The sequence below is a fragment of the Ambystoma mexicanum genome, chromosome 8 (assembly GCF_040938575.1).
Source record: "Ambystoma mexicanum isolate Mex_15411 chromosome 8, UKY_AmexF1_1, whole genome shotgun sequence".
Classification (NCBI taxonomy): Eukaryota; Metazoa; Chordata; class Amphibia; order Caudata; family Ambystomatidae; genus Ambystoma; species Ambystoma mexicanum.
The window spans coordinates 1,075,021,324-1,075,598,039 of NC_090929.1; the positions used below are offsets into that span (position 1 = coordinate 1,075,021,324).

Below are 576,716 nucleotides of genomic sequence, written 5' to 3' on the forward strand. Positions count from 1 at the left end.
TTTACAGGGATATTGTAAGCACTAAAATTTGGAAAAAATGGCTGGTTATTAAACGATATATTGTTAATGCTGGTGGAAACAATATAGAAGGCCTGTTAATCATGTATAGAACAAGTATCATACCAGCCATATTGTACAGGCTCCAGGCTCTCACCTTAAGACATGTGAAGTGGCTTGATAAGCTTGAGGGAAGAGTACTTCGGTTGTTATGAATTTACCCAGCTCCATTCCTGTTGGTGTAGCGGATGGAATTTGGTACATGCTCTCTTATTACCTCATGGCTTGTACAACGCACTCTTCTTTACTTAAAATTGTTCTCTCATCTGAGTAATGCAAATAAACTCGAAAGAATACTTTGAATTCGAGATGCAAACATAAAAGATAACCTTGAACTGGAACAATCAGCAAAATCATTATTGACGTGTCTGGATATATCTCTGATTTGTGCATATGATTTACCCAATATAGAACATATCTTAAAACAGAAGTCAAGAGAATGGGACACAATTAACAACTTGGCTGTATTAGCCACTAGGGCTATACGACCCAAAGTTGCTCTTTGAATGCATCTTGTACTCCTTGCACCTATCTAAGCCCTGTCACCAGGCTCTGAAAAGATTTATTCTATATTTGCGTTTTAATCTGTTGTTAATTTGGGAATATCATGGAGCTTGGAAAAACATTCCTCACCAGCTACGATCTTGCCGACTTTGCCATCTAGGGATAGAAACTGACCTCCATATTTTAACTAAATGCCGTAGATTAAAATCTCTTTATGTCAAAGGATATTGAAAACTTGTGACCATCAAACGAATTGAATTAGACCGATTTTGGATGCACTTTATAGGGCTGAACCAACGGTCATTACTGTGGCTGCATATTTTATTTGGAAGGCTGTACAAACAATTTAAGATCAATAATTATTTTATCTATTAAGTTGATGCCGATATTTTAATTCGTTTTTGAATGGAACCATATGTAATATGCTTTAAAAATTGGTTTATCGTAACTCGTAGCTGAGTATTTTTATGCTTGTTTTTAAATTGTTTAAAATGTGTAAATATTGTTTAACATGGATTCCAAGATGGCCACCGTCCCCTGAGGGTGCACGCACCGGAGTTCCGTCCGAGTGACATACAAAAAAGGAGTTAAAACAGCAATGGGATTGCAACAAAGGGTGAAATCGCTGCTTTTCCTCGTTCCCCAGCAGCGGAGGAAGAGGTAGCCAGCCCAGCACAGACCCAGAGCAGTATAACGGTACTGCGCTCCAGGCGGCGGCAACGGCGTATCGGGTCGGTAGAGAGAAGAGCGGGACCCGATAAAGCAACCAGGAAGTGTCCAGCGGTGGACAAGCCGTAGCTCTCGTCCACAGTGCTGGGCGATCGAGCAGGGCCGAGTGCACGGCATCCTACCCAATGGCCCCCAAGGGGAAACGTTTCTCCGACTTTGTAGCGAGCCGGTGACCGCTGCGGAACACAAAATCCAGGAGGTGCGCAGACCAGGGCCAACACAAGCACTGCACAACCCACAGCGGAGCCGGCAAGGGGAGAAGCCAGACAAGCTTCCCCAAACAGTAAGCGGGAGAAAGAAGGGGCACGGCATAAAGAAGCAGGATACAGCGAGTCCTCCTGGAGGTGCTCCGAGGCTCCCAGGCGGCCTTGCCACCTGGAATCAAACACAGCACATATATGCGAGGCTGGGACTGGAAGGCAGATTTGGCCCCCGTTAACGCTCCTCCCTGCTTGCCCTCCATAAGTGAATAAACATTACCCCATCGGGTGAAGACTAAATTGGTGCACCAACCTGCACAGTGCACGGTAAAAGCTACTCTTGATACCAGCCAGACTCCCACAACACTGGGTGGCCTCCCTGCGGCAGGCGCGGAGAACGAACCAGAGGGTGCAAAATACTAAACAGTCCAGTATTAACACCAGGCCTGCAGGAGAGGAACCACAGATAACGCCCGGACCTGTTGGCTAACCCTACTGCAAGGGAAGTGGGAGGACTATTAGTAAGTAGTAATTAGCTCTGTCACCCCACAGCAAAGGAACTCTCATAAGAGCACACTGAAGAGGACCCCATCCTACATCAGGTGGTTCCCCGGAAAGACAACCCTGCGCCACCCAACGCTAACAGCAGCAAGGTGGCGCGAGCCCGCGGGAACTGCGTAACCATAGCAGTAAATTCAGGGTGCCCCCCCCCCAAGGACTGGACATTCAAACTTCTAAAAGGTGACTCAAAACCCAGCACACATAATTTGAGTAGTTATCAAGAACCAGAACCACACTGACCCCACTGGAGTGGGGTAACCACTGGCACTGTATCCCCACAATACTTGGACCATGGTAATCAAATCGTTAGAACCATCAACTCAACAAAGTCCCCAGTCCACGAGACTGCGCTGCCAGGGTCCCCCCTCCTTGGGACAGACACAGATGCCAAGAACCAAGTCCAAAGACGCCCCGTCCAGAGCTAAAAACACACAGTTGGAACACTGTTGGAGATAGTATCGGACAGGGGAACCCCAGGGCGAGACAACAACGGAGGAGCACGACACTCAGAAGACCGCGGAAGCACCCACAAAGATGGCACTGAATTAAGAGGAACTCAAGGAATCTCTACAGGGAATGGAGAGCCGTATGATGGAGTCCCTCCAGGACCAACTGGGGAAAATAAGGGAAGAACTTCGCTCCTCCGTGCAGGAAGTAGAAAAGGACATTACAGACCTAGGAGAGAGAGTAGACATGGCAGAAGCGGGGCTTTCGGAAATCGCTGAAGACTCAAAACAGACCAGCGTACTCCTGGAACAAATTGCTAGGGCGAAGCACAACCTGTAACTTCAAGCAGAGGATCTGGAAAACAGCTTCTGAAGATCCAACATAAGAGTCAAGGGCTTGGCCGAGTCAATTGGTGACAAAGATCTGAAAGAGACGATGCAAACATGCTTCAGCAGCCTGCTATGTGGAACCCAACCAGAGGACATACTTATAGACTAGGAGCAATCCTGGATACCCAGGAGGGGTTGACCTTTCCTTCAGAAGAAAGAATTCGGAATATACTACTGCAAATTCCGCATTATCAGTCTGGTCAACAAATAACGGTACGGAAAGCAATGCGTTTACTGGGCATGATGGCGTCATGCATTTACCTGTTCCCCACGCGCGCCTGTGCATGCGTCCCATGCAGGAATGGTTGGCGAAACAGTGGTCTCAGGCAAGTGGTCAGTGGGACGATCTAGTGGTCGTTTCGCCAACACTGGTACAAAGCCTTCACTGGTGGACAAGACAGAATCTCGCACAGGGGAAACCCTTTTACGATCCCGAAGTACAGGCAGTAGTCACTACAGATGCATGTCTGACGGAGTGGGGAGCTCACCATCTCCACCACACAGCTCAGGGTCTCTGGTCTCACTCAGTGGCCAAGAACCACATCAACCTGCTAGAGCTTCTGGCAGTATTCAGAGCGCTTCAGGCGTTCGAGCCCCACCTACTAAACCTGTCAGTGCAAATCCAGACGGACAGCACTACAGCCATGTTCTACCTGAACAAGCAGGGAGGGACTCGCTCGCCAAATCTGTCCAAGCTTGCCCAGAAAATCTGGATATGGGCACTCAGACGGAACATCTTCCTGTCATCACAACATGTTCCAGGGGAGCTCAATTCCTTAGCGGATGCTCTGAGCAGAGACTCCCTTCCAGAGGAACACGAATGGGTTCTTCACAGAGAGGTCGTAGAAGATATTTTCTCTCAGTGGGGTTTCCCCACTATAGACCTATTCACCACAAGCGAAAACAGACAATGCCCAGGATTTGCATCCAGGTTCCCCCAACCAGACTCCCAGGGGAACGCCCTGTGGATGAACTGGTCAGGGATGTTTGCGTACGCTTTTCCACCAACTCCTCTCATCAGGAAAGTGGTGAACAAGATGAACAGGGAATCGATGACGCTCGTCCTAGTTGCTCCCATGTGGGCAAGACAACCGTGGTTCCCACACCTATTTCCCACACCTATTGTGCCCAATAGCCTCTCTGTGAATTTAGAAGTGTGCCCAATAGCCTCTCTGAAAGTTGCATCAAGAAGTGTGTTAATATCCTCTCTGTGAAAGTTGCATTTAGAAGTTGTGCCCAATAGCCTCTCTGAGAAAAGTTGCATTTAGAAATGTGCCCAATAGCCTCTCTGAGAAAAGTTGCATTTAGAAGTGTGTGCCCAATAGCCTCTCTGTGAATTTAGAAGTGTGCCCAATAGCCTCTCTGTGAATTTAGAAGTATGCCCAATAGCCTCTCTGAAAGTTGCATCAAGAAGTGTGTTAATATCCTCTCTGTGAAAGGTGCATTTAGAAGTGTGCCCAGTAGCCCCTCTGTGAATTCAGAAGAGTGCCCAATAACCCCTCTGTGGATTTAGAAGTGTGCCCAATAGCCTCTCAGAAAGCTGCATCTAGATGTCTGGCAATATCCTCTCTGTGAAATTGCATTTGGAAGTGTGACCAATAGCCTCTCTGAGAAAAAGTTGCATTTAGAAGTTGGGCCCAATAGCCTCTCTGAGAACAATTGCATTTAGAAGTTGTGCCCAATAGTCCCTCCGAGGAAAGTTGCATTTAGAAGTGTGCCCAACTGCATTTAGAAGTGTACAAAATTGCATTTAGAATTTGTGACCAATGGCCAGTCTGAGAAAAGTTGCATTTAGAAGTGTGCCCAATTGCATTTAGAAGTGTACCCAATTGCATTTAGAAGTTGTGACCAATAGCCTCTCTGAGAAAAGTTGCATCTAGAAGTGTGCCCAATTGCATTTAGAAGTGTACTCTCTTTGAAAGTTGCATTTAAAAGTATGCCCAATAGCCTCTCTGAAAGTTGGAATACATGGAACACATGAGTGTATGCGTGGGGCACACTGGAGAATGAGGGACAAACCAGAGCACGCAAGGTGGACTAGAGTGCGTGAGTGTGTCGAGCTGACAGGAATGTGTAGGGCAACCTTGAACGCATGAAAGGAATAAAAATACATAGAACGGACCTGACCCCATAGATTTGCGTGACGTACATATTATGCTTTGGAATGCAGGGAACATTTGTAAGAGCATATATCATACCACACCCCACGCTTACTCTCTTCTTTACACCACCACTCAACTAGAACACAGAGATACTATGACACCATTCGGTATAACTGTTCTCATATCAACATCTCCCGCTCACTCCCCATCACTCTAAGTAAACACAGCTGGTTTCACACCCCCCAGCCAGGCGTTCACCTCAGGCCTAACGCAGCCACACTCGGTCTGGATAAATCCTGCCAGAGCGAACACATACTCCTGATCTCTCAACCACCACAGCTACCGCTAAGAAGCAGCTACCACACGAATTCCGCACCAGCTGCACACATACCTGGTGCGCACACGCACCTTTGGACTCTCTCTACTCTCTACTGACCTGAACTTCGGTTCCCAAGGGCGTTCAACCTACCAGCGCCTTCAGACCATACCAATGTTATATAAGGCGCTATATAAATGCAAAATAACATAACATAACATAACAGAGTGCACAGAGTTGGCACTCAAAAAAGAGATCCGGGTGCCAGACCTAGGGATACCCTCCTGGCAATGACCTCCTACACGGTGAAGGAGGAAATCCTCTGTGTAGCAAGAAACCTACAGCTGGTCACCATCAATTGGGCTCAGGTACATCTGTTCCGGGACCTGGCCCTATCTACCCTACACAAAAGGAGACTAATGGTGCCGGTCACAAGAGCACTAGGAACCAAGGGGATTACCTACAGATAGTCATACCCCTTCGGCTTGCAGTTCACCTGGGAGGGCAAACAACAACGCATCACCACTTGCGAGGAGGGAATGACCCTCCTACACCTGGAAGAGGAGGAATCGCGCCAGGACTCAAATCCTACTCGCAGTCTCAGAAGAGGAAGCTCCAGACAGTGGGAAATGGTCATCTACCCCCACCAAGAAGCGTGGTGCAGAGGGCAGGGGGAGAAGCCTCCAACCAAAATGATCACCGTCACCTAGAGGAACCAGGACATAAATAATTATGAAGCGCCAAAGAAAGAACAAATAGGTGAACCATGTTAGAAGAAGGTACCAACCTCGGACGGAGGGAAGGGACAAACCATTTTGGAATCAATGCAGGACAGACACAGGTCCTGGCGGAGTACAAGTTGGAGGAGAGGTGATACCCATCACACCAAAAGGGGCACAGAGTAAGTTTTGCGGAACTTTGATCTGAAGGGTACTAGGATGAGTGGGGGGCAATTGGGTGGGGGGGAAAGGAATGTTACAAAGTTAATCAGGTTTGGGGAATGGCATGGACCAGTAAAGGCAAGGATGAGAAGGAGAAACGATTGGAGAAAGCACACCGGAAGGTGAAGCATCACAAACACGAACTAGATGGCTGATCTGAACTTCGTTTCACTCTATGTACAAGGCCTAAATTCACCATTCAAATGCCAATCTATTCTGACTAGACATATGGATCTGCAGGCTTCAAACGCCTTCCTGCAGGAAACACACTCCTCCCTGAGGATGAAGGAAGGCTGAGCCATAGAGCGTTCCCCCGACAATACCTTGCCTCGGGTGGTAGAAAGACCAAAGGGGTAGCCATACTAATCGGGGCCAAACTGGTATTTAAAAAACGGGCAATAAACAAGGACTGGGAGGGGAGATATCTAATACTTAAGGGGATACTACAGGATCAACTATATATGCTAATCACAATTTACGCCCCGAATGAGCGACGGGACCTATTCCTGAGGGATATACTAAAAACTCTGGGGGGATGATGTGAAGTTCAGATAGTGATTGGAGCCGACTTTAACTGTGTCATGGATCCCACCTTGGATAAAACTCTTCCGCCCACAGCCGCAAATGCGAGAAACAGGCAGGCATTGGACAAACTTTTCAGAGATCTGGGGGTGATTGAGACATGTAGGTTTTTTCAGGGGCAACAGAAAGAGTTCACCCATTACTCAGCTGTTCACAAAGGGTACTCGTGAATTGACATGGTGCTGTTCTCGGCGACCCTGATCCCTCGCATTAGTAAGGTGGAAATAGGGGTCCAATACGTGTCAGATCATGCCCCAGTCCTGGTACAAATGGAGATGGGCCAAAGCGTCCTTAAGGGCCATAAACCCTGCAGACTTAACGAAATGATCTTGAAAGACCTGGCTCTTAGGGTGCACATGGAGGAGACGATTCATAATTATTTACAAGAAAATGATAACGTGGAAACAAACTGGGGGGTAATCTGGGATGCCGGGAAAGCAGTGGTCCGGTGGGAATTCATGTCACAAACAACAGCAAATATGAGGGAAAGAGGACTCATTAAAAAGAAACTGGAAACAGCATTAAATGAAGCAGAAACACAACACAAAACTAGGCAATCCCAAAAAACACTCAGACTGGTCCCGAAAGCATGAACCCAGTTAGAATCACACGTAGCAGACCGCACGGCACAAGCACTACTCAACACTAAACAGACATACTATGTCCAGGGTGGCAAAGTGAACAAATTCTTAGCGGCCAAACTCGGCAAACGAAAATCCAGTAACTACATTGTTCAACTTAAAGACGAAAAAGGGGAGCTATGCGTACAGAGGAGGGGAAACTCAAGATAATGGAATGATTCTATCAGGGACTGTTGGAATGTGAACATCTACACCATCAGGCACAAAGAGATTATATGTCAAGGATCTCCCTTCCCCAAATTATAAAGGAAGATAACAACGCCTTGCAAGCCCCCATATCGGCACAGGAAATTAATGATGCCATAACAGCATTGCCCCCTAACAAATCCCCGGGGGCCGGATGGACTGGGAAGCGGATACTATAAAACGTTCCGTATCCAACTGCTGGGCCCTTTAACAAATCTATTCAACCATATAAGAGATATCGGCACGGTCACACCCGACATGGGAAACTCCACCACAATCCTAATACTCAAACCGGGTAAAGACCCAACAGACTACACTAGTTACCGGCCGATTTCCCTGCTTAATACCGACGCCAAGCTTTATGCTAAAGTTCTCGCAACAAGGCTTGCAGGGGTTCTGCCCAAAATAATTCACACTGACCAAGCTGGATTCATAAAGGGGAGAGACACTCAAGATAACATCAGGTGAGCTGTGGATATATTAGATCTGGCAATCAGAACGGGACAAAGGTTCTCCATAGCCGCCTTAGATGAAAGGAGAGCATTTGACAGTCTAGACTGGACGTATCTGGAACTGGTACAACAGAAATGTGGTTGCGACCCCAACTTCATCAGAATGGTCCTGGCGAACTTTTGCCTCCCGAGCATGCCCTTTATGGTAAACAGGAAACCCACGGCAAAAATTAAAATACACTGAGGGACAAGACAGGGCTGCCCACTCTCGCCCTTAGTTTTCGCAATGGAAATAGAACCCATAGCCGAAATAATAAGGCAGGATCCAGAAATACGAGGGGTCAAATGTGGAGGGACTATACATAAAATAGCACTGTACGCGGACGATATAATGCTGTTCCATGGGGACTCTAAGAACACTCTACCAAAAGCACTCGATAGTCTACAGGACTTTGCTAGGATATCAGTGTTTACCATAAACTTCACTAAATCTAAGGCTCTGAATATTACAGAAAGGGACGAGGAGATTGAAGCTCTGGGGTCAAGATACCCACTAACCTGGGAAAGAGAATCAATAGAATACTTAGGGATCCAATTAACAAAGGATTATAAAAATCTATACTCGCAAACATAACACCCCTGCTTAAACAACTGAGAGAGGACCTACATAGATGGGACACCCAGGAACTATCCTGGTTCGCACGCATTGCAGCCCTCAAAATGACCCTGTTGCACCGCTGTTATACACAGTAAGCTCACTTCCAAAAGAGGTTCCCCCCAAGATATGCAAAGCACTACAGGGTGACTTGACTTCATTCATATGGCACAAGGGGAAATCCATAATACAAAAAAGAATCCTAACAAGGCCACTATGCCTGGGATGCCTGGGGGTCCCTGATGTGGAGAAGTATGTCCTGGCCGCACAAATAGCACCAATGTTAAACTGGAAGAGGGAGGACATGTCAAAGGGATGGGTGGGAATCGAGCAAGGGGTGACCACAATCCCGTTGAGAATATTACACGGGCTGCGGGTGGGTGCCAGGGAAACATAGGGTCACTTGTTGGATGCAACCAAGACCTCACTGAAAGGATGGGATGGAGCCTTGAAAAGGTGGAACATTATCCCGAGGTTGGGCCCATTTACCCTTATGGTGCATAACCAAAACTTTACACCGGGAAAACAGGCTAGTTTCTGGAAAAATTGGGGACAGGAACAAATATTATACTTGAAGGACTTCTTTCAAGGGGGAAACCAATTAATGGTCAAAGAATGTAAACAGAAATTTGGCGTAGGGGAAAGAGCCAGATACAAGTACATTCAGATCATACACTGGATAACACATAAGGAAGTCAAGAAAGCAGCCACCAGGGCACCGGTGGGCCTGGAACTAGCTCTACACAAAGGGGATGATGCAAGGGCTGTTTCTAAAATGTACAAGCTAGTGGACAGAGCACAAGAGAGTGACATCTTCCCATATATGGACAACTGGGCAAGAGATATAGGAGCCCTATCACAGAGGAGGCATGGCCCCAAATATAGAGAAGAGCACAGAAATCCTCCAAATGCACAGCCATTAGAGAGACTGCACACAAGATTTGCTTTAGGTGGTATTTCACCCCCCCATAGGTTGCACAAAATGAACCCCAACTACCCGCCTACGCGCTGGAGAACCTGCGGAGGCAAGGGAGACTTATACCACATGTGGTGGTCCTGTCCTAAGGCGGCTCTGTATTGGAAGAAAGTCCTGGGGCATATAAAAGAAATCACAGGGAAACAACTGCCAGCGTTGCCTAAAGTTATACTCTTGGGAACAGTGGTCTAGGATATTTAAGCGGCAACTGGCAACAATTCACCACTTATCACCCACCTGTTAATGGCAGCAAAGATGACCCTTTCCCAAGGCTGGAAAAACCCAGAGTGCCCAATAACAGCATGCTGGTGGGTAAAAGTTTGGAACGTAATGGCCATGGAGAAGGTGGGGGCCCTGAGGGACGGCAAGTAATTGAAGTTCCGAACAGTTTGGGACCCCTTCCTTGACTTTGTCAGAGACAGAGAAGCACACTTTTTTAGGCCAAACTTGTTGAGAGCTATCCAAAACTGAGCGCCGATAAACAAAGAACAGGAACCTTGATCCAGTGTATAAATTAACTTAACAAAATACAACAATTTCATCGGAGGGCAGAAGGACTGGTCCATGACGTAAGGGAACCGGGAGGGGGGAGAAGGATAGGGGATGGGTTGTTGAACGGTTGTAGTTAAAGTTAGTCCAAAGCTCAAAAATTAGCAATCAATAACTGTAAAGCTGAATGTTGGTATGTGGCCACAGCTAATGGTATGTGTCAAAGTTATGTATGCTTCTGGCCACCACAGTGTCTGAACATGACTGCATCTGAATAAATAAAATGTTTTTTAAAAAAATATGGTTTAACATGATGGTTGAATTTATTGTTTTGGAAACATGGCTTTTTATGCACTGCTTAAGGTTTGTGTATTAACCAAACTCAGAATAAAGATCAATTTTAAACAAAACATACCAACAAGGACTCATTGATGCAAGTTTTGTGTCAACTGCTCAGGGATTATAGAAATACCCTTCATAGCATGATTGGAACGTGTCGGAACTGATGTTCAATCGAGAGGTTGGACAAGGAATACCTCACATCCTGGAAGAATGCATGAAAGATGGATGTCTGGCAGGTGTGCAAGAAAGAAATGCCTAGAACAAGGACAAGATGAAAACTTATGGCATCAGAAGAAGAAGAGCCAAACCGGCCTTACGCAAATAAGGCGACTGCGTGCGGGTGAAGCAGCCTCAGCTGAACAAGGACACATCTGCGTTCAACCGGGTTCCTTTGGTTAATAGGAACATTTAGGGGTCCATGGTTTCCGCTTAACGAGAAGGCTACAAGATCACAGGGAATCCCTCCTTCTGTCTTCAAGAGAGTCTCGCTAGCAAATGACACGATAGCAGATGAGTCCAGTTTGAGCGAGACGGATGCAAGAAGTCGGGAAGAAATTGATGGTGCCATTGATACTGTAATTAGTTGTGACAATGTCGTCTATCATCCTTCGGAAATGAGAAGGCGATCCACTCAAATAGTGAGACGTCCACAGCGATTGTTTGAAGAAATTGGTTAACTGTGAAGTTTTTGTTGGGGTATCGGTGGAGATATAGTATCCTTTTTCTGTGTCCATGTACAGCGAATAAAAGGAAGGCGCCGGGGAGGAACATAAGGTGAGAAAAAGGGGTTTCCCGAGCAAGGGTGTTGCTAGGTCTGGAAAAGATCAGAGGCTAAGCTAATGTCGGGACTGGCGGGATTCGGGGCTAGCTAGAGCCTTTTGGTTGTTGTCTCTGAGCTTCTATCGGGGGCTACAACCAAAAGACCTGGGGGAATAGCCCTGTCAGCCCTCCCCGTGCAACGCCTCAGTTACCGAGAGAGGATATAGAGAAATTGCACCATTTTCCCGGCTTTGGTGTCCTTCATATAATTCGAATTAACTTATACTTTTATGCAAACACAATGCTCATGTCCTGACATCGACTCAACACAACTGCAAGCAAAACACAGCATCCATAGCATGAAAGTACAGTTCGCTGAGAAAATAAATTCAGAAAAATATATGAAATCTTCATTGCAGATTTCCAGTTTAGTCTTATTGTTTGGATCATGTTACCTTTAGTTTCAATCTTATGGCTGAAAACCATAGAGACATACATGGGCAGAGAGAGGGGGCTCTCGTAGACTATAGAATCATAGAGAGACACGACCAGATGCCGGCCTTACCGGTCAAAGATCAAACCCTCTCACGCGAAAGACTCCGAGGCCTGCCTCATACAGGACTTTGAAAATGGACGTGCTCCCCGGCTGCCGAGGATGTCACGCCATCAACAGATATTAAGAAGCCAGGCGGGAGCCAAACGACAAAAGGGAAATATCCGACTACAACATAATACTCCGAAAGGAAAGATTTGCCTTTGTCGACCACGGTGAAAAAACACCTCAAGCCAATTACAGTATTCAAGTCAAGCACCAATTTACTCTAACGGGAGCCGGAGAGGGCATCAGATATGAGCAGCTATTGAGGACGAGCCATCGGGCGTCTGAGTTTTCATGTTAAATACCTGCAGTGAAAGTAATCCGAGACCCCCAATTAATGCCGATGAAAAGCTGGCCGAACACACAAGTGAAACCCACGTTTAATGAGCACCCAGACACAATCTGCATCAGTCAGCGAGGGGAGGGCTGTGAACGGGCCCGAGAGGCCGCGGCAGGACAGGGGGGTTTTAGCTAATTAGACCCGATGCTTGATAGCTGACGAGACGTTTTAGGCCATGTCAAGGCCTCAAATGGGAGCGATGACAAAGTGAGACAGAAGCATGGGTCCTTGTCCTGTTGATTCATGCCCGACATACACGTGCAATTATCCCGGCCCATACTTTCGCCCTCAGAGGGAGGGGATGGTGGGGTGGAGCGTGGTCTCTGAACTCCCAGCACTGGGAACCCTAGATATGATAGGCCCCATTACTCGAACACTGCAGAGCATCGCCTGAGACCGTGTCTGCTCACTGGGCCTAACATCACATTTCATGGCATAACAAGGCATAAAAGCTAGAGAAAGAGTGTTTTTCATAGCTAGAAGAGCAACTGTGATGTGTCCAAAGTGAAAAAGGTTGTCCCTAGTTTGTATTGCGTGGTCTGTTAGGCAGGGTATGGCAAAAGTCCCCAGTGGCGCAACACCATTGAGCTCACCGGGGTTCAGCCTCCCCCTCCCCCGCTCCCTCACCTGGCTGATCTACTGGACAGAACAGGACACAGAAGTCACAGCTGTTAACAAAGGCCCGCAATTACTAACGTAAAGCATTTGACTGTTAGCACCTACGTTCATATACATACTATTTTAGGCAATTGAAATCGTGATGTGGGGTTAGTACTTGCTTTACAAGGGAGTGATTGGAAGGATAGAGAGGCGACAGGTGCTTTCAAACTTAAAGGAGAGAGTTTTTAATTTATTGTGTTTTTGTAATGCGCCTATACACAATGTGTTTCAAGGCGCAACAAGTCAAGGAAGGATGAACAGGGATGACAAAACAAAAACGGTCCTTCTAGGCCTTGTGACATTCAGCTTGTGCAAGTGCAGTAATAGACGTGCAGGGGGGTGGGTGGGGTGGATTACGGGAGGGTTAAGCAAGTGCCCGGATGGACAGAACCCAGGGAGAAGAGAGTGCAGGGGCAGAAAGGTCCACGTGCTAAGTGCGAAGAATGGGCTGGAAAGGCTAAGGGGGTGCAGGCCCAACCAGGCTAGAGAATGGGGAGAGAGCCCAGAAGGGCAAGTGCATGTTGAGGGCTGGGGGTTCAGAGGAGACCAAGTGCAGGGGTATAATGGTAGGGGGAGGCTGGTGCCCTGTAAGAATCTGAAGGAACCAGGCAGCCAGTCAAGAGGCAGAGGGGGAAAATTAGTAGGGGAGAGGGAAGGAGGAAGAGAAAAGGAGGGTCTTGAGAAGCTTCCGTAACTTAAGGAGATCTGGCACAAGTCTGAGAGTGTGTGTCATGGAGGCCATTCCAGAGAGAGGCACCTGTGGAGGAGAGAGATCTACCCCACACTCTCTGCTTGGAGAAGCATCTGACCTGCAGAGAGTTGGAGCTAGAAGACTGAAGGGCTCTAGCAGGGAGTTATTTAGGGAGAGAGAGTTGGATGAGGCAGGGACCCAGAAAGGCTTGTGGATGATGCAGGGGTTTTTGAACTTTATCCTTGCAGCAACTTGGAGCCAGTGGAGAGATTTTAGGGGTGGAGAGATGTGGTCCCTGGGCTCGAGGCCAAGGATAAGTCTTGCAGTCCTATTCTGGATTATCTGAAGGGGACAAAGGGAGGAGTAGGTAGGATCAGGAAGAGGCTGTCACAGAAGTCCAGCCTGGAGAGGGCCAGAGTGCTGGCAGTATTGAGTTTCTGGGGAAGGTGAGGAAAGAGAATGCGCATGAGGAGGTGAAGCTGAAAGTTGGACTTCTTGGTAAGGTCTCTGATGTGAGGACAGGAGAGAGAGGAGTCTAATATGACACCAATGTTTTTGCCTCACAGGAGGGTGCGAGTAGGCGGCCCATGGAGGGAGGCCAGAGTGTAGGGGGAAAGGATGGAACTGTAGTCTCAATGAGACGGATGTCAGTCTTACTTGCATTAAGGCAGAGATTGTTAGCAGTGCACCATGCCTAAATAGCAGACAGACAGTCAAGTATGAGAGAGGAAGAGGCAGGGGCAGAGGAGGGAAGCTTGACGGAGAGTTGCGTGTCGTCCGCATAACACTCAAAGCTAGGAGAGAAGGCAAAGATCAAATGGGCTAGAGGGGCAAGGTACAAGTTGAAAAGCTAAGGTGAGAGAATAGAGCCCTGAAGGACACCAAAGCCAGAGAGTGAAATGGAGCAGAGAAAAGGGCCCAGTTGTACCTGTGAATGGAGGTCAGCCAGTACAGAGGCAGGTCTGTGATGCTAAGGGTCGCATGATTGACTGTATCAAAGGCAGAGGAGAGGTCAAGAAGGATGAGAACAGAAGAAGAGTTAGAATCAAGATTAGAGAGCAAGTCTTCACGGATGTTCAGGAGTGCAGTTTCCGTGACACTGGAAGCTCTGAAGCCAGACTGATGGTCGTGGAGAAAGCTGTTAGTGATTTCAATCCGGCACACACCCAAGTCAAAGCCCAGCATGTAGTGCACAACTGAAACCCTTATTTATTTGTGTCTATAAGTTCAATATTCTGAACGATGTACCACTGATATATCACACCCTTCTCCTGCAACCCCCAGGTCACATTGAACCAGGAATCAGGCTGGTTTGCAAAGGTAAATATTTATTTTATGTATTTAAAATTCAATCACAGTATCTCTTAATAGGTACACAACAATCACCAATGGGATGACAGAACACTGAAGAATATCTTTAATACACTAGGAATAAGTAAGGAGCAAAACAAATGCAGCACAGAAAATAATACTTTTGTGTTGGTTCAGATCAGATAGCACTATGGTTAGAGGTTCCCCCTGCAATACCCTAAACCCCCCAATAGGCAATTAAATAGATGTGAGGAGAGAGCAGGTATTAAGGAATAGCACAATCAAACAGAATATCAGTCCCCCCTTTCCCCCTCCAAACACAAGAGAAAAATGGAGTTGACTTTTCTGCTGTCAAATTGGCTTTAAATTGTCTTTAGAATTGACTGGGCAAAAACACCAATTATGGTCAAAAATACTGAAATTGTTATAAATTCCTATGGAAGCCTCTTTGAACAGTTGCAAACAATCACCAGCAATGATTTAGTCCAAAGAAAACATTTGAAATCTTGAAATCCAAGTTGAAAGCAGTTTAAAGCTATTTTACACGTGTAAAACTTGCAGATTTTTAAAATCGTGGCAACATTTTCCTTGCGCGATTTTCGCTATAACGGGAGAATCGCACTGTATCAGTGTAACCCGCCTACTGAGGAAACTCGACTTCTTCAGATGAGAAAAGAGTCAGCGCAAAGATGGTTCCAACAATACTGGTTCTGAATGAAAGATAGGATGGGTTTGAGATAGGGATAAGACAATACAAATATGCTATGGGCCACAGTTCTTCCTATTAATATTCACAGGATAGGTTTTTAAATTGGACCGTCCATTGTGGTCATTGGATTGGGTCTGGTCTAGGAAAGACAGCACATCAGGCACGGTACTGGATCAGCAGGGCCGGTCGCCAGGTTTGCACAGGATCTGCTCTCCTAGTCTGTGGGTATTTGAATCAGCTGGATGGCGAGTTCCTCATGCAAGACTAGGGGTGGCAAGCCAGAGAATTTCAGGATACTGGTTCAAAAGGCCTTCTCACACCACACAGCGCTTTACTGGGTAGAGAGAATAAATATGAGGATTTGGGCCTTGCTGGAAATCCATAGTTCTCCTGCGCTGGCAAGAGTTTTGGCATCTGGATATGGAAGAATATTAAAGCTGGATGTATAATGCTGGATCAGAGTGTTTCACCGGAATCAGGAAAGTGAGTGGATCTGTGAGTCCCTATGTTTTGTTAGCTGTCTCCATTTATGCGATAAAATGACATCACAAAGGGGGTGCATGGGCCGGTTTAGCTAAGCTTGCCCCTGTGAGCTGGGATAGGACCAAACTTCATCTCCGCCTTGCAATTTGATTGATTGGATCCAGGCCGGATGATGTCAGATTTTATGGTTTGCTTTACAATCTTTAGAAACCTCCCTTTAGCCACTGGTCTTCATATCTGATTTTATATTAAATGTACATTTCTACATTGGTCACCTTTATACAAATCACACACAAAGATGCCATATTTTATGTAGCAGCTATTCCTCAAAACCCCGCAGCGGTGGGATCTTGTCTCAACTTTCTACAGAATTTTGTCCTTTTCGCTATGAACACAATTTCCAAATGTTATGCAACTTTCCACAAAGGTGCGTGTTTAACATAGGAATGTGCGTGTAACTTTTCACAATTCTAACATTAATACATTTTGCATAAAACCACATATATTGCCCTTCCGGTCCAGAACATGTCACATAGTTCTACTGCCTCTTCACATGTGCAGCCAAAAATTAGATTCACAACTCTGTCCTTGGTATATTTTTCACCCTTTTGGATGATAAGTTATGAGTCTTTTAGGAATTGTTCTTTATTCATGTTTAACAACAGATGGTCCGCCCCTTTTTGTCTCCCTGCAGTCCCGGGGCATCCCCCTCCTTGTTTGTTCCTTCCAGGAGGCATTTATGACCACCTTCACACCTCCAGTTTCCTGGGCTGAAGCTCAGTCATTGTTCCTTCTCTTTCTATAGACAAGAGTCTGGGCTGACCAGCGATTGGAACCTCCCTATGAGTTTCTGCTGAGAGGAAGCCCCTCCTTCTGGGAGAAAAACCTGCTTTTCCAGTTCTTGCAGCTTCAGCCAGGCTAATTAACTTCTTAAATCCAGCCAAAACCACATTCGTTGCATCAAACATAAATACATTACTTTCTTAGCCTTAAAACCTGTGGGGTCAAAAACACAACTAAAATCTGTATTCCTTTTTGGCAACGATCCTTTTTATGTTTGCTAATCCAGCAGACTTTTTAGTTTTAGGTCACTTAAAGTTTCATCAGTACTCATCTGACAGCTGTCATTCAGGTGGCCCCGGATAGTGCACCCAGATTTTGGCATGGGCTGTCAGTTTTCAGACAATCCAGTTTGTCTGAAGAATGTTTTGCTCTTCACATTAGGACTTTGTATGTTTCACAATACTTCATTAGATACATGAATTTTAGCAACAGGTAAGATTTTGAATATTGAGAAGTGTTGTGTTATAGGCATTTTGGAGTTTTTAGCAACAAAGCAAATGTCATGTGTGGGCACATTTTGGGGTTTCACTTGCAAAGCGCTATTTCCCTCTCTGAACTCTGTTGGTCATGGAGCCCACTGGCACATTTCTGCAGGGTGTGCTCTATTCCACTGCACATGCACCATGGGTGGCAGGTTGTGCATCCCTCTTATTGTGTGCTGAAGCACATGGTTTTTGTCGGTTTTTGTAAGTTTTTGACGTGCACAAGGGATTTGCCGCCATTGTTGCTGTTTCTTTCACCATAACTGGCAGGGTGATGCCGCATAGCATAGCGCAGTGGGTCAATACATCCCACAAAACCAACACATTCAGTGTGGTGGATAAGCAGGGAGATGGCCAGCTTCTCCAGGAGTTTTCCCAGGAAGGGGGTAATTGAGATAACTGCTTGTAACAATGAAGCCGCACAAGAATAGTCTCATTAGAATGCATAAATATGTTCGATGTATCCCCACACAAATAGGTTTGTCCCTCCCGCGCTGTCTCTGAAGTTAGCACCTCTCCCAACATTTGAAGGGTTAGCCCCCAAAAATGTAGATTTCGGGGTACCGCTGACTGTCGCTACTTCAACAGCATGCTACGTCCCACACTAACTGACAACACATTTTGGCACACAAATCCAGAACCAAAACAAAGGTTACCAAACGGCATATACAACACCTAAAGACTAGTCTACACTACATTTCTCTAAACACTTTAACCCACTACAGATACACAAACACAACTCCCACACTCTGTAAACAACTTTCTGACAGACACTACAGACCACCACACACAATTTACATTAGCAACCTGCAGTGCACATTAACCAATGCTCCAGACAACTCACAAAATATCTTACACTTACACACCACAGAACAGCCTGCCTTTTCATAACTGCACACATCAACATGACAACACAGCAATCTTGCTCTGGTCCAGCTGCTTCTACTTTAGTCCCCTATCGCACCTCTTGCAGACTCTGAAACTCAAATAAAGGCTGCAAATGGCAGCTGTGCTACAAAAGATACAGTAAAACTTATTCTCATGGGGCGCATTAGTCTGGATGGCCTAAGTAAGTGTGAGGACTGGCGGCAACAGAGGAGGAAAGTATTCTGGTTCTGCTGCAGTCAGTTCATTGCACTAAAATCTTTGGAGCACTGACTGGCTGGTGAGACAGTATATATCGGCCTAATAAATCAATTAATTTATTAATTTATTGGTTATTTTTAAAGCACACTAGAGCAAAATTGTGTTTCAAGGTGCACCAAGACAAGGGGAAAAAGGGACGATGAAGAGGGTATAAAACAAAAACGTTCTTAAAAGGTCTTGAAACATTTGGAACATGCAAGTGCTATAGCATGAGGGTAGGGGAGAGGGGGATATGGGTAAGTGCCGGAAGGGGGTAGAAGGGAAGCAAACAAACAAAATGTTCTGACTAGGTTGTGAGACGATTTGGAATGTGCAAGTGCTGAACATGAAAGAAGTGGGAGAGGGGGAGGAAGGGAAGTGCAGGAGGGGACGAGGCAAGAGGTGCATTAAATACAAAATAAGTTAACAAGTTCAAAAAGTCCAGGAAAAGGGTCGGTAATCTGCATTAAGGAAAGACCAGACATGCAAATGAGACTAAGCAGGTAAGAGTGACTGCAGTCTGGAAAAGCCTTGCCTCATGGAATGAGGGGCTACATCAGGCTTACAGGCAAGAAAATGAGACTAAGCATGTAAGAGTGACTGCAGCCTGGAAAAGCCTTGTCTCATGGAATCAGGCTACATCAGGCATACAGGCAAGAAACAGGATTGGAGTGGGTGGTAAGTGCAGCAGTGGAATGGCTCACCTCGGGTGCAGAGGGCTAGATCAGGTAAGCAGGTACAGGTAGGTACATTGCAACTTTGAAAGCCAGACAATCAGATGCGACAAGCCAGTACGCGTGAGTCAAGTTCTGGAAAAAGTCTTGCCTCATGGTCCGAGGGGCTACATCAGGTGTGAAGGTGACAGTGAGCCAAGGTGGGTAAGGGTATCAAGGTGTTAAAACAACAGCAGCAGCATGGGGCTGAGTGCAGAGACAAGATCAAGTTATGGGCAAAGGAAGAATGCATTACGGCACAAAGCTGAGAAAAAGTTCAAGTCAGTAAGTTGCAGCAGGGTAATGAAGATTCTGCCCGTGGTAGACGAGAGGAGTGCGGCCACAGGGTGCGCAGACAGCAGAAGTCTGTTGCAGGATAGCCGATATGGATTAGATGAAGTAGATTGAAGGAGCTAACAATCTCCACACATAAAAGCGAATGGTGGGAGGGAGTGCAAAAGTCAGCACAGATCGGATGACTCGCCCAGCTCGGTGTAACGGGAGGCAGGTGAGGTAGAGGTGAATGCAGCAGTAGAAGGTTGCAATAAGGGGGCTGTTGGTGTGTGCAATGAAAACCAAGGGAAAGAGGAGGCACCATGAACGGTCAGGTAGAGAAAAACTAACTCTGAGAATATGACTTTCATGAATCTCAGTGAGTAGAGACCCACATAAAATTGAGGCCTCATTGAGGGCACCTTACCTCATAAATCAAAGGTGCAGACGGCAATGAAAGGAAGGCACAGGCAGGAGTATCGTAAAAACCCTTAAATGGGGCCCTTAGAGGGGGCTGGCTTCATCTATCAGCTCCCGACAAGGGAAGTAGAAAAACACAGCCCCAGGCAATCTGCACTCTGCAGAGGAAGACTTCAGGCAGGATCAAGCATATAGTTTTCAAAGGCCACGACGGCGGCCATCATGGAGCGGGAAACAGCACTCCAGTGACAATGAAAGCCCAGCAAGGGTTTACCTCGGGTGAGGCGTCGTCCTCCTCATTGCCACAATGTTTCTTGGTGCAAGATGGTGAATAAACTGGATATAGGTCTCAAGGTGGGCAAGTGCAACAAAAACACAAATCTAGGTGACTCTGAGGCCACTAACAGAGAGGAGTATGATTGGACCCCATTTGTCCCTACAATGCCACATTGAATGAATTATTTTAAATAGTGTGAATCTAATCACTTCTAACCATTGTCCACAAGGCCTTCTGGGGTGTGGGGCCTCAATACCTTCAACTCTTGCTTCCTAAATATCTTTCTTCTGGAGCTCTTCGCTCATCCACCTCCAACTCTCTCAGGGTCAGTCGCTTCTCCAAGCAACACGTTGGTGGTAGATCTCTCTCTTCGGCAGGGGCCTCCCTCTGGAACAGCCTCCCTGCCTCTTTGAAAATGGAGGAGAACCATCTCTGGTTCCAGTAGCACCTTAAAACCTTCCTCTTTGCTTCTGCTTTCTCTCTTCCTCTCCCCTGCTGAACTTCTGACTGATACTGCACTGGTCACCTGGCTACCCTCTGTTCATGGGCCCAGGTCCCCTCCCCGCCAGTTGCACTCCTGCACTGCTCCCTGCCCCCTGCCACCAGCTGGCCGCACTTCTTATTTATTGCTCTTATTTATTGTTTTATTTATTATTGTGTATCCAATGTACTGCACTTCCCCTCCCCTTTCCCGCACACTTTTCCTCTCCCCACCCTCCCCTGCACTTGCTCTATCTCAATGTCACCTGGCCTAGTAAGATCGTTGTCTCTGTCTTCCCTCTGTTCCCTTCCCTTGCCTCGTTGCGCCTTGAAGCACTTGTGTATAGGCGCGTTATAAATGCCATATCATATAAACACTCCAGGTTTCATGATTAAGTTACAAGATCAAATTATGTGCCCAGTTTTACATTTTCGTTAAGCAGTGAAGGCAGGATTTTAACACTCTAAGGGCCTCATTATGAGTAGTCCGGTAAAAACGGGTTCATTACCGGCATGCCGGTAAGAGCGGGTCCGTGCTCATATGAACCCGCTAATAGCGGGTGAATACGAGCGCGCAAGCATGCGTTAACCCCCATGCCGGTAATGGTAATACCGGCATGCCGCCAAAGGCCCTTCAACCCCCCCGATAGCGGCATCACTGGACCTGCCGATACCGGCACCGCCTCAGAGCAACCCCTAAATACCAGCCCAGTAATACCACCATGCTAATACCGGGTTCGCAAAACCGGACCCGGAAATTACGTCATCGCGCAGGAACGGGAAATGGGCCGTAGGCCATCTTTAAAAACACAATCCATTGCCATCCTCCCTAACCACTAGTCTTTTCGTGTCGTGCTGTGTTGGAAAATCCTGAGGATGTCCAAGGCCACCCGGAAGACGACCACCCGGCAGCGGAAGAAGCGTTTTTCAGACGCTGAGCTCAATACGCTTGCTGACACTCTGGCTGCACATGCAGCCATAATGAAAAGCAATGATATGAAGCGAGAAGCCCAGATGAGGAGGTTGCCCGGAAGGTGTCGGCCATGGGGACCACCCCACGCACCGTGCGTGACTGCCGCAAGAGGTGGGACGACCTCCGCTTGAGGGTGCGAAACATCCTATCGAGCAACAGGAGGGCGCCATGGAGACAGGTGGGGGTCCACATTCACCTGCTAAGCTGATGCCCTGGGAGGAGACTTCTAGCACTTTTATTGATCCTGAGTCAATAGAGGGATTCGGAGAGATGGAGATGGGTGCAGCATCATCCACAGAAAGAGGTGAGTGACCCTGCACATCCCTGTAGGGGAAAACATGACTTAGCACTAGTGACGTGGATGTGAGACTAGGCAAGGCAATGTATGTCCCTACACCCACATCAACATATACAAGTCAAGATTGCGGCCCAAACCCTGCCACACAGAAATGCATGCTGAGTGGCAATCCCATAACCTACACACGGGCAACATACCAATACCGTGCCCATGTAACCCAACACACAAACCCCATATCAACGGCATGCCACCTGCCATGCAGTGAATGCTAACATGCCCCCTCTGAATACCCTGCGTGACACACCTGTAAGACATGAATGCATGATCAAATTAATAATGAACAGCACCATCGTATGCCTCTGCCATATCACACCATCACTGATGCCCTGCATCTCTTCTACCCCCCAGGCACCGATGAGGAAGAAGCAACCCAGGAGACCACCATGAGGGCATCCACCTCACACCCTAAGAAGAGGGCTACCACCACCATCTCCGCTGGAGGCAAGCAGGCCACAGCCACTGCCAGTGTGCCTGTGCAAGCTGGGACACAGCCAGCAACACCTGCTGCCAGTGTGCCCGACACGCTACTGACCCAGCAGGCCACACCCACACCTGTCGAAGGGGAGTCCCTGGAAGCACCCGCCTCCACTGGGGAAGAACTTGATGCCAGTGTGGAGCCTGAGGGAGACACCGAGGTGACATGCCCAGCCACCCCGAGCCCACCCCCTCGCCCCAACACCTGCAGTCACCCACCTGCAGTGAAGCTGATCCCTGCCTCCGTGACTGTGACCTACCCACCTCTGATGAGTACAGTCCCGAAAATGCTGTCCACGTGACTGCACAACCCACCACTCCAGCCCCCTCCAAAACCCTGGAGACACGATTGTCGACGGTGGAGGCCCGATAGGAGGACATGTTAGACCTACTCCGCCAGTACATAGCAGACAGGGAGGAAACCAGGCGGGGTATTGCCACAGCAATTGCGGGGACCACAGCGGCCATCACAGCCAACACATCCGCTGTTAATGCATCGGCTCGGCTAATGAGGGACTGCCTGGGGGCGTGACAAAGGTGCTGACTTCAATGCTGCTCCATATGCAGCGGCCATGGCTTGCAGGAGGTGTGGAACCTGCCAGCGACTCACCTACTACCTCCACACCAGCTTCATCTGTCCCCACCAGCCCAGTGCACCAGACACGTAGGAGTGCAAGGCACACTGAAATGCCGGACAGGAAGAAGTCCCGGAAGTAGTGTGGGCGGACAATGGGAGTGGGACACAAGGTTGGGGGTGAAGGGGTGTATCTTGTGGAGTCTATTGGGGGTACTGGTGTTGGTTGGGGGTTTGGAGTTTGTTGGGGGGTTTGGGAGTTTGTTGGGGGGTCTGGGAGTTTGTTGGGGGGGCTAGGGAGGGGGGAGTGGGCACATTTTTGCTGTTGTAAATAATACACACGTTGTGATAAGAAAAATCCATGGCTGGACATTGTTATTTTCATGTGCATCCATTTAATGTGTTACGGTGATCAGTGCCCAACTCCCAACATTCCCTGTGTGCATGTCTACATTGGCCCAGTGTCTGACTGACACATGTCTTTCATAGTCCCTGTGGGCCAGGAGTATTCGTGAATCTGTGCTTGGCGTACTGCATGGCCATCCCATGCATCATGTACTAGCAGGGGGGCTACTTCACCTCCGTCTCCATCCTCATCACCCGGGGCATGCATGTCAATGTCAGGTGGCAGTGGTACATTTCTCCAGACGCACATGTTGTGCAGCATGACACAGGCCATGGTGATCTTTGCCACCTTCTCAGGCCTACATAGGAGTGCCCCACCAGACCTGCTTAGGAAGCGGAAACACGCCTTCAACAGGCCAAAGGTCTGCTCTATCACAACACGGGTGTGCACACAAATGTACTCCTCTTCATGGCTGTTCTGGAGGTTCCGCAAAGGGGTAAGTTGCCTCAAGGGATATCCTCCGTCACCTGCAAGCAAATACAAATAGGTGTGTGTCACTCTGAGCTGGCACCTTCAGGAAGCACAGTCATGGTGGCAGCAATTTGGTGTGGAAATGCACATGTCCCTGTACGTATGCAAAATTGTCACCTAGATGCATTCTAAACTGTTATGAGGTGTGGTAGTCTGGATGGCGTTCAATAGATGATGCAGGGTGCAATCATGCATACTGAGGCGGATGTACTGTGGTAGTACGACAATGTTTAGCCTCCCATTCAAGCAGTTAGTTCTATGCATGGTCACACTAGCCACATTGGCCCAGTTGCCATCCCGTACAGTCATGCATTGCTTGCCATCACCATGGTGGCCTGGTTGTGCCTCTTACTTGTTGTCATCGATATGCATTATTTGTTTAATTTGTGCCAGTGATGTGTCATGTTCCGTTTGTGAGGTTCAGGTCTGGAGTGTTTAGCTCTGCATGCATTCTCCAATCACCGACAATTGCCACCCAGGTGGGGTATGCATCCCCCCACCCCTTTCCCAACCAGGTGGAGTATGCATCCCTACACATCAGTACCCCAGAGCACTGCCATGGCCCAGTTGTGCAACTCACCAAGCAGCCAGGCACGTGGTCCAGAATGTAGCTCCATGTGACGGGGTAGGGTGGAGTTGCGCAGTACCATGGCATCATGTTTGATCCAGGATATCGGGCGCAGCAATGTGTGATGATCTTGCTGGAGTCACATGCCATCTGCACATTGATGGAGTGGTATTGCTTGCGATTGCGGTACACCGCCTCTATGGCATGGGGGACTACCAATTCAACATGGGTGCAGTCCAGGGCACCAACACAATTGGGCATGCCTGCCAGTGCATGGAAGCCTACTTTGGTGTCAGCTATTTCCTGGCCAGTCCATGGTAGGGATATGTGGGTGCTTGCGTGCTTCAGGAGGGCATCCAGCACTTGGCTCAACATGCGTTAAAAAAGTGGTTGCGAAATGCCATGCAGCTGCCCCACTGTGTGTTGATAGGTGCTTGTGGCCAGGAAGTTGAGCACGGACACCACCAGTAGTAGCGTGTTTCTATGAGGCTGCCTATGTCGTTGTGCATCATGTCCACTATGGTGGTGATGGTGTCCCGGTCCAACCGGTACAGGGTGTGGATCTGCTCAGGGGTTAGGTTGAATGGGCTCGGTCTGGTGCGAGGGATTGGTGGCTGCCTACGAGGCACTGCTGGCTGCGCTGGTGCTATTTGCTGGGCCTGTCTCACCCTCCTTCTCCTCCTGCGTCTCCTCTGTGCTGCCTGTTGTTGCTGCTGTAGTTGTTGTTGGTGTTGTTGCTGTAGTTGTAGCAGTATTGGCATGTCCTCCAGCGCCATGATTGCAACAGCTAGTAGTGGCATTTTGGTGTTGGAAGGGGTGTGGTGTGTTGGTGTGCTCATTTTATACTGGTCCAGCCTCCATTGCCTCCACCCGTGGGGATTGTGTGCACCTGTGGCAGTTGGCTTGTTTCCCGATTGCTGTTTGCGGGTGGTCCGCAATGTCTGTATGGCCAGAATCGTGCAGCCCGTAATTACCGGATTTGTAATGCCGGTATTTGCATGTCCACGTGGGTTGGGATGTGCCCCTATTACCGGCATGCTGGTATTTGCTCCTCGAAGGGGCGCGTGTGCACGCCCATGCCGCTATTAGCAGCGCCGTTATTTAGGGTGCTGCTAATACCGGGTTGCCGGGTCAGAATACACCAGAGCGGTAAACGACGCCAGTATTATACCGGCATTGTTTTTGCCTTACCGCCAACCTTGTAATGAGGCCCTAAAAGTAAGGCTCTTGACCGCATACCTTCCGATATCTACTTTTTCTTTTAAAGGTTTACAATAAAACACTCTTATTTTTATGTTTATTTTGGTGTTTTATAAAGTGACAGTTTGCAGTGGACCTGTTCAAATCGAAGGAAAGGGTACAGCATATACATCTGGTCACACTGCTGACAAACATTCAAGATGTCATAGAAAGGGCTCATCAAATAAAGATTACAAGAATGTACAGTAAATGTACACATTTTATAACCATGGGAGAAACACCACTGGGATAACTGGGCTCCAGAGGCGCCAGCCCTCCCCCCGACCCCCACCCTTCGCCCCCCCAATTTCTGTGCCATGCCTGAAGGGGCTGCTGGCCTTGAGCTGGGCGAAAAGCAAGCCATGAGCAGAGCCTGGGTCTATCCAATTACTTTTCATTTATTATCAGCAGAACCTTTCATAGATTTTAATTGTTAGGCTATTGGCACTGCAAAGGGGCATGTCCAACGGAAAGGACCCCATACAGCTGTGTCTGCTTCCAAGACAATAAAGTGTGTAAAACAATAAAGCTCCCTTTTAAAGATTAGGTTATACCCATGATATCCACTACCTTGATGTGCAAAAAAAGGGTTTGCCTTTAAGTGGATAGCAAATGTTATTAGCATCATGCATCATAGCAATCTGGAAGTTTGCAACACATTTCGCTATACCAGGTGACCTTTTTACACAATTTCTTGAGGTGACCTTTATTATGACATAGCATAAAAAGCATGTGTAAAATGCATAGGTATGTTTCTGTACTCAGCTAATGCCATGTATCAGTGTTAGGTTGCCCTCTGCTGTCCAAATGGCAAATTGCACCTCTGTGTGCCCTTTCAATTCAACAACAGCTATAATTTGAACAAACGGAATGAGCACAGTTCCACGGGTCATCTTCACTTCCCACTATTGCAAACATTCAGAATAATTTCAAGTTACTTCTGTCCACTCCCACTTCTCTTCACACAGGGCATGGTGGTTCCAGTGTCAATGACCAGTTAATTACCGCTCAATGTTTCAGTCTCTAAAGAGTGAAACGCTGTAGAACGAATGCCTCCTCATGAGCTAAAATTTAAAGTAGCTGCTATAATTATGACACTACGCAATCTTATGCCATCACTGGGACAATAACGCATCTACAAAGACACATCATAGAGGCCCATGCAATCGATGGAACCTAGATACTGTTCTTATACCGCGCCCATCCCTCATTCCATCTGATACAAATATGCCTTTCAAATTCAAAAGAAGACAGTTACCTATACGTTTAGCCTTTTCAATGACCATTAATAAGTCACAGGGACCTATGCCTCCTTCCTGGAAGCGATCAGTGATGACCATTAATAAGTCATAGGGACCTACGACCCCTTCCTGGAAGCGATTGGTGGTAATTCTGATATTTAAGAAGGGGGGACAGAAGTGACCCTATGAATTACCGACCGATATTGACCTTTAAGATATGCTAGAATCGCGTATGTTACGCCAGGAACGGCTAGTGTATACATAAACATTTCAGACATGCTTTTTGTACCTTGCTATATTTTAATTCATTTGTATGGAGGACAGGGGCACGGAACGGAATTGCCTTTTCTAAATCCTCATACTCTGTCATACAAAGGTACACGCATTTACACCCAGCATGACATTTTCATGCTAGCGCACATGCTTTGGATTCTTATGAAATCTGACTGCTTTTAAAAAGGAATCCATTGCAAATACTGCCTACTATGCATACATGGCAAGTGGCATTTACTCAGTTTGCACTACAAAGCGGAAAAAAAAAGGCATACAAGTGATTGCAGCTGCATTTACACCTTTGTTTTGCACTTCATAGTGCAAATGAATAAAATTATACGCAAGTGCAAATGAAACTGGTCTCCTCCATACAATTTAAACTTTTAAAAAGGCCCCCCTGTGTTTCTCAAAGCATTGAAAGCACAGGGCTACACAATGGGAGATTTTTCCATCTATCATTGCTTTTCATTTGTAGGACTTATAGTTTTCCATTCAGGATGTGAAAAATAAAGGCACAATGATATTCTTTTGGCTTAAAATGTATCTATGCATATTTACAGTGTCCGGTCAAAGGTTCGAATCCAAACGGATCGAATGCCATAGGGTCGAGTCAATAGGACCTAAAAGAAAAGGGTTGAATTTTTTTTTAAATATATTTTTTTTGGGTTTCCGTATATGAAAAAAAAGTGGTTTCTATCACAAAAACAGGGGTTTGCGGGGGATCCCCCTGCCCCCCCAACAAAATTTTTTTTTTAAAAATTGACCCTTTTGTTTTCAGTCCTTTTGATTCGACCCTTTTGTCATTCGATCCTTTTCATTCGAACCTTTGACCTATAACGCATATTTACATATTGCCAGGTTGCTCTACTGTGGTATTTTGGTATTTTTCAAATAAGCATTACAAGACAGTATTACTGTATCCTTAAAAGTCAAAACTTAAATATCTGTACCAAGTAGAAGTCATAAGGTGCGTGGTCAGGTGGCTAATTTGCAGAGGGTGTTAAAATCCCAGGTTCACTGCTTAAACAAACTGTAATCTCACTGTGATTTAACTGCAGAAAGTGAAGTCCTTATGAGTAATTAAGTTCCCACCATCAAAAAAAGACTGCTTTACAGTCCGATAGATTTAACGGTTTTAGGGAGAAAAAAAAAATCTGTGTGCTCCTCCATTAGTAACCCTCTGAGGCCGCCACCTAGATTTGCGATATTGTTGCAGTCACCAACCCCCGGCTCCCATATCACCTAATTTGACAGGCAGAAGTATAGCCTCACCAGCCAGTCACTGCACTAGAGATTATAGCATAGCAGACTAGCATTAAGTTCCTGCCCTCTTGCTGCCAGTCTGCAAAGTTGCCTGGGCAGTTGCGAGTACTTTAGTGAATGAGAGTAGCTCTTTACTATGCCCAGTTATGCTATGTTACTGAGTCTTGCATAACACACCACATCCCTTTTTCCACAGTTTCCTGAAGCTTCAGATCCGTATGCAATAGGCTAAGGGACTAACACAGGGCAGGGCAAGGATGTTCTGTTCCCGCTCCCTTGCCTCATCGTGCTTTGAAACACTTGTGTATAGGCACGTTATACATGCCATATCATATCAAGGTTAATGTGTGCAGATCTGAAAAGATAAAGCTATCTGTAGTGTGACTGTTTTAGCAATTTTGTGACATGTCTGGACTCGCAGTGGTTCATTTGTGCTCCAGGTTGCTAAAGTACATCGTTTGTGTGGTTGCTGTGTTGTCTGTGAGAGTGGTGTTTGAGCAGCGTGGATCGTGTTGGTTAGTGTGGTGTTTGGCACTTTAGTGGAGACATTTGTCTTTGGCTGGTGTATGTTCCATTGTGTACCCTATTTGTTTTGCTGTTGGAGTTGTCTATCGAGTTGTGTTGTTAGGCTAGGGGATACTATGTCAGGTGACACTATGCCATAACCCAAATTCAGGGATAACAGTATCTAGTCAGTTTCCCAGAATCTCCCTTATTACTTCCCATTAACACTTCAACGATACTGCAAATGCGGTGCCACTAAACCTTGCATTGGATTATGGTAAGAATGCAGCCGGATATGCATGCTACCAAATGACACATCCAACCATGCACCACATCAGAACCACAGCAGAACCATGCTGGCAGTGACAATCAAAATGTGCATTTTGTATTTAAAACCTATCATGTTTTGGGCAATGTCATTGGCCCAGCGGGCATTAAATTGCATCATTGGTTGCTTCTTTGGCACTTGCTGCCAAAAACATTTGTTTGTGAAAACAGGAATAGGACACCATGCAAGTAAATTAGCCCCATCCACACAAAATCTCTGAAGGTAGCCCCTCCCCTACCATTTGAAAGTTCACCCCGCTTCCCCCTGAAGTTATGGTTTAGTTGCGCCCCTGGATATAACATACCGTTTTTAGGAGGCAATGGGAAAAGGAGAATCCATGTACATATAATCCAAAATACAGTTTTTGGGTGGTGAGTGAATCAATTGAAGGCAGATGAGATTTTCGTTTATGTCTGAAGTGGTGGTAAGAGGTTTTTTTCCATGATCTCAGGGAGATTGTTCCAATATAACCCACTAACCAAAACCTCAAATTTCTGCACACTTAATTCACACAATAACCCACACAACCGCTTCTCTCACAGCAAACCACACAGACTTCACCACACTGCACCAACAGACAATCAACACATATATTGCAACAACAGCACACAAGGACTTGATTGGGTCCTATATTCACACCCAAGCTCAGGGCACGGTGAAAACCATACTGAAGCTGCCAACAGCACACCACCTTCTCACTTTCCTACGCCATCTTCACCCACTAACCCATCCCCCCACCTCTTTGTTTACAGATCCGCCTGAGCACCTGGTGACCAACTCCATTGGTGACAGTGCGCTATATAAATACCTTTAACATTAACAATGTGTAGGAGCTGGGGGGCGTGGCCAGTGAGCACGCAATGGAGACGTGATTCCTAGGTTCTCCTGTGGCCGCCCGAAATATCCTGCTAATATCCTTTGATTTGGGAAGTTGATTCCGTCAAAAAAGATATTCTCGTGCAGCGGAACTCAGTGGCTGCACAAGACAGAGAAGTGGAACGAATCCGCTGCGTGAGGAGCAAGATACCGGTGCCGGAAAACAGCGGAGTGGGACCTCCAACGGCAAACAAAATGGCCGCCACGCATGAAATGTGCTAAAACACAGCGAAGGCCGGAAGGCGCCAGCCCGTGATCCCAACCTGTTGGATCAGCCTTAGTTCTAAAAGCCCCCGGCTGGTGATATCGACCGGGGCCACCCACGGACGAGAAGCCTGGACGGGGACGGTGAGCGGGCCCGATATACCTGCTACGCCGACCCAAGCGTAGGATACACCCCGAGGGCCGGCGACCAGAGGGGAGAGGCCCCTGGAGGGACGCCCGCAGTCCAGAGGGGACCCCTGCGCGACAGCCCGTGACTGGTGGGCCGCTGCGAGGGACGACCAGCATACCAACGCGGCGGGGGGAACTTCCAGGGAGAAACAACATAACAGGACACCCACCAGCGACAGAACCGCCTAGACCAACAACACAGGCAGTGCAGGTGACCTGGGGTGAGATGACCTAAGGTGCACGGCCAGGAGGCGATCGAGGCGAAAAGATCCAAGCCCCCAACACTGAGCAGGCAACCCCTCTCCCCACAGACAATTGTTTAAAATGACTGGAACCCCGTGACGAACCCTGCTCAACAACCACAACCTTTTCCGAGCCCTGGGGAGGCCGAAGCCATGAACATAGCGACTCGGAAGTAACATAGCTGGGGCAACTCAATCACAAGTGGAGGCCCAGACAACGCCGCAAGGGACAAGTCCACCCTTGGTCCTCACATTCACATTCCTGCGAGGTTCCACATCATGGGCAAGGAAAGAAACAAGAAATCCACGACGCAAAGCACCATGGATCAATATGCCACGAGCACACAGCCAGCGCCAAACACGGAGGACCCAGGGACGACCCCCCCTTCCAATGGAAGAACCCCTGTCCCTAAAGGACGTGATGACCGCAATCGCCAGTTCGCGCTCCTCAATGGAGCAAAAAATGGACACTATTTCCACCGAGATTTCAATCCTTCGCCACGACCTCCAGAAACTCTCATCCCGAACGGGAGAAGCAGAGCAGCGAATATCTAGCGTGGAGGATGACCTAGGCTGTGTGCACCAGCAACTCACACAAACACTGAACCGCCTGAAAACCTTGGAAGCCCGAGTGGAGGAGGTAGAGGGCAGGTCCCGACGCAATAACATTCGCATTTTAGACCTGCCGGAGCGCACAGAGGGTCCAGCATGGAACTCTTCCTGGAGGAATGGCTGGCAGATCTCTTCGCGCTGAAAACCTTCTCGAACGTCTTCTCGGTGGAACGTGCACATCGCGTGCCCATGGGTCGCCCAACCACAGGGGCGCCCGCCAAGGACAATTATCGTGAAAATTCTTAATTACAGAGACACAAACCTACAGATGGCCAGGACACAAGGGACGGTGGTATATAATGGATCCAGGATCGCCTTCTTCCCGGACTACACCTGCAAAGTGCAGAAGGCCAGACAGTCCTTTGAACACTTGAAAAGGAAGCTTCACTCTATGAATGTGAAATATGGGCTGCTGTTCCCGGCACAGCTGAAGACCCAACATGAAGGCAAGACAGTCCACTTCACTGATCCACAGGAGGCATGGAGATGGGCGGAGACCCACATTGGAGGAGACTGGACCGGGGCCGATCAAAATCGCTGGGGAAGACCGAGACCGAGACCAAGGGAGGAAAGACCCGCCCGACATCCTATACTGGAGAATCAGAATGAACCTAATGGGGGCCCCAATCCCTAGCACGATTTACAGAGACATTGGCTAAACGAAACAACAGATGGAAATATCAAAAGAGCACACTGACCGACTGCCTGCTAGCCAAGCACCCGTGACAAACACCTTGCTTGGACTGTTACCAGAAAGGGGTCACCGCTGCCTACGCATGAAGAACCAAACGCAATATATGTAATCATAATCAACACACCATGCCATCGGCGAACGCCACCCCTCCCGCCCCCCCCCCCGACTCCAGACACTTGACCCAGGAAGCAGGAAGGAGTAGTAAGTCGGTGGGACAGTAATAACAGTTTATATAAAGTTGATCTGGCGACATAGTTTTTAGCGCCAGTAGAGTTCGGGCGACAGATACTTCATGTTGGGGAGGAGTATGGGGAGGGGGGATGGGGAGTTGTTATATGTTAGAAATTCTCTGGGAAGTTACACCACTCTAATTTCATCACAAGACCGCAAAGCATATCATGCCCAACACCCACAATTCCACCGGGCACGACCACTGTACTCTCACAGTCATATATATCACACACGCATCTTGCACAACAAACTGGATTCCTAGACATACATGGCCACACAACAATATAATGGCTTCACAGGGGGAGACGCACATGTCCCAATGGTAGTTACTGAACAGCATAGATCCCTAAGGATCCTCACATGGAACGTAAATGGCATGGGCTCAAGAATCAAGCGTCGGCTTATAATGCAATTCCTAAACAGGCGTTCCCCTGACATTGCTATTCTTACGGAGACACACCTAGTGGGTTCGACTTGCCGATTCTTCCGTAGGACTAACTATCGATTAGCTTACCACGCAAGGGTACACGATGGGTTCCCGGGGTGTCTTGATCCTCCTACACAAACGGCTCCCCTTTGCACTGACGGCAGTGGAACTAAACCCCAGCGGCCGTTTTGTGCTACTCAGAGGCACACTGTGGGGGGAGGTGGTGGCTATTCTGGCGATATACTCCCAACCAGGGCTGGGGGATGCTCTCTTGAGGGATGTCACAGCATTGATGGCGCCACAACAGCCTGATCTATGGATCCTTGGGGGGGGGGGACTTTAATGATGTTATGTGTAATACCCGGGACCGAAGCCACATACGGAACCGAAACCCGAACAAACCCACACAGCTAGCGACCTTTGCATCAGCTCTAGGCCTAAGTGACCTATGGAGAGACCTCCACCCTACAGATCAGGGCTTTTCCTTTCACTCGGGAGCCCACGCGTCTCTGTCCAGGCTGGATTACTTTTTCCTTCCGACTCCCGAAGCGTATAGGGTAAAAGCGACAGAACTACTTCCCCGCGGCATATCTGACCATTCTCCCCTGGAGATACTGCTCCAGACAGATAGACCACTGCCCCCAAGGACTTGGCGGCTAAATAACTATTATTTAGGCCTTCCAGAATTCGTGGAACACATCACTGAAAAATCCAACAAATTCTTTGAAATTAACGCGGGTTCGGTATAGGATCCGGTGACATTATGGGAAGCCCATAAGGCGGTACCTAGAGGGGAAATAACGGCCTGGACGTGTAATAAAAGGAGGGAACGAAAGACGTACATCGGGTGTTGCCAACCGATAGCCCTATGTTGCACTCCTAATGGGATAGAATCCCCTATTGGTTATGATATGTAGTAAGTGAGAAACTCTTCAAAAACAGGGCAGTCTAGTACTCATGTATCTTCATAGCCGTGTTAGGCTATGTATTAGAATAAGAAGGATGTCCACCTGATAAGGTCAGTTCAAGAACCACCAAGAACGTTCACACTACAGGTGCACAACATATTTTTATATGTGTATATATCACGTGGTAATTAAACACATTACAAAAAGGAATAATAAGAGATAGGTCAGTTCAAATCCAAGTCTCAAACATACACATGAATGAGGTATCAAACTCAAAGTTAACAAATCACAAATAACATCAAAGGACTCTCCATTTGATGTAAGTGTACAATTCACATAATAGTTCAGATTCAAAATTAACACACAGTGTATGAAAATCCAGCATTGTGGATGATTTGTAACATAACATCCAATAATTCACATTCAGGAATAATGATAATGTTTTTGTCCTAAACACTCCTAGATGTAATTAAGTGCCAACGCGTTTCGGATTCAGTTGAATCCATCTTCAGGGCAGGAAATGTGAAGTTCCTTCGTACATAAATGGCTATTCCTAGGGAGATGTAAGGAGACTAATTAGCTCATAGGGAATTATAGATAATAAAGGTTGCATGTAACACCCAAGAATAGGCACCAACCTTAGTGTAGAAAATAGGGATTATGTACTACAATCTGTATGGGAAGCAAGAAATATAATGTCAGCTTATGAGCCAAGAGGTTTGTATTCTACTAGAATTCGTAAATTTAAACAGAAGTGTCACTCACCACGTCCAGAGGTGAATATAGGTCAACCCGGGTGTGAGTGAATTGTTAGGCGGTTGCTCGCACAGTGCGTGTGCTGTAAATAATCAGAAAATAAAAATGTAAGTATATAAAGGTTTACTGATAAGTTGATTTCAGTGGCGAGGGAGAATCCCTCTCATAACTATGTGCAGTCCAAAATGGCAGAGTTAACAAAGTTAGCAAGATCTGCTTTGAAGTCAACATCTATAGGATCGAGTGTCATACACGAATCCGAAAGCTGGTAAATACTTTAGTATGTGTAGCATTAAGGTGGAGCATACGGCTCCTAGGACTAGGTGGTTGGTTCCATTTTCACCTGCATTCACGAAGCAGACGCAGTGTAAGACGTCCGACAAGCAGGCTCGCAACTGCGAGTTGTTGTAAGGTCGTCATGGCAGCGGCGCGCATGCGCGATGCTGCAAAATACGCCATATTGGAAGGGGCATACGGCGGGCGTTCGAGAGAAATAAAATGAAATAAAAGTGACCCTAACGTGCCTCAAGTGTACACTGAAGGTTCAAAATTAGTAATGCTTCCAGGTGCTAGCCAATGAGTCTTTGAATACTATCATCCACAGCACCAGAGGAAAATCGCTATGCGAGTGGGTCCTCATGGTAACTCATGTCAACAAACAAAGCGCTACAGTATGTCGCATCTTGCCTGGGTTGGTCATTTCACGGGAGCTCAGATAGTAGACTCGGGTAAGTGAAACCCAGTGTAGCCCTGCAAGGGCAGGTATCTGTATAGGACATCACCCTCGCCCCCAGAGGTACACAGATGCAACTGCCAATTATGGAAAGTAGATCCCAGCACAGGTCAATGGGCCCAGCTGGAAGTCTAAACATGGTGAAGGGCCAATACACGCAGAAATGGAAGGGAGATGTGGGGCCCATTGAATCAGAGGACTGGATCCAAATACTGATGCACCCACGCGAAATCGCAATAGACTCCAGAATTAGACTGGTACAACTTAAGATACTCCACAGGGTGTACTACCCCCGAGGGGTCCTATTTGGCTGGGGGAGGGCGGAGGACCCTAACTGTCTGAAATGTCGGAGGGAGGAGGGTACTTTCATCCACCTTCTCTAGGAATGCCCTAAAATCAAGTCCTTCTGGGCGCAATGTTGTCAACTGTTAACGAGAACCCTGGGGCGCACAATAATCCCACAACCTGCAATAATGTTACTGGGGGCCCCAGATGAGAGTACTTTGGATAAATGGAAGGGTATTTTTCTCTCCAATGCAATGGACCTGATAAAACGTGATATAGCTCAGAAATGGGGGGCCCCGGAAAGCCCATTGGTGGCCCAATGGTCAAACGAAATGGACATATGTGCAGAGAAAGAGCACAGAATCTATACAGCACGGGGATGCCCAGCAAAAGCCATCAAGATCTGGGGAAAGTGGGAAGACCAGGTGATATAGACCTCGCCGGTTAAATAGGAAAAGCGATGGACACAACCACTATAGGGGACATGGTGAGAAATACAGATCCCGAAAGTAAAGTGCAGAGCGGCAAGACAGGAATGGAGTGATGAACCAACCCGGGCGTTGAGGGGAGGGAGGGTGGGGGGGGATTTGTTGGTGTACTCTATGTATGTTTAAAAACCAATAAAATGTGTTATAAAAAAAAACAATGTGTAGGAGCTGTGACGAAATGCAGGTATTCGTCCCTGCTCCGTAAGGGGGAGCATTCCCCTGCGAGGCTAGGGAGATGAGCCCTCTCTGCAAGACCCTACATATGGGTTGAGGCAAGTGGGGCCTCATTGGGTGAGACTGCCCCTTCAGGGACAAGAACTCTCGTTCCTTTGAGGAACTCCCTAGAGCACCTAATGTAGCCGCATACATAGACTGATATAAAGAATAGTTTGGCATCTTTACATTTGGCTAAAGGCAATTCAAAAAGAAAGGAGGAGGATGTCATTTTAACAAGAGACCTATATTTAACGGGGACGAGTCAGAGCAGAGAGGAAGAAGTATAGAGCTGTGCGCTGGAGAAGCCCTCTGGCATCATCACACCTTGTGGAGGTGGCAAGCAGCAGAATGCCAGTACAAGATGCCCGAGCACCGGTGTGTGTAACTGAGAAGAGAGCATTATCAGAAGGAAGAGAGGACCCATGAACCCAGTGGTGGCGTGACCACATTTGCAGCATGGTGGGAAGGTCCCCCGAAACAACGGCCTAGAGAGTACGGTTCCTGGAAGCAGAAATCCCTTCTGATCACCAGTGCTCATGCACGGCAGAATCTGACGAGTAACGGAGAGACGACGAGCGGAAGAAGCGAGAAACCACACCTGAGTGAGAGCCAAGCTCTGCAACCTTCTCCTACATACAGAGAGGTACTGGAGGGAACCCAGGAAAGCAGGAGGTTGCCAGGGCATCATTCTACTCGAGAAGAAAATCGTCCCAGTACTAAGGATTAGACATTAAATATAGGACTGTGTGATCAGAATTGTAAAAGCACCAGAAAGCAAGTAAGAAATAAACCAGTTCGAGTTGGTGGATATTTCACAAAGAGAGAAACTTGTCCCAAACTTGAGCATGAAATATCATTAATGAGAACAGATGAGACAGACTAAGAAATAGAATCATTGATAGTCTAAAAGGAAATCAAGATAAATCCAAATAAGGAAAGTCTGAAGTAAAAGACTGGGAAGAGTCTACAAGTGAAAACAAGATGGTGAGGAACTATTTGAAGGAAAGTTATTCTAAATATAGGACCACAGAAACCCAAGAGAATTTTTGATGAACCACACGAGCCGATAAAAGCTATTACCCGAGAAGGTTACGTTGAGAAATATCTGTAACAAAGACTATTGCAAGAGAAGCAGAGACCAGGGGAAGAAAAGACATTGGGCCTCATTACGAGTCCGGTAGTAACCCTGCCGGTGCTACCGGCAGATTGCCGCCGGACTCGTAACATTTTACCAGTGCCTGACTTTCCTTACAAGTCTGGTGGCCCGAGAAGTCTGGCGCCGGTAAAATGTTAGTCCCCATTTCCATAGAGTCGCATAGTACTCTATGGGAGTGGGTACTTGGAAGCGCCGGCACCATTGCTAATGGTGCCAGCACTTCCATGAACAATCTGCCTACAGTGGCCGTGGCGCCTGGCAGGGTCAGACCTGTTGGAGCGCAGCAGTCATACTCATAGTTTGCCGTTCCAGAAAACAAGGGTGCCAGTGAGCTTACCGGCACCCTTGTTTCCAGACTGGCAAACTTGTAATGAGGCCCATTCTCTTGACCTATTTAATTTAGTTACATACTAGCAAAAAGTACCCGTTCTCCAAACAGGTTCTGTGGACAGACACGACAACACTCTCATCAATTGTTGAAAATCAATGATCCTGTGGGTTGCTGTTCCGATTCTCTTATCGCTTGATGTGCTTTGCACTCTGAAGTAAACTGCACTGAGAATGGGCACATGTGGCTGGCTAAAATACGCCGGAGGAGACGTTGGGGGGAGGCGAGAGTTGGTGTGCTGCTGCATTTTGGGACTTTCTGTGCACTCTCCCCACCTGTCGCCTTACCCAGGCATGGTTCAGTTTGTTGCTGTGCATTGCGGTGCAAATATCTTGGAAACCATGCATCTTAGGGCCTTGAAACGTGGTTTTCGAAGTCCCATAGGAACCATGAGTTTTGTTCTTCGTGTCAAACAAGTCCTACGACCACATTGCTGTTTTACCAATTTCAGGCAACCGTCTCATGTGTGAAGGTGGTGAAATCCGGGGAAAGGGGTGGGGTGTCGAAATACCATGTAGCAAATAATGTCCAGAGGGTCCTAATAGGTGACTATGCAACATTTGGTGCAGACTGGTGAAACAGTGTGGAATTGTACAAGGAACAATGCTTCGCTATGCCAAAAACCCACAAACACATTTCAACTTTTATAAACCTACATAGTGGTAGGGTCAGGTAAACTTAGTTTGAACGGAGGACATTTTTACTATGGACTTCCTGACAACTGACTAGCACCTTTAGATCCTTTAGATAGGTAGGGTATTCGCTCTATTAATACGGAAAGTTGGGCCTTATTTTTATAATTTCAATAAGGATAATCCCGAATGTCCTCAGCATGTCCGAAACATTCTTCTGACTCGCCACAGAGCCAAGAATCATGAAGGCGCTTGACTAAAGCTGTTCCTGCAGAATTTGAGGGGGCCCAGCAGGTTTTGAGATGCTGATCGTAGTCGTCTGCTGTGGATGTGGCTCTTGATGCTTGATGTTAGATAGTCTGGACTTTAATTGGCCGAGGCCCTGGTGGATGATGATGGATTTGAGGATAACTAGCTCATCCAAAAGGAAGCCAGTTCAAGGCCTTCAGTGAGGAGGCAATTTTGTCCCAATGTTTAAAGAGAAAACTAGCCTTGCAGCCTTGTGTCCAGGAAGAGTTACAGCTGTCAGATAAAGTATGTTGTTAGCCCCAAGTAGACAGTATTGCAATAATCCAACCCTGAGAGGATGAGGGCTTGGGCAACAGTCAATGTCTGAGGTGTAGTTATGTAGGGGGAAGATGTGATGCAGGAAGTTACTTTTTTGTGCTGTCAAATTGATTTGAGGGATGAAGGATACATTTCTGTCAAACAATGTCTGCGAGGTGTGGGGAGAGGGCACAAGATTGGCTTGAAAGGGAGGGATAAGAGCTGTGGGGCCTATCAAAGTGGATTATTTCTGTTTTACAAGGTTCACACCAAAGTTTTTGTCAATAGTCCAGTCTTGAATTATTTTTAGAAAAGTGAGGATCAGGTAGTTACCAGAGGGATGTGCGGAGTAGAATCTTGAAATTGTCTGCATAGATCTTGAAATGAGGTGTGAAGGAATTGATCAGCTTTGCCAGTGGGCTCACATAGATTCTAAGCAGTCATGGGGAGATTGTGCAGCCACGTGGAGTACCACAAGGTGGTTGGTAGGAGGCTAAAGAGAACCCATCCATTTTGACATGACAGCATTGATCTTGAAGGTTGTTTCTGACCCATTTGTGGGATGTGCCATCTATGCCAAAGAATATGTGGATGTCTTTTGATGAGGATGTCCTGATTGACAGTTTCAAAAGCTGCATTGAAGTCTAATGGGATAAGAATGACATGGGCGTTGTTGTCAAGAGCTTCCAAGATCTTTTTCTCCCATGAAGAGGAGACTGTTTTTCAGTGCTTGTAGAAGGGCAGAATCCAGACTGATTGTCCTGGAGAAGGTTATTGCTGTCAGAGTGGGCAATCAGCTGAGAGGACCCAATTTTCTACATGTTTGCATCTATTGAGGGAATGTAATGGTGCAGATGGACCTGAAATTGTAGGATCTGCTGTGAGGTTTTTGAGAAGAGGAGTGATGGCAGATACTTTTAGTAGGGAAGGGACCAAACCATTTCCTAAGGAGGCATGCAGATATTGGTGATAGGTTCCACCAGGCAATGCAAGAGATATTTTCATGAGGCAGGCATGCAAAGATCACACTTTTTGACTGAAACCTTGTGCTTAATGGTGATAGTGATGATGTTTGAATGTGTGACACAAGTGAAATTATGAAACTAGCAGGTAATATGGTTGTTTGGGGTGGGGGAGATGCAGAAGCATGTTGCTGTTTGACTTTGAGATGAATTTGGTTGACGTTTGCTTAAAAGGCAACTGCAAGGCCTGCAGCTAAATCTGCAGAAGGGGCAGGGCAAAGAAAGAGCTTTGGAGGAGCTGCTTAGCTGTGTGTAGATCTTGAAGACATTGGAAGCATTGCTGTCTGTGGGATTCTGAAAGTAGATTCCCTTTCTTGATATGATTGTGTTGTGAAAAGCCTGATTCAAAGTCGTGCAGGTTAGTGTGTTGAGGAACATGATTTATGCCAGCTGGGTTCAGTGTTCCCATAAGCCCTCGGTATCCGAGCAAAGACTTCATCAAACCATTTGTTTACGTGATTGATCATAGGTTTTACAAAGCACTGTTTTGCTGGAGCAAAGGAATACAGTGTTTGCTCAATATTCTGGTACAGATTACTGAGAAGTAGTGGTGGGTCACGGAGAGTGCCACCAATACATGACGGTATGGTGTATTTTTCTTTGAACTTGGTATTGGTCAGCAAATTGACCAGCTGCTTGAATCATGGCACAGGTGCCAAGTGAGGTGGAGGGTAGGTTGAGTGATTGTTCTAGTCATAGATCAGGAGAGGATGATGATCCATCCAAAGAAGGGGCAAAAGATAAGTGGTTTTTAGGGGGAAATAAAAGAAGAAAACCACATTGAGCCAGCGATAATCCTCCTGAGTTGTCCTTGTGACCCAAGAAGTAAAACCTAAGTTGAGTATAAGTGAAGATGAGGTTTCTGACCAGGGTATAAATGGTTGATCGAGCCAGATGTTAAGGTCTCCAAGTGTGAATATGTGGTTTTCCATGTTTTGGATGGTGGGGAGAAGATTAGACCATTCACTAAGGAAGAGAGAGTTTGCACCAAGAGGTTAATAGGCAATGACCTAATAGGCATATCATCTCGGAAAGCGGAGAGGGCAGGAGCCCTTCCCCAATCCTCCCGACGGACATCCTAGGTTCCATGACCCTCCTCATGTGCTGCAGGAGCAGCCTGGGCCGCACCATGCTTCCAGCGCACCAGCGACCTGGAAGGTGAGATCGCCCGTGAAAGTTACTGCATTTCGCTGGCATAACAGTAGCTGAGTTTTACTTATGTAGACCACTTGAGGCCCATTTATTATCATTTGCAAGGTCTGCCTGATCACAAGATGGCTGCCTGATTGATTTGCAGCACTCGAATGAGGCTGGTGCTACCCACTCCTTACTTTCCCTTCTGCCCCTACAGCAAGCTCTAATCCTGCCTACACACCCAACCCGCCCATCGCTCATCACAGTGCCCGTTGCACACAATTCTTGGGAAGCCCTTGCCACTACATAACCCTTACCTCCAGTATCAGACCAACTGCTATTGCCCTTGCACCTATCACAGCACCAGCTACCCGGTAGCCAATGACATTCCACCTCCATTTATCTCGACATTCTCGCCTACAGCGATACTCTACCCTTTGTGACACTTTTTGCTTGATGCCAATATCCTAAATGCATTGTTTCTGATACCAGGCTATTCACTGATACTCCCTATCTTACTGTATGCGCCTACTGTTATGTAGCCTACTACAACACCTGCCCACTGTGATCCGTTACCTTTAGCCATCTGTAATATTAACCATCCATGACCTTAGTCTACCATGTTACTAGCCCATTGTAATATAGCCACTGCTTGCCGTTGCGCCACCAGCCCACTGCATCATTAGCTACTGTGTTATCAGCCCACTGCTATATTAGCCAATGCTGGTCACTATGCTAAGTGTTACCAGTACACTGTGTCATTAGCCACTGTTAGACATTGTGTTACCAGCCCACTTCTTTTTAACTACTGTGCCATTAGCCCACTGTGTTATATGCCACTGCTAGCCACTGTGCTATGTGTTACCAGTCCACTGTGTTACTAGCCACTGTTAGCCACTAGACCATTGTGTTATATGACAATGCTAGCCACTGTGCTGTTACCAGTCCACCGTGTTACTAGCCAGTTTTAGCCATTGTGTTACCAGCCTACTGCATTTTAACTACTGTGCCACCAGCCCACTGTTATATATCACTGCTAGCCACTCTGCTATCAACCCACTGCTATATTAGCCAAGGCTAGCCACTGTGCTATGTGTTACCAGTCCACTGTGCTATTAGCCAAAGTTAGCCATTGTGTTACCAGCCCACTGTGACTTTAGCCACCGTGCTACTAGACCTACCTCCTAACATAGCAACCCCAAATTGAGAGCTATGTCAGCCACTATCCTGTTACCCACACTCTCAATACTGCTAATAGCAGCCAACTACCATCTGGAAAAATCCCCACACCCCCTTTCCACAATGGATTCTCCTTGCACCGCAGGCGCTTATAACCAATTAGAAAGGGCCTAGTCCGCCTACGTTGCACCAATCACTACCCTATCCCTCGCCCTACTCCTTTCCTTAACAAAATTTCCCCTTTCCCTATCATCCCACCTCCACCTTCCTTTGCTCTCCCATCAAAGACATGCCTAGACCACAATCACACACCAATGACCTCCCATTAACTGCATTGCCCCCAGACGAACCTACAAGACTTTACCATCTCGCTGCAAGAACAGGGCAGAGTGACGCTTATGATGTCTCAACCCATCACATACAGAAATCCTTGCCTACAGACTCTCAAGCCACCATTCCTCCTCTGCACTCTTGCCCCATCATGGGACTGATGAGAGCACAGACTATCCTCACGTTCACACCTACGGTCAATTAAATCACCTATCTCTACCACCACCAACCCCATCACACCGCTCCCTCATACATCTAATGACTCTAGCAAGGACTCTGCCAGCATGAACGCAACTACACTAAAAGGGGCACTCACAAACGCCAGATCCATCACTGTGCACGCCTTGGATATTGCAGACGTTATCACAACTAACAATCTAGACTTCCTAGCAGCTACAGAAACCTGGCTACACACAGTCTCAGGCCCACAGCTCTGCCTAGCCATCCCAGAGGAGTACACCATCTATAGAAAAGATAGAGATACATCAAGAGGAGTAGCCGAACTAGCTAAGGAGGCTCTAAATATAAGGATCTCCTCTGATCTCCCCTTCAGCGCCGGTGAAGTCATCACCTTAAAAATACCCCTTACACCCTCCTGCACCCTCACTCTTCATGTCACCTACAGGCCCCCCCCCCTGGGGGTCATCTCCACCTTCGAAGATGACATTACGACACTCTTGGCACACAACATGAAACCACACTCCAAAATAATCATCATGGGCGACTTCAATTTAGGTCTGAACGACCCTTCAGACATCCATGCGGACCTCCTAGCCAAATCTATGGAAGCGCAACAGCTCACTCAAAGGATCTATGCTCCTACCCACAAAAAAGGACATACAGTAAGTGTCCGCTAGCCAATTTAAAGTATCACCAACATCCAATCTAATATCCCACACCCTGGTCGGATCACAACACCATAATCTTCACCACCACCATTATTACTAAAAATCAGAACCATCCATCCTCAGCACTTCTGGCTCCTTCTAGAAGCTTTAAGAATATGAATAAAGACAACATGCTAACTCTCCAAACGACCTTTGTAGACTCGATGCATCTAGACAATGACCCATCAATTCTGATATGTCAATATAATAAAATCATGTCAGAAAGTATATAAAAAGTTACTCGCCTAAAAATGAAAAAATCTAAACGCTCAACACGCATCAACCCCTGGTTCACCCCACTCACCTCAGAAATGCCACCTCCTTCTGGTCATTCAGAAAACATCTAAAAACCCTACTCTTCAGGACAGATCTATCCCAGTAGCTTCATAGGCCTGGATCAATGCCTGCACTACTTGTGTACATAAATGTATATTGTGTAATGTGTAAATATTTAACTATGTAACGATGATGCTAAGCTCCACAAACCTGTAACCATCCTCTTAAGTTTGTACCAGCGGCTAGTTGCCTTTGGGATTTGAGCGCTTTATAAATTAATAAATAAAAATAAATAATTAAATGACAAGGGAAGTATTGGCATTGATCAGAGGTTTGCTGACATGTTTTTCAAAGGATCTGTTTGTGCAGTTTGGGTGCAGGTTATGTTGACATTTGTAAAGGAGCCAAGACCAATCCCATTGTGCTTTTTGCCCTGGAGATTGTGGGTTCATATGTGGGAGTGTTGAGGGAGCAAGATGGTTACGGATGCAGTATAGTTGTGACTGGACCAAGCTTTGAATATGGTAGTTATATCAATGCCAAATTCAAAGACAACATTTTGGCATCACCTAGTTTGTAAATTAGATAACCTATTTGGGGCATTGGATAACTATCAAATTGAGATACTTCATTAACCTTCTGGAAATCTATACAGAAGCTCCAGGAATTATCTGGTTTGGCTACTAGAACGATAGGAGAAGAACAGGGGCTTTGGAAGGTTTGATCACATCATCTTTTAACATGGCTTCTACCTCATCTTGAATTGTTTGTTTTCTACTTTCTGGGATTCTATAGGGGTTCTGATGTACCGCTCATCCTGGAGGAGTGCAGATGTAATGATACACTCCTTTCACTCTACCGGGTTCATGTCTAAATACATCAGCAAACTGCACCAATAAATCCGGTTTTTGATTTTGAGGCAATTTGGGGATATTAATAGATTCTCCTGATTTTCCTCGGATAACAAGCTAGTAAGCATGATAGAAGTGTCTGCACATGTAGGCTCTTTCCATTCTTTAAGCAGATTGATATGGTATATGTGTATTTTAATTTTCCTATCAGGCTGCAAGATTTTCTAATTATAAAGCCCCATCTGTTCTAGGACTTCATAAGGTGCATGTCACCTGGATAACATTTTATTATCAGATGAAGGAAGGAGCACTAATACTTTTTGGCAGATGGAGAAATACCTTATTACTGCTTTTTTATCATAATTCTCCCTCTGCTGTTCTTGTGCCTTTACCATATTTTAACTATTCTCCTAACAGCTGCCATTTATTCTTTCAATTTTTGCGCCGTCTGGGCTATGGAATGGTAGCTCTTACTGTTCTCTCGCCGGTTTCTTTTAGCATATCTAACACATCCCTATGTTTCCCTCCATATAATAATTCGAAAGGAGAAACTCCTGTAGATAAATGAGGAGTTTTCCTATTGGCAAACAGAGTTCAAGGTATCATAAAAATCCCAGTTTTTCCCATCTATTTCAACCAACCAGCTTCCTCAAAATATGTTTTAGAGTTTCGTTGAATCTTTCAACTACTCCATCTGCTTGAGGATAAATATATTTTTTGTAATTGTTTATTTGTAAAGCAATTATACACAGGTGAAGTGCTTCAAAGTGCTTCAAGGCAGGAAGGGAACAAGGGAATACAGTTGTCATTCTTAGGCCTTGAAGATTCCTAATGATCTTAACAAAAAACTAGCATACTGGGCTAGAGGTTTCAACAAGTGCAAGTGCATGACAGGAAGGAATGAGGGAACGGGGGGAGAGCATACAATCAATATACTACCGTACTATGCCTAATGACTAGTCAGATAGTGCAAATGCATTACAAAGAGTGGGGACAGAAGTGGGGGGGAGGGAAAAGGACATATAGAACAATAAACTACCGCCTGGCGACATTTCAGATTGATTGGTGATTGGTCGTAACTATTACGCCTATGTTCGAGTACTTCAGGTACAACCAAGCAAGCCAGGGGAGACAGAGGGAGGACAGGACAGGCAAACTTGCTAGGCCTAGTGCGTTCACAGTTCTGCAAGTGCGAAGACAGTATGTGCGAGGGAGTTGGAGAGGGGCGTGCACCCATTCCAGCAAGGGCCCCGAGTTAAGTGCAGTGTGGTTGCCCCTCTAGAGGAGTGTATTCCGAGTGCAGTAGTGCCAAGCAGAGTGCAGAGGCCCAGAGGCAAGTGCAGGACTAGAGTGGGGAGCCCGATGACCTGTGAGGCTCTGGAGGTACACGAGGCGATCAGTCAGAAAACTGAGCAGGTTGGGAAGAGAAAGAAGGGGGGGGAGGCAGGAGAAAGTGAAGGAGGTTAGAAGGGGAGCGGGAGAGAGAAAGAGGAAGAGAAGAGGAAAGTCTTGAAGAGTTTCCAGAACTTAAGTTGGTCCGGTTCAAGATGGAGACAGGCAGGGAGGCTGTTCCAGAGGGAGGCACCTGCCGAGGATAGGGATCTACCCCCAAATCTCTGCTTGGAAAAATGGCTCACCCCCAGAGTTGGAGTAGGCTGAGCGGAGGGCTCTAGAAGGACAGTATTTAGGAAGAGCGCGTTTTAGATAATTTGGACCCCAGCCCCAGAAAGCCTTGTGGATTATGCAGAGGGACTTGAACTTGTTCCTTGCAGCCACGGGGAGCCAGTGGAGAGATTACAGCGCCAGAGAGATGCGGTCCCTGGGCTTGAGGCCAAGGATAAGTCTTGCAGTTCTGTTCTGGATAAGTTGAAGAAGTTGGAGAGTAGCAGTAGGAAGATTGAGAAAGAGACTGTTGCAGTAGTCCAGTCTGAAGAGAACCAGGGATCTAGAGACAGTGAGCCTCTGAGGGAAGGTGAGAAAAGGTAGAAAGCCTTTGAGGAGGTGCAGTTGATAACAGGACTTTTGGAGGTATCCGAGATGTGAGAAGAGGAGAGAGTAGATTCGAAGATGACGCCCAGATTTTTTGCCTCACTGGTGGCCCAGGACCAAGAGAGGCCGGCCAGAGTGAAACTGGGAAAGCGGGAGCAGGGGTTCCAATGAGGATGATCTCTTAAGGCAGAGATTGTTAGCAGCACACCAGGGCTGAATTGCGGACAGGCAGTCTGGAATGAGTGAGAAGGAGGAGGCCGAGGGTAGCCTGAAAGAGAGCTGTGTGTCATCCGCATAACACTGAAAGTTGGAGCTGAAGGCAGAGATCTTGTGGGCCTAAGGGGCCATGTAGACATTCAATAACCATGGGGATAGATTAGAACCCCAGAGAACACCACAAGTACAGAGAGTGATAGCGGAGATAAAGGACCCAAATTTCACCTGGGAAGGACGGTCAGAGAGAAAGGAGGCTAGCCACGCCACGGCCTGATCTGTGATGCCCAGGGTATCACAGATACGGGAGACCAGGATATTGTGGTTTACTGTATCAAAAGCAGAGGAGAGGTCAAGGAGAATGGAGGACAGAGGGAGTGTTAGTCATGATTTGAGAGCAGGTCTTCACGGGTGTTCAGAAGAGCAGTTTCCGTGCCTCTGGATGCTCTAAGGCCAGACTGATGGTCATGGAGACAACCAACAGATTCAGTGTGGAGGGTAAACTGAGAGATAGCCAACCTCTCCAGGAGTTTGCCCAGGAAAAGAGTGCTATGGATCGGGCAATAGTTTGCTGGAATGGAAGGGTCAGCCGGGGTTTTTTTGAGCAGAGGGTGTAAAAGAGAATGCTTGAGAGAAGTGGGGAAAAGTCCAGTGGCGAAGGAGAGATTGCCGAGGTCTGCCAAAGCTGGAGCTAGATAGTCAATGTTGTCCTTGATGGTTTTGGAGGGGCAAGGGTCCACCTGTTTGGAAGAGGCTTTCATAGACAACCCATAGAGCAACACAGACAACATGCTCCCCTTGCTACTACCAATAACAAGCCATATTCTTACTAAATCAGACCCCACCACCATGGTTACTATCTACAACCAAACCGTTGTGGTTGCCATCAACAAAGTTGCCCTCTTGGGCAACCGTAAAGTGAAACCTATAGCACAATGTAACTCCTGGTTCATTGCGAGCCATAAAACCTTGCACTCTGCGAAGAGAACAGTTAAGTGCGCGTGGAAGAAAACACTGTCAGATGTAAACAAGGCACATCTCAATACCGTAGCCTTGGAATACAAGGAACACACTATCAAAGCAAAGGGTAACTTATATAACCAGAGAATTGAAAATGCTCAGTCGGGCACTAGGGAGCTCTTCTCCATACTTAGGGAGCTTGAATCAGCCGCTCCATTACCTGACCACTGTATCAAAGATCAGCCCTTGTGCACTAATGTCCAAAATGCCCTCTGACAAAACCCTTCTCCAAAACGAAATCAAAGCCAAAAAAGCTAAACTTAACCGATACACCCCACCTCCCAACTCTACCATTGTGTCTCCATCTACCGTCCACAAATTTTAATTCACCCTTGTACCTACCGCAGAAACTATAAAAATCATTAAAGGATGGAAGCCCTCAAGATGCCAAGGTAACATATGTCCTGCCACCCTCATTAAAGACTGCATCAACGAGCTTGCACTCTTCATCACAACCATGATCAATCATTCCTTCTCCCCTAGTAAAGTGCCAGAGAACCAGAAGGAAGCCTGGGTACTCGAATGCCATCAATAACTACCAGCTCCAGCGATTTCCATACTACCTAGCAAGTTCCATTCCTCCTGAAAATACTCAGAGTAGCATACTTTTTTCATCTGCTGTTCACTGAGAGTGAGGTCCTGCTTCCACCCACTTGGCCATCTGTTTTCTGCACATGTGGAGTGTGTACCTGGCTGCTGCCCCCCCTCCCTCATCCATTAGGTAGATGCACTTTCTGTGCATTACTGCACCTCCAGGGGAATTATTGAACTAAAATCGAAATTTGAAAAAAGAAAAAGTGAAATTTGCTTGAAATTGTTGGAAAAGCACTGTTTTATTGCGCATTTCCATCGCGCTGCCGTTTTGTGAGCTTTTTGATACCTGAAGCTGCCTTGCTATTTTGAAAGAACAGGTTTTTCCCCACTATTGCCTGCTTATTTGAATGATTTTTGGCACTTCCAAGATGGCCGCCATTGTTTCTTTGTTGTGAAGGCAGGCTGGCTGTGCTGTCTTTCCCTGTGCAGCACTCCCATTGGTTGCTGAGTGTCTTCTTCCAGCCAATCAGATTGGCAGACTTTAGCAAAGGCCCACTTCTAAGGCCCCTGTCTGCTCCCTGTCCACTTCCAGAACGCTACTTGAGGTCCTCCCTTCACCTTAACCACAATGATGCTGCCACCTCACTCCTCTAAGAAATCCCGACGGCCTTGACATTGTCACCTCCGGAAATATGGGTTAGTTCCCTCGTTCTGGACTCACTCCTACCACCTTTGACTATCACTGTTCTTTCTGCTTGTTTCTCCCATGTTGTCATTCTGATAAGCAGTGCTTCTTAAAACCCTTTGCTATCATCTGAATCCATGATAGGAAAGTCAAATCTTGCTGTTTTTGCCAACTTCTCAGTACTTCGCTTGTATACTGTTGCTTCTCAGTAACATGCCAGCCCAATGACATCACCACTCTTTTGTCCCACACCTACCTGCCTTAGCCCCCCAGCTTCTCCCTCCTTTCCTCGCATCCACCCCCATGGCGCTTTCTGTTTCTCCTATCTTTTTGAAATGCTTCTCCATTGACTATCCTCTCCTCATTAGGTCTGGCAGGAAGACATTCAAAAAGGATATATTGGCCTCTAACCCTGGTCTTCTTATCGCCAACACCTACTACAATGCTTCCTCCAGACCGACCCTCACTGACATCCTCTTTTTGGTTCCTTCGCTAGATCTATGGACTCTTCATATGATCTCTGTGCTCTGTCCTATCTCCTCCTCTCACATTAATGGTGGCACTCGCTGGGAAGTTTTCATGGCTTCCTTAGACTCCTCTAAAGTCATCATTAATGTCTACCTTAATGGCACTGTCATGGTCCAAGGCCCTCAGGCTAATCTCCTCCTATTTGATAGGCATTTCCCTCGCCTCATTAATTTCCTTTCATCTCCTGCTGTCCCCTCCCCTCCCCCCTTGGCTATCTTGCCCTCTCTCGCCTCCTCCTTTGCCCCTCGCAGGGCTCATTCTCCTCCACAGGGAATACCTCTGATCTGTACCCTTCCCCGGAAGGTCTTTAAGGCATGCAACCATCTTCCTCTTGCCACCCTCAACTCTTTCTCTGCTGTCAAACACTCCTCTGACATTTGCCACCTCCTTGAAGAACTAGACCTGGATGTCCTTGGTCTTACTGAGACATGGTTCACGGCCAGCTCTGTCATGAGCTTTGAAACTCTCCTCCCTGGTGGCTACAAGATCCTCTCTGCACCGAGATCCTCCCGGTCCAGTGGGAGGGTGGGAAGCCCTGATCTTCCCCGAGTGGATTCCTGCCCTATCATTCTGACTCAGACCTTCTCCTCTTTTGAATGCCTTGTCTGTAGGCTCTCTCTCTCTCCTACCCATTCTCTTACTGCGGCTACCATCTACCGGCCTCCGGTCAAATCATCTAATTTCTCTTTGTGTGGGCAGACTTCTCCTCCTCCCTCCTGGCCTCTACCACTCAACTCCTCCTCCTTTGTGACCTCAATATCCATTTAGACTTTCCTTGTTCCTCGTCTTTACTCTTCCATGACCTCTGCGGCTCCCTCTGCCTGTCCATCTTTCCCTCTGGCCCGACTTACTCTGCAGGGCACACACTCGATGTCTTGATCTCCTCTGACCTCCCCCTCTCCATCCCTCTGACCCCTCCTCTCTCCTGCAGCGATCATTCTCTTCCATCATCTCTTCCTCTCTTCCCCCCAAGCCAAGCCTACCCCAACATTGTCACCTACCTTCTCGGACATCCGGCCCATGAAGCGTGTGTCAGTTGAGGCTTTCGCTGCCATCTTCTCTCCCCCGTCCACCTCTGGCTGACTCACATTCTGACGCAGCCCTGACTCTGCTTTACTCTTCTATTTCTGATACTCTTGATGTTTTTGCCCCTGTCATGAGGATCCGTTTGAAGTCCAAAGCCAAGTGCTGTTCCTGGTATGACTCCAACCTAGCTACACTTAAACGTAAGTGTAGGGCGGCTGAGAGGAAATGGAGGGCTTCTTGTTCATCCTCTGACAAACTGGCCTGCCGCCTGTACCAAAGGCAATACCGACTCTGTCCTCACCAGGAAGAGAGTCCACATTCAAGCCTGTGTCTCTGCGGCCTCCAACAACTCGGCTGACCTCTTTAAAATCTGTAAGGAGCTGGCCAACCCTGCTACAGTCTCTAACCCTCCTGTTGCCTCCCAGGATCTTTGCAATGCCCTTGCCTCTCACTTAATCTCAAAAACCCAGGACATCCTGTCCACCCTCTCCTGCCCTCTCCTTCCTCTCCCCTCTCAGTCTATCCTTGCTTACCCTCCTTTAGCCACCCCTCCACCTTCTTTTTTGTCCTTTCCTCTTTTCTCCCCTGATGAGGTCGCTAGACAAGTCTGATCTATGAAAGCCTCATCAAAACAGGTCCATCCCCGTTCCTCTAAAACCATCAAGGACCACATAGATATCCTCGCTCCAGCTCTTGCCGATTTTTGCAACCTCTCCTTTGCCTCAGGATGCTTCCCCTCCCCTCTGAAGCACTCCCTTGTGCATCCTCTTATCAAGAAACCCACAGCTGATCCTCCTTGTCCGGCTAACTATCACCCAATTTCCATTAATCCCTTTCTGGGCAAACTCCTAGAAAAGCTGACCATCTCTCAGTTTAACCTTCATACTGATTTTGTTGGCTGTCTTCATGACCACCATCTGCTCTCCAACCTTGACTCTAGCATTCCCTCTGTCCTCATCCTACTCAATCTCTCTTCTGCCTTCGACAAGGTCAACCATACCATCCTGCTCAACCGTCTCCGTGATAACCTGGGTATCACCGATCAGGGTCCGGCTTGGCTGACCTCTTTCCTCTCTGATCGACCCTCCCAGGTCCAGCTTCGGTCATTCCTGTCATTTATCTCCAATTCTACCTCTGGTGTTCCCCAGGGGTCTAACTTCTCACCCTGGCTTTTCAACCAATACCTGGCAACTCTCACCCACTGCATTCCCATTTTCTGCTCAAATTCCCAGTGCTACGCTGGCACAACTCATTTTTAGGCTGCCCTCAGCCACCTGCTCCCCTTCTCTCATCTCTGATTGCCTAACTGCCATTCAAGATTTGTGTGCCTCCAACAATCTTTGTCTGAATGCCAGCAAGACGGAGATCCTCCACATCAGCACACCATTACCATCCTTTCCCCTCACTCTCTGACCGGCCTCCCTTGGCCCTCCTCCTACCCCCACCTGCGAGGCTAAGAACCTCGGGTCATCTTTAACTCCACACTTTCCTTCTCCGCCCACATCTCTGATGTTTCCAAAAAGTCAAACTTCCTACTGCACCTCCTCAGGGGTACTCTGCCTTCCCTCTCCTTCCCCCAGAAGCTCACTGTCTCCCAAGCTCTGGTTATCTCTAGGTTGGACTATTGTAACAGCCTCTTTCTAAATCTACGTGCCTCTACTTGCCGCAACTAATCCAGAACAGGACTGCAAGACTTGTCCTTGGCCTCAAGCCCTGGGATCGTATCTATACAGCTCTGAACTCTCTCCATTGGCTCCCAGTGGATGCAAGGATTACATTAAAAACCCTCTGCATTGTCCACAAGGCTTTCTGGGGCATGGGTCCAAAATACCTTCATCTATCCCTCTGAAAATACCTCCCTTCTCGAGCTCTTCGCTCCTCTACCTCCAACTCCCTCAAGGTCAGTCGTTTTTCAAAGAAACAAGCTGGGGGTAGATCTCCGTCTTCGGCTGAGGCCAACAGCTTCACTGCCATTCTGAAACTTGAAAACCATCTCTGGTACCGGAAGCACCTCAAGAACTTCCTCTTTGCTTCTGGCTTCCCCCGCCCTCCGTCCCCTGCTGATCTGTTCTCTCTCGGCACTGTGCCTCCCTCTGTTCTCTGGGCCCAGGTACATGCTCACCCTGCCACCCTCCCACACTGCCTCCGGGCCACCCCTTGCACTGGGGTCTGTATCTGTACCCATACAGTTCCCCCCCTTTTTCTTTGTGTACTTATCAGAACTACCCTGTCTGCTGCCTTAAACCCAGTACTTGGCACTTGCTGGCTGCACTACTACTGTTGCCTTCATTATTTATTTATTATTATTTAACTGTTTCTCCTTTGCTCTGCGCTTTCCACTTCTCCCCCCTTCCATGCACTTTCCCCCTCTCCCTCTCCCATGCACTTGCACGTTCTCAATGTCACTGGGCCTAGTAAGATTGCTGTTTTATTCTCCCCTGTTCCCCTCCCTTGCCTTGTCGCGCTCTGAAACACTTGTGTACGAGTGCGATAGAAATAAAATGTCAATTCAATACTTACAGATAAAATTTCTTGAATCCAACTATCTCCTAGGTCTCCGGCAGTCAGGCTTCCGCCCTGGTCACGGAACTGAAACAACACATAGACCTCAAAATCCAAATGCACCAAATAAAAGAAAGGGGACTTAGCGCTTCTCCTTCTACTCGACCTATGCAGCGTTTGACCTAGTTAATCATAATATACTATGTCAACACCTCACCCTAGCTGCCCACTTCTCGACCAGTGGATTGAATCATTCCTATCTAACTGCACAATGAGAGTTTTCTCCACTTCGGCAGCAGCTGTACCGGCCCGTCTCCTGCAGAATGCCCCAAGGCTCTTGTGTCTTGCCTACTCTGTATAACAAAACAATGCTATTAGAGCTGCCCTCAACATCCCCAAACACTGACACATCTCCTCAGCCAGACGTAACATCCATTGGCTTCTGGTCCGAGATCGGATCAAATACAAAACCTTCTCACTTACGCACAAATGCGTATCCAATAGTGCCCTGGCATACCATGTAAGTTAAGTCTCGAAAACCCAGTCCATCAGACCCACCCGGTCAATCTACGAGGGCCAAGTAGCCATGCCCAGGTTCAGACGACAAACAGCAGGTGGATCCAGCTTCCCGGTGATTGTGGCCAAACATTGGAATCCCATGCCCTTGTCCTTGAGGACAGACCCTTCACTATAGTCATTCCGCAAAGGCCTCAAAACTTGGCTATTCGCCCAAGATCTCAAATAACTTAAGGATGGTTGTAGCACAGGCAGCTAACAGCTGATACTTATGCAATCTTGTCTGTATTCTCTTCAATCTACAATTTATGCAACCAATTCATGTTATGTCTAACTTATCTCTGATGCAAGTGACCTGTAACCAACGCAAGAGAACGATGTAATCTATAATCCTTTACCTGTGTGACATAATTATGCAATTGTACAATTATGTAATGACTGTAACCTCTTCTGCTACAAGTAACCACTGTAACCGAACTTCTTAAGCAAAATGCGCCTAGATGCCTCGGGGTTATGTGCGCTATATAAATAACAAAATAAATAAATAAACCAGACTTGTCAAAAAACCTCCCCAGGTGTGACAGGGGAGAGGGGGAGAAAAGAGTGTGCACTGTGGGTGCGGCCTAGAGTGTCCCAAGAGATGATGGTGCAAGAGTGGGTGTGGTGGAGCGAGAGGACAGGATGCCCTGTGTTTTGGTGGTGACATGTGCAGCCAGGGCCTCGGTGAGTGCAATAGAGGATGAGGCTGCACTAGGGTTGGCCAGTTTGGCCGTGTTGTTGGATGCTGTGGAGATGCAGGCTTGAATATGGACTATTTTCTTGGATCTGATGCAGAGTATATATTGCCTTTGCAGAAGGCAGCAGGCCAGCTTGTCAGAGGGTGCACCTGAAGATCCCCACTTCCTTTCTGCTGCCCTGCACTTAAGGTCAGCCAAATCAGAGTCATACCAAGCAGAACCCTTATGACAAGGGCAAAGGATGTCAAGAGCATTGGAGATGGAAAGGTGAAAGTTAGAGATGGCTGTGTCAGGGTAAGTGTCAGCCGCGAGAGTAGGAGGAGGACAGTAGGTGGAGGCAAAGGCAGCAACAGCCACTTTTTTCATAGGTCAAATGACCATGAAGGTGGGAGGCAGCGCAGGGTGAGCCAGTGCTAAATGAGAAGAAAGCTTCAAGTGAGAGGAGAGGAGAGTGATCAATCCATGAGAGCGGGGTAGTGAGGGGTATAAAGAGATGGATGTCTGTAGAGTTGAGAGCATCTATCAGTGTACGTCGGACCAAAGGGTAGAATGGAAAGAGAGAGTAGCATAGGTTGCGGAAAGCTCCTGAAGAGTCAGGAGAGTCAGATGGATGTTACAATCCCCCACCAGGAGGCGATGTGGGGAGGAGGAAAGGAGAGAAGATGCAAGGTCAGCCCATTCCTAGAGAAAGAGGGTGGACTGGCCAGGCAGCCAATAGAAGGTGGCCAGAGTAAGAGAGGAGAAAGGCGAGAGAGAGAGCCTGCAGACCAGGCATTCGAAAGAGGAATAGGCCTGAGTGGGAATGGAAGAAACTGTGATCCACTCTGGAAATCGAAGGGCAACTCCCCCTCCTGGCCTGTTGAACCTGGGCTTAAAGAGGATCTTGTAGCCTTCCAGGAGACGTGCGTCAAAACACGTGACTGAGCTGTCCTGAAACCAGTTCTCAGTGAGAGCAAGAACATCAAGTTCCAGGCGTTTAAGGAGGTGGCAGATGTCAGAGGTGTGCTTGATTGCGGAGCAAGAGTGAAGCGTGGAGCAGATTGTCATTTTTGAAATACTTACGGGGGGATGCAGGGGACAGAGACCCCCACCGTAAGAAGCAACGGTACTTGAGAGATAGTGCAAAGAGAAGGCAGGAGGGCTGAAGGCAGTGCAGGCAAGGGATAAGGGACAATGATAGGTGGCGAGGGAGCCAGTGAAGGAGGGCACATAGAGGGCAAGGGCGCACCAGATGCATCAGCAGTGGGTGGCAAGTGCACCAGCGTGGTAAAGGCTGACAAGGTTGTCCGTGCAGAGTGTGGGCAAGGGAGCCAGGATAGTAGAAGACATCATAGGAGCCATAGTGGGAGGTGGTGTGACCAGGCAGAGGCAAGGTAGCCACAGTGTGCCTAGTAAGCAGGGAGGAAGTAGGTGCAATTGGCAAGGGAGCCCATGAGGCAGAAGGTAGAAAGTTGATAAGACGAGGGAGGAGCTTATCAGGCCCTTGTACCAAGACAGCATTTCGATAGACATTTATGATGACCCTGGAAGTTGAAGAGAAGGCAAGGAGGACCTGCCAGCGGGTGTCACCATTGATGTGTGAGGAAGAGTGGGGAGAGAGCAGAGCGACCATATGTAGAGTTCATAATGTAGTCCGGACTGGGCCTGCATACATATATAAAGGAGCGAAGCCGGAGTAACATGGAACACAACCTTCTTTATTTAAATTGTAACAGGACTGGTGTGCCCACGCCAATACTCCTCTCTCCAGCCCTTCGTCATCGAACACACCCCCAACACCGAGGGGCTTGTGCCTTAAAGGCACAGGGGATGGTAATACCACCCCCGGAAAAATGTTTGAACGTCCAGGTCAACATTCTTTGACCCAGCTTAGCGGCTTCCTCGTCACTCGCTGAGGTCTAGTTTCTCACTTGCCTGTTTCTCCTACTCCTGAATGATCAAGCAGGGTCCCCCTTTGCCCTGGGTCCCCTCTGGACGGGACCCACAGATCATCCCGCGGCTCCCGAGACACCGGATCTGGTTCCTGGCGGAAGAGGCTCACAGTCTTCTCTCTTGACAAAGTGTTTGAATAGGGAGCCGTTTCTCGTGATCTCCTCGTCATCGTTCTGGTCCGTCACAATTGTCCCTTTGACGGCGGTGACATTCATGGGTTTCAGGGCAAAGCGAGAGTTTGTTTTCTTGACCATAGGCTGTTGGACAAGAACCTTGTCCCCGATCTGGAAGTCCTTGGGCACCACCCGACGCCTCGCGTCTTGACTCTTACTTTGTTCTTTCATTCACCTCTGCATCTCTGTGTGCCACTACAGCGTCCACCTCTCCTGGAGTCGAAGAGTCCCTCACAATGTGCGTGTGCATATCGTATCGTACCATTAGTTCTGCTGGGGCATTGTTGGTGGCCTCATGCAGAGTATTGCAATAGTCCCGTAGGAGCCGGCACAGGGCCTGATGGGGATTGGTGGCCTCTATGCGGGCCCTTTGAAGAGTTTTCTTTATCAATGCCATGAAACGTTCTGCCATGCCGTTCGCTGTGGCCACCGTTGTGTTATCTTGAGGTGTTTGAACCCTAGGTGCTTTGCCAGTGCCCTGAATTCATGGCTGTTGAACGGGGGGCCATTGTCCGACTTGATCACCCTCGGGATGCCCCACTCACTAAGCACTTCATCCAGGGTGGCCACTACTTGAGGGAACGCTGTGGTACCAATTCTCTTAACAATGGGAAATCAGGAGTACTCATCGAGGAGGAGGAGGTACTCTCCGGATTCCATTGGTCCATAGAAGTCAACCACGACTCTCTCCCATGGCTGCTCAGGTATTTGTGTGGGTCGTAGGGGCACCAGGGGCTCAGCCGGTGCCGTGCATTGGCAGGCTAGGCAGTTCTTGATCCACTCATCAACCAGCGAGTCCAGGAAGGGGAACCAGACATGGGAGCGTAGTTGTCTTTTGGTATTCTATGCTCCTCGGTGTCCCTCATGAGCAGTTTGAATGACGTCCGCCCTGAGAGCGGCTGGAATAACGATGTAGCAGCCTCTCAAGATTATGTTATGGTCTTTTACAGCCAGCTCAGACTGCACCCTTACCAATCTCTCCATTTCCTCTTTGCACACCCCCGGGTGAGCCAAGGTTGCCAGTCGGTAGTCCTTCCATCTGTTTTTATTCATCAGGCTGATGGTCAAGGCGGTCGTTGGGTCAGCCGCCAATGCGGCCACGACCATGTCCAAGGATAGAGCGGGCAGGAGCGAACTGGTGGCCACATAGTTGATGTATGCCACGTCCCCGACTCGGGCAATTGGAGGGCCCGCAGGAAGGCAGGAGAGGTAGTCCGCCGGGTTCAGGTCGCACCCGGGCCTGTGCACTATGTCGTAGTCGCACAACTGCAGTCTGATGCCCCACCACTCGATCCTCAGGGCATCTTAGTGCGTGGGTTGCCAAACAGCGAAAACAGCGCCTGATGATCAGGGTGAACTTCTTGCTGATGAAAACATTGTGGAAATACTCACAAGCGCAGATGGCGGGCAGGCTCTCCTTCTCGGCCTGCAAGTAGGCAGACTCCGGCGTGGACAGGGCACTGCTGGCATACGCCACGATGTGTCTGGGGTTAATGTCAGCTCCACTCGTCTGTGCCAGGATGGCCCCCAGGCCGACGAGACTGGCATCCGCGGTAATGTCAGTGTGCCAGGAGGGGTCGAAATATGCTAGGCGATGGGCCTCTGTCAGGGCCTTCTTGATTCACTCAAGGGCCTGTTGGCATGCAGGAGACCATTCGAATACGGCCTCTTTCTGTAGTAGCTTCCTGAGTGGTTCGGTAATACAGGCTAGTGGGGAATGTATCTTGCACAGTACCCTGCCATCCCCAGGAAGGATCAAACATCGGCAACTTGCAGTGGTTCTTTCAGTTTTGTGATAGTGTCGACCTTTTCTGGGTCAGGAGTCATCCCATCGACAGAGAATATGTGTTTAAAGAACTTCAATTTGGATTTACTGAACCGACACTTGACGATATTGAGTGTGAGGCTTGCGGCCTGGACCGCTGTACAGGTGGCAAGGAGTGCAGCGTCATGTGCCTCTTTGGACACACCAAAGATCAGAATGTCAACACTGTAATTCAGTGCACCGGGTATTGGCCTGATGATCTGCCTCAAGGCCTCCTGAAAAATCTCAGCCGCTGAGGAGATTCCAAAATGTAAACGCCGATATCGGAACAGCCCTTCGTGGATGGCGAATGTTGTTATCACCCTTCCGTCGGGATGTAGCTCAAGTTGATGGTATCCCTGTATTAGGTCGAGCTTGGAGAACATTTGGGCCTTGTTTAGTTGCACAATCATGTCCTCAATGCATGGGCCCGGCTGTCTCTCCCTCTGGATAGCGGTGTTGGCCATCCTCATGTCGACACACAGGCGCAGCCTCCCGCCCTCTTTTGGCACAATGACGAGGGAGGATACCCACGGAGCGTGCCCTGTGGCAGAGAGTAGTTGGTCGAGCTCTCTGGAGACTGCCTCTTGAAGATGGAACCCAACTCGCCTGGGGTGTTGTGGGACAGTTCTCACGGATGGGTCGATGTGTAGCCTGATTGGCAGGCCCTTTAGTTTTCCTAGGCCTGTGCACAGTTGGGGAAACATTTCCATGATGTCAAGTTTGGTGATGATGCCTTGGGGGTCACCAGTAGTGACGGCTCTCACGGTGTCCACTCGCCCCTGAATGACTGCAGCCGAGGTTATCACGTCGTCAGCACCAACGTGGATGTCAATGAGCCCCAGGCATGAGGCTGCGTAGTAGCTGAGGAGGCAACGTCCTTTTGTGGGACAGCAAATGATGTGGATGGTTGTGTCAGTTTCACGACCATTGCTTGAAATGGCCAGTGGCGTATAGAGCCTTAGCTGCGCCCCACTGGAAAATTCTGGATTGTGACAACTCTAGTGCTGGTTTGTCAGGGATTCTTGCTCCCCCATTATGTTCACGGTGGCACCAGAGTCTACCAGGAAGTGAAAAAGGCAGTTACCCATCTTAACTAGGACCTGTGGAGCTTCTCTGGCCTCTTCACTGTCTTGGATGAGGTTGACGTATTCATCCTGTGCTGACTGGTATGAAGCACCTGGGTTAGGCATGGAAGTGTATTGGCTTTCCGCTTCCTGGTGCGCCTCCGGAGGTTCATCGTACTCGTCTGCCATGTGGGATGGCTGTTCATGGTACCTGTAGACTTGTGGATAGTCTGGATAGTGGTATTCGTCAACCAGCACGGACATACCGCAGTTGATTGGGCTGGTAGAACCTCTATTTGAAGTATTGGGGTTGCGGTGGCCGCTACGGCATCCTGGTGAACACCTGGGGTCTCGGGGTAGGAAATGGCCTCCCTTCTCTGCAGACGGATTGGAAATGGCCCTCTCTACCACAGTTGGCACATCTTTGCGACAGGGCAGGGCAGGAACCTGATTGGAGGAACGCCATGCCACATCGGTAGCATTGTCTCTGTTGTCTGGGTCCTGGTTGGTTGGGTTGTCTGTGTGGAGTGACACCCCTCTCTCCCTGACGTGGGACAGTCTGTTGAAATGCAGCGATGAGTTCAGTAGTGTCATGCTTTGGTGTTGGTGTGCCTGCCATTGAGGCAGCCTGGGCATCTACCCTCTCGAAGATTCTTGCAAGTTCACTGACTTCTGGGATTGTGAGGGGCTTTTTTAATAGTTGTTTCTGGAGCGTGGGTGATAGGCAGCCCTCAATGATGCATAGGCGTATTGCCTCGTCCAAGGAGAAAGTATCAAACTGGAAGAAGGCCCCTTTGACTCTCAGGCGGGTTATATACTCGTCTATAGTCTCCTGTGGCATTTGCAGGCACTGGTTGAACAAGTACCTCTCATAGTCTCTGTTGGGTTAGATGATGAGTAGCAGGTCAGGTGCAGTGATCAGGGAGGCAAAATCAGGTTGTTCTGCTGTTTGGATGGTTTTGACAATTGTTTTTACCCTCTCACTCCCACCAAATTGAGGAAAACATCTCGCAGGTAAGGCGAGTCGCCTTCACCTGACCCTCTGGCGAAGTGGTAAAAATCCTCCATCCATTCAGTCCATCGTGGACCTTAGTTGGCTTGTGGTTGGCATGCGCAGTTGTACAGATTTCACACTGCGAGCAGGGGGTGATGAAGCTGGTTCGCCCATGTTGGCGGTTGCATCCTTTGTTATTGGTTATGAAGCAAGTTCTGGCGCTCTGAACAGCTCCACGCTGTGGGTCCAGTGATGGGCAATGGATTATGGTTCCCCGATGGTGAGGCACATAGGAAACATCCAAGGTTCGGATATGGGTGTACTCTGTAGGCCCTGAGGGCTCGTGGAGCGTAGTGAGGGAGAACTGAGGAGGAGCCGAGCCTGGTCAGCCTGCTCCCAGCAGGCCTTGAGGATCCGGAGGTGCGTGGAGCAATTTATGGGCCTCAGTAGGCATGTGGAGTGTGGAAAAGGAGAGGGGGGGAGGAGCTCTGTTGAGCGAGGCTTCTCCCCGTTGAAGCAGCTTCTCGCTGGCAGCACACGTTTGCTCCGTGCAGGAGCGTAGAGAACCCAGCTTATTTGTGTCCGGCGGGTAATGGAGAGCTCCGCTTGACGTCACTTTGTGAGCACTCCTGCGCTGGTAAACTGGGCCTGGATGGAGCCGGACTGTGCTCCGGAAGACAGGATGCTGTCCGGGCCACGTGCCCGACGCTGGATGGATGCGACATGGCGGGATTGCCAGTCACCGGTGCAACGTGAAGATGGAGGAAGCGGCTTGGTGGGATCATCGGTCGCATAGGTAGAAGGACACGCGGTGGGATCACAGGATTCCAACTCGCTGGGAGAGATCCTCGTCGTCAGTTGTAGCCCGGACTGGGCCTGCATACATATGTAAAGGACGCGAAGCCGGAGTAACATGGAACACAACCTTCTTTATTTAAATTGTAACAGGAACTGGCTTGCCCACGCCAACACTCCTCCCTCCAGCCCTTTGTCATCGAACATGCCCCCAACACTGAGGGGCTTGGCCAAAGAGGATGTTGGTGAGTCTCTCTCTCTACGGCGGATGCACTGACGTAGGTGTCAGTGATAGGAAGGCCTGGGCAGGAGCCAAGTGTGTCCTTCTTAAGTTTCTTCCTGCCAGACTTAGTGAACGGTGAAGGATAGGAGATATAGAAGCAGTTTGAAAAGATAGTAGGGATAGAAAGTGCCATTAAGAGGGGCACAGAGTGTGGTACACTTAACCAGGCTGAGCGGCTGAGGCACAGGGGATGGAGTAGACAGCAGGGCGCAAGCGAACAAAGGAAGCACACAATATGAGTTGGACAAAGCAGTGGGAGCTAAAAAGTGGGGGTGGAGAGCAAGTTAGACACAGCCATAACGGCCCTAAAGAGGTCCCTAGAGAGCAAAACGGACACAGTGATGGTGAACGTGAGCCACCTCCGGCAGGATGTAAGGACCCTGGCAGACCGCGTGGGCACGGCGAAACGGGTGCAGCAAAACACTACTGATGTGGCAGCCACCCAGACCCAAATGTCAGACGTGCTCCGGAGGGTCAAGATCCTGGAACAGAGGGTGGAGGACGCAGAAGGAAGGGCTAGAAGTAATAACATCCGGATTGTTGGACTACCGGAGGGAGAGAAGGGTCAGGACCCTACGAACTACGTGGAGAATCTACTGGTCCAGGAGATTGGGGTGGGGGTACTATCCCAAGGCTTTGCAGTGGAGAGAACACATAGGGCCCAGACCAGAAGGCCCCAACCTGGAGCTCCCTCGATATCAAGGATTGTGAGGATCATGAACTTCAAGTATCGAGAGAAAATACAGACGTTCCCTAGGGAAGGGAAGGGGGGTCGATAACCAGGAACTCCTCCAGGATAACGATCTACCTGGACTACACAATCCTGGTACAGAGACAACGAGCACGCTATGGCCACACCAAGGAACGCATCAGAGCAGCGGGTATACGTTACATGCTGTTAAACCCGGCGAAACTCAAAGTGATACGAGAGGGCAGATCGTATTTCTTCAAGACAACAGAGGAGGCCCAAGCATGGATGGACCAACAGGGTATCCCGCAAGAGAAATCCAGGAATACCAATAACTATGCAAATCTACCCAGGGGGCAACTGGAGTGAGACTGCCATGGAAAAGATGGTCCCAACACCATGAGTACTACATACGCCAGATGGAATATAATTAAAGGAGCAACAAGTGATGCTATTGCCACAGAGGGCAACAGGACACGCAACCCCAAGACCTTTGTTAGTTAGGAGGCCAGTTTTAAGGCACCACACAGCCGCGGGCTGGCCCCACCTCAGTGGGCGAAGCAAGGGAGGCAGCAGAGCCCGAGCAGGGGGAGGGAGGCTGGGCGTTTGTTTAATAGTTATGGTTAGAGAGTGGTTAGTTAGGAGGAGTGAAGGCACGACGAAGCGCAAATGGCAGGCAAACAGACACATATCTCGATGATGGCTATCGAGGAAATATAACAAGGTGGTACACCTGCAAATGGCCCAAACGTGTAAGACGCGGCATGAATGGGGAGGGTCAGACCCACCACACGAGGGAGAATTCAGCAGACGATGGAGCAAGAATGACCACCAGCAGACAGGCAGGCCAATGGGAACAGATGGGCCATGGGACAAAATACAAGCAAATGGGCCATGATGGGGCGGTCATAGCAACTTGGAATGTCAGGGGACTAAACATCTACGTCAAGAGACTAAGGGTCTATGCCTGGCTAAACAAAGCAAAGGTACAAATTGCTATGCTGCAAGAAACGCATTTAATGGTGGAAAAGCAAATCAAGATAGCTAAGAAATGGGGAGGACAAATGTATATCTCAACATACATGAACTATGCCAGAGGAGTTCTGACATGGATAGCTCCGGGAGTCCCATTGTTGGAGAACAAAGAGGTGTGCCTGATTAACACCTACGCCCCCAACCACGATGAAACAGAGTTCTTTAGGACAATCACACCCCGGCTGGCCCCCTACAAAGGAGCGTCATTCATATGGGCAGGAGACTTCAACTGTATGCTGAATCCGCAGGTGGATAGATCCGACAGCAAGCAGATGAAACCGGCCCCGCCGACCAGGGCCTTGCAGAAGACTCTAGACCAGCTGGAATTGGAAGACGTCTGGAGGAAGGTACATGCCAACACCAGGGGATACACACATTATACCGCCCCACACGTACACAGAACCGCATAGACTACTTATTTACGGGCAGGGAGTCCCTCTGGGAATTCATGGGGATATATATTAAGGCAAGAATGCCATCTGACCACTCCTCGATTGTAGCAACATGGACATACACATGTAGAGGAGCCCCCATACCCACTTGGAGACTGAAGGCGGTGGCGCTGACAGATGAGGTTTTCCAAGAACATATCAGAGAGACGATAGAGGACTATTTTGACCATAATGTGGGGAGTGTGGATAGCACTGGCATGGTCTGGGAAGCCTTCAAGGTGGTGGTCAGAGGAGCAGTGATAGGGAAGGTGGGCGGGCTCAGGGGATCCATTCTGGCTGAACTGGGGGAAGTAGAAAAGGAGATAGAATGAGCAAAAGCACGTGCAGGGGAGAGGGGGGGGGACCGGAGGAGCTTACAGCGCTGTGATTGCAGTGTTGCACAATCTGGAAAAAACTGGGCAAATTAGACTATGGGAAGTATGCGCAGGGACTACACGCTGAAGGGGACAAGCCCGGTAGGCTTCTAGTCTGGCTCACTAAACAAGAGAACAGGCATGAACTGATAACCGCTATCAGGGATGAACAAGGCGAGGAAGTGAGGACCCAGGACAGGATTAATGGAGTTTTCTCGCGGTTCTATGCAGAACTGTATTCCAGGAAATAAGAAGCGGAGGGGGAAGATATACTTGACGCCCTAGGTTAGATTCCCCTCCCTAGGCTAACGGAGGAGCAGGTGTATTTTAGTTTTAAATTTCTTTATTGGCATTTCATCATAATTACAACTTTAGCATTCTTTGTTTATGTTTAGCATGTTATCGCTTTTTGGTCTGTAGAAGTTGCACAACATAACTAGTAGCTTACAAAAGAGGGAGAAAAAAGGAAAAGAGAAAGGAAAAAAAAAAACGCAAAGAGAACAGAAACAACATTAACTGTCTCCATTTGTTGACAATGTAGTCCGGTGTGAGCAGTTCCAGTGTGGGGGGGGGCGGGGGGTGCGTCTGGAAGGCGTGGCGGGGGGGCCAGCCGGGCTCAAGGGGTGTTCCATCTTAGGTGCCACCGCGGGTGGCAAGTCTCTGACGTTTGGGCGAAAGCGCTCATGGGGGCTTGTCATCTGAGGGGTGGAACATGCTCCATGTTAGGTCTTCCCAAGCTTTAGTTTTGGCACCCACCCAGCGCTCCAGTTCTCTATACCATGTGTTGTATTGTGGGCCAGCTGGTCATTTCCAGGCCATTGCAATTGTTCTTTTGGTTAGCACACACGCTATGTCCATACGTTTCATTGTGTGTTTGGATTTGGCTAGCCTGGCATAGGTTCCTAATAGGCATTCACTGGGGGACCATTTGTATCGAGACATACCTGCCCTTTTGCAGGCATGCTCTACCCCTGCCCAGAGGCTCTGTACCTTTGTGCATTCCCATAACATGTGGAAAAGGTCTGCTTCGTTGGTATTGCACCAGATGCAGTTAGGTTGTGTCTGTTTGTTGAACTTCGCTATTTTGTGTGGGGTTAGGTACGTGCGATGTAGTATGTTTAGCTGGATGAGGCGGAACCTGGAATTCTGGGACACTTCTTTGGAGTAAGCGAGAGCCCTGTCCGACTCTTTATCAGTCATTGCTGCCCCTAGATCTTCTTCCCACCTAGATCTCAGTTCAGCACTGCGAGGGTTTGGGATGTCGCTTAAGTGATCATATATTTGGGACACCGGTTTCCATCCCTCCCCAAGGTTATATAATGTCACAAAGGGGGTCTGCTTTGGGTTCCTCAGGCCAGGTTTCCCATTTAGTCCGTGCTATACTGCGGATTCTTTGGTACCATAAGAATTGGCAGCTAGGTATGCCATCCTCCTCTCGTAGCGAGGCAAACTCTCGGAAAGTGAGTCTCCTCTCCTTTCCCAGTCTAATGTTCTCCAAATCGGCACTGGTTTTGCATAGGTCTGAGATCATTGGAATTTCTGGGGAGTATGGATGTTTTCGCACGCAAGAGTGTCTGGGACCTCTGCCATATTTTCCTTCCCAGGGCGACCAATAAAGGCTTGTTGGGTGTCCTGACCCACGTTTGGACTATCATGCTGCAACATTTGGTGCTGTGGGCTTAGAAAATCCAAGATGGCCAAAAAGCCCACAAGTGCGCCAGAATCCAGGAGAACCACACAGTTTGTGCGCACACCAAAATGGTTACCTAACTTGCCACCCACCAGTGTAAAGAAAGATCTTTGTTAACAAAATCCACTGTTACTGATGTCAAAAAGTTGCTGAAATCGTGGCTCATTGGACCACTTTAAAGATTCAACCCTTTTGTGGGGTTCCACATAACCATCTTACTGTAAGGAGCCCCATCAAAACAATGTTAAGCAAGGATTTACTACCATGTAAGAACCATTCCTGTTTAGAATGAATTAATCCAAGAAAGATCCCAAAATTGCATGCAGTACCAACAAAATCCTCAAGGCGGCGCTAGCGGTCTAAACTCTGACAGGAGAACTGAGTGCAGTTGCTGACAAAGGGATTTGACTCAGCTGACTTCAAAGGCTGCCTTTTAATTAAAAATTAGGCACCCGCTGTTCCCAGAGGCCTGAAGCCTGGGAAACCCTCTCACCTCTAGAGATTCACACCAGGAGTTAGAATCTCACATGACCTCTTGATTGATAGAAGGCAGACTGGCTGGGAGCCTCCTGGAGACCACACAATAGGCTCTTGCAATTGAATAGGATATGTTGATTTTGACTGTTTCCTGTCAACAAAGGCCTGCCTGCCAGAAGACACATGTGACTGACCCACCCAAGTCTTGGAGGCGGACTCCAACACTCTGAGAACTGAATTGAAAGCAAAACATATATTTTACAGAAACACTGATAACTCTTTGTAATCAAATGACAGAAATGTATAATTTTGAGAGCCTTAATTTAAAAAATGTACCTTCAATTCAAGCCCAAACTCCAATTTGTGTGATGTTCTGGGGGCAAACTAGCAGTTAAGAGGGTATTACTTAAAATGTCTGCATGTGAAAAGTCTGATACTTCATCAATTAATGCCTGCATGCCTTGCACACATTTGGGTAAATTTGAGTAAGAATCTGATATTGGTAACCTGACCAAAAAGTGAAATATGTTGCCATTTCTCAATACAAGCTCTCAGGAAGAGCAGATTTGGACAGGGTATACCTCCTGTGATATGTGATGGGTGCATGTAATTTTAAACAAATGTGTACCTGTGCAAATATGTCTTTTGGGTCAAAATATAGATTGTGTGTAATTTGACAGGGGTGGGTTCTCTGTACCATAAACAGACCTCATCATGATGACACTTCATTTCATTCCCCCAATCAAGGGGAAGAGGATAAAGTGGCCAATGACAAGTGGAGAGGGGTAGGGCCTAGGAAGCTAGCCTCTCCACCCATTTTCAAAACACATAAAAGCAGACAGTCAGGACAGATAGGGACCTTCAAATCCATTTGCTGCGGGACGCTCTGCCGGGAAAATCCATACTTTACCTCCATCAATCTCTAGAGAAAGCTGTGCAGAAAGATCCAGACTTCAAATCTATCAATATCCAGAACCAGAGACCCAGACCAGCAGAGCAGAGCTGACCCAGATCACTGAAGTGCCGAGACCAGACCAGAGTCCAGTCTAAAACCTGACCAGATCCGTGGCGAGGCCCATTCTATTTCTAAATATATTGTGCGTACCTAGCAGAACGGTGCAGAACCAATCTCTTAGTTAAAATAATAAAATTCAATCTATTTTAATCTAACCAGAACTGCCTCCTAGAAGTTGTCACCTGTCATTTGCAAAGCTGTCACTTGTCTTTTTGAACTTTAAAATTTCAAATCTGAAAAACGACCTTTACCATATCGCTCATATCTCCGTGACCGTTTGTCCAAGAGACTTGCAGTAACTTTCCTCTGAAAGCTTAGAATCTTGGCTTTTCAACGAACCTAGAACCGCATTCCAATTCCCTATAGTTTTGCCGCAATCGCGAAAAACGCACTCGCGAATTTGCCGCGATTTGCAAATTTCTCCACGTGTGAAAACAGCAGTCTTTTTTGCTTTCCTTGCTAAAGATTCGTTTGCCTCTTAAGAACCATCCCTGAATCATTGCCAGAGTGAGCCTGGACCAATATTAACTAGATACCACTCACCCTGAACCTCTAGAGGGAATTAAAAGCATTTTAGCGTATTTTTCACTTCATTGCCAGCACATATAAAAGCAATTTGGGCCTGTGTTGTAAACTTCTGTAGTCTAAGCTGCTGGGGTGAACTGAATTACATTTGATTGCATTTCTGAGAACTGTGTGCTTTCCTTCCATTTCCTTGCATTGCGTCAAGGGGAGTTGGGGGGGGGGGGAGTGCATTGCCAGAGAAAAGTGATTACATTGTTTTGTTGAAATCATATTGAGTATTTTCTGTATTGCATTTCATTCAACATTGCATCCATATGAACTTATATAAAGCATTCTCTACCACCTTATTCTTCTGTTCCTATTCACAAGTGTGCTAGTGCCAGGCTATCCATTATTGATTACTGATCAGATTAAGTGTGATATCCAATTATTAATTTATTATAAAGTGTGATATATATATCTATTGTTTAAATTATCAAATAAACCTTTTAAACTTGCAAAACAGAACTACTTCTTGGCTCAGTGGGGTCAGGGGGATTCCAAGAGAGGGGTGTTATATAGGGGTAGTCATCCAGAACGCATGAACTGGACATAAAGATATATCAATAAGGGTTTCCATTCAGTATCCCAGACTAGGCATTGACTTAGCTGTAGTGTTGAATTGAATCCTCTTACAAATTGGGGGCTCGAGCGGGACGTTTGGGTTAGATCTACCATTTGTGCAGATTAATACAGTGTGCCAGCTGACCAGATACACATATCCAGTCGGATCACCACGCTGTGTTACGCTGTAAAGCACTCCTCAAAGGAACGCTCTAAGGAAAAGGTCTGTTTTGCAAAAATAAAATACAAACTTCTGTAAGTCAGGAAGGAACTCAAATTCCAGAATGACGACCTTGGTAGATATGAAAATAGCCAGAGAGCACTTCTTACATAAGCTATTTGTGAGAGGTGAGTGGACTCATCAGGACCAGACGGTCTGGTTGCAAGCAATCGCACCCCAGATCACGGAAACAGGGTCAGATATATGGAGAGACCAGGGTCCCTTACATGTGGCCCTGAGTGAACTATATATGTCCTCTAAGGCCAAGGATGAGCACAACAAGATTGCCAGGGTAGCGGCATATTTATATTTACATATGGGAGCCATGCAGGACAAATGTGCTGAAGGCCAAGATTTGGCGAGTAGGCAACTGCTGGCATTACAGAAGGCCCAATCTGATCTGGACTCTTCTGAGCAGAGGCTGCAGAGGAGCCAGGAGTCGGACAATGATAGTAGGCAGTATATCATTAAAATAAAGGAGGATATGATGTGCTGCAACAGGAAAAGGCAGACCAGGATACCAGGTTTCTGGCCTTGCAGAAGGAGTACCAAGAACGTTTGGACTCCCTACTGCAGAGCCAGAAAAAGCTAGAGCAACAGTTAGACTTCAATAGGGTATGTGCTGAGCAGGTAGTCACCCTGCAAAGCCACCTAGATAGGGAGAAGGCAGAGAGCAATAAACTGATTCTGAAAGACCTGGATACCCAGGCAGAGTTTGATCAGGAGCGCCAGAAATCTGGTGCCTTCCCAAGGCAAAGGGACGATCTGACGGTACAGATGCAGACTCTTAGTCAGGAAAGGGACACCTTAGGCCAGGAAGTCTGCTACTTAAAAAGAAAAATGGAAGAAAATCACCTGGCCCACCAGGGTCTGGGTGACCTCCAAAAAGAACACCAGAACTTGTTAGAGCACACCAGGAGGGTGGAGGATGCTCTAGCAAGAAAGGAGCAGGCCAATAGGGAGACAGCTCAGGAGGTAACCCTCCTACAGCAAAGACTGGCCCAGTGCTCCAGGACCAATCAGGAGGCACAGAGAGAGAATGAGGCTCTCTGCCAGCACAATGATAGACTCCAACAACATGTAGCGATGCAGGAGAGACTGATAGAGTCTAGTAAGGCCTTAACTGAGTAACTGAAGGCGCAGGCTCTTGCATTGCAACAGGGAGCAGGGGCGGATAGAGATGATGTTCGCTGGGAAAGAGAAACTCCTGAGCATAACCCCAGGAGCCCTAGTACCAGAGGCCTTTATTTCTCTCAGTCCCTGGACTCTGCCACCCCCATGTCCCCTGGCGCACATGAGCACAGGGCCACAGGGATGGCAGATTACTATCCAGCCAGAAGCATGGGGCTCATAGGCCAGTACCACTCAGGAATGGATGGGCGGGCATCCGGGTATGGGCACCCAAGCACAGTGCAATTTAGTGGGGAACCCCAGGAGAGTAGGCCCATTAAGGGCATCCTGAAAACCTCTGCCCAGTTAGGTCAGTGGGGGGGTACCCATCAAATCCTGGCAGCAAGGAGGGATCTGAAGACTCCTCTGAGCGGTACAGGACACAGGAGACCAGGTCCCCACATTCTGCCAGCCATTCCCAGGCTCGCAGAATCCGGGAAAACCTGGAAGATCAGACAGGAACCTCTGGGAGCAGTTCCTCTGAGTCAGAGGACGAATGGACAAGGGTTACCCGAACCAAAAAGGCCAATAAGGCAAAAAGGGCCTTGATTAAGGACCCATTGAAACAGATTAAGGCAATCAGGAGTGTCATCACGCCTTATCATAAGAACGCCAAGTACTCTGTTTGGGAACACTTGGAGCTCTATGAGCAAATGATGGAGACTTTTCATTTGAAGGACAGCCAAAGCTGTATCCAATATGTAAAGTGGACATTCTCCCCAGAGTACTCCAGTTTCTTTGCAGGGCTGGAGGACCAAAATCATTCCAGGTGGTCCACCTATAGGGCGGCCATATTAAAACATTTTTCTGTTCACAGAAATCCCCAAGAGGCTCGCAAGGCAGCCTACAATTTGCAGTGTGGGAAGGATCAGGCCCCACAAGAGTTTGTGCAAGAACTGAAACGTGCCTTTGCGCAGACCACCAGAAGGGTGCGCACAGACAGCAGAGAATTTGTTAATACGTTTTTCCATGCCTTGTCCAAATACATAATGACCCAGCTCGTGAGGGATTTTCACGAGAAAAGATCTTTAGACTGGGTCATTGAACAGGCGACCCGGATCCATGAGGTGCAGAAGCCAATAGAAAATAAAAATAATGCGCCCAAAAACCCCAAAGCCAACAACACCCCTGCTGCTGCCAAGGTGGCAGAGGTAAAGGTCACCCCCGTTTTAGATTTGGAGATGGGGGGGCCTAAAAACCTACCTGCACCTAATAATGCTAGGCCCAGAAGGTCCTCGGGCCAGTCACAGACAGGGAGCCAAGGAGGCAGCCCCACAAATGGGGTCCCTCGCTCTCCTGATTATGTAAGTCCCCGTTACAAGGGAAATCGACCCATCCTGGGTTATGTGTGGACTCCTCCAGCCCAAGGGGGGGGATCCAGCCAAGCACCTAACCCAGGGAACTTCCCTCCTAACTTCCCACCGGAGGGCAGAAACTCACCAAACCCTGGGCAGAACTTCTTCCCCAGGTATCCACCCAACTTCCAGCCCCAAAATCCTCCACCCTTCTTTCCCCAATTCCCTGAGCCCAGACAACCGAATCCGGGAGAGGGGAGGCCAAGGGTGGAGGGGTATCCAAATCTTCCCAACCAGGGGTACTACCAAAGAAGGGATAGCTACCCTTCCCGGGATCAGCCCAGGGGAGAAAACAGGGCCCCGTATCAGCCTGAGCGGGTTTCCCAGTTAGAGCGCCAGGTTGAAAACATGGCGCGGGATCTGGGTCACATACTGAGGGCTCAGCAGAACCCTCAGATCGGCATGCCGGCGCAGAACGCACCCAACTCTGGACCTGGTGCCCCAGAACAATGACGGGGGCAGCACCCCGATAACTCACCGGTTCCCAGGGAGGAGGCACAAAGGGAAGGGGGGTGTAAAGCCTTGGAGGAAGCTTCCTTCCTCACTTGTAAACGGCCCCTGGAAAACCAGGAACCGGAAACAAAATCTCTTGCCCCTGAAAGTCTGCCTCCTAAGGAGCAGAGGGGGGGTAGGAGAAACAAAAGACCCAAACAGACTCAGTTTGAGGAGGAGGTACAGATCTTCCAATTTGAGGGAGAGGGATCCTCAGAGGATCCTGGGAAAAGGATCTTCTCCTTCAGAGAGGGGGGAACTCCTCCCAAAGAAAAATGGGTCCCTAGGGATGCAAATCCAGACTGGGGAGATGTGGAGACTGAGCTACCGCCGCCCACCATCTCATCCCAGAACCAACAGCAAGAAAATCCCCTGGTTCAAACCCATCCTGATGACTGCCTCCCAAAAGAGGGGGGCGGCCCGGAACCGGAGCCAGGGGAACCCACAATGGCTCTGATCTCCAGTTGCCAACTTTTTCTTTCAGATTCCCAAGGCTCTCCACAGAATTCTGCCCAAATCTCTTCGCTAGCGATGTCCAAAACCAGAAAGTTAGCCCACCAGTTGTCCAAAAATGTGCATTATCTGTGCCCCCTTGAGGAGAAGGAGGGAAGATATTATGCCCCGGTACAAGTACAGGGGCAGGGTACGATTTCAGCGCTGGTGGACACGGGATCTCAAGCTACCCTTCTGTCCAGAAGGGCCTTTGATGAACTGAATGCAGGAAGGGGAGGGAATTACCTAATTCCTCTCACCCCTCTTCCTGGACAACTGCAGAACTTTGACGGGAAGGAAATTCCCGTTGAGGGGACTGCAGACTTGGACATTAAGATCGGGCAACACAAGGTGAAACACCCGGTCATAGTAGTGACTCCAGAGAGCACCCCTTGTTTACTGGGGAATGACCTCCTGAGGAGGTTGTCACCCTTAATAGATTGCGTAAACAAGGTCCTCTGGACCCAGACTAGCCGACCAATAAAATTAAAACAGTGTCAACCATGTTAGTTTAAACGGCACCTGCCACATGGTTGAACAAAAATCTGACCAAGTAGAATTTCACTTCCAGAACAACCAAATTCCAGACGTGACAGTAATAGCAGTAGGACAACAGACTGGTGATGGGGGGTCCTCTCTATTTCTGAAAATCAACCTTCCTTCCAGTTTAAGGTGGTATTCCACACTGGAAGGAAACACCCTGAAATTCTTTACCAATCCACAATCAGAAACTCCCACTCCTATAGTCCAGAAAGATGTGAAATCAGCTCAGAGCCTGGCTGATATTCAGCAAATTAGAGAGCAGTTGTTCATCCCTGTTCAGTTAAATGATGGGAAGGACTCTGTTCTCGCTCGAGTGTGTGTGAACAACGGTAAGAGCTTCATCAGCGAAGCCATGTTCCGCCAACTCCCAAAAGATCCAGCCATTCCCACATTCAAACTGATAGACAAATGGGAAATGGACCTGGAAGCACCCAATTCCAAACATCTCCTGCCAAGCAGGTGTATGCTCAAAATCTCCATTGGCAACAAGAGCATAGTCCACAATTGTTGGGTCGTGCAAGACGTCCCTGCCGCCTTTTACTTAGGCAGTGACATTCTCAATCGCTTTGCCATTAGTTTGGACCTAATAAACTTCAAAGCTTGGTCCCGATTAGCGGATAATCCCATGGGCTTTGATGATCCAGAAAAAGCATTTAGGTCAGCTCAATTGCTACCTTATGCAGTTGAAATTCAGATCAAAGAGGAAGTCACCATCCCAGAAAGGACCCGACAATTCTCCCTGGAAGTGAAAGCTAAAAGAGGACAATATTTGCAAAACCCTGATGCTTACATACATCTAAATGCTTCTCTCCAACAGCAAGGGTTAGGGGTAAACCCAACACCATTAGTCAACATAGAACATGACACCATTCCAATAGAGGTGGATAACAGCGACTTAAAGAGTATTACTCTAGCCGCAGGCACCATTGTTGGAATGGCGGTTGATGACCGACATTTTTCCATCGATTTAGGAAATGAACTGTTAGGACCAATCCCCAAGGACTGTTTTGACAGTGACAGTGATGACAATACAACACCAGACAGGATTTTTACCCGGCATGGGGGGGAACTTCCTGGTGTACACTTCTTGCCCTTATGGTAAGGAAGATGTGACTTGTGACTTCAGGAGGGATGAGGTGATTTTCCAAGTCCATGAGGGCTGCCTTTACCACCTGAAGCCCCCAGTCCAAATCAGCACTCTGACCAGGGACTTCTCCACCCAGCTGGAGGAGGCCGCTGAAATAGCCAAACCAGAAGTCTTTCCAGGCTTCAGGCAGATGGTGGAAGAGAGAGTCAACCTAGCTGATGCCTGTGTGACTCTGGAACAAAAGCAAAAGTTGAAACAAGTTTTCTTGGATTTCCAAGATCTCTTTGCGGTAGACTCATATGACTGTGGTCGCACTGACATCCACACAACAACAATCCCCACGGACCCTGGCATGACTCCAGTGTTTGTGAAGCAATATCGCTTGCCTCTCGCATCAATGGAGTCCCTTACTGAAATAATTAAGAACCTTGAGTCCAGGGGAATAATCCGTCCCATCCACAGCACCTTCAATAATCCGGTGCTGGGAATATTAAAGCCAAACGGCCAGTGGAGACTCTGCGCCGACCTCAGGGAGCTCAACAAACGGGTCCATACTTCCCGATGGCCTCTTCCCTACATTGACCAAGGGCTGGCCCAGATCCAGGGGTCACAGGTATTCACTGCAATAGACCTGACCAATTGATACTGGACTGTGCCTGTCAGTAGGGAGGACCAATACAAGCTGGCTTTTACCTTTGGGGGCCAGCAATACACATGGACCCGGACTCCCTTCAGACACCTCAACTCCGGCAATGAGTTCAATATTTTCCTACATAAGGCCATGCCCGACCTGGGTGCGAGGGGTAACCTGGCTTATGTAGATGATGTTCTCATCAAAAGTTCATCTGTGGAGGAACACATAGCGGAGATCCGTTATGTTCTGACGCAGTTGAGGGCCGCCGGAGCAAAACTTTCCTTTCAGAAAGCACAGTGGTGTAGAACCCGTGTTAATTTCTTGGGGCATGAGATTACTCCTCAGGGTCTCTGTCCCCAGGAAAAGAAAGTGGAAGCACTCCAAAAACTGAAAGACCCCACAACTCTGCGGGAACTAAGGAGCCTCCTTGGACTGACTAATTACAGCAGAAAGTTCATTGAGGGCTACGGAGAGATCACCAGACCCCTGATTCATCTCCTGAAGGGGGGGGTCAAGTGGGAATGGGGTCCAGAACAAGCCGAGGCAGTAAAACAACTCAAAAGAAGCCTCTCACAAGCGCCCTGCCTAGCTTATCCTGTCAGAAACAAGGAGTTCTTCCTGGAGACGGGGTTCTCTAATACATGCTTGACGGCAGTATTATACCAAAAGCATGACAAGGTCAATAAAGTAATCTCCTATGCGAGCAAAACTTTATCCTCTGTGGAGGAAAAAATCAACGATTGTGAGAAGGCAGTCCTGGCAACGGTGTGGGCATTGAAGAATTACCGCCCGTTTATCCATGGGGAACACATCATAGTGGAGACTCCACACCAGCCTCTGCAATATCTCCAAAGTGACAGAATCCGGGCCGGAAATGTGAGTAATTCCCAAATTACTTCCTGGATTCTGTCAATGCAAGGCTTTCCTGTGGAGGTCCGATATGGCCAAAACAAGAAGAGTCCCCTCGCGCAAGGTCTGGCTGACTTGCATGATTGTGCCAGAGAAAACTGTTTCGAGGACGAAAGTCTAAAAATAAAGGACAACACGGAGGCATACCTTAATTCCCCACACAAAGTCTTTGAAGAAGACAAGTGTGAGGGAATGTCCACTGTATATGTGGGTGGATGCTCTTACCACGTTGACAACGACGGGGTGAAAGAACTGGTGGCCGGCGTAGGGAATGCATGGGTGAAGGAGTTCCCAGAACCCTCCGCTGGATACAAAATTGGTCCCCGAAGTAGTCAGGTGGCAGAATTGATGGCTGTGCATCAAGCCATCCTCACTGCTGTCCAACATCAACTCCACGAACTGGTCATAATCACAGATTCGGATTATGTACGGAACGGGTTCGTGGAGCACCTGGTTAATTGGAAAACCAGAGGCATGTTATGTGCTAATAACAAACCCTTGAAACATGGGAAGTTGATCCAAAACATTGATGATCTGGTCACCTCGAATGAGATGACCATCTATTGGAAAAAGATCAAGGGTCATTCCAAAGTAGAGGGACCAGACAAAACTGGAAATGACTTAGCTGGCCAAAACCGGGGCCATCCAAGGGGATCTAATTGAGATTGAGTCCCTGTTGGGGGAAATCCAGGTCACTGCTATCACTAGGTCCCAGACAAATGCTCACAACGACCTTTCAATTGCACAATGGAGTAAGGAGACCTCTGATGCTGATTTGAGTACAGCTCAGAAGGGGGATCCAATTATTGGTAAGTTTTACCAACACCTTGAGGACCCTGAGAACTTTCCCCTGATGGATACCGATTACATTGGGAAGGAGGACCTAAGAGTGTTGATGAAATGTCCAAAAATGTTCCGAATCCAAGACGGTTTGCTGGTAAGGAAATCCAAAGCGGGCCACGATCAGTGGGTGGTTCCTACCTCATTCCGAAGCCTGATGTTAAGTCACGCCCATGATGCGGCCACCGCCGGTCATAGGGGGTTTCACACAACATTGGAAATCTTAAGAGAGGTTGCATACTGGCCACACATGGGGCAGGACCTTGACCAATACTTGAAGGGGTGTCTTGTGTGTGCACAATTTCAGCCATCATCCCTCACGCACCGTGCGCCTCTCCAAAAGAGGGGGATGACACTGCCATGGTCAGATTTACAAATCGACTTTGTAGGCCCTGTGATTCGCTCTGCTAGGGGGAATAAGTACATGTTGACTGTGACATGCTTGTTTACCAAGTGGGTGGAATGTCTCCCAGCCCCAAATTGCAAGGCAGAAACTGCAGCTGCCCTGATGATTAACCACATCTTTTCCCGTTTCGGTCTACCTCAAAGGATTGAGTCAGACAGGGGTAGCCACTTCACCAGTGAAGTAATGACAAACATGTGGGAGATACTGGGGGTCAAAAGGAAGTTACATATTGCTTACAGGCCAGCTTCTTCTGGGGCAGTAGAGAGATATAACCGAACCATTGTGAGCATATTAAAGAAGTTTGTGGCAGATTCTGGGCCAAGTTGGGATATCCGATTACCTCTGGTCCTAATGGCCATCAGATCTACCCCTTCATCTGCAACCAAAATGTCACCATTTGAGTTGATGACTGGGCGCAGGATGGTGCTTCCTCAGCATTTGCTCTACAGGACCCAAGAGCAGACACTGATAAATGCCTCCACAACTCATGAGTATGTGGAGAATTTAAGGAAACACCTTCAACATGCTTTTGCTTATGCTCAGCGGAATCTAGAAAGATCAGCTGATAGCATGAAGACCCACTATGACCTGAAGACTTCCAGGAAGGAATATCAGGTGGGGGACCGGGTCTATCTATACAATTTCCAAAGGAACCAGGCCAAACAGCGAATATTTTTGCCTACATGGAAGGGACCCTTTGAGATTATAGACAAAATCTCCCCTGTGGCCTACAAGATCCGCATCCCCAAAGGCGGTTTGGCAGAGGGGGAAGACAAGTGGGTCCACATTAACCAGTTGAAGTGTTGCCATCCCAGGCACACTCTGCAACAACTGGAGGAATCCTCTGGAATCCTAGAGGGTACTGTCTCAGATTAATTCAGTTCTAACTTAAAATATCCTACATATCGTCTATCAAATTCTGAGTTTCTCAATGTGGGTGTTTTGGTTTTTGAATGCAAAAAGAAATGTGCATGTTTATATGTTTTGACGATAAATTTATATGCCACCCCACTATACCAATGGTGGGGAGAAATGTCCATGAATAGGTATTGCCGCTCTTCCTTTGTCGTCCTAGGAGAAAGAAAACCTGTAGACTGGCCAAGGAGGATGATCCGGAGACCGGCAGCAGAGACGCGGGGGGTCCAGGGTACCGCCCAATATTCCCATCAGGACCGGCGAGGAGAACCGATCGATCAGTACTGGATGGAGGAAAAGATGCTGAACTGTGCCATTTGCAGAATTGGAAGAAGATTATGCGGACAGACCAGTGCGTGGGTCAAAACCCTTGTGCACCCGACTCCCCATCGACTCAAATTCAAAGGGCAGTCACGTAGGGGGACTTGTTGGGTGTCCTGACCCACGTTTGGACTATCATGCTGCAACATTTGGTGCTGTGGGCTTAGAAAATCCAAGATGGCCAAAAAGCCCACAAGTGCGCCAGAATCCAGGAGAACCACGCAGTTTGTGCGCACAACAAAATGGTTACCTAACTTGCCACCCACCAGTGTAAAGAAAGATCTTTGTTAACAAAATCCACTGTTACTGATGTCAAAAAGTTGCTGAAATCGTGGCTCATTGGACCACTTTAAAGATTCAACCCTTTTGTGGGGTTCCACATAACCATCTTACTGTAAGGAGCCCCATCAAAACAATGTTAAGTAAGGATTTACTACCATGTAAGAACCATTCCTGATTAGAATGCATTAATCCAAGAAAGATCCCAAAATTGCATGCAGTACCAACAAAATCCTCAAGGCGGCGCTAGCGGTCTAAACTCTGACAGGAGAACTGAGTGCAGTTGCTGACAAAGGGATTTGACTCAGCTGACTTCAAAGGCTGCCTTTTAATTAAAAATTAGCCACCTGCTGTTCCCAGAGGCCTGAAGCCTGGGAAACCCTCTCACCTCTAGAGATTCACACCAGGAGTTAGAATCTCACATGACCTCTTGATTGATAGAAGGCAGACTGGCTGGGAGCCTCCTGGAGACCACACAATAGGCTCTTGCAATTGAATAGGATATGTTGATTTTGACTGTTTCCTGTCAACAAAGGCCTGCCTGCCAGAAGACACATGTGACTGACCCACCCAAGTCTTGGAGGCGGACTCCAACACTCTGAGAACTGAATTGAAAGCAAAATATATATTTTACAGACACACTGATAACTCTTTGTAATCAAATGACAGAAATGTATAACTTTGAGAGCCTTAATTTAAAAAATGTACCTTCAATTCAAGCCCAAACTCCAATTTGTGTGATGTTCTGGGGGCAAACTAGCAGTTAAGAGGGTATTACTTAAAATGTCTGTATGTGAAAAGTCTGATACTTCATCAATTAATGCCTGCATGCCTTGCACACATTTGGGTAAATTTGAGTAAGAATCTGATATTGGTAACCTGACCAAAAAGTGAAATATGTTGCCATTTCTCAATGCAAGCTCTCAGGAAGAGCAGATTTGGACAGGGTATACCTCCTGTGATATGTGATGGGTGCATGTAATTTTAAACAAATGTGTACCTGTGCAAACATGTCTTTTGGGTCAAAATATAGATTGTGTGTAATTTGACAGGGGTGGGTTCTCTGTACCATAAACAGACCTCATCATGATGACACTTCATTTCATTCCCCCAATCAAGGGGAAGAGGATAAAGTGGCCAATGACAAGTGGAGAGGGGTAGGGCCTAGGAAGCTAGCCTCTCCACCCATTTTCAAAACACATAAAAGCAGAGTCAGGACAGATAGGGACCTTCAAATCCATTTGCTGTGGGACGCTCTGCCGGGAAAATCCATACTTTACCTCCATCAATCTCTAGAGAAAGCTGTGCAGAAAGATCCAGACTTCAAATCTATCAATATCCAGAACCAGAGACCCAGACCAGCAGAGCAGAGCTGACCCAGATCACTGTGAAGTGCCGAGACCAGACCAGAGTCCAGTCTAAAACCTGACCAGATCCGTGGCAAGGCCCATTCTATTTCTAAATATATTGTGAGTACCTAGCAGAACGGTGCAGAACCAATCTCTTAGTTAAAATAATATAATTCAATCTATTTTAATCTAACCAGAACTGCCTCCTAGAAGTTGTCACCTGTCATTTGCAAAGCTGTCACTTGTCTTTTTGAACTTTAAAATTTCAAATCTGAAAAACGACCTTTACCATATCGCTCATATCTCCGTGACCGTTTGTCCTAGAGACTTGCAGTAACTTTCCTCTGAAAGCTCGGAATCCTGGCTTTTCAACGAACCTAGAACCGCATTCCAATGCCCTATAGTTTTGCCGCAATCACGAATTTGCCGCGATTTGCAAATTTCTCCACGTGTGAAAACAGCAGTTTTTTTTGCTTTCCTTGCTAAAGATTTGTTTGCCTCTAAAGAACCATCCCCGAATCATTGCCAGAGTGAGCCTGGACCAATATTAACTAGATACCACTCACCCTGAACCTCTAGAGGGAATTAAAAGCATTTTAGCGTATTTTTCACTTCATTGCCAGCATATATAAAAGCAATTTGGGCCTGTGTTGTAAACTTCTGTAGTCTAAGCTGCTGGGGTGAACTGAATTACATTTGATTGCATTTCTGAGAACTGTGTGCTTTCCTTCCATTTCCTTGCATTGCGTCAAGGGGGGGAGTGCATTGCCAGAGAAAAGTGATTACATTGTTTTGTTGAAATCATATTGAGTATTTTCTGTATTGCATTTCATTCAACATTGCATCCATATGAACTTATATAAAGCATTCTCTACCACCTTATTCTTCTGTTCCTATTCACAAGTGTGCTAGTGCCAGGCTATCCATGATTGATTACTGATCAGATTAAATGTGATATCCAATTATTAATTTATTATACAGTGTGATATATATATCTATTGTTTAAATTATCAAATAAACCTTTTAAACTTGCAAAACAGAACTACTTCTTGGCTCAGTTGGGTCAGGGGGATTCCAAGAGAGGGGTGTTTTATAGGGGTAGTCATCCAGAACGCATGAACTGGACATAAAGATATATCAATAAGGGTTTCCATTCAGTATCCCAGACTAGGCATTGACTTAGCTGTAGTGTTGAATTGAAACCTCTTACAGGCTCCTCACTCAAGAGATGCCGGGCGCCCAGATGAGTTCCTTTAATTGTTTTGGGGTAATCATGTGTTGCAGTAAAGTAGTCTTGGGCGTAGGTTCGTCCGCTAACCACTTAGTTATAAAGCTAAGTTGAGCAGCTAAGTAATATTTCTCTAGGTTTGGGAGTTGTATTCCGCCCTGTCTGTATGGTAGACCCAGTGTGGATAGTGCCATTCTGTGTCTGCTTCTCCCCCATAGAAATTCCCGAAAAAGTGTATCAAGCAGGCGAAAGAAGGGGGTGTTGATGTAGTAATGCATGTTTTGGAATCCATAGAGGAATCTGGGGAGAACAATCATTTTGATGATGGACGCCCTGCCCATTATGGATAGGGGGAGCCTAGACCAGAAGCCCATTGATTTACGCAGGGCGGGGAGCGCTGCCTTGGTGTTGTGCTCATGCATTAGTTCAGGTGTGTGCATTTTGTTGACCCCGGGATATCGGAATGAGTTTAGTTGCCACTGTATTCCCACCAAAGGAAGGTCCTCCTCGTTCCTGCCCCTCAGGTCTGCCAGAGGGAATAGGCAGGGCTTTTGCCTGCTGAACTGTATTCCAGAGATCTTGGCGTAGTTATCCAAGAGTTCTAGTATAGTTGGTACGTTCAGATGCGGGTTCCTGACATAGGAGGACATAACCTGTGTACAAGGAGATTACATGGTCTACTCCTCCCAACCCTATGCCCGCATCGAAGAATTGTTTCCTGAAGTAGATGGCAATGGGTTCTAATCCTTATATATATAGAGCATGGAGGATAACCGGCAACCCTGCCTAGTGCCCCTACCTATGTCCCATGCTGCAGAGACACACCTCCCGGACTTCACCCGCGCTCTTGGTTTGGTGTAGAGCACTTTTACCTATCTAATGACCCTCCGCCCAAAGCCAAACCGTTTAAGGACTGCTATCAACCATTCCCAGTAAATGGAATCGAATGCCTTAATGGCGTCTAAGGACAGTAGTACATACGAGCCTTCTTTCAGATTGGTCTGGTCTATACCATGCTGGAGTCTGCTTAAGTTCAGAGTGGTGTTGTGACCCGGTACAAAGCCATTTTGATCAGTGTGCACTATTTCGCCTATAATTCCGGAGAGCCGTTTGGCCAATATTGTGGTTAGTATTTTTACATCAGAATTGAGCATTGCGAGGGGGCGGTATGAGCCGCACTCGTCCGCGGGTTTGAGTATTGGGACCACAAGGGTTTCTCTCATGCTGTCGGCCAGGACCCCTTGCTAGTGTGCCTCCTGAAAGAATGTGTGTAGTATGGGTGTCAGGAATGATTCATACATAGGTTTTGTAAAATTCTGAGGGCAGCCCGTCGCTACCGGGAGCCTTACAGGTGGCTAGGGATTTGATTGCCTCCGCTATATCTTCTGTGGTTATGTCTGCGTCTAGGACTTCAGATTGTGTGAGGGATAGTCTGGATAGTCCTATCTCGTCCAGGGCGTTTGTGATCTCTTCTGGGGATATCTGGACTTCATGGGAGTACGACTGGGCGTAGAAGAGCTTAAAGGTGTCATTGATGCTCTGTTGAGTCTGGTGCATGGTGCCGTTTTCATCTTTTAGTGCAGTGGTTAGATGTCTACGGTGTTCTTTCTTGCAGAGCCAGGCCAGTAGGCGACTGGGTCTATCCGCTTCAGTGTGCGCCCTGGTGGTTCTGGTGGTGTAGTCGAATTTAGCGAGCCTGCCCCAAGCCTCCCTGAGCGTTATGAGTTAATCTTCCCCCTGTTGGGAGGTGGGGTGATTTCTAGCCTCTCAATTTCCTTTTCCCGATGCTCCAATTCCGACTGTAATAGCCTCCTGATGCCTCCCGCTTTCGTTATGATTTCTCCTTGCATTACGACCTTCAGGGCATCCCATACCGTACTTACATTGTTTACACTTCCCATGTTTACCTCTATATAATTTTCTATGGAGTCTTGGAGTTCGTCTCTGAAAGCCTGGTCTTTCAGGGCTTCGATAGGCATTCTCCACACAGGGAGAGGGGGTCTGGGGCCAGTGTTACTCCACTCCACCAGTAAGGGTCAGTGGTCTGAGATGGTTCTCCCCAAGTATTGCGCCCTTTATATTTGGGATGTGTGTTCCCTGCAAACAAAGACATAGGGCCTCATTACAACTCAGGCGTTAAGGGTTAACGCCACCGTTAACCCTTAACGCCTGATTCTGATTTTAACGCCTGCTTTTAGCAGGCGTTAAAATCCATGGCGCTAACCTGCCATGGTGCTAATTACGCCGCCGTAATTTACGGCGGCGTAATTAGCGCCTTCCCCACTCCCATTATGCCCTATGGGGCAAAAATGGGAATGGGGAAGGGAAAATGGGAAATGGGGATTTACCGCCCCACTCACCTTGGAATGGGGCGGTAAATCCGCCATCCACCATGGTGTAAACGGAGTTTACACCATGGTGGTAAAGTTGGTGCACTTAGCACCAAGGTTGTAATGAGGCCCATAGTCTAGCCTAGTGTAGAGACCATGCAGGGATGAAAAATGGGAATATACCCTTTTCCCTGGGTGTAATTCTCGCCAAGTGTCCACCAATTCCAGGCGCTCAATCATGGAGTTTAGCGCAGTTGTGTGTGACGCTCACCTGACTCCCACGGAGGTGCTGGCCTGGTTCGCGCTGCTGTGACCTCTTCTAAGGTGATGCGCAGGGTTCGGAAGACGGACTGGACCGGGCCCCCAAATCTGGCTTGTCTGGCTCGCAGAAGTATCCTTCTGTAGGCGAAAATAGGGGATTAACTGTCTGCGGGGTAATGCGCGAAGCACGTGTGGCTGTTCAGGTGGGGTTTAAATAGCCTTAGAAGAAGTTCCAGGTATGTATCCTTCCTCCAATCAGGTATGTATCCTTCCCCGACCACACCCGGATGGTAAATTAGTCCCACAGGTAAAGTAGTTCCTTTCAGGCCTCAAGGAGGCCGGGATCCTGCAGCATGGTCTGCATCAGGTAAGGTCACCCAAGCACTCCCATAATGAGCCTGGCGCCTATGGCGCCAGGACTGATGTCTTTTATGAGCCTGGCGCCATAGGCACCAGGACACTGTCCAAAGGGCCCCTATACGGGGTTGCTGGGTCCTTCCTTGGGGACTAGATGTCCGCTTTCGGGGACGCAGGGCTTGAACCGGCTCCCCGGGAGCGGGCATCATGACAGCACCCCCCCCCAAGGCCCCTCCCAAGGTTGTTCCCTCCGGGGGTTTTGGTTTGTCTGGGAAGAGTCGTGGAATTTCCTGACTAATCGAGGTGCATGCACATGGTCGCTGGGTTCCCACAACCTCTCCTGAGGTCCGTACCCCTTCCAATCAATTAGGTAGAACAGTTTTGACCTAAACATTTTTGAGTCTAAAATGTTCTTCACTTCGAATTCGGGCTCCCCATCTATTAGAATAGGTTCTGGAGGTTTGAGTAGTCGGGTTCCGGGTACCACTGGTTTCAGAAGTCACACATGAAAAACAGGGTGAATTCGCATACTAGCTGGTAAATCAAGTTTAACAGCCACTGGGTTAATTATTGTCGTAATAGAATAAGGTCCCAGATATTTTGGGTTAAAAGTTCGAGGCCCTTTGAGTGGTAAATGTCTGGTAGCTAACCACACTTGATCCCCAATCTGATAGGGAGGTGCTTCACTCCGACGTAGATCAGCATTCTCCTTGTATTTTCTCTTGGCTTGTTGTAAATGCGTAGTTGCCTCTTTAAAGGCTTGGGTAATTGTAGAATGCAGATGATCTACTGCAGGCATTCCGAGGTTCTGAGGTGAGTCAAGGTTTGAGGTTCGAGGGTGACACCCAAACAAAGTATAAAAAGGACTGTGGCCAGTTCCAGAGTGTACCGAATTATTATATGCGTATTCGGCTATCCAAAGAATGTCTTTCCAGTTGCTTTCAGATTGCTGTAACATACACCGTAAGTACTGCTCAAGGGTCTGATTTGTCCTCTCGGTCTGACCATCGGTCTGAGGGTGGTGACTGGTCGATAATCTTGCGTCGATCTGCGCCATTTGACAACATTTGCGCCAGAAGTGGGAAATGAATTGGCTTCCCCGGTCAGAGATTAGTATAGATGGGAATCCATGTAGCCGAACAATATTTTCGAGGAATTCTTTGGCTAGGACAGAAGCTGAAGGTAAACCTTTCAAAGGAATAAAGTGGGCCATTTTGGAAAACAAATCCACAATTACCAGAATAGTATTGTACCCCGAACAAGGAGGCAGGTCCGTAATAAAATCCATTGATAGGGTGTGCCAGGGTGCTGGCGATATGTCTAGAGGTTGAAGGAGACCGGCTGGTCTTTTCTTTTGACTTTTATTTTGGGCGCAAACACCACAGGACATCACAAAAGATTTAACATCTTTTCGCCAAGAGGGCCACCAAAATTGTCGTTTCACCTTTTCCTCTGTCTTGGCAATACCGGGGTGTCCCTCTATTAATGTATCATGATAACCGGAAATAACTAGTTCGTGTAATTCCTTATGTGGCAGGAATAAGCGTCCTTGGAAATAAGGTAAACCATTATCTATGGTAAAGTCTGATCCCTTTTGTATCCAATCCTGTAAGGTTGTAGGGTCCAGGAGTTGTTTCACTCTGGCTTGAATGTCTTCAAGCGTCTGTAACAAAGTCATGCCTAGAATCCTCTGTTCAGGAATTATTGGTACTGGTTCTGAGTTTGTATCAGATTCTCCCATTCCAATTCGGGATAAGGCATCTGCTTTGCCATTCTTGCAGCCAGGTCGATAGGTAATCACGAAATCAAATTCAGCGAAAAACAAAGCCCATCGGAGCTGCCGTGATGACTGAGCCTTGGCGGTTTTCAAATACTGTAAATTCCGGTGATCAGTGATCACTGTGATGGTATATCGAGCGCCAAGCAGATAATACAGCCAGGCTTTAAAAGCAGACTTAATGGCTAACAGTTCTTTGTCCGTGATTGCATAATTAACCTCGGGTGCCGAGAATTTTCTGGACCAAAATGCTACGGGATGCAGTTGGTTGGTTTCGGTATCTCTTTGGGACAGGACAGCTCCCATGGCTAGGCTGGATGCGTCAGTCTCGACGACATAAGGGAGATCTGGACGCGGGTGTTTCAATATAGGTGCGGAGGTAAACTTAGCTTTTAAATCCTGAAAGGCCTGCTTGGCTTCTTCAGACCATTCAAAACTTTTATTTTTCCTCAAGAGTGCAGTAATGGGTTGTACCACACGTGAAAATTCCGGGATAAACCTGCGATAGAAATTGGCAAAGCCGAGCATGCTTTGAACCCCTTTTACAGAGCTAGGTGATGGCCATTTGAGGATGGCATCCACTTTTCTTGATTCCATTCGGACTCCTTTGAGTGTCAGGATGAAACCTAGAAACTCGACTTCTGTGGTATGGAAAACACATTTCTCCAATTTAGCAAATAGTTTGTGTTGGCGCAGTTTTTTAAGTACTGCCCTGACGTTTTTTCTGTGATCAGATTCCGAAGAGGAGTACACCAGATTGTCATCGATATATACGACAACACATACATCGATGAGTTCCCGAAGGACATCATTCATGAAGTATTGGAAGGCAGCCGGCGCGTTACACAATCCAAAAGGCATCACCTGGTACTCGAATAATCTGTATTTAGTACGGAAGGCAGTTTTCCATTCGTCGCCTTCTTTAACTCGTACCAGATGATAAGCCCCCCGGAGATCTAACTTGGTGTATATGCGAGCGTCCTTCACCTGGTCAAGGAGTTCAGGGATCAGAGGCAGAGGATAACAGTTTTTAACCGTTATCTGGTTCAATGCGCAGTAATCGATACAAGTTCTAAGTCCCCTTCTTTTTTGGGCACGAAGAACAAAGCCGAGGATGCCGGGGACTTTGACGGGCGAATAAAACCATTAGCTAGGTATTGATCCAAATATTGTCTCAAATGCAGATTCTCAGGTTCGGTAAGGGCATAAATCCTGCTACAAGGGGGTTGTGCACCGGGCACCAGATCGATTTGGCAATCGAACGATCTGTGAGGAGGTAACGTGTTGGCCTGTTCCTTTTGGAAGACATCCTGAAAGTCTTGGTATTCTGGAGGTAGTTGCATGGAGGCAGAGGTTACAGATGCTAGATTAATCTTCAGGTTTTCTGGGTAGCAGGTCTGTGTACAATCCGGGAAGGTTATTCTCTTAGCTCGCCAATCAATTCGAGAATTATGTGTCTCTAACCAAGGGATTCCAAGAATAACCTGAAACTGTGGAGCCTTGATTACATCAAACACAACACCCTCCCGATGGCCGTCGGGACCAATAAGAGTCACCTCAGTAGTGGAATGTGTTACCGGTCCAGAGGCAATTTCAGTTCCATCGACTGTGGTGATGACATCTTTGCTGGTTTTAGGACGGAGAGGGAGGTTAATCCTAGAGACCAATTCACGATCCACATAGTTTCCAATAGCCCCACTATCGATGTATGCCTTTATTGCATACAACCGCTTAGGCTGTTCTGGATCTACGAGAACCATTGGCACAATGAAATGCGAGGTCTGAGAGTTAGTTTTCAAGCTCGGCAAGCGGACCCCTACACTTGTCGGGCGGAGTCATTTCCCGAAACAGAGTCTTCATGGTTTTTATCAGTGGCTCCTACCGCCTTTCTGGGTGGTTTTGCCGGGCAATCTCGTAGAAAGTGTCCAGAATTCCCACAATAAAGACATAATTTTAACTGCCGCCTCCTTTCACGTTCCTTTTGAGTTAAGGGTCCTTTAACCCCTCCAATTTGCATAGGCTCAGAGACAACTCCCTTGGGATTAGCATGGGTCTTGACCAACACCCGGTTCTCAAACCTGGACGATCTGCTTTTCTTTTTTGAAGTCTGTGATCCAATTGGACCACTAAGTCTATATACTCTGTGCATTCTTGGGGCGGATTTACAACTTGGGCCAAGAGATCTTTAAGTTCTCCGCGTAGGCCTCGATAAAACAACGTGACTCTTTTATCCTCTGGCCATCCATTTTCCACAATTAGTCTATTAAAGGTTGCAATATAGGATAGGAGGTCCTGATTGCCCTGTCGCAGGGATAGAAGTTCGTCATCCAGAGCCTGCCCCTGAGAGTGTCGAGCAAATAACCTTTCCATGCTTGCTTGAAACCTTTGAAAATCACAGAGAATCGGGTCATCTTGAGTAACCAGTGGAACTGACCAATCGGCTGCGCAGCCGCTGAGATATGACAATACAAAGGCTACCTTGGTCTGATCATTAGGGAAGGCCCCAGGTCTGCATAGGAAGTGCAAACGACACTGATTCATGAATACGGCGAATCGTTTGGGGTCCCCAGCAAAGCGTTCGGGTGGGGCCAGCGGCATGTTTCCAGGTAGATTAATCTGCACAGGGTTACTGGAAACCACAGGAGCGGGGTTCCCTCCGGAACTGGGTAGAGGAATTTGCCCAGCTTGACCTTGCAAAAGCTGTCTGGCCAGGTCATCAGTTCTTTCCTTTGATATTATTAATTCCCTCCCGAGGGCATTAGTCTCTTGACGAGCGGCATGTACTTCGGCCCGTAATTTCCCCAGTAATTGGGCCCACTGATCAGTCTCAGAACTTTCCATAGCGCTTGAGTGGGAATTTGTAGGAAGGCTTCGCGTTCTGTGACGCTCATCTGACTCCCACGGAGGCGCTGGCCTGGTTCGCGCTGCTGTGACCTCTTCTAAGGTGATGCGCAGGGTTCGGAAGACGGACTGGACCGGGCCCCCAAATCTGGCTTGTCTGGCTCACAGAAGTATCCTTCTGTAGGTGAAAATAGGGGATTAGCTGTCTGCGGGGTAATGCAATCGGCCTCCCACTTTCTCTTCTCACCCGCCTCGAAACCCTTCTGTGATTCCTCGTAGCGTCTCACCTTAGGGTCTGGAAGGACGAGCTCTCCATCCTGCTTCTGATGCAGGGGCGTGTTGGTATCCAGTTACTTCACTGGATTTTCGGATTGGTGAGAACCAAACTTGCTTGGCTTCCAGGTAAGTTTTTTGATAAGAGGTTCCCCTTGTGTCCATGCATTAATGTACTAATGCTAGTGTCTTTTTCCCCATACGGGCCGGGGTACGGAATGCCGGGGAACAGGCACCGACCCGAGATGAGAGGTGAAATCCTTGTAGAAATCAGGTAAGTCTTAATGAGCGTTTTTTGGTAATGTCTTTTCATTTGCACATTAACTCTGATGTCTCTTTTTCCCCTTAGGGGCCGGGGTCTGGAAATGCCCGGATGCGGAGCGGACCCGAAATAGAGAGGGAATGAATAAACAGGTAAGTCTTAACATGGAGATTTAGCTTTCCTTATTCCCTTCTCTCTCTCACCTTTTGTTCTGGTCTTTTTCTCCCTAGGCGCTGGGGCGTGACTGCGAATCCGGATGATCGCTGCTGAACATGGAGGCGCCCTGTAAAGGTGAGTGGAATGCGGCGCTGCAGCGATCGACGCGATGAGCTTTTAAATAAAAGTCTTCCTTTTCAGGATTGTCAGCGAGATGTCTCCGGGATGCGGTTTTAGCAGGTAAGGACTTTTCCTTCTTCTGTTCTCTTCTTCTCTTCCTTTTCAGGTGATCCAGGATGCTGGCAGGCATGGCAGAAGTCAGGATGCAGGAGCAGACACGGTGAGCGTCCAGCTGCTAGATGCAGAACAACGCGAAGCACGTGTGGCTGTTCGGGTGGGGTTTAAATAGCCTTGGAATAAGTTACAGGTATGTATCCTTCCTCCAAACAGGTATGTATCCTTCCCCGACCACGCCCGGTGGGTAAATTAGTCCCACAGGTAAAGTAGTTCCTTTCAGGCCTCAAGGAGGCCGGGATCCTGCAGCATGGTCTGCATCAGGTAAGTGCACCCAAGCACTCCCATAATGAGCCTGGCGCCTATGGCGCCAGGACACTGTCCAAAGGGCCCCTATATGGGGTTGCTGGGTCCTTCCTTGGGGACTGGATGTCCGCTTTCGGGGACGCAGGGCTTGAACCGGCTCCCCGGGAGCGGGCATGATGACATTGTGGCCGCCTTTGGGCCGCTTGGGGGGTGGGGGAGCAGGGACCTATCTAGTTCCAGATTGTTCACGCAATTGAAGTCTCCCCCCCAGATAAAGAAGCCATTCCTATACTGTGCAATTTTGGCATACATGGAGTTCAGGTGAGCTGGGATGCTGTTGGGGAAATACAAATTCACAATGCATCTCTGTTCGTTCAATGTAACCCCATAGTATCACAAACCTGCCCTCCGGGTCTTTCTCTGATTTGGTTAGTTGGAAAGGGAGGTGGGGACTAATCCAAGTGAACACTTCTCTAGTGTACCTGGAATAGGTGGCTCCAAACCCTTGTCCACTCAGTGTTCCCGCAGTTTGGCCACTGACTCCTCTGTGCAGTGGGTCTCTTGTAATATATATATGATATTCCAACCTTCTTCCTGTGGAGATAAGACTTGATTCCATTTCTGCAGAGGTAGGTGCCCGGTCCCCGCACATTCCATGTCATCACGTTGATTCTTGCCGCCATAGTGTTTCGCAGGCAACGCTCAGGGGCTCCCGTATCATCTGGGCCATTCCAGGTCATTAGACGCGGGTGGTGTGCTGGCAACCGGCCTGCACAGGTTCTGGTGGGGTGTGTTGCCCGACAGAAAACAAACCTACCACCACATCCCAGTGAGCTGGCCAAACTAACCGGCACACCTATGTCAAAGACAAAGCCACACTCCAAACCAATTACACACCAGCGGCAGATGAGAACATGGTTGTCAGTAGTACAGTAATTATCAAAGTGACGATTCTGTATCAACTAAAATAGATATAGTTTCAATTCTTAGACGGGGCTCAAACTAAGCACCGACTCTTACAACCAGTCAAACTCACACCAAACATCCTCCTAGCCCCATCCACGCTCTGAACCACACTCAATCCAGAAAGCTGCAGCCTTTTAACCACTTTATATTTGCACACACCAAGTACAATTTACACTCAGATATACCTCCATCCAGCAAGCCACAGCCTTAAACCACTGAATAATAGCACACACCAATTACTCTCAACTGGTCTGCACACCAACACTGGAGATGCACATTATGTCAACACGTTAAATTCGTTTTACCATTTTCAAAACACAGGAATGGTTAAATGCCTAAAAAGTCCATGTTGCAATTTTCCTGCTGAAATCCCTCCACCAAAACGTTAATTCTAACATGCTAAACTTATACATCAGTACACATCATTCTAGCACATCAAATACAACCCCGGATTTCAGCATGAAATATTTCCATTTAATATACATGGCATACTAAAAGTTCACATTGCTTGCACTTAAAATGCTGAAAATACCTCAAAATTGGGAAAATACGAACACCGGTTGCTTTAACCAATAAGACACCCATCTAGGCCAACTATGCCAAATCTAAACCCTTAGGCAAATACATCCCTTTAAAACAGCCCACTAGTGCTTTTAAAATCATGGAGTCCAGATAATGATGGCATAGCCTGCCGAACAGAGCATGCCATGACTCCCTGGCTATTCCTTTTTTTCTGAAACACAAACTCAAAAGCTCAAAGACAGCTCACCAAACAGATTTCGATTTCAACTCAAGAAACATCTCTGCTCTCTGCAAAGACAGCAGCCCAGCCTGCCACCCTGCGATGGATAGATATGCCCAGAACAAAACCCTCTCAAAACGTGTGGGAAGTGGTATCTCGTTAACGTCCATGACATGGCAGGACACCTTAAAACAGCGCAGCAGAACGTTCACACTGTGAGGTAAGGACACAGTCGCCGTTCATCACACTGGCCCACCGCATTTCCAATCGTTGGCTCTCCAATTAGAGGGACTATGAGAGGCCCCAGAGCCGAAACAATCCGGCAAAACGCGACATCACACTTAGCAAACGACAGAAGGTCCTTTTTTCCAACAGACCGTCCATCTCGGGGAGAAAGTGGATGGCGACACTCAGAATGTTGGGGTGGCATTCCATCCCTTGCCACCCCCCACACCAGCACCATTAATGATGAAGCCAAATAGATGAGCAGGACTCTTGTCGGCAACCGTCCCAACAGTCGCCCTGAGAGCCCAATGCCCAGTGAGTACCGTTTCATAGCGAAAGTTTCCTAATCTTTTTTTCCCCTGCTTTATGCTGCACGCTGGCACTAGCCCTAAATCCAGCTCGCCAGCACAACCATCGTCACATTATTCAACTGCCTTCCAAACGCCGCACTCAGGAGATTCTCGTCAGGGTCTGGGCAGCCCTGGCACCCTGACCGCTCCACAGGCCTGCTCTGTCAACAACCTGGGTGGTTGTGTACACAGGTGTTCAACTGCTATAAGGTTTTCTGGGCTCACCTCTGTCCAGGCTCTCTGGGTGTTCAACTGCCATACGCCACCCTGGGTGGTGGGAATACTACTTCGGGGCAGGGGGCCCTCCCTTTCTTTCTCCTTTTCTTTGTTCCTTCTTCCTGCATCCCGCACAGCAGTCGGATTTCTCCTCTCTCATTCTCACAGGTTCCTGGCTTTTTATACCTCTTCCTGGATCTGTTGCAAGATGGACTCACCACCAGCTGTTATGCAAGTTTACTTTCTGGAGGAAGCAGGTAAGTTAATCAAGCTTCTGTATTAAGTTGCTTCACAGGCTCAGATGTCATCAGGTACATTAGTTCATTACGAGATATAACGAAGCTCAGGGAGCCCACTGGCTCCCATCTCCCAGGCTACATTATCCCAACTGCCTCAGGTCGAACACTCAATCATCCCACAACATTCCAACACACACAGAATTCTACTTATTACCTCACACAGGAAGAACAGACCCTAACGGAGGTAACGTAGAACAAACCTCCATGTAAGACACCTTGCTACTGATTTAGGTAGTAAGGTCTTAACAATAACTCTGGGTTCCAGCCAGTAGGACAAACAGATGGATCCACCTGGTGCCTTGGATCCTCATTCCCACTTTGCAAAAACCAGACTAAGCGGGTTACAGTCAGTAGGCGCAGGCAAGTTCTAGTTGCCGTACACTACGCACGTGAAAGCCACAGAACACCTATGGAGGATGATCCCTTAGATGTCAAAACAGGGAGAAGACAGTTCTTGTGAGCATTTGTAAAAAAAAAAAAAAGACATTCATAAAAATGTCAATAGGCACCCAGCTACTTCCAGGGTATTTGTGAGGTTCAGTCTTGAGAAGGAAGCTCGAACCGATCTAAATCCTTAAAGCCTTTAACCTGCAAAATTAATATGCTCCAACTGTCTGACAAATGAAAAAGCAAATAATTTGACAGGTGGAATTAGAAACACCCACAATGTGCTTAAATGTCTAGTACCCTCAATGTGAGAAAAAAAAATGGCATTCTGGAAGCCGGTCGTCGGCCTGTGTGCACTTCGGACTTCTTAATATGCCTCACTAATTGTGAAAATATCTTACGGTATTTTTCCATACTGTAAGGAGTCAATCAAGAGCGGGGGAGATCGGAGGGGGAGATCGGACGTGGTGCACTTGTTACACAGTAGGATCACCAAGACACTCCTCAATGAATTCTAAACACAACTAACATCTTCAGTCCCAGAATAGGATACATTCAGGAGCACAAACTGTTCTGCAATAGTCATAGGCAGCAATCAATGCTTTTTTTTTATCCTGTGCAAAACAGTAACACCACAGGTCTATATTTGGAAAACATCAAAGAGCATGCATTGGCTCATCCGGTTCTACAATAAATTGTCTGATGCATTGCCCTCCCACCACAATAAAGCCCCTTATTTTTTTCTTCTTGGATCACAGACATGTATCCATAGCTCACTGGTATTCTGCAAGAAGAAATAAATCTAATATTTAAAAGCACAGAAGTAAAAGCTGCACATACAGAAATAGGCAAGCACAGAAGTAAAAGCTGCACATACAGAAATAGGCAATTTATTGGGTCAACATTCATTAGCTGTTGATTAGTAGAAATTAAACAGAAAATGAACATCCCAAAAAAGACAAGAATGTGGGTCAGTTTATTTTCAGTGATCCGTGAAGTTTGCTTTTCTCTTCTCCACAAATGCAGTCATTCCTTCTTTGCGGTCGTCCTACAATGGTAAAAACAGAGTGTGTAAGAGATTGGATGACCTCTTGCTTTTGAATCTACACCAGACCCATTCTGAATCCACATACATACTGATGCACTCACTTTGCACAGATTCTGGCATCCCAAAATGAACGAACTGCTCAGTGGTAACCTTGGTAGAACCTCTGATAGACCTCCCTCTATGCAGGTGTCCCCCCTTTTCGAAAACCCTTCAGTGGTTCAGTGTCAACAACTTAAGAGATTGTCACTCCTGCCAAAAACAGAAAATTGACCGGATCTTCATGTAGTTGTTCATGAAGGCCATTCAACACCCATTTCAAATTTCTACAGGATCTCAAGTTTAGACAACTTATACACTGTTGCACTGGTAGGTTGTAAGCCCAGCATTTATTGCTAAAACATCTTTTATATTCCAAGGTCCACCTTTGAAAACTGCTAGATTACAAAAGCAGTTTGACCACCTTTTTTTCAGAAAAGTATGAGGGGGTTGAGGGTGGGGACATGCGTTTCAGCTTAATTGCAGGCACTAATCTTGAATCTATGTGACCTTTAAAGTCATGACACATTCTCTAGGACCATCATAAGAGCAAATCTCAAATCCAATTCTTGAAAACTCATGACTTGTGAGAAACATCCATTTGCCCTTCTACCACCATATTTGTTTGTTGCTGACTGCATTTTTGGAATTGGAGAGGGGTGTTCTACTAAAGTCGAGAGTATGCAACTTACGTTTGTTCTTAAAGATTTATGAAGGAGACACTCGTGTAGACCATTCTGAGTGGTAGAAGCATTCCAGAAATGTGCTTATTCCTGAGAACTGCCAGCAGACAGCCTATTTTCTATAAGTGTTAATAACATATTCCTTTTATACTCCGTGTTATTTTAGCATTTACATTTTTCATGCGCACAGTCAATACAGACAACCGAGAACAATGTATTCACATAGAGGCCCTTTTTCCCCTAGACACTTGAGATAATAAATATCTGCTGAGTAGGGTATGAAAACACCACCTGCCGATTAAACGTTAATATTTGGAGCAGTGTGCATCTGTAATTAGGCATTGCCAAACCCTTACCTGGTAGGTGGGTCTCCACACCTTGCTCTTACTCTCTCAATGTACAGCTATTGCATAAAGATAGAATAGTTGATTGGTGGCAGGGTTATCGAGAGTCAGCAAAAGGGGATTATCAGTGCAAGAGTGATTACAGTTAGAAGCCCCACTTTCTCTAGAATCCCAAGATTGAAAATGTAAAAGTTACTCATTGTGGTCACTGCTGTAGTCCTACTCCAGACTGCCCTCCTCCCATACTTTTTGGGACTTCCATCCACTCTATGTCCAAAAGGCTGATGTAGAGGTCCAGACAGATGTCCAGCAAACAAAAACCCTATTGTTAAATGCACCTGACGAACCACTGAAGCAGGCTGGACTTTCAGGGTACTAGCATGAAACCCAGGCCAAATGTTATAAGACACTAGAATGCAGAAAAAAAAAAACTTAACAGGCTGTTTGCCTGGTTAATCACTTCGATAGGTAACGAAGAACCCATCCGATTTACTACACAGCTTTGTTTTGTCCAGCTAAATCATTAGTGCTTGTCGGATGTTCAGGGTATGCAGTATGTGACAAACAGCCTTAAGAATCTCACAAGTCTGATAGTAAGTCGACACGTTATCATCACATCTGAAGTATCTTTGTTGTCAGGATTCTGAGATTATGGTAGTTAGACTAAGGGGGTGTTCTGGCTTGCCCCCATTCTACTGTGGGCTCTCCTCACCCTACTGAAGGCTTCCCTGTTGCCCAAGGTCAACGTGAACATTAAAGAGCAGTATCCCTACTGTCTAAGGTAACCTCTACTGTGGGAGTACCCGATGACAAGGGCGTTCTCTATCCTGTTCTTTCGGGACTTACTCAGGATACCATGCAATAAGATGATGGTCTTAATGTTGTTAGAGATTGTGCCTGTTTCTTCAAACAATGTTCTGTCCTCCCCTTCCCCTTCACTCCTCTCCTTGGTCTTTTGCCTCCTTACGTTCTACTCTCATTTCCCCCTTCTACTTCTCTCTCATCCTACTCCCTCTTACTTTCCCACCTTCTCCACTCCCTTCCTTCCTTGTTCCTCTGGTTTTCTCTCTCATACCTTCTATTCTAACCTTTGACTATATCTGGTTTTATTGCCCCCTCGCTCTTTTCCTCTCACCTCCAATCTCTTTCCTCTTCCATCACTCCAATCTTCTCACACTCCTCTCCGGCCTATCTTCATGACTGCCCTCCTCCATGAACCACACTCCCCACCATCTTACCTTCCCCTCAACTCCTGCCTGTCCCTTCGCTCTACCCTTCACTTCCACTCATACAGCTCACCCCACTCGTCTATCCTTCACCCCACTCTTCTGCCACTCACCCTCATATATTCTCACAATCACAGATTCACCCAAGTGACTCTAGGTACCACTTTCACTCACACAATAACTCACATGTACGCCCATCTCACTCCACAACAGATTCTTCAGCACTCTGTTCCACCTCCCGTCTTCCTCCTGGTCTCTCAGCCAACCTTCACTCCTCACCTGACCAACCTTTACTCGATTTCCTTCTTCTGGGTCTTTTATACCCACGATTCTCTTGCTCCGTCCGCCCATCTTCCACACCTCCTTTGGTTTAGCTGACACAATGGGCGAATCTAAAGCAGTCTGGTCCCCAGAGGTTGAGTCATTGTAGCGCAATGTTATTAAAAAAAACCTTAGCGCGCCCCCTTTTGGCACGCTGGATGTCAGGTCAGCGTTTTGCTCCATGCAGGTAATGCTTTTCTTCTGGGACGAGCGTCAGAATGCTAGACTATGCATGACGGTCATTGCTTTTCTAGAGCTGTTTGCCAGGCTCTCTCACTGTGGCAGTGCATGATGGTCCAGGCAGTTCAGAAATAAAGAAACGAGAACTATGACCAGACTTTAGGGTGCATGGCATTGGGTCATTGAAAGTGGTACTGGTCTTAGTAGTCAGGGAATATTCGGGGGTTCAGGGGCGCTGCCACCCTCCCATCTCACTCACCCCACCTTTGGGGTAGGACTGGCTCTGGCATACACCCTGGAGGGCTTTCTACCCTATGTCGGAAGGGGCCCCTGTTTCCTCCCTGACCGGACCAAGCTCCTGACCAGTCACATGAGTCCTTTGCAGTTGTTTTGGAAAAGAAAGGTAAACAGATTTCCTGGTTACTATAAAAAAAACAGAATTAACTTGGGTTAACTGATGCTGGAAATGCATTGAAGGGACAGGGCCTCCATGTCCTTGTCCTGTAATCCCTTATGTATGTTCTGTGATGTCTTCTGCACCGGAGTCCAGTTAAGACTCCTGGCAGTGCAGCTCTTCCTCTTTTTGGTCATGGTGTACAGACCCTTAACCCTAGTGTATGTTTTTGGGCACGTGTGTGGCCCACAGAGCAGGGTATGGGCTAGTGGCAGCTTCATGCCGAGTTTCACAGGTGCTCCGAGTATCCTCCATTTTGGGATACTCAGGCCCTGCCATAGGAATCAATGGATTCCTGATAGAATAGGTAATAGACGGGTAATAGGTAGACTGGTAATAGAAGCCTACAGGCCACGGGGTCCATCTTGCCTTCTATTACCTGTTACCATATTTTTCCCGAAGTCCTGGGAAGCCCTGACTCTGTCCCCTTCCCCTGTCGGGCTGTTGGGTGGAAGAACCATATATGGTATTGTGGGGAAGTCCAGGCCAGGCTGGATGGAGCCTTCCCAGTGACTATGTTGTGGGTACCCCCTTGAGGTGGGACCTGTGTGAATAGAGTGTGTGACCAATATGCATTATATGTTATGGGTGTCTGGCTCCTGTGTGGATGACATGGATATTGATATTTTATTTCTATCGCACTCGATAAGTGTTTCAGAGCACGACAATGCAAGGGAGGGGAGGGGAGGGGAACAGGGGAGAACAGACACAGCGATCTTAATAGGCCCACTGGCATTGAGAACGTGCAAGTGCATGGGAGAGGGAAAGGGGAAAAGTGCAGGGAAGGGGGGGGGGAGAAGTGGAAAGTGCGGAGCAAAGGAGAAACAGATGAAGAATATAAATAAATAAATAATAAAGGCAACAAACAGTGGTAGTGCAGCCAGCAAGTGGCACGTGTTGGGTTTAAGGCAGTAGACAGGGTATGTCTGATAAGTGCAGGAAGAAAATTGGGGTATGTGTAGAGATACAGACCCCAGTGCAAGGGGTGGCCCGGAGCCAGTGCGGTTGGTGGCAGGGTGAGCAAGTACCTGGGCCCGGAAGACAGAGGGTAGGTCAGGTGCACAGTGCCAAGAGAGAACAGATCAGCAGGGGGAAGGGGGGGGGGGGGGGGGCAGAAGGGAGATGCAAAGAGGAAGGTCTTAAGTGCGTCGATCTGAACTGGACAGCTGCGGTCTCCACCAATGTGACGTGTAGGGCCGAGATGACTGACTGGACTGGCCCACCTAGCTTCGTTTGCTTGGCCCTTAGGAATATTCTTCTGCAAATGGAGAAAGGGAATTAACCACCCGTGGAGTTGAGCGTAAATCCCCCCACAACCGCTGTTTTCCCCATAGATCACCTTTGATGTCCCCTCTTATAGTCACACCTGGTGGTTTGAAAAGATGAGCTCTCCATCCTGCATTGAGCACAGGGGCGCGTTGATAACCAGTTGCTTCACTGGCTCGAAAGAATTGGTGAGTTCCAGAACAATATTGACTCCGAAAAGTATGTAGTTCGTAAGAGTTCACATGTCTGACTTTCACTCTTGTCCGATTCCTTGCAGTTTGCAGCTTGACCCCAGCGAAGAGTTCCTCGTGGTAGCTGACTAAGTTCAGGTAAGGATTTGGCTTATCCTACACAGTTCAATAAAAATAAGGCCAGAATGTAACCTGTTGCTTGCTCCCTTATTCAGGTGTGGAGAGAAAATATGAAGTTCGGGGAATAATGCCTCCGGCGGTAAAATTAGGTAAGTCTATTGCGGTCAGAAGAGTTCCCCTTGTTTGTCCCTTCGTCTCACCTTGTTGTCCGTTTGTTCCCCTTAGGGGCCGGGGTACGGCGAGGATGCAATGGAGACTGCGCCGACCCGTGAAGAGGATTAGTACCCCCGGCAGTAATCAGGTAAGTCTATTGGGGTAGTTACTATTGCCTCTGTTTATTCCCTTGGCTCACCTTTGCTGTTCTTGTGTTTCCCTTAGGTGCCAGAGTGCGGCGGGAACGTGCAGCAGGATGCGGTGGATCGTGAGGATGCTGCGAAGGCTGGTGAGTTCAGCGCGGTGCTGCAGCAGGCGAGGCGGCACGCGTAAAATGCTTCTTTCTTCCAGCTCAAAGGCGCGGTGGATCCGGAATTCAGGTAAGGATCGAAGGTTTTGCTCTTATTCTAACCTTTTCTCCTTCTGTTGCTCCCTTTTTCTAGGAGCTGCAGACTCGAGGCGGGCGTGGCAGAAGACTGGATGCAGGCTTGCAGACACATGAGCGTTACAATGCTGGATGCAGAATAACACGAAGCGTGTGCTGCTCTTCGGGCGTGGTTTAAATAGCCTCCAAAGTAGTCCCAGGTAAGTATTCCTCCCCAGCCCCACCAGAGTAAAAAATAGTCCCTAGGTAAAATAGTCCCTTCCAAGCCTCATTTGGCTTGGAGCTCTGCAGCATGGTCTGCATCAGGTAAGTTCCACTCTACGAGCCTGGCGCCATAGGCACCAGGACCGCACCCAAACAGCCCCTAGTAGGGGTTTTTGGGCTTGCTCAAAATAACATGATGCCTGCTTCCGGGGTTGCTGGACCTGGTCTGGTTCCCAGGGGGTAGCCATCATGACACATACAATCATCAGAAATGCTATTACGGTGAGTAATGCATGTCTTCTGATGCTTGTGAATCTGCTTAGAATCACATGCTGTGCATAGACTAGCGAGCAGTACCTGGAGTTGAAGGACAGAGGTGAGAAGGAACAGTAGTGAAGAGATGTCTTAATACTGCTTGTCCCACCTGAGAGTCAGACCTAGAGTGCGTATCTAGGCAGTAATGTTTTGTAAAGGTGTGTACAGAACTCCAGGTTGACGGCTTGCAAACGGACTCGAGAGGGACATTTGCAATTAATGCTATGGAAGCCCCAGTGCCCCAAGTAGTGTGTGCTCTAGGCTTGAAGGGCAGATCTCTTGGCAAGACTGTAAGAGTGTGATGCAATTGACAAACCACTTACTGATGGCTGATTTAGAGATAGGGTCCCCTTCTCTACCAGCCGCTACTCAGAAGAAAAACTGGTTGGTCTTTCTTAGTGGTCTAGTCTTTTCCAGATAATATATGACTGCCCTGCACACATCCAGTGTGTGTAAGCTTCTTTCTGCCACGTTAGTGGGGTTCTGGAAGAAGGTAGGTAGTTCTAATGATTGGTTCACATGGAACTTTGAGATTAATTTGGGTGCAAACCGTGGGCGAGTGCACAGAACCACCTTGTCTTTGTGGATAGTGACAAATGGGTTTAGAACTGACAGTGCCTGTCGTTCACTAACGCTATAGAAGTGACTGCCACCAGGAAGGCGGTCTTGTAAGTGAGTGCTTTAAGGCTAGCCTTATGCATAGGTTCAAAGGGAGATCCCATAAGACTGGTTAGTACCACATGTAGGTCCCACCCGGGAGCTGGGTTTGAAATGGGGGGATGAAATCTCTTAACCCCTTCCATGAAAGCTTTGATTACTGGGATCTTCTGCCACAACACTTTCTGCTGGGACGTGGTATAGGCTGAAAGCGCAGCTAAGTGGACTTTCAGAGAATTAAAAACCGGACCCGAGTCAAGGATGTGAGTCAGGTATAGTACAATATGAGTAGGAGCGCAATCTATAAGATTGATACACTTGGAATTACAGATGACAAAGCGTTTACAATTATTGGAGTAGCAACGTCGGGTGTTAGGCTTTCTTGGTTCTTTAAGTATATCCATGCATCTCTGTGGAAGTTGGAGGTGCCAGAACTCCATGATCTCAGGAGCCAGGCCGCTAAATTGAGAGTTTGCGGGCATGGATGAAGTGTGTCTCCCTTGTCCTGCGATAGCATGTTGTATGTGCAAGGTAGTTTCATCAGAAGGGAGATTGACATCTCCATGAGATGAGAGAACCATGGCTGGCGGGCCCACATCGGGGCCACCAATATCATGGTAACTGGTTCCTGGAGCATCTTGTGCACTATCTTGTTGAGTAGGGTAGTAGGGGGGAGGGGCCAAAGCAGAAAGCATAAACAAATTTCCCTGACCATGTTATCCAGAGACCGTTCCCCTTGGAGCGGTTCTGCGGTTACCGAGAGGCATAATCTGGGTATTGTGAGTTCTCCAGAGTTGCAAACAAGTCAAATCTCTCGGAAGCCACATTCTCCGAAAACGTTGGAGACGAGGTCTTCGTGTAGTCGCCCTTCGTACTCTGTGGGTAGAGGGAGTCTCTGCTGAGCACGTCTGTCAGAAGATTGAGTTCCCCTGGAACTTGTTGAGACAGGAGGAACATCTCGTGTTTGAGAGCCCACTACCAAATGTTCTGGGACAGTTTGGATAGCCCTGGAGAGCGAGTGCCCCCCTGTTTGTTCAGGTAATACATGGCTGTGGTGCTGTCCGTGAGGACCACCACTGTCCCAGCAACCGTGTCTGAAAAGCCTTCAGTGCTTTGAACACTGCTAACAGAGCCAACAGGTTTGGGTGGGTCGATGCTACTGCTAGGGACCAAACGCTGTCCACTGTCTGCTGAAGGAGGTGAACCCCCCCACCCCATGAGAGAGGCGTCCGTAGTGAGAGTGCCTTCTGCTGCTGGGTGGTAAAGGTTTTCCCCTTCAAGAGGTTTTCCCTTGACCACCACTGCAGAGAGAACGAGGGCTGCCGAGACAACCACTAGATTGTCCGCTGGCCTGACACAACTTGCTGCTGAGCCACTCTTGCATGGGGCGCATGCGCAAACGTGCGTGAGGGACCAAATAAATGCAGGATACCATCATTCCCAACAGTCGCATTGCTTTGCATACCTTCACCCCTCGACTGGCTACATATTGAGGGATTTGAAACAGCATGTTTTGAACCCTCTCGTTGAAGGGGAAGACGAGGCAATCTTCTGTCCGAATTAGGGCCGCTAGAAATTGCTTGACTTGGCTGGGGTTTAGGCTGGATTTCATCTCGTTATTATGGAGAATCCCAGACTGAAGAGTAGGTCTATCGCCCTTTGGGTGTTTGACAGGCATGTTGCATAAGAATTTCCTGTTATGACCCAGTCGTCGAGGTAAGGATAACCTGGGATGGATTGCCTGCGCAGGTGAGCTGCTGCTACTGCCAGTACCTTTGTAAATACTCATGGGGCTGAGGCAATGCCGAAGGGAAGGACCTTGAACTGATCGCGTTTGTTCTCCATCATGAGCCTTATGTATTTTCTGTGTGCCGGCAACATCGATATATGAAAGTATGCATCTGTTATGTCCAGTGTTGCCATGTAAGCCCCCCTGTGTTAGTAGAGGGATTACCTCTTGCAGCGTTAAAATTCGAAACCTTTGTGGTTTGACAAATGTGTTCGCTGGGCGCAAATCTAGTACAGGGCGCATGGAAAGATCCTTTTTGGGTACAAGGAAGTACACTGAATAAATACCCTAGTTTAGCTGTAGAATGGGGACAACATCGGTTGTGCCCTTTTCCTGCAGGATCGCGACCTATTGCAGTAGGATTTTCAGGTGTTCCGGTGTCGGACGCATGGACTTCGGTGGTCTGAATCGAGGTGGCTGGCTGAACTCTATGCAATAACTGTGGGTTGAGCACCCACTGGTCTGTGGTAATCCCCTCCCATGCGTGCAAGAATGACGTTATATGTCCCCCGATTGGTGAGGCATGAGAAGGGACCTGGATCTGCGAATCACTTCTGATTGGAGGCCAGGGAGCCTCTAGTGGTGGCACTGCGACCCCTTCCTTTGCCACGGCGCAGTCCTCTAGGCGGATACCGGTTTGAGGCAGTTGACCCCTGTCCGAAGGGCCAGGTGTTACCCGTTCTGTATTGGTTATGTGGGGAACGAGGGTAGGATTTTCCGTGAAAGGAGCGGCGAGAACTTCCACCCCGCTGTTGAAAGGACCTTAAAGATTTCAAAGTCTCATGTTATTTTTTCACAGTTTCTAGCGCCTCATCTACAGCTTTACCAAACAGGTTAGCTTATTCCACCGGTTTGTTGATGAGACGCTTGTATTTCTAGCTTGAACCCTGAGTTCTTTAACCATGTGTGCCTCTTTAAAAGGGTACCTTGGGCCAGAGTCCTCCCTGTCGTCTCTGCAGCATCCAGGATAAGGATATTATGATTTACCTGTCTCCCCTCTGACACAACCGCGAGCAAACGTGACCTTACTTGTTCGAGGACCACCTGCAGGCCCTCCTGGAGCAAGTTCCACTGCACATCGCAATAGCTGGCCAACAGAGTGGTATTGTTGGCAATCCTGGTGGAGTAGGCTGCCGCAGCAGTGACACGCAGTCCCAGCACACAGTTTTTTGCAGTCCTTGTCCGGCGGTGCATCACCCAAAGACCAGGGTACCCCCGCTCTTTTTCTAGATGTAACAACGAGGGAATCTGGGGTGGCATGGAGGGGCGAAAAGGTTTCTCCACCCGTGGGTTCACAGCCCTTGTTTGTGATGGTGTTAGTAAAGAAGGGGCGATATGCTTTTTAATGGAGTTTAGTAAAGGTATAGCCTGACTGGCAGGTGGCTTCTCCTTCAGAATATATTCCACAAAGTCAAAAGTCTTGCACTGCTTCTTGCGTGGCAATTTGGAAATGTTCAGCCGCTTTTTTCAGAATGGCATTAAATGCCATCTGGTCATCTATAGGAGATGCTTGTCTAAGAGGTGGAGATTCGGGAGGATCCATACATATTGTGTCTGGGTCTGGGGTATGGGGTATGGGTAGGTGACAGCCATGGTGGGTTATCCACTGGTGGCTCATCCAGCCCAATCTGGGGCCTGGTCAGTGGGTCCTCAAAGGGATCGTCTTCCTGCAAAAAGGGGTCCTGAGGAACCTCTAACTGATCCGTCAAATCAAACACCTCCTCATGAAGAGGACAGGAAGTCCTCTGAAATTTTGACACAGTGGGGTAAAGGTCTTCCTCACTAGGCCTTTTAGGTGTGGTAAACCTTTCTAAAATGTCTACGAATTTGCATGCCTATTCATACACCCCTCAAACCTATCTCTGGTCCATAAGGAGGAGCAAGAGGAGTCTGGGGTGGAAGCGGGGAGGGGGAAGGGGAGGGCTCTTCTTGGGGATCTACCTGCTTAGACCGTCGAGATGTATCTGAGGGGGTCTTAGATAGTGGCCGGGGGCTCTCAGAGTAGTCTTCCTGCCTTTCTCGGCGTGTGGACATGTCTTTTGACCTGTTTTTGGGCTCATTGGCCGTCGAAACAATCTTTGCGAGACTCTCGCGGATGTTCGCCGTCTCCGGGAGGGTTTTCTGCTGTTCTAGTGGCTTCGCCCTAGCTTGACGTTGCCGGTACATTTTGCGTCGGCGCACTCTTAAGAGGCGTCTCAACGGCCTTCTGAATTTTGGCGCTGATGCCCTGGTCAGTGGAATGCCCAGACGCATGCTGCTTACACGGTTGCGGGGAGGGCTGCCGAACCCGTGGATTGGCGGGTTCCGTCGAAAAAATAGGCGTACCCGCTGGCATCTTAGACCACCACGACGAATCCGTCAAGGCGGTACCGAGGGGGCAGGGGGATTGTATGTTCAGCCTTGTGTAAAGTGGGTGCGTCCCTGTCGCCGGGATCTACACTTGCCATAGCAGAGTCGGTCTGCCTGCCGGGGCTGGGGACTGCTCAGAGTGTGGTTGCTCCGATGATAGCTCGATGGCATCCGTATGGGAGCCACGTCTGTCGCTTAACTCCTCATCACTCTCTGCGCCTGTGGCGGCGGGGGAGCTACCCTCGGCCTGCATCAGGGCGTAGGCCGCCCACCTTTTAACTTGACGCGCTTTAATCGTCTTAGGGCGCAAGAGCTGACAAGACCGACAGGACGCCTTGCGGTGATCGCGAGGGAGACTCTTATTGCACCTCCAGTGCATGTCCTTCCAAGGGTACTTGCCTTTACAAGAAGGGCAACATTTTAAAAAGGTGTCCTGTCCATAGCTCAGGTTTATAGCAACGGCAAAACCAGAGGGGCAAAGAGACTGGAGAAAGAAATGCATTCTTGTAAAGAAATAGAGACCCCCAGTCCCCACTCTCCCTACTGAATAGGCCGGCCAGAAGGCCCGGCCACGCGGTCGACAGCATCGACCGGAGCACCAGCCGTCGAAGTCTGGGGTGGTCTTCCACGGTGGCAGGTAATCAGTCGTCAAAGGGGACAAACATATAAACGACCGCAGGTCATGGACAAAGTTTTAATTCGCAATTTGTAAGAGCTCCGCATAAGGTGACCAGCTAGCTGGGCGGAAAAAAGCAATCTGAGGGACCTCGACTCGTGAGGGATTTTGGGTACACTACACGTCACGTTAGGGATACAAGCACGCCCATGTCGACGTCCCCTTTCGATCCTCGAAAGACAAGATGCAATACACCGCGATTACCACTAGATGTCGGACTAGATGCACAGCATGTGATACTAAGCAGATTCACAAGCATCAGAAACTTTATTACAGGTTGCCCAGGTGGGGGAATCCGCACTCAGTACTGTGTCTTAGTAGCTAAAGAACCATTCTGCCATTGTTTTTATCTAACTTGCCTTCCTTCCTATGACATATGCTGTTATATGATTTGTATGCCATTATAACTGTCAGCGATTGACTCCTTTAAAATGCATCAACTGCTAAGTGTGGTACCACATTGGCAATTCTAATATGGCAAGTATATACAATGTCTGAGTACACAGTGTGTTATTAATTGATGTATATACCTTGAACCTTATTTATAGATAAAGAACTGTGTTAGCACATAACAGTGTGTGGACGATCCTTTGTGGGGGGTTGGGGACTACACTGCACATAAGAACCAGCCTGCATCACCTCCTGAGAGCTTAAGCCTTGGTTGCACGTCCATTCGCTACCCTATAGAGAACCTTGGCTGGGGTCCTCCGTGCTTCCAGTCTTTAAAGAAACAAAAAAAACAAAAAGGGGTGTGGACATACCAATTTATGCGTGTGCAAAACCGTGTATGGTTCACAGGATGCGACAATCCTCTCAAAAGCTTTGTGAGCAATAGCAGTTCGAACCACATTAAGATCCCACATTGGGAGAGGGTCGAAAACTGCAGGAAACAATTTTGATAAACCATGTTACTTTTATAATTTGATTCCGAGATGAAAAGGAAAGTATATCAGAGCTTTAGAAACCCCCCCATTATGCTGCTTGGTAAGTCCTACACACGTCAATCTATTCTGGTCAACTCTAAAACAAATGACAAGCTGCAGAGAAAAGGGTTTGTTTGCCCAGACACCAGGGACATATTTTAAGCCTCTTGCTATGATATCAATAAAGGTGGTCTTGCAACCCCGATGATGCCCATAACGTCATCTGAAAGCCCTACATGATGAATAACTTAACAGCCAGTGAGACGCTAAGAGGATCAGAAAACAATCATCTTAAATGTCTTCACTACATTGTGAAAAAAAATTTAAAAAAAAAAAAAAAGCGTTCCTAGGCCCACCAAGAATGCACCAAATAGGAAAGGTGCTCAGTTGAGTCGCAAAAAAGGCCTCACTTTCGAAGTACGCTAGCCATAGTGCCCATCTGAAGTTCCCACGTGTCATTCTGGTGGTATCTGTGGCACAGTTATATGTTTTGTCCTCCTGACAAGTGGGAAGTCAGTATGCACAACCCAGCTGTGGCACTTCCCTCTTTCCCCCCCAAATAAGAAAAGCAAATAGAACCAAATTTGTTGCCACTCTGCACGTTCACATAGAATGCGGATGTGGTATTTGCATTAACACCTGCTGCCTCTTTTCCTTAAAGGGGAAAAATACCTCGCTTGCGGTCTTGTTCAGACCAAAGACTGACAAAATTCCAAGGTCGCCATGCACACACAAACACTGATAATTAGAGTTGTTCGTGGTAAGTCCGCTTGAAAAGTCATTTCTTGCAATAGATTCCTTTTGAGGTTCCACCACTGTCATCATTGATGCTCTTAGGGACCTGCAAAGTCATCTCCTGAGATTTAATAGGTCTAATCAAATACCAAGGCCCCTGTAACTGTACCCAAGTCATTTTGAGCATGGCAAAATAAACTCCTAGAAAACATAATGGCATGAGGTCCAGGAGCCTCCTAAACAATCAGGATATTGCAAAAGATTTAGAACCCTCTCAGGTCTGAAACCTGGGCTTCTGCCCCAGATGGGAGCGATGTAAATCAATTGCTTGGTGACAGATGCCCAATGAGAAGAGGTGGTCCAGTAAGCTTTGCAAGGCTAGGCAGATACTAATATTAACCAATGACCAAAATAAGGGAAAACATTTACCTCCAAACTCTGATGGGGAGCCATACTTTAAGCTTTGGGAGTACTCAGGAAGAGAAGGAAGGGTTACGTTGAAGTTTGAATGAAGGGCCCTGTACTAAAACAGGGCACTCTCGGGAGGATAGCTCAGCGGCAACGTGCTCACCTTGGAAGCAAGACGACACAGAGCACGCAGGTTCGATCCCCGGGTCTGCGCTTAGAAACCTCTGCGTATTAAGCGTGTTATAAATAACCAATCATATCATATCATAAAACTGATGAAGAGGTAGGTCAGTGCGTGGAAATTAGTATTCTTCAGGTCTATATCCAAAATCTAGTTACCTACACTTAGACAGAATCTGATTTTGTCTTTGGACATGGCATTTCAGCTGGCAAATGCTCATTTTCACTATACACTGCTTGGCCTTTAATGTGGTGCTTGGGCTTACTTCGTTACACAGGGAATTCTGAATCCCAGGGTTACCAGCATTAATGACACCATGCCGTACATGCCATTTTCCATTGGCGATTTCTCCCCCACCCCCAGAAGCCAGAGAAGAAAGAAGTTAAAGCAAACACTAGCATTGTCGCAGTCCTTAACAAGTGGCTGAAGCTCTGTGTAGTCGAGCAGCGTTTTCTGGATCTTGTGTGTCCTTCCTACTGGATTGTGCCCTTCCTTGTGCTGTTTTTGACAACTATTGTAAATCCCTGAGCTCTTCGCACTGGTCAGGTAACAGACCCTGATATCACTTTAAGTGCTGTCTTTTTTGGATCCTTCTTTTGTGCGAGGTTTGTGATATTTACTGGGTTTATGTGATCATTGCCCCGCCGGAAATGTTGACTTAGAAAATGCTGACTTCCATTACGGTGAGGAGCAGTGATCACATAGATCACTTGTTCCCTGTATCCCCCTACCCTCTTCCCCCCAACCTACTTGCCTGTTTGCTGGCACAGTTGTGTGTGCCGCTGACTCCTCTCTATCCCTGCAATGACAGTTCCCTCCCCACTAACGTGGGTTGGAGCTGGCGCTGCAGGGTCCTTCCTTTTTTTAAAATTTACTTTATAGTCCCCACGCTTACCATGCAAAGAAGTGGGGGACACCCCCACAACCCCTGGTCCCCTTGTCTGCTATAACTGGAATCAGCATTTTTGTCCCTGTCGAATGGCGCTAATATGAGGGACCTGGTGGCACAGCATGAATGCAGCGGCAGCCGAAAGACATTACAATTCATGTCAGAATATTCGCAATTTTCATAAGGCGCAAATGCGCGGCAATATGTATGTCAGAATTTCTTTGTCAACATTTCTGTAAGATTCCATACTTGCTCATTGTTGGAGTTCTCTGAACATAGGAAACACTCCCAGTTCCACCGGGATACCGCACCAGTCATTCACAAACAGTTAAGTGAATGCCTCCTGGATCTTCCCCATTCTCCCTTTGCTGGTACCAATTCCCTAGATGTTTATACTCGGTGGGATGTGGTGCGTTATGTTGCATTGTGTTCTACACAAGTGTGTCGAGAACATTTTGTAGATACTGGATTGCTTGTTGTGGATTCGTCGGGATTTATGTGCCCCAACTGCCTCTTCAGAAGTTCTGAAACTGTGGAAACTGGACTTGTTTCTCTTAGTTACCACCCTCCAGCGACCTGGGCCAGGCCTATTGTGGGCTCTGGTGTTTTCATGCACAGGGAACTAACATCAGGGGGTTATTCCCTGTCTATTGCCTCTGGTATACCAACAGGCAGGTAATAAGCACTTAAGTCTTGTGGTAGGTCAGAATCAACACTTGGGCGACCAGACATTGTTTCAAGGGTTTTATTTTGGTCATCTCCAAATGTTCAGTAAATCTACACGCACAAGCCCTTTTCTATAACAAAAAGGAAGTCAAAAGGGTGCCCGTCAGGATGTCTAAAAGTAATATTAAGTCCTACGTCCAGAATCCTACTCCAAACGAACCACTTTCCCCATCTTCCAAAAGAAAACAACAAATAAACTTTGTGGAACTATTACTCTGGAAGGGATGGCTACTGGCTTCTGATCCCAACCCTGTCCCTTTTCAGTAAATGCATTTGCCCACAGTTCAAGTTCAAGAAAGACAGATCTTGGCGTGCTGGAAGGTTATGTGGGCATTCCAGCGAAGGTCTTCTGTAATGAATCCTGTGGAGTAATCACTAAACCCCAGCCTAACGTCTCCTCCCATTTGGTCAGGGGAAGGCAGCCGCTACCTGATCAGAACCCTGGGGGGGGGTGTGGGGGGGTAACATAAGGGAGGAGATGGCTGTCAAGGGGAAGTGGTGACTCCTTGTAATGCTTTTGATTAAAACATGGCATCTGTGCGTAGTGCATTTTGGCTGCTCCCAGAGCCATAATGGACATTTCCTTCAGGCCTCAGTGAAATCTGAACATTTTCTTCAGGGTTCAGTGAAAGCTGCATTTTGATATGAACCTGTAACATGGTTTGTATTATTTCACTGGCAAACATGTATTCTTGCTTCTGCATTGCTTCAAGGACTGGTTTGAAGAAGGTGTCAGCTGGTATTTGATTATGTTGCGAGGGAATCCTGCAAAGCAGAAGAAAGTTTATGCAGGTGCCTTCGCGCTTTCATGAGAAAGGGAAGTGTTTTGCCTTTTAGGGTTGCCTTGGGTCACTCCGGCCCGGGGGCCCATGGGAACTGTCAACAGGTAGAGATTTTGAAAGCCAGAAAGTTCGGGAAAATGCCAATACGCATTTGTGCGAGGCTTAAAATGAGGGGCACTGGGTGGTCAGGCAGAAAGCTTCTTCGAAGAGTGGATACACTGCTTCCATGCCTGTTGATGCTAGGATCTCTGTCTGTTTTTGGAGCTTTTCAGTGCGAGCCTGGCAAGATAAGGATTTGTTTTCTGGGTGCTACAACAGTGAAGTATTTTTAGACGTTTTACTTTTCTTTATATGTGTGGCAATTATCCATTAATTTATTATGTTTATTCATTTATGTTTCTTGTGAATAAAAGGCCATAAAGAGCCATTTTTGTAGATTAGCAGTGTTTGTGTTCATAATTGTCCTTCAGTGTTTAAGGTTTCTTCATTTTGTGTGCTGGGACTGTGAAATATTTTCCGTAAACTCTTGAAGCAAAACTCTCCTCTAGGAGAGACGAGGTATTCATCCTCTTTTGAGGATGACATTCCCATGATACCCAAATACCTAATGACATGCTGTCAATGCACACTTCCCTCTCCTACTACCCAAGGCACAGACTATGAAAAGTCTGCTAAACAACAAACATTGGAGGTTCAGGAGGTAAATATGATAACCCCAAATTGTTATGATTCTGCCTTATATAAAAGGTTCTAATCACAAGGGTAAACCACAACCTCTTTTCACAACCTCCAATAAACTTGACAACTATCAGTTCACTAATCGGATAAAGGTCATCAAATATCAAAAGACCAAAAATATTATGATATATATGATAGGTTATTTATAACGTGATTAATACCCAGAGGTGTCTAAGCACAGACACAGGGATCGAACCTGTGTTAGCTCTATGTCGTCTTGCTTCCAGGGCGGGCACGTTGCCCCCGAGCTATCCTCCTGCCTGTGGTACTGAGACGAGGAAGAGGGACTCAGAATTGATGAAGATTAAAAAGGTACCATGAAACCTAATGAGCGGTCTAGTTGTAGTATGTAGCACCTGATGCGGACATTTCAATTCAGGGATGAGATTCCGGTGAGGGAGGGAGACGCTGATGGAGTAGCAGAGGTGGCAGCAGGACTGAATGCGGAAACTCTGGAAGCAGAATAAGCACCAGCTGAGGCCAACATGGGAGACGTCGCGTGGCCGTGAAGAGGAAGCCCAGCTTGAGGCAGCCTTGGGGAAAGCTATGCCGTGTGGGAGAGGAGCTTCCAACACACGGTGAACCACTTTGGTGAGGACACAGAGCCGTAGACCTCTCCGCTATCAGAGCTTCACCGAATGACTGTGCATACCACAACAGTCATACGAGAGCTGGCAGCAGTGCAGACAGACCTGAGGAGATCCGCTGCTGTACCCACGATGAGAAGGAGACGCAAGAGAAGGAGATGCAAGGGAAGCACAGTGAATTGGCTTGAGATGCCAGGTAAACCCTGGGTGCTCCGAATGAGACATTTAGCTGGAACTAATGATTTTAATACCAAACAAGTGAAATAAGGCAGCCAGGGCGCAACTCTCCTTATACGCCCCCTACCCCAACTTAACTCCCACACTGAACTCGTTGACGGTCTTCACGACCATCATTCTGGATTCCGAACATTCAGAGGCACGGAAGAACAAGTTACTTTCTTACCTGGTAACGTTCTTTCGATGGGATGGTCCGACGACGTATTCCATATCTATGACAGGCAATGTCCACAGCTGTTCTGCTTCGGAAAATCTTTGGCGTCTACGTCGATGACGTCGATGCGCCGTCCCCGAGGACCTCCTCCAACGGCCGACGTCACCCGATGTGATAAGTAGGACGCACGACGCCCATAGCCTTAGTTATAGTTTTTTCCCCAGAACGTGTGCCACCAGTTTTCTGCCAGTCAGACACACAAGGCCTTGCGGAACGCAAGCTGCAATCGCAAAAGAAATTCTGCAGCGGGGAAGGCACGGAGGGATCGATATGGAATACGTCATCGGACCATCCCATCGAAAGAACGTTACCAGTTAAGAAAGTAACTTGTTCTTTGAGGGGATTGGGTCCTCTGACGTATTCCATAACTATGACAGACTCCCAAAGCAGTACCAAGCAAGGAGGTGGGAAAGAATTTAGAATACAAATTTTGCATGCCCAATCAAATTGCGGAATAGAGAACTGCCTTGCCAAAGGCCAGATCTTGCCCTCTGATGGAATCGAGGGAGTAGTGACGTACAAAAGTATGTACTGAAGCTCAGGTGGCTGCATCACAGATGTGACGAATAAGAACTCCCCTCTGCAGGGCAGTAGACGCAGCCACTCCCCTGGTAGAATGGGCCCGCAAGCCAGCCGGAGGATCCTTACCCGCCAAGCGGTAACACTCGGAGATAGTTAAAATAATCCAACGAGACAAAGTCTGTTTCGTCACAGCTTGTCCCGAACGCTTTCCAGCGTAACCAATGAAAAGTTGATCGTCCACTCGGACCCGGGACATGCTGTAATGCTCACCTGGCTCCCACGGAGGCGCTGGTCTGGTCTGGGTTGCTGTGGCCTCTTCAAGCATGATGCGCAGAATTCGGACCACCGATTGAACAGGACCCCCAAATCTTGCTTGTCTGGCCCGTAGGAATATCCTTCTGCAGATGAAAGGGGATTAACTGTCTGCTGAATAGTGTGCTTTCTCCCCCCTTTCCCCCTTCGTTCTTCTCTGACTTCCTCCAAAACCCCCGGTTTAAGCTCACCTTATGGTTTGGAAGGATGAACTCTCCATCCTGCTTCTGGTGCAGGGGCGCGCGTTCGTCCAGTTACTTCACTGGTTTTCAGAATGGCGTTGGCACATCCACTTGACTTTTCTGAGCGATACACCGTAAGTATGAAGATGCAAAAGTTCAAGTGTGAGCCTCCTTTTATGTTGTTTTTTCTGTCCTTTATTTCAGGTGCAGAACAAAGGCGATGCGTTGAGGGGTTAAATTGCCGGTGGTAAAATCAGGTGAGTTAGTGATGAGGGCGACCCCTCTAAATGTCTTTATAATTCCCCAGTAATGTCTTTTGTCCTTTCCCCATAGGGGGCGGGGTGCGGTACCTGCCAAGGATGCGGCGCCGACCCGAGATGTGGAATGGTTCACCAAGAAAAGCCGGTAAGTAATATGGCTGAAAATTCAGATTTCCTCTTGTGTTCCCTTGCTCACCTTTTGTCTCTTCTTCTCTCCCCTAGGTGCAGAGATGTGGCGACCGGTGCTGAGAGCCGCGATGGAGCCGGGCGGCGTCTCGGGAACAGGTGAGTGAAGCGCGGCGCTGCAGCGAGCAAAGCGGTGCTTTTAAATGGAAGTCTTCCTTCAGGAATGCTGGCGTGAAGATTCCGGATGCAGGTAAGAAGGTTGAATGAGTTCTTGGTTTTCACCTTTCTCTTCTCTTATTCCCTTACAGGTGTTCCAGGTTCGAGGCGGGCGTGGCTGGAGTCCAGGTGCAGGAGCAGACACGGTGAGCGTTCAGCTGCTGGGATGCAGAACGCGAAGCACGTGTGGCTGTCCGGGCGTGGCTTAAATAGCTTTGGAAGAATTTCCAGGTGAGTATTCTTCCACAGCCCCACCCAAGTAACAAAATAGTTCCTTCAGAAAAATAGTCCCTCCTAAGCCTCATTTGGCTTGGTTCTTCATGCAGCATGGTCTACATCAGGTGAGTGTGCAGCATGGTCTGCTTCAGGTAAGTGCACCAAACACTTCCCCTTATGAGCCTGGCGCCAACGGCGCCAGGACAGAGTCCAAAGAGCCCCTATAAAGGGCCGCTGGGATTTTACCCAGGGGAGTGATGCCTGCTCCCGGGGGTGCTGGGCCTGGCCTGGTGCTCCGGGGGTAGGCATCATGACACATGCGCGAAATATAAAAGCTCAACGCTCTCCTAGGATCAAGCCTATGGAGCCTCTCCTCTTCCTTACCAGGATTTGGAGGAGGATAGAACGCCGGAAGAACAACCTTCTGGCTCAAATGAAATTCCGAAACCACCTTCGGAAGAAAAGAAGGACGAACTCCAAGGACAACCCTGTCCTTATGAAACACAGAGAAGGGTGGCTTAACTGAAAGTGCCTGTAACTCACTCACTCTGCGAGCAGAATTAACCGCACCCAAAAACACAGCTGTTTCAGGGTTAACAGCCTCAAAGGGCAAGGATGTAAAGGCAAGAATGTAAAGGCTCAAACAGAGCACCCATAAGAAACTTAAGAACAAGGTTCAAATCCCAACCTGGCACCAAAAAAGGTGACGGAGGGAACACATTAGTGAGCCCTTTCAAAAACTGCGAAATTAAAGGAATCTTAAAATAGGAACACTCTTCAGACGAGCGCTTAAATATGGACAGCGCCGCCAGGTAACCTTTAATGGTCCCCACTTGCAAGCCCCTGTGGGCCAAAGAAAGCAAAAAAGACAGAACCATGGGAATGTCACATTCAAAAGGATCCACATTCTGAACTCTGCACCAGACGCAGAACTTTCTCCAACGGCAACGTTACAGAGACTTTGTTGCAGGCCGCCTGGCCGAGAGCAACACCTCCATCACGTCTTCAGGGAGGTCCCAATCCTTATACCTCAACCTTTCAGAAGCCAAGCGTGAAGAATGAGGGATCTGACCTCTGGATGGAGAACCTGACCCCCCCCCACTCCCGTGAGAGCAGATCGTCTCGGTAGGGAAGACGACGTGGAGGGCAGATGGACAAGTCTAGAAGGTCCGGGCACCACGTCCTCCGGGCCCACGCCGGAGCAATGAGGATCATCCGGGAACCGAACCTCCGTAACCTCCACAGCACTTGCGGGATGGCGGGGACTGGAGGAAACGCGTACAGCAGTGGGAATGACCACTCCACCACAAACGTGTCTCCTAAGGATCCTTTTGGAGGAAATTCCCGCGAGCAAAACCTTTCGCACTTCCGGTTGACACTGGAGGTGAAGAGATCCACTTGAGGGGTCCCCCAAAGGGAGAAGATCTCCAGGAGAATCTCCTGAGCCAGCTCCCACTCGTGAGAGATCGTGCTCTGCCCGCTCAGAGCATCCGCCGTCTCGTTGTCGTCTCCGGCCAGATGAACCGCCGAGAAAAAAAACTTCCTGCTGGATGGCCCAGAACTCGAGCTGCATCGCCTCCCTGCACAGAGGAAGTGACCCTGCTCCCCCCCCCCCCGCTTTTCGTTGAGGTAGTGCATGGCCACCGTGTTGTCCGTTAGAATCAGGACACTCTTTCCACGCACAGTCGGCAGAAAAGCCTTCAGGGCTAGCCTGACGGCCCTCAGCTCCAACAGATTGATATGGAGTCTGGACTCCGACGGAGACCAACAACCGCTGACTCGACTCGTTCGCATGAGCGCCCCGTCCCGTGAGGGATGCGTCCGTCATGATCGTCACCTCCGGCCAGGGCAGACAAAATGGGGCCCCCCTTCATCAGATTGCGCTTGACGGCCCACCACAGAAGGTCCCGAGCTTCCGCGGGCGGCACCTGAACAGGGTCCAACAGCCTGCCGGAGGACTGAGACCACTGGAGCTTGAGTGCCCACTGCAAAGATCTCATCCGCAGACGAGCCTCTGGCACCAGAAGAATGCAGTCTCAAGACCTTGGACGCAGGGAGATCCTGGGCAAATTGAAACTTGTACACCATCTGCTGAATGTGAAGAGCCCTCACCTGAGGAGGAAAACACTGCCCCAGGGACATGTCGAGCACTGCTCCGATGTACTGGAGCCGCTGCGTTAGTGTCAAATGGGACTTCTTTAAATTGGAGGGAGAAGCCCAGCCTGTGAAGGGAGTGGCAGGTGACGGACAGATGATCCAGGACTTGCTCGGGAGAGCTCCCACTGATCAACCAATCGTCCAGGTAGGGGTAGACGTGAATCCCCCCCCTTTCCTGCGATGCGCTGCCACCACCACCATGAGCTTGGTGAAAACCCTCGGGGCGGAGGTAAATCCGAACGGCAGGACCCGAAACTGAAAGTGCGAGTCGCCAACCGCGAACCTCAGGTACTTCTTGTGCTTGGGATGGATCGACACATGGAAGTAAGCATCCTTGAGGTCGAGAGACACCAACCAGTCCTGAAGTTGAAGGGCCTGGAGGACTTGAGAAAGTCACCATCTTGAACTTGTCCTTCCTGAGGAGTTTGTTCAAACCGCGCAAGTCCATGATGGGTCTCAATCCCGCGTCTTTCTTCGAAATCAAAAAATAAGGGGAATACCATCCCTTGTTCCTCTCCGCTACAGGCACCAGTTTTATGGCGCCTTTCTCCAGCAGGGCTTGAATTTCCTGCGCAAGGAGCGGATCCGGACACTTGAAAGAGAGGTTCCCTGGTGGATTGTCGTGAGGCCTCTGCCGAAAAGGAAGACAGTAGCCGTGGGTTATGATCTCCAGAACCCACACATCCGAAGCAATGGCTTGCCACTCTACAAGATGCTGCGCCAGCCTTCCCCCAACCGGCGAACCATGGGACCTGGCCTCATGACTGAGTGGTAGCGGCTGCGGCGTTGCCTGAGGGCAAAGAGGCAACTGCCCAAGCGGCCTTGGCACCTCGAGTACCTTTGTTTCCACCTCTGGCACTCTTATGATGGCCTCGACTGCTAGCTCCCCTCGCTTTACTGAAGGACGAGTAATAGCGAAAGGAACCTCCCCTCCATTGCTGTCCCCTACGACGAAAAGGCGGAGGTTGGCAAACTGCAGCGCCCAACGACTTCGCTGCAGCTTTGGAGGTCTGCAACCTCTCAAGGCTCTCCTCAGCCTTGCTGCCAAAAAGGTGTTCACCGTCAAAGGGCATGTTGTGGAGCCGGGACTGCACATCAGGAGCGAACCCAGACTTCTGCAACCACGCAAACCTGCGCATTACGGTGCTCGCCGCCATGGACCGGCTGACACAATCTGCCAAGTCCAAACCCGACTGAACGGCCTCACACATGGCAGCCTTGCCATCCTGAACCATAGCAAGGAAACCATCCTGTTCGTCCCCTTCGGGAATATGTTCAGCCACTAATGCAACACAGTTCTACAGAGTGTGTGTGAAACGAGACAAAGCACATATGGAGTTGGCCGCCTGAAGCACCATACCCCCTGAAGAAAACACTTTCTTCACCCAGCCGTCAAAACGTTTGTCGTCCCTATCCGGAGGCATGGTAGGATACAACGCCTGCTTTGCCGGGGCCGTAGCCGCCTGCACCACCAAACTCTCCGGAGTGGGGTGCCTGGACAAGTAGCAGGGGTCGCTACTGGCTGGACGGTATTTTCGCGACAAAGACTTGCCCACTGCCGGGAGACTCTCCGGAGCAGTCCAAGCCGCCGAAACCCTTCTCTGCAGAGCCATATGAAATGGCAAAACCGGGTCAGTGGGGGGACCGAGATCAAGGATGTCCGTGAGATCATCCTGAACGAACTCCCCTGGGGGAACTGACCAACACAAATACTCGGTGACCCGAGACATAAGGCGCTGATATGAAGAATCAGCATGAGTGCCAGGCTCCGGCCTACAAAACTCCACTTCTGGAGAGGTGTCCAGTCCACTGGAATCATGCAGTGACTGCCTCAGGTCATCAAACTGGCTATGGCACGAGATAAGCTCATCTGGAACCGGAACCGGAACCAAGCCGTCATCAGAGCCTTCATCACCCTCAGAAATGTACTCCAGGCGGGGAGAGGAAGACCTCTGGGGACCAAAGCAGTGCCGGACCTTCGCCAGAGCCTTTCTAGGGGCAAACCCCATGCCACAGGGCCCCTCCGACACCACCGCCTCGAAAGGCGTTGAGGGCGCCGAACGAGTCGGCGTCGACAGAAAAGGCGTCGACGTCAGCTGCAGCGCCGCCAGCATCGACACAGGCCTCGAAGCCGGAGCTCCGAGCGTGTCTCGACGACCTAGGCGCCGACGACCCCCTCGGAGGCAGAGCCTCGAGAGAAATCGTCGCCGACCTCGGCGTCCCAGGCGTCGACGTCTTCTTCGAAGACAGCACAGGATCACGCGGTCTCAAGCGCGTCGAGGAACGGGACCTGGAACGGGCATGGCGAGAACGGCTACCCTTGTCCGAGCGGGACCTCTCCCACGAGCCGTGCTGACCACCCAAGCCCGAAGGTGTACGAGCGGTGTCTCGACCGCTGCCGACCGACCCCACTCGGAGGTGCGGACGGGCCGGTGCCCTGCGATTCAAGAATCGCTAGCATCTGCTTCCCGAAGGAAGCCCATTCCTCCGGTGTCGCTTGCATGGAGGGATAAGCGGCCCGCCGACGGCCGGATTCCTTGGAAAAGGACAGGGAAGGCGACCTATGCCGGCGCTCCCGGGAATGCCTTGAAGAGGCAGAGGAGTGGCGAGACCGACTCCTGGAAGGAGACCCACTGGACTTCTGACGATGACGCGGAGAGTCGCCCCTCGAGTCATCCATCGAAAGCCTCGCAGACCTCGACTTCCGGGGCTTAGACACCCGGCCTACCGACAGCTTCTTCTTGCGTACCCGCAAGGCCTTAGCCGTGAGCGACTGGCAGTGGACACAGTCGTCGTATCGTGGGCCTCCCCGAGGCACCAGAGGCAGGCGTCGTGTGAGTCCATGACCGACAACTTGGACCCACAGTCCCTGCATTTCTTGAAGCCCAGACGCGGGGTTGAAGACGAAGTAGACATCGCCACTAACAGGTCTTCACAAAAAACTGAACAGGTTCAACGAACCGAGAATTCGAAAACAGCAAACTCCAACGAGTCGAGGCGTACCGAGATTCACGAAGCGAACACGTTCGCGGAAAAAACGGAACCGAGGCTATGGGCGTCGTGCGTCCTACTTATCACATCGGGTGACGTCGGCCGTCGGAGGAGGTCCTCGGGGACGGCGCATCGACGCAGGACGCAGACGCCAAAGATTTTCCTAAGCAGCATAGCTGTGGACATTACCTGTCATAGATATGGAATACGTCGGAGGACCCAATCCCCTCGAAACTGTTCTACTGAACACCTGTGAAGAACTGCTTGCATCCCTCGATTCCAACTCCCCCGCTATCCTCATCCTCCTTTATCTCTCTTCTGCATTCCACACAGTGAACCAATCCATCCTCATAATAAGGCTCCATGACACCCTTGTCATCTCGGAGCAGGCACTGGACTGGCTTACCTCCTTCCTCGCTGATCATTCTTCCAAAGTCATACTGGGCTCCTTCTCTTCCCCTACCTCCTTCTCCACCTGTGGCGTCCCCTAGGGCTCCATTCTTTCACCTTGGCTCTTCAACATCTACCTTACTCTGCTTGCACACCTCATTTCCTCCTTCTCCCCAACTTCCAGGTTTATGCTTACAACTATTCTTCAAACTTCCTACACATGCCCTTGCACCCTCCTTCATCCCAGACTGCCTCTCTGCCATCCAGGCCTGGTGCACTTCTAATAATCTTTGCCTCAATGCCAGCAAAACTGAGATCCTCCCTTTTGGGGCCCCAGCGCCCTACTTCTTCCCTTCTCTGACCTCCCTCCATGGGTTCGCCCCCTGCTCCCTCCTTGGAAGCCAGGAATCTCTGAGTCATCTTTGACTCCTCTCTCATTCCTCCCTCATACTCAGGACATTGTCAAGTCGTCCCACTTTCAGCTCTTCCTTCTGAAAGGAATTCTACTTCCTCACCTTCCCCCAGAGACTCAATGTTACCTGGGCTCTGGTTCTCTCTAGGCTTGACTATTGCAACAGCCTCCTCAATCTACCTTCAGCCACTCTGCGACCCCTCCAGCTACTCTAGAACAGGGCAGCAAGACTTATCCCTGGCCTCCAGTCCAGGGACTGCATCTCTCCTACCCTACAAATTCCCCACTGGCTCCTGATCACAGCATGGATATCATTCAAATCCCTCTGCAACATCCACAAGGCTGTCTGGGGCTGGGGACCACTCTATCTGCAACTCTTTCTGATCCAATACTCCCCCTCTAGACACCTGCGTTCCTCTGGCCCCAACTATTTGCATGTGAAGTGGTTTGCTAAACAGAGCAGGTGGTTGTTCGCTCTCCTCAGTGGGCTCCCTTCTTTGGAATAGCCTCCCCCTCCCTAGTCATCTTAAGCAGGACCTTTTTAAGTTTTGGAAAACCCTCAAGACCTTCCTCTTCACCTCTTCCTTTACTCCCTCTCTCCCCTGCTAATCGCACAGTAGCTTGACTGAAGTGCAGGACCCACCAGCACCTTCGGGGCCCAGACCTCGCACTTATTATCATCCCAGCTGCTGTCCATCCTCTGCACTTTCTTTGGCTCACCCTCCCCTTGCAGGTTGCACGTACCTACTTCTTGGCACTTCACCTGCTGCTCAGCATGAGCACCATAGCATGCATCACATACCCCACTCGCCTCTGCACTTGCACGTTCTGAACACTCACAAGGCATAGTAGGTTCATCTTCCCCTCCACACTTAACTTTTCTTGATTGTTTTAATTACATTTTTCCATCATTATCCTGTCCCTTCCCTGTTGCCCAGTGGGCACTTTGGAACAGTATTTGATTACTGTAAAAGCGCCTAACAAGTGAACAATTAAATAGGGACACCAATTAGGTGATGATTGTAACCCACATTGCCAGCAGCCAAGAGGCCACATAAGAATAATACAAAAGCCACAGGAGCACACATCTCTTTATATGAAATAGCAATGGGGAGAACCCTGAAACCTGCATTGCCAACAGCCAAAAGGCTTTAGAAGAGAGCAACAAGGACCCTACTTCCATTTTATGGAATACCAATCTGGGGAGATCTGTAACCCACATTGTCAGGGATCAAGCTACTATAAGGAGAAGCGGTTATTGTTCAAACCCCCTCACATAGGATACTGGTGTGGAGAATCTTGGAACACGCATTACCACTGAACACAATTGTAGTTGGAGTTTTTATCCTGGCAGGCGAGTGCAGCAGGAAAGAAGATGATTTGAAGGACTGTGGTTGTGGAAAAAACGTATGTCAGAAAGAACATGATAATTTTATCACCTTTCTTGATGAACTGTTGCATTACCAAAAGTACTTGCTTTGCTATCCTGACAAAAGTGTTTCCTTTGAAGAAGTGTGATGTGCTAATAATTAATTGGCCTTTTGAAGAGAACAATTGCCTTGGTTTATGAACTTGCATTTCAAGGGAAAAAAATGTACTTTGCTAAGCAGGAGACTGTGGAAAAAACATTTGTGAAAGACATTTTCTTTTCCAAGTGGAAGGATCCAGTGAATGGAAAAGACTTTGTGCTACGTTGAATGGAACTTTGTTAATGCACAGAAGATAATAATCCTGAATTGATCCAGGGGAAGAGAGTCCAAACCTGGTCACAAGGAATACCTTCTAAAACCTTTGAGTTTTAATTGGTATTTTGTTTTGTTGCACTAAAGACAGCCAAATATTCCTTGTAAGTATTAGTATGAGGGTCAGAGACTTATTGGACAATAGGTAATTTTTCTTTAGTTTGCTAGGCAGGGCCATCCTTGTTATTTTAGGGAAAGATAGGTGTTTCTCTCACCCTTTTTATTTAATAAAAATGGCAATCTTTGAGAAAACTATACCTTTGTGTCTGTCTTGCATTTGTGAGCCCCTCACACTTCCCACTCTGGGATTCTTTCAGTCTTTCTTCCTCCCCTACTTTGGGGTTCTCCCAGTCCTTCCCCATTCTGGGGCTCTTTTCATTTTTCTCCCCACTGTGGGGTGTTCTCAGTATCTCCCTCTCTGTGCCCTGGGGCTTTTCCCCTTTTCACTCCCCTTGTCTGGGGTGTGCTCCTCCACCCAGGGCGCTTTTCCCTCTTACTCTCAACTTCTCTCACCTCCCTTCCTATCTGAGCCACTGCATACCCGATTGCCTAGAGCAGTGATCCTCGGGGTGGAGTGGGGAGGTGTCGAGTATGATCAGCTCTCCTATCACTGCAGATTTCGCTTAAGCGATTTTTCAACTGCGCTACATGTCGTACTTCCGGTACTCTTTCCTTTGGTTCTTATACCTTCAGCTGGGCTCCACTTAGGCCTTCTGAGGTTTTCCTCCCTCATTCTTGCAGCTTCTCTGGGTTGCTCCAGCTAGCTTTCAGCTGCGCCTTGTTACACTCATCTGGTGAGTGTTGTGGTCCTGCCAGCCGACACTGGCGTTCTCCCGCTTTCCCTGGTCACATCTCCTCTGTCCTCTTTGGCCTGTTTAAACTCCAGGGGACCTGCTCAGGATCTTCCGTGATTGGTTCTCCCAGGGTTGCTCCTCCAGTGGGTTGATTCACTCATCTCTTTATTCTTCACAGGAGATTGGGCATACCTAGTGTCAGCAATCAAGTCAGCCATTAGTAAAGGGTGTACAGGGTCATGGCTAAATCCAAACCCTACACTGTCTTGGGAGGATAGCTCAGGGGCAACATGCTCACCTTGGAAGCAAGACGATACGGATGCAACACAGGTTTGATCCTATGGGTATTAAGCGCGTTATAAATAACCAATTACAATTACATACCCTACAAAAGTGTAAGTGCCTGGTGGGAATGGTAAATCCTCTAAGAGGGGGTGGAGGGAAGACACCTCCAGGGGGGTGTTAAACGTAGCAAGCTCACCTCCCTAGTCCCAAAGGAGGTGGTCACCCCTTGGGGGGAGAGGCGACTACCTCTTTAGAATTGTCACAGTCTACTATGGTACTTTATTCTCTGAGGTTTTATACAATTGTAGGGAGGGAACTGGGATGTGCCCGGGAAAACTACTCATCCTTCTTACCCATTGTTACTAATCTTTCTTTTGATTTTTTCCCTTTTCAGCCAGGGAGTGAGCCATGCAGAGCCCCTTCCACCTTTTTACTTGACCATGCGGCACTTGTGTGTTGCTTACTACTTCAGCTTTGCTGTGTTGCAAGAAACTCGTCTTCTTGGTTGCCCGATTTGATACCACTGGGCCTTACAGATTGAGGGACTACATCTCCCCCACAAAGGCATCAAGATGGAGGCCACGACTAATCAAATTGCGACATTTATCCAGACATTGGCTGTATCATGCCTAAAGTTGACTACAGTGCACACCACCATAAATCAAAGATTCAAGGAAACCTTCCCCCTTTTCTGACTAAAAAGGAATTTGGTGATGCACCAGCAGAGCCAGCCCCTTCACCAGACCCAAGGGGCTTCACTGGCAGCTACTTTGGTGCAGCCCTTAGTAACAAGCCATCTTGGTACCCATGCCATTACCATTTCCATTTCCATTGTTCCCCACTGAAGGGTTTCACAGGGAGCTGAGGGCTACCAGAACTTTGTTAATCAATGCAAGTTCCAAATGCTTGCTTGTCCCACAGCCTTCTTGGATTCAATAACCAAGGCAGCGTTCATGCTGTCTCTCCAAGGGGGAATGGCTGCCACTTTCAAACCCGCTTTTGGGTGCTAATGAACCTATCTTTTATGACTTTGATGCTCTGTTGACTGCAAGGAATAACGTTTATGACACTCTCAACCTGTGCTCCAGATTGGGCCTCATTACGACCCAGGCGGTAAGTTACCGCCTGGGCCGTGACTTTACCACCATGGCGTAAACTACGTTTACGCCATGGTGGTTGGCGGACTTACCGCCCCATTCCGAGGTCGGCGGGGCGGTAAGTCCCCAATCCCCATTTACCCTTCCCCATTCCCATTTTTGCCCCATAGGGCATAATGGGAGTGGGGAAGGCGTTAATTACGCCACCGTAAATTACGGTGGCGTAATTAACTCCATGGTCCCTTAGCGCCATGGATTTTAACACCTGCTAAAATCAGGTGTTAAAAGCGCCATGGCGCTAAGGGACCTCGTAATTGGCGGTAAGGGGTCGGCACAGCTAACGCTGGCGTTAACCCCTTACTGCCAGGGTCGTAATGAGGCCCAATATTTTGAAGTGGGAATATGTTACTGCCTATTTTTTAAAGTTGGGAGTAAAATGATTTTTAGGGAGTAATAAGTTCAGTTCCCAATGGGGGCATTTTGTAAGCGAGTAGAATTTTTTAATTGGAAAATGGAAATGTTTTTGCAATAATTATTCCTTTGCACCCAGTTATTTATACACATTAAAAAAGATGCACGTTTACTTCTTCCAATCAGGTAGTAATGATAGTAGTTACTTCCTCTGGTACTATGTGCACTACTGGTCCAAACCTATCCACAGAGCTGTGCGGGTGAAAGCAGGAACACATGGTCCTAAGTGTGTTTCCTATTTTTTGTTGGGAGTATTTGCCCATTTCTAGGGAGTACACATGGCTGATACACCCCTTATCTGTAGGGCTGCTCGTAACTGGTTCAGGTCAATGATCTGTAGTTTCTAGCACTGAACCAGAGAAAGAAATGTCTCCTTGCATACACTGCAAGGTTCACCTAGTTAGACGCAGAGACCTATTCGAAAGAGAATAAAAAAGGTAGCTATTTTTACAAGGGGCTTGTCGAGGACCTAAAAACACTCTACATCAGTGGTCCAGTTAAGCCTTAATTCTTTACCAGTGAATCTATATATACTGTAACTAGACACTCCAGACGTCTCATAAAAGGTGATCACAGCCTTGGCCCTAGCTATGTGCGTCTTTAAGAAATTAGTCTCCAGTCCCCCCTCTAGAGCAGGGGAATGTCCCGAAAACCTATGCAGATTGGCAGTTTACAGGGGCCACTGACTTGTGAAGAAAGGGAACAAAGAGGGTCCTCTGATTAAGTCTTTACTGTGGACAAGCAGGACATATTGAAACAGGTCTGCCCCTGGAGCCCCACGAAGAAGGCAGAAATGCAAAAACGTGCCCATAGAATAGACAGCCAGGAAGAGATTATTTGATGAAGGATCCCTGTTGGGTATATTCTGGTCCTATACACGTTTTTCTCGATTCCCAAATTTAATCTGGTGGCTGCCTCAATTTTGTTAGACATCTGTGGCACCAGCAATTATATGGATGTCATATTTACCATGAAAATGAGCATCCAAGTGGTAGGTTCTCACCCAAACCTCTGCAGGCAGTAGATGAGACGCCCCTGAAGTTTGATCCGTTTATGGAAGAGGCTTTTGATCCTCAGGACCACACTTCAGGGATGTGGGGAGAAGACTTAATTTTGATTTGAAAGCAGCCCTCCATTTTGGTATTCTTGGAATACAGTGGTTGAATTTGCACAGCCCAAGCATAGAACTGACAAAAAGGGTGGTTTGTTTCTCTTTCTCGTATTGCAATACACGTTGCCTAGTTGATTCCATGATGACCTACTGCCATTTTCAGGCATCCTCTCTGGCATGATGTGGGGGGGCCGCAACTCCCATTCCAGAAGGAGCAGCAGGACAATGTGAAAGTATTTGGCAAGAAACCTGCAGTAAATCTGCCTCTGCATATAATCATGATTGGTGAATAAATATTTGCTATGGGCACAGATATTTGCCAAAACATGAAGGAGGTTCTGAGGGAGCATTTGGCTACCTATAGCAAGAATTGTTGCAACTGACACTCCCACTCAAGCCTCTTCCCCACCTTTTGTCACAAAAAGGGGATCTCTGTGTATAGACTAAAGGGATTTCAATAAAAGACTAAATACCCAGTACTTCTGATATCAGTCGTGTTGGAATAGTTACAGTATAAAGTGTTACACTAAACTGCGTATCAGAGTTGAGGATAAATGAAAGGTAGGCTTTATGAATATGTGGGCATGCCTTTAGTAAGGGCTTTGCAACGACCCGGCAGCGTTTCTGCACTTCATGAAGGACATCTTCCACAACATATGTAACCATTATGTCATAGTTTACTTGGACGATACATTGGTCTTTCTGCTTCGTATCAGATCCTTGTCCATCAGATGCAGACTGCGTTGCAAAGATTGAGAGATCAGGTTTTGTTTATGGAACTAGTGAAGTGCATTTTTCATGCTACCAAGGTTGAACTCATAGGGATTATTCTTACCTTCGGAGTGCAAATGAGCTCAGCAAAACAGTAGTCTTAGACTAGCCAGACCTCCCGTAAGGAACTACAAACTTTTCTGGGATTTTCCAACTTCTATTGACCTTGTATTCACTATTCTATGCAACACAGCTGCCCTCTTAATCAGAATGATGGACTTTTCTATAACTTTGAGTGATCAGAGTCTTCCCAGAAGACCTTCATTCAAACCGACGACCAGTTAAGCCCCAGTACTTAAGCACCCCAAACAGAGGAACGCTTCATTGTAGGAAGAGGGTAGTGTCTTTGTAATGCTTGTGATACTGCATTGTTGTACAGCCATTATGCATCATCTGGTCACCTCTTATTGCACAAGGCTGACTCCACCAAACAAATTACAGTGTCACTGAACGGGAAACACTGGCTTTGAAAGTTGCTTTTCAGGAATTGTTGACACCATTCCCTGGGAGCTTAACACAAAGTAACTTTTTAAACTAATACCCGAACCTCCCAGGCCCTCGTTTCAGTCAGCTGCAGTTGTGACCAACAGGCAAGTGGCATCTGTTTTTTGCATGTTAGATTTTGTAAGCACATACCGCCCCAGAACCAGCCAGGGTAAAACGGATTCCTTATCCGCTTATCTTAGGAAGGTTCAGTTGGCAAACTACCACAATATTTTATTTACATCTGCATTCTTTCCCCAGCTCTTGTGGAAGAATTACATACTTGGAATCCAGACCCATTGGGTAGAAACGGAAACCATGAACACCACACTTGAATGGATTACCAGCCGTACCAGATCCTTTATACAATCCTACTGACACTTTGCGAGAGAAGACCGTCTGTTGGCGTCGCAATTACAAAATAACAGACCATCCAAGTTAGCATGAGACCTTAGCCCTCCTACACGGTTGGTGTTGGTGACTGCATATGAAGAAATACATCACCAACTAAAACAGCAATGGGAAGCAAGTAGGGCATTTACAGGTCATGCTTGCTTCGCACAAGCACATGTATATATTATAGCATTGATGGACTTCATTCGGGATTTACCAAATACTAAGGGTTTAGATACCAAATAGGGGGTTTCATTTTCAAAGATAGGTTGCTTCATTTCATGGCGGGCGTCGAGGCAGTTTTTGTACAACCCTCTACTGTAGGATGCACAAACACACCCTAAGAGAAAAGAGGGAAGCCAAACCTCTCCAAGGAAAGTAGAATGACAGAGTGAAAATGTTTAACCCGGGGAAGGGGTACTAGTAGGCTGACACAAAAGGTACAATTAGTCCACACACCAACCCATACAAGCGTACACCACACTGATAGAGAGACATTTACTATGTTACACATGATAGGTTATGATGGGTTATTTATACCGCGCTTAATACCCAGAGGTTTCTAAGCGCGGACCAGGGGATCGAACCTGTGTTGCTCAGTGTGGTCTTGCTTCCAAGGCGAGCACGTTGCCGCTGACACATATATATTTTTATTAGTTCACATACATACTTGACAATACAATACACAGTATAGGATAAAAACAGTAAATGTCCTTGAATACTCTTCACTCCTGGATTGTGGGTCCACCATCACAGAAAGGCACACAACACATATTGACAATGGGGGAAGAGGGAAACCAAACACTCTGAGCAGTGTTCAAATCTCTGGTGCCAACAAAAATGCAACTACAATGTTTAAAAGGCACAAACCCCTGTTGCTACATTTTGTAGGCCATGTACTTGATAGTAAGCACACAACACAGACAAGTGGTTGGAACAAAAAAAAAAGGCACCAGACATTTTACCAAACAAGGGAAATAGTAACAGTCTCCTAAGGCCAACATTGATGACCCACAATAATTGCAACCTTCTAGGGCATAATATTTTAAGAATACAAATGCAGACATCACAATCATAGGTAGTGCTAGTGGGTGCAAAATATTTCTGAAAAACAGCCACATGCCACCAAAACATTCAGATACTTGTGAAAGAGCAGAACTTTAATAAATAAAAAATCCCTGCTACTCAAAACCTAGCTCTTGGTCTCGACCTCACTGAATCCTTGTGCATACACACACACATCGTCCAGGGGCAGGTACATACCCACCATCGCTCTTGGAGAGTTCCAGTTGAGTTGCATATTTCAAAGAAGTAAACGGTACAAAGTCACTAGCCCATCTGCTTGTATGGGAAAAATGAAGACAAGTCCGTCTTAACAGACGGGGGCAGATTCAGCAGAAAACACCACCATCGAGGACCAGAGGTGACCCCAATCAAGAGATCCAGAAGTCAGATAACGAGCCAAAAGCAAAGCAAGAAAACCTGCAATATTAGTAAATGGGAAATGCAGTAGAGATTAGCTGCCAAAGATTTTCGTCCAAGACCAAAAGGGACCCCTCAGCGTGAGCATCACAAATAATCGCTCACCCCAAGCCCCAGGAGGTAAGTACTCACTGCAACAGTGTCAGTGAAAATTGCTCCAGAAAGGTGGAACAACCTGGGTAAGTTTAGGGCTGCTTCTTTGCAAACAGATTTGAACCTGCGGCCAAAAACGACCCAGCCGGCGGAAAGGAAGATGAAAGGACTTTCCCATGACTGAGCCCATCAAACCAGCAGTGAAAATACTGGTGAAAGAGACTCATGGAAGGCAAGGGAACCAGTGAAGACAAACTCTGGCAGCTTGGTGGGCAAAGGAGGATGACAGACCCAGCAGAAAAAGATCCCAGCACAAGGATATCAGTTAGGGGTGACGCTGAATGGCCCAAGAAATAGGGGACACAAGGTAGTTGTGAACCACTACAATTCTGCGCGATACTCACAGCAAGGTGGGTGGCCCTGGCATAAAATGGCAAAAGTGGTAAATGGCCTGTTGACGGTCCCAGCAAGGAACACAGAAGAGATGTCAGCAGGACAGCATACAAAGCCCGGCCTAGAATTCTTACAGTCGATAACACGAATAGGCATATGCCCAGTCTACTGCATCTAGCGACCATAGCAAGAGGAGGGCTTAAAACAACAGCACCAGCAGGAAACGGGGTGGGTGGGGAAACTTCTCCAGCAGGTGAGCAAACCTGCTTCCTCCAAATTTCACAGAGCGACCCAAGAGAGAGGAAGGGAAGAGAAAAGCCATAAGAACCACTGCAAAAAAGGTGCTGTGAAGGCAGCCCACCAATTACTGATGGGGCTAGGGAGGAAGGACTCGGGAGGCCAACCATTCTTTTTGGACATCAGGACTGCCACTTCTCCCAGACCACGCTCACAGGATGTGAGAGGAAGATCACAGATACCTGGACTGGTCTACACTAGTCAAAACAAATAGAGTTGGCCATGCAGGAATCTTTCATCACTAAAACCCAGGACATCCTCTCCTCTTTCTCCTTTTCTTCTCCCTCTACCTCTGTTGGATCCCCTCTGGCCGCCTCTCCCTCTCCTCCTCCTTTCTTCCCATCAAGGTTTCTAGATAAGTCCAATCTATGAAAGTGTCATCCAAACAGGTGCTGCCCTGCTCCTCCAGAACCATCAAGGACCACATTGACACCCTCGCTCCAGCCTTGGGCAATTTCTGCAATCACTCTAGTCACAAACTCCACCCCCCCTCTCTCCTCCAGCACTCATTTGTGCACCCCCTCCTTAAAAAGCATTTTGCCAATCCTAACTGTCCGGCAAACTATCGCCCGATCACTCCTTTCCTGGGCAAACTCCTGAAAAATGTGGCCCTCTCTCAGCTTACTCTCCACACGGAATCTGTTGGTTGTCTCAATTACCATCAGTCTCGTTTCAGATCAGCCAGAAGCATGGAAACTGCTCTCCTGAACACCCCTGAAGATCTGCTCACTAATCGCGATTCAATCCTTCCTTCTGTCCTCATCCTCCTGGACCTTCCCTTCGCTTTTGATATGGTCAACCACATCATCCTGATCAATCGACTCCGTAAGAACCTGGGTATCACTGATCAGACTCAGGAGGGGTTGACCACCTTATCTCCTGATCAGACCCACCCAGGTCCAAATTGGGTCCTTTCTCTCCACCACCTCTCTCTCCACATGTGGTGTTCCCCAGGACTCTAACCTGCTCTCTACCTTCTCCTCTAACAAGCAGTGTTATGCGGATGGCAATCCGCTCTCTTTCAGGCTCCCCTCAGCATCCTCTCATCCCTCCCTCATAACTGACAGCCTATCTGCGATTCAGGACTGGTGCGCTTCCTAACGCCAGTAAAGCTGAGATCCTTCTCATTGGGTCCACTGATCCCCCTTCCCCTCTCTCTCAGGCCCCCCTCCATGGGCCCTCCCCGTTCACCTTCCTGTGAGGAACAAAACCTTGATGTCATCTTTCGACTCCACTCCCTCCTCATCTGCTCACAATATGCACCTTGCCAAGAAGGTCCCACTACCAGCTGCACCTCCTCAGAGGTATTCTTCCTTTTCTTACTTTCCCCCAGAAGCTCACGGTCTCTACAGTCCCGATTCCCTCTAGGATGGACTACTGCAACAGCCTCTTCCTCAATCTGCCTTCCTCTACTCTACGTCCTCTGCAACTAATCCAGAAAAGGACTGTGAAACTTGTCCTCAAGCTCAATGACCTTATCTCTCCAGCCCTAAAATCTCTCCGTCTCCCTGTGGCTGCAAGGATCAAGTTCAAGACCCTCTGCATCGTCCACGAGGCTTTCTAGGGCCGGGGCCCGCACTACATCGAACTCTCTCTTCCAAAACACCTTGCTTCTCGAGCCCTTCGCTCAGCCATCTCTAACTCTGAGGGTCAGACGCTTCTCCAGGCAGCGGAGGGTGGGCGTGGGAGGGTAGATCTCACCCCTCAGCAGGTGTCTCTCTCTGGAACCCCTAGTCTCTCACTGGGTATAAGGCTTCTCCATGCCCAGTCGCCCCAGCACTACCACCGGGCCTACACCGCACTGGGGCTGTAACTAACCATACAGCCTCCTGCCTCCTTGCACTTACCCAGAACCGCGCTGCCCTGGCTGTACCTACTTGAGCAACGCTGCCCTAATTGCACTTCCACCTTCCCTCTCCCCCACCCCAGCACTTTGCATTATCGCACTTGCACAATTTGAATGACACAAGGCCTAGTAAGCTTGCTTGGTTTGTCCTCCCTCTGTCCTCCCTCCCTTGTCTTGTCGCGCCTAGAAACACTTGTGTACTGGCACGTTATAAATTACTTCTCATATCACATCATAACCTCTGGCATAGCTCTGGGAAACCCTCTAGATAATTGTTCTTCAGCATGCCAAACCATTATAGAAAGGGGAAAGACCAAATGCAAATCCGTCTTGGTCCCACCGCAAAAAAGGACAGTCCTGTAGAGAGGCAGATGTACAGGTCAATTATAGAGCCCACCACCTCTCCTCTGTCATACTGGAAGAATAACAAGAAAGCACTGTGTTTCACACCTGGTATCATATTGAAAGTATGAGAGACGTTATTTGCTCAGACAACCGTATCGGGTGTACCCTCAAATTGATGCGGTAGGCGTGAGCCTACAGACACCACTGAACACAGGAGAAATATAAGTGAAGTCTGGCAGATGTAAAATAACACTACTAAAGAGAGAAGTTACATGGACGCACTCAACTATGTACGGATATCTAGAGAACTAAGATGCGATTAAAGTAAACTTCTATGCAAAAATGAAAAAAAAACATTAACACAGAAGATAAGTCACAAGAGATGTAATAAATGTATATAGGCAGAGCTGCAAGGTAGCTGAGACACAAAGAATGCGAGCAAAGCAGCCATGCTAAGAAAATGGATGTCGGCATTGTATAATAGTAAGCAAGAAGCCTCGAGAATAGAAACCAAGGCTGCAATGCTGACAGGCACTGAAATACAAATTTGTGCAAGAACAAAGGGTATTTGCTTGGCTCAGAATCAAGGAATGCCTGCAGCAAGGGCCACTACATGGCTCGAAAGACATCAAAGAGGATAAGCTATGTACGCAGGACATATTTATCTCAGATTTAGTAACGGAGTGACCAATTGCAAGTGCCAAATATTGTTCAATTAAAGACGCAGAAAGCACATGCAGAATGGAGCAACCAAGTCTCCAGAGGCCAAGGAGAATAAAAGCACCCAATATAATTGAATCAAATAGCATTCAATAGAAGGGTAAAACTGACAAAATCATCGTCTCCTCACACGTGATTCAGGACCAGAAAACGAGGCCCATTCACAAGGCTTCAGACGAAGATAGCAATGTACCTTCACTCCCATTAAAATTCGGAGGAAGAGAACAGTCAGCAAGGTCAACTACAAAGAAGGAGCCTTTGCTTATGGCCTAACTGATGAGAGGTGGTAGGCTAATTAGCTAAGAAAGGCAGTTGTCTGACGTGGTTCCCTTGCACCTGGGTCTCATTACTTACATGCTGCTAACAAGCCGAATGTTCAAGGTTGGTAAGAGAGTGCCAACCAATCATGAGGGTCTAAGTAATGGTGGACCATACATTGTTGCATGGGCCTATCCGCTGCTGGCATTTCTTTATCTGTATTTTATGTAGCTAAAATGGTTCAAGGCGTGCCTACCAAATGAGACATCCAATGAGGACACTATCACATGTATACGTTTCCCTGAACCAATCCCTCCACCCAGTAGGTTTTTACTGTTAGCCACGTAGGATGACATCACAGCTGACACATGTCGAGGTATAAAACCTTTTGTGTAACTGAAATGCATTGAGAGTGTGTGAGCTGCAATCTGTTTGTTCACCAGGTTTCCCTACTTTATTGAATGGGGAGGAAGGATAGCTCAGGGGGAACGCGCTTGTCTTGGAAGCAAGACAACACAGAGCAACACAGGTTTGAATCCCGATCCCATGCGTAGAAACCACTCGTTGGTATTAAGCGCATTATAAATGAACAATTAAAATAAATCAAATTAACTGATAATAAAGTAGTATTTTGCCATATTCTTCGAGTCTGTCCGGTTATTTGGGCCAGAGATAATTTATTGTGGTAATCCCATTCAGCAGTAGGAATGCTCCAGGGCCTATTGCACAGTCCAGCCCGAACAGCTTAGTCCCACACCTTCTGCACAAGATCACAAGCATCCTCCAAAATGCCCTCCGTCTTGGTGCCGATTCACACCTACTAGCTACATTTCGCTCTATGTCTCTCCTTCCACACTATTCAAAGTTGCTCAAAAGGGTTGTTTTCAACGACTTTACAATTTCTTAGGCATCCACAACCTTTGAAACCCCTACAAGCAAGTTTCTGGTACAGTCTCTCCACGGAAATTGCTCTCATGAACGTGTCCAACTTAAATCGCCTCTGCTAAGCACTCCAACCCATCCTCTTATCCTAATTCTCCTTGATCAGTCTGCTGCTTTTGACACAGTCGATCACTCACCTTTATACTGTTTCTTCTTTGGGATTTGCAAACAAGTCCTTGCCTAGATTGAATCCTACCTTGCACCTCGCCAACTGTCTCCAGTAGCAATTGAGTAGCAACTCAACTCACTCCTCTAACTGTTGGTGTTCCACAAAGCTTGGTCCTGGGTCCGCTCCTCTTTACACTCTACACCTCTGATCTTGGGGAACTAATCTTCTCCTTTGTGTTCTCGTGCCAACTCTTCGTGGACAACACCCACATCTTTTCTTTTCCTGAACTCTACTCTGATCGCTCTATCAAAATAGCCAACTGTCTGTCTGCCGTCAAATATTGGATGGCTTCACACTCTGTTAAACTACCAAAACAGAGGTGCTCTTCTTCACTGTCAAACGCTCTCTCATCTCTTCCTTTGCCTATCCAGTTCAGACCGGAAACTCTCTACTACTCTTCCTCAGCTAGAGACATCTATGACCCTTCTCACACCTTCTCTACTTTCATCTCCAAAACTGGAACAGCAACTCTCCTCAACCTCCTAATAATTAGGACAATCAGGCATCTCCTCGTTTTCAACACTGCCAAGCCTCTCTTAACCACTCTCGTCTTCTCTAAACTGGACTACTGTGCCAGCATCCACTTTGGTCTCCCAAATATGATTTCTGTCCTCTCAACAAGATTAACTTCAGTGCAGGACTCTGAACTCCCTAACATCACACCTGCTTCCTTGTACCGTCACCAGGCTGATGATGCAAAACAGGGTCACATTTAAATGTCTTCTCCTGGTTCACAAATCTGTCCACAGTAAGGCACCAGTGTAGCTATCCTCTATGCCACTCCGCAAACCTTCTCGTAATCTCTGCTCTGCCTCCTCAACTACGCTTGTGGCTCCTCCCCCTCCCTGCGCTTTCTCTCACTTCCGCTCTTTCTCTTCTTGCTCCACTTTTTTCTATAGCACGAAAAGCCTGGCACAAATTCCACTTGTTCTTAGGCTGCAACTTCAGTGGCATTCATTTAAAGATGTTATTTCCCTCCTGTGAAGAAAAATGCTGCATCCTATGTAGTGACGAGGATGGCATGAATATAGCAGTAGTAAAAGTAGTCGGGAGCTGCTGCCTAAGAGCACCCAGTTATTTGATATTGCTGCCCAGATCTAGGGCACAGTTGTATTCTTAACCCCGTCTGCCTTTCCTTGGCGAAAGATGATCCAGGAGAAGTAAAGTCATTATTTTGGTCTCCTGATGAAGATTGAGGGACGAAATCATGCAGCCAGATCCATGTTGCCTCTTGGGAGCTTGGAGAGGCATATTGGAGTAAAGGTTTTGTGTCATCATGTGTCATCATGGAAGTCTTGAAACACAGGGAGACCTTTCCTGTCTTTGCTGGGAGACAGTAAACTGGTTTGTCAAGGATACCACAAAATGAGGCATCAGAGTGGCTCATCCTTTTAGTCAGTCAGGCATCAAAGGTGGGATAAAAAAAAGAATCTATAAAAAGCTAAATGTAAGAATGTAATCCTATACATTTGAAGTGAACTTCAACTCTATCCTCTGCAACAATCTTCTTAGAAAGTAGCATGGGTATCTACGTTGGCTTTGATATATCGAATGATGAAGGGATTCAAGTAAGTCACCGGATAATTGCTTGGCTCTCTAAAGGTCTGACTGAAAGAGTTTGTTTTTCTACAGGCAGGATCTTTTCAAAATCTGCACTCTTCCTACATAACCTCAGATTGCATGCAGCAAAGAGTATCTGAGCTGCAGTGACTAAGGTGCAAAGCAGAATACTAGCATAATTTATACTCAGTGCCCAATAAAATCTTGATTACCTGGCTAGGTCTGATAGAGAACGCAAAAGGCATACATCTGTGACATAATGCTCTTTGTAAATTCAATGAGACTATTTAGTTTCTTCATGAAATAGTATGTATGTATTACTCCTATTTTTGCTACACTATTAAAAGTATAGCATACAACCTCTATTTTTACTACACTAGTAAAAATATAGCGCATGTGGTTCACCTATGTGATTTATCATCCATGTGGAACCAAATCTGAATGCTAATGCATTAATAACCATGACAAACATGACCGCAAAAAATTCGGCAGGTATGCGCGACTTCATAGTAAATTATTATCTGACTGCTTGGATTAAAAGCATCGAGTCAATGAACATACATAAGATGTCGAAAATCACTACACCGTGAAGAATAATAAACATTGAAAAGGGACTAACTAAGTCACGCTTATACGTGCTAAGCACTTCCCTATATAAACATAGAACTACCAAGATGGCGACCTATACGCCGTTGAGAAGCTACACCTGCTGCCAAGATGCCCTCCAATCGCATGGAGGCGAGATGCATAGGATTCATATACCACGGCTTGCGAGGGTAGAGTATTTCCAGCACTTCGGTTTAGTCACAGATATACTGTGTGTTGCTGACAGCACTTAGCGCGTGTTTGCAGAGACGAACAGCCGAGCCTGGTCGAACATTACGGCTGCTTTGCAATACGGCGAGACTGCCCGCTCGCTCATTCAATGTTAACCTTCATTGTGCCAGGTAGCTGTATGGAAACAGCCTTTGGCTTTTGGAGTCTGGATGCACGGACGAGCAGCCGACTCCCGGTTGGTGTCACTGCCGCTCTCTAGTACGACATCGCTGCCACCCGACTGATGCAATGGTTGCCTTCATTTTGCCAGATAGCGGGACAGCAATGATGTGCACTAGGAGGGTGGAATTACCCATCCCAGCATTAGTAACTAGACTAGGCACCATACGTGGAGAATTACGGATCATTATTAAAACGTGTGAATGTACACATCACTTTAACGTCGATCGATACAGGTGTGGTTTTTTAAATTTTTTTTATTTTATCCAGAGCACTGACTTGTATATTTTTCCAAATAGGTTTTGAAAGGTGATCTTTAGAGCCAGCAGTGGCCAGGAGCTACATCTAACCGGGTCTAACCACGTTAGCCAACACACAGCCGGAACACCAATAGGGGCGAGTAGCAGATACCCCCTTTTTTTCTAGACATCATGCAGCACTGCTTGAGTGATATAGGAGGTCAGTCTCCCATGGGATACTAAGCATTCACGTGTCTTTATGTATAGATATGACCCCATCGGTGGAATGCAACCAGAACAAACCTATTGCAATAGGCCACCCACAGACCTTGACATATGAAGAGGTAAGCGACTCTCTTTCTATGATATACACCATGAGGAAAGTAAACTTGTAGACAAATTGTACATTGATAGATCCCCTTTTATATGTATTCCCTTTTAGGGAAGAGAAGACTGAAGAGCTTGCAGTCCCAGAGTCAGAATTAAGACACCCTCCACACAGTGATTGAAGGAGTACAAGACAACCATTGACAAGAGTGTCTTTTTTATTAAACCATTCCCTGTATCACTAAAAACTATAGGGAAGTCCTGAAGAAAGCGGAGAGCGGGTCGACATCCGCTGAAACCGGTAGACGACAAGAAGAGGCTTGGCCTGACGCACCAATCCCCAGAACCCATATAGAACATAAAATGGGCCTGCATTATGACTAAGTCATTTTATTACTCTTTCAGTGCCTAAAATATTAAGAATTGGACACAGAGATCTATGGAAAAATTATCCTCCATATGAGTCTAATTAGCCTTTTGTTTTAATTCACTGTGATAAGACACACTATATGGAAACAACTATTAAAATGTATCTTCATTGATTTCCATGATTAGTGTGCACTTTGTTTTTAGCATTTGAGGAAAGTAAAGAGAGAGAGGATAGAGCGAGCTCTCTTCTATCCCCTAACCCTTGTAGGCGATGCAGCAGCGCACCACTAGGGCAAGAACACTGGTTTGAGGGACAGAGAGAGCTCTTTACAGGGACATTTAGTTATCTATAGGGAACTGAGCTTAAGGAATAATTTTGAATAAAGATATTCCGTCTTTTTTTGTGCTACAAGAGTACAGGTGGAGACTGGATTGCCAACCCAGTGACTTTAGTTGTGGATAACTATACTCAGTGTTCAACAGTTTGTCTTTCAGTGAAAATGCTAGATGACACAGCAGAAGTTAAAGCTTTTCCCTTCAGCAAAGCGGTTTCAGCCACCAAATATTGTGCTTAGGTTGCGATGCCAAACATACTTTCTCATGGGACTACACCGCAGAACTATTTGTTTAATGATGGATTAAATTGAGTGAGGCCCCCAACCGTCTGTACAATTTTCTGTATGCAAACTGCCTCTTCATTAAAATGGGACCAGAACTTCACCGTGCGTGGGTGGAATCTCTGGGAGTAGTAACCCTATGAATTCACAAATTCATTTGTGCCTTCCATTAGCGGATGGAAGGCACAAATGGAGGATGAGTTCACATTCCCCTATCATCCTGCCCTTTCTTAGAAGATGCTGCCACAATCCAATCATCCTCCTGATTGGAGTCATTCTGTACAACTAAAGGGGAATGAGGCAGCGTAAGAGGCATCCAAACAGGATGTCGAATTGCCACCAAAGGAGCAGGGCCTGGCGCTGGAATAGTACATGACATTGTTACAGTAAAATGGGCTGGAATAAGGGGTTGCAGGTGGTATAGTGGTGTGAACTTACTCAAATTCATGAAGGAATTTTCCAGGGAAAGGAGCCGTCATTAGTAATTGTAATTGGTTACTTTTTATTCATAAGACTCTTAATACCCAGAGGTTTCTAAGTGCGGACCAGGGGATCGAACCTGTGTTGCTCTGTGTCGTTGTTGCCCCTGAGCTATCCTCCCGAGTAGATGGTGGAACTAAGAAAAGATGGCGTTTTCACCAGTTGATAGTTTGTGCTACATGAGCCACTGGTAGCCTCGGCACAAACTTCCAGGGTTCCATATTGAGCAGAGGAAGCCAATCTCTAACACTCGAGGTATTTTGGCCTAGACCTCACTTTATCCCTCAACACTCAACAAACATGTAAAGGGAGCAAGAAAGTGACAGGTTGGCTACTGGAGGTGCAGAGCAATGGGGTGGAATGCCTAGTATCTGGCAGTAGAGGATCCCAATCCACAAGCGGCGAAGAAGTATTTCTGCCTGCCACTTCAGAGGTGGTCGAGATGACACACCCAGAATCACAGCATGTGCTTAAGTTGCTACTATCTATTTATAACAATGGTTCTGCATGATCATCATGAAGACCCAAGGTGGAGTCCAATAAACTATAACCGTTGTGTCCTGGCGTGCGCCTCAGTTGCATCAGTGAGATGCCCGTTTTGCATGCTATTAACATGTGTGAGGCATTCCACTGGCAGGTCGACCTTAAATTTGAGTGTAAATCCAAGTTGTGAGCGCCCTGAAGCGCAGTAAGCCATGTCCCTTGTTATGAAAGATTCCATTTACAAGTCACGGAAAACTAGTGGAGACCGCCTTTCCAGCCCCTACTCTGATTGAAGCTCTATTCGGTCTGGAAATCAAATTGTTAATGTCCTATTCATGCGGGAGTGGTTCCATGTGATGATGCCATTACAGGTTATGCCTTTGTCAAAAACGCCACGCGGATTTCGCCTTTTTTGGTCACAGTTCTTTTGAAAAACCTTTCCCTTAATAGGGGTGGAATGTGCCTGTAGATAACATTCAAAGCCCCAGCCCTTAGCCTCCCCTTTAAAATGCTATATTTGTAACCCCTTGGACACTGCACATTTACATTTTTTTACAACTGTCAAATCTGGGCAATGTTTTTGTGGGAAGCGGGATTTCAAAATGATGTTCAAATGTTACAGCAGGATAAACAGGATGTCTTAAGAAGGTTAACTTGCTTGATTGGGACCCTCCTAATAGCCCACCTTAAACAAAAATAGGATTCCCAAACCTGAAGGGCGGGCAAGCATGCAGATTAACAGTTGGGAAACACAGCGTCAACAATAAAAATGGATGTGGCTTTTCTGTCAACAAACCCAGGACATCACCTTGATGACTGCGCAAAGGACTGAGCTCAATCGTAAGATGAACCATCTTCAATTGTGCCATTTGTTTCCATTACCCTTTCTTCTTCCTACTTCTCTCCTAACTTTTGATTAACGTTTGTCTTTTCACTTTCTTTGTATTGTCTTTAAATCTACTCATGGTCTTGCCCCTCCTAACCGATCATGTATTATAATTCTATTCTCCCTCTTGCACCCAGCAGTCCTAGTTGCAACTTCTCCTCACCGTTCTTAAACCCCATTCCGCCCCTTCACAATTCTGTTCCTTTGCCCTTTTCATACTAAAAGCTCTTGAATGCCCTGCCCTTGGTGGTCCGAGCTCCTTAGTCTCTTCATATTGTCCGCGCTTGGCTTAAAGCTCATTACCTCTCTACTCTATGTTTCACAAATTACTGTGTCGGAAGCGGCTGATGTTCTCTGACTGCCAGCGAGGCTTGACATGCTACGTCGCTGGGCCCTGTGCTCTTACTCCTTTGCCTCGGTTTTGTGTTTGGTTGTCTGCCATTCCCCATTCCGTTCCTGGCCCCGTACCTCGCATTGCCTAGGGGTAGGAAACCCCGTCGTGGGGTGATAATTGTGCACAAGAGGTAGACAGTGGCTCGTAGCCGACCCACACTTTAAGCACATCTGAGTGCAACTGAGCGCATCCAGCCTACCTGGCTGAGCAGAGCTGACAAACAAGAGTCTCTGAAACAGGTAAATCAGCCGTTGGTCTGGGGTGCAGACTCAAGACTGGTGCTGCTGGTCACTGTTTACACACTGTGCTGAGTTGTGGAACCAAAGGCTATGGTGCTGCTGGTGACGTACTCCTAGGGTAACATATTATGCATCTGAGAAACTCATGGATAACTAGGGTGGCACATGAGGGGCAATTGCAGCAACAGCTGAGTGTGCAGGTCTAAGTGGACCATGTTGGAGGGCGAGGCGCAGTAATTATAGGATAGCAAATGCCACTGCGACCTGCCCTTACCAGTCCGATTCCCACATTCTGTTGCTAAGCAGCAAACTACCCATCTAGTCTTATTGCTGGGCTATTAAGTGCACGCTTCCTTTTTTATGTAGTACCACCTTCAGCATCAAGCTCGCGAGCTAGGCCGTAGATATCAGGCAGCCTATCCCGAGTGCTGAAGTGGGCACCGAGTTGCGCTCTAAATCCCCAGATTACTTCTCGACTGAGTAGATGGCGCATTAGGCAGTAATACTCAAACTGCATCAAGAATGCTTTTAAAAGCCAGGCCCAAGCGTCCTAATGGCAAGACTAGTACGCATAAGGGCAAATCAGCAAGCCTGCATGCTTCCCTGCATGCATCTGCAAACTCTACTCAGTCAGCTATTAAGTGGGCCCAAAGAAGTCGGACAAAGAATAATGACGGGGTTCCCACTCTAAAAAGCTTTACCAAGATCCATACCGAAGTAGAATTGGAAACCTTGGAGAAACTACCCACAGATCTCACTATGGCAGAGTCCATGGCTGACGCAGGGCAAACGACCATGGGGCATGCAAGCTGCAGGGCGGAGAGACTGATTGGTTCCGGATAGTAGATTCTAAAATAGTATCTAGATTGGACAGTGATCACAACCCTCTGATACTAACAATCAACAGCGGGACAGTATTCACATCAGGGATGGATCACTGAGAGGAGCTTAAACTAAGCAAAACTGAAACCCATAAAGGTAATATCTTCTGAAGTAACAGCTTATTTACAACACTTTGCCAAGTACTGAAAAACGTCTTAATATTGATAATGACCAAGATGGGAATTTAGCCACATGGGAACATATAATGAATATAGAAAGCAATATTATTGCAAGGAGGACATTTTGGAGAAGGTGTCAATAGACAAGTGAACGGGTTCGATGGTGACTGTAAAAAAGCAAAACTATCACTTTTGGCAGCGTTAAACGCCCAAATAGAAGTCAAACAAATAGTCAGGGCTAGACAAATGTTATTATGGAAAGCACGACTGGCCAAAGACAGCTGGACAAATCTGGAAAAGGTGGCAGCCTCTGGCAAATTAGAAGCTATACTGGAAAGTAATACCAGACAGCATAAATCATGATTTAAAGCCACCACTTGACAAAGCTGGCCAGGTCTCATGGACAGAATGGATCGACCACTACACATTTATGCAATGCTACCAGTAGCTTACCAGATCCAGTAGAAATCAAGAGTAGCACTACTCACACAATGAAAGTAGACACACTAAGACTTGATCATGCACCTGGCAACCCTCCGTTACTTGGGCCCAGGTACCTGCTCACCCTCCTGCACCACCTCCGGGCCTTCCCTTGCACTGGGGTTTTGAATCTGTACCCATACAGCCCCCCCTCCCACTTTTCTCCTGCACTTATCAGATATCCCTTATCTGACTAACTTTCACCTGCCACTTGCTGGCCACACTACCATGGTTTATTGCCCTTATTTATTCTGTTCTCTCCTCTGTTGCGCTTTCTCCCTCCCCCTTCCATGCACTTTCCCCCCTTTTCCATGCACTCACGCTTTCTTACATGTGACTGGGCCTAAGAAGATTGCTGTTTTCTTTTTGTTCTCCCTTGTTCCCCTCCCTTTTGCCTGGTCGCGCTCTGAAACACTTGTATACGAGCGATATATAAATAAAATATAATTTAATTTAATTTAATTTCATGGCCTACCTGTGACCCTTTAAAATGATCACTTATTGAGTTAGGGACAGCATCAACTAGGATGATAAATGGCAAGTCTGTATGCCCCGATTTGGTGCAGATCGAGCTCTTCAGATATGAACGTATACATGAGCTGCCTTGTTTTACAGTGATATTTAATATTTTACCGTCTCAAAAAATCATCCCCAATAGCTATAAAAAAAAGAACAAAATTTAAAAAAAAAAAACCGATCATTTTGCCAAACTTTACGAAAGGCAATATCGCGATCCCGCATGTTTGCAAGAACAAAAATGGGCCGGCAAACGCTGGTAATAGGGTTCTGTGAATATAAGAGACGGAAGAAAAGTCAATATTAAAAAGTCAAAATCCATGTGCTACCACAAAGTTAGCGGGTAGCCCGTTAGTGGTTGAGGGAAGCAAAATGTATTTTTCTACCTGGGTGTCAACATAGTGAAAGGAACTTTCACATAAAAAATCAAGCAAGTAAACTTGCGCAGATAAACGGCTCAATATTAAGATAGGGATACAAAGTAGGAGGTCTCCCCATGGACCACGCGATACGTTTTTACAGAACAAAGTTTGTGCCTTTGGCAACGTATGGTGCAGGTGTTTGGGGTCATTATTGCACCAGATTTACTCAATGAAAAGAGAATCAGTTTCTCAGAGGCATAATGGAATACACCAGGGTTTTCCAGGCTATTGCTACACAAGGAATGCGGTTGGACCTATATTCAAGATCTAATTCAGCTAGAGCCTGTAGTCCATTTGTTGCGACTGGGGTAATCCAAATTTGACACCAAATAGGTTAAGAGAGGACATTATAGCTCCCTGTCCAGTGTCTTACTCCGGTGGTTGACTTTCACCAGAGCACACAAGGAAAGTGACTAGCTCCTGTTGCAGTAAGCGGGGATCACAGGAGTATGACTGGAGCCGTCAAACATCCTGGACCCGACGTGAGAAGTCAAGACTGAAGCGGTAGTGGGTCGAGCAGGCGAGCAAGGGAAGACCGGTGAGTTGGCCTTTCGTTAGGTGACCCCGGAGTGTTCCGCACTAGACCACTGGCTGCTAACGGTCCTTTTGAATACCAAACTAATGAATTAAAGTATTTGTGGCCTGATGTGTACACTGAAGGAAAGCGAGAGGAGAAAGATTGTAACAACCTTTGCCAAAGTAAAGGGACAATTTCTGAACTAAATTACAACACACCATTGGCAAAGTAAAGAGGGAGCAATATTTATACAAGATTACCACCAGCATTGCCCAAACCAAAAGAAGGCACTTCTAAGAAAAAGGGGAAATCGTTTTCCTAAGGAGAGAAACGTGAATGAAAGACTATCAACATCTAACTGGTGTGGTAATAGAAAACCAAAAGGTGGCAGGAAATAAACCCTCCTTATAGAAAGCCTCAAGGCGAAGAGACATCTAATCTGCAGTATAAGTGGCAAACATATCAGTGGAACAAACAGCATCAATGTGTAGTCTATCCTTATGAAAGAAGTTGTGAATTTCAGTGTTGGTGAAAGTCAAAGACTTACTTTATAGTTTGAAGCACACCACACAGAGTTCTTTGTAGTAGTGATAGGAGTTTATCCTGGCAGGAGAAGATACCAGGAAAGGAATTGTTAACAGTAGCCCTGGCAGGTTAGTAGACCATGAAGAAGATATTGAAGTACTGCATTGTGGTGGAAGGTGATTGTAGAAGAAAATGGATAATGGAAAGTTCACTAATGTGTTTGTTGGTAAAACCATCCTGACAATAAACATTGTTCTGTATATAGAAGAAAGACAAAGAAGTTGTATTTTCCAAAGAGGAAAAGTTGTACTGAAATATTCACTAGAAGTGTGTAGACAAAGGGCCTCATAAGTTTGCCTGTGCAGAAACAAGGGTGCCGGTAAGCTCTCTGGCACCCTTGTTTCGGACCAGCAAACTACGAGTCTGCCTGCCATAGCCATTGTGCCTGACAGGTCTGACTCTACGGGGCACAGCAGCCACGGTGGGCAGACTGTTCACAGGAGCAGCGGCACTGGTGCCAACGGTGCCAGTGCTCCAGTGTCGCCACTCCCATAGAGTCCTATTGGACTCTATGGTAATGGGGATTAACAAGTATACTGGCACACGACTTCCACGCAGGCGGACTCGTAATGAGTCGGTGGCACTGGGAGGTCAGGCACCAGTAAATTATTACGGGTCCGGCAGCTTGAAAGTCAGGTGCCGGTATATTTGTTAATCCCCATTCCAGAGTCCTATGTGAAGTGTTAAATCTTGTCTGACAGTGGAACAACCCAAGTGCCAAGTTAAAAACTCACTGAATGAAGAAACTTTGTGTTGGAAACAAAACTTGGCTATTGAGAGGAACTTGTAGGGTCTTTAAACCAGAACTGGATTAGTGAAAATAACTTTACTGTAGAACTTGGAAAATCCTGCTTTAATCCTGGGGAAGGGGGAACCGACCCAGGTTACAAGGATATATGATTCTACAGTTCATGCGTGAATCTAATTTTGTTGCCTTTGAATAGCCATATGATACCTATATGATTTTACTGTAGAGTGTTTTCCTTTAGTCTAGTTTCATAAACAGGGAAATCCCTGTTAGGTTAGGGAAAGCATGGCTTTTATCACATCAATATAAAATTTAATAAAATGGCTACTTGTGAAAAGCCTTTATCAAGTTGTTTGCCTTGCAGTTCTGACCCCTCACATCACAGACTTTCCTTTTCTATTCATGTGGTCAAAAAGGAAGCAAGTTCTCCTTTTCCCAATCTCATCTGGTGGGCAGCACCGAGGAGGGTAGTCTGGAGACTCCTGCTTTGTAACTATCATCCTTCCAGTCCATAATAACTGAATAGACAAAAGATTATTCTGTGTCTGTCACAGATATCATGATCAGAGTCAGTTTTGAGGCAACTCGCCCCTTCCTCCTCGTTTCCAGGCTATGGCGCGTGGCTTCTGGGAGCCCATGGAATGTCTCTCCGCTCCCTGTTAGGTGCACCCTGGAGATTTGGCCTGCAGGTACTTCCCCAATTTTAGTGAGGCTAGCAGAAGTTGTAGTGGGAAGCTTGGCTTGAACGGGCCTAGGTACACTGGAGGACAGTTGGTGTTGATGGGGGAGCCCAAAGGATCTTGAGGTAACGGCATCCTTTGAATTTAATTCAACCCCTCAGCCACCCCCAATTCAGAAGCTAGCATCATTTGAGGTTGCTGGTGTTCATGCAGGGTTGAACCCCTTCCCTGTGGAGGTTCCTGAGGCGTTAAGCTCCCTCCCCATGGTATCTCCATTGATCGGTTCCCGAAAGTCGAAGCATGAAGGGCCTCCAACGGATCCGCTGAGCAGGTGGTGCAACTGGTGCGTCGCTAGGTTATCAGTGGACACGAATGAGTCATTGGTGTCCGAGAATTGGGAGGAAAGCTTCTGCAGAGTCTAGAAATCAGTATCAATCTGGTGTTCTGATCCGGCATGGTTAGGAAAGATTTCCATGCAGGACTCATTTTCCCTCCAGTTGTGAACCACTCAACATTTTGTTTTTTTCTGATCATCCTAGCCTGATTTACCAGCAGAGTACAACAGAAGGGGAAACTGAGATGACCTTCAGACGGTCAGTACTGTGAGACTTTGTTTCACTTAGATTTCACTTTGTTGCCAATTCTTGGAATCATTTTATCAGTGCACAATGCGCCTTCCAGTACAGTGTGCTGGGTCTCTTCAATTTTTAAGGCCCCAGACACCCTCGATGGATTTTTGGTGAATGTACAAGTGTGTCCAGGACAGATTTGGTGGCAGCAGCATTTTTAAAGCATGTTTTGACTCTTTTCAATGGTCCAAACGGCAGTTACTGCGTTTATCCCAGGACAGTGGCCAGTGCCTAAAATGGCCATGCCACGAGGTCCTTTGTTCTGTCCTTTGGCCATTTTGTCTCTTGGCCTTCCCCCAGGTCGACCAGACAAAGGAAATTCCTTATTTGGTAATGCAGACCCCCGTGCAAACCGAAGCTTTCGCAGACTTCTGCATGCATGGTGTGTGCGCGCTGGAACGGTCTAGTTGCAAAACACATCCTGGGTGCCAGGACATCTGGTGTGCTGGGATGACTGGGACCACTGTGGTACGTGATTGGAGCACGTCTGAAATGGTTGAATGTGAGCAGATCTCTTATTGGTTTCTCTTCGTTTTGGCGCGTAGGAGATTTTGGATAAGAAGTCACTCTAGACCTATTGCAGGTCAACTTCTGAGTTCACACCGAACTTAGTAAAGGAGTCATGTATCCTGAACCGAAAAAACAGAACCATGGAACCGCTGGAAGGTCTGGCGCCCCAACCCTGCTTTTGTCCCGTCGGAGCCCGTTTCTCATAGGTCATGGAAGGCCTGCAATGGCGCTTCGACCCGTTGGGAGTAGTGGGACTAATTACTCTCGGCACCTCCTGCTTATCCTGCAAACGAGCCCCTTCGGAAGTGTTCCTGGACTGCCCAGTGAACTGACCAGCTCGCACGGGACCTTTCCCTTGGAACCGCACTGTCTTAGGTTTCAAACCGAGACTTTGGGAACCATAAGCTCTTGGCAGAAGACACTCTCCCGCTGAGTTTCGTACACCTAGCATTCCTAGGTCTGGACTTAGAGTCTGCCTGAACCCGAGCCTACACGGTACCCGTGTTGCCCCACCGTGGTAACGCGCTTCGTGGGTGCCTTGCTGCTGTGCCCAAAGACACGCTGGCTGCAGTGGAACTGGCCCGATACCTTCCCCAGAAGCAGAGAAATCACCACTGTCCCGCCACGGACTGAGGTCCTGGAACGCAGCCCTTGAAAGCCAGAGAGATGCCCAACTGCCGGACTCGAACCTGCAAGCGAACTGGACTTGACTGGCAAAGTTTGGTCCAGACTGCGTTGAAGGTCAGTGAGTACTTGCAACCCTTACCAGTGGCCCCTGGCGCATCCATTGACTTTTACATACCATTGTCCCCCCAACGGCCACTCACCTTTGTAGTCTGAACTACTGTCCCATTCCAGATTCCTGTAAATAGCTCTGCGATCTTGTGGAGACCCTCCTCGAATAGTGGAACACTATTCTACATCGCGTTATCCCCCCCCTTTCCTGCAACACTAAAGCCCCTTGAAGAGATCCCTGGTGTACTTTAACGCATGATCGAGTGCTGCCGCGCTCAACGTACTTTTGAGAACAAGGCTCCACACTTCGTAGGGACTGGACTGCTATTAGTTAGGATTGAGACGCTTGAAGAATTGTCTAAAGTATATTTGCACAGACTGACCCTCTACTGTTACAGCTTGTGGATTTTTACTTGTTGAATATTCCTTTAGGCCAATAGTTACTGTATATATGTTCCCTAGTATAGTGTTGTGTTATTGTTAATGTGGTTTCCCCTTGTGTGAATTAGAAGGCCTTTAACAAATGTATATGTATTTTTGATATATACACCTGACAGATTAATTTGTGGCGTTTACTGTGTGTGCTCATTGTGGACTTTCGATCAACCTCACCCCTCCTGAGACCTAGTATTGACCGCCGCCTATGCTACATTGATTGGTTTGGCTTGTCCAGAAGGTTACTCTGGACCAAGAAACTAGGCTGCCCTTCTGAACCTCTGCCCACCAGGTCAGAGTTCAGAGGTCCATCTCAACATGCATGATTCGTAAAATAATGATAGCGGACAAAGGTCTATAGGAATGGGAGGCTTGAAGCAAGCTCTTCTCTCTCTAATTCAAAGATTTGATCCTGCTCAGTCTCCCACCTTTTTTCACCTCCAGTATGCTCGGAGGAAGGTCATCTTTTAGGCAAGGAAGAATATGTTTTTCTCATTGACAAGCTGGTCACGTGAGCATTACGTTTCATTGCCGACAATGTTTGTTTACCCTTTGTTGAAGACGAAGCCATGGTCGATGACTGGTTCCTCATCGACTACGATAATTATTTGCCCGTCGATGGTGCAGTCATCAATAGAATTGCCTTCAATTATATGTTATAAGCTGACGACGGTATGCAAGCCAATGAGGTTTTTGCAGTGCAAGCAGTCTCCAGAATGAACATTTGATGCCCAATAGAGTTGGTCATAGAAAGCTTTAAAACAAGGAGGAAGAATACAGAGTGAATATTTCTGCTCATGGACTGTTTCGACAAGGCTTTTTGAAGCTACCCGTGGATGTTCAGTGTCAGGCCCTCGTAGGCAAAGCACTTGTAGCAACTCCAGTTCTTTAAGAAGGATGTTACCTTTGGGCATGTGCAGAGGGTACTGCCCCTGGAACCCGGGTGAGGCTTCTGCCAATCACCATTCTTTGCTCCCCTAGGTGGTCTTCTCCTGAGATCTCGATCTTTTGTGGCTATAAGTATTTATCCTTTTGGGAGGGCAAGGCAGCACTTCTGGATGATCGTTACCTTCCCTCACTTAGCTCGCATACAAGACGCCTGTGTCTGGCCTGAAGTGTCTTCGCACTGAAGCTCTGGCATACATCACAGTCCTCCTATTTAACAAGGATGGAGACAGATGCATTCTTCCTGCCTGTGCCATTCATAAACATTTTTAACTCACATGTAGAGCTTGTGTCAGGAACGGCGATCAGTCAAGTCGCTGCTTCCTCAGCACTGTAAGGAAGGCATGCTATCAAACAGTGAAGACAGACAAGTGATCACAGTGCAAGGGTGTTTATTGAACGTTAAAGGGTTGAACACCCAGCTAAACCTAAATCTAAGGATGGGCGCAAGTTACGACCATCAAATAATAATAAAGTAGTCCTAGTCGAATCTGTCAAAATAAAAGGGCCTGTACTAATAAACTTATTGCCAATCCTTACATCTAAATACAAAATGGTGTGGGGCTATAGTGTATGCAAAAAGAAAAGTGTTCAAAAATAATATATCAGGATATAGAGCAGTTGGCTTCCCTTCCCCACGTTTTCAGCACGGGGTAAGGCGGCACGTCGGAGCTTTGCGCACACACTGGCTTCTCTGCCACGAGGATACAGCTCAAAGCATAAATATCAGGGCCTTCTGCCAAAGCTTCTTTTCCAATAACGGTCTCTTACTGCAGAGGGTCCGCCTTAACAAACAAGCAAAGTACCTTTCTTATCCCGATTTCACATTCACCAGTTTTCGCTTTCAGTGTTCATCACGGGTCTTGCTCCTTTGTGCTCGGTCCCCCTTTTTACCAGAGTGTTCACAATTGGTCTCCCTCGATAAGGCTTGGACCCCTTTAAACAATGTTCACAATTGGTCTCCCTCATTCAGGCTCGGAACATGTAATCTCACTTTCTACGTTTTCCTCTGGATACCAAAAAATTGAAGACTTTCGATTGCGCGATGGTTTCCCTTAAACTGCTGCAGGACCACTTCGATTCACTTCACACAAGGTTCTTACTTTCATTTCTGCCACTTCTTGGCCAGAGACCTTAGACTGAGCACCCACGTGGTGCTGGACCACTAGGTCACTGGTATAATATGTTTTCTTTTAAATGAAACCATCCATTAGCAATTAAGCTTTCCTCCCGCCTTTCATCACACGCGTATCAATTTTCGTTGTTGCGCTCTTTATACAATATTGCCGCTTGCAACTTTGACTTCAACACAGACCGGTCTTGCATCAGTTTACCCCAACTCATCGGCTGTGTTGATCTCTCAGGCGCTGCTTGGATCTTGGAGCCAAGGACGGTACCACAGCAGCTGCTGATGCTCCTCGACTCAGTCAGCCGTGCAAGAGGGCCCCTGGTATCTCTGTACTCCAAACTGAAGAATCCTGTATTGTGTGCCAAAGCATAAGACCAGGAAACCAAAGGGTTCTGGAAAGCAAGTTTCTCGCCAGAAAGGTCAAGGGCATCTCCCTCCTTGCGTACCCTTCTTGGTTGGCCACCTTGCTTAACTCGTTCAGCTGCAGTCGGAAAAGTACTGTTCCTTCGTGTGCTTTGCCTCGCTTAGAGTGTGCTCTCGTGCTCTGCCTTTTATCAGAATGGAAGTTAGGTGTGAGTGATTACTAATAATTGCCTGACCATAGTAGTGGGACAGGTCAGGTAAAATGCTTGGGTGGGAGTCACTTTCTTCCAGAGCAGAATGTCCGTGTCCAAGTGTTGGTGAAGGGAATGGGCGGGTGGGGGTAGAGTTTATAAATATCCTATCTGGTAGGATGCGGTTAGGGTGTTATAGGGAGTGCGATGCCGCGTCTTGCCATCGGCTGTCCCACTCCACGAAGACCCTTCACCCAGGTGATCCTCCCGTATTGGTCTACCCCTAGGGTCTGGATCCAAAGGCGATGCCCGTGACCTGGCTATCATTGTGCAGTGCTGGCAGTTGCCATGGCGCCTGGGGCAGGCTTTGACCATATGGCACAATGCCAAACCGGACACTGGTTGGAACGAGTGGCCGTCCTCTCTTCCCATATTATCGTTGCAATTCCTGTTGTGCTGATCTCTGGCTTATGCACCCTAGATTTGGCCTGGCTTATCCTTACCTGCCTCGAACTGAACAGCTTCTTTTGGTATTTCTGACCTTGGCTTGCACATTGGCTTGCCCTTGCCTGCTTCGTACCAGTTTTGGCAATATCCTTGCTATTTTTTTGTGGTTTTGTTTTCTCCCCGGGACCGAAGACTCTGCTGCTGGAGTTTTCCTTGTTCTTCCTTCCTCCTGTAGCCGATGATCCTGGACCGTCTTTGTGGTACCGATTCTACTTTCTGCTTCCTCGTTTCAGCGGGTCCGGTCCTTACAGACTATTTCCTGGACTTCTTGCAGGGGTTGCGTCCGGCTTGGCAATCACCTGGGCAGTTACCTGACCTAGCCACTGCCTAGTGGTCCCTTAGAGACGCTTCTGCTTTGATTCCACGGAATGGGCTCTGCCCGATCACAGGTAAGCCTACTGCAGGACTTCCTCTACTGCTTATGTGCATCCTTCTCTTGATCACTGTAGTAACTTGTCCTCCTTGTTATTTCCTTTTCCAATACAGTGGTGGCTGCCCGCAGGGTATTCATCTCATTTCCTGGTTCCATCTTTTCGCCTATTACCTCAGGACAGGGTGTTGGTCTTATCACTCAAACAAAGGTATTGGGAGAAAGGCCTATAGTCTCTGTGAAAGTTTGTACTGCAACAGCATGCCCTGGAGAGGGACCTCTTAGACTTTCTCAGACAGACATTCTATCATCCAGAGTTTGAGGCTGCTCTTGCGTCTACCAAAACCCCAAAGAAAGAACTAATGCTCCTCCTGAAGGAGGAACGTCTCTGATGATGATAACAGAAATAAATCTTTTGCCTTAAAAAAGCTTCAGTGAAATTTGAGGTGTCCTCTCAGCATGATGTGTGGTTAGAATCTGAACATGGTCTCAGGAGGTGGAGTGGAGCACTGTAGGTCTGATTGGCTGAGGGAAAAATGACCCAAAACAAGGTTAATGACCAGTTGTAGTCAATGCTTCTCTTTATCATAATACTGGGGAAGTATGTAGAAGAGTATTCCCAGCCTTGATTAGGGGGAATATTCAAGAATGTAAATCTATGAAAAAAGCAATACTGGAGAACTCCAACATACCCAAATCTGCGAAACTCAGGGCTGTGGAGGCCTACACCTTTGCGGTAAAAGATGTTAAAAGTGCAAAGACTAGCCAAAAAAGCAGTAGGAAAAGTAAGAGTATCAGCATTGAGGTCTACATTACAGGAAACAAGAACCTCGTAAGATGAGAGAACAGCCTCCATCTCTGATTCCAGGACTGCGTCTTGAGCAATCTAGAAAGGACCCAAACTGCAGCAGACAGACTACTGTTCAGCACGAAAAAGTCTGAACATATCATACCAGCATTACAAACACTCCATTGGCTACCCAGCAAGAAAAGATATAAAATCCTCTGCATCGCCTATCGCTCTTACCATGGAAAGGGACCACTATCAATCAGAAGGAAGTTCCAGCAGTGCACACCTTCAACAACAATAAGATTCAGAAACACTACACTAGTCGTAGCCCCTAATTTCAATAAAAAAACAACAAAGCATCTTTCTCCCTACCGGCCATAAAACTCTGGAACACTCTGCTTAAGCATCTTCAACCAGAACAGAAGAGAACCACCTAATGTTCAACAAACAGCCAAAGACTTGGCTCTACAATTGACCAAATAGAAAAAACAAAACAAACACTTCAAGGTACACAAAAGGAAACTACATGATCGCTGCCGCACGTCGACTGCTCTGACAGTTTGTCCAACCTGTCTCGCAAAACACGCTTTAGTGTCAGACCATCCTACCCTACCCCACATAGAAAAGAACACTTGCGCATTTCCTTACACCTCAACATGAACAGATGCAAACCTCTAGCAAATCCTAAATAACAATATTCTCCATAACCTTCAAATAAAGGTTCTGCTAGGTGAAACAATCTACAGAGGAATACCACTCGAGGAATCTTGCCAGCCTATAGATTCCCGACCCCCCATACTTGGCACTGGACTACAGTGCTATCTGTGAATCCTCGAAAGTACTTTACAACCAAGATCCAGTCCTGGAAGTGATCATTCCCTCAACCACACCATGTAGTACTTCACTACTTTAATCTAGCAACCATACACTTCACTCATTCCTTATCAGAAAAAGCACCATGTCTTGTAAACTTAGCAGACTCCTACCCTTATCTTCTATCAACACCATCGTTTGCCTCTTCGCAACCAGTGAACTGCCCTTACAGCCAAGTTGCACCAGTGCATAACTCTCTCAAAATATTAAGTTATTCTGGTACTTCTGGCCTGCATTCATCAACGGCACAGGCTTCTGCATCTGCCTTTCCTGTTATGCAACCAAGCTTCCCTCCCAGCCTTTTCTCTTACAGAGCCACTTGCAGTGAGGACAGAATCATTGTCAGAAGTGCACTATATAACACCATTTACCTTTGTATTGGAAAGTGTCCCTCCACGGGTAATTGATGAAATGTCCCTTTAGTCAACATATATAATTGAAGATGGCCAATCTATTATGAAAGTCTTGACTGGAAGGATATTCAGTAAGTGCAGCTTAATTCTTTTCTACAGTTGGACAACCACTCCTGTTTGTAGTAGTAGGATCCAGCAATGCCAGCGTGTCTGACCAGATGTTGAGCAGCAGAGCCCCCTTATAGCATCATATACATTTACAGTCTTAAAATGTAACAGCGCCTGTAAAATGCAATACTTGTGAAAAGGATTCCTTCCGCATGACTCACTTCATACATCCAGTGTTGCCCATCCACAGAACTTGTATATTCATATGCACACCAAGTAAAACATCGGACTCTCTGATCCTCAGACAAGTAAACTGGCCGCCAATCAGTTTGCACTTCTCACAAGAGAAGTTGGATTTAAATTGTTGCACTGATCTTAAAGAGATTTTCCTTAATTTCATCACTTGGGAATATGGATGAGGGGTGGTCTAGAGTTTGTGGAATAAAACCCTTCTTAGGAAGCTTTACCCAACAGTTCAAGACCAAAGTCCTTTCTTTTTCCATTGAACGGTCTTAACCTCGAGAACCTGAAGGTTAATCCCCTTCAACCATTTAATTTAATGGCTACATGAGATCAGTAATGTCATTTAGCATTCCAAGACTAAATGTCAAGATTAGCAAGATGACTGGGTGGAATGCAGTTGTGGAAGTTGCCAGGAGGATTAGACATGTCTGTAGAGTGTAATGAAAGGAAATGTTTGCCCTGAACAAGTTGAGACTGAATGGATTGTTGCATAGGCTCTCCTCCAGGAATCCCAGTGTTCCTTCTGATCACAAAAGTGGCTTCTTATCCCAGAGGTGGTGAAGAGGTTAGGAAGTGAAGGGATGTCTTCAGGGCCTTTGTGCATTCATAAAGTACAGAATCATCTTCAACAAAAGCCTTCAATCCAGATCTTCCAAGAAGCTGCAGCTTGAGCAATAATGAGCTGCAAGAATACATTTGTACTGTGATGCATTTGGCCAGCCCATATTAACAGTATTAGTCAATCACAGAGATAGTCCCCGTTAAAATCCACGGCATTGCCTACAGAGCCATGTGTAAAAGAAGTCCCTAATGCTTCAAAGTAATTTACAGATGTACATCCCACACACTTACGACGATTATTTCTTTTTGCTTTAATGTTTAAACATTCTTTTAAGCAAGTACAAATTTAGAGAGGGGAAAAGGAAAAAGATGAAAAGAAGTGAATCCAAGAACGAATAAAAGAGAAAATTACAAATGGATAGTCCTGCCTACCCGTATGTAGGCCTTTAAAATCGCCCTAAGAACTAAGAGAAGAGAAAATGGAAAAGTACATTTACCCAAAGGTAAAGACTTCCAACTCGCCTTCCTCACAGTCATGTTTCACCAGAATTTCCTCAATAAATGACACTGCCGCCAATACCAACGAGTTCTTTTCCCCTCTGAGGACCAAGGTCCACCAGTCGTCCTCTGGAGTCGAGGACCTCAAGTCAGAAATCAGATGACCAAAGTGCTTTGTTCTGACTTTAGTCAACTCTTGACATGATGTATAAAGAGGTTTTAAATTCTCCACAACTTCCTCTTTTCCACAAAAATGCCACAAGTTATCATTGGGAACGTAGCTGCCGATCTTGCATTCACAATTCCTTTGTCAAAAACAAATTTGGTCGTAGTCTCAGAAATGTATCCCGGTGACATCTACTCAGGAATTTTGCCAGGCAATTCGTCTAGTGCTCCAACTTCCTGGTTTAGTTGTCGAAACAATTTATAGTTGTTTGCATTGTTGTCTGTAGTTATCCAATAGGGGTGTAACGGTTAACGGTATAGCGTTATAGATACAGTGAACAGCTCAACTGAACTTTAATAACCGTCACATTGTTTATACCAGTATACCGTTTTAGGGCCTGCAGCTATTAAGTGAGCTTTTCAATCTGATTTGGAAAGGCTGCAGTAAGCAAGTGCTGTGCATTCTGGATCTTGCACTGTGAGATGTGGCGTTTGGCAGACAAGTGCATAGGGAAAGTGATGCCACATTAGTAAATGCAGCTTTGATGCTGTTACTGCTATTTCTCTCTGATCAGTAGAATCGGGTTATACATCAGCTGATTTATAGTTTTCCCACCAATTTGAAAGATGGGGAACTACACATCACAGAATTCAAAGGGGGTAATGAACTGGATGCCCTTCTGATGCATGTCCACAGAAAATGTTAGCTCTGTGGACTGTATGAACAATGGGCCTATCAGTGCTTTGTGCTAGTATATAAACTGCCCCCTCCCACTGTCCTCCGTGTAGATGTACACATTGGCACTAGAGTTGTTGCTTTGCTTGATCCTTCACCTGCCTTCTGCATATGGCACTGGACTCAAGCAGGCAGGACAGATTCTACATTCAATTTGAAGTATCCAGAGCAGTGGGGTGAGATATTTCTTGGGTCTATCCTCGATCTGTGACACCACCCATGAAAGCATTCCTCTGTCCCAACTCACACAACAAGCGTCCTAATGCTCTCTGACCTGGGGAAAACGATAATGATGGAGCTGTGGTGATGTGGTCTAGGCCGTATTTGTGCCGATATGTATTTTATCTTTGTCATTTTCAAAAGGTTTTTGTGCCACTATCTTTAAGAAGGTAAATGAACATGTTTTGCAAGAATCAAGAAAGAAATCAACAGCGCCCACTGAACGCGGTCTTGTTAGGATTACATGGTCAGTGGGGACTCCAACATCAGACCTTTATAATACACCAGGCAGATGGTAAACAAGCCATAGTGATTTGATCAATATGCAACCTTTCGGTGAGCGTGTGTTGGCTATGACATTTTGACAAAAGAAACACAATGACATGGGCTTTCAGACTTCACAGGAGTGACTTCTCCCTTTAATGGAATAAAGCGTTATCAAAACAATCTTTTATGACTGATCGCAGCGAGGGGTCATGATGCCCATGCCATGCGGTTCCAAAATAATGCAGGTCGAGGCCGATTTTCAAAGCGATGACCTGTGACTGAGCAGCAAGCACATTGCTCAAAATGTGCATTTTAACACAACCACTAGTCACTCTTTCATTCAAGGTGAACAACAAGTGAGCGCCATGAAAGACCAAATCTGCAGCCGCCTTAGATTCCTAGAGGATCAGCTACAAATGTGCAGAGACAAGTTTCAAAATACTGACAATTTTAAGATTAGTTAACTCCACCTGCTATACCGCGATAACCATGATATACCATAATTTGGCAAAAGGTTATCATACCGCCATAAAACCAATACCGTGACACCCCTATTATCCAATCTAGCTCTTTTAATCTGGTTTTCACATGGCGTGGGTTCGATTTTAGGTCTTCCTCTGTACAGCCCATCTCTACCAATTTGTTTTGGTTTGATGTTACCCAGACCTTAAGTGCCCCAGTTGACCCTTTCATGATTTCATTGTAGATCATTTCAGTTCTTACTCCCAAGCCCAAGAGGCATTTTCCGTATAGTGCCAAACATTTCCAGTCGACCGTTGCCCTCAATGATAGGAGGCCCAGTCCTCTTCGGAGTACCTGTATTGGGATCGAAGATGGAACCTTCAAAACATTCTTCCAGTAGGTACCTTCTAGTAATGGCCACGGTTTATCAGAAATCAAAAGTATAGCCTCTGAGCCATATGTCAAAATTGGGACTAATTTCATTTTATAGAAATGTACTACCGGGATCAGTGAGAAGCGGCCAAATTTAATGTTCAAGATTGAAGCTTAAGGCGCCAGTGTTCTGGCCGTTTCCTGTAGAGATGCCACCACCAGGGGATTCTGAGCTCTTGCTGTTTATCTCAATTACCAGATATTGGAACAAATCAAGTTGTTCGATTTGGGATGACCCCAGTCCCCACTTGAAGTCTGCTTTTTTTCTTTGTCTTTCATTTTTCCAGGACCAGAATCTTCGTCTTGTCTGTGTTTGTTTGCAAATCATTCAATTTCACATACTCCTTCAGTCTTTCAAGCTGCCTTTGGAGGCCCACCAGCGTTTGGTCTATTAGGACCAAGTCGTCAGCGTAGAGGAGGCAACTCAACAGCAGCCCGCCAATACGGGTGGGAATCTCCTGGCAGCTTTTAGTGTTTCATCCAGGTCAGATATGAAGAAGTTGTAGAGAGATGCCAGTGGGCATCCTTGCTTCAGATTGCTGGAAGATTTTATCTCTTGCAACAGCAAACTGGCTTTATTCAGGCGTACTCGCATGTTGGTGTCAGAGTGGAGCGAGATTAGTGGTTTTAAGATTGATCGACCGTTACATTTCAATAGTTTGTTCTACAGGAGACCACGTTCCACCTGGTCGAATGCCTGAACAAAGTCCACAAAGGTCAGATATATCCTGTTTATTTTATCCCAGACGTTCCCTTTTAGGATATTTAAGAGTGACAGGTTCACACCGTTCCCAATCCCTTTGACAAACCCAGTTTGCAACAGGTCATTAAGGCCCTCACGATGTGGGCACTCGTTCAAGTTTATAAGCAACAGTGAGCCAAAGACCTTCCTGAGGACATCTAGAAGGGCTATCGGACGGTAGTTTTTGGGCTCCCTCCTGTTGCCTTTCTTGGAAATAGGGACCATGATTACCTTTCTCCAGGATGCCATGAGAGAGTGGGTACGAGCAATCCAGTCAAATAAGAGATGGAGAAAATGTGCCCATTGCATCTGATCTTTTTTAGCAGGGCGTTGGTCAGGCCGTCCCCAAAAGATGTCCTCTATTCCACGTGGGAAGTACCATGGCGCAGGGTGTCCCTGGAGGTCAATCGAGCCGTAATCCCTCTTTCCCTCGTATAGAGACCAGAAATATTTCACCCAGGCTTCCTCTGGAACACTGTTCTGTATTGATGTGTTCCCAAGATGGTTATTAAAGACCAAAATTAACATGATTTCCGCCCACAGATTATTTTCAGCATTTACTCTGAGTGCGTCTGGTGCATTTTTTATCTGTGTGCTCGTAACCAGTTCTTATAACTGTTGTATGCCATTTTGGCTTGCAGAAGGTCGTCATTTTTTTTTTTTTACTTGTTGGGTCGCCGAAGCATACCTCTGATCACTCTTCTCCTCGCAACCAAGATCTCATCAGAGGTGTGCAAAACTTTCCTTTCAGGTCAGCTTGACACTTTTGCAGAAGCATTTCAGTAAGGGTGTATAATCTGTCAACACTCCCTCAATCCCCGACCTTGGGTGTCGGCCATTTTTAAAATCATACAAATAGTTGCTCAATGGCCTCTCGCAACATTCTTAGTCTTAGTCTTATCCCACCATTGGAAACAGTCACTGGTCCAGGCATTCTCAGTTGACTTGTTTTCCCGTTCGAGTTCCATCTCATTTCAACAAGGTCATGATCGCTGCGAGTCATCACAATAATCTTAAGGGAGGTGACAAATTGTAAAAAGTTCTGGGACACAAAGATATAATCTATTAATGCTGACTGGTTGGCCCTTGACCAGGTCGCGTTGGGTGGTCTCTCCTGGCATGTGCCCATTCATCATATGCATGTCTCTAGAGGCCATTACGGCCCCCAGTCTTCTCCTTTCCACCTAGAATTGTTTGTTTGGAGATTTTTTTCAGGCCCATCGAGAAGCAGTGTTTGGCACAACTATGTCTTTTGTAAGCATAGTAGATCAAAACATCCTAAATTCACATCACTTTCCGTTGTCAAATGCCCGAACCCTCTGGTATTCCATGAGGCCATCCTAATTTGGCCCAGGCAAGGGAGGGCATTAAGCTAGGATCTTTTAGTGTCAGCCAAGGTTCCTGATAGCCATGACCACGAAAACTCTTCTAGGGTCCCAGATGTGTGCTCCAGGGCCCAGTTGACCTCTCTACTAAGGCCGTTCCCGTTATTAGCCTTCACTGTAATACTGAAGTTTTGTGTTCCTGTGGTTGCGTATAATTGGCTCTGAGCTCTTAAATTTGAAGGGGAGGCTTTCCCAGGTGCACTACTCCGATCTCTGTCAGGGTTTTGTGCCTTTGGATCTCCTGTGTGTTCAGTCAGTGGATACTTTTTGTCTCTTAGAGCCTGTCCTTCTGGGTCCCGAATATAAGTAGCTTCTGTTCCTGTCATGGCTGTGAGGTAAAAACCCAGCATCAAAATAGGATACTTGTTTGCCGGGTTTGCTTTTTTTAATGGTGCTGAGGCCTCCAGAGTAGCTATGCCTTCCCCATTGTGCTCCACCTCTTCGTGACCTCCATCCTTGCACTGGCATTTCTGTCCGGACTGACGGTGGCTATACCCCCCCCCCCTCCTCATCTTCTGGCAGTTTTGTCGGGCTGGAAGAGATCCAGTCCCGGCTTGTCTGAACCTTCACGTTTTACTTAGTGTGTCCTGCTCTTCCACTGAGTTCTGATCACTGTTGTTCCTACCTGACTCAGTTCTGATGCTGTTATAAAGCCCTCTAGGAACAACAGTTTAAAGTGGATCATAGCCATTATTGTCGTCTGGTCCCTTAAGGTATCATTAAGCGATTCATATAGCTTAGTGAATGGAGCCAGGGCTATTGTTATTAATGACAATCGACAACAGGTCAGCCTTTGTTGACGCGATTGCCTGACACGTGTGGTCTATCACTAGGCCATCTTGTGTGGAACATCGAAGGGTCTGTGGAGGTTTCTAAGCTGGATGAGTGATTGAAGGCCTCCTGGTGCAGTTGTAGCACGGAGTAGTTTCCCAAAAGGTGCAGATTCTCAACAGGTAAATCAGTAATCACTGTACAGATTTTGATTGAGATGCCCGATTATCTTCTGGGTCGGTCCCTTCTACCTCTGAGATGGCGTCAGGAGCAATGCCAATGCCAAACCGTCCACAGAAGCTGTGATTAGAGAGCTCTCTGGTGAGGATCTACTCAGGTTCATTCGGGGGCAAGAGAAGACAGCACGCCAGAATCAGGTGGGAAGATTGGGAGCATCCTGGGCAAGTCTGTAGCCAGGGCATCCGTGCGGTCGGGCAAGGGTCACTGGTCTCAACAGTGTTCATAATCAAACATACATCAAAGGGGGGTAACAAGTTGCGCTTACCAGCTAGGTGCAGTCACAAACCGGAATGGAGCATGGAAGGGCACCTTATTTTGATCCTCAAAGTCCTGCCCTCCTCCATGTTCTTCAGGCTTACCCCTCCCATCCTCTGGCAAGCACTGTTCTTGGTACATGGGCCGGGTAGAGTTAACCAACTGCTGAACCACAGGAAACACAGTAAGCACTTTGCTATGAAGCCGAGTCGATGAGAGGCACACTCCTCCCTCTGCGGCAGGCAGAGTACAACAACTCTGTAGGATAACGTGGACCCACAGTAAACACTCCTGCAGCACTGCAGACACTCCGCTATCCGTTACAATCTATTACAAACCTACTTCTAACCAGATAGTCAAAGTTGAGTCTATCTGGCCCTAACTTTAGAGCACGCTTCCTGAAACTCTAGATCAAAAGTGATTGAACATTGAAAGAAAATTAAAATTCTCCTTTTCCAACTCTCAGGTGTCAGGATGTCATTGAAGTAGGTTTGACTGTCACAGCTTGGAGGATATTGCCTAAAAATGTTAAGGGACAGCCTTGGTGGACTACCATACATTGTACATTTTCAAATGGAATATGCTATGTTACCAGGAGTGACAGACATTTAAGATGATATTTATGTTTGTATAAACGAAACCTGGAAATGATATTTATCTAAAATCAGTAAAGTTTAACATGGAAGAAACTGTACATTGCATATTGAAAACACACAGTCTTTAAGCAATAGGGTTCTATGTGAATGTTTTCATTTGTATTTTTCTTTCAGAAGGTCACCGAGCAGTGGTACTGTCATTCATCCCTTGGCCATCATGTATATCACTATGCAACCACATTATATCTGCACCTCCCCTGGTGAACTTATTCTCACAAGTATTGCAGAATTAAGCTTACTGTGGTACATGGATGACATTTTGGATTGTAGAAAACATCACTTGCCATCTCCCACCATCTTCCCTCTTCAATAACTATCATTGTCTGGAGACAAGAGTTTCTGAAAGGAACAACTCCTACAGAATCGTCTGACAAGCAAATGCTCAACCCAACTACAATCCATGAATGCAAAACAAAGGTTTTGCGACATCTGTGCTGTACATTTCTTCAGCCTCTTTCAACATTTAAACATGATAGACTGAGCTTGCCATCTGGAATAAAACCTAGGAAATGTCGCCATGCCTGAAGGCGTGCACTTCCCCAAACCTAAGTGCATTTTCACATTTTGGGGAGCACAACTATAACTAAAGATTCAACCCACACTCAGGTGTAGCATACAATTGCAGTACCTACAACACATGGGAGCCTCGGAATGGCTTAAGGCCTGGCATGTCTATGTGTTAAGGGAATTTCAGGGCCCCTCACCACATTTTGTAGATGCTCCTATTGAATTTGTGTTTTACCAATCTCCACAATAAACCCATCTTCTGCACCAGATGTATGGCGTTTCATCACCCCTCAGCAGCGACCCCGCTAGATTTGCTGCATTCCTTAGGTCTTAAATTCTCAGTCTTGCCACAAAGATATGACCCACAATAAACTGCTACCTCCTCAGCTATAGAGACTTGCATTACCACATCACTGACCATACCCTTTGCTTTCTCAGCAGGACAGTTCTGCAGCAGCAATCCTGTGTCACCTTCTTGAGAAGCCCACACTGCAATTGTAAAAGGTACACATAACTTGCACTTACTGTAGCAAACGTGCAGTGGAATAATCTCTTCTCCAACCGTGTTCCTTCTGCCAAAGTCAGCTCAAATGCTTAAAAAAAAAAAAAAAAAAAGACAAATCAGCATCGGCATGACAGATAGAAGCATCATCATGGCTCTGTATTACCTGCCGTCTGAAGCCATGCCAACACTTGCAAGAAAGAGTAAAGGGGGGCGGGCCTAGGAAAATATCTTTGAGAAGGCACATGGACAATTAAACAGAGTAGAATAGACAAAGGACAGATCCAGGAAGCTTAGTCAAGTGACAAATATTAATGACGAAAAAAGAATAAAAATAAACCTCTTGTGAATAGCGAGAAGGCAACATAGAACAAGGCATGCAACAGGCAGGTGCCACCACTAACATCCCTCCCAGACGCATCACTGAAGAGGTACAGTAACCAACTGCTGCCAATAGCCAAAGGAAACATCTGCAATAAAGCTGCAAAGGTTCGGGTAGGGCACAGGTTGGGCAATGCATAAACGAACAGCAGGTAGAGTACAGCATTGGGCCAAGAAGAGGTGGTTAAGGCATAACAAAGTTTATAGGTTGTGTGGGTCAGGGATATGTCGGTCTACACAATGTCTACCAAAGGAATCCATGACCTTATGTTATTGAACATGCCACTCAGTAAGTCCACACTTATAATTTGGTAAAACAAGTCGTACCATAAAGGCTTTCACAAACTTACAGCCACAATAAATACAAAAGAAACAATACAACATCTTAAGCAAAAAGAGATAAAATAAGGACATCAATTAAACAGTTTTTCAGTCACAAAAATATTTAGCAATTCATTAAGATCAGCTTGATTAAAACAATTCTCATGATCTAAAAAATAAGGAATTATGACTTCAGATAGTAACGCGTGTTGTAGCCTTCATCAGACTGCAACATAAGCTTAAAGCCTACTTCCTGAAGTACACTATTGCTGATAGAAGTGAAAACAATAACGCTTGGCAACAATGCCTAAATAACATTCTTAAAAGTGGTGTCAGTGCACCTTGTCTGATATGGGTGTAACTAGGGCAAAAAACAAAGTGCATTGCTCTTTCTTGGTGCGTAGCACATACTAATTTGCCAACACAGAATGTCAACCCCTTAGTACATCAGTTAGCCATAATCAAATTAAGGGTAAGAAACAAATTGCTTACTTCTGAGTAATGTTCTTTGTGGTGGATGTTCCTGCCACAGATTCCTCATCTATGATGCCCATATCCCAGCGCAGCTGTTCTCTGGAAACGTTCCCGCCGCCGCACGGCTCTGCATCGGGTCTGTCCAAAGCCTCTACGTGCTCTGCACCAGAAGCAATGTCGGGGCCGGCATAAGTAGCAGCGACGCGCCCCACGACCTCACTTCCACCCTTTTTCCCTAGCACCGATGCTGAGGGGCTCTAGAACCGATGGTGTACTAGTTTCCTGCAAGAGGGGCAGGTAGGGATGGCGATGAGGAATCTGTGGCAGGAACAGCCATAAGAAAGAATATTAACGAGAGGCAAGTCATTTGTTTTTCTAATGGATTCTTTCCTTCCATGGGTTCCTCATCTATGATAGACTCCCAAAAGCAGTATGTAAATCTGGAGAAGGGAGGAAGCAAGGACACCACCTAAATCAGAAAACTCTGGAGGACCGCTGTGAGAAACCTGAAGTTGTCTGGCCTGCTAGTCCCGAGGAATCTTTTCCAGGTGGCCAGGACACGCCCAACCCTTTGGGATCCAGACCCTGAGGGTGGACCAGTGCGGGAGGATCACCTGGGTGAGGGGTCTTCGGGGGGTGGGACCCGGGTGGCGAGAAGCAGTACGCCCCCTCCCCTGTAACACTTTTACCCCATCCTACCAGGATACCTAGGAACTTAACTCACCCCCCCCAACCCCTTTCAGCACACAAACACTTTCTCACAGACAGCTTGCTATGAGAGAAAATGGACTAACACCTGAGCCGTATAACTGACATGTCCCAATACAATGGTCAGGCAGGGTCAGGCAATTACTGACCATCACGCACACCTGACTCCCTTTACACTTCCCCCACACGGAAAGAACGTGGAGCACAAGAGCACACTCTAAGCAAAGCCAAACACAGGGGGAAGCAGCAGTTCCAAGATGGCAGTTTAACATGCAGAGAAAGGCGGCAAAACAGAAAGGGATCTCAAAGAGGGAAGTGCCCTTGACCTTTCCGACAAGAAACCGTTACTTTCACAAAACCTTGAGAATAGAAAGCATAAGACTAGGAAACCAGGCTGAAGAATCCTGCATTGTGTGTTGGAGGTACCCAATGCCCTCCTGTGTCGATAATCAAGGCAGGGGGAATCTGCTGCTGCTGTGGTGCTGTGCTTCTGGCACCTACAACAAAGCCGCGCCCAATAAATCAACACAGCCGTTGAGTTGGGGAGACCTATACTAGACCGTTCAGTGTTGAAGCCAAGGTTGCAAGCGGCAACATTGTATGAAACGCATCTGATAACCAACGCAAGTAAAATTGAATAGATGAGCGATTGAACTTTGAAACCAAGATTTGATACCTTTGACAGAGTGGTCCGGCACCGCATGCATGCTCATTCGAAAGTCTCTGTAAGGTATCCAATGAGAGGTGGCAAAAGCGAAAGAGTGGCAAAGGATTTTGAATCGAAGTGGTGCTGCAAAGGGTCAAGCAAAATCCCCATGCACAATCTAAAGACTTCAATGTTGATACTGCCAAAAAAGTAGATGAAAGTTGGTCGAGCCTGAACAAGGGAGATCAATTGAAAGCTTTAGGTTAAAGCAAGTTTGCGTTAAAGTGAATTAACATTGGTCTGAGCCCAGCAGAGAGAGACTGATTGAACGTTGTATTGAAATGGATCTGAGCCTGGCTGAGTGGCCTCCGGGGAGAACCGTGATCACCTGAGAAAATGGATACATGAAAATCCTACAAGCATTGTGGTAAAGGGGAGATCCGGGGTGAATAGTGAATCACCTGCGAAATTGAGACAGTGTGAAATCCTAAGAGGAAAGGAACCTAGTGTTTGTCTGTCGCATCAGGCTCTCTGAAAGAAGAGACTTTGAAAGGCAAAGAGACTTGGGAATAGAAGGCCCTAATGCTAATGTTGCAACCCTCGTGCTAGAGAAGCCAGAGTCTGTGTTAAGCTAGAGTGTGCCGCCTTGTCCTGTGCTAAAAACGTGTGGCAGGAAGGCCAACGACCTGAATATCCCGACATATTTCTTGAACACTTTCTTTTACATAACATTGTTTCCCAAACTATTTGCATTTAGAGGTAAGGATTGGAAATAGTTTTTTTCTTAGCATAGGCCCTTTTATTTTGACAATACACCACTAGGACTGCGTTATGTGATGGTCATAGCTTGCTCCCATCTTTAGATTTAGGATTAGAAAGGCGTTTCTCAAACCCTTTTTGAAGTTCAATAAACACCCTTGCACTGTGGTCACTTGTGTCTGTCTTACTGTTGATACCATGCCTTCCTTACAACACGCCCTCCCAAAACAGGCATTCCGAACCCGTGTGCAGTGACGCCCATGTAGCTGTCTGGAAAATGTCCAGGACAGGGACTCCCCTCTGAAGAGCAGAGGTGGCAGCCAGCCACGCCTCTGGTGGAATGGGCTCAGAGACCCTCAGGCACATCCTTCCCAGCCAGACGGTAGCATTCTGAGATGCAGAGAATGATCGACCTGGACAGGGTCGGGTTGGTCACAGCCCTCCCAGCACGAGCATCAGCGTAACCAACAAAAAGTTGTTCCTCCTTCCTAGCCTCTCTAGTAGGAGAGATTTAGAACTTAAGGGCTGGTACCGACGCCAGTCGAAGAAATCTTTCCACTGCCTTGGAAGGGTGAGGCGGAGGACAGAACACAGGAAGATGGATCTTCTAAGAGATACGGAAATCCGAGACCACCTTCGGCAGAAAGGAGGGTCTCACTCTCAAAGTCACCTATTTGGAAAAAAACGAATAGGGTGGTATAACAGACATCTGGAGCTCACTCACCTGTCTCGTGCAAGTGATGGCAACCAGGAAAATCACCTTAGGAGCAATTTAATAGGACAGGAATGAAGGGGGCTCCAACGGGGCACGCATAAGAAATGTCAAAACTTAATTCAAATCCCATGCCGGAACCACAAACTATCGGGGAAGAACCTTGGTGCACATACCACGCAAGAACTGCCTAACAGTTCTGGGGACCTCTTGAACACAGAAATAGCAGTGAGGCGACACTTCACAGTGCCAATCTGCAGGCCTCCTTGGGCCAACGAAAGCAGAAAATCAAGGAAAAAGGATCCAGGACCCTCTCCGGGCACCAAATCGGAAATATATGTAACCTGCACGTATAAATGGATTTCATAGCAGGCCGATGAGCTGAAAGGAGCACATCAAATACATCGTCTGACAAGTACCATTCCTTGTATCCAAGCCTCTCAGTAGCAAAGCATGAAGGTTGAGGATGCTGAGGTTCACGTGGAGGGCCTGCCCTTTCGATTGGGAGAGCAATTTGACTCTCCCCGGAAGGAGCCAGTGAGGGCAGATGGACATGTCCAGCAACTCCAGATACCATGTTCTCCGGGCTCAGTCGGAGGCGATCAGGATCAGCGTGGTTCTGAACAGACATAGTCTCCCGAGGACCAGAGGGCTGACGAAGATTGGTGAGAACGCATAAAGGAGGTCAAAAGGTCCACTTTACCGTCAATGTGTCCCCCAAAGCTCCCCGATGAGGAAATCCCCTGGAGAAGAACAATTTGCACTTCCTGTTAACACTGGCAGTGAAGAGGTCTACTTGAGGAGTTCCCCAAATAAAGAAGATCTCCAGAACTTCTTGGCAGAGTTCCTACTCGTCTGTCAGCTCAATGCATTTGCTGAGACATTCTTCCTTCAGGCCAGATGAGCCGCCGCCAGGGAGACTCGGTCCTAGAGAGCCCAGAACCAAAGTCTTATTGCTTTCATGCACAGAGGAAAGGACCCCACTCCACCTCGTTCGTTGAGGTAGTGCATGGCCATTGTGTTGTCGGCCAGTATCAGTACAGTCTTGCATTTTACAGAGGGCAGGAAAGCAACTAGGGCCAGCCTCATCGCTCTCAGCTCCAGCAAGTTCATATGCTCCTGAGACTCTGTTGGAGACCACAGTCCCCACACTAAGATCTGATAAGTGAGCACCCAACCGGTCAGAGATGCAGCCATGACCACCGTCACCTGGGGCCAAGGTTGCCAAAGCAATGCTCCTTTCAGCAAATTGCCTTGCCCTGGATCTAAAACCATTCATAACAAAGAAGCCATTGAACAGATCTCATGCGCAGTCTTCCCTCTGTGACCACTAAGATGCAGGAGGCCATGAGGCCCAGAAGGCGCAAGAAGGTCAAGGCTCGGACTTGTGTCTGCAATTGAAGGACATTGACCAACCGGAAAAAGTTAATCACTCGATCCTTGGGCTGGGCAGGAAATCTCTGCCCAGGTGAGTGTCTTAGACTGTCCCAATAAATCCCAGACAATGGGATGGCAGAAACAGACTTTTTGAAGTTCTGCGAAAAAAGACCAAACTGTGCAAGAGTGCATGTACGGAGTAGATGTTCCGACACAAGTTCCGGTGAGTGAGCTCGGGCAAGTCAGTCATCCAGGTAGCGAACGACATGGATGCCCTCCCTCCTGAGTTGAGCCGCTACCACTGCCAGCAGTTTGGTAAAAACCCTGGGTGTTGACGAAAGGCCGAACGGCAGGATCCTGAATTGGTAATGTCGGTGACCCACCACAAATTCAGGTACTTCCTGTGCTTCAGATGAACTGGCAGGTGGAAGTAGGCGTGCTGAAGATCCAGGGAAACCAACCAGTCCTGCAGATAGAAGGTTGCAAGTCTGGGCTACGATGTGTTACGCTCACCTGGTTCCCACAGAGGCATCGATCGGACCCGGACAGCTGCGGTCTCCACCAACGTGATGCTTAGTGAAGAGATGACAGTCTTGACTGGCCCGCCTAATCTTGTCTGCTGGACTTGTAGAAGTATTCTCCTGCAAGTGGAGAAAGGGATTTAGCCACCCGTGGACTTTAATGATGGCCCCCCCCACAGTTCTCGTTCTCTCCACTAATCACCTGCGATATTCCCTTTTGGTAACCTCACCTTATGTTTTTAAATGATGAGCTCGCCATCCTGCATGGCATGCAGGGACGCGTGGATACCAGTTACTTCACTGGGTTGAAGGTACTGGAGGAGTTCTGGAGGAATATTGATTCCAGTGTCTATAAAGTTCAAAGAGTTCATTATGTCCGATGTTCACTCTTGTTCCATTCCCTCGTTAGGTTGCAGCTGGGTCCAAAAGAATATTGCCCGGAGGCAGCTGATGGCGTTCAGGTAAGAGTCTGTATTACCAAACACTGTCCGGTAAAAGTTGCACGAGTTTAACTTGCTATTTTCTCTCCCTTTATAGGTGCGGCATAGGAAGATGCGGTGAATTAAAGAATAATACCTCCGGTGGTAAAGCAGGTAAGCCTATGGTGGCAAAGAGATTGTCCTTGTTGGTTTTCTCGGCTCACCTTGTTATTCCTTTTGTTTCCCCCCCCCCAGGTGCTGGGTTTCAACGAAGAAAATGATGAAGGCAGCGCCGAGTCGAAAGATGCGGTGGACTGGTGAGTATAACGCGACGCTGCTGCTGGCGAAGCGACGCATGCTGAAATAATGTCCTTTCCAGGCTCGGAGATGTGCTGGGTCCGGAATCAGGTAAGGAATCAAACAATGTCTGATCTAACCTCTTCTCCTTTCTTTGCCTTTTGTCTAGGAGCTCTGGATTCGAGGCGGGCTGGCAGAAGACTGATTTGCAGACACAGTGAGCGTCACGCTGCTGGATGCAGAATAACGCAAAGCATGGGCTGCTGTTCGGGCGTGGTTTAAATAGCCTGTCATCAAATCCTCATCAATCATCAAAGTAGTCCCAGGTAAGAAGTTCCCCAGAACCACACCCGAGTGAAAAATAGTCCCTGTAATCAAATAGTCCCATCCAGGCCTCACATTGGCTTGGACTCATTTGCACCATGGTCTGCATAAGGTAAGTAAAGTCTATGAACCTGGCGCCTATGGCGCCAGGACTGAATCCAAACAGCCCCCAGCCGGGGCTGTTGGGGTTTTAATGAGTATCTGGATGCCTGCTCCTGGGGCTGATGGACTCGATCCGGATGCCCGGGGGTAGTCATCATGATACGATGACCATTTTGAACTCGCCCTTGCGAAGGAACAAGTTCAGCTGCCGCAGATCCAGAATGGGACACAAGCATCTGCCCTCCTTTGGCACCAGAAAGTAGGTGGAGTAGCACCCCCAACCTCGTTCTCTTCACTGAACCAGCCCAGAGTTCTTTGCCAGAAGCCGACTGACCTCCAGCAGGATGGGGTCCAGACAAAGGGGTGGCCAGCGGGGTGTGGTCTCGAGGGCATTCGAGAAAAGTAAGGCAATACCCCTGAATGATGGCCTGTAGGGCCCAAGCATCGGGCGTTGTCTCAGACCACTCCCTGATGAACAAGGATAGCTTCCCTGCCACTGGTGATGTGTTGGAGGCCGTCAGAGGTTTGGCACCCGGGAGAGCTGAGGCGACAGAGGCTGCTGCGATACCTCCTTGCAGCGAACCTCTCCCTCTGCCTCTTGGGAAGTACCTGCCTGAGCCCCTTCCCGCAGTAGGTTGACCATGGCCCCTCTGGTCAAACTTGGGAAAGGGGTGAATACCCCTGCCTTGGATGAGGATTGCATGATGGGCTGTTAGATGACTGGACTTTGAGGGCGTCATCAGCCTTAGCTCCCAACAAGATCCGCCCATCAAAAAGCATATCTAGCAGCCTTGCCTAGACGTCGGCCCCCAACCCAGACATCCGTAACCATAAATGTCGCCTGACCACAGACCTGCCCACGCAGTCCACCATGTCTCGGCCAGATTTTAGCATCTGCCGCACAGCCTCCTTGCCATCAGAGACCAGGAACAGAAAACCATCCCTCATCTCGCCCTCTGAAACGTGCTCTGCCACACCGGCTACAGTTGACCAGAGGGCAAAGGAGAAACTAGCCATGGCACAAGATGCTTTATGGCTCGCAGCATTAGACTGTCTCTGCGCTAGACTGCTTAGCCCATCAGGTGAAAGGGCTGGAAAGGTCACGGTTTTCATGCTTGCCATAGTGGCCTGTACCACCAGGCTTTCAGGTGATGTGTGGGTGAAGAAGAAGAAAGCCAGGTCCGAAGGTGCACCGTGGTGATTCCTCGCAAGCTCCCTGTCCACTGGGGCAAAAGAGACAGGCTGCCCCCACACGATTACTGGGGCCTCCACCGTCACATTGAATGACAGCAGAGTCTCGTGCATCAGAGCCTCATCCAGAATGTCAGCTCGCACTGCACTCTGGACAGCGCAAAGAGACCCAGGGTATCGGCCACCATTTTGCCATCAGGCACTGACAAGCAGCCTTCGGCTTACCTGGTGTTGGTGCTGGCAGAATGCCCAACTGTGGGGGGAAGTTTCCAGACCGCTAGCCTCTTGCAGATCAGCTGCCAGGTCCACCATGCCGCCACTCCCATATAACTCTGTGAAGTCCCTCTATTCCCTAGAACCTATGGGTTCCAACCCAAATGGGACCTGGGTGCCCTCCTCGTCATAAATGTCATGTTTTTTATTTATTGTGCATTTCAGTTTAAAAAAAACTTTTACACAAAATAATTACTTTGCACTTTAACCTATAAAAATTAAAACAATGCATAGCTCCATAAAACATATACATCTTAAACGTATACAACTTAAATCAAACGACAAAGCAAAAACCAAATATCCATTAGGTGTCCTAGCTAGACAACATTAATCTCAACACAAACTCATACATATGATACATAGATTAAACCAAGATTAATCGGAACATTGGACAACTACATCGATATTCGATGCGTCAGCATCTTCATTAACATTTTCACCAAGGCACAATCAAAACTTTGTTAAATATAATTCTTTGTACCTAAAACAAACAATACTTAATTTCATGTTACCACTATTACATGTTGCAGAATATGAGCACAAATGTTCATTGCTGCGGATATATAGGTAAAGAAAACGTCAAATCTGATTCGATCTTTAAAGGCAGACGGCCCAATAAAAACAAATTAATTATTGGGACTCACCATACGCTTGGACCATAGGGATTCTCTTGCCAGACACGCATTTCTTACATTTTCTACTCCAAAGTGACCAATCCTGGCTTCTTCATAGTGTTCACAGTAAATCACTAAATGCTTAATAGTTTCTGGTTGCTGAGGGACCATGCAAAATCTGTAACTATCTGATGCACTTCGTGTCCAGTACTTAGTGTGTTCCAATGTGTGTAGTTGGGTCATTCTAAATCTCATGTAAATTGAACAAATCTTTTCACATGGGAAGCATTCAATGCATCTTAATCTAGGCCATCGTTTTGTACGAAAATTGTGCAAATTCACGATAGAGATGATAGCCTCCAATCTCATCTATAGTTGTTGACCAATCCCATTTATATAGTTTTTTTCTTGGCATACGCTGGGCGCAACCAGAGATCTTCCTTCGTCATATTAATCTTGAACAAAATCCCCTCCATTCTTGTTTGAAAAGTAACCAAGGACTGCGAATCGGACCATAAAAGCATCTTGGCAAATTCTTGGTATACAAAATTTCTACGGGGGTTTATCATTTTAGCATACGTATTTAATTGTCTCCACTGGAATCGGGCAGCTAAACTAGATAAGCCCAATTCAATACATATGCAAGCACAAGGTAAGGAATTCGCTAAACCCAGAACATGCTTTCAGACGCGTGCCTGGATGGAATTCAAATAAACACCAATATCATACAGACATAAATCAAGATCATGAAGTAAAATGGCTTATATTTTCATTAAATAAAATTGAAGTGCTGGGTTTAAAGAAAACGTGCATAATGTTTGTTAGATCATTTTTAGCTGCGAAATCAGAGGTCTTACTTTCTGATTTAGCGTTCTATGCCAGTTTACCTTGGATGACAAATTCGACAGATCATACCCCAGGTACCTAACCGCAGGCATTCTTTCTATAGGAATGCCATTTAATGTCCAGTGACATATAGAGATTTTCTTTCTGTCCGTGAAAACTAATATTTTTGACATTAGCACGCAAATTATGTTCAAGTGCATATTTGGAAAAGGCCTGTAGTTTGTTCTGGAGCCCAAACGGTGTTCTATCGAATATTAGTACCCGGCGAGAGACAATCTGAATGCAACAAGCATTCTGACTGTCTCTCGCCAGGTCCCTACCCGGCCAGGAATCCCTCCATTGGGATTCCAAGGCCTTTGTCCCCAGCGGGGGGGCGTGGCAACCCCTCAGCCAATGAGGAGGCTCGAAGCAGGGCCATCCCCGCTCCAAGCCTCCCAGCGGCTGAGAGGCTGCCTTCGCCCCCCGCCGGGGACTGGGTGAAGTCTTTTTTTTTTTGTTTTTTTTAAATTCCCTTCCCTCCCTCCCACCCGCCCCCCCCAACTTACCTTCTTGGTCCTGCGTCCCCGGCGGGGGACGAGGGAAGCCTCCAGCCGTGTGGAGATTTGGAGCGGGGCCATCCCCGCTCTGCGCCTCCACACAGCTGGAGGCTTCCCTCGTCCCCTGCAAGGGACACAGGTATGTTTATTTTATTTATTATTTTTTTTCCCCCGTCCCACTCACGCCCACCCAACCCCACTTACCTTCGGACCAATGGACTCAGTTTTCCCTTTCCATGGCGGCGGCCATTTTCTTGATCGTTTCTTTTTCCGTCCAGAAACGCCACAGAGTTTCGGGACAGAAAAAAATGCTTTTAGTACCCCGGTCACGCAAATAATGCGGGCCGGGGTACTAATAGCAATATAAGCCGAGCGGCGCTCGGGGCCTTAACTATGGGCCCCGGGGCATTACCTGAGTTGGTAATTCCCCCGCCGCTCAGGTTCTATTGCTTAAATAAAATATTGGCGGCAAAGGCAAGCCAATTAAGTCGCAGACACCCTATTTTTCCAGGAAATGAAAATTATTTCTTGCCAGATACCATCTATATCACATAAATATAAATTAAATAGAGTGGAGGCCAGATTGCACCTCTGCTTTACACCGGTTTGTGTGGTGATCTGTGTAAGGGCACCTGGCTGAGTAATTTGTACTTTATAGCAAGTATCTCGATGTAACATGGCTACTCGTTAAGCTGCAGATGTTGAGAATCCCAGTTTGACCATTTTCAACCACAGCAGGTTACGAATGACGCAATCGAAAGCAGCACTGAGATCCAACGCGGCCATATAGACGCACCATGAGATGTTTTTTTAAGCTCCAAACACATGAGATAGTACAGTTGCATATCTCCTAAACCCAGTATGATATTGTGAAAGCAGATCGTCACAAATAAAGATCTCAATGTCATTTAGGATCAAGATGGTAAAGACCTTATATGAGGCATCCATCAGTGCTATGGGACGCTAGTTTGCCGGCTCTGATGGATTGCCCTTTTTAAATATGGGAATTATGAGTGACGTTTGCCAGGAGCGCGGAATAGAGCTGGTATTCAAAAAATTGTCATTTTAACTTGAGAATACCTGCCCAAAATATTGCATCAATCTTTAGCACACAGGCAGGTATGCCGTCAGGCCCTGCAGCCTTCGAGTATTTTAGCTTGCCAATAGCCCATACTATGTCGTCAATAGACCACATAATACGTGGCAGAGATTTTAATGTAATCGCCTGAAACTCAATGTGATTGTATTTGTCTGGAGGTTGGAAGGCTTGTGAAATATATTTAGACCAGACATCTGAAGAAATGGATGTGGCCATGGAATCTAGAGTCTTTTCAGATTTTTCCTTAAGCATATTCCATATACCTTTGGTATTTTGTTTACATATGTAGTTGACGATGGCCTGATTGGCAGCTATGTGAGCCTTATGATGATGTACCAAACGTGCATTTCTATAAGTTAGAGAGATTATTTGATATATATTTTTTTAACAGGGTGAACTTATGTATGGCCAAGTGCAACCTTGTCAAAGCGCCAATATCTCTGTTCTTTTGCTGCTTTAGTTCAGCAATTACTGATACATATTTATGTGGGCGCTGAATAAGATTACGCGGCTTATTTTCGTATAATGCAGACGAGTGCCTCTTGGATAATGTAATTGTTGTAAGTTTCTATCTGCGCCGCAATGTCCTGAAATGTGTATCTTTTTTTAAATCAAATCTTTTTGTTGACCCTATTTTATAAACCAAAAAATTACAAAGCTTTTTTTATTCCAATGAACTGAGTGAGATGGCTGCTCTATTTCCATCAAACCAAGTTCAGGAATCCTCTCACAGAGGCTATGAATGGTCAACAAATTTATCGAAATAGAAATGCTGCAATGATCGCTGTACCCCACGTCTGCAATTTCACAAATATTCAATAGACTCGCTGAGATGAAGAAATCAATACTTGAATATGCAACGCCTCTGTGCCATGTATAATCCAAGACAGTCATGTCGAAATTCCACTAAGGTCATGTTCCAAGAGGCGATGTAGTGGTTCCAACGCCGCCCAAGTTTCTGAATTAAGCTCAACATTTGAATTTCGATCACCATTTTTGGCACTGGACACCTTCGCACAATTCGAATTTAGATCACCTCCCACAATGACCTTAGAATTAGGATTGTGTAATAACGCATTTTCTAAAATGGTATCCAATAGACCATCCATCATCACACTGGAATGATTAAAATATATACATATTGCCAGGAACGCCTCCGAGTCATCATCGGAGTGTATGATTTCAATAGCTAAAATAGCGTCAGATTCATGGATTAGGGTAACCTTCATGTTCAAATTATTAATTAAAATGGCAAGTCCACCACTTTGACGCCCCAAACCTGGGTTCATATGCATTGTTTCCTGCAAAAATCCGATAGATAGTGTATCAAATATGGCATACGATTTCGAACATTCAAAAAAGTTATTGAATCCACAAACATTCCAACTGTGAAATCTGACCTTTGTATAGCTAAGAATTTCTCTTTGCAAGTTCTACCTCCAATATGGTTTTTAGCAAACTGCCCACCCAAGACCAATCTTTAATATTGGCAGCGATTGCCGACAATTGAGAGTTAAACTCAGGTTGCAAAAAAGTAGACGATGAAATGTCAGCTGATGTCCCTGGCATGGTGTTTACTCGAGGAAGTTGGTGTTCAATAAACGAGAATGCCCGATCATCTTTGGCAAAGAGAACTACGTGAATGCCCAATAATTCAAGGTCCTCTCGATACTCCCAGATTTGTTTTAAGATAATGAAAGAATTTACTTGACAAATCATTCTTAAGTTATTATCACATGCCAATTTCACCCACTCAACATCGTTTGAATTAAGTAATCTTAACATCGGAATGCAATTCAATGTTTTAAATATGAAGGAGCAAAGAAGACGGATTTGACCATTGATAGCCGGGTCACTGATCCAGCCCATGATGGTAGATGTATTATCCACAGTTATCACTGCCTCTGGCATGTTACCCCAGTGCTCCTCTATAGTAACATTTGACTCAACAGTTACATTTGGGACTGGAAGTTTGATCTGCCACATTAGAATCCTTCTCATGAATTGATACAGAGTCACAATTACCTCCTTGCTGCGTAGGCTTGTGTTGTATGAGGGGCAATTTAGACTTGTTACCAGATGATTACCTAAAAGATGTAGTGGCATTTCAGTTAATGAGTATGCCTGGTGCGAGCCCACTGTTAGTCTTAACCGCTCTCGTGCTAGTGAGAGAGAGTATGTTTTTGTCATGAAAGCATCTCTGGAAAGCAGAACGTATTCCTGCCGAGCTGCAAAGTCCACAGCACCGAAAATGATGCTGCCACCTGCGTCATGGCCGGAGCCTGCCGGCGCCAAGTGGTCTTGCTCTCAGTCTGGACCAGGTCCGAGCTCGTAGCCAGGCAGGGTGATCGCCTGAGGGCACCATAGTCTGGTGGGCAACCATGCTGGTTCTGCACTCAGAACAAAGAAGGCGGCGGTACACCACCTACTTTCTGGTGCCAAAGGAGGATAGAAGTTTGTACCCCATTCTGGATCTGCAGCTGCTGAACTTGTTCCTTTGCAAGGACAACTTCAAGTTGGTCACCCTAGCCCAGAGCCTGAGATCCCTCGATCTGCAGAACTGGTTGGTTTCCCTGGATGTTCAGGATGCCTACTTCCATGTATCGATTCATCTGAAGCACAGGAAGTACCAGAGTTTTGTGGTGGGTCACCAACATTACCAATTCAGGGTCCTGCCGGTCGCAGAAGACGCAGTGGGACCCATTGGTGCCGTGGCCAGAACGAGCACCGCCCCTGCCTGTACCACAGGTGCCGGGGCCAGAGCCACCAATGCCTTGGTGAAGATGTCAAGATTCTATAGGTGAAAACGTTCCCATTCCTCCTTCGTGAGGATTGAGAAGGGTACCTGTGCCCAGTGCTCCAGAGAACCGATAGTGGCTATTTTTGTTTGTGGAAGAAGAAGAGTGCCTGTGGGAAGACTCACTCGCAGAGCGCAACCTCTCATGTTTCACCTTCATGTGCAGAGACGATCGATCCTCGGTACGATGATCCACGCCCGACGACCAAGACAGCAGAACCTTCACCTTGTGGAGGAAGATAAAAATGTCACCACAAGCTACCTAAAGGCCTTTGAGTGCATCGACTGTAACGCTCACCTGATTCTCGAAGAGGCGCCGGTCTTGACTGGGCGACTACCGTATCTTCAAAAGTGATGTGTAGCACCCGGTTGGCTCTTTGGGCTGGACCTCTGTGCACTGTATGCCTGACTCGAAGAGTAAGATGTCTGCAGATAGAAAATATGGGCTTAATGACCTGGGGTTATTGGGGTGTCCCTATCTCTTTCCTTTTCTCCTCTCCTGTAGAACCCCAAAGGTTAACGCTCTCACCTTAGGTAAGTGAGCGCCGAGCTCTCCATCTGCCTCGGGGCAGGGTGCTGTAACCAGTTTCTTCACTGGATAGGTAGCGCAGGCCTCTTGACTTCAGAGGACTGCTGTCCGTCGTTTACTTCACGAACGGTGAGTTCCGAGTATTTCAAATGTCTTTAAAAGTCTTTTGTAATGCTGTCTCTTATTTTGCAGGGTTCCGGCGATGGCGGTTGACTGGCTGAAGTGAGTTGAGGATGGACCCGTATGCGGAATAGAAGCGCCTGGAAGCGCGTAAGTAAGCGCTTGTTGCTTGCTTCACGATGCGCACTAACTGTCCTTTTATTTTGCAGGTACCAGTTCGGAGCTGCTGAAGGATGCCGGAATGCCCACTGAGTTCGGCGTGGATGGAGTAATGGCACGTGAGTATTTAACATTACCCAATGTCTTTAAACGCACCTTCTTTTGTCTTACAGATGCGGGATGCAGCGCCGAAGGCCTCCGGAGCGTGCGAAGAGTTGGTAAGCTTTTGTCTTTCAGATGCCGGAATGCAGTGCGATGACCTCCGGAGCGCGTGAAGAGTAGGTAAGCCTTTGTCTTTCAGATGCAGGAATGTTGCGCGAGGCGTTGACAGCCGATGGACCAGGTAAGAGATGCGCTGTCACTGAAGACCGTAGTGCTAACCTGTTCTTTCTTGTCTTTATAGATGTTGCTGAAGACTGGATTCAGGATGGTAAGCCTTTTTCCTTTAGGCCCAGGATCAGATGCAGAAGACACGATGAGCGTTCTGCTGCAGAGGATGCAGAATAACGCAAAGCAAGATTCATCCATCGGGTGTGGTTTAAATAGCCTCCTGTAGTGCTTAGGTGTCTCCTTCCACAGCCTCGCCTAGAAGAAAAAGAGTTCCTGCTTTCCAAAAGAGTTCCAGTGTTCTGAACCTAGGGAGTGGCTCCTGCCCCACCCAACAGGAAAAGTAGTCCCAAACAGAAGAGGATCAGAGGCTCAACTGGCAGGTAAGTAAGCAGCATGGTCTGCTGCAGGTAAGTCCACCCAAGCATTATGAGCCCGGCGCTTACAGCGCTGGGACTGGGCATATTTATGAGCCTGGTGCCACTGCGCCAGGACAGGGTCCAAAAGGTCCCAATTGGGACTGATTGGCACTCAGAACCTGGGTTATGGGTCTGCTTCCAAGGGAGTTGGGTAAGTCCTGACCTTTTGGAAGCAGAGATCATGACATCGACTGACATTATCCACAGTCCTTGGTGTCATGATCTATGCCCAGACAGTACAAGCAAACGCAGACACACAGATCAGAGATACACATCTGTCTACCGCAGTGCGTGCAAGGCTTGAAACCGGAAGCCTTCGATGGAGTCGGCATGGCGAAACACTTAGAAATGCTCGACAAGCACTTTCCCAATAAGCAAACAGAGTGTACAGAAAAAAGGAACAGAGGTTATGGGTGCTGTGCCGCTACTCCTATTGGCCCAGACGTCACTTCCGACATGTGGCGCGTGGAAACCTCAGACGGACCAGACGTGGAGCCCCATGGTACCCCCTGGCGGTGGAAAGGATTCCGGAGAACAGCTGCGATGCACTTCTGCGTCCAGATCAACCAAAAAGCATCCTCCGTCCTGTGTCCGAAACCCTAAACTAACCCTTACACACTAACTCAATATACTGTGTACAAAGGAATTTCTGCAAGATGTGCACTTGTAGAGGAATGGGTCCTCCCTTCCCCTATGTTTCTTGTGGTCTTTCACTGTCTGTTTGGTACCTCTGGGAAAAGGGTCAAACGTTCCACTGTTCCCAAGGTGCTCTTTCCGGGCATCTCTTTCTTGCAACAATATTTCACTCAGTGGTTTCAAGGGGAGGACTTCTCCCTTGAGTTTATCCTTTATGCTTCCACAGTTTTAAAGGAAGGAACAGAACGTTCCCCTTGTTCCTTTTGTTTTCACCATTCAACACCAACACAGTTAAAGTTTATTCAAGGGGCAATACTCTTCCCTTGAGTCTTCTATAAACACAATTCCTTTGAATGTTCAATTCCTCACATTCTGTATTTCAATTAGTCTAAAAGGGGTATGGCTCTTCTCTTTTCCATTGACTGTTCCTCTTTCTGCCCCTGGTGTACTCTCCTGCCAGGGTATTGCGACTATTACTGATCCTTAAAAGCGGTCAGACTTGTCCCACTTGTATTCGTCATCACTGTTCTACAATTTCAAGTTTACTTCTCTTCTCAATCCTGGCTTTACTCTCCTGCCAGGATATTATAACTGTGTTTCTTGGGTGTGTATCCCAGATACGCACAGTGCCTGGTTTACTCTACTGCCAAGGCTTTTTATATCTTCTCATGGGTGTGAGTCCTAGACTCAGTTTCCCTGGTTCACTATCCTCCCAGGACCTTTCTGTTCTCCACTCACTCTTTCGTTCATCTGGGAAATTATGCTTTTCCAATATTGGTTCACAAACCCTCCTTCGCATTTGTATGAACTCCTCTTTCCAAGTTTTGGGTCACCAACCTTTTCTTAACACTATTCATATTTGTATCAATTCTTCTTCCCCAGCATTGGGTCACGTTCCTGTCTTAATACTGTTCGTATTATCAGTTGCTCTTTCCCAGTATTGGGTAACTGACCCTGTAACACTGTTTGCATTTGTTCTTCCAATTACTTTAACTGGGCTCTCGCGTGCACTGTTAATGATGTGCAGTATTCGCCCTCTCACGCTCCTTAACCCATTCACTCTCCCTGGGCTTACCGGGGGCTTTGGCATATCTGTTTTTCCGTTTTCTTCACATTGTTTGCGGACTGGGCGTGCGTCCCATTAGCCGTTTTGCCTTCCTCTGCTTCTTGCAGTTCCAGCAGCATGAAGCAATAAAGCAGGAAACGTATCTTGACCCGGTCACTCTGCACGCTGTTCTTGCCAGACTCTGCGCTGTTTTTCAGTCTGCTTGTCTCTAGTATTCCTAGCGGTATTCACACAAGCTGTGTTCAGCTGCAGTGTCAGTCTCTCTCTCTCTCTCCTTCCAATTCTGTTCAGCTGTGTCAATTTTAAATTTCCCGGCATTGGTTAATATTTTCAAAAGACTAGAACGCAGCGTTTGCTTACCACTTCTGGTCATCCTCATTGCTCCATCCTTCTTCCTCATCTCAGTACTCACAAAAGGGGTGGGGGGGGCAGGAAGTGATGAATAGGTTATTGGCTAATAAAAACCTTGGAATTCCTAATCTACATCACAATAAGCCAATACAGGCATGTTGCAAAGGCACATGGGTGTCATTAAGAATTACAGCTGAAGGATTACTTTTACCCAGTACTTTTCTGCCTCTGGAGTTTTTCCTCCCCTAAGTGGTCCTCCCACAAATAGTCTGGTAGCTTCTGCCTTTCCCGGACCACATTATATTGCTAGATTTGTCGCATAAGTTCTAACCTAATTTTGTAATTACGGTTCTTTGATGTAGAAACTGAGACAAAGTTAAATAAGGTTGCATTCCTTTAAGCAGAATTAAGGATTCATGCAACCGGTTCATTGGTTTATTCATTTCCAACGATTCCCAGATTATTTCAAAGTGAGCAGAGATATGTTTTTTTAACATTAGAAACAGTTTCCTTATCCAGATTAGAAACATATTTGAAAGAACACAAAGGTAAACAAAAATGGAAAGGAATGCTTTCAACAAAGCCTACAGAGTGAATAGGATTAATAGGCTTGTAAGGGGGTGGGACAAGGGGAGCAGTGATCAAACAGTAATGAATAATGAGAAAATTGTGCTATTGATATTTGCACTGCGTAGTTGGTTTGTATTGGTTTTGTTTGTTGAAAATGCAATAAAATTGTTTTAAAAAAAATGCTTTCAACAAAGCCACCCATAGGACTAAACAGGCTCCTACACTCTTCCGAATTTCTTCTATAACTATCTTTGTTAGTTTGACTTGGTTAGCCTTTAGGGTATATGATGAATCCTGCAGAGTCATCACAGAATCCCAACCTAGAGTCTCCTCCCATGTGGTCAGGGGGAGACAGAAGTTACACAATCCTAACCTGGGGGGTGCTGTTAGGAGAATATGGGAGGAGAAGGCTATCAAAGGAATGTGGTGACTGTCAGGAGAGACGCAGTATTTCTAATATTTTGAGGATGGAGCCGTAATGGTTAATGGCAGGTTATCATAGTCGGGCCTCCCCCTCCCGAACTTTCCCATGGTAACAAGAATAAAACTCTTTGCAAATATGGAATTAATGTATATGAAAGACAGGAGTCAATATGCCTACTTTTAGTAGTAATGATACTTCATGGGGTTCAGATTACAGACCTCAGAGAAAGTCTATGGGCCTCATAAGTTTGCCAGCCTGGAAGCAAGAGTGCCGGTAAACTCACCAGCACCCTGGTTTCCGGACCAGCAAACTACGAGTGGCTTCTTTGCCCGACAGGTCTGACCCTGCCGGGCGCAACGGCCACAGTAGTCAGACTCTTCACAGGAGCACCGGCACAGTTGCTAACGGCGCTGGTGCTCCAGTGTCCCCACTCCCATAGGACTATGGGAATGGGGATTAAATATACCAGCGCTTGTGTCCTTTAAAATCTTCTCCTAAACAGGTGTCTTATAAATACCCCAAGCAATGTGGATTAAAGGAAGTTAAAAGACCTAGGAATATTGTGTTCTTGTCCCATAATGCTCCCATTACTGAGACGAGAAAGAGGGATCAATAGTTGCCAAAGTGTGAGGTGCAGTCTAGTTGTCCCAATAACCCACACCCGAGCGGGTACTTTAAATATTGAAAGACCTGTCAGGTGCAGGCCAAGGGAATAACAGCAGATGAGACAGCAGGAGAACGAAGCAGGAACTTAGGCCGACGCTGTAGTGACAGCGGAACGCCACGCAGAGAACCTGAAGGAAGTCGAAATCCTTAACGTATGCAGAGGATGCGGTATTGCTTCCGGTGACCCAGAGGGAGAGAGGAGCTCCCTGCCTCCTACAACCCGCTCCAGCGTAAGGGGTTCACCGGTGAGCATTCAAGGGGTGTGCAGGCTCCAGAGACAGAAAGTGCAAGCCGTGGTATGCTGGCAGGAGCTGTCAAACTCTGCAGAAGTCCCATCAAACGAAGAAGCGGTGTCAGAAAGAGATGGCAGAAAGACATGTGAGGTGGCCTAGTGCAGGTGACCCTGGGGCGCTCCAAGGGAGACCGCTGAATCCTTTTGAATACCAAAAAGTTGAATGTAAGCTAATTGGGCGCAACTCTCTCATTATGAGAGGTCAGATTATTGTAAACCGCATTGCCAAAGTCAAAATGGGGGATTACCAGCAAAAGAATATTCTAACCTGCATTGCCAAAGCAAAAGATGGGCAATAATAAATCAAAGGAGATACAACTTCCCTGAAGAGAGACAGCTAAAAAGGGGACATTGCAACTTACACTGCCAAAGCCAACCTAAGCTGAGAGCGACAACAAGGCAAGTGAAATTCAATGCCCTATCATGGTACCCCAAGGGAGGGAGTTGCAAAACCGCCCCATCAACAGCGAAGAGGTTGCATTAAAGAAAGGCAGATACAGCAGGAGAAAAGCCCTCCTTGCAATAAGGAATAGGGGCGTTCGGAGGGGGGGGGGTCAGGGGAAAAGGAGTATAACCTGCATTGCCTATTTCTGTATCCCTACAGTCCCCCTCCAGCAATTGACACCTGATGTCTGCACTTACCCTTGCACTTGCCACCATCTGGCACTACTATTCATTGTTTTTATTTATTCTAGGTTTCCCATGTACTGCACTGTCCCCCACCCCCCTACCATTCCACACTTTCCTCTCCCCCTTCCCCTGCACTTGTGCAATCTGAATGACACTTGGCCTAGTAGGATCGTTGTCTCTGTCTTCCCTCTGTTCCCCCTCCCTTGCTGCGTCGCGCCATGAAACACTTGTGTATAGGCGCGTTATAAATGCCTTATCATATCTTATTATATCATATAACAAACAACTCCATGTGAAAACCGTTGTCTTTTTGTGTTGCATGTTGAAGAAAGAAACTATATGCCACTTTTGTTAATTAACCATGCCACAGACAATACGTTGTAGAAGTAGTCGTTTTCTTTATCCTGGCAGGAGAATAAGCCAGGAGAAAGATCATTAGTGATATTTCTGACAGGCAAGTGGACCAGGAAGAAGATGATTCGAAGTCTAATGAATGTGGTACAAGATTGTAACAGAGAAGAAGTGGCAATTCCATTATTATGTTTGATGTACTGTGGCATAACCATCCTGACTAAGTTACTTACTGGTTAAGGAGGACATATTGTTTTACCTTCAGAGAACAATTGTTTTTGACTTTCAACAGGAAAAGTGAAGGCAAAGTAAAGTCGCTTTGCCAAGTACAGAAAATATTGAATGGAAAGAACTTTACATTTTTACTTGTTGAGAAACTTGGTTTATGAAAGGAGCTTTATTGAAATGTAACTTTAATTTGACTTGTCCTGAATTATTCCAGGGAAAGGGGATCCAACCCTGGTTGCAAGAATTCTTTTTTATAACCTTTTGTGTTTTGAATTGCAATGTTATTTTTGTGAAGTTAAATCACCAAATTATTCCTGTATGATTTTTAGTGTGCATCAGTGTGAGGGACAGATATTTGGACATGTTTATAGGTAGGGAAACCTCTGTTAGGCTTGCGAAAGATAGGTGTTTGTCTCACCCCTTTTAATTAATAAAATAGCGACTTGTGACAAACATATGACATGCATTACCTACTGTAATAGCATGCATCTGCTTAGATTCACATGCTGTGCATACAGTCCGACATCTAGTGATAAATCGCAGAGTATTGCATCTTTCTTTCAAGGATCGAAAGGGGATGTTGACATGGGCATGCCTCTAACTACCCCTAACGTGACATGTGGTGTACCCAAAATCCCTCACGGGTCGAGGTCCCTTCGATTGGGTTTTCTGCCGTGAGGGAGCCCTATGACTACCATGGGGGGGGGGGGGAAGAGAGAGAGAGAGAGAGAGAGAGAGAGAGAGAGAGAGAGAGAGAGAGAGAGAGAGAGAGAGAGAGAGAGAGAGAGAGAGAGAGAGAGAGAGAAGATGTCTGTTCATTCTACTCCAAGAGGGGAGGAAGGTTGGGCGCATGTCAATCTAAGCAGATACAATCATCAGAAATGCTATTACGGTAGGTAATGCAGGTCTTCTGATGCTTGGTCATCTGCTTGGAATCGCATGCTGTGCATAGACTAGCGAGCAGTACCCAGAGATGGTGGTGGGATGTGTGAAGGAACAGAAGCAAAGAGATGTCTTTGAACAGCTTGTCCCACCTGAGAGTCAGACCTCTAGTGTGTATCTAGGAAAAGGGTCTCCAACTAGTAGATTGCGAGCTACCGGTAGCTCGCCTGAGGCTTCCCAGTAGCTCTTTCCATCTGACTCCAAAATGTGAATTGTGTTTATTTTTGAAGTCAGAAGTCCTTGGGCTTCTTTCTTTGCCCCCTGCCTCTCCTGTTCCCACAAAGCAAACAGACAAGGTGTGTGCACAGTGAGAGGAGGGGCTGTGTTTGAGCTTGAAGAGCTTGGGGCTATGTTCCAACATTGGGTTAACTATCAACATCAAAAGTTAATAGGAAATGTGTGTTGTGGCCATAGTCATCAAGAGGTGCAACTGATGGCTGATTAGAAAGGGAAGGTGTGTATAAATCTGCATGCTATATGAAATAAAGCTGGGGCTCCGATAGTTTGTCTCACTGTGCTTCTTTGGATTTATTTTGGTTAGCCTTCCTTTGCATGCTGATAATACTAGGCTTCCAATCAGAATGGGGAACAAAGCTGCAGCTGTAATCGTTTTGTGCTGAGTGTGTGTGTAGAAAAGAAAGACAATCCATGTGAGTCCAAGCATGCAAGAAAAAAGGTACAACTAGTGTTGCGTGTTGCCGTTTATGATAAAGCTGAATTCTTCTTTTAATTTTGAGGTACTCAGTTCTCTGTTTTAAGGCAGTAGTACACAAACTGAGGTTAAGATGGAATTTGCTGCGATATTGAGGAGTCCACATCTATGCATGCCCCACTACAGGAATTAAAGAGCTAATGGCACTTTTGCATTTAAGTAAATGTGGAAAACTACTAGCTGTTCTGCATTCTGGTGCTTATCCACTTCTATACCTAAACAGGAATGTAAAGTGACATGTGCCATCAATGTCAGTACTTAAAAAACATGATTTGAGAGTCCTGTTTCAGCCTATGTTTTACGAATGAAGTAATTAGGTGGAAAAAGTGAGCAGTGGTCTGTATGTATACAAGGAGTGAATATTGAGGAGAGCCATGGGATGGGGGAACAATTAATAGGGGTTATACCTGGGAGATCTACAGTGATCCGTGGGAAATTTCTATGAATATGTTCAAATTCTGGCAGAGGATTTTCATCCTTTCATTACTGGGTTGAAATTGTGTAATTTATGAGAACTCCTTTTGCTACAAAATAGGCAAAACACAATACAATTTACAAGTAATTCTCGAACACATGGAATAGTCCAGTAGATGCCTGGTCACCACCAGTACACGGGACATGCCAGCACTGCTACTGCAAAACACAGGTTTATTCCATTGCACACTATGTCAGAATTGTCAATTTTAAATCATTTTTGTGAAGGTGCAGCCCTCAATATGTCGAAGAGATCTGTACATGCCAGCCAGCCAGCATGGCCCATCGGTCATTAACCAGAATGGGTGCACGATTCCTTTAGGGAAAGGCAGCAATCCAGTGAGCTGTTCTCTGGGGTACTGCCTCCTTCATAATGGATAGACAAGTGGCAGGTCGCCACCCATTATGAATAAGTCACCCCTTGCTACAACCATACTCGGGAGCTTAGCTCAGCGGCAACGTGTTTGCCTTGGAAGCAAGACGACACTGAGCAACACATGTTCAATCCCCGGGTCCCCGGTTCCATGCTTAGAAACGTCTGGGTATTAAAGCATGTTATAAACAACCTATCATATCATAGCTCAAAATGTTAATATAATGATTCATACATCATTTGGTCTGGTAAGATTTGTGAACGTTTAAAGTCATTGCTATAAAACTGAATGTTATTTTGGTCCTGCGATTTACACTTTTTTTTTGCATATAACTTGATCGCATGGTTTCCAAATGTACATTCTTTCAGTATTGCCGACTAAGCTGACTGAGATCCTAAAAAGTAGGTCAACTAAACAGCAATGCAAATGCTGTTAGAGGGGCATCCTTCAATGTTACTAATTATTTGATGAAAAACAAATGTACTTTTACAGATGGTGCAATTGTGATGTGTGCAGTGACTCCAGTGGCTAGGCTGTTGTAAAAGATTTTAAAAACTGTCCTGAAATTATGTCTGCCATGTCAGGTGTACAATTATGTGCAAACACTATGGAAAGGAGGATATCTGCACTATCAGCCAATGTGATTGCCCATCTCTGCAAATCAGCCCTTTTCAGACAAGAGTTTCCTGAAATCAAAACTTTGATCCCATCTGACAGCATCTGAGTGCTGTTGCCGTTTCAGGCTGCAAGCACCGGTGGATAGCATCTAGTGGCAGCCTTCACAGTGAATGTCTCGATTGCTACATTTTGATTTGCTTGACCATTTTTAGAAGACAGCTACTAATAAAAAATAATGAAATATTTTTGAAGTCAATATCATAGTAAATGCATATGTTATTGCTTTTTATTTTAATGTAAAGAGAAAATAAACCGCCCCCCAGAAAATCTTGGTACAAATTCTCCTACTCCTGGACATCACCATCCCAGTAGCTCTCGCATATTGGCCATTAACTATAAGTAGCTCTTGCCAAAATGTTGGAGACCCCCGTCTAGGCAGTAATGTTGTGTAAAGATGTGTACAGAACTCCAGGTTGTTGCTTTACAAATGGACTCAACGGGAACATTTGAAATGAATGCCATGGAAGCCCCAGTGACCAGAGGAGTGTGCTTTAGGCTTGAAGGGAACATCTCTCTTGGCAAGAGTGTAGTGTGATGCAGTTTACAATCCACTTTGAAATGGCTGATTTAGAGACAGGGTCCCCTTCTCTACCAGCTGCCACAGAAACAAAAAACTGGTGTGCCTTTCTCAGTGGTTTTGTTTTCTCCAGATCATATATAACCGCTCTCCTCACATCAAGTGTGTGGAGGCTTCTTTCTGCCACGCTAGTGGTGTTCTGGAAAAAGGTGAGTAGTTCTATTGATTTATTCACATGGAACTTTGAAATAAATGTAGGCGCAAACCGTGGATGAGTGCGCAGGACCACCTTATCCTTGTGGATCGTGACAAATGGGTCTTGAACTGAAAGGGCCAGCAGTTCACCAACTCTCCTTATTGATGTAACTGCTACCAGGAAGGCAGTCTTGCAAGTGTTTGAAGGCTAGCCTTATGCATAGATTCAGAGGGAGGTCCCATCAGTCTTGTCAGAACAACATTCAGGTCTCATCCTGAAGCTGGGTTGGAGATAGGGGGGATGAAGTCTTTTAACCTCTTCCATAATTCCTTGATCACAACTTCTGGGACATGGTGTAAGCTGAAAGTGCAGCTAAGTGGACTTTTAAGGAATTACAAACCAGGCACGAATCTAGCAGGCGAGTTCGGCATAGGACAATATATGTTGGTGAGCAGTCAATAGGATTGATGCTCTTGGTATTGCACCAGATAAAGCATTTCCATTTATTGGAGTAGCAATGTGTGGTGTTAGGTTTTCGTGCTTCTCTAAGTAGGTCTATCACTTTGAGGAAGTTGGAGGGGTCCGAACTTTATGACCTCAGGAGCCCGGCTGCTATGCTGAGAGTTTGCAGGCATGGATGAAGTGTGTCCCCCCTGTCTTGTGACAGCATGTTGTACGGGCATGGCAGCCTCCTCGCAGGTACGACCGACATTGCCATCAGGTGAGAAAACCAGGGTTGGCGGGCCCGCATCGGGAATATACTGAAAGATTGTTACTGATTGACATTCATTTTTTAATAAAGTATCAAAATGTATTTAGCATGATACAAAATTTAGAAGGAGTGAATCAATCATGTATTAATCAACACTTCAAAATTAATTTGCATTGCAGGAAAACAAACTAAAAAACAGACCAATTTGTCGTATTAACAGTGATCATTCACTCATTCGTCCAGATTCGGTGCCAAGCATTCATCCACAAACTTCTAAAACATATACCAAAAATACATTCAGTGTGCGACAGAACATTCTAATGTTCACAACAAACAAGTGCATTCAATGTTCAAGATCACTACAATTATACAACATGTGATCAACTAGTGGAGTGGATCGAATTAATGTAGACCATATGATCCCATGCCCCATTTTCTTCGACTGGTTTCGACGTATTAGGCTGATTTAGTCAACGTCTTCATCAGGAAATCCAAGTAATATAGTGGAAAGGAATGAGGAAATGCTGATTAATGCACTCTCCTAGAAAGACAATATGAAAAACAAAAACACAATGGAAAATTCTTTGGTAGAAAAATGTCCTTCCTGTACTGCTCTTTCACTCATCAAGTATTTTCTTCTCATAGCTGTTGGACTTTCTCGTTGATCGAGAATCCCAGACTGAAGAGATCTATTGCCTTCTGGGTACTTGATAGGCAAGTTCCGTACGAATCCACAGTTATTAGCTAGTCATGAAGGTAAGGCTAGACTGGAATGGACTGCCTGTGCATGGGAGCCACTACTACCGCTAATACCTTCATAAACACCCTTGCGGCTGAGGCAATGCCAAAGGGGAGAACCTTGAACTGACGGTGCTTGTTCTCGATCACGGCCGGTTCAGGCCTGCTTAGGCTTCTGGTCCTTGTCTGTGGGCGACGATGACGCTGTCCTCCGCTGTCGTAGGCCTGCAAGGGGCCTCTGTAGGCCTCCTGAGGTGTGAACAGATAGGGGTTGTTATACCACTTGAAGGGCCTGCTGGACTTCCATCTTGAGGATTGAAACGACAACCTTCACTGTTGCAATGTTCCCAGCAAGCGTTGTGTCCGTGTTAATCGTCTGGAGAGATTTGTCCACAGTCTTGTCAAAATGTATGTCCCCACAAAAGGGCATGTCTACCACCTTGGACTGGACATCCACCCTGAAGATGGTGGCCTTCAGCCACCCCGGTGTTTGATGATACACCCCAATGTCCATCTGGCAGAACCCATTATCTGCGATGTCCAAAACTACAGATGGCATGGTTGGATGCCACCTTATAATTATTATTTATAACATGCTTAATACTGAAGAGGTTTCTAATCGCGGACCCAGGATTCAAACCTGTGTTGCTCTGCATCATCTTGCTTCCAAGACGAGCGTGTTGCCACTGAGATATACTACCCATGCCACTTACCCTCCCGCAACATGGCAAGGACCTCAACCATCTTGCCCCCCGGCAGGAAGTCCAAAATAGTTCTGAGTTTATGCCACAGTTCACTCTCATAGCGGGAGAAGATGGCCAGGGCATTAGCAGTCTTCATGGTGGAGGCTATGATATAAATGATGCGCTTGCCCACTGTACCCAGTTTCTTTTCATCTTGGTCAGGAGGTCCCACATCCAAAGACTATGGATTCGCCGCGTGCTTCCTATCGGTGACAGACCACAGAGTCAGGAGAAGGCTGTGACCACAAGTGTCACGATGCCTGCCCCCAGACATCCGGAACAGGTCCATCTGTCCAGGGAACAGGCACCCAAGAAGACACAGGAATTCCCAAAACCCTGCCTAGGGGCTATATGGGTTCAGTCCTGGCACCATAGGCGCCAGGCTCATATTGCCAACTTTAAACTATGCAGGTCATCCTGCAAAGAACTCATGTACAGGCCATCAGGAGGCCATGAAGGGACTACTTTCCTTTAGGAACTATTTTGCTGCTTGGGTGTGGTACTGGAACTTCTTACCTGGGAACTACTTTTTTGATGCTAGTTAAACCACGACCGAAGCGCAGCACACGCTTCGTGTTATTCTGCATCTTAGCAGCGTAATGCTCACCGTGTCTGCAGTCCAGCATCCAGTCTACGGCCACACCAGTCTTGTGTCCGGAGCCGATCCTAGAGAAAAAGAAGAGACGGTTAGAACAAGAAGATTTCCATTTGGTCATCATCTTTTCCTGGAGCAGCCGCAGCTGTGGATAAAGGAAAAATACATTAAAATAAACCGTGTCGCATTGCCAGCTGCAGTGCCGCGCCATACTCCCCTGTCTTCGGAGCATCTCCACGACCCGGCGCAACACCCGTTGAATCGCCGCCCGAAACATCAGCATCTGAAAAGACAAGAACAAACAAAAGGTGAGCGGGGTTCCGCCAAAGACATTCTTTTACTTACCGCAAGATACTTACTCGGAATTTTACTGCTCCAGGCAGTGCTGGTCACCATCCTACGTTAGACATTTTCGGCAAGGCGCCGCACCTGCAAAGAAGATAGAGAACTATTGGTTAATTACATTTGGAACAATATTACTTGCTAGACCGTGCTTGGTACAAACTGACTCTTACCTAAGCGCTACCTTCATCCATCGAGGCGAACTCGCTCCTTGGATCACGCTGCAAGGGAAAAGGTATGAAAGGAGCAAGAGTGAATTAACAGACATTTGAACTCTAAAAGAACTCTACATTCGGTTTACACACTACTTACCTCGGAGTCATTGTTGTCTGGAACTCTGTCCAAACTTCGGATCAGTGAAGTAACTGAACTTCTACGCGCCCCTGCATTCCACGCAGGATGGAGAGTTTGTCCTTCCAAACAATAAGGTGAGACTTTATGAAGGGGAATACTGGAAGTTTTCAGGTAAAATAGTGTTAGTGTAACCTCTCTACCAAGGGTGGCTAATCCCCTTTACTGCTTTTAGGAAAATATTCTTGCGGGCCAGGCAGATGAAACTGGTGGGCAAGTGCAGTCGATCATCACTTCGCTACGAGTCACACTGGTGGAGACCGCAGGAGTCTAGCTTCGTTCGACGCCCCTGTGGTATCCAGGTGAGCATAACATCAAGCCCCTGGGGTCCGAGTCCGGAACCCTGTACTTCTTTTCCAGCCTATCCCGCTTGGGAAGTGCGGTGCTCGGCGTCTTCATTAGGGGCAAAACTTCCTCCCAGACATCATCCAAGAATTGGACATGATGGTCTTCCGGCTGGACTCCCGGGGTTGGAAGAGGACCCCTCCTTTGTTTCCTCTGGAACCAGATTGAAGAGGATAGAGGCTATTAATATAGGGTGTGAAAGGAGCCAACCTCATCCATTAGGTGAAGTGCTGGCAGGCTTATCAGCACTCAGCGGCTCACCGTCTGCTGGTACACAGTCATCAGAATCATCGGTATGAGTCGCTGTAGTGTCCGTATCCATACCTGTGCCCGTGTACTCCTCCACTACAGGGGTCAAGGCATGATGAAGAGGCAATGGGGGTGTCGGTCGGGCCAGTCAGTCCTTTGACTCACTCTTTGTCCTGGACAAGCTCCTCAGCAGCCTTGCAGGACTGCGGGACGGAGCCGGCGCAGGTGTAGCAGGCAGACTTTGCTGCATCACTGATACCAGCATGTGCAGCGTCATAAGGATGTCCAACGACATGTCCCTGGGTGCCGGCTGAGGGGTGGAAGGAATGGCTGGCAACAGCTCTGGGCCAAAGCACCTCTTTGGGCTAGATGGCGATCCAGGTTTATCCCGGCACCACTTGTGGTCCGTGTAGTAGTCCTCTGGCAAGTTGTAGTTGTCGAAGCTTGTGTAGATGTGCACCGGCTCCCTCGGCCTTGCTCTCACCGTCTGGCAGGGTGTTCCATGGGCATTACTCGCTCCCTGTCCTCCTTCGACTCCTTGGGAAGTAGGGTGATGATAGGAACAGCCCCCATCACCAGGGCGCCAGCAGATGTCATTGGTGACACTGTCGCCACAGCAGCTATACACCATGGTGCCATGGTCACTTGTTGGGTTGCCACCTGTGATCGTAAAGACCACTTTTGTTACTAGGCCCCCTTTGACGAAGTCAGGATGGTCGAGGGGGTCATCGATGAGGTGGATGCCAAAGCTTTCATCGAGGGGACTGTGACCATCAAAAAGGTCGTGGTTTGACGAAGTGGACATCCTGGACAATGAAGCGTTCGTCGACCAAGTCATTGTCTTGGTCGCCAATGGGGTCGTTGATGGGAGGAGCCACCTCAGGACCTCTCATTCGCAGGCTTGCCCGAAGACGGTAAACAAAACTTCGAATGGGTTAATGACTTCCTCTCACTGGCAGGCTAGCTGTGGATGTAGACAGCGACGGTGATCGTGTCCTTCCCGGGACCCGTGGCGAACATACCGGGATCCATAGGTTGGCCTTCTTTTGGACCCCTGGGGACGGGGCGTACTCAAAGGACCTCGATCTCTTCTCTGATGGAGTTCGCTCATGGACTGTCCAGTGCTGGATGAGGCATGACCATGCCTAGAGACAGCGGAGGCCTTCCCCAACTTGAGCCACGCTGCTAACCTGCTGTACCGGCCTTTCTTTCGTCTTCAAAAAACCATGGCAAATCTCACATCATTCCTCAGTGTGGTCCGGATGCCGGCAATACAAGCATTTGTGATGCCGATCTTCGCCATGCACATTTCTCAGTCCACATTTCACGCACATCTTCAAGAGTGCTCCTCTTCTCCTCGGACATGGTGGAAGACGTGAATTAGGCCCAAGCCAGGGCCTCTCGAAACTTCGAAGAGAAGATCCGCAATGAAAGTTGATCTTTGTCAACAACGGATTCCCGCCGATGGAACGATGAGTCAAAAAACACTATTTTATCTAAAAAAAAATGTGAAATATCAAAAAGGCTCAAAGAGCAAGAAGAGATGACTCCCAACACTGAAACGTGTGGTAAAAATCTGAAGATCGCCTCCAGGAATGGAGCTTAGGGAGACCAGTGTCATTAGATGGGGGCTGTATGACCCAAAGGACAGTGATTGGTTTAGAGGAAAAATGCAGTTTTCAGGCCGTTTTCCTTTTTTACTGAGGATTCCAAGCCTGGTGACAGGGAATATTCATGAGCATGTGAATCCATGCCAGACCCCATGCTGGAGAATTACCTATTTTAGTTATCATTGGTTACGTGTGGGCCCCAGGAGGGGGTTCCTTATCAGTGCACTGTTTCCACAGTAAAGCCTTGTGACAACTTCACCGGGCATACCCATTGCAGTATTAAGTTCTAAATGTAATCTGTCATATAATTCCCCGCTCATCCCTCCTGCAATCCTGATATTATTTCTTCTCGCTATTCCTTCCGCCTCGCCCACTTGATCTTCCAACCTTGCTGTTCAAAAGAAGGCTCTCCACCTTTTCTCTCAACCAATCCACCAGTTTAACTGTTCACACCATCTGCTCCTCTACCAGTTTCACCCTCTCCACCTGGGTATTCAAGTCGATTCAGCAGGGAGACAGCCACCTTCACTTCTCCTATCTTACTCTCAAGCAAGGATTGAAGGTCCAGCATCGCTCCCAAGATGACAGTTCCAGCAGAAATCGTGCTGTGCTGCAAGGCCTCAGTTTACGCTGTCGCATATTTAAGGAGTAGCTTTTTGTTTATTGCATCCTTCAAATGTTATGTTGCGAAAGATCTATAGTTATGAGCTTTTATTGTTACACTGTGTAGCGGGATGGCATAGTGAAGTTGCAGTTTGTTCTTTGGATTGTTTCTCTGTCATTCAGTGACTTCGCTCCCTCCGAACCATTCAGCTCGAATGATTATACCAGGCCAGCAAATTCACAGATGCCTGACCAGACCACTAGTTGCTCAGGCAGGGAAGATAGAATTGTTCCTTTAATGCCAACTGATTTATTCTTTAAATATATAGTAACGTGACTGGTGGGATGCTTCTGTACATCCCCATGTATACACAATCCAAATGGGCAAGCCAACCTCCCCTGTCCCCCCTCCCATGGCTCGAAGGCTGTATGAAGGCGTTGGCTGTCCAGTAGTGCCTGAGTAGGTTGACCATCTACATTAACCTCACCAGAGCAGGGATAGCTTCAGATACTTGAATGGTTCGGTCTAAACTATTGTCGTCTTGTCCCAAAAGTGAGAATAGCTCCTTTTTCTTTTGGTTGGGGCTTCCGTCTCTAGGGGCACAGACAATGTGATCCCCATTCTTCACATTGTGTCTGATAAGGAGGACATATTGCACTACTTCCTGTACCCAGAGGTTGGCTTCCCTTTTCTTTAGCTTCCTTTATTTATTTGTCCCACTCCGGGTGTTCTCTTCCATGACCCTTCCATTTATTGTTTTGCAGACTTGGTAACCAAAGGGCAGGCATGATTCGAGACCCAGGGGCACCACCTGCTGGTTCTGGCCTTCAGATGAACAAGTTACTTACCAAACTGGCAACGTTCTTTCGATGGGATGTTCCTCCGACGTATTCCACATCTATGACATGTAATGTCCACAGCTGTGCACTTCGGAAACTTTTCAGCAGAAGAAACTTTTCGGAAAAAAAGCAGGTCGCACCCGCAGGACAACCCTGTCCTTATGGAAAACAGTAAAGGGCGTATTGGCAGAAAGTGCCTGCAAATCACTCACTCTGCGTGCGGAAGTAACCGCAACTAAAAACACAGTTTTGAAAGAACAGTCTCAACGGACAGGAGTGTAAGGGCTCAAACGGAGATCCCATCAGAAACTTTAAAATCAAATTCAAATCCCAACCCGGCACCTGGAAAAGGGACGGTGGAAACACTGACAGTCCTTTCAGAAACTGTGAAATCAAAGGAATCTTAAAGTAAGAAAACTCTACAGACGAGCGCTTAAATATGGACAGCGCCGCCAAGTAACCCTTAACGGTACCCACTTGAAGGCCCTTGTGGGCTAAAGAAAGCAGAAAAGACAACACCATAGGAATGGAACATTGGAAGGGATCCACATTCTGTCCCCTGCACCAGTCGCAGAACTTCCGCCAACGGCACAGGGATTTTGTTGCGGGCCGCCTGGCCGAAAGCAACACCTCCCTCACGTCATCCGGGAGGTCACGCTCCTTGTATCTCAACCTTTCAGATACCAAGCATGAAGGTTGAGAGACCCGAACTCTGGATGGAGAACCGGAACCCCCTCCCGTGAGAGCAGATTGTCTCGGTAGGGAAGACGGCGTGGAGGGCAGATGGACATGCCGAGAAGGTCCGGGTACCACGCTCTCCTGGCCCAATCCGGAGCAATGAGGGTCATTCGGGAACCGAACCTCCGCAAGACCTGAGGAATGACGGGGACTGGAGGAAATGCGTGCAGCAGTGGGAATGACCACTCCACTATGAACGCGTCCCCTAAGGCTCCTCTCGGGGGAAATTTCTGCAAGCAGAATCTCTATCACTTCTGGTTGACACTGGTGGCGAAGAGATCTACCGGAGGGGTTCTCCAAAGCGCGAAGATCTCCAAAAGGACTTCCTGGGCCAACTCCCACTCGTGAGACCGTGCTCTGCCTTATCAGATCATCCGCTGCCACGTTTTCGTCTCCGGCCAGATGAAATGCCGAGATCGAGATTTCCTGTTCGATGGCCCAGAACCAGAGCTGCATCGCCTCCCTGCACAACGGGAGTGGAGTGACCCTGCCCCCCGCCCCTTTTGTTGAGGTAATGCATGGCCACTGTGTTGTCCGTCATAATCAGGACAGTCTTCCCCGGCACAGATGGCAGAAAAGCCTTCAGGGCCAGCCTGATGGCTCTCAGCTCTAACAGTTTGATGTGGAGTCTGGATCCCGACGGAGACCAACTGCCGCTGGCTGTCAACTCGTTGGCATGAGCGCCCAATCCTGTGAGGGAGGCATCCACCACGATAGTCAACTCCGGCCATTGTTGCCAAAACGGTTCCCCCTTCATCAGATGTCCTTCGTCGGCCCACCATAGAAGATCCTGGGTGACCGAGAGCGGAATCTGAACGGGATCCGACATCTTGCCGGAGAACTGCGACCACTGCAACTCGAGAGCCCACTGCAGGGATCTCATCCGCAGTCTGGCCTCTGGCACCAGAAGAATGCAGGACGCCATGAGGCCGAGCAACCTTAAGAATTTGAAAGTCGGGAGACTCTGGGCACGTTGAAACGTGTCCACCATCCGCAGAATGTGATAAGCCCTCACCTGGGGAGGCGAACACTGCCCCAGGGACGTGTCGAGCACTGCTCCGATGTATCGGAGTCGCTGGGAAGGTGTCAAATGCGACTTCTTTAAATTTAGGGAGAAGCTTGTTCAACCAACGCAAGTCCATGATGGGTCTCAATCCCCAGTCTTTCTTTGGGATCAAAAAATAAGGGGAATATCATCCCTCGTTCCTCTCCGCTACAGGCACCAGTTCTATGGCGCCTTTCCCCAGCACGGATAGGATTTCCTGCGCAAGGAACGAATCCAGACTCACTTCAAAGAGCTTCCCCGGTGGACTGTCGTGAGGCCGCTGAAGGAAGGGAAGGCAGTAGCTGTGGGCGATCATTTCCAGAACCCACGCATCTGAAGTAATGGCACGCCATTCTCCAAGATGCTGCGCAAGTCTGCCCCCAACCGGCGAACCATGGGACATGGACTCATGACTGAGCTGGAGCGGCTGTGGCAGTGCTGGAAGGCAAAAGAGGCAACTGCCCGAGTGGCTTTGGCACCACGAGTTCACCGTCCACCACGGGTACTCTTACGCTGGCCCCTTGGACTGGCGGCTCCTCTCGATCTACCAAAAGAGGAGTAGAAACGAAAGGAACCTCCCCTCCATTGCTGTCCCCTAGGACGAAAAGGCAGAGGTTGATGTACTGCAGCGCTCAAAGACTTTGCTGCAGCTTTGGAGGTCTGCAACCTTTGAAGGATCTTGTCAGCCTTGCTGCCAAATAAATGAACACCATCAAAGGGCATGTTCAGATGACAGGCTTGCACATCAGGAGCAAACCCTGACTTCATCAACCACGCAAACCTGCGTAGAACGGTGCTCGCAGCCATGGACCGGCTGACAGTCTGCCGTGTCCAAACCCGACTGAAGGGAGTCACACATAGCATCCTTGCCGTCACGCACGAGGGCTAGCAAGCCATCCCTTTCCTCCCCCTAGGGAATATGCTCAGCCGCTAAGGAAGCACAGTTCCACAGAGTGTGTGTAAATCTTGCCAAGCCAAGGCACATGTGGAGTTGACAGCTTTCAGTGCCATGCTCCCTGAAGAAAAGACCTTCCGAGCCCATCTGTTGAAGCGTGCGTCATCCCTATCCGGAGGGATGGTAGGGTATGCCTGCTGCCTCGAGGTGGACGTAGCCGCCGGAACCACCAAACTCTCAGGAGTGGGTTGACTAGACAAATAGCTGGGGTCGCTAACAGATGGGCAGTACTTTTTCGACAAATTCTTATTGACTGCTGGAAGCGATTCTGGGGCCTGACAAGCCGATGACAACCTTTTTTGCAACGCAAGATGAAAGGGCAATACTGGGTCAGAGGGGGGACCTTGGTCCAAGAGGTCAGTAAGGTCATCCTGAATAAAATACTCAGGAGGACTGGACCACCCCAGGTATACGGAGACCCTAGACATGAGCCGCCTGTAGGAAGAGTCTGCATGAGCCCCCGGCTCAGGCCTACCAAACTCAACTTCCGGAGAAGTGGCCAGGCCACTGGCATCATGGAGGGTCTGCCTCAACTCCTCCAAGGGACTGTCACCAAACAATCCCGGATCCTCAGCTGAGAAGCAGGGTCTACAATCTCCAACCTTTCCCCCTCTTCAAAAATGTCAGCCAAAGGTCTGGGAAATCCAGCCAAAGTGACAGAAGCGGGCCTGGGGCCCAATACCGGCCTCCCAGACTTCGAGGAAGCCTTCCTAGGCATATCCACCTCCTCAGGAAACTCTCCAGACACATTACACCCAAAAAGCGCAGAGGGCCTCGACGCCGGAATCTGCGCTGTGGGTGCCGATACGAGACCTTCGGCGTCAACACCATAACATGCGTGGGCTCATAGGACGATACAGCATCGTCCGAGTCCGACTGACCCGGCGCCGAACGAGTCGACGCCTGCGTCGATACCTCCACAAGCCGCAACGATCTCGCTGGGGACGAGGACCGAGACCTGGACACTCTTGCGACTGCTCTTGTCCACACGGGACCTCCAGGGATCCCCGTGCGAGTCGCGGTTCGAGAGCGTTCTCTGCCGGCTTTGTGAGAAGGCGCGACAGGAACCATGCCTAGCAACTGAAAAATCACCATCATTTGCTCTTTAAAAGCCGCCCACTCCTCCGAAGTCGAGGACTTCGTGGGACAGGCTACCTTACGCACAGCACCATCCCCTGAGGAGGACGGGGAAGGCAACCAGTGCCAGCGCTTCCTGGAGTGCCACGAGGATGAGGAATGGTGGGAACCACTCGGGCCGAGAACCTCAAGCCTCCTCCCGATGCAGAGAGTCGCCCCTCGAGTGGTCGGTGGAAACCCTAGACTTCGATCCGGACTTACGGGACTTCGAGGGCCCCCTACCTACCTTGAGCTTACCCTTCCTTTCACGCAAGGCCTTGGCGGTTAGAGACTGGCATTTCGAGCAGTCGTCGGTGTCGTGCAACTCACACCATAAACAAATACGGTGCGGGTCGGTCAACGACATCTTGGACTTGCAGTCCCGGCAAGTCTTGAACCCGGACCTTGGACTCTGAGGGGGTCGAAGAAATCGACATCATAAAGTCGATGATACACACGAGGCGCGCCAAGTTTCAAGAAGCTATACACGTTCGCTGTTGGAAAAAACGGAACTGAGGCAACAGGCTCTGTGCATCCTATATTATAACATCCGGTGACATCGACCTTTGACGGAGGCCCGCGAGGGACATCGGCTCGACGCCATCGACGGAAGACGCCCTCTGCTGAAAAGTTTCCGAAGTGCACAGCTGTGGACATTAGAGGTCATAGATGTGGAATACGTTGGAGGACACAATACCTTCGAAATGGGGATTATATGTTGATAGCTTTGTTGAAGCGAGGCCTGTGGTGTAGCCTCACCCATCGATAAATCCATCTAGGCAAGGATTCCAGAAATTGTTCCCTGCCACTTGAAGTGAACTGGTGGGGTCTATAGCCATTAATATCCAAGGTCTTTGATCCTGTAGTATATAGATCATGTGCAATTTCTCCGTCACCCAATTCTGTTTTAGCGAATCATTGTCAATAGGCTTTATCAAATCTGTCATTCTACACTTGCTTTTTTGATAGCCATGTAGGACGTGTCACAGGGAAGGTTGGCAGCGTGGTAGACTTTGTGCATAGCTCTAGCTAATAGGAAAGCATGGCCGATTGGAACGAGGATTCGGACACTTGGATGACATGATTTAATTAAGTTTAATGAAAATTATAAGTAGAAGGCCTAACTTTCCCCATCACTAAAGGGAGTACCCTACCCATCTAAAGAGACTAAACATGCTCATCCGTCGTCAAAGTCAAAAAGAAAATATATGCTCCGTCCAAACTATACTATCTGGCCCGCCACTTATGTTAACTAACTTAAGTAGACCTAGTTAGTTTTCCTCTGCCCCGGTCTAAGATTCTATTATCATCAGTCCTCAGTCTTAGAATGTCTCTGATCTGACTGGTTATATCCCTGCCGTATTGATTAAGCACCTCTTCTAGGCTTTCCACCTCTGGGTTCAGTTTCTCTTTGCTTATTTGTCATACAATACCTGTATCAACACTGCCATTCTCTTCTAGGCTTTTCCCTTCTTACTTGACTACGTTATGCACTTGACAACTTGCCCTATGTACTGGGACAATGTGACTGCTTCATATAATATGTCTTTCCTCTCTCTTATCACTTATATTATTTGTCTCCAACTCCCATTCTTGTTAGTGTGACTGGGATTCGTTTTCTCAAGAGTGACAGCGATATCCTGTGGGCCTTCCGCTTCTCCCAGTCCCCCAGGTACCTCTTACTTGGTAAGGGCCGGTGGTTGGGCTCAGCTCTTGCTCGGGACTGTTCTGTCAACTTCTTGCATTCACGCTCGAGTCCGCAATAGATTCCTTTTCCGCACTGGTGCTGCTGGTTGGAAGCAAGCATCGCTTCCTCATGGGCAGCATCAGCGTTGTTCTTGGGGCGTCCTGCCCACCACATCCAGCTCGTGGTCACGCCACCACTGGGTTGTTTGTCTCTCCCTCAGTCGACCCTGCATCTGCACACAGGTTCTCCAGCGTCTCGTTCTGTCCCTCTCTTTGCACAAGTTGCGTGCTCTGCGGCTAGCTTGTGCTTCACATCCTGCCAGCGTAATGATTTCAGGGGGCTTTCCCTGAGCATCAGGTTCTTCTATCCTCTTACTCATCAGCACAGTTAAATATGCATCTCACATTAAAGCGACATCTTCCTTTTCTCATGCCATTGGGTTTATTCTTGTATTGCATTTAGCCCAAGACAAGAATGCCACATTCTTAGGCTTATCTTGGCCTCTACAGGTGTTCCCATGTATGCATTTAAATGTGTTGGTGAACAGGAGTCCTTGTCCCCAAAGGGGAAGTCTCCCTGGTGAGGCCCACTTGCCTCGACCCCTAGGAAGGTTTTTGCAGATTAGGCTCACTTCTCTAGCATCACAGGGAGAAGGGGCGAATACCTACCATTCGTCCGAGGAGCAAGATATTGCCGCTACTTTTCATGCAGCCTTAAAGCGTTCCGGTGATCCTTCCTAAGCTCACAAAGAAGGAAGCAGGATCTTCTCCAGGGGTGAAGAACTGAAATATGTTTGGTGGAGGCAACCAACTCCGTCAATTGTAAAGGACCTCCTTATGTGCATCATGGTTAGTCACTTTCCCTCCCTGGAATTGGATGGACAGTTGGAACTCCTTGCGATTCACTCACACTTGCGGTCTCTGTAGCTGGTATGCCTGTTGAGACTGCTGTGGTCTACCCGCAAATGCCTACATTAGCCCTTCGATAGTGTAAGGGTGCAGAAGAAGGAAACACTTGTGGCATTTTTGTGGTTTGCAAGCTTTTTATTCAAAGTAAAAGAAGGTTGGGGAAAGCCCCAACTAGTTCTAACCAATATGAGGTTCCCCTGCCTCAACAAAAAGAATACTATGGACTCAATCAAGATGTTTGTCAAAATAAAAATGTCCACCGTCCTGTGTCTAATACTCTTTCCATTCCTTACACTTTCTTTCTAAATAAAGGAAAAATTGGTGTTTTCTTGTTTCCAGAATGAGACCTCTCCAGTTATGGAGGTTGACACCCACATGCAGTTCTTCTGCCAACAGTATATAAAGGTCAAATGTTCACAAGTTCAATTACAGAACATGTGACTCAGTTACCCGGTCTCCTGGGGGAACTTGTTCCTGGGTTCTTGGCGCCTTCTATTTGCAAAAAAACAACTTTCCTGAAAGATCCTCACAGGAATTATTCCCCCAATTCGTAGCACAAAGATGTTCCTTCCCGGTCTCTTGTCCGGTCTGGTTCACTAACTTACCAGACCTCACTGTAGACTTTTTAATAAGGTATCAAGCTTGTTTGCTCGCCTGCCAGACTTGACTTCCACAAGTTTCACTTTCCTTGATATTCGTGTTTTGGGATCCAGCACACTGGTTATAATTCTTCTGCATTTAGATGTAGGTCCTCTGCCCTTATATACTCCACTGTTGGGCTTTTCCCGCTTTCATCTGGGTCCCAGACCCTGTTCCTTTGGCTTGGCAGGATCCCTGTCCCTTCGTTATCTAGTACACTTGGATAGACCTAGTGTACTCTCCTGCCAGGTACTGCCCCACCTAGGTGTACTTCCAATGTTGTTATCCGACGGTATGACCTGGTTTCCATTCTCATGTCCGTTGGGAGAGGTTTGTCCACTTCACACAGTTCGCAAAGTATTGCAAGTTCTTTCTCACCATTGTGTGCTCTTCGGGATGTTCTTACTGAGCTTATAACGTTTGTACGTTTCCTTTTTCATCCCCTTGTAATCCTCAGGGTGTTTTCATAAAGTCTGTCAATTTTGTATTATATTGCATGAGGTCCTTTTCACCCCCTTGTGCTTTCGGGAGGTTCTCATTGGATTTATAATGTTCATGTCTGTTTGATTGCTACCTCTCTCATCCCCTTGTAATCTTCGGGTTTGCAACGGTCGTATTTTTTTGCACAAGGTCTCTTTCAACCCTTTGTGCTGTTCGGGAAATGATAATTAGCTTCCTTTGGTGGTCCCCTGACAAGCCTGGCCCTTTCCCTACTTCGGGAGTCGAGCGAAGCTTCTTCACTCCTGCCGTGCTCAGTGGACTCTCTGCAGCGTCTTTTCTCTCGCCTTCTGCTGTCTGTGTCACTCTTCCTGGTTGCGCTGCCCTTGTCTGACTGTGTCCCTGCCACCGATCAGGTCCGTCTCGTGAAGACCTCTCAGGCACCTGTGGCAGTCCGTGCCCCAGTCTCCCAGTTCTCAGGCTCCTCCGTGGCTGGCTGTTCCACCACAACGTCAGTCCTTCCCAGTTTATCTACAATCCTCCTTGCTTCATCTTCCGTCAGTCATCTTTTGAATCAGGTTTGGATGAGTCTGTCTTCCTCGTCTCAGTCCTTTGTAAGGATGTCCTCTGCTAAACCATAACATATTGGTGTTCGGTACCAGAGGTACCCGAGTGGGGGTTAAGGGAGGTAGGTACATCAATATGTGGATGAATACTGCATTCTCCCAGGGCTATTAATCCCATGAGGGATTGTCCCTCCCATGAGATCCACCGAGTACCACCCTCAGGGGGACCATCGGTAGCGGCCTCACCTCCTTGACCACATGGAAAGGGGCCTCACCTATGGAAGATGTGGCAATACCCTGGGATTCGTCAAAATGGCATTCTCTATCCCAAAACTGCCACCACTTGTTAACAGAGGGTGTACAAAGGGAGGGTTGGGACAAATTCTTAATAGTGGCTTTATTGTTCCCTCACAATAAGCTTGGCAGCTTGTAATTGGTTTCTCAGGGCTTTGGTGTTTTAAATTGTTAGTCTTCGTTGTATCCTCTTCTCACAATTGGCTTTTTGTAGTTTTTGGGGGGTTCTTAATATACTCAAATGGACGCTTCCATGCAGAGCTCCTCAGGAGAATGGAAGAAAAAAAAAACAGATTAGGTCATCTCTTCCTTTTATATCCCAATCCCAAACTATGGGCTTTTTTTTATTGGAAGGTGAATGGAGCAGCAACCCTTTCAAGTAATTTCTGGATAGGATTGGGGCATTCGAGGACACCCACCATTCATAGCTACACGATTCCACCCACTGCCAGTTCAAGGAATGGGCGGAAGAGTCCATGGTGTGAGGCTATGACTGAATCAGTAGACGTTTTGACTAGGGTCTATGCAAGGGCTTTTTTCTGATGCACCTGCAAGTCCAGAAGCTGAGGAAGGCTAAAGGAACTTGGACCCTACGGCCTGGTCCATTGGTGACATTTCTTGGTTTCTCACATTTGAAAAACAGTGGACTACCGGCATAACGTTGGGGTGTTCACTTGCAGAGTGTCCCTTGTTGGCATCTTTCTACAGGGGATAGAAGATCCCTGAAGGACAAATTGATGAGGAAATGGTATACAATGTTCCTGGACCTGTCAGAGTCTGAGGCTACAAAGATCACATCCAACTTGACTTGCTCACCATCAAAAGATGAGAGAAATGAACTGGAGCAAAGGCATGGACAAGATCAAATATCCATTCTACAACCTGTGCATCCCACAAACACCATCTGATGGGAAACGGTCTGTAGCAGAACAGGGGCGCAAAGGTCTGGCTAGTGCCAAACAGCTGGACTTCAGGTAACCCTAAATGCTCACGACTTCCTGGTCCAATTCACATTCATGGAACATAACATCCTGCAATGACAACATTCTTTTTTCCAAGAAGGTGCACTGAGAAGGGACTCTCTGCCAGGGCCCATAACCAGGAGGACATCCTACCCAAAAGGGAGGGAAGCCGCACTGCGTTACTTGTGAGGTAATGCATTGGGATGTTGAGTCTTAAGATTAGCAAACACACCCCCCTGCACCCAGCAAATATGGTCAGAAAGATAGCAAAAAGGGTTAATTCTATAGCCCTCCTCTCCAGAAAATGGATGTGCAAACCCTGCTTCTGAGCTTAGTTACCAAACAAGTGGCTTTTGATTGGCAAATTGAGTCTATAGTATAAAGACCAGTTCTCAGATGTATTTTAACTTTGTCCTGCATCTCACACAATTCATTCTCTGAAGTACTTTTGATTTCTTCTTGCATGTTGGATTGCCCCATCACACAGAGTGTGTCTATCAGATCAGAGTTCAGATGGATTAGCATTAATGAAATCCAAGGATGCCTAAGTGAACATTATCCTGTTCAATGCTTCTCTAGTTCTTTTTTCTAAACTTCTGATCAAGATGGAAAAAAAGCAAACTTACTGAGCTTGAAAGTTCTACTAGAAGCCAAACCAACTAGACTCTCTGGAGTAGAATGGGCAGTCTGTGGCCAGCGTGTGCATTTTCACATTCTTTTTACTGACGACCAGGCAAGGGGAGCACTTCCCTCACAAAGCAAGGTCAGTCCCAGTCAGCGCCTTGCTAAAAAACAGCAGCACCTCAGCTTTGGAGTCAAGCTCCAAAATGTTGATAAGCTTATTAACCTCGTGCAATGAAGGGGCAATCTCGGTCCGCGTACCAATTACCCATGTCACGATGGCAGCTAAGAAACTGAAATAATCCAAAGGGCACACAGAGTCGGCGAGAAATTCTAGTTCCATCGACATGCTCAAATGGCAGTCATTATGGAATTCAGAAACCAGTGGTTTCCAAGAGGGTTCTCAGCAATGTCTTACTCGTCTAATCCACCACAGCTCATCAAAAACAATGTGTCTAAAATCAGAGTATGGTCTTTCTTCTTGAAAACAGCAATGTAGATTTCTCCCCCAGTCCTCTTGCTCCCTCGACATCCCTTTTGGCATTTTGCATCGTAGAAGTTCTAATCGCATCAAAGGGGTTAATGAGACCCTGATTTAAGCAGTGCTATGAAGACCTTTGAGATGTGCTTCCAAACTGCCTTGAGAGGAACTTTCAAGCATACATGCATGCATTTAAGTCATATTGGGCACAGAAACAAAGTAACTAAGCGAAGGGAATAAGAGCAGCTACTTGTAACGTGGCCCAAATGCAAATCTTTTTGCATACCTACAATTCCTTGGCGGTGTGGCTTCAGAACTGGTGGTGAACTTCCAGGGATGGTTACTGGGTGGCATGTGTGACTGGGCTCAAATGACAATCTATTTTCACATTTCAGGTGAAAGTTTTGTTTTTCTCAAGCCTTTTTAAACCCACCATAACTTTACTGGTGTTTGTTAAACACGCCAAAACTACAAGGTTGTCAGAATATACTGTACTGATGATCCCAATAAAAAAAACAGGTATACAGTTGTCAGTAGCCTTGAGAAATGTCGGACGGGTTACATAATGTATAAAATAGCACTGCCCTTTAAGACAAATTTACACACCCACAATGCCTTGCTCACGTGGTTCTGAAATGGAGGTAAACTTCATTGATGGTTACTGAGTGGCACTCTGGCATGTGCGACTTGTCTTTTCAAAAGGTGAGAAACATGTGGGCAGAATGCATTCATTATAAAGAAACGTTTTGGAGAGCTGGAACAATGTGCTAGGGGGAAGAATGAAGCTCACACTCCACTGGACAGGACCAATGCAGACCAAACCAATCAAAAACTTGGAAACTGCTTCTAAACTTTGAGTCTCAATTCATTAATCCAGATTGCTTTACTTACAGCCATTCACCGCCTCCTTGGCCATCGATACCACCAGCTTGGAATGGTTGGCAATCTTCTCCCCACAGGCGACAGCTTCTTCAACAAGCTTTTCAACCGGAAAAACCTTGCTAACAAGACCTGCCATAAAACACCAATGTATTACACAGTTTACTGTAAAGGAGGGAATGCAGATTTTAAAACAGTTGCAATGCAAAGTTGTGTAGGTCTCATAGAGCGGACAGCAGGGAGTGCCGCAAGTAGGGAGTGGTGTGCAATGGGAAAAATGTAGAAGGTTCTCAAAACTTGAATAGATGGAAAGCAGTGTGATGGAAATCAGAAGAACTGCGTGTAGGTACCTGAAATAGAACAGAAGGATGTACTGCAAATCAGTACTTCAGTGCATTAAAAAAGCTGTGTGAAGAGCTTCAATTAAGATAAAGAGTAAAACCTACAATTCCTGCCTGTGTAGGGCTTCTATAACAAATCTAATGGGCGTCAATAATTGACGATAGAGGTAAGGTTCCCCAGCCTCCCCTCCCACCACCAACTCTCTTCACCCCCCAAAAAAGTCTACATTACATGCTGCAACAGCATCATTCTTACTTAATTACCCTAAAACTGCTTACAGATGTGTTTGCATGAATATCTATATTTAATAGTTCTGCAATAGAGATGCCTTTCATGTTAATGTTATGATTTTCCAACATGGTAAACCATCTTGCGCCTCTCCATACTCTCAACGCCTCGACAGAGGTCTTTATTATTTAGATATTTCCTTACCAGCTTCCTTGGCTTCCTGGGCCGAGATACGATCCCCGGTGAGCACCATCTCCATCGCCAGTGACTTCCCAACAGCCCTAGTGAGACGCTGAGTGCCACCTGCCCCTGAAATCATAACAAAGATGTATAGAGTCCCTATTCATTTCATAGGTAAAGCTACAAGAGGAAAAACAATCAGCCACTTGCAGAGAAGCAATATTTTAGACCGCTCTTGTAAGTCAGATCACTACCCCAAATATTTTTCCCAACCACCAACCTCTGCTTCCGTTGCTACTCACAGCCAGAGCTACACAGGGTTTCTACAGGAGGACTATGCCAGAACAGACATTCAAAAGAAGGCCTTGCACTGAATTGTACACTATCCAATGAAACAGGGACTGCTTCTCTGAAAAGAAAGCCAATATCACGTGCAGTAACCCTTGAATAATGCAGGACAAGCATATTCAAAGTACTCCGCTTAGAGCCTCTTGAACTGCTGGGTCTCAAGCCTGACTTTTGGGATGGCCTTGTTGTACACTAGGGTACCAGACCATATTTTGGTTAACAAGACAATCCTTGAATAGGAGCTTGCTGGTGTGCACGCAGGGCATCCAAGCTCTAGCCCTTAATCCCCCCACCAGCTCTTTGTGCCTCAATCCTTTTGTCTATATTAAAAACTAAGGGATAGAGACATCAAAATGATCAATAGCGATTAACTGGATGTGGAAAGACAAAAGAACCTCATGCGAGGAAGAAAAAGGAGTCCTTGCCACAGCTTTATGAATACCAGGCAAGGTGCATGATGAAAGAGCCTCCAATGATGAAAGAGCCTCCACCTCACTAACCCTTAACAATGAAGCAACAGCAATTAAGCAACCTGTGCTTTCCAAGTTTCTAGCATTAAATCGCAGCTGGACACAATTTTTAAAATGCTGATAAAATGACAGCTAACGCTTGGCAATCAACTTGTTTGCATACTGTATCTTGGACGGATTATTTCCTCACAGTCTGAAGGATATACAAGTTAGTCACCGACAGACCCAGACAGTTATAATCCAGAAACCAGACGGCTATATTCTGACAGCCTGGCTACGGCTCAGTATTGGGTCGTCCATTAACATGACATTCCCCTGAGGAAGTTTCACACGCGATAGGCCTCGGGCGAGATGGGTACGTGTATTCTGAGGGTTGCGCGGGAAGTTTCACACGCGATAGGTCTTGGGCGAGCGGGATACGTGTATTTTGGGGGTGCGCAGGAAGTTATACACGCGATGGGCCTTGTGTGAGCGGGGTACGTGCATTTCTGGGAGTTTCACATGCAAATTGGCAGTGTGGGTCCTCCCAGGTGTGGCCTCCCCCCCTCCCCAGGCCCTGCAGGCAGCCCAAACCACAGGGGACCACCCTGCACCCCTGGCCATACCCCGCAGGCAGCCCATCCACCTTGGGCATGCCCCGCAGGTAGCCCATCCACCCTGGGTATGCCCCCCAGCCAGCCCACATGTCACCATGCACCAGTGAGCACTGACTCATGTCCCCCTGCAGCTCCACCCACCCAGCAGTGACAGGCACCTGCCAGCAGTGACAGGCACCTGCCAGCAGGCACCGACTCATGTCCCCCCAACACGTTATCATGATCCACAATCATGGGCCTGATGGCCACCCAAATCCCACTGCACGCCATCCCTGTCCAAAAAGCCATCAAAGTATTCCATCCTACCCACATTGAAATGTGGATTACATGACACAACCCAAATGGCAAGTATGTACATCAACACATGTCCATCACACACAAACACACACACACACACACACACACACTGGGTGCCAGTGAATGTGAAAACTCACATTGTGACATGCATGAAACCAATGAGAGAATACCACAAATTGAAGCACGAAACAAAAATGTATTGAACACAAAATGAAGGGAATTAAAAGAGCACACAATAATGGAAATAAGAAATAAAATGCAGCATGTCCCAAAATTACTAAAATATATGAAATCAGAATCCAAATAAATCCAAATGAAGATGTGGCCAAAGTCTCCGTCCAACAAAGCAAATCCAAAGGGAAAGAAACAAGTAAAATCCATTGCTCCATGGTGAGAAAAAAAAAAAAAAAAAAAAGATAAATCCACTATTCAACTATATACAAATAAATCCAGGGCCCGTGAGCCCAACTACTGAAATGAAACCTACCAAAAAGACTACCCAATAAAAAAACTAACAAGAAGGTGGGGCATAGTCCAAGCGCCCCAAATGAAATAAAAACATAAATGAAACCCAACAATAACTATATACAATGGCGGTGGGCAAGTCCTACGGCTCACTAGTTGATTTCCCGGGCCAGGGCATCCTCGAACTCCTGCTCAACGTCCTGGAAGCGGGCCCTGGCCCAGAGGTCTCGCAGGGATGACACCATGTCCACCTCCAACTCCCTGCGAATTCCCTCGAGGCACTCAGCCCGCCTCAGCGCCCTGCGCATGGAGTTCTCCGCCCTGACCATAGTGAGCCATGCCTCCTCCGCCCGCCGCCGCTCCGCATCTATCCGCTGGCCCAACCGCTGCCATACGGAAGACACTCCCATTCCAGGGTCCTCCTGCCGATGCCTACCCCTCTGACGTTTATGGCCCCGAGCCATGACGCCTCCCACGTTGAGCCTGCCGCTGCCTCCGACGCAACTGCCTCTGCCAGCACGGCAACCAGACTGATGGAATCCACCGGCGCTGTCATGCACGTGCCCTGCCCGATGCTGCCGGCACATCCTCCAACTGCTGGGGTCCAGTTGCTGTAGTGTCCACCCCTGCTGGACCTCCGACTCCCGACTGTGGCAGGGATGGCATCTCCACCGAGCTGGCTGCGTTGGTCAGGGCAGGTCCACAGGGGGCCCTGGTGACATCTGGGCCGGAAGACGGCATGGAGAACGACTGGCGCATAGTCTCCACAGAAGAGGAGAGGGCCGCCAGAGTGCTCGACACATGTACGAAACCCCTGACCAAGGACCCTCCCAACTGGGCCACGTTGGCACGCAGCTCTTCGTGATGACGTGTGTGCTCCCCCCAGGAAGCACGCACGTCATCACAAATGTCACGTGTGCGCAACGCAACACCAATCAGGACGGTCTCCATACGGTCACAGGTCCCCTCGTCCGCAGGTAGAGGAGTGTCAGATGACGTGGACCTCCTCCTACCTGCAGACAGGCCTGGGATGGGGCATCCCTGCTGGTGCATGGTGTTGCAGTCACGATGTCAGGGACAGTGACATGCACAGGCCCCTCCACGGTGACCTGTGCTGCCTCCTGCCCTTGGACTGCACCAGTGGTATCGCCCCCACCAGGCCCCATGTGCGGCTCAGTAGCGGCCTCCTCCTCCTCTGTGGAAACCACCAACCTGGATGTCTCCACACCGTCTTCCGCCGTTGCAAGCCCCTGTGGGGGCTCACCCACCCCTTCCGCTGCAGCCGTAGTGGCAGGCGCAGCACCAGTCCCCTCGCTCCCGTATGATGGTAATTCCTGGGAGGGTGACTGGGCCTTGCGTCGCCGGCCGGTGGAGGCATCCCCGCTGCTTTGCTCCACAGCGCCGTCTCCGCCCTCTTCTTCACTCGCCGCTGTGTAGAGGGAGACATAGAACACAAGCATCAGGGTACTGTACAATAGTCCCATAGACAGCAAGCAATAGCACGAGTGGCACTGTCAAACGCCACTTCCATCATGTACCTCCACAACACATGGGTCAGTGCAGGCAACACACATTCAGTAACAGGCATGGCGCATGCAAAGAACATTTGCATTCATGTCCAAAGAACTGTTGAAACATACGATGGTGGTTGGAAACTCACATGCATCATGGCTCATACTGATCACATGCACACACACATCACTGTACTTCCATCCATCCATCCATCTGGCCTTGTACACCCCAGACACAGTGGAGACAAGGATGACTAAGCTGCCTCAGTGAATCACAACATAGTCACGGACATGTGTCATGCATCCATGGCGTTTACAAGTCACACACACGCTACTCAGACACAGACATGTACACCATACATGTCCTTGACAGTAGCACCCATCTCTCACACCCTATCCATGTCCAACAACAGAGATAGGCATGCATTCATGTGTGCATTCCGCATGTTGCCCCGCATGTAGCAATGTAACATGCACCATCCATGTGGTTCACGAATGACTGGTCTCACATGCAGCACCATGATGTCCCTGCACACACACATCCATCCATACATGGCCAATGGCACACATAAAGGCAAGTAGCTGACTACCAGCACACTGCATCACACAGCAATGCATGGCCACTTACCACTCGACTCTAGACGGGCCTGCATCCTGAGGATCTGGTGGCGAAGCACTGGGCGAATGCGCTCCAGGACCATCATCTGCTGGTTGGTAAGCTGGCCCCACTGCATTCTCTTCCTCCAAGAAGCGCCGGGCCTTCTTGAGGTTCCTGGGCTTGTAGTCCTCCCAGCGCTTCTGGACGGGTTTCAGGTCTCAGGGTGCCACCCCCTCCACGTTGATGGCACCCACTATGTCCGTCCAGATCCTCCTCCATCCTGCCTTGTCGGCACGGGATGGTGTGAAGAGGGCATCATAATGCCCCAGGACTCGCTCCACCAGGATGCCAACTTCTTCGTGAAGCTGGCAGCTCTCCGCCTCTGGCTGGGGGTTGCCACTGGTGCCGGAAGGTGTTGTATCGGTCATGGCAACCCCCGAGGCAGGTGTGGGTGGGCAACTTGGTCCTGGGGCTGGGCTATGGAGTGATGGAACACCAGTCGGGAGTCTTCTGTTCCAGCAGGGGTGGTCACTGCAACTGGACCCCTGCAGATGGCAGATGTGCAGGCACCAAATTGCAGAGCACGGTGGCAGCAGGCAGCAGCAGATGGCTCGTGGAAGGCTGCTCAAGGCTCTGGGGGCAGGAAAATGGCCTTCGGGGCAGGAGCGTGGTCTTCCGTGTGTTGTCGCGTGGCCAGCTTGATATGGAGTGATTTGGCACGTGAAAAAACTGCACGTCAGCAGGGGCGTTTCCCTCAACACGGTGCATGTTGACTGTACACATACAAAAACTGCACGTCCGGGTGTCACTGCGTGCAATTGGAGGAAAGGGCCTTCGCGCGTACGTGACGTTGCACGTGCGGGCTGGTTTAATAGGTACGCGTAGGATGCCATTTTCTTGTACGTGCTTTTTGTGGAGAGCGAGCGGGTGATTCTTGTACTTCTTGTCGGTTCACACGCAATTACTTCACAACGGTTCCAGTTCGTACTCCCTGTATACTCAGACAGCGTTCAATTCTTCTTTTGGCGGGGGTGTTGCCAACGCGCACACGCGTGTCTTTCTCATGTTATCTTTCCAGGCAGACGGTGAGTCGCGCACATATTTTTCAACTGTGGTTGCCCCCGTGTGTCATGTACCCATCCAGAGGTCATTGTAGGCTGCGTGTACCACGCGTACGCTTATTTTTGTGTTTCTGGGTACCACAGCGTAGTGCAGGTTCTTCTTTCCATGCACGTGGTCTACCAGGGGTTGCGTGCATGTTAAATATTGTTTTTGGGGTGCCTGGCCGTTGCGTGACCTGTCATCTTCCCCCAGGGGTCACAGACAGCCTTGCAAGAGCACTAGGGTACGTATTCCATCCAGTACCCTACCCCTTTCTCCCCAATTGCCCAGGACAATTGTTTACTACAACTCCCATATGCACAACAACATCAGTGCCATGGTTGGGAGGCGACCAAGCAGTAAGGGAGGAAAAGGTGGCCGACCTCAAAGAGGTGGGCGCGGTAGGGGACGTGGCCAGGATGTGCAGGGTGGCCCAAGAGCCCAGTGTGTGGAGGACCAATCAGGGACACCTATGCCCTCCCCCGCCCCCCAATGGTTCAGGGAGATGTAGCTGACACCATCCCAGCTCAGGCCTTGTTAAACCGGCCCATATTGTCAACCGAACCGGCACAGGACGACTCCCAGGCCGACTTCCGTGTCACCAAGTCTAAGCCACGTGTGGCGCTGGAGCATTCATCACAGAGGATCAGATCCAAGGCGTGGGAGACCTACCAGATCTTGAAGCAATGTCCGGTGAGTGACCATGTATGTGTGTGCAATCTATGTGTATGTTGCTTGGGTGATGTGTTCAGACTGAGTGCCAGGTGAGGCTGTGTAGTCATGAGTGCTATGGGTCACCCATGAGGTCCCTCTAAACCATTCCCCCGACTTGTGTTTCACTTTTTGCACACGATTACTGCACTTGGCCTTCAGCTGTCCTCTTGCCACAACATTCTTCATACTAATTTCCTGTTGCCGGATCTATTACATTTTTTGCTTTTGTAGCACACATTTTTGTGGCCTACTGTCCCAAATATGACATACTTCAGTCATAGATTACACCGCATAATGGGCCACATTTCTTGATTTACTATGGGAAAGATTTGAATAGCCAGGCTGATTGAGTAATGTGCACCTACACATGGCCTGCACACAATTATTTTGGGGCCCAGTTTGAATGTTGAACATGACAATTGTACCCTCTCATGTCGAAGTGACCAACTATTGATGTTTCATGTGCCTGCCACCAGTGCTTCAGTGAACACTGGCTTTGTTGCAGCGTGTGGCACATGCGTGTTTTGTCACACTATTTTGCATGTTTCATTTCATGATGTCCAGCTCACATGGATGGGTGCCAGTACTGATTTGCTACCATCTGGGTGTCCTTGTCAAATCTGCCATGGCTATGCTATGTGCCATATGTGTGCTGGCATGTGTCATGTATGTGCATTGTCCATGGCACTCACAGGCTAATGTGTGATGCCAGTGCTATCCAGCATGTAGCACATGTGTTGGTTTTCGATCTTCGAGTCCTCAGTGTCTGCTTTTTGCCTCCCCTTCCAACTCATTGACAGTGCATGCATGTCAGAGTTGTCATGTGTGACAGGTGTCATTTATGTACTGGATGTCTGCCTCGTCATGCCTATGTGTGTGGGCTATGGTGCTCAGGCCTGTTTTCATTACTCTTATGTTTTTGCAGGTGATGAGTGTAACGCTCACCTGATTCCCGTAGAGGCGCCGATCTTGACTGGGCGTATACCGTATCTTCAAAGGTGATGTGTAACACACGGCTGGCTCTTTGGGCTGGACCTCTGTGCACTGTATGTTTGACTCGAAGGGTAAGATGTCTGCAGATAGAAAATATGGGATTAAGGAACTGGGTTATTGAATGTCTCTCTCTTCTTCCCTTTCTCTTCTCCTGTAGAACCCCAAAGGTTAACGCTCTCACCTTAGGTAAGAACGCCGTGCTCTCCATCTGCCTCGGGGCAGGGTGCTGTAACCAGTTTCTTCACTGGATAAGGGGAGCAGGCCTCTTGACTTCAAAGGACTGCTGTCCGTCGTTTACTGCACGAATGGTAAGTTTCAAGTAATTCTAATGTCTTTAAAGTCTTTAGTAATGATGTTTCTTGTTTTGCAGGGTTCCGGCGATGGCGGATGACGGGCTGAAGTGAGTTGAAGTAAGTAAGCGCTTGTTGCCTGCTTCACGATGCGCTCTAACTGTCTTTTTATTTTGCAGGTACAAGTTCGGAGCGGCTGCAGGGTGCCGGAATACCCACTGGGTTAGATGTGGAAAGGAGTAATGGCACGTGAGTATTAAAGTTCCCCAATGTCTTTAAACGCACCTTGTTTTGTCTTTCAGATGCGGGATGCAGCGCCGAAGGCCTCCGGAGCGTGCGAAGAGTTGGTAAGCTTTTGTCTTTCAGATGCCGGAATGCAGTGTGAAGACCTCCGGAGCGCACGAAGAGTAGGTAAGCCTTTGTCTTTCAGATGCCGGAATGCAGCGCGAGGCGTTGGTGACAGCCGATGGACCAGGTAAGTGAAGAGCTGTCACTGAAGACCGTAATGCTAACCTGTTCTTTCTTGTCTTTATAGGTGTTGCTGAAGACTGGATTCAGGATGGTAAGCCTTTTTCCTTAGGCCCAGGATCAGATGCAGAAGACACGATGAGCGTTCTGCTGCAGAGGATGCAGAATAACGCAAAGCAAGATTCATCCATCGGGTGTGGTTTAAATAGCCTCCTGTAGTGCTTAGGTGTCTCCTTCCACAGCCACGCCTAGGTAAGAAAAGAGTTCCTGCTTTCCAGAAGAGTTCCAGTGTTCTGAATCTAGGGAGTGGCTCCTGCCCCACCCAACAGGAAAAGTAGTTCCAAACAGAAGAGGATCAGAGGCTCAACTGGCAGGCAAGTAAGCAGCATGGTCTGCTGCAGGTAAGTCCACCCAAGCATTATGAGCCCGGCGCTTCCAGCGCTGGGACTTGGCATATTTATGAGCCTGGTGCCACTGGCGCCAGGACTGGGTCCAAAAGGTCCCAATTGGGACTGGTTGGCACTCGGAACCTGGGTTATGGATCCGCTTCCAAGGGAGTTGGGAAAACCCTGACCTTTTGGAAGCAGAGATCATGACAATGAGGCACTTGATGCTGTTGAGGAGGAGGAGGAGATGGCGCAGACCCAGGAGGACTCACAGCCACAACCGGGCACCAGTGGAGGACGTGGGGTGGTGGTGGGTGAAAACCCATTACTCCTACAGACCATACTGTCCACGGTGTCTCTGGGTACACCTCCGGAGACCTCTATGAATCAGGTGCTGAATCATACATTGAGACATATGTGCCGTCGCAGGTGAGTGTTTCTGGCAGTGATGCTGTTCTGTCCAACCCACCTGCACCGGGGGTAGACCCCCTCTATGGGGCATTAAGTGTTGGAAAGTCCGCCTGCAGGGTCACAACAATATTTGCTCCTGTTCCTGGGCCAGCAGATCAAAGGAGGAATGCAGTCCTGCAGCCTGAGGCAGTGCCAGCACAGCAAGGTGCACATCACCTTGCCCCAAACAGGTGTGGTGCCCACCAACATGGTGGCCATGCGCCACCAGGCAATACTGTGTGTGAGAACTCCATGTACACTATAGCAGCACAACAGGGGTCATTGTGTGAATTGATGGCTCAGGCAATGGATAGGGTGGCCACTTCCATTCTCCCCCCTGAAAGGCAGATGGAGCTCCAGCTATCAACAAAAAGGGGTACTGATGCGTCGTGGATTGGCCCTATTAGGTTTAAAATTATTTGGAACAATTACCTGGAAATGTAGAAAAATATCATTTAACATGTTACAATTTCAAAAGAAGTGGGGAAAAAAGAATCAATGGATATAGGCATCAACAATTACACATTCTTGAGAGTAGACATGAAATATCTAAAATCAAAGAAAAAAAAGGGGGAGGGGGAGAGAGAGAGAGAGAGAAGGACCAAAACCGAACATGAGGAATGGCATATGTCAATTACATGCTCAGTTTATCCATTCAGTCAGAAACAAGGCGCATTCTTTGAAACCAAATTAGTATTTCTGACTAGGTTGTTACCTCACAACGAAGCTGGACCCAGAAAGAAAAAAAACATTTTTGTATGAACGGAAAATAAATCCTTGTTTCAAGTTAAAATGGAAATCCAGAATTGAAATTGTTCTAATCTGGGATTGCGTCTGCCAACGCAGCAGGGGGAAAAAAAATTATTTAAAAAAAAAACCAAGAGGAACCTCAAGAGGTGTTCCTTCGAAGGCTGGACTTTCAGTGGTCCGAGGTCCAAATTGGATTGTGTAGTCTATGAGGGACCTTCAATCCCCCTCTTTCTAGCAGTGCATTTCGACAGTTGTAGACAGTTTTCCTCTTCAAAATATAAGAAAATTATCCGCCTTCATCAGGGCAGTGGGTAGCAGGACCCTAAAACATGTAGAGAGCCGCGTGTAAACGTGGAGTTTCTGGTACACATGGTAAATTCAAGTTCCCGTACGATAGAGGAGGTGCGGTGGTCAGACGTCAAAAATACGGCATCAGGTGTGCTGCGCCTGTGTTGCACCAGTTGAGTGCTGCCCGGTGAGTCTGGGCAGTCTGAGCATCAACTAGTATCCTGCACCGTGTTGCAAGTAAATGCAGGAGGTGTCTGACATATTTAGGTCATTCCCTAATGCAGCTTCCACCATGTGCTTGTGAACTGCAGCGTGGTGTGACTGGTGGAATGGGGAGGAGGGCAAAACTCCGAATTGTGTACGGGAGACAGATTAGCAGGAACTCTGCAGCGTCGGGTTCCGAATGAAGCAGCTCGTACGTCTGGTGAGGAATGCGGAAGAGCTGTGCCCATTGCTATGGTGACAACATCACGTGCGGGGGCCGAGTACGTGCCGTGGTGTCCTATTGGTGCAAAAGCATCCTGTGGGAGGTTCCGGGAAGAGAGGCTTCCTAAAGACGTATTTCCGGAGATTAGGGGTAGCTCCAGCAGCAGGCAACAGAGTACATTTGCCACTTGCACAGAGAGGACATGTTGGGGTCTGACAGGGAGCGACGGGCTGGACTGGAGACTCTGCGCACAGCCATATCTGTAGAGTCACAGGCCCACAGGGAAGCCCTGAGGTTAGAACACAGCTCCCTCAGAAATACTCTGGTTGAACTTGAGGTGTCCCGTAGTACAAGGTCAGAACATCAGCTGGAGCAGCTGACACGCACACTCTCAGCTGAGCTCCAGGCAACCAGTCAGGAGATCCGGGCATCACGCAAGGCCATGCAGGTCAAAGAACAAGTTAGTTTCTTATCTGGTAACGTTCTTTCGATGGGATGGTCCGACGACGTCTTCCATATCTATGACCGGTAATGTCCACAGCTGTGCTGCTTCGGAAAATCTTTGGCGTCTGCGTCGATGACGTTGATGCGCCGTCCCCGAGGACCTCCGACGACGGCCGACGTCCCCCAATGTGATAAGTAGGACGCACAACGCCCATAGCCTCAGTTATCGTTTTTTCCCAGAACGTGTACCACCAGTTTTCTGCCAGTCAGACACACAAGGCCTTGCAGAATGCAAGCTGCAATCGCAAAAGAAATTCTGCAGCGGGGAAGGCAGGGAGGGAGCGATATGGAATACGTTGTCGGACCATCCCATCGAAAGAACGTTACCAGGTAAGAAAGTAACTTGTTCTTCGAGGGGATTGGGTCCTCCGACGTATTCCATATCTATGACAGACAAAGCAGTACCAAACAAGGAGGTGGGAAAGAATTTAGAACACAAAAGCATGCCCAATCAAATTGCGGAATAGAGGACTGCCTTGCCAAAGGCCAGATCCTGCCCTCTGATGGAATCGAGGGAGTAGTGACGTACAAAAGTATGTACTGAAGCCCATGTGGCTGCATCAGAGATGTGACGAATAGGAACTCCTCTGCAGGGCAGTAGACACAGCCACTCCCCTGGTAGAATGGGCCCGCAAGCCAGCCGGAAGATCCTTACCCGCCAAGCGGTAACACTCGGAGATAGCTAAAATAATCCAACGAGACAAAGTCTGTTTCGTCACAGCTTGTCCCAAACGCTTTCCAGCGTAACCAATGAAAAGTTGATCGTCCACTCTGACCCGGGACATGCGTGAAATATAAAAGCTCAACGCTCTCCTAGGATCAAGCCTATGGAGCCTCTCCTCTTCCTTACCAGGATGTGGAGGAGGATAGAACGCCGGAAGAACAACCTTCTGGCTCAAATGAAATTCCGAAACCACCTTCGGAAGAAAAGAAGGACGAACTCTAAGGACAACCCTGTCCTTATGAAACACAGTGAAGGGTGGCTTAACTGAAAGTGCCTGTAACTCACTCACTCTGCAAGCGGAAGTAACCGCAACCAAAAACAGTTTTCAGAGTTAACAGCCTCAAAGGGCAAGAATGTAAAGGCTCAAACGGAGCACCCATAAGAAACTTAAGAACAAGGTTCAAATCCCAACCGGGCACCAGAAAAGGTGACGGAGGGAACACAGTGAGCCCTTTCAAAAACTGCGAAATTAAAGGAATCTTAAAATAGGAACACTCTTCGGACGAGCGCTTAAATATAGACAGCGGCGCCAGGTAACCTTTAATGGTCCCCACTCGCAAGCCCCTGTGGGCCAAAGAAAGCAAAAAAGACAGAACCATGGGAATGTCACATTCAAAAGGATCCACATTCTTAACTCTGCACCAGTCGCAGAACTTTCTCCAACAGCAACGGTACAGAGACTTTGTTGCCGGCCGCCTGGCCAAGAGCAACACCTCCATCACGTCTTCAGGGAGGTCCCAATCCTTCTACCTCAACCTTTCAGAAGCCAAGCGTGCAGGTTGAAGGATCTGACCTCTGGATGGAGAACCCGACCCCCTCCCGTGAGAGCAGATCGTCTCGGTAGGGAAGACGACGTGGAGGGCAGATGGACAAGTCTAGAAGGTCCGGGTACCACGTCCTCCGGGCCCACGCCGGAGCAATGAGGATCATCCGGGAACCGAACCTCCGTAACCTCCGCTGTACTTGCGGGATGACGGGGACTGGAGGAAACGCGTACAGCATTGGGAATGACCACTCCACCACGAACGCGTCTCCTAAGGCTCCTTTTGGAGGAAATTCCCGCGAGCAAAACCTTTCGCACTTCCGGTTGACACTGGAGGCGAAGAGATCAACATGAGGGGTCCCCCAAAGGGCAAAGATCTCCAGGAGAATCTCCTGAGCCAGCTCCCACTCGTGAGAGATCGTGCTCTGCCTGCTCAGAGCGTCCAGCGTCTCGTTGTCGTCTCCGGCCAGATGAACAGCCGAGATCGAAACCTCCTGCTGGATGGCCCAGAACTAGAGCCGCATTGCCTCCCTGCACAGCGGAAGTGACCCTGCCCCCCCCCCTTTTTGTTAAGGTAGTGCATGGCCACCGTGTTGTCCGTTAGAATCAGGACACTCTTTCCGCGCACAGTCGGCAGAAAAGCCTTCAGGGCTAGCCTGACGGCCTTCAGCTCCAACAGATTGATATGGAGTCTTGACTCCGACGGAGACCAACGACTGCCGACTGTCAACTCGTTGGCATGAGCTCCCCATCCCGTGAGGGATGCGTCCGTCACAATAGTCACCTCCGGCCAGGGCAGCCAAAATGGGGCCCCCTTCATCAGATTGCCTTCGACGGCCCACCACAGAAGGTCCTGGGCTACCGAGGGCGGCACCTGAACAGGGTCCGACAGCCTGCCGGAGGTCTGAGACCACTGGAGCTTGAGTGTCCACTGCAAAGATCTCATCCGTCGACGAGCCTCTGGCACCAGAAGAATGCAGGATGCCATGAGGCCGAGCAGTCTCAAGAACTCGGACGCTGGGAGATCCTGGGCAAATTGAAACTTGTTCACCATCTGCTGAATGTGAAGAGCCCTCACCCGGGGAGGAAAACACTGCCCCAGGGATGTGTCGAGCACTGCTCCGATGTACTGGAGCCGCTGCGTTTGTGTCAAATGGGACTTTTTTAAATTGAGGGAGAAGCCCAGCCTGTGAAGGGAGTGGCAGGTGACGGACAGGTGATCCAGGACTTGCTTGGGAGAGCTCCCCCTGATCAACCATTCGTCCAGGTAGGGGTAGATGTGAATCCCCCCCTTTCCTCCCATGCGCTGCCACCACCACCATGAGCTTGTTGAAAACCCTTGGGGCGGAGGTCAATCCGAACGGCAGGACCCGAAACTGAAAGTGCGAGTCGCCAACTGCCAACCTCAGGTACTTCTTGTGCTTGGGATGGATCGGCACATGGAAGTAAGCATCCTTGAGGTCGAGAGACACCAACCAGTCCTGAAGTTGAATGGCCTGGAGGACATGAGAAAGAGTCACCATCTTGAACTTGTCCTTCCTGAGGAGTTTGTTCAAACCGCGTAAGTCCATGATGGGTCTCAATCCCCAGTCTTTCTTCGAAATCAAAAAATAAGGGGAATACCATCCCTTGTTCCTCTCCGCTACAGGCACCAGTTCTATGGCGCCTTTCTCCAGCAGGGCTCGAATTGCCTGCGCAAGGAGTGGATCCGGACTCTTCAACGAGAGGTTCCCTGGCGATTGTCGTGAGGCCTCTGCCGACAAGGAAGACAGTAGCCGTGGGTTATGATCTCCAGAACCCACACATCCGAAGTAATGGCTTGGCACTCTACAAGATGCTGCGCCAGCCTTCCTCCCAACCGGCGAACCATGGGACCTGGCCTCATGACTGAGTGGTAGCGGCTGCTGCGTTGCCCGAGGGCAAAGAGGCAACTGCCCGAGCGGCCTTGGCACCTCGAGTACCTTTGTTTCCACCTCTGGCACTCTTACGATGGCCTCTTTGACTGCTAGCTCCCCTCGCTTTACTGAAGGACGAATAATAACGAAAGGAACCTCCCCTCCGTTGTTGTCCCTTCGGACGAAAAGGCAGAGATTGGCGAACTGCAGCGCCCAACGACTTCGCTGCAGCTTTGGAGGTCTGCAACCTCTCAAGGCTCTCGTCAGCCTTGCTGCTAAAAAGGTGTTCACCGTCAAAGGGCATGTTGAGGAGCCGGGACTGCACATCAGGAGCAAACCCAGACTTCCGCAACCACGCAAACCTGCGCATTACGGTGCTCGCCGCCATGGACCGGCTGACACAATCTGCCAAGTCCAAACCCGACTGAACGGCCTCACACATGGCATCCTTGCCATCCTGAACCATAGCAAGGAAACCATCCCGTTCGTCCCCTTCGGGAATATGTTCAGCCGCTAATGCAACACAGTTCCACAGAGTGTGTGGAAAACAAGACAAGGCACATATGGGTTGGCCGCCTGAAGCGCCATACCCCCTGAAGAAAACACTTTCTTCGCCCAGCCGTCAAAACGTTTGTCGTCCCTATCTGGAGGGATGGTAGGATACGACGCCTGCTTTGCCGGGGCTGTAGCCGCCTGCACCACCAAACTCTCCGGAGTGGGGTGCCAAGACAAGTAGCAGGGGTCGCTACTGGCTGGACGGTATTTTCGCGACAAAGACTTGCCCACTGCCGGGAGACTCTCCGGAGCAGTCCAAGCCACCGCCACCCTTCTCTGCAGCGCCATATGAAACGGCAAAACCGGGTCAGTGGGGGAACCAAGATCAAGGATGTCCGTGAGATCATCCTGAACGAACTCCCCTGCCGAAACCCAAGTACTTGGCGAACTCCCCTGGTCACCGAGTACTTGGGGAGCAGACCAACCCAAGTACTCGGTGACCCGAGACATAAGGCGCCGATATGAAGAATCGGCATGAGTGCCAGGCTACGGCCTACTAAACGGTGTCTAGTCCACTGGCATCATGCAGCGACTGCCTCAGGTCATCAAACTGGCTATGGCCCGAGATAAGCTCATCTGGAACCGTAACCGAAACCAAGCTGTCATCAGAGCCTTCATCACCCTCAGAAATGTACTCCAGGCGGGGAGAGGAAGACCCCTGGGGACCAAAGCAGTGCCTGACCTTAGCCAGAGCCTTCCTAGGGGCTAATCCCGTGCCACAGTGCCCCTCCGACACCACCACCTCGAAAGGCGTCGAGGGCGCCGAACGAGTCAGCGTCGACAGAAAAGGCTTCGAGCGAATCAGCGTCGACGTCAGCTGCAGCGCTGCCAGCATCGACGGCGTCGACACAGGCCTCGAAGCCGGAGCTCCGAGCGTGTCTCTCGACGACCTCAGCGCCACAGGCGTCGACGTCTTCTTCGAAGACGGCACAGGATCAAGCGGTCTTGAGCACGTCGAGGACCGAGACCAGGCACGGCATGGCGAGAACGGCTACCCCTGTCCGAGCGGGACCTCTCCCGCGAGCCGTGCCGACCACCCGAGCCCGAAGGCGTACGAGCGGTGTCTCTCGACCGGTGCCGACCGACCCCACTCGGAGGCGCGGACGGACCGGTGCCCTGCGATTCAAGAATCGCTAGCATCTGCTTCCCGAAGGAGGCCCATTCCTCCGGTGTCGCTTGCATGGAGGGATAAGCGACCCGCCGACGGGTGGAGTCCTCAGAAGAGGACGGGGAAGGCGACCTATGCCGGCGCTTCCGGGAATGCCTCGAAGAGGCGGAGGAGTGGCGAGACCGACTCCTGGAAGGAGACCCACTGGACTTCCGACGATGACGCGGAGAGTCGCCCCTCGAGTCATCCGTCGAAAGCCCCGCAGACCTCGACTTGCGGGGCTTAGACACCCGGCCTACCGACAGCTTCTTCTTGCGTTCCCGCAACGCCTTTGCCGTGATCGACCGGCAGTCGACAGTTGTCCGTATCGTGGGCCTCCTCGAGGCACCAGAGGCAGGCGGCGTGCGAGTCCGTGACCGACATCTTGGACCCACAGTCCCTGCATTTCTTGAAGCCCGGACGCAGGGTTGAAGACGAAGTAGACATTGCCACAAACAGGTCCTCACAAAAAACCGAACAGGTTCAACAAACCGAGAATCGAAAACAGCAAACTCCAAAGAGTTGAGGCGTACCGAGAGTCACGAAGCGAACATGTTCGCGGAAAAAACGGAACTGAGGCTATGGGCGTCGTGCGTCCTACTTATCACATCGGGTGACGTTGGCCGTCGGAGGAGGTCCTCGGGGACGGCGCATCGACGCAGACGCCAAAGATTTTCCGAAGCAGCACAGCTGTGGACATTACCTGTCATAGATATGGAATACGTCGGAGGACCCAATCCCCTCGAATGCGTGCTACCCGTGAGGTGCTGCATGGGGATCTCCGTACCATCATCCATGGAGGAGCATGCCAGGGCTTTGCGTGGTCTGCCTCCCATATCACGGCCACCTTCTAATGTACCACCACAGGGTGATGACAGCGACGGCAGTTCTCCCACTGTAGCATAGCCATGCAGGCCATGGAGGCATTTTTGTTTTTTCTCAACATACACGCATGTGGGTGTTGGGGTGCACCCTGTAACTCGTCCCTCCTGGGTTCATCTCCCATGCGGAGCGGCCGTGCATGTGGTTGGGGATGTGGGGGCACCACCATGTCCACTGGCACGCCCTTCCGGGTTGCAACGTTGTGCAGGACACATGCTGCCACTATGATCCTGCACACTACTGGGGGCGCATATAGCAGCTGCCCACCAGAGCGGTCAAGGGAGCGAAAGCGTGACTTGAGCACTCCGGATGTGCACTCCACTATGCCCCGGGTTGCAATATGGGCTGTGTTGCATCTTACCTCGGGTGGTGTGGTGGGATTCCGAATTGGCGTCATCATGTAGGTGCTCAGAGGGTAGGCACTGTGCACTGGGGAGGTGATAATGGTTGTCATTAGTGGGGTTTTCCACATTTCTCAGTTTCTGACATGCATGCGTGCGCAGAGGCATTTATACTCACTAATTAGCCATGTGTCGCCATGATGGCCAGCTTCCAGGTCCCGGTTTAGGGGTGACATTCTGAATATGAAACTATCATGGCTGGACCCTGGATAGTTGGCATATACTGAGGTGATGATTCCCTTGGCATCACATACAAGGAACAAGTTACTTACCTGTAACTGTTGTTCTCCAGCATGGGTCTGGCATGGATTCACATGCTCATTAATATTCCCCGTCGTCAGGCTGGGAATCCTCGGTAAAGAAAAAACCAGTATCAGTTTCGTTTCTGATCTGTCTTTCGTAGTAATAACCAATCACTAGTCTCTGCGTCATACTGACCACAGCCAATGACTGCCCTCTACCTAAGCACCGCCTCTGGCAGCCATCTTCAGATTTGGAAGCACGTGAAGTGGCAGTATGACCAAGTGAAGAGCCGCAGAGGGGTAGGCGGGAGGGTTCGCATATGAATCCATGCCAGACCCATGCTGGAGAACAACAGTTACAGGTAAGTAACTTGTTCCTTCTCCAGCATGGGGTCTGGCATGGATTCACATGCTCATGAATAAAGAATACATAGCAGTACACACATGCACAACCACGGGAGGTGGCAAAGGCTCAACATTAAGCATTACATCAAACTCAACATTAAGCATCTTACCTCCTCACGAGGCTCACCTCAGGCGAACAGGTTGCGCAGCACTGCTTGGCCGACCCTGGACTCCTCCCTGGAATCCCGATCGACGCAGTAGAATTTCGTGAAGGTGTGCGTCGACCTCCACGTAGCAGCCCTACATATGTCCAGCAGGGGCACACCAGAAAGGAACGCCGTGGTAGCTGCGATCGCACTGGTGGAATGGGCTCTCGGACGGCCAGGCAGCGGTCGGTTTGCCAACCGATGACAGTACATGATACAGCCGGAGAGCCATCTGGAAATGGAAGCTTTCGAGAGAGCCTTCCCCTGATTGACAGGTCCAAAGTTCACAAAGAGTTGTGACGTCTTCCGAAAACACTTTGTGCGGTCCACGTAGAACTTCAGCGCTCTAGCCACATCCAGCGAGTGCAAAGTCCTCTCAGCCGGCGACGAAGACGACGGGAAGAACACAGGCAACACAAAGGGTTCGTTGAGATGGAAGTCCGACGGTACCTTGGGCATGAAGGAGGGGTGCGTCCTGAGCACTACCCTCGTGTCGTGAAAAGTCAAGTACGGGGCCTTGCAGGAAAGGGCCTGGATCTCTCCCACCCGTCGTGCGGAGGTGATGGCCACAAGAAACGCTGTTTTCCACGACAGAAACTTCAACGGAGCCGAGTGCAGAGGCTCGAACGGAGGTCCCATGAGCTTGGTCAGCACCACGTTGAGCTCCCACGCCGGGGCCGGAGCCTTCACCGGCGGGAACGATCTGAACAGTCCCTTCATGAACTCTTTCACCAGACGATGAGACCACAAGGACGTCCGCCCCGTGGTTCTGGTGTATCGGGAGATCGCAGCAAGATGAATCTTGATGGACGCGTGTGCCAGACCAGCTTTGGCCAGCGTCAGCAGGTACGGCAGTACCTGGGGAGCCGTAATCCGTAGAGGGTTAATCTTCTGTGCGTGGCACCAGACAGAGAACCTCTTCCATTTGTGTCCGTAGCATTTAAGAGTCGAGGACGCCCTGGCCTTTGCAAGAACCTCTCTGCAGTCGGCCGGTATGTCGTATCCCCCAAACTCTAGCGCTGCAGGAGCCAGGCCTGCAAGTTCAGCGATTTCGGGTCATGGTGGAGGATGGCGCCTCCTTCCCTGGAGAGTAGATCCGCGTCCACCGGCAGCTTGATTGGCGGGGACGCTGACAAGTCCAGAAGGTCCGGGAACCATATCTGCCTCGGCCACGCAGGTGCGACGAGGATCATCCTGCACCGTGACCTCTTGAGCTGGTTGACGAGCCGGATTAGCAGTGGCAAAGGAGGGAACGCGTAGAGGAACAGGCCCTCCCAGGGGAACGAGAAAGCATCGCCCATGCTCCTCGCCTGGGGAAACCTGCTGGCGAACCTCCGGCACTTGGAGTTCGTCGCCGTCGCGAACAGGTCGATCTGGGGTGTGGCCCACCGTCGGAAGAGGCGATCCACTAGATCCTGCCGTAGTTCCCACTTGTGGCACGAGCGCAGCTCCCTGCTGAGTGAGTCGGCGATGGTGTTTTTTATCCCTGCCAGATGAAACGGCACCAGAAACATCCTTTGGGCGATGGCCCAATGCCACAGGTCCTGCGCCTCCTTGGACAGTGCTGGGGACCTGGTTCCGCCCTGTTTCCTGATGTAAAACATGGTGGTGGTGTTGTCGGTGAAGATCCTCACCACCTTGCCCTTGAGGGACGGAAGGAAGGACCTGAGGGCCCAGAACACTGCACGGAGCTCCAGGACGTTGATATGGAGGGACTTCTCCGTCGGGAGCCAAAGGCCTCTCGCGTGCAGATTTTCGGTGTGCGCTCTCCACCCTTCCAGGGAGGCATCCGTGGTCACTGTCTCCTGGTGGTCTGGGGTCTGGAAGTCCATGCCCACCGTCAGATGCGCGCGGGTGCCCCACCACCGGACCGCTCGGCGGAAACTCTCATCGAGTGTGATCCTCTCCTCGAAGCCGCCCGTCGTTTGGATCCAGCGCGCGTCCAGGAACTCCTGCAACGGGCGCATCCGGAGCCTGCACATGGGAATGAGGTAGATGCAAGAAGACATCATTCCGAGGAGGGACTTGATGGACCTCACCTTGGCCGTGTCGGAAACCAACATCCGCTGTACCTTGCCCAGGATGGACCTGGTCCTTTCCTCTGACGGGGAGGCCAGAAGGGACACTGTGTCGAGCTTCGCTCCCAGAAACAGTGCGTTTTGCGCGGGTACCAGGTGGGACTTGGCGTAGTTCACGGAGAATCCCAGGTCCGTGAGAAGTTGGACGGTCCTTGCCGTGTGCTCCACGGCGAGCTCCCTCGTCTTGGCTCGGATCAGCCAGTCGTCCAGGTAGGGGTAGACGTGGATCCCCTCGCGGCGCAGCTGCGCCGCCACCGGTGCAAGGCACTTGGTGAATACCCTGGGTGCCGACCGTAGTCCGAAGGGGAGGGCTTTGAACTGGTAGTGACGCCCTTGGACCACAAACCTGAGGAATTTTCGGTGCCCCTTTAGGATGGGAATATGGAAGTAGGCATCCTCCAAATCCAACGACGACAGGAAGTCTCCCTCCTCCAGCTGACCCAGGACGTGCTGGAGGGTGACCATCCGGAACTTCTGCGCCTTGATGAACTTGTTCAGACGTCGCAGGTCTAGGATGGGGCGCCATCCTCCCGTCTTCTTCACGAGGAAGTATCTCGAGTAAACTCCGGAGCCCCGAAGCCTCTTTGGGACGAGTTCGATGGCGCCCTTCCTGAGCATCGGCCGTACCTCCTGGAGAAGCTGAGGGACGTGAAGCTCTTTCCTGGCCACGGGGGGGACGCGCGGGCACCTTCTTTGAAACTCGAGCGCGTGGCCCCGGGCTAAGGCGTCCAGCACCCAACGGTCGGTGGAGATGGACTCCCACACGCTGACGAAGCTCGCCAGCCGGCCTCCCACCGGGGTGCTTCGGTGGGGGCCCGACCCCACGTCCGGTTCAATCCTGTTTCGACGAGGCTTTGCCGCCTTGACGACGACGGCGGGGTCCGCCAGACTTGCCTCGTCCTCTGTAGGCCTCCTGAGACGACGAGCGGGCCGCTTGACGGTAGGTGGAGAAACCGCCGCCGGAACCTTTGGAGGCGCCCTTGCCTCCGCTGCTCCGAAAGGGCGTCCGTCGTTGCTGCAGAACCCCAAGGGCCCGGGCCGTCTCAGTGTCCGCTTTAATGGCCTGAAGGGAATCGTCCACTGTTTTCCCAAACAGGTTGTTCCCCTCGAACAGCATGTCCAGGACTCTGGTCTGTACGTCTTGACGGAAGTCCGTAGCCTTGAGCCATCCACGCCGCCTAAGGCACACGCCGTTGCCCAACTGGCGAAACCCAGTGTCGGCGATGTCCGTCGCAATAGTGATGGCGTGGTCCGATGCCACCTCACCTTCCTGTAGGATCTCCAGGGCATCCGCCCTCTTGTCGTCCGGTAGGAAGTCCAGCAGGGGAGCCAGTTTGTACCATAGCTCCCTGTCGTAGCGGGCCACGATAGCCAAGGCGTTGGCCGCTTTAATCGTCGTCGCTGCAGACGAGATGACCCTGCGTCCCATAGCGTCCAATTTCTTTCCCTCGCCGTCGGGTGGGGAAGTCGATGTGGAGGCCGCACCCCCCCCCCGCTTTCTTCCTGGCCGCCGCGGAGACGACGGAGTCCGGGGTAGGCTGCGCCCGGAGGCACAGGGGGGCCGCGTCCGGGACCCGGTACTTCTTCTCGTACCGGTCTCTTCTAGCTGGCGTCGTGGAAGGGTTCTTGAGGAGGGCGAGGCCCTCATCCCAAATGTCGTCCAGTAGAGGCACCGCGAGGACCATCTTCCTCTTGGCCTCGCGCCGTTGATAAAGGAATCCTTCCTTTTTCTTCTCCTCAGGGCAGAGTTGGAAAAGCTTGGATGCCCTGGCGATCATGGAGTGGAACGATCCAATCTCGTCGGGCGGAGAAGCCCTGGTGGGAGGTGACGACGGTAGATCCTCGTCGTATACCTCGTCGTCCGTGCCCGTCACTGCTGTGTCAGTCCCCGTATCATCCCCTCGGGTGGACGGGGAGGAGGGCTGGACGGGGCGCGACGGCTGAAAAGGAGGTGGAGGGTGAATCCTCCTTTTCTTGGGCGGGGGAACACCAGAAGGTCCCGGTTCAGGATCCCCCGACGGGAGAGGTTCCTCCGTCGGCAACGGTAGTCTCGTCCTTATCTCTGAGCATAAGGACTGTATAGCCAACAAAATGGCCGCCGAGTTGTCTCGCGGCGCTGGCAGAGGGGAATCCGACGGGCGATCAGGGGCCCCGTCGGCACCCTCGACGATGTCGTCGTCACCTGCGTCGGGATCCATCCCGACGGGCCGGTCTTCTTCCACGCCAAGGCCCTGGCTGAAGACCTCGATCAGCTCTTCCTCCGAGGTTGAAGCCGAATCTACGACGACGCCCTGCCCCCCCCTTTTTCTTCCCCGCCGGGGATTTCACGGGGGTCCTATCGATGGGTACAAAAGAGGACTCCCTCCGAGGTGGCAGGGAGACTCTGAGCCCCGAGGTCGCCACCACTGGTGTAGCCTCCACAGGCTGAGCCAGGGCCGCCGTGACAGCTTCGATAGAGGGCTTGGCCGGATGGATTAAGGCCTTCACCACCTTAGGTGCGCTCACCGCCTTATCCTTGAGGGGGGGGGGGGACACTGCCTCGCTCCCCCTCCGATGGGGCCTTCGAGCTCGACCGGGGCCTCTCCAGGAGCTTCGCCGGGTGCTCGCCCTTCCTCTTACCCGACCCAGAGCGTTGGCTCGTGGCTGAAGGTGCCGGGGAGGGTGCGCCCTGCCTGGCGCCCGTAGAGCCCGACCGTTCGGCGCTCCCGGTGCCAGCGGACTCGCGGTGCTTGGCCTTGTGTTGGACCCCCGTCGCCGGGGCGTCCTCAAAGGTCTTAGAAGACCGCTCGGATTTCTTCCTCTTCTTCTCGCCGGACGGGCTCTTCCCTTCCAGCCAGTTGGCGAGACGTTGATGGCGGTCCTTCATGGTCCGCTCCGACATATTGCCGCAAAACGCACAGTCCTTCTCCACGTGCGTCTTGTCCTCATGTAAGCAGTAGAGACAAAAGGAGTGTTCGTCCTCCTTAAAGACGTTCTGCAGCTGGCATCCAGGGCAGACCCTGAACAGCTTTCCGGGCGTCGAGCTTCCCTTCTCCTGGGCCATGTCCGGGCCTGAGAAGCTTCTGGAGTCCTCCAAAAGCGTAGCTCGACGAATTCTTCACCCTTGAGGGGCGCAGACGAATCCGACACGGGTCCCCGTTGATCGGACGGAGAGTCGGTGGAGCTTGAGGCTCTTTTGACCGAAAAAACCGAAGTTTTGAGAAAAACGTGAAAAAAATAGCACTAACGCTCGAGAGCAATAGCACGAGGATCCCAACACATGAACGTGTGGTAAAAATCTGAAGATGGCTGCCAGAGGCGGTGCTTAGGTAGAGGGCAGTCATTGGCTGTGGTCAGTATGACACAGAGACCAGTGATTGGTTATTACTACGAAAGACAGATCAGAAACGAAACTGATACTGGTTTTTTCTTTACCGAGGATTCCCAGCCTGACGACGGGGAATATTCATGAGCATGTGAATCCATGCCAGACCCCATGCTGGAGAACCTGCACGTTGATGGAATGCCAGTGCTTGCGGTTCCGATAGACATGCTCAGTGGCCCTGGGTGGACGTAGAGCCACATGGGTGCAATCAATGGCACCTAGGACTTTGGGGAAGTGTGCCACCCCGTAAAATTGCTGGACAAGAGCCTGCCTTTCTGCAGGTGTTCTGGGCATGTATATGTGCCTGTGGACTGAGGGGCGTGAAGTCATGATGGCCAACACCTGGTGTAGGCAGCGTGACTGCGTTGCCTGTGACACCCCCCACTATGGCACTTGTCCGCTGAAATGAACCAGTAGCCAAGAAGTGCAGTACATTGAGCACCTTTTCCAAGGGCTCAGTGCTTCTGAGCACAGGGTGGGTGATGTGAGGTCATCCTCCCACTCCCTCACCAGGTCTAGGATTATGTGTGGTGAAAACCTGTACCTCCCATACACCTGGTCAGGCATTCCCAAAAAGGCTGGTCCTGGGTAAAAAAAATGCAGGGCCTGGCTATCCTCCTCCTGCGGTGTCCCACGACCACTGCTGCGAGGAACGGTATATTCATTGTAGCGTCTGAGCTGGTTTGTTGTTTGCGCGCACTTTTATGCTGCGCGGGCCGCTTACGCCTGCTTCCTGCTGATGTACGTGTTTCCGGATTAGCGCGTCTTTTTTGGCGCACGCCTTTCCCCTGTTCGATTCCATGAATACGTGTTGTTAGTACGCGTGTGGGCGTTGCGAGCATTTACCTCCTGTACTTCCCCCGTAACGCCCACATTTTCACATGTTGTTCCCCCATTCCGCGTGTTACGCCCCGTGTTACGCACACTTTTCTTGTGTGCGCTACACTATGTGCACTTTCCCTGTGCACGTAGCGCATGCCGTTTAGTGACGTATGCGCCCGCGTGCGCCACCCACGGATTTGGCGCACATCCCAGCTTTTACTAGAGCAGCGCATTCCATGAATCGATCAACGGCTGCGTGCGCGGCTTTGGCACGCGTGCACTGCAATTTTCACGTTTGCGCTCCCCTTTTCGGCACACATTCATTCCATAAATTACCCCGTAGGTGTTTACCTGGACCAAACTGGACATGCGTGCCCAGGTCAACAGTCTTGTTGTCATATCAAATTGTTGACACATACGTCCATACCTGTGCAAAAAGACTTCCGTCACTGGGACCAGGGCAATCACTGGTACGAATATTGATTATTGTACTAGCCTTTTGATGGGCATTAGTAAGGGAGACTATTCAAGACTGCAGGTGATTCAGAATAGTGTGGTGAGAGCGGTGGAAGGGATGATTACGAGAACATGTCTCCCAAGCCAGGAAAAACCTTCACTGGCTTCCTGAGGAAGCCAGAATCTCACACCGACTTCTGACAAGAACTCAAATACCTGTCAGGAATAAACCCAAAGTATTTGGTTGAAAGCTTGGTTAAGAGATCCACTCGAAGATCCCAGAGATCTAATTACACTAATCTGTTTGTCCCAAGGACCAAACTGACCATAGCGAGCAGAGGTGCATTTATTGCTGCTGCACCTATTGCAGGGAATGCTCTGCCCCTCCCCCCGATCTTAGATGTATTGAATTGCTGGATATTTTTTTTTTAAACCAGAAATTAAAAACTTTGCTGAAACTGCCTTGCAGTGTGTGACCATTATGTATCGGTGTGGTACTGCAAATTTTGTATCTGTATTGTGCGTTGTTTGTTATGTGTATGCTACCCGTTTTAGTATTTAGCACCCTTATGCCTTTGGGCTGGTTCTTGTGGCACTTTACAAATACACTTAAATCAAATAATTCTTTACCCAGATCAAATCCTGGATGTCCTTCAGTTTCCTCTGCCCCCCGTAGCGGGGTGGGGGAAAGGAAATCAAAGTCGGTTGCATAGTATTGAGACTGTAATTACATCCAGACAATCTATTTCGTCATTGCACCACGCGCCCCTACATTAATCCGGAAAAGCCTCCAAGACTCTTTAGGGCATATCATCTTTCTGCTTTCCGTATGCATGTTCTCCTGATGCGATGTTGAATGAAGTATTACACTTAAATCCACAAAATCTCCCCTGGGCTACAAACCTCCAGTAAGTCCCCAATGAGCAGAGGATTGAGTTCAAGCTACTCTGTGGAGTCTACCAAGCCATTTGGAGAAACTAGCCCTGATAACCAGAAGACTTGAACCAACGTCCTTCTACAAGAAATCTGAAATTTGTAAACACTGGACTACTTCGCTTACTCAACTTTAAAAACAAGCACAGGAATGGGTCAGACTTGCTGTGGCCGGCCCTTTGGCTTGGAACCACTTCACCTTGAATCCTGACTAAAAAGGAGCAACACCGCTATTTCACGAAAGTCCTCAAGATCAAACATTTCAGAAGTCCTCCCCAGCCTGATACCCCATCCAGGATTCCGTTCTCTTGCCCTTAACTTTGAGGTCTACACATGAGGACTCATCACTTTGCCCCACAGACCTCAGCACTTCAACCCTTCCAAGGGTGCCAAGAAAAAAAACAGCCTTTTGCCCAACGAGGATAAATCCTAAGCCCCACGCTTATTCATCCCCTCATCAACTGTCTCCCCCAAGGAGAATGGACAAGCCCCACAAAGACATCTCCGGCTGCCACCCCCTTTTCTACACTTCTCTGAGCAGTATGGATGTGCAGGACGCCAGCCCCTGGGCCTGCATTAAATGAATTCCCTTACCTCCCAGCCACGCTTCCATCATCCACTCTCCCATGGAGAAAGACAGGAGTTGGTGACCTTTTCAGTCGCTCCGGGCCTTCTTTCCCCTATTCGCTGTAAACTCACATCTACAACCCTGAAAGCTAGCTGGCGTCCATCCTCCAGCCATCAACAAAGCACTGCGAGAGGAATTTCTGCACGGTCGTAACTTTACAAAACGCCTAAATAATAAATACGCCAAGGAGTCCATAGTGATGAACACCTTAAGGCCCAAGGGAGTGACATCGGGATACCTGGGGGAGAAATAGGTAATCCACACTGAGATTGGGATTCTGAGTGGCCTGTGATATGACTGGAGATCTGATCCCTGGTGCTAGCTTTTTAGCACACCCTTAGCAGGATCAGGGAGAAAAAGAAAATGAAGCAAAATGCATTCATTTTTTATCATTATAAAAAATCAGATGTACACTTAAAAATGGCTCACATCGATACAAGACTCAAAATGAATCGGAGTCTGGTAAAAGTCCAGAAATCTCTGTGGTCAGAAGAGTTAACATTCGAGCTCAAAATCTGCCAAAAGAATATGCACACATTTTCACAAAGCTTTATCACATGTCTGTAGACAAAAGCCAAAATCTGCAAGTGAAATCTGTGAAAATGTCAAACATAAATTTAATGTATTTTTAATGTAAAACAATTAATCGACTATATAAAATTGCACTCGATACTTAAATGGCACAGAATTGCAAAGTGTGCTCTGAAACAACTGGAAAAATTCATTTTTCAAGTTTTCAAAAGAAATCGTACAGGATAACAGGCCTTTCCTACAGACTATTCCAACTCACTCTCAGTAGTGCACAGCTTTGAGAAAGCAGCAGGTTTCTTTTAAACTCTTTAAGCAGACACTTCAATATGTGCATTATTTAAATCTTCCCCTTTAACTTAACGTGCACATTTTCTTCAGTTCATTCTGACGCAATGTATCACGTGCCATGCTACTTTCCATGCCTCAACCAAAGTCTCGGAACCAAGCAAAAACCCCTCTGAAAATGATAAACAATTGAAAGGTCAACAAGTTTGCCAACTGTAGAAAAATACTAAAGCACACATTTTGAGTTAACCAATGAGTTAGGAATACCAAAGTCTCTAGAGTCAGCAGAAATAGTGTTCCAGAATACCTCAAGCATTTCAGTTCAACCATGAGTAATTAGATTACTGGTACGTGAAGTAGGTGCCTTGTTGAGCCATAACGTGTTATAAATTCCATATCATAGCAAACTGGTAGGCAATTCATAAATGTGCAGCCTGCAAGTCAGTAGGTTTTGCATATGTGTTCCCATGCTAATCTAAAGGCCAGAATTGGGGAGCATGTGTTCGATATAGAAAGCCTTTCCATCGATTACTGCCCAATATGTTCAGGCTACATTTGGATTGTGCACATATCAAAAGCCAATCATATGTGAGATTGGAAGCCCCCTCCCACCCCCCCCCCCAATTCCCCTGTTTCCAGGACGATTGTTTGTAAGCAGCTTTATTATATGCATCTTTAAACAGTGCTTGCACTCTGCTATAAAGAAGCCTTCGCCTTGGGGAGGGGTTGGGTTTGGCGCACATAACGTTGGTGATGCTCCATAGAAAAAATAATTGTGGAAGATGTTTTCTGTAACTTGTGGTAGGTTGCAGCCACTGAAAGGACGCATCCCCATTTTAACAACTGACTCAGTAGTTAAATTAGGGATGCACCTTTTCGTACTGACAATCGACTACATGAACCTAGATTCTGGCTTAAACATTAAAGAGCATTAACTGCTTGTGCCCTCCCTGACAAGACAGCATTTGTTGTGTTGCTTGTGGGACTTGGATGTTATTACCAGTTCAGTTTCTGATCAAATAGGCTCAGGTAAGTCAAAGTTATACCTGTTCTTACCTGCAACACATTTTTACCAATGCTTTCTAGTTATTAACAATACAAGAGAAGATCATCCTTCAGAAAGGAATTACACCGTCTACCAATCAAATAAAAATCAGGCATAAGATCTGATCTCTTCTAAATGCCAGAATCTGACTGCCCACCAATATCTAACTAAAAGGCATACCATAGGACAACCCGTACGGGTGTTGCGCTCCACTGAGAACCGCACTTTGAATCAACCACGTTAACGTTTGAAAAGATTTGGCGAGACAAGTTTTGAAACCAATGCACCCAGGAATTGAATGCTCTTTCATCCACTGTTAGAGCTTTACCATCACGGGCAGTTTTCAAGAGAACAATTAAAACCCTCCTCTTTAATTCTGCAGATTGATCTCTGTAGTCTTCTTAGACTTCCCACAGGACCCCGCCTGTCTTTGTATTGTGTGCTCTCTGAGGCCTATGGGCGTGCAGCGCTTAATAGGAATAAAGATAAATAGATAAATAAAATTGTGTCCGTTTTCTATACATTTTCTCGTTAGAATAAGTATTCAATGAATAAAGGGCTTTGTTTAAACCAATGTGGGTAGAATCTAAAAGGACAATATTGATGGTGTAGGAAAGGAGACTTGCACAGACAGACCAATTTCAGTGGGAACGACTCCACCTTAAGTTTTAAGGGCAATTTAAATCGCATTGTAGTCATGTTACTGCGTATGTGTATGGCTGCTCTGGTTATTGTTTTATTATTATTTCCATATTTCTGGTTACTGTATTGTACCTTAGGGGCCCTTCAATCTGCGTTATGCTTAATTCATAGATTGCATGGCTGCCTGTTAAAGTCTATTGTGACATGCTTAGCACCTGAGCCCTCCAAATGTTAGTGCCCCTTCCAGACTGCCATTGGAAAGATCAAGATTGCGAGGCTGTTGCAATCAACTATATACTGTAATGAGCTTTCATACAAGCTTTCATATAGTTTAAAACCTACATTTGTATGGTCTGGAACATTATAGCTTTTTAACTTTGGGTTACAATAAAACAAATGCCCAACAAGAGGAGGGGAACATTACAACTAAATGCAGGACTTTTAAATAATAATCTGCCAGGGGAAGGGGATTCACTAGTACTCCCAAGGTTCTCCTTGTGATAGAAAATAAATGTCCAAAACCTATTATGATAGGTTTTTGCCCCTCCAGGGATCTCGTAGACTACAAAGCAATGGCCAAAAGGTAGTATGCCATAAGGACTACTAGCAGACATTTTCTACGATTTGACTACCACAATATGTTTGAAATCCTAAACTATAATGTCCAGCCCTATGCTAATCAGAACCAAAACAGTTCCTGGGAAGGATCCTTCAGACTGTTTGTTTGTCACAGGACCTCTCCCAGGTATTCAGTGCCACAGCTTTCTCTTTTTACGACTCTCGGGGGCTTTGCAATATTCACCGTTATGCTTCACCGCTCAAGTCTTCAGGAATTCGAGAGGGATCACCTAGACATTGGATTGGTAATGTTACACCTCAGATCGCTCCAAGATCTTCGCCACCGGTCCCTTTTGTACCTTGGTTTTAATGGTTATCGCCCCTCCCCACCCCTAATTCCCTATTCAGGATCCTTTTCAGGTAGACTATATTCAGTCGTTACCTAGGGGTCACTGGATAAAACCATTGGTTTTGGCTTTCCATTTCCCAGAAGGACAAGAGGAACTGTTGTGCCCTTCTGCTCAGCCTTCCTGTCCTCCAGGGCTTAGCATCTCTCTACCTCCACTTGTAGCCTCCTCCCCTTGCTTGTACTCCCCCCCCCCCCCCATCCCCCAGGCAGCAGCCCGTCCAGTCTACTCCATCTAGCACAGGGTTGCTCAACTCCAGGCATACATTTCGAATAATTGTATGCAAAAATCTCATGAATATCAAATAAGAGTTGTCATGAAATTCCGACATGGATACAGCCTTAGAGAGTCTTGGAGTTGGACAATCCTGCTCTAGCAGCTCTCATTGTATCGAAAAAGCATCAAACGGTGCCCGCTTTCTCCGGGTCCAAGGCACTGAATTTTCCCAGCCACTATTATCCCCATGAGACTGTGGGGTGTTTGCTAAAACAGATTTAGATTGGTTCTGTCCCATGTGCATATTTCCTCTTGGAATTGGCTATTCCACTTAAGAGTCTGAATTCCCCATCCTTATCTATTTATTTATTTCATTTGTTACACGCCCAGACACTGGGTTATCACAGCATACATCTTTGGCTTTAATATTGGAAATATTCACTTACATAATTGCAAATAGACAACATTACAAGATAGACGTTAAGGCATAGACAGTTGTTATACATAGGATGAAACAATACAGAAGTCATTTATTTACAAGGTTGAGCTAAGACCTATGTCATTATAGCCATAGAGAGACTAGTAAGAACTATGGCGGCAGACTTTTGTTTGCTAGAATTGGTTGAATAGCCTAGTTTTTAATGATTTTTTGAATCCCAGAAGGGATTCCTCATTTTTAATATTTAGTGGGAGGGAGTTCCAGTGTTTTGGGGGCCAGAACCTGGAAACTGCTACCTCCTGCTCTAGAGCTTTTGTACAGAGGGACCACGAGGAGCGATTTGTTTTTGGATCCGAGTGTCCTACTGGATGTTTCTTTCACGATGGTGTTCATGTAGATAGGGGCTTTATTAGCGAGGCATTTGTGTGTGCCAATGTTTTGAAGACGATTCAGGCCTTAATGGGAAGCCAGTGGGTCTCGCTCCTTATATGGGAGATGTGATCGGATTTTTTTATTCCTAAGGCTGCCCGTAATGCTTTGTTCTGCATTAGTTGTAGTTTGCCAAGGTTGGTGTTGGACGTTCCTAGTTTTAGGGCATTACAATAGTCCAACTTTGATATAATCAGAGCTCTAGCCAACGTAATACAGTTTGTAGGTGTGAGGAACTGGCGGCTTAATGCAATTAATTTTGATGTGGAAGACGACAGTGCCGAGAAGTGTTTAGCCATAGTAAAGTTGGCATCTAGGTACACTAATGTTTTGACTTGTTTAAGTACTGGAATCAGCGAGCCATCAATGTTAATTGAACAGTAATCAGAGTGAAGAGTACCTATTTTGGTTTGGGAACCCACAGTGACAATCTGTCTTCTCATCATTAAGGCAGAGGCTATTCAGGGCCATCCAATTTTGGATAATGGCATAGACTTTGTTGATGGTCAACGTGTCCTTGTCGTAGTTCCCCAAGATTGGTATGAGGATTTGGGTGTCATCTGCAAAGTTGGTGTAGATGACACCCATATAATCTAATGCTGAGAAGAGCAGCTTCGTATATGCATTATATCGAGTTTGTGAAAGGCATGAACCTTGGGGTCCGCCGATGGGGACTGGTATAGGATCATCAGCATCTTTGCCGATGGACTCTGGACGTGCGTTTGGCCAGGAAGGATTTGAGCCAAAGAGTGGCAATTTTGGAGAAGCTAAAGTCATTGGCTAGAGTGGTACATAATTTGTTGTGATCTGCAAGGTCAAAAGCTGCAGTTAGGTCTAACAGCAATAGTATGCAGAGTTTGCCCGAGTCTCTAATGATGTACATCTGGATTTTCAAATCAATGAGAGCCGATTCCGTACTATGGTTTGGCCTAAAACCAGACTGTCTAGCTCCCAGGTGGTGTTTTTTGCTCCAGATGGGTTTGAATTTGATTCCAAGTAAAAATTGGACCATGGTTATTGGTCGGTAATTAGTGGGCACAGCAGGGTCAAGGGGTTTTTTTTGTTTAGTAGAGGGGTGACCCAAGCTTCTTTGATGCTGGCTGGGACCATGTGTGTGTTGAAGAAGGCATTGACAACATTTTTAATAGGGGCGAGGGTAGACTCACATAATTTAACTAAATGGGCTGGGAAGTTATCCCCTTTGCAGTTTGAAGCTTTCAGCTTGGCGATATTGCCATTCACTAGTTCTTGGGTCACCGGGGTGAACTGGAATAGTGGGGTATCATGATCATTGGAGTTTATGGGAGTGTTAGTAGGGGTATTTTTATCAGCTAGTATTTTAATTTTAGTGACTATTTTCTTTTGCAGCAGATCAATTTTGGAGGCCAATGCATCTTGGAAGGTAGTACACAATTCTTTACTAGTATTAGCTGGGGTGGTGGCTGGGATAGGGTTTTCCAGCTCTGTGAGAATGGAGAACAGTTCTTTTGAGTCTGATCAGGCATTGCTAATAAGAGTGTTATAAGTGTTTGCATTAAAAGCATTAGCGGAGTCTGTAGTGAGAGATTTTTTAATGGATATGTTCAAGTGAACGTTTAGTTCGCCTTACTGATACCAACTCGTCATTGAACCAGAATGAGGTTCTTTTGTCAACACGTCACGTTTTAGTTGTAAGTGGTGCTAGTAGTGAATCAATAGCGGTGGTAAGGCATTTATGGTAGTTATCTGCCAATAAGCAAGGGTTATCACTAGTGAGCAAATTGGTTACTAAGGCTTTACTTAAGATAGGGTTTAAGTTCTCAGCTGTAAGCTTACAAATGTTTCTCGTTTCGTAATTGTCCATTACCATGGTCTTAGGCGGAATATTTCATTACATGTAATGGTGAAGTTTACACTATGATGGTCTGTCCAATCAAGGGGTATGATTGACTCAATAGCTAAAGTAGCGTTGAGTGAAAGTATCCAATCCAATGTTCTACCATTGATGTGGGTAGGGGCATTCACAAGTTGTGTGAAATGCATATCTTTAAGGGCAGTGTGAAGGGCTTCGGCTTTATGGTCATGATTATCATTAAAACCTAGATTGGTATCAGGTAATAATATCCCCAACAAAAATATCGCCGTAAATATGGCCGTTTGGTTCGCCATAGGCAATATTTTTATTGGGAATATTATGTGGGAGCAGGGGTTGCGGGGGGTGTCCCCCGCAGGGTTCACTGTGTATCGCAATATTTTTGCGGTGGAATTATCACATGGAACCCCTAGATTGAGGTCACCAAGAATAATACATTTGGTATGATAAACATGGCTAATAATAGAGGTATATCTACATCTGGCTCAGAGTTAGGATTGGGCAATCTATAAAGGACCACGAGGTGGATAGTAGTTTTATGGTTAGTTGCGAATTTGGCTAGGAGGATTTTGTAACCTTCTCTGTTTTCGATGGGGCATGATCTTAATTGTAAATTGGTTTTAGCTACAATGGCTACACCACCTCCATGAGTATTAGATCGATCAGTCCTAAGGATGGTGTAGTCAGATGGGATGGCAATGGCTAGCAAAGGTCCAGATGCTTGGTGGAGCCAGGATTCTGAGACTATTAATAGGGCCAGTTGTTCAGTAATGAGGTCATGTATCTCAGTGGCATGGGCTCCTATTGATCGGGCATTGATGAGGGTACCTTTGAAGTTTACCAGAGGTTCGATTCTAGGTGCAGTGGTGGGAGTGTGGGCATCTGTGGGACTGGCAGGTTGTTTGGTGATAACTATTATAGGTGTCTTGTGAAGTTTAGTTTGGAGAGCTGTGATAGTTTTGGTCTGTAAGGGAGTAGCTCAGGCAGGATTATGCGCGGGCGTACTTAATGTGGTGCATGACCTAAGGCGAGAGAGTCTGGTGTTGCCCCGGATGGGGATCGACTTGGTCTGTGCGGGAGTGGTTGTGGCTGGGTTGAGGTGGAAGGCGCTCACTTTAGTACGAGATCTAGGACGATAAAGTCTGGTGTTACCCTGAGTAGGATAAGAAAATTATTAATCAGTGGTCTTTCGTTGTAGTCATGGTCCATCCTATGTGGAATGGTAGTGGGTTCTGAATGAATAATACTTTTAGTGGCATTTGGGGTATTGGCAAGGTTCTGGATGGGCGGGAATGGTGCGGCGGAGGGTAGGAATGGGGTGGGGCGGGGGATAGGGTGATGCCGATGGCATCCTAGTCTGGTGAGGCCATTTCGATGGTTGATAAAAGGGCTCCCTGTACAGGGTAGGCAATTAGGTAAAACGCAGAATGGGAACATAATAGCGAATAACCAACCTGACATGACTAGATTCTCTGTAGGAATGTGACAGGGATACTAGAACGATGTGTGGCAACTGAGGTAACTCAAGTACATGATCGCCTATGCATAGCCTAAGTACAACGTGATCTTAGATGGGCTACTAGCGTTTCATTTTTTCTAGAGGTGAGCATACAACTGAAGTGAACATACAGTGCAAGGTAGAGTGCCCATTAGAGACACAATCAGACTGGTAGGCTAGATTAAAGAGTACACAGTTAATGTGGTACAACAGTTTTTAACTCTATGCATTTTGAATTAGCATAAGTGCTGTAATGCAATACATATCATGTTAGTATGAGAAGAGTAACAGAATGCATTACAATTAGCATGAGTGGTACCTTTTGTGTGGCATGCTAGAGCCCCCAAAACAGGAATATATACGCTAGTTGAGAGTATCCCTAGTGAATGACCAAAGGTATAACAATGGCTAAGCTACATTGGGACGAATGCAACATTCAAGGATTAGGAATGGGTGCAATGGGCCAAGGATATAGTGGTCATCAGACCAAACTTTGCACGATGGGCCGTGTACAATAGTGCAATTACGAACAGAGTGAAAGAAAATACAGTAATCCAAATTCAAAGACTGAGTACTAATTGCAAGAGTCAATACTGAAGGCACAATGGGCATAGGAGCTATGATCCAGAGCCCTGACAGAGTGGGTTAATGCCTTGATACGGAGGGCTGGATGAAGCTGTCGATAGATGAGGCACAGTAGGCTACGGTGCAATGGCCAGGGGAGTAGGAGTAGTGAAGCCGGCCTCGAGACACAATAGGCCATGGTGTGTTGTACGACAGACGTGGCAGAGTGGGCTACAAAGTACAGTGTGCAGGGATCCGGTATAACTGGGTTGCAAACAAATGGGCAGATGCAGCGTTGTGCGCCGGGCTTCAGTAAGCTACGGGTAGTAGGATAAGTGGGCACATACAGAGGTAATTATGAAGAGAGAGACTAAAGTGCGCGAGTTCGATGCTTACCGGCTGTTTGAGTGGACAATGGTAAGACTAGGCTCAGGACTATGAAGGAGGAGTTTGCAAAAAACGTATAACAGGATGATAGGTAAATGGACAGGGGTCCCGGCCTTGGCCTCTGACAGCTCTCTGGACAGGCTCAGGACAGGAAGCAGCCTTGGTTCACTGGCCTTCGTTCAGTGGGCCAGCTTTGCCCGCTGGCGTTATGTGACTGGAGTAAATGCACTGTGTTACCCAATCAGCAACACAGCAGCTGTTGGACCGGTGATACGGATCCGAAAATTGGTACGCAGCCATCTTGGAATGATGGTGGCTCTTGTGGATCTGTTGCAAAAGTAAAATCCATGCTTAGCACGTCCAGGCATAAGGTGCAGTGGCTTTATGGTGAGGTTATATATGGAACTTCACGTTCCGATCGGGAGGATTGATGCAGGGTCTGCAGTGGGCTTACCTTAACTTAGGTATGTCGTCTGGGGAGAACGCGCTGTTCCTGCAGCTCCGGTGTGATTACTTGTTGTGGACTGTGATTGATTCATGGGGTAATAGCCCCTTTTACGGTTTGACTGGAAATGTATAAATGTCAGCGGTGCCATGTTGGAAGTCCATGGATTTTGTTTGGCGTGTTGTGGGTTTCCGAGGTCCCCCCCATCTGTGTTCTTCCAGTAAATGGCACATTTTGTTCCTTATGAGGTGTACTCGCAATTTACAGGCTTCAGTTGAGTTACAGGCTTAGTTGCTTTGGGAAGAAAGTTACCCTCTCTCTGGAACTCCTAGTGAGTGTGCACGATCCTGCGCCCTATGTAAAAGGAACCACACCACCTCTCCCCAGCCAGCCACAATTTAGTCCACCGTAGCAGCTGCGGCCGAATGCAGCAACACAGGCTCAGGATATTGAGCACCCGCTGTTTGATAGGGGGGCCGGATGTTGTGAGACCCCTCTCCTCACCATGTGGACCCTCATACAGTAGCGAGCAGGTCAACCCATTCCTCAGTTTCTTGCTGCCCTCACACAGGAGTGCAGGGAGTTCCTTCAACTCACCACAGTAGCCTCTATCATATATGGTCACATACATTTCCTTTCATACAAAGTAAGACCTGTTTAGCTATGGAAGACCTTCAACAACTAACGCATCCAGAACTGCTGGGGAGCATGTATTCTCCCTAAATAAAAACAAGTACCTTGGTAAGAGACCATGGTTTCCCACTGCCATAATCTTCTAAGGATTACAAAGCCATCAATGCCGGTTTACTGACCCAGTAAAGGACAAGCTCCCTTTTCAGCACCCTCCCCCAAGAGGCTTGTGGTATCAAGGAGCACAGTTGCTCTCCAAGTCAGTCCTTGGATTAGGGCTTACTAGGGAGAGGAATCAGTGAACCATTCAGGACAAGTGGTCAGGCGTAAACTGATAAGCTCTGACAGTATAGCAAACCTAGGGTTATAACGTAGAGAATTCTCAGATATTGGTCATGACCTCTGTCACATTGATGTACACAAACGCACGCTTGATATTATATTTGTGCCTTCTTGCTCATAGAGGCAGGGGGCCTTTGTGGCCTTCATGGCTTCGCTTATGTACAATCATCAGATACAAGATCTCTCTGTACAGGTCATCTGAAAATATAGTGGCTGCATGTGTGCATTACCTGGAATAGTTCCAAGCAGGATCTCTGGCTGTCCAAACTGTGCCTTCTCACCAGCATAGATGATGTCGCACATCATGGCCAATTCACATCCTCCACCAAGCTAGAAATGTAAAAGAAAGATCAGATTAGCTTGGAATTGGTTTACAACCTGGCATAGAGCCAAACCTATAACTTCCCAAGAGGAATGGCAAACATGAAGGTTTGGCAATGCTCAAGCCAACAAGTAATCATAGGACCTTCAGGTTAGTCGCAAAGTATTAATTTGTGTGGTGCCACACAGAAGACATCCAACCATAGGCTAAACAGTCTTTACCAAATCTGAAATGGAAATGCCTGGCCAGAACTACAAGATTGCATCCTGCAGGTGCCCTACGATTTTAGCAGAACTAACTTCCATAGGGGAAGACTCAGATGGGATTGGCCCTCTTCCATAATGGGCAAAAAAAAGGGAGGTAAAATAAATACATAAATAAATAATTTAAAAAAAAAAAAAAAACCACACAACACATGCTGGTATGCAACAGACAAGACTGTTATTTAAGCATTTGGTTTAATAAATAAAACTTTTCTCCAAATAAAGAAACAGAAAGAGAAAATTAATCATAAATAAAGAGAATAATCAACAAGCAAAATCCTCATCTATGAAAATCTGGTTCATCATCCCTAATAAAACCACGTATGCAATAAAACGTCAGTTAAAACGCCATTCTACAAAGGCAAAGATACATACATAGTATCCAATTCATCATCCTAGTTACTGAACTCTCAATGAACACTTTAGAATTAATCTAAATCACTGGCATTAAGAGTCTGGTTAGATTAAACAAGTCAATGCAGGCCAGAATAAAGAATTAAAGAATTAAATGCTTTAAAAATCTAGCTACTGCAAGGGTTGGTACCCAATCGATTTACCGAAAACAAAACAGAGTGGTACATTTCACTGAAAACCATAATATGGAAAAACAAAGAAAATATTAAATATATATAGGGCAGTGGAGGAAGGGGTTAAAATGGGTGGAGATGGGGATGGGGTGGCGTTCTAAGGATAACAAATTGTGGGGGATGGTGGGGAGAACCTCCCAAATAAAAAAGGTTTAAAAAAAGGATTTGGTGTCTTTTGGTATTATGGTCACAATGAAATGTACCACGCTGTCATTTCCGTAAGTAAAATCACATATAACCCAAGGGTTTATATTAACTTAAAAGTCTGTCTGTGTCCAAAACCTATACTTGCCCTCACAACTAAAGATATAAAATATGCAGGGATGTCAGCATCAAAAGAAGCAGTGTTCAAAATAAAGTTCTGCGCTTCTTCCAGCTCTGACTTGTTTCAACTTCCCCTTTTCCAAGTTCAAATAGTTCCACAAAAATGCTTGGGTTTTCCCTCACCAAGTGCAACACAGTTCAAGAATGTCTCTAGGTTCCCTTCCCAAAGTTCAACACAGTTGAAGTCTCTTGACTTTCAGCAATACTTCCAGCTTCACTTTATAACCCTTTTAGACTGCATAACAATTCAAACAGATGCTTTCTTGAACTTCAGCACTTATACAACACAGCCTTTGTCTTTTGGCTTCTCATGGCTTTTTCCCAAGTCAGGGTACTCGGTCTAGGCACAGTTGTCGGACAACACGGTCCACCCATTACAGGTCACGCAACCAATAAACCTTGGCACCTTGTGATGCTCTTGGTTTTCCTTGGTTCATTCCAAAATATGAGAGCGAGTCACTCTGTGCACAGTTGTTGAACCACACAGTTCACCCATTACGGTCACACAACCGATGACTCAGGATACTTGGTTAATAATCTGTGCATCTTCTCTGGCAACCTGTATCATAGGTCACCACTTAATGCCACTTTTCTTTGTAAGTTTCCTTGTTTGGTCTTGATATAATTTCTATTTCAGACCCTTTATCTAGCTTCTGTCCAGCACAAGCGCCCTCTTTTGGAACCTGTTTCAGTAATCAAGGTTTGTGGTATTATTAGCTTTGGCAGTTTCTTGGGTTTTTCCACAAAGTATTGATTGGCAATCTTCTGGCTTTGTCACAACATGTATTAACTTTATTCTGTGGTGTATATCCTCTTCCACCACCTTGCTTTCACCTGGTCCATTCAAGTTCAGCAACGTTTCACACTTGCTTTTCACTTAGTTCATAAGTATTAATTACCATCTTTCACTTGTTTGCCACTCGTGCTGTCATTTCACATTATTTCCATATCTTCTCTTTATTCAATGTTTGCCATTGTATTTGCCAAAAAGACTTGGCAACCTATTCAAGATTCAATGTTCTTTCATTCGGGATCCAAACCCAATTTTTATAAGTTTCCGTTCAATTGATAACATTAAATGTCGCATTCCCGGCCCTAAAACGCCCCGGTACGAGTGTTTTCTGTCTAGCACTCACTGGGGATTGTCTGCTCCTCCGGGGGTCTTCCTGCTGTTCCCCGTCTTCCTCTTCACTCCCGGGTATCTGTCGGGAGCTCCAGCGAGCAGCACTCACCGTCGGAAAAACTTCATGCAGCGTCCCACAGTGGTTGGGAGGTTTCAGTGTTCCCCTCCTCCAGCTGGAAACATGCAGCTCAGGTAATTGCTGGGGCTCTGGTCCTCTCAAGGCCTGCTCGGGTCACAGTTCTTCTCTCCCCCCCTGGCAAAACACCACCTCCTCTCTGCTGGTCCTGTTCCAGCCTGCTCCTCACCTCGCTGCTGCCACCTTCTCTCCAGGCAGGTTCGCCTTTCCACGCCGCTTGACCCTCCTTTTAAGTACTTGTGGACTTTCACTAGGCTGCAGGTGCGAGTACTTAGCCTGACCAAAAGTGTATCAATTAAATGGACATGCCCGACCCTCCATAGGCATCCTCCTCAACTCAGTATCACAGTGCTGAAATGGACTAGAAGTGTGCATCACTCCTATTGCCTCTTCCTCAACCAGTCTTAAAGGCATATGATTGTGGGACAGTGTGGAAGGGTAAGACTTAATACCCTACAAAGGTAGGGAGGGTAGGACTTATTCTCATACGGGAAAGGGGGCTACCATGTCTCACCTGAAGACATCTTCCCACTCTCCGAGGTCCCTCCACCCAGGTGATCCTCCCTTGCATATCCACCCCCAGGGTCGGGATCCAGAAAAGTGACAGCCTTCCCCTGGCTACCAGAGAGGAAGATTCAAGGGGAGTAGATGAAGGATACCCTCAGATTCCTCACACACCACATTTACAGAAACAGCAGTAGCACAAATCTGAGGACTTCCAAGTGCTTCGGTTTACAGTAAATCTCTCAACAGAATGCAATCCCTCAATTCAAACGTGTCGATTAGGAGGTTTAGTGGGATATGGCTAAATGCGATAGGATAATCCCGCTACACCCTCCTCATACAGGCCACATCTCTAGAATAGTTAATGGATTGCCCTGCAATGCCCAAATGATTTGCTCTGCATGATCCCATGCATCTGGCCCCACATATCGCCTATGCCTAGGACACCACTGGGAATCACCAATGAAATCATGGCACAGTAAGCATTCACTTCAACATCACTGCATGAAAAAGATTTCTAAACTCAACATTAAAATCACAGCAAGTTATAAAGAATCACTAATGACATTACAGTAAGTCACAGCGTTCATGAGAACAACATAATGCAGAAATCCTGAGAGAGACAACTAAAACCCTGATGGTTTATCACATTACAGGAAGGGGTTTTTAGAAAAGAAAACATACCATATTAATATTTGGTGTTTTACGCAGCACAACATACCAGAAATTCAAGTTTCAGAACGCTTGACAACATACGTTTTACCATCATTATTTCATACATTTGTGGTTCTCAGTGTCTGTCCTCAAAAGGGGGAAGAATGAGTCTGCCTAAAGAAGTAGCACATTATTGCCCGAGCAGCAGCTCCTGCTCCTCTGGGAGGTGTAGGGGACACAACAGAGTACATTAAGTGCTAAGGGTTTTGGTAGGCATGAACTTTGGGTTTCAAAGAAAGGACGTCGCAAGAGCTGCCCCAATATGAAACACACAGCTGTTCATTTCACCTTTCTTAGCATGTTGGGTGGTAGGTGCAGCAGCTTCAAACCCGGTAGTGTAGGCAGGGTGGGGCTTAAGGGTCAAAGCTTACCCTTTTTACCCCCAAAATGCCCAACTCGCCCTTCTGGCTTGAATAGTGGCAGCACACTACGGGGACCACTGGTCTATATTCCCAATGGACACGGTCCAGATTTTAAACCCTTTGTAAACAGTCTAGTTAAGCTGTCTTTAAGGGTGTAATTTGCCCATGATTTTAGGTAATGAAGCTGCCAGAGACAAGGGACCCCCTGAATGGACAACTGAGGTAGACATCACTGCAGTGTTGCCACTCAAACACATAACTGCTTTGTGGCTATCTGAATGATAGATGTGTGGTAAAAGGGCAGGGATGTCTTCCTCAGTTGTTCCTCTATGACCCACCTACTTAACAACACACTGTTACAGTTGCAGGTGAGCGAGGGCGGGATCCCTATGGGAGCCAACCAATGGGCTTCATGGCATCAGCAGGAGGGAAGAAAACGTGAGGCATAGGGCTGCTTCTGGATGGAGTGGGGAATCATTTGAATCGCTAGCAGTATTCTGTATAAGGGGCTCTGTGGGTCTGCAGGCAGCTCAAGGCTTCTGTTCCGCATGCTGTTTCGCCCTGCAAACTGTAGCGATGCACCAGACCACACAGCAGAAAAAGGTCATTTGTCACAGCCTACAGAGTCTGTACCAGAAGTGCCCTGGAAATATGGAGCTTTCTGAGGGTCTCACCTTAGGAGCATGCTTCAGCTCAGGCGTAGGGCAGAATGCACCAATAGAGAGTGCACCACAGCAGAAACGGGCACTTTTGTGCTCAATCCATAAAAAAAAAAGTTGATGCCACAGAGCAGTTTTTGCTTGAAACATTTAAACAAGACCTGCTTCCCGTTCCCATTTTATTGTAAACATAAAATACTTTGCTGCGGACTGCTTGGTAACCGGGATTCACTGAAGACCTCTGACTACAATCTGCAAGTCAGCATTGTTGAGCGCATCCAATTTGACAGAATGAGATTTTAAAGAAGAAAAAAAATTGGCCATGGTGAATGGGTGCAAAGAGGTCTCATCAAAGGCTGCACTGGAGCAGAACATGCCTTTCTATATGGTCTACTTTAGGCACCTGCTTTCGAGTGGAAAAAAAGGTGCGGGTGCCAATAGCAAGTATAACGTGATGTGCACTAATGATAATTATTCAGAATTCTTTAAAACAGTAGCCCCAACTTTACAACTCGTTTAGAATTTGAGATGCTTCTCCATATAAATTGTGCGTCCGTCGGTTGAGTGGCACTGCAAAAAATTCGAGACCCAAAACTATTCAGAATTCATCTATAAAAGTACAAAAGTGCCAAGAGAAATCTTAAATCCCCATATTCTATAAATCCATCAGATCCTTGCATGACTAATAGTGCACAATGGCTTCATGGTCCCTCTCCTCCCCCAGCAGTTTTCATCAACCTTTCTGGAGGGTCTTAATTTTTTTTTTTTTTAAAAAAATGTAAATTAGATCCAATAGAGGGCTCCTCTGAATCATGTCGGCCAGGGTTACTTCTCCCGAATCTTCCCAAGAAGCACAAGGCGGGATGGAGTACCCTCCTTAATCTCTCATACTTCAACAAATCCTGCCCAAGAAGATTCAAGATGACCCCCCCATCCCACATTCTCTTAGCCCTGATGGAGGGGGACTGGCTGCGTGCCTCGGATCACCAATATACCTATATGAACACAGAGATATCGAAGACACACAATACTAAGTACTCAGCTTTCGAATCAATTTGGCCCGATGGATTTTAGGAAGAAAAAGGAAGTAAAGGATTCCCCAATGTGAAATGTGTGTCTCCAAGGGATTCAGGTTTACTCCTACATGGAAGAACAAGAAAAAAAAAAGAAAAAAGAAAAAAAAGAAACGAAAAATCGGCTAGTTTTGGCCTTAACGCCCAAGGTCAAAGCGTTCAAGCAGGGCCTCATTGTGAACCAAAATAAATCAACTATGACCCCTACCGAGAGAATCCACTTTTGGGTTGATCTAGGACATCCCTCCCAAAGTCTTTCCTCTCATGGAGAGGATACAGCATCTGAATACTACTTGCAAAACAGTTTTGAACAGAAAAGTGCTGAAATGCCAAAGGGTGTTCAGTCTCAAGGCCTTGTGTATTTTGGTGCTTCCTCGTACAAGACTACATAAGACACATGCTAAATTAAATGGTGAATCACTGGTCTCTGAACACTCCCTCTCGGAACGAATGCCGGTTGCCATAGGGATGTACGCAGATGTGCTCTGGCAGATGGACAAACTAAACCTCACCAAATTATCCTTCGACACCTTGCTGATGGTGGAAATTGATTCATGTGAGGTACACAACCTCTGGAGCCAGAAGAGCTCCCACTTGTACATCAACTACATGGAACTGAAAGCAATTTTCCAGGCAAGGAAGGCCAGCCTACCGTTTCTCATCGGATACGAGTTCTACATGCAGGCCATGTATCAAGAAATCCGATTTCTGGCAATGGCGCCTAGATCACTCATTCTCTCCAATAGCCTCATCGGGGAGGAGAGGAAAATGCACAAGCAGACTTTTTAAGCAGACAATCGCTCGCCCCCACATAAATGGGAAATGTTGAACACCATCTTCGAGGTCTGGGGTGTTTTTCCATAGATCTAGTAGCAAACAACCAGAACAAACATTGTCACCCAAATGCATCCTGGAATGGAAGGGGTCTCAACAATGCCTTGCTTCTACACTGGGATGTTGGCAACTCTTCCCCCATTCCTGCTAAAAAAGATTTGCACAAAAAATAAAAAATCCTCAGGGTGTTCTCATTATGATAGCTCCACACTGGGTGTAGAGAACTTGGGACTCAGACCTACAGGACCTGAATAGCAAAGCTGCCTGGTTTCTTCGGTTTTGGAAAGACCTACTACTTTCCGGCTTCATCTCTCCACATAGTCCCTTACCTTAGCAGCCTGGTACCTTAGTGCATGGCAATTTTGGTCTCCCTGTGATTAAGAAAGCCACCAGATTTCAGTACACAAACAAATGGACACCATTTTGTCATTTGTCACTAGATAGGGACATGGATTCGCTAGACGTATTAACAGAAGGTTCTTTCCGTCATGGCATTCTTGGTTGACACAAGCGTTTTCGTTGATCGTGAAGAATTTATTTGCTAACCATGCGTACTTAAATGTTAGACTAAGATCTTTCACTTTCAAAGTGGATTGTCAAAAGACATTTAAAGTGGTCTATTAAAATAATTTCTACCTAGAAAGATAACCTCATTCGCCATGGTACCTAAATATAGTCCAATCAGTTCTAATCCAAAAACCATTTGATGTAACAACGGCCTATTCGGACTTGAAATTCCCAACTGTGAAAATTGCCTTTTTGGTGGCAACCACATCTTCCTGTAGAATATGTGAATTCCAAGTACTGTTATCAGAAGAACCATATCTGACTTTTCATAGAGACTAGTTGGTATCCCGAACACCCCCTTCTTTTCTGCAAAACTATCAAGTTACACATGAATCAGAAAATTCTCTATCGGGTTTTTAGAATCCTACCTCAGGTACAGATAGGGCTCTTCACTCGCTGGATATGGTCAGCACTCTAAATGTTTACCTAGAAAGACCAAAAGAGGTTGGAAAAACAAAGCAACTTTTCGCAGCTTTTGGAGAAAGTGCCCCAGGTATGGAAGCCACAACAGCTTGTTGGCTGGGGACTACCATCTAGAATCTTAAAAGGCTAGAAAGAAGACTCCACCAAAGGGCATACATATCAATTTCTTTGAGAGGTAAATCAGCTTCTACTGCCTTTCGAAAGGCAAATACAAGGCAGCCACCTTGACTACACCACATGCATTCTGAAAGCATTATGCTCTTCATTCTAGCTCATGAGCAGACCTAAGTTGGTGTCAGGCAATAATATGTAACCTTTTTGGGCCAGATATTTAATTGCAGCAGTAGCAGTTTAATGCAATTATGCCCCATATTTCTGTGTGTTGCATGGAAACTGACAGCAACAGTTTTAAGATAGATTTTTAGAATCCAACCTGGGGATGAATTCTGAGAGGCCAACCTATTATGGTGATCAGGAAAGACAGACGTCTAGCCAAACCCTGCCAATGTAGGGTAACAGAGCAGCAAGGCTTACACTTAGTAGCGGTGTGACAGTGGTCCAGGGTTACAATGAGACACACACAGTCTCCTCCAATAATTACAGCTAGACAGAGAAGTATAACAAATATACAATTGTTTATTAGGCCTTTAAGAAGCAATGAAAACCTACGGTAACTATTATCACGCAGCGATTATCATTATAGTGCGGCATATATATAGCTAGGTTGCGTATCAAGTTTCATAGGAAACCCAAAAATAGAATCGCTAATAACTTTTGACTCGCATGACGGATTTGGAGCACACAAAGTTTGTCACGGCCCCAACCTCCCTCCCCCTGAAACCTCAGCCCAACCATAGACTGGATATTTTGGGAAAGATTTGATAAACAATGAAAAAGTTATTAAGAAAGCAAAGAAACTCTGTTTTTGGCCTACTCCCATTAATTTCCCAATAGAGGAAAAGTCCAAATTTTTGTGCAGTGCACAGCAACAACCGCTGGATGAACTGGACCAGGTACGAAACAACTTGGCCCATGAAGCGTTGCCTCAATTCCTGGAAGGGGTCTGGGGGTATTCCATCCAGTAGTTAAAATATTTGATGGAGTAGGGGGTGCACTCTTGTCCCATAGTTATAGCTATATCTCACAGGGTACTTTGCACCAGAGGATTTTTCAGAAATGAAAAAGCTGCATGGTTTTTGTTTGATGCGACAGAGCACCAGGGTTATTTCCGAAAGAACAGGGGTTAGTAGAAAACTAAAACATTTAACGCAACAAAATCCTTAAAATTCAGCCGATGTGGGGCGCCATGGCCAGTTTAACTCGGCCCGTTACAAAGCCCATGAGCACATATATTAGAAGAGAAGGGATTCACAAAGACTTACAGAATGGCATTATAGGGTACAACAATGGGTCCGCGCCGAGCTGAGCTGGTCATGACTTCCTGCATCTGCTGAATTTCAAGGATTTGGTTGCGTTAAATCTGCACAACTTAACTGCACCTTAACTAAGGTTTTTCAGTAAATATACATCCACCAGTGCTGGTGTAGGAGGATCTGATTAGAACCCCTACACTTAGTGCACCGACAGTTCGCACAATCAGAAGCAATACTTTTAGAAGCAATTATTTCAATGTAAAGCAAGTGAACAGGTAGAAAAACAGTATATTCACAATCTGTAAACACAGGTCAGTAATAAAGTAGAACAATATAGTAAAAGCACTAGAATTAGATCCCCCAAATCTTAGTAAGTCCAGCCCTGAGATGAAATGGGGCCTTGTGCTCTAGTCACCAGTTACACAATGTATACTGTTCAGGTCGGTTTAATACTGGATTGTCCAATACCAGTGATTGCAATTAAGTATTCCAGAAGCCAGGAAAAGAAGTGTCTCTCCCAGTTAAACCACGCATGGGAAGGCCCAGGGGGGATCCCGACCAGACCACCAAAGACTTAAGTCAGGTAAGATCGAGATAGGGTCACACCTTTACGTCCATACAACCCTTTGAAGGAAGGGGGGTAGGAAAAGATGGAACAAGTTACTTATCTGTAACTGTTCTTCAGCATGGGTCTGGCATGGATTCACATGCTCATGAATATTCCCCGTCAGGCTGTGAATCCTTGATAAAAGAAAAATCAGTTTCAATTTCGTTTGTCTTTCTCCTAAAAAACAATCACTGAGCTCAGGGTCATATTACCCCCAGCCAAGGACTGCCCTCCACTGGCAGCCATCTTCAGATTTGGTAGCACATAAAGTGGCGATAGGACCAAGAGAAGAGCGGTAGAGGGGCAGACGGGAGGGTTCGCATGTGAATCCAGGCCAGACCCATGCTGGAGAACAACCATTACAGGTAAGTAAGTTGTTCCTGGGGCGTGGCTACACGGCCACGGAATAAGACGTGCATTCTGGAGCTCCTGCTGATCAGTCAGTCAATGATCCGTGAGAAAATAGGCATTCTGATTATGCTGAGCGGCATGGAACGGAAGCTACAACATTGTAAGTGTCTTGGCCGTGCAGTGGTGGAAAGCACAATGAGAATTGAGCTGGTGAAATGACATACGGAGCCGCAGAAACAAAATGGCGACTTGAGAAGAACAAAGGAAAAGGCTGATCAGGGCAGCGCGGATGGAACCTGGCGTGGCTCTGTTCTGCATGCAATGCAGACCCGGGACGAAGCAACAGGGTCGGAAGATTGTTGCTTGTACGGTGGAGAAAAGCGAAACTGATGAGCAGACGGACAATAGCAGGTAGCAGGAAAGTGGAACGTAAGAGCCCAGCTGATACATTGTGTCGATGCAGGACAGAAGGGCCCGATCTGAATGCCGGTGAGGTGAAAAGGGACCAGGACATGTTACAAAGCGGCCAGAGGGAGGCGAGCGGCTGCTGTGACAAGGGGCACATCTACACGAGCGCAACGAAGACACAGCACTGCCTGAGGGAAGTCACAGCAACGTATCCCCAAAAAAAAAAAAAAAAAAAAAAGAAGGATATAGCAGTTACAGGCAACGGATTTAAGCATGCCGTGTCATGAGGGAACGAGGCAAGCACTGAAGATATAATCGCTGTAGGAAAGGCTACGGAGCGGATCTGGGCCAAGCGGAGTACGCAGCACTGAGGAGGGGATAGTGCCCTCGAGGAAGACTCCGGTCTGCATGGTGAAGTGGGCTGGCAGACAGTCCAAATCATAGAACACCAGAGGCGCTGCGAGTATTAAGTGGGTCTGCAGTGATCCCCAGCTGCTGGAAAGGGTGGTGGAGCATGCTGGGCAACACGGGCAGCCAGGGAAGAAGTGAAGAGGAGAGGAAGCCCCAATTCTGCAAGAAAGGCTGGCAGAGGCATCTGGCACCAGATTATGAGGCACACGCAGGCCGAGCGGGCCAGTACCGGACCAGATGCCCGATAAGGGCCCCACCACATAACAGTGAGTTGTAGCTATATGGCAGCACACACATATAGGGGCAACTGCAGAGGCTGATGACCCAGTATTGGGAGCTTTCCAAGTGGCTGGTGACCCGGGTACAATTGGAGGAGTGCGAAGGAGCCGTAGAGGCTAACACTGGCTCAGACACGGAGGCCAGACCCAGGCAGTCAGGCAGTGCACGAAGTGAGCTGGGCACAGGCGCAACAAACTGAGGCGCTAGCAACCAAATTGGGAGCTGGGCAAGCGAGCCTGCCCCACGGAGAGCCACTAAAACAATTGGCTTGTGCAGGACAGAGGTGCAACATAAGCGCCACGCAAGAAAGCACCCGAGTGGCGATTCAAAGAATAACACAACTGAGAGCGAAACTCAACTGATACCAGGGAGAATAGAACAGCGGAGCAGAGACCCCGCCAGGGCCGGCATGGGGGAGAATATGTACAAGGCGCCAGCTCAGAGTGGAAGACTGAGACCACTTTCAGGAACTGCCGGGTCCAACAATACCACCAGGGCAGGTCCACAAGCACTCAGGAGTGCAGCTAGCGACACAACCCAACAAGGGCCGGGACACAAAGACAACAAAAATAGCAGTGGCCAGGGACAGGAGAGGACACAACCCACTCGTGAAACAACACAAATAGAACACGAGGACTTCCACCACAGCCTCCCTCAGGCACCATAGTTGGTTACAGACTAGCCCCGAAGTGCTGGAGACAACACTCCCGAGAGCCCAATTGAAGCATACGACAACACCGAGATGGCGAACAAACCGATCAAGGCAAAGGGCAAACAACCTACGCTGGAAGACTTTGCAAGAACACTGCAGTAGGCAGAAGGGGCAATGAGAAGACCCCCGCCACGCAAAGACCCCAGATCCTGGAAGCAATCGCAGACCTGAAACTAGCGTAGGGAACTAAACTGGAATCGGCCATTATCGAACTGAAGGCGGCACTGGAACTTAAAGTTGGCGCAGTACAGGAAGAGGTGAACCTCCTCAGACAAGATGTTAGAGCACTAGCAGATCGCACAGGAGAACTGGAAAAGGAAGTTACCCCGAACACAGCTGCATGTGCGTCTCACACATCGGAGATTCACATCCTGAACAACACGTGAGCAAACTGGAAAATAGGGCAGAAGAAGCGGAGGGACGCATCGTGGGACTACCGGAAGGGGCAGAGGGATCAAACTCAACGCACTACGCTGAGACGATGCTGCTGCAAGAAATAGAAGGAGGGGCGCTCACTCAAGGATTTGCGGTGGAACGAGCGCATAGGGCCCTAACAAGGAGGCCACTGCCAGGAGCCGCCCCCCCCCCCGCAAAATCCCCCCCACCCCGCCGAGACCAATAATTGCCAAAATCCTGAACTATCGAGACAGGGAAAGGATCCTGGAACACTTCCGGAAGGGAGGCACGATACAAAGGGCATCAGCGAATATCACAGCATACCCGGACTACACACTGTTGGTGCAGGGACGTCGAATTAACTATAGGTCTGTGAGAAGATGATTGCGGGAAACAGGCTACAAATGCATGTTAATGTACCCAGCCAAACTGAAGGTGTACCACAAAAATAGAGCACTGTTCTTCGACACCCCAGAGGATGCGTCAAGAGTGGCTGGACACACAGAACTGCCCATTGGAAACTGACAACCAGAAAGAAAACGGTGCAGATAAGTAAAATGGAGACTGCTGTACCTATGGTGCTGCAGAATCAGACACTGGGAATAGAATATAAGACAGGGGGATCGATGCAGCTGGGATAGATGCAACACGGGCTGTATAAATATGAATGCTCAAGCACGGGGATATAGTGCAAAATTGCAGGCGTCTCAAGGGACACGCTCTCATACCCCCTAGGATAGTTTAGTTAGGTTACCAATAGATCGGTAACACCTTGCTGGGTTCCTGTTTTCGGTACACCGAGATGGGACCAAATGCGGGGGAGCCTGAGATCCAGGGATGGAGCTAGGCATCAGTTGGGGACGGGTAGGGAGGGGCGAGGGGAGGGAACGTGTGTAGTGAACACAGTTAGGGAGTATGGGGCGTGGGGGGTTAGTTGGGGAGTTTATGTTGAAAATGGACAGGGAACATTCATGCCAAGCAAAATCGGAGAGAAGAACAAGGAGGGAGGGAGAAGAGATAAAATATGGATGACAATGGGAGATCTTAGAATAGTAACTTGGAATGTGAGAGGCCTCAACAGTTACCTGAAGAGAAACAAAGTAATGATGTATTTGAGAAGGCAAAAAGTGGACATAGCATTACTGCGAGAAACCCACCTTACCAAAGAGAAACTAGAGGTGGTCAAGAAAAAGTGGAGAGGGACCACCATGGGAGCAACATACTCAGTTTAAGCCAGGGGGATGGGGGGGTTGTTATCAGGGTGGCACCTCATGTGCCATTCCAGATGCTTCAGGCCACGGCGGAGCCGGACGGGAGTATTGATAGTGATGCGGGGGCTGCTGGAGAATAGAGAACGGAGTATCAAATGGACAGGTCAGACAAGAAACTAGATAAACCCACCCCCGACGCGAAAGCACTACAGGCCCTGCTAAGAGACTTCGGGCTAGAGGATATCTGGAGGCAGCAGAAACACCCGAATGATAGGCACTACTCACACTACGCTGCCCTGCACAACCTGTATACAAGACTGGACTATACGTTTGTCGCCACAGAACTTGTAGGGGAAATGATGGTCTTAGAATATAAGTCAAGAATATTAATCGGACCACTCCCCTCTGGTCCTGGAGTGGAGACATCAGCCCCCCCAGAGCAAGAATTCCGACATGGAGGCCTAGAGCCAAGGCCCTGGAGGACTCGGCATTCCGAGAGGCCCTAAGGTAGGAGATCATTGGGTATTTCGATACCAACACAGGGAGCGTGGAGTCAGAAGGAACCCTAAGGGAGGCGTTTAAGATGGTAGTGAGGAGAGCAGCCATATCCAAATCCAGAGGGCTCCAAGGGAGCATAGAGCGTGAGCTACAAGAGAAGAAACTAGAAGAAATAATTAATAGGGGGGTACCTCATAGGAGGACGCCGAACAAGTGAGCCAACTACAACAAGCTAGCGGGGGGCTTTGGGAGAGACTATGCAATCTGAACTATAAAAAATATATTGAAAGGCACCATGGGGGGTGGGGGGAATATTTGCCGGGGCGGCTGCTAGCATGGCTATACCAAACGTGACTCCAAGACCAGTAATCAGGGAGATCACGGGAGAAGAAGGCCAGATCTGGAACACCCAGGAGAGGGTGAACGAGGGGTTCCTCAGATTCTACGAACGTCTCTATGAAGACACAGGGGAGACTGCAGAACGGGAGACTCAGGAGACACTAGCAGACATAGGATTACCTAAATTAAACGAGGAAGAAAGGGAGAACCTGGAGGCCCCAATCGCAATAGAGGAATTCGAGATAGTGGTACTGCATCTACCCACGAGCAAAGCCCTGGGGTCAGATGGGCTCCCCAGCAAATTTTATAAAACTTATAGACAAGAAGACAGGAGCGATAATTTTGGATAAATGGCAACTTAGCAGGGGCACGAGACAGGGCTGCCCCTGATCCCCCATGCTGTATATCCTTGCATTAGAACCACTAGCGATCTGTTTTAGACAGCAGTACAGAGGGATAGGGGTCCACACGAAGGGGGGACTGCACTTGATATTGTACGCAGATGATATGCTGCTATACCTGCGCTTCCCAGAGGAAAACCTGCAGTATGTCCTGGAAGTGATGGAGCGCTATGCGACCCTTTCGGGCATAGCAGTAAACCCTAAGAAGTCATGCATGTTCCCCCTGGGGAGGTACAGGGGAGTGCCACAGGGGAACCTACCTATCCTGCAGATACCCTGGCAGACCAGAATGTTCAGATACTTGGGGATCAATATATACCACACGATTGCAGACAAATATAAATACAACACGGGGGGGCAGTAGAAGGCATTCAGAACAGCATGGGGTTCTGGGCGAAACTCCCGCTGGCCATGGTGGGTAGGGCGGCCTTGCTCAAGATGGTAGTCCTGCGTAGGCTGGTACACTTCTTTACAAATATTCCATATATGCTCCCCAAACGCTTCTTCACGAAACTCCAGAGCTTATGCAGGGGCTTTATATGGCATAACACTAGAAACAGGGTGGCCCTATGGAAATTGCAGAACACGTATGATAGAGGGGGCATAAACCTGCCGAAATTCGAGATACCACCTGGCGGGTCAGCTTCAGTGCGTAGCCAGATCGTTGTACGAAGACGAGACAGCAGAAGCTAGACTGCTGAGGAGTGACTGACCCAGTCTTCTTAAAAGAACTGATATGGCTACCTAAACTAGAGCTGCAGGGGCGAGCGAGATTGCTGGAACTAGGCTGAACAACATGGCGCAAAGCGTGCAGAGTAGTGGGAAACCCGACCCCATGCTCCCCGCAGATGCCACATGTGGCGCTATGCGAAGAAGATGAGCAATTGATGAAAGGGATCTGTAAATTCTGGGAACCGGTGGGCCTCACGACTCTAGGAGACATATGGCAAGAGGGGGAGGCACTAGACTTCCAAAAGATAATGGAAGAAACCGGAGTACACAAGGGACAACACATTACGTATACTACAATCATTAAACGAGTGTGAGAAAAGTGGCCCAAGGCAGTACTTACAGAACAACCCGATACGGTCATTGAAACGATGTATGATATCTCGGAGGGTGGGCACGAAATATCCCGAATTTACGAACTATTGATGTCTAGAGTGGGTAAGGAGTTGCTCCAACTGAGGAGGGATTGGAAGGAGGCAGGTGAACCTATGCATGATGGGCAATGGGAAAGAGCCTGGAGATATAAGGTGTCCAGGAATGCAAGGCTGCAGCAAATTCAGTTATATGTCACCCACAGGGCATACATGACCCCCAGTGAAATCGTCAAGTTCGGCAGCACAGTAGTACAGAAATGCCCCAAGTGCGGGGAGGTGGGCACCGGGATGATTCACATGTTCTAGGCGTGCCCAGAGGTGGGAAGATTCTGGGTGGAAGTTCAACAACGCCTGTCCCAAAAGGGGATTAAGTTAGAGGTGGAATCAGTATGGCCATGCATGTTGGAGGGGGGGGATTTACCAGACCACGCAACCTAAAGCATATTAGTAAACTGAAAGATCTGGCCTACATCTTGGCCCAACGGAGAATTGCTATGGGCTGGAAAGCAGCCCAAAGACCTAGATCAGAGGTGTGGTGGAATGATCTCCTGAAATGGGCAGATGCCGCAACGGCGGCATGGTACGAAGCAGTTAGTATGGGAGGGGAGGTGGAAGCGGGACCCCCGATAGCATGGAGACAAAAAATGGTGGCTACGATGTCGGGATTCTCCCATATCAAACCCAGTGAATATATGTATTAAAAACTTGAGCCGCTCAAGGGCGATAGGCCCGGATGGTCTCCATAATAGCACACTTAAAGATCGCCCACAAGAATGGGCAATGATCCTCCATCAGATCTTTAGCAAAGTCATCTCAACAGGGGTCATTCCTAAATCTTGGCAGAAGTCTATCATTTTGCCCATATTTAAGAAAGGGGAGCGTGATGACCCAGCTGCCTACCGCCCCATAGCACTCTTGGATTGTCCTGGGAAAATTTTCGCCCGACTAATCCTGAATAGATTTAACACTTGGTTGGAAGTAAATAACTATCGAGACATCTTCCAAACAGGATTTTTGCCTGGAAATGGGACGACTATAAATGTTATTACCCTTACAAGTATTATTCAGAAGGCTTCCCATCAACATCAGCCACTCTATATAGCTTTTATAGATTTTAAAATGGCGTTTGACGCTGTTCCTCGTGAACTCCTTTTTAAAAAACTTATGGATAAAAAATGTCCCTGGTCAATTGTCAAGTGGATAATTGACACATACAGATACCTCGATACAAATCAAACTTTCTAGCGAGGGACTACTGTCTGATCCAATTAAGACTGCATGTGGGTTGAAACAAGGTTGTTTGCTAGCTTCTGCTTTATTTACTTTTTTTATCTCAGATATTGGTGTAGACCTTAGTAAAACTGTGGCAGATTCACCCAAAATTAATGGGGTTAATGTTACCTATCTACTCTATGCTGATGACATGGTGTTATTCTCAAAGACTCCCAAAGGATTACGGGCACTTGTGTGCATTGGATATCTATACCAAAAAGAACTGCATCGCCTTTAATTTAAGTAAAACAAAGGTTATGCAGTTTGGCAAAAGCATGCAAAGGAAAGCCACCTACAGATGGCCTTTACAAAATGTCAACTTGTCTTCAGTTTCCTCTTACATCTATTTGGGGGTCTTTATAAGTAATTCACCAGATAAGAATGCGAATCATCAACATCTAAAACAGCGTCTAACGACAGCTATATCACAAAGCAGACTAATAAGGAGTAAATATTGTAAGTTTTCAATAGTACCATTATTGGTTTATTATAGACAAAAATTCATTCCGGTAATTCTTTATGGCTCAGAGGCTGTCTTGGGAAAATCATATCAATACTGGGCCATTATGGAAGGATGCTATTGGAAGCGTGTTCTCAACCTTCCATTGTCAGAACCCATTTGCATCCTGCGACACGAGCTAGGACTCCTGTCTCTATATGCCATCTATAAGTGGAGGCTATGCTCGTTGTATCGAAAATGCATATTAAGCGTTAATCATCCTGGGTTGTTAGGAATGATTGCTATTTATCTTTTAAGATCTGATGATCCATTTGCAGTGTCGTGGAGAAATCACGCAGAAAAAATCATTATTAATATCGGATTTTCAATGGCACTATTGTTAGGTAATCCCACTAAGGCAAAAAAGCGGATATGGGAAGATGACTGGATAAAAACAAGATCTGCATGTCTCCTATACAAAAAGTTTAAGAAAAACCCATTTGCCTTAAAACGCTATGGGGAAACAGAAAGTTACTTAATGATGTTCCCACATTCCCGACAGCGGGATGATTATTTAAGATTTCGATTAAATATTTGGCCCATAAAAGAAATTCTGTGCCATCGCAGAATTACCGGAAAAGACGATGCTTTGTGTCGGTTTTGCCAATTAGCTATCGAAACAATGCAACACGTGTGGAATGCCAAAGTTTGCAAACAAAAAGAACTGTGCATTTTGAACATTTATTTACTGGGTACATGACCATGACTCAAACACGTTGCTGGTTTCTCCTATTTAATAGTCAATTGAAAGTTGTTAGATATGCAATATTGAGTTTTTTGTATAGTTTGGGACTTAAAAGCAAAGTTAGTGTGCAAAGTCGCACTTAAGGAGTTCACTAATCAAGTTTAAGATACAGAATTTATCTTATTATTTGTTTTATGATTGATCTTATTTTGTTTAAAGTGATTAGGTATATATATGTATCTAATTAGTTTGTTGTTAATGATTATGTAAATTTGTATATGGACGTTATTTTTGTTAATATCAATTCTATTTTATTTTTCATAATATGTTCCCTTGAATTTTAAATACGTTATGTAAATTTTGTATGTTGAAAAATCAAGATTTACTTGATTAAAACAACTTTTAATAAAAAAATTAAAAAAAATAAAAAATAAAATAAATAAAACCCAGTGAATATGATACGTCTGAGAACAGTCAAGGGGATTAACCCAAGAGAAATGAAATCTGAGGCATTGAAGTAGGAGCTCGAGTTAATGGGGAGCGAGGGGGGGAGGACTGCAATTTGTAACATGTAAATGTAAGCTAAGAAGCTAGTAAACGAAAATGTTTGATGTGTTAAAAAAATTAAAATTGTTTAATAAAGTAAGTTGTTCCTTCTCCAGCATGAGATCTGGCATGGATTCACATGCTCATGACTAAAGAATACACAGCAGTACACACATGCACAACCACGGGAGGTGGCAAGGCGCAACCGAAGCAAGTTCTCCTACATCCTCACCACGCTCACCTTCAACGAAACAGGTTGTGCAGCACCTCTAGACTCCACCCTGGAATCCCTGTCGATGCAGTAGAAGGTGTGCGTCGACCTCCACGTAGCAGCCCTGGAGATGTCGAGCAGGGGCACACCAGACAAGAACGCTGTTGTGGCAGCGATCGCTCTGGTAGAGTGGGCTTTCGGACGGCCAGGCAACAGTCGGTTAGCCAAACGATGATGGGGACAATGGGTGATGCAGCCGGAAAGGGCCAACTGGAAATGGAAGCCTTGGACAGAGCCTTCCCATGGTTCAAAGGACCAAAGTTCATAAAGATCTGAGAAGTTTTCCGGAAACTCTTTGTACCGTCCACATAAAACTTCAGCACTCTAGCCACATTCAGCGAGTGCAAAGTCCTTTCAGCCGGCGATGAAGGCATTGGAAAAAACACAGGTAACACCAAGGGCTCGTTTAGATGAAAGCTCGACGGCACCTTGGGCATGAAGGAGGGGTGCGTCTGCAGCACCACCCTTGTATCGTGGAAAGTTAAGAAAGGTGGCTTACAGGACAGGGCCTGGATCTCACCCACCAGTCGTGCAGAGGTAAGGGCCACGAGAAAAGCGGTCTTCCATGACCGGAGCTTGAGTGGAACAGAGTGCATAGGCTCAAACAGAGGTCCCACATTGAGTTCCCACGCCTGGGCCGGAGCCTTCACCGGCGGGAACGAACAGAACAGTCCCATGATGAATTCCTTAACCAGACAGTGTGACCACAAGGATCATCCCGGAGATCTGGTGTAGCGGGAGACAGCCACCAGATGAGCTTTTATGAAGGCGTGAGCCAGCCCCGCCTTGGCCAACGACAGCAAATATGGCAGTACCTGAGGAGCCGTGACTGAGTGTCGATCTTCTGTGAACGGCACCAAATAGCAAATACCTTCCATTTGTGTCTGTAGCATTTTAAAGTAGACAATGCCCTGGCCTTGGCAAGCACCTCCTTGCAGTCCGCTGGGAGATCGTAACCCCCGAACTCTAACGCTGCAGGAGCCAGGCCTTCGGGTTCAGCAATCCTGGTTCATGGTGCAGTATGGAGACTCCTTCCCTGGCGAGAAGATCTGTGACCACTGGAAGCTTGACTGGAGGGGATGCTGACATCCTGAGAAGGTCCGGGTACCAGATCTGCCTCGGCCACGCTGGTGCGACGAGGATCATCTTGCACCAGAACTGTCCGAGTTGATTGATGACTCGAAGAAGCAACAGCAACGGAGGGAATGCATACAGAAACCGGCCGTCCCAGGGAAATCAGAATGCGTCCCCCATGCTCTCTGGCTGGGGAAACCTGCTAGTGAACCTCCGGCACTTGGTGTTCGTCGCCGTCCGGAAGAGATCTGCAGATGGGGCAGTCCCCAAATCGAACAGGTGGTGCACTTGGTCCTACTGAAGTTCGCAATCTTAGCAAGAGCGGAGTTCCCTGCTGAGGGAATCGGCGACAGTGTTCTGTATGCCTGCCAGGTGGAAAGGAACGAGGACCATCGCCTGGGCGACGGTCCAGTGCCACAACTCCTGTGCCTCTCTGCAGAGTCTCGGGGAACTGGATCCCCTGTGCTTCCGTTTGTAAAACATTGTGGTGGTGTTGTCCGTGAAGACCCTCACCACCTTGCCCTTGAGGGATGGCAAAAATGACTTGAGGGCCCAGAAGACTGCCCGTAGTTCCAACACGTTTATGTGCAGATCCTTCTCTTCCGACATCCACAGGTCTCTGGCATGGAGAAGTCCGGTGTGCGCCCCCCAACCTTCCAGAGACGCATCCGCAGTGACGGTCTCCTGGAATTGGGGGTTCTGGAAATCCGTGCCTCCAGCAATACTGGAGCGTACGCCCCACCATCTGATCGCCCGTTGGAACGCGTCGAGGGCGATCATATCCTGGAAGCCTCTGGACACTTGAACCCACCAGGCATCGAGGAACTCCTGTAGGGGCACCTGCAGAGTAGAACCAGGTATATGCATGATAACATGATGCAGAGTAGCGACTTGATGGTCCTCACCGTGGCGATCTTCAATGCCAACAGCTGTTGCACCATGCCCAAGATGGCCAAAATCCTGTCCTCCGACGGTGACGCCAGGCACGACACTGGAACCTGGAACCCAGGAATAGCGTATCCTGTGATGGAGTCAAGCAGGATTTTGCATAGTTCACTGAGAACCCCCAGGTCCTTTAGCAGACGGACAGTCCGCGCTGTGTGTTCGACAGCGATGTCTCCTGACCTGGCCCGGATGAGCCAGTCATCCAGATAGTGGTAAACGTGGATCCCTTGCAGGTGCAGATGCACCGGCGCCAAGCACTTGGTGAAGACCCTGGGCGCCGACTTCAGTTTGAAGGGGAGAGCCCTGAATTGGTAATCTCTCCCCTGAAAGACGAAGCACAGAAACTTGCAGTGTCCTTTGTGAATGGGGACGTGGAAGTACGCGTCCTACAGATCCAACGACGACATAAAATCCTTCTCCTCCAGCTAGCCGAGCACGTGCTGTAATGTGACCACCCAGAACTTGGAACTTCTGGGACTATGTATTTGTTGAGCCGTCGTAGGTCAAGAATGGGCCTCCAGCCCCCGGTCTTCTTTCTGACGAGCAAGTACCCGTGGAACAAGCTCTATTGCCCCTTTTAGTAACATTGCCCGAACCACTCGCAGAAGCTGAGGTATGGTTTTCCTGTCGGGCCACCAGAGGTATATCCGGGCACTTTTGATGAAATTCCAGGGTGTGTCCGTGGGTGAGAGCGTCCAGCACCCATCTGTCGGTGGAGATGGTCTCCAACTCACCGACGAAGTTCACCAGCCGGCCTCCCACCGGGGTGCACGTAGAGGAGCCCGATGTCCTGGCCGGTTCAGTCCTGTTTGGAGGTCGACAGGCTGCGTTGCGGCCCCTGACGATGGGGATGTCCACCTCCGAAAGCCTTGGATCGACCCCTGTTGGCTTCCTGGGCTGAGGAATGGGAAGGTTGGCGGCAAGAGGATGAGCCTCCTCCAAAACCTTTTGATGATCTGAAAGACTTCCCTCCCTCCTGAGGAACAAACGGATGACCGTCGTTGCTGTAGGGTGCCTAGGGCATGCACCGTCTGCAACTTGATGACCTAGAGAGACTCATCCACGGCCTTCCCCCAACAGGTTGTTGCTGTTAAAGGGCATGTCCAAAACCCTTGCCTGGACCTCCTGCCTAAAATTGGTGGCCTTGAGCCAAACCAGACGACGAAGACAGACCCCATTACCCATCTGGCGGAACCCCATGTCTGCGATGTCCAGGGCCACCGAGATGGCGTGGCCCGACACAACCTTGCCTTCTTGAAGAATCTCCAACGCCTCTGCCCGCTTGTACTCGGGGAGGAAGTCCAGGAGTGGTGCCAGCTTAAACCACAACTCTCGGTCGTACCGGGCCACGACCGCAAGGGCGTTGGCAGCCTTGATCATCGTCGCCGCAGAGTAGATCACCTTCCTACCCATCGAATCCAACTTCTTCCCTTCGGTGTCCAGAGGGGTGGAGGAAGAAGAAGCAGAAGATGGCAAGCCCAACGACTTCTTCCTGGCCGCTGCCAAAACCACAGAGTCTGGTGAGGCTTGGGCCTGTAGGCACTTGGGTGCCGAGTCTGGCACCCTGTACCTTTTCTCCAACCGGTCCCTTTTCGCTGGGGCTGACGCAGGGTTCTTCAGCAGGGTTCAGTCCGTCGTCACCCATACATCGTCCAGGAGTGGAACGGAGAGGATGGTCTTTCTCTTCACCTCCCGGTGTTGGTACAAGAAGGCCCCTTCCCTTCCCGTGTGAGCTGGAACAGCTCAGATGCCCGGGCAATCATTGCATGGAAAGAGCCCACCTCGTCCGGCGGCGTGGCCCTGGGCGACGGTAGGTCTCCCATCCAGTTGTCGTCCTCTGTCATCGACTGTGTCCCATTCCTCCTTCCTCACGGGGGGTGTGGGAAAGAGTGGCTGCAGGGAGGGAGGCGACAGATGGCACGGCGGCACAGGCTGCCTCTTCCTCTTCTTGGCCGGTGGTTCCCCCGCTGGCAATGGGGTGGCCTGAACTGGCACTGCTGTTGGGTCGGGCGGGGTGGGGGGTTCAGGGGAGACCAAGTGCATGGGTAGACTGGTCGCGGAGGGCCTGGTGTCCAGTAAGAATCTTAAGAAACCAGGCAGCCAGTCAAAAGAGGCAGAGGGAGACTTTAGCAGGGGGTGGGGGGGGGAGGGAAGGAGGAAGAGAAAAGGAGGGTCTTGAGAAGCTTCCAGAACCTAAGGAGATCTGACTAAAGTCTGAGTGGAGCACAGAGGCCATTCCAGAGGGAGGTACCTGTGGAAGAGAGATCGACCCCCCACTCTCTGCTTGGAGAAACGTCTGATCTGCAGAGTTGGTGCTACAAGATGAAGGGCTCTAGCAGGGAGGTATTTACAGGGAGACAGTTGGATGTAGCGGGACCCAGGCCCCAGAAAACCTTGTGGGTGATGCAGAGGGTCTTGAACTTGATCCTCGCAGCAAACAGGAGCCAGTGGAGAGATTTTAGAGCGGAGAGATGTAGTCCCTGGGCTTGAGGCCAAGGATAGGTCTTGCAGTCCTAAAGGGGGCAAAGGGAGGAGTTAGGCAGACTGAGGAAGAGGCTGTTGCAGTAGTCCAGCCTGGAGGGGACCAGAGCTCTGGGGGGGAAGGTGAGGAAGGTGACGAAGGTGAGGAGGTGAGAGGAGGAAGGAAGGAAGGAAGGAGAGGAGGGAAGGAGAGGAAGGTGAGGAAGGAAGGAGTTGAAGGTGAGGAAGGAAGGAAGGAAGGAAGGAGCTGGGGTCCCAATGAGAAGGGAGGAAGGAGCGAGCTGGGGTCCCAATGAGAAGGAACTCAGTCTTACTGGCATTAAGGCAGAGATTGTTAGCAGTGCACCATGCCTGAATACCAGATACAATTGGTTAGGAAATATTTCATTTTTATATGCATTTTCCCTCCAGTTGTACACCCCCAAACTTTTTGCTGCCATTTTAACACCATAGACTGACTTTGCCAGAGAAGCACAGCTTTCAGCTGCACTCCTCTGGGCTTTCGCTCACTTTTTATGGGGAAACTGACATGCCCTTAAAACAGTCAGTACTGGGAAACTGTTTCCCTTAGTCCTTTTTCAATATTGCAACTTTTCTCCAGAGGCGTAGGCAGGGTAGGGCCTGAGGGGCAAGGCCCACCCAAAATCTGTAAAGGCCCACTCAGCAGCGCTGTGTGGGCATTTACAGATATTTGTGTCAGTGCAGTGGGCCCAACTAAATTAGCATCAGGCCCCATTTGCTCGACAATCCTGGCTACGCCTCTGCTTTTCTGTAACATGTAACAAGTGCACAATGTACCTTACAGTACAGTGCACTTGGGTCCCCTAGTCATTTCTAAAGGCCCTACATACTCTTGATGGACTTTTTTGGAGCTGTGCAGATGTGTCATGGACAGGGCTGGTGGCAGCTTTTCTTTCCATATAATTGTAACCCTTTCCTGTCATTTAAACCGCAATTACCGCATTTGCCAGGAATAGGTAGCCTGGCTCCAAAATGGCCATGCCACAAGGTTCTTTGTACTGTCCTTTGGCCATCTTGCCCCTTTTCCTTCACCAGGTCGAGCCGGCCCGGGTCTGTCCTAATTTGTTCATGCAGTTTCCCGCGAAACGCCAAGCTTTTGCAGACTTCTGCATGCCTTGTGTGCGCCTCCAGGATGTGGGCTGGGGGGTCTGTCCCCAATACACATCCTGGGTGCCAGAGAGTCTTGAGTGCTGTGAATGCCTGGGACCACGTATGGAATGTGTGTTTGTGAGCAGATCTCCCACTGGGTCCTCTTGGTTTTGGCACAAAGGAGACTCTGGATAAGAGGAGGCCAAGAACACCCATACCATGTCAATCTCTGGAGTTCTCACTGAACAAAGGATAGGATCCAAGTATCCTGAAACTAAGAAGCTAAGTCGAGGAACCGTGGAATGTTTGGCACCCTGAGCCTACTGTCGTCCTGTGGGACCCCTCTGCATCGGGTCGTCCTAAAAGGTCTGCGAAGCCGTTTCGACCCATTAGAATAGTGGGACCAACTATTCTCGGCACCTTCAACAAAACCTGCAAGTAAGCCTTCTCAGAAGTGTCCCTTGGCCAACCAGTGAGCTGACCAGCTTACGCAGGACCTTTGCTGTCTCCGCCGCCGTTTCGAGGTGCCCCTTAAAACTTGGTATACTGCTAGCTGTGTGTATCTCACAACGAATTTCGAATACTTTGCATTCCCAGGTCTGAAGTGAGACGAGTGCGCCAGGACCGGAGTAAACGTAGTTACCATGTTGCCCAGCCGCGGCAACGATCTTTGCAGGTGCGCTGAATTTGTGACCCTCTTGCCCCTGAAGCCTGCTGCAGTGAAACTGGCCTAATCCATCCACCAGGAGCGGAGAAATCGCCACTGTCCCTTTTGGGAATCATCACCATCTTCGGAACTGAAAGCCGCAGAGACGTCCTTTTTGTCCCATTTGAAACTGCAACCGCAGTGGACTCGACTGACGAAGTTTGATCCGGAGTGCGCCTGAGGCCGGTGAGTAACCTGAACCCTAATCGGTGGCCCAGAGCGCCTCCATCCATTTTTACACACGAGTGGCTCCTGAGGGTCCATCTCTTTTCCACTGCTAGTGCAAACTAGCGAACTATTCCCGAACCTTGGAACAGCCTCTGCCTTCAAGTGGAGGTCCTCCCTGAATAGTGGGAAACTATTCTTCATCGCCTCACCCACCTTCCTGCTAGAGACCCCTGAAGAGACCTCGTTTTGCCCATTGGAATAACTGTGTGCACTTGCATTGCATGTACTATTGAGCACAAGGCTCCTCTCTTCTTAGGGCTTGGACTGCCTCTTAGTCACGTGTGTTTGATGTTGAAGAGGACTAAAGACTACCTGCACTCCCCGTTTCCTTCCCTTCTAGGTTGTGGACATATTTTGTGCTGTTAACCCTTTAGACCCCAATGGTCTTGTATACATCTTGTATTTATAGTGTTGTGTTGGTTTAGTGGTATTGCTGTGATTCTTTTACTATGTGTTGAGTTACAAAGGCCTTGTAATAAATGAGTTTATAATGTTTGATATATACACCTGTCTGGGAGTAATTTTAAGTGTCCTTGCTCTGTGTGCTCATTGAGGTCCTTCAGTCACCCTCACCCCTCCTGAGACCTAGTCTTGACCGCCTGCCATAGCTACTTTAATTGGTCTGGCATGTCCAGAGGTTACCATGTTCCAAGAAACTAGGCTGGCCTCCTGAACCTCTGACCACCAGGTCAGAGTTCAGAAATCCATCTCAACAACAGTCGAGAATGAGAGAGGAGGCGGCAGTGGAGGGCAGCTTGAAGGAAAGCTGAGTGCTGTACGTATAACGCGAAGTTAGGAGAGAAGGCAGAGATCAAGTGGGCTAGAGGGGCAAGGCAGATGTTGATAAGGGTGGCATGACTGACCGTATCAAAAGGCAGAAGAAAGGTCAAGAAAGATGAGAACGGAAGGAGAGTTGGAATCAAGATCGGAGGGCAAGTCTTCACAGGTGTTCAGGAGTGCAGTTTCCGTGCCTCTGGCTGCTCTGAAGCCAGACTGGTGGTCATGGAGACAACCAACAGATTCAGTGTGGTGGATAAGCTGGGAGATGGCCAGATTCTCCCAAGAGTTTGCCCAGGAAGGGGCTAATGGAGATAGGTAGTTAGCTGGGTGGAAGGGGCCGCAGAGGAGAGGGTGGACAAGGGAGTGCTTGAGGAGTAGCAGGAAGGATTCAGTGGCAAAGGAGTGATTGCAGAAATCAGTCAAGGCTGGATCAAGGGAGGCAATGTTGACCTGGATAGTTCTGCAGGGGTAGGGGATCACCTGTTTGGATGAGAATTTCATAGAGCAGACATGTCTAGAGACCTCATCAGGTGATATGGGAGAGAAGGAGGAGAGAAGGAGGAAAGAGGAGGAAAGTGTAGAGGGGCGCCAAGGGAAGCCTGAGAGCAGGTGAGGGAGAAGGGATTGGTGTAGAGGAGAGAGGGCAGGATGTCCTGGATTTTAGTAATGAAGTGAAAGGCCAGTGCAGTGCAGAGGGTCAGGGAAGGCAGAGGAGAAATGGAGACTGCATTAGGTTTGGCAAGTTCCTTGCAGATTTTGAAACGTTCAGCCGTGTTATTAGTGGCCCCAGAGACTTGGGCTTGGATATAGGCCCTCTGCTTCGAGTGGATGGATAGTCTGTATTGCCTTTGGAGCAGGACAGTGTCAGAAGATGTGCGCGAAGCCTGCCACTTCCGACAAGCAGCTCTGCACTTGCGTTTCAGAGAGGCCAAGTTGGAGTCATTCCAAGAGTTGCACTTGGAGGCAGGCTTCAAGCAGCTCCCCATGACAGGGGATGTCAAGAGTGTTGGAGATGGAGAGATGAAGGTTAGTAAGGGCTGTGTCAGAGTGAGTCAGTGGGAGTGGGAATGAGGTTGGCGGCAAAAGCAGCAACTGACACTAGCTTCATTGGTCGAATGACAGAAAGAGACTGGCAGTACGGACAAGGGCTCAGCCGGGGGACGCAGGAGATCCAGGTGAGAGGAAAGGAGAGTATGGTCAGTCCAGTAGAGAGTGTAGTAAGAGGGTTGGTGATGGGGAGGTCTGCTGAGATGAGAGCATCCAAGGTGCATCCGGTTGAGTGAGAATGTAGAGGGAAAGGGAGTCACAGAGGTTGCGTAACAGTCCAGAGGCCACAACAGGGGAGTCCAAATGAATATTTAAGTCTGAGGAGTAGAAGCTTGGAAGTGGAGGCCATGAGACCAGACCACTCCAAGGAAGAGGGAGAACGGACCAGGGGGCCTGGAGATGGTATCCAGAGTCAGCGAGAGAATAGGAGACACATTCGGTAGGGTTGTCTTGAGTGCATACCGTCGCTCATACTCAATGCAATATTGTAATTATACCCTGTGTGGTGCATAGTGCCTTCGGGTTCTTCATCCAGTATGAAAGAGGGGAGGTGGGTGATTTCTATTCATGACATGTATGTCTGCTTCTCTACAGTGTGGGATGGCAGACCGCGACTTGAGTGTAGCTAAGTGGAGTTAGTTGCTACTTTTGAAGGTCTCCCGAGGAGGGGTACAGGAATGTGGTACACACGTCAGTGGTGACCAAGGGGCCAGAGGGGTGGCAGAAGGTGGTCTGGTGGCAGGAAGTTGATGAGACGCCCATCAAGGAGGAGGAGGTTGGGCTGAGAGCCCTAGACCATGACATTGCCATTCCGGCAGACATTAATGATGGCCCTAGGGGAAGGGAAGTATGCCAAGAGTGCTTCCCAATGGGTGCCACCATTATTGGGTGAGTAAGAGAAAGGGGAGACCACAGAGGCCATATGTGGAAACCAAAGGTCAGGAGAGGGAACGACAAAGAGGATGTCAGGGACAGTCTGCCTGGAAGAAGCAGCGACATAGGTGTCCTCAATGGGAAGGCTTGTATTGGGGACCAGGAGATCCTTCTTGAACTTTATCAAACAACAAATGAAAAACACCCAGATTAAACTTTCCTAAATAGAGGGAGAAAAGGGTAAATTACTTACCGTAATGTTCTATGGATTATTCTCCCGCAGAGTCCTCATCTGATTGATATTCCAGCTTCGCTGCTTCGGCAACATTTTTCGGCATGGGGCATAGTGGACCTCGACTTGGTCGTCGATCAAGTCTTGCTGGGCACTCGATCATCTGTTCCAAAAGTGACATCGGGCATCGTATATATACACTCAGTCACTACAACTCAGACCTCAGTTTCCCTCTCCACCCCCCCCGCTCGCCCGCCACCCAAGCCCATCACGCTGCATAGGAATAGAGATAACAGGCTAATAAGTCCACAAAAACAAATGAATAACCATAAACCTCCAAGTCATCGTTAAAGAGGAGATGCGCACCAACCACCGGCATTGAGCAGGGATGGATGGCAGGGGAGATGAGGCATCTGCTGGAGAAGAATCCATAAAAAGAACATTACAGTAAGCAATTATCCCTTCAATGGATTGTTTTTCTCCTGCAGATTCCTCATCTGATACTCCAAAAGCAGTGAAGGAGGCAGGCAGAAAGTTAGACTAAGATTTTGCAGCACTGCCCTGCCAAAACACGCATCAGCTGTGTGAGCCACATCTAAACTATAGTGCTTAGCAAAGGTATGATGGGATGACCTTGTTGCTGTGCGACAAATATCCCTAACAGGGACTCCCCTTTGTAATGCTGTTGACGTAGAGCCCCCCCCCTACCCCTAGTCAATTGCTTCCTGATGCCCGCCAGTAATTCCTTTCCGGCAGAATGATAACATTCCGCTATACAGAAGATGATCCAGCAGGACAAAGTTTGTTTAGTTATAGCTGGTCAGCTCTTCTAAACTCAGATGTCCTCGCGATGTAGTAGTAACTTAGCAACCTTTTCGGATCTAGGTGATGAAAATGCTCCTCCTCTTAAGAAGGGTGCGGGGAGGATAGAAGACCGGCAGGTCCATGGATTGCGATAGGTGGAACTCAAAGACAACAGGGAAGGAAGCCAGGTCTCACCTTGAGCAAGACTTTCTGCCGGAGAAAAAAGCTTGCAGGGTGGTTTAGAACATAAAGCCTGTAGTTTACTCACCTGCCTCGTGGATGCAATAGCCACAAGAAAGGCTGTTTTCAAGGAGAGGAGTCTTAAAGAGCAAGTGTGCATAGGCACAAAGGGAGCCGCTATCAGATATGTCAATACCAGATTAAGGTCCCAATCTGGGACAACAAAAGGCTCTTCAGGAATTGTGCCACAACTGGGATCGCAAAATATAAACCTTGATCCGGAGATCTCTTAAACACAGACACGGCCACCAAATAGCCTTTGACGGTGTGACCTGAAGGCTTGCTGAGGCCAGTGACAAAAGGAACTCCATCACTGTATTGGTGGGGCAAGAGAGAGGGTCAATCTCACGTTCCCTGCACCACGCTTCAAATCCTCTACACCTGCGAGCGTACAAGGATCTTGTAGACTGTCTGCATGCAGCCAGCAACACCTTTAGCACCTCCTCAGAGAGGTCCTAGTCTTCATACCTCATTCTTTTGCGATCCCAGTGGAGGGATTCCAGGGTCGGGTGGAGTAACCGACCTTCGGACTGGGTCAGGAGATCAAGGCACGGAGGCAAACAGTGAGGCTGACAGATGGGCAGATCCAAAAGATCCGAGTACCATGTTCACCTCGGAATATTTATGAAAGACTGACTACCCCTCTCTTTTAGTCGTGTATGGAAGCTCAGGTAAGGGTAAAGGGCAACCTGTACTTATAATTAGTTAGGCCTCCATGAGAAAAATAGCGCTGACACTGCTGCTTATTGCAAAATATCTATCTCTTTAATGATTATAAAAAATATCTTAAAAAACATTTCAAACTGGATTTTCAATCATAACATTCATCATTTATCTCATCTAACAGGGGAGTTCTAAAACTGGAAAAAACACTTAGTGCATAACATTTCATCAAATATGCATTCATGACATGGATAAAACATTAGATTTTCCTTTGAACGGTCGACATGTTTTGGCCCAATATCGTGTACCACTGTTGTCAGCGGTGGTCACAGAAATCAATGCAGGGCCAGCTTCAGGACAACAATTACTTTATGGTAGATCAATCTTGTTCCCCATTAATACACAAACACATTTATTCACGTCTTTTATTTGTTTTTCTAGAATTCCATCTTGATTGAGCTGTAGCTGGCTCTTTATTATTGTACTTGATCGTATTCAAGAGAGTAGAATCAATGAAACTCCGTGGTGTGCATGCATCGTGATAACAGCTGTTGTATGTATGGTTTCACATTGAATATGGCCTGGTTCCTTTCCGAAGGTTGTTTGGGCAGGTGTTCGAAAACTAATTTGTTTCCTTGCTTTGGGCTGTACATGCGCTCAGGAGATGCAACCTGTCTCCCCAGGTACACGCGAAGTCTCAATGTGTGAAGAGATTTCTTCTGTTTGCAACCAGCCCAGTCCCATGCTCGCTCGTACCCTCTTCAACCTCCTGAGAACCCATGGAATGATGTGAATCGGGGGAAAAGCGTACTAGACAAGAAAGGTCCAGTCCACCGGAAACGTGTCTCCCCCCCCCCCAGTGCACCGTTCGCTGGGAATTCCCTCGAGCAAAACTGTCTGCACTTCCAGGTGTACTCAGTGGCAAATGGATCCACTGCCGGGGTACACCAGAGAGAGAAGACCTCTTCTAGGACTTCCTGGCACACTTCCCCACTCTTGCGAGACCGTGCTCTGCCTGCTCAGAGCATCCGCCAAACTGTTTTCTGTACCGGACAGATGAACTGCTGAGACGGAGATCCGGTTCTCTAAAAGCCAGAACCACAGCTGCATCGCCACTTTGCAAAGGGGACGGGAGTGCAAGCCACTGTGCTTGTTCAGGTAGTGCATGGCTACTGTGTTGTCCGTTAGAATTAGGACATGCTTCCCCTCGAGAGACGGGGCGAAGGCCCCGAGGGCTAACCTGATGGCCCGCAACTTCAGCCTGTCGATGTGCCACCTGGCTTCTGTTACTGACCAAAGGTCACTCACCTGCAAGTCCTCGCAGTGAGCGCCCCCAACCCTTCAGAGACTCATCCGTGACCATTCAGGCCTGAAGCCAGAAGGGTTCCCCTGCCATAAGATTGCTGCGGGTGTCCCACCAGCTGAGGTCACGGACCACTTGGTTGGACACAGAGGATCTGTGAGCGCTCACAGGGACTGAGACCACTGGTCCCTTAGGAGCCACTGGGGGGGGGGGAAACGCATGCGCAGTCTGGCCTCTGGCACCAGAAGAATACAGGAGGCCATGAGACCTAAGAGGCAGTGGAAGGAATCCGCTGGTAAGGGGGCGTGGTTCCAGACCAAATGTACCATCTGTGCTAAATTGACGGCTGTCTCCTCGAGAGGGAAAGCCTTCTCTACCAGAGTGTCTAGGACTGCTCCAATGAACTGGAGTCTTTGGACTGGTGTCATAAGTTCAGGGAGAAGCTCAGCCTTTGCAGTAGTAGGCAAGTGTCCTCTAGATGAGACAAGACTTGGCCCGCTGACTTCCATCGGATCATCCAGTTGTCAATGTACGGAAATACGTGGACCCCGGATCTCCTGAGGTGGAGCCAGTGCTCTGCCAACCGTCCAACTGGTACGTTGTGGGAGGGGAAATCAAAGTGGCTTAGCAAGCAGGGTGGGCTCTGCTGCTGCTTGTTGGCCTTTAGAAGCCCCATGTCCCGTCCGGAGTGCAAAAAATGCTTCTGCCCTTGCCTGGCCGGTGGGGGCTGCGCTCTCCTGCCACAAGGAGCATACCGCCTGTATGTAGCCCCTTGCCCTGGAGGCGAAGCTGAAGGCAGGTTTGGCCGGCTGGGCAGCTAGGCCTAAAGATTTAGCAGTGATTTTGGATTCCTTAAAATTTCTCTAAGGAATCGTTGGCTTTTTGACCCAAGAGAAAATCGCCCTTGATGGACATGCCCAGCAATTTAACCTGGACATTAGGCAAACAGCCAGAGGTTTTCAAATAGGCCTGCCTCCTCAGCGCTACTGCTGACTCCATAGAACGGCCCACACAGTCTGCGATGTCCAGGCCCATTCTCAGACTGCCCGGCCACCTCCTTCCCCATTCTCCACCAGCTGAAGGACGCCCTTGTGCATTTCCCCCCCCCTCAGGGACGTAATGCGCAGCATTATCCACTGCTGTACAAAGACAGACCAAATTAATACTTGGCAAAGCTGCTTGCCACCTTGGTAGTTTTTAAGTGCCATACTGCCCAAAGTAAATGCCTTTTTGGCCAAGGCATCAACCTTTTTTGTTTCCCTGTCGGGCGGTAAAGTGGAAGTTGAGGAAGCTGGTCTGGAAGATACTGTAGTAGCCTGCATAACAAGCCCCTCCGGGGAAGGTGGAGAGGAATGAAGGATCTCCTTTAGCCAGCCTATACTTCCCTGAAATGGTGGCGCTAACCGAGGGAATAGAACACTGATGCTGCCACAGAGCGGTTAGAGGGTCAGCAATGGCAGGGTTTAGAGGCATAATGCGCTCCGTCACCAGACTATCAGTGAGGTTGTACCCCTACACTGGAGCTGCTGAGTATTGCAATCCCACAGTGTCAATTACTCTTTCTACCAAAGCCCAGAATTTGGATATATTATGAGTATTGGGCTGGGTTTGTTAACAATCCAGGTCTAGTGAGGTATCTAGACCACTGGCTTCATGAAGGCCTTGAGTCAGCTGTAACAGCAGATTGTGGTCCTCAAAAGAGTCGACACCTACCGTGGCCATGTAAATGGGGTCGATATGCCTTTTGTCCCCCGCGTCTTTGGCGCCAAAGATACTCGGCATGGTGTCGCAGAATTTGGACCAGGAGTGCGGGGTAAAAGACGTCAACGACGGTTTATCTAAAGGGCACCGATAGAGTGGCCATCGGTGATGAGAGGCCGTAGCATCGACATGTTTGGGTGCACAGGCTGGTCCAGGTTCGAGGGCCAGTGGACCTCCTTCATTGTCTAAGGGTTTAACGATGCTGATGGCAGCGACACTGGGGCGCAAGAGGGGTCCAAGGCCTGCTGCGTGGGGAGTGTTAACCACGCCGACTGCAGCATGCGGTTTAAACATGTCGAGCAAAGAGGTCTTAAAATCCGCCCACTCTTGGCGGGTGGTAGGCACTGCAGACTACTTACCTTTTTCCAGCGATGAATCAGAGTCTCAACGGTGGTGGTGACACCTCTTCTTTCGGGACGAGGAAGAATGGCTCCTCAAGTGGGAACGTTTCTTCTGCTGAGGTTCTTGCTCAGGGGTGTCCCCCTCTGTTTCGGCCTCTGAGGACCGAACCGTCGACCATGTCGTTCAATTGCAAAGGGATTTCGGCTGCATTTTGGCACACGACAGGCACACTTCCGTCCTGTTACCCGTGCCGAGGCACCAGAGACACTTCATGTGGGTCAATGATGAGCATCTTGGTGCCACAATCAGTGGCCCACTTGAAGCCAGAAACCTGAGCGACTGACATGTTCCGTCGAGGAATTAGAAAAAATTAAAGTTTCCTGACGAAAATGTTGGAGTCGTCGAAGACTCGCTTGTGTTCGCAAGAAGCATGTGGAAAAAAGGAACCGAGGTATGGGGCATAGCGATGGAGTGTATATATACACACATGACGCCCTATGTCACATCTGGAGTGGACGATCAAGTGCCCAGCAAGACAGATTGGGTAGAGGTCCAGTATGCCCACTGTCGAAAAGATTTCTGAAGCAGCGAAGCTGAATGGAATATCTATAGGATGAGGAATCTGCGGGAGAAAAGCAATCCATTGAAGCCTACGTTTCAAACACACAGCAATGCAAAAACACCAGGATTCAACTTTTCTAGATAGGGGAGAAAAACCCAAAATGGCTAACTGAGAAAATCCACCTAAATGCTAGATGAGGAGATGAGAACATACAACTGTGGGCGACCCGCAGCATATTGCAGGCTTAGCTAATAGAAGTAGTAAGGGAGGAGGGACAGTTAAATAGGAAGCAGTAATGGCTGTTCCTCCTACATGCACCGTTCTTATCTTGTCAGTCGCTGCTGGTTGATGGCTGCACTGCATGCTCCACAGGCAAACTGTCTGGAGCTGCTATTGTAGGAGCTGCCCTTTGCCTCGGATCCCTTCACTGGAGAGGCTGCATGGGAAGTGGGGTTGCCCTGAGGGAATTACCTAAGTAGGCCAAGGTCCCAATAAGGGAGGGGATGGCACATGGGGTGGGAGGTTCACAGGAAGGAAGCAATGATCGGTAGCAAAAAGAGCAAACAGCACTCAACACACGCGACAGAGGATTTCACCAACAAAAATCTAAATTTTAGGCACAGGATGGAGAAAGGATGCCTCACCTCAGCATCAATGAATGAAACGTGGTGATGGCGAAGAGGCAAGCACAGGACTAGGACCTCGCTTGAGCTGAAATCAGTTAGCCAATGGGGGGAGGAGGGCAGGAGCCACAACAAGGAATCAACGATGGGCAGCAAACAGAGCACACAGCGCTAACACAAGGCAACAGAGTATTTCACTAACAAAAATCATATTTTCAGGCACAGGATGGTGTGAGAAACCTCTACTCCCCAGGAATCTTCTGCTCAGGTGGCCAGGGAAGGGCCATTTCTTTAGGATCCCGACCCTGGGGGCTGTGAGAAACTAAAGTGCGTCTCATGCGCTAGTCCTCTGGGACTGGTCATCCAGGTATCCAGGACACGGCCATCAATTTTGGATCCAGTTCCTGGGGATGGATGGACCAGTGCGGGAGGTTCACCTTGGTGAGGGGTCTTCAGGGAATGAGGGTGAGACGACCGATGGTGAGACGTGGCATTCACCCCTTTCCTGTACCCATGACCCCTCCTATTTCATAGGATTCTCAGATGTCCCAATCCCCCCCTTTCCTACACAAACACTGGGCCGAGGAAGAGGGTGACATAGTACCTATCTCATGTCCCGCTTATCGGGTCAGGCACTTGACTTTAATCACATACATCTGATACCCATTAGCTCTGCCCACACGGATTAAAAGGCAGAACCTAGAGCACTCGAAGCATGGTGGAACACGAAAAGCACCAGAACTTCGGGGGCGAAGGCGCACCTACTGGAGCATAGCGATGGATCAAGGCACGAGAACCAAGGGTAAAGGAACCCAGTAGTTCTCTGCAGGAGGTTGTTGCCTCCAAAGAGCCCCTCTTGTTTCCTCCTCTCTGGTATTAGTCATATTCATTCTTAAATTACCTCCTACTATAAAACTATGGTCAAGTACCACTGTAAAGATATAAATAAACCGCCCAACATTTAAGAACATTAGTGTCGTTCTAAATGGGTGAGTTTAGTTAGCTCTCAGACGCTGATCAGAGGTACATATATATACACACTGGAAGGCCGTAAAACTATGACATGTAAAGATTTTTTTTTAAAAAGAATTTTTTTAAAAAACGCCTTACTGTTATGAATGCAAATCTTGGAAAATAAACAAGTTTAGAATATTAGATAGAACAGAGTTGGGGGCTCCAAGTGGCCCAAATGCGAGAATGAATATGACTAATACCAGAGAGAGAAAAAGAGAGAGAGAGAGAGAAAGAGAGAAAGAGAGAAAAAGAGAGAAAGAGAGAGTAGCCATTTAGCTGTGTAAAAACACAACTAATGCGATTGGATGGTACTGATCACAGAATATACATTTTTAATTACAGATGACAATTAATAAGCGGTTGAATCTGCGAAGAAATCACTACATGAAAGCCCTGTGGCATATTCAAATGTTATAAGAGAATAGACGCTAGAGGTAGGTAGTCTCTCTCACCGACACCGAGCTACATTGCATGGCACCACGGTTACCAAGTTAAAGAGGGTGAATTCTTATTCCCTCTTTTTTGGTCTTATGTTTGCTGGATTTAATTAGATGCACCGATCCTAATTGAGGGTGGAGTTTTACCCTATCGAGCAATCGAAGAGCCAACGGTAATTGGTCCGATATATAAGCTATTGACAGGTGTTGATGGTAGTTTGACAGTTTTGCGAAATAAAGATTAATTGATTTTATGTATGTTTTTTTAGATAAAAATAAAGATAAAGACTCTGCATTAAGGTATTTTGAAGATTTTAAAAAAACACTATATGTTTATAACAGTTAAGTCCTGAGGAAGACAGGCATCACTGCTACTGTAGCCCTAGATGTCGCTCGGTCGAAACTAATACAAGGGAAGTTCTACGTAAAATATCGAGGAGCCGGGTGCACCTCTACTACCTTTAGTTGACAAATGACTATATTGAATGCGTTTTGTAGATAATTTACTAATATCCAAGTAATAGGTGTTTTTAGATGGGGATTTGTGCAATATAAAAGGAAAGAACTTAATGCTGCATTACAGAGAAAGCCAAATTGCACTTTCCTAATTGCATTTTCTATGCACTCCTTTGCACTACAACTTGCCTAAATTGAATTTTCTTTTTAGATTGTCTGTTTATTATATGTATACTGATAAATTGTGTTATTTTTTAATGAAATAATAAAATATGTTATATTCGCAGAACTTTCTGAACTGATCTTTGGTCCCTGTCTAAGCCCTTTTTATACAAAATTGAATAATTGAAGCCGCTATCTTGTGAGACTGTATGTGAACAACATTGTGAGTAGAACTAAAGCATATGGAAAATTGAACAATCACTTGAGTATGCTAACAACCAATGTGAGGAAAGAATCATAAGTCTGTGACAAGGCAAAAGACTGATGCAGGAGAGTGTTACATGAGCAAAAAAGGAATACAAGGGTAAGAAATCTAAAGCCTGAAGCGAAAGAGCCTGTGAGGGGCCAAACAAGGACGTGGGGAAGTTATGGTTGCGTGACCTGTAATGGGTGGACCGTGTGGTTTGACAACTGCGCCTAAACCAGGGAGTTCCCTGCTGTGAAGATCAGAGACATCACAAATCAAGCCAAGGAGAAGCATAGGGTTCCTGGATGTGCAACCTGTGATTGGGGGAACGTGTTGTCGGACATCTGCGCCCAGACCAAGAAGCCCCAAATGGTGACAAGCAAAGGACATTGTGAGCAAGTCATGGGGAGAACTGTGAAATGAATGGTAAAGCAAGCTAGAAGGCAGGTCAAATGGACCGATTGTTATCTTATAGTGAACATTGAGCAAGTGAAAGCAGCATAAGTGCTACAGTGAAATCTTGGGGGGCGGGGGGAGAGAACCCTGAGAAGCGAAGAAACTGAGAAACACTGTCTTGGGAAGGGAACCTCAAGAACTGCCAGAACATTGGTGAAACAAGCAGCTAGTTGAACTATATTTAACTTGGGAGAGGGAACCCAAGAAGACCTTAAGCTGAGAACTGAGACTTTACTTTTGAACACTATTTTGTTAGCCAAGAAGAACCCCACATTTATTTTCTAGATGTGAGGGCAAGCATAGGTTTTGACACAGACATACTTTTTGATTTGGATTTAAAGACAGACTTCCCTTAGTTTTCTTTAGGCAGGAGAAATCCCTACTTTAGTTATAAGGCAAGCTAGGCCTTACACCATACTGACATTTGAATAAAGTATTTGTTGAAACAAAGTTATGTTGTCCGTGTCATCTCTTGATACCATGCCTGTCTCACAATGGAAAAGGGATGCCTCACCTCGGTGCAAGTGAATGAAATCGTCCGCAGAATGCAGGATGTAAACTGCCTCGCTCCGATTTTACATCAGAGAGCAGGAATAGCACAGCCTCAGCGTTTTAGCGTTTGTATAGTGCAAGAGCTTATGGGCCATGCAGGGTACATCTGGAGTGTACATGAAAGTGTGAGCTTGCCTCAAGCGTGGCTGTCCTAAAGAATGTGTTGGCAGACCAACAATCCTTGCTCTATTTTCACTGATTTACAGAAGGCACATGAATTTGGGCAAAGGAGAGGCACAGGAATTTTGGAAAAGGATAGGGACTAGATCTCTTCTGAGAAGCACATGAATTAATTTGTTGGCATCCCCCCCGACCACCCGAGTCCGCCTAACTTCTGTAGAGTCACCTCTTTCGTGAGCATCACATGAACGTAAGGAGGAAATTAAACCGGACACCAAAGAGTATGGAAACCTCTCTGGCTATGCCAGACACAAGGCCTCTTCCATTTGAAAATTAACTGTGGACACTGCAATGACATTCAATGAAGCCAGTTTACCAATGGACAATATTGGCAGGCTATACCAATGTTGTAACTGCCCGCTGACTGAGCAAAGTGAGGGCTTTTAATGAGGTGGAGAGAAGTTTATTGTAATTCATTTTACTGCTTACAGCACAAACCTAGCCCAAAAGCAGCGATGCGCTTTACAACAGGATTGTGCCAGAATTGGGCTTGGCATTTTATACAATACCGCAGTACTGTTGGTGGAGGGAGAGATGTATTTTTATTCGTCCGGCAGGTATTGTTGAAAGAGCCACGTTTTTAGTATTCCACAGAACTGGAGGATGGTAGGGGCGTTTAGAGTCTCTACAGGGATTGAGTTGCATATGGTCGGGCGTGGAAGAAGAAAGACTGCTTGCGAGTCTTCTCTTTGCAAACTAGCTTTGACTCAAACCTTACGATAGCTTTGCTATGTGAGGTGCGAGAGTCTCCATAGATGTGGAGTTTAGCCACCAAGTAGGTTTGTGTTCCGTTTGAGACTGCTTTGTGGGCGATTGATCCAGGTGGGGAGGGAGAGCCAGTGAAGCGTGCACAGTGTTGGAAGGATACAGTCGAATTTGCAGGTACCTGTAATGAGTCGGGCTGCAGCATGGTGTGCTGCTTTGAGGAGGACCAGGCGTTCTGCTGGAAGCCCAGTAAGGTGGGAATTACCCCCCTCCTCCCCCAATCGTGGAGAGGTAATTAGCTCAGTGGAATAAATGGTCTGATTTTGCATAGTGTGTGAATCTGTAGCCATGCAGTTTGTGACTTTTTGGCTATGTGATTTTGGAAGAAAAGGCTACTGTCAACAGTGAAGTTTGACAGCTGAGGGGTGAATCCTTCCAGGCACATGCCATCCAGCCATTGTATCAAGAGTTGTTGATTGGTTGCGGTGTGGGGGGGGGGGCTAGTTGAGAAACTCGAAGGTGTCTCCCTAGCTAGTCCCAGGGACCTGTCACCCAGGTGGTCTGGACACGGCCATCGCTATTGGATCCAGTTCCTGGGGGTGGACCAGTGAGGGATGATCACCTGGATGGGGGTCTTTGGGGAGTGGGATTCAGACACCAATGGGTGAGACGCGGTATCCCCCTTCTTTCAAAACCTTTTCCCCCATCCTACCACGTAGGATATTCCAAAACACTGCACCCCCCCCCCCCTATTTCCAGCACAAACACTTTTCACACAACACAAAAGGCCCTTTTGCCTTCCCCACAGGGATAAAAGGTGGCGCACTAGAGCACAGTACGAGCAAGGCAGACTGCACGACGTGAGAGCTAACTCAGCACAGCAGTTCAAGAGAAGGAGAAAGACGGCGAATACCGAGATGGTGACAAGGAGAGAAGTGACCTTGCCCTTTCCGATCAAGGCCCGTGAAACCTCTGCAAACAGAAACATAAGTCCGCAAACAATAGCCAGCGTGTGTTACAGCAGATGTCTACGGTACACAAGACCCTCCTCTGATAAGAAGCAAGCCAGGGAGAGATGCAGGTCTCCGTGGCACCAACCTTGACTCAAAGAAGAAAAGCAAGCGGTTCATCACAGCCGGTGAGTCGAGGGGAGAATCATTAAGAAACCAAACTGTTGAATGAAAAGTAGCCAAGGGCTAATTTGGACTTTGTGAAACATATAGAAACTATTGAGGAGGGGATAACCCATCGACCGGGACCACGTGGGTGCTCATGCAGGAAACTCTGGGCGATTACCTGATAAGAGACTACCGTAACCAGAAGGCCTTGGGAAGAGGCGACGAGAGGTCAAAGTGGTCGTACAGGAGTCTTGTAAAATCCACTGTACCGTTGAAAGTCTCCAACTGACCAATAAGTGTGAAAGAAAGGGAAATTAATCCTGCATGGTGAAAACGAGTACATGAACTGTTTGTTACAAGTTGGCGAGAGTGAACCCAGCAGAGGGAAGCCAACAAAAGAGCGAAGACCGAAGAACTGTTTAAAAAGACATTTAAGATTTGTGATGGTAAGAAAGGCCACAGTGAACCTGAAGGAGGCAGGCAAACGTCTGAAAGGGGTCAGAGCACGAAAGAGGGAGACCCGGGCTGGAAGGTTGTCACCCAAAGAGCATTGAAAAGAAACTGTTCAATAGATTGTTAAATACGATTGTGTGAAGGGTCTACGCCCAGAAGAGGGGGACCCAGAGGTGAAACCATCACCCAAGGTATACGTGAAGCAGAACTTTGCATTTGTTTGTTGATGCACCTGGCCCCTAATGCAAGAGTACTTTTATTGAAAAGAGACTTGGCCCTCGAACAACCCGGCAGCTGATGCAGAACAGTCGGCTCATGCTGGGAAAGCTCGAGCATGTGCTGTGCTCCAAGGTCCCACCTTGGAGCACAGTAATGGAGTTGCCATCTATGGTGAAAGATTTGAAGGCAGGATTTAGCTTCTTCAATGTCGGATGTGTACCAAGGATTAGCAACTCTGTTTTTTCGTCATTTAGACAAAGACCGTGTTGCGCCATCCATGCTTGTATCACCGAGTAGATTTCGTTGAGGGTTTTGCTGTCAGTTGCATAATCTTCTGAGATGGGGATGAGTATCTGGGTGTCAATCGGCATAGTTGGTATACGTAACACCCAGATAGTCAAGGATGTCAAACAAAGGCTTAGTAAAGACATTATAAAGTGTGGGGTACACGCAGGAGCCTTGCGGGACCCCACAGGGGACCAGGGAGGGTTCAGCAGAGTCTGTAGGAGAGAAGACCCTCATAGTTCTATTAGCCAAGAAGGAACTGATCCAGGAAGTGGCAGAGTCGGAGAAGTGGGCTGCAGATTTCAGATGGTGGCAGAGCGCCTGGTGATTGACCAGATCAAAAGTTGCTGACAGGTCAAGTAGTAGGAGAAGTGCTAGTTTACCATTGTCTTTTAGTAACTGAATTTGTGTGGTGAGATCTATCAAGGCAGTTTCTGTGCCGTGTCTTGGACGGAAGCCAGATTGCCTCAGTCCCAATAGATTGTTGGATTCTAAGTAAGCCTGTATTTGCAAGTAAGCTGCTCTATCCAGTATTTTTAATAGAAAGGGTACTGTAGTTAGAAGGGTTGGCAGGGTCAAGAGTCGGTTTTTTTTAATTAGAGGGATGACCCAAGTGTCTTTTAAATTATCAGGCACTACTCCAGTTTTGGCATTCATAAGGTTAGTGATGAACGGTGCGAGGTCATGTGCCGCTGCCTTGACAATCGGGGCAGGGCAGGCATCACCTTGGCAATTAGAAGGTTTGAGTTTCCTAATGATGTTCTCCACTTCCCAGGTAGCCAAGGGGGAGAAGCTAAAGGGTTTGCAATTGGGCTCAAAGGTAGGAGTCTTACTAGGATATTGTTTGTAGTCAGGATCAGAAAGTAACATGCATCTTTTCACACCGATTTTAGATTGTAGCATGGCTGTTTTGTCCAGGAGAGCCTTCTGGATGTTAGTGCACCACACTGCACCTGTGATGCATTTGTCAACAGGAGCGATAGGCAATTCCAATTCTTTTAGCATCTTAAAAAGTTCTTTTGTGTTTGATTCCGCTTGGAAGATCCTGTTATTATTAGGTGTCTTTTTTAGCAAGTATAATGGAATTTTTGTAGTTGGAAGAAGCTAGTGTCAGCTCATTCTCATTAGTTGCTCAAGGGCACTTTTTCCAATGTACTTCTGCAGCTTTTAGTTTCGCGTAATTCCCTTAGGTGCGGCATGAACCATGAGTTCAAGTGGCGTTGAGGTTTAGATTTCCGCAATTTTATGGGGCGATAGTATCCAGTGCTTTAAGTAATACCGGATTATAAATATCCACTAGGACTCTGGGGTCCGATGTGGAAATATTGTTAAGGAGTGGGAGTATGAGAGAGAGAAGTTTATCTGGCGTGATGTCTTTCTTGTTCCTGGTGTAAGTAGGTGGGGCAATGATAGGTGCGGGACATGATTTGTTGGCTTTGATGGAGAAGGTTATTTTGTGGTGATTGGACCAAATACATGGTTCGTTAGATAATAAATTGATAGTGCAGTTGAGGTTCGTGAGCCAGTCCAATGTTCTTCCTTTAATATGTGTGGGCTCGTGAATGATAAGGGTATGGCCAAGGTCTGATAGGGTGTTGGCTAGGTCAATGGCGTTAGTATTCAGTGGGTCATTAAGTCCAAGGTTGAAATCACCAAGTAGGATGCTTTGAGAATTGGGTTTGGTGTGGGTAGATATAAAGGACACAATGTCCTCAGAGAACGTGGACGGTAGATGAGGTGCACTGTTGCTGTATGGTTAGGTGATAATGGTAGTTTGATGGACAGGGATTCAGCAGAGGGGATTTGTAGATCCTCGATGACCAATGTCGATTGTGTTTTTTAAAGATTAAGGCAAGTCCGCCTCCCTTCACCTGGTTGGTGTTTCTATCACATCTGATGATGGCATAGTCATTAGGTATTGCTAGTGCCAAGGAGGGGTCTGATGCTACATTTAGCCAGGTTTCAGTAACCGCAAGTAAGTCAAGCTTTTCAGAAGTTATACAATCAGCAATGTCCAAAGCATGGGCAGGGAGGGACCTAGCATTAACTAAGGCTGCTTTAAAGGCAGTGTCTGTTACAGCAACAATAACAAAACGCTTGGCATTTATCTTGACGCCACCTTATCCTTCACTAGACAAACTACTGTGGTTGCAGCCTCATCCGCATATACATGTAAACCAATTACCGCCTGCAGGCCGTTCATCACCACACCCAATTGTATCACACTTGCCAGAACTTTAGTTCTGTCCAAAATCGATTACTGTAACACCCTATACCTAGGCACTAGCCACAAAAATATTAACAAATTACAAGTAATTCAGAATAATGCCATCAGGGCTACCCTCAAAATCCCGAAGAAGTTGCATATTTCTGAGACCAGACGTAACCTGCGCTGGCTTCCAGTAGAGCATAGAATATCGCTCAAAACTCTTGCTCTAACACACAAAGCCAGAGCCAACCTTGCTCCAGCCTATCTTACTAATCAACTCATTTTGCATACATCCTCAAGACCACTGAGAGCAGCTCAAGTACAGACATTGTCTATACCTAGATTCAAACTCCATAATTCAGGAGGCGCTAGCTTCCCCGTACTGGCTTCAAAGTTATGGAATACACTCCCTGCCTCTCTAAGATCAGAACCCTCCTTCCATGTATTTAAGCGTAACACGATGCACTGGCTTCAGGACTTGGACACTACGACAGTCTAACTTCCTCAGATCACTTTGCTTATCACCATTCTCTATGTATTTATTTGCTTTACCTTTACCACTTGTGTGTAGTGCACCATCTCCGTGTAAAGAGGGAGAGCTGGTGTTTCTTGCCTTTTGACTTGTATCCTTGCACTGTACATTTATATGTAACTAACCTTTATTTAAGATGATGCGCCCAGTTGCCCCTGGGCCTTGCTGCGCTTTACAAATAAACAAATAAAAATACCTTGTCCCATGCTGAAAACGTGGGTAAGGGAGACCCCTTGGCAATCACATCCTGACTTATGATTTGAGAACACTTTTCTTTATTGGAAACCTGTGCCTTAAAACTAAGGATTTGGCAATAGGTTTTTTTTCAGTATAGGCCCTTTTATTTGACAACGCCACTAGGACGGCCTAATTTTTTATTTGGTGGTCGACGCTTGCTCCCATCTTAGATTTAGCTTGGGCGTTTTTCTACATGCATTCATTGTTCAATAAACACCCTTGAGCTGTGATCACTTGTGTCTGTCTTTACTGTTACCACCATGAGTTCCTTGCATATGGTGTCAGCAGTAGGCTATGATTCAACTGAAAAAAATAAACCCATGCTAATAATTGTGGTACCACCGGAAGGCGAAAATAAAACAGTTGATCTCCTAGATTCGGATTGTGTATCCACCTTAAAAGAGGTACTATCCTCTCAGTTACATATTCCATCTAGTCAACAGGATCTGTTCTTTAAGACTCAAGTCGTACTATATACCCCCCTACTCTCTCATTATGACATACAACTGTGGGACCAAATAATTCTAAAAATCCGACCGGTCTTTTCTTTCATCAGGCCTAGTGCTCCAAATCCTCCTCCTGTCAAGTATTTATTTTCATGGTATACAGTCTCCATCGGTGGCGGGACCATCAGGATTAAAACCTAATCTATCCCACTCCTTTGACAGACTCCGAATCAGACGACTCTGAAGATTTTGAAACCTGAGGGGTCGAGAGTTTTTTTCAGATTCAGAAACCACAGAGGGAACCCTTACACCTCTGGATGAAATGGCCGAGTTACCAATATCATTGCCTAGTTGGCAGCCCACCAGATACAAGCCAAAAACAGACTCCAGGAGAATCTAACTAGACTAACTGAATTGCAAGCAAGGCTGTTACTACCACAAGGCGTACTTCAACCCTATCTCGAAGGAGAGGATTTGGGAAATTATTTCCTGAACTTTGAACGCCTGGCCGAACAACTTGGGTGGGGAGAAAACCTTAAGAAATGCTATTTGGGACCCTTGCTAAAAGGGGAACTCCAACCTTTTTATCAAGTACTCAACCTTGCACACAGAGCCTCCTTCCTAACCATCAAGGAAGGCTTGTTGAAAAGAGTAGGGGGCAAAACTGCAATTTTTATGGGCAGTAATGATAAGGCATTAGGATGAACCCAGGAGAAACTCCTTTAGAGATAGGCGAACAGATCAAAAACACGGTAACGCTATGGACTAATAATACAAACTGTAGAAGAACTGGCCGAGAGGATTACCTTAGAACAATTTACAAATTCCTTACCCCCTTTTTTGCATAAATCCGTCCTTCAATTAAATCAACCTACCCTAGCTATGGCCATTGAGACTGCGCAAAACCACACTGATGCAGCTAAATACTTCCAGTCAGCCCATCGATGGGAAGATCGAAGAGATCATAAACACGTCCATTGCCCCACATCCCAGGGAATAGATAAACAAGAGGGTCATATACAGTCAAGGAATGGGTGCCTCAAGAAAGAGTTGAGATAAAGAAACCCAATCCAAAACCTAAAGATGAGAGCAGAAGGGAAGTAGTAAAAAGGAAGCAAACCACCTTCTCTGGTTTTGTTTCCCTGCAGAGAAAATCCTACATCTAGCTAGACACTGTCCTAAAAATGCAAAAGATGAGCCTATGGAAATAGGCTGTTGGAGGGTGAAGAGTGGGAAGAAGCTGAGGCAGAGCTAGAGACCTTTAGCATCTGCTTATGTCAAACTCCTACCGAGTTCACCTATGAAAAGGCTTGGGTAAATGGGAAACAGGTAAAAGCCTTAATCGACTCAGGTAGTAAACAAACTGCTATATGGACCGATTTAATTACAAGACCTAAAACACGCTGCACTAGTCCGAGTAACTTGTGTACATAGAGACAACGAAATCTAGCCTAAGATACCAGTACACATAGAAATCCGGGGCAAGACATCTAAAATACCCTCAGCCATAATCCCAGGGCTCCCTGAAGAAGTTATTCTGGGGTGAGACTTCCCCATACATCAGGCCTCGAAGACAAGAGACTTTTTATTGAAAAGATACTTACACCTCGAAGAACCAGACAGCTGATGCAGAACAGTTGGCACGTGCTGGGAAAGCTCGAGCGTGTGCTGTGCTCCAAGGTCCAACTTGGTCCTGTGCTGAAAACGTGGGGGGAAGGGAGACCCCCTTGGCAATCACATCCTGACTCTCGATTTGAGAACACTTCTTTCTTTATTGGAACACTAGCCCACACACTATGTAATTAGTTGGAAGGATTTGGCAATCTTTTTTTTTTTTTTTTTTTTTTTTTTTTTTTTAGTATAGGCCCTTTTATTGGACACGACGCCACTAGGACCGCATTACTTTTCATTTGATGGGCGACGTTTGCTCCCATCTTAGATTTCAGTTTAGTTTTGGTCGATTTCCACCCTGCATTCATAGTTCAATAAACATCCTTGAACTGATCACCTGTGTCTGTCTTTACTGTTGCCACCATGAGTTCCTTACAGGGGACCGATGAGGATTCGGTCTCGATAAGCTAAGCATTTGACATCCATGTTTGGATAGTAGCCAGTCATTCACGCAGGCGAGCAATGTCCTAGAAGCCCACTGACCTTAAGGTACAGCTGAGTGTCATCAGCGTACTGATGGATGGCTATTTTGGGGTTATTCAGGAGAGTTCAACGGTTCCATGTATAGATTTGAGATGACAGAGGAGAGAATGAAACCTTGGGGGACCCTACATGTGACTGGAGTAGGATCGATCTGAATGAGACAATCTATACCACCTGCACATTACAGGATAAGTAGGACGCAACCATTTTAGGACAGTTCCAAAGAATCCCATTGTGTCAGCAAGGAGGAAGAGAAGTATTTGGCGATCAACTGTGTCGAAGGCAGCAGAGAGGTCTAAGAGGACTAGGAGACATGAGTCCACAGTGTCGGATTCGGAGTGCATCGTCCACCACTTGGATTATTGCAGTTTCAGTGCTGCATTTGGGGCGGAAGACAGACTGGTAATCGTGCAAGTCAAGCTGGTCGATTTTGGCAAGTAGTTGGGTCGCAACTACTTTCTCTATAAGATTCCTGATGAACAGGAGGCTTGTGATGGGTCTGTAGTTGGCTACGTCGTCTGGGTCAAGCAAGTCATTTTTGAGAAGTGGGTCGTAGGAGACCAGTCTTCAACATGTCTGGGACTGCATGTTCACTAAGGGAGGCGTTCACAATACTGAGCAGTGTTTTAAGTGCTGGGCCAGCGAGTAGCTTAATGAGGGAGGCTGGGAGGAAGTCGTCCATGTAAGTAGCGAGTTTCATGTGAAGGGAGTGCGTCTGAGAGATCCTTAGGAGAGAGGAGAGTGAAGTCTGTCCAGGAGGGCAGTGCCCAGGGGGATGGCTAGCAGGGCTCTGTCTGGTTTTGAGGCATCAATGGAACCTCTGATTTTATCAATTTTATTAATAAAGAAGCAGTTTATTCTGTTGAATTTTTCTTGTGAAGCTGGCACCACGGTGACAGGTGTGGGCTTGGAGCAACGCTGGACTATTCTGAATAAGGATTTTTTCCTGTTAGAGGCTACATCAAGAAGGTGGAAGTGTAGTAAGCCGAATTAGCCTCAGAGACCATATGTCTGCATCAGGTGCGCAGGGATTTGAGGAATGAGCGATCCTCTAGGCTGCGGTCCCTGCACCACCACTTTTCAAGTGATCTGATAGAGCGTTTCTTTACAGCGAACTTGAGTGTACCAGGGTGGAGACAATGTGGGCCTCATTACGAGTCCGACGGTAATCCTGCCTGTGCTACCGGCTGCTTACTGCCAGACTCTTAACGTTTTACTGGCATCCGACTTCTTGGTGCCACCGGGAGATTCCAAGTCTGGCGGCCCAGGAAGCCAGGCACCGGTATAATGTAAGTCCCCATTCCCATAGGACTCTATAGGAGTGGGGACTTGGAAGCGCTGCCACCATTGCCACCAGTGCCAGCACTTCCGTGACCGGTCTGCCCACCGTGGCCGCTGTGCCCAGCAGGGTCAGACCTGTCGGAACAGCAGCTCCGGCAAGCAGACTCCTAGTTTGCCGGTCCGGAAACAAGGGTGCCGGTGAGCTTACAAGCACCCTTGTTTCCGGACCGGCAAACATGTAATGAGGCCCTTTGACTTTGGTGCGACTATGGTGCGTGGGCATCCACTAGTTATTTGGCAAGTTGGTGAAATATAGCCAGCAGGGCAGAGGCATTCCATCTGGTGGGTTAAGTTGTGAATGTTGACTCTTGTGTGTCTTGAAGAATCGGCACTCAATAACATGGCTTTTTGCCTGACCTTCGTGGGGAAGCCTTGTGTGTGATATGAGAAGGGGGATTGTGACGTAGTCGGTCCAGGCAAGGGGAAGGGGGTTTTAGCATGAGGCTCGGGCAGAAGGTGAAGACTGGGTCAAGCGTGTGACCTTTGACATACGTTGGGGAGAGTACGATCTGTTTAAGGCCCATGGAGTCGGTCAGAGAATAGGGAGTTACGGAGGTGTTTTGCCGGATGGGACTTGGGGATGTTGAAATTTCAGATCAGGATATTATTAGAGTAGGAAACAGTTGGAGGAGAAAAAGTTAGAAAGACCATCAATGAAGTGAACACTTCATTGAGGTGGCCTGTAAATAAGACGGATTGTAAATGAGTCGTTATAGTTTGGGAACCGGCATGACAGGTGTGGAGGGAAAATAAGTAATGAGGCATGCTCATTTATGTAACCCCCTGTTATAAAGTCACTATGCACCATTCTATTCTGTTTGTCACTCAGCAGGTTTACACCACAGTCTCTCGCCTTCATAAAGCAAGATGGTACGCTGTGATTGTCATTTCGAAAATAACTTCACCCACCACTAAAAGAATGCTCACCTTCACTGTTCACGCTTCTGAAATATACCCTTTTGCTTGCCTCGAAAGCGGATGTGAAGCTTTAGGGAGTATATTCACCTTGAAGAAATGTATTATGCTATGCGGTCTTCACTGATAACACGAAAAAGCACTGCAGACTGCAACTGGCATAAAAGGCTGTATACTGAGGATTTGTTCTCAGTCAGCAATAAAATTAGAAGGTGTGACCGTGCCATGTTGAGACCTCTCCTTCCATTAAAATTCTTATAGGTATAAGAGACCTGGGCACAGAAGGGAGGGGGGGTTCACTTGCACCAAAGACTTGTGTTGTTGTTGGTTGTGTGTCTGCCAATGCTTGTGAAGCCACTCATTGCCGATTGATTAGATCGACAATACAAGATGCAAAAATGCTTTAAATACACAGTCGTGGGGCACCCAACCGGTAACATCGGTCTGCTGCCTCGCTGTCGTGTGATTCTAGAAGACTACCAGTGAGTATTGGAAATGAGAGTTAGATAATGTTATTGCTACTGATCAGAGCGCATTACCATAAATTGAAAGAGAAAAAAAGAAAAAAAAAAAAAGAAATAACCAAATTTTGTTGGGTCGAATTTTTTCTAATAGTGTGGGGAGAGACCTCCTCTCTCCCCCCACTTCCCGCTACATCCACCTATACCCTTACCCCACATCTATATATTATTTGAAATGTATAAAAATACCTAACAAATTCAACCGAACAAATTCAGTAATTTCTCATAGGTATTTTTGGATCAGATTATTTCTGCGGATACTGGTCAGAGAGCAGTAATGCGACACCCCCTTTTTTAATACTGTTGCCTAGGTGGTTGTGTGACCATAAGGAAGATAAGAATACCTACAGTGCCTTATGCCGATTGACCATATAGGACTAGGTGAGCATTTTCACAATTTTTATGCTTGGTCTTTGTAATCAGAGCCTTGTCAACAAGCATGTGACAGTCTTGTTGGCACAAGTACTGAACTCATTTTTTCATTCCTTCAGGTTTAAGGCACTTGTGAAAGGTGACTAAAGCGTAAAGGGAGAGGTTAGCGGCATGTGTTAACTCTGGATGGAACAGTATAATACACAAAGAGTAACAACACTATCTTTGTAAGTACAACGAAGAACAAGATTGTTCAGTTATGTGAAAAGAATATAGGACAGCTACAAAGCTGCAAATCCCTGAAGAAGGATTTATCCGAAACACATTGTCAATGGTTTAAGTGTACTTCTTGATTCAAACAAATTAAGCTGTTCAATGTGTAAAATCTGTTGAGTTGAATTTCTAACGGGATCATTGATTTTAATTAATTTTAGGTTAATGTATAATGAGAAATCTATCAAATATTCTTTGGATACATTTGTTTGAACGTATCATTAAAAACATCTTGATTACAAAATCTCTTTGTTTGAAATTAATAACACTCCAGTAATATCTGAATAGGAGTGCACTTGGTTAACCCATTGGCAACAACTGGCTTCTTTTTTGCTAGTTCCAAGTGGATTCCCCAGGGCCGGGGAACTATACCCTGTTGCACCTGAAGTATACACAAGACTTATAGTTCACTGTTTTCTGTCATTAATTATATTATAGGTTACTCAGTTAGTGCACCTCACCCCCTTATTTTTTGTTTTTACTAATAAAGCGTTCATTAATCCACCGGAACCGCAAGTGGTCATTTTCATTCACCGCGTATGGATTCAAAGGAGCTGTTGGGATTACCATGTATGGCTAGTCAATTTTATGGAGGACTGCCACCCCACCAAGTGGTTCCTGTGTGGTCAGTATGTTGGATAATGTAGCCGTGGGATAGGAGGACAAAAATGTAGGGGATCGTTATTGGTTATGAGGTCCACAATATCGGCCTGTGCGTCCTCTGAGCGAGAGTTAACCATCATAACTGGGCGGACACGAATAGAAGGCACATGTTGTAGGGGTGTATGAGAGATATTGATGTGGTTTGACACAGTTATCTGGGGCTGCTTTGGGCGTTTGGCTGCACAATCCCTGGATAGGATGGGAATGGGTTGTGGGGAGTTAACACAAATGGTGATATTTACCTGGTGCAGCACGAGCACAGTAACTGGCCCTTGGTGCTTTGCAGGCCTTAACCGGACCAAACAGGTGTTGCCCTTTTCTTCGTCTGCCCTTCACTTCAGACGCTTGGCCGAGAGATGCCCTGTGAACTAACAGCTAAGAATGGAAAGGAAGGGGCAGGCCAAACCGGAAGGGTGGAGTTTTAGTATTGTGACCTAAATCCACTGGCACTTGCTCAGCAACTGCAAAAGAAAAGAAGCTGGAAGGCTGCTTAAATTGGGGGGAGGGGTAGTGGGATGTGGGAAGGGCGGCAAAACAGGAAGGCACAAAAAGAAAAGAGAGAAGTTACCACACAGTATACGTCGCCATACCAGGCATCACTGTCATCATGGCCTTGATAACATGTCAAGGGTGCCAAAGGGTTGTAGTGTAGAGAAAAATAACTAGTGGGTCGGCCTTCAAAGAAAAGCACTAGCAAGAGTCCTTTTTCCAATTTTCAGCGCACGTGTGCGGGGATGGGATGAAGATAAAAGAAGCTAGCAGATCAGTGTACTTTTATTGCACAATTATTTGGAGGGGTGCAGAAAAGGGTATGATTGACAGCTGCCAACCGTTTGCTTTGAGTATTGGACGATTCCGTAGGATTCAGGTCGCAATCCAAGCAATCAGATTAGCAACTGGGTGGGGGTGAGCAGCCAAGAGAATATTTTGCACAGTAATCTAGAGAACAGGTCCTCTTTGCATGGCAACCTGCCTCTGTTGTGTTGGTCTAAGAGCTGAAGACTACCAGTTGAAAGTCATGACCAATTAGACATTACAATAATTTCAATGTGACTAGACATCAAACAGCCGAAGGGTAGGGGCGTCAACAACACTGGTTCAGAAAAGTCAGGAAAAGCAAGCGCAATACCTGGTATGACTGGTAGCAAGAAGACCAGTTTCCACAGTCAACAGTGCAGGAATTCACAGTCCAGGGGGGTTGTGGAAGATTACGGGCTCCAGAGGAGGATAACGTTCTGCATCTGGTCTCAGGTCAGTGTCTCACCTTCCATGCTCAGCAACTTTTTCTAAAGAATCTACAAAATATGTGGGGCAAACGTTCCACGTTCATGGAGAATTGAAGCTCAAATGAGGGCTGGTGAAGGTGAATGAGGTTAAGAAAGCCAAGTTCCCATTTAGACGGTTGCATCCATTGAAACATTTTGCCCACCACCCATTCATTCAAAAGGTTTGCAGAGTTCTTCCTAGGAATTCTCACTTTAATGTGGATTCAAAGGTGAATCCAGACTATCACAAATACAGTCAGACCTTCCTCTGTGGTGGTAGAATTCCAGGCAGGCAGAGCCATGTATACATATTGACATGTTGGTATCACAGGGTTTCGTCCATAGCAACAATACACAGATGCAGGACGCACTGGGTTGTTGGTGAGCCCTCGCCCAAGGGGACTGCTGGACTGTACGACCTAGCTAAATATAGTTTGTCACCAACCTACGGGGCTCAAACACCCAGAGAAAACAGGTTCCACAGTGGACCTATGAGTAAAGCCTCACTCTGGCCGCATACAGTGTTTCGGTCACTGACATGTCTTCAGAAGACTTCCTTTACAATAGCCTTCCTGCTATACCACTGATCTTGAAGTGTTCTTAGGTTTAGTCTGGCATAAAGAGCTAGAATATGGCTGGATATAATAGTGAACAACATTGACTGTTGCATCCTCGCTGTTAGTATGCCCTTTAAGCAATCGCAGAGGTCTACGAAGCAGATATGGCCATCTCCACCCAAAGAAAACAAATTTTCTACATCCATGTCTCGAATACTCCCAGAAATACTAGCCCGTTGGTGTGACCTAGTGACCGTTTCACAATTTGCTCAAGAGGCCCAGCTGATGGGAGTAAACCGGCTGTTGGTATGATGAACTGTTGCGCTTCTTGTAAAATATCTGTTCTGAACATCCCAGATTGACAAATGTGCCTAGTTCCAACCGTTGGTCTAAAACCTACAACCATGCATTTTACAATAACAGCACCTTAAACTGCAAGTCTTGAATTACCAATGACATCTCAAGCATGTTCAGGGCGCTGAAAGGATTTAGCTGGAGAAGTAGGTTTTGAATATATATTCTGCATCGCTAATCCAATTTCAGAACAGTAGGAATAACTAACTGTTACAACACCACCCTGGACTTCATAATGTTCATGAATCACAAATCTGGGATCGGTCCAAGAGCTCTGGAGAGTGTCTTTTTCCACGAAGGGGAGCACTCAGAGTACATTGCATCCAATTTTTCCTTGCTATGTTTTCTACTATGCCTTTGTTGCATAGGAAGGCTACTACTTGTTGAGGCTGAAGCAGGTGTGCAGATTGGTAAAGGTAACATGCTCAATCTACTGGTGGTATGGTGCAAAGTAAAACTGTAGAGAGTATCCAATTAGGTCTAGCAGCCATACTCAATCCTCTGCCTTGGACTATTATGGCGGGTGCACCACACTGCCCTTTTAAAGGCAAGCCCTACCCAAATAAGCCCAGTTTCGCTATATATTGTGTTTTGCCCTCCAAAGGACTCTTTTGCATTCCAAAATGATGTTCATTGGCTGATCAAAGTAAAAATGACAGATTAGTGAGAACCTTCCAAGCTTAAAACACTCTCCCATCCCAGAGTGGTGCAAAAAATAAGAAGTGCACATTTGCGTTTGCTAGCTAAACTGGGCCTTTTCCCAGAACTGCATGTGTTCATCCTATTTCTGAGGTGCACCTTCATCTCCTGTGCGGTTTGGAACACGGTCATTCAGGGCTAGAACCCACTATCAACATTTATTAGGTTGGATATCCAACATGCAGGAGGGATTTGATGCAGGCATCTTGCGTTGCAACCCTATGGATTAAAGTGTGTCAGATTACATTTACATTCCAATTACTTTCTTGTCTACCTGCTCGCCAAACATCCAATTTCTTGAAATAAGCCTAGCTATGTTCTTTGCCAAGTTCCTGGGCTGATCCAAAGAGAATTAGAGAGAGAAGTGACAGAGATCATGCAATTTATTTATGGCTGCCATGGCAAGTCCGATGAGTCTCAAATAATATGATTTGACACTACTTGTCCTCGGTCAGTATTGGTCTAGAATTATTTTGCCAATTGAGAGAAACACTAATGTAGATCATCAAACTTGCACCAAGAGGGTGTCATTGTATCTGCCAAGCAACGCTGTGGAACCTGGGGTGGGCAAAGCGATGCTGCTTGTCGCACAGAAGTACTTACCAAAACGGCAATGGTCTTGCCAGGAGGACCAAAAGACGAACTAGAAGCATAACAGTCTACCACATAGGGTGGATGAAGTGGATTCCTTGAAATAAAAAAGGTCAATATAAAAAAGGTTGCAAGGGAAAGCAGTCGGAAAAACTTGCATCAATGGCTCCAAAAAAGCCACATATTAAATGGTACATTATTCTTCAATTCTGTTTGACATACCAGTGTTTCGAATATCAAGGAGGTGAGGGTAGTAGAAGATAAAATAGGTATTTAAGACCCTTGCTGCCTTTCTACTCATGTCAGTAAATTAAGTGAGGTAATCAGGAGAATGGTCTCAGCTGGAAGAGATCAAAGTTGGACTTCCTTTACCCGAGTCTTTACAGGTTAAGACGATCTGAAAAAGTAAGGCTATGTAGTTCAAGAAAATAGATCAGCCAAGGGACTGGTGGAGCAGAGGTTAGGTGACGGTGCCTCCAAGACTTTGGTTAGTCTCCTAGAGAGCCAAGTTTGGAGACAAGGATCGAGATCAAGGACACGTCCCACAGGGTACTGCTTAGGAATGTTAAAGATGCTTAATGGATTGAAACATATGGTATACAACAGAAGGTAGAACAGAAGTGCTCATCAAAAGGCACCCAGTTCACCACAAATACACTGACAGTTAAACTACTGCATGGCAAGGACCTCCTCTAAAAGGAACGTGCCTTTGGTGTTGAGTGCAGTGTGGTCTAAAACGTTGCAAGAGGACTAAAAAAAAAAAATAAGTGGGACACAACAGATGTGGGGCAAATTGTTATCTCAGAGGGACCTAGCGGAGTATTTGTAGGAGAATAGTGAGAATAATAGAGTATGCCCCTTGGTTGCTATGCCCCTTGTTGCTTGACAGGAGGTACACTTTCTTTCTCTCAACTTCTTTTCCTTTAAAACAGTCAGCAGTCTGTCTATGCTGGTTACTATCGGAGGAGCTAATATTTGTCTACTTTATTAGTCAGTATCCTGCAAGGAATGCCCCAATAATTTGAGCTGTTCCACATTGTGGTTTTCATATCAATTTCTGAGCAATGTGAAGCCATATTACAGCTAAAGAATGAGGACAATACCCATAAGAGAAAAAATATCAATACATGTTTAGGAAACTGGGCACAGAGATCCTCTCTGGTCAAGCAGAAAATCAAACAGACAGCTGACATTTTGTACTGCAGGGTTGGTCCTTCAGGGACAATGTGACCCACAAGACCCCACCATACCGGGACCAGATTTGTAAATTAATTTTGTGTGTCCTCGTTTTCCCCAAACATTTATGTCATATTACACATATAATGTTTCCTCTCAGTATATTTCAATTCCTGTTAAAACCCTTCATATATGCATTGTAAATATATTTCAGCATTTGTGCTTTGCACCCGAGAGGGAAGACTTCCTCTGCTAAAGCCAGACCTCCAATCAACCACTTACCATTTATCATAGCACATTGATTTGTGCATGTAAAAAGGTAGATTAAAGTAGATTACTAAATCCTGATAAATAATCAGTTACCAAACACTGTAGAAAAACAATTTGACATTCCAATCGTCTTTCTTTAGAAAGCAGTCAGAAGAATGTTTTGGTTCAGGTGTAACAAACCAGGGAATACAAATTGAATGTTTACATTAAAGAAAAAAAAGGAATGTAACTCGTAAACCAAATAAAATAAAATTGAAAGCATTAAAAAGAACTAAAATGTACTGCTATAAATAAAACCAATTTATTTTATTTAAATATAGTACAATATAACCCATATTTGAAAAATGAAAAAGGGATCTGAAAGATGTCTGGAAGAGACTCCTGAATCCCGCGTCAATGTCGGAAGGCTTGGCGGTAGCAGCTTTTATAAAATCCTGGAAATTCTTTAAATGTTGAAGGTGTCAGTTTACAAGACTGAAATAGGATTTGTGTGTATTAGGTCAATTACTGATGCCCATTATAAGAGGTTTTAAATTTGGGTTTTTAAATTTGCTGTTCTGACTTCTATGGTTAGATTTTATTTTAAGCTGTAAATGTTTGTAATTAAAAAAATATATTTAAAAAAATAACCCAATAAAGGTTTTTTGTACAACACTTCATTATACAGACATTAAAACTTTGCAAAATAGCTCATACAATAACATTTTGATACTTAATTCAATCCTGCCCCACAACTTAGTAAGATGATAGATCAGGCCAATATCATTACTTTCATGGAAAGAGGACCATACAGTAGTTAAAATTGGATTGGCTTATATCAACTACATATGCTAGTAAAGAGGTCCTTCTGATATCTAGTAAGGCCTCACACTCCCATGACTAAATGCTTTGCAATCTCCAAACTACTTCCCCCACACAATCTGCAACAGAGCTGCTTTGTTGCCAAACCAGTCTGGCCCCCAACAGCCTCAAAGTTATCAACGAGATCGAATTTAAGTCACAAGTATTTGGCAGCAATTCATTACCTGGGAATACTGACAAATAAACACAAGTTCCAGAACAGTTAAAGTATTGTAAAACATATGCTTGGCATCAGGATTTAGTTGCCAGATAAGTAAGAGATTTTTCCTGATCAATTTCATAAATCGCCCTTCTATGCATAAAAGTAACCTAGTTAGAAGGATATTCATTCGCCTTATACCCATGTTCATGGAACCATTGGCCTCCTTATGCAATTTGTTAATAGTAACATAAGGGGGCATGACTAAGGGGTCAAAAATGACCGCCTAAATTAGCCGCTCCGATTCCCAAGGGAGATCAGGTGCCGGGTTTGTGCAGACATTGCACTCGGAAGCATTAGAAAATAGCGGCGAGTGCATCGCCCCCGGCAACTGCGGAGCAAAGTGCCTGGGTTAGAGCCGCAGAGAAGAGGGGAAACCAACACCTCTGCTGTAGTAGGACGGGTGATGCTGCAGGCAGGTGTGAGCTGTCGCGCAGCTACACAGAATCCTGGTCCCCTGCACCCAAGAAGATTCTCGCTGCCCAGCAGTCACCTCACCGAAGCCCCCAGCAGGCAAGTCCAGCGCTCTGGAGGTGGCGGAGGCAGCACTGTCCGGCTCGGGCATAGAGCTTGTAACTGATGCCCCGGAATTGTCGCACAGGAATCTGTGTGGCGGCGGGTGCTTGGCACTGCACTAGATCAAGACCTCCGGGCCTTAGCACCTACCCAGGTACACTGCAAAGTAGCCGTCCATGAAAGAGGGGGCAGAGGGGGCTGTGCCCAGGTGAGCAGGGGTGAGTGCGCCCATCAGTTGAGAACGGCGAGGAGTGGAGCAAGCAACATGTGTGTGCACTGTACATGTGGCCTCCTCTGGAAAATAAAAGCTGAGAAATAAAAATGAAAGAATAACTACGGGTGGGGCAAAAAATTTAAATAAAAAAAAGTAAGAAAGATATAATAATATATAAGTGAAATCCAAAGTGGCACAAATTAGACTGTCGCATGAACTATTCTACAGACAGCCGCTGTGCATGCTCAGTGAATGAGGGTGCAAGCAAGGCAGGTAGTGAGTCTGGAGAGCTCCAGCCTGTTGAGCTACCCTACAAGACAAGGGGCCTCATTACGAGTTTGGCGGTAGCATGGCTGCCTCCAAACTCGGGTCCGGGTTCCTTGAATGGGGAAATACCGGGCCATTCAGACCTTGGAGGGCCCGGTATTTCCCCATTCAGGGACCCCAGACCATGTACATCCCCATTCGAGCCCCCATAGGGCTCAAGGGGAATGGGGAGCATGCTAACAACTGGCCCGTTAGTGACAGGCCCGTTAGCATGCTGGGCCGCTCGCGGGACCCACTAACGATGTCCCGAGCAGGTCCGGCCAGTGGACCTCGTAATGAGGCGGTATGGGGTTAACGGCACCGGCAGCTCTACCGGCACTGCTCACCCCATACCGCCAGGGTCGTAATGAGACACAAGATCTCTATAGCGGTGGTGGTGGCCAGCCTGCTTAACAAGCTTTGCGACTGCAGGCAAGCTCCACGCCAACCCGACCCCAGGGTCAGTAACAGAAGCAAGGAAAGCACAAAGACCCACATAGGCCTTTACAGTACCCCATTTATATGGGTTTTGGCAAGTCCGGGTATTTGAGGAGCTCTGGAGCTGCTACTTGACTTGTGCTGTCTGAGAGCAAAGCAGCAGGTGAGCATAGAGAATTGCTGGATTGCAAGGGTGGGCAGAACACAGCCGACATTGGCAAGTCACTGGCAGAGTGAGTTGCCCAAGATCAAAGCAGTTATGGCGGACACGGGTCAGAACTAGTCCTACGACGCTGCTACATAAATTAACTGTGCAAATGATGCAAGTCTAGAGCGGGGCATTACGCAAGTGACCTGGTAGAAGTAACAGAAGAATTCAGGAGTGACATTCTCTTTTGAAGTGTCTCCATCGAATGCCTTGAGACGGGATGTCGCAACGCAGATCAGTGGCGTTGAGGCACGTGGGACCAAACATTGAGCACCCTTTGGTCTGCTCCGGGGCAAACAGCAGCTCCGGGGCAAACAGCAGCTGTGAAACAATCTTTGAAAGCAGGTGTTGAACCAGCGAAGGCAGGACTGATGATGAAAATGGCACAATGTCCACCCACAGGACATTCCAAAGCGGTACTCCTTGACTGCCTTCAAAGCCCTGAGCTGAAGGAAGAATTCACAGTCCATATGGGTGGAGATGAAGAGCAAGGCTGAGGAACTAAAAAAATTAAATAATCAATCGCTGATCTAGTCCAAGATACAAAACAACTCAACGCACGAGTTGGAGATGAGGAAACACTGCAGTCGCTACAGGAGGACTTTCTTCATCTCCACGGAGAACTAGCAAGCAGCAAGCAAGATGTGTCTCACCTAGTGACAACTATAGAGGACCTGGAAAAACATCAGCGGGAGAACCTTTGCATACAAGGCGCATTGGAGGGAGCGGAGGAGTGTGACCTTTGTAGCTTCGTCCAACACATCTTTAAAGCCATAATCCCAGAGGCACCCACAGAAGGGATAACCTTGGACCAAGACCAAGTACATCAAGTTGTTCCACTGAGAAGACACATGAAGGCCCAACCAAATTTCACTCGTATCAGACAAAGGAAGAGATCCTACGTGTGTCAAGGAAGATGGGGAACATAACTTTTCAAGGTCTCTTCCTACTAATTTTCCAGGACATAGCAGCACTCACCACACAGAAAAGGCAGGCCTTTCGGGAGAACACAAAGCTACAAAAGGAAGGGGTCCAATACCCGTGGACCTTCCCCTGCGAGCTGGTATTTACCTGGCATGGTAGAGAAACAAGGGGCATGTCCCCAGAAGAGGTGGCACAAACACTGGGCTTGCAATTAGTATGCAAGCAGAGTGATATGAGCTACAAACATTGATCTAGAATCCAACTGCGCAGAAAACCATGTGGCCCTCCCGATTCCAGAGGGGAGCGAAGTCCACAGCCACAAATCTCACAATCACCAGAAGCCTGATGAGAGCAAAACAGTGAGAGGTTTGTCAGTCAGATAGAGTGACGCTTTTCTCCTGGGGGTATCGAACTGAGGGTTCAGTTCTACCTTATGATAAGGTGTTTAGAAATGCGGGATTGAGTTCTGCAGCCAGGGTAAGAGCAGCAGAAATAGGCACCATCACATACTCAGACCAGACCAAGCCCCAGTCATCATCACATGGGACCTACAGCTGAGGGAATACAGAGCCTCCTACTGGAGGCTCAACACCTTCCTACCTACCGGTCCATTGTGCAAAAAAAGAGATTGGCGTAGAGATTGTGCATTTCTTCAAAGAGAACGCTGTAAGGGTGACCCCAATTGCACCCCAAAGGCAAAAAGGCTATCTTGTAAGGATAACAAGTTTCATCTTACAAAATGAGGGATGGTAGCAAAGGACTCTGCTGCCTGAACGGTCTTCTCCTGTCCCTCTTCCGTTCCTTCCTGCCAAAGTGGCTTCAGGCAGGGGTTTAGTTAGGCCTGGCTTGCTCTAGTGGCATCACTGGATATGGATCATGGCTTCATCCGAAGCTGTCCTTTTTCCATAATAGGGATGCTCCAAAGCCTTCTTTCTTCATGGTCAGCGGTTTTGCCAGTGCATGCTGTTCTACATTTTGCTAGCTATGCAAAAACACACTGCAGACTTTTACAAACCTTGAGGCATAGCCCTAGAAAAAACTAAACATTTTTATGTACCAACAATTTTCATTCATTCTATCCACAGTGCACTCCTCCTGCTAAAGCTATCTGGGTCCTGTAGTTTCCATTACATTTAATAATTATAATTTTTCACATTCTGCATTTTGAGTCACACAGAACATGTGATTCCAATTTTTAACATGCATGGACCCTTAACGGATAGTGGACACCTGGTGAGTCAGTTCGTGCTGGCCATGGTGACGTTCAAAGCACACTATGCGCCTGTGGTCAATTTTAGATTCCACAGGCCACATTCCTTCAGGGAAGGAGGGGGAGTTTGACTCATATACAGCACTACGATTTTACAATGCCTATGATCTGACATTACAAGTCTATTCGGCTATAGTTAATTGCGCCTTATATTTAGACAACAACTACTTTCTTCAGTGTTTGCTTATGTCTGTGTATGTGATTATGTTTGCATGAGAGAGCCTTCCCAGGGTCCCTCCTCCCCCCTAGTCCATTACAGCGCCTTAAAGAGGTCTTGCCTAACTCTAAAGCACTTGGGGGGTTCGGGAGAACCCTTGTTCCTTCACAACAACGCCCAGGGGGATATCAGTGAGGAGAGACATGAGAAGCATTCAAGGCATATATTAGGGGTGCGATCATTTCAAAGGGGGCGCGGCTCCGAAGAACACGAGCGCTAGAGAACGTGTTAGTGCAGCTAAAAGAATTGGAAGTACAGTATAGGGAATACGGTTTGTGGACGATCTATAGAAAAGATTAGAAGCCAGTTTAATTTGATCGAGGGAAACAAAGCGGTTTACCCTATTAAAAACTAAGCAACTATATTATGAACAGGGGAACAAGGCAAGCAAACTGTTAGCTTGGAAGCTTAAGCCCCAAACCATTGATGCGAATGGGTGGCGGGTCAAGCCAGAGGATGGTGCCACATATTGGAACACATACTCAAATCATCTTTTCAAAGAAAGCAGCTGAAACAATGAAAATGTAGATTTGTTATTGAGATTTTTCAAATGCTTCTGGGGGGCTTAGAAAGACCAACCAGTAATGTTAAGCAGAGGTTTCCAAAACAGTACTCATGACTCATACTGAGGAAGCTTGACTTGCACATTAAAAGACACATAAAAATGGCCCCCAGAATCCTTAATACCTATCTAGCCAAGTATCAAACAATATTACACATAATACTGTAAGGTACTTTTAGACATTTTTTTAGAATTTAGGGAATCGTTGTCCATAGAAATTTAAGACAGCAGACAACTCCTGGTGATAATTACAATGCAGTGGGGTGTTACCAGAGTTCCAGGGGAGCACGAGTAGAGGTACGCTTCAGGCTCACGAGGATGGTAGGCCCCACCAGACGAGTTACAGATCTAAGGTCGACGACCAGAGGCCCAGAGATGAAAGGCTAAAAAGGGGACCCAAAAGGTGAGAAGCAGACCGTGACAGAGGGGGTTCCTCTGTCTGTACATGGAGCCACCCACCTCATCCCACAAATACTGAAGATGGCCAGCAGTGACAGATTTGCAGTCCAAATAACCCAAAAATATGGAAAAGGATTCAGAGTGCTCTGGGGCGTTGCGAAGAGGCCATGGAGTAGGACGCATCTCCTCCATAGCTCTTGCTGATCCATAAAGATACTGCAATCTAACAGTCAGAAATGTGAGTTTTGGCTCACAAATGAAAGAACTGATACATGGAGGAGTGGTGCATGCCCAGGAGCGGGCTGGAGGCGGGAGGTGTAGAGCATACAAGGTTGCAAGCAGACGGCAAGTTTGTATCCAGATCGCGACAGTGCATCGGAACAAAGGACTGTGCCATAACTGCAAGTGGCGAGGAGGGTCAGCCGAGATAGACTACTGAATGTGCGCGCTCCAGCTGAAACCCGGGAGCCGGTCTGCAACTGAAGAGTACTAGATACTTGATACTGTATCAAGTGTGAGCCGACGTTTTTGCGGCAGCCCTGGAGAGACAGCAAAGTTTAGAAGTGAGGCGGAGGAAACAGTGCAAGGCCAGTGCCCCACACGAGAGAGGGGCGTAAGCAAGTGGTCGGTGACACTGGGACCGGACAGAGGCACCCAGGGGGTGGATTGCAGAAGGGTCGGACGGCGCCGAAGACAGAAGGGGAACGATACGTGAATGCTGCCTACGAGAACAGTGTGGAACAGTAAATGAAAACGCACCAGCAAGGGTGAGCTATCTGTGGAGCCCTGGGTGTTGGAAACAAGAGAGTAGCTGGTGTGAGAGCAGCGTTGCTACAAGATAGTAGCGAGAGACAGGGCTCCCGAATGGCAGGCATAGCGGGAAAAGCGCCCCTCGCAGGCGATGCAACAAACACTGCGCTTCTCTGCCGGACGCCCACAGGCAGTACAGGACTAGACTTGCCGTTGCCGGAAGGATCCTGAATACGTAGTGGTGTACGAGAAGGCAGAATTCAGCACTCCAGGTACACTGGGGAAAGAAAGTTGTACACAAGCAGCCTTAGGCTCCCAAAGGCTGTTCGAATTGCCACATTTAATCAGTGCTTCCCGGTCCGGGAGACACTGGAAGTCAGAAGGGCGTGAGAGCAAACGGATAAAGCAGAATAGAGGCTGCTGACAGCGGACCACAAAACAGAGGCGCAAGTAAAGTGCTGGCTGGAACAAATGGTGCATATTGGCAGATAAGGTCCATAATTGAGAAAGTACTCCCAGCAGCTCGAGATGCTGATGCCTCCAAGCCACGGCTGCAGCATAGCCAGCAGGCTGGTGGGGAACACTTGATTAGCAGCCTGTCAAGTTTGAACTCCTTGAGGCTCAGCCTGTAGTGGAGAGATCGTGGTACAGCAGCGCTTGTATGCGGGGGCGAGCAGTGCAAAGAAGTACCGCTTTGGAGCTCTATAGGAAGGCCCACAGTGGCAAAGGGGAGTAAGTTGTGCAGCAGTAGCTGTATTCACCCAGGGAGGTCGCCCCAAAAAAATTGCCCCTCTAAATACGCAGTGTAGGCGGCTTACAGAGCGCATTGTGAGAAGAAGTGCAAGTCTACGGGTGACACAGAGGGTGTCAGTGAAGGTACAGCCAAGAGGGCCTGGTGCTGCATGCTGGGCATGGTGGCTGGGGGTCCAGAGGTCTAAAGCGGTGGAGGAGAGGGGGCCAATATATAGCAACCTGCGAGTTCAGCGCAGTGGGTGCATATTGGCCGCTGCTGAAGAAAGACCCAGGGACAACTAGGGGGAGTGGAGCCCACTGACTGTATACGAATGTGCAACCACCTCTGGAATACAGTAAGAAGTCCGGGAGTGGTAAGCACATGCCATGGGGGGGAAACACAAGGGCGGCAAGGCCACATTTGAACAAAGCATGCATCGCCAGTCATCAAAGAGAAGCCAGAAGAGAAGGAGGCACAGTAGAGGCGGCAGGTACCCTGAACCACGCGAGGCACATAGGATCCTAGGGGTGGACGTGAAGCAGACTGTACTTATCTGAAGCCTCAATAGGAAGATGGACCGGAGTGGTCCCGACCCAGAGTACAATAACAATACTGCTGTTCAGAAGTGAGACGCCTGGGAAAGGGCAACACGTAGAATACATACAGCCATCGAAGTATCTAGGCTGGAACCAGAAGTGCAGGTCCCGAAAAGGCCATAACTTCAAGACGGGCCTTAGGTGGTGAGTGGGTGAGAGTCATAACAGAACGGATGGCAGGAAAAGGCAATAAAGCGAAAGGCAAACAGACCACCGTGGAAGCCTTTGCAAAGGACCCGTAAGGCACTGCCGAGGACACCAAAAAACATGGCAAAAAGAGGCAAACCAGGAGTCAAAAGGAAGATGCAGATCACAGAAACCATTTGATCCTAAATCCCATTGCAGCATCACAGGCCGCCATAGAATCAAAGATTGATGAAATCAGGATAGATGTAGGCCTGTTGCGGCATAATGTAAATGGGCTGACGGAGCGCACATGCAAGCTGGAAACGCAAGTGCAGGAGAACACCACGGAGTTAAAGCAGATGTCCAAGGAAGTAGATATTTTAAGACAAAAGGTGAAGTTGCTGAAGGACAGAGCAGAAGATGCAGAGGGATGGGTGCGGCATAATAACAGATTGTGGGCATACCAAAGGGAATGGAGAGGGCTGACCCCACCAATTATATAGAAAACCTACTGCTGCAGGAGTTGGGTGCTGGCAATTTGACTCAGGGGTTCACCATTGAGCACGCACATCGTTCCCTCGTAAGAAAGCCACCACCAAGAGCCCCATAATAACGAAGGTCCTCAACTATAAGGACAGAGAGAAGATCCTAGCATTCTCCAGGAATGGGGGCGACATACAGAGGGCCTCTGCAAATCTGGCTAGATTCTCAATACCTTCCAGGTACAAAAAAGCTGTGCACAATTAATTGCCACGAAAGTGAGACTGCAAAAAAGCTGGTATTAAATATATGCTAATATACCCTGTCAAGTTGAAAATTCTCCACAACAGAAAGGCCTTGTTCTTTAAGACGCCTCCGGATGCACAAGACTGGATGGGCAATGCTAAAATCCCACCACTTGAGAAGTTAGCGCAGGATGGAGTGATGAACTGAATACCCGGAGGCAGCTACAAGACGTCCGGAACAGCTAGTACAAGGATGTGCCATGAGGAACCAGTGTGTGGGAACATTTTTTTAAGATAGCAACAATATCTCTGAAGCCATAAGAGGCGGCTAATAGCGGGAGCAACAAAAACTAGATGCAAGAAAGGAGACCACCTACTACCCCATATCCTTTTCTTGTTGGTCACTAGAAACCCTGGATTTTATTGGGCGTTTTGAGGAGCGGAAGGAGTCCAAGCATGTAGTGCGTTGCTGGACAGTTACAGTTGGGGGAAGTTATGTTCTATGTTGGGGGGAATCGGGAGCGTAGGGATAAATGAAGGGGAGCCTGTCAAAATAGGTAATATGCTACACACTGTCCTGGGCAAATCAGTGCAGTCCGAAGGTTTCACTAGAAGGCTGGGACTTAGTGAAAGATGGCTGAAGAGGTAAGAATTATGACCTGGAATGTCCGAGGCTTAAATAACTATGTACAATGACTAAGGGTAAGGGTATTTACGTACTTAAGACAAAGGGTTGGGAAAGCGCTATTGCAGGAAACACACTTTAATGCACAAAAACCTAAGAAACTGGGCAGCACATGGGGGAGGTGATGATGGTGGGTTCTGCATATTCAACATACGCAAGAGGACTCCTAATATGGGTAAATCCTGCTATCCCACTCAAGATAATGAGCACCAAGCCCGATGATGAGGGTAGGATGGCTATAATACATGGCATGTTGGCGAATCGGAAAGTATGCATAGGTAAAACTTACACGCCCAGTCATGATGCCACTGTATTATTTAGGTAATTGTATGCGAGGCTAGGCCCCTACAGGGTAGGAGCCTTTCTATGGGGCAGAGACTTCAATTGCACCCAGAACCCCACTATGGATCGGTCAAACACTAAGCATAAAAGACCAGCCCCACCGGCCAAGGTCTTGAGCACTCTCATGCAACATTTCAGTTAGAAGACATACAGAGGAAACTACACAGGGATAGAAGAGAATACTCGCATTACTCTGCCCCACAGAGTTTACACAAGGCTTGATTATTTGTTCGCGGTGATAGAATACGTGCAGGAATTTGCAGAGGCTGAATATCAGGCTAGGGTTTTGTCAGATCATACTCCCTGTTAGCAGTCGGGGGGGGGGGGGGGGTATCACCTCCAAGACCACCCATACCCACATGGAGAACGAGAAGTGTTTCATTACATGATAAAGCGTTTAATGAACACATTAGAAAAACCACGGCTGTTTTTATGGAAATCAGTGAAGGCAGTGTAAAACAGGCGGGCACGATTTGGGAAGCATATAAAAAGTGGTGATTAGAGGTGAGATGATAGCTACAGCAGGGGGCTACAGAAAGCCATCACAAAAGAACTAAATGATACGGAAGAGAAATTGTTGGAATTGGAACAGCGGGGGAAGAGCATTTGGAGGAGGAAATCAGACTGAGGCAGTTGTGTATAACATACTTGGATAGGCTGGGTAAGTTTAGCTACACAAGATCCCTAGAAAGAAGTCACGCGCAAGGGGATAAACCTGGGAGAATGTTAGCCTGGCTATATAAAAGTCTGATGGGATGGTAAGATCTTCGATACATACCATCCTAAATGCAAATCGCCAGGAGGTAAACACACAAGAGGGTATTAATGTTTTTTCAGAATATTACAAAGAATTGTACACTGACGCACGTAAGGCACGATATGAAGAGCTACAGGATGCCCTAGACCTTATTACCCTTCCGAGATTAGATGACCAACAGAGAAGCATATTAGGAGGAGCCCATTAGCCCTAAGGAAGTTATAGCCACCATTAGAACATTGCCCTCGGGTAAAGCCCCTGGTACCGATGGGCTACCAGGTGAGTTTTATAAGGCTCATCTTGATACGTTGGCACTACTACCTGCCACGGTATACAATGAAGCATATGAATTGGGTATTCTCCCAGGTAGCTTGCGGGAGGCTGGGATAGTACCACTCCTCAAACCAAACAAGGAAGACATGGACCGTAGTTCCTACAGACTGGTGTCTCTATTAAATCAGGATAGTAATATTCTTACTGCACTCCTGGCGAACAGGCTTAGGGAAGTGATACCAGCTCTAGTCAATCAAGATCAGACCGGGTATGTTCCTGGTAGGAGTATTGCAGGGAATCTGAGGTGATTGCATCATGTCATTCATTGTGCGGTTGACAGTGCTGAGCAATGCGCCGTTGCCTCGTTGGATGCCACCAAGGCGTGCGACTCCGTCCACTGGGACTGGTTATATGCCACCATGGTAAGGATGGGAATAGGTCCGAACTACATTAAGTGGGTGAAAAGAATATGCACTCAGCCGACGGCTAGGGTTAGGACTGGCTCCATGTTTTATGACATATGGGAACTGCATAAAGGAACGAGACAGGGGTGTCCTTTGTCCCCAATGCTATACATACTCGCAGCAGAACCCATTGCAGAGTTTCTACAGGAACATAGCGATGCAGGCATAGAAACAGATGGGGTGCAGCACATAGTGTCAATGTACCTAGATGATATGTTGCTCTACCTGAGGGATCCTGAGGTGACTCTGCCATAGGTGTTGGATAACTTCGGTACACTGACAGGGATCCGAATAAATAAGAGCAAGTCATGTCTATTCCCAATGGCAGGGATGGTGACTCTTAGTGAGGCGGAACTGCCGGTCCTACTCTTACCGTGGAGAAGGGACTCTTTCAGATACCTAGGGCTGAATATACACTACAGTCCTAAGCTTGAACATGAAGCAAACAGTTCGGGCTAAGGAGGGTTTGGATAAATCAATGGGATTCTGGGGTAAGCTACCCCCGTCAATGGCAGGAAGAGCCGCACTATTAAAAATGGCGGCATTGCCAAGACTCATGCACTGCTTCGGGAATGTCCCATACAATATCCCTAAACATTTTTTCATAGAACTAGATAAAGCATGTAGGAGCTTCCTTTGCAGGGCGGTAGGCATTGAGTTGCATTGAATGTATTACAGAGGCCATATGTGTGGGGGCTGGGGGGACTGAAGATCCTGAATTTTGAATTATACTTTCTGGCGTGCCAGCTACAGTATGTAGTGCAACGGATGGAGGATGACCCTACCAGGGATACAATTCTCCTAAAACCAGCTTTGAAGACTACTCCTCAGGGATCCGATCTGGACTTCCGGCAGAACAGTATAGCCACCCCCATTTAGTGAAGTTGGGAATACAAGTATGGCAGAGGACCTGCAGAAGTATTGGAATGGAAGACCAGATATCGTCCCAGACATCCTTGGGCAGCGGTAGTGGCGGATATGGAACAAGTTACTTACCTGTAACTGTTGTTCTCCAGCATGGGTCTGGCATGGATTCACATGCTCATGAATATTCCCCGTCGTCAGGCTGGGAATCCTCGGTAAAGAAAAAACCAGTATCAGTTTCGTTTCTGATCTGTCTTTCGTAGTAATAACCAATCACTGGTCTCTGCGTCATACTGACCACAGCCAATGACTGCCCTCTACCTAAGCACCGCCTCTGGCAGCCATCTTCAGATTTGGAAGCACGTGAAGTGGCAGTATGACCAAGTGAAGAGCCGCAGAGGGGTAGGCGGGAGGGTTCGCATGTGAATCCATGCCAGACCCATGCTGGAGAACAACAGTTACAGGTAAGTAACTTGTTCCTTCTCCAGCATGGGGTCTGGCATGGATTCACATGCTCATGAATAAAGAATACATAGCAGTACACACATGCACAACCACGGGAGGTGGCAAAGGCTCAACATTAAGCAGTACAGCAAACTCAACATTAAGCATCTTACCTCCTCACCAGGCTCACCTCAGGCGAACAGGTTGCGCAGCACTGCTTGGCCGACCCTGGACTCCTCCCTGGAATCCCGATCGACGCAGTAGAATTTCGTGAAGGTGTGCGTCGACCTCCACGTAGCAGCCCTGCATATGTCCAGCAGGGGCACACCAGAAAGGAACGCCGTGGTAGCTGCGATCGCTCTGGTGGAATGGGCTCTCGGACGGCCAGCCAGCGGTCGGTTTGCCAACCGATGACAGTACATGATACAGCCGGAGAGCCATCTGGAAATGGAAGCCTTCGAGAGAGCCTTCCCCTGATTGACAGGTCCAAAGTTCACAAAGAGTTGTGACGTCTTCCGAAAACACTTTGTGCGGTCCACGTAGAACTTCAGCGCTCTAGCCACATCCAGCGAGTGCAAAGTCCTCTCAGCCGGCGACGAAGGCGACAGGAAGAACACAGGCAACACCAAGGGTTCGTTGAGATGGAAGTCCGACGGTACCTTGGGCATGAAGGAGGGGTGCGTCCTGAGCACTACCCTCGTGTCGTGAAAAGTCAAGTACGGGGCCTTGCAGGAAAGGGCCTGGATCTCTCCCACCCGTCGTGCGGAGGTGATGGCCACAAGAAACGCTGTTTTCCACGACAGAAACTTCAACGGGGCCGAGTGCAGAGGCTCGAACGGAGGTCCCATGAGCTTGGTCAGCACCACGTTGAGCTCCCACGCCTGGGCCGGCGCTTTCACCGGCGGGAACGATCTGAACAGTCCCTTCATGAACTCTTTCACCAGACGATGAGACCACAAGGACGTCCGGCCCGTGGTTCTGGTGTATCGGGAGATCGCAGCAAGATGAATCTTGATGGACGCGTGTGCCAGTCCAGCTTTGGCCAGCGTCAGCAGGTACGGCAGTACCTGGGGAGCCGTAATCCGTAGAGGGTTAATCTTCTGTGCGTGGCACCAGACAGAGAACCTCTTCCATTTGTGTCCGTAGCATTTAAGAGTCGAGGACGCCCTGGCCTTTGCAAGAACCTCTCTGCAGTCGGCCGGTATGTCGTATCCTCCAAACTCTAGCGCTGCAGGAGCCAGGCCTGCAAGTTCAGCGATTTCGGGTCGTGGTGGAGGATGGCGCCTCCTTCCCTGGAGAGTAGATCCGCGTCCACCGGCAGCTTGATTGGCGGGGACGCTGACAAGTCCAGAAGGTCCGGGAACCATATCTGCCTCGGCCACGCAGGTGCGACGAGGATCATCCTGCACCGTGACCTCTTGAGCTGGTTGACGAGCCGGATTAGCAGTGGCAAAGGAGGGAACGCGTAGAGGAACAGGCCCTCCCAGGGGACGAGAAAGCATCGCCCATGCTCCTCGCCTGGGGAAACCTGCTGGCGAACCTCCGGCACTTGGAGTTCGTCGCCGTCGCGAACAGGTCGATCTGGGGTGTGCCCCACCGTCGGAAGAGGCGATCCACTAGATCCTGCCGTAGTTCCCACTCGTGGCACGAGCGCAGCTCCCTGCTGAGTGAGTCGGCGATGGTGTTTTTTATCCCTGCCAGATGAAACGGCACCAGAAACATCCTTTGGGCGACGGCCCAATACCACAGGTCCTGCGCCTCCTTGGACAGCGCTGGGGACCTGGTTCCGCCCTGTTTCCTGATGTAAAACATGGTGGTGGTGTTGTCGGTGAAGATCCTCACCACCTTGCCCTTGAGGGACGGAAGGAAGGACCTGAGGGCCCAGAACACTGCACGGAGCTCCAGGACGTTGATATGGAGTGACTTCTCCGTCGGGAGCCAAAGGCCTCTCGCGTGCAGATTTTCGGTGTGCGCTCCCCACCCTTCCAGGGAGGCATCCGTGGTCACTGTCTCCTGGTGGTCTGGGGTCTGGAAGTCCATGCCCGCCGTCAGATGCGCGCGGTTGCCCCACCACCGGACCGCTCGGCGGAAACTCTCGTCGAGTGTGATCCTCTCCTCAAAGCCGCCCGTCGTTTGGATCCAGCGCGCGTCCAGGAACTCCTGCAACGGGCGCATCCGAAGCCTGCACATGGGAATGAGGTAGATGCAAGAAGACATCATTCCGAGGAGGGACTTGATGGACCTCACCTTGGCCGCGTCGGAAACCAACATCCGCTGTAGCTTGCCCAGGATGGACCTGGTCCTTTCCTCCGACGGGGAGGCCAGAAGGGACACTGTGTCGAGCTTCGCTCCCAGAAACAGTGCGTTTTGCGCGGGTACCAGGTGGGACTTGGCGTGGTTCACGGAGAATCCCAGGTCCGTGAGAAGTTGGACGGTCCTTGCCGTGTGCTCCACGGCGAGCTCCCTCGTCTTGGCTCGGATGAGCCAGTCGTCCAGGTAGGGGTAGACGTGGATCCCCTCGCGACGCAGCTGCGCCGCCACCGGTGCAAGGCACTTGGTGAATACCCTGGGTGCCGACCGTAGTCCGAAGGGGAGGGCTTTGAACTGGTAGTGACGCCCTTGGACCACAAACCTGAGGAATTTTCGGTGCCCCTTTAGGATGGGAATACGGAAGTAGGCATCCTCCAAATCCAACGACGACAGGAAGTCTCCTTCCTCCAGCTGCCCCAGGACGTGCTGGAGGGTGACCATCCGGAACTTCTGCGCCTTGATGAACTTGTTCAGACGTCGCAGGTCTAGGATGGGGCGCCATCCTCCCGTCTTCTTCTTCATGAGGAAGTATCTCGAGTAATTTCCAGAGCCCCGAAGCCTCTTTGGGACGAGTTTGATGGCGCCCTTCCTGAGCATCGCCTTTACCTCCAGGAGAAGCTGAGGGACGTGAAGCTCTTTCCTGGCCACGGGGGGGACGCGCGGGCACCTTCTTTGAAACTCGAGCGCGTGGCCCCGGGCTAAGGCGTCCAGCACCCAACGGTCGGTGGAGATGGACTCCCACACGCTGACGAAGCTCGCCAGCTGGCCTCCCACCGGGGTGCTTCGGTGGGGGCCCGACCCCACGGCCGGTTCAATCCTGTTTCGACGAGGCTTTGCCGCCTTGACCTCCTTGGCGACGACGGCGGGGTCCGCCAGACTTGCCTCGTCCTCTGTAGGCCTCCTGAGACGACGAGCGGGCCGCTTGACGGTAGGTGGAGAAACTGCCGCCGGAACCTTTGGAGGCGCCCTTGCCTCCGCTGCTCCGAAAGGCCGTCCGTCGTTGCTGCAGAACCCCAAGGGCCCGGGCCGTCTCAGTGTCCGCTTTAATGGCCTGAAGGGAATCGTCCACTGTTTTCCCAAACAGGTTGTTCCCATCGAACGGCATGTCCAGGACTCTGGTCTGTACGTCTTGACGGAAGTCCGTAGCCTTGAGCCATCCACGCCGCCTAAGGCACACGCTGTTGCCCAACTGGCGAAACCCAGTGTCGGCGATGTCCGTCGCAATAGTGATGGCGTGGTCCGACTCCACCTCACCTTCCTGTAGGATCTCCAGGGCATCCGCCCTCTTGTCGTCCGGTAGGAAGTCCAGCAGGGGAGCCAGTTTGTACCATAGCTCCCTGTCGTAGCGGGCCACGATAGCCAAGGCGTTGGCCGCTTTAATCGTCGTCGCTGCAGACGAGATGACCCTGCGTCCCATAGCGTCCAATTTCTTTCCCTTGCCGTCCGGTGGGGAAGTCGATGTGGAGGCCGCACCCCCCCCGCTTTCTTCCTGGCCGCCGCGGAGACGACGGAGTCCGGGGTAGGCTGCGCCCGGAGGCACAGGGGGGCCGCGTCCGGGACCCGGTACTTCTTCTCGTACCGGTCTCTTCTAGCTGGCGTCGTGGAAGGGTTCTTGAGGAGGGCGAGGCCCTCATCCCAAATGTCGTCCAGTAGAGGCACCGCGAGGACCGTCTTCCTCTTGGCCTCGCGCCGTTGATAAAGGAATCCTTCCTTTTTCTTCTCCTCAGGGCAGAGTTGGAAAAGCTCGGATGCCCTGGCGATCATGGAGTGGAACGATCCAATCTCGTCGGGCGGAGAAGCCCTGGTGGGAGGTGACGATGGTAGATCCTCGTCTTATACCTCGTCGTCCGTACCCGTCGCTGCCGTGTCAGTCCCCGTATCATCCCCTCGGGTGGACGGGGAGGAGGGCTGGACGGGGCGCGACGGCTGAAAAGGAGGTGGAGGGTGAATCCTTCTTTTCTTGGGCGGGGGAACACCAGAAGGTCCCGGATCCCCCGACGGGAGAGGTTCCTCCGTCGGCAACGGTAGTCTCGTCCTTATCTCTGAACATAAGGACTGTATAGCCAACAAAATGGCCGCCGAGTTGTCATGCGGCGCTGGCAGAGGGGAATCCGACGGGCGATCAGGGGCCCCGTCGGCACCCTCGACGATGTCGTCGTCACCTGCGTCGGGATCCATCCCGACGGGCCGGTCTTCTTCCACGCCAAGGCCGTGGCTTAAGACCTCAATCAGCTCCTCCTCCGAGGTTGAGGCCGAATCTACGATGACGCCCTGCCCCCCCTTTTTCTTCCCCGCCGGGGATTTCACGGGGGTCCTATCGATGGGCACAAAAGAGGACTCCCTCCGAGGTGGCAGGGAGACTCTGAGCCCCGAGGTCGCCACCACTGGTGTAGCCTCCACAGGCTGAGCCAGGGCCGCCGCGACAGTATCGATAGAGGGCTTGGCCGGATGGATTAAGGCCTTCACCACCTTAGGTGCGCTCACCACCTTATCCTTGAGGGGGGGGGGGGACACTGCCTCGCTCCCCCTCCGATGGGGCCTTCGAGCTCGACCGGGGCCTCTCCAGGAGCTTCGCCGGGTGCTCGCCCTTCCTCTTACCCGACCCAGAGCGTTGGCTCGTGGCTGAAGGTGCCGGGGAGGGTGCGCCCTGCCTGGCGCCCGTAGAGCCCGACCGTTCGGCGCTCCCGGTGCCAGCGGACTCGCGGTGCTTGGCCTTGTGTTGGACCCCCGTCGCCGGGGCGTCCTCAAAGGTCTTAGAAGACCGCTCGGATTTCTTCCTCTTCTTCTCGCCTGACGGGCTCTTCCCTTCCAGCCAGTTGGCGAGACGTTGATGGCGGTCCTTCATGGTCCGCTCCGACATATTGCCGCAAAACGCACAGTCCTTCTCCACGTGCGTCTTGTCCTCATGTAAGCAGTAGAGACAAAAGGAGTGTTCGTCCTCCTTAAAGACGTTCTGCAGCTGGCATCCAGGGCAGATCCTGAACAGCTTTCCGGGCGTCGAGCTTCCCTTCTCCTGGGCCATGTCCGGGCCTGAGAAACTTCTGGAGTCCTCCAAAAGCGTAGCTCGACGAAATCTTCACCCTTGAGGGGCGCAGACGAATCCGACACGGGTCCCCGTTGATCGGATGGAGAGTCGGTGGAGCTTGAGGCTCTTTTGACCGAAAAAACGAAGTTTTTGAGAAAAAACGTGAAAAAATAGCACTAACGCTCGAGAGCAATAGCACGAGGATCCCAACACATGAACGTGCGGTAAAAATCTGAAGATGGCTGCCAGAGGCGGTGCTTAGGTAGAGGGCAGTCATTGGCTGTGGTCAGTATGACGCAGAGACCAGTGATTGGTTATTACTACGAAAGACAGATCAGAAACGAAACTGATACTGGTTTTTTCTTTACCGAGGATTCCCAGCCTGACGACGGGGAATATTCATGAGCATGTGAATCCATGCCAGACCCCATGCTGGAGAAGCATGGATATAGAACGAGAGTGAAGACACAGTGGGAGGTCAGTGGGCTAGCGACGATAGGGGATTTGAGGAACGAGAACAGGTTGCTGGATTTTGCAGAGCGAAGAGAGGCCACAAACATACATGAGGGTCATTTCCTGCTACGTAGGACTAGAATATGTACAATAAAAAGTAGGTGGCCAGCCGTCACGGAGGAGACCATGGGATGCGAAGACACAAACACTCAAACATCTTCGAGGTGGGGCGCACACCATTTCTAGACTTTGAGGTGCTGATCGACCGCACATCGAGAGTACAATTGAAATGCAGGGGTAGATGGGAGGAAGAATTAGGGAGAATGTAGGATGAAGAGTGGCAAAGGATAGCCCTATATCATAAAAAAGTTACTAGAACGCCAGGCTGCAGCTAATTTAATTGGTGTCCAGTCATTTGGTCGACTACAAACTGGTCGACTGCAATTTGGTCGACGTCATTTGGTCGAAAACCAAATGGTCGAATTTTTTTTTTTTTATTTATATATGTGTTTTGTGGGTTTTCGTGTTAAAAAAAAAAAAAGAAAGAAAAAAAAGGGGGTTGGGGGGGGGACCCCCCCAAAAAAAAAAAAAAAAGGGGTAAAAAAAAAAAAAAAAAAAAATTCGACCATTTGGTTTTCGACCAAATTGATTCGACCAGTTGTCCAGTCGACCAATTGATTTCGACCAAATGACTGGCAACCATTTAATTGTGTATCACACAAAGGGCATATCTAACACCGGCAGCAACAGCTAAATTCAAAGGTGCGAATAGGTAGGTGTCGCCCAAATTTAATGAAGAGAATGCAGGATTGATGCATGTGTTTTGGGGATGTCGAGTGGTCCAGGCCTTATGGAGGAGGGTGGCAAGTAAAGTAGCTCAAGGGGGTGTTACTTTGGATATCCAATCCCCAGAAGCTTGCATGTTGGGGCTCTTCAAAAGAAGCGCAAAGCTGAAAACCCTTGTAAAGATTAAAGGCAATTTACATACTAGCTAAACATAGCATAGCAATGCAGTGGAACGCTATTAAGGAGCCAAGCATTGATAGATGGTGGGAAGACCTGAGGAAGTGGACAACAGCAGAAACAGGTGTGTGGGAAAAGGCACTGGGGGAACAGAGACAGGAACTTGGAACTGAAATTCTCCAATGGATCGCCGGAACAGTGACATTGTTTAATCCACGAGAGAGTGAGGGCGCTACCCGAGGCACACAGGACGAAATCGGGCACAGTGTGGTAAAATGAATAAAAGTTGAAACAAGCACAGGCAGTTGAAGGGGGAGGAGTTGGGAAGTTATATGGGGAAAGGTATGAAGAGATTCCAAGTATATGATTATTGTTGGTTATGTTTGTGTGGAAACTAATAAAAACATTTTTTTAAAGGATTCAGAGTGCTCTAGTGTGCAGAGGAGTTTTAACGTGGGGTTTTTGCAGGAAGCCATCACAGTGCCTCACCCAAGGACCGCACATTAAGCTATTGGGCACAAAAGGAAAGTTCCAGCGATGAAAGACAGCAGACGCACAGAAGATGGACAGGACCACAGCAGCAAGATAGCATAATATTGTCACTGGCTCTTCAATGAGAACAAAGGACTGCAGAACAGAATGCAAGGTGGCCCCTCCAGGAAGAACAGCTACCAAGGTCCAGATCAGAATGTTACTTAAAGGAGCACACACTAAAGACAGCAGCAACAGCACAACTTGTTTTCCATTAGGGGCACCCACTTCTGTTCCAGATGAAGACAAAGGGTCAAGGAGCTTAGCAGAGGATTCAGATCTGCCTGCCAGATCAAAAAGAGGAGGAAACTAAACAGGATTCCCATGAACCAAGAGTAGCAGAGAGCTTTGCCTCAAGGACGAAACAAGTCCAACAAGAAATCTTCAGCACAGCATCTTCTCGGACAATTCCAGGGAGGTTCGAAGGAATGCCTCGAAATCCCCACAGATGGAACACAGAGGGCTGGGGGCTAGCCCAGCCTTCCAATCAGCACCATTCAAAGATTTGGTGGCCTTCCAACTAGGACTGACTGGCCCAATTACACTTTTCGCAGACACACATACACCATAGACACACTTGTCTGGGAAACCTTTATCCAGTTGGAACTGGATACCAGTCGCAAATTCTCTGCAGAGAGCCCATGTAGGCCAACACAGCCAAAAATGAAAGGTCCCCACGGTAACACGTGAAGAACAGCCACAACTAATATGTTTATGTCACAGGATTTAAAACCCTTTGTTAGTCATTTCACTTATGCTCATGAAGTAAATGGCTACCCACACGGTAAAAGGCTGCACCACTGCGCAGCCGAATAAAACATAAAGCTGCTTCCAGGATGAGGGCACTCATCTGGGATAAAATGGGGCACCTTTGTAGTGCCCCTGCCCTTGTAGCCATATGTGCTACTTAGGGAAGCACACCAAAAGACAGTTGCAGCTTTGAGGGAGTCCACAGTGAGGTTTCACGAGCAGCAAAACTGGGCGAGGATAACAAAAGGTCACAGGGACCAACAAACTTAGACAAAAGGGAGGCAAAATGGCCTTTCTGGCCTAACAGGCATGATAGAAAACAAAGGGAGAGGGAAATATGTAACAAATACAATTTCTGGGTTTTTGCAAAAAGGCACAAATGAAAGAAACGGTGATTTAAAGGTTTTATGAAATTCAGACTCACAGCATATCCATTCACAGCAGCAATGACTGGTTTCTTTACTGAGCAAATTACATTCCAGTGAGCAAGGAAGTTTCCACCGTAGCAGTCCTGGAAAGTTCTGTTCTGCATTTCTTTAATGTCCGCTCCCGCTAAAAGTAAACACCAATGGTTATGTTGAGTTTAATCCAGAAGCAAGATATGGGACCATTACAAAAACAGCTTTCCCCATGGGTCTCCTGTATAGCATGGGTCACCATCATTCAGCTCCAAGAGGCAGTTAACGCAGCATAGTGCACTATACAGGGTATACTACTCAATGACAGCATGATCACATACCTGCAAAGGCCTTCTCGCTGCCCGTTATGACAATGGCTCCTATCTGGGCATCTCGCTCAAAGGAATCCAGAGCCTGGTTCACCTCCGTCATGAGGTCATTACAGAGAGCGTTCAAAGCCTTGGGACGGTTCAGCTGAATCAGGCCTACATTCTGCTGACCTCCCTTCTTAGCCACAATGATGTGCTGATAGGAAAAAGCTGAACAAAACAGACAGGCAATCATAAAACACTGATTGACAATGCTCACAACACAGACTCTCCAGTTGTAAGAGACATTTAAGCACATGTATTGTCCAAGTTTAAGTAGTGCTGGTCATTTACGATTTGGGCTCCCAGTTTTTATATATAAAACATTACTCACTGTAATCTTATTTCTAATGCTTGTATCTGCTTAGATTCACATGCTATGCATAGGCCGACATCTAGTGGTAGCCGCAGAGCATTACATTTTTTATTTTCGAAACTCGAAAAGGGACGTCGACAGGGCGTGCCAGTAATACTATCCCTGGTGTGAAGTCCACTGTACCCATGGTCCTTCACGCGTCGAGGTCCCCCATATTGTTTTGTTTCTGACATGAGATAGCAAGAAGTGTAGTGTGAGTGCAGATGTAATAAGGCAGATAAGAGTAGAAAAGCCAGAAACCATCTATGCAACTTCTACACCAAAAGGGAGGAAGGGTGGGTGCATGTGAATCTAAGCAGATACAAGCATCAGAAATATGATTACAGTGAGTAATGTAACCCTTCTGTGGCTCGTGGATATGCTTAGATCAAATGCTATGCATAGATTAGCGAGCAGTGTCTGGAGAAGGTGGTGGGTTGTGAGAAGGTACAGCGGCAAATAGATGTTTTAGCACCGCTTGTCCCACCTGCGAATCTGCTTTAGAATGTGCGTCAATGCAGTAGTGCTGAGTAAAAGTATGCATAGAGCTCCATGTAGCTGCTTTGCAAATGGCATGCAGCGGGACGTTTAAGGCCAAGGTAGCTCCTGAACCTCTGGTAGAGTGAGCGCTTGGTGTGAAAGGCAGAGTTGTGTTTGATAGAGTGTAGCAGAGCTGTATGCAGTTCACTATCCATTTTAAAAGGTGGCTTTATTTATTTATTTTTTAATTTATTTTTATAAACGTGGTCACCTTCCCTGCCAGGTGCTATGGAGACAAACAGTTGGTCTGTTTTTCGTAGCGGTTTTGTTTACATAGTAAAAAACCACCTTCTTGCATCTATTGTATGGAGGTTTTTCTCAGCTGAGCTTGAAGGGTTTTGAAAAAAAGTGGGTAGTTCGATGGACAGGTTGACATGGAACTTATATATTAACTTAGGTGAAAACCTAGGGTGTGTTCTTAGTACCTTGTGGCTAACAAAGACAGGGTTTTGCACTGACGAGCTTGTAGTTCACCGACTCTTCTTATAGCGGTGATAGCCACTAGAAAAGCTGTTTTATAGGTTAGGAGTTTAAGGGTGGACGTGTGCATAGGCTCAAAGGGGGGCCCTATGAGCTTTGCGAGTACCACACTTGCATCCCACCCTGGAGGCGGGTTTGAAAAGGAGGTGTAAAGCCGTTTTACTCCTTCCACGAATGCCTTAACAGGGCCTTTCCACCAGGACACCTTGCTTTGAGAAGTGGTTTACGCGAATAGAGCCGCTAGGTAATCTTGACCGGAGTCTACTAAGTGGAGCATGCAATAAAGAATGTGTGATGGAGTACATTCAAATCGGGTTTACCTTTTTTGACTGGCACCATATAGCACATCTTTTCCATTTGTTAAAATAATAGTGTCTGGCGTTTGGTTTGCGTGCCTCCTTGAGGATTTTCATACACCTTTGAGGTAGTTTTAAATGGCCAAACTCTAGGACTTCAAGCGCTAAACTGCCAAGTTCATGGACTGAGAATGTGGGTGTAACGCTGTTCCCCCCTCGCCCGTGTTGGGTGAGCATGTCTTTGAGGGGCACGGGAGTTTGATTGAATTGCACATCGCCAGTTTCCGCAGATGCGGAAACCAAGGTTGTCTCACCCACATAGGAGCAACCAGGATTAGCGCCACTTGTTCCTAGTGCATTAGGTTTACTATCCTGCTCAGTAGCAGTGTTGGGGAAAAGCATAGGCACATTTCCCTGACCAGCTCATCCACAGGGCGTTCCCCCTTGGATTCGGGTTGGGGAAACCTGGATGTGAAGTCTGGGCATTGTGTGCGAACAGGTCCCCAGAGGGAAAAGATGTCTAAAGTTTTTCTGCTGAGCTGCCACTCATGCTCTCTTCGGGTAGAGGATCTCTGCCGAGTGAGTCTGCCAGAGAATGGAGTTCCCCTGGGAGCGTGTTGCAAAACCAGGAACATGTTCCGCTTGAGTGCCCACTTCCAAAGGTTTTTGGCTAGCCTGGACAGAGTTGGAGAGTGCCTCCTGCTTGTTTATGTAAAACATGGCAGTGGTGCGGTCTGTGAGAATGTGTACTGTTTGGCCTGATAGATGCACCTGGAAAGCTTGCAGGGCTTTGAGCACTGCTAGTACCTCTAGAAGGTTTATGTGATTCTGGGCTGTGATATGGGTCCACAGGCCATGCGCTGTGTGGTCAAGGTAATGGGCTACCCACCCAGTGAGTGATGTGTCTGTTTTGACAATCACTTGCACTACAGGGTTGGGAAAACGTTTTCCCCCTCTTCAACAGATTTTCCTTTGTCCACCAGCGTAGCACTTGAACTAGGGTTAGCGAAACAACCACTAGATCATCCCACTGCCTGTTTTCCCGAGACCACTGATTCGCTAACCATTCATGCATTGAGCACATGCGCAACCATGCGTGTGGGACGAGGTAAATGCATGAAACCATCATCCTGAGCAAGCGCATTGCTTGGTGTACGGTTATTTGGGGACCGGCTATCTACGGAGGTATTTGCAGCAGTATGTTTTGCACTCTTTCGTTTGATGGAAAGACTAGACCCTCTGTCTTTATGACAGCTCCTAAGAACTGTTTTGTCTTGCTTGGAAAGTCGATTTTTTCTCGTTGATTGAGAATCCCAATTGGAACAGAAAATTGATTGTTCTCTGGGTATTTTGCTTGCAAATTTGGGGAGGGAATTCCCCGGTTATCAGACAGCCGTCCAGATAACGGTACACTGGGATTGATTTTCTGTGTAGGTGTGCTACCACTACCGCTAGTACCCTGGTGAATACTCTTGGAGCAGAGGCTATGCCAAAGAGTAGCACCTTGAATTGGTAGTGTTGGCCTGCCACCATTGTAATTGTATATATGCTGCACCTTTATTTCTTTACTCGTTTTATGTATATATTGTTATGATTGTTGACTAACCTCGCTACAATTTTTCACTGAATATTATTTCACAAGCTGTCTATAACCTCACCGTGATACCCAAGGGTTTGGGCATGTAACAAATGTAAGAAATAATTAAAATGAATTGACAAAACCATGCATGGCGTTTGATGAGGGTACCTTCTGCCACAATTCGCCCCGCATTGTCTGCTGCATCTAAGTTGTTTTTGAGAATGCTACTTGTCTCCCTTCAGCAATAGCATGCAAGAGCTGTGTCTTTAGGGGTCTGGAACAGAGTCTATTTGTTGTGTGACCTCGTCCCACATGTGGCAAATAATAGCTGGATAATAGCGTAATGTTGTAAGCTAGTCTGACTTGATAGGCAGCCGAGGAAGCTACTTTCCTGCCCAGGGTGTAGATAGTCTTACTCTTCTTGTCAGGAGGGGCTTCAGCAGAGGCTAAAAGGCGTTCCAGCCCTCTTCCTAGTGGTGTCGACTACTAGAGAGCCAGGCTTTAGCTGTCCCTTAATGTATAATGGGGCTGGTCTAAACATCTTTTCAATGCGTGGGTTGACCGCCCATGTCAGATTGGGGGTAAGTAGAGAAGGCTGAATACGCCTCTGGACAGATTGAAGCAGTGGGATGAACTGTGCTGCAGATCTCTCATCCCGTGGGCGTCTTCTACAAAGTCCTTATCGACTTGAGATTCCTGGGTATCTAAGTGTTCTGCAGCCTTTAAGAACAGGCCATTGTAGCGCAGTTGGTTGTCCACTGGGAAATCAATCACTGGTTGGTCCGTATGGTCTGGGGATTGGATGATGTATACCCAATCAACATCATCATCATCATAGTATTGGTCTAAATCCCGTGTCCCCTTGGTCTTCTGGGTCTGTAAATGAGCCTGGGTCTTGTGAGCCTGGAGTGTCGAAATAATATGCGTCGTAAGCAACGTCCTGATATTTATTTATTAGCATTTAAAGAGCGGGCAAACAGTCCGGAGACATCGAGGCGCCGTTACAAGAAAATGGCTTAGTTACTTTACAGGAAAAGTGGCTAGTTTACGTAAGCCCATACAAGAGTTTAGATATGCACGATTAGTTACACATGTGATAGAGCAGCACAGGGTTACATGTTGAGCTGCATATCATGATTCAATGTCAAGAGGATACAGTTGTTTGTGTACGGACAAACAGAGGCAGCTGGATAAGGGCCTTTGTGGCAGTGTGTGAGGTTTTTAAACAAATAGTCGGGTTTTGATTGCTTTGCGGAAGGCGAGATGTGATGGTTCGGCTCCGAGAGCACGTAGGAGAGAGTTCCATTGCCTGGAGACAATGAAGGGGAAGCTAGCACCCCCACCTCTGGAGCGCTGAACTCTAGGAACAGGCAGTAGATTGGCATATGGTGTTCTTGTGGGTCTGGAGGCGGGTGGAATATGACTAGGCATTAATATGTGTAGCGTCCAGACTGGCTCTTTTGGCGTTGGGCTGCTTGCTAGCTGCTTCGGCTTAAGGGGCCCCTGAAGGTTAGGGAGTTGATCCGGGTATTGGTCAAAGAAATGTGTAAAAAACTAGACATTCCCCTCATGCCCCTATCAAATTGTTCTGGGGTCCATTGGTAGGAGCTTGGCAACACCGAGGGGGCAAATGCAGGCAGAGGCTCTGGAGCAGGGGGCGGTTTGTGATGCATTGCCCCTGAAAGGGTGTCCTCAGGGGTAGAAAAATCCCTACTCTTTGAATCTTGTGGTTATAGGGCTTTGCGGATCGAGGACTTTAGATTTTCTGACATTCTGGCTTTCAGTAGGGTATCAGGGAAGTGTTTTTTAATCAAGTCGCTCATTTTTGAGCTTTTTGCAGGGGCTGTCGGTGCGTCTTCTGACACACGTCACCGGAACCAGAGGACTTTCCCGATTTGGACACCGTGTCGGAAACTGACATTGGCGTCTCTTTCAGGGGCCTGGTGACCGCAAGGTCCCAGAGGACAGGGAATGTTCGGACATTCCCTGCGACACTGTGTGTGGCTTATTGGTGGACGACATGGTCGACTGTCGGCCATGGGCTATGTGCTTGGTATGGCATGTAATGGAGGTGCTTGAGCCGCTGGGTGTCGTCTCCGTAGTAGAACTGCCAGCCTGCCTTTTGGGAGTCGGGGTCTCGCATGCAGGAAACCATTGGATCCCAAACGCCCTCGGTGTCACGCTGGAGGCTTCAACGTCCATGGCGACCTCGGCCTGCATGGCGTGGTGGGCCCAGCGTTTATGCCAAAAACTTTAATGGACCGAAAGACTAAACAGTTTGCAAGACTTGCACTGTTTTGCAGCGTGGTCCCTAGTAAGGCAAAGGTTACACTCAGTGTGAATCCTTCCAGGGAAACTTCTTGTTACAGGAAAGACAGAATTTAAAAGGGGTCATTTCCATAGTGTATAAAGATGGCAGCCTAGCAGAATACAAGGAAGTATAGGGGAATATGCATTCTCTAAGTGAAATGGAATATGAACTCCCCCTAGCCAACCGCTCCCCCCCCGCTCTCCCTACTGTACAGGGCCAAGGCCCATTGGGGCCTAGATAGGCTGCAGACAAAGTTTGTCGAGACGCGAGTCGTTGATGGATGAAAACAATTTGAGGGACCGCGGGTACAGTGGACGTCACGCTAGGAATAGCATTACTGGCATGCCCTGTCAACGTCACTTTTACAGTTTCCAAAACAAAAAATGTAATACTCTGCGGCTACCACTAGATGCGCCCTATGCACTGCATGTGATCCAAGCAGATCCACAAGCCTTAGATATTGATATATCAAAGTGGAAATGTGTGGGTTTATGGCAAAACGTATGTAACCCACACAAGTGTTTTTTTGGATTTTGTCGTAATCAGAAGAGTCACAGATTCCATTGAATTTTGACTGCATTGCAGTACAGTGGTGTGCAGGGGGCGAGGGGGTCCTTATTTCTTTGGGACTCTCTTTATTTCTCTTTTGACTTGCCGCCTTGTACCAGTGGCTTTAGCCCCCGCACTCCATGACTATCTAATTACCCACTTAACTTACATTTATAGCCACAGTGTGCAACCTCAATGTGACTCTTTTTATTATTTTGTTTCCCCTCTTAATTGAAGGAGTGGCACACTGCTCACTGAACTGCACCCATTTTGCATAAGGGACTATGGGCCTCATTACGACCCAGGCGGTAAGTTACCCCCTGGGTCGTACCTTTACCACCATGGCGTAAACTACGTTTACGCCATGGTGGTTGGCGGACTTACCGCCCCATTCCGAGGTTGGCGGGGCAGTAAGTCCCCAATCCCCATTTACCCTTCCCCATTCCCATTTTTGCCCCATAGGGCATAATGGGAGTGGGGAAGGCGTTAATTACGCCACCGTAAATTACGGTGGCGTAATTAACATCAAGGTCCCTTAGCGCCATGGATTTTAACACCTGCGGTGTTAAAACCTCCATGGCGCTAAGGGACCTCGGAATCAGGCGGTAAGGGTCGGCGCTGTTTACGCCGCCGTAAACCCCTTACCGCCTGAGTCGTAATGAGGCCCTATGTCCTGCACCAAAATGAATGAACTCACTAACAAAAAAGCCACCACATTAGCTTTTGATGAGCAAGAAGCAAATAGAATTTTGAGTTTGATTAAGGACATAGAATCCACCATTCATGTAACGTCTAACCCTGATAAAATAATATTGCAATTAGAAATTAAAGATATCCCAAAAGTTACATGCGTCGACATTGGGGCAGTAGTACAGGGCACAAAGGATCCCAAGAGGCCCAAGGGTATATCTTTGCCCTACTCTATCTAGGGACAATCCAGACTTCATCAAAAGATGGGAGCACATTTTCTCAAGATTTGATTTTAGATACAGGATCGGACAACAGCTAGCAGCATTTAAGACAAATGAGAAATTACAGACCATTCTAGTAGATATCAATACATCCTTGGACACATACAAAAAGGATATTGAACAAAGAAAGATTCTCAAATTTAAGAGACACGCTAGATTACTTGCAGGATATTGTAACCTGGCAGGAATTCCATCAGGCCACTAGACCAGAACATATGAATAGACCACAACCAAGACCACCACGTAGAGGTAGTAGTGAAATCAGTAGTGATGCAACAGCAAGTGGGGGTGAAACACAAGGAACAGCTATTCACAACATAGAAGTCGTCCCTTCAGGTTCCAACACCGGACAGGTGTTTCGGGTAGACTAAGCCCCTCCTTGGTAACCACTTCCATAACCCTGAAGCCTACGGTGAATTTTTTTTTTTTTTATTATTTTTTTTTTTTTTTTTTTTTTTAGAAAGAGGAAAACCAGACGAGGCACAAAGTAACCAGAGGTTCAAAAGCAGGCTGGGAACAGGTAGTTAATATCTCCAGCAAACAGCTGTCCAAATCCCAAAAGGATGTGCTTAATCTAGGCCTCTCTTTCACACCCACACAGGGCTCATCTTTCTTTTAGGAGGGAACACATCTCTTTAGACTTATATGCAAAATGAGGCTCAAAATCTTTGTGATCTACAACTTCAAGTAGAGGAACGGATCTGTGTGATTTGGCCGTGGCATAATTGTTCGCAGCAAAATTGACAGTAGTCCATTTCGCTAAGAAACCAATTTTGCCATGGCCAAAATCCACAAATCTATCACCCATACCCTCCAATACAGCACCCCCTTCTCCCCACTTACCTTTTGCTCGTCAGCTTACTTCTGGCCCTGCAGGGTCAGTTCCGTCCCTTTTACGCTGGTCGGATGCCGGTGGGTCCGCTTTGCTCTTTTTTTTTCCCCGTCCCCCGCCTCCAAACTTCAGGAACCGGGGGACACCCAGCTAACCCCAAAGGCCATCAATACCGAACATGAGGTGCGTGGGACACCCCTGCAACCCCCACTCCCCATGTTCGGTAGTGATTACCAAATTTGGTTGATTTTATTTGTTCGAATGGTACATCAAATGGCACTGGTCAAATTTGGCCAGATGTACCATTCGAACAATTAAAATCGACCAAATTGGGTAATACAAGAGGAACCACCTATCTTTCAACTATCTGGAGATGCGACCTAAAAGTAGATTAGATCCTCAAATCCACAACATAGCACTCAATATATTTGAGAGAAAGATGATCACAGAGTTATAAAGCACATTATTTTACGAAGATCAAAAGTCACAACATACGGAAACAATGTGATTTGATTAGACATCTAGCAGAAAACACGACATTGAGACTTCAGACCAGCAGATAAAGGAGGTGCCATAGTTATCATGGACAGTGCATTCAAACATACACAGTGTAAAGATCATCTAGATGATACGGATACACACGTCAAGTTGGACACTGATCCGATCCCTAGAATTACAACACTAGTCAAAGAGATACTTGAGAAAGCTCTCCATAATGAATGGATTAACCTTAAGAAAAAAGCTTTCCAAACCAGAGATCCCGATCTCTCCAGGGTTTTATGGTTTACCTAAAATTCATAAAGACTTGAGAAATCCACCATTGAGACCAATAGTGGCCATTGAGACCAATAGTGGCAGGTACAGACAGAGCGTTTGCCCCCCTGGCCATTTACCTGGACAAAGTGTTACAACCAATTGTGCAGAACACATCAACATATCTTCGACACACATCAGATTTCCCAAAATGCATGAAGGAGGAAGGCACATTGCCACCAAATTGTATTTTAGTTTCCTTCGATGTGCAGAGTTTATACACCAATATCCCCCCCCCCCAATCAGGATGGGGAGAAAGCTTTGGAATATGCTATGCTGAGAGAAGAAAATGGTCAGGCTGCTAAAATATTTGTATTTGAACTGACAAAGATAATTTTACATAATTGTTTTCACTTCAATTCACAGTACTACTTACAGGCATCTGGTACATCAATGGGGTCAGCTATGGCCCTTGCCTATGCGAACATATTTATGTTTTATCTCAAACATACACATGTACTCCAAAACCCACATTGGACAGCCAGACTGTTATTGTGGAAAATGTATATTGACGATATTTTTGTAGTCTGGAAAGGCAACACGGAGGAACTAGTAGAGTTCCTTAATTACCAGAACTCGATACAGTTGACAATGGAAAGGGGTGACCCTAAACTGCATTTTTATTTAGAAGTAGAGACTGAAATTGTGAACAATGAAGTATCCACCAATGTTTACAGAAAACATACTGATATAAATACCCTACACTACTTAAGCCAACATCCCAGAAACTTGAAAGACAACCTACCATAGAGTCAGTTTCTTAGATTGAGACAAATCATATCGGATGAAAGCACGTTCACTAGGGAATGTGACAATTGGCAGAAAGATACCAACATAGGGGATATCCAACTGATATAATACAGACAGACACACATCAAGACCACTTGCAAAACCTGTGAGGAACTACTTACTCCCAAACATAAGAATACGGATATCACATTCCTGTGCACAAAACATTCAAGCCAGAGTCATCAAATTTCTAGGGTAATCAAGAAGAACTGGAAATTAATCCAACTAGAAACAGCTTAACAATTTAACAAACTCTTCCCGCGACCACCTATGATCGCAAATAAGAGAGGGAGAAATGTTCATGATCACCTAGTAAAGGCAGAGAAACTGAAAACACAGTCAGCCACTATTGCACAAACGTAAAAACCGCATTTCCATGTCATGAGTTGCAACAACATAATTAAAAAGTACCTACGTTAGACATCCCCGCTCAGGGTCCAAAATCAAACTCAGGGATTACGTGGCATGCGATTCCATGGGACGATACACCTTTCAGAGCTCGACACAGTACTCCAGTTTCCACTACTAAACAAGGACATTTACAGAACAGACGCATGTCGCTATGTGTCCATCCACAGGCGCACTGTTTACACTGCGATGTCACCATGCCATGACGTCCAGGTCCGCGTTGTAAATAAACATGCCCATCCATTCAGGAGAGGGACAGGAAGGCTGCGATCTTGATAGTAAGTGAGATATGGACCCTCAGGTTCTTTTACATCTAAATTTCCCCAATAGTTCTCCCTAATCTAAGCCTATAATAGACACCACATAGATTTTACACCTTTGTAGTCCTTAAAAATCTCGATCACATCCACAGCTTCGAGCTTGTACACTGAACAGGTGAAGATGTTCACAAGTGATTCTTCCCTCATCCTTCAGCATTCCCTTTAACAGTGGAGGTTTCGACCAGAGATTCTTAGAATTGAAGATCCATCTGTGACCCACAACATGATGAACTCTTGTTATACCTCAGCACATCTAGACTTATATCGTTAATAGAGGCAAGGTTTGACACTTCATAACATAATAGCCTATGGGATATTATTAGTTACATGTATCTATACAGCCTATCCTGCAGGGCCCAGACCCTAATCTAGATGTACTATACACATTCCTCTTTTCTTAGACTGATAGACAAAACAGTGGTTTGAGAAATCTGAAGGCGTCTCACCCGCTAGTCCCCGCAGATCTGTCGTCCAGGTGGCCAGGACACGGCCATAGCTATTGGATCCAGTTCCTGGGGTGGACCAGTGGGGAGGGTCACCTAGGTGAGGGGTCTTTGGGTAGTGCAAGTGGGACACCGAGAGTTGAGACGCTGTATCCCCTGTAACACAGGCAAAGAGGCAGGCTGGCTACTGTGGTACTATCCTTCACTCCAGATATCAGAGAAGCAAACGGGTTCAGCACAGCCGGTGAGTCAAAGGAGAGTGATAGCAAACCAAACTGTGTTGAGCCCAAGGTTGCAAGTAGCAACATTTTTGAACGCCACAAATTCACAAGACAAAGAACTTGTGTGTTGTAAGGAACTCAAGGTGGCAACAGTAAATAAAGACAGACAAGTGATCACAGTTCATGGGTGTTTAATAAACTGTAAATGCAGGGTGGAAAAATGCCTAATCTAAGCCTAAATCTAAGATCGGAGCAAGCAGTGACAATCAAATGAAAATGAAGGCAGTCCTTCTGGCGTTGGGACAAAATAAATGCCTATAGTAAGAAAAACTAATGCCAATTGCTTACAACTAATTACACAAAGAGTGTGGGATAAGGGTTCAATAAAGAAATGTTCAAAAATAATAAGTCAGGATGTGATTGCCAGGGGTCTCCCTTCCCCATGTTTTCGTTACGGGACAAGGTGGGACCTTGGAGCACAGCACACGCTCGAGCTTTCTCAGCACGAGGTAACAGTTCAGTTCCAGCTATCAGGTTCTTCAATGGAGAAGTCTTTTTTTTAAAAGTCTCTTGCCTTCGAGGGCCTGGTGTAGTCAACAACAACAAAAAAAGTTTGTTTCTCAAAGGACTTTGGGCAAGGACTTTTCACCCTTGGATCTCCCTCGACCGGGTTCGGACCCCCTTGACAAGGGGGACCATTCACTTCCCCTGTTCCAATGCTTCTTACTTTCACAGGTCTTAATGTCTTTAAACATCACTGGTCCACCTCCCAGCAACTGGATCCAATAGCAATGGCCGTGTCCTGGCCACCTGGATGACAAATCCCCGGGGACTAGGCAGGGAGACACCTTCAGGTTTCTCGCAGTGTGTTGAATTTTAAAGAAAGCTCAGTTAAGGTCCAGGTGCAGAGGGGTCCGGCCCCACGTGGGCACTCATTCGAAAGGCTCTGACCGGAACCTGTTTTGAAACTACAAGAACCAGAAGGCCCTCGGAAAGGGTGGCATAAGGCGTCAGTGTGGTCCTACAAGGTTACGCCAAATCCCTTGTACAATCAAAAGTCTCTGACCCGTTGCCAAAGGAAAGCTAGGGGAAGGGAATCCCGCTTTCCAATAAGGTTGTGAACTGTGGAATGTAACAAGTGTGAATCTGACAGGAATGCCGAAAGAAAGCTAGGGGAAGGAAAACCTCGCTTTCTGATTAAAATGAGCAATGCATGAACTGTGTTAAAGAAAGGCCGTAGTGAACCCGACGCAGGGAGGCCCAAACTGCCAGGAGGATCCGAGCCCGACGGAGGGAGATCGTGAGGTGAAGAGCAATCGCCCAAGGTGCAAGATCACAGAGAGAAAGTTCGTCATTGTGAAATACCACAAGCCTTCTGCAAGGAGGAAACTTTGCCTCTGAAGTTTTTTGATATTGTTGAACTGAACTGTGAAACTTGTGCTGACAAGGCCAAGGAGGGTGCTGTGCTCGAGAGTCCCGCCTTGTTCCGGGCTTCAAACGCGGGGAAGAGAGACCCAGCCATACCATCCTGACTTATTTGGTGAACAGTGCTTTTTTTTCTGGTGAACATTATCCCACACTTTTTGTAATTTAGTGGTAAGGCTTGGCAATAGTTTTTTAGTATAGGCCCTTTTTATTTGACAAGACGCCACTAAGACTGCCTTATTATTTGATGGTCGTAGCGTGCTCCCAACTTAGATTTAGGTTTAGATTAGGCTTATCTCACCCATTATATAGTTCAAAAAACACCCTTGAACTGTGATCACTTGTGGGTCTTTACTGTTGCCACAATGAGTTCCTTGCAGTGGACATACGATTTTGATGAGGTTCTCTCTTCGGAGGATTTCAATACACGTGTTCTGACTCACTCCATAATCCAGGTGAATAATATCTCTTGAACATGGGAGATTGTAGAGATTATACACTTTAAAAGTGGATTTATTTTTTGTTTGAGAAGATTGATATGATGAAATGTTGTTGTTTCTAATTTGTTGTACTTACCTTGTAGAACAGGAAGATTGAAATGTACTGGAATCATGAAATAATGTTCCAGATGAAGGGGGAATCCCGAAGTGCTTTTTTGGGATTTTGTCGTAATCAGAACAGTCACAGATTCCTGTATACAATCCACACCGTTTCACCAATCTGCGCCAAATTTTGCACAGTCACCTGTTAGGACCCTACAGACATTACTGGCTACATGACATCTGGATACCCCACCCTTTTTCCCGGATTTCAACAAAAGTGAACATTTGGGTGTGGGTTTTTGGCTTCGCGTATGTTTCCTATACAATACCACAATGTTTCACCAATCTGCACCAAACTTTGCAGAGTTAGCTGTACCTATGAGAGAATGAAATCCCGGCCAATGCTGGGTAGATCAGCTAGTTACACATAACTACAGACTGAAATCACTCGGTTTCCTTGTACTATTTATTTGGAAAAAGCAGATATTCATGGGTCTTCAGTAGCTGTTCAGGTTGCCAATGGCTTTGCAAAGTAACTTAACAGGTCAGCAGAAGGAGCAGCTGCTTACTTTAAGGTGAACAAGAACCCAGCTCTGACCTTACCTTCACATGCCTCCAAGTACTGCTTTCTTAATTTGAATAAATGTAGAAAAGCTCCAATTGCAACTTATTTTATTTAACAGAGCAAATATAAATGTGGATGACTAAAAAATAAATATGGTTAAATACAGACTGCAATGTTGAAAAAATAAACAAAATAAAAAAGGGAGCCTCTAATGATACGCAGTAAAAAGAACTGCAAAAATACTGAGAATTAAGAGTTAAAAATAACACTAAGAAAGCAAAAATATCCAAAACTGAATTTAAACAAAATTGTATAATAGACCAAACCAAAAAGAACTTCTGTCAGGGATGAATATAGTTTAGAGGAGATGATAACGATAGTGGAGGATTTGTATTGTGCTCGGGAGCAGGCAATAGCATAGTAAGAACTTCTATGGTTCTAGCTGTTACAGAAGGTGCACTTCAGCTCATTCTAATGTGTAATCCACGAGGACCAGGGCATAACTTTGTAGAATGGACATGTGTCTATTCCAATCTTCTGCCATGGAATCCCTGTTTATTCTGCAGATGTCATTATCAGAGTGAGTTTCATGCAGCATTAGTGAGTTTGAGGCATTAGTTGCACTCGCAATTACATGTCTCACTGTGTCCCCACCCATCCCGGATCACACCCGTTACATAGTCAGGTGTCCTAGGGACAGTAAGGTCTGCCATGCTAGATCATACTCAACTGAAAACAAACTTTTACACCTTGACTACTAAACGCCATGCGATCTTGTTGGTACCATCCGTGGTGAAGATAAATCAGCAGCTTATGATTTCTGCATATTGTGAAATGCCTACCCCAAATTTAGTTCCTGAAATGTTCCATGGCTTAGGCACATGCAAGGATTTTCTTTTCAATCACAGAGTTATTCTTCTCCGGGTCAATCAGACAAAAGACCTTACTACCACCACCAAGTCTTTGTTTCCCCCCCTTTTGCTTCATGGTTGCACCCAATCCATACAAGATAGCCTCCACAGTTAAAATTGTGGTTTTGTCTGGTAGGAAGGGGCATAGCGTTGGTGTGTCTAGAAGGTTTGTCTTGCCTGTGTCTAAAGAGGCTTGGCACTGCTCTAACCACTCATATGATGTCCCTTACCTGAGGAAATAGTGATTCTCTCAGTGCAAAGCATGTAACAATGCTGTTACAGAAGGGGATTGGGGGACGCACATTACGTACCGTGGCAGACAATAGACGGAGACAATTTTCAAATTGTATTTTTAACGTGTTACTAGCAGATACTTTGTGCCTAGAACTAGAATAGAATTGTCCTATTTGTTAAGAAATTGTTGGAGCTTCTGTACATTACTTTGTGCATTTGCACATAGTTTCTAAACTTTTAAAACCCAATATTTAGAAAAAAATAAAAATAGTATTTACTTTTTTAGTCACTTTTATAGCCGCTTTGTGCATTTTAGCGATTACTTCAGCGAAACGAGGCCTCTGTACCTTTTTTTGCTGCCAATTCTTTGCTGGGTGCATTGTACTAAGACTACACTTACCAATAGCTTTTGCAACCTGTCCCATATTTATTTTGCTTCAGGCGAGTCAGCGCCAGCACATCAGGGTTAAGCTAGTCCTTGCTTAGTCGCGCCGGTGCTGACGACCTCCTTGCCTGCATCCAAGACTTCCTGAGAAATAGCAACTTGGGTAGGACCTTTTTATATTAGTTGTTTGTTTGTTTATTTATAGGGTGCCAGAAAAACCCTTGGGTAACTGGGCGCGCAGCATAACACAAATACACTTGGTTGCAGGTTACAGAGAACAGGTTAACAACATATGTAATATACAATAAGTACATTATATACATTCTTACTTTACAAATGGAGATGGAGGGTATCATATTATAGACATTAGATACATTATGTAGATTTTACCTACGAGAGTGGATGGTGCGTCTTAGGTTTCAAAGCTCATTGCTGCGGAGCCAAGAGCGGGTGTGGTGCCTGAAACTGTTGTAGGACTGGTCTCTTCTAAGTTCAACTGGTAGGGCGTTCCAGTACATGGCTGCTTGTACGGGGAAGCTATTGCCTCTTTTTTTTGTCGGAATCTGGGGGTTTGGAGGCAGAAAGAGTTGGCTGTTCTGGTGGGTCGTGCAGAGGTTTTTCTTGTTATTCTGTCCCTGAAGTATGGGGGGGGCAGCATTGTTCGGGCATTTTAATGTTAGTGTGACGATTTTGAAGGTGATCCTATCGCCAATTTTTAGCCAGTTTTAGCCAGTTGTAGTTTCTGCGCGCATTTGAGATGTGCTCTCTGATGAGGTTCAAGGCCGTTCTGAGCGCATTATTTTGCAGGGTTTGGAGTTTATTGATGATGTACTTATTCGCTCCTGCGTAGAGTGCGTTGCAGTAATCAAGTTTTGAAAGGATTAGTGCATTGGCTAGGATAATGCAGCTAGCTGGTGAGAGGAAGGGTCTGCATGCTTGGAGGAGTTTACCCGTATAGACAGTGGATGAGGCTAGGGAGTTCACTTGTTTCCTTAAGGACAGGGTGGAGTCCAAGTAGAAGCCAAGGGTCTTCACCTCTTTGACGACAGGCATAGTGTTGCCGTCGATATTGAAGGAGCTATAGTTAGAGTCGAGTTTTCTTAGGTTGTTGGGTGAGCCTAGAATGAGCATCTCTGTTTTTTCGTCATTCAGGCAGAGGCCATGAGTTGCCATCCATGCCTGAATGAGTGTACACATTTTATTTACTAAAGCTGTATCCGTAACGAAGTTGCCCTAAAGGGAGATGAGGATCTGGGTGTTGTCTGCATAATTTGTGTAGGTGACACCCAGTCTGTCCAATTTGTCGAATAGAGGTTTAGTAAAGATATTGTACAAGAGCCCTGTTTGACTCCACATGTTGTCTGGATCGGGTCTGCGGAGTCAAATGTGGAGAAGACTCGCATATTTCTATTGTCGAGAAAGGATTGAACCCAGGCTATAGCTTCACTTGAGAAGTGGTCGGTTGACGCTAGGTATTTGCAAAGTACTGCGTGGTCCACTAGGTCAAAGGCCGCCGGCAGATCAAGGAGGAGTAGCATAGCTGCGTTTCCTTTGTCGTTGAGCTCGTCAATTTGGGCTTTGGGATCTATAAGTGCGGTCTCGGTGCCATGCTGAGGTCTGAAGCCAGATTGACGAGTGCCAAGGAGTTTGTTGGTCTCCGGATATTTTTGGATCTGGAGGTAGGCCACTCTGTCAATCATCTTCAGGAGGAAGGGGACAGTGGTGATGGGCCTATAGTTGGTGAGGACGGAGTGGTCCAGGGTTTTTTTTTTTTAGCAAGGGGAGTACCCAGGACTCTTAAGTTGCTTGGGACTGTGCTAGAAGAGAAGGAGGCGTTGATAAGTTTGGTGACGAAAGGGGCTAGGTCTCTGGCGGCATTCTTAATTATCTGGGCCGGGCAGTAATCGCCATTGCAGTTTGACGGTTTTAGTGAGGCAATGATTTTTTCAGTTTCAAAAATGGAAACTTTTGTGAATTTGAACAGTGTTGAGCTAGGATTAGGAGTGGTCGTAGGCGTAGACGTACTGGGAGTCGCTGAGTGGAAACAAGGCTTTTTTTTAGAGTAATTTTGGATTGTAATGTTTTCACTTTATTTGCGAGGGCATTTTAGATATTGGTACACCATTGCTCATCTTTGGGTACGTTATCGGGAGGAGGTATGGGAGATTAAAATTCTCGCAGGATTGCAAATAATTCCTTTGTGTTGGAGCATGTGTTGGAGATTCTAGCGTTATAAACGTCTTTTTTGCTCGAATGATAGTTTTAGTTTAAGTTTGTTTTCGGCTGTAGGGGTGTGTCGCCATACAGTTTCAAGCTTTCTTTTTTCCAAAACGCAGTTCTTTGAGGTGGGGGGTGAACCAGGTGTCTTAGAATAACTACCCCTGAAGTTTGGCATAGTACATAACATTCTTAAGACTGTTGATAGTTGTACAACTGTCAAAATGGCCATGTTAAATACTAGATCTTTAGATAAACATGCTTTGGATGTCAAGGACTATATTTCAGGTCATCACAAAGTCATTAAGGGGCTAATTCACGGAAGCATTTTATAATGGCAAAACCCCATTGGGAAATGCTCTGTGAATTAGGCCCCATGTGTCTTGCGGAAACATGGTTACAGGACTCCAGTGGGCCAAACATACTCCTGGCAACCACCCCCCCCCCTGGTTATACATTGTTAACAGGTAGGGGTAGAGGGGGGCCTGCTTAGTACGAGAGGATTTACACATTTTCCAAGTACCCATCAAGTGTTCAGGCTGCAAAATTATTCTCCTGAAGACTACACCTAGTCCTAACAACTGTAAATATAGTACTGCGTTATTGCCTGCCGTCTGGCACACTCTCTCTTTATGAGGAGGTCTCCAACATCCTAGCTTTCCTTTATAAACCAAACCATTCTACGTTAGTCCTGGGGGATTTCAACAGGTGGTTGAATAATCCCCAAGATACAGAGGCTTCTCACTTGGAGCAACTCTTTATGGACAATGATTTTGTGTTCCTTAGTAAAGAACCAACTCAATCTATGAAACACTTTAGAATGGGTCATCTCTAGGAATCTGTCGCTCAGCTCAACCTGAATTAGACCTTGCATTTGGTCTGACAACGTTATGGTAAGTTTCTCCATGACACTGCCACATCCACCTACTATGCAATCTAACACCGCCAAAAGGGTGAGGAGTAGGAATTTTAATAAAGTAAACGCACCTGGTCTAAAACCGTGTTTGGCAGAGTTAATGACCACCACCACTGAGCTCCCTACCTTTTAGTGACAAAATACAATGAGATGGTATTAAAATATCTGGACAGGGTTGCACCTGTCAGATGCAAGCTTCTTTGCAAATTGTCAAATAATAAGAAATGGTTCACGCCAGCCTTATCTGCTTTTAAGAAAGAAAAGAGGAAAGCAGAAAGACTATGGCACAAAGACCAGTTGCAGATACATAGAGACTTGGAAGTCTCTAGGTAAGCTTTATCGTCAGGAAGTTCTGCAATCCAAAAAGGTTTTTTGACCATCAGATTCAGACTGCTGAAAATGACTCAAAGAAGTTATTCGAAATCTTAAGCGTCTTCGAGAAACACAAGTCTTTGACTGACTGGTTTTCTCCTAGCACTGATGATTGTGAAGCGGTGCAGAAAGCATTTGTTCATAAAATCATGGCTGCTCATTCCCAAATTAGGGAAAACTCTGCCAACTCTCCATCGGCCCCTTTGACTAGTAACAAATCTGAAACTAACCGGGAGCAAAGTACCACTTTTTCTTTTAAACCTATCTCTGAAGAATTTCTTGTTAAGTTGTTAAGGCAAACAAAACCCACAACTTGTGAAAGGGAAATTCTTCCTGCTAAAATAATTCTGGAACACCCTAACATCTTTCTGCCCTTCCTGGTTCGTTTTGTTAATGCAACCTTCAGGGATAGCTGCGTACCGGACACGTTAAAGAGAGTGGCAGTAACCCCACTGTTAAAAAAAAATATCAGGGTTAGATCAGAAGGTCTACTCTAATTATAGGCCCATCACAAATGTTTCATTCCTTATGAAGGTGGTGGACAAAGTGGCCACTTCACAACTGCAAGAACACCTGGAAAAATCACCCAAGACAATAAGGTTTTAGATCTCACCATGGTACTGAAAGTGCCAGGTTGGATCGCCAGAGCGAAATGCTTAAGATCGCGGACAAAACAGAGGGGGGGTCTGGGAAACTTTCTACCAGCACGATCGTGGACAACAGCAAGGCCGGTTTCTTGATGCTGCTGGAATTAACAGCAGCTTTCGACCTTGTGGACCACAGGAAGTTAATGGATCACTTGAAAAACATTGCTGGTTGTTCCGAGAAGGGTGCGCATCTCTCGCCAGCGCTTTATAAAATATTCTGTCGTCGTTTGTATGAGCTCCTTGACTCATTGGGAGGGAGTTTCTCAAACTATACCGACCAAACCCAACTGATTATCAACATCAGGGGAAAATATGAAGAAGACCTGGACCTCCACTAGAATCTAATAGTATTCAGAGCTGGATGGCAAACAATGGTATCTGTCTCAACGCAGCCAAGACTGAATTATTGTTTTTTGGCTCCACCCAGACACGTGCAAAATTGGATGGTGCTTACTCAAGCTTTGTCATACAGAATCAGCCTATTAATGTCGTCTCAAAAGTTAAGACTCTGGGAGTTGTTTTGTAGGCCTCACTGAGTTCAGAAGCCCAAGTTCAACACACTACGAATAAGGTACAATATTCTCTAAGACTACTTAGATTAGTCAAACCTTTCGTATCAGAGACTAATCATACTACCATAGTTAGGGCCTTGATTATGCGACGCATTGATTATTGCAGTGCACTCCTGGCTGGTGCTGGTAGGGGATATTTACAAAGGTTACAAATCTTGCAGAATTATGCTGTGTGCATCATTAAAGTGGTCTCTAGGAGGCCACCAGGGGGCGCACAGGCGATGGCTGCCTGAAGACGCTGCTCCCGCCGAAACTGGGCCGTGTTGAGGGATTGAGCCCCCCCCACGACCCCCTCACGGAACATAACATCTGTGGTTCTCAGTGGCGGTGAACCCCGGGGGACCCCCCCCCCGGGCGAAAGAGCGATGCCGAAAGACCCTCGGGTGCCCGAGAACGAGGCCTCGCGACCCAACGAGAGGATCCACGAGAGGCCCCGCCCGCCTCCGGAGCTGCATGGGGTTTCGTGGTGCGCAGTAGCCGTTGAGGCCTGCAAGCGCGCCTGACCTCTCCACCCCACCCCAGTCACAAAGCACGCCAGCGCTGCGGCGGGGACTCCACCGTCAGGGCCCCGCGGCACAGGAGGACGGTACCAGCGTGGAGCAGAAGCCCCAGGCGGCAGCAACTCGAGCCGCGGACCTGGACCCGCCAAAGGAGAGGCAGCCCGCTTGACCCGAGCTCCCGAACACGGAGTCGAACAACAGGTGAGAGGCCCAGGCAGGAGGAGACTACAGGTGGTGGCCCCTGGGCTCCTTCCCAGGGCGAGTGCCCGCCTGGAGACCAACTCTGAAGAAAAAAAAAAAAAAAGGCCGATAGTATCTAATCAGCACGCCGTGGGCACTGCGCCCCCCTTCCCCGGGGCCCTAGCCTGGACCTTCATCCGATCACAATTTGAAACACATCGTCGCCACCTCCCCACCACAGGGACAGACGACCACAAGCAGCGGGAAAAGGGCATGTAAAGAGTGTGAGGCCCCCACCAGAGGCTGGTGGGGCGTGTGCCCGCTCAAAGATAGCTCCCCACGGAGCGGTTTTGCCTGAAGGAGAGAGGGCAGTCTCCCAGCAGGGTCATCGCTCTTGGCCCTCGAGGACCGCCGGCCGGAGGGAGAGGAAGCGAGATCGGATGAGCTGGTGCCACACCCTCCAGGAGTACCGTTACCAGGACGCCAGAAGGGAGAATAGCGGCCCGGAACGGATGACCAGAATGTCCCAGCTCGAGACCTCGCCCCCGCCCACCCTTACTATGGAAAAGGGCTTTGACTCGGTCCTGCAGGAGGTCAGAGACATGCGGGCGGACACTGCCCAGAAAATGGAGAACATGGACCGTAGGGTGGACAAGGTCTGTTACAGCTGGAGACCAACCAGTCCTCGGCAACGACCCAAGAGATGGACATGTCCCTGAGAATAGCTGCTCTAGAAAAAAGAGACGAAGAGAGGACCAGGCAAATGGACGATTTCAAAAATAGGGAACGGAGGAACAACCTCAGAATCTTTGGGGTGCCGGAGTCGGAGGGAGAAACGGAAAGAGAACTGAATCGGGTGGTGAGGGACATCACCACCCTCCTTTTCTCGGACGAGATGACGACCGAACCAACGTTTGATCGGGTCCACAGAGCGGGGGACAGAGCTGGGGGCCCCCGGTCAATTCTGGTCCGCTTTCATTACTACACCGAGAAAGCAAAGGTTCTGGAGGAGGCCAGAAAGACACGGGCGATAACCTAAACAATGCACAAGTGTCCATTTTCCAGGACCTCTCTTCATACACGCTGGCCAAACGTAGGATGTGCCGCCCTCTAACACAAATACTAAAAGAGAAGGGGGTGAGCTATAGATGGGGGTAACCCTTCTCCCTCACGTTCGAGTACGAGGGTCAACGGTCGACCCTGATTACAGAAGAGGACATAAGGGGAGCTATCCAAGAGCATGTGTCGGACCCGTCCCCGCGGAGAGAACCCACGGGATTCGCAGCGGAAGGAGCCAGAGAACGCAGGCCACAAGGAGAGAGGAGAAAGAAGACGGGTCCACGGAAATTTAAGAAACTGAACCCGCCGTCCCCGACGACGGACAGCGAGGACGCCGGACACGGAGGAGCGGGCCGGTCGGGCCTGGGGTAGTCTGGTAGCGGAAACATCAATCCGGAAGTGAAAAAGGGTACGGGGAAACCTGCAAAGAACTTAGTTCACGATCACAACTTCCGGTCTGGCTCAAAGACAAGTTGACTTCCAGGACCATGGGGTCCAAGGACATAAGGGGCCTCCCAGAACAGCAAGTATGTCGGCTACTTAGGGGAGGGGGTTTGTGGGGGGGGGTGGGATGGAAAGGGGGGGCTCAAGGAGGAGCGATTTCCGACATTAGCCCAGCCGGAGGCGGTAGGCTGTTGGTCCGGCCAATTACCAGCAATGGTGGAACTATTTGGCTGGACGCCGGGGTTGGGGTTGAAGGAATAGTTGGGGTTGTTCAGTTCGGAGGGGGTATCAGGGGGCAGTTGGGCACAGGTTTAAGGCCCACCTGGGGGGTGGGGGGAGGGGGCAAGGGAGATCAGGCTATAAAACAAAAGGAGCTGGAAAGGAAAAGTGCCATGAGTCAGCTATCCAGTAAGATGTTGATCCTAGACAATGGCTGAGGATCTGCCTGCCCTGGGCGTGGGTTCCCTTAATGTGTGGGGGTTGAACACCCCAACCAAGAGATCCTTAGTCTGCAGGGAATTCAGGAGGGCAAAGCTTGACCTGCTCTTTCTTCAGGAAACACATTGGGCTCGGGGGAAGGAACCGAAACTGCGAGAAGGAGGGATCAGGGAGGTCCTCAGTGCATCCCACAGAACCAAGAAAAGGGCGGTAGCCATACTGCTAGCAAGGGATGTTGGCTTTGAAGTGGAAGCCACGGTGAAGGACCCAGAGGGCCGATATCTGCTGGCAAGGGGCTCTTTGCGGGGCTCCCCTCTTACTCTGGCAGTTGTGTACGGACCCAATGGAGGCCAGGCGCAATTCTGGGAGGGAGTGAATGACAGATTGAAATTGTTTGTTCACGGGATGTTGGTGATAGGGGGGGGGGGGGATTTCAATATGGTCCTAGACCCAACCGCGGATAGAAAACGCTTGGGGCCCCAGCCCACTAGGGCTGCAGATGAAACCATGGCCCGTACCTTCCAGAGGGTCAACGCAGAGCTGGGCCTGGTGGACACCATTCCGACCCCCAGGACAGGGCTCCCCTCCTTCACATACTATTCAGCAATCCACACATCATATTCCCGTATAGACTACATCTTGGTAGACAAACCCCTTCTTCCACATGTCTCTGGCCACAGGGTTGACCCGGTCCCTTGGTCCGACCACAACTTGGTCCGTACCACCATAGTAGGGGGATGGCGGAGTGGCAGTAGAGGGCGATGGAAATGTAATGACTCCTGCTGAAGGACGAAGTTCTGGCACAGGAAGTGCAGGACGCCATCTCGGAGTACTTCGAGTTGAACGGCAATGGCGAGGTGGGCACACACGTGCTGTGGGACGCCTTCAAGGCGACCTTCCGTGGCATCCTCATTAGAATGGGAGCCCAGAAAAAGAGTGAGAGGGAGGCCCAGGAAAAGTACCTGAGGGAAAAGATCACCCGGCTGAAGTTGGGCTACCTCCGGAGGCACCCCTCGAAAGGGATCAGATCGCCTCCTTAGAAAACTAACTTAAAGGGATGGTCTAGTGAAAAATTTTATTTAAAAAATAGATAGGCCACATAAAAAAAAAATATATACTAGCATCCTGCGTTTTAAAACTTCCTATGTAAAATTTTGAGCTATTCAAGTTCAAAATTCGAAAAAGCAAGCACAGGGGCGCAGCCATTTTGTGAAATGGAGGCCCTCCTGTGCTGGCTTTTGCTCTGGTCTCCGGTCCGCGTCCTCCGAGTCCCGGCACTAATGTAGGGAAAGCCACCCAGCGGTAGACTTTGTTTACTACAGCTGGCTGGATTTTCCTTCATTAGTGCCGCAAAAGCAAAAGCCAGCACAGGAGGGCCTCCATTTCACAAAATGGCTGCGCCCCTGTGCTTGCTTTTTCGAATTTTGAGCTTGAATAGCTCAAAATTTTACATAGGAAGTTTTAAAACGCAGGATGCTAGTATATATTTTTTTTTTATGTGGCCTATCTATTTTTTAAATAAATTTTTTTACTAGACCATCCCTTTAAGTTAGTTTTCTAAGGAGGCGATCTGATCCCTTTCGAGGGGTGCCTCCGGAGGTAGCCCAACTTCAGCCGGGTGATCTTTTCCCTCAGGTACTTTTCCTGGGCCTCCCTCTCACTCTTTTTCTGGGCTCCCATTCTAATGAGGATGCCACGTAAGGTCGCCTTGAAGGCGTCCCACAGCACGTGTGTGCCCACCTCGCCATTGCCGTTCAACTCGAAGTACTCCGAGATGGCGTCCTGCACTTCCTGCGCCAGAACTTCGTCCTTCAGCAGGAGTCATTACATTTCCATCGCCCTCTACTGCCACTCCGCCATCCCCCTACTATGGTGGTACGGACCAAGTTGTGGTCGGACCAAGGGACCGGGTCAACCCTGTGGCCAGAGACATGTGGAAGAAGGGGTTTGTCTACCAAGATGTAGTCTATACGGGAATATGATGTGTGGATTGCTGAATAGTATGTGAAGGAGGGGAGCCCTGTCCTGGGGGTCGGAATGGTGTCCACCAGGCCCAGCTCTGCGTTGACCCTCTGGAAGTTACGGGCCATGGTTTCATCTGCAGCCCTAGTGGGCTGGGGCCCCAAGCGTTTTCTATCCGCGGTTGGGTCTAGGACCATATTGAAATCCCCCCCCCTATCACCAACATCCCGTGAACAAACAATTTCAATCTGTCATTCACTCCCTCCCAGAATTGCGCCTGGCCTCCATTGGGGCCGTACACAACTGCCAGAGTAAGAGGGGAGCCCCGCAAAGAGCCCCTTGCCAGCAGATATCGGCCCTCTGGGTCCTTCACCGTGGCTTCCACTTCAAAGCCAACATCCCTTGCTAGCAGTATGGCTACCGCCCTTTTCTTGGTTCTGTGGGATGCACTGAGGACCTCCCTGATCCCTCCTTCTCGCAGTTTCGGTTCCTTCCCCCGAGCCCAATGTGTTTCCTGAAGAAAGAGCAGGTCAAGCTTTGCCCTCCTGAATTCCCTGCAGACTAAGGATCTCTTGGTTGGGGTGTTCAACCCCCACACATTAAGGGAACCCACGCCCAGGGCAGGCAGATCCTCAGCCATTGTCTAGGATCAACATCTTACTGGATAGCTGACTCATGGCACTTTTCCTTTCCAGCTCCTTTTGTTTTATAGCCTGATCTCCCTTGCCCCCTCCCCCCCACCCCCCCAGGTGGGCCTTAAACCTGTGCCCAACTGCCCCCTGATACCCCCTCCGAACTGAACAACCCCAACTATTCCTTCAACCCCAACCCCGGCGTCCAGCCAAATAGTTCCACCATTGCTGGTAATTGGCCGGACCACCAGCCTACCGCCTCCGGCTGGGCTAATGTCGGAAATCGCTCCTCCTTGAGCCCCCCCTTTCCATCCCACCCCCCCCCCCACAAACCCCCTCCCCTAAGTAGCCGACATACTTGCTGTTCTGGGAGGCCCCTTATGTCCTTGGACCCCATGGTCCTGGAAGTCAACTTGTCTTTGAGCCAGACCGGAAGTTGTGATCGTGAACTAAGTTCTTTGCAGGTTTCCCCGTACCCTTTTTCACTTCCGGATTGATGTTTCCGCTACCAGACTACCCCAGGCCCGACCGGCCCGCTCCTCCGTGTCCGGCGTCCTCACTGTCCGTCGTCGGGGACGGCGGGTTCAGTTTCTTAAATTTCCGTGGACTGAGCGGAGCCTCCAACTAGTGAAACAAAAATATTATGAGAAGGGGGACAGAGCTGACAAAATCCTGGCCAGGAAACTCAGAGATTCAGAGGAACAGAACGGTGAAGGCAGTGAAGAATGATCGGGGATCATTAGATCACGACACCCCAAACATTGGAGCAGCCTTTCGCGGTTATATGAAAAGTTATACTCGTCAGAATATGACGGGGATGACACTCGGATTGAGGGTTTCCTGTACTCCATCCAGATCCCGTCCTTGACAGGCGAAATGGCAGAGGGTTTAGAGGGCCGGGTGACGGAAGAGGAGGTGGAGCAGGCAATCAGTGGGATGAAGGTGGGAACGTCCCCGGGGGAAGACGGCTTCTCCGTATACTTCTACAAGAGGTTTCGGGCTATCCTAGCCCCACACCTGGTGAGGGTGATTAATGGGGTGTTAGAGGGGGGGCTCTCTGCCGGATACCATGATGAGGGCCATAATCGTGGTCCTGCCCAAAGAGGGCAAAGACCCCACTGAATGCTCCTCATATCGCCCGATTTCCCTCCTCAATATAGATGTTAAGATTCTGGCCAAGGTGATAGGTAAACGGATGGAGGGGATAATGCCCAAGCTGGTTCACAGGGATCAAGTGGGGTTCAAAGGGGGCAGGCAAGTCTCTGATAACATCAGGAAGACGATAGACCTAATCCACCATGCCCAAGAATCAGATCTCGAAGCAAGTCTGCTTTCCCTGGACTCCGAGAAAGCTTTTGACAGGGTAGAGTGGAGGTACATGCAACTCCTCCTCCGTCGAATGGGCTTCGGGGCTCACTTCAGGAACTGGGTTTCCGCCCTATACGGGGCCCCAACGGCGAGAGTACAGGTGAATGGAGAACTTTCCGACTCATTCCCTCTCATGCGGAGGACGCGGCAGGGATGCCCATTCTCCCCTTTAATATATGTCCTGACGATGGAACCCCTGGCCATAGTGGTCCGAGCCCACCCAAACATTAAAAGGGATTAAAAGAGGAGAGGTGGAGTTCAAGCTCTCCCTGTTTGCTGACGATATTCTAGCATACCTGGTGGAGCCCAGCTCCTCGCTCCCCCCCTCCTGTCCCCGATGACGACCTTTGGGCAATTCTCGGGGCTAAAGATAAACGCATCAAAATCAGTGTTACTCCCTATGAGGGCTCAGGACCCGGGGCTGGACCACCGGGATAGGTGTGCGGGGATTGTGGTGGGGGACTCCATTAGGTATTTGGGTGTGCTCCTCACGAGAGATCTCTCAAAATTGGCTTCGGCGAATTATGGGCCCATTATGGCGGAGATTAAATCAGATCTGAGGAGGTGGGGAGGTATGATCCTATCCTGGTATGGGCGCATGACAGCGGTGAAGATGAACATCCTCCCGAGACTACTGTATCTTTTCACGGCACGCCCAACGGGGGTCCCCGACCAGATGTTTCGAGACCTACAGAGGGCAGTCCGAGAGTTTGTATGGCAAGGGCGGAAACCGAGGATAGGGAAGGCCAATCTAACGTTACCTAGGGAGGAGGGTGGTTTCGGGTTGCCGGACTTCCTTCTCTACCACCGGTCCGCCCAGCTAAGGGTCCTGTTGGAGCATATGAGGGAGGGGATGGGCACCTATTGGTCTTATCTGGAGGACAAGGATGCCCACCCTCTGAAAGTATGCGACCTTCTGTGGTTGCCGCGTAAACACATCCCAAATAGACTGCAGACCCACCCAACCCTGGGAATATTTTGGTCGATCTGGAAAGAAGGACCCACAACCGCACACCTCCCTGATGTCTTCGCTCTGGGGCCACCCGCTCAAACTAGGTAGCAGGCGATTCAGGAATGCCCAGTCCTGGTTGGATGTGGGGTTGGAATGGGCGGGGCAACTGTTCAAGGAGGGCGAGTTCCTCGAATACGAGAAGCTGTGAGATGCACTTGGGCGGGGGTCTCTTTCAGTCTTTGAATATTTGCACCTGAATGGCATCCTCTGTGACCAGACTTGGGGCCTGAATCTGCGGAGACAGCTGACCCCCTTTGAAAAGTTACTAGACACGGCCACAACAAGGAAGGGGGTAGTATCCAAAATGTACCAAATATTGAACACTTAACTTGGAAGGGATGAGAGGGTTTCGTGGGTTCTGGAATGACTTGGCAGAAGAGGCTCTCTCGGAGGACGCATGGTCCAGGGTATTTAAAATAGCATTCCATGGGAACCTGTTTACGTCGGACATGGAGCACAACTTTAAGATCTTACAGGGATGGCACAGAGACCCATTGAAATTACCTAAGATGTTCTCGGGGGTGTCCTCCAGATGCCCAAGAGGATGTGGCCAAGTGGGGACGAGGGGTCACATGTGGTGGATCTGCACTAAGGTACAGGGGTTCTGGAAGAAGGTACAGGGATGGATGGCGGAGGTCACCGAGGAACTACTTCCACTAAATCCGTTGACGATGTTGTTGGGCCTCCCACCGGAGGAGGCGGAAATATACAGGTAGCCGAGAATGTGGGAGACCATGTTGCGAGCAGGAAGAGTGGCCCTAGCGCAAAGGTGGAAAAGCCCAGAGACCCCCTCTAAGGAAGGCTGGCTAAAAAAAACTTAAGAACATGTTCCTCATGGACAAACTGACGGCCATGGTAAACAACGAATCGAGCACCTTCCAGGCAAATTGGTATGGAGTTTACCAGGCATGGGGGTGGAATGCTCACTGACATTATGTAGACAACATGGGGCGTGAGGGCGATGGAGCCCAGAAAGTACCACTGAAGGACATTGGTGTAACCCACGGCCCGGGAGACAGCGGATCCGTCTAAGCCAGCATTTACGTGGACGCATAGCACAGCTCCAAGGCACCGAACTACGAGTACTGATGACGACTCCTGCGATTGGTTTTTCGATGGGACACTGATCTGGGGGGAGGGGTGGAGTTGGGGAAGGAGGATACGGGGGTGGGAGAGGAAGGAGACCCCGGGGGTTTGACGATGTTAAATGTGACATTCATATTGCTCCTGGTGATGTCATTGTTTCTTTTTCTGAAAAATTGGCAATAAAACCAAAGTTTCAAAAAAAAAAGTGGTCTCTAGAAGAGAACACATTATAGAGCATCGCAAAGGTCTGTACTGGCTCTCAGTGGCAGCCAGGGTCCGCTTCAAAGTCTACACTTTTGTGCACGAGTGCCTCTATGGTCAAGTGCCTAGTTACCTCCAGGACGCAATTCGGGTTCATTGCCCTAAGAGTAACCAGATCCAGAGACCTTGTTCGCCTGGCCATCCCGACGAGTGAAGGGTCTGGGGAAATCATTTCCGGTTCAGGCAGCACATCTGTGGAATAGTCTCCCAAAATACTTAGCTGCTGAAAAAAAACATCTAGCTTTTAGGGAAAGACTGAAGACCGTTCTTTTTGATTAACGTCCTTCTCTAAGCTCTCCACTTCTTCCTCTGTTTCTGCGCCCCGATACCTGCGGGCTTACGGCGCATTATAAATACAAAAATAAATAAAACCTAATATGCAGCCTGCCCTCCCTTGTTGCATGGGCCAGCAAATGGATACAGGCACTCGAAAAAGACAGACGGGGTGACGCTGGCAATCAGGGATATGAAAAGATTATTTGCGACCATAATAGGGGAGCGAGGGGATAAAATATGGGAGCAGGCGGGTTACAAGGGAGTACTAATGCACACAATGGGGCTCCGTTCAAAAACTGAGAGCGCACGTATTGAGGCCTTGAGAAGCATGTACCCAGATAGTTATTACTGTGCCTAAGGCATGGCACATAAGATGAAGCCCGATGAGGACCCCGCAGTATATATAAAACTGATCCAGGATCTCTGGACACAGGAAACAAGGTGCTGGGGCGAGTGCATTGCCTTATGCGAGAAGCCACAGGGTGTCTCAATGCTCAGTCCCCTGGGAACTGTCATCCAGTTGGCCAGGATACAGCCATCGCCTTTGGATCCAGTTCCTGGGGGGGGGACCAGTGCGGGAGGATCACCTGGATGAGGGGTCTCTGGGGAGTGGGAGTAGGGTACCCAAAGGAGAGATGCGGTATCCTGTTCAGATTTTCCTGTCGTACTATCTAGGAACTTTACCTTCTACCCCTAACCCCCTTCCTATACACACTCTGCTGCACGGACAAAACGCTTCAGGGAAAGAGACTCACACATAGCCAGTCCATTTGACATGTCCCAACATCAGGGTCAGGCACTTAACCTTAATGTCTCACAGCTGAATCCAGTTACCTTTTCCCACTGGGATAAAAGGCTGAGCTGAGAGCACCCAGAGAGCAAGGCGAGAATGGCAACCGAAGTGAGCAAGACCCAAATCCTGCGAAGGCGAAGCAGCTATGCAAGCACAGGAGACAGGGCCAGGAGTCAAATGAAAGGCTGTGGTCCTGCCAGCTGCAAGGTGAAAGTCGCTGTAGAATCCCAGAGGGGAGTCTCCCTGCTCCTGCAGAAAGTCACGGCGGTATCGCCTTCATGTGCGGCGTGAGGACTTGAAAGGAGTCGAGGCGCGCTGGGCCAAAAACCTGACTGAACGGAAGGTCTTGATAAACTGTATTAACCGCTGCCGGTGAGTGAAAAGGGAGACCGGCTTGTGTTAATAAATGAAAAGGACATTAACATTTGAAGTGCTTTTGGGTTGTCGGGAAACCGCAAACAAAAGCACATTGTAACAAGAATGAAGAATGCAGAGATCGTGCGTGTGAGGGAAGCCGCGAAAGAAAATTACAGAAAGGAAGCGAATAGTCAAAGCGGTCATCAAGGATAAAGTCAAGGGTACACGCTCCCTCGTACAGCCGATAGTCTGACAAAAAGTGAAAGGAAGCTCACCGTGGAAATTATTAGCCCTGTGATGCTAATTACAAACTGTAGATACAAGTAGGCCTCAGGAGACGATAAACCTTAAAACTGTATCCAGTATTGTGTGTTGCGTATAGGACAGCAGCTGTGAGAAAGTGAAGCTTGATTGTGAAAAATAACTGCACTTCCTACAATATAACAGAGTGGCCCGGCGAGACGCGATCGCCTATCGGAAATCTCTGTAATGAACTGGCAAGTACTTAAAAGTGAAAGTGTGAAGGATTGCAAAGCATGATATGATATTATATTATATGATATGGCATTTATAACGCACCTATACACAAGTTTTTCAAGGCGCGACGAGGCAAGGAAGGGGAACAAAGGGAGGCGGACAACGATCCTACTAGGCCAGTAACAAGTGTTACGCTGAAAGTTGAAGGCTCGCACCCGATCGAGGCAACCTAGAACTACCTACAGAGGAAGGTCTGAGCCCGAAGGAGGGAGACCGGAGTGAACCATTGAAAGCAAACCAAATATTAAGACATTAAGAGTTCCTGAATGCTATAAGCTAGAAAAGATAACTAAACTGTGCTTTGAAGGCTACAGTGAAACCGAAGGAGGGATGCCAAATTAAAGCAAAGGAAACTGAATCCCGCATTTTGATAAGTGACTGAACAGTGGTGTAAAGACAAAGGTTAACCCAACGAAGGGGTATCCTGAGAAAGCCGAGGAAGAGGGGAATCCTGCATGGTGAGAGCTTAGGAAAGGTCTTGTGATGCCAAGCAAAAGACATTGATTGGAGGGATCCTGCCTTTTTTGAAGAAACCGCTTTCTGTTGCCTATAGACTCAAGGGGTGCTCACAGTCATGCCACTGTTCCGCCTTGTCCCATGATGCAACGTGGGAAAGGGAGTGTATTAGTTCAGCAGTCTTGAACTACCGAAACCCTTTTGGACATTTCAGTTTTCATACATAACATTTCCCACAACCTTTTGTTATCATTGTCCCACACCCTTTTGTTATATAGAGTAAGGATTTGGCAATAGGTTTATTAGTATAGGCCATTTTGTTTTGACACGACACCACTAGGACAGCGTTTTCTTTACTTTGATGGCCGTAGTTTGCTCCCATCTTAGATTTAGGTTTAGATTTGGTGTTTTTTCTTACCCATATACTGTTCAATAAACACCCTTGGATTGTTCTCCTTGGGTCTGTCATACTTCTGATAACCATGCCTTCCTTACACTTACTTTACCATATACTGATCAGGGGATTGCTGACTGACGTCTAGGCGTCACTAGAGAAGATTGTAGAAATAGAAGCGAAGGGATGGCCAGAGATACAGCGAACAATAGTACACTACTGTAAAAGAAAGCAAGAAAGCGAGAGTCTGGCGGCAGAAAACGCTGCAAAATAGAAATTGGCGCAAAAGAAATTGGCATGGTATACAATGGAAGGGGCAATGCTCGTACCAGACGCTGCTGCCGTGGCAACCGCCCAACAAGGAGGGTTTCCCATGGGGAACGCACCACAGCAGGACCCACAGTGGGGAGCCCCACAGCAGGGGCATTGCATGCAGGGGAGGTTCTTTCCGATGGGGAGAGGGTACCCCCAATGAGGAAGAGGAAGATACCGGGAGTACGATATAAGGGTTTTGGGCCATGTTTTATATGTTTTACATGCAGCATTTCAAGCGAAGATGCCCTTTTGGGCAACAGGCTCAGGAACAAGCGATCCAACTGGTGCAACAGCAAGGGTTTGTCACAGCACAGCAGCAGTGGCAGCAGATACAGCCTCACCCAGGCCAACTGCAGCAGAGGCGGCCTGGGCCACAGCTGGTCCAATGGGGTCCCTAGGAGGGTGGAATGGCACCTCCAAGTATGACACAAACGCCAGCATCAGCTGCAGGGAGTAGAGTGGTTTTAAGACAAAACGTGGTACCTCACTACATGGGAGTCGGCGTTGTAGGAGGAAATCCGTTCCCTTCCCCACATAACAATAGGGTGTCCCGCAGAGAGCTCAAGTGAGTTCCGTCCTAGCAGTAACTCATGGCCCTGTAGAGCCGAGGTAGCTTTGAAAATAGGACCAAGAGAGTTCTCATTCCTCATAGATACAGGAGAAACCAAATCTTGTATAAGTGAGGGGGAATTCACACTATCAAACAAAGTAATGGGCACGCAGGGCTCCTCTGGGGCAGCAGTGACGGTTCCAGTAATGAAAGAGGGGCACAGCACATTGTAGCAGCACTGGTGTATTCCAAAGACACCCCATTAACATACTAGGGACAGAATTGCTGAGAAAACTGAACGCCACGATATTCACGGAAAAGGGGGTGGTGTGATCAACGCCAGGCATATATTACACACAAGTGGCAGCACTCCTCCTAGCAGCACATGCACAGAGCACACTACAAGGCCAACCCATATACCCTAGCAGGTTTCTGTATGTGGTTGAGATACTTCTGGGATGGGTCCCGGGGATAAGAGGTAAAGTGTTGAGATTGGTGTCAGAATTCTTATTCCGACCACAATGCCAGAAGGAAGACACCAAAAGGCACCACAGTAGTGCTACAGTTTGAGGAGGTAGTGATACGTAAAGACATGGTGATTCTGTGCGGGACAGACAAAGACAACATGGAACAGGAGTAACGGATGAACAACTATTCTCCGATGGGGAGGCGTGAGAGATGGTATTCCAGCTATGAATACCCTGCTCAGTAAAAGTAGCAGAAAAGATGGTGCCGATACTCACACAACTGGTGAAGAGGGGGAGCAGACACACAGATCAGGATCTCAAAAGGGTTCCAAAGAGACTATGGACCAAAGGGCCCCATGATGTAGGAGTATTAAAGTGAGTAGGGAAAGTAAAAAAATTAAAGGAAGGGGCGCTGCTGCTCCGAGCAAAACTATACTCATTGTCCAGAGAAGCAGAAGAGGAGATATACTTGACCCTACATGCACTGTGGCAGCAGGTCATAATACAGACATCCACATCACCATGCAACACAGCTATATATATACCCAATAAAGAAATCAGCGGGTGGGTCGTGGAAATTTATAACACTTACGCCCCCTTAACGGTGTAGTTGAAACACAGTTTCCCCTGGTACTGAATCCCGCTACAATACTGAGCAATATTCCAGCGAAGGTGAAGTACTTTACGGTCATCGACCTAAAGAATGCCTTCATCACCATCCCACTACACCCAGACTCCAAGATATTTGACAACCTTTATGTAACTGGGAAGCCTATTTCAACTCACTAGGCTATCCAAAGGGTACTGCGAATCATCCAGCATTTTTAACAGAGCAATACAAATGGACCTAAGCAACTTACAAATGACAAACAGTGATACAATAGGTTGACGATTTATTGGTATGCAGCGAGACTGAGGAACAGCGTAGGGCCGACTCTGTGCACCTCCTGACACTGCTAGCAGACAAAGGGTATAAGGTGGAAAACGAGAAACTACAATATTGCCAGGAGGAGGTTGTGTACTTGGGGCAAATAATATCCAATGAAGGATGCAAGATAACACAGGAAAGGGTAGTGGCAACTCACCAGACTGCACGTCCATGCACAGTGAAGGAGATGCAGAAGTTCCAGGGGTTGTGGGATTAGTGCAGGCCATGGGTTTTCGATTACTCACATTTAAAAAACCTTTACTGCAGGCCCTTAAGGAGTCGCAGAAGAAGAAAAGGTAAATAAACTGAACAGCAGAAATGAATGAGAACTTCAGAGCTAAAAAGAAGCATTGGCCCATGCGCCATTGTTAGCCACCCCTAACTACAAAGAGAAGTTTTACGTGTTCTCCCACCGAGATGGCTCAGTGAGGACGATGGTCCTCACGCAAAAGAAGCCACTGTGGCACAAACCATTGGCTTACTATAGTGGTGTTCAAGACCCAGTTATGTAGGGACATTTTTCCTGCGAACAAGTGCTCATGGCTGCAGCAGTTGCAATAAAGGTAGTCACAATTTCCATGTGTTGCCCAGTAGAACTATACATGGAGCATTTGTTGTTTGCACCACAGAGGGAGTCAGGGTATGAAATACTACACACAAACCCTCCAATAGAGGCAGTGAGGTATTGTGTAGTAAACCCGGTGACATTCATAGCAGAACCCGCAGAGGAAGGAGATTAGATGCATGACTGAGCGGAACATATAGACAGAATGGAAAGGAATATACGGGTCAAGGAGGAAGAAATAGAAGGGGCAGACATGGTCTTCATTGATGGGTCTTCAAGTATAGACTGCAATACGGGAGGAAGACATACTGGGGATGTGATAGTGTGCTACAATAAAAGGGACTATGTTATAGCGTCACAGCAGAGGTTACCATCGCATTACTCTGCACAGGCAGCAGAGCTAGTGGCCATGATAAGTGCATTGAACATAATGGAAGGGCATGCAGCTAAAAGTTTTAGATTCAGATTCAGCTCAAGTGACATCCACAATACATTCAGGACGGCGGAAGAGAAGTGAGTGTAGGAGAAGTGAGGGCTCCCCAGTACAACATGCATAGTTGCTCGTGTGACTGACTGAAGCATTGAAACTACCAGTGGAGGTGGCCACAGTTAAATGTGCCACCCATACAGGTGAGCAGGACCTGATAACTTTAGGGAACAAGATGGCCGACAGAGCAGCCAAATGAGTGGCCCATTTACCTGAAGGGACCACAAGACTATACCCAGTTGCAAAAGAAAGAATGCAAATAATGGTGGCAGAGAGGAGAACGGGTCAGGAGCAAGAAAAGGGTGAAAGCTTTAACACAATAGCGATAATACAGCTGCAAGGAGAAGCCCAGCAGGAAGAAAAGGATTTGTGGATACAAAGAGGTTGTTGCCTCTCGCCCACCGATTTGATATGGATGCAGAACAGCACAGGGAAACCAGTGATGCCAAGAAAAGTTAAGTGTAGCACTAGAGCAGCTGCACTTTCCTGCCCATGTGTCCAAAGAACACATAGGGGCAGAAATAAGCAAAGGGTGGTAAGTTTCAAACTTACATGAGCGAGTGGCAGGCAGAGTATACAGGGAATTGTGTGGAACATGCTTGTGGTTGTCTGTCCATTTGCCCGCTGGATTGATGCGGGCTGTGTACAAAAAAAGAAGCAAAGTTGGCAGCAAAGTTCCTAGTGCGGGAGGTATTTGAGGTGGGAGATATGCAAGGAAATCGGTCTGATAATGGGCAACATCCTGCCAATTACCTTTTGAAGGAAATAACACCTCCTGAGAATAAAACAAAGGCTATGCACAGTGTACCAGCCACAAGCGAACGGGATGAGATTAAACGACTTGCGTAGCAAACCTAACCACGACACTGTTCCAAAACTGGTTGTATTGCCTCCGATTAGGGCTTTTTGCCCTTCACAACTCACCCGGTGCAGATCATCATTTGACTCTGCAAAAAATTGTAAATGGCAGGGGGAAGCATGCACTTGTTCCTCCTGCATGTTCGAATACCACAGCACAGGTTTTGGGAGAAGAGTTGCAAACATACCTAACTGAAATGGCAAATGCCCTCAAATACATTTCCTGCCAGGTTCAACAAGTCGGCCGCCAACGTTGAAGAACAGACAGAGAGGAAGAATTCCCACAAGCACATTCCTCTATCCGTGGAAAAAGTACTTGTCCATAACGTTGTACGGAGGTGGAAAGAGCTGAAGTTCACTGGCCCTTACAAGGTTGTGTACACAACACCCACCACAGTAAAAAAAGAAAAGAAAGAAGGGCATGGACTCACGTTTCCAACGTCCGCAAGGTCAACAGCAGCACCACAAAAGAGAGAAACGCAACTTGAGGGAATATATCACCCAATTATCATTAACATTCTTTACAGCAATAAGACTTTACAGAACGTCCACAAGTGGAGACAGAGGTTGGCAGGACACAAGTGGGGGGAATGGAAGAAAGTATAAAACACAATGTGAAAACTATTGGGCTAGGATTGTTTCGTCTCCTTCTTGTTTCTCTTTTCTTCTTCTGGTTTCTATCGTATAAAGAAAGTAGTGGTGTGTCCACCGACAATGGAAAGGGGGCACGTAGAAAGCATATTTGCACTGAGAAGTTCTCGGACTCCAATGGGAAGAAGGGAGACATGGTACGACGAGATGAAAAGGGTGGGGCGAGAGCACTAATGGAAGTTGCTATGTGTGCACGCTAATCCTGCATGTCACAGGGACACCAAACCAATTCTTGCCACAAGTAGCAGCAGCGGAAAGGGGGGGTGGGTGTCTGATGCACATATCATTATATATAACTCTGGGCCTGTTTCAGGGGCAAACAGTAGAAGTTCAATGGATAGACAAAGGGGAGGAGGTATATGCAGATAATTATATATATGGCTTGAAAGCATGGCCAGGGAAGAGGCAACAAAGTGTGTAATATAATATAGAAGGGGCACAAAGGGGAGTGGACAATTGGCCAATACCGACAGGAGAATATATTACAAACAACTCAACAGGGCATGATATTCAGTGGTGCCACACCAGACCCCTGATGCGAATAGGGGGTGCAGCGTTTCACGACAGGAAATGATAACAGGGGATGGTTCAATATGAGGAAGAGGTGGTAAAGAAAATAAACAACGAATGCAGGGGAATATGAAATGTCAATGTACATGCTTTGACATGGATAGACTAGAGACACCGTCCAGTGTACATAAAGCCACTCACACAGCATTCCTTGTGTTTCAGAGCAACAGGGATGATCGTACTGTGGATGAACACTGGCTGCGAGAAGGCATTGAACATCCCGGCGTTGCAGAAAGGGACTGCTGCAGTGATGGACTACTGCTGGAAATGCAGATCCAAAAGGTTATGCCCAGCTGCCTCCAGACTGGATGTGGGTGTTTGCATTTGGGCCCACCCACAACCCTGCATTGGTCGTGCCCAGGGCGGCCCGGCTAACTTACAATGAACTCCCTACATCACGGCAGGGGAAGAAGGAAAAAGAGCAGAAGGAGGTGACCAATAAACAAAGGCAAGTGGCAAGAAAGAAAAGGAGCAGCAATTATATGTCAGCCGAATTAGCTGAGAGTTTGGATGTAATCCCACAGCACCCAAGACTTTTTAACAAGGCATTGTTTTTTTTTTCACATCCCTACTACTTCCTGAGGTAGAAGCAGCCACATATGCCAAGTGGCTACAGATTACCCGCTACGAAGTGCTATAAATGGCGAAAAAAGGACTGCATGAAGTGCGGGACGAGCTCTGTGCCCTGAGCCAGGTGGCCCTTCAGAAGAGATTTGTTCTCGATCTAATGATAGCAATGGAGGGCGGGGTCTGCCATAAAATCACGCGCAGCTGCTTGGCAGCAAAACTTGCCAATGATGCTGCCAATGGCACACTCACAGAAGCTGTCGAGGAGATACGTACACTAAATGAAAAAAAAAAATGATACAAGAAACACATGATACCGCCTCAGACAATTGGCTGGACTCCATTTGCCTGGGTACCAGAGTGTCTAGCAGCGATGTTCAAAATAACTGTCCCTGTGCTCTTCATGATACTAGTCGCTTCCTGAGTCGGCAGTGGATCATCAAGCAGTGTAATTGTTGCAAGGGAAAAGTACAGTATATAATGTCTGCTAATAAAATTGGTGATGAAGGTAGCGGACTAGAGAGGCAGCCTCCCAGGGTGAATGGGGAGGGGGGGGGGGGGGGAGACTGAGTGAATGCAGTTTTTGCGATACCCCCACCAAATGCAGAAGACTGATGCTTTTTGGGTAGCATGTTCCCTAGATGGACGGTATTGCCTAATAACCCGGGGTACACACTGGATGGGTACGAGGAAGAAGGAGGAGACATGGACAGGGTAACACGGCTCAAGGCCCAAAGTAAGGAAATGATGGGGAAAAAGGTGTTGATCATAAGATTGATCGAAGGAGGGTAGCAATGAAGGTGCTGATTCAGTGCCAGACAGCAGGAGGGCGCACCTACCAATTGCAGGAATAAGGTGTGGGGGCAAGGAGAGGAGCACTTGGACACTTTAGCCAGCCTCAAGGACCTAGCATGGAAGGGAACAAGGGGGGGGGGCAAGGGTGTAAAGCACTCCGTATGTAACACAATATGGACACAAGGGAACCTGGCACATGAATGAGAATAAGGCAAAACTACAGCTAAAGCGCACACCATGGGGTGCCGCAGGTGGGCCACACCCTTAGGCCAGCTCTGAACACAGTCCGTAACTCGGCCCTTGGGGGGGGGGGGGTGAATTCAGGCTGCTCGTCTCCAGTAGACTGCAATTGATGGGAACAGCACCGGGCGATACAGCCTCCCTGCAGCCCCGGAACACCACCACAGGCCCAAGCCCTTATTCGCTCCAGACTCGCCTGCCCCCCCTCCTGCTTTAAATGGAGGTGGAGTGGGCCGCGAGGTGACCCGGGTGAAGAAGGCCGCAGAAAAAGGCCAGCGCTCCTCTTAGCAGCTCTTCGCTGCTCGCAGACTGCCGCCTGCCATGAAATGCTGCCCGCTCCCCAAGGTAAGGAGACATCCAAATCCATACCGCAGCGGCCCCACTTACTCACATCTAGACACAAACGTCTACGTGCATGCACATCCACCACACCACCAATCTCGCTACCACTGCCCATGAACACATGTAATGCTCGCCTGCATTGCAAAATGAAGATAGCTACTCATATTGCTTGCACAACTGTCTCCCACCTGCAAGTAAGACATTCCTCGCGGATCGTCACGACATACTTAGCAACCTTTCTGGGCCATTTGGGCCATTCACCCGCCCAGCTCAGACACTCCCACCAATACTGACACTAAATCCCACAAACTGCATATTACCCTGGACACGAGTCTCTCTAGGGAGCAATGTATTAACTGCAATGCCACTGTATCTATGTCTGTGACCCCAGAAATTGGGACCCCCACTACTGCCAATTCTTCTACCCCAACCGTGCAATGTATTGATGCAAATGTTAACATGCCTGTGTCTGTAACCCCAGAAAATGGGACCCCTACGTTAGTAACCACTACTCCTTCCACCCCTGACCCCCACCTCAAATGTGTCCTGATCAACGCCCGGTCCATCAACGCCCACGCCCTAGACATTCATGACCTCATCACCACCAATAACCTAGATCTCCTTTTGGTCACTGAAACGTGGCTACATGAAGCTTCAGGCCCTGCACTATCCCTCGCACTCCCACCAGGCTATGCCGTCACCAGACAAGATCGCCCAACTAAAGGTGGATGAGTTGCACTAATAGCCAAAGATTCCATCACCATTAGAAAGATTGACAAAACTATCAACAATAACAGTGACTATCTCCAACTCAAACTCACCATCTCTCACCACTGCACCATTACCCTACACCTAATCTACCGCCCACCAGGCCCTCTAGGCGACTTTCAGGCCTCCTTAACCCATCTCTTGGCAGACAATCTAAAGAAATCAACCAAAGCCATCCTCCTCGGTGACGTCAACCTAGGCCTGAATGACACCAAAGATCCTGCCACCAAATCACTTAATACAGCCCTTGAAACCCTAGGATTTATGAACGCCATCTCAGACACCACACATTCCCTAGGCAGAACACTAGATTGGATCGCTCAACACAACTGCCCTCTCAATCACAGGGAACACTAATCCTACCCCTTGGTCTGGCCACCATATCATCACCTTTCATATCACTACCCCAATAACCTCACCCCACCCCCCTCAGTCCCTACCACCTGCCCTCACAAGAGGTGCCTGCCAACTCTTACCATTTCTACAGGGACCTGCCTTTAGACCTCCCTTCTCCAATGACCTTGAAACCCTCGCTCAGAATTATGACACTGCCATCACTGCAGCAATCAACTCCATCGCCCCACCCAAACCACGTAAAAAACTAAACCACTAGCCACCCCAATGCCTGGTTCACCCAAGACTTCCTTCAACTCTGTACAGACAAATGTGCTGCACTAGCACGTTGGCAGACATCTCATGATGACAATGACAAACTAGACTTCAAATCACGCTCAAAAGAATATAAGAAAGCCATTATCCAAGCCAAAGCCAAATCATTTGAAACCAGAATCACCGATGCGAAATCCAACACCAAGGAAATGTTCGCCATGTTTAGAGAACTCGAGACTCCAACACCCAAACCCCAAAACTTCAAAGATAAGGCATGGTGTGATGACATCCAAATAGCCATGCGTAACAAGCTTGACTCACTTCAAGCTAAAATTATGAACACCAGACTTGCACTCCCTACTTCCCCCCCTTTCCCGCCCCATCCTCCCCCTCGGATGCTTCCCCCACCTTCTCATTCAAAGCCATCCAGGAGAAAGACATGATTAACCTCATGAAAGGTATGAAACCCTTCAATTGGAAAGGCGACCCCTGCCCCGCCGCTATTATCAAGGACTGTGCAGACACCCTCGCTCCATTCCCAACAACCTTTGTCAACGCCTCCTTCACCACAGGGAAAGTCCCCTCACGTCTCATCTCAAGGAAGCATGGGTCCGGCCTCTCAAAAAAATAATTTTTAAAAACCTACACTTGACCCCACTTCACCCAACAATTACAGGATCATTACCACTGTCCCGTTCTTACTCAAGATTCTGGACAAAGCAGCATACCTGCTAGTTCAGCACTTTGTCGAAGAGAACAAACTCTTGGGACTGAGATAATCCGGCTTTCGCCCTAAACATGGGACAGAGACCGCCCTACTTGACCTCAAAAACCAGATGGATGACGCAAGAGACCAAGGCAAACCGGTCCTGCTTTTTCTCCTCGATCTCTCTGCTGCATTCAACCTTGTAGATCATGACGTCCTATGCCATCACCTCACCTCCACAGCCAACTTTTCCCCAGAAGCCACCACATGGATCACCTCATTCCTACAAAGCAGGACCATGCAGGTCTTCTCTGATCTAGCCACTGCCTCACCCACCATCATGTTATGTGGTGTACCTCAAGGCTCTTGCCTCTCCCCTACCCTCTACAACATCTTAACTCGCCCCCTCGTTCTCATCCTTGACGCCTTGGGCATCTCTTATACCAACTACGCTGACGACACGCAAATCCTTCTCACACTTACAGGGGACTATGACAGACTCCACAACTCAACAACATATACAGTACCATCCAAACATGGATGGCCGTCAATGGTTTTTGCCTCAACTCAGACAAAACTGAACTCCTACTTGTAAGATGCCCCGACACCCTCAAAAAACTTGACACCCAGTTTAGCCAATTCACCATTGACTGCATCAGAATCCCAGTATCTGACACAGTAAAAACTCTAGGTGTCTAGGTGTCTATCTAGATTCAAATCCATCTATGACTAGGCAAGTAAATGCAATTGCCTCCTCTGCTGCCTGCCACCTACTTCTCAATGCAGCCAGGCCCTTTCCCTCCAAATCTGCACCAACTTAGCAAGAGCCATCACTGGATCCCGGCTGGACTAGTGCAATGTTCTCTTCCTAGGGACCTCCACCAAGAATCTTGAGAAACTGCAAGTAATTCAGAATAGCGCCCTGCGTGCAGCACAAGGCATCTCTAAAAGGGAACACATCACTGCTGCTAGAAAAGCACCCCACTGGTTCCCCATAAAGGAGAGGATTATATTCAAAGCCCTGACCCTCATCAACCTCTCTGAACCAGCCTGTCACAAAGAATCCACCCTGCCTCCTCCACGAGACCTACCAGGACACCATATGCCGATATGCTCTCCGTAACCAGGGTAAAAAAAAAAAAAAAAAGAGCTAGAGCTGGTGGCGCCAGCTTCCCCTACCTTGCCTCCCTACACTGGAACGCTCTCCCCACTACCCTGCGAGCCAAACCATCACTCATTGCCTTCCGCAAGGCTATGAAAACTACCCTGTTCGCCTGATCAACCCTACTCGATGACGTGACTACCTTCCCCTTCCTCAGGGATACTGCAAATGTTTCACTACTGCAACTAGTCATCTGTACTTATGACCTTCAATGCATATTATGTATAATACCCATGCCGCCTAATGTTTGAACTCAGTACCTACTGTAACTAGGTTTCATACAAGTAAGAGCACCACAATGTCCCTGGGCTGTCTATGCGCTATACAAATGTAAAAAATAAATCACGGCTGGCAAGCAAGTCTCACGGATATTTGTGGGAGCTGGGGAAATCAACCTAATCCACAGATGCATTTGCATGGCACCAATGCGGTTTCAAATTGCCCCTTGGCCAGCAGGTATGGGAACAAGGATGTGGAATGGAATGGCGCTCCAAGAAGAGCCAATCAGACGGTACGTTTTGGTGTCCCTGGAACGTAACAAGCCCACAGAGTATCCACAATAGTGTTTACAAAGATCATCATCAGGCAGGTGCTGAGGGCGCTAGAGAGCCAACCAAGATGGCCGCTTCCTGAGAGAGCTCCGTAGGGCTCTAATGAATCCTGTAACATCGATGCTCCTGTGATGGTTGAATGACCCATCCTACGGCTGTGCACCTTCACGAAGCTCCACTGATCATTTTGAGATAAATCTCAACCCAGACGCCTGCCTACAGCCCGAGACACTCGCTCGCAAATCTGAGGCCTGCCGGCTGGCGGATTGGGCGGTGCGGCCCCCGCGTGTGTGCGGAGCGCTGGAGGCGGGCACTTGGCGGAGGTCTCGGCGGCGGGACCAGGAGCAGCGCCGCACAGGCGGAGCGGACGTGTGCGTGCTGGCACCCGCGAGACGAGGAGGTCTGCGTCCCACGCGGCGGCCTGTCGTGAGGACAGTGGAGCGACAAGCCGGGGTGCCAGAGTCCCGAGACAACCCAGGTAGGAGCGGACTGCAACGCGGGCGGGCTCGACGCGGCCGCTGGGTGGGTCTGCCTGTCCCGCCACCGGACGCGGCTTAATCTGAGCGGCCCCCGCCAACGGCTGGCCGCGCTGTGGCGCAGGCCTGGTGTGCAGCACGGAGGAGCTAACCACACGCTTTCTAGAAACCTCAGGCACGGCGCCCGTCCCAGTGGAGCCTCCCACGACGGCCATCCGTTCAGCCGCGGATGCAGAGGGGTCTGGTCCGGTTGACCGGATATCTGAAAGAGTAAACCCCGGCGGCATTGATCCTGGGCATAAGAAGATGTAACCCGTGATGGCTGGGCCTGACGCTCTGATACAAGCCGCTGACTGCACCGTGTGCCGCCGCCCCTCGACGCAGCTTGCATAGAAGGCCTGTGGCAAACTTTGGCGGCGCGCCTTGCAGGCCCCACGCCTGGTGCACGAACTCTCCACACCAGGCACCAAAGACACTGTGCTAACATCCGGACTAAGACAGTTACAACCCAGCGCGGACACTCTCCCCGAGCCACCATGGGGAAGGTAGATAGGAATCAGAAGAAACTGACTTTCGAAGCCAGCTCACAGGCCAAGCCCACGACCAGCAGCAGACCCAACTCCCCGCCACCTGACATGATGTCAACCGAGGGCCAGGGCCCACATTTTGATATAAGGGAGATTTTGATGGACCTGAAGGCCGGTATCAGCGGCCTGGGATGCAAGTTGGACACCCTATCGTCGAAGGTCGACCAGCTTCAACACAGGCTAGATAAACAAGCCGATCGACTCGACAATGTTGAACAACGCGTGTCCGACCTGGACGATGGATCAGCGGCACTGACATCTCGTGTCTCTGTGCTCGAAACCCAGATGAAGGTGGTGTGAGCCAAGAATGAGGATTTGGAGGGTCGCTCCCGCAGGAACAACATCAGGATCATAGGGGTGAGGGAGCGACAAATCCCAGGTAAAATGGAAGACTTTGTGGAACAGATCTGCATAGCTCTCTTCGGCAGAGAAACGCTGTCTCACCTTATTGTGGTAGAAAGGGCACACAGAATCCCGAACACTAGGCCGGCGCCCGGCGCGCACCCCAGACCAATCATTGCAAGACTTTTAAACTACAAGGATTGCGACGCCATGCTCAGGGCTGCCAGAGATAAGGGAAAACTGCAATACGATGGCGACTCCATTCAAGTCTTCCCAGACTTCTCACAGGCAGTGCAAACGCAGAGAAGATCCTTTACGGCAGTCAAGCGACGCCTGCAGGACAATCAGATCCTCTATTCCATGCTATACCCAGCGAAACTGCAGATCCAACATGAGGGGAAGGCCCAATTCTTCAATTCCCCCGAAGAAGCCAATGACTACCTAGACCGGAATGGCTGCAGACATGGCGGGAACAATCCGAGACCCCGTCGAGAAGAGCGAGGGGGGACCCCCCGTAACCTACAATCACAGCAACTGGCAGGCGTGACCTGCGCACCTTCTGCTTCTATGATCAATATACATCGCAGGAACGAAATTACGTCGCCATAGGAAGCCCGGCACCCTCTTGGTGGGCTACCAGTGCCCCTAGCGAGGCTATGCTTGCAACTCTGTTCTTCATGGGGGGATTACTGTGGGCCAGTTGGGGGTTGCCCACACATGGGAGGGACTCGGGCCGGACGCGGCCGCTTTACTCACCCCGCTCTCGTCTCACAACGTTGTAGTTATATAACTTTGATAACCTGGAAGCCAAACACTCTAGCCACTCCACTACCTCAAGGCACCACTCTCGCTCTCCCGCCCTGACAGGCGTGAATTCACGCAGCTTTCGGAATGCCAGCCATAACCTTTAAAATTGCCACCTGGAACATCTGCGGCGGCAACCAGCCGGCAAAGAACAGGAAAATCCTTCAGTGTCTCCGTAGACCAAGGTTAACATCGCCATTCTTCAGGAAACCCATCTCCTGCCGGCATCGGAATCACAGTGGGCCAAGTCCTGGGGTTGTCACAGGTACTTTTCATCATACTCGTCCTTTGCCAGAGGGGTCGCCATCCGGATTGATAGGAGAACTAACTTCAGTCTCATTGAATCGGTGAAGGACACTGAAGGCAGGGGGCCTGCTGGTGAGGGGAATAATTGCAGGAAAAGAAGTGGTGATTGTAAATTCCTACGCTCCCAACACTGATGGACCCGACAACTTTAGCTGGGTGATGTCCCAACTAGGGAAGTCCAATGCAGAAACAATCATATGGGGTGCAGACCTTAACACACCGATGAACCCCATCCTAGACAGATCGCATAACACCACAGGACATCGTTCCAAAGCCAGTGGTCAAGTTCGTGAGATATATCAAGCGTTCGACCTATCTGACACATGGCGGCATCACAATCGAGATGCGAGGGACTTTACATTCTACTCGCCCGTTCACAACACCAGCTCCAGGATAGATTACATCATGGCCTCCACCCACTGTCCGTTTGCCTGGGGATCTAGCCAAATTCTACCGCGCACGCTATCCGACCACTCAATGGTCACACTTGACGTCTCCATGGTGGGAGCATCGGTCCCCGGATTGAACTGGAGATTCAAGCCGGGTGCGCTTTCAGACAAAGTTTTTGCTGATGAACTGCGCGAGGAAATAACATCCTTCATTGAGAGGAATCAAGGCTCAGTCGAGGCGACCAGCATCATTTGGGAAACGCTGAAATGCTTTGTTCGTGGTATTTGTTTGGGTAAGGAAAATGGTGTACTGAAGCTGATCCGCAGTGAACTCTCAGACAGCGAAACCCGTCTGAAGGATCTTGAGAGGAAGGCTATCTCAGCTCCAAGCCCGCAAATCCAAGCAGAACTCAAGGAAGAGCTCCAGAAGTTCAGGGAAACAGCCGAAAGAGGTTCGGCAATATGGAGAGGGTCAGAAGCCAGGAGCCTTGCTTGCCCGATTACTATTAGTGGACAAAACCCCGACCCGGGTGGAATGTGTGAAAGACGCACAAGGCCAGCGTGTCTACGCAGAAGTGGACATCGCCAAGACATTTCGAGACTTCTATCAGGACCTGTACAGCTCTAGAGGCAATTCGGACTCTGAATCTTTGCAAGCATACCTAGACGACACCGAGCTGTACTGGGTGGAGGCAGACCTACGAGAACCTCTCAACGCCCCGATAACAACAGAAGAAATACTGGAAGCAATAAAGTCCCTTCCGAGTTCCAAGGCACCAGGTCCGGACGGTCTTACCGGAGAGTTTTACAAGGCCTACGCAACTTCCCTCGCCCCTCTCTTGTTACGCGTATATGAAGAATCCATCGAAAGTGGATGCCTTCCCCCAACATTACGGGAAGCCAATATATTTCTCCTACACAAAGCCGGCAGACCCGCTGACGAATGTGCATCCTATAGACCAATCTCTTTGATCAACCTAGACAATAAAATCCTGGCCAAAATTCTTGCCTCCAGGCTCCTCCCCCTTATGCCGGCCCTAGTGATTGGTGACCAAGCTGGATTTGTCCCAGGGCGCAGCACCACCTATGGCATCAGGCGTCTGTTTGGCGTCATGGAGGCCCTGGACCCATCGCACCAGGCAATAGCGGTGCTTCTTGACGCCGAGAAGGCATTTGACTCTGTGGAATGGCCATTCATGCTAGCAACGCTCAGACAAATGGGTTTTGGCAACTTCTTTATTAAATTGGTGTCATTATTGTACAACAGCCCCAAATCATATATTACACTAGGGAACACCAGATCCACAAGCATCTCACTTGAACGCGGAACGAGGCAAGGATGCCCACTTTCGGCTCTGATCTTTGCTCTTATCATGGAACCCCTGGCTTCCAGACTACGCGAATTCCAAATACACAGAGGCCTCAAATTAGGTCCACGCAAATTGATTGTCTCTCTCTATGCTGACGATGTTATATTATTTGTCGGCAATCCCCAGGAGAACCTTAACCCAGTTATGCGGGAGGTATTAAGATTTGGGCAAATGTCGGGACTGAAAATCAACCACTCTAAATCTGTGATATTCCCCCTGACCCCTCACACGGTGCACTTCGTTGACGACCATGGCTTTAAATGGGAGAATTCAGGGGTACGCTACCTAGGTATACTCATGTCTCGTAACCATCACGAGATATATAAAGACAACTATGTCTCCACGCTCACCTCCATTCAGGAACGGATGCACAGGTGGAAAACGCTCCCACTAACACTGTGGGGTAGGACCTCCCTTACGAAGATGGTTATACTCCTCAAACTTCTATACCTGTTTACCAATATCCCGCTACTCCTCCCCAAATCCTTCCTCCTGAAAAATCAAGACTGCAGTCCTGGAACTGCTATGGGCCGGTAAACCGGCGCGCGTGGCCTACGACACCCTGGTTCTGCCGACATCAAAAGGAGGCCTTGCGCTCCCGGACATCGAGAAGTACTATTGGGCATCCCAGGCACAGTTTCTAAGCCACTGGTACACGATCCACTTTGTGCGCCCTCATGTGCAGGTGGAGCGTGCTCTGGCCTCTCCCAATCTGCTCAGTGCCGTTATCATTAGTCAAATCCCAGTTCCATACAACACTCTAAATACAGTCCTCTCTACGTACGCGGTCTGGAAGAAAATGGCTGCCAAGTATGGGGTGACCGTGAGGTATTCCCCTCTGCTACCGATCAGGTTCATCCCGGGTGTTCCCCTCACGAATGAGAAAGTATTTGTAATATGGGCCGACAAGCTTAACATCCACTCCTTCGGTGAGGTCTTCCCGGACGGCACCTTCCTAACGCCTCAGATGGCCAAAGATAGGGGCGGTACCACCTCTCTAGACATTTTTCTTTATTTCAGACTGCGCTACACCCTACAAAAAATACTGCCCTCCTTTCCTGCGCAACCCCCCACATGGGAGTTGCTGCACAATACCATCCAGGCTGGGGGAGAGGGGAGGTTGGTCTCGGCACTTTACCGATCCCTGGTAGCAGACACCGGATAACCCAATGCCAGAACTCAACAAAGATGGGAATCGGACCTCCAGATGATGATAGAGTCTGGAGATTGGTCCTACATTCTATACCAAACCCAGAAAGTCGTGGTGAACACACAATATAAATTGATACACTTTAACTACGTGCACCAGACATATTACACCCCTGCCAAGAAACACCGTCATCACCCTGAAGTATCGGCCCAATGTGACCGTTGCACAGCGACACATGCCGGCTTTTTCCACTTGGCATGGGACTGCCCCGGAATCCAGCGGTTCTGGACCTCAGTCCTACAGATCGTCGCCGATATTATTGGGGAACAAGTAGCCCCGTTACCGTTGGCGGCCCTCCTCGGCCTCACAAAATACCTGCGTCCTGCATCCCGCAGACTGGCAGCGCTCCTCCTGGTGTTGGCCCGTAGGCGGATAGCTATGGCCTGGAGTCGGGGCCCCCTACCCAAAATTGAAGATTGGAAAAAAGACATTACCTACTGTCAGGATGTAGAGAGTGAATTCATAAGAACCCTACCACTGCATGCTCGACCCCCCCCCCCCGACATCCGGGGGCCATATATTACATACCTGCTAAACAGTGCAGCTCCTTCCACTACTGAGAGCTCCTGATTCCGAAACAGAACTGTGAGGTTGGGAGACACTATATATTTGTGCCTTAATGATGATTGACAATTAACCAGGAAAGTCCTGATGCTTGTTGTTGTGGCCATGAGTGGGGTGGGGCAGCTCCGCGGTCGTAACCGGGAGCGGGAAATGTTAGGTTTTCTTTTCGCTTTGCTCTATTCCCTTCCTTTCCCTACCCTTTCTTCAATTCGTCCCCTTTTCTCCTTTGTTCCGCTTTGGCTACGTTAGTGCACCCCGATGGTGCACATGTGTTTTCTGTTCTGTAAAATTTCAAAAATAAAGTTTTAAAAAAATAAAAATAAAAAAAAAAATATATCAGGCAGGTGCTGTGTGAAATTTTCCCTTCCCACAAGTTCAAGGTGTCTCGTGTTCCTTCCTTTCTGGTCCTTACCAACAGCAGACGAATAAAGATAAAGAGGACAGCACAATTATGTCATTACTAATTGCAAACTGTTTGCTGGGTGGAAGGGGAAGCAATGTGGCGCCACACGGGGAGGGAATGAGCCGGGAGAAGGCAGGTTTGGATGCTCCATTCAGGTCTAACGTATGTCTAGCTATAGGAGTGTGACATATTCTAACCGGTCAGCTTCATGGAAACTGAGAAGATGTGAAGTTTGAAGTACAACTGTTTCTAACGGTACACGCATTGTATTAGTGGTATAAAAGTACTGTCCACTGTGAGCAAGTGGGCAGCCCTTATCAATCAGTTCTGTTCCACTGTGCTGTTTGATTTGTGCATGCCCACTCGGCTGGCCACACTCTTGACGCCCTCATTCACTCTGACCTCCCTCTCTGTCTCTCTCTCCTCCCCACTGGTCACCCCTCTCTCCTGATCAGACCATTCTCTCCTCTCCTCTCCTCCCATTTGGGTCCCTTTGGCTCTCTGACTGCACCCCCTACCCCCCCAACAGCCCTGCCAACTTCCTTCCCTAACATAGGCCCGATGAAACGTGCGTCTCCTGCTGCCTTTGCCTCCACCTTCATCCCACCTTGACCCTCACCTCTGACTCTACCACGGACTCTGTTCTCGGCAACCTCCACTTGTCCATTACCAATACTCTTGACATTCTTGCCCTAGTCATGAGGATCCGCCTGAAACCTGCCTCGTAGCGTAACACCTGGTATGACTCCGAACTTGCGACCCTGAAATCAAAGCGCAGAGCGGCCGAACTTAAGTGGCAAACCTCAGGCTCATCCTCTGACAAACTGGCTAATCATCCTCTGACAAACTGGCTAAATCAAACAGCGTTATTTCTTGCCTGGTGTGTGCTCCTTTTTGAACTACTACTGGTAACTTATCTATTAAGAGCCCTCGTGGACGCCAAATACACTCGTCCAAGATAGTAAACAGGTATTGTCAATAGTTAAAATAGTGATGGTTTTCTGTGGGTAACTGACTTACCTACCAACCACAGCTTTAAGTGGGTCAGGGAAGAGCCCCATCAGCCTCCAGACATGTTTCTGAGACAGGCCGCTGGTGTTCAAAAGTTTGAGTCATTTCTTACACGCACCAGACAGATGGCTGCATTCGGGCGCAGATGTTAACTAGGGATTGGATGTACCGCTGTGGGAGCTTGAAGTAGCCCTAAAAGGATATAGTCATTTAAATATGAAGGTTTTGAGTTATTTTCTAAACCTTGCCAAAGTAGTGCATGAGCGGATGCCAAAGGGCAACTGGTTCCATAGCTTGGGCCCAAACACAGAACCTCCTGTCACCTTTAAAGATGCATTTTGTCCTAGGGACACGTAACAGGAGTTGATCTCCTGATCGGAGGTCTCTGGATGGGTGATAGGGAAGGATTCTAGTATTTAAGTTATCGGGGTGCAAGTTTATGGTACCACTTGTACACCAAGCATGCCACCTTAAATTTTATACGATCCTCCATCAGCCAATGCAATGCTCCAATCTCTACTAGTCTCTGGTTCAACGAGTTCCTTAAAAGGAAAATCATCATTTTTTTTAATTACAAGGTTTTATTTTCACTAGACGCTTGCAGGTGATAAAGCTTAGCATTTTGGCAGCTCCTGTGGGTCTGATGTGTTTTCTGGTCGGCAGACCCAATCTAAGACTAGCCCTCTACGCTGGTGCAAAATTCACAATTATAATTAATGTTAATATAGGTACAGGATTGGTTGCCTCTCAGTCCAAGGGGGACGGCGTTCTTTTGGTTTCTTTATTTATTCACCTTTACTGCTTCGGGTAGCAAATGACTTTCCCCGCTGCCACACAGCCTCCCTCCTTTAGAATATGCCATGAAGTTTTAGTATGGGGTTCCCACGCCTTCAAACCCACTCAGTCAGCTCTTAATACCACCCCTTTAGTAGGATTAGCTTTAAAAAACCGGGTACCTTTGCTAGATGAACTGCTCGGTTCTACTTGCACCATATATGTTGTGACGAGTCTGATGACATTGTCCCTGAAATAAAAGGAAGACTCTGCCCCACCACAAAACTCAAAAAGACACTACAAAGGAAATCGATGTCTTATGAAGTTAATCCTGATATACTCTATGGGTATATGTATTATTGTAAGCTGAAACCAATAAACACGAGAGACTGGGACGAGGGGGCCATTGCTAGAAGAAAGAAGAGTCGGATACAAAATACAGGACTTTAATCCCTTGTCTATATGTATGAAACAGGCAAAGGTTAAAAAAGGGAGAGAGAGAGGGACAGAGAGAGACAGAGACAATAACGTTTGCTGTGGTATTGTCATGAAAAGCAGAACAACGACCGAGAGAGGTAGTATTCCCCAACTGTCCAGGGGGGAGAAACGGACACCAAGGACCGAAGCCGATGGCCGCTAGGTCATTCCCACCGGTGGGAAGTGAGTGCGGCGGGGCACTGGACAACCCGACTTTGCAGAAGAAAGACAGCCAAAGACAAGTGAGGTCCTGGGAAGCAATTATCAGAGAATAAGTGGTGCTCTGAGAAAGAAAGAGAGAAGCGAACAAACGGGTATACAGAGACCCAAGTTCAGAGGAGACCCACGGTTCCAAAGCTGGTGTCGGCAGCATTGGGCTGCAGAAGACACATGGCATTTCTGGCAAGCTCAGTAAGGAAACGCGGGTACGCCGATATCAGATTTGTATACTCTGAAATTCCCATGTATTTCCAGAAAGGGGTTGAAGAGTGATATGAGAGAGTAATCATTGTCAAGCCTAACAATTGGATAACGGTGGACTGAACAACAAATTACTGATAGGACAGGAAAAAACACCCACTTTACCCCGGGAAGATGCCTAGAGTCAAGAAACAAGTCAAGCACACCGTTGTTTTCTCATCCCAGGGGATCTAGAAAACCAGCCCCAGGAACTAGATCACGAATGGAAAAAACTGCCATAACCAAGTGAAGGTGACAAATAATTGTCTATGTATCAAAGGGCTGCAGGATAATTATACCCGGTGAAGGCCTCCACAGATAACAGGTCCACACTGGATTGCATAAAGTGTCTAGCATAAACATTGGTCTGGACCAAAGCATACATTGGAGTAATAGAAGCCAAAACCAAGGAGGGCATTGTTCCCCTAGCATCCCAAAGACCAGGGAAAGGCTTGTTCTCCTTGCAATTGGGGAGTCCAGGCAAAGAACTGTTCCCATAATAATGGCTGTAGTAAAACATTACTATTTTTCACCATAAAGTAGTTTGTGGTATTTAAGTGCGAGGGTCAGAATAGCTTTTGGACACAGGACAGTGGACCTTTATTTTGTACATCCTGACAACTGTCTCAGTTCGTTTTTTTGAGTTGGGGAAACCCTTCAGAGTTAGGGAAAGTGAGGCCTTTTTCTCAACCCTCCAATTAAAGTTCTTGTGAACCACCTAAGAATGTCTTGCTATCCTTCCTTCTGGTGCCTCAGAACGGAGACATCAATTCGAAAGCACAGTGCTCCACCTAAGACTATGAGTTGGCATCTCATGATCTCCTCCTTTACGGGTTTAAGACTTTGGGCATCATTACAACTCAGCCGGTCCGGAAACAATGGTGGCGGTAAATCCGTCTCCACTGTTGTTTCCGGACCGGCTGATTCCGAGTCCTGCAGGTGGTAGGCATCACTTGTGCCAGGTCTGACCTGGCAGAAGTAGCACCACCCGCCTGCAGGCGGACATGGAAAGACTGGCTCTGTCATAGACAGAACCAGTGTTTCCATGGTCCCCATCCCCATGGAATCCTATGGGACTCCATGGGAATGGGGCTTAACAGAACTCCGCCTTCAGAATTACCGGTTCACCAGGGTTGTAATGCCCCAGTGATTCCGGCAATCACGAAGGCGGAATGGAATTACCGGTCTGGCGGCAGCCTGCTGGTTTTTCCGGCACGGCTACCACCGGACTCGTAATGAGGCCCTTTGTCTTTCCAAATAGGCATCCTGGAATGTATGTTTTCCTTCCTATGAAGGGTTACCCCTTATAAAAGAAAATGTTCTTTCCGATTGAGCTCCCTTACTCAATTTGTCATAACCGATTCCAGAAAGCGCATAGCCGATTCCAGAAAGCGATCAGCATTTCACAGAACAGTATTTCTTTCCCATACAGTGGATAGCTCATTCCCTCAGGGTCCTCCGCTTAAATAAAAAAAAAAACAAAAAAAAAAAAACACTTTCTTCCAAAAGAACAGGGACAGCAGACATCCATATTTATTTATTTTGTCCCCTTAGTATGCAATTGTTCGTTCAATAATGCAAGCTATAAAATAAGGGTTTTCTCCCCTTCCCTGGTCAGCCGTTTACAACTTCTCCATGCCATAAGGGGGATTTAGCTCCTGCTACGAAGACCTCTTTATATACCTGCCTATGAAAGGGGGGGTTTCCCCAATTGATCCACTAGCTTCTCATACGCACCCCCCACCCTCAACTCTGCTCTGCCCTAAAAAAGCTATAGATTTGATCACAAACATATTTCAACATCAGATGTCTACATCCAAGAACAGTTCCTTCTGCCTTGCCATTGACTCCCCAATTCAAGGATGAAACAGGGACATCATATGGGCCGCCTGCCTTCAGCCCTCCCCTTCTTCAATTCCAAGCCCAGATGGGCAGCAGGCCACAACGCCTCAGACACTTGCAATAAAAAATAAAAAAGTGACATGGTAATGTCTAAAGATAGAGGGGTCCCAAATAGGTTCCTTAGAGTACTATTCCATACACACTTCCAGCACGTTACATAGAGGCTTTAACAAATGCTGAAACCTCCGTCTTGATATGGAATGACCAATTCCCCTCACGATCGTGAGTAAGGGGTTTAGATACAGAGGCGAATATTATCCCTCCCTCTTGGCGGATTAGCTGTCAATAGTGTCTTTGTGGCATTTCTATGAACATGTGGGGGCGGGAGGGAGAAGATATGGGTCTCCCCGCCCCTTTATATTCCTTCAGATAGTCTGGTTTCTCTTTCCAGTGCACCCCAAGAGGTTAGTGTTCCATACAAAATACAGCATGTACCAAGAGCCCTCCACCCCCCTCAGTAGTAGTCCAGCGGGCATTGACAAATGTTTTTTCTTCTATCGTGTAGGGCATTTCCCAGTTCCTCATTATTTGCAAAGACTGCAGTGTTTTTCTCAACGATTGATGTTCACATACCATCAGCAGGTCATGTCACTTTATGGAATTTTGTGAGGATGGTTACACTATGACCTGGGGACATTTTTCTCGATTACCTGTTAACAGCAATCACGCATTTCTACTTCAAAGTCAAGCAAGGAGCCAAGTAGAGGATATAGCCACATGACCGCCCAGGAAGCAGAATGCATGGGAAGTTTCACATTGCAGGCACAGATCTTTGGTTACAGCTTAACTGTTTGCTAATGATTAAAGTGACATTTTTCTTTTCCTGTATGCATCTTCACTGTTCAAAGTAAGTAACAACTTTACACGGGGGTAAACCTCAGACACAGCCTTTGGAAGAATTTTGACATGTGCGTTTCTACAGAAACATTAAGAAGTGGCAGCTCTTCCAGAGCGCCCCGCTTAAGGGAGACCTAATGTTAAGCCTTCCTTTCGAAACACCACACTCCAGGATCAAAGTTTATAAGCTGCCCCTGTGGAATGGGAAAACTGTGGCAGAGAGATGGAGTCTTCCACAGATTGTAGGGCACGGAGCACTGACCTGGAAGCAGCAAGGGTCTGCTGCAACATCCTCCACTAACAGAGTACCCAGCTATGAGGCGTAGAAGTTCGTCCCTACGAGACTCCTGGTCGTTACTGGGGGAGCCACCGAGACTGACTGGGCCAGAGAGACAGACGTAGGAGGGAGTTGAAGCAACCAGTTGGCCGGAACCCGTAAAACACGAGAGGAAAGGCTAGAGAGGTCACTGGGGTGAAAAAAAATGGCAAATGAGACACCTGCGCTGCCTGGAGACCTGCGTATGCGAACAGCTGCTTGCTAGGCCATCTAGCATCCAGCTTGCAGATAAAAGGCCAGAAGAGGCCTGAAGCGTGCTAGGGGCTTGCGACAGCCTCCTTTTTACTGGGAGCAGCACTGGCATGGAGTGTGCTCCAAACGCTCTCAGAGCTCAGAAAATACGGAGGAACGACAGCGGGAATACCGGCAAGGGCCCGTAAAACCCAGGAGGAGGAAGGCGACAACACAGGCTGGTGAATGGTAAGGCACCCCCATGCCAACACTGCAAAAGCTCTCGTTAAGAACATAAGGGGAACCCCATATCATTTTGCTTAGAGTTCTTGCAAGGGTTGGGCTCAAGGAACCACAAAAGGCTGAAAGCAAGGAAGACTCGACTCATTTAACTACTGCTGGGAAAAATAAATATTTAAACGAAAAGTGCTTCCCTATAATTCACAACGCCAAATCCAAAAGCCAGCAAAGCCAGAAAACCACAGAACTCCGATGACAAAATGTTGGACAGACATGCAGAACTAGCGATGGAGAATAGGGACAACACCAAGAGGATTGTTTGCACATATGAAATCAATGGCCAAAGAGGTTGCCTCTATTAAATCAGTGATTCAGGAATTTTAAGAAGACCTTGGCTCCATCAATGCACGTATTGAGGAGGCAGATTCTAACATCTGGTCACTGGAAGATGACGCCAATTCAAAGAGCACGGGTTGCAAGCTACTCACCAGCCTTAAAAAGTCACTTGCCACCTCAATTCTACACACACAGCACACAATTTCTTACTTAAATCGTATCACAAGCCAGCAGCAGGTACACGTTTTTGCCCTGCAAACATGGAAGGCAATTTGCAGCTTTGCCAACAAATTGTGCCCCTTATGGATAGTCTGGATGATCAAAAACAAGGGAATGCAGAAATATCAAACTCACTGGCATTGGGCAGGGCGCTGAAGGTCAAGCCATTCATAATCAAAGTTGCTCTCCGTTAACCTTAAAAAGTGACATAAGTTACCATATTAAAATTGTCAGAGCCCACAGGTCGCTGACAAGATGCTAATACCAATATAAATACACTTCCTGCCATTTGCTTTTAAAGAGAAAGTAATGTAACTGGCAAGAGAAAAACAATCATTTGGGAAGGATGGCAAATCGAATTCTTCCAAGATCTAGCCCCTGGAGACAAGGCATTGCTTTGCAGCGATGAAAAGACTTCTCCACACGAACGATAAGTTACTCCTGTCAGATCTGGACTCTTAAAACAAATGGCCGCCCAACGGAAACGTCAAACATTTACTCTGCAGCAAATTGAAAGAAAAACGGAATAATGATCCAGATACAAGACTCAATTTCCAGGATGAGAAAACACTGATCCGGAGGATCAGTGGATGTTGGCAACAGGTCAGTTTGGCTACAACCCAAATAAGGATGACCCTCTTTCAGTTAATTCAAGACCAGCTTATCACTGGGCATGACAATGGACGATGGTGGGTAGGGACCAATGAAACTATGGACTCTACCCTGGACATAATCGTAATTCCAAGAAGACTTCACAGGCATTGTTGAGATGGATTTCTAAACTCTGACCTGGTGGGCAGAGGTTTAGGAGGCTACTCTTGGTTTAGTGAAACAGGGGAATCTTCTGGACAAACCAGACCAATCTAGGTAGGTTGGCAGGCGGTCAAGACTAAGTCTCAGGAGGGGTGCGAGTGATCAGAAGCCCACAATGAGTACACACAGCAACGAACCACAAATTACTCTTAGACAAGTGTATATGAAAAATATCTATACATTTATTGTCGGCCGGACCCAATAGACACAAGTAACTTTATCAATGAGAAAAACTGCTATTGCACAAATCCTCACTCTATACAAATATATACATATATACATATATATATATATATATATATATATACACACACATATATATATATATATACACACACATACAAAATACAGTTCCTAATGCAATTTCAGTCAGACAAAAGAACCACAACCTGTGTAGAGAGAGTTAAGTTAGCATACAAATGGCATTAGGTAATTCTTCAGAATTTGTTCCATAACTTTCGAGTACAACCCTAAGAAGTGGAGAGCCTTGTGCTTAACAATATAGTTGTGCATAAAAAGGCATGATCGTGCAGACGAACAAAAAGAGTCTTCTTGTAGGGGCTGTAGCAAGTCAGAAAGAGGCTTGAGGCAATGGAGAATTGGTTCCCACTATTGGAATAGGCATGCCCTTGGCGGCAAAGCAATGTTCAAAAGGGGAGAATAGCCTGGCAGCGCAGGCTAATCCAGCCAAGTTTGAATACCTTTAAGGGATAGTCATGCCTGAAAACGATAGACTGTCATGGGGCCACCGGTAAATTATGCAAGTACTCACCGACCCTCGGCACAATCCGGACCAAACTCCGCCAGTTTAGATGAGGTCGCTAGTAGGTTCAAGTCCTGCAGTTAACAGCACTCTGGCTCTCAGGGGCTGCAATGCAGAATGGTCCTCTGTGACGGGACAGTTCCCTTTTCTCAGCTTTCGAAGGAGGTATGGAGAAAATTCAAGTGCAGCCGGCTTCAGGGCACAGGAAAGCAGAACAGCAGGGGAACTATAGCGACCGTCACCACCAGATAGTGACGCGGGAATCGTGGATGTGGGCAGCATTACGCACTCTCCTAATTCGGGACCCAGAGGAGAAAGGCCTGTGAAATTTGGCAGGAGAATGCATGGGACCACGAGCAAGCGATGTCCCAAGTCTCGGGCTGCACTCGAGGTGGCGGCGGATATGCGGGTTACCCTGAGGTACAGCTGGACAGTTCGCTGGATGGCACAAGAACACATCTGAAGGGGCTCATTCAGTGGGTAAGCAGGGTGCGCGATAGTAGATGTTCCCAATACTCCAAAGGGGCAAAGTGCCTTGGCAGGCCTTCTTGATCAAAAAAGAAAGCAGGGGGGTCTGACGGGACAGCAGAGGGCGAAGGGTGCCAAAACCTTCCAAAGCGTCTCTGGCAGTTTCACAAGTCCATTTCCTCGTGCCCGTAGCTCCTTCTGTAGTTCGGTGAGATACGCTTTGCGCATAAATCAAGGACTTCCAATAGAAGATCTGCTCTCTTGCAGGCATCCCAGACATCACGGCCCATGGTGGTCTCGGTCATTCAGGCACTCCAGACACCCTGGCACCAGTAGTGTGGATTGGGACTAGACAGTCCCAGCCCTATTCCTGGTCACACATACGTGACAGGCAGAAGCCGGCAAAAAAAAGAGATCGGTTTTCGCAGGAGGCTGCATGCCCAAGTAAGGAAAACCCGGGTTACTCGACCTGGGTGAAGGCAAGGGACCAAATGGACATGGAACAGAACAAAATACTTTGTGGCTTGACCATTTTAGGACCTGTCAACAGTCAGCCAAACGCGATAAACGCGGTTAAAGAAGTAAAACATTAAAAGTAACTGCTGCCACCAGTTCGTCCCAGGCACACACGTACAATCAGCAAAAAGAAAAACCTTAAGTGTGTGTCTAGGGCCATAAAACAAAAAGGTACCCCAGCGCAAGGTACTGGCAGGTACATTGTGCACTGTTAAAAAGTTACCAAGAAATGGCACCCTAGTGAAAGACTAAGGCAAACCATGTTTCCCAGTACCGACAGCCTGAAGGGCGTGTCAGTTTCCCCATAACAAGTGAGCAAAAGCACAGAGGAATTCAGCTGAAGGCTGGGCTCCACTGGAAAAAAGTCAGGTTAGGATAGCCACATAAAAGCAAACGTTTTGGGGAGTGCAGAGGGGGGGGTCCATAAATAGAGGGAAAAATCGCACATAAAGGAATCTTCCTAAAAGCCATTGATCAGAGCATTCTATATACTGGCAAGGACTGTTCAATGTCTGGAAAGTCTTGCATCCATCAACTCAGGATTACACATTCCAGTCACCTCAAAATCTCACATTTTCAAGGATTCATGCAGTACTTATTTAGTTCAGCACTTAATAAACCCCCTACTAGTTGGAAATACAACCCCCGGCTTTACATCACAGGACAATGAATCGTTTAGGAAGGCCATTACAGATGTTATGATGCTAAATGACAATAGGGATTCCCTTAAAACAAACACTCTGGGATGCAGCCAAGGCGTCACTGATAAAGAAGGGGTTGCGAAGAAAGACACAAGAAAGGTAGAGGCTGGCAAAATTAGAGGCCCCATTAAGAGACAAAAAAAAAAAAACAGTCCAGGGACATATCATTGATACAGACTGAGGAACGCAGGAAATTCACCTCTTGCCCCCCCATTCCCCCCCCCCCCAAGAGGGAACTATCCCATTTGAGACGAGGGACTGGAGCCTGCCATGCAAAATGCTCCTTAGGGGGCAGGTCAAGTGTTATTCCACTGGTGACCCCCCCACTTGGGACAAGGAAGGCCCAAGGATTTATTTCCCTTTCAGCTTCCCTTATGACAGCGTCCCAAGCATTCATGGGTTACATGGTAGCTGAACAGTTACCAGTTACACGGCCCCTTTAAGGTGGATGGCTTAGTTTCTAACCTAACCGAGTTGCCGCCCCCCAGAGTAAAACTGAGGTCCAATGGATTATTTCCTTCCGCTCCCAGTACACCTGCCACACCAGAGCAGGAGAGACCCGCCTGGAGAGCAAGAAACACCAGCCTGTGCAGAAGCAGAGGAGGATGTCCCTCCCCCAAATGAGGAACCCGCAAGGAAGTCACACAGTTGGTGTGGTGCGGAGTCCAGGCAACCCACAGAAAACTGCTGCTCCAACCAAGGCGTGAGCCTGGATGAATCCGGGGACACCGAGAAGGGAAACAGCCTGAAGGACACAAAGAAATGCTAGTGAGAAAACCCTCCTCCACAATGAAGAATCGGAGCCAAGACGCCGACACGCAGTCCGCTACAGGGCTTGGTATGTGAGTCAACGAAGAACTGAGAGACCACCTCCTCATTCAAGCAAAGCCGCTGGAGTATCATTGCTGATTACCTGCTGCTTCGGTTTATCCACTCAGAATTGATTATTTGTGGGTTGAGGGAACCTTGCAGGGTGAAATTCTAACCTGAGTGCTATCTTTCCTAAAATCAAAAAGTGCTCCTATTCCCTGGTGTTTTGTAGATATGTCAATAGAAGGTTAAACCGAGTGCATTGCATACATTCCTGTTATTGTTAACCTCTCCAGGGCCTCATCCATGATGCCCAACTTCTCATGGAGTGGATTGGTCGAGGAGGAGGACAGAAGGAAGGCTGGAATCAAGATTAGAGAGCAGATTTTCAAGGGAATTCAGGAGAGCATTTTCTGTGCCTCTGGCTGCTCTGAAGCCAGACTGGTCATGGAGACAACCAACATGTCTTCTGCATTTGACTGTAAAATAGACAGATCTGTGTCAGGGCGCCACTGAAACCAGGCAGAAGTGTACATCTGCTCTCCCTATTATGGTTTTGAAGAAGGTCATCAGATTTCATGCCTTCACTCCACAGCAGTCCTATCCTTGCTCTCTTGAAAAGAACTTTCACTTCTTTGCCAACAAAAAGTCCAATGTTAGAAGGACCAGTTCAATCGATTTGGATAAACCAGACTGTTCCCTCCCACCTCTGTCTCCGTTGAACCCTCCAATATTTGCAATTGGAGACTCTGATGGTGGGGTTGCATCGACACCGACCCAATCACCTTCTTTACAAACACGTTTTTTGTCCCATGTGGGGTTGGCCATTGGGCTGACTTGTGCAATTCAGGGTGGAGAGGAACTAGATGACCCATTCCATATCCTTTCGTCAGGCAGTAAAGGTCTACTAAGGGATATTAGACTTGGAGGTGGCTTCTATTGACGAGGATTTGGCATCACTTAAAGAGAAGGGCAACCAGTCCGGTGACACGGGTGCATGTGGGGCCGTCGGACCAAGCATTTTGCTCGGCCCCGCTGCTCAGGCACTGCCCTCATATGAGGGTGTCCGGATTGACCATCAGGGGTCCCCATTAATTCCATTATAGTTACAGCGCGCAATGATCCCATATCCAACTCTTTTGTTCTCTCAGGGCTTATTACTTCTTGGGACACGGGCACAGAGAAAACCTTCATTTCCAATGGGAGGAACAGGAGCATCAATAGAGATGACTTGTCCGACTTGCTACCATCTTGTACAGGTGATCCTGCTTTAAACAATGATAAGGTCATTGGCTCGTTGGTCAGCACGAATCGACTATGTGAAAAAGATCTGATTAAATCACTTCCAGATAGGCTGTTGTTGCTGAAGGTGCCCTTAACTTCTCCACCCCAGGACATTACATTTTCTTTGCTTTCTAATCTACACATTAGTCTGAAACTTGCTTTAAAGACGTTAGGAGCTACTCAAGAAAACTGGGCGGGGGGGGGTCTAACGGGGCAACAGTCTGTTTAATAATTTGTCTAATTGTATTACGTACATGGAAGGGTTCACTAAGGGGGCGGCCCCCACTAACGATGATATTGACATATTAAAGTCATAGCTTTGGGGAATGTTCAAAAAACTGTCCAGGTTGGAAGAAAGGGTATCCTTAATGTACGCCCTCAACCACAGGTGGGGCAGCTCAACCTGTTGCGCCAAATAGAGAGAAGATTGTTACGGAGTGTAATGCAAAAATGCCTGGTTCAGCATTGCCAGAGACCCCTTTCTTATGGATACCAATACTAGTATACTCTCAATAACGCCTAATAGTCCTGCTGCCTTACCGTAGGTGGCTGCCCGGCTTGAGAGCTCACAAATGGTGTCTCAGGCCCATCCTGTGCTGGAAGATAACCTCATGGTAACGGTTGATCAAGCTGCCACCGTAGTCTTGAACAGTAATTGTCTATCTTCTAAAGGGAAGAAACCCACTAAGAAATCTTATCAGTAACAAAAAAACAATTGCCCGGGGTTGATGAATTGATTGACCTACATGCTCAGTCTAGAACTGTTGAGAATTATGGTGGTGCGCCCCTGCCTAGTGGGCAAGACTATGTTCACAGGGTAAAGGAGGTGTGTTCTAGGACTTTGCCCCTTCCTGCCAATATAGTTACAGTTGAAGGTCAGCCGACTAATAACAGTGGTGAGATGTGATGGGGGTACTGACAAGTCATGAGTCATTGCCAACTGAGTTGGATATACAGCCGGTTGATATGGGCCTAGCTTAGGAACTAGGGACCGTCCACAAACTAAACAAACTAAGATTACATCATTTGGGAAGATAACGAGTAAAAACCATTCGTCGGTGACAGTTGCTAGTCAGACCACACAAACGGTATTGGGTGCTACTGTGGGTTTGGAGTATAGTAGGTCTCCTACTGTGTGCCCTCCTGGGATACTACAAACAGACAGGGAGACAGTGGGAAGGAAGAGGGGAGGTCTTGCATAGAGTTCATGTGTATACAAAAGAGCCTGTGTGTGTCATGAATGAGCGTTGTCCTTCGAAGATTTTGGGATGGGCATCCAATGACCAAATAAATGGTTTAAGTAGGCTTAATAGGTCTAATGTCTTGGACAGCTTCCAACAAATTCTCCAGTTGAGGTTGATTAAATTGGACGACGATTAACTGGACCTTACCCCTGAACAATCAACAAATGGCTTGTTATTTTCATTCAAAATTGGTGTCCAATATGGTGTGGGAACAGCGGGCTAACCTTATGATTCTAGGTCATGTACCATTTGGTCTTACATCTGCTGCTGATTTGGGGATTTTAAACAGGAGCGTCCTGTGAAAGCCTCTAGGGATGGTATGCCAACGTTGTACGGTAGTCCATTGCATTAATTTCCAATCTTTTGAAAGTGGTGCAGGATTGGTCTTGGGTGGGTTCCGTTCTAAAAACATTTGAAGGATTTAGACAGCCTAGGTCAATCCTAGCATTACTAATGTAAAAGTGATATCATGGACTTTTTGTGGCCTGACAAATGTATATACATTTTGGGATAATCCATTATTGGTGGGAGCCTTTAAAATTGCAATGTTTCACGAGACCATGTCAACCACACATTTTGACTTGGAGGGATAGCGTACATTTACTAGCCCGGCAATGAAAGCAGAGTTCAGCCGACCTAGGGGTGGTCTGGCTGTGGCTATAGATTACAATCTAAAAATGAGGTGTGAACTAATACATCACTCAGATAGGCTTTTGGCGGTAAAGCTTACTGTGTGTCCAACTGAACCTCCAGTTTTGCTGGTAAATATGTATTGGAATCCTCTACGGGTTGTGCTGGAATCCATTCAGACGAGTTTGGGAACTCTTTGAGGACTGATTTGCAAACTGAAATAATAACTGTATAATTTTGGGAGGCGACTTCAATTCTAATTGTGCGGAGGGGTCAGTCTGTAATATCGCCAAAGCTACCCCTACCCTTTTAAGTTATGATGTTCAAAGAAAGATGAGCTGGGATTGTTTTCTTGGGCAGTGGGATATGAATTATGAATTTTCGGAAGGGCCAGTCTCCTACAGACTACCCGGCCTATACTTGGCATAGAGGTTCTTTAACCTCTAGGATTGTTTCTACATCTCCTCGAGTTGAAGGGTAAAATGTGGCCGCCTGCGTAGTTTAAACCCAGGCCTGGGTGATCACTTGTTCTTTCCCCTAGCACCTTTGAACTAAGACCTGCCCTTGCTTGCCCGTCACCAGCTAGGGGAGGGCTTACGCTTAAATTGAACCATAGGATGGTGGTCAACTCCTGACCGACACATTTACGAAGTCTGGATTGAGGGTTGCTGAAAACTGGTCCCTTGGGGAATGTGCCAAACAATCATACAAAATCATGATGGATTGTTTGAGAACAACTGTATATCAGAAACCCTCCCAGCATAGTAGTGGGGTTACGGCATTCATTTGATTCAAGAATTATGGAATCAAAGAGATTAAGACGTAAAAATATTGGTTTGTTGAAGAAGCAGAGTCTGTCAATACCAGTATTTAAAATAGCAAGGAAAAAGGTGCATCAATCCCATAATAACTTAGTTACATCTTTAATGATGGATCTGCAGGTGAGGGACAACCTGCTTATGTTCCACCAACTTTGCCATCGCAGAGAAGGTACATTCTGGGCTACTATTAATCATACCTTGGGATCAAAGGGGGTCTCTATGGATTCCCAGATTGTTGAACAAATATGGGTGGACTTCTACAAGAAGAAATATTCTCTAGCAGAGCCTTTTTAGGAACTAGATGACCATTTAGGGTACTTGCCCTTGGGAAGAAAATATTATTTGGGCAATTGATCAGTTAAAGCCATCTCGGGCCACTGGCCCTGAAAGCATCCCAACATTTTTTGAAAAATTCTCCTTTTTTGTGGTCAGCTCTTCTAAAACCTCCATTTGATCAAACATACGGGACTCCTGTTATTTCCCTGTCTTGGGCACAGGCTATCATTATCCCAATTTTTAAAAAAGGTGATCCTTTGGACCCAACAAATTATAGACCATTCGCTTTAATTGATGCTACTACTAAGGTGTTTGCAATATTGCTTTTAAGAGATTTAAATCACAAAGTCCCATGTTCTGTCCTGATTCCATGTGGGGTTTTGGAAACACTTGGGGACTTCTCTCAATGCTACTATTCGTGCCCATCTCATGTTCAGCATAGTCAAGTTGGTGTGGTATACATGGCCTCATTAGACATGACCAACGTGTTTGACTGTGTTAGATCAGTGTTGTGGTCCAAACTGTTAAAAATGAACATTCCAAGGAAGCTGGTCCAACTTCTTGCTCTTTTGCATACAGGAACTACCCTGAGGGTTTGTTTGACTCGTGAGGGCTCTCTTTCTACAACAATTAATTCTTATGTAGGATTAAAACGGGTTTGCACGCTTGCAGATTCTTTTTAATCTTTATGTGTGCAACGTGGATTCTCGGCGGAATGGGCCATCTATATCATTGGGAAGGCTATGAAGTCTTAGGTTGGATTGGCTTGCTTTTGCCGATTATTTTATTCTTTTTGATAGAACAGCGAGGGATCTGCAGTGTAAGTTGATTTTGTTTTTTCAGTACTCACTTAACATGTCACCAAACGGAACCAAATCAAAAGGTTATGTTCTACAGGGGCTCTAAACCAAAGAATATGTACTGGGTAATGGGCTCAGAGACTGGAAAGGAGTAGCATTTTTCAGATACAAAAATCGGACTAATATGGCTTCTTTGGGTAGGGGGAGAGATTGTCTACATGAAAAAATGTGAACACTCACCCCGCAAATGAAAATGTTTGTATACAAAAGTATGTACATTTTCTATATTGCCATTTTAACGTTTCTATTTGGCTAAGATTGATCCGTTTTTGTTGTACATTTTGGACACATGTCTACTGGATGTAGGGAACCTCCTTAACGTTATTCAGGGAAAACTGAGGAAGGAGGTGATGGGTTTATCTCTCGTAATGCCCAATCGGTTATTGGGCATGTCCATCTGATTTCTCTTAAGGCACGTCTTACGTGGAGACAGTTGTCGAATTATATGAAACTCCTTCACCCCCCGACCTCCGGACAATTGATTGTATGGTGACCTGAAACACATTATGATGGAAGAATCTATTACTTCTATCAATTGTTTTAAAAGTCTGATGCAGGAAGTTTTAAAAGTAATTGGGGGTCAGAAGAGGAGTTATTGCTTCGACCAAGGCGCGGCAAAGGAAAAAACATTCATGCACGATTGGGCGGTAACCGCCGATTCTATTGGAATGTACTCTACACATATAGAATATGCACAATGTATCCACAAGAGATTGTATGCCACTGTATTTACAACGTTTCCTGTACAGTATATTTCGGGCTATATATTTACGTTTTAGGTTGAATCAGCTGCATTCCAGGGAAAGGATAAATCATTGGAAGGGTTCCCAGGCAATGAGCACTTTAACAAATAGTACATTTTACAATAATGTCAAATCTCATAAAACCTTGAAGCACTAGGTTACCGTTTGTTCGTTTAATACTAGCAGGTTTTTTTTTTTTTTTAAAGGAAAGGGATTTTAGCAATGAATTATTTTTTCAATTAATTAATTTTGGTATTGATTAATGTGGGGGGGAAATGGGTCACTGATTTTAGCTTAAAATACCTTTTTAAAAGGTGTATTGGATCAATTGACATGGACCATGATTTTAGACAAGAATTTGTTTAGGTCGGGATATGAAATGTGCGTTTCTGTATAATTTTGTTTTGTTTAAGGTTTGTTGCAAACCAAAATCACAAACAAATATATAGAACGGTGGAATGGGAGTGTGAGAGAGCTTAGTGGGACAACAGACACAGTAACAGCAGTAATCACAGTGGAATGGAATGGGGGTAGGGGAACTAGAGAGCCTAGTGGAACAGCCGAGACACAGTAACACGAGTGGAATGGGGACCAAGATGGTGGGAGAGAGCGAGGTTATGTGTCCAAACCCCATCCTTCCCCCTCACAACCTCAGCTAAACAATGTGCAGGGATATCAAAGTCAAAAGAAATATAGTGTTCAACTCAAAGTTCTCAGGTCCGTCCAGGTCACAGATTTCTTTCAGCTACCCCTTCCCCAAGCACAAGAAAGTTCCATTAAAAAAGTCTCACGACCCAGCCGGGGACACAGAGCTTGTCAAGGGAACCGCAGTGGATGGACAGGTTTTCACCCTGGTGGCTTGCCCGTTGGCAGGCATCAAGCATAAGGGAGGGGGGGGGGGTGGGATTGGGATAGGGACAGGGGTTGGGAATAGGGACAATCGGGCTCAATGTCGACCCAAGGTTGTATGGGAACGGAGCAGTTCACACAGAACCAGGAGAATGATGCACTCAAGGCAAAGAACCCATGGCAGACAATGATGGGAAGGGTCGGGTCGAGTCGCTGAGGTAGGTTCTCTTAACGCTAAGGGTCTAAATTCTCCGGCCAAACGCTCCCTTCTGGGGAGGGAGCTGAAGAATGCCAATCTGGATGTCCTCTTTGTCCAAGAAACCAGAACGGTGAAGGGGGGAGGAGAGGGCCATCCCGGGATCACAGGTAGGCCAGACCTTCTGGGCATACGCACACACCAAGAGGGGCGGGGTTGGGATCATACTACACAGAAACCAGAGGCTCTCGGAAATAACCAAATGGGGGAGGGAGGACGGGAGATCCTTGGTGGTATCGGAAAATCTACACAACTCCAGAGTCACCCTAGCGGCCATATACTGCCCCAATGTGGGCCAGATTGAATTCATCCAAGAGGCAATGGGAGAGATAATGGCCAAAGCTGAAGGCCTCCTGTTACTGGGTGGGGACTTTAACATGTGGGCTAACCGGGAACTGGACCATAGCGGAGAGGCCCTTCCACTAGGTGGCAGGAGGAGACGACCACTTGGGAAATTTCGGGACCTAATGTGGGAGTATGGGTTGGTAGACATATGGAGGGAGCTACACCCGGCCACAAAGGGGTACACCTTCTACTCTGCAGCTCATGGTACTAGGACAAGAATAGATTATCTATTCACAGAACATCAGAACATGAGCAGAGTGGACTCCTGTGACATCCGCCCGGTTAGCTGGTCGGATCACGATATGGTCTGGTCAGACATTTGTATCCTAGGCCTGAAACGCAGGCAATCCCTATGGAAATGTAATGACTTCCTACTCCGGGATGCGATCTTTCAAGAGGAGAAGAATATTTTGAGCTAAATGACAAAGAGGTCAGCTTAGAGACAGTATGGGAAGCAGCAAAGGGAACCTGGAGAGGTAGACTGATCGGGGAAGGGGCTTCTAAGAAACGAATAAGGACCATCCTGGCCCACAGATTTCGGTCTGAGATAATAGTGCTGGAGAGATCCAAAGGGAAGAGGGAGAGGGAGAGGGACCTGGGTGACGCAAGGGGGAAGAGACAAGAGCTTAGAGAACTGGAGATGGGCAGAATCGTAGCGGGCCTCCAACACCTGCGTCAAAGATATTATGAAAAAGGCAATAAGGCCGACGCCATGCTGGCGTCCAAGCTTCGAAGCCAGAGGGCGGATAGATGGGTGGCCAGAATTGCAGGTGGGGAGGAGGGGGAAGGATCAGATCCGGAAGGAATAGCTGAGAAATTTGCCGGGTTCTATGAGACCCTCTACGGAAGGGAGGGAGAAGTTGAGGAGGTGGCACTCAAGGCATATCTCGATGGGGTTGCTCTCCCCGCCCTCAGTACCTCGGAAGCATCGGCCCTAGACTCCCCAATAACCGAAGAGGAAGTCCTCAAGGCAATATCGGGCCTAAAGCTGGGGAGGGCCCCAGGGGAGGATGGGTTCACCACAGGTTTCTACAAGGCCTTTGGGGGTAAACTGGCGGGGTTCCTGGCTGGTCTATTTACTAACATCATGGCGACGGGGAGGGCACCCCCGTCCTTCGGGGAAGCACTAATCACAGTGATCCCGAAGGAGGGAAAGGATCCGGCTGACTGCCGGTCCTATAGATCAATCTCCCTCCTAAATGTGGATGCAAATTATTCACCAGGATAATTGCTAAGAGACTTGATGGCCATATGCTGAGACTGATTCACTCTGATCAGGTGGGCTTTATTCAGGGGAGGCAGGGGGCAGACACACTCCGTAAAACACTGCACTTTATGAGGGAAGTAGCCCCGAAGGGTGGCAACCCGGTCCTGGTGGCCATCGACGCTGAAAAGGCATTCGACCGAGTGGACTGGGGATTCCTACATAGAGTCCTCTCGAAACTGGGGTTTGGAGTGGGGATCAGGCAGGCTATCAAGGCCCTATATGTAGATCCTTCAGCAAGAGTCACGGTTAATGGTTGCCTCTCTGGCGTCTTCGGTCTCCAAAGGGTGACTAGGCAGGGCTGTCCCCTCTCCTCGCTCCCGTTTGCCATGACCATGGAAATACTTGCAGAATACCTCAAAGGTTCCCCTATGGTTCGTGGCATAGACGTGGGAGACCGGACTTTCAAGCTTGGCCTTTACGCAGACGACATCTTGCTACATCTGAGGGAACCCACAAGATCAGTCCCAGCTGCCCTACAGGTCATAGAACGTTTTGGCCTCTTCTCAGGCTTCAGGGTCAATATAGGCAAGCCAATGATCTTCCCGTTGGCACAAGACACGGAAAGAAATCTGGGCGAGCTGGCTCCCCTGGGACTCCAAATCTGCACTGAAGGGATAAAATACCTGGGGATTAACATCGTTAGACCCCACGAGGACCTAAACCAGGCGAACTACCCCTCACTGTTTGATAAATTATATAAGGATATGGAGGGATGGGGTAAGGGGCAAATCTCATGGATGGGAAGAATAAACGCCATAAAGATGAACCTCTTCCCCAGGGTCCTATACCTTTTCCAGATGCTCCAGCTGGAGGCCCCGGAAGCCCACCTAAAAGAAGCCAAAAACCGTATAATGAAATTCATATGGCAGGGCCAGAGACCTAGGATAGGATACGAGACCCTCATCCTCCCCAAAGATAGAGGAGGAGTCACCCTCCCGGACCTGCGCACGTATCACAGAGCAGCCCAGCTCAGGGCTCTGGCCCCACACCTTAGGGAGGACCCAGACAAACAATGGGTTTACCTCGAGAACTCACTCCTGAGCCCAGTCACGGTGGGAGAATGGTTATGGGTCCCAATGAAAAAGCTCCCAAGAAGAATCAGGGACCACCCGATACTGGGCACAATGTGGAAGGCATTAGAAGGGAAGGGACATGGGAAGAAGGTGACCACCTAGCCCTCCCCCCTGAGCCACATTTGGACTACCCCAGTGCTGGAAGCTGGTGAGGGAGGAGTCCTTTATAAGTATTCAAGAGCTAGAGGAGGCTCTGGGAATCGGGAGGCTCTCCCCACTCCTTTATTTACGACTGAAGGGAATCCTAATGCAACAGAAACTAAAGCCCCTCATACAAAGAAAGCTCACCCTAGTAGAGAAAATCCTAGACACCCATGTGGAAATGAAAGGGCTTATCTCACTCCTCTACACTCCTCTCTTGGCTCACCGGGAGGGAATAACCAAAAGCCTCAGGAGGAAATGGGAGAAGGACCTGGGCTGTGAAATCGAGGACGGTCTCTGGTGACTGCAGCAGATCACTCAAAACATCAATCTCCTGCCAATACAAGACACACACCATCAAACATCTTCATAGGTGGCAGTATGACCCGATCACCCTTTCAAGGATGTTCCAGGACGTAGTCCCATTGTGCTGCAATGGATGAAAGAGGGGATAGGGATAGGGTTGGACCTAGACCCACTGCAGCTTCTACTAGGACTCCCGCAAAAAGATAGGGAAGAACATAGGCTTCCAAAGATGTGGGAAGCCATGCTAAGAGCGGGGAGACTGGCCACAGCCCAATGTTGGAAAAGCGACACGCTCCCCACAAAAGTAGTATAGGAAGGAAAAGTGCAAAACATGATGGTAATTGAAAAGCTCACTGCGGTGGTGAATGATAGAATAGAGAGATTTCATATGGAGTGGTCTGCCCTACTGCTCAAATGGGGGCTGGAGGAAGATAACCATGTAGATTGATCCAGTGTATGTGTGGATTGGAATGGGGAAAAGTGGAATGGGGAGAAGTGGGCGGGCCCCGGAGGGGAGCCGATAAGGGATATATACAGACAGCATGACAACCTTTGGATCCGAGACAATGATAGAGGGAACATGCACCACTGAACAAAAGTTGATTTGGACGAGGGCTTGGAGCGAGAGGGGTTGGGGAGGAAAGAGCAAGACTATTTTTGCCAAAGTGGGTTACACATGTTTGTTATTTGGGAAATGACTTACTCTCTTTATGTATGTTAATAAAATCAAGTTATAAAAAAAGAAGGGAGTCAAAGTAACGACGTGGGTGTGTTCAGTGCACAGGTTCTGCCGACAGCCCAGACACAGCTGAAGGCAACACTCCCTTAAAAACAGATTTGTTTTACCTGTGGGCTGCAGTTCTCTGTCCGTGCTGTGCTTCCTTCTTTGGAGAAGAGTCTTTCTGAATACAGCACTTTTAAGTAAACACAAATAAACCACTTTCTTGGCACAGGATGCAGCACCCACTCTACTTGAACTTGCCTCCTCACTTGCAAACTGTTTTTATTTGAAGGTGTGATTTTGCGATCTAATATAAGCTTATGTAATTTAAAGGCATTATTTGTGCCGTACATCAAGAGTGACGGTGCTGAAAGGTGGGTGCAGATCAGAGGCACTGAGTCTTGAGTGATCTTCTTCAATGGGTTTGGGGTTATGTTATGAAATGCGGAGAACCCAAGGTCTGATCCCTTGAAATGCTTTGTGGAAACCTTGGTTACGTAAAGCATTTCAATGTTAGCACCTGCTTTCATATGCATACATTTTTAGGCAATTGAAATCGTGATGTGGGGTTAGTACTTTCATGCCAGGGGAGGGATTGGAAGGGTAGAGCTGGGACAGGTAACCACGCATTCTCACAGCAGTCCTTAAGTGAGTGCTTTCATACTTAAAGGAGATAATTAACTGCTTGTAACATTGAAACTGCACTAGAAAAGTCTCATTATAATGCGAAAAGAAGTTAGATGCCCCCTTCCCCACTGTCTCTGAAGTTAGTGCCTCTCCCCACATTTGAAGGGTTAGCCACCGCCTACATTTTAGCCTAGGTGCACCCCTGGATGTGTGCACTTGCATTTTGTTAGGCAGAGAGGTGTGGGAAGCCTTTCCCGAAATTGGCAGTTCTTTACTGTTTTTGTGCAGAAAAAAACTTTGAAGCCTCTTCAATCACCTCTCTGCATATTGCGCTTTAAGATGTACTATTTGATAGTTGGCTCCCACACCAGACCTTGGGGGTAGAACAGTGGGGCGGAGCCTCTAAGTTTGCCCTGCCCATTTTCTGAAGTGGCCCTGCACATCACCAGTTTGCCCCCCCACAACTCAAATGTAGGTTTTCTTGCGCCCTTGCCAAGGTACAACTGTTTGCATCCCTCTTCAGTTCTATTGCACGTACTCCCCAAATTAACGCGCAACAATGCCCTAAGCGCTCTATACCCTTTTCAGGTACTTCGGCTCTCCCCTTAAAATAACATTCTCGAACAGTTCCACCAATCCCATAGAAGCACAGTGGTACCGGGTACTTCCAACCTCCCACCACTAACACAGGTTTTGCACCTACCTCTGCATCTATCCTACTAAAATGCCCCACCTTCTGCTCTTACACAGGAGAACACAAACGGCGCTGTACAGGATGAGTTTATCAATGATATACCTAAAGTTGAGCGCGGCAATTTTTAACCCTGCCACCCGCCCCCCTCCCACACACACTCGTTACGGCCTTCCTGCGGCACCCAGAGTGCTACAGCCAAAATCACCCTACATTCCAATGCCTATACATTTAAAGTACAAATTGATTGGACCAACATTTCAAAGTCCGAGCCCCCTGGCTTATTAAAACTTTTTAAGCATGAGCACTGTGGGTGTTCTACAAACACACAGGGATGCACATAGGCTAACTTTTTAGGAGGGCAAACCTTTCAAATGTTGGTAAAGGCGCCAAGTTCAGAGACTGTGGGGAGACGGAAGCAAACTGTGTTGGGTCTTGTGGGGGGCATCAAACTTCCTTATGCATTCTGAGACTAGTCTGGTGCAGCCTCAATGTTACAAGCAGCTAACTCTCCTAGGCATCTGAAACCACACACTTAAGAACTGTTGTCAGATTGAGCCAACCCCCCCCCCCCCCCAGCCTTCCAATCACTCCCCTGGCGTGCACGCACTAATCCCCCACTACGATTTGAATTGCCTAAAAATGCACGCATACGAATGCAGGTGCCAGGCGTTCGTCATTGCTGGCCCTTTGTCAACAGCAAAGCCCAGGCGCCGTTTAACGTCGGTGTGCTGCCCAGCCAGTTCGTGTCAAAATAGCCAAAAACGAGGAGGGTAGGGGGGGGGCGCTGCTGGAGCACTAGTTGATCAATGGTGCTGTGCCAATGACACCCAATTGCCCCAGCCAGCTTCAAGCTCTCTCAACCCGCCCACCTACTCCCACATTTGCTTCCTTCCACACTCTACTCCTCACCCCGGAGTCCGCTGCCTCTTACTGCCACCGGCATGGTCCGGGAAAGGACACGGTATAAGGCCGCCATAGCAGAAAGTGAGAAGGGCACCACCTCAGCAAATGAGACTGTCCTGTCAACCAACAGCTTAAAGTTCCTCCCTCCCGCCGCCCCTTCCGAGAACCACGCCCCTTACACAGATCATTACCATCACTATAATCCCGCCCTGTTCTGCTGACAGGCCCCTTCTGATCGCCCACAACCCGGCCTCCTCTACAAACATTGCCCACATCCGAGGTGTGGCACCGCCCTAATTCCACACTTTGCCTGGTACTGACGCGGCCGCCCTGCGCTAGTCTCAGTTCCACGCCAAGGACATTCTTGACGAATTTCCCTTAGTCCCCGCCCCCTTGGTTTTTTGTCTCGGTCACTGGAAAGTGTTGTGCCAGTCCTGATAAAGAGCACATTTGGGCGCCATGCTGGTGGAATCGAGTCGTGGAATGCTCCGATTACTTACCAGGCGGCAATTAGAGCCAAACTTCTGGGGTGTCTGGAAGCGAACCCTTCAAATCGTGGGGGCTGCCTTCAGAGTGACAGCTAGTTTTGACGGATGGGGCAAATGTTCTGTTTGCCCCCCTTCTCTTCATCCCCAAAGGGATGCTCGTGGAAAATGGTGCACATTGGAGCACATGGGCAGTGGCCTTGCTGAAAATATAGGAATTAAAGACATGCATTTTTGTATTGTAACCAGCCTGCAGGTTATTGTGACTGCAATGTGGGGTATCGGTGGCTTTGTCATTTGCTAGCTCGTGCGTTAGGGTGGCCAGCTTTACAAAACGGTTTTGCAGGACGCTGGTGCCTATGCATCAGAAGCAATCTTTGGTTTGCTCACTTCTATTCTCATTGTATTCACCCCATTTTCTCTACATCCACTTTTTGGTAACATTCATGCCAAATGGCATTTTGATACATACAGAGCACACTCAAAAATATAACTGTGGGACTATAATAATTCATACAGAGCACTGGTCGATTCCAAAGCCCTGTGCAACAAAACACATGCAAAGCTCCTAATTTGCATATGTATTAACACCATCACGGCAAACTACATTACAGGGTGTGTCATCACTCTTTAACACTCAAAGCATAATCTGAAGTGACATTACAAGAAGGTGCCACGAACAAGCCAAAATACAAACAACTTTGTGGTGTGCAATATATGAATGGTCACTATTATTACATATAGTGCAACGCTACAGCCTGTTAAAAAACAGCCAGTGGGGCTTTTTTTTTTAATAGAATAGCATAACTGCGAACAGATTCACTTCCAGGCACTCCAGATAAGAGAACGTGGGCCTCATCACGAGTTTGGCGCTGCAGTTAAAAAGTGGCAGTAATTCTATTACTGCCCCTTTTTTTGCAGTAACAGAATTCGTGTCATGTTTACAGCACCCCCGAATTCCAAGTTTGAAGGTCAAGTGAAGGAGTTACCACCAGCTAAAAGCCAGAGGTAAATTCTCCCATTTATCAGCAGAATTACTTACTGAGGGGGAATTACCACTTGTCGCTCAGCCTTCAAATTAAACACTTGACCACATATCTTACCAGCTTTAGTTTGTATAAATATTTCTTAAGGTTTGTGTTTCATGAACTTAAATAATACATTGTTAATGGTGGTTAAAAGAGATGTGGCAATCAAGTGGGGATCCAGAGACATGCCTAAGAAAGAGAACTGGAAAATAAGCATGGAGCATTGTTTGGTTTGTTTGTTTGTTTGTCGCTGCATGGAGAAAATAACATATCGGAATAGAGGGATGTCTGGGAAATACCTGAAAATATGGGGGAAGTGGGAGAAGGCCATGGGGTAAGGGGGACGATAAAGACCCCGGGGAAAGGTTGGTCATTGATTGCGCGTAGTACAGACTCGCAGTGGGGAGGGATATGGGGCGGGGTGGTCCTAAGAGGGAGGGTAGGGGGGATCCACTTTGTGCAAGTTAATATTGTTTGGTGTTATTGTTTAGTCATGAAAATGACAATAAATATACTTATTAAAAAAACAATACTTTGTTCTTTAGCAATGCCTTGAAATGTACACAAATGAGTAAAACTAAAGCAAATAACCCGACACTAGATAAATCGGCACAGAAACTTTGTTGAGCAAAACGAGTATGTGAAGCAGACACATGTGGCTACGACAAAGGTATGAACTTTTTGGAATATCCGGTAGTAGACCCCAGACTGACCATCCTGACTGCTGGGTGGCCACTCTAACTGCCCCTAGCTGGACCCTCGTAGGATTAGAATCCACAATGAATCCCGAACTATTTACAAAAATTCCACAAGTTTCCCCTTTTCTTTGAAAAGCAACACTTTTGGATTAGCACACAATGGGGCGCATCACGAGTTTGGCGGTATACGTTCAAAGTGGCAGTAACGGAATTACCTCCACTTTTACTGCATCGCCAAATAAGGAGTTGGTGCTCATTCCGCTGGCGTAATTACCGCCAAGAGTGAAAACGGTATTTCTGTCATATTACAAGTCAAAATACTGATGAAATGCCACCGAAAATGGGCAGTAGATCCGTCAAGAACACAGTGCAGTTACCTCCACCTAAAAGGTGGAGGTAAGTGCATGCAGGTGATGGAAAACAAGTCACAGGTGCACCCAATCCACTCAGAAAGATTACAAAAGACCTGCACCTGACCCAAACACACTTCCCAACACCATACTGCTACTACTAGCTGTCGCAAACTGGGACGTGCAGCTCCTCCTGCTCTACATTGAGTTGCAGCGTCAGCAACAGCACCACAGTGTACAGAGAGAAGGAGGAGACGCCATGCAAGGTGAGGGTTAATTCCCCAGGTCAGGCCTTCACCCTGGACATTAACTGACATCCAGCTGATTACCCTGTACCTACTGAACAGGCAGACCATTGTGGAGCTACTCCCCCTGATCCATGATGACATACAGACCAGGATTAACATTAGAACTGCATTACCCTGCTGCTGAAGCTTGTGTTGGTCCTACATTTCCTTGCAACTGGAACCTTCCAGCACACTGTGGGCATGCTGCATGGCATGTCCCAGCCCACATTTTCATATGTGCTTGTGCAGGTACTGGAAGCACTCCTCCGCCATGCCTCCCAGCACACCTACCTGCTCACCACCCGGCACAGATAAATGTCACAAAGGCACATTTTTACGCAGCAGCCCACCTGCCCAGCTTAATTGCCGCTCTGGAGTGAACCCATATGCCGTTGGTCACCCCCCAGGCACTGAAAGAGGTATACTGTAACAAAGCAGTATCCTTCCATGAATGTCCAGGTCACGTGCGATGCTGTCCTCGTGACCTCACACATTGCTGTACCCACTTCCCTGGTTCCAAACACGATGCAATGGTACTGTGGAACAGCACACTGCTGACATACATGGAGAGTCACAGAGGCCAACAGCATGAAATCTAGGTGAGTACAAGTGCCATCATACAAGGCGATCTCGCTGCACCAGTCAAATGCCATGTGAAAGGGGGGCATTACCACTGTCAATGCAGTAGCATGTCGGCAATGCATATTGCCCCAACAGGCAAGCAATACACACACACAGGACTGCAGGAACCACAATGCAATTGAACGCATAGCGAAAGTAGTGGTCAGAGCATTTAGGAAAAATGTATCCCCACGCTGAACTGATTTTGTAGGTTGGTACATGTCCTGCTGCCAATCCATTGAAGTGGCAGCATCTGACTCCCCTGATATGACCACAGGGGCAAGCTGTGGAGTGGCGGTCACAGCCGGTATGGCGCTGATGGGCCGTGGTGCCTCCACGCCTGCTCATCCCATTGCTGGGAGGTGCAGGGGTGGTGCTTGTCGTTGTCCCACTGGTGGGCCTGCAATAGGAGGTAGATGGGCCTGCATCCTCCTCCTGAGTCGACTGTGAACCTGTTGGGCGGACAATGAGATGTAACACCGTTTCTGCCACCTGATATCCCAGTGACACTGGAATATTACAAATCCCAGTGGCTCGGGATGTCAGGTGGTGGGAACTGTAATGCTAATGTCGATGCTAACAGTGCCAGTGCTTCCATAGAAACCATGCCTGCAGGGGCCGGTACTCCCAGCAGGTCAGACCTGCCGGGAGTACTGGCCCATGCTGCCAATCTCATAGTCTGGTGGTCCGGAAAGGGTGCAGGTACGTTGCAACCGACCCCCTTATTTCCAGACCGCCAGACTTGTATTGGGGCCCATAGGTTTTCCCAGAAGAAGTAGCCCATACTGAAGTTGTTGTCACTGATACTGTTGAAATCCAAAATACTTTGTTGTGCCAGAAGAGCTGCCCTCCTGATAGCCAGTATTCAGGAGGGGAGGAGCATAATCGGAAGTTTATGTGGCATAAACAACACCAATGTGTTTCATGTCTTTCTAGAAGAAGTGTTAATTACTGAAGTAGTTGAAAGTTAAACCCCATTGGCATGGGTCCTTTTTCTGGGCTGGCGATGCAGGCTGTACATGCAGCTGTGCTGGGGGTTCACTTTGGCACTTGGCCTTTCCCAGGACACAAGGGTGTTGCTCATAGTGGCATGGGCTCACATGCTAATTCCTAGTCCAGTGCATGGGTATGTACACAGTTGCCCACCTTCCCTTTTATACGCATTTGGTGGTATTGCCTTTTGGTGCATTGCATGTGGTTGCACATTCCACTGTCCATTGGGCCCATCTATGCTGAGGGACGTATGCATGGGATGGTCATTTAGCCATTGCATTATCATGGGAGAGGGGAAAATTCAAACTCACCAGCTTCGCCTTGACTGCTGGCTCCAACCTCAGCACGCCTCACATCCTCAATCCCCTCTATGTGGAGGAAGTTGCTGGCCTTCTCCTGCCAGGGGGTCAAGAAAAGGGTGTCCACAGTGCTGCCTCCTATGTCAGATGTCTCCCACCAGTGTTTTGCCAGGAGGCTGCAGATCCAACCTTGGAATCATTCCAACTTTTTCTGCAGTTATCGCTGTCCCGCAGGACTATGTCCACTGCCGTGGCCTTGTCGCAGATGCTGGGCCAGATGGCAGCCATCCTCTGGCCAGATGTTTTTATGTGCCTAGAACGATTGAGCTCCTCGGCATGGGCCACAACCTCATCAGTGAGGACCTGCAGCTCTGCGTCAGTGAATATTTGTTTCCTGAGCTGCATATTGTGCATCTTCCCTTTCCATTTATCCTGGACACGTTTTCTCTCCCTTCTGGGTCCGGATGGCAACTTGAAATGGGAGAGTCTGAGTGGATTTGCTTTTTCAACATTATGGCTGCCGTGCTTCCTGTTCTGATGATTATTCTATTTCCACCAAAAGAATTAGTGCCTAATGCATCATCGGTAACAGTAATTCTGCCGATTCCAGGCCGAATGATCATCCGACACTGATTTTTGGCAGTAAGAATTACCATTATCGCCAATGTTGTGTGCAATGTGTGGAGCCAGGAATGAGACACAGACACAGGGGGTTCATGATTTTGTTAATAAACTTTTATTAAAGAAAAAGGGTGTGGAAAAATGCATCTTTATCCCCACTCTGAGGGGTCAGAAATGCGAGACAGGCACAAAGGTATAGTTTTCTCAAAAGTTGCCATTTTGTTCAATAACAAGGCGAGTGAGATCAATGCCTATCTTTCCCGAACCTAACCAGGATGGCCCTGCCTGGCAAACTAAAACTAAAGAAAATGATCTAGTGTCCAAAAGGTATCTGACCCTCACATTAATACGCACAAAAAAGTATACAAGGAATGTCTGGCTGTTCTTAGTTCTACAAAATAATGTACCAATTCAAATTCAAAAGCTTTAGAAAGTACTCCTTGTAACCAGGGTTGGATTCCCTTCTGCTGGATCAAGTCAGGAATACCTTGAGCAAAGTTCAGATTCAATAGAGTTTGGTGCAACAACAAAGTTCCATTCAACGTAGCATAAAAAGTCTTTTCCATTCACTGGCTCCTCCCACTTGGCAAGAACATTTCTTTTTAACAAAGGCTTGGTCACAAATTAAAACAATTGTTATTTTCCACAGTCTCTTGCTTGGCAAAGTAAATGTCTCTCCCTTGAAACACAAGTTCACAAACTAAGACAATTGTTCTCTTCAAAGAGGCCAAGTAACTATTAGCACATCACACTTTTGTCATGATAGCGAAACAAGTATATTTAGCAATGTAACAGTTTATCAAGAAAGGTGATAGAGTTATCAATTTCTTTCCAACACACCTTTTTACCATAGCTGTGGTGCTTCAAATCATCTTCTTCTTTCCTGATACACTCGCCCGCCAGGACTAACTACTATTGGACCCTTTCCTGGTATACTCACCTGCCAGGATGAAACTCCTAAAACTACAATTGTGTTCAGTGGTAATTTGTGTTCCAAGATTCTAAACACCATTATCATATATGAGGAGTTGGAACAATAACTTCTTCTCTTTAAAGGGGGCGTGGCTAAGCAGCCATGAGCTAGGACGCTTCTCTCTGAGGCTCCCACTGATCCGACAAGATCCTGCAAATGCGCGCACGTTGATGCCACTACAAAAGCACCAGAAATGGAAATTTAGCTTTGGGAACACACAGTGGAAATTGGGACCGCAATATCAGGAAGCCCAGCAGTGCTGAAATGCAACTAAACAAACGAAAGTTATGCAGGAGCCCGGCAGGGTCAGAAAAGAAATTGGCGGCACACACAGAACAAAGGATCAGCTGCAGCTACTGCATCCAAAGGACTGATACTTTTACACAGAGGGAAGGTTGACGGCGCAGCCCTACCAATAAGGGTAGAACAAGCTCAGAGAAAGCTGATGGCGGCAGCGCTCGCAGACCCATTACCCAGAGGGTAAGCGAGGAGACCGGGAGAGAGAGAGCGAGGAGCACCCGAACATCGAATAAATCAAGCCCAACCCGATGCATTGCCCCCAGGCAGTGTAATACGCGTAGACCTACAGCCACTTGCCTGAAGGGTTCTAAGAAGATCCACAGTGCGACATCCCAATACTGACCCGGATCGGAGCGCATATGACCTCGCAGCGCTTCAATGCAGTCAGGTCAGGAGAGGAAGCACGACAAAAGGAAAGTACCACCCGAATTATCCACTGCTAACGCAGATTTTGATGCGAGAGATTGACACCACCCATTAACAAGCCCGAGAGGACAGCACAGAGCTGCAATCAGTGACACAGCAGCTACGGTGAAGATACACTGCTCGGGCCACGCTGAATGCAGCAACCAGAATACGCTCCCACCGTAGGCACGCGACCGGTACAAGCAAGGCTCAATGGTTGTGGGTCCTGAAGTTGCCACATACACATGAAACCAGTGGGAACAAGGACTCTGCAAGACCAGAACGGGGCAAGTGCCACACAATGCCAATAGCAGAGCGTGAGACCATTACCCACGCAAAAATGGAAGGCATAACAGCATACAATGGTGGCAACTGCTGAGGTCAAGGACTGAACACAGGCTCGACCAGGACCTCGCAGCAGACACCAGTCCCAGAGGTCAGCACACAGGAGGACATCTGACTACTAGACCTGAGAGGACTCCCAGACTGGAAACATGTGGTGGTGAGGACAGTACACAGGACCGGCCAAGACCGCGTAGCAGACATTAGACTCAGAGGTCGGCACGCAGGTTGACATCTGATCACCAGACCAGGGAGGACTCCCGGACCGATCAGCAGAACACGGTGAGGTGGCAAATAGAGAACTGACCTGGCCAAAGAACTGAAGGAGCTCCCCTGGATGATCAAAGGACTACGAGGCTCATGGGCCTGCCTAATGACTAGTCAGAGTGAGCACAGCCCAGCACAAGCAGCAATGAAAACTGCACTGAACAACGCCACGCAGCATACATTTTAATAGCAACCTAGGCAGTTAAGGCAGGTCAACCCCGCCGGACTGAGGAGGCATAGGGGCCACGACCAAGCCTGGGAAGTACAATAAGAGATCTCTGACACTAAACCCACATGTCTAATCAGTGCACCTCAATACACACGAATATCTTCAGACGCACCCCACACCGCAAGCGCAGCTGGCAGCCCCTTATCAAATCACAAGCACCAGACGAGCCGGGGCAAGCCGAAGAATCCGTGAGACTGGCCCCAATCACTGTGAATTGATACACTAGGTGGCACCGGGATGGCATCCAAGCTCCCCAAACGAAGGGGAAGCAATCAACAATGGAAGAATTACCAAAAACACCACAGCCAACGGAAGGTGTCCGAAATAGGGAAAGGAACCTACCAACAGACTCCGCACCAGCACGCAATGATCAACAGATCCTAGACGCGATTGCGGACCTGAAAATAGCATGGGAAACCAAACTGGAGGCAGCCATGGTTGAACTCAAAACATCACTGGATCTTAAAATTGGGGCAGTGCAAGAGGATGTAAACCTACTGAGACAAGACGTTAAGAAAATATCAGAACGGACAGGTGAACTGGAGAAAGAGGTAAGTTTAAACACTGCAGCTTGCATGTCACACGCTTTGGAGATCCACATACTGAGGCAACAAGTGAGCAACCTGTAAAATAGAACAGAGGAAGCGGAAGGATGGGCCAGCAGAAACAACATACGTATCATGGGGCTCCTGGAAGGAGAAGAAGGACTGAACCCCACAGATTACATTGAGACCATGCTGCTGCAAGAAATGGGGGGAGGAGCGCTTACCCAAGGGTTTGCAGTGGAGAGAGCACACAGGGCCCTGACAACGAAACCGCTGCCAGGACCCCCTCACCCCCCGAGACCGATAATTGCCAGAATATTGAACTATCGGGACAGGGAGAAGATCCTGGAATTTTTCTGGAAAGGGGGTACAATACAAAGGGCATCCGCGTCCATCACGGCGTACCCGGACTATACACTCCTGGTGCAAAGGCGGTGACTGAACTATGGGACTGTGAAGAAGAGACTACGGGAAGCAGGCCTTAAGTACATGTTGATGTACCCGGCGAAACTGAAAGTGTTTACAAGAACAGGGCACTGTTTTTCGAAACCCCAGAAGAAGCGACGGAGTGGCTGGTTGCCAAGAACTGCTCGTCAGGGACGAGCAAACAGAAGGAGGATGAAACAGAGCAGTGAAGCAGCGAGCCCAGAGCCCGAGTTGCTGTATAAACTGTGACTTTGGGGACTTGAATATAAGATAGAGCGAATATAACCTGGGACACAAGCTAGACGTTAAGTAGAAGAATGCGGCTTGCATAGTATATTGTGGCACGATTGCGGGAGATATGGCGGACTGTATCTCATACCCCTATAGATAGTTTAGATAGGTTACCAGTAGTATGGTAGCCCCCTGCTGAGTTCCTAGTACCGGCAAGCCGAGAAAGGACTAAATGCGGGACTTCCTGAGATCCTGGGATGGAGCTGGTCAACAGTTGGGGATGGGAAGGGAGGGGTGAAGGGTGTTGGGGGATTTGCTGTGTTATTAGTTAAGGAACAAGCTTACACAAACACGCTGCTATGCTTGCAGCGGAAGAGGAGGAGGGTCAGAGGTGGGACCGGATACGGTTGAAATATGGGTGATCTTAGGATAGTAACTTGGAATGTCAGAGGGCTCAACAGTTACTTGAAGAGAAACAAGATCATGATGTACCTCAGGAGACAGAAAATAGATATTGCCCTAATACAGGAAACACACCTTATGAAGGAAAAGCAAGAGGTGATAAAGAGAAAATAGAAGGGGACCTTTATAGGTGCAACATATTCGGCTTATGCCAGAGGAGTGATCACTTGGGTGGCACCACATGTCCCCTTCCAGTTGCTACAGTCCACAGTGGAGCCTGACAGGAGGATGGTAGCAATACGAGGATTGATTGAAAATAAAGAAATATGCATCATTAATACATATGCCCCGTACCAAGATACAGTGGCCTACTTTAAGACCCTATATAATAAGATGAGCCCATACCTGGGGGGCATGGTTATATGTGGAGGTGATTTTAACTGCACACTGGATCCAAGGGTAGATAGATCAGACAGGAAATACGATAAACCCATCCCCGCTGCCATGGCCCTACAAACCCTGCTGGGAGATCTTCGGCTGCAGGATATGTGGAGACTACACCACCCACATGATAGACATTACTCGCATTACTTGGTCCCACAAAATTTGTACACGCGGCTGGACTATATGTTCGTCTCACAGGAGATGACGGGAGAAATAGTGCGATCAGAATACAAAGCGAGGGTCCTCTCAGACTACTCGCCACTGGTAAGAACATGGAAATACATGCCTCTGAGAGCTAGGATCCCAATATGTTGGCTTAGAGCCGAAGCATTGAATGATACAGTGTTCAGGGAGGACTTAAGAGAATAAATCGTAGAATACTTTGGAAATAACACTGGGAGTGTAGATTCGGCTAGTACTCTATCAGAAGCATTTAAGGTGGTGGTGAGAGGATCAGCTATAGCCAAATCTAAAGGGCTGCAGGGAGGCATACTACTGAAGTTGCAGAAGGCAGAGGCGGAACTAGAGTCAGTCCTGGGTAGAGGAGGTAACTCCCGGGAGGAGGCTGAAAACATAAACCAATTGCAGAAGGAAGGTGCAGGGCACTGGGAGAAATTATGCAACCTCAACTATAAGAAATACATACAAAGACAGCACACTGGGGGAGACAAGCCGGGGAGATTGCTGGCATGGCTGTATAAAAGCGAGACCCCCTAGACCAATGATTAGAGCAATAATGGGGGAGAATGGACAAATACTAGATACCCAAGATGGCGTGAATTCTACAAACGATTGTATGAGGACGTGGGACGAGGTGAAGGAAGCGAGATAGCGGAAATACTAGAGGATATTGGCTTACCAAAATTAAGTGCTGAAGAGCGAGAAAACTTAGATGCCCCGATTACATTGGAAGAACTAGACGCGGTGGTTGAGCAACTACCTACCAGTAACACCCCAGGAGCGGATGGACTCCCCAGTGAGTTTGACAAGACGTACAGGAGGGAAGGGCTCGCCCCACTAATGGTAATGTTAAATGAAGCATTCGAGACAGGGACACTGCCAGAATCCCTGAGAGAGGCGATTATTATCCCACTCCTCAAACCAAATAAACCAAACACAGATTGCAGGTCGTATAGACTGCTCTCGATGCTAAACCAGGACAGCAAGATACTCACGGCTCTGTTGGCAAATAGAATGAAACAAATCATAAGCAAACTAATACATCCCGATCAGACCGGATATGTACCGCACAGAAGCATATCCGACAACCTTAGACAGCTCCACCGTGTCATAGAGCAAACAGAGGGAGATGCGTGAGTTGGCAATTGTATTGCTGGACGCAGTAAAGGCCTTTGACTCCGTCAAAAGGCCTTGGCTGATGGCAGCCCTAAAAGAATATGGGATGGGACCCGGGTACCTGAAGTGGGTGAAATTACTATATAGCTCACCGTTAGCCAGAGTCAAGACGGGAGCGATCATCTCAGAAAGGTGGAAACTCAGTAGGAGCACAAGACAAGGCTGCCCTTGGTCCTCGATGCTATACATCCTCGCATTAGAACCCCTAGCGATATAACAATACGAGGAAGTGGGGATCCATACAAAATGACCCACCAGAGGATAGCCCGATTCAAAAGCGAAGAACGACAAATATGCCCCAAATGCGGGGAAGAAAATGCAGGAATGATACACATGTTTTGGGCATGTCTAGAAATTGGGATGTTCTGGGTAGGCATGCATGGTATGTGGGGTTTCCTCAACCACGTCAACTGAAACGTGAGCAAACTCAAGGACTTGTTTTATATACTTGCCAAGTGCAGAATTGCCATGGGGTGCAAAGCATGTAATAGACCTAAGGTAGAGGTCTGGTGGAACGATCTCCAGAAAGGGACCGAAGCAGAAACGACAGTATGGAGTGAAGTGGCCAGTAGGGGGTGGGGGAGGAAACGGAAACCCTGACGGCCTGGAAACTCTTAGTGGCCGCACTAATGAGGTCGACTCAGGACTGTTCAAACGATGATACCTCTGAGAATACTGATGGAGAGGCACCCCTAGAAGGAAAAATGGCAGAAGGCAAAATGGCGTAAGCTCGAGTTGGGGTTTGGGTTGGGGGTAAGCAGTAGATATTTAACGATTTTTCCATGATGTTTAAAATGTTAGGACAAGTACTGCTGGGGTTGTTTAATGTTGATTATTGTAAAAAAACTAATAAAAATTGTTTTGAAAAAAAACTGCTTCTCTTTAAAGTCTCTTGACAATATGGGTTAAAGCTCTCCCCAGATTGGTATTCCACAAAAGGGAAGTTGCACCCGTGCTGTCTTTATTTTGTTCTTCTATAGCCCTTTGGCTGCTGGCAATGCAGGTTACACGTTTCTCATATAAGGAGAGTTGAGCTTCTGCAGGTTTTGTTTTACTCTCATGCAACCTCTTGGCTGCTGGCAATGCAGGTTAGAATTGTCCCCCACGCTGGCTGCCTTATTTAATTTGTTTGGTATTCAAAATCATTAGCGTTCATTAGTCCTTTTTGGAGCATCCCGGGGTCACCTGGTGTCTCAGGCCAACTCACTGCTCTTCCTCGGCATCTCCTGTTGACTTGTGGGTGCTGCTGCAGATCTTTTCGGGTCTTTTTACATGGCTGCCAGCTTCCATATGACTGTTGCGGCCGGCGCAGTCCTTCAGGGGAGCTCTGACACCTCCTGAAGGCCTCCGGCTATGCTTCTGGATCGTAGCGGGTCACGGCGTGTTGGGAGCTGATCTCCCACACAGCGTAGCTTCCCCCAAGGTCACTTCCAGCTGTGCTCGCTCTGCACGGCCATACGACTTCTCCCACATTGGCCTCAGCTGGTGCTTCCTCTGCCTCTTCAGCATGTCCGGCATTCAGTACTTCTGCCGCCTCTGCCACTGTTTCTGCCTCTACTCCTGCTTCTACCGCTCTCTCCACCTGAAACACATTTTTTGATTTAAATGTCCCGCTCAGAATATTGTGATTGGTGGGAATCCTTGAATATTGTGATTGTTGGGAATCCTTCAATGATTTATTTGGGTAAAGTGAAAGTTACTTGGTTTGATAATTGATAGGGTTAGGGTGGGGGTTGGTGTTATGGTTTTATGTTTGTGTGTGTGTATATGTTGTGTGTGTTTTTATTATATATTGGGTATAGGGTGGGAATTTTAGATGAGGTTTCATTGCTATATGGTTGATGTTTTTGTACTTAAAAGTATTGTTGGAGTATTTTCACTTTGATGATTCTCACGAATGTAGTTATTGTTGTATAAATAAAGATGTTTAAAAAAAAATGTCCCACTCAGGTGCTTCATACTACAACAACTAGACTGCTCAATACACTTCATGGTACCTTGAATCTTCATCAACTGTGAGTCCCTCTTCCTCGTCCCAGTACCCTAGGAATTATGGGTTGTGAAGTCGATAGCAGGGTTTATAGCAAAAACATCAGTTTGTTTACAGTAAGCTATCAAGGCTTTAAGAACATTAGGGGAATCATGAGTTAAGGAGGTCACCAACTACCCATGTTATGAGTCCCCTCCCATGTGATCCTCCCGCATAATACCTACCCCAGGGTCAGGATCAGGTAGCGGCTGCCTTTCCCTGGCCGAATGAGAGGAGGCACATACTGGAGTCTCAGCGATGATCTCACTGGATTCATCACATACCCTTCCCCTAATGTCACTGGTTTGCACAGCCTTTATTGGAAATCGAGAAAGGAAATCCACATTACCGTGTTCTTTTCCTTTCCTTTGTTCAACTGAAAAAAAATACGGCTGTAAATCCAAAAACCAGCGCATGGCTCTGGTATTGGTGTCCTTTTGATGGCTCAGCCATTTAAGGGGGTATGATCTGTAATAAGTCAGAACTTTCGATCCGTTAGATACAGGGACGTCATTTCACCAAAATGCCAGGCGTAGCGGAAGTGACGTTACGTGACCCTTGCTCTCTGATGACATCACAGGAAGTGATGTCATTTGACCCCACCCCAAAGTGACATCACGGGAAGCGATTGAACACAACCTTTCACCCCTTGACAAAACAGGAAGTGGCATCAAATAGCATTGTTCCTAAGTACTGTAAGGAAGGCATGGTATCAAACAGTAAGACAGACACAAGAGATCACAGTTCAAGGGTGTTTATTGAACTTGAATTGGGTTTGAAAAACACCTATCTAATCCTAAATCTAAAGATGGGAGCAAGCTACGACCATCAAATAATAACAAAGTCCTTCTCGAGTCCGTCAAAATAAAAGGGCCTATACTAATAAACCAATTGCCAATCCTTACATGTAAATACAAATAGTGTGGGAAACAATGTTATGCAACAGAAAAGTGTTCAAGAAATGATAATTCAGGATATTCAAGCTGTTGGCTTCCCTTCCCCATGTTTTCAGCACGGGACAAGTCGGCACACTCAAGCTTAGCACACTCTCTGGCTTCTCTAGCACGAGGATGCTGTTCAAAACCTCAACATCAGGGCCTTCTGTGCCAAAGTCTCTTTGACATTCAAGTCTCTTATTTCACAGGGCCTGATGCAACATGACAAACATTAAAGTTACTTTCTTCTTAGGATTTCACATATACAACTTCTCAGGTGATTTGCTGTTCACCCGGGGTCCCTCTCAGCCAGGCTCAGACCCACTTTAACACAAAAACTTTCTTAGGATTTCCCATATACAACTTCTCGGGTGATTTACTGTTCACCCCAGGCCCCGTCTGCTGGGCTAAGACCCACTTTAACACAAAATCTTCAATTGGTCTCCCTCTGCCAGGCTCGGACCAGGTTTATCTACTTTTCCAAACTTTCTTTACTTCATAAAAATCAAAGACTTTCGACTGTGCGCAGGATTTTGCTCAACCCGTCGCAGGACCTCACAAATACTCATTCACTTCTCGATATAAACTTTTTATCACTTTCGCCACTTCTCAGCTGGATACCTTACAATAAGCTTCGATTGAGCACCCAGGCGGTGCCGGACCACTCTGTCAATGGTATTGTATCTTGCTTTTAAAGTTCAATCACTCAACAGCAGTTCCACTTTACTTGCAACTCTGATCACATGCATTTTAACAATGTTCGTTCCATCGCTTGCAATACAATATTGCTGCTTGCAACCTTGGCTTCAACACAGACCATGCTTGTATCAGTCTCCCCAACTCACTGGATGTGTTGATTTCCCTGAAGCTGCTTTGTTCTTGGAGCCAAGGACAGCACCACAGTGGCTGCTGCTTCCTGCTTCCTTGATTATTGACGTGAGGGCCCCGGGTATCTCCGACACACAATGCAGATTCTTCAGCCTGGTTTCCTGGTCTTACACTTTCTAATCTCGAGGGCTCTGGAAAGTAATGGTTCCTTCTTGGAAAGCTCAAGGGAATTTACTTCCTTGCGATCACCTCATGTTTTGCCGTCTTTCTTCTCTCGTTCAGCTGCAACAGAAAAGTGTTCAAGAAATGATAATTCAGGATATTCAAGCTGTTGGCTTCCCTTCCCCATGTTTTCAGCACGGGACAAGTCGGCACACTCGAGCTTAGCACACTCTCTGGCTTCTCTAGCACGAGGATGCTGTTCAAAACCTCAACATCAGGGCCTTCTGTGCCAAAGTCTCTTTGACATTCAAGTCTCTTATTTCACAGGGCCTGATGCAACATGACAAACATTAAAGTTACTTTCTTCTTAGGATTTCACATATACAACTTCTCAGGTGATTTGCTGTTCACCCGGGGTCCCTCTCAGCCAGGCTCAGACCCACTTTAACACAAAAACTTTCTTAGGATTTCCCATATACAACTTCTCGGGTGATTTACTGTTCACCCCAGGCCCCGTCTGCTGGGCTAAGACCCACTTTAACACAAAATCTTCAATTGGTCTCCCTCTGCCAGGCTCGGACCAGGTTTATCTACTTTTCCAAACTTTCTTTACTTCATAAAAATCAAAGACTTTCGACTGTGCGCAGGATTTTGCTCAACCCGTCGCAGGACCTCACAAATACTCATTCACTTCTCGATATAAACTTTTTATCACTTTCGCCGCTTCTCAGCTGGATACCTTACAATAAGCTTCGATTGAGCACCCAGGCGGTGCCGGACCACTCTGTCAATGGTATTGTATCTTGCTTTTAAAGTTCAATCACTCAACAGCAGTTCCACTTTACTTGCAACTCTGATCACATGCATTTTAACAATGTTCGTTCCATCGCTTGCAATACAATATTGCTGCTTGCAACCTTGGCTTCAACACAGACCATGCTTGTATCAGTCTCCCCAACTCACTGGATGTGTTGATTTCCCTGAAGCTGCTTTGTTCTTGGAGCCAAGGACAGCACCACAGTGGCTGCTGCTTCCTGCTTCCTTGATTATTGACGTGAGGGCCCCGGGTATCTCCGACACACAATGCAGATTCTTCAGCCTGGTTTCCTGGTCTTACACTTTCTAATCTCGAGGGCTCTGGAAAGTAATGGTTCCTTCTTGGAAAGCTCAAGGGAATTTACTTCCTTGCGATCACCTCATGTTTTGCCGTCTTTCTTCTCTCGTTCAGCTGCCGTCTCGAAACCGCTGTTTCTTCATGTGTTTTGCCTCGCTCAGAGTGTGCTGTAAAGAAGGCAGTGTAGCAAGGTAAGACAGACACGATTGACCACAGTTCAAGGGTGTTTATTGAACTTTAACAAAGGTGTGAAAAATGCCTATCTAATCCTAAAATTACAGATGGGAGCAAGCTACGACCATCAACTAATAATAATGCAGTCCGAGTGGAGTCTCATCAAAATAAAAAGGGCATAAACTAAAAAAACCTATTGCAATTCCTTACAGCTAAATACAAATGGTGTGGGATACTGTTCCTGAAAAATAAAGAAGTGTTCACAAAATGATAAGTCAGGATGTTCAGGCTGTTGGCCTCCCTTCCCCACGTTTTCAGCACGGTACAAGGCGGTTCACTCAAGCATAGCACACTCGGGATTCTTCGGCACAAGGACACAGTTCCGTTACCAACATTAGGGCCTTCTGTGCCCAAGTCTCTTAAGTTATCAAAGTCTTTTGATTCAGGGGGCCTGATGTACCAAAACAAACAAAAAGTTCCTTTACAAATACTCAAGTCAGGTGAGTCACTCTTCACCCTGGATCCCCTAAACCAGGCTCAGATCCTTTTTATACCACAATCTTTAGTTTGAATCCCCCTCTTCCGGGCTCAGATCATCTTCTCCAATGCTTATAGAATATCTTTTGTTAGGTGACTCACGGTTCACCCTGGATCCCTCCTCAGCTGGGCTCAGATTCCTTTTACACAATTAATCTCCCTCAGCCGGTCTCGGACCAATTGCAGTTCATATTAGCTATCGAAAACTTTAAAAGGTGCACAGGGTTTAGCTAATGCCTTTGCAGGACCACTTCGATTTCCCAGTTCACGATTTTGCACTCTCAGTTGGATACCTAAGAGAGACCTTCAAATGAGTACCCACGTGGTGCCAGACCACTCTATATATGGTATATATCTTGGCTTCAAAAGTTCAGTCACTCCTTGGATATTCAATTATATTCACGTCGCTCATCACTTACGCCTCACACTCTGTTCTTTGCAGATTTCTTCATACAATGTTACCGCTTACAACCTTGGTTCTAACACAGACCGGTCTGCTATCAATCTCCCAGACTTACCAGCTGTGCTGACTTTACTGGTGCTGCTTTGTTGTGGGAGCCAAGGACAGTACCACAGAGGCAATCGTTCCTCACTGCCTTGGCTTTCAATGCGGGAGGGCCCCCAGTACCTTCAACACACTCTGCACCTTTCTTCAGCTTTAATCCCCCATCTTTTGTTTCTTATTCTAAAGGGCTCTTGAAAGTAGCGGTTCTTCTCCGAAATGGTTAGGGGCACTTCCCTCCTTGTAACCCTCCCTAGTCTTGCCGTTTTTCTCCTTGTATAAACTGCCATCTTGGAGCTGCTACTTCCTCGTGTGTTCAGCCTTGCTCAGAGTGTGCTTTCGTGCTCTGCCTTTTATCTGTGTGGGGAAGTGTGATGAATGTCAGGTGTGTGTAATTATCAGTAATTGCCTGAAACTGCCTGACCTGTCACAATCACACTTGACTGAAAAGGGAGAGAGATCGACACTCTCCCCCGAACCATGGAAGCCGAATGAACTCGACCCTCCCACCGTGGTTGGCACAGGCACCTGGTATAGAAAACAGGTCGCCACGTGGCAGACAATGGGGGGAAGAGGGGTTAGGGAGAGGTTGTGGATAGGATGGGGAATTTAGGAACACAGGAGAGAGGGTAAGGAACTCCTAAAGTGGATGGGACGGGGGAAGCACCGGGGAAGAGCCCTACTCTGTCTAACATGTAACTAACAGAAATACCACCTGCGCTACTGATATGGTCTGATTCCTAAATTGTACACCTTAATACGTGTACTACATCCTGGTTCACCAAAAACACATAAAGCAAGCAATATGGTGGAAACACACAAAAGGGAAAATTCCCATAATGATCAGGCAGTACACCATGTGTGCCAAAACATATGCAGGTTTACTTATAATTCAGCATGTAACATAGGTTTTTAGCCCGACACACTGTGTACACCCTCCCTGCATTCAATGAGCGTGCTCTGTTACTTAGCTTAGGTCTGGGAGCCCCTCAGGACTTCCCAGACGAATAATGACCGGCTGTAAATCACTCCTGACACCCGTCCATGCATAATCACGGTGCTCTTAGAAGTACTTATCTTTGGTCTGGGGAGCCCCACGGGTCTTCCCAGACGAAGAACGTAATGCCATGACTCTGCTTACAACCTCGAGCCCCTCCTGCTCTGCTCCTTCTGAACCGTGGCCGTGTAGAGTTCAAGAGTTCTTAGCTTGCATCGCTCCTCTCTGCACGCGGCCCGCCTGCCTCCAACTGCTGAATCAAAATAAGCCACACCTGCCCACTGTTGTTGCCTGCTAATAAGCTGTTCTTAATTCAAGACAGCTGGCAACGTGTCCATGTGCAGAACTACAAGAAGGCACTAAGGATGCTGGGAACTGTAGTTTCCAAGTCCTTCCCAGCTCCTTATGTCTTAATAGGCATATTTTAGCATTCCACGTCTTTGCCAGCCCTGATTCCTGACATGACACTTGTGTTGGGACATGTCAGGTTTACGACTCGGGTGTTAATCTGTTTTCTCTCACAGTGAGCTGTCCATGAAAAAATGTTTGTGTCGGGAAAGGGGAGAGGGGTTTGGTTCGTAAGTATCCTACCTGGTAGGATGGGGAAAAGGTGTTAGAGGAAAGGGGATACTGCATCTCACCGTCCAGTGTCCCACTCCCCGAAGACCCCCCATCCAGGTGATCCTCTCGCACTGGTCCACCCCCAGGAACTGGATCCAAAAGCGATGGCCGTGTCCTGGCCACCTGGATGACAGATCCCCGGGGACTAGCGGTTGAGACACCTTCTGGTTTCTCACATACCCTTACCCTATGCGAGGTGGATATGATTGGTCTTTGTCCAGGTTCTTCATCGTTAAGACCTGGGAAAGAACAGGGATAGGATATATCCAAGGACTCTGATATATTCCACTGATTTCTTTTTGACTGTGTAGGCAGAGGCGAGGTGGTGTTATTGTTCTCTAGATAACAATCAACATACTGGTCTCTAGGGGCTGATTCTATTTTTATGGGTTCTTTATACCTGGTGGGAGGTTCATGGGATTCTGCCTTTTCCAAATCCCATATTGGAGAGTTTGGGGAATAGTAATTAGAGTGGCAGCGATCCTGGGGTAAAAACTCTCCATAGGGAGGTGGGGGTTCCTGCAAAAAAGTGGAAAATGTAGGGAAATCCCGACCCACAATGACCTCCTCTGGGAGCCCAGGAATGATTGAGGAAGATATTAAATATGACTCGCCCCTGATGTTAATGCACACAGGTATTTCGGGGTATATCTCATTGTCCCCATGTACACAGGTAACTCTAACTAGGGTAGCATTCTCAAGGTCAGTTGTCGTGACCAGGTCAGCTCTTATGGCGTTTGTTTACTACCTGAGTCAATGAACGCCTTCACTTGTTTCCCATTTAGCCAGGCTTTTTCATAGGTGAAGTCAGCAGAAGATTGACATAAACATATGCTGAAGGTCTCTAGATCTTCTTCGGGTTCTTCCCACTCTTCTCCCTTTAAACAGCCTATCTCCATATGTTCTTCTTTTACATTTTTCAGACAGTGCCTGGCCAAATGCCCAGTTTCTCTACATGAAAAGCAGATAAGGGGAGGTGGCTTGCTTCCTTTAAGCTCCTCCCTTTTACTTTCTACTCTACATCTAGGGTCAGATTTTTTGGCTATTCTTTCCTTCGGCACCCATTCCTTGATTTTATATGACCCTCCTTGTTTGTTTACTCCCTGGGGTTGGGTAGGTTTGTTATCTTTCCTTTCCTCACCTCGATGTACAGAGTGGAAGTGTTTGGCTGCATCCGAGTGGTTTTGTGCAGTTTCAATGGCCTTGGCTAGGGTAGGTTGATTTAATTGTAATACAGCCTTTTGCAGAAAAGGGGGCAAGGAATTGGTGAACTGTTCTAACGTAATCTGTGTGTTGGGACATGTGAGGGATACAGCTCTGGTGTTAGTCCTTTTTCTCTCTCAGTGACCTGTTGGTTAAAAAGTGTTTGTGTCGGGAAAGGATGAAGAGGGGTTGAGTTCCTAAGTATCCTACCTAGTAGGATGGGGAAAAGGTGTTAGAGGAAAGGGGATACCGCGTCTCACCATCCGGTGTCCCACTCCCACTCCCCAAAAACCCCTCATCCAGGTGATCCTCCCACACTGGTACACCTCCAGGAACTGTATCTAAAAACAATGACCGTGTCCTGGCCACCTGAATGACAGATTCCTGGGGACTAGTGGCTTAGACAGCTTCTGGTTTCTCACAGTACACTTGGAGGTACACTTTCGCTCACCCCACTTCTGTCAAAGGGGACCGCACTCCAAAAAATACTCAGACGGTTGGTCAAGTCATCCATTTATTCAATTTCAGCATTCGCGAATGGGCATGACTTCCTGCACATTCAAAAGACTGCGCAGGAGTGAGCTGATAAGCATTAGGTCTGCATGGTTTATATACATTTTCAAATATCATTGGTTCCAATCTCTAGCACGTGCACAAAGAAGGAGTTTACATAAGCATAGCAGTTAGTCACGTAATCTTCCTCTCCCCCCATCCCTTCTTCGCGCAGAAGAGTTCCTCGTAAACACACTCCTGGGGTGAGCTGATAAGCCTAAAACTGCACAGTCATTACGCCCTTCTCTGCATCTCAGGGGCACTCTTCGGGAATTCACTTCTGCTGTTCATGACTATTTTGTATCTGTCGTGTCAGGCCTTTACCACCCTCTGCCCTTCCCTTCTTCTTGGAATTTGACATCTGATTAACAAGAAAACAAACTTTGCAACACTGCCTAGTCGCACGCAATGACCCCTTTCTGCTCTGAGGCTTTACAGGATTCATCTTGCTACAACATGGGCAAAACCTTACTAATTTTTGTATCCCCAATTTGCCCCTTTTGCTCATGTTGAGCAAGATTATACGTCAATCTTATTCAAATCCTCCATTTCCTTCTACCACATTATCCGCAAATGCTCCTTTTCCTGATGAGAGGGGGTATCCTGTACCTTGCGGGCTGTCCTGCTACAGCAATCCATACAACCTCCAATAAGCATTGGAGAACATTGTATGCACAGGCAGGAAACCAGGGCTAATCCTATCACTACCAGTATTGGGGTTAGCAACTTCCAGTCAAGATCTTTCAGTAACTTCACCCACCAACTATCTCCGACCCCCTCCTCATAGTGGATTGTCTCGGCTATCTTATGTAACCTGGATATCCCGGACAACACTCCCTCACTTACATCGGGAATATACATGCAACATTGGGAACCCACCATAGTACAAAACTCTGCCCCTTTTTGTTGTCAACACATCCAACACGTACTTATTCTGTAATGCAACTAACCATATGGCCTTCATCTCATATCTAATATTAGTGAGTATATCAGCTGTTTCACTAATCGTGGTCTCCAATGCCCTACTTAGTCTGCGTACCTCTTGAGAGTTCAGGAATATTCCTACAGGGAGTGTCATTGCCTTTACTATGTCAATAAATATATCAGATAAGTGTCTGATTGGTCAAGCCCTTTCCTTATCTCTCTCTTATACCGGTGTTTAGCATACATTTCTTTTGGGGTATAGATCATAGCAGCAGGTATTACCCTGGCAAAATAACATGTTCCCGAAAAGTTCCTGGGAAGCCATAGATAAAACCTTTTTATTACAAACATAAGTGTACCCTTCAATCTCACCTATACCCCTACTATACCTAGAAAGATTGTATATTATACTACATCCCAAAATAGTTTCTCCTTTCATTCCCTTGAAACAAATGTTCTTCCTTGAGTACTCTCTGGTTACCATCAAGGGGGTTGGAGGTAATTTCCCTACCCTTGCCTGACCCACATGGTCTCTTAAAGAGTAGGTTACTACCTCCTGTTTCATATTATGAACTATACCTGCTGATATGTCTGACCATTCCATTGTAAAGCACCAGGAAGTATTTGGCATATACTTGTCTAGTGAGAGAACCCTCATCCAAAGCAAAATACACCTGTCAACTTCTGGTACCGCAAAAGCATACATAGGTATTCCATCTCCTGCATGGCGGGGAACATAACTACATATCCAACAATTTGACAAATTCAACGCCTTCTGTGTTGCATTCATTAAGCGTATATATGCATTCCTACTATACTCTTCATCTTCATGACCATCATGCTCATGCCTGTCTCTACTATATACATAATTGATATTGGTATCATTTGAGGAGTTTGCCACGGGAACCATATTCTTAAATTCATACATTGAAGAGTGTTCCAGAGTTCCAGATACCATAAAAAATACACCAAACCCTGTTACCACCAAGACACCTGCCATACATAAAACAGTCTTTTCCTTCCTTGTACACCCATATTTGTCCACCTTCATCCATCCTTGTGGGTGGGCAGGCAGAACTAAATCCTGCAGTTCCATCTCACTTATCATTGCTTCTGCCACCTTACCTGAGCTTATGCTGACACTTGCAGGTTAAGTTCCGTGGCTTGGCTGGGTCCTAGCGCCTAGCGTTCTACCCTAGTGAGCAGCCTCTCACTCTTACAGCTTAGGTTCCCAACCCTATTTAAAGCTCCAGTGTCTTTGTACCCTAAATGTACAGGACGCACCAGCGTCCCTTTCACCGATCTGTCCCACGCCTCGTTGTGCCTTGTCCAGGAGGGACGCCGGAGGCCCTTCAAGCAACTGCTCGTTGTCTTCAGCAAGGCTGTGCACTGCTCTGACCGACAAAAGAGTTTGTGTCTCTCTAACAATCAAAGTTCAATTCGCAGTCCTTACTCGTTGCCTGGCACATATACTTTCCGTGATCTCGGGTTGTACCTGAGGACATCCATTGGGAGAGGGGTCTGGGATGATTCCAAACAGGCTCGTTTGTACCCCGGTTGATTGCAATGGTTCTATAGCAGCAGCTTTCTTCACATGACTTGCATGGTACCAGTGTGGTTTGCCGTCAACTTTCAGTGCTGTCTGCATTGTCAGCAATACCTGGTAGGGTCCTTTTCAGCGCGGCTGCAGGCCGCTAGTTCTGTCAAAGGCTTTAATTACCACCTAGTCCCTGGGTTTCACATCATGGCCTGGCCCAATTGGTGGTACTGGGGCCGCATCTTTCACCTGCGTATGTATAGAAAGAAGCCTGTTAGTCAATGCAATACAATGTTGTTGCAACGCTGGCCAGTTTTGTTAAGACAATCCTTTTGGGTGTTCAGTCCATGGGTGTGTTTGGGCGCAGCTCTCATGCTCAGCAATGCCAGGGGCAAGGCATCAAGCCACTTCAAACCTGTTTCTGCACATGCCTTTACAAATTTGTTCTTAAATATTTTATGGTACCCTCAATAATTCCTGCTGACTGGGGGTGAAACATGGCATGGAATCTTTGATCAATCCCCAGTGCCTTGCATGAAATGTGACCCATTTTCTGACCATAGAGAGGTACGGACCGTATACAGCGGTACCCAATGGTTCAATATACACTTTGCAGTTGAGGCACCCATCCTGAATAACCACATTTCATTACCAAGCAGTAAGCAAACTTGTTTACAGGTTCCAGATGTATAAACTCCATATACACCACTTCAAAGGGTTGTGTGGGCAGTTTACAGTTCCCTGCTGGGGCCGGCACACCCTTTCCAACATTGTACATTACACAGATTTTGCCCTGCTTTGCCCATTGCCTGCCATAGGGACCAATTATTTTCTTCTCCCAGACAGTTTTTAGCACACTTTCAGTGTTCTAGCATTTACATGTGTTGGTCCATGTGCCACGCTTACTACAACAGGGAGGTATGCATCTGGTAACAACCAACTCCTTGTGTTCACATTTGCCCATGCCCCACTCTCCAGTTGTCTTATATTTTCATCCGAGTGCCAGGTTTTCCTTTCTTCCTCTGTTGCATCTTCCTGGATTCTTACTACCTGCTCCCCCACACCCAATTCCCCTCCTTCAGTTTCACACATATATTGTCCAAGTGCCGCTGCCACCGCCCTCATACATGGCGGTAATCCTCGGGCAACTGCATCCAATCCAGTTGAGAAGTAGGCACATGGCCTTTTCCTCCCACCTTGTTCTTGGGTTAATACAGACACAGAACACCCATTCACCTCATCCATAAATAAATAAAACATTTTCTCATAATGGGCTGTACCCATATCTGGTGCGTTACACAAGGTGCTCTTCAACACCACGTACCCCTCTTCCATCTCTTTGTTCCATTCGAAGGGTATGTGGTGTTTCTCATCCTTTTTAACAGTGGTTTAGCTATTACTGAGAACTCTGGTATCCTAGTGCATACAATATGACAACATTCCCAACACCTTTCATGTTCTGGGAATCAGCATAGCCTGAATCAACGCTACTTGGTCTGTTGACAATGACCGCCCTTCTTTTGACAAAACATAGCCCAAATAGTCAACTCGTCGCTGTACATATTGCATTTTTGCTAAAGGCACTTTGTGATTATGTTTTACCAGGTGAAACAGTACCATAACAGTTTCTTCCCATATATCATCTATGTACTGGACCGAGGATGTCCCTGTTGGTAGCATTTACCCACTCAGCAGTTCTTCCTCACATCACCAAGCTGCACTTCAGCAGAACCAGCAAAATGGCTTAGCTGGCTCCTGTAAGCCCCATTGCCTCACCCCAAAACTGCGTTTTGCAATGACAAAAAACGGCTGCACCACCTGGCCAAGCGTATATTGGGCAGGATGGAACAAGGGGGGCACATTGAAAAGGCTTGCCAGGGTGTCCTTACATGTACACAAGAAGGGGAGCGGAAAAAAAACAGCGCCGCTCCACTGCAAGCCCAAAATTCCCATTGAAAAAGGGAATATTTCACAGTCAAAATAATGCTGCTCTGATGCCATTTGTCCCTGTCCTTCTTCAAACCACCTTTATAAAAACCCTGTCATGCCCAGCCATATTCACACTGTGCTCCATCAGAAAAGAGCCTTATTCCTGAAAGACAGACTGTGCCAGCCAAACCTGAGAAGATCAACTAAGACTTTCCTTCAGCTACATGAGAAACGCTTAAATTGTGCTACAAAATGTAAAAAATCACTGCTTGAAAGAAAGTCATAGCTTTCTGTGCACATGTCAATTTCATGAAGACATTTGCCTTGTACAGACTGTTGTGTAAAATAAGCTCACTACAGCAACAACAAAGCTGACCAGATTTCACTACTAGGCCAAAGCATAGCTGACTCCACTCCAGCAAAGGCCTAGTTTAAGAAAATCCCACAAAAAATCCCATTAAAAGAAAGGGGGAGGGACAGGCTGTGGTACCGTAGCATCCTGAGACCAGATCGGCTTGTCCACTACCTGTGCCCTCCAGTGTCCCGAATTGCCCAGCCGCCTCTCCACCAAGAGAGTCTGCCACCCGGCGACCCGAGCGGTGCAGTGACCAAATCCTGCTGACTGCTCCAAAATTCCCAAACCCCAAGCGTAGACTGCGAGCATCCCACACCCCACAACACACAGTTTGCCCCATCCTGATCTGTGTGTCCCTGTTCCACTTCTCCAAACAATCCCATCCTCACCCCGGCAACCCACTGAAACTGCTAGAATTCTCTGCGCACCCTGCCGCTGAATCTCCCAGCGCCAGAGCCACTTTCCCATTTTCCTTTTGTTCTGCATAAATCAAAAGTCATTAGCGATATTTTGACCAAACAAATCAATTCCCTCGAAAGAAAAAGGGACAGACCGCACGGAGGGCCACAACTGCAGCGCGCCCTGATATTCACAGGTGGTGCCCCTGCCCTCCCAGCCACCAAATCCAATCCAAGTAAAACCCGTCCTTCACCTTAAAACTGCCCCTCTCTTCTTTACTGCTACACCCTCCCCCAAACGAACCTCACTCCACCTTCCAAATCTCCCTCAAACACCAGCTAGAGACCTATTTCCACCTCTATACCATCCCTGCGATATACATCTATCCCCCAGCTCAAAAACCGCATTAAGAATTCAAGTATTTCACCCATTTTCCTCAAATTCGTTTGTGTCATTTTTAAACGGGAATTAGGTAAATTGCAAGTTTTCCAACGTGTCATTTGACTGCAGCATGTTCTAAACTTTCTACTTGTTTTCAAATTGTATGCCTTTTGCTGATCCTTGCCTTGTGGTTGCCAGTGATACAACATACCTGCTATTGTGATAAAACATATGTATATCATAATTTTGACCACACATTAAGTAATTATTTGTAAAATTCGAGTGCCATTTTAGGCCTATGCAAAGGGTTTTGCCTCTTATTGTATGATTTTGATTCTGTTTAGTGCCTCCTATTCCTGACTATCTGCTGCTTCTTTCTATCCACTCAGAATTTGATTACTTGTGGGTTGAGGGAACATTGCGGGGGGGAACCTTAACTTGGGTGCTATCTATCCTAATTCAAAAAGTGCTCCTATTCACTTGTGCTTCATTTATGTTCTAGGAGAAGGTCAATTTAGTGCATTGCTTCCATTTTCATTGTAAATATCACCCCATTGGTGATTGCTGCCCCACATAAAAACTGCATGATTTCTTTGAATTATTATTATTTTTTTATAAATAAATATTGTTTTTCTTTCAGCAACCAGCCTGGTTCACGGTCCATTGCGACCTGGGGTATTTGAAAAAGGGGTGTAATATGAGTTGTGTACCATCTCAAATTGAATCCGCATAAAAATAAAGAGAAATGCATCTCAGTTGTGCGCTACATACTAGGCTGAGACCAAGGTTTCACACATTTGAGACAAGGTACACATTTGAGACATCCTGTCACTGTACCCTGTGGCTTCTTATGACTGAACCGGATTGGGACTTTACCATGGATCCACTTGTATGTAACTGATAAATGTCATTGTATCATTAGCCTACTCACATATCACGGTACCTGTACAATAACTATCATGCCTGTACATAACTTTCTGTACTTTCACCTTCATATGCCTGTAAACCTACCTCACTGCAATGTACTTTCATTTATGGCATGAATGTAAACTACCTTTCTATAACATGTACTTTAAGACATGCGCCCAGATGCCTTTGGCCAGGCGCACTATATCAATAAACAAAATACAAATACAAAATAAAAGGCGTGTTACCTGATTGAAATCCTTAAACTTAACAACAAATTCCCCATGACTTTTGTTTCACTTGTAACTTCTACATCTGGACCGGTCCTTTACATCAAACAACCATCCTTCCTTTCTGTCTTCACAACAGACCTCATCATTAATAACGTACCATAAAACTGATACTCTTGTCCCAACGGCCTTACCAACCGTTTCTCCTACCTGCACTCACCTCTTGTGGGGTCTTCGCCTCGAAGTCTGCTGGACCTAAAGGGCGGCAGCCTGCTGTCCTGTCGTCCGGCGGGGCTGGCGGAGGAAGGGTAACGCGTTTGTGCAGTCAATGATGCTTCTTCATTTGTTGGGGCCCCGATACATTACTCCTCCAGCCTCGCCCTGGAAGGCCTCACCCAGTGAAGGGCTGCCACACCTTTGGGTCCCTTCGTGGTCGCCAGTAAATGGGGGTACACTTTCGCTCACCCCGCTTCTGTCAAAGGGGACCCCACTCCAAAAAAGACTCAGACGGTTGGTCAAGTCATCCATTTATTCAATTTCAGCATTTGCGAATGGGCATGACTTCCTGCACATTCAAAAGACTGTGCAGGAGTGAGCCGATAAGCATTAGGTCTGCATGGTTTATATACATTTTCAAATATCATTGGTTCCAATCTCTAGCACGTGCACAAAGAAGGAGTTTACATAAGCATAGCAGTTAGTCACGTAATCTTCTTCCCTCCCATCACTCCGTCCTGCAGAAGAATTCCTTGTGAACGCTCTCCTGGGGTGAGCTGATAAGCCTAAAACTGCACAGTCATTACGCCCTTCTCTGCATCTCAGGGGCACTCTTCGGGAATTCACTTCTGCTGTTCATGACTATTTTGTATCTGTCGTGTCAGGCATTTACCACCCTCTGCCCTTCCCTTCTTCTTGAAATTTGACATCTGATTAACAAGAAAACAAACTTTGCAACACTGCCTAGTCGCACGCAATCACCCTTTTCTGCTCTGAGACTCTACAGGATTCATCTTGCTACAACATGGGCAAAACCTTACTAATTTTTGTATCCCCACACTACAGAAAATATGGTTACAATATCACTGTAATGTGATATACATTTCATACAAGAATGGATCACCATATGTATCGTTAATATCAGTGTGTATAGGCCCATATTACCAAATTACTGTGAATGCAAGTAGATTTCCAAGGCCAAATGAGACTGATGTGTTATTATATAGCAGTTATGCTTAAGTGCGCTTTATATAGAACAAATCTACATACAATATCACCCAGCCTGTGTTGGTACTCATTTATCATCCGCAGAAGGATGACAGTCTGAGTTGGGCTTGGCGGGAATCGAACCTGCAACCTGCAGATCACACACATCACACAGCAACAAGCACTGAACCCAGGAGCCATCATACTGGCTATAGCTAGCTTAACGACTATAGTAAAATGAGTAATTACATAGATGAATGTTCTCAAAGTCAGAAAGCAAATTACACTCCGTATTAGATACCATTAAACTGGTCATTCAAATTTAACCACAGGTCAGTTCATCTGCAGCTCTGGTTCAAAGTTGGCTGCATATCAAGCCAGCGTGGATCTACTTTTCAGGCTTCAGAAGTTGGCAAAATACATACCATCGGGAGGGTTCATAACTGTATATTAAAGAATTTAGGGTAGCGCAAGGAAAAAAGCACACTCACACGCAACATCCTAAACAACATGCCATGGAGATAGGTATGATAGACACATTAGAACAAATCATTAATTCTGGCACAATGAAATCAAGGGCCACTTTATGTGCTTTGGTCAAACATCTCTACACTGTACACAAGCTTTTAGGCACAAGGATTTTGTGAAGTGACCGAGGACACCGAAATGTAATGTCTTGTGATGATTGTAACAGAGACAATGGTAGAAAAAAACAGGCTATAACTGCAACTTGCGAAAAGCAAAATACATAAATGAATGCTTAATGTACTCTAAATGCTTTTTGGAGGTTTGTGTCTGCATTGTGAATCTGAGGTGTTTAAGAACAGACTAAATCAGTAACTCACCCCCTGAAGTGTGCCTGAAATAAACCTTTCATGAGTCTAGAAATTATTTTACAGAATTCCAGAAAGACAAATGATTGGTTATTCCTATTCTTTCTTATTTAGGGTTACTGCTCAAAGTGTTACACTTATGGAACCCCCTGTTTTTTTAAGAAGTCTGAACAAGAAATCCAGCCACTCTAGAAACAAAGAGCCACATGGCACTGGCCACAGGCCAGGAACTTCAATTTGTATTTTGGGGGTAGCAAGGGAGACCACAGGGGTAGCAAGGGAGACCACAGGGGTCGCAGGTGCAACCACTGGCAACCCACACATGACGTCCCTGGTTAGATAGTTTTGTAAATAGTTCATGGCCCACTTAATGGCTAAGGCTTCAAGTTCAAGAGTAGCATAGTTTTTCTCTCGAGGAAATTACTTCCTACTAATATAGAGGATTAGATGTTCCATACCTTCATGGCATTGTGAGAGTACAGCCCATAGACTGGTATGTTATGCATCAGTGTGTAGAATAAACTCTCTATTGAAGTCTGCCACCTTCAACAGGTTCACTGCATAAGATATGCTTCATTTTTATCACACTCCTGCTCTTCAGGGTGCCACTTAAGTTTTTGAGGTTCTGCATTTCTAAGTTTGCCTGTTAGAAGGGAAGTGATGGATGCAAAGTTGGGGATGAAACGCTTAGGCCCATAAACGTCCGTAGTTCTTTCTTGGTCATAGGGGCCTCGGTTTCTTCAACTGCTCTAACATTTTCAATTTGGAGTTGCACCAATCCATTTCCTACAAAGAAGCCTAGATATTTAATTGCGGATCTAGCGAGATGACATTTCTGTAGATTGGCAGCGAGTCAGAATTTTCTTAGATCCTGAGTTAGCATATACAAATGGGACATTTGCTCTTGCTATGATTTACTGTGATGATAATATCATAAATATAAGCTCCAAAAAGGGGGCATATGGTCTAAGAACTTCGCATCAGTCTTTGAAAGGTGGCTGGGGCCCCATGTAAACCAAGGGGTAAACACTACATTGAAATAGACCTATCGGAGTGGAAAAAGCCATCTTTGGTTCATCTGCTGGATTTACTCGGACTTGCCAATATCCTTTTGTTAAATCAATGATTTAAATCAATGATACACCTCATCCCCCAGCCTATCAATACGATTGTCTGTCCTAGGCATGGGTAACTATCAGATTGTAACACTTCATGAACCTTTCTGAAGTCAATGCAAAACCTCCACGATTTGTCAGGTTTAGCGACCAACAAAATGGGAGACGACCAAGGACTTTGTGAGGGTTCGATGACATCAGCATCCAGCATGGCTTCTAGCTCTTCTAGAATAATTATTCTCCTACTCTCAGGGATTTGGTAAGGCTTTTGATGTACAACCTTCCCTGGAGGGGTATGAATAAAATGGTATATTCACTTTAATCTCCCCGTTCAAGTCTAAATAGGTCAGGGAATTGTTGTAAGAGATCTATTAAATCCTGTTTTTTGTTTTGCACTAAATCTGGGGAGATTAACTTGTTGGTATCATTCTCATCAGTTAACAAACTGGATAATATCACTGTGTTTTGAATAGGTTTTTCTTTTCACTCTTTAAGGATACTAATATGATAGATGTGAGTTTTAATCTTTTGATCAGGTTGTGAGATTCGATAGTTGGAAGGGCCTGTTTGTTTTATAATCTCATAAGGGCCATGCCGACCTTAGAAGCATTTTATTCTTGGAGGAGGGAAGTAAAGCCAATACCTTTTGGGTCATAGAAAAAGATCTTACCACTGCCTTCCTATCATAGTATTCTTTCTGGTATTCTTGGGTTTTACCCATATTAGTCTGAACTAAAGTTCAAATTGCTGCAATATGTTCTTTTAATAGCTGAGCAGTTTGAGATAAGGGTAGGTAGCTCTCTCTTTTTCCTCTCAGGTTTCTGGTAACATATCCAATACATCTTGCATGGTTCTCTTTTATGCAAGAGTTTGAGTGGAGAGATTCCAGTAGAGGACTGAGGGGTTTTCCTAATGGCACATAGAGCCCATGGTAAAATAACATCCCAATTCCTCCCATCTGCTTCTACCACATTTTTAAAGATTTGTTTCAAAGATTTATTAAATCGTTCCACCAATCCATCGGTTTGGGGATGGTAAATGGAGGTACAGCGAGTTTTAATCTGGAGGATTTCCTTAACCTCCACCATAAGTTTACTCATAAATGAGGATCCCTGATCAGCCAAAATCTCTTTTGGAAACCCAATCCTAGAGATGACGATTAGTAAGTGTTTCAAGATCTGTTGTGAAGTATTATTTCTGAAGGAGAAAGCCTCATAGTAACGGGTTGCATAATCTAGGATCACCAATCTATATTGATTCCCTAGTTTTGAGGTTTATAGAGGACCTACAATATCCATCCCTATCTGGGATAAAGGGATATCTATAATTGGTAAAAGTTGTAAGGGAACTGGAGGTGGAATATGAGTACTGGTTTTCTGACATAAGGCACATGTATAGATAAAATTCTTTATAGCTGCATACATTCCTTGCCAATAAAATCGATTTACAATTTGGACCTGAGTTTTTTCAGTTCCTAGATGTCCTCTGGTTAAATGAGAGTGAGCTATCTCTAGAGCAATATTCTTATGACTTTTCGGTACTATAATTTGTGACCAAGGCATACCCTCTGGTCTAACATCTTCCCTATATAATAATCCAGATTTTAGAAAAAAAAACAATGGCCCAGCCTTTTCCCTGCCTTCCTCTTCTGGTATTATCTGAAGAAAGGGCTCTGCTAGCAAGGGATAATTTCTCTGAGCAAAGACCAGATCAGGAATAACCTCAGCCTCTTCTTAAACAATGGGAACAGGTTTCATTACTGGGTCAGGCGGAGGGTCTATATTTGGTTCCCCAAAACCTAGAGTTCCTCACTCAGTTTGGTCACTGTTCTGAGTTTCTTCAGGGTTTTCGAAACAGAGCTTTTTCCAGTATCTGTTGAGCTATTCTTTCCCATGCTTTAATTTGGTAGGGCGTTTTCCCCTTGTCTTTGCATCAGTACTTTGATATCCCCCCTATAACCAAGGTCAATGAATCCTGCCAATACTTCCAAGCCATAGTGCCATGCTAGGCATGACTTAGAGGCAAGTCTGATGTAGGTGCCAGAGGTGTGGGGGGATAAGAACCAAGTCTGTGGATATTAATGCTCTGTCTCTCGGTTGTAATAATTTGCCTCTACTACTATATTCATCAGACCATATATAGACTGTTCAGTAGCAATGGTCGGATCGGAGGCTCCTTTACTACGTTTTTTGAATTTAAGGGTTCCCCAATTTGTATCAATTGAGTCCGATCCTATGCCTGGCACCATATATGAGGGATCAGAAATGCGAGACGGACACAAAGATATAGCTTTCTCAAAAGTTCCCATTTTTCAAAATAAAAAGGGGTGAGATAAATGCCTATCCTTCCCTAACCTGACAAGGATGGACCTGCCTGGCAAACTAAAACTAAAGAAAAATGATCTACTGTCCAAAAAGTATCTGACCCTCACACTAATACACACAACAAAATTATACAAAGAATGTCTGGCTGTTCTTAGTTCTACAAAATAATGTACCAATTCAAATTCAAAGACTTAGAAAGTACTCCTTGTGACCAAGGTTGGATTCCCTTCCCCTGGATCAAGTCAGTAATACCTTGAGCAAAGTTGAGATTCAATAGAGTTTGGTGTAACAACAAGGTTCCATTCAACGTAGCATAACAAGTCTTTTCCATTCACTGGCTCCTTCCACTTGGTAAGAAAATGTCTCTTTCACAAAGGCTTGGTCATAAAGCAAAACAACTGTTATTTTCCACAGTCTCTTGCTTGGCAAAGTAAATGTCTCTCACTTGAAACACAAGTTGACAAACCAAGGCAATTTTTATCTTCAAAGAGGTCAAGTAACTATTGCACATCACACTTCTTCTTCAAAGAAAATGCTTTTTTCATGATAGCGTAACAAGTATTTTTAGCAATGCAACAGTTTATTAAGAAAAGTGGTAGGGTTATCAACTTCTTTCCAACACACCTTTTTACCACAACCATAGACCTTCAAATCATCGTCTTATTTCCTGGTACACTCACCTGCCAGGACTAACTACTACTGTTCCCTTTCCTTGTGTACTCGCCTGCAAGGATAAAACTCCTACAACTACAATTGAGTTCAGTGATTTCTCTTGTTGACTCTCAGTGCTGCAGCGGATCTCTTTGGGTCTGTTTACACGGCTGCCAGTTCCCATATGACTGTTGCAGCCTGTGCAGTCCTTCAGGGCTTCAGGGGAGCTCTGACTGCTCCTGAAGATCTCCGGCTCTGCTTCTGGACCAGAGCGGGACACAGCGTGTTGAGAGCTCATCTTCCACACTGCATAGCTTCCCCCAAGGTCGCTTCCAGCTGTGCTTGCACTGCACGGCCACTCAACAGCTCCCACATTGGCCTCAGCTGGTGCTTCCTCTACCTCTACAGCATCTCCTGCATTCAGTCCTGCTGCCGCCTCTGCCACTGCTTCTGCCTCTACTCCTGCTTCTGCCACTCTCTCCACCTGAAACTAATTTTGCCATTTAAATGTCCCGCTCAGGTGCTTCATGCTACAACAACTAGACTGCTCAATAAACCTCATGGTACCTTGAATCTTCATCAGCTCTGAGTCCCTCTTTCTTGTGCCAGTACCCTACGAATTATGGGTTCTGATGTCCATAGCAGTTTTTATAGAATAAACATTGGTTTGTTTACAGTAAGCCATTAAGTCTTTAGGAACATTATGGGAATCATGAGTTAAGGAGGTCACCATTTCCCCCTGATATGAGTCCCCTCCCATGTGATCCTCCCGCATAATACCACCCCCAGGGTCAGGATCAGCTAGCGGCTGCCTTTCCCTGGCCACACGAGAGGAGGCGCATACCAGGGTCTCAGTGATGATCTCACTGGATTCATCACACCACTATAAGAGGTATTTCTCTAGCTAAAAACAAAACTAAGGGTCTGTCATAAATCACCAATGTATCAATTGAAAAGGATACGGTAACCAAAAAAGGATACAATTGGTAGGGCTCTTCCAGATCCTTTTTGACACGACTTGATTGTAGGTAGGTCAAATTAGACCTTCCAAATGATACAACTCTCTGACTGATAAAACAGGCAGAGAGATGGATCACTGGAAAGGGCGTGGGTATTGTATCGTAAGATATGCCTAGGATAGATAAAGTATCATAAGAAACTGTCCCAAACTCAAATCACTATGATAGCACAGTATTAGCATTAATTTGAAACACTAACCTTATGGCCAAACTGAAGAATTCAACGAAAGTCTCTTGAAGAAAACCAGGAGTTGAACCAACGATAAAGGAGGGGAAGATTAGTAAGGGAGACTTATCCCGAACGGCACGAGGCTCACGCTAGATACCGGGTTGGTGCACCACAGGATAGCGTCCAAAGTACTGTGCACAATCACCTTCCAATAGTTCATGAAATACTTTCATTCCCACGAAGAACAAAATTAGATTTTCACCTGTTTACTGTCACAGGCACCAAAGGTTCAAAGAAGTTCAGAAAACCACGTGCAGGATTGCACGCGACAGCGTACACGCAGCAAGGCCAGCCGCACTTGGAGACAGCGTTTCGGCGTGAAGATTTTAGCAAGCAAACAGGATACACGCAGCTCAGGACAGCCGCGCTTGCAGACAGCGTCCGCGTGGAGATTTGGCACACAGACAGGATACACGCAGCTCAGGACAGCCGCGCTTGCAGACAGCGTCCGCGTGGCGATTTGGCCACGCGAACAGGATACACGCAGCTCAGGACAGCCGCGCTTGCAGACAGCGTCCGCGTGGAGATTTGGCACGTGAACAGGATACACGCAGCTCAGGACAGCCGCGCTTGCAGACAGCGTCCGCGTGGAGATTTGGCACGCGAACAGGATACACGCAGCTCAGGACAGCCGCGCTTGCAGACAGCGTCCGTGTGGAGATTTGGCACGCAAACAGGATACACGCAGCTCAGGACAGCCGCGCTTGCAGACAGCGTCCGTTTGGAGATTTGGCATGCAAACAGGATACACGCAGCTCAGGACAGCCGCGCTTGCAGACAGCGTCCGCGTGTAGATTTGGCACGCGAACAGGATACACGCAGCTCAGGACAGCCGCGCTTGCAGACAGCGTCCGCGTGGAGATTTGGCACGCGAACAGGATACACGCAGCTCAGGACAGCCGCGCTTGCAGACAGCATCCGCATGGAGATTTGGTACGCGAACAGGATACACGCAGCTCAGGACAGCCGCACTTGCAGACAGCGTCCGCGTGGAGATTTGGTACGCGAACAGGATACACGGCTGCAGGAATTAGCGTGTGGAGGAAAACACGCTCAAAAAAGGCCACAGAAGTTGCTGAAGGGAATGCGAGAACGCAGGTCCGGAGTTCAGCTACAAAACACCAAAATTGACTAATCAGAAGCAGCGATCGGCGTTTCCACGCTGCTTATGTACGCACTGCCGTGATACACGTGACGGAACTAAATCACGTGAATTTTAACGACGTGAAAAATGCAGACGTCGTTTTCCGGGCAATGCATCGAACAACCTCCATTTCGAGTAGAATGGTCTAGTGGTTCTATGGGCGTAACTCATTTTGTATGGAGAGGTCGTTCCTGGTCCAGAGATATGTCCAGCAGGCATGACAGTGCCAACCCCCAAAGGAGCAGCCTCTCCCCTTTTCGAGTGGAATCGCCTTAATAAAGCAGGAGCATGAATGTTAGACAGAGGTTCCCAGGATCTATCCTCGGGACCATAACCTTTCCAATCCACCAGATAATACGGTTTCCCAGACCGTAGCCTCATGTCCAGTATGTCTTGTACTTCATATTCGTCTGACCCTTTCACAGAAATAGCAACAGGCCGTATAGGCAATCTAGTAGCATCCGAGCACGGTTTGATGAATGACACGTGGAATACAGGATGCACTCGCCACCGTTGTGGTAATGCCAGACGGACAGCAGCCGGATTTATAACGTGGAGCACTTCATATGGCCCGATGTATTTAGGCAACAATTTCTTTTTACCGGGTATCCTCAAGTTTTTTGTGGATAGCCATACCTTCATACCTGCTTTGTAGACAGGTGCAGGGATTCTATGAGCATCTGCATAGGTCTTATCTTGTTTTTTAGCTTGCTCCAATTGCTGCTTAACTTTCGTCTGTAGACTCTTTAGATCTCTAATATTACGTCCTGCTGCAGGAGTATCCAAAGACAAACTGGAATCCAAAGGAATGGATCGTGGGTGTTGCCCTTTCAGAGCATAGAAAGGTGAAGTACCTATGGCACTATGGTAGGAATTATTATAGGCGAACTCCGCTGCCGGCAGAACATTGAGCCAATCTGACTGAAACTGCAGGCACAAACATCACAGATATTGTTCCATAGTGCTATTGACTCTCTCAGTCTGTCCATCCGTTTGAGGGTGATAAGCACTAGACAACCTGTAATCAATTAGTAATGCCAAATTTAGTGCTCTCCAAAAACGTGACGCAAATTGTGAGCCACTGTCAGTGATTATCACTGAAGGTAAGCCAAAAAACCAGAATATATGCCGGATGAATAGATCAGCCAGACCAGCAGCTGTTGGTACACCAATAAAAAGGGAATAAAAAGCGCCAATTTTGTGAAGTAGTCTACCACCACCCATATGGTATCGTAGCCTTTATTTCTTGGAAGTTCTACCACAAAATCCATTGATATCATGTCCCATGTTTTTTTAGGAACAGGTAGGGACTGGAGTAACCCCACTGGTTTGCCAGGAGTGTTCTTACATTGACTGCATACAGAACATGTTGAAACATAATTTATAACATCTTGTGTTAGAGACGGCCACCAACACCATCTTTTCAGCAACTTTAGGGTCTTCTTCTGTCCAGGATGGGCGGCAATCAAGGAATCATGACCCCAACTGAGGGCCTTGTTCCGAGTGGTACCAGTTGGTAGATAGAGTACTCCTTGGTTGAAAGGCAAACCATTGTATATATCAATATTCAATTCCTGAATCAATTGTGGATTTAGTTTCACCCACTCCTGTAACTCGTTTTTTAGGGATGGTTGTGCAGAACAACTACATATCATGTGATCTGCCAACAACTTATTTTGCACCGATGGTTCTTCCTTCACCTCTTCACCGATGCGAGACAAAGCATCCGACTTGACATGTTGTCTGGCAGGGCGATAAGTAATTCGAAAACCGTATTGAGCAAAAAAGACATGCCATCTGGCCTGTCTAGCTGTAAGACATTTCATAGTTTTGAATGCCTGAAGATTTCTATGATCTGAATACACCAGCACCTGATGTTTGGCCCCAAAAAGATGATGTCGCCATTCTTGGAAAGCATCCTTGATTGCAAGTAATTCACGCTCAGTGACAGTATAGTTTTGTTCATATGAGGTAAGCTTAAGTGAGAAGAAAGCAACTGGATGCTCCTCATTAGTTTCTGCACAAACTTGCGAAAGTACAGCTCCTGTAGCGACACTGGAAGCGTCTGCTTCAACGATAAACTGACAATCCGGATCAGGATGTTGAAGTACAGGTGCAGTGGTAAATGCTTCCTTTAACCTCTCAAAAGAAGCTTGGGCATTCTGGTTCCAACAGAATGGAACTTTGGAACTAGTTAAAGCTGTCAATGGGGCCACTGTTTTGGAGAAAGAACGAATAAATCTGTGATAAAAATTTGCAAAACCTAGGAATGACTGTAATGACTTGACATTGTGTGGAACAGGCCAATTCAATATGGCCTTCACTTTGGAACGACTCATTCAAACACCTTGATTGGTAATGTCGTAACCCAGAAATTCCACTTCTTGTGTATGAAAGACACATTTCTCGGCTTTAACAAAAAGTTTGTTCTCTCTCAGTCTTTGTAAAACAGCTAACACGTGTTTAACATGTTCTGGAAAAGACGATGAATATATCAAAATGTCATCCAAGTAAATCACCACGAATTGGTCCATCATATCTCTGAAGATATCGTTCATGAAGAACTGAAATGTGGCGGGAGCGTTACAAAGACCAAAAGGCATCACTAAATATTCATAAAGGCCATACCGCGTCTTAAAAGCGGTCTTCCATTCGTCTCCTTCGCGAATGCGAACCAGATTTTAAGCACCGCGCAAGTCCAATTTAGAGAAGTACTTGGAAGTTCCTAGTTGATCTAACAGAACATTAATCAGTGGTAAAGGGTACTGATTCTTTATGGTGATGTCGTTAATAGCCCTGTAATCAATGCAAGGCCTTAGATCTCCTTCCTTCTTTGGAACAAAGAATAAAAGAGAGGCAGCCGGCGATTGAGATGGCCGTATAAATCCCATATCAAGAGCTTTATCGATGTATTCTTTCAAGACAACATCTTCTTTGGGAGTTAAAGAATAAACTCGACCAGTAGGGATTTTAGCTCCAGGAATTAGTTCAATTGGACAATCATACTGCCTATGTGGAGGCAGCTGTTCTGCCTGACCTTTGTCAAACACATCAGCAAAATCTGCATATTCACTTGGTATATGTGTACCGCTCTGATGTACCACACTAATAGTGGAAATTCCCTCCATAGAGGCCAAAATATGTGATTTATTTGACACCACCTGACTGGTAAAGCAATGTTCATTGCAAAAAACGGAAGGATATTGGATCAATCCTGTAACCCAGTCAATGGCGGGATTATGAAGAGTCAACCAATTAAGTCCAAGTAATATTTTGTACTGAGGAGCCGCAATGACATCAAAGACTATTTCCTCCGAATGACCATTTAATAAAGTCATCTGAATAGGTACAGTCTCCTGAGTTACCATACCGGAAATCAAGACCCTTTTCCTAATGTACTCATGCCTACGTACACTTTCATGTAAACAGCGCCTCAATGCCCTCGGGCTGTAGTGCGCTCTACAAATGTAAAAAATAAATAAATAAAAAAATAAAAAAATAAATAAATAAAGACTGATCCATCCACAGTATTAACAGTTTCAGGTTTGTTCTTGTCTACAAGGGGTATAGAACATTTCTTAGCATATGTGATATTGATGTAATTATTAGTGGCTCCAGAATCAACCATAGCCTTGGAAACCAATTCTTGATCATCAAAACGTAAAGTCATCTCAACAGCTATAGGTGCATGTGCTGGAAATGTAATGGAGTCCGATGTAACACTCGACATAGGGACTCCTGCTACTGTCGAGTTTTGGCGTTTCCCGAAGGCTTAACTGGTTTTTTAGGACATGCCGCCAGTAAATGCTCAGATGAACCGCAATACATATATAAAATATTTTTTCTTCGGTTCTCTCTTTCTGCTCTAGACAACCGGCCTCTCACCGCACCAATTTGCATTGGTTCAGGATCATTCGAAGAAGCTGCCGGTGTATCAGAACGAACCGGTGCATGAAGGAAAGGTTTTCTCTCTCTTTTGCGGGCATTTCTTCGGGCATCAATTTGTAAAATCAAATCAAGAAATTCTGAAAAACCTCTAGGAACCACTGGAACCGTGGATAAGGCATCTTTGAGTTCTTCTGAAAGACCCTTGTAGAAAACAGCCGTCTTCTTGTCTTCCGGCCATTGGGTTTCGGCTGTTAATTGGTTGAATCGTGCGATGTAAGCCAACAGAGGTTGAGTGCCTTGTTGTAGATTCAGCAACTCCAGATCTGTGGCTTGAGTAGCGTAGCGCATATCAAAGACTTTGTTCGTAGCAGCCAGAAGATCATCGCAATCGTACAACAAGGGGCTATTTGATTCCAATATAGGATTTGCCCAAGCAGCAGCTGTACCCCCCAAATGGGAAAGCACGAATGCTGCTTTAGTAGTTAGATCTGGAAACAAATTAGGCCGGCAAAGGAAATGAAGTCGGCACTGATTAACAAAAGTTCTATAGGTTTTAGGATCACCTGTGAACCTTTCCGGGGGAGCCAAGGGAAACTGTGTGGGCATAACCACTTTAAGAGTTTCCTGTGATAATGATGGTGTCGTATTCCCAGATCCAGATGCAGTGACTACTGGAACCTGTGCTCCCTGAGGAGTGGCATGCATGGCATCTTGCATAACATCCATTTGATGCCGTAGCATGTCCTGTGCCGTAATCATTTCATTTCTCAAGTCAGTGATTAACTGAGTCAAAACAGTTAAAGGATCCGTACCCTCCATGGCTTCTGATTCTGTCATAAATCACCAATTTATCAATTGAAAAGGATACGGTAACCAAAAAAGGATACAATTGGTAGGGCTCTTCCGGATCCTTTTTCACACGACTTGACTGTAGGTAGGTCAAATTAGACCTTCCAAATGATACAACTCTCTGACTGATAAAACAGGCAGAGAGATGGATCACTGGAAAGGGCGTGGGTATTGTATCATAAGATATGCCTAGGATAGATAAAGTATCATAAGAAACTGTCCCAAAACACTAACCTTATGGCCAAACTGAAGAATTCAACGAAAGTCTCTTGAAGAAAACCAGGAGTTGAACCAACGATAAAGGAGGGGAAGATTAGTAAGGGAGACTTATCCCGAACGGCACGAGGCTCACGCTAGATACCGGGTTGGTGCACCACAGGATAGCGTCCAAAGTACTGTGCACAATCACCTTCCAATAGTTCATGAAATACTTTCATTCCCACGAAGAACAAAATTAGATTTTCACCTGTTAACTGTCACAAGCAACAAAGGTTCAAAGAAGTTCAGAAAACCACGTGCAGGATTGCACGCGACAGCGTACACGCAGCCAGGCCAGCCGCGCTTGGAGACAGCGTTTCCGCGTGAAGATTTTAGCAAGCAAACAGGATACACGCAGCTCAGGACAGCCGCGCTTGCAGACAGCATCCGCGTGGAGATTTGGCACGCGAACAGGATACACGCGGCTCAGGACAGCCGCGCTTGCAGACAGCGTCCGCGTGGAGATTTGGCACGCGAACAGGATACACGCAGCTCAGGACAGCCGCGCTTGCAGACAGCGTCCGCGTGGAGATTTGGCACGCGAACAGGATACACGCAGCTCAGGACAGCCGCGCTTGCAGACAGCGTCCGTGTGGAGATTTGGTACGCGAACAGGATACACGCAGCTCAGGACAGCCGCGCTTGCAGACAGCGTCCGCGTGGAGATTTGGTACGCGAACAGGATACACGGCTCCAGGAATTAGCGTGTGTAGGAAAACACGCTCAAAAAAGGCCACAGAAGTTGTTGAAGGGAATGCGAGAACGCAGGTCCGGAGTTCAGCTACAAAACGCCAAAATTAACTAATCAGAAGCAGCGATCGGCGTTTCCACGCTGCTTATGTACGCACTGCTGTGATACACGTGACAGAACTAAATCACGTGAATTTTAACGACGTGAAAAATGCAGACGTCGTTTTCCGGGCAATGCATCGAACAACCTCCATTTCGAGTAGAATGGTCTAGTGGTTCTATGGGCGTAACTCATTTTGTATGGAGAGGTCATTCCTGGTCCAGAGATATGTCCAGCAGGCATGACAGGGTCTGTCTGTTGTCAAGATGCCCAAAGCAAAATGTCCTGCGACCAAACTACACATTCTAAAAAACAACTCCAAGGTCAAAAGGGTAATGTCTTTGGCCTTGACAAGTGTATCATTGTTTAAAAAGAAAATGCGTAACTCCAGCACAAAGGTTCCAGAAGGGTTTCTTTTGATCAATAACACAACTGGTATGCAAACCAAATTGGCTGTTAATATGATTCTTGGTAGGATACCTGGTGTACTCTCCTGCCAGGGTTTGTCTCCTTTTTCATATATTACACTAATTTCTGATCTATCCTCAGGATCTCCTCAAGTGATCCACTTTATACACTGTTCAACTTGACCTTGCCTGGTACACTCCTTTACCAGGTATTTCTTATATGAACACCCTTGCAACTTGAATCTTCCTGGTATAGTCCCCTGCCAGGGCTTTTTTCATGTGAATACTCTTGCAACTTGAATCTTCCTAGTATACTCTCCTGCCAGGACTTTTCTCATGTAAATATTCTTGCAACTCAAATCTGTCTGGTATACTCTTCTACCAGGGCTTCCTTCATATGAATACACTTGCAACTTGGAACTACCTGGCATATTATTCTGCCAGGGCTTTTCTCATGTAAACATTTTTGCAACTTGAATCTGCCGGGTATACTCTCCTGCCAGGGCTTTTCTTATATAAATGTTCCTGAAACTTGTATCTGCCTGGTTTACTCCCATGCCAGGGTTTTGCTCATGTAATTACATTGTACACATTTGTAAACTTGACAGTCTCTTACATTTGTCCCATTTTACCTCTTTAAGAAATATGGAATGTCTCCATCTTTCTGATATGTTTTGTTTACTATTTACCTTTGGTAGTGCTGTCGAAATGCCCCGGGGTCCCTGCTTCCATTGGGTGGACTCACCGGCTCTCTGTAATGTGCGTTGGGCTTTCTGCTGCAAAACTGCAGCTTATCTTCAGCGTCGTGTTTTCTCTCTTCGGGATCGCTGCCTCTGCTCCGTCACTTCTGTGCCCCTCACGGCTCCTGCTCATCTGCGTTATGTTTCTCTCTGCTTGAGCAGCAGGGAGGCTGCCGTTTGGTACGTGCGCATGCCAGGAAGCCTTCCTTCCCATTCTGGCCTCCTCACAGTGTACCGTCCCACGTAGTCTGCTCTTCTTGGCTTCTCCTGTGAGCTGGTTGGCTCCACAGACCTTGCAGCTCTCAGGCGGTCCCTCGGTCAGCACCAAGAGGGCAGGTCATCTCAAGCCAGCGTCTCCCTCCCAGCTGTAGCAATAGCGGATTTAAACTTCCTGCTTTCAGCAGTAGTTCCTCAGAGAGGAACTACAGCTGAAAGGATTCATCTTCTGTAACAAATGAATCCTGCAGCCAGGTCCTCCAGGGAACGCCTCTCTCAATAGGATTTTGGGAAAGACTAGACTACTGTATGTTGTTCTTACATGTAATCCTCACTCCTCCATTCTTATCCCTCGTCACAGTACTGAATTTATAACTCCCTTGTGAGTCATTGGGGTTCTTTCTCGTCACAGTACTGGGAGAGGGATCTTCATATAATTAACTCCTATTCTTCCTTGTCCCAATACTCTTTAGGGGAATGGTAGGATAAGTACAAGCCATGGGTCCATTAGGGAAATGATAATCCCTACGGTTGTAAGAAGGGGGTCTAGGAACTATTAATTGGCGGGGATACCGCATCTGACCTGTTGATGTCTTGCCCCCGATGGTCAGCTCCCCTCATGTGATCCTCCCTCAGACAGCCATCCCCAGGGTCAGGATCAGGTAGTGGGGGCCATCTCCTGGCTACATGAGGAGTGGTTACTCTCAGGAAAGATGTGATGGCATCATCAGATTCATGGACACCACAGCGGTAACGGTAATTCCACCAAGGCGTAATTACCACCATACCACCAAACACATAATGAGGCCCAATGACCTATAAGTAATCCAGCTTTCTGTGCAGCCTGGACCACCCATACTCATAGCTTTGTTTGAGGTCAGTCTTCATTCCTGGACAGCTCCCTACATTTGCACCAAGACAATAACCCTTCAAAATTCGTTCCTACCATTGCAACCCTTTCCAGGTCTCTCTAGGGATTCATTGACTTCCCTTATGATTTTGTCTTCTGCCATCACATGGTTTAATTCAAATAATGTCACAACGCTTAGTTCTTCTTTGATACTCTCCTGATTTGGTTTTGATTCTTGGTACATTCTCTGCTAGGAATGTATGCTGACATCTGATAAAGACCCTTGGTCAACAGTCTATTTTAGTGGTTGGTGGTCTGTGCAGAACATACATTTCGTGCCCCAGACAAATTAATGGTATTTCTCTATTGTACATTTGATTACCAAAAGTTCCTTTTCGATAGAAGCATACATCTGTTATTCACCCTTCAACAACCGTGAGGCAAATGCTATCATGCACACCTTGCTGTCATCTCCCTGGGACAAGACTACTCCTGGGTGACATTATTGGCAACCGTTTAGATGATTGTTCTTGTCCCGATTTTCTATTTTCTGATGGAGGATGCCTGTACTAGGTTGTGTTTTATTTTCCTGAACTTCCAGTCTTGTGTGCTGCTCCAATCAAAGGGAGTACCCTTCTTGAGCAACCGTCACAACTTTGCAGTTTGATATGCAAAGTTTGGTATAAAGCATGAATATTATTCTGCCATACGCAAAAATTATAGGAATTGGTCTTTGTTGATTGGTGTGAGAAACCTGAGGGTATCCTCACACCTACTCCCATTGGATCCCCTTCTCAGGTGACAAGGGAAAGGCCATCACTTTTGGATCCTGACCCTGGGGATGGAGATGCGAGGGAGGATCACCTGGGTGGAGGGTCCTTGGGGATTGGGGAGAGGATACCGACAGGTAAGACATGGTATCCCCCCTTTTCTAGTATGAACGAACCTTGACCCTCCCTCGGCCGTTATAGAGCGGTTGTAAACCATCTCCCCTAATTTTTCCCAATTCAGACCATTACAGTACTGGGACAATGGGCCTCATTAGGACCCAGGCGGTAAGGGGTTTACGGCGGCGTAAACAGCGCCGACCCTTACCGCCTGATTCCGAGGTCTCTTAGCGCCATGGAGGTTTTAACACCTGCTTTTAGCAGGTGTTAAAATCCATGGCGCTAAGGGACCTTGTTGTTAATTACGCCACCGTAATTTACGGTGGCGTAATTAACGCCTTCCCCACTCCCATTATGCCCTATGGGGCAAAAATGGGAATGGGGAAGGGTAAATGGGTAAATGGGGACTTACCGCCCCACTCACCTCGGAATGGGGCGGTAAGTCCGCCAACCACCATGGCGTAAACGTAGTTTACGCCATGGTGGTAAAGGTACGACCCAGGCGGTAACTTACCGCCTGGGTCGTAATGAGGCCCAATGAAGAGGCGACTAAGAGTAGTGAACACAAACAGGTCATTTCACCACTCTGGTACTGAGACGAGGAGGAGGCCTGAGGACTGCTGTAAGGATCAGGAATGTCCCAATTATTATGGTCAGGCAAGTGAAACTAAGTGTTCACATCTGCAACCTGTTAAATGGTTGCATGGGTATAAAACGAGTCAGAAGCAGCCGAGAAGAGATCCAGTTGGGCCAGTGAGCATGGCCAGCCGAAGTTGAGCGGGCAGAGTATGGGCAGGTGAAAAGGACATGACAGCAGAGAAGCCAAGATGACACTGAGCCCATTGCAGGCCGCGGGGGGGTCTGGAGCTGTGCAAAGCCCATTGCCTTGTATTCCCCGATGAGCGTGGGGAACACAGAGACGCCACCGACCACTGCAGGAAGAAATGGTGGGGGCGAGCGCTGCTCACCAGTGCACCTCGGGAGTGAGAGAGGAGCGAGTGAGAACCTCGAAGCGAGACTAGAGCACACAGAGGAGCGACCGCACACCGGTGAGTGACAGGTAAGGTTCACTCAGACCGGGCGCTCCAGGGGCATGGTGTGGGTTGCGGCGAAGCCAAAAAAGCCAAAATACACAATAAAAGGATCTGGAGACCAAAACATGAATTATTGAATACCAAACGAAGTGCCAAGCAAGTAATGAGATTTGAATATTGCTAAATGGGTCAGATTACCCAATATGAACTATTGAATACTGAACAAATTGAAAAGCAATGCCTAGGTTTTTTATGCTGAATTAAAGAAAAGGATATGAGAATATTCCAAAAATCAAACTGAAAGTGAAGTGCATGTGCTAACAAGAGGAATTGAAAGAAACAGCATTTGCAAGCAAAGTGAAAAGAGCAAAAAGCAAAATACTATTGGATAGTATGAAAGCAAGGTGGTAACCAGGAAAAATACCATGAAAGAGAGTGTGTGAGAGTCACATGTTGATAAAGGCAAGAAGCCAGTAAAGTGTACTAAAAGTATAAGTGGACTTATAGCACAGATGCAGAAAGAAAACCTGTGCTGTCAAGGAAGTCCTATGATAAAAAAAAAAATAACTGTTGTAAAGTGCCAAGGGTTGTCGGTTGCGTGACCTCTGATGGGTGGACCGTGTGGTCGGGACAATTGCGCCTAGACCGAGGAATCCTTCCTTGGAGTAAACCAAGAGAAGCCAAGAGACTGAAGCTGGCCGGCCTACATTGTTCAAGTGATGGAAAGAAAAGTCAAACTAAACAAATTCATGAGAATGTGAATTTGAAGACTAAAGAGCTGCGTTGAAATTGGGGAAGGGAACCCCAAGACCATTTTGTGGAATTGTGTCATATTTGGGGAAAGGAACCCTGAGACCCTTTTGTTAAAACTGTCTTGAACCTGGGGAAGGGAGCCAAGAGTAAGCCTGGAGCTGGAAGCAGCTCAGAACTTTAATTTGAACAATGTCACTTTGGTTGCTGACATCCATACACATTGTTTAGCTTTAGTTGTGAGGACAAGTATAGATTTTGGACACAGACAGACATTTAAGTTGAACTTACTTACTCTGACTATCCTTAGTTTATTTAGGTAGGGAAATCCCACCTTAGTAGGCCTTACACCATCCTTACATTTAAGTTATTTGTTTTTTATCTGTACATGGTTTACATATGAAACCTTTGCAATCAGAATACACACCATTCATCAATCAGAAAAATACAGAATTCATCAATAATACAAATAAAATGGTCATCTCATTTAGTAGGTACACAATTTCAAAAGAATATATTAAAGCATATTCATAAAAATAAAAAAAGAACACTGCCTCAATACTCAGATTCAAAACGTATATCCTGTGAACTTTGTCTAAAATTGATCAACCTAAACTTTTTTATTCAAGACTTCATAGATAAGTTAAGCCCAGAAGCAGCATAGCTGGTAGGAGTCTATAGAAAAAAAAGAATAAAGACGAAAACAGTAAAAAATAAACAGTAGAGAGAGAAAGTGTAAAAGTTTACCAAATCTCCACAGAAGCAGCAATTAGTCAGATTAGGGATTTCCCATGAGGGGGGGTATCTGAATATAGATCTAAAGATTTAATAAAGCCTGCCACGGTCAGTCCTTCCACAGTGTTACCAATTGATAGGCATCTGGCCCAGATATAGTCATCTTTCCCTAAAATTCCCCATTTGGCAAATTTCTCCATGTATGCTTCTTTTAGTCTTAACCTCAGTACATTCAAGAAAAAGATGATGACAGCTTTCCACTACGCCTATCTTTTGACAGAATCTACAAAGGGTATTTGTATCCTCAACCAATTTCCTTTTCTTCATTACTTCTTTAGTTGGGAGGATATTCCACCTTAATATAAGGAGTAAGGAGCGATAGTAGCAATTCGGGAATTGTGTCGTCATAAACGAGAGAGACCCTCTTTTCCTATGCTCATATTTTAAATGAGAAAGAGACTGGTAACTATGTAATTTCTCTATCGTAGTTATTCAATCATAGTCATATATAAGCCTTTTAACCTTCTCTGGGTTTGTCACAAGTGTCTCCTTATCAGTGGACAAATCTCACAGGGTTTGATAGCAGAAATCCCTAAATGTGCACAGATATTTATTCCCTATAGTGCCTTCCTGAGTAGAGACCAGTTTCCCTAAATTCTCATAAAGGGTTTAGCTCAGGGAGACTAGTAGGCTACGAAAAAGTGCCATCATCTGCCACAGAGATCTCGCTTTAAGAGACAAAAGACCCAGTTCAAAACGAATTGCCGGCATTGGAATATTATTTGGTCATTTTAAACCTTTTCTCCAAATCAAATTCAATGGTTTCCCAGAAATTCTGCAATTCCAAGAAGTGGAGCTCCAACCCATAAATCATTTTTGGGACTATTTTTCCTTCATACAACTCAACAGCTGGTTTTAAGGAAAACCGTCAGAATTTTTCGGTCCAAGTTAACTATCTGTGCTATCAAAGGGAGAGCCTTCTGTTTTAGAAAGGAACGAAGCCCCAAGTTTGATGGTTGTGCAAATATTGGGAAGCCTAAGTAAAGAGTTTTATGTGCCCTTTCAATGGGTTGTCCTTCTATATTCCAGCCCAATTTTCTTCCTTCTTTCCTTTTGAAATAGCCAAAATGCAGGTCTTATTAGTATTCATTTTTAGCCCATTAATTTTGGCAAATACAACAAATGTGTCAATCAATCGCTGCAGTCCCACCCTGGTTTGGTGAAACAGGAGGAAATCATCGGCATATGCCAACCACGATATCCTTATGTCCCCTAATTTTCGCTTACAAGACCCGCCTCTTCCAAAATAATCACCTACGTCTGCTAACTTGAGGTTGAAGAGGCAAGGTGCCAAAGAGCAACCCTGCCTTACATCTACAAAGGTTTTAATCCATCTGGACATATTTCCCCTCCAGATTCAAGCGGACGTATATCCCTGAGTTTTCATAAATTGCCATTATTAATCTTAGCAGACCCTCAGGAATACCCCAATGGGCAAGTTTAGCCCAGCGGCGCAGGCGAATAACAGAATCAAATGCAGTAGATAGGTCGATGGAGGTGACATATAGATTACCACCACATTTTCCCCATGCTGAGTCTTGGAGGGCTCTCATGACCAGTCCATTAAGATTTGTAGAATGCCCTACTCTAAACCCAGTCTGGTATTTATTTAGAATATGTGACTTTTCCATCCATTCATTAACATGTGATAGCAAAAGTGGCGCAAATAATTTGCAGTCTGTGTCTATCAGTGCTATTGGCCTATCATTCTCTGCTGCATTTCGTTTGCCCCATTTAAAAATTGGTATAATATGAGCTGTTTGCCAACTAGGTGGTACAATACTACTTTCTACAATGCTTTTAAAAAGCATTGTAAGTATTTGAGCCCAAGCTGTCGGCATTGCTTTCAATGTATTGTTAGTCAGCCCATTAGGGCCTGCAGCACACGATTTCGCGGACATCTTAATTAATTTAAGTATATCCCAGCATTCTATATTAGGTTCCCATCGTATCCTTTCCACAGAGTCTCCTCCTGCCATTACTTGGCAGAGATCCAGCCGATTCCCATAGAGCTCTGAGAAGGAATTCACCCATTTTTCCTCAGACACTCCGTTAAGTTGGCCTATCATGCATGGGATGTCTTGACGATTTATGAGTTCCCAAAATGACCTTACGTCTCTTTTCAGCAAGACACCTAGCATCATTTGTGCATTTAAGTTAATAAAGACTTTTTATTTGAACTTTAAATCTGTTGTCTTTGTCTTGCTTCACGATGCCTTCACATTGGGCTTGCAATGTAGTAATGATGTTAAAAAGGTCTTTCTTGCGCTCTATTCCTTTGCTGAACATGCCCTAAGTTTTCAATACGCTCTCGGTTGATTTAGTATTTTACTTTGCTGTGGGTCATACCAGAATCAGGAATACCAGGTGGGGTTGTGCAGGCACCACTATATTCTTACAATGTTGTTTTTATATATTTCACTGTTTTATACATTATTTGGTCCAGTCGCCAGATAACTCTCTTTTTGCAGAATGGAGTAGTATGTAAAATGTATTGAATATGTGTCTGGGTATAGTAACCGAGACGACTGGAAGGACCTATGTGTATTTCCACTTTATGTTCTTTGCTCGTTATTTATTCGTTGTTAGGGTCTGTTAAATTCTCTTTTTTGACAAAATGATGCTGCAATTCAAAGTGGTTTAAAAGTCTGTAGGATATATTTATTCCAGAAAAGGTGAAGAAAAGGTCTGTGAAATTGGTATCAATCATTATCCTTTCTACTCTGGAGCCCTTGGGTGTACTCAAGGGGTCCAGATCCAGATTAGAGAGGATAATGATAAAGCCTTTGCCAAACTAGGAAATAGAAGCCTGTTAAATATAAGTACACAATTATGAATGAGTGTGAAATACTGTTTGAAGTATAGAACCAGAATTATTTTTGAAAAATGTGCACATCATTGATTGTAAATATCCATTTGGTCTAGAAATTGTCCATGAAGATGGTCAAACTAACCGAAAATGCATTGGACACCAATTTCACAGGGATTTTCTTTACCTTTTTGGTGGACAAGAACCCAAAGAACATCACAGAGACTACCGTTACTAGAAGTCTGAATGCCCTCTGAGCACCAGCGTCTGCAGAAGTTTGAAGAGGATCCGAGAAGGGGAAACCGAAGAACAGCAAAGAGAGCAAGAAGCAGTCCCGTGTGAGAGCCACGCCCTGCAACTGTTCCCTGTATAAGAAAATGTACTAGGGGAATTGGTACCAACGGAAGCCCACTGAGGAATCATTATCTATGTGAAGGATTGGAACTCTAAAAATCTAAGAGAATGAATAACAAATAACTCGGTAGGGAAAGATGTGGTATATGAGGAGAGGAACTCGTCCCAATGCTGAGGACAAAGTATTATTGAAGACTCCAGTTAACAAAGGAAGTGAACAAGATATAATAGGGAGATGTAAACAAGCCAGGTGGGGAGCCAAGAAAGACTGGGAAAAGGCCCCCATGGGAGGAAGGGCAGGAACCTTATACATTCAAAGTGGAAGCCTGGAGAAAGTCAAACCCTGAAACATATAATGAGAAAGAGGAGATAAGGCTTTCAATTGAACAGGATAAAAGAAGAGTGAGCTTCAGAGAGAGTATCATTGCCAAAGGAAACCTGAGGGAAAATACTAATACATATCATTTCGAAAAGGCTAAGCAAATAGACGGTGAAGAGCATGTATGTGGTGTCAGGAGTGTGAGGAACTAATGCAAGGAAAAGTACTACAAAGAGAGGATCACAGAAAGCACAAGATCTAAGAGTTATCTTGAGGAAAAACAAGAGTTGATACGAAAGGCCATGAAAGGATATTACATTATATTAAGGAACTACAAGAGTTGATAAGAAGTATATAACCCAAAATAAAACCTGTATATAAAGGGACTATCCACAGCAAAGAGAAGACCAAGGGAAGAAGAGACATTCTCTTGGCCTATTTACTTTAGTTGTATTTAGTGGTAGGGACAGATAGAGTTAGTTTGGACGGAGGACATATTTACTTTGGACTTCCTGACATCTGACAAGCACCTTAAGTTATTAAGATAGGCAGGGTATTCCCTTTAGCCACAGAGAGAGAGATATACCTTATTCTTTCATTTTAATAAAGAGAGGACAGAATGTCCTCAAATTGTCCAACTCCTTCTTCTGACACACCATTTATGGTGTCAGAGTGGGATCTGGACAGCCCAATATAGAGTTGGCCCACATACGGAAATCCACTGACCCAAACTCCAAGAAAAGATCTGTGATGGAGTCAACCCACTATCCAGCATAATTAGGACCTCAACAGCCCAATTGGCCAGAGTTCCATTCTCACTCAAAACCCCACAGAAGGAGGTTGGGCCTCACCTTCCAAACCCTAACTTCCAAGGCCGTCCCACCAGTCAGGAAAATGGTAGAGGGGAACAATTATCAACTCTTCAGACCCCAAGACTACTGGATCCCCGGAAGAGATAACCTCCGGGTAACCGTCCCGTCCGGTGCGGTAGTATATGTGACCCCACCTCAAACCCTTGCAGAAGCTCGATCTGATGGTATTATCTAGTTTTCCTTGTGATGGAGAGTTGAAGTTCACCCTCCTTAATTACTCTCATGACTCCATTCAGATCCAGAGGAAAGTGCCCGGTGAAACATCCTTCCCAATAGAGAAAGAAAATCCTGAGAGTCTAAAGTCCACACCCTCTGTCTTCCCACCAAAATAGATTTTCAGAAGAAACCAAAGTGGTGGAAGAACAGCTTAAGTCTGAGAAATGGTTTCACTGCTCAGAAGGGTTTGAGATGTCCTGATAGTTGGGTGGTAGAACCGCAGGAGATTCCTTGAGATAGTGAACCGCTTACTTACACTCCCGATGGAAAAACCAAGTGGAGTCATGTAATGCCACCTTTACCGCTATTTCCCACCGAAGGGCAAGTATGGTATTCATGCAGAAAGTACAGACATCACACAAGATGCTGTCCCCTAAATGTTTTATCTCCTCCCACTTCACCACCCAGACAGAGTCCGAAGAAGATCAGGGCAACCCAGGTTGAAACTCCCAGGCTGTCCTTTGCCTCTACTCTATATACCGTTGCATCAACCCTACTTCCAACGTAGGGAAGAGAAGCTCCATCCTGTTCTCTACCCAAGAGTAGACGATCCCTGAAGACATCATCAGTGGGTGTGACAAATCAAATTCTGTCGTACCAGTCGTTCAAGGGTTGAATATCGGTTTCCAAACTATCAATCAACCCCACACCTCTAATACACCGGAATGGATCTTAACATATTAGATTAAACAAGCACACAAGTAAAATTATAAACTTCCTTGTCCAATTTTGGTATTTGTGGACAGAACGGCAGGCTTATCTCTTCTAAAGGTCACGGATCATTGGTTATTTGCAACAAAGTGAACATTCAATTATTATCCAATGATAAAAGGAGTGTCCATTCAAGGTTGTATAGAAATATCTACATTATTATTATCACACAGACAATCTAATAACACTACTAAATACAACCCACCCTGTAAAGGAATGCAGAGAACAGACAGTTTCTTTTTATTTTAAACATGTTTCTTTTGAGTTTCTTAACATTAGGTACATAGTGACCGAACCCCAAAGCTCCCTCTCTGCCCTCTCCTCTGCTAGAAGCGGCCTCATACCTTGTATCTATCCCAGAATGTCTAAAATCCTTATTCTGTGTGGGAACCATTGGAGCATATAATCACTCTGGAGATACCCCATCACATCCTCTCAGTTCCCCTTAACAGACGCTCAGTCCCCTTGGGCTATATGAGTAGCCCATTCCTGCGAGACAAAGTTCCACACTTTCTGAAGTCACTCGTGGACAGTCAGTGCTTCCTTTTGTTTCCAGTTATGTGCCACCGTCGACCAACTAGCTATTAGAAGGATCATGAAGCTGCGTTTCTTCCTGTTAGAGTACATTTTCATTTTCGGCTCCCACAAACCACATAACCATACCCCCATCCCTATTGAGCTGATCTCTGGAAATATCTTGCACATTTGTTCCTGCACCTCTTCCCAGAATGGTCTTATAATCGGGCAGTCCCACCAGATATGTTTCCAATCCTCCTTGGATGCACAGTCCCTCCAGCAGGAAGCAGAGACTGCCCGGTACATCATGTGAAGTCTCTCGGGGGTGTAGTGCCATTGGAGCATTATTTTGTACCACATTTCCCTTGTCTGGATAGAGGGAGTGAGTTTGGGGATAGTGCTTCAAAGATGTTCCCAATGTTCCCTAGATATGGTATTCCCAAGTGTTGTGTCCCACTTTATGAAATTCAACTGTAATGGAGTTGTCCCGTTGTTCCATAAAGCATTCAGCTTCGAAATTAAGTGTCTGGATCCTGTATGTGTCAATAAAGCATTCAGCTTCAAAATTAAGTGTCTCGATCCCGTGTGTGTCGTGATGTATACTTCGAGAGGCGTCAGCTGTCTCGTGGCTGCAGCTTTAACCGCCGTGCCAGTGTCTTAGTCGAATCTGTCTTGTTCTCCCACCCCCATTTTGTTTTTGCAGTTCTCAAATGTTCTGATGGCTTGATCTTGGTACATATCTCATATCTTTAGGCATCCCGCTTTCTTCCAAGCACTAAAAGCCCCCACTTCCAACCCCAGAGGAAACTCTGGGTTATAAAATATCGGGAGGAATGCGGATGGGAAAGTGGACAGGGTCCCTTCTCTTATTAGGGAGTCCCACACATCAACAAACAAACCAACAATTCTACTTTTCTTTACATTAGGGGGTCTATGACTCCGACCCAGCCACAGAAGCCCTGCTAGAGGTGTGCCCGCAACTGCCCTATCTTGTTTCTCCCATATCTTGTAGTCCTCCCGGTGAACCATTCCTTTATTACCCGCAACTGTGACGCTTTCTAATATTTCTGAAAATGAGGGAGTCCCAGACCTGCCCGGTGTCTCGGGCCATCAGAGTGGTCATCGGAATTTCTTGGGGACCTATTTTGACAGACATATGTGGATATATGTTTTGTGAGGGAACTAAAGAAAGACTTGGGTATGTGGAGTGGGAGTGCCTGGAAATAGTACAGTATTCTGGGCAAGAGCACCACTTTTACCACTGCCATCCTTTCCAGCCAGGATATTGCGAGGGGTTCCATTTTTGCAAGTCACTTTTCACCTTGGCGAGCAGCTGCAGATAATTCACCCCATACAGCAGCATGGGTGATTTTGTCAGGACCACTCCCAGGTATTTGATACCCTCCTCTGCCAGAGCTGCAGTCGTTCCAAGACAGCAGGGTTGACTGATAGATTCTGAATTTCCGACTTGGACTTATTTATTTTGAGCCCCGAAACCTCCCGAACTTCCATCGGCTCCACCATCAGTGAGGGCAGTGATCTCTCTGGGTCCGCTAGCGCAATCAGCATATCATCTGTGAATGCCATTGATTTATGTTCTTCACCTGCCATTCCAATGCCCTGAACCCAATCAGAGCCACGGAGCGAGGCCAACAGGGGTTCTAGATAGATGGTGTACAACAGAGGGGAAAAGGGGCAGCCCTGCTTGGTTCCTCGCTTTATAGCTATGTTGTCGGAGATGGCCCCATTTATTGCCAATTGAAGCTTTGGAGAATGATAGTTGGCGCGCACCATTTGAAGAAACCCGCCCCAAAGCCCATGCATTCCATTACCTGAAATAGAAAAGACCACTCAACTCTCTCCAATGCCTTTTCGGCATCCAACGATACCAGGATTGCCAGAGTCTGCATTATGGTGTTTTTTCCAAGTGACACACCCTACGGATGTTATTGTGGGTCTGCCTCTGCAGAATAAACCCAGATTGATCCGGACCTATCAATTTCGGCATTAGCTCCATCAGACGATTGGCTAAGATTTTTGTGTATATTTTCGTGTCTGCATTTATCAGCGCTATCGGTCTCTAAGACCCGAGGGACAGCGGATCTTTGCCCGCTTTTGGAAACACCAGGATTTTGCCCTCATTCATTGATTCCGTGACTGTGCCCTTTGTCCTAAAGGAGTAGAATAACCTACTAAGACAGGGAGCTAGTATGTCAATGTATTGTTTATACAAATCCATCGGGTCCCAGTGCCTTATTCTTAGGTAGTGATTGAATCACCTTCCTCACCTCCCCTTCCTGGATGTTCCCCTCTAACCTCTCCTGTTCATCCAGCATAATTCTTTGCAAAGGGACCTTATTCAAGTATGCTTTTTGTATTTTTCCCACCTGGTTGTCGGAAGCATATAGGTTTGCATAGAAATACCAGAAAAACCCCAGGACCCCCTTGTTAGTGGTTTCGAGCCCCCCCCCCCACCTTATTTTTCAGGTGCAAGATTGCCCTAGTCAAGGTTTTATCTTTCAGTTGGCTGGCCAGCAACCTATCAGCTTTGTTAGATTTCACATAATAGCGTTGTTTCATAAAAATAATGCCCTTTTGGCGTTTTTCATGCAGAGGAGCTCCGATTGTCCTTGGATGTGTTTCATCCTCCATTGCAACTTCCGAGTTGGGCCCTTTGCCACCTCTGCCTGTATATCCCATAGCTTGCCCTCAAGTTCCTCCTCCCATACCCACTGTTGATTGTCCTGTTGCACTTTCTGGGCTATTAAATGCCCTCTCAACACTGCATTAAAGGCATCCCACACCGTCTCCGGGGCTACATCACGGGCCTCATTCTCTGGAAAATAAATTCAGATTTTGTTGTTAACCAAATTTGCAGAGACAGGGTCTTGTAGCAATTCATTAGGGAAATGCCATTTCCAGAGGCATACCGGGACATACCCAGTCTTCAATTGCATTGACAATGGGGCATGATCGGAGAGGGAGATAGTGTCAGGAACCACTGCTGCCGGGGTTGCAATTGGAAATTGCAAGCATGTACATCGCTATGGCAATGCTGGAAGGGTATTCTACCTCACCCAAGATGGCGCCTGCAATTGCAGCACCATAATGCAGTGACGTCGGACATCGCGGCAACCCGGAAAACCAATACTCCCATAAAGCCTGAAGAGACCCGGTAAGACCTGCTTCACAATATCGGTTCCTTCCTTATTGCACCGACGCTGTTTTTTCCTTCGGGCCTGGGGCCTCTATCCTTCTCCGCTTTCAGCCCTCCAGCTGCTTTCCTTGACTCCAGTGCATTTTCCTCTACTGGCAGCTCTTTCTTGCTCACATACGCTCTAACCTTCCCTCTGCCTTACTACTGCGGAGCACTCTATTCATCCGTGCATTCTAATTCCATTCAAACCTTGCTCCTCTTCTGCTATCCTGGTGGCCTCTCCTTAATGCTTTAATGTGCTTTGTGTCTTGGTTCTGTCTACTTGTCTCCAGCCAAGATCTACGTCGTATCCATTATTCCGTGGACTTCCTTATCTGAACCATCAGAGCCACTACAAGGTTTTTCCCATACTTTGTTGTTTTGTCTTCATTTTTGGACTTGCCACCTCAGGTGAGCCTTCTCCAACCTCTTGTGTATCCATTCAGCCGGCGGAGTTGCTATTTGCAGGGACATTGCTTACCTCTTCGAACCCAAGCCATCTAAAGCAACCAAGGTAAGGCCTGTCGCTGACAGATAGTTCCAAGGTCAATCCCCTGTATCCACCCAACTAAGCGGGTGGAGACCCAAATGTAGTCAATCCTTGATAGGGAGGAGTGCACGTGAGAGAAATATGTGAAGCCCTTCACCTGCCCCTTAACTGTTCACCAGGTGTCATGGAGGGCCAGCAAGGCATCTTTCTGCTTAAGGGGCGCAGATGATGCATTATATGGTGTGTGGTTCTTGTGCTCCTATCCACTTGGGTAACCCACGCCATATTGAAATTGCCTGCTAAAATAATATCTCCTTTGGCAAAGTCCTCAAGAAACTGTCCTGTCCCACATTAGGAGCGCATACGGTTGCTAGTGTTTATGTGTGAGACCCAAGTATTAAGTTAAGAAACAGTAAGCGGCCTCCAGGGTCTGATTTGGAGTCTAGCACCCGGTCCGTCATCTTGTCTTTTAAAGCAATGAGCACCCCAGCTGTCTTATCCCCTGTATTACCTTGATATATCTGGGAGTAACCCTTTATCCTGAGGTTCCCTTTGTCCCTTTTTTTATATGCTTTTCCTGGTACATCAGTATGTCTGACTTCACCCCTTTCAAAAATCCCCCCATTTTCTTTCTCTTTACGGGGAAATTCAAGCAACTAACATTATCAGTCAATACTTTAATGGAATATGGGTCCCAAATCGCAATGCTCTTCCCCAGACCGACAATTGCTAATCATGGTCCCCCCTCTGCAGAGCTGTCCTTCCGCTCTGCCCTCCCTTCCCCCCTCTAGACTCACCCAACATATTCAAACTTTAACTTCCCTCTCCCCTCCCAACCACCCCCCCATTCCCTGAGGGGGTCCAAAGTCCATAGGTTCGGCCGGACGAAGAGCCAGTCGCAATTGCCCCCCGAAAATACACAGAAAGAAGTTGTGAAGAGTACTAAACCCCACTCTAGGATTCCAAACCAACCGGCCGATAATCGTGAATCCCCAGGGTCACCGGCTAATTTGCCATTGTTTGCCATCTTAGTTACGGACAGTCTATGGAGTTCGCATGTGGATGTAGGTCTATTCTTCCCCATCCTGTTTACTGTTCTCTCCGGTCCGCATAGCGAGGTTGAGAGTGTTAGGGCTCCCGGAGTTCTTATCATTTCCCATTGTCTCTCCTCTTCACCGCCTTCCACTGCCATGGCTTCCGGCCCTCCTTTCCATTTGCTTGGCTTTCCTGCTGTTGTCTGTAGCCTCCCCATCCTCGTCCTGTAAGTGTAGGATCTGCATGACCTCGTCACAAGTCGTGATTCGATGTTTCCGCTCCTCTCACGTGAAGAGCAGTCCAAAAGGGAATGTCCATTTATATCCGACTAGTTCTTTGTACCAGGAACCATACCACCTGGCCCATTGCCCTCCTCTTCTGCAATGTTGACTGCGCTAAATCTTGAAATAGCTGTACCTCAGCTCCATTGACACTCAACGGGCCTGAGTTTCTCGCAGATTTCAGTATCGACTCTTTCTGGGGGTAGGAAGTAATCGCTGCCAGCACAAGACCAGGGCGTGAGCTGGGTTCTACTCGCCGATTGCCAACCCTGTGTATGCGATCAATGCGGACCGCCTCTTTGTTTTCCTCTGAGAGGATGTCTGAGAATAGATGTTGCACTGTGGGTTTCAACGATCTGTCGTTGACTGGCTCAGACAGATTTTTAATCCGTATATTAGACCTACGGGAGCGGTTTTCGAAATCCTCGCACTGGAGTTCCAGGTTGTGTGAGAGGTGTGATAAGTGTTCCAGCGCCCCGTCTTTCTTTCTCGAGTCCTCCACAATGTCTTGGAAGGCTCTAAGGCTCTTTCCGAGACATGAACCCTCTCCTCCAATTTCGCGACCTCCACCTTAACTTCCTGCAATGATTGTTTCAGTTCAGTCTTCAACTGTGTGAATTGTGACTGAAATGTTGCCATAAACTGGTCCTGGAACTTCTTAAAACACAGTTGGAAATCTTCCTTTTGCATTGCCATGTTGCTTTCTCCAGAGTCAGTCTGTCCTTGGTCTCCCTTGTCCTCCGTGCCTTCAGCTGTCCATGCAGGTGTCTTTGGCCCCACAGTTTTGTAATGCTATTGTCCTGGCTTCTTTGCAGGTTTTCCCGGTCCACCGTAGGTGCTTTCCCCCTGATCTTGGACATGGGGAGTGTTTAGCTTCCCCCCTGAGTGTCTTGGCCCTGAGTGTGGGAAGACAAAACCTGGCAGGCCCGGGGGATGCCCACCTCCAGGTTCCTTGTCTGATAGCGGTTTCCGCAGGTTCCAAAGTGAATCTGATCGGGTTAGCAGGTTATTGCTGGACACGGGTCACAGCATAGTGCAGCCTCCCCTTTGTTGTGCCTTCAGCATGGGATGTGCTCACTGTCAAGACCCTAACACTTTGAGAGGAGGGTTCTCAGTCTCTTCTGCACAACCCTGTAGAACACACCCAGAGTCTCTATTTTTGAGGGGCTCTATGTCACTAGAGCGTTCCCCTGCTTTGCAGTGAGGGCGGATGGCTGTTGGCTCCCCTAGCGCGTTCCTCAAAATCAGGGCAGTCTCGCTCCCTCCTGCTTTCCTGAAATGGCCCTGAGGTCTTCTCCCGGGCCTCGCGTGCGCAGGTATGGCTGCTTCAGAATAGAGCTCTGCTCGGGTGGCTTCCCGGGCACACAGTCGTGTCTAAATGGGCCACTTTTACGTTTGCTCTTCTTTCCGCCTGCGGCTCTGCAGCCCTCCCTCACTCCAAAGCCCTCTGTAGCACTGCCCTGTCGCAGGATACCGGTCACTGTCCTAGCTCTGAAGGGGCTCCCATCTTCTTCTCCGGTCCCCTCCTCCCCTCCGATCCTCAACAGGGAGGCTGGGGGTGTCGCCGGCATGGGGCAGTGTAAGCGATGAGAGCCCTGGGCTCCCTGGGGCTCCCTGGCTCTCTCTGCAGCCCCAGCCCCTCCTCCCCTCAACTCTCAGGGAAGCCTCAGGATGCCCACCAGTGGCGCTTGGCTCTCCAGCGAATCGCTGCCTCACAGACCACACGATACGGGTGCTCTCCTCCCTTGACAGTGCCCTGCAGTTAAGAGGCACACAACTTCACTGTTAGCTTTATTGTGCGGCCTTATGGGGACGGAGCAGCTCACGTATGTCCTGCTCCGTCCGTCGCCATCTTGGAAAAACAGACAGTCTCTAAGAAAGAAAAGGGATGTACTCTGGATACTGACAGGAGGGGACTTGGTATGGTTAATAAAACAATAGGTTTTTAACAAGGCTTCTTGGTTTCAGCAATAAGGATGAAATGGTCTTAACATTTCTCTAGGGGCCTTCTGGGAATGATCAGGGGGACTGAACCACAATGTACCTCTTGCTTGCTGTTGTTGTTCTTTGTGCTTAACAGCATTGAGTAGGCTTCAGGGCGCTTTTCAGGCTTTTGTGGCAGAATTCGAGATGGAGTCAGCGGTGGGTATCAGGTGGCAAGAAGGTTTGGCAAGCAAAGCTTTACGAATGGCTGCAGGCTGGCCTTACGTGGCGACTCAGGGTCAGGAATTGTTGTCTCAGTGCTGATCAGCAGTTCTGAAGCGCAGGTCGAGACGTCTCGGGTTCATTCAGTGACTGTAGTTTAGCGGCAGTAGCTCAATGCTTGACAGCGGTCAGCATTACAGCGGTTGCGGATCGAGGAAGTCGACTGACTCGAGAATATCCTTTATGGTGGATGGTGGCAGGTACTTGTCATTGCACTTCTCCCTGCCTCTTCAACAGGCTTACGTTGTACTCTAAGGCGGACGACCCAGGGCTAGGAAGTGTGTTGCAAGCAGCTGCCTTGTCCTTGGTTTCGAGTTCAGAGACCTCCTGGCACTTCCTGCCCAGGAAGCTTGATGCAGAGCCTAGAAGGGCATGCTGTGTGCTGGCTGGGTTTCGGTTCTGAAGTGGCTAGACGGTGTGTCTTCTGAGTTCTGTTCTCCCTCTGTTCCCTGGGAGAAGTTATGGGGAGGGCACTTGTCTCCCTCTTTGGATGTTACTAGCCTTCCTTCACTGGCTGTCAACCTTGTATACAGACCTGGCCTTCTCAAACCATGGAGTAAGTTTGACAGGGCAAAGAAAGGAAGGACGCTCTATTCATAAAATATCAGAACCCCCTTCAGAGCACCACCAAGACATGTTATAGAATCTTATGCGCAGGGAAGATTCAGACGAGCAGGTCTTCTAGATTGAAGACCTGCAGTAAGTGGGGAGAGACAACAAAGAATTATACATTTTAACCCAGGTTTCTTCCCTATCCCCTGGAAACCATTAAAATGGTTAGGGTTACCTGTTATGGATGGTCAGTCCTGTGCCGAAGGGAAACTGTGCAACGCTGTATCCACGGTATTGTGAACACCACTTTCAGTGTTTCTTTTGAAAGGCCGAGGGCAGGGAACGAAGTGCACTCATCGGGGCTTGACATATATACAAAACGAAAGTCATGTGCTTTGTTCATGGAGCATGAACACTTGAATGAAACAATAAGCAAATTACAGTTATGCGCTCTGTTCATGAAATTTGAAAACATGAAAGGAATAGCGAGCAATAAAGTTGATGGAACTGGAAAAGCACTCCTAAACTAAATACCTAATACCTAAGTCTGCAACTGCTTCGGAAGATTGCCGCCAGCAAGGTCGAGTGAATTCCGTACGTGCACTGAAACCATGTTGTCATCCGGGTCTTGAAAATCTCTTGAAAAGCTTGCAGCAGTCATCCGCTGCGAATGCATCCATGAAATGTTGAAAGACGTGCAGGTCTGGAGGCATTTATATCTTAAATAGTCGACCTCGTTCATGCTCCGGTTAAATTACAGCTATCAAATGAACCCGGAAAAGGAAGCCGCCATTACTGACTGGATTGAGCAGTCAACGTGGACCATATCTGCGGGTCCAGTAAGGCTGGCACAGCCTTCCTGGTAATAGATAAGGTGCTGGGGCTCGAGGCCTAGTGTCAGGTATGAAAACCGGACACTGGCAGAAGCTGTAAGGCAGACTGTACCTTCAGCTAGGGTCCAAGTATGAGTTCTTCTTCGTGCTCCAAGTGAAGTCTTCAGATGATCTGCCTGAAAGAGGGTCACCAGCCCTCTAAAAAAGTAAAGTGAGCCACAGTGATTAGCGTAGGCTGAGCCTACCTTAGTGAACCAATCCTGTGGACCCTACCAACCATTTTCTGCATGTGTGAGGTCATAACCATAGTGCTTTGCAAAGGAAAATGTAGGGGGGGTCCTACAGGAGCAAAGGGAGCCCCAGAACCAATATGGCAGAACCCTTCTCTCAACAGAAAGCACTCTGGGCTCACTCCACTGTGATACTAGGTTCCATCCACCTTCTTGTTTGCTGTGATCAAAGAGTCTCTCTGGTTAATGATTCTCCATGTGTGATTCCCTTTTAAAGCAGCAGATGTCCCGTGAAGATTCTGAGAGACCAGACTCTCTGGCTTCTGCAAACCACATTCTTGTAGCGTATGAATGGGGCCCCCCCTTCAGGGGTTGTCTACTGTAACACTAGACTCAGACATGTCAGTTCACTGTCATTAATACTGAGGGGCGGGAGCTGGCTTCAGGTTGACACAGTTACATATGAAAGGTTTGTTGGGTTTCCTGTCTCCTTTGTTATCCTCTGCAGCCATGCCCCATGGGAGCCTGTTTGAAGAGTCCTCTACTGGTAGGTTAAGCGCTGCCACCAGCTGCAGGCCTTAACAAAGGAGCAGGGCGGTTCCATGGAGTCCTTGTCAATTAATCAGGCTGTCCATGTCAGGGGGAAGGTCAACTAAATATGACAGGTGAGGACTGTACCAGCAGGCTGTGATCCAGGCCAGAGTACACGGGTATATGCATTTGTTGTGGTGTGAACATAGAAAAATGTGTGTGGATTAGCCCCACACATTTTCCTGAGGCAGGTCTACCATCATCCATTTACTTAAAAGTTTCAAAAAAAGCACAGGCGAGCCCATGTCCACCATGCAGATGATCGAATTCCTCACAGAGGGTTTGGGCTTGTTTCGATACTGGGAGTAAGGGATGTGCCATCCACCTAAGACTACTATCACTGGTTGGGGTAGAGGCACAAAAGGGACCAGTCCAATGTATTCACGGACATACCCAAGATTACCACTTTGCCCCAATACTTGTGACCATCCTGGGCGAAACAATACAAATAGAGGCAGCAGTTATGCCTGATCTATCGGTAGATCTAATCTTAGGTAGCAATATCCCACAAATCCATCAGTGATTGACTAAAATTGCCAAGAGGGGGCTTAAAACCAGTCCCAAGCCTTTAGGTGATAACATAGTCCCAAACCTCTCACACCATCCTCCTGCTCTTGTCGAAAGATTGCCCACATCTTCTCTCTTATGCTCTTGAGAACCTCTTTCTGAAGGGGAAACCATTGATTGGGACTTGAGAGACCAACCATCAACATTTGAAGAGCCAAGGTCAAGGCAATGTAGATTTTCTGAGTCTGTTTCCTCTCAATGGAGATGGGGAAGCCACCAAGGTAAAGGGAGGGGTATGTGATGAATTATAGGTATTCGTTCCTTCTCCCCTGGGGGGAGACTCCCCTTGTGAGGCTAGGGAGGTGAGCCCACTCCCCAAGAGCCTCCCTAGGGTCGTGGCAAATAGGGCCTCACCGGGAGAGACACCCCCTTTGGGAAAAAGAACTGCCGTTCCTGTGAGGAACTCCCTAAGGCAACTACCATAGCTGCATATATGGGAATGTCTTCTATGAAGAATACTATGGCTACTTCATGTTTGGCTGAAGGCAATGTAACAAGAAATCCATGTGGAGAAAATAAGGAAAATATCTCTTCGAACAGAGACGTGCATTTAACTGCAACGAGTCAGAGCAGGCAACGAGGAGAGTGCTATTAGCAGGGGAAGCCCCCCGACCTCATCGCGCTTTGTGGAGGTGGAGCTCGGGGCCCGTGAACTTCGAAGAAGCAGAGCAGCAGAGTGTGAGACGCCGACACACCAGTGTGCAGGACTGCAAAGGAAGCGGTACAAATAGGAGAAGAAGGAAGAGATACCTGGTAGTGGCGACCACGCAAACAGGGTGGTGTCAGGACACCCGAATAATAGCACCGAGCCTACCATGACAGGAAGTCTGAATGCCTTCTGAGCACCAGCGTCTGCAGATGGCAGACATCCGATAAGGAACCGAGAACGGGAAACCCAAGAACAGCGAAGAGAGCGAGAAGCAGTACCGGAGCGAGAGCCGAGCCCTGCAACCGTTCCCTGCATAACAAAAGGTAATGGGGGAATTGGGAACAACAGGAGGCACCAGGGAAGCATTATCTATGTGAAGGAACTCATCCCAGTCCTAAGGAGGAAATAATAACCAAAAAGTTGAATGACTGCAAGTCTAAAAATCTAAGAGAACGAATAACAAATAACCGGTAGGGAAAGACCAGGGTATATGAGGAGGGGAACTCATCACAATCACAAAGTTGTATTGAAGACTCCGGTTACCAATGGAAGTGAACACAATATAAGAAGGAGATTTAAACAAGCCAGGTGGCGAGCCAACAAAGACTGGGAAGAGACCTCCCAGCAGGAAGGGCAGGAAACCTGTACATTCAAAGCGGAAGCCTGGAGAACATGCAACCCTGAAACATATAACGAGAAAGAGGAGATAAGGCTTGCAATTGAACAGGATAAAAGAACATTGAGCCTCAGAGAGAGTATCATTGGCAAATAAAGCCTGGTAGGAAATACTAGCAAATATAATTTTGAAAACCCTAAGTAAATTGACTGTGAAGAGCATATATGTGGTGTCAGGAGTGTGAGGAACTATTGTAAGGAAAAGTACTACAAAGCGAGGACCACAGACAACACAAGATCTAAGAGTTATCTTCAGGAACTACAAGAGTGGATAAAGACTATCAAATGAGATTAAGTTATTTTAAGGAACTACAAGAGTTGATAGAATGACTATCAATGGAGATTACGCTAAGAAGTATATAACCCAAAAGGAAACATGTATATAAAAGGAATATCAGAACAAAGAGAAGACCAATGGAAGAAGAGACAGTTTCTTGGCCTATTTACTTTATTTATATTAAGTGGTAGGGTCAGAGAGGGTTAGTGTTAGGAAAGAATTGGTGCAGTCGCACTGTGTGAGACTACACAAGACTTATCTGCTTGCTATTAGGTAACCCACCTTTTGGTATGTCTGTACTACACAAGTTGGTAGTGTGACTTAACAGCCAAGAGGGGTAAATGTGAGCTGTAGAGCTGTACAGATGAAATTAGTCAATACAAGTAACCAAGTAACACTTACACTCAAGGTTTCAGTTATAAATATATTTATTTATTTTCACATCAGTTTTAGTTAAGCAATCTTTAAACAGGCAATAGTTTGTAACAGTAAAGCAAACTTTAAAATCACTTTTCAAAGTCAACAAAGTTGATGAATAAACCTAGGTTATTCTAATACATTTCTGCTACACCCAAAAACGTTATTTTGAAGGTTTTCCAACTTATTACAAACAATCTCACCCACATTAGGGTGAATTAACTGTGCGCCGTTCCCCTTCCCTTCCCCCGTCCCGCCTCCCTTCAAAGTCTGTTGACCTCGTGGGTCAGCCATTCCCTCCTCCATGCCTTTCATTCGTGGCATGAGTCCCTGTGTTTGGGCGAGTTACGTGTCCGTATCCTGAGTGCTTTGGGCCCCTGATGGGGAAGAAGTGGTCTCATCGGCTTCGTTGATTAGGAATGACACCAATGGGCCCCAGATATCTGGTGGGCGTGCGTGTTGGGGCAGTGTCTTGACGAAATCCGACTCTATGTCTTGGCAATAGAGGATGTCCTTTCGCCAATTAGCTACCGGTGGAGGGGGTCCTCGACCCCATGACATGGCGACTCTTCTACGGGTGAGTGTCAATAACACCCCTGCAAGTTTCCTTATAGCTTGTGAGAGTAGTTTTGTCATCCCTAGCAGTGCCGCCATCGGGATGGGTTGTATCTCTTCTCCTACAATTGCTGCTGTTGTTTCTAGAACCTGTTCCAGAATGGGGTCAGCTTGGGGCAGTCCCATGCGAGGTGGACAAAGTCGGCCTTGGGGTTCCCACATCTTTGACACCTTGATGATGATTCTGGTTGTTGTTTGCTCTTTTTCACGGGGGTGAAATAGGTCTGATGTAGATAATTAAAATGGATTAGTTTAAGACGTTAGTTGAGGCTATTTTCTGTGTTTGTCTCAGGATAAATGTCCATTCTTCCTCTGGGATGGTTACTTGAAGAGACTTTTTCCATCTTGTTTTCACGTGGGTGTTGGTAGGGATTGTATCGGTTATAATGGATTTGCAGATGGCCGAAACTAGTTCCCCTTGTGCCTGGATCACGTTGTGTAGATGCTGCCAGGTTGGAGGTTGCTGTGGGAAGGTGGGAAAGAGTGTTTGAAGGGTGTATCTGGTTCTGAAGTAGATGAATGTGTCGAGGGAGGTGTTACCACCTCTCACCTTTGCCTGCTGGGGAGTCAAGAAGGTAACTTCGATGAATAGCTCGCCCAGGGTGTTTATGTGCAGTTTATCCACCCATTGGTGGAAGACTTTCTCTGAAGTCAGCGGGATTCCTGGTATAAATTTGAGTGGAAGGATGTGATATGATATGATATGGCATTTATAATGCGCCTATACACAAGTGTTTCAAGGCGTGACGAGGCGGGGGGAAACAAAGGGAGGACAGACAACGATCCTACTAGGCCAAGTGTCATTCAGATTGCGCAAGTGCATGGGAAGGGGGAAAAAGGAAAAGTGTGTGGTGGAAGGGAGAGGGGAAAAGTGCAATACATGGGAAAAGTGAAATAAATAAGAAAATAAATAACGGCCAGCTGGTGGCAAGTGCAAGGAAGTGCAGACATAGTGCTAGTAGGGGGACTGTAGTGTGACAGAACAACGGTCCCCAGGTGCAGGGGTTGCCAGGGAGGCAGTGCAGTGGGCAATTTTTCGGGGCCTGGGCCAGCGATCAGAAAGGGTGGCCAGGTATCCCGGGCAGTTTCGGTCAGGAAATCAGCAGGAAAGAGGGGGAGAGAAAGCAGAGGCAAAGAGGAAGGTTTTGAGGTGCTTCCGGAACCGGAGATGGTTCTCCTCGAGTTTCAGGGAGGCAGGAAGGCTATTCCAGAGAGAAGCCCCAGCCGAAGAGAGTAATCTGCCACCAACTCGTTGCTTGGAGAAGCGACTGACACTGAGGGAGTTGGTGGCGGATGAGCGAAGAGCTCGAGAAGGAAGATATTTAGGAAGAGAGTGTTGAAGATATTTCAGCCCCAGACCCCAGAAGGCCTTGTGAACAATGCAAAGGGTTTTGAACTTAATCCTTGCAGCCACTGGGAGCCAGTGCAGGGATTTCAGTCCTGGAGAGATACGATCCCTGGGCTTGAGGCCAAGGACAAATCTCGCAGTCCTGTTCTGGATAAGTTGAAGAGGGCGGAGAGTAGAGGCAGGCAGATTTAGATAGAGGCTGTTACAATAGTCCAGCCTAGAGAGAGGACCAGGGCTCTGGAGACAGTGAGCTTCTGAGGGAAGGAGAGGAAAGGAAGAATACCTCTAAGGAGGTGCAGCTGGTAGTGTGACTTCTTAGAGACGACAGAGATGTGAGGGGAGAAGGAGAGAGCAGAGTCGAAGATGACCCTGAGGTTTTTAGCCTTGCAGGTGGGAGTAGGAAGAGGGCCAAGAGAGGCCGGCCAGAGAGCTGCAGGGAAGGAGGGAGTGGGTGTGCCGATGAGTAGAATCTCTGTTTTACTGGCATTAAGGCAGAGGTCATTGGCGGCACACCATTCCTGGATGGTGGACAGACAGTCAGAGATGAGGGAAGGAGAGGAGGAGGCCGAGGGTAGCCTGAAAATGAGCTGGGTATCGTCCGCATAGCACTGAAAGTTGGGACAGAGAGCGGCGATGCGGTGGCCCAGGAGTGCCAGGTATTGGTTGAACAGCCAGGGAGAGAGGATAGATCCCTGGGGGACACCACAGGTAGAGAAAAAGATGTCGGAGAGGAAGGACCCCAGTTGGACCTGGGAGGGTCGATTGGAGAGGAAAGAAGTCAGCCACGCCAGAGCCTGACCAGTAATACCCAGGTTATCAAGGAGAGGCGAGTACCATATTTGAACCTCGTATTTTTGTGCGATTCTCTTCCACATCCCGTACGTTGCAAGGACTATGTTCATAGTGTTGTTGGGTACAGGAAGCTGACTAATGATGACTGCTCTCAACAGATTGGGTGTCGCCATGGCACGTTCTATTTGTATGTGTGGTCTGACAAGGTGCGTGGAGTACCAGAAGCTGAGGAATTGTGTCTGCGCTATCCAGAAGTATTTTTCTAGGTCTGGAAGAGCTAAGCCTCCTCTTGACACTGGAAGGGTCAGTGTTGCATGTGCCACTCTGGCTGGTTTGCCTGCCCACAACAGCTCGAGAACCATGCTTTTCAGTCTCTTCAAGAAAGATTGCCGTATCAGAATAGGGATGTTGGTGAATAAATACAACAGCTTCGGCAGGATAACCATCTTAACTAGAGAGGCTCTTCCCCACAGAGTCAGCGGCAGTGTCTTCCACCGGGCTACTTTTTCCTGCAATGATTTCACCACTTCCTCATAGTTGTCTCGGAATACGTCGTGGTAGTTTAGTGACATCTGTATCACCAGGTAGCGTACTCGTGAAGTTTCCCACGTAAAGTGAAAGCCATCGGGAAACGTCTTGGTGGCTGGGGTCAACGGGAATATGATCGATTTAGTCTGATTGATTTTTAAGCCAGTATTGCTCCGAATTTGATTACTTTCCTCATGACGGGGTTCAGGTTTTCGATGGGATCACGTATGAATAGTGCAACATCATCCACATACAGGGATATGATCAGTTTGTGTGGACCGATGTTGAGTCCCCTGAGGATTTGTTGTTGCCGAAGGTTGGAGGCTAGGGGTTCCATTATCAATGCGAATATTAACGCCGAGAGTGGGCACCCTTGTCTAGTGCCGCATTGCAGTTTGATGGGGGAAGACTTTGCTGAACCCACAATGATGTTGGCCTGGGGCTTGGTGTATAGTAAGGATATTAGCTTGATGAAGCGGGCGCCCAGGCCCATCTGGGTGAGCACTGCCAAAAGGAAGGGCCACTCTACCGAGTCAAAAGCTTTTTCGGCATCGAGCAGGACTGTGACTCCCTTTTGGGTGGGTTCAAGGGCCTCGATGATGCCAAATAGCCTCCTGATTCCAAAGGTCGTGTTGCGTCCGTGCACAAATCCTGCTTGGGCTGCGAGCACAAGAGCGAGCATCAGTGGCAGTAGCCTGTTTATGAGCACCTTCGCCAGAATCTTGTTGTCAAGGTTGAGTAGGGAAATGGGCGGTACGATGCACATTCTTCGGGGGTGTTGCCAGATTTATGTAGAAGGACTATGTTGGCCTCACAGGTTGATTGAGGGAGGAATCCCTTTTCTAACGCCTCTTCATATACTTCGGCGAGGAGGGAAGCCAGGGTATTTGCAAATGCCTTGTAGAATTCACCAGTCAGACCGTCAGGTCCCGGGGCTTTGGAGTTAGGAAGGGTTTTGATGGCTTCGATGATCTCTTCCGGTGTGATGGGTTCGTTGGGGGGTTCGTGCATTTGCCCTTCCACCCAGTAAAGTTCAGTGTCTTCCAGGTACTCACGCAGGGCGTCTGAGTCTGTATTGTATTTTGACGTATACAGGTCCTGGTAAAAGGTTCTGAATTAATCTGCAATTCCCTCGTCGGTGTGTACCTTCGTGCAACGTTTGGAGCGTATTCCTTCGACTGTTGTTGGTTTCCTGTCTGCCTTTATCAAATTTGCGAGGAGGGCTCCTGGTTTTTGGCCTTCGCCGTATTGTCAGACTTGCCCGCTGTGGTTCAGGGATTTTATTTCATGTTCTGCTGCGATTCTGAACTTCTGTAACTCCTCTTTTAGAGTGGCTTGGGAGCTTGGGTCGTTTCGCATTTGCGCACTTGAGCGCAAGGTGTTTTAGTTGTTCCTCACAGGTGGTTAGTTCCCGTCTAATTAGTTTAAGGATGCCGTTTTCTTTAGCGAGGCAGACTCCTCTCGTAAAACACTTTAGTGTTTCCCAGATCGTGCTCATCGAAGACACTGTGGCCATGTTGGTGTCAAGAAATGCAGAGATCGCTTTGCGTTGTTCGGTTGCGAATACTTGGTCTCACATGGAATCTGCCTTGAAGCGCCAGCGCATTAGGGAGGGCTTGTGGCTGGATGGGGTGCAGATGAGAGTTACCAGGGAGTGGTCGGAGAAAGTCTTAGTTAGGATTTGGCAGGGTCCACATATCAGCGGGCCTCTTGCGGAGATTAATAGGTAGTCGATCCTGGAGCTGGTGTTGTGCACTGCCGAGTGGTAGGTGTAGTCTCGCTGCTCCCAGTTTTTGTGTCTCCATGCATCTATAAGATCGTAGGCTCTACAGATTTCCTGGACTTGATGGCAAGCTTTGGAAATAGGTTGTGGCGTGGTCCACGACCTGTCTTTTTTGCGGGGTCAAGGGCCGTGTTCAAATCGCCTCCCCATACTATGGTCGCCGGGCCTTGAGCTGAGAGGTGAGTTAGCACCCAGTCAAAGTTGTTTGCTCCATCCACATTGGGGCCGTAGGAGTTGACAAAAATGATTTTTTGGCCCGCCACAATTCCACTCACCCTAAGTGACCTGCCCTCAGAGTCTTTCTCTGTGTTTATCAGCCGAAAACTGATTCTCCTGCTCATTAGGATTGCCACCCCTCTGGCGTATGATGAATATGAGGAGAAGTACCTATGGCAACCCCAGTTCCGAGCCCAGTGGTGTTCTTTTCCGGGAAGCAGGTGCGTTTCTTGGATCATGGCTACATCTACCTCATGCCTGTTCATGTATTGTAGGATCTTCCTGGTTTTAGAGAGGAGGTTGCCCCCTCTAATGTTCCATGTGGTGACTTTGAATTGCATGTTTGATTTGCATGTTTAATTTGATATTGTTTGCTCTGTCTTGAGGGGTCACAGAATATCATGGACTAGACCTTTGGTTGACTGCTGGAGGGTTTCTTGGCATACGGAGGAGGAGAAGCAGTAGTAGCTAGTGGTTTGGAGGGTCGACGAGGGGTGTTGAGCTGTAAGCACATTTCCCTCCCCCTTTTCCTGTACCTTCCTTTCACGGACAACCCCCAACTCGCCCGTTTATAAACTTAAACAGGAAGTGGACCTCAGCATGGCTGAGCCGTCGCCTGATTTCTCGCCCATTAACAAGGAACTCTTGGGCTAACTTTGCTGTGCAAGGGGCACTAGGGGCTTCCCAAGCAGCTTAACCCCGTAGTGCTGAACTCTAGTGTTTGCTTCGGTAAGGTTGCTGCGTTTAGCCACTGCATTTCTCACCTCTGACCTTATTTGGTTATGGAGGGTTCCTGTGATTTCTGTCTGTCTGTGGACGAGCCTGGTTAGAATTCAGCTCGGGGCAACCCGCCCGGTCTAGGAATGCGTTTGTTTCTTCTGGCGATTGGAAGAAGAGGACTCTCCCGCCATGTTGCACTCTGAGTCATGCCGGAAAGAGCATTGAGTAAGCTATTTGGTTGTCTTTGAGCCTCTGCCTGATGTTCGCAAAAGATCTTCTCTGTGTTTGGACTGCAGGGGAGAAGTCTGGGTAAAAGTGGATTTTGTCTTGTTCGTGGAGCAGTTCTCCTTTCTCCCTAGCTAGTCGGATGATAGTATCACGGTCTCTGTAATTGAGCAGTTTTGCGATTATTGGCCTGGGTGGAGAGCCTGGAACAGGTCTGGAGGATGGGATTCTGTGTGCTCTTTCCACAATGAACAGATGGGATAGGGCTTCACGGCTGAAGAGGGATGTGTACAGCGCCTCCACGAAGTCTTCCATTTTCATCTGTGACTTGTGTTCCCTCACTCCGATAATTCTAATATTATTTCTTCTTGAGTGACCCTCTAAGTCTTCACACCTGGCATTGGCAGCTTTCATTTGGGCTTCGAGTTGGAACACTTTGCTTGTTAGGGTTGCCGTGCCATCATCTAGGTTGGACACCCGTTGCTCTACCTCGTTTAGGCATTCCGTGTGAGTGTCCATGTGATGTTGTAGGAGATTGACCTTGGACGAGAGTCCATCCATTTTATTGTTCAGACTGCCTATGCCTGCCTTCAGATCAAGCAGGAGTCCCTTGATTTCCGTTTGGCCAGTTCCCTTCCTCCCTTTGGTGTGAGTTTCCTGATGGGGACTCCGACTCTTCCTGCAACCTAGGGGCTTTAGGGGTTGCACCAGTTTCAAAGTTTAGCTTTCTTTGGGACCTGTCTGTTTTTCCCATTGCGCCTGTGGTGTTGGTGGCGGCTCTGGATTAGATTCGGTGCTCTCTTGTAGTTTGTGTGCTTCACCGATTTCCTGACGAGGCGGGGCAGCTCGTGCAATTCCGTGGAGAGTGGCAGGGAAGTTGTAGGGCGGGGAAGCCTCTCTGGGGGTTGTGACGATCGCCTTAGGCTTGTTAATTGTTTCCCCCGTGATGTCTTGGCTTTCTGGGTAGGGGTTGTGGCTGGGCCCAGAGAAGCTGCGGGCGTCTCCACCTCTTTCCACGTCGGGGGGTACAACCTTGGGAGATTGTCGCTGCTGCCTGTTGGGTGGATTCAGGTATTTAGAGGGTTACTGTGTCACCTAGGGCAGTCGGTGCACATGGAGTGTGAGGCATAGCAGTTGCGCCGATGGCTGATGGTGCGTACGCCGTAGGGTTGTTTTTGAAGGGCTGCTTTCCACTGTAGATAAGAGGCGTGGTTGGGCCCAGTGGGGCTGCGGGTGTCCCTCTCCCCCACCTAGCCAAGGAGTGCAGCCTTGAGAGGTTATGGCTGCTATCAGAGAGAATGCTGCAGGCAGGATGAGGCTTGCTGCGTTACGTTTGGCCCGTTTCTTTTCGGAGGACAGTCTATGTGTATGGCGGTGGAGGCCCAGCATGTGTAAACCAGGTTGGAGACACTGCTCCCTCCCCGCGCACCGTACATTGTTCTGGTGATGAGCTGTGGGGCACTTTTCTTGGGCCGCCAGCGGGTCCTGCGTTAGCCTCAGTGTTCTGTTGTATTCCAGGGGGGGGCAGTGCACAGGGTCTCCGGGACTCGGCTCCGGGCTTCGGATCACTCACTCCGCGTGCTGAGTAGGATCAGCCGAGGGCCCCGGCGGTGACGAGGGAGGGGACATGCTCCAGTACCTGGATCGCCGCTCCTCTCGCTCCTCTGTAGCACGGGGCGTGCGTTGTTGCCTTGGGCGTGTGTGGCAGCTGCAATCGCCGGGGCCATGCTGCGGTTTCGCCTGGTGTGGGATGGTCTCCTGCCCGGCTTCGGGTTTTTGTAATGGCACTCCGGCGCTCCTCTTAGCTGTGGCCTCCGGAGCTAGACGCTGCGGAGTGCTCTAATCCGCCCGGGCCCAGCTGGCGACAGAGGCCGCCTTGTGTGCTCCGGTGACTCGCGGGGCCCACTTGGTCTTCTCGGGCTCAGGGTTTACAGAGCCATGTTTAGGGCCACCGGAGCGCCGATTTTCATTCAAATTTCGCAGGACAGTGGCAGAGCGAGTGGGCTGCCAGGAGAGTGTCTGGTCAGGGCGGTTATTGACCGAGAACGACAGGATTGGGAAGGATTAATTTGGGGCTGTGTGGGAGCTCACACCAAAGCGGCCATCTTGGTTGGCCCTCTAGCGCCCTCTCTTGCTACACCCGTAAGTGACTCCAATAACAAGGATAGTATTGCATTTATATTAAACACCTATATACTTTTTAGACTCTGTGTTTCAGGAAGGAAGGGTTAAGGAAAATAGAAAGGTTACAACATACTTTCTTATAAAGTAAAGACAGTTTGAATTCTCCAATGAAATCTAGGTAAGCCTTTCCCAGCAGTAAGAGTGTTCAACAAATTACAACCTGTGAGGGACAAGCAATGCCAAAGTCAATGGATTCAGAAGAGTGCTTTAGGGAGCCAGGAGAGCTAAAGTCAATTGGACAAAGTCTATAGTTCTGATGCACTTCTTGGTACAGTCTTTCACAAAGTTAGTTCAAGAAAATCACTGAAGGAACACAGGTTGTTAGGCCTGTGCAAGGGGAGATGAAGTCAACTCGAAAAGTTAAGCAAGTGCAATTCTCAAGGGAGAAAGGACGATTTAAGGCAAGAAGGTGAGTATCCCAAGCCCAAAAAGTACATCTGGTTTGAAGAAAGTTGTCCAGCTGGATTCCGTCTAGCTACAGCCAAGCAGACCTTGGTTCCTGAGCCTTAGTCGTGGGGACATGTGCTCTGAGACCCCCAACCGGCCCATAGAGTCAGGGTTTGCCCAGAAGCACTTTAAGACAAGATAGCAGCACCCGCAAGATGGATGGGGATGCAGATTAAATACTCTAACACCGAATCAATAATGACAACTCGACGGTTTGGCAAAGGGAGTCCGTTTAATGACAAGTACAAAAACCGGGGAGTCTCATGAATATCAGCGGATGCGTGATCTTTCTTCTTGCTTCACAACTGTTGGTATACACTTCTATTGGTTTGGAAAAGGTAACTTTACTATAGGTGCTATATCTGTATATGGTAACGGAGTAAGGGGATTGGGTAAACACTGTCAGGTGGGGCATCTAAGCCCTACCTTCAAACTGGCTACTGTAGACGTTACTAAAAGTACAACGTCTCTTTGGTTCTACTAACTATAGGACCCTAGATTACTTGGTCTTTTGTGATTGGGTTGGCACCAACCCCACCTGTACTTTTCCACTTCGCTTAGCAGCACGCAGAATAATGAGGCCAGGTGCAGGGAGTAAGTCTGTACCCCAGCTTTCCTTCAATTTATGTTACAGCCATTCATCACCTTAGTGGCCATGTGACAATTACTGCCTTGTAGTTTGGCCTTGTGTCTGCCTCTTGCTCTGAGAAAGTTAAGGAGGATGGGTACGATAAGGCTCCATGCGTAGGTGTGAAAGGCTTACTTCTGCTCGCTCGGCTGGTCACGTGGTTCAGACACTGGGAATTTGCCTCTTCTTTTTTTTTTCGTTTCACCCACCACCTGCCTTCGGCTTCTTATCTTGACCCTTCAGAGCAGTATGTTCTGTTCTTCGCTTCAATTAATTGTAGCCACTGTTCGTCCATCTTGACAGATACAACCTTGGTTCTCCAGGCACGATTTGCCTCTGCTGATTTTCGTTTCTGCCGCTTTATTTTTGATTTTGCTACATACAAAACATTTCTTGTGTGGCCTTTTAGTAACCTTTTGGTTGATTCTGCTTCTTGTGCAAAGTGGAAATATACTTATATAACGTACTTCTTTGAGGTAGATTATGTATAGTGGTGCTTGCCGCACTATCTTTCTACTAAGCATAGCAAGCTGCATGATTTTCTTAGCTTTCTTGCAGTTCCAAGCATATGTACACGTGTAAACTTGGTTGAATATCTTCATTTTGCTCATGGCTTAAGCTTCTTACGTTTGACATCGCCCTTTCACTTTAGGTTCACAATATCCTTGTCTCATGGCGTTTTGTCTCTTTACGACATTCTCTGGTCGTCATTTCTTCTATATGTGAGTCAGTCCAGGTTCTTGTGACGTCACCATTCGTCTTCCATTAAGACTTTTTTGGTTTCTTCAGGGACTGTATTTAGACAAACTTCATTTCATTTTTTTGGTTGATATGGCTTCCTCAATGGATACCTTACTGTCCGAAGTTTCCTTGGTACTGGTACTTTAATAGGTGCTGTTCTTCTGATAGGTACTGGACAGAGCCCCACTGCGGCTCTCTGCTGGTTTATTTGCTCATCATACGTCACATATCTCAGTGTGAACGTTCCTGGTACTTCAAAATGGACGGTTGGAGTGCGGGCTAAACTTGGGACCTTGACTACAGACAAGAGGGAGGATGTCTGAAGGGCTCCTGCAGCAGTAATCGGGAAAGGCTTTGGCAGCTATGGGTTTTCTTCGATTCAGCGGCTCTTCACAGTTTCAGCGCCTCACAAACAGCATTTATGCAGAACGAATATCTCTGGTTGTACTTTTCTTGCTCCCTCGGTCCTGGACTATGGTGCAGGGATTCTGGTTCAGGATTTCCTGCTTCTGGGGTGTCCTTAGGAGCTTCCTGGAGCTTTTGGCCGGATTCGTTCCCCGGCAGACGTTGCACTTGGTTATGGACACTCGACCCCTGGCATTGTGCTTCATCAGCACTGGAGAGGCACACAGGTTGGGGATTGCACCAAAGTGTTTTTTTTACAGAGGTCTATCAGACCCCTTGAAAGACCTTTTGGCCACACAGTCCCTGTCCTTCCTAACGTGTTCCCTGAACACCTTGATCTAGTACTTCAAATATTGATGGCAGACATTGTGAACGTAAAGGGAAGCAGAAGGCTCACATTCCTGTGCCTATTCCAGCATCTACATCTGGAAACACTGAACCCATGCAGGTCGGTGTGGTTTGGAGACCCTTAACCCCTGAAGAACGAGAGCACCGTAGGAAAAACAATCTATGCTTTTACTGTGGATCGCCGGATCACATGCTACGTGGTTGTCCCAAAAGAAAACGAGACAGGGAAACTTGAAAGCCCGGCAATAGAAGGGGTCCGATTGCCGAGCCAGACCTCCAAGGACCCAGTTGCTTCTGTGGCCTTTACACTTTTGACCCAGCTGGAGCTGCCTTCCGGTGCCTCCTGGACTGTTGGCGTCGTCATTGATTCAGGTGCCACAGGCAACTACATAGACACTCACTATGCTAGAGAGATGGGCATACCGCTGGTCCCTAAGGATCACCCGGAGCTCATCAACGCAGTCGATGGAACCACTGTCTTGTCTGGGTTGGTTACTGAGAAAACCATACCAATGAATATGACGACTTGTTTGGGTCATATGGAGAATATCTTGTTTGCTGTGATCGCTGCTCCGCAGTTCAGGATCATTCTCGGGTTACCTTTGTTGAGTTGGCATAACGCTAAGATTGATTAGCAGTCTGGAGACATCATGTTCGATTCAACCTACTGTGAGGAGATGTGCATGTCTTCAGTCGTCACACCTACTTCTCCTTGTCGTCCGTTGCTCAAAACCGCACCAACGGTTGGAGCGGTCACAGTGGGTCCTCTGTCTGAGGTATAGGATTGCTACCGGGACGTATTTGATGCTAAGGGAGCAAAGATCCTACGCCCGCATAGGGTTTATGATTGCCCGATTTACCTCATTCCAAGAGCCAAGATACCCTCAGGTCGGGTGTATTCCTTAACGAATAAGAAAGTTGCTTTGTTGAAACAATACATCGATAAATCCTTGAAATCAGGGTTAATTCGTCCCTCCCGTTCACCCGCAACATCACCCATGTTTTTTGTGCCAAAGAAAGAGGGGGACTTAAGACCTTGGATTGATTATCATGAATTGAATGCAGTTACAGTCCGCAATCAGTATCCGATACCACTCGTCTCTGTTCTCCTTGACCAACTTGGCTCCTCCAAGATCTTTACCAAACTGGACTTGCGTGTGCATACAATCTTGTCAGGATACGCCAGGGAGATGAGTGGAAGACGGCCTTCAAGATGCGGTATGGGTTGTATGAATACTGCGTGATGCCGTTCAGACTTTTCAACGCACCTGCCACGTTCCAATATTTTATAAACAGCATGTTCAGTGACATGTTGGACACTTACGTGGTGCTCTATCTTGACGATATTCTCATTTACTCGCCTTCTCTTGAGACACATATCCAACATGTGTCTTCTGTGTTACAGCGCTTGCGGGATAACCATCTTTACGCAAAGCTAGAGCAGTGTATATTTCATGTATCAAGTGTCGAATTCCTGAGCTACGTCATCATGAACAGAGGTATCTGCATGAGTGACTCAAAAGTTAATGCTGTTTTGGAATGGCCAGTCCCGAAAGACCTAAAGTCATTACAGTATTTTTTGGGCTTCTCAAATTTTTATAGGTGTTTTGTTTCATACGTTCTTTTTCTGCCATTTAGCCCCTTTGATGGCTTTGACTAGGAGTAAGGCATGTTACGCTTGGAACGATGCTGCTCAAGAGGCTTTTGATGCATTGAAGAAGGCCTTTTCTACAGCCCCGGTTATACAGCACCCAGACCCAACCCTGCCTTTTGTGGTAAAGGCAGATGCGTCTAATATGGCAGTCGGAGCCATACTGTCTCATGCATACCAGGACTCGGAGGTACTCCATCCGGTAGCGTTTCATTCATACAATCTCACTCCATACGAAATAAACTATTTTGCCACAGAAAAAGAACTTTGCACGGTTCGGGATGCTTTCCTTGTTTGGCGACACCACCTATTGGGTACCCTCGCACCGATTCAGGTTTATACAGATCACAGGAACCTTGTCGCCTTACGATCAGTGAAGTGCAGCACCGCCAGGCATAACCACTGGCATGAGTTATTTTCGACTTACCACTTTGTTATTACCTATCGCCCAGGTTCGCAACATACTAAAGCGGATGCTCTGTCCCGCATCCAGGGTTCCAAGCCACCACTAACCCCCGATTGTGCCTTTGTACTGCCTCATCAGGTGGCCTGTGGTTGTGTGTTGCAACCCTCGTTAAAGTCAGCATTGCAGAAATGGGTTCAATCAAGTCCCTCAGAAATTACTGACTACAATATGGACCATGTTCACGGCCTGCCCTACGTTCAGGGTCGAGTTTATTTACCAGATGAACCGACACGCGCCAAGGCACTCCGATGGTGTCATGATTCCAAGGTTGCGGCACACCCAAGTCAACAAAAAACCATGGATCTACTCATGCGGTGATGTTGGTGGCCAGTCATGAGCAAGGATGTGCGTCTCTACCTCACCTCTTGTGCTGTCTGTGCTCAAGGGAAAGTCGCTCATGGCAGACCCATGGGTCTTCTTAGAACATTACCTGTCCCCGATCTGCCCTGGACAATGATATCCATGGATTTTGTTGTGGAACTGCCCTCCATACGGGGTTATGACACCTTGTGGGTAGTAATTGACTACTTCACCAAGATGGCCCGTTTTATACCCTGCAGGGCGTCTACCCACGGCTCCTGCGTTGGCAGGCTTGTTCCTCCACAATATATTTCATTTCTTTGGTTTGCCTAGTGTCATTGTGTCTGACAGAGGGACACAGTTTACCTCACAGCTCTGGAGGACTATGACTGCTGCACTAGAGATTGATGACAGATTCTCCACCGCTTACCACCCCCAGAGGGATAGCCAAAGGGAACGTCTCAACGCAATGATGGAGCAGTACCGCCGATGTCTCACGTTGCAGTACCAGGATAATTGGTTGTCTGTCTTAGGTATGGCAGAATTTGCTTGCAATAATCCCCTGCATGTGTCCACGAAGTTGTTACCATTCTACGCTCTCTATGTTTTTCATCCTCGCTCTCTCCCCATCTCACCGGTACCCCCGCTTTCCACTCCTGCTGCTTCTGTTTGTGTACGCGACCTGACCCTGCTGCGTGATGGAGTTAAGCAACATCTGTTACACACACAGTCATCCACCAAGGCAGCGGCGGATCGGCATCGCTCTCCCTCGCCCCACTATCATGTGGGTTCACGAGTCTGGCTTTCCACGAATCACGGAAGTACTCAATCCTGTGGTGGTAAGGCTGCAGCTCCTGGACCGGTGGAAGGTCCATCGGTCTTCCTTGTCTCCTTGATTAAGCCCTTCCTTGCTTCAACGCGCTTGCCTCCTCGTCCATGTCCTATCACTGTGCAAAGATTGGATGAATACGAGGTCCGGCAGGTCTTGGACACGAAAGTCTGCAGGGGCGTCCGCCACTATCTGATAGACTGGAAGGGGTACGGACCGGAGGACAGGACTTGGGAACCTAATGGTAATATTCACATTCCCCGTCTGGTTTCCCAGTTTTGGGCCTCTAGGAAAGTGAGGCTTTCTTTAGGGAAGGGAATTGTCAGGAATTGGTATTCCCATTCCGTCAAGCGCCCAGGAAAAGTTGGCTTACGACATAGGAGAACCCCGCACGTTAATGCTCCATCTCACCATGTCTTCCCGGAGCGCATCTGGCATCGTTTCTCACCCATTTCATCTCGGCTCCACAGAACGGTATGGTCCCAACCACTGGACGGTGGCGGTTGCTGTGGAAACAATGGCAACCTATTCACATGCTTGGTCACATGACATGCCATCCTGTGTCACGTGAGGCCGGAATCTTAAGCCGGGTTGGACAGGGAGGCGGCACTTCTGATTGAGCTGTTTTGCTGGACTTTACTTTTCATCTCGGATTCTTGCCCGCTCTGCCCCTTGCCTGATCTTGTTGTTCTCCATGCTTCTTGACCTTACGCTACGCTCCACGGACTTGTCTGCCTCTTCCTTTGTGCTTCACCGTCCACCAGGATATTAAGCTCGGACCTCGCATCACTGTCTCCATTGTCTTTCCCTCTTGTGCCTCGCCGCCCGCCAGGATACTGACCTCGGATCTCATACCACGGACTCTATTGATTCTCCTTTGCCACCGCGTTGCTTTCAACTCACTGGATCTGCTTACCTTGGAACTGTTCCACGGATGTTCAAGACTGCCTTTTGATAGGCGTCCGCATGCCGTCGGGTCGGGTGGCAATTTGGGACTTGAGACTCGCCACCCCAGGTATTAGGCGTCCTCGTTTCGTTGGTGTAGCTCTGCCTACTTGATTCACAAGAACTCACACTGGACCTCCACCCTGCACCTCCTTCACGTCGCATTACAACCTACTACTGGTAAGCATATTAAACAGCACTGTGTTCCTTGCCTACTTCACCGATATCACATACTTTCCCTTATCACGTTGTTTGTTGTCTTGCAGGGGACACCCCCCAACCCCTAATCGCAGCACACGTCTCCTCCGAATTACGAGACAGGAGTTTTCTGTCTGCCCATTACAGGTCAGTTACTGGACTGTTGGGAGTGATGTTTCACCTGTAAATAACGCTTCTGATACCTGTGCTGTTCCCTGCAGGATAGACGGTTCCTTACTGCCTGTACCATTGGGGATCTTCACACGCAGTCCCAGCTCCTGGAAGGTATCATCTGGTGTCCCTCTTCCAGATAATAGCTCTCTTTGGGTGTTTCTTCCTATCACCGACAGAGTGACATTGTTTTGAAGAATTCGGCTACACTAAGTGTCCAAGAGCCGTTGGATTCTGACACAGGGCTTCATCGGGCAATTCGAGGTCCAGCAGGTTGCAGCGGCCTTCTCTTCACAATTTCCTCTTCGGATGTTTCTTCCAGTGGTCGACTCTGCCTCTAGTCCCAAAACCCTCACATTTTATGCAAGTTTCCCATTCATTCACAGCCTAGGCTGTCAATCACACAGCAGGGTGGCTGTCCTTTGCAGACAGCCAGCTGGCCAATCAGGACTGGTTTCATGCTGTCATACCTAGAGACAAAGAACATGGGGGTTTCGGGATCCTCCCTCACTTTCTGCCCTTCCAGGCACACTGGAGCCGGAGGCAGGCTTCAGGGCTGAAGCCCACCAAAGGCAAAACACACGAAGGGCTCAAATCGGTCTCAACGCACAGTGTAAAAGCCAAGAAAGACCTCACAAACAGATAATGGTGAAAAAGGAAGACAGGGGCCATTTTGACAAAAGGGTCACCCATGGGTGCTATACTGAAGCTGAGTGTTCAGTCTGCGGTAAAAACGCACATTGGTAGTAAAAAGTAAACCACTGCCACCAGCCATTTAAAGCAGTGAGGGTAACAAAGAATGTTACATGAGAAAGTAGGATAAGGGGCTACTAGGTAGCCCCCAGCACTCCATTTAAGATGGTGTGTGCTGAACCTACAAAGTAAAAAGGTAAGTAAGATCAATTTCACCTTACTATTCTTGGGAAGAGTAGTTCACCAAGGAAAGGTATTTAAACCTTAAGAGAAATCCAAAGGATTTCTCAGTGACACTGCACTGAGGGTGCTGTGTGTGACTATACAAAAAGCAAATGCCTATGGAGTTTGTCAGACTCCAAAAACTGTGAAAACATAAAAATCCTAATCAGGGAGTAACACATGAGAGAGTGAGAAAAGGGTCCCCCTCACTCAGGAGTTAAAATGAAAAAGTCCTCAGTCCAGCAAAAGAGCTGGGGGTCCCAAAGGTTGAAGGAAATTAGCACAAAAATGAACATTTTCCCCAACAGTTAGTTTGTTGGTGTAAGAGAATTACCTCCTCCTCTTCTTCAGGGGATGGATCTACCTCTATTGGCTCGGGTAATTCTGCCAGATTGGCAGGGACCTGGGTGAATTTCATGAGACTGGGTTTAATACTAGAAAGTGGGGTAGAGGGGGTGAGGTTAAATCTGTTTCAACTTTTACCTCTAAAGTCAACTTAATGTACTTTTTAAAATTATAATCTTATATCTTTTTTGACAGAGGCCGGTGGTGAAAAAAAGGTTTTTGCTGATGTAGGGGAAAGGCAAGCTTGGTCAAAATTGTCTTCTTGAGCCTAAGAATTGTATCATGAGGATTTACATCAAGGGTAAAATCCTCTCCCTCTGACTGTTATATGACAAGTTTTATGAGAGGTCCTGAATATCATTTCTGGGTTTCTAGTTTGTATCAACTAAGTCTGATCCCACCTCTAACACCATATGTGAAGGGTCAGAAATGTGAGACAGACACATAGGTATCGTTTTCTCAATGTTTAACATTTATTTAAGTAAAAGGGGTGTGATAAACGCCTATCTTTACATATCCTAACGAAGATGTCCCTACCTAACAAAATAAAACTAAAGAAAAAGACCTAGGGCCTCATTTAAAATCTGGCGGTCTGGAAATAAAGGTGCCTAGAAACGTACCGACACACTTTCCAGGCTGCCAGACTACGAGAATGCCTGCAGGAGCACCGGCCCCAACAGGGATGGTTTTCACAGAAGCACTGGCACCGTTAAGAACAGTGCCGGTGCTTCCGTGTCCCCATTCCCACGGAATCCTACGGGACTCCACGGGAATGGGGACTACCAGTATCTGCCACCTGACATCCTGGCCCGTCGCCACCTGGATATCAGGCAGCAGGAACAGTGTTACGAGGTTACCGCCGACCTCGTAATGAGGCCCCTAGTGTCCCCAAAAAATCTCTCACCCTCACACTAATACATACAGCAAAATTATACAAGGAATATTTGACTGATTTCAGTTCCATAACCAGGATGAAAGTTCAAACTTATATAGTTACCAAGTACTCCTTGCGACCAGGTTTGGGCTCCCTTCCCCTGCATCAATCCAGGAGTAGTTGTGATAGAGTTCTGTTTCAACAAAGTTCTATTCCGTTCAATACAAAATTGTCTTTTCCCTCCACTGCATCCTTCCACTTGGCTGTCATGAAGGGACAAATGCAGCGAATATGGCAAGGGGAAGGTGCAGAAGATCACACAGTGAATAGTTTTGAGTCAAACAACATGCAGTCAGGAACCAATACACATGTACACTAAAACCCAGGATGTGCAATTAGAGCAGGAAAGAATACAAATATATGAAAAAGGATGTGGGGTAAGCGCTAAGAAGCTCCTTATTATTACAAAGAAAGTCGGCAAGCTCCTTACCCACAATTGCTGTTATAGGTACTGTCAGCACTAAGCCCACATACAGGGCAAGCAACAACAGTATCTATGAGCTAACACCCTTGATGGTATTGTATAAGGAACCTTAAAGACAATACAAGGACAAGAAATACCACCTGAAATGTCAGCGAAGCCCACAAACCCTGTTGATCAAACAGGGGCCCAGAAATGCTATAACAGCAAAGGGAGGATAACTTAATACAACAGACTCCTGACAAGGGACAAGTAAGAATAGTGATTACAGAATAGTGATGAAAACATAGGCATTTAAACAGGAGCTTGCTACAACAGTGCACCACATCTAACAATCAATTGGGAACAAAGGGAGAAGTGCAAGGAAAAACCTGGAACAGACTCCAAAAGAAATTAAATCGCAAGGGCAAAACCTCCCCTGCCCCACCCAGGGAAGGAAGGCAAACTGGTACAAAATACTAAGGGCCTCATTACACGGACGGCGGTGGACCAAGGTGCTATTAGCAAAATACTAGTAAAATACCGGCACCGCCTGGTGGAAAGGGGAATTACTGCCCTATTCCAAGGTTGGTGGGGCGGTAATTCCCCCTTCCCCCATTGCCCTTCCCCATTCCCATTTTTGCCCCATAGGGCATAATGGGAATGGGGAAGGTGCTAATTACGGCAAAGCAAATTGCGGTACCGTAATTAGCTCCCTGGTCCCTTTGTGGGTTGGTTTTTAACGCCTGCAAAAAGCAGACGTTAAAGTCTCCAACCCGCAAAGGGACCTCGTAGTAAGGCAGTAAGGGTTAACGGTCACCGGTACCATTAACGGACCGTTAACCCTTACCGCCGTCCGTGTAATGAGGCCCTAAATCTGTAAATGAAGAGAGACTAAAGGATCAAGATTTCGCTGCTGAATAGGGAAAAGTCAACGGAATAAAGCACACCGACAAATTGGGCTGCACAGAAAAAGAAAGCACTGGAAAGTGCTGACTGCAAAACAGAGGAAGACAGAAAGGGAATGCATGAAGCAGAAATTACTAATAAGCACACTAACTTCGAAATCCAGGGAAAAGGGAACAAGAAAATAGAAACTAGGAACTAGACACTAAGCTAAGAACCAGGAACAAGGGACCAGTCACAAACGTGAATTTTGCATCAATGACCAGCACTGGACTAAAGCAAACTGAGGCTTTTAAAGCTGGCTAATGAGAACACGTCTCAGGTGTGCTGCTTGCTGCACCTGCCAGCCACACGCGTTGCTTATCCACCACCAAACCTTGTCCTGAAAGGGTGGAGATGAAGCTGTGGGCCAGGCATTCTGTGAAGCATAGGGCCTCATTACACGGTAGGCGGTGAACCATGGCGCTATTAGCGCCATGGTTCATGCCAGTAAAATACCGGCACCGCCTTGGTGGAAAGGGGAATTACCGCCCCATTCCAAGGTTGGCGGGGCGGTAATTCCCCCTTCCACCATTGCCCTTCCCCATTCCCATTTTTGCCCCAGAGGGCTCTATGGGAATGGGGAAGGCGCTAATTACGGTACCGCAAATTGCAGTACCGTAATTAGCTCCACTGGTCCCTTTGCAGGTTGGTTTTTAACGCCTGCAAAAAGCAGGCGTTAAATTCCCCAACCCGCAAAGGGACCTCGTAGTAAGCCGGTAAGGATTTACCGGTACCGGTAAAATACCGGTACTGGTAAACCCTTACCACCTACCGTGTAATGAGGCCCATAGTCTTTAGATAAAAGCAGCATACTGGCTGCCAAAAACCTGGAATGGATCTGGACGGGAAGTAACATGGTTAATAAGGATTTACAAAGGGAGCAAATCGTGACATTGGCAAAGTAAATGTCTCTTTCACAAATGGTTGTTGGTAAGGCAAATGTTTCTCTTCCATAACACAAGTTCATAAACTAAAGCAATTGTTTTCTTCAGAATTAAAAACAAGTATTACCACATCACAATTATTCTTCAATTGGAATAGTTTTGTCAGGCTAGCACAGCAACTACCTTTGATGATGCCACAGTTTGTCAAAATTATAATTAGCTTAACAAGTTCTTTCCACCACACCTTTCTGCCACAACTACACTTCTTCTTTCCTGGTATACTTGCCTGCCAGGACTAACTACTAATCGTTCACTCTTGTGCCAGGAAGATAAACTCCTACAACTACAAATGATTTCAATGGCAATATTTGTTCTAGAGTTCTCTCCTCAGTATCTTTTGTGAGGAGCGTCAAACAATGGCTGCCTCTTTTTATAGTCGCCGGGTTCGTGGCAATGTGGGTTACTGTCACACTCCTGGAGTATTACACAACTCCTTCCTAGCCACGGAATCCAAATGCAGTTGACCCCTCCCACCTTGGTTGGCACGGACTCCTGATTCTTGTATATAGAGGCACCACAAGGCAGCCAATGGGGGTTAGAGGGTTAGGGAGAGTTGTGGATAGGTAGGGGGTGTTAGAGTCACCGGAAAGAGGTTTAGGAATCTTGCATTGGGATAGGAATAGGGAATATAGGGGAAAAGACATAACGTGCACAGACACTGGTGCAGCTAATACCTCTAAGAACCTGGTTTACCTAGCCAGTAGCCTTCTTGATTAGGATCTAGCCTCTTACTCCTGTATTCCTATTCACCCTCTAATCAACAACAAACATAAGCACATTGAGTGTTATTGATGGCCATAGATAACTGCAGCAACATACACATAATGGAACAAGTAGCACAAGAAACACATATATCCTTACACTGTGTGGTATTCTCATGGAAATGTCTCAAACCCGCCTGCCATGTCAGCAGGTGAAGGGGAACTAATAGTTAAACATAAATGACTTGTGACTAACATGGAATGAAACAAGAAGCAAGCAGCCACAAACAAATATAGCATTTCTCTGCTTTTACTACAAAGTCTTTCTTCCCATTCAATGGTACTGAGCCTTCTCATTCCACGAGTCGCGGCGTGCCCAGCATGAATTCATGAGCTTTTTGTTGCGGAAACATACATGTGCCATCCTTCGAGACACGTAATCACCCACTTGTCAGTATATACAGAGAAAGTTTTGTAAATGCGAAATGGTGCGAGCTGCACCCAAGAAATGTTCATATGCACCCTAAATCACAATCATATTCAAAGAACACCTAACTGAGGCCTGGGAGGGCTCACCGGCACCTCCCCATGCAAGGCATTCTCCAACGTTGACGGCCACATTGCTGTGTTCGCGCTGTGTCCAAGAGATACAGAGCGCTGCTGGAAGCATCCTCACCGCCCTGCCCGGGTCCTCATGAACTCTCAACGTAAATGCTCTGCTCCCCTACGAGGGACAGAGCACTGCGGCCTCACCACCTGGCCCGGGTCCTCCCAGCTTCTGACACCTCACGCGAACAACTTCTTTCCTCCGGCCCGTGCCTGCATGCCAACAATCACCAACAGGCAACACGGGCCGGGGAGTGGCTCAAGTAGCACAATTAGCAGCATACCTGTTCCCTTCCAACTGCCAACAAAGGCTCATGGGGAACGTAGTTTTAAACCCGCTTTGCCTGGAGAAACCCTCCTGAGCTGCTTCACAAATGGCACAGCCCCTTTTTTCCTTACAGTTACAAGTTCCCCCAAACTGGTGTCCCAAAGAAGGAGGATTGCGCCCAGGTTGCCTCCTTGCTGCTTTCTGATTGCCTCTTGGCTGTTGGCAATGTGTGTAACAAGTTTTCCCAGGCTTGTATCTTATAGAAGGGAAGTTGTGCCTCAATAGCCTCTTTACTGGTGCTTCACAGCATCTTGGCTGTTGACAATACGGGTTACAGGTCTCCCTCAATTGGTGTCCCATAAAAGGGGAGTTGTGCCCTTTTTCCTGCTGCACTTTATGTGTTCTGTATTCAAAGTTATTGAGTATGGCCCAATATCCAGACTGGGGTCACCTTTAGTATCATGCTAACTCATCAGCCTTCTTTGGTGTCTCTGATGTTTCTGCTGCCCACTCCTGTGTACCTGTAGCAGTCTGCACAGCTGTTCCTTGAAGCTCAGATAGCTCTGTAGGGACTCCGCTTCCACTTCTTCACCAGAGCAGCTCCTGTCGTGTTGGGAACTCATCTCTCAAACGGCTGGGCTTCTCTTCCTGCAGCCTTCCACAAGGCTGCCTCCTGCTGTGCTCTCTCTGCACTGCTGCACGCCTTCTTGACTCGTGTCAGCATAAGCTGGTGTTCCTCCTGCTTTCACGTCAGACCCTGCATTGCAGAATGCTACAGCATCTGCAACTCCTTCAGCGTCCTCTTTCAGCTGTAGCTTATTCTGGGATTTAAATGTCCAGCTCAGATGCCTCACACTACAACAACTAGACTGCTCATTATGTTCAAAGGTACCTTTAGTCCTCATTGACTCTGCGTCCCTCTTCCTCGTCCCAGTACCTCAGGCAATATGGACCCTGGAGTCCATAGTGGTTTCAGTCCTCTGACATTTGTTTAATCTTGATTGCTTTGCAAACTCAGACTTACGTCCCCTAACCCTGAGTTATCAGGGTTAGGGGACATATAAAAGGGTTGTGTTTTACAGTTGGGATTAGGACCTCTATTTAAGGCAGAGTCATAAAAATTAGAGGATGTTACATTTATTTCTTGAACTCCCAAGGTACTAACCTTATTCTGTCTAGCAGATCTTTCATAGCATGCCCTTTGGTTAGTTGTATGGGAGGGACTTGCACACTGACAGCATGCCATTAGGTATTTGGGAACTATAGGACTCTCATTGTCAAAAGAAGATGAATACTGCATCTCACCCAAAGGAGCCACCACATCCCCCAACAGCCATCTCCACCCATGTGATCCTATCCCCTGATACCACCCCCAGGGGTTAGGATGAGGTAGCGGCTGCCTTTCCCTGGCCACATGGGAGGAGACTTTAGGCTGGGGTTCAGTGATGACCCCGCAGGATTAATCACAATTGACAGTGAGATGAAAAACATTGCAGGTCTATTTGAATGATGAGAGACCCTCCACAAGACACATTTTTGGATCATCGAAGAAGAGCTATGGTTTGAAACACATGTTGGCTCGATGAACTAAGAATACATTTGAGGAATTGAAAGATCACAAATTCTATTGGGTCTGAGCTTATGGCCCATGGAACGTGCATCTGTAGTGGATGGGATTACGGCAGAATAATTCTGAGTCCAAATAACCGGACAAACTCAAGAAGATGGCAAGTTGCTGTTTTATTGCCAATTATCTAAAACAGGGAGTTTACAACGAACTGTCAAGGAGTTCCCCCCTTCTCACCTGAGTCCGATCTTTGCTGGATTTCTTAGTCGATGCCTTCTTGCGGACGGATCGGGTCTTGAATAAGGCTGCACGAGTCTCTTCCGACTCCAGCGTGCGTTCAAAGTTCCAGGATGCAACGATGCAGGAATCCAGGAAATTAAGAAAGTGCACTACTCAGCACACAAGTCCAGGAAGTAAGAAAGAAAGGAGAGGGACTAGGAATGGAGTTACTAGGGACAGAATCAGGGAAGCAATACCGCGAGCTACGGAGCACACGTCTGGTCGCTACTTCGCAATAGCATTGAGACGCGCAGAGCCGCGGGGGGCGTGGTCTATTAATAGAACATGATACGTCCAACGTGTACAGCAAGGATGTTGTTTCACGCTGGACGGCCATGTTGGGAGTACCAGGGAGTGCAAGCCCCGTTGAGACAAGGACCAGGAAGTCCAAAAGGCGCGCGTTCTGTAGGTCATGACACGAACATCAACGGACGGACTCTCATTGTCTCAACGATTTCCACATGAAATACAATGATATACTCTCTTTGTGTGTCAGAATGATGTCATGCTACATGGCAATAGTGAATAACCTATCAATGCTTGGGATTGGTTAAGGGACACATCTAGATATACAATCATATAGGAGCTAAGTTTGTTATTGGTTGCCGATATCAGGTGGACAACTGATGACTACCTCTTCAAACGTGCCATATTAAGAATCAAATCAGTTACACAGTGTTTTATTGGTTTCTCAAGCTATGAGGCCCTTCATTATATGGACTAATACAATTGGTTGGCACGCTTTTGCCATGTCTGGAACCTCTGGTTCAATTAGCAGTACGTAAACCAAGACCAAGGTGCAAGTAGATAGGACATGAGGCTGCCCTTCCACCCAATTAGCCCAACATCTCTCATCACCTATGCCTTTTGCCATGAAATTCTCTTTGTAGTTTGCCTTGCAAAGTATTCTTGACCTCGGAATGCAACAGTAGTGAGGCCACTGTAAAGATTGGAGGGGGGGTGTCTGTACTCCTGCTCTCTATATGGCAGAGGAGAGGCACAGAGGACTCTAGCCAAGATTCTCTATTATTGGTAACATAGTCGAGCAATGAAGGCCTAGCTTCTCAGGAGGTGATGCAGGCTGGTTCTTAAGTACAGTGTAGTCCCCAAGCACCCACAAAGGAATGTCCACACACTGTATTAGTTAAAACACAGTCTTTATATAATTAAGGTTCAAGGTTATATACACAATCACAATAACTCACTTTGTGCTCCGTTAATCTACAATTGCAAATATATACAGTTGTAAGTGGTACCACAATTATTATCAGATTTCATTAAAGTGTATCAACTGTACTCTGGTCAAATGTCACACAAATCAATTAATAAAGGTAACCAACAATAGACATAGGAGCAAAGCAGTTGGTTAGAACAATTGGCAGAACACTGGCCCCCTACCACTAGACACAGTTCTGTGTGGAGATCCCTCCACCTGGGCAACCTGTAAAATCAAGATATACTACAAGCCCAGTCCATATATTGTTCAATAAGTCTTATTTCCTTCTACAATGTTTCTACCACCCCAATGTACCTGGAATAGCAGAGTTTGATGACGAGTCAACGACGGATCCTTCTTGAGTGGCTCCCTTTAAAGCAGGAGCCATGGATCGTCGAGATCCCTCGAAGAAAGTGAACTCGGCATCAAGGCGGCAGCTTCGGTCCCGGAGTTGCATCGACAACGGGTCGAAGATGTCCTGCAAGGTAGAGGCGTGCGGGGCACCTCGATGTCGATAGTTCAGGACCGCAAAGAGATTGTGAAGAACTGTGGCCCAGCAAGGGCGTCGAGTCATCCGGCCTCTCTACGGTCTTTGGGTGGCGGGCAACCCACCAGCTGATGCTCCTCGACGCATCGACGGCCTGGCCTTCTATGGCGGTCAGCGGTGCGGACAAATGTGTCCGGGAATCAAGTGTCTTAATCAATGGAGCATTGTGGCTCTGGTCATCGATGGTACGGCGTCAAGCGGTCCCCTCTTCTGGGCAGCACGGCTTCGACGGGCCTCCAGTGGTTATAGCAAACCTGCAAACCCTGGCCGAAGACGGTGGACGGAATGTCCAGTGCTTTTCTTAGTTCTCCTCGGCGGTCCCCGTCTCCGGTCGGCAGCCTCTCGAGGGTCTGACTTCCAAGGAGCTTCGGCTAAGGTTTGCGGTGCTCGATGATCCCTCGGGGCTCAGGAAGAGGGCGTCTAACCATGTCCTCTCTTGGATCAGTCTCGACGGCTCGGTGGCTTTTGGATTTCAGCAAAGGGAGACAGCAGTCAACGTTCTTCTTCAGGCTCGGTTGTCGAGATCAAGCATCAGTTTCAACTTCTGAACGAATTCTAGCAGTGAGAGGCCCCCAGATATACTAGTTGATCTCTCATTCATTCTGCTGGGTCAGACTCAGGCAACTAATCACTCAGAAGGGCATTCAGCATTCAGTCAGCCAATTGGGCATACAGTGCATTCAGGCCATTCTCCTCCTTCTCAGACACTCAAAACAAGGAATGTGTATTGGGACAAGTACCCAGCCATTCAACATTACACACTGCATTCATACCAGTTTGGGGCAGGGCTGTCTCAGTCATTGTGTTTCATACCAGAAACCAGACATCCACAACAAGAAGTGCATATTGGTCACACACTCCATTCAGCCAGGTCCCACCCACAGTGTCTACCCACAACATACAGTCACTGGGAAGGCTCCAGCCAGTCTGGCCTGGACTTCACTACAATACCATATATGGAACTTCCACCCAACAGCCAGTCAGGGGGAAGGGACCGAGTCAGGGCTTCCCAGGTCTTTGGGAAAACAAGGAAACAGACAATAGAAAGCAAGAGGCCACAGGGGCCATCTTGTTTCCTATCAGGAATCAACTGATTCCAATGGCAGGGCCTGGGTATCCCAAAATGGAGGATACTCAGAACATCTGTCAAATTCAGCATGGAGCTGCCACCAGCCCATTCCCTGCTTTGTGGGCCACACACAGGTGCCAAAAAACATACACTAGGGACACAGGGTTGTATCCCCACTGCTAGGCCCTGAAGACCCTCGCGCATGGAAACAAGGCACAATCACCATACACAAATCGATACGACAGACACGAGGTCCAATTCCCAAAATCTAGGGTTTATTGCAAAGCAAATATTCTCAGTCGGCCGACTGAGTCTCACGTCTCGTAAACGTGTGTCACCCAGAGCTCGTGAGACGCAAGAGAGCGAGCATTCTACAACATTATCAAATATGAAAAAAGACAATCGTACAATCTGTTTGTGATACATCAAAACCGCCCATAATGTATCTTCTTGAGCTAGGGTTCGGTGATTGACAATTATGACAAATATGACACAGTATTTCTTAATCTAGGTTACTTGGTTTAGCAACAGTTGCAATTTGCAGTGAGCAGACATGTTTCTTTGTTATGGAGAACATAAAGCACTTGTTTAGCGAGCAAACTGTGTTCGCAGGAGAGACACATTCCAAAGCATGCTATCATCTAGTTTTCTATTTGTGAACTAGGGGTCAGCCTGATCTAAGAAGGCCCCAAAAGGGGGGCCGCTAGAAAAGTATAATTCATGCTTTTAACGGCCTGTTTCTGCAGTTTCAGCGAGACCTCCTGGCACCTGGTTTGGTGATTAAATGCCTCTCTGCTCGCCTTCAAGGACTTGTGAGGGAGGAAAACAATGTATTTCTGTACGGTTTGGCATCTCTGCCTGGGCCGGTCTCTCAACATGTAACTTGTGGCCTTGCTTCGTGTTAGAGCAGAATGAAATAAAATACATTTGCAAAGCGTTTGAACAGAAAGGCAAGGAAAGCAAATGGCGGATCTCAAGACAAAATGGACACTCTATGGTTATGCTGACGATTCTGTATTGGCGATGTAGGGCATGTGATGCGATTGGTTTACGGGCAACATAATATACCATCTATGCTTTGGTAGGGTAATTTCTAGACTCACACCACCTATGGGTGCCATAAGGGTATCCCATGGGTCTGTATACCAAACCAAAAACAGGAAGAGCTGCACTTCCCGGAGTCCAACATGGACTCCTGTGCAGAAAACAATACAGAACACAAATAAAAAAGGACTACAGGAGAAGGACAGGGAGGCTCTGTCCCTCCAATGCATTTCCAGCATCACAGGCACTCGCTATCGTGTCTGGAACTCCAAGTTCAAGCCCTATTTCCATCCGTGACTCACGTGACAGGAGACCAAGATTCTGTTAATTCTGCAAGCTTTTAAATGTTTTAAATGAATTAAGACATGGTATCCTTTGTGTTCTTGCTTGCACCTTAACGTGAGAAGATTCATCCTCAGCAGACATGTCCTCCTCATTGTAGATAGCTGACCTTGACTTCTCAGTTCTTGACTTCAGGCCAGACAGCCTCCCAACGCAGCTCCACTAACCTGCTATTCCAACACGACACAACCTTTAATTTTTTCTTCATGATTCTTTGACTTATTATTTCATGATAACAATGTCCAGTTTCTGCCTGCATTTTATTCACTACTTGTAGCTAGCCTATACAATGGGCCTCATTACGAGTCCGGCGGTAACCGAGGCAGTAAAACCGCCTGGTTACCGCCGGACTCGTATTACCATTCCGCCTCCGTGATTCCCGGAAATACCGGGGCATTACAACCCCGGTTTTCCGGGAATCATGGAGGCGGAATGGTGTTAATCCCCATTCCCATTGAGTCCTATGGGAATGGGGATCATGGAAACACCGGCAGCATCTCGTAATGCTGCCGGTGTTTCCTCGTCCGCCTGCAGGCGGGCGGTGTTAAACCCGCCAGGTCAGACCTGGCGGGAACATCACCTCCCGCCTGCAGGAGTCGGGATCAGGCGGAAACAACGGTGGCGGCGGGTTTACCGCCACCGTTATTTCCGGACCGCCTGACCTGTAATGAGGCCCAATGACTCGAGCTATCTTGCGTTTCAGGGTATCTCCCTTCCCTACGTTTTCAGCATGGGACAATGGGACAAGGTGGGTCTCCTGTGCACAGCACACACTTGAGTCAACAGTTCTGTTCCAGTTATCAGGTTATTCGATGGTTAAGTTTCTTTTCAATAAGAAATCTCTTGCCTTCGAGGGCCTGATATTTTCAACAGACAAACACAAATGTTCTATTCCACGTATGGATTTGGGTGACGGTCTCACCCCTTGGTCCCCCTCCTCCAGGCACAGACTCTCCCAATCGTACTCGACAATTCAATTTAACAGTTTCTTTCTCAACAAACTTTGGGTGGTGATTTTCCACCACTGGATCTCCCTCTTTCGGGTTTGGACCTCTTTTCCATTTCCAGCCTCCCTCCTTTGGGGTTCACAATGGCTTTTCTTTCATGTTCTCCCTCTGCCGGGCTCGCATCCAAATGCCAAGGGGAACACTCCACTTGCCCAGGTCTTACTATGTTTTTGTACTAAAGAAACCAAAGTGTCTCTTTAAACAGTTCTTTTAGGCTTCATCCCTTTTTTTCTAATCAGTTTGCTGTGGACATCCCTCCTCCGGGTTCACTCATGTCAACACAATGTTCATAGAAGTGTAGACTCTTACTCTCACAAGTCTTAATGTCTTTTCAAACAATTCACTGCAGACTTCCCTTGCCAGGTTCCATCTTGTCAATACAATGCTCATGAGACTTCAGATTTTGTCCCCTTTTGTTAGCATCCCTCCGCCGGGTTCACTCTTGACAACCTTTACAACACACTTCTCATACCATGCGGCGTTCGTCTCTATCATCTGTCGGTCAAAGACTTTCGAGTGTATGGAGGATTTGACCAGACCCCAGTATGACAACTTTGACCCCCTTCCACCTTTTCCTAAGGCCTTCTCATTACTGTAGTTCAAATAGCAGGGTAATCACTTAGAGTTTCTTGAGTGAACACCCACGTGGTGTTTGATTATGCCAAGCTGGTTTTCCCCTTTTCTTATAGCAACAGTTCTTTGTTTATTCAAAGTTCAATCAGCCACTTGCTACTTTCGTTCAACACATTGCGGTTTCTTTATCGGCTTTCCCCTCGACTCACCGACTGTGATGAACTGCTTTGCTTTCTTGTCTGCAGAGCCAGGGCCAGTACCATTGGGCCATACGTTTCTCCCCAGCTTGGCTGTCAGCGGAGGAGGCGCCCGGGCACCATTGACATCTGCTGCAACACACGCTGCCAATTGTTTGCGGTCTTACATTTCCTTCTCTTGAGGTCTCTGTCAATAAGGGCAAGGTCACTTCTCCCTTTGGTATCCCCTCAACCTGCGCCGTCTTTCGTCTTCTCTTGAACTGCCGTGCTGAATTAGCTCTCACGTTGTGCGGTCTGCCTTGCTTGTTGTGTGCTCTCTTGCTCCACCTTTTATCCCTGTAGGGAAAGGAAAGGACCATCATGTGCGTATGATTCGGGTTCATTGCTTGCTCTGCCTGACCCTTGGATTGGGACATGTCAGATAAACAGTTTTAATATTAGTCCGTTTTTTATCACAGTGTAAAAGGTGTTTGTATTGGAAAAAGAGAGGGTTAGAGTTTCTGATTGTCCTACGGGGTAGGTTGGGGAAAAGGTGGCATAAGAAAGAAGGTGGTTAGGCAAATCAGAAAGGTAGGATTTTTAGGAGTCATGAAACAAACGGGAATGACAAGGATTCTTACTGTAAAATGAAAAGGGGGTATTGTGGGAATGGTAGGGTTTGGTCAAAGAGGAGCGGGAGTTCGGAAACTATTAATTAAAGGGACGAGGAGAAGAATGACTGAGAGTATTTGGATAGGAATCAGGAAAACAGGGATTCTGTGAGTTGTGGTTCTTAGTACGTTTACCAGGTGTGAATGGGTTGTTGGCTTTACCTTTGGGTAAAGGAGATTCAAAGGGGGGAAGGGATGATGAGTGGGAAAAGCTTATAAAAGCTTCAGGGACTTCGTTCCCCTCACCATCCTCCCTGTGATGGTACCGCGTCTCACCTGAGGTGCTCCTCCCCCACTGGTCCACCCCCAGGAAATTGATCCAACAGTGACGTCCGTGTCCTGGCCACCTGAATAAGGGATTCCTGGGCTCTACCTGGGGAAGTACCTTAGTTTTCTTACAGGAGTGATCCACTTTCTAGGTTTCTCAGTGACACCAGACACATGAGACTGCCAGCTAGTAGCTAACATAGATAGGGTTTGGTTCATCATTCTCTTTTTGTATCTCATGGCAACACATTTAATCACCATTGTGGACCTTTTTCCTAGAGCACTATATTTAAAAATGCGATTGGACATTTAACCTTAGCTACTGTTACAGCTCGGTAGAAAAATGGTGATTCAGAATCCTGCCGTTCCTGTCAGGGCTCGGCAGAAACTCTACAAGATTTCCTGTTCTGATGTTCAATGTATGGTGATATATGCAGGAGAAATGTATCATTAAGTTTGAAAAGCAGATGTATCTGTTCCTTGGCTCTTGCTGAAGAACTTTGCAATAAGACACTCTGTATTGATGTAATTTCCGATCTCTATCAACATATATTGAGAAGGCATGGCGGAGGAGCGAGAGATGCTTAAGTAATTCTTTTTAGCAGGCCCAAGAATGTCTGAATTGTGTTGCTGACATGTGTTGAAATGTACCCATGTGATTACAGGCCTGATCTTTTTATCCAATGCTAGGCTTTTTGTCGTTTTTAACTTTGCAAGTTTTACTTCTTTTACCCAGATGACTTGATTTGTTCTACTCTGTGTATGTTGTAATTAGTTGTTTACTTTTATGGTTCTGCACCGAAATAAAAGGGACAATGACAGTGCAGTATTTTGTGCCAGCAACCAATCCCTCACTAGGTAGTGCATCATCACCTACTGACTGATAGGTGTGAGGGGAGGTTATAGGCAAAATCGCTGCAGGTCACCGCCGGTACTCAAAGCTGCATTGTCTTGTCTGGTTATAACCAGTACAATCCAAAGATGGCGGCAGAGTGTCCTTCACCCAGTGCATCTAAATGCCTCAAAAGTGCTGATACCTGCATTCTGCTCTGTGCCATACTGTGCATGTCCTCTCATCAACTATCCCAAAACAACCATTGGCAGTGTGTGAAGGCTTCATGAAGTAGACACAGACAACAGGTTCAAGTTTGGTTCACAAAAGGCTTTATTAACTTTAAAGTTGGGATGGAGTAAGGCCTAACTTGCCCTATGCTAATGTGGGATTTCCCTGCCTAAAGGAAACTAAGGATAGTCTGTGTCAGGAAGTCCAAATCAAATGTCTGTCTGTGTCCAAAACATATACTTGCCCTCACATCTAACTGTATACAATGTGTAAGGATGTCAGCATCAAAATGAATATTGCTCAAAATAAAGTTCAGAGCTTCTTCCATCTCTTTGCTTGTAATCAGCTTCCCCTTCCCTAAGTTCAAAACAGTTCACAAGGCACTAGGGTTTGCTTCCCCACAAGTTTAAATCGTCCAGCTTTTCAAAAACAGCGCTGTTCCTTGGGATACTTCCCAGCACTTTAGATATCAGTATTTTTCACTGTTCACATAGGCAGTTCTGTATCTTGACTTCAAAGTCACAGAAGAAGTTCTTGCAAAACATAAGCTTCAGACTTTTCCATAGAGGGACCCCTCGGTCTAGACACAGTTGTCGGACCACAGAGTCCACACACTACAGGTCACGCAACAGATACCCATTCTTGACTGCTTTTCATCAACAAATGCCCACTGCTTCCTTTTGAAAGTGATGTTTGGTTGATTCCCCAGTGTCACACTCTTCTGACACTGTACTGTGGCTTGGTTGCTCTTTGTTGTGAGTTCTCTACCGCTCTGGGTTCTCGCTTACCTGAGGGAGGCCTTGCTCCTCTCCCAGCGGTTCTCTGTGGCTTTGCTCCCCAGCGATGCCAACCTGCAGCCGAGGACTTCTGCGACCGCTTCGCTGGGTCATGCTGGCCTCCCTTGGGTTCCTCACAAGTGGCAAAACGGTTTGAGGAATACCCTCAATTTAGTTTCTGCTGAGATGTAAACAAAAATAAAAAACACTTGGGCTCAATGTGGGAACAGACATCACACTGGTATCATAAAACAGAAAGAAGTGTCATAATATATTAATTCTACCTTTCCTCGCATTGATTTGGACGCAAGGGAATGATGTCATATTTATCACTTACGACCCGTCGGCTGCCATTGATGACAAAATGTACCCAAGTGAACACACAGGATTATGATTCAACCATGAACACAGCGTAGCCCCTGTTTTTTTATTCCTTGGTCCGGGAAGCCTAGTATCATAAATACTACGGGCCAGGAACAGACATACAGATGTCTCCTGGTTAACTGGCCCTGCTCCGGGCAAGGGTGCACTCTTCCCTACCCCAGAGCGGAGACAGCTTCCAGGGATACCACCCCACCATCCCAGACCAGCTGCTCTGGTGGCGTGCGCTTAGCAACCTGCAAATGAAAAGGTTAGTAACTCAGGAGATGGGCCACAATGCTGAGTTCCTGATGTTAATAAAGCACAGTACATCAGAGGGGATGTTTTGGTATCCTTGTGGGTTTTTATAAAACGCTTTGTTAACTTTTTTTAAAACAAGCAAACACATCCTCTTTCTTCATACCAACCCCATGCTACAATTCCCTTTTCTCCTTCAGTGTTTAATAATGCACTGATCTGAGTAATAGCTACTCGTTGCACAAACCCATCAATAAATTAACTTAAAGCAAGTTCCTATACATACCTCCTATGGGAACCATACTTTCCTCCTGAACCTCCTGCTTCATCACAACCCATTGAGCCTCATTAGGACCCTGGCGGTAGCTGTGCCCTTATTAAGGGCACGGCTGCTGCCGGTAATGAAATTTTACCTGGTCCATGGAATGGGCAATTACCAGGTCATGCCGACCTTAGCGGACCCAGTTATTGCCCATTCCATGGACCTGCTAAAAATGAATCCCCATTTGAGCCCCATAGGGCTCAATGGGAATGGGGATGATGCTAACCACGGGCCCGTAAATAACGGGCCCGTTGTTAGCATGCTGGTCCCCTCCTGGGACCCACAAAGGACATCTGGACCAGACGTCCAAAGCGGGTCCCGCGAGAGAACCTCGTAATAGGGCGGAATGGGTTTAACGTGTCGGCACCTTTACCGGCGCCGTTAAACCCATTCCGCCAGGGTCGTAATGAGGCCCATTGCCTGCTTTACACCCTCTCAAACACCTTAGCAGCTGCAGTCTACTCTAACCCAAAATAGTTCCCCTCCTTGTCATCATGGTCGCATAACATATCACCCAACACACAATACCGTTTTGTCCTCTGTCATCAGGTCAGTCCTGGGTCATGACTGTCCCGCACTGCCGCGGGTGGTGCCACAGCTAGCTTGTCTTTGGCTATGGCAACCCTGTTCATTGTTAGGGCTTTGGGAGCCACAGTCCTCATGGGATGGGTGTTGTCCCCTACAGTGCTTTGCCAGTTTTGTGCTTAAAACGGACTTTGGAAGCCCTTATTTCATCTGTGGTGGTGCTGTGGTTGCAAGACTTTTGAAGCCTATTACTCAGCTTTCCTCCATGGCATTGGTTCCTTTAGTTGGGGATCTGCCAGCCCTTAATGTCTCTTTGCGGCTTATCAGTCCATGATGCTCAGTGGTTATATTTTGTCTTGGGCTCTAGGCTTGAATATTCATTGGGCTCTCATTAGGGCTTATGACCGCAACAGTTAACATCTTTATTTTCCTCTGTGACGGTGCTTAAGTGGAAAGAGTCTTTGTTGGTCTCCACCCAGGTCTGCCTACCTAGGCGGAGTCTTATCACTCAGCTATGCACATCAATGCTGAGCCTCAGCTGCATAAAACGTTGCAGCCGGGACTCTGTGTAAATCCTTCTTTCTCCACTCTCCCAGTCTCGCCCCAGGGAGAGTGGATTGCCTGCAGGCCCCCCGGCGGTGCTGGCTCTTGCACTGGTGCCGCTGCGGTCTTCTTTTCTTCACCGCCCGTACTGCCTGGCCACGGCACGGGTAGGCTTCCCGGCATGGCCATGCTCTTCACCCAGGCCGCACCGCGCACGCGGCTCGGGACTTCTCCTACCTCTGGGCTGCCCAGACTGGCCCCCGGGCGGCCTGTAGCAACCAGGCCACGTACCAATTCGGGTCGCGGAGACAGGCGGCCCAGGCCAGGGTGTTATTTTCACCAGGGCTGCACCGCACACTCACTTTCTCTTCTTCTGCCCATCTGGGTTGGCCACCGGGTGGGCCAGTGCCTTCCAGGCCACATTCTGGCTCGTGGCCTGCCCCACACATGTGGCCCTGGGTGCTGGCATTTTCATTCACCCAGGCTGCTCCACGCACGCGGTCTGCGGCTGTTTTCTTTTCCATGCCGGGCTGCAGCTGACAGACGGGGGGCCCTAGAGGGGCCACTCGATTCAGTGATTCGCCAGGCAGCGTTCATCTTCTTTTTTCCTTTCTTTCTGTGCTCTTTCTTGGTTTCTCTGTCTATCTCTTTCCACTCCCTCCTTCAACTGTCACCTCTAACGTTTCTTCTTTCTCCAGAACATTCTCCAGGTATGTCTATTGTTGCCCACTGTCCCAGAGTTCAGTGTTCCAGCTGTCCCCCATGGTGGGGAACGTGGTACAGTCAGGTAAATCCCAGTGAAAACACTTAAACATACACATTTAATAAAGACCTTTAATAAAGCTCCTGTGTCCTGTGATTATTTCTACTTTCATATATACATAACTCCCTAGCTAACAGGGCCCATATGGGCCAGGGGTTATGTGTACCCAAGTAAACACACAGGATTATGATTCAATCCTGAACACCGGAGCTCCTATTCAACTACTCCACATATCTGGTCATGGCTGCAATGACTTCGGCTTCCAAGGCAAGAGGTAGTGCAGACAACTCGAGGAAAGATACAATGTAGACACCAAGTATGGTTCCAACAATATCTTTATTAAGGTCATAGGCAGGTCTACTGGGACTTAAGTTTTAGAATTCGCAGCATGACCCTCCAGGACCTTTGCTTTCATGGGTATTCCTCCCTGTACCCCAGTCATTTAGTATCCTTTTCAGGCAGACAATATTCTCTTGCCCTCCTGCCATGGGCCCAATCCGTGCCTAGGGGTCTTTGGTGTAAAGTCGTTGGCTCTGTCTTTCCAATTCCCAAAAGAAGATGTTTTGCCCTTCTGATCAGCCTTTCTCCACAGCAGCTCTCTCCTGGATCTTGAGTTCCAGAATTTACGATAAGTGTCCTATGGACACTGGGTTTTAGAATTCATGGCATGTCTCACCTGAACCTTGGCTTTAATGGGTGTTCCCATCCCTCATCTCTCCCGTCCCCTTTTAGAGTCCTTTTCAGACAGACAATATTTTCTTGCCCTCCTGCCATGGGCCTCAGTCCTTGCCTAGGGGTCTCTAGTATAAAAACCTTGACTTTGGCCTTCTAATTCACACATGAAGCTGTTGTACCCTTGTGTTCAACCTTCTTCCTCCAGGGCTTAGTAACACTATACCTCCCCTTGCAGTCTACCAAGGCTTGCACCGCCTTCTTCCAGGCAGCAGTCGCTTCAGTCTTCTCTCTCCAGAAGCCTCCCCTTGCATAAAAGGGAGCATCAGCAGGTTTGTCTGCTTCCTCTGGGTCCCAATGAATGTGTTTTCCCAGTCTATAATATACCCATGAAACAGTAGGGTATTTTGTGAGGCTGACTCGGATTGGTTCTTCCCCCTGTGCTGTTGTATTCTCCCCTGGGATTGGTTCTACCTCCTATGTATCTTATCCCCCTCATTATCTGATTACTGGTTGAGGGCAGTGATTAGTTCATGAGGTAATGACTCCTATTAGGGTTGGATTGGAACTGCACGAGTTTATGACCTTCTGATGTGGCCTCTAGGAAGTCCATGGATTGTGTTTGGGGGCTTGTGGAATTCTGGTGTCTTCCCATCTAAGGAGCTTTATTGTTCCAGTCAATGGCACTTTTTGTTTCCCTATGAGGTGTTCTCAGAACCCAAGCCCTGCAGTGCAGTGACAGGCTGAGTTACTCTTGGAGGAAAGTTATCGCTTCTCTCGGGGACCCCTGGTGCATGTAGATGACCCTCTCCAATATGCACGAGGCAACCACACCTCCTCGCCCCATTCAGTGACCTGCTGGGCAACACAGTCTGCTCTAGCAGTAAAGGCCGAAGGCAGCAACATGAGCTCAGGAAATTGAGCACTGTCTTTCTGGGAGAGGGCTACCGCAAGGCCCTCTGCAATCACCCTGGGGGGCATAATCCAGTAGTAGCTGGGACGACCCCATCCTCCGCATCTCGCTCCCCTTATACAGGAACATGGGAAGTTCCTTCAACTCACCACTGCAGCCACTGTCATATATGGCCATATCAGTTTATTTTCAAATAAGGGAAGGCATGTTTAGTTGTGGAAGTCCCTCAGACATAGTGATGCATCAGGAACACCACCTATAAGCTCTGTGCTGGGGAGCAGGTATGCTCCCTAAATAGAAATGCCTGGGTAATAGAACAAGCGCAAAGTCCCTTTTTGGGCACCCCAGCCTGAGAGGCTCAAGGTCTCTTAAGGAACAGATGCACACGGAGTTGCTTTCCTAGTGAGTCCTTGGATGAGGGTCAGTGAATCATTCAGGAGAACGAAAAGCTCTGACAGTATAGCAAACAATGGATTAGCAAGAAGGGTAAGCCTCAGATATTGGTTGGGACCAGTGGCACGTTGACGTGCACAAATACAGACTTGCAATGATGTGTTTTACTTCTTGGTCGTAGATGCACAATGTATTTGTGGTAGCCAATAGCTTCACTCATGTACCATCATCCGATAGGAGACCCCTGTGTACATATCAACTGTAAATATAGTGGCTGCATGTGTGCATTACCTGGAATAGTTCCAAGCAGGATCTCAGGCTGTCCACACTGTGCCTTCTCACCAGCATAGATGATGTCGCACATCATGGCCAATTCACATCCTGCACCAAGCTAGAAATACAGAAGAAAAAACAGACTAGCTTGGAGTCTGTTTACAACCTGTCAAAGGCCACAAAGTATATTGATCTCCTAAAGAGCAATGCCAAAAATGATGCTTCAGAAATAGCCATAGGACCTTCATGCGAGCTGCAAAGGAATGCATTGTGTGCTTCTAGCTCGTCGGCGCCATTAAAAGATGGGCTGTTGGTGCCTTGACAGAAGCCAGTCAACCATATTGCTTTTATTTGAGTTTGTTTGTGTTCCGCTCTTTCCCTTCCCAGAGGGTCTAGGAGCAGTTAACGAAGTTCAGAAGATCAAAGGGTGGGAGGTGAAACAGAAGGTACATTTCCCAGGACATGTTAGAAACATTAGGATAGACAGGCAGTGTCAATGGAGGGGCGAGACTGGATTAGGTGTGGGGAAAGCAGTGGAGTAACTTTGCTGAAAATGTTGGGGGGGGGATGACATCTGAAGAAAAGGTGGCCCAGCCAAATGAATGGGGACAAAATGGGGTGCCATGAAAGTTGGGTGGGGGTCGAGGGGAGAACAAACACCCCCATCCCCCTAAAATTACACCCATGGGGGAAAGAGGTATGTTTTTAGTCTTTTTTGGAAAGTGGTGATGGAGGGCGTGGTGCCGGTTTGAAGTGGTAGGATGTTCCTGGCTCTGGGTGTCAGCTGGGAGAATGCTTCTCTGCTAAAGAGTCTTGAACCCCAACCCCAAAGGGAGATTTTTAAACAGAACTACTAGATCCCTTCCCCAAGGGGGGCTACTGTTTTCGTTGGACCACCTTCCTCAGAGGGCACAGTGAAGACAGGCTTGGATAGAGGTTGTCCCTCTTCAGTAATGGCAAACGGGTGGTTAAAAGAAATTAAAAAGCATGCTGGAATGGCACTGCCAAGAATGTGTGTGCTGCGTTTTACATGGTACACACCTAACATCTCCACTCCCAAGCATTTCCAGCCAACACTTTTTTCTCTAATACAAGAAATCCCGACAGGCATTGCTGCACAGTTAGAAACATTGTAAGGGACCTACCTGCAGGGGACACTGCAAACTGATGTATAAATGTACAGCATTTAGTGAAATGGCTTCAGCACAAATCTCTCAGGACAGCAAAGTGCTTCTTTTGCACTAAATCTCTCAAACCGAGTGTAATCCCCCAATTCACTAGACGTCCATTAGGAAGCTTAGTGGGAAATGGATGAATGCGACAGGATAATCCCGCTACTCCCGCCCAACCCCCATCTAGGTCACACATCTGTGGGATAACGGTTTTCCCTGTACTAACCACATGTTTTTCTCTGCAGGAGACCACGTGGAATCAGCAAGGAAAACCCTGCCACAATAAGCCAGTCACTCCTGCATCACGGAAAGAAAAAGGCTTGTAACCCTTTGTCTCTCCAGATGTTTTGCACTACAACTCCTGTCAGCCCTAACAGGCATCCTCAATGGTGCGTGATCATAGGAGTTGTAGTCCAAAACATGCAGGCCACGGCAATCACTAATGAAATGACAGTAAATCACAGAATCGTTAATGAGAGCATAGTGCAGAAATCGTGGGCGAGTCAAATGAGAACCTGATCGTTTTTCATTGCTTGAAGGGGGTTTAGAAAAAAAATTCGTAATATATTTATAGTAACATATTTTGTGTTTTTTTTACATAGTGCCACATACCGGAAATTGCAGTGTCAGGGCGCTTGGCAAGAAGCGTTACTATTTATCATCTTTATCACCTGCATTTCTGATTCTTAGTTTCTGCCCTCAGAAGGATGAAAGCAGGAGTCAGCCTGGAGGAGTAACACACCCTTGTCTGAGCGGCAGCTGCCCCTCATCGGGGATGTGTTGGCTAAGGGGCGCCACCGGGACCTAGGCACCTCCACCCATCCCCCAGATAATTCAGCAAGGATCTGGGGAATGTCTGATTAGGGAAATGGGGATATGTAGTAAGGACACATGCACGGCAGGTAAGTGAAAGTCCTTTATTGGTAACCAGCCTGAGCCCAGCAGTGCTCAGCCTACACAACACCTCAACACTTCTTTGGTAACCAGCTTGAGCCCAGCAGTGCTCAGCCTACACAACACCTCAACACTTCTCAACCGCTTCCCCCAGAATGTAGAACCATCAAGAAATGTAAACATGACCTCAGAGCAGGAGTGGAATTCTACGAGGTAGAATTCCACTCCAGCGCAAGACAGACATTACAACAGGATACATGGGGGACACCACTGATTACCCCAAGTAAAGTGGCAAGGGATCTTCGAGGCAGGACCCTTTGCGTCCAAAGAGCGGCCAAGTGCTTCCCATGATATCAAAATCAGTCGTTTATTTCACCTCTAGCAGATTGGTAGGCAGGTGGAGGGGGAGAGTAGTCTCACACCCAATTGTGTAGACAGGAGTGTGGCTTGAGGGGCAAGGCCCGCCTTATTTCCCCAACCGCCTGACCTGTCCTTCTGACTGGCATAGTGCCAGTCCACTAGGGTGACCACCGTCTGCATTCCTAATGGACGCCAACCATACCCATAAGCGGTGTATCAGCCACTTTTACTTCCTAAACATGGCCACATACTCCCAACACAGGAAACACATAGGAGGCTGCCCCTGAAGCCACCCACACAGCGCCAGCCAAGGATATGTTGGGACCATTGTACCAGTAGTGGTGCGGGAAGAAGATCCTCTCTTGCCTGAACTGAAAAGGTAATAATGTAGCTTTTAATGTGCACGAATAACTAGGTGCAAAGAAATTTTTGTTACAAAAACATTTCTGTTCTGGAGTAAAAAATAGTGCTCACTTATAAGCATTTGGGAATACATTTTTTGTTTTCTAAAAAATTATTTCACTCAATAACAAGGGAGTAAAATACTTCCATTTCAAAATCTTATCTGGAGCGATGATTGAGATGGTCCTGAATTTGGACCCTTCATACAATGCCTAGGTAAACTATCATTTGTCCATGATTTTAGGGAATTGTGTGATATGGCATTTATAACTCGCCTATACACAGGTGTTTCAAGGCGCGATGAGGCAAGGGAGGGGAACAGAGGGAAGACAGACAACGATCCTACTAGGCCAGGTGTCATTCAGATCGCGCAAGTGCATGGGAAGGGGAGGGAGGAGAAGTGCGGAGGGAAGGGGGACAGGACAGTGCAGTACATGGGATAAGAAATAAATATACAATAAGTAAAGTACGGCCAGCAGGTGGCAAGTGCCTGGGTAAGTGCAGACATCAGGTGTCAAGTGTCAAGTGCTGGTAGTGGGACTGTAGGGATACAGAAAACAGTCCCCGAGTGCGGGGTTGACAGGAATGCAGTGCAGGAGTGTGACTAGTGGGGGAGGGGACCTGGGCCCGAGATCAGAGGGCGGGCAGGCTACCAGTGCAATGTCAGTGTCAGCCAGGAAGTCAGCAAGGGAGAGGAGGAGAAAAAGCAGAAGGATGACAGGTTTACAGGGAGGTCATGCACAAAATGAGGCTATGTGTAGGGTGTTATCTCATTCATATAGCCCCGAACTGGCTCAAGACAATTTGGTAGTCAGACCTTCAGAATCTGAAGAGAAAGACTGCCTGGCTTCTTCTACTTCGGGAAGACCTACTCTGAACTAGGGTGGGTGGGAAGGTTATTATCCCTCCCCTCAATCTTTTACCTTAGTAGCCTGGTCTCTAAGGACTTAGTCTCTGGAAACTTGGTCCTCCCAGAGAAGAATTGTGATATCATTAAGGACGTGAGAAAGATATCCACCAGATCACAGTATATAAACACATGGACTTGATTCTCTCATTGGCCCCTAGACAAGGGCATTGATTCTCTATACATGTCAATAGAGAAGGTTATTTTCTTCATCACATATCGAGTCTCCAGCAATAGCCCTCTGTTGTGACCTTCCTCAGCACCCGCCCATGTGCTTGACCTCTTGGGTTGCTTACTGGAGCCTAGCCAGCCCTCCTAAGTCCTAATCTTGGCCAAATGCACACACGCATCTTAAGCCCCCTCTTAGAACGTTCCCATGCCTGGGCTTCGGTCCCCAAGGGCTTTCCCACCACAAAGCGCTTTGAGGCCATACAAATGGGAAAAGGCGCTATATAAATGACTACTACTACATCCTTTGTTGAAACAAGTGTTTCCATAGATAGGTGACAAATGTACTTATATGCTATCCAGTGCATTATTCTATGTCAGAATCAAATCTGTCACTTTCAAGCAGCAAAGACTTTTTAACCCTCACCAAAGACTTTTGAAATGCCTATTAAAGTTATTTCAAGCTAAAAGCAAACGATCTAAATACATCCCCATCAGTTCTAATCCAAAAACCGCTTGAACCAATGCCCTCATCGGACAGAGTCAAAGAGTATGAAAAAGGCTTTTTGTGGCAATCACATCTGCCTGCAGTATCTGTGAATTACAAGTACTTTCCTCGGAAGAACTACATCTGGACTTGTATAGAGACGAGGTGGTTCTCAGAACACACCCTTCTCTGCCGAAATGTGTACCATCAATCAGGAAAACGCTCTGCCTGTTCTTTTCAGAATCCTGCCTCAGATCAATAGGGCTCTTCTCCCTCTGGACATGGCAAAAGCAGTAAAGGTTCACCTAGAAAGAACACACGATCTTAGACAAACTAAGTCACTTTTCATAATCTTTGGAGGTAGTTCCACACGAGACGAATCCTGAACAACAGCTTGCTCGCTGGTGACTACCCTTCAAGAAGCTTACAAGGCAAGACATAAAACTCCTCCACAGTGCATAAATAACCATCCTTTCAGAGCTAAATCCTGCCTTTCAAAGACATGTGCAAGCCATCCCCCAGGGCTGCTCTGCCTGCTCTCTGCAAGCATTATGCTCTCGAGTCAAGATCAGGAGCAGATGCAAGTCGGGCTTATGCAATACTGTCTGAAGGTCTTGGGACAGTTCATTTATTCCAAATCCCCCCTTTTGTTCAGAGATGCTTAAGAATCTCCCATATATTTGGAGGAAAGGCTAAGGGAAATAAGAGTAGCACAATGTTATCTGCTGTTGTGATTACTGTACTCTTAGCCCATAGTACCTTCCACCTTCTCTGCATAAACAGTTAGCAAGTCTGACTAGATAAAGGGACTGGATGCTGGGTGGGGCGCACAAGAGAAGACCCAAGCAGGACTGTGTCTGTGCATGCACCAAAAAGAGGGAAATTCTGCTGAAACATATTCACTACTGCTAGGCAACAGGCTCCGCTCTTCTATTCATCTTGGTTTTTCGCCAGAACTTTTATGTGCCTCCGCTTAAACCTTCTGCCAACCAGGGAAAACAGGTGCAGTTGGAATGATAAGGAGGGGAGTGATTCAACCCGCCGGTTTTGTCATGCCCACGCTGAATCCTTCAAGAACTTAGTGTGCACATGTGCAGAACTAGTTCCATGGGGACATAGCATCTTTGGTCATTTCATTCAGGGCATTAGATTGAACACCTGGGATTTAATATGGGATCGTTTTTATCAAGATTATTGCTCGAAATCACTGCGAATTGCACTTTTTTTGTTGCCTGCGGAAGCTGGGTTTTTAGATGCACGTGTGATTTTTAAGTTAACATGAATACGTGCGGATTGCATTAATGAAATGTGAATTATGTCGATATAAATGTGTGGTGTTAAGGTCTATTCTTTTGGGCCAGAGACACAAATAACTAAATAAATAAACATAAGTGTGGAGGAAAGGATTCTACGTAAGCTCCGACTGGCCTCCAGGGCAAGAGGGCAATGCCTGAACCAAAAATGCAAAATGCTCGTGTGGATACGTTTTTTTGGTCAAAGTGGGCCACATTTTTGGGCCCATGTGGACCAGTTTAATAAGTCACTTCACCATTTGGCCAGTAGTTTTGACCAGTGTTACTGAATGAATTTTCTTTAAAATGCACATTTTGCATCACATTTCATCAACCTCCCCACCTCACTTGGGCACTACTCAAACAGTCTTTCACAAAAGGAATGAATTGCCATTTGCAACTGTGGGCCACTATTTCATAGGTGCCTGAGACAATGTTACGCCCCAGTCCGACCCTGATTCTATGTACAACTTTTTCTGCTCACAAAATAACGATCGCACAAACAAATCTTAGCCACCCCACGACAACAAGCCAAGCATAAGCACACTTTTGCAGCATTAATCTCCACACCAAATAGCAGACTACAAATAAAATTCAGCTTGAGGCCAAAAGAGGCCTTTTAATGTAGATAGCCAACAGTAAAGGGCTCATACGCTGATCAAGCATATAGTTTCACGCCCACATCCCTTTTTAGGGCTCTCTTAGATGGAGAGATGGGGCCTGGCAGCAGCTTGGACATTGCAAGGGCTTCGGAAAGGTAGAGACTGGAACGTAAACCTACTAGACTTCAATCAGAATCCTGCAGGGGCAGCAAGCAGCAGCAACTTTAAGAGAATGGGGCGGCATGTCTCCATGTATTGCATGGAACCTCACAGCAACAGTTCATTCCCAGCCACGGAGGACAACGGATGCCAGAAACAGTACTACGGGTCCAGTGGAAAGTCCATCCTCCCCTGCATAGTCAGAGCAGCCAGCACAAATCAGCAGAAGAGACCCACAACTGATGAGGCAAGAAAGTCAGCTCTGCGATCTTTAAGCACACTGATCTGAAGGTGATGACGAGAAATAGAGGAGGCGCTCTAATAACATGGGCAGGGTCCTCCTGGCGTGATGAAGGCAGCCTGGGGGGCAGGAAGCGCACCAAATCTTGGAAAATGCGAAGGGCAACAATAGGAGGGGGCGTGCCAGGCTGCATATAAGCCGGCAGGCGTCCTGCTGCATGAGAGAATCCAGCTCGAGCAGAACGCCGCCCACCGCACCAAAGTGTTTTGCGTCAAAACATGGGCCAAATTGGTTGCACCTGGTGACCACACATCTGGACGACGAAGCAGCTGGGCCAAGCCATAAGGCTGATTTACCTCTATTCCCTAACTTTTCAGCCAATGAGGCTATACTCGAGATCCAGGCCATAGAAGAAGAAGAAGTAGAAGGCGGACATAGCGAGGAGGAGGAACCAGCAACCAAAAGAAAGAGGACTCTGACAGCTAAGGCTAAAGTACGCAAGCAGGAGGCAGAGGCTGCTAAGAAACGCAAATTGGCTGGGGCTGGAGGAAGGGGAAGAGAGCAGGAGCCTGTGGCCAATACGGTGCCCTCACCTGCTGAAGCTCCAAGGAACAGTGGCAGTGCACCCAGGCTCCTGTGGCCAACTCGGCGGTGGTAGCAGTAGAGGGACCCACCTCCTTGGAGAAGGTGAAAGGTATGTTCATGCAGTGCATGCAAGCATGGGGGAATGGTGGCAATGGTCAAATGTTGTGCGGTAATGTAAATGCGTTTAATCAGATAGGCAGAAATGCTGAGGTTGGGAGGTTTGGGGGGGCTCTAAGCCCCAAGGGCACGAGTCAAGGGTCCTCAATGCCCTGTATAATCACATCGGGGGAGGGGGGTTAGTCAGTTGCAACAGGTTTTTGCAACACCAGGAGGCTCACAAGGGCAGGGGTCAGCGTGGGGGGGTCCAAGGGGAAGCATTATCGCAGGAAACCCCTTTTGGTGGGAACAGTCAGTGGGGGTAGCCGATACCACCACCGGAAGCTGGCAAAGTACAAGGTGTAATGTTGGGCGATGCCAACCAATACGGGTGGGCAATGCCAGGTTTTGCCCCCGTACGGGCAGCAGTGAACTCATTGGTTTGGCACAATCCATTGGCTTATAAGGAGAGGGTTTGGCAGAAAGAGTTTTTTGAGATCCTTTACTTATTGGACATGGAGCCTGTGGGGATGGGCTTGCGGGAGTTATCTGAGAAAGAGAGGGAGAAGAAGGATAGGGAGAGGCCCAAGGTGGAGGAGACCATCCACAATTGGTTGGCGGCCTTTAGGATGCTGGCATCCATCATGATCGAAAAATTCCTTGAGGATGCTGGGGCTCTGTCTGCCTATGAGCAGTACATGCATACATTGTATTTGATTTATAGTGTCTAACCTGTTTTTTCCTTCCTTGTAGGTCGCAGTGTTCTTCAGCGCGAGTGGAATATCCGGAGTGGTGCCACCCGAGAGGCGACCAGCCAGGTAAGCCTTTTGAGCAGTTCGTAATTTGTAAATGTCTCTACTGCTTTCTTTAATGTTGTCTCTATCTTCCTCTTTCAGGTCGTTCTGTTCAGGAGGCGTGCAGATTCGGGGAAGCTGTTCTCAGTAGCTGCGAGTGTTTAAAGATGAAGACTGCAGGTAAGATGCTGCTGCTAATTATGTTCCTTTTGTCTCCTTGCAGGTTCTGCTTCTCCGAGGTTCGAGGGAATAGCTGGACACGGTGAGCGTCACGTTGCAAGCTGCAAAGTAACGCGAATCGTGCTGTCTTGCTCGGGTGTCGTTTAAATAGCTCCAACAAAATAGTCCAGGTAAAGTAGTCCCTAGGCTACCACAACCAAAACACTAGACCGCATAGCTTGGTTCTTAGGAACCAAGCTATGTGGATGCCTCCATGTTGGCTGACAATACAATAAAGTAGTTCCCAAGCACATTGTTTTTCATGGTGTATGAGCCTGGCGCCATAGGCGCCAGGACTGGCCCCATGAGGGCTTTTGGAGAGGATTCCAGGCTCTAGAGGCCCGAGTCCTGACTCCACCTGGCCAATGGGTTTGCCAGAGGGGGTTTTGGGTGAGGGTCGTGACAGCACTCCCCCCTAAGGCCCCTCCCATGGTGTTCCTTCTGTCTGGCCCAGGTTTGGTTGGGAAGTTCCGATGGAATTTCCCGATTAGACGTGGTGCATGGATATTCTCGCTGGGCTCCCAGGATCTATCTTGTGGTCCAAATCCTTTCCAATCGATGAGATAATATAGCTTGGTGCTAGAGTATTTAGAGTCCAAGATATCTTTGACTTCGAATTCTGGTTCTCCATCAACAAGTATGGGCTTAGGTGGTGTCCCAATCCGTGTGCCGGGTTGCATTGGTTTCAGGAGGGACACATGGAATACCGGGTGGATGTGTAGATAAGGTGGTAAATCCAGTTTTACGGCTGCTGGGTTGATAATTGCCTTAATGGTATAGGGTCCTAAGAATCTGGATGAAAGGTCCGGGTTCCCTTGATGGGTACGAATTTAGTGGCTAACCAAACTTTGTCTCCTACTTGATAATCAGGGGCCTTTTTCCGGTGTTGGTCGGCGAATCTCTTTTGTTTTTCTTTGGCATGAATAAGGTGTTCCTTTGCCCTTTTGAAAGCCTTAGAAATGGTTGTGTGTAGATTCTTTCTGCTGGCATTTCCAAGCTGGCTGGAAGGTCTAGTTCAGAGGTACGTGGATGTCTGCCATAAAGGGTATAGAAGGGCGTTTGTCCCGTGCTTGAATGCAAAGAATTGTTATATGCATAGTCGGCTATCCATAGTAGGTCTTTCCAATTCCTTTGTTCGTGGTGCAGAATGCACCGTAAATATTGCTCGAGTGTCTGATTGGTTCTCTCGGTTTGGTCGTCCGTTTGGGGATGGTGACTGGTAGATAGCCGAACGTCGATCTGCGCCATTGCACAACATTTCTTGCAGAAGTTTGAAACAAACTGGCTGCCTCGATCAGAGACCAGAACCGAAGGGAAGCCATGTAGCTTAACCATACCCTCCAGGAACACTTTTGCTAAAGTGGCTGCGTCTGGGAGGCCTTTGAGAGGAATAAAATGGGCCATCTTCGAGAATAAGTCCACAACTACAAGGATGGTGTTGAACCCTTGGCTTGGAGGTAGATCAGTGATCAAGTCAAGGGAAAGAGTGTGCCATGGAACTGGAGGAATGTCCAATGGTTGTAGGAGACCAGATGGTTTTTGTTTTTGTGATTTATTTTGTGCCAGACACCGCAGGACTGAATATACTGAATGATGTCCTTACGCCAGGTAGGCCACCAAAAGTTCTCTTTCACCTTAGCTACGGTTTTGGCGATCCCAGGATGCCCTTCGATCAGTGAATCGTGATAGTTTGGAATAATATGCTGTTGTAATTCCTTCTTGGGTTCATATAGGTGATCCCTAAAAAAGGGTAGATGGTCCTTGATGGTATATTGTTCTCCTTGAGTTTGCCATGCGAGGTAGGCATCAGAATTCATTGTCCGTTGGATTTCTTTCTGTAGTTCTGCTTGTTTTAAGGCTGTAGTGATACCCAAGAGTTTGTCTTCAGGTATAATAGGTACTGGGTCTGGAGTTGTATATACTATTTCATCTATGCCCATGCGAGATGAGGCATCCGCCTTTCCGTTTCTGACTCCTGGTCGAAATGTGATTACATAATCATATTCGGTGAAGAAAAGGGCCCACCGTAATTGGCGCGAGGACTGGGCCTTGGCTGTTTTGAGATATTGCAGGTTTCGGTGGTCTGTGATGACTGTAATGGTGTGTCTTGCCCCCAGAAGGTAGTGCCACCAGGCTTTAAAGGGGGATTTGATAGCCAGGAGTTCCTTGTCCATGATGGCATAATTAATCTCTGGAGGTGAGAACTTTTTGGACCTGAAGGCCACAGGATGTAGCTGGCCGGTTTCCGGGTCTCTCTGTGAAAGGACAGACCCCATTGCGAGACTGGACGCATAAGTTTCAACGACATAAGGGAGGTCTGGACGAGGATGTCGCAGGATTGGAGCAGAGGTAAACCTTTGTTTAAGTTCCTGAAAGGCTTCTTCTGCTTCTTCGGTCCAAGCAAACATTTTATTGTTTTTTCGTAATAGTACTGTGATTCGGTGCACAACCTGAGAGAAGTCTGGGATGAACCGGCGGTAGAAGTTTGCAAAGCCCAGCATGCTTTGTACCCCTTTCAGAGACGTCGGTGAAGGCCATTTCAGAATGGCATCTACCTTGTGCACGTCCATTCTGATGCCTCCTGAAGTAAGGATACAACCAAGAAATTCTTCTTCGGTGATGAGAAAAAAGCATTTTTCAAGCTTTGCAAACAAGCGATGTTGACGGAGCTTGGTGAGGACTGAACGAACGTGCCTGACATGATCTTGTTCCGAGGCTGAGTATACTAAGATGTCGTCTATGTACACTAAGGCACACACATCAATTAACTCCCTTAAGACGTCATTCATGAAATATTGGGATGCCGCAGGAGCGTTGCATAACCCGAAGGGCATGACTTGATATTCAAACAAGCCGTACTTAGTACGGAAGGCGGTTTTCCATTCATCTCCTTTTCTGACTCGGACCAGGTGGCACGCTCCTCCAAGGTCCAATTTGGTATAAATCTGGGCATCTTTATCTTGGTCTAGCATCTCAGGGATAAGTGGCAAGCGGTAGCGGTTCTTCACAGTGATCTGGTTCAATGCGCGTAAGTCAATACAGGTTCTCAAGTCTCCTTCCTTTTTCGGTACGAAGAACAAAGGACTGGCTGCGGGGGACTTTGAAGGATGGATAAATCCGTTTGCAAGGTACTGGTGTAAATAGGATTTCAAATGAAGGTTTTCTGGTTCTGTGACAGCGTAGATCCTGCCGCAAGGGATTTGTGCACCAGGAACAAGGTCGATCTGACAGTCATAGGGCCTATGCGGCGGCAATGTATTGGCTTGGTCCTTTCGGAAAACATCCTGGAAATCATGGTATTCACTTGGCAAGGTTAGTTGCTCCCAGGGTTGATACTGTCGCTCCGCGAGTCATGGGGATACAGACGTCGGGTTTCTCCTCTTGGTAATAGCAGGCAGGGGAGCAGTCACCGGGGAAGGTTAATTTTCGTGCCTGCCAGTCTATCAAAGGGTTGTGAGCAACCAACCATGGCATCCGTAGTATTAGCCTGAACTGAGGTGCCTTGATGAGATCGAATGAAATAGACTCCCGATGTCCGTCCTGGCACAGCAAGGTTACCCTGGCTGTGCACTGGGTTACTGGTCCGGAAGCGATTTCTGTCCCATCCACGGTGGTTACCTTGTCCATAGTTGGTTTAGAACACAAAGGAAGCCACACCTCTGCTGCCAGTTCTTGATCAATATAATTTCCAACTGCTCCGCTATCGATGTATGCTTCAACGGCATGCATTCTTGACGACTGTTGGTGGTTAATTAAGATCACTGGTATTGCAAAGTGCGAGGTCAGCAACTCTTTCTTCTCACTCGACAAACTGACCTCTACTTTTGTCGAGCTTGGTAGTTTTCCGATTCCTTAGCTTCATCCTTCTCTGTGGCCCCGGCCGTTCTTCTTGGGGGTTTTACTAGACAGTCCTTCAGGAAATGTCCTGGTTTCCCACAATACAAACAAAGCTGTTGTTGTCTTCTTTTGTCCCGCTCTTGTTTTGTTAATGGAGGCCGTATCCCTCCAATCTGCATGGGTTCTACAGTATTTTCAGGTACACGGGGTGTGTTTTCCCTTGGTCGAACATACACGGTCCGAAGGTCCGGCTTAGACCGGTCTGCCTTTCGGTCCTGCAACCAGTGGTCTAGCTGCACGACCAGATTTATGAATTCTGCACAGTCTCTGGGTCGATCAACCACCTGGGCTAAGATGTCCTTTAATTCGCCTCATAAGCCTCGATGGAATAACGTGGTTTTTTGTTTTCTGGCCACCTAGCTTCGGCAACCAGTCTGTTGAAGGTAGCAATGTACGTTAATAAGCCCTGATTCCCCTGTCGGAGGGACAAGAGTTCATTGTCTACTGCTTGTTCCCGGGTATGGCGACCAAAAGGTTTTCCATTTCTCTTTGGAACCCCCCAAAGTCATGTAATAGAGGATCGTCATGGGTTACCAACAACACCGACCAATCTGCTGCACTACCACTCAGGTATGATAAGACAAAGGCTACCCGAGCTTGGTCGTTTGGAAATTCTCCAGGCCTACAAAGAAAATGAAGGCGGCACTGATTGATGAATGCCGCATACTTCCGTGGGTCACCTGAGAACCTTTCTGGTGGTGCCAGGGGCACTGTTCCAGGTAACGTGATCTGTACAGGAGTGGGTGGTATGGCGGGTTTTGCATCGTTGGATTGCTTCCAGGTAGAGGCGTCTGTCCTGCCTGTGATTGCAAGTATTGCCTGCTAATCTCTTCAGTGCGTTCTTTGGTCACTATTAGGTCTCTCCGGAGGGCATTAGTCTCTTGTCGGGCAGAATGAACCTCAGCACGAAGCTCACCTAGTAATTGGGCCAATTGGTCCATTTCTGATGTCTCCATGGCACCCAGGTGGATTTGTTATGGTAGGCTTCGCGTTCTGTTACACTCACCTGGTATCCACAGGGACGCCACCCAGCCGGGTTACTCGCTGATATGCTTCTCAGCTTTGCCCTGATGTGGTCTGCGGGGAAGGTTCTGCCTTGTGGTAGAATTAGGTGTGCTCTCCGTCCTGTCTTCTTTGCAGGGGCGCGTTGGCTTTCATGGGCGAGTGCGGTCCAGTTACTTCACTGACGCCAGCCCGTTTGATATTGTTCAGGTAGGACTTATTGCTGTTCTTTAGTTTTGTTGCTATCCTGCATGCCTTTCTTTGTTTAAAATGTCTCTTTTTTTCTCCCTTAGGTATGCGGAGCTTCAGTGCGGCGAACTGGCTTGGTTGAGCCCCTCTGGTAAATGATGGCGCATTAAGAGCGCTATGATGCGTTAAGTAAGCACTATGCGCAGCGCTGCGAAGTCTTGCCTTTGCTAACCTGCGTTTTTCTTCCTTGTAGGTCGCAGTGTTCTTCAGCACAAGTGAAATATCCAGAGTGGTGCCAGCTGAGAGGCGACCCGCCAGGTAAGCCTTTTGAGCAGTTCGTAATTTGTAAATGCTCTCTCTACTGCTCTCTCTACTGCTTTCTTAAATGTTACCTCTATCTTCCTCTTTCAGGTCGTTCTGTCCGGGAGGCGTGCAGATTCGAGGAAGCTGTTCTCAGTAGCTGCGAGTGTTTAAAGATGAAGACTGCAGGTAAGATGCTGCTGCTGATGATGTTCCTTTTGTCTCCTTGCAGGTTTTGCTTCTCCGAGGTTCGAGGGAATAGCTGCACACAGTGAGCGTCACGTTGCAAGCTGCAAAGTAACGCAAAGCGTGTTGTCTTGCTCGGGTGTGGTTTAAATAGCCTCAACAAAATAGTCCAGGTAAAGTAGTCCCTAGGCTACCACACCCAAAACACTAGACTGCATAGCTTGGTTCTTAGGAACCAAGCTATGTGGATGCCTCCATGTTGTCTGACAACACAATAAAGTAGTTCCCAAGCACATTGTTTTTCATGGTGTATGAGCCTGACGCCATAGGCGCCAGGACTGGCCCCATGAGGGCTTTTGAAGAGGATGCCAGGCTCTAGAGGCCCGAGTCCTGACTCCAGCTGGCCAATGGGTTTACCAGAGGGGGTTTTGGGCGAGGGTCGTGACACTGTGTATCCCTCCTCAAATGTCATCTCCATTGAAATGCATAACAGACCCTCATTTAAAGCCCATATTTGAAGTTCTTATGTTAAAGCTCTTATTTTAATGACAATAGTTTTGGCTTAATAGCCAAAACTAAAAATGACAAGGCAACCTAAATGGCCACATGGTCAAAACATGTGCCTTTTCATGGCTTTTGGAATTAGCTTTGAAAGTACCCAAACAGTTTCCTAGAGCCACTACAAACAAATGGTACCCGTAGCTTTCTGGGGCTCTTTGAAGAATCCACACTCCACCTTTTATCATTCCTCTGCCTATTTTCAATGTGAAGAACACCTGCACGGTTTCAGCATCATTTCCAAACTAAAGTTATGGCATTGCCTCAACATTATGTCCGACACTTATAAGCCAAAACTAATGCATTGGAGTACAGATAGGGGAGGAACAGGGGTGGACTGGGAACCAAAAGAGGCCTTGCCCAGAATGATGTATAAGGAGGCACACAGAGGGGCCAATTCTGAGGTGCGTGTAAACAAAGGAAAATGTTCTTCCATGAAGGAGGAACACTTTCCTTACAAACACCATATTCTGATAATGAAAGAATGTGGTGCAGGGTCATGAAAGCCTCAGCTTTTGAATGTGCCTGATGTATGGATTGACAACAGCCCAAGCAACTATCAGGAATGCAGGGCAGCCGTTTGGAGGGGATTCTGCTCCCAACAGTACTGGTTTAGCACGTCTAAAAAAAGGAGTTAAAATATGGCACCTGTGAGGTGCCATTAAACTTCACTGCATACATTTTCCCTTTACAAATATAGCATTTCGTAGACTGCAGCACCACCTTTCTAGTTTAATTAAAGTTTAAGAAAACTTTCTTAAATTAGAAAAGTGGCAGTCTTTTAAGAAATGCTTGCATTGCCACTGGAACCCATTTTTCCTCATCAACAAGTGATTATAGCAGCTTTTGCTCCTGGTGTCATGCCTGCCAGACCTGGCCTCTCTCCTACGCCTACTCGCACAGCCCAGAGGACAGCCAGGCCGTTCTTTACTCGCTGGCGCCTCTTAGGCAAACAATTCCATTAAAGCAATTACAGGCGCCTTACGCTTTAAGGGACGTTACAATCCTTTTGCCTTCTTGCGCACAACGTTCATTCAGCATTCAGCAGATGCGTACTGTCGATTCTAAGGCATGCAAGTGTCAGCTGATGTAACGTCACCACGTTCTACACGTTATCATCAGCTGACATGTATATAATCCGGCACTTCCGGGGTTCGGCGCTTCTGATCGTCGTTTACTTTTCTACGTTCCGGAGCTGCTGTTATAGAAACTCCTTCCCCGCTTTCCTAGCGGAGGTTTTTTCAGCTGTTCAGTCTTCTAGCAGCTGAAGCCCAGCTGCGTTCCTAGCGGCATCCATCCCCCAGAGGAGAAAGCCGTTCTCATTGCTTTCTCTAAACTGCCACCTCCGTCGCCGCATAGCTGAGCTCTCAGCGGCGTCTTGTATCGGCAGCAGTCCGCTCTCACTCCACTCTCTTCAACGGAGTGCAGAGACCTTCTACCGCATTACTTTGCGGCCTGTATTTACCATCGGAAAGCCATTCTCTTTGGCTTTCAGAACTGCATTCTACGGTTCTGCAATTCGGCGACGGCTTAACTTTACTGCAGACGCTCCTGTCCCGACATTGCCAACAGGAGTGTTACCAGCCACAGCCGTCTGTCTACTGACACCTGCTCCTGACTACCTTCATTCAAAGAGCTATCTTGTACAACTGAATAAGGTGAGAGCAGGAACCTTCTGCATTTCTGTTCTCTTTGTTTATTACAAAATCTGTCCCATTCCATCTCAAGAGCCCAATCAGTGTCTGCTTTATTTCGAACTTCTTGGACTAACTCCTCCATATTATTTGTACTTCCACTCCTTCCAAACCAAGGCAACAGGATTCAGTGCACTAGACTTGTGGACGCTCTCCTGTGTGCACCATCCCGGATCTAGTGTGGCCCTCGTGCCATTCGGGTTAGTCTCCTTACTAACTGTCCTTTCCCTGGTCGTTGGTTTATTTTGTGTGGAGTTCCTGAGTGACTTTTCTATTCCACAGGTTAGTGCTATTCATTCAGCTCCATTTATCCCAATTCACTTGAATCAGTTCCTAAACTCCTTCTTGTGCTCTATCCAGCAGGCTGGTGACTCCTTTTTCAATAACACGCCCTTTCCACTGATTCCTCTCTTTTTGACTGAATAATACATAGTCGAAGAGTGACATCAGTTGGAAGGTCTGAATTCAACTGGCGCTGTATTCCGAATCAGCTTAGGAGACTCTACGTGTATCCTTTAAACATCTGGTATCCTTTATTGGTGTTAGTATTCTTGATCTGTGTGACACCTGGAAAGCACAACCTCCACTTTACAATACTTCCACCCACTTCAGAATGGCGGTGCTAGAAACTGGAGGGGAGAATGTCGTATTTCCACACTCTTTTGATCATGAGCTCAGAATCGGCTTCAGCGTCTGTAGGTGTTGTTTGGTTGTGTGCCCACCCATTGCCTGCCTATGGCCATACTAATCCCTATGGACATTCACACCCATTCTTGCCTTTACATGCCCAAAAAACCATCTCCCAGGAAATCTTTGAGCTCACTTTAATCAAGCCATTCCATTAGACTTTACATTCAAATTTACTTTACTTTACTTTATTAGATCAGTACAGCGCACCACTGACCTGAGAGCTTAAGGGCTCCAACAAAATCAAAAAAACATAACGAGACAGAAACATAAAGGAGCACAGGAGACAAACATTGCCTGCCATTGTTTGTTCAAAGCAGTCTTCTGAGAGTTAATGACTTCATTTGAGTTGTAAATACGCTGTTTACCAGGCCTGCCTTCAGTCACTCGATTTATAAGCTCCCTGTATGTCCTTCAGTGAACTCCTGTTGAAAACAAGCATTGGCAAAGCCAATGAAGTCCTGTTTAAAACAAGGATTGGCATAGCCAACATTTCTGGCTTGTGCATACGTTTTAAGCTCTTGCCAGGCACTGCTATATACCATGCCAAAAACTGGCTGCAAATCTTAATTGTAGTGTAATAAGGCATAATGGTTTATGTTTAAGTAAAGCTATGTGGCACACATTGAAAATCTGCTACCTGGCACTAGCACCTTGAGGAGACAATAGAGGGTGTTTATGTAACTTGTGGGTCTTGTACTATTAGCTTTGCATGCTCTGCAGCAACATGCAGATTAATGTTAAACTGTCACTTCAAACAGTGGGGTGTTACGTTTTGTTACTGGGGCTTGCTATAGCGCAGCATGTGACATTTACATGGCATCTTTGGTGGAACATTCTAGGCCCTTTTTTATTTTAAAGCGAAGACGAGTCTCCCTAGGAGCAAAGGTTGGCGTGAGAGCCTGTGGAGCCGAGCACCCCAACTCAGACTTGTATTGGTTTGCACTTGCTTGGTATTATCCGGTTCCTGTTTGTTCTGTGCTGCATTTGTCATCTGCACATAACCAAGGCAAACCCCACACTGCCCACAACCGGCTTCTCAATATTTACCTAAATTCAAGAAAACAAAAACTAAATAAAATAAGTGCATGGTTCAAAGAAGTATATTTAATTTGTATGATGAATTTCTGTTGAAATGCAGACTTAATCTTATCAGGAATAACAGTAAGGTGCATCCTCGGGATTCAGAATGATCAAAAACAGGGGCTACACTGCAGGCATCTTTGGAGTGTCTTGAAATCTTTTAGGTAGTAGCCAGTTTGTAGAGATCTCAAGCTGAAGTTTACAACAATTTTTATCTCAGCACTTATGCTCCTATAAAAGGAAACTAACACTGCAAGTAGATTATTATTCTGTAGCAGAATAGAAACATGTTCTACTGCCAATCAAGTGAATGAATTTCTTCGGGGTGAGTACACACCTGTCCTAAAAGAGGCTGGTGTTAGGTTGCTGTCTGTTCGTGTCCTCCCATATTACTTCTGGAGGTATTGTACAGTCCTTATGCTAATTTGTCACCACACTTATTAGTTTTGACATTTAGGTGGTGCTTTGGCACCACCTAAAAACTGAAATTATCGCATTGGAATATAAGAGGAGCGAGATGGGATGTGAGGAGGGACCCACAGTTTGTGGATGTTGTTTGTTTATTTACTCACTCATTGATTAGTTATGGCCATGCTAATCCCTATAGTCATTCCCACCCCCAACCTTCCGTTCCCTAAAAAAAGAATGTTTTAGATAGCTCTTTCACGCTGTAACACCAACGTTTGTGCTGTAAATAGCCTGACAGTGTTATTTCAAAGTAGTCTTCTTAGAAAAAATGGCTTAATTGGAGATGTAAATATACTACTGCTGTAATACACATGTCTTAAACAAGAAAGCCGTCAGCCAATTTGAATGTGTGTCCTTGCATCTGTTCCTTGCACCAAAGTCCTGTTAAAAACAAGCACTGGAAAAAACATAATGTTTGGCTGGTGTGTAGGTATTAGGTAGATAGATACCTGCCAGGCACTGCGATTATATGCCCAGGTACTCACATCATTTTACAGCTGGTATCTCCTTGTGGCACCTCCTTATGGCTATGTAGTACCATTATGGAAGGGCCTGGCAAATGCTTATCCCACGCCTAATCAAACCTAAAACTGTTTGCTTTGCCAACTCTTTTTTTATGGACCTTAGCAATAAAAGGGATTTTTTTAGCAGAATGATGAGGAATGTTGCAACTCTTGACAAACATGGAAGGAGGCTGGCGCACCAGCTAGCTGGGAGGTTTACAGTTCTTCTAGTACAAGGGTAGTAGACCTGCAAGGAGAGAAGTTCTGGCATCACATGTTAAACTGCCACAATGAGCAGCAACAGATACTTAATAGTGAATTCAATTATACTCTTGCTTTTTCAGATTGGTTTCATGCAGATTTTCTCCCCGAAATTCACAGCCATTAACTAATAAGGAAACATGAATATCCCAACACCAAAAAGGTAAATCATAAGGACAATCAGTCATTATTGGATTACAAAATACTTCAGCAGCAGGTTGATTTGCAAATCGGAGTGCTACACTGCCCGGACGCAGCCGAGACCTTGTCTGACCAAAGAAAAATGGTTATTTGTCAAAACTACTACCAGTTGGCATTTAACAAAAGTCTGTCATTCCGGTTTGCCTATTAAAGGTTGAAACCATTTGCATTGGAATACAGCTTGGAAGGAGCTTACACGTGAGGGGGAAGGCACTGCACGCTTGGCAGCTTACATGGGCCCAGTTAACACATCAGAGTGTGCCTTGATTTTGTAATGAGACATTACCTGCCCGGGGTGTCCATGGCATGGATAAGCATCTTCACCCAAAATCATAAGGGGTCACTGTACTTTGTTTGGTCCTGCGGAAGGTGATACATGGGTTTTTCTGCCGCTGAAACAAAAAGCCCCCTTTGAAGCATATATGGCACATAGGAATGAGGCTCTATAGTTACCGAATATATAACTGTAAAACTACGTAGACCCCTGGTTCATGATTAGGTGCTCAAAGATCTATTATTGGTCTCTTTTTAAACTAGTCAGATAGTAAGGACTGTGATATAGATACATGATTTGCAAACTTGGAATTGGTTGTGTCAGCCTATATTTTCTCATCCTTTCATTTCAGCCCACCTGGTGCCTTCCTGCTTGCCATTCCTTTTCACCACTTAGCAAGCCCGCCCACCTGGTGCCTTCCTGCTTGCCACTCTTTTCCCTACTTACGGAGCCCTTCAGCCTCTTTTCCTTTTCAGCTGGGGAGCAGGTGTAAGTGGATCTAGGTCACCTGGCCTAATCCCCGCCCACCTTCTTAGCTCTGCCTCTTCCTTCCTGCTCTTAACTCTTAGATGAAGTGTGTCTCTCGCCCGGGCGTCCAAAGTGAAGGGCAGTCAAAGAAAAGGGCTATTGCTGTTTGGACCTGTTCGGACCAGGAGTATCCAGGGTCCGACCCCCTGCTAAAACAGCAGGTAAGCATGCACAAACATGTGTTTACACCCTCTGTCCCAACAGGCCATCCCCACCCTCTCTGGTCCCCCTGTGTTGTTCCCTTGTACCCCCCCCTTCCTGCACACAGGAGTCTGTCCTGGTACATTCTGGTTTGTACGGCCTGTTGCTGCGAGGGAACCAGATCGTGATCCCCAGGTCGTTGGTCATGAGAGTCCTCCAGTTGGCCCACACAGGGCACCAGGGCATGGCCAAGATGAAGGCACGCCTCAGGCTGAAGGTCTGGTTCCCCGATCTGGAGCACAGGGTAGCCGAGTTTGTGAGGACCTGCATTCCCTGCCAGGCCACGAGTCCTGTGGAAAGAGGCCCACCCATTCAGGCCATGGAACGGAGCAACGTGCCATGGGGAACAGTGCACGCAGATTTCGGCTCGACAGGAAGAGGCCTATATTTCCTGGTGGTCACAGACCAGTGGTCGAGGTATCCGGAAGTGGAACTCGTGGAATCCACCGCCAGCGATCACACCATCCTGGCGATGGACAAAATCTTCGCCACCCATGGGTTCCCATTTGAGATTTGCTCAGACAATGGAGCGCCGTTCCAAGGACAGCGGTTTGCTAGATACTGCGCGGAACGAGGCATCAAGCACCGGAAGGTAACCCCGCTATGGCCAAGGGCCAATGGAGAGGTTGAGCGTTTCATGCGGACACTAAACTAAATTTTTCGTATTTCTGTCGATGGAGGGGAGGACCTGCGACACAACCTAATCGACTTTCTCCGTGAGTACCGGTCCACCCCACATCGATCCACCGGAATCGCACCCGCTGAGGCACTGTTCAAGCGAATACCCAGAGGGCTGATACCCGAAGCGGGAGACCGACGCCCAGGTGTGATCGATAGCGCACGGGTGACAGCAGAGAGAGCAGCGAGGAACGAGAACGAGACAACAAGGCGGAGGCTGCCAGGAAAAGAGATAGCAGTAGGAGATACCGTCCTAGTCCGGAACAGGAAACCGGAATGGAAACTCTCGATGACTTACGAAACCCAGCCAATGGGAGTAACTCATGTCAAAGGGTCAATGGTCACAGCTGCGAATGCGCGAGGGACGGTAACCAGAAACGTGTCCTTCTTCAAGCGCACAGGACCCGTGGCCGCGGAGGAAGAAACCAGTCCTGCCGAAGGACAAGCAGCAGAGGCACCGCAGGAAGGCGGTGAACCGCCCGGGGACCCTGGGGGGCCAGAGGACCTCGAGAGAGGCTCGCCCAGGTACCCGCGCAGGGAAGGACGCCGTCCACCGCAAAGGTTCCAAGATTTCATCATGGACTCGGCAGCCTGAGTAACAAAGCCTGTTAAGTACAGTTTGATTTGAGCCACGTTGGCTCCCCTGTTTAATGTGTTTGTTGTTTGGGGGAAAAGGAGGGATGTTGTGTACCCGGTACACGAAGCGCGCATGCGCGGCCCAGCGGGCCGGCGCATGCGCGCTAGTTAATAAAGGCGGTGCCCGGGCAGTTCGCGCCGGAGCACCAGAACGAGCAGACGTCTCCGGCGTGTGTTCTTGCGCGCTGCCTACGCGCGCTCGTGTCCCGACCCTGGGAGGCCCGCGCACCACCACAGGGCTCCCCCAGGGTACAACACATATCACATATTATTGGATTACAACACAGAAACGGCCGATTTTAATACGATAGATCATAACTCAGTGGCGTTGTACAAACGTAAGAAGAGGAAAGTCGTTAACCAAGCTATCTTGTATAACAAGCTTGCGTCTAAAAAGCAAAGAAATAGGACTGCAAGAACGTATTTGGACCCTGAAAGATGCCTTTGTACCTGTGAGCCTCGCGGTGCTTCACACAAATGTATTGCTAATATTCCTTGTAAATGCAAATGTCAATCTACGAAGGGGTCCAATTTTACGAAATGTGTGGTGGATGTATCGTACATGGTGAGGGAAGAGAGTGTGATTGTAATTGTGGATGACTCTCCACCACTTACTGCTGTTGAAGTTGTTAAACAGCCGACTGGTACAACCCTGCAAGGTACTGCTCCACCGGTTGCTAAGAGTAATCGGAAACAAAGTAAATTGAACTTTTCTCTGCAAAACCAAACTAATAAATCGGTCAGGCATGTGGAAGCACCGATATACAATCTTGAGAGGTTGTTTCACAGTCCTGTTTCTACTATTTATGAAGCGGCTGTAGAGGCCGGACCTACAGTAACCAACGTCATGGTTCAAACACATTCAAGTACATTAACATCACAAGCATAACCCGCCTTTCACTCCTCCTGACAAGACCAACGTTTTACACGTTTACAATCTTTTTTGTGATGGAAAAAGTTTTTATCTAAATCTCTCTCGAATACTGGAGTTGTTTCACTCAGTTATTCCTTTACGATTTATTAGCAGCGACGATCTTAGAATTGTGGACTCTTGTGATAACGTTAGATATCTTATTTCACTTGCGTACTTTAAGTTGAATAGCACTCTTGCTTACGTTATGGATCATTGCTCCGCTTTGAATACGTTTGGCTATGAATGTTCTGTTTTGGAGTTCGAGGCACTACATCTAATACATGGGGCCTTATTTCGAGGTGGGCGGTAAGGGGTTAACGGCGCCAGTAAAATGGCGCCAGTAAAGGCGCCAGAGCCATTAACCCCATACCGCCCTATTATGAGGTCCCCTTGCGGGTGCGCTCTGGACGTCTGGTTTTACCAGACGTCCTTAGCGGGCCCGCGAGGGGGCCAGCATTCTAACAATGGGCCTGTCATTAACGGGCCCGTTGTTAGCATGCTCCCCATTCCCATTGAGCCCTATGGGGGCTCAAATGGGAATGGTCCGGGTTCCCTGAATGAGGAAATACCGGGCCCTCCAAGGTCGGAATGGCCCGCTATTCCCCCATTAAGGGAACCCGGACCTGGACCCGAGTTTGGAGGCAGCCATGCCCTGCTTAAGGGCATGGCTGCCTCCAAACTCGTAATGATGCCCTATAGTCAGGCTAATCCATGGGACTGGGGGCAGAAACTCAGCCTTATGGTGCAGCTCAGAACTGGTTTATATTGCCTAGATCTAACAGACTTGGGAGATCTTGCTCTCCGGACAACCACACTCAAATTCTCACCTTAGACTCTTATCTAGGTGGTGGCGAGCTTCATAACCTAGGTGGACTGGTGGAAGGGCAAGGGGCAAAGGGGAGAAGTGTCACTGGGATTGACTGGCCAATATGGTGGAAAAGCATGGGCAGCTTAATTCCTAGTCCTCCTTTCCTATTTCTTAGCTGGAATACACGTGAACACCTGCACCTATTTCCGGATGATGGTCTTCTGGAACATATCGATAATTTTAACGTGACTGCAGTCCAGGGGACCCGGCTAACAGAACCACTTACGATGGATGGGTGGACCCCCTTATTAGCTCTGACTATACAGGAACCTAGAGGTCACTCAAAGGTGGCCTGGCTTTGGGAGTGAAGAAACCACTAGTCTTGGTTGAAATCACCCGTTTTTTTAAGAATAGCCTAGTAGGTAGAATTACACACCCTAAACATTCTGTCGGGGTTGGACTTAAAGAAATAATTGTTATTAACATCTATGATCCCCCATATACGGCATGCCATGCTGCAGTAATTAGGGATGTGAAGCAATGCTTGGCACCTTCGTTGACCCGACATCCGTCCTTATTTGTGGGGATTTTAATTCCAAGATCCCACGTGCTGTTAACTTGAAAGAGGTGGACATAGATGGTACGCCTTCTCCTGTCTTGGGAGGTATATTGGATAAGACCTGTCATCGTGGGAACAACTGGGCAAACCTGCTTTATATGGCAGGGTTCAGCATGGTTAATGATGCATATCGTTCCGACTCCCCGCCTCAGGATTGGGCATAACAGCTGCAACATTCTAGATAATATCTTAGTTACAAATGCCCCTTCCCTAATTACTGATATGTGTGTCTTCCAAGACCAGGAAAGTGACCACTGCCCACTTGTTGCTAGTCCTAACCTGCAGTATCAACATCTGAGTTCCATCTCTTGTGGGCCATTGCAAGTTAACTCTGCATTAAATCGCTAGTTTCCAGGTTGAGTGTTCACAATGGCAGGCTCTGGTCTATTCATCTTTAACTCAGAATGCAACTATGTTCTGGAGGATTATTAATGGAAAGAAACCTTTGGTTAGGGCCTCAATGGCATCTCAGAGCAGGACTGGGTTATCTATATGGAGCAGACCTTTGGAGGGGGTGGAGTGTAGAACTCCTTGGCTGCTGTTATTTCCACCAACTGGCTTTTTTCGAAAAGCTCCAAGGATATTTACACCTTGATTATGCTAGTAAATCATCTCGGGCTCCTGGTCCTGATGGCATCTGTAATCTAGTAATTAAGGCAGATCCGGAACTCTGGGCCAAGGCAATGTGCTGGTTGTTTTACTGGATCAGCATGACACAGACCATACCGTCATCATGGCGGGACAGTATAATTGTACCAGTGCTAAAAAAGGGCAGTCACGCTGATCCGGGTTACTACAGATTATTGGGGATGTTGGACGCACCCGCTAAGATCTTTGCCAGAGTTATATTGGAAGAGCTGGGTGATTAGGTAGAGTCCAAAAAAATAATTTCAATTAACCAAACCGATTGTAGGAAGGGATTCAACACCACAACTTATGGACTGGCCCTGGTTACTATTGCTCAACAGGCCTGGATGATTCTTAACACCCCTGTGTATGCAGTCTTTATTGACCTTAACGTGGCTTTTGACACAGTCGACAGTGGTAAACTGTGGAAGAAGCTGCAGTTGGAATGTCCCTCTAGACATGTTGAAAATAATAATCTTTTTGCACGAACACACTAGGGTCAAGGTCCGTCTAGACCAACAAGTCGGACTGACTAGTTGGATACCCGCCTCAAATGGGCTTAAGCAAGGGTGCCCACTTGCCCCTATGCTGCTGAATCTCTATCTCTCTGACTATAGCTATTGCTAGCCCATCTTCTATTCCCCCGAAATTGGGGCATGTATCACTGCATTGGATGGGCTATGCAGAGGATATCGTGATACTCGACCTAACTCCAGGTGGACTGCAGTTTTCGATGAGTTTACTGAAAAGTTATGCTGACTTAAACTCTCTCAAAGTGAACATCACTAACACCAAAATATTGACCCTGAGTCCCATGCATAGGAAGACGAAAAGGTTGATTTGGCATATGGCTGGGGGAGACAATCAAGGTTGTCCAAGCTTATCAATATTTGGGAGTTAACCTGTATTCTAAACTGCGGGGAGCTACCCACTACAAGTTGAAAGCTTGTTGGCACTTTCAGCTCTTATTTTTTTATTTATCTATTTACTTATTTATTAATTTGCATTTGTAAAGCGCAAAACTGCCCTGGGGTATCGTGGCGCTGTGAAGAAAGCTTACTTGGTTACATAAGAGCTCTACATGGCGTGCATACATGAATGTTACATAATATATATGCAGTTACAGTAAGTGCTTAGCAGTAGTTGCATAGGTTGGTGGGCAAGTAAATGGTGCCAGCCACATCATATATGGCGGCAGCTACAAAGAGTTGCGTGGTCAGTATAGGTAGGCAAGAGCATGGTGCCCGCCACATGTTGCATGACAGCAACTACAAGCAGTTGCAAAGGTCATAATAGGTGGGCAGATACATGGTGCCAGCACAAGTTGCATGGCGGCAACAACATATAGATGTGAGGTATGAGTCTATAGGTAGGAGTGAGGAGCCAGGCACTAATATAGAGGAAGCAAGGTACACATAGATGCAAGGTTAATGTCAGCATTGAGTGTTCGGGTGCCAGGCCCATGTAGCAGGCACATACTACTATGGAGGCAAATCAACAAGCAGTAACGTGGAGCGAGGTTCTCGGTATGGCCGGCACGCTTCACACACTAACTGGGTGGGGGGCATACAGGGATACACAGATGATCATCTCGGGGGAGGGAGGAGACAGATGTACAGGAAACAACAGGGGGTGGGGGTTTGGTTACAGGCATACAGGCAACAACGGGGGTTGGGGGGTGGGTTACATGCATACAGGCAACAAAGGGGGGTGGGGGTGGGTTACAGGCATACAGGCAACCACAGGGGTTGGGGGGTTACATGCATACAGGCAACAGCGGGGGTGGGCGGTGGGTTACAGGCATACAGGCAACAACGGGTGCGTGATCGGTGGGTTACATGCATACAAGCAACAATGGGGGTTGGGGGTGGGGTACAGGCATACAGGCAACAACGGGGGTGGGGAGTGGGTTACAGGCATACAGCCAACAGCGGGTGTGGGGGTGGGTTACAGGCATACAGGCAACAATGGGGGTGGGGGGTGGGTTACATGCATACAGGAAACCCCTCCCCTTGCTAACAAGGGTAGGGGTTACTCACTTGGTGTTTTGATCAATTTATACCAAACTAAATATTACCTATCCTTTTGTATGGGGCTGATATTTGTGTTTTTAGCAACTTGAAGGGGTTGATTAATATTTAGACTGCCATTGTGAAGCGACTTTTGAGACTGCCTTTTTACACCTCAATGCAAATGATATTTGGCCTCATCACCTGTTTGGCGGTAACCCTTAAATGCGGCGGTAACGCTATTATCGACATATTTAAGGGTCTGCCAAATCATGGATTTGGCAAGATTTGCCCCCAGCTCTGAGCTGGGGGCAAATCGCCGCAATTTTGCTGATTTTCGGTGCTATTACTGCCACGCTAATACCGCCGGCGGTAGTAGCACTGAAAATTCCCCATTGGGCCCAATGGGGAATCGGGAATTCCTGAATGGGCCCAATGGGGAATGGGGATTTACTGTTGCGCCAAACCCATGATCCAGCGCTAATAGCACCCAGGGTTCTGGCGGTAACGCTAATAGCCCCAGCGGTAATACCACCAGGGATACCGCCCAACTCGTGATGAGGCCCATACTTTGAATTTAACATCTTACCAATGTATGCCAAATTCCACCTATGTTGTCTGATGTTGTACTGGAAGCTTGTCAATGCGCAGGAAAACTCTTTGAGCAAATTGACATTTGGGGTGTTAAAGTCCAGAGCAAGCCTGATGTCTGCTTGTTTTATTTTTTAAATCAGATTCATTACTGACAGGTGGCTTGAGTTAGCCCCAGAAAATGCCCTCTCAATGTCGCCCAGCCAATTAAAAAAAAAACAATGAAGGCTCTCACATTCCAGCAGACCAAGGAGCAATTGATCATCAACCTGGCCACGAATTCCAATGCCACTGTATTTGTTGACTATATCCAGGATCGGGAAGTTCTCCCAAGTTACATCCAGCATTTTTTGGGTAATTCTTTGGTGAGGGACTACATCAGACTGAAATGTAATGCTGTGAAGACTCTTGAGAGAACAGGTGCCTGCTGTAATATTCAGAAAAATGATAGATTTTGCCGCTTATGTGGCGATATGCTATTAGAGTCGGTTAAACATCTGTTGACTGTTTGTACATCGTTATGTTGCTTAGGCTGAAGGCCCTTAGTGCAGAAGTTCTGGAGAAGAATTGTAATTATCATTGATATTCTGGTTCAATGAGGTGTGTTTTGTGTGATGTTGACAATTTTTATTTGTTTTGGAGGATATTGTATTGTTCTTCTTTTCTTTAGTGGTTCAGTGTTTTAAAAAATGTTAATATGGAACTATTAGTTTTATTTCTTTCTGTATTATATTAAAGGTTGACTTTTTTTCTTAACTGTATGATACTGACAAAATAAAAAAGTATAACCCACCTTGTGCCTTTAGTGCACTGCTTCAGTTTTTCACAAATAAGCATCTGCATATAGGCGCACATTTTAAAATAGGTGGTCAGCTGGCGATTAAACTGGTTTATGTTAAACTGCTTAAAATAAAAGTTGGCCACAAATTACAGTTTGCATATTTGTTGATATAGTTCCGACATACAGGCTCACATATTTCTATATAACTGCTTGAGGACATCTGTTGCCGTTCAGGGTCAAATTATGTCACATATTAAAAGAGGGGTGTGGGAATTGGGGACCGCTCTGCATATTGTGCTAGAAATAAACAACACAGCGATGCAGAAAGATATGGAAAGTCCCCTCAGATTTCCTGGACCTTATAAGTAAAGCCCTCTGCGACTTGCAATTGCCTTATCATGTACAACGGTGGGGGAGCTCTGAAGGGGTGGCTTACTCAAATATAATAAATAATCTAGTGCATAGGCAGTTTAAGGTATTTTGGGCTTCATTTCAGGCTTTGCGTTAATGGTAAAACTAAGTGTATTTTTAATACCCATCTATTTACAGGTTGGAATCATGTGGGATATTTACATTAAGGGGTACATAGAAAATATTGCATGCGATAAATGGACACTTACCCCATGCAGTATATTCACACAGAAAGGAAAAAAGCCCAGACTGACTACCCCTCTCTCTTCGGTCTGTCAAAGAACACAGGGAAGGGGTGCACTAAAACCTGCTTAATAATAGAGCAGAAAACAACACCTGTTGGGTGACAAATTGTTTTAGACTGGATACTTAGTTACAAAAGTAGAAATGTCTTTTAATATTTTCTTTTTTTAAAAAGTTGTTAATAAAAACAGACAGTTACAAATTACAACATGCATTCATCAACAGTTACATATCAACCCATAAATTGTATGAGTACAGGGTGCTACAATTAACATATATTTTAGGCATAGTTGTCAATTTAAATATGCGAGACACCAGAAAAAACACAATTAGGTTTTCCTATAGTCGACATATGTTTCGGCCTGTGAGCGCTGGTCAATGAAGTAATTATACGGCCATCTTCAGGACGGTCTTCCTTATTGAGAAACTTAGTTTCTTGCCCCTTGAGCATGTGGAGTTTCACATCTAAAAACATAAATATACAAAAATTACAATTTGAACCAGTCTACCTCAACCAGACTAATCCCAGGGTGATGGCCAGCTATACTAATGTGCTGCGCCTAGAATAATGCAACCACCTGTGGTTGACAATGGTAATTGAAGACCATGGAGTGGGGGCTTCTGGAAACGTTTTTTTGCCTGCCAGGAGCCGGAACCCTATTTACAGGGAACACAGAAGAGACACTAAATCGTCTGAAACACCATTAAGATGTTAAAAGAAGGAGTTGTAAGCCAAAACAGTTGGACACTTATGGATAGCACCTCTATGTAGGTAGGGGCCTCAGCGAAAAAATTGTTTCAGAAGAGGAAGAAGAATGGATAGCTATATGAATTTAAGCTTTGTCCTGTAGTATTCATCTGTGGTAATGCCTATAAAATAGGACAAAACAAATAGGTAATGTAATATTTAGTTCAATATCTCATTTTGTCATTCCATGTATAACGATTACAGCTATAATTACAGCACTAAGCGGTATTCAGGGCTGCAGGTAACTGTCAGCGACATCAATTAGTGCACGTATCTCAAAGTCGAAAGTGATGCTAGTCTCCTAATTTTTCATAGCTGTGAAAAGGATGGAATAGCATATTTAGATATGTATGTTAAAGCCACTGAAGACAGATTGGCTCATGTGCGAACTCCATGATAGTTATCTATGAGTTTGCCGTGTGTATTTGCATTTTGTTGTGCCCAGGGAGCATATTTAGACGCAGTGTATATTTATATCTGGTGGTGCTCGAGGGCAACTATATCCGCATGACACAGCATTATCGAAACATGCCCAAAATTTGGCAAGAGGCGACGCCAGAGGGCTTAGTGTGCTAGGTGCTGTGCCCAGACGCTGTCGACGTTCTATAACCTCAGTGCAACGCAGTGCACTTCGGGTTAACAAGTAACCCTATGTACTTTATCTATATTGGCATCGATATGTTGGAAGAAACCTTTATGGCGTTTATACATGGGCTTTTTATAGCTACAACAACCGTAATTCTTACAAAACAGGGAGAGACTTGACTTACCAAACATCTAATGCCTGTTGGTATCATCCATGCGTTCCGCGCTGAAGTCGCTCGGTCCGCGCTGTAGTCGCTGGAAACACTGAACGGGGGGCGTGGCCGTTGTTTATGGATCAGGTGATTTTGGAAGCTGAGCCGTGATAAAAACACGTGTCCGCTATACCGCCGAACACCTGGAAGAAAGAAAACGTCCGTCTTGAGGACGTACAAACCATGTGTCACTAATCTCAGGGTACTGATGGTCTTTACTGGGAGCGTTTAATACAAATGCACGTTTTACTTAGATCGGTAATGTTTTTAAGACAGTCATATCGAAGCTTACATTGACGCATCTAGGTCTAGTTAAAGCCAATTTGTATTGTGACAAATATCACATATAAAGCACATTTTTTGTGTTGCATCAATATTCTCGGACGTAATCGAGAAAAAGATGACATACAGATATGTTGTCTTGATTCTAAAATTAATACAACTCCATTATTGCAAATGGAAAGTTATTAATCTGTGTAGAATCTCTATAAATCAGACGGAGAACAACCCGAAATGACTGATGAATCATGGTGACAGGGCGGGGTAAGAGTCCAAAAACAACGACTAGATTTAAGATTGTGAAATGGAGTGCTTGTCTTTAAAGGAATGAACTCCATTCTACGGCTATACTTAGCCCATATTTCACTGTCTTATGATTGTATATCCATTTTTGCTCACATCTTGTCAATTTTTGATCTTGGTTCCCTTTTCTAGGGGATGGTTTGATGACTTGAATGACACACCATACTAAGTCGGTGCACTTGTGTTTTTTCTGCGAAAAATGGGCTATAAGGGGTTTATTTTCAACTTGGTTGCGAATGCAAGATTTGTGCCCGCTAATTCGTTGGCGTACAGGTCTAATGGTTTTACCAATATAAACCAAGTTACATGGACACTTGATTGCGTATACTACCCATGGAGTGAGACAGTTGGTAAAGTCTTTTAAATGAATGACCGTATCACCCAAAGTAATTTCTTTCATGGTTGCTGTTTGTGCTCAGACAGAGCAGTGTCCACATCGATGGTGACCGACTACAGGGGGGAACCCCCAAAGAGATGGCCATAGGTTCTTGGCCTGTTTGTTTTGCTGGTAAGTGTGTACTAAATTGTCTTTGATATTTTGCTGTCGTTTAAAAGCAAATCTGGGAATTGATGGGCTAAAGTCTTCAGTATATAGCATTTTCCAATTCTTGCGGATAATTTTCCTTAGGTTATTGCTGATTGGACTGAATGTGCTTACACATGTGATTTTATCATCATCTTGATGACGCTGCGTTGGTTCTAAAGAGAGAGCCCGGTTCATGTGTAGCACTCGTTTGTATGCCCTATGTATTGTAGTTTTTGGGTAGCCTCTCTCTTTTAATCGACTTTTCAAATTAATCCCATGCTGTTTGTACATTTCAACATCTGTACAATTTCGCCGAATGCGGAGGAATTGACCATATGGAAGGCCTTCCTTGAGACTTAAAGGATGAAAACTATTGTAGTTCAAGAGGGTGTTTCTGTTCGTGGGTTTTCTGTAGAGCACGGTTTCTATGTCACCACTTCTGGTTTTTTGTATTTCTAAATCTAGAAAAGGAATTTTGTTCTGATCAGTGTGAATCGTGAATTGGATGTGCGGATTTTGAAGGTTCAACCAAATGTGGAAATCCGTTAACTGATCGAGAGTACCACTCCATATAAGGCAGATATCATCTATATACCGTAGCCACTTTTTGATGAGGTCGGCATAGGGGTTAAGCAGACTATATATGAATTGTTGTTCTATGTCATCCATATAGAGGTTCGCTAAGTCTGGGGCAAAAGTAGCTCCCATACTTGTCCCTTTTAACTGGTTGTAATACCGGTCTTTGTACAGAAAAAAGTTTTCAGTTAGGGCCAGCCTAATGCATTCTAAAATGAATGCTGTTGGAACTCGATGTAGTGTGGTGGTACGGCTATCTAAGTATCTGGCCATCACTTTAAGGCAATCACCCTGGGGAATGCTGGTGTACAAGCTTACCACATCTAAGGTGACCAGAATATCTAGAGGATTCAAACAGATGTTTTCCAATTTTATTATCATACTAGTAGTATCTTTTACATATGATAAAATTTGGGGTACAAATGGTCTCAAAAACCAATCAGAGTATACAGATAAAGGCTCTAGAATAGAGTTAATCGCGGCCACAATTGGTCTACCAGGTGGACATTTGTCATCTTTATGAATTTTCGGGAGTATATAGAGAGCTAGGGTAGTTGGATGGGAATTGATCAAAAACTCTTTTTCTTCAAGATCTATCCAACCTTCTTCTACTGCATAATTCATAAGGCTCAGTATTTCATCTTGCAGGCGTGGGGTCGGATCACAGGGAAGTTCCCTGTATGAGGATGTATCGTTGAGGTGTTTCATGACCTCATTGTCATATGCGGACTTGTCCCACAAAACGATACCACCCCCCTTGTCCGCCGGTTTGATTACAAAATCATCATTGGTTTTTAATGTATTCAAGGCTTCCCTTTCTGCTTTTGTCAAATTATTGGTCGAGGTATTTTTGTTTTTGATCACATCTTGGATTTCATGGGAGATTCTCTGCTCAAAAGCTACTATCGCTGGACTCACAATAGCATTTGTAGGTGTAAATTTCGAGGGTGTTTTAAACCCGTGGTTGTGGTTTCTTTCCTGGAAGGAGATGGATTTCTGAAAAAGTATTTGAGGCGAATCAGCCTTAAGAACTTTTGAAGTTCTACTTAGGTTTCAAAAGCCCTAGCTTTTGTTGTAGGAACGAAAGACAGCCCTTTGGATAGAACACTGATCTCCATTGGGGAGAGGACGTAAGAGGTCAAGTTGTATACAGGTATTACCAGGTTGGAGGAGGACCCTACCAGTTACTTGTGTTCATTCGTGGGGGGCCTTGTTGTTTGTTGAGACCGCGAGGGCCCTTTCCCCGAAAAAACTGTTGGGGAGGGGGCCCGGAGGAACCCTGTTGTCCAGCATCAGATCCACTACTTGTTGATGCATTAGAGGAATTAGAGAAGTTGACATATGGTCGTCTTCTATTGCCCTTGTTATATGGTCTTGTTTGGCTAGCTTTTTGTAGATCCTCATAGTATGATTCCACAAGATATGGGTATGTTCTGGTTTCTTTATACTGCTCAACGTCCTTTCTTAATTTCCAGATCTTTTTGTCTAAGGTAACTTTCTTAAATTTGACCATTTCGTCTTCTATTTTTTCCAGGGTTTCTTTTATGTCTTTAATCGTGTTGTCATGTTTTATTTTAGCCTCTAAAGTTGCTATTTCAGCCTTCTGTATAGTTGCTTCTTCCTCGGAGATATCAATAATCAAAATTAGTAAGTCTCTGGAGCATTTGTTACTTACCCCACTGAATTTTCCTTTAAACTTGGTGTTGTTAGTGAAAACTCGGGGGATATTTTTTATCTGAAGGCCGTCTGGTATTGTACCGGCTTTCAGGTAGGCCAGCATTAGTTGCCCGTGAGATTCAGTGCGCATGAGTTTTTTCTTTTTTTGGGTTAAAAGTTCGACATCATTTGACTGCGGAACTGTTACCTCAATGTCAGGGTTTTCTCCTAACAGAGCAGGTTGATGTATGACTTTTTTGTAATACTCATCCGAAAAAGACACTAGATTCTCAATGTCCATTTTCGCACTTTTTTGCACACGCTGTTTATTTGGTGTGACAAAAAATGTTACCCAACAACCACGGGTTGTCCAAGGGATAATTATAAAGATGGGTACTCCCAAAGTTTTTTGTTGTCGGGGGGGTCAGAGCTGGAGGAAGGGAGATTCTAAAGAGAAAGGAAAAAAGCCCAGACTGACTACCCCTCTCTCTTCGGTCTGTCAAAGAACACAGGGAAGGGGTGCACTAAAACCTGCTTAATAGTAGAGCAGAAAACAACACCTGTTGGGTGACAAATTGTTTTAGACTGGATACTTAGTTACAAAAGTAGAAATTTCTTTTAATATTTTCTTTTTTTTTAAAGTTGTTAATAAAAACAGACAGTTACAAATTACAACATGCATTCATCGACAGTTACATATCAATCCATAAATTGTATGAGTATAAGGTGCTACAATTAACATATATTTTAGGCATAGTTGTCAATTTCAATATGCGAGACACCAGAAAAACACAATTAGGTTTTCCTATAGTCGACATATGTTTCGGCCTTTGTAGAATACCAACGTGGTGAGCGCTGGTCAATGAAGTAATTATACGGCCATCTTCAGGACGGTCTTGCTTATTGAGAAACTTAGTTTCTTGCCCCTTGAGCATGTGGAGTGTCACATCTAAAAACATAAATATACAAAAATTACAATTTGAACCAGTCTACCTCAACCAGACTAATCCCAGGGTGATGGCCAGCTATACTAATGTGCTGCGCCTAGAATAATGCACCCACCTGTGGTCGACAATGGTAATTGAAGACCTTGGAGTGGGGGCTTCTGGAACCGTTTTTTTGTGTGCCAGGAGCCAGAACCCTATTTACAGCGAACACAGAAGAGACACTAAATCGTCTGAAACACCATTAAGATGTTAAAAGAAGGAGTTGTAAGCCAAAACAGTTGGACACTTACGGATAGCACCTCTATGTAGGTAGGGTCCTCAGCGAAAAAATTGTTTCCGAAGAGGAAGAAGAATGGCTAGCTATATGAATTCAAGCTTTGTCCTGTAGTATTCATCTGTGGTAATGCCTATAAAAAGGACAAAACAAATAGGTAATGTAATATTTAGTTCAATATCTCATTTTGTCATTCCATGTATAACGATTACAGCTGTAATTACAGCACTAAGCAGTATTCAGGGCTGCAGGTAACTGTCAGCGACATCAATTAGTGCACGTATCTCAAAGTCGAAAGTGATGCTAGTCTCCTAATTTTTCATAACTGTGAAAAGGATGGAACAGCATATTTAGATATGTACCTTAAAGCCACTGAAGACAGATTGGCTCATGTGCGAACTCCATGATAGTTATCTATGAGTTCGCCGTGTGTATTTGCATTTTGTTGTGCCCAGGGAGCATATTTAGATGCCGTGTATATTTATATCTGGTGGTGCTCGAGGGCAACTATATCCGCATGACACAGCATTATCGAAACATGCCCAAAATTTGGCAAGAGGCGACGCCACAGGGCTTAGTGTGCTAGGTGATGTGCCCGGACATTGTCGACGTTCTATAACCTCAGTGCAACGCAGTGCACTTCGGGTTAACAAGTGACCCTATGTACTTTATCTATATCGGCATCGATATGTTGGAAGAAACCCTTATGGCGTTTATACATGGGCTTTTTATAGCTACAACAACCGTAATTCTTACAAAACAGGGAGAGACTTGACTTACCAAACATCTAATGCCTGTTCACACATACATGTACTCTACTTTAGACCCCCAATACATTTCAATATCAACTGGAAAAATAGAAAATGTGGTCCTATTAAAGCACCCGTATTAGAGCCCTTAGCCTCATAAAGCTCAAGGTGTATGCTTAGTGTTTCACTGCCTTCAAACCCATGGCCTAGCAAACGTGTTATGGACCTTGCAACCAAGTAACATGAGTTCTAATCCTGGCTTCCCCACTTACCTAAATGTATGTGATCCTGGGCAATTACTTTATCTTAGAGAGTGCACTCAGTTCATTTATTTGCTAAAAATTAATTTTTGAAACAAGGTGATCCCTAATACTAAGCACCATATTAAATCAAAAAAAATAATCCATAAAGACAATTTAAGTCCTAGTTACAAGACCACATTAAGCCTTAGCTGTGTTTAACCAGAATGTTTTTTTACTTTCTATGGGTTTTTTGGCATGCTGCACTTCAATATATTACTTATGTTATTTTTATCTGATTCAGATTAATTTGAATGGCTCTGATGTCATTCTAAAACTGTTATTCAGAGGTGCAAACATATCTGCAGCCCTGAGAACAATGGGCAGCTGGTAGCACTCAGGGGTAGCTACTCACCTTTCAAAGTGGGGAGGCAAAAATATTGTATTGACCATGAATCCTGTGAGTGAGCAAGCAAAGCATGGATCCCTGAACCCAACAAGAGGGTTTGGGAGGGTTTTCAACCATGACATGGTTTAAGAACATTTTAATGAACTGGTCCATTTTATAGCTCATTTTCTTTGAGAAATTGAATAAAAAGCCTTAAGATTTTCAGTGGGTTCTGAAGGGGGATACAATATGTAATCAAATACTTGAGATGCAGAGTCACTCACTGTACAAATATATATTCTCTACCGTGCATCTTCGGTTTCTTTAGTGCACACAATTTTATGATAAATATGTACATAATTTGCTGCATCCGTATGTGTACCAGTACAGATGCAAATGCAGAAGAAATTATGTACAGATTTATCATAAAATTGTGTCAACAAAAGAAACCGAAGATTCACAGTAGAGAATATATATATATTTCTGAGGCTTGTGGAATCTGCTTAGATCACATGCTGTGCATAGGCCGACATCTAGTGGAAGCTGCAGAGTATTACAGTTTGTTTTTCGAAACTCGAAAATGGGCGTCGACACAGGGCGTGCCAGTAATACTATGCCCAGTGTGACGTCCACTGTACCCATGATCCCTCACGCGTCTAGGACCCTCAGATTGTTTTTTTCCACCATGCTGGTCAGAAGCACTGAGCGGAGTTCCCTGACTTAGTCAGATTTTGCAAATATTGTTATATATTTCCCCGTTTATTCCACCTATACGTCGAGTCTCCGAACATCGACACTCGACGCCGGATCGGAGAAAATTCAACCGTCGGACTACAGTGACGGATTTGGGCCTCGGAAGGCCTCTGGCCTCGGCCCGGGCCTCGGAAGTCCTCCGGACTCGGCCCTGCAAGTAGGGAGAGTGGGGGGTGGCACATATCCTACACTCTGATTAATATAGGTACATTACTTATATTCCTACACTCTCAGCCCGCTGCCACAGGGTGCGTATGGAGGGTACCCCCTTTCAATTTTGCCCCAAGTGCAACCGCAAGTATCCTTGGGTTGACAGACATCCCACGTGTAACCTCTGCTTGCCGAGGGACCACCCCGAGGCGAATTGCAAAGCGTGCAGTCGGTTTAAACCGAAGACCCTTAAGGACCGTTCGACAGAGCGTCGGGCCCACCACGCCAGGCGACAAGAGGCCATGGCCGCGGAGGGTGCCTTCAGCGATGGCAGCGACGCTGTACTTTCGGACGGCGAGGGCAATGTGGCGTCGATGGACAGCCAAGCGCAAGTCCCCGAACTCGGAAGGTTGTCCGGCAGGGCAGCAATGGGGAACACCCCCGGCGACACGAGGGCTACCCACACCACTTCCAGCAAACAAAGGTCCAACCGAGACTCGATGCGCAAGTAGAGTTCTCGGAAAGAGGCACGAAGAGACCGGTCCACCGAGTCAGTGTCCTCTGGGCGTTCGCATTCGAGATCGCCGCATGACACCAGGCAACCCTCCACTGTTGCTAAGAGTGCCTCGCTCCCCTTAGTGACTGAGGTTCGGTCGTCGCAGGACGACACCGACCTCTACCCCCAGGCCGCACTCAAGGAGTCGGCGTCTGCAGGCAGCGCGAAGGCTGCTACCAAATCCCGTACACTCTCTAGAGACAGGGACTTTACCTCGGAATTTCGGCGCCAGGCACCGAAAAGCTATGATAGGGCCCAAAAATCGGGGAAACACTCTTCCACCTGCGGGGAGGGGGGAAAACAACGAAGTAAGCAGTCCCAGCCTACTTCCACTCCTAAACTACATTCTTCTCCACCTAAACAGATGACAAGTCTCTTGTCCCTAAGGCCCCTGTGCAGGCCAGAAGGTCTAGTCAGGACAAATCTCAGTCTGTTGTCCCTAAGACCCCTGTTCAAACCAGTAGGTCTAGTCAGGATAAAACAGGTAAAGCACTCCAGGAAAGAGTTATTCCCAGTTCAAGGGAATGGTCCAGTGATGACATAGACAGAGTAATGTCAAGGATGTCATCATTGGCAGATTTCTACGCCAAAAACCTGGAACACTTTCTCTCTTATACCCCAGAAGGGTCAACTCCCTCAGGCTCTAAGGATCCAATACCCCCAAGTAAGAAGTCCCGGCCTGAAGCACCAACTCAGTCTTCAGACCCCTTCTATATAAAGCCCTATTCTCAATATCAGGAAGATCCATCCTTTGGTGAGGATCCAGACGTGGGCATGTTCGAAGAACAAACTGGGACAGGCTATTATGGGGATGATGAGGACCAAGAGGAGGAGGAGGAGGACAACCCAGATACATACAGGGTAGATTCCCCGGTAGAGAAAGAGCCCGCGGTTACCGACTCCCCTGTCGACAACCAGCCTCTCCTGAATGAGGTCCTGTCCAGAGCGGCACAGCACTTCCACATTGACACCCAGGGTGCTCAGGAAGAGAGGGACTTTGCAGAGGAATTGGTGGGAGAAAAGAGACCTGTTGCTCAGGCCATCCCTATCCTTAAGTCAATACAAAGGAGGATAGACCCTTCCCTTGTTAACTCCAATCTCACTAAGGCAGTAAACCCCAGAATTGAAAAGCTTTTCAGGGCAGCCCATTCTGACCCACTGTACATAAGGGGACATCTCAAACCGGACTCCCTGGTTGTTACAAACACCCGTAAGAGGGCGGGAACACCCTTGTCATCGTCCGACGTTCCCCCGACAAGGAGAGCAAGAGGATTTATGGCTTGGGCAGGAAAGTAGCCTCCACTTCCGCCTACCAGGCAAGGATTGCCAACTCCACCACCCTGCTGGCTAGTTACAACTGCCACCAGTGGGAAGAAGTTGCGGCTCTCATAGACTCTGCCCCAGAACCCTTAAAAAGCCAATTGGCACGAGTTTCGGCAGAGGGGAGAGCCGTGTCAGGTTGCATTTTAAAATCAACCTTTGATGCCACGGATAAAGCCGGCAGATTAATTGCTGAAAGCACGGTCATCAAGAGGCATGCTTGGCTACGGCAGTCTGGTTTCAAGGCCTAGACCCAAGCATCATTGATAGATAAGCCGGTGGAGCCGGATCTATTGTTTGGAAAGGCGGTCGAGGACGCGCTAAAGAATGCCAAGGACGAGTACGAGACACTCAAGTCCCTAGGGCAACTAACCAACAAACCCCCTAACCAGAGAGGGAATGGCAATTTTCGTCGGCCTCGCGGACAAAACTCCCAAAGAGGCTCAAACTATTCCCAAGGCCAGGGTACTACATGGAACACTAACCAGCAGTCTACCCAGAGTTATGGCAGGGGTAACAAAAGAGGTCGTGGTAGGGGTAGAGGCAGTCCCAATAAAGGAGGGGGCACGCCTCCACCAAAACAGTGACGCTGCGTTCAGGGTCCCTTCTCACGCATCCTCAGTAGGGGGACGCATTTCCATCTTCACCCAAGCTTGGGAAGGGATCACATCAGACAGATGGGTGCTGTCCACAGTGTCCGCAGGATACTGCATAGAACTCCTAGAACGTCCCCGAAACCACCCTCCACGACAAAGAATACACTCCTTAGACCACCAGAAGATCCTACTCAAAGAGATAGAAATTCTTCTCGCAAAGGACGCGATAGAACTCGTCCCGGGACACCAGGTAAACAAGGGTATTTATTCAACTTACTTCCTTGTGCCAAAAAAAAAGATTTGACAATGCGCCCAGTATTGGTCTTACAGCCTGCAAACAAGTATGTCAAGCCCCAAAAATTTCGCATGACTACTCTCCAAGAGGTAATTTCCCTCCTAAAAAAGGGGGATTACATGGCAACATTGGATATGAAAGATGCCTATTTTCATATTTCCATGTTCCCAGCGCACAGAAAATATCAGCACTACCAGTTCAAGGTACTGCCCTTCGGGATAGCCTCGGCTCCAAGGGTATTCACCAAGGTACTGGCGGTGGCGGCGGCACACCTACGCAGGGAGGCAATCCCAGTGTACCCTTATCTGGACGACTGGCTCATCACGGGGGAGACCCCAGTAATTTGCAGGACAAACATTCAAAGAACTATCGACCTCCTCTTCGAATTGGGCTTCTCCATAAACGACAAAAAAATCAAGTCTGGTGCCCAGCACCTCCAAGCAGTTCCTAGGAGCTGTTCTAAATACTCAAGAGGGGTTGGCTTTTCCTTCAGAGGAAAGAATTCGGAATATACTACTGCAAATTCCGCAATATCAAACCGGTCGCCAGATAACAGTACGCAAAGCAATGCGTTTGCCGGGCATGATGGCGTCATGTATTTACGTGTATTTACGTCATGTATATGCGTCCCATGCAAGAATGGTTGGCGAAACTGTGGTCTCAGGCAAGTGGTCAGTGGGACGATCTAGTGGACGTTTCTCCAACACTTGTACAAAGCCTCTACTGGTGGACAAGGGACAATCTATCCAAGGGGAAACCCTTTTACGATCCCGGGATACAGCCGGTAATCACGACGGACGCATGCCTGACAGGATGGGGAGCTCACCATCTCCACCACACAGCTCAGAGTCTCTGGTCTCACACAGTGGCCAAGACTCACATCAACCTGCTAGAGCTTCTGGCAGTTTTCAGAGCACTTCAAGCGTTCGAGCCCCACCTACTGAACCTGTCGGTGCAGATCCGGACAGACAGAACGACAGCCATGTTCTACCTGAACAAGCAAGGAGGGACTTGTTCGCCAAATCTGTCCAGACTTGCCCAGAAAATTTGGATATGGGCACTCAGACGGAACATCTTTCTGTCATCTCAACATGTTGCAGGGGATCTCAATTCTCTAGCGGACGCTTTGAGCAGAGATCCCCTTCCGGAGGAACACGAATGGTGTCTACACAGAGAAATCGTAGAAGATCTCTTCTCTCAGTGGGGTTTCCCCACTATAGACCTATTTGCCACAAGCGAAAACAGACAGTGCCCAGGATTCGCATCCAGGTTTCCCCAACCAGACACCCTGGGGAACGCCCTGTGGATGAACTGGTCAGGGATGTTTGCGTACGCTTTTCCACCAACTCCTCTCATCAGGAAGGTGGTGGACAAGATGAACAGAGAGTCGATGACGCTCGTCCTAGTTGCTCCCATGTGGGCGAGACAACCGTGGTTTCCACACCTACGCAGACTCTCGGTGTGCAATCCCATCAAACTCCCGGGCTGGTACAATCTTTTGTCCCAGCACCAAGGTCAGAAGGTGCATCCTCTACCCAACTCCATAAACCTAGCAGCATGGCTCCTGAGGTCATAGAGTTTGGACATCTCAATTTACCACAGAGGTGTATGGACATCCTAAAAGAGTCTAGGAAACCGAACACGAGGCATTTCTACTTCGACAAATGGAAGAGATTCGTTATCTGGTGCCAGAATAAACAAATCAACCCAGTTGATTGCACTCCTCCCACAATCGTGACATACATGCTCCACCTGCTGGACGCAGGGTTGGTTTTCAACTCACTAAAGGTACACCTGACAGCACTGTTAGCGTACACCACCTCATATAGCAAGGTGTCGTGGTGAAAGGTACCCGTGGTTAAAGCCTTCATGGAGGGAGCAAAGAGACTTCATCCCCCTATATCTAACCCACCACCAGGGACCTGAGCGTGGTGCTATGCAAACTCATGGGCCCCCCATTCGAGCCCATGCATAAGACAAGTCTCAAACACCTGACCTATAAGACTGCCTTCTTAGTAGCCATTACATCCATAAGAATGGTCAGTGAAATTCAGGCTCTGTCAGTGCAGGATCCTTTCTTTACTATTCATAAGGATAAGCTGGTTTTACGGACATACCCTAAATTCACACCTAAGTTTATTTCTAAATTCCATGTAAACCAGTCCATCGAGCTTCCGGCTTTCTTCCAAAACCCACAAAGCTTGGCTGAGGTTAAACTACACACCCTAGATGTGCGTAGGGCGGTCCTTTACTACGTAAGCAAGACCAGACCGCTTACGAAAACAGATCAACTATTTGTCTCCGTAGTCACAGGCAAAGAGGGAGATCGTGTCTCTAAGGGTGCCATCTCCAAGTGGATTGTCAACTGTATCCAGTTGTGTTACACTCTTTCTGACAAAACTTTGCCTTTTACGTCTAGAGCCCACTCGACAAGAGGCATTGAGGCCACTCTGGCTTTCATTGCAAATGTTCCCCTTGACACCATTTGCAAAGCAGCTACTTGGAGCTCAATTCACACTTTTACTCAGCACTACTGCATTGACACCCATTCCAAGACAGATACTCAAGTGGGACAAGCTGTTCCAAGACATTTATTTGCTCATGACCCTTCTCAAATCCCACCTCCTTCTAACACTGCTCGCTAATCTATGCACAGCATGTGATCTAAGCAGATTCCACAAGCCTCAGAAGGGATACATTACTCACCGTAATCGTATTTCTGATGCTTGTATTCCCCTCTGAGAGAAGGCGCATGGATGCTTGTAGTCTTACCTTATCTATCTTCTATCTGCTTGGATCATCTGTACTCACGCTACTCCTCATGCTACCTCATGTCAGGAAAAATACAATCTGAGGGTCCTAGACGCGTGAGGGATCATGGGTACAGTGGACGTCACACTAGGGATAGTATTACTGGCACGCCTGTGTCGACGCCCGTTTTGAAGTTTCGAAAAACAAACTGTAATACTCTGCAGCTTCCACTAGATGTCGGCCTATGCACAGCATGTGAATCTAAGCAGATACAAGCATCAGAAATACCAGAAATACGATTACGGTGAGTAATGTATCCCATATACATATATATATATATATATATATATATATATATGTGCTACATCACTGACACAGTGCCTCATACAATTCTCCACTCCAGCACTTTAAAACATGTCAATCAAAAACCTTATGCAAATAGACATTACAACATTTTTAGTTAGGGCTATTAGATGTCACTTGAGACATCTATAAGCCGAAACTATTGCATTGGAGTACAGATAGAGATAAATGGCATATGAAGAGGAATGCAAAGCTTGTAGGCATTGTTGGTTATTTGCCCACCCATTGACTGCCCATGGCCCTGCTAATTCATATGGCCAATCCCACCAAGTTCCTGCTCCTCCCCTCCCAAAACACCTCCTCATGGGAATTCTTTGAGCTTGCTTTAATCAAGCCTTACCATTAAACTTTACAATCTAACTTGCCTGACAGTGTTTGTTCAAAGCACTCTTCGGAGAGTTAATGACTTAATTGGAGCTGTAAATACGCTACTTGGGTAATACAAAATGTCTTACCAGGCCTGCCTTCAGCCACTCGAATTATAAACACTCTAAGTAGCCTTCACTGAAGTCTTGTTAAAAACAAGCATTGGCAAAGCCACTGAAGACCTGTTTAAAACAAGCATTGGCAAAAACAACATTTGTGGCTTGTGCGTACGTTTTATGCTTTAACCAGGCACTGCTGTTAGATGCCCAGGCACCAATTTGCACCTGCTACCAACAATGGGTAGTTAATACCACTATGGCTGTGCCTAACAAGTGCCTCTTCCATCCTTACACAAAAGCCCAAACTGTTGGCATTGCAAATGCTTATTTTGCACTGTGCCTGTGTGTGAGGAGCTTGAAGCCTGTGGGAGACACTGGGATCGACCACTGAGAGAAACAACCAGCGATGAATGTCTGGCAAGTGCTCTTCTCTACCCTAATGAGCAAAAGTCGCAGCAAGCCAACAAGCATAATACCTGGGCAAGTCAGAGTGAGGTTGGAGGTAGTTCCCAGCCTGCCAGTCAGCATACTAAGAAAGGTGGAAAGGGAGCCAGTGGACTTCAAATTTCAATGAGCCCTTTCTCTGAGCCAAAGGTTCTTGCCTGCCATAAATACCATGAAGTAGCTTATGGTAATGAGAGGAGTCTCCAGCCTACCCCTTTCCTCGTCTGCCAATTCTCAGGCCCTTGTTGCACATTGGGGACAAATGGCCTCATTAGCAGTTTGTCAGTCTGGAAACAAGAGTGCCGGTAAGCTCACCGGCACCCTTGTTTCTGGATCAGCAAACTCTAAGTCTGCCTGCCATGGCCGCTGTGCCCGACAGGTCTGACCATGTCGGGCGCAGCGGCCACGGTAGGCAGACCTGTCATGGAAGCACTGGCACTGTTAACAACGGTGCTGGTGTTTCTGTGTCCCCACTCCCATAGAGTCCTGGGAATGGGGACTTAAATTTACCAGCACCTGACTTCCCGGGCCCCTGCGGACTCGTAATCAGCCGTTGGCACCGGGAAGTCAGGTGCTGGTAAAATATTACTGGTCCGGCGGCGACCCGCTGGTAGCACCGGCAGGGTCACCGCCGAACCTGTAATGAGGCCCAATGTATCTATGTGAGATTGAGACCCAAAAGGCTGACACAGAGCAGGCTGAAACAGAGCAGGCCGAGACAGAGCGCGAGGCAGGGCAAGAGATTGACAGTGGTAAATTCAGAAAGTGCAGTAAGACCTGCCTGCAAGGTCAGCAATAGAAGTGCATGGAGAATACCAGGATGTTCTGTCTTCTAGGGACTACACCCTGTTTACCTCCCCACTAACCAGTGCCCCTGTAATCTCACCTACCACCTTAAATTACACACACACATATCGCCCAAAGAGAGTCAGCACAGGCCTAGCAATTAGTATACCAATACTAATCGGGCTAGGATAAAGCTCTCCACTTGAGCCCAGCCCACTACATCAGAGGCTGACAGGCTTGCACTAGCCTATAGGGTAATAGGGCAATGCACAAAGTGCCAGCAAAGGGTACTAGGATGGGCTCTTTTTTTTATACAGAAGGTCCACTTTTTTGGCTAGTTTCATAAATTACTACAACTACACCCGATTTAACCAATTTTACTAAGGACATGTTTTCAAATGCATTATTTGCAACATATTTTACCAAAAAACCTGCCTTGGTTAGTAATCAAACAGTCTGTTCTGGATAGTCATGAATTGTAATGTGTGAATGGGGGCCATTTTCTCTTTGGCGCGTAGACCAATTTTATACCCCAGTTCAACTCTGTCGGCTGACTAGACCCAAAGTGTTGTAACTTCTGAAAATCTTGGCTTGCGCCTTTAGAACATACTACCCAATGTTTCCACCAAACCCAGTCACGCGGAATGGCATTCTGGTCCTACGTACTTATGACCTGCACCCATCAACACTACAGATTTCAGATCTGCCCTCCTATTGCCCAACTACTCCTGGACTCAAACAGCTCATTTTTGGTCTCTGACTCCAGCCAGGACCTGAGATGTAGCTCAACAGGATAGGGTTGACTGATTTCCTTGCCTCCTGGTTTGCTGCAGCAGCTATATTGCAGCCATCAGAAGGCTTAAAGTTCTCTTCCTCTCTGAATACACCCAATTAATGGACTGCTTCATTCTTTCATCTTACTTGAGCTTTTGATATGGCATTTAGTTACTTGGATTAGTCAATGAACTTCCTGATTGGCATCACTGGTCCAATTGTTGGAATTGGCATGATTCAGGCTTCCCATCCTCTAGCAGGTATGTTGTATGCCCCTCCGAAGGGTGCCTATGTGCCCGCCCTCATATCCCCTCTAGCTTCATGGATTGCCCCACTCACTTTCCTTTCTAGCATGGATCAAGGGTTTTAAACCCTGGTCCGCCATCTTTAAGTTATGCTCTGTAGTGAAGCCAGACTATTGCTGCCTCTTGTGGGAAATGTGATCCTATCTGAGCTAAGAGATATGGGTGCACAGGATCTGGGGATGCAACTGGATTGGGAGACTGCAGACCGCAGGATTGAACGTGCCTCGCTCTGATGTTACAGCAGGGAGCGGGAACAGTGCAGCCGCAGGCTTTTTATACTGTGAGAGTTAATAGACAACGATGGGTATGTCTGTAGTGGATGTGACAGCGTGAGCTTGCCTCATATGTGGCTGTCTGTACGAAGGCAGTGCGAGACCCACTATCCTTGCTCTATCTTCCCTGGTTTCTGAAAGGCACAGACGTTTGGGCAGATGGGAGAGAATCTGGCATCCCTGATATACCTCCTCCAGGTAGGACTTCATCTCATCTGTTGGCATCCTCTGACCACCCGAGTTCCCCTAACTTCTGTAAAGTCTCCTTTTTTGCAAATGTCACATGGATGCAAGGATGGATGAAATTGATCTTTTGACACCAAAGAGGATGGAAATCCCCCTAGCTTTGCCAGACACGAAGCTTTTTTCATTTGAAAGTATATTGTGGACACTGCAAGGAAATGCAGGAAAGTTGTCTTACAAATATGCCATAATGCTTGTAGTGGTAGGCTGTACAAAGGGTGCAAAGGACCACAGACTGAGCGAAGAGAGGGCTTTCAATGAGTGCGGCGGGACGTTACCATCCAGGCTGGGGCGCCATACCAGGAATCATTGCCAATAACAACATTGGGAAATATCTAGGTTGCTTAGGGTTGTAATTTTGAGAAGAAGAAAATACAAATAAGTTGGCCTCCAAAGACAGAGCAAGAGTGCTTTTTCTATTTCCAAGCTGGCCAGCATGTGTACACGGATGCGATGAGGAGCAAACAGGCAGATCCATGTATTTTAATTGCAAAATGATTGGGAAGGCAGAAAAGGGTGGGATTCATAGCTAGATCAGCCAAAGGTGTGCTCAGAGCATGGGCCAATACCGTAGGATTCAGCCCACGCCCAGAGCAATTGGATTAGTAACTGGGCGGCCGCCAGCTGCCAACAGAATATTTTGCACATCAACCTGGAGAGCAGGTCCTCTTTCCATGGCAAGCTGCCTCTAATGTGTTGGTCTGAGAGCTGAAGAGTAAACCACACCTGGCATGGCCAGTTGGAAGTCATAGCCAAGCAGACCAATCTTGGATATCTTGGTATGAATAAAGATCTGTCCTTTGATGCACTTTTACACGTCAAAATGCCTTTGAATGTAACAGCTTATGAAGCTTAATCATCACGCTGTGCCATTATTTAAAAGATTCTTAATTTTAGTACTAGTACACTTGCATTTTCAATCAAGCATTTTCTCATCAAAACATATGGCCACGAAGATACACATTTGCATATCCCCAGAAAGCACCTTCTGCTGCTGAGGCAAATACCATTATATATATATATATGGGTAGCTAATCAAATTATGATAACTTCTTATTTTGCTTTTCCTTTGAGAGACCGATCCATTCCATTGTAAATTAGTACACTGGGGTCTTCCACTTCAATGTACAGGGCTGTAAAAGCCATCTATTAAATTGGCATACCTCGACGAATTAATAAGGACCGCAGAGCACCCAGTTAAGGCCCTACTTTCCCTTGCTCCAGCAGCTCGAAAACCTTTTTTGATGCTAGGGAGGCAAAATCATGAACTGCTGTGAGAATTCCAGGATAGTGTGGGAGCAGGCAGGACACTGGTGAAATCACCATCCACTTTGGTGGGTTGTGTGTGCTCCAATACGGCAGACACAGCCGGCGAATAGATGGAGGAGGGCCGGCATGTCTACCCAGCGCAATATCTTTTCTGTTCAGCACCAGTCTCCTTGCATCGTGGTGATGGCCAGATGTTCTCCCCTTGTGAAGCATTAGCGATGATGCTGATATTTGTATTCCTGCCTTTGTAAAGGGACTCCTTGGAAGGCGCTTTCGCTGGAGACCTACAGTTGGATCCTAGTGAGCATCTATACTGGATAAGAAAGGGGTTCCCTTTGGTTTTCCTTGTCTCATCGTAGAGGTAACAGTAGTCAAGCAGTTATGGCCAAGCATTTAGTAGGGGCGGCACGGCAGACAAGATACTGGGCAACACTTTAATACTTTGAATAAAATGAACATCCAACATAATTTAGATTAACTGTAAACAGCTGGGCAGATAGGTGAAGCTCTATGGACAGAGGCAGTAAAGGAAACCAGAACACTCCAAGTTAGTATGTGGAAGCACATTTGGCCTCCTAATGACAGGGTTATAGCCAACCACATGGTCTGCTTGAATTCCCTGAGGCTCTATTCTTCAATGGGTACCATGGGAGACTGAACCCCTAGGCTTGTTCCCATGTAATCATGATGGTACAAGATCCGTTAGGATTGAAATATTGAACAACAGACCGTGTTCTGATCGGCTCAGTAGGAGATGGTCCTGGGGACACATGGGGTGGGGGCAGGAGTCTTGAACACTGGACTGACTGGAAAATGCGTGAAAGGTCCTTCCGAATCTTCAAGGCGAACCAAGATGGTATTGGAGTCCAAGAGAGGCACAGCTCCGGTGGCAGAAAGTCAAAGGAGAGTGCTGACCTCTGACTCAGGTAGGAACATTCCCAGGAAGTGTGATCACTTCATATTATTTTAATCAAAACATTTGAACATTAAATGATTCTAAAAACAAGTTTGTCCAACAATCTTTATGGCCTTTATGTTTACCTGTTGGGGGCCTTTCGCGTTTCCTAATGTCGTTTTCTATAGTAGCTGAAGGATCCAGAAATTGCCCGCTGTGGGAAATCTCAGTTCCTATGTTCTCACCTGTCCATTTCCGTGATCTCTTGAGTATGTCTTGCTTGCAGACTCCCTCAACAGCAGAAGAGTCGAGGCTTTGGGAAAAGTGAGCACAATATGTGGTCTGCCCCTGGTAGCCGGAAGGCCGGTTTCCTCAGTCGACAGTGCAGGGATTCACATTCAAAGGGGTTTAGGAAGATTACGGGCTCCTGGAGTGGGAGCTTTCTGCATCTGGTCTCATGTCAGCATCTCCTTCCTCGCTCAGCAACTTGTTTTTCGAGTGTCTACAAATAAGTGGGGCAAACATTCAACATTTATGGAGAATCGTGGCACGGATGAGGGCTGGTGGAGGGGAATGAGGAGATTAGAAGAGCCCAGGTCCCAATCAGAGGCTTACATTCATTGAATCATGTTGGCTGCCACCTTTTCAATTAAAATGTTTGCAGTCTTCTTCCCAGAAATTCTCCCTCTGCTGTGGATTTAAGCGTAAATCCATGCTATTCACACGTCCAGTGAGATCTGGCTCTATGGTGGTGGAATTCCAGGGCAGGCAGAGCCATATCCACAGGCTGACATGCCGTATCACTGATTTTCATCCATACCAATAATGCATGGATGCAGGATGCACTGAGTTTACAAGGGGATTGTTGGTGAGTTCTCTCCCAAGGGCACTGCTGGCCGGTACCATGGAGTACACATACAGGCTGCCACCAACCAGTAGGGCCCACAAAGCCATAGTGTCGCCGGATGCAGAGGTACTTCAAGCACCACTGGGGCCACACACAGTATTTGTGTCTCTGATGAATCCTCAGATTACTTCCTTTACAATAGCCTCCCTCTTGTACCACCATTGGAACAATTTGTGTGTATTTAGTGGCATGACTTCTACTTCTCTACTTCCCTGTAACATTATGCCACTGACGATGAAGCAATGTTAGGTTCAATCTGGTATAAGGAATTAGAAAACTGCAGGATATCAGAGTGAACAACATCGACTGCTGCATCCTCGCCTTGTGTACAACTTTCAAAGAATAACTGAGGTCTACGAAGCAGAAATGACCAACCCTACACACCAAATGTAGCACATTTGCACATGAGAAACGGTTGTGCTTTTAAAGAAAATATCTGTTCTTAACAACCACAGGTATACAAATGTACCTAGTTTCCTCAGTTGGGCTTAGTCTTCACCCGTGCACTTTGAAAGGGTGGTATGCTGATTCAGGAAATATAAAAGCAACTTTAACTAAGACGATTAAGTTCCAAATGAAGTCAATAGTTTACTGTTTGCTTGACGGATTGGGATGCATATTGAGGGCATGCCCCTGAACGCTCACACCAGAGAGAATACAACCATTTAGGGAAGAAAGGCCCAAGCTGATCTTGTAAGGAGAACAAGTTTAATCTCGCACACAGATGAGAGCACAGCAAAGAACTCTGCTACTAAGAACGTTCTGCCGAAAAATAGTACAAGCAGACTCTTATAAAGCAAAAGATTGTCATAACTGACGCAATACATACAGTAAAAACCTGCGCGGCTGATTGGATGGACCCTATACAGGTACCACCTTTATCCATAAGGGATGGCAGTTTATTGGTCCCAGCCCAGTCCGTTCCGTCTTTCATCACGTGGGTGCTGCAGGGCTCATCTTCTTCTCAAGTTGATGGTCAGAGAACACAATAATTATACTCCTACTATACAGCTTGTTTTATCACTCACACTGTTCACTTGGCAGGCCTTAAACTGACACACAGAAGGTTCTGGGGCACTCTAACCTTCACACACACATTTCACTCACTCCCTCCGGCGCCATCCGGCTCTAAGGTCTCCACCCTCGTTTTGAACTACAATGTATTCCTCCCAGCACCAAGCCATAAAAATCACTCGATTGTCGCTTCAATGATATGCCCTATGCAACCTCTTTGAACATTTCAGGACTTGTTACTTTGGGGTTGGTGGTCATAACATTCACACCAGGCACAGGTCTCTGATCGCAGCCTTCTGAGGCACATTCCTCTTGGGTGAAAAACACATATTTGCAACACTTTCAAGAACAATGAATAAACAGTGTGGCGAGTGGGGATGCAAACTCTCCTTATGGGAGCTCGGGCATGACTGGACATTTCTGTGACCTTGTTGAGTTGGGCCTAGTGCATGTAATGCCGCTTTTGCCACGCAAGCCTTCTCTTCTACCTAGGAATATTAGTATCTACGCAAAATAGCGATGCTGCCCACGCCTTAGGACACACCATGCAGTTAAACTATAATTGGTTATATTAACATGGGGTCCTGCTGGGCAGGAAGGCGTCCCTCTCACTGACGCCCCTGCCCCCTGGCTCTTCACAGTGCCTCGAATGCATCTCGCTTTACTTTAAACCACCGATGGGGTTGGGGCACTGCTCCCTTCCCAACAATATGTACGTTTAAAAGAATATCTAATTCAATTTTGGAACAACAGGAATTAACTGTTACAAGAACAACACCTTGGACTTCATAAACATTCATGAATCACAAATACAGGATTGGTCCAAGGCAATTGCACAGTGCCTTTTTCTGCACAGGGGAGAACCCAGAGTACATTACTGCTGTTCAGTGTTTCTTTATGATGGTTCCTACTTTGTTGTATACGAAGATGTGCCGATAGTAAATACAAAATGCTCGAGTTACAGGTGGTAGTGGTGTGGTACAATGTCAAACTGTACAGAGAATTCTTTATGAATTAGGTCTAGCACTGATACCCAATCACCTGCCTTGGACTCCTATGCAGGGTGCTGCACGTTGACCTTTTAAGGCTAGCCCTTGTGTTCCCCTCCAAAGTACCGTTTTGCACTCCAGAATTACATTCATTACCCTATCAAAGTGAAAAAAGGCTTGTTCTCTTAAAAACCTGGAGAGGTCACAAAATAATAATGTACTTCCAAGCTTAAAGCAAGTTCCCCAAAGTGATGAAAAAAAGTGGTGCAATTGTGTTTTTACTGGTTGAACTGCACCTTTTTTCCAGCTTTGGATATCTAAGGGTTTGTCCTCTTTTTGGAGTGCACCGTTGTTAGGGAGATTTATCAGTTTTATGATTAATACCCTCTTTTATTGAGCCCCACATGACGTTTTGCTGGACTTCTGGACCTTTTTCTTGTTCTCCTGAAGGAAGGGGGCCTTTTCCCCCTCATTCATTCTAACTGCTCTATCTATGGGAACTCTGTTCTTTATGTTTTACTTTATTTGATGAAGTCTTGCTTTCCTCCATTTATCTAGGCGGCATCTGTGTTTCACTTTTGCAGCACACAGCACCCTATGTTCTGCATTGCTGGGGACCCATTGGGTTCTCCTTTACATATTCTCTTATTTTCCTTAAAAACGACTGTTCTTAAGGATAGAGGGATACTTCGTATCCTTCCTAAACTTTAACTTTTGAGAGTTCAGCAAACCCCACCTTATGTGGAGTGCTGAGTGGACACCTAGTATCCCTCTTCCCTCTACTCCTGTAACCTTTTGGTTACAGTGACAACTCTATAGTTTTGTCTGGTGACAGTGGAAGTGTTCTACCGACTTTTGTGCAATTTTCCACCACAGGCTGTATTCACAGCCCCGGTTATGCACAAAAGGGTCACCTGTGTTTGAGCATGGTGACTCCTTCCTTTTTTTGCAATTTCTTCTGTGGTTGTCCTTTTTTAAAATGTATTTTATTTCTAACATGCCAGTAGCCTGGGGGCATCACGGCGCAACATGAACACAAAAAGATTAAAAAAAGAGACAGGACAAGGTCAGCAGGAGGACAAGATCAGGGATCAGGGGATTACTTAAATAACAGCATTTTAAGGATTTCCTAAAGGTCCTGTAATTGTGATCCAGTGTCACAGAGTTGGGAAGAGAATTCCAGAATTTGGCCGCTTTGACCTGGAAGGATTTTCCCAGGTCATTCCCCCGTTTGTACCTTGGGCATACAATCTGCATTTTGTTGAAGGATCGAAGTGCTCTGGTTGGGCAGTACTGCGGGTCCAGAGTTTTCAGGTAGGAGGGGGCTGCTCAATGCACGCATTTGTGAATGATAGTACCTTTGTTAGCCCTTCTTCTATCATCCTGGGAGGAGGAGGTCTGAATGTGAGTTTTGTCTTTGGCAGGAAATGTGAAAGGAACATGAAGCAAGACACAGATCACAGATTCAATATTCAAATCAAAATACTTTATTAACTTAAATGTCAGGATGGAAAAAGGCCCAACTTTACCGATGCTAAGGTGGGATTTCCCTACCTAAATGAAACTAAAGAAAATTTGATTCAAAGAGTTCAATTTAGGATTCTGTCTGTGTCCATAACCTATACTTGCCCTCACAACTAAATCTGTACAATGTGTAGGGATGTCAATAACCAAAAGAAAACAGCGTTTAACACAATGTTTTGAGCTTCCTACAGCTCGCAGCTTCCTTTCAGCTCCCTTTCCCAAGTTTCAAACAGTTCCACAAAAAGTCTCACAACTTCCTTCCTTGAATTTAAGATTAAATAGTATTAATCAGGACTCAGGGTTTCCTTCCCCGGGTTCTAAGCAAAACAGTTCAAATAATCTCATTCTCACTTCAGCAAATATCTAAAATCTCAAGGATTCCTTTCTCCAAGATTTAATTGAGCAACACAGTTGCAAAAGCAAAATATCCTTGTCTTCATAATTTTAGGTTCCGAAGTTCAGGTATTTTTGTTTTTACATATTGGTTCCTATAGTTTGTAGCTTTCACACCAGTTGATATCAATACTCCTTTAACTTTTAAAGTTCTACTGTAAATCAAGCTTGAGTATCTTTTGTTTGCATGTTGTTTGAAGTCACATTCATTTTTGAACTCAGTATACTGTAGTTTGCTTATTCTTTAAAGTTATATTCATTTCAGAGCTTCAACATACAATTATTTGCTTGGATGTGAGGTTCCATTGTCTTTCTGGATTCCAAATGTCTTGATTCTATTTGTTAACAAGATTTTTCTTCAGTTTGGTATTCAATAATTGTGGGTTTTGATTATGGCTCATTTTCCCTTTATCTCGTGTTCAATATTCATTCATTTCCCTTTAATTGAAATGCCCAGTGTGCAGAGACCTTCGAAAACGTGTTTCTTGACACACACGACCACTCTGATACAAAGTATTACCAGCTGTTCAATCATTTGCAATGAAAGAACCAGAGACTTTCGAAAATGTGTTCATTTGAGACACGTGAACCCTCCGATACAAAGTATTCCTGAATAATAAAGTTCACATGCTCTCATTCATCAGAAACTCACCAGTCGCTTTAACCGTTCTTGCTGCAGCGTGGATCACATGGCTTTCTGCTTTTAGTGTCAGGGCTCCAGCTCCTGCCCCTCAGACACTCCTGTGTTGATCCTCCCACACAGGGGAACAAGCTCTTCGAGCAAAAGAAAAGGGACAGCCTTCCCAGACAGCTCCCTTCACCTTGTTCATCCTGCTCCAGGGAGTCCAAAATCTCATGCCACGCTTCCATGGACTGCCTCACTCTGCAGTCCCCAGGGTCTCACCATCCTGCTCCAGTAGGATTCTCTGTTGCTTGCACCCACCTCCTTGCTGTTTCTCCTGTTGCTCCCTTTGCTGCTGGGCTGGTTGTTACGCTCACCTTAGCTCTGTGGGAGCGCCCGGAATCCATGTGTAAGGTCCCCCTCTGGATTGTCTCCTCAGGGTCGCAGGAGTCACTGTGTCTAAGATAGGAAAATAAGAATGGGTCGTCAATACTAGAGAACTGGGTAGTATGTTCCTCTCCCCCTGTGAACTACCCGCCCGTGAATGCGCTCACCTTGTGTATGTAGTAAGTGGGCTCTCCGTCCTGCTTTCATTCCTCAGCAGGGGTGCATTAGTCCCAAGTCATCAGTTACCTCACTGATGGGTAATTTCTGTTGCGCTGGATTGGCGCGTTATCAGTTCTAGTATATAGGTCTTCACTTTCTACTTATTCTTTAATCAGGTCCTTTTCGATATACTGCTCAATGGTCTGCTGCACTTTTGCATGCTATCAGTTCAAAGTGCGCAGAGTTTGTGCCTTCGGTGCCACATTATTCGCAGTAGTTACACATGAGTCTCTTAGAGGTCTTACTTGGGGTAAGTTGCAGGGTACTAACCCCTTCACGCGTATCTGGCTGGGTCCTTGTGTACGTGTGCTAATACTTTCTTGTTCTCTCGTACCCTTGCAGGTTTCGGTTTCCAGAGTGGGGGTGGTTCACTAACGGAACTGGCAACCAAGGGGCCGTGGTGTGCTGCAGGTAACGCTGAAGCGCGGTGCGATCCGAACACTGAAGGCGAGTGAGCTGCAAGGTGAAGGAGCCCGCCCGGAGGTGTTGCGGAAGCCGGATGCTGATGAGAGGAACCGCAGCATGCTGCTAATGGAGCTGGAGCGTGGCACGGTCCACGAACCGAAGGTGAGAAGCCCGCCCGGAGGCGTCGCAGAATCTGGATGCTAGTGAAAGGAGCTGCGGTATGTTGCAAGTGGAGCTGGAGCGCGGTGCGGTCCGTGAACTGTAGGTCTGTGAGCCGGAGACGACGCGGAGGCTGGATACTAGTGAGAGGAGCCACAGCACGCAGAAAGAACACATGTAATTGACGTTCTGGAGTACGGTGAGCGTTCAGCTGCTGTGAGGCAGAGTAACGCAAAGCGTGGGGGCATGCCTGGGTGTGGCTTATATAGCCAGCCACACCCAGAGGCTAGACTGCTTCTCCCATTAGTTCTTGGGCTGATTCTTCTCCATGTTGGATGACTAGTTCCATGCTGAATGATGGACTAATTCAATATTAAACAATGCAGCTGGTGCCAGGCGCGCCATGCTTGTGTCCAAGTGAGTCCCCTCCTGACTCCCCATGCTGTGTCACTGAGATGTTGTGATACTTTATGCAGCCCACAGGGAAGTTTTGGGGTATCTATGTGTGTATGAGATACTGGGCTGATAGGGACAGGTGTTCCAGAGTTGGAGGTTGTGACACTGGTCTCCTTTCATGCACCTGCAGCCCCTTGACAGACTGCAGCTGTGGGTGCCCAATCAGCCCTCCTTGACCACAATTAAAGGGACATGCCTGACCTTCACTGCTCTTAGCAGGCACCTTCCTCATCCAAGTACCAGAGTGGTAAATCTGTGTAGTCTTCATTGCTCTTAATTGCCTGTTCCTGGTCCCAGTACTGTCAGGTGTTACATGTGGGGAAACAAAGGGAGCTGATTTTCAATAACCTATGAAGGTCGGGAAAGGGTTGGGTTGGTCATCAATTGGGAAAGGGGATACCATGTCTGGCACCTTACTCTTTCTCTCCCTCCTTCTCGGTCTTCAGGGCTTGTCTTTTCTCCTGATGTTATTCTAATCAAAGGGACCGGAATGACAGTATCCCTCAAAGACTTCTGGGACTAGGGTTTCATCACGGAATGGTAAGGGGAAATACTGTGTGTCACCTGAGAAGATGTCACTCACCCTCCTAAAAAACCCTCCACCCAGGTGATCCTCCCTCACTTCTCCACCCCCAGGGTCAGGATCCAAAAGCAATTGCCTTTCACTGGTCACCTGCACAGAGGATCCAAGGGGAGTAGATGTGAGGACGCCCTCAGGTTTCTCACAGAACCCTTTGTGCGCCCACCAAGACTCCAGTGTGTTTGTGAAGAAAGGAAGCGGGGGAGGAGTTGGACAGGAAGCAGGGGAGGAGTTTGACCACCCCTGTCCTTTGTCTGTTGACGTGCCTGAATGGAAACATTTCTCTCTGGGGTGCTGGCTGTCCTGATTGGACAGCCACTCCCCCTTTCTGTAAACTGCAGAGAGAGTTTGCAGAGTAGTGAATGGGAAATCCTAATAAAAGGTGAGGTTCCTGAGGCAGAAGGCAAGTCGACCACTGGAACAAAATATCTGCAGCAGAACATGACCAGAGACTCTGGCAGATCCTTTCAGTAACCGCAAAGAGACCACTGCTGTCCTGACCCCGTTTTCTAATCGGCGGAGGAGCTCCGAAGAGGATGACTCCTTCCCTTTGGCTGATGGGACCAACGAGCCATACAATCAGCTGCAGAACATGCCATCCCCTGATATGCTGTGACCTTCCAGAGCTGCCAACCGCAAATACCATGGGACCTCTGACCCAATTGCAGTGCATCATCTTCCAGTGTACGAATCCTTCCAGAACTTTGGTGAGCTCCAGTTGGACTTGCAGAGGCACGACCCTCCTCTTCAAAGTCCCCTCACTAGAGTGCACAACTGCAGAATCGAGGCGGATCGACCGGGCGGTAACTGTTCACTGTTGGAGCTGGTAAAAAGGTGCCAAAACCACACCAAGGTGGGAGGCCAAAGAATTCCTTGCTGGGGGTCCTTTCTCGCAACTGCTGCTGAGAAATCCCTTCCAGAGTCCCTCCTTTCATCACCTGACCAAGGAAACAGGACACTGGGTCCATTGCAGCTGTACCGGAAAGAATCAAGCTGCACTTTCTTCAATACTCCTAAGGTACTGTGGGGCTCAAGATAGTACTTACCTCAAGCTGAATTGTCACTCCTTTGTGACTGGAGTGTGATATCAGAGGTTGGGTGTTCATCCATATCCCTTGCCCAGGCTTAACAGCTTGTGTACCTATAGGTAGTCCTTTACAAGGTCCCTATTAACTGTTTTATTCCACTAAAGCATTCTACTTGAAAGTAACTAAGTATTCAACTTTCCCTTTTTTGCTGTTACATTACTTTTTGCATCCCTCGGCAACTGACTATGGAGAACTCTGAAACTAGTTACGGAATGGACTGCTAACATGCTAGAATCCTTTAAAAATATCACTAAGTAGTATATTGCTGTTGCTAGGGTTGAATAACCATTTTTCCTCAAAGCAGAACATTATCTGAGTGACTTTACAAATTAATGGAGCTGTCATTTTACTGTGCTAATTGCTGGTGCAAGCGACTACTATTGAAGCAGTGGATCTGTCATTTAACTGAGCCCATTGCTGGAGCAAGCTACTACTATTGAAGCAGTTACCTGAAAAAGTATTGCTAATGTTTTCTATTTGTGTTGGTTAATCTAAAATAGTATTTACTTACCTTGCCTTGTGTATATGAAATACATGTATATTTTACTATAGCTACAAGTGTGTGAGAGTTTCTTTGGGCTAATGTATTGACTGGGTTCATTGTGCTTACCTAAAGCTCACATGTGAAACACTTGTGTACAGGTGCATTATAAATGACATATCATATCATCTCACGTCCTCCTCATAAGAAAGGCCTGGCTGCTCTGCCATTCTACCAAACCTTTGGGTAGTAGAGACTTCTATTAAGAGTTGGGGCCTGTATACCAAAGGATGGTTTTATAGAGTCTCACCTGCTGGTAGACTTTAGGAAAACTCCCCTAACAACTGTGAGCTCAGATACAGTTTGGAACACTGCTATTCAGGGCTACAACCCACTAAGAACCTTGACTAGATTACAGTTTCATCATATAGGAACACTTTGATGCAGGAGTCTCCATTGCAACCCTATGGATTGTAGAGAAACCCCTCAACGCTCACACCAGAAAAAATTAAACCCACTAGGGAAAAAGGCCCAGCACATCTTTTGCAAGGAGAACAAGGTTTTATTTCCACAGCAATAAAAAATGCACCAGCAAAGTACTCTGCTGCCACGGAACGTTCTGGCAAAATCAGCATGTACACCACTTTATGAAGACAAACATCATCATCAGTGACGTAAGTTATATAAAATACAAATCTGAATTACTGGATGGGGAGACCCTATACATAGGCTACCTGCTTCATAGGGGATGCCTGGCCGTTGGTCCCAGACACGTCTGTCCATCTTCTTCCACGTGGATTCCTCCTTGTGCTTCATCTGGCATGTAGCTATAATTAAGTGGAATTTACGCGGAAAAAATCAATACACGCTTTATCTCTAACCTAATGTGCACCTGGTACTGCAGACAAGGGCTTAGCGGATACTTTGAGGTTGTTGCGTCTACCAGAATGCAGCTTGGTTCCAGACATATGGGATCCCGTCCAAAGCTCCCAACCGCATTTTAGATTTGTTGTTTTTCCCCTCCCGTCACCTCACAGCACAAATCACGTGACCTATGTTGAAGGCTGCTGGTCCCTGTTTTCTAATCTTTTCTAATCGATTTGGAATCTAACAGTTGTATGGTCGGTGGTCTGGAGCTGACCGGTACGTTGGAATGTGGGGGTCTTGGGATTGGGCATCTGGGTGCTATTACTTAAAACTTGGATGGGGAAGGTTGGATGCTCAGGCCCTTCCTCTTGTGGGATTGCTTTTTGTAGAGAGGCCTCAACCCCCGTGTGGCCTTGCAGAGTGCATTCCTTCTGGGATACAAATGCTGGCAACATGAGACAATGAAGGGTCTATGAATCTCTGCAGCTCTGGCCTTTCTCACTAGTGCCCAAGCTACAATTTATTCCCACAAGCATGCACTTATTCCTATGTGTGTGGCTCCGGCCTCGATTCCAATATGGCTGCTACTTTCTAAAATGTTGTTTGGTTCCCTATGTACACTAGAGAAAAAACATACACCACCCTCCCTTGCACTATAGCCCCTGTCAGCGCCTCCCTCCCCCCTGTACCCTCCCCTAGTCCCTACTGCACACTTCCAGGCCTCTGCCTCATCCAAACGCGCTGGGGGGCCTGGGACGATCATGTCCTCTTCCCAACAGGATTTAAGTGTGTCAAATCATTCTTCATTTTCAATACTTGCTTGTCTACCTGTTCGCCAAATGTCTTTTTTCTTGAAATAAGCATATTTGTGAATGTTTGCAGAGGTTCTGGGCTGATCCAAGATAAAGCTAAGCGAGGGGTAACAAAGCAAGATCAGGCAATTTATATATCGCTGCCAAGTCCATTGAGCTTTGAAGAATATGATTTGACACTACTTGTTTTCATTGAGCATCGGTCTATCTTTATTTTCAGTGGAGTGAAACACTGACATAGATAATCAGGCCTTCTCCAGAGGGTGTAATTGTATCTTCCAAGCAGCGCTTTGGGACCTGGGGTAGGCGTAGCAATGGCCCTTGTCCCACGGAAGCACTTACCAATAAAGTCAAAGGCCTTGTGAGGTGGACCAGAAGACAAACTAGAAGAAAAAAACGGATTACCACGGTGGGTGAAGGAAGCAGATTGCCTCAAATAAAAACAAGATGAATATAAAAAAAGGGCTGCAAGGGAAAGCAGTCAGAAATGCGTGCCCCAACGGCTCCAAAAATTCAGGGCTGAAATTGCACATTCTTCAATGCTGTTTAAGATACCAGTGTTTCGGTATCTGGTCATTGCATAACATGAAATACCATTGAATGCCTTTCCATTTAAAAAATTGCATCGAAAAAAAAAGCATTGAATGCATGTTTTTTGAAGGTAAAGGGTTTAGTTTAATTTTAATGGGTTTTAAAGGGTAAAATTTGATGCAATTTTCTTCAATGCATTTTTTTCAATGGAATGGTCTGTCGATGGTAAGAATTCGATGCAATGACTATAAACCCATTGTTTTGAATATCAAGGAGGGGAGGGTAATAATAAATAAAATAGGTATTTTGAAGACTCCTGCTGCCGCTCTACTTATGTCAGAAAATGAAATGAGCTAATGGGGAGAGTGGTCTAAGCTAGAGGAGATAAAAGTTGTGTGATTCCTTCAGCTTTGAGTCATGAGGGGACCATACCCTCTAAAAGAGCATGGCTTGGTAGTTCAGTGGAATTGATCAGTGAAGTGAGCGATGAAGGAGAGGTTCATTGGCAGTGCCTTCGACACTTAGGTTAGTCAAGGGCCAAGCGTGCAGATCAGGACATTCAGGTCTCACAGGCTACTGCTTAGTGATGCTGAATGTAGCGAACCATGTGGTAAAATGACAGGAGTTAGAATAGAGATTCTTAAAAAAGGCACCTCCAGTTGACAACAAACACACGGACAGTTAAACTACATGGCAAGGGCCTACTCTAAAGGGCATGATTCTTTGGTATTGATTGCAGGGTTGATTGAAATGTTGTATGAGGGCTCAAATAACAAGTGGGACTCAACAGAAGTGGGGGCAATTGTTACCTAAAGAGGGAGCCAGCACGTTATATGTATGAGACTACTAAAAAAAATCCAGAGAACAAGCCAGGAATCCCTTGTTTTCTTGACCTGTGGTAGACTCCTTCCCTTAACTTTTTTTCCTTTAAGCTTAAATAAAGTTGTTAAAATTCTCAGCCATAGGTCCATGCAGGCCACTCTCTGATGAGCTCAAATGACTCTTCCTTGTCTGCCACTATTCTTGAAGGTATTACTTTAAACGTTTCCACTTCGTGGTTTTCATACCACTCATTGAGCAATGTGGTACTATATTGACAGCAAGGAATGGGAAAAATTCACATAAGGGGAAAGGTATTAGTACATTTGTAAGAAACAAGGCACTGCAAAGAGTCTACAGTGCTCAGAGAGTCTCTCTCTGCTCATGCAGAAAATCACACAGAAAATCACACAGACCATTGGCGTTTTGGGTATGACAGGGCTTTGGTCCTTCAGGGGCAGGATCACTTGCCACTCCAAAATTGTGTAGCAGATATGTTTTCGTTCCCCTGCTTCCACCAACAATTATGTCACATTGCAAATATACTGTTGTCTCTGTGTGCACTTAAATCCCCCCACAAAAAATAAATTACCTTCACAGCACATTAAAAGCTTTCATATATGTCCTGTAAATCTGTTTCAGCATCCGTGCTTTGAACCTAGGTGGGAAGTTCGCCTCTTCTGAAACCAGGCATCCAATCATTGAACATGTATCATAGCACATTGATTTGTACATATAAGGTAGATTAAGAAAACAACCCTCCCCTCTTCTTCTTACTCCATAGTCATGCCCTGATAAATTAACCAATATACATATGTATTACTGCTTTACCTAATAGCAAGGAAAGACAATTTGGCATTCCAATCGTCTTTTATCATCAAGCAGGTACAAGAAAACTTTTGGTTCAGGAGCAATAGTCCAGAGAAGAAAAAAACATGTATGCATTAAAAAAGACAGTCAATGGCAACATAAAAATAAATAAAAATTAAGGCATTACAAATAACTAAAATGTACTATAATAAATAAACCAATTTAAAATGACACCACCACACAATTTAGAAAAGTAGTAGTGTCACTGAAAGACTCTCATAACGTATTGCCAGATTGGCAATGATAAACAAGGCTCCCATTTTTATGGTATTTATTTTTTTCAACATTTCGGTAATGTATTCATCCAGATTTATTTTTGGTCATTTTAGCAGTATTTGCGCACATTTATTTTTGGATCTGTGAAACATAGGTTTCCCCTAGTATTTGTCCATATGTATTGAAATTAAAAATGTAGTGCTTGGATGCCAGTAACCAGACGCTTAGAGGGCTGGGTTCTGGCACATCAAGCCTAGATCCAGTTTCACGTTGAAACCAAAGCACTGCTGACCTGAGCAACACATCTGCAGCCATTTAAACAACTTCAAAGGGAAATGCATGTTTAAGCCTCTAGATTGTGTTACTTTGCACAGCCAGTGGCGTGTAAATCTTGATGGCCAACTTGGAAAGCTAAGCAGAAGACCAGAATTTCTGCTTTTTTTCATGGTTTACACATAAATAATGAAAAGCCATAGAGTGGTCTGTATTTGTGTGTAAAAATCAGTAAATACAGAAAGCGGGTAGCCTTAAAAAGGGAGGGGAACTGCCTGCAATTTCTGGCCCATTCCCAGCAGACCGCTGCTCACTTAAGTGCCACGCAAATGTTGCAAAGCTTTTCTGCAAAGCATTGCAGCAATGTGCTTCAGTTTACAGAGGTAGCATATTTTAGAATTAATGCACTTCTTTAATGTGTGTGTTGGGGGCTGGAGAGCTCTGGAAAAGACACGGACACCAGCGGGTATCATTCACACCTTCTTTATTCGAATACAATTAGTAACTGCCGTTTTCCCGGCAACCCCGTTCGGCTACCACGTCACTTCCTCCCGTGACGTCTCCCCATGTGTGAACTGCCTTAAAGGGGCAGTCATCCATAAAAACACCCCCGGACAAATGTCCTTGCAAGTAACTTGAACTTGGTCAACTGGCAACGCTGTCAACACTCCTCCACTAATCTGGGAGGACTCCTGATGCTCCTCTTGGGTCTTCCTCGCGGCTCTGGGTGTGGGCCGCCGTCAGTGTCTCCCTCAGGGTTGAACTGATGTTGAACCTGTGGTCCGAGGGGGACCCACGCTTCATCATGAGTGTCTATGTCTTCTGGGTCTGGATCATCGGAAGGTGGCTTGTCTTCTGATCCTCTCATGACGTGCTTAAATCTTGAACTGTTGCAAGTCACTTCTTGTTCTCCATTTGCAGCTGTTATCATAGTTCCTTTTACTGCAATTACTTGAAGCGGCTCTGGTGTGAACAGCAAGTCTGTATTTTTTGTTACAGCTCTTTGTACCCACACTTCATCTCCTATTTGGAACTATTTTGACTGTGCTCTCCTCCTTCTCTCAGTCTGCTCCTGTGTTTTCTCTTTGGTTTCTTCATCTCGTTTGATGACTTCCTGGTCTGCCTTGGGCCGCTTTGTTGGATTATTGACGAGTCTAGTCCTGACCTGATACTTCACCATGAGCTCTGCTGGGGTTCTGTTGGTGGCTTCATGGGGCGTATTTCGATAGTCTCTCAACATTCTGCATAGCGCTTGATGTGGGTCAGTTCCTTTTATGCGTGCTCTTTGTATGGTCTTTTTGATAGATGCCATGAACCTTTCTGCCATTCCGTTCGCTTGCGGCCATCTTGGTGTTACTCTTTGGTGACGGAATCCCATGTGTTTCGCGAACACCCCAAACTCATGACCACTGAAAAGAGCTCCATTATCTGATTTTAGTGTGTCCGGTATTCCCCACTCGCTGAAGACTTCATCAAATGTCGCAGCGACATGGGCAAAAGCTGTCGATTTGACGCGTTTCACAATGGCAAACCTGGAGTGTTCATCGATGAATAATAATAAATAATCTCCTTCCTCCCATGGACCGTAGAAGTCAACCGCGACTCTTTCCCATGGATTTTCCGGGATTGTGGTTACTCTAAGCGGTACTGGCAGCTCAGGTTTTGCTGTACATTGGCATGCCGTGCAGTTCTTGACCCACCGGTCGACCATATCGTCCATGAAGGGGAACCACACATTGTATCTTAACTGTTTTTCCTGTTCTCCACTCCACGGTGTCCCTCATGTGCAGTTTTGATTACCTCCGAGCGCAAAGTAGTGGGGATGACTATTTTGCACCCTCGTACCAGAATGGACTTGTCTTGGACTGCTAATTCCGTATGCACTCTTGCCAGTCTCTCGATCTCGTCACGGCCCGCACCTGGGTGTGTTTGGAGTGCTCTGCGAAAGTCTTTCCACTTGTCATTTTCTGTCAAACTGATTGCTAGAGCCATGGATGGATCTGCGGCCGACGCAACAGCAATAGTTTCAATGGATATGGCGGGCGGTAATGCATTCGCGGTGACGTAGCTAATGTACTTCGAGTCACCCTGTCGTGGTGTGGGGTTGCTAACCGAATGTCTGGAGAGATAGTCTGCAGGGTTGTTCTCACCCCCTGGTCGGTGAATGATGTCAAAGTCGTACTCTTGCAGACGGATTCCCCACCTTTCAATCCTGGGAGGCATTTTTGTATGCGGATTGGCAAACACAGATAGTAAGGCTTGATGGTCTGTAATTAAAGTGAATTTCTTCCCAATGATAAAATTATGGAAGTGTTCGCATGCCCAGACAGCTGCCAGGCTTTCTTTCTCTGCCTGGGAATAGGCCGATTCTGGTGGAGCTAGGGCTCTGCTGGCATACACGGATGGCGGTAAGGGTTTACCGGTACCGGTATTTTACCGGTACCGGTAAATCCTTACCGCCTTACTACGAGGTCCCTTTGCGGGATGGGGAATTTAATGCCTGCTTTTTGCAGGCGTTAAAAACCAACCCGCAAAGGGACCAGGGAGCTAATTACGGTACCGCGATTTGCGGTACCGTAATTAGCGCCTTCCCCATTCCCATAGAGCCCTATGAGGCAAAAATGGGAATGGGGAAGGGCAATGGTGGAAGGGACAATAACCGCCCCTCCAACCTTGGAATAGGGCGGTAATTCCCCTTTCCACCAAGGCGATGCCTGTATTTTACCAGCATGAACCATGGTGCTAATAGCGCCATGGTTCACCGCCATCCGTGTAATGAGGCCCTATGTGTCTCAGGTGGGTGTCTTGTCCACTGGTTTGTGCAAGGATGGCACCCAGACCCACCGGACTGGCGTCCACCACTATCTCAGTGTGGCACTCAGTGTCAAAGTATGCTAACTTCCTAGCCTCTGTCAGGGAGTGTTTGATGATATCGAAGGCTACTTGGCATTCCTCAGACCATGCGAATGTGACATCTTTTTGCAGTAGACGCATGAGAGGTTCGGTAATGGAAGCAAAGGGCCTCATCACGACTTTGGCGGTAACCCTTAAATCCGGCGGTCACGCTATTACCTTAGCTCTTAGCTGGGGGGAAATCCGCCGAAAATTCACGCTATTACCGCCGGCGGGAAATCTGCCGGCGGTAAGAGCACGAATTTTCCCCATTGAACCCAATGGGGAATGGGCTCAATGGTGAATGGGGAATTACATTACCGCCGAACTCGTGATCCGGCGCTATTAGCGCCGGGGAGTTAGGCGGTAGGGCTACTACCGCCAAAGTCATGATCAGGCCCAAAGTGTGGAATGTATCGAGCGCAGTATCCGGCCATTCCTAGGAATGATCTGACATCAGCTATTTGGGTAGGTTTATCCAGGTGAAAAATGGTCGATACTTTCTCGGGGTCAGGGGTCATCCCATCTGCTGAGAAGATGTGGCCAAAAAACTTGAGTTTGGTCTTGCTGAATCGACACTTCTCAAAGTTGAGGGTTAGTCCGGCATCCTGTACTGCCCAGCATGCTTCTCAGAGTGCTTCATCATGTTCACTGCGTGACTTTCCGAAGACTAGAATGTCAATTTAGAGTCCCTTTGTTGGGACGTATGATCAGTCGGATAGTTTCATGAAAGATTTCAGCAGCAGAGGAGATCCCAAAGTTTAGCCGCTTGTAACGGAACAGTCCATCATGTGATGCGAATGTGGTGATCGGTCGTGAGTCTGGGTAAAGCACTAACTGGTGGTACCCCTGATTCAGATCTAATTTTGAGAAGAGAACTGATTTGGCTACTCTCATGTCCACGCATAGTCTTAGGCAACCACCCTCCTTTGGGACGAGTACAAGGGGGGAAACCCATGGTGTTGGGCCCGTGGCCGGCTCAATGATGTCGTTGCATAGTAGTTGGTCTAGCTCTTTTGATACTTCTTCTTGTAGGTGAAATCCTACCCTGCGCGGGTGTTGTGGGACCTGTCAAACTGCTGGGTCTATGTGTAGCTTGATCGGTGGGCCCTTCATTCTGCCTAGGCCATGGCACAGATGTGGAAATTCTTTGATGATGTCCTCTTTCGTGATGGCCATGTTGTCATGAGATACCATGTTATGTATTTGTACTTGCTTACTGACTTGTGTCTCTGATGACTCGATGACATCTCCATCTCGGACGGGTATGTTGATTAGACCTAGACATGATGCCGTCTTGTAGCTCAGTAGACAGCGCCCTTTGGTGGGGCTTCTTATGACGTGAATGACGGTGAAGGTGGTCTTGTCAGCAAAAGTGAGTCTCCTTCTGAATGACCCTATACAGTGCAGCGGGGCATCCGCTCCCCATTGATATATCTTTGAGGTTGATGGGATTAGTATTGGTTTGCTGTGAAGTAGTTGAAACTCCTTTTCTCCCATGATGTTCACAGTTGCTCCTGAGTCAATCAGAAACCAGAATTGTTTATTGCAAATGTCTATCAGTATTCTGGGTGCCTCCTGGGCTTCCTTTTCATCCATAATAAGATTGATGAACTCATCTTGGGCATATGGGTCATATGCGCCTTCATAGTCAAAGTCTCTTTGAGTTCCTAGTAGTGGCTCATGTCGCGCTGGTGGTGGTCCATCATACTCATTCCTCAATTACACGGTTTGTCCTTGTGCCACGTATTCTTGGCTGTCCTCGTCAGGATATACTTTCTCTACTACTCGCACGTATCTTCTTGGCCCTTGCTGGTAGGACCGTGACTGGTGATATTGACTTGGGAATATCCTCTGGATAAATCTGACTTGCGAGCTTGTGCCCATGCGTGGTGTGGGAAATGGTTTTCCTTCCCTGCACACAGACTGAAAATGGCCTTCCCTGCCACAGTTGCCACATTTTTGGGAGAGAGTGGGGCAGGATCCTGCATGCGGAAATGCCATCCCCCATCTGTAACATTGTCTTTGCATACGTGGGGTTGATGTGCTACTTAGATTGTTGCTTCTGTCGTAGCTCTTGAAGTTCCCAGCATGAATTGCTGCTATGATGTCACTCTTGTCGAGTTTTGTGGCTGCGTTGCTGGTCATGTGTGTGGCTTGCTTTTCCACTCTCTCAAGTATGCGTGCCATTTCGCTCACTTCTTCAATGGTGACAGGTTTTTTTTAAAGTTGTTTCTGTAGTGCCAATGACACGCAGCCCTCGATTACTCTGAGTCGGATCGCTTCATCTAGCGAAAACGCATCAAACTGACAGTGCGCAACTTTGACACAAAATCTCGTGATGAATTCATCCACCGTTTCGTCACTGCGCTGTGTGCACTGGTTGAAGACATATCTTTCATAATCCCTATTGAGGGCGATAACAAGCCATTTATTTATGGCTGTGATGAGGCTATCAAAGTCATTGATTTTCGTTGGTGGAATGGTTTTGATCAGTGTCTTTATCTCTGTACCCGCTGTGTTAATGAACATACTGCGTAGACGTGGAGAGGTTTCTTCCCCTGCCGCGTCTATAAAGTTATTAAAGTCTTCTAACCATTCCACCCACCTCGCTCCTTTATCTGCTTGTGGTGTCATGGATAAAGGAGGCGGCATGCGCCATGCCGTGACGGTGGATCTTGTGACAGCTGGTGCTGGTTGTGAGCTGGACGTTGCTTTATCTGCTGCGGTACTCATGATGAGTGTGGTTGGTGTTGCTCACAGACGGTATTCCTTCGAACTGTACCTTAGTTGGCTGAACTAGCCTGCGCAGGGTTTGTCTTGGCGCTGTATTTGAGTGCAGGGTGCTCCTGTGGCCGTCTGCTGTGATTGTATGGTGGAGGGATCACCCCATTCGTTTTCTCATGTGTCACATAGGAGGGATGTACTGGGACGAGGAAGAAGGTTGCAGCAGAATGAGGAGTAGCATAAAAAACTTTGTTCTTGCACTTGGTTAAGGCTGCCGGGCGATGAGGACACACCAGGTCGCTGAGTAGACACTGCGGGATCGCACGCGTCTCTGGGAGCTGTGGAGGCGAACACGTCAGGTTTGCACGTGTTCTTCTGCTGCACATGTAGCCGCACTTGCGGCGGTTACATGGCGGGATCGCACGTGTATTTGGATGCTTTTTGGGCAAACACAGCTGGATCGCACGTGTTCTCTCTTCCTGGAGAGTGCGCACACGTGGTGGGATCACGCGTTTGTGGGGGAGGGAGAGTTCGGGAGTGGCGCTCACCCTGGCGCGTAGCTGGTCTCAGGAGGGGGGATCCGCAGGCTAGTGGGATCACTAGTGTTGGAGGAGGAGCACGCAGGAGGAGGGATCTACGGCGTGGAAACAAGGAGGACCGCTGGTGGGACAAATCCTTGTCGCCAAATGTTGGGGGCTGGAGAGCTCTGGAAAAGATACGGACACCAGGGGTATTATTCACACCTTCTTTATTCGAATACAATTAGTAACTGCCGTTTTCCCAGCAACCTCCTTCGGCTCCCACGTCACTTCCTCCCCCGACGTCTCCCCATGTGTCTCCCCATGTGTGAACTGCCTTAAAGGGGCAGTCACCCGTAACAGTGTGCTTCTGGTTCCCCTACTCTCACTAAAAACGTATACTGATTTTAATATATGATGCTACCACACCCTTGACCGCTCCCCACAAACAAGCTTATTTAACCTAAACCATAACCACGACGTGAAAACATGTACAAGCAGGTCACAATTAATCATCATCATTTTCCCTATAGCTTTAATCCGATTATAAAAGTGTTACTGTAATTCTCTTTTAATGATCTATTCAATCCTGACATTTCAGAATATAGAAATTATAAATTACTCACCGTAGTGACTAATAGTCCATAGTCCCCTTTCCTCCATACTGTATGGGTGTGCCACGCTATAGATGGGAGATGGAACCTTCTACAGCAGAAAAATCATCTTCCCCTTTAAATTTAGATGTGCGTGGGGGCACGGCACTGGGAGCATGCACTCCCCTGACTCCGCCCACCAGCACCACTCCTCAGTCCCCTTTGACGCATCGACAATATTACCATTGCCTAATGACACTCGTTTTATTAGGGGGGAGGATGGTGGGACGTATGGAGGAAAGGGGACTATGTATTACTCCTAGTACAGGAAAGGGGACTTTGTCCTACTCGTAGTAATAGTCCCCTTTCCTCCATACATCCCACCATCCACTGGTGTCACTACGGTGAGTAACTTATAATTACTCCTACATCCCGTCCCCTTTCCTCCATACTGTATGGGCGGTTACAACTGAATGAAGCCCCTGGGTGGAGAGCTGCCCCACTTACAAAAACAAGTTCCTTAACACTGCATGACCAAATGTCACGTCTGTCCTCAAGCTGGCATCCAAGCAGTAGCACTTGCAGAAGGCCGAGGGCATAGCCCATGTAGCTGCCTTGTTGATGACCTGCCATGGGACATGCCTCTGGAAGGAGACTGCCGTGGCCTTAGCTCTTATAGCGTGGGCATGCATATTAGCTGGGAGAGGTTTATGCTACCCCTCGTATGCCTCCTTGATGGCCGTAACCATCCACCTTGCTATGGAGGCCTTAGAAGCCTGATAGCCGGGCTTTGACCCACCAAAGGTGACAAAGAGAGCATCTGATTTGCGGAAGCTCCTGGTTCTGTCCAGGTAGAACTTTAAAGCCTGCCTGATATCTAGACAGTCCAGAACCCTCTGAGCGTCGTCCTTAGGGTCTGTGAAGAAAGTAGGTACCACTATCTCCTCATTCAGGTGAAAGGAGGAGACCATCTTAGGTAAAAATGCGGTGTGAGTTCTAAGCACCACCGTGTCCTTATGGAAAGTACTATGAGGCTCTGAAGCCACTGGTGCCTGGATTTCACTGACCCTGCGTGCAGATGTGAGGCCCACCAGGAGGGCTGTCTTCATGGTGACTAGCCTGATGTCCGCGGATGCCATAGGTTTGAATGGTTTATGCGCCGGAGCGCCCAAGACCACGTTGAGGTCCCACACCGGGTGTGGCCATTTGATAGGCGGTTAAAGCCTGGTGAGGCCCGCCATGTGTCTTTTAACCACCTAATTAGAGGATGAAAATACTGCCTCCTCCGAGTTCCGCTAGACTCCGATGGCCGCCAGATAGGTGCGACATGTGTCCACCTGCACCCCTGAGTGTGCAAGGTGTGCAGAGAAGGATAGCACGTCATCCAACGTGCAGGCCAATGGATCAACCTCCTTTGATTCCGCCCAATGGCAGAACCTAGTCCACTTGCTCTTGTACTGGCTCCTAGTAGCATCGCTCATAGCGCCTTGTATAGTGTCCAGGTTACGCTGTGACAGGTGCAGATGCCTTAGTGTGACCTGTTCAGGAACCATGCTGTAACGGCTAACTTCAGGGGGCGGGGTGGATGACCGTGCCCCCCTGCTGTGATAGTAGGTGATCTGGGCTCAGTGGAAGGTGGACCGGGCCTGATCTGCCAGGCTGAGAAGTTCCGAGAACCATGGTCTTGCTGGCCACCACAGAGCTATCAGGATGATACAGAGATGCCGGGCTTCCCGGATCTTGCAGATTACCCTGTGTACCAAGGGAGTGGGAGGGAAGGCACACGCATTCATGTTGTTCCATTGGATCTGCATTGCGTCGCTCAGAGGACCCCAGCCCTGTCCCTGCCAGGACACGAACAGGTGGCACCTGCTGTTGGACCAAGTGGCAAAGAGATCCACCTGAGGTTGACCCTATCTGTCGAAGATCACCTGAAGAACCTGCTCATCCAACTGCCATTCGTAGTTGTCCGCACCCAGCCTGCTGAGCCTGTCTGCCTCCAGTTTGGACTCCCCCGGGAGGTGAATTGCTGCTAATTGTATGTTGCTCACCAGAGCCCATTGCCAAATGCTGACTGCTAGCGTGCAGAGGGGAGGGGACCTGGTGCCACCCTGCTTGTTGATATAATACATGCTGGTGGAGCTGTCTGTTTGAATGAGGTTCGCCCTTGCCACTGATCATCGGGAGGACGGCTTTGAGAGCGAGCCAGATGGCCATCAACTCGAGCCAGTTGATGTGGGCCACCTGCTCCTGCCGGAGACACTGTGGTTGTCCAAGGTAGCTCCCCAGCCCTCTAGGGATGATAACCTGCGATGCTGGTTGACAAAAGTGCCTGCCTATCCGCAGGTTGACGTCCGTGCTCCACCCGATTAGGTCCTGGTGGAAATCAAGTGGGATGCCTGGGAACCCTTCTCCTGACTCCAGGAAGTTGCGAAGTGCAACTGCAATCGCCTCATTTTGAGCCTTGTGTGAGGCACTGCCAGGAGACATGCCACCATGATGCCCAAGAGGTGTTGGTACCACCACGCCGAGGTCACTGCTCTGCTGAGAAAATGCCCCGTGGCCCTCTTGATGGCTGTGATCTTGTCCTCTGAGGGGAACATTCTCTCGGCGCTTGTGTCCCAGATGAGGCCCAGGAACGTTAGGCACTGCGTAGGCTCCAGCTGTGACTTCTTGAGATTGATGGAAAATCCCAACTGGTGTAGTGTATTCATGAGGGTGGAGGCGGTGTGGTGGACTGCCTCCAAAGACCTTGCCGTGACAAGCCAGTCATGTAGGTATGGATAGACTTGGTGACCCTGGGCACTGAGAAGAGCTGCCACTGCATTCATCAGTCTTGTAAAGACCCTGGGGGCCGAATTGAGGCCAAAGGGTAGAACCTTGTATATGAAAGGGAAACCCATGATCCTGAACCTCAGAAAGGACCGATGGGGTTGCCAGATCGGGACGTGTAGGTAAACATCCTTCAGATCCAGGGAGCACATCCAGTCTCCTGTACACAATGTCTCCACTATAAGCTTTGGGGTAACCACATTGAACCTTTGATGAGGGAGGGAAAGGTTCAAGGTGGAAAGGTCCAACACAACTCTCAGGCCCGCCTGGTTCTTCTTGTGTATGGTGAACATCTGTGAATAGAAGCCCAGACGCCGCTCGGTGCCGGGACTTCCGCAAACTGCCTGACTCTCTATGAGGAAGCGAATTTCTGCCAACAGAGTTGCTGGCCCAATCTGTGGGAGCAGAGGGGAGGAGAGAGGAGAAGGAGGGAGAGATAGACGGATGCCCGTGGATACTACGGAGAGGATCCAGGAGTCCGCAAACCTTGCACACCAGCGTTGGGAGTGAAGGACAAGCCTGCCCCTCTTCCGGAGACTCATGTATCTGGATGGGGGTGTCATGCTTTTTTGCCATCTGAGGCTAGGGCTGAGAAGGGGGACTGGAAAAAGCCCTTGTGCACCGCTTTGTGCTGCTTGCGCTGGTGCTGGCTCAGGGATCTGTCCGGTTGCCTGGACTGTCTTTCCTGGAAGCCAAAGAACCCTCCAAAAGAACGACCCTTGTCTGAACGCTGGTACGTCTGGCTATATGCCTTAGGTGCCGCCTTCGTGAGGATGGATAAGGATTTGGCAGTCTGAGAACTGTTCTTCTTCTTATCAAGTTCCTTGTCCGTAGTAGAATGGAACAGATTGCCATCCTCAAAAGGAAGGTCAAGTAAACGCTCCTGGACATCAGGGTTGAACTTGGTCGCACGTAGCCAGGCCGTTCTTCTCATGTCCGTAGCGATGCAAATGGCACAACCTGAGGTGTCAATGTGAGCCACCGTTGTCTCCATTATGTCTTGCGCTACAATCTTGGCTTCTGCCAGCCCCGCCTTGAAGTGCACCTGGCTCTGCACCGGAAGTTCCGGAAGGAAGTCAGTGATTTCCTGCCAGAGCCTTTGGTCGACAGCAGCACAGATTTTTCTCAGGATATTCTCCTCCTTACCCAGGAGTGCAGAGGCTGATGTAGCCGAAGATGATTGTGGCTTGGAGTGGAGTGAGGCTGCGATGATCACTGAGGAGTGTGGCTGAGGGGGGTGCCGATAGCAAGAGTGGATCCCCCTCCATCTGCCTGAACTTGGCGTTGAGGCATCTGTTGGTAGGCTCTGTGGAATGATGTTTAAGCCACTCTTTTTTTGGCAAGCGCCACAACGTCCTTTTGCATTGGAATCCACGTCGAAGCTGTGGGGCATAGAGTGAGGACCTCTGCCAAGACCCCCGCATCTGGTTGTTCCACCTCTGGCTGTGGAAGGCCCAAGTATTCCGCTAGGCCCGCCAGCCACTCATGAAAGGCCTTGGCCGACGAAGGTGTGTTGTGGTCCTCCTCCTCATCCGTGTCTGCCAAAGTGTCCTGTTGGTCAGGTGCAGCTGGAGGAGTGCTGGGTGCCGGAGGCTGTGGCGGAGTGATAGGAGCTGGCGGCAGCGGTGGATACAGGGCTGTGGAGACTGTTGGAGGCGCGGCAGCTGGTGTAGTGGGAACTGCAGTGGGCAGTTGGGGCTGCATAGGAGCCCGAGGCACTGGAAACAAGTGCAAAGTGGCTGTGGGTGCTAGCGGCAGAACCGGAGGGAGCATGTCCCTGATCACATCCTTGAGGATGATGCCATCTGCGGAGACCTCATAAAAGTCAGAAATCTTTCAAAAAACCTGTCTTCACAGGCCGGAGGAGTGCTTGGAGGTGCAGGCATGAGCACGGGACCCTAAGGGTGCTGAGGCCAGGGCACACTCTGCCTTGCTGCATGTGGGGTGTATCTGCCCTGAGATGCTGAAGGGTATGCCGTAGGCCACATGCCCGGTGAAGACCAGTCCCATCTGGAAACTCGTTCCCCTACCTGGTCCCCAAAGGGGGATGGTGTCGGGCGAGCCGCCATTTTGTCTGGTCCGGCGACCATCTTGTCGGGCTGCATGCCACGTGCCTGTGTCGTGGCGCTTGCTGTGCTGGGCCCGGCCTCTTCCAGGATTCTTGGTGGTGGAGGCTACCCTGCACCTTAGGACAGGGCCTGGTAGGCGGATTGCCCTCAGCTGTGTCGCCAGTAGTGCTGCATACAGGCGACCTCTCAGACATCTGTCCGGTACTAGGGCGTAGCCCCTCAGGCGGAAACCCTGTAATAGAACCTTGCAGTTCCTCACTGTGGTCACCGGTAGGATATCGCAACCCCTCGGCATGGAGGGTGCTAGCTGAAGCAGCCTGGGTGCCTGCACTGGTACTAGGACCTGAAAGGTCGCTCCCGCTTGTGCGTTTCCGTGAAAAGGCGTCCCCTTTGCGGGGTGCGGATGGGCCTGGCCTTTTGCTTCCCAAATTCCTTTTAGTCCTCTGGAGGCGACCTTCCGAAGAGCTCCCTCCACCGTGCTAGTCTGTTCTTCAGAGTGCATTGTCTCAGCGCGTTGCATGCGGTACAGCCCTCCCCCTCCCAGACGTGGTTGGGGCCATGGCAGCGGAGGCAGATAGCGTGGGGGTTGGACATCGGGAAGTGCCCCTCACAGGCTGGACACCTGCTGAAGCCTGCTGATGTCAATATGCGCTGGGAAGGAGCGTGGCACCAGAGGATAGAAGTATCTGATTAAAGAGAGTGTAACCCTCATACACAAATCCACCATCCCCATCAGAGACTCACCATTGCAGCAACTTGCAGGCTACTAAATACCCCTGGCTAAACTTCAAACTTCCCCCAAAAGCACCATTAACCTACTTCTCCTCTATCGCCAACCCTCCCATCCTGGTAATCCAGAAACGGACACCCCCCTTCTCATCTCCCCACTCCTCAAGCCCAATACCAAATTTATTGTCCTAGATTTCAGTTTAGGCTACAATGACCCCTCTGACAACAAGGCTTCCAACCTCGCATCCACCCGTGAAGAGATGAATTTCATTCAATTAATTTGCTCCACAACCCACGAAAAAGGAAAAATACTATACTGGATTCTTCCTTGCAACACTCCCGTCCTAGTATCCCCACTCTGCCCCTCCCATGGTCAGACCACTCTTTGATCCATTTCTCCATCACAACCACCACAAATATTACACCTATCACCAGTGAACCCCTTTGCATCACCGCCAGACATACCCGCAGGCTCACAGCTGAGCTGCTAACCCCCTCCATCCTAGCCTCCCTCAAATCAGCACCTACCAGTTCTCTCCCCGAAGCCATCCTTGCATCCTACAATTCTGCACTGTTCTCTGCACTGGACGAACATGCACCCTTCAAAACTACCTCCCGCAAAAATACTATAGCCCCTAACTGGTTCACCGATGACCTAGCCTCCCCCCGGAATAAGAAACGCACCCTTGAACACCTCTGGAGAAAAAAAAAACACCCCTTCCAACAAAGCCACCTTCCAGTGCTCCTCCAACACCTATGAAATAGCCATCATTGACACCAAATCCAGCATCCCTAACACCAGAATCTCTAATGCTAGTTCCGACTCCAAAGAACTCTTCAACATTCTTAGAGATCTTGAATCCCCAGTACCCCCTTTCTGACAATTTCCTGAAAGATAAAGCTTGGTGCACTCTCGTCCAATCCTCCCTGGACACCAAACCACGAAAGTTAAGTTAAGGGACAAAGCTATCCTTAAAAAATCCCTTCTGTCAGCCCTGACACCCACCCACCCCCCCACGGGCCAGCACCCTCCTATCTACAACCCCTCCTCCCCAATTTCAATTCTCTACCGTCTCCCCTCTTGAAGTCCTTACCATTCAGCCCCTGAAAGCTTCCAATTGTGCTGGAGACACCTGCCCACCCCACATTGTCAAAATGTGCACAGAGCCCCTGGCCCCGATCATAGCTAGCTTTATCAACGTATCCTCCAAGTCTAATTCCATTCCCACTGCCATCAAAGAGACTTGGGTCATGCCTCTCCTGAAGAAACTAACTCTAGACTCTACCATCCCCACTAACTACCACACCATTACCACTGTTCCCTTCCTCCTCAAAATCCTGGACCGCACCGCTTATTCACAACTAAAATTACATCTTGAAAGCCAATCAGGCTTCAGATCTGGACACAGCACCAAATCTGCCCTCCTTGACCTCAAGATCCAACTTGATCCCATTAGAGATAATGGCAAGCTCGCCATCTTCCTACTGCTAGACCTCTCTGCAGCTTTCGACCTAGTAGATCATGAAATTCTCGGCACACACCTCACCACTGCCTTCCACCTCTCTATCCTGAAGCCACCTTATGAATCCAATCCTTTCTATCCCGCAGATCCATCAGGGTCTTTGCGGGCCATGAATCTGCTGACCATAACGGTGTGCCACTCCTGCCTCTCCCCCACTCTCTATAACATGTATAACAAACCCCTCTTTGACCACCTAGACAGCCTCAACATCCCATATACCAACTTTGCCGATGATACGCAGGTCCTCCTCCAAATCACTGGCGACCATGACTCCACCAACATCAATAACGTCTTTAGCATCATACAGGCTTGGATGCCACACATCACCTCTGCCTGAATGATGGAAAAACAGAGCTCCTCATTGTGGGCTCTTCACATTGCCTAAAACTCCTAAACCCTGCTTTCTCTTCCTTTTGCATAGATGGTAATACCATCCCTGTATCCGCCCATGAAAAAACACTAGGCATCTACCTGGACGCTGAACAAAATATGAAAAAACAGTTCAAAGCCATCACTTCCTCTGCAGCCTAATCTATCAAATTTATAAACCTTTCTAGGAAATTCCTCACTCCCACCAACTGCCTTAGCTTAGCCAGAGCCGTCATAGGTAGCAAACTAGACTACTGTAACACTATCCTAGCAGGCACCTCCACGAAAAACACCAACAAACTCCAACTGTTCCAAAACAACGCCCTCAGAGCAGTATGGGGTTTGAAGCGCTCCGACCACATCTCTCACATCAGACAGGTGGCACACTAGCTTCCTATCAAACCCTGCATCGAATTTAAACTCCTTGCCATCAGCTTCCACTGCTTACACAACACAGCCCCCTTACCTCACCAACAGCATTACCAAGAAACATAACATGCGCAATATCTGCTCTTCCACCACATCAGATCTGAACATTCCTAGATCTGCTAGAACGAGAGCCAGGGGCTCCTGCTTCACCACCATCGCCCCCACGCTGTGGAATGCCCTCCCTGAGCAGATCCAAGACAAACCTGCTTATGCACTGTAAAAAAAATAAAAACCGCACTGTTCAACAAATATACGTAAACCTTTGGACTGACCTGCCTATTCTGAGCTTGACTCACTATCTATGATGTATCGTAACTACTTTGTTTGTTTTACCTCCTAAGATGTAATGTAACCACTCTATCTTGTATGACTCAAATCGAGTTTTTGCGGTTTTGGCGCTACCAACAAATAAATAAATAAACAAATAAATAAATAAATAAATACGGGGAAAAAGAAGATAAAAGTACTTCTCCGGGGAAGAGTGCAGGGAATTACTAGGCCAGAGGCCTAAACCAGGAGCGCTGGTGAAATCGGTCCGTTCCTGTCATCGCGGAAAAGAGGACTGGGGAGTGGCAATGGTGGACGGAGTCAGGGGAGCACATGCTCCCAGGGCTGCGCCACCATGCGCATCTAAATTTAAAGGGAAAGATGATTTTTCTGGTGAAAAAGGTTCTGTCTCCCGTCCCTAGCGAGGGACGCCCATACAGTATGGAGGAAAGGGGACGAGACATAGGAGTGGGAACAGACAAAATGTTCCTTGAATAAAGCAGCGTTCGAAGTTAACAGCTTTGTATACATAGATCCCGCCCTGAGGTTGTTGTACAGGTGTATAGGAGACCACATGTTATGGTACGGAAGAATGGGCCAAAATAGTTCTTTTAACAAAAATGTTTTTTTTAACTGTGCTTGCACATCGTAAATCCCTGTCGCACTGTGTGCACCCACTGCGTGGCCTTGTAGAACCCCAGCAAGCCCTGCACTTTTGGCCGGCTCATTTGAGAATCATAGGGTGGGGGCAGAGAGATGAACTGGGAAATGCTGCAAACGGGTGAGAAAACTGGCAGAATAATTGAATAGTGTGATGTTCTTAATTAAAAATAAACTCAATTGTTGTTTGAAACTCAAAAATGAAGTACTGGGAGCCTCCACAGAGGGTTCTGCAAGTGAAAACCTTTGCTCACTTTCTGATGTAAATAATGTTAACACCAGCCACATGGCCTTACTTATTTTCATGACCAGCACCTAAACCCACCAGTCAAGCCAGAGGAAGGCGCTGCATTTTTGGCCCATACTCAAATCATGTTTTCACAAAAACCAAGGGGGAAACAATTTAAAAGTAGTACAGGATTTGTTAGGAGATTTTCAAAGTGCTTTTGAGGGCTTATAAAGACATCTTTAGCGTTAGTCTCCATCATGTTACTCCTGACTAACACAGAGGTAGCTGTGACGGAGCAGTTAGACTTTTCACAGATTGCCTCAAGAACACATCAGCTCTCGGAGATGGTTCAAGGGTTTATATTATAATGTTTGAATTGGGGCTCGCTAATGGCCACCCCTCTCTCTCTAGTCCCCTGTGGGTATTTCCCTACCTAGCCCAGGCATCCCTACATCCCAAGGTGGTCAGAAGAGATCAGCGTCCCCTAGCATCTATGATGTGTCTGTCTACTAGTGATTGTCTAAAGGAAATCACCTTCTCTTTCTTGCTTTCTCTGAGAATGTCCAGGTGTACCAGAACCTGGGGTCCCACAAGAATAATACATATCAAGAATTTGTACTTTTCAGCCAACCAGAACTTGCTTATGCTTCCCTCTCTCGCCTCACCCTGATGTTATTTCCTTCCTCTCTCTTCCTCCCAGTCACTCCTGCCTTCTCCGGCCACACTCCTCTGTCTCTCCCTCTGATGTTCTTTTGCCTACTGCTTCTCTCCCTTGCTCTCCACTCCTCGCCTCACCCCTCCACACTCTGCTACTACCTCCTTCTTCCAGTCACCTGAAGAGAGGGTCCCTCTCACATGCCCCTCTTGACCCCAATAAGCATGACAGCCCGAAGAGTCAGAGATGCGAGAAGCCAGTTCCTGTTTGGACGGCCCCCAGGGGAGCCAGTGACAAATACATATGAAAACAGATATTCTCTCAGAAAACCATTCAAACCCTATCCTGCTAACGTCATCATGGATACAGGTGCTCCAACACTGATCGTGGATCCAACCGCCCTGATGGACTTGATTGACTAACGTTAAATATCCTGCAATGCTGACGTCATTAGAGACACCACAACATAGTAACATTAGCCATGAAGCATACTCGCATCCACGCACAACGTTACATGGACACACACGTGCACACACTAAGAACATGTTTACACAGTTCTGTAGATAGAGGACAGATACATATAAATACTGTTGAAAGCTTTTATTATTTTCCGCAGCCAAATACAGAAACGCGGAACGCAAGGCAAGGAAAAGATGCAGAGAAAACTTGCAGCAGCTTATTGCAACTAACCATATGGAACCACAGGATCGCATGAGGAACCTGAAAGGACCACGATACGACTAACCTATAAGAAGAATAGCACAATATAGATGTAAGGCAATTATAACATGACCATAGTAAAGTTACATGAAGCCACAGGGCTCAAAATGAAATGCAAAGCAAAGCAGAATCAGGCTGCACAAAGCACCAAGCCAGGGCTCACAGCCAAGGTCAGAGGCGAGCAGCACATTCCTAAGCTCAGAGACAAGGAGACATCTGCAGAAAATGTTTTGCGCGCCACACATATTCATGGAATTAAAGACAAATTACTACCCGTCGTGCAAGTAAAAAGTTGCGCGAGGAACTCCCACAGCACGCCCCCAAGCACACAGAAAGCTAGCAAAAGGATAAACATGGTGCAAGCGGCCATGCCACCCCTGGACCACCATCCAATACCCCTGTGAGAAAGCGCACCTCACCACGCAAGCCCAAGGTGCACCCCAGCGAAATTGCACGTTTCACTGCAAGTCCAGGTTGTACCCCAGCACAAACACGGGTCTCCCCTTGCAAGCCCAGGCTGCACCCCAGCGAAAACACGCGCCTCACCTCGCAAGCCCAGGCTGCACCCCAGCGAAAATGCGGGTACTCCATCGCAAGCACTGGCTGCACCCCAGCAAAACGCGGGTCCTCCCTCGCAAGCGCAAACTGCACCCCTTCGAAAACGCGGGTCTTCGCTCGCAAGCCCAAGCTGCACCCCAGCGAAAAAAACGGGTCCTCCCTCGCAAGCGCATGCTGCACCCCAACGAAATTGCACTCCTCACCTCGCAAACACAGGCTGCACCCTCCAGACTGGACACCACGCCCCAACCCCCTCACCTGTGACACCTCCCCAGGCAGCTCACTCCAAACTGGACACCCCCCACAGGCAGCCCCCACCAGACTGTTCAGCCCCCCCAGGCAGTCCCTGTCCTGACTGGACGCCCCCCCCCCCCAGGCAGCCCCCTCCAGACTGGACACCCCCCACAGGAAGCCCCCTCCAGACTGTACATCCCACCCCCCCCAGGCAGCCCCCATTCAGACTGGACACCCCCCACAGTCAGCCCCCTCCAGACTGGACACCCTCCACATGCAGCCCCCATCCAGACTGGACACCACCCACAGGCAGCCCCCGTCCAGACTGAACACCCCCCACAGTCATCTCCCTCCAGACTGGACACACCCCCAGGCAGCCCCCATCCAGACTGGACACCCCCCAGGAAGCCCCCTCCAGACTGGACAGCCCCCACAGGCAGCCCCCTCCAGACTGGACACCCCCCACAGGAAGCCCCCTCCAGATTGTACATCCCCCCAGGTAGCCCCCATCAAGACTGTACACCCTGCCAGGCAGCCCCCATCCAGACTGGACACCCCCCACAGGCAGCCCCGTGCAGACTGGACACCCCCCCACAGGCAGCCCCTGTCCAGACTGTACACCCTCCACAGGCAGCCCCCGTACAGACTGTACACCCTCCAGGCAGTCCCCATCCAGACTGGACCCCCCCCCCACAGGCAGCCCCGTCCAGACTGGAAACCCCCCACAGGCAGCCAGGTCCAGACTGGAAACCCCCCACTGGCAGGCCGGTCCAGATTGGATACCGCACACAGGCAGCCCACTCCAGGTTGGACACCCCCCACAGGCATCCCCCGTCCAGACTGGACACCCCCCCCCTAGGCAGCCCCTGTCCAGACTGTACACCCTGCCAGGCAGCCCAGTCCAGTCTGGACACCACCCACAGGCAGACCCCTCCAGACTGGACATCCCTCACAGGCAGCCCCCTTCTTGACTGTACACTCCCCCAGGTGGCCCCATACAGACTGGACACCCCACATGATGCCCCCCTCCAGACTGGACACCTCCACAGGCATCCCACATCCAGACGGGACACCCCCCCAGGCAGCCGCCATACAGACTAGACACCACCTGACAGGCAGCCCCCTGACAGTCTCCCACCATACCAGTGCAATGCATGTCTGCAGCTCACCTGAACTTACGTGTTATGACAGCATCATGAAGGGCAACACCAACATGCACACTGCAAATACGCCCAGCTGGAAGCATCAGAGGTCCATCCTTGAGTGGAGCATCTGCTCACACACCCTTCCAGCCCTTCATCAGCCACCCCCATACACATGTGACAAGTGAATGCAAATCCATGTGCATGTCGTCCTAGAAATATTGCCAAGGCATCAAAGCACAGTAACTGAATGTGTGCCCACAACAGAAGGAAATCTACCAAAAGATGTTGCAACATACACAAACAATGGGCAGGCGTGTCGCAGCCTGAGCATCAGTGACCTGGGTGGAATAGGTGGCCAAATACCTGTCAGTGAACAATCACATGACAGGGCCATGCATAGGTGAATGTAGGGCAGTCAGAGAGAGCATGACTCACAGAGACAGGAGAATTGTGCTGCCCCTCCAGAAGCGCAAACATGGCACACTACTGCATTCCAGTGGTAGAGGTTGAGCGACACAAGAGAGAAGGTAGTGTGTGACTGCACATGCTGGTGGGCGTATCTGGACAACATGGGTTTTACACAACAATGCCAAAGAAATGTGCTATTAATGTGACCATGAAACTCCTCCACAGTGAGCACACCTCCCGCCACAACAATCACACTGATGACAAACACACATTGATGCTGTGCAGGTAAATGCTAATGAAAACATACAGTGCAGACCCAGTCGTCTGATGGACCCACCCCCACATGTCAGGCACATGTGTATCCTACCATCTGCAACTATCCCAGCAACAACAACACACAAGCAAGCCCACTACAAGACACATGAATTGCAATGGAGAGATCCACTGGCCGAAAATAGAACTATCAGTGAGGCCGACACACAAATTAACTTCATGAGGC

At 47.4% G+C, this 576,716-nt stretch overlaps 1 protein-coding gene across 1 annotated transcript; it reads right to left on the minus strand.

Moving 5' to 3' along the window:
* Positions 1 to 93,399: 93,399 nt before the first annotated feature.
* ECHS1 (enoyl-CoA hydratase, short chain 1) lies at positions 93,400 to 392,184 on the minus strand. Its single transcript, XM_069611067.1, has 8 exons — positions 392,036 to 392,184; positions 319,099 to 319,296; positions 318,784 to 318,911; positions 241,799 to 241,898; positions 205,226 to 205,330; positions 204,464 to 204,583; positions 160,960 to 161,027; positions 93,400 to 93,573 (listed from the first exon to the last, which is right to left on the minus strand). The coding sequence occupies exons 1-8, from the start codon at positions 392,100 to 392,102 to the stop codon at positions 93,508 to 93,510; spliced, it is 852 nt and encodes a 283-aa protein (XP_069467168.1). The 5' UTR covers positions 392,103 to 392,184; the 3' UTR covers positions 93,400 to 93,507.
* Between the last annotated feature and the right edge of the window lie 184,532 nt (positions 392,185 to 576,716).

Coding starts and splice junctions, on each gene's coding strand:
- ECHS1 (XM_069611067.1), bottom strand. CDS start 392,102: ATGGCGGCCTTATACCGTGTCCTTTCCCGGACCATGCCGGTGGCAGTA. Junction 319,297..392,035: donor AAGAGGCAGCGGACTCCGGG/GTGAGGAGTAGA, acceptor TGTTTTGTTCAG/CTTTTTCCTATCAGCACATC. Junction 241,899..318,783: donor CTGCTGTGAATGGATATGCT/GTGAGTCTGAAT, acceptor TTACATTTCTAG/CTTGGTGGAGGATGTGAATT.